At 37.8% G+C, this 571,598-nt stretch overlaps 35 protein-coding genes and 2 long non-coding RNA genes across 53 annotated transcripts in view; 17 read left to right on the top strand and 20 right to left on the bottom strand.

Moving 5' to 3' along the window:
• The window catches only part of galnt7 (UDP-N-acetyl-alpha-D-galactosamine: polypeptide N-acetylgalactosaminyltransferase 7), a 23,048-nt gene extending 11,069 nt beyond the window's left edge, over window positions 1-11,979 (bottom strand). For all 3 annotated transcript variants that reach the window (XM_017307529.2, XM_008418953.3, XM_017307534.2), the window contains exons 1-3: window positions 11,594-11,979; window positions 7,812-7,923; window positions 2,582-2,897 (exon numbers count right to left, since the gene is read on the bottom strand). In XM_017307529.2, the coding sequence (XP_017163018.2) occupies window positions 2,582-2,897; window positions 7,812-7,923; window positions 11,594-11,716 (551 nt within the window). In that variant the 5' untranslated portion in view covers window positions 11,717-11,979. The remainder of the gene's footprint in view (window positions 1-2,581; window positions 2,898-7,811; window positions 7,924-11,593) is intronic.
• Window positions 11,980-13,784: 1,805 nt separating this feature from the next.
• Window positions 13,785-22,492, bottom strand: asb5b (ankyrin repeat and SOCS box containing 5b). Its single transcript, XM_008418941.3, has 7 exons — window positions 22,317-22,492; window positions 19,355-19,434; window positions 18,905-19,012; window positions 18,682-18,835; window positions 15,931-16,065; window positions 15,385-15,576; window positions 13,785-15,314 (listed from the first exon to the last, which is right to left on the bottom strand). Exons 1-7 carry the CDS (start codon window positions 22,405-22,407, stop codon window positions 15,187-15,189), a joined length of 888 nt encoding a protein of 295 aa, XP_008417163.1. The 5' UTR covers window positions 22,408-22,492; the 3' UTR covers window positions 13,785-15,186.
• Window positions 22,493-23,665: 1,173 nt separating this feature from the next.
• spcs3 (signal peptidase complex subunit 3) lies at window positions 23,666-26,790 on the top strand. Its single transcript, XM_081610660.1, has 5 exons — window positions 23,666-23,916; window positions 24,916-24,991; window positions 25,184-25,258; window positions 25,923-26,038; window positions 26,538-26,790. The coding sequence occupies exons 1-5, from the start codon at window positions 23,774-23,776 to the stop codon at window positions 26,668-26,670; spliced, it is 543 nt and encodes a 180-aa protein (XP_081466786.1). The 5' UTR covers window positions 23,666-23,773; the 3' UTR covers window positions 26,671-26,790.
• Window positions 26,791-27,270: 480 nt separating this feature from the next.
• kdm2aa (lysine (K)-specific demethylase 2Aa) lies at window positions 27,271-57,514 on the bottom strand. 3 transcript variants are annotated; one of them, XM_008418921.3, is made up of 25 exons: window positions 57,357-57,514; window positions 55,412-55,550; window positions 55,189-55,267; window positions 54,963-55,009; window positions 54,337-54,515; window positions 54,136-54,242; window positions 53,011-53,104; window positions 52,764-52,917; window positions 52,581-52,696; window positions 51,627-51,753; window positions 49,841-50,016; window positions 49,680-49,757; window positions 49,157-49,290; window positions 48,413-48,536; window positions 47,254-47,382; window positions 46,584-46,667; window positions 46,452-46,478; window positions 45,673-45,778; window positions 44,374-44,967; window positions 43,371-43,530; window positions 42,817-43,059; window positions 41,331-41,494; window positions 41,107-41,253; window positions 40,227-40,445; window positions 27,271-27,677 (listed from the first exon to the last, which is right to left on the bottom strand). In XM_008418921.3, exons 1-25 carry the CDS (start codon window positions 57,360-57,362, stop codon window positions 27,496-27,498), a joined length of 3,615 nt encoding a protein of 1,204 aa, XP_008417143.1. In that variant the 5' UTR covers window positions 57,363-57,514; the 3' UTR covers window positions 27,271-27,495. The 3 variants fall into 3 exon arrangements, with proteins under 3 accessions (XP_008417143.1, XP_008417126.1, XP_008417135.1); XM_008418904.3 differs by lacking the exon at window positions 57,357-57,514 and adding an exon at window positions 56,396-56,986; XM_008418913.3 differs by lacking the exons at window positions 46,452-46,478; window positions 57,357-57,514 and adding an exon at window positions 56,396-56,986.
• A 394-nt stretch (window positions 57,515-57,908) lies between these two features.
• stx3a (syntaxin 3a) lies at window positions 57,909-66,362 on the bottom strand. Its single transcript, XM_008418855.3, has 10 exons — window positions 65,952-66,362; window positions 64,457-64,531; window positions 64,261-64,360; window positions 64,104-64,178; window positions 63,922-63,992; window positions 63,441-63,549; window positions 62,510-62,583; window positions 62,113-62,247; window positions 60,835-60,945; window positions 57,909-60,312 (listed from the first exon to the last, which is right to left on the bottom strand). Exons 1-10 carry the CDS (start codon window positions 65,979-65,981, stop codon window positions 60,235-60,237), a joined length of 858 nt encoding a protein of 285 aa, XP_008417077.1. The 5' UTR covers window positions 65,982-66,362; the 3' UTR covers window positions 57,909-60,234.
• Window positions 61,226-82,758, top strand: LOC145552799 (uncharacterized). Its single transcript, XM_081610658.1, has 7 exons — window positions 61,226-61,310; window positions 61,425-61,503; window positions 79,128-79,198; window positions 80,482-80,595; window positions 80,818-80,874; window positions 81,592-81,735; window positions 82,466-82,758. Exons 1-7 carry the CDS (start codon window positions 61,251-61,253, stop codon window positions 82,571-82,573), a joined length of 633 nt encoding a protein of 210 aa, XP_081466784.1. The 5' UTR covers window positions 61,226-61,250; the 3' UTR covers window positions 82,574-82,758.
• Window positions 66,450-74,621, bottom strand: tmem176 (transmembrane protein 176). The gene is made up of 7 exons (XM_008418868.3): window positions 74,317-74,621; window positions 73,025-73,150; window positions 72,128-72,238; window positions 71,207-71,263; window positions 70,384-70,551; window positions 68,750-68,866; window positions 66,450-67,520 (listed from the first exon to the last, which is right to left on the bottom strand). Exons 2-7 carry the CDS (start codon window positions 73,148-73,150, stop codon window positions 67,464-67,466), a joined length of 636 nt encoding a protein of 211 aa, XP_008417090.2. The 5' UTR covers window positions 74,317-74,621; the 3' UTR covers window positions 66,450-67,463.
• A 2,070-nt stretch (window positions 82,759-84,828) lies between the features above and the next one.
• Window positions 84,829-98,914, top strand: vps37c (VPS37C subunit of ESCRT-I). The gene is made up of 5 exons (XM_008418843.3): window positions 84,829-85,562; window positions 85,977-86,086; window positions 89,825-89,996; window positions 90,952-91,034; window positions 92,123-98,914. Exons 2-5 carry the CDS (start codon window positions 85,994-85,996, stop codon window positions 92,855-92,857), a joined length of 1,083 nt encoding a protein of 360 aa, XP_008417065.1. The 5' UTR covers window positions 84,829-85,562; window positions 85,977-85,993; the 3' UTR covers window positions 92,858-98,914.
• A 414-nt stretch (window positions 98,915-99,328) lies between these two features.
• cd5 (CD5 molecule) lies at window positions 99,329-110,360 on the top strand. The gene is made up of 6 exons (XM_008418831.3): window positions 99,329-102,415; window positions 104,273-104,650; window positions 107,536-107,667; window positions 107,801-107,851; window positions 109,417-109,476; window positions 110,014-110,360. Exons 1-6 carry the CDS (start codon window positions 102,361-102,363, stop codon window positions 110,079-110,081), a joined length of 744 nt encoding a protein of 247 aa, XP_008417053.2. The 5' UTR covers window positions 99,329-102,360; the 3' UTR covers window positions 110,082-110,360.
• A 9,429-nt stretch (window positions 110,361-119,789) lies between these two features.
• LOC103470396 (uncharacterized) lies at window positions 119,790-126,731 on the bottom strand. Its single transcript, XM_008418819.3, has 4 exons — window positions 126,207-126,731; window positions 123,885-123,961; window positions 122,416-122,530; window positions 119,790-122,077 (listed from the first exon to the last, which is right to left on the bottom strand). Exons 1-4 carry the CDS (start codon window positions 126,481-126,483, stop codon window positions 121,104-121,106), a joined length of 1,443 nt encoding a protein of 480 aa, XP_008417041.2. The 5' UTR covers window positions 126,484-126,731; the 3' UTR covers window positions 119,790-121,103.
• Window positions 126,732-127,525: 794 nt separating this feature from the next.
• Window positions 127,526-142,564, bottom strand: capn9 (calpain 9). Its single transcript, XM_008418807.3, has 20 exons — window positions 142,115-142,564; window positions 140,631-140,700; window positions 139,370-139,488; window positions 138,237-138,370; window positions 137,260-137,428; window positions 136,978-137,061; window positions 135,843-135,928; window positions 135,418-135,495; window positions 134,576-134,736; window positions 133,659-133,816; window positions 132,854-133,062; window positions 132,733-132,769; window positions 132,385-132,465; window positions 132,245-132,302; window positions 131,370-131,434; window positions 130,651-130,719; window positions 130,489-130,567; window positions 128,523-128,639; window positions 127,881-127,939; window positions 127,526-127,784 (listed from the first exon to the last, which is right to left on the bottom strand). Exons 1-20 carry the CDS (start codon window positions 142,547-142,549, stop codon window positions 127,758-127,760), a joined length of 2,295 nt encoding a protein of 764 aa, XP_008417029.2. The 5' UTR covers window positions 142,550-142,564; the 3' UTR covers window positions 127,526-127,757.
• A 2,465-nt stretch (window positions 142,565-145,029) lies between these two features.
• Window positions 145,030-150,807, bottom strand: taf5l (TAF5-like RNA polymerase II, p300/CBP-associated factor (PCAF)-associated factor). The gene is made up of 5 exons (XM_008418800.3): window positions 150,544-150,807; window positions 148,770-148,911; window positions 148,565-148,669; window positions 147,384-148,138; window positions 145,030-146,682 (listed from the first exon to the last, which is right to left on the bottom strand). The coding sequence occupies exons 2-5, from the start codon at window positions 148,906-148,908 to the stop codon at window positions 145,882-145,884; spliced, it is 1,800 nt and encodes a 599-aa protein (XP_008417022.1). The 5' UTR covers window positions 148,909-148,911; window positions 150,544-150,807; the 3' UTR covers window positions 145,030-145,881.
• Window positions 150,808-151,104: 297 nt separating this feature from the next.
• On the top strand, window positions 151,105-173,578 carry nup133 (nucleoporin 133). Its single transcript, XM_008418788.2, has 25 exons — window positions 151,105-151,421; window positions 152,618-152,733; window positions 153,240-153,343; window positions 154,262-154,495; window positions 154,622-154,792; window positions 155,712-155,867; window positions 156,856-156,926; window positions 157,645-157,792; window positions 158,983-159,133; window positions 159,906-160,060; window positions 160,987-161,078; window positions 161,540-161,703; window positions 162,792-162,886; window positions 162,956-163,180; window positions 164,151-164,273; window positions 164,903-165,002; window positions 165,086-165,340; window positions 166,347-166,480; window positions 166,814-166,972; window positions 167,939-168,074; window positions 169,093-169,211; window positions 171,686-171,766; window positions 171,849-171,913; window positions 172,487-172,575; window positions 173,323-173,578. The coding sequence occupies exons 1-25, from the start codon at window positions 151,294-151,296 to the stop codon at window positions 173,457-173,459; spliced, it is 3,408 nt and encodes a 1,135-aa protein (XP_008417010.1). The 5' UTR covers window positions 151,105-151,293; the 3' UTR covers window positions 173,460-173,578.
• A 1,410-nt stretch (window positions 173,579-174,988) lies between these two features.
• On the top strand, window positions 174,989-180,109 carry ccsapa (centriole, cilia and spindle-associated protein a). The gene is made up of 4 exons (XM_008418774.3): window positions 174,989-175,131; window positions 177,161-177,557; window positions 178,023-178,345; window positions 179,606-180,109. Exons 2-4 carry the CDS (start codon window positions 177,197-177,199, stop codon window positions 179,783-179,785), a joined length of 864 nt encoding a protein of 287 aa, XP_008416996.1. The 5' UTR covers window positions 174,989-175,131; window positions 177,161-177,196; the 3' UTR covers window positions 179,786-180,109.
• Window positions 180,110-186,102: 5,993 nt separating this feature from the next.
• Window positions 186,103-194,892, bottom strand: cdc6 (cell division cycle 6 homolog (S. cerevisiae)). The gene is made up of 12 exons (XM_008418762.2): window positions 194,696-194,892; window positions 192,711-193,081; window positions 191,150-191,386; window positions 189,941-190,140; window positions 189,698-189,846; window positions 189,122-189,228; window positions 188,909-189,048; window positions 188,728-188,828; window positions 188,602-188,654; window positions 188,054-188,232; window positions 187,159-187,299; window positions 186,103-186,399 (listed from the first exon to the last, which is right to left on the bottom strand). The coding sequence occupies exons 2-12, from the start codon at window positions 193,069-193,071 to the stop codon at window positions 186,307-186,309; spliced, it is 1,761 nt and encodes a 586-aa protein (XP_008416984.1). The 5' UTR covers window positions 193,072-193,081; window positions 194,696-194,892; the 3' UTR covers window positions 186,103-186,306.
• Window positions 194,893-196,104: 1,212 nt separating this feature from the next.
• On the bottom strand, window positions 196,105-216,536 carry wipf2a (WAS/WASL interacting protein family, member 2a). Of its 3 annotated transcripts, none has more exons than XM_008418736.3 (8): window positions 216,268-216,536; window positions 207,579-207,718; window positions 206,564-206,696; window positions 205,491-205,631; window positions 204,250-204,924; window positions 202,858-203,097; window positions 199,536-199,637; window positions 196,105-198,511 (listed from the first exon to the last, which is right to left on the bottom strand). In XM_008418736.3, the coding sequence occupies exons 2-8, from the start codon at window positions 207,633-207,635 to the stop codon at window positions 198,468-198,470; spliced, it is 1,392 nt and encodes a 463-aa protein (XP_008416958.2). In that variant the 5' UTR covers window positions 207,636-207,718; window positions 216,268-216,536; the 3' UTR covers window positions 196,105-198,467. The 3 variants fall into 3 exon arrangements, with proteins under 3 accessions (XP_008416958.2, XP_008416949.2, XP_008416940.2); XM_008418727.2 differs by lacking the exon at window positions 216,268-216,536 and adding an exon at window positions 213,629-213,773; XM_008418718.3 differs by lacking the exon at window positions 216,268-216,536 and adding an exon at window positions 213,262-213,769.
• On the top strand, window positions 214,656-215,428 carry mrpl21 (mitochondrial ribosomal protein L21). The gene has a single exon (XM_008418748.3). The coding sequence runs from the start codon at window positions 214,716-214,718 to the stop codon at window positions 215,304-215,306; it is 591 nt and encodes a 196-aa protein (XP_008416970.1). The 5' UTR covers window positions 214,656-214,715; the 3' UTR covers window positions 215,307-215,428.
• A 24,415-nt stretch (window positions 216,537-240,951) lies between the features above and the next one.
• c1h6orf120 (chromosome 1 C6orf120 homolog) lies at window positions 240,952-242,663 on the bottom strand. The gene is made up of 2 exons (XM_008418706.3): window positions 242,528-242,663; window positions 240,952-241,610 (listed from the first exon to the last, which is right to left on the bottom strand). The coding sequence occupies exon 2, from the start codon at window positions 241,577-241,579 to the stop codon at window positions 241,037-241,039; it is 543 nt and encodes a 180-aa protein (XP_008416928.1). The 5' UTR covers window positions 241,580-241,610; window positions 242,528-242,663; the 3' UTR covers window positions 240,952-241,036.
• Window positions 242,664-246,025: 3,362 nt separating this feature from the next.
• Window positions 246,026-271,543, bottom strand: npepps (aminopeptidase puromycin sensitive). The gene is made up of 23 exons (XM_008418691.3): window positions 271,173-271,543; window positions 263,728-263,812; window positions 263,455-263,532; window positions 263,240-263,361; window positions 260,938-261,045; window positions 259,269-259,469; window positions 258,937-259,033; window positions 258,823-258,856; window positions 258,303-258,417; window positions 257,154-257,318; window positions 256,133-256,237; window positions 255,993-256,053; window positions 255,794-255,903; window positions 255,449-255,512; window positions 254,626-254,765; window positions 254,410-254,544; window positions 252,882-253,101; window positions 251,901-252,043; window positions 250,913-250,969; window positions 250,203-250,310; window positions 249,125-249,280; window positions 248,879-248,926; window positions 246,026-247,793 (listed from the first exon to the last, which is right to left on the bottom strand). Exons 1-23 carry the CDS (start codon window positions 271,476-271,478, stop codon window positions 247,647-247,649), a joined length of 2,805 nt encoding a protein of 934 aa, XP_008416913.1. The 5' UTR covers window positions 271,479-271,543; the 3' UTR covers window positions 246,026-247,646.
• A 457-nt stretch (window positions 271,544-272,000) lies between these two features.
• On the top strand, window positions 272,001-278,092 carry mrpl45 (mitochondrial ribosomal protein L45). The gene is made up of 8 exons (XM_008418679.3): window positions 272,001-272,308; window positions 273,183-273,378; window positions 273,501-273,618; window positions 274,163-274,261; window positions 275,791-275,839; window positions 275,925-276,074; window positions 276,829-277,002; window positions 277,628-278,092. Exons 1-8 carry the CDS (start codon window positions 272,246-272,248, stop codon window positions 277,724-277,726), a joined length of 948 nt encoding a protein of 315 aa, XP_008416901.2. The 5' UTR covers window positions 272,001-272,245; the 3' UTR covers window positions 277,727-278,092.
• A 1,368-nt stretch (window positions 278,093-279,460) lies between these two features.
• On the bottom strand, window positions 279,461-300,017 carry gpr179 (G protein-coupled receptor 179). The gene is made up of 11 exons (XM_008418667.3): window positions 298,206-300,017; window positions 295,665-295,773; window positions 289,940-290,036; window positions 288,453-288,673; window positions 287,523-287,591; window positions 286,771-286,880; window positions 285,743-285,981; window positions 285,270-285,408; window positions 285,078-285,180; window positions 283,883-284,029; window positions 279,461-282,571 (listed from the first exon to the last, which is right to left on the bottom strand). Exons 1-11 carry the CDS (start codon window positions 299,099-299,101, stop codon window positions 279,548-279,550), a joined length of 5,154 nt encoding a protein of 1,717 aa, XP_008416889.2. The 5' UTR covers window positions 299,102-300,017; the 3' UTR covers window positions 279,461-279,547.
• Window positions 300,018-305,073: 5,056 nt separating this feature from the next.
• Window positions 305,074-318,357, top strand: socs7 (suppressor of cytokine signaling 7). The gene is made up of 10 exons (XM_008418649.3): window positions 305,074-306,841; window positions 308,241-308,332; window positions 311,015-311,110; window positions 312,507-312,641; window positions 313,720-313,865; window positions 314,646-314,814; window positions 315,295-315,423; window positions 315,644-315,779; window positions 316,881-317,023; window positions 317,796-318,357. The coding sequence occupies exons 1-9, from the start codon at window positions 305,445-305,447 to the stop codon at window positions 316,999-317,001; spliced, it is 2,421 nt and encodes an 806-aa protein (XP_008416871.1). The 5' UTR covers window positions 305,074-305,444; the 3' UTR covers window positions 317,002-317,023; window positions 317,796-318,357.
• Window positions 318,358-324,288: 5,931 nt separating this feature from the next.
• sp2 (sp2 transcription factor) lies at window positions 324,289-341,334 on the top strand. Of its 3 annotated transcripts, none has more exons than XM_081610595.1 (8): window positions 324,289-324,417; window positions 328,091-328,164; window positions 330,511-331,236; window positions 332,217-332,435; window positions 333,630-333,924; window positions 334,751-334,928; window positions 336,451-336,644; window positions 337,708-341,334. In XM_081610595.1, exons 1-8 carry the CDS (start codon window positions 324,372-324,374, stop codon window positions 337,806-337,808), a joined length of 1,833 nt encoding a protein of 610 aa, XP_081466721.1. In that variant the 5' UTR covers window positions 324,289-324,371; the 3' UTR covers window positions 337,809-341,334. The 3 variants fall into 3 exon arrangements, with proteins under 3 accessions (XP_081466721.1, XP_008416840.1, XP_081466728.1); XM_008418618.3 differs by having other exon boundaries at window positions 330,508-331,236; XM_081610602.1 differs by lacking the exon at window positions 324,289-324,417 and adding an exon at window positions 324,427-324,538 and having other exon boundaries at window positions 330,508-331,236.
• Window positions 341,335-342,270: 936 nt separating this feature from the next.
• On the top strand, window positions 342,271-365,261 carry abcc10 (ATP-binding cassette, sub-family C (CFTR/MRP), member 10). 2 transcript variants are annotated; one of them, XM_081610586.1, is made up of 22 exons: window positions 342,271-342,515; window positions 343,186-343,409; window positions 344,451-345,783; window positions 346,765-346,992; window positions 348,659-348,815; window positions 349,522-349,673; window positions 351,537-351,616; window positions 351,694-351,865; window positions 352,917-353,015; window positions 353,489-353,678; window positions 354,228-354,305; window positions 354,492-354,677; window positions 355,295-355,433; window positions 355,542-355,734; window positions 357,677-358,020; window positions 358,756-358,925; window positions 359,001-359,161; window positions 360,262-360,515; window positions 361,448-361,593; window positions 361,678-361,775; window positions 362,869-362,981; window positions 364,812-365,261. In XM_081610586.1, the coding sequence occupies exons 2-22, from the start codon at window positions 343,225-343,227 to the stop codon at window positions 364,945-364,947; spliced, it is 4,614 nt and encodes a 1,537-aa protein (XP_081466712.1). In that variant the 5' UTR covers window positions 342,271-342,515; window positions 343,186-343,224; the 3' UTR covers window positions 364,948-365,261. The 2 variants fall into 2 exon arrangements, with proteins under 2 accessions (XP_081466712.1, XP_008416824.2); XM_008418602.3 differs by having other exon boundaries at window positions 342,272-342,515; window positions 343,186-343,400.
• Window positions 365,262-367,102: 1,841 nt separating this feature from the next.
• LOC103470953 (uncharacterized) lies at window positions 367,103-382,961 on the top strand. The gene is made up of 5 exons (XM_017302836.2): window positions 367,103-367,220; window positions 371,132-371,163; window positions 371,261-371,372; window positions 374,610-374,779; window positions 374,858-382,961. The coding sequence occupies exons 2-5, from the start codon at window positions 371,161-371,163 to the stop codon at window positions 382,466-382,468; spliced, it is 7,896 nt and encodes a 2,631-aa protein (XP_017158325.2). The 5' UTR covers window positions 367,103-367,220; window positions 371,132-371,160; the 3' UTR covers window positions 382,469-382,961.
• A 7,063-nt stretch (window positions 382,962-390,024) lies between these two features.
• mrpl4 (mitochondrial ribosomal protein L4) lies at window positions 390,025-395,660 on the top strand. The gene is made up of 9 exons (XM_008418578.3): window positions 390,025-390,221; window positions 391,032-391,113; window positions 391,217-391,388; window positions 391,471-391,522; window positions 392,218-392,335; window positions 392,501-392,607; window positions 394,990-395,099; window positions 395,176-395,249; window positions 395,418-395,660. The coding sequence occupies exons 1-9, from the start codon at window positions 390,174-390,176 to the stop codon at window positions 395,561-395,563; spliced, it is 909 nt and encodes a 302-aa protein (XP_008416800.1). The 5' UTR covers window positions 390,025-390,173; the 3' UTR covers window positions 395,564-395,660.
• Window positions 395,594-406,006, bottom strand: hyls1 (HYLS1 centriolar and ciliogenesis associated). The gene is made up of 12 exons (XM_008418591.3): window positions 405,728-406,006; window positions 404,898-405,017; window positions 404,669-404,788; window positions 404,512-404,585; window positions 403,432-403,655; window positions 403,059-403,114; window positions 400,494-400,639; window positions 399,880-399,919; window positions 399,711-399,765; window positions 398,487-398,568; window positions 398,221-398,247; window positions 395,594-395,811 (listed from the first exon to the last, which is right to left on the bottom strand). The coding sequence occupies exons 1-12, from the start codon at window positions 405,759-405,761 to the stop codon at window positions 395,680-395,682; spliced, it is 1,110 nt and encodes a 369-aa protein (XP_008416813.1). The 5' UTR covers window positions 405,762-406,006; the 3' UTR covers window positions 395,594-395,679.
• Window positions 406,007-408,309: 2,303 nt separating this feature from the next.
• On the top strand, window positions 408,310-431,766 carry col9a1a (collagen, type IX, alpha 1a). The gene is made up of 32 exons (XM_008418565.2): window positions 408,310-408,530; window positions 409,618-409,692; window positions 410,621-410,659; window positions 410,766-410,828; window positions 412,443-412,496; window positions 412,656-412,691; window positions 412,922-412,945; window positions 413,210-413,263; window positions 413,396-413,449; window positions 414,781-414,813; window positions 415,929-415,985; window positions 416,070-416,123; window positions 416,212-416,265; window positions 416,387-416,440; window positions 418,062-418,115; window positions 418,194-418,247; window positions 418,518-418,571; window positions 419,510-419,563; window positions 420,225-420,278; window positions 420,362-420,406; window positions 420,510-420,563; window positions 421,342-421,395; window positions 421,651-421,704; window positions 424,094-424,165; window positions 425,286-425,321; window positions 425,428-425,472; window positions 425,627-425,659; window positions 426,558-426,704; window positions 427,754-427,808; window positions 427,901-428,089; window positions 429,788-429,865; window positions 431,119-431,766. Exons 1-32 carry the CDS (start codon window positions 408,456-408,458, stop codon window positions 431,322-431,324), a joined length of 2,064 nt encoding a protein of 687 aa, XP_008416787.1. The 5' UTR covers window positions 408,310-408,455; the 3' UTR covers window positions 431,325-431,766.
• LOC145552778 (uncharacterized) lies at window positions 413,045-431,249 on the bottom strand. Its single transcript, XR_014088886.1, has 2 exons — window positions 431,112-431,249; window positions 413,045-413,538 (listed from the first exon to the last, which is right to left on the bottom strand). It is a non-coding gene; the product is annotated as an uncharacterized LOC145552778 (long non-coding RNA).
• Window positions 431,767-433,170: 1,404 nt separating the features above from the next.
• On the top strand, window positions 433,171-451,180 carry lgsn (lengsin, lens protein with glutamine synthetase domain). 3 transcript variants are annotated; one of them, XM_081610564.1, is made up of 4 exons: window positions 433,171-433,396; window positions 447,438-448,101; window positions 449,648-449,814; window positions 449,987-451,180. In XM_081610564.1, exons 2-4 carry the CDS (start codon window positions 447,480-447,482, stop codon window positions 451,178-451,180), a joined length of 1,983 nt encoding a protein of 660 aa, XP_081466690.1. In that variant the 5' UTR covers window positions 433,171-433,396; window positions 447,438-447,479. The 3 variants fall into 3 exon arrangements, with proteins under 3 accessions (XP_081466690.1, XP_008416760.1, XP_081466692.1); XM_008418538.3 differs by lacking the exon at window positions 433,171-433,396 and adding an exon at window positions 445,871-446,071; XM_081610566.1 differs by lacking the exon at window positions 433,171-433,396 and adding an exon at window positions 446,135-446,594.
• Window positions 434,644-439,436, bottom strand: ptp4a1 (protein tyrosine phosphatase 4A1). Its single transcript, XM_017307583.2, has 5 exons — window positions 439,304-439,436; window positions 437,800-437,892; window positions 437,153-437,283; window positions 435,892-435,966; window positions 434,644-435,779 (listed from the first exon to the last, which is right to left on the bottom strand). Exons 1-5 carry the CDS (start codon window positions 439,406-439,408, stop codon window positions 435,680-435,682), a joined length of 504 nt encoding a protein of 167 aa, XP_017163072.1. The 5' UTR covers window positions 439,409-439,436; the 3' UTR covers window positions 434,644-435,679.
• LOC145552777 (uncharacterized) lies at window positions 439,840-442,941 on the bottom strand. Its single transcript, XR_014088885.1, has 2 exons — window positions 442,782-442,941; window positions 439,840-439,979 (listed from the first exon to the last, which is right to left on the bottom strand). It is a non-coding gene; the product is annotated as an uncharacterized LOC145552777 (long non-coding RNA).
• A 1,095-nt stretch (window positions 451,181-452,275) lies between the features above and the next one.
• LOC103470234 (uncharacterized) lies at window positions 452,276-465,029 on the bottom strand. 2 transcript variants are annotated; one of them, XM_008418517.3, is made up of 5 exons: window positions 464,774-465,029; window positions 463,001-463,445; window positions 459,199-459,363; window positions 456,502-456,626; window positions 452,276-455,336 (listed from the first exon to the last, which is right to left on the bottom strand). In XM_008418517.3, the coding sequence occupies exons 2-5, from the start codon at window positions 463,421-463,423 to the stop codon at window positions 453,389-453,391; spliced, it is 2,661 nt and encodes an 886-aa protein (XP_008416739.1). In that variant the 5' UTR covers window positions 463,424-463,445; window positions 464,774-465,029; the 3' UTR covers window positions 452,276-453,388. The 2 variants fall into 2 exon arrangements, with proteins under 2 accessions (XP_008416739.1, XP_081466683.1); XM_081610557.1 differs by lacking the exon at window positions 464,774-465,029 and having other exon boundaries at window positions 463,001-464,372.
• A 703-nt stretch (window positions 465,030-465,732) lies between these two features.
• On the bottom strand, window positions 465,733-500,677 carry myom2a (myomesin 2a). 3 transcript variants are annotated; one of them, XM_008418486.2, is made up of 37 exons: window positions 500,544-500,677; window positions 499,695-499,827; window positions 496,376-496,468; window positions 495,351-495,486; window positions 493,992-494,146; window positions 493,666-493,758; window positions 490,306-490,394; window positions 490,185-490,223; window positions 489,852-490,016; window positions 488,648-488,809; window positions 488,394-488,535; window positions 487,450-487,649; window positions 487,311-487,364; window positions 484,827-484,954; window positions 483,130-483,313; window positions 481,451-481,625; window positions 479,742-479,863; window positions 477,991-478,178; window positions 477,790-477,916; window positions 476,591-476,769; window positions 476,397-476,511; window positions 475,552-475,711; window positions 475,256-475,362; window positions 475,125-475,169; window positions 474,901-475,037; window positions 472,928-473,072; window positions 472,729-472,788; window positions 471,908-471,975; window positions 471,688-471,801; window positions 471,519-471,606; window positions 471,399-471,437; window positions 470,507-470,612; window positions 469,817-469,980; window positions 468,961-468,997; window positions 468,861-468,883; window positions 468,596-468,651; window positions 465,733-467,319 (listed from the first exon to the last, which is right to left on the bottom strand). In XM_008418486.2, the coding sequence occupies exons 2-37, from the start codon at window positions 499,799-499,801 to the stop codon at window positions 466,825-466,827; spliced, it is 4,497 nt and encodes a 1,498-aa protein (XP_008416708.2). In that variant the 5' UTR covers window positions 499,802-499,827; window positions 500,544-500,677; the 3' UTR covers window positions 465,733-466,824. The 3 variants fall into 3 exon arrangements, with proteins under 3 accessions (XP_008416708.2, XP_008416726.2, XP_081466674.1); XM_008418504.2 differs by lacking the exons at window positions 483,130-483,313; window positions 484,827-484,954; window positions 487,311-487,364 and having other exon boundaries at window positions 487,438-487,649; XM_081610548.1 differs by lacking the exons at window positions 483,130-483,313; window positions 484,827-484,954; window positions 487,311-487,364; window positions 499,695-499,827 and having other exon boundaries at window positions 487,438-487,649; window positions 500,544-500,659.
• Window positions 500,678-507,733: 7,056 nt separating this feature from the next.
• LOC103470212 (hexokinase-1) lies at window positions 507,734-536,946 on the top strand. Of its 2 annotated transcripts, XM_008418463.3 has the most exons (19): window positions 507,734-508,300; window positions 510,765-510,927; window positions 515,460-515,608; window positions 517,931-518,050; window positions 518,559-518,654; window positions 518,735-518,834; window positions 519,632-519,815; window positions 519,901-520,056; window positions 522,878-523,111; window positions 523,794-524,098; window positions 525,060-525,208; window positions 525,404-525,523; window positions 526,991-527,086; window positions 527,658-527,669; window positions 529,486-529,585; window positions 531,688-531,871; window positions 532,312-532,467; window positions 533,366-533,599; window positions 534,668-536,946. In XM_008418463.3, exons 1-19 carry the CDS (start codon window positions 508,238-508,240, stop codon window positions 534,816-534,818), a joined length of 2,772 nt encoding a protein of 923 aa, XP_008416685.1. In that variant the 5' UTR covers window positions 507,734-508,237; the 3' UTR covers window positions 534,819-536,946. The 2 variants fall into 2 exon arrangements, with proteins under 2 accessions (XP_008416685.1, XP_008416695.1); XM_008418473.3 differs by lacking the exon at window positions 527,658-527,669 and having other exon boundaries at window positions 507,735-508,300.
• A 4,343-nt stretch (window positions 536,947-541,289) lies between these two features.
• zbtb45 (zinc finger and BTB domain containing 45) lies at window positions 541,290-558,586 on the top strand. 2 transcript variants are annotated; one of them, XM_008418451.3, is made up of 6 exons: window positions 541,290-541,560; window positions 542,869-544,215; window positions 544,582-544,716; window positions 548,508-548,648; window positions 549,555-549,828; window positions 551,065-558,586. In XM_008418451.3, exons 2-6 carry the CDS (start codon window positions 543,142-543,144, stop codon window positions 551,481-551,483), a joined length of 2,043 nt encoding a protein of 680 aa, XP_008416673.1. In that variant the 5' UTR covers window positions 541,290-541,560; window positions 542,869-543,141; the 3' UTR covers window positions 551,484-558,586. The 2 variants fall into 2 exon arrangements, with proteins under 2 accessions (XP_008416673.1, XP_081466693.1); XM_081610567.1 differs by lacking the exon at window positions 541,290-541,560 and adding an exon at window positions 541,574-541,772.
• Window positions 558,587-561,231: 2,645 nt separating this feature from the next.
• Window positions 561,232-571,359, bottom strand: dla (deltaA). Its single transcript, XM_008418437.3, has 11 exons — window positions 570,860-571,359; window positions 570,464-570,766; window positions 570,165-570,225; window positions 569,827-570,084; window positions 568,370-568,430; window positions 568,154-568,284; window positions 566,453-566,622; window positions 566,080-566,296; window positions 564,150-564,930; window positions 563,950-564,058; window positions 561,232-562,994 (listed from the first exon to the last, which is right to left on the bottom strand). Exons 1-11 carry the CDS (start codon window positions 570,926-570,928, stop codon window positions 562,989-562,991), a joined length of 2,166 nt encoding a protein of 721 aa, XP_008416659.1. The 5' UTR covers window positions 570,929-571,359; the 3' UTR covers window positions 561,232-562,988.
• Between the last annotated feature and the right edge of the window lie 239 nt (window positions 571,360-571,598).

The raw sequence follows: 571,598 nt of genomic DNA, 5'->3' as shown, positions 1-571,598 counted from the left end.
GGTAAAATCAGCAGACCACAAGTGCTCGAGCTCAGCTTGGGTGGCTAGGCAACGGGCCTTGATTCCGCTGGGGTTGCTAGGTAATGAGCCTTGATTCCACTGCGGTTGCTAGGTAATGAGCCTTAATTCCACTGGGGTTGCTAGGCAATGGGCAGTGGCTGCTGACTTATAGCCTTATATTCCAGAGGTTTTTGAAACAGCTAATTTTTCAGAAATCTAAAAACATTAACTTATTGCCAAAAAACTCTAGGTGTTTTTTTTTGTTTTTTTTAGTGTTTGGGATGTTTGTAGAAGCAGAAGAAACCCAAATGGAAGTACAAAAACAAGCAAAATTAGAATTTTTCATAACAGGGTTCCATCAAATATCTCAAATAAGTTCACAGGGGAGCTGCCGCAGCCTTCAGATAGGACGAACACCAGCTAACGCTGTCTCTTGTGAACTTTTTAGAGATATTTCAGAGCAAACTTGGGATACAGAGGCTGGAGTAAATAATGGTAAATAAACTGCAACAATTTAATTATGTTATTAAAGTTATTTCTGCTCTTTCCAGTGAAAATATTGACCTCAGAGTAATAACAAACGTGGAAGTAGTTCTCTTGACTTTCCATTTGAAGCAGCCAATCAAATGTCACGGTTCTATAGAGGCAGCCAATCAAATGTCAGGGTTCTATAGAGGCAGCCAATCAGACGTCAAGGACTCTGTAGAGACAGCTAATCAAATGTCAGGGTTCTATAGACGCAGCCCTAAACCCGCTCGCTGAGTTTGATGGATGAAGTTGACATTTTAAAATAAATGTTTCAGCACAAGAAAGGTAAATAATTTATTAAATCATAAAATAATTGTACCTATTTGTTAAAATAAGATCAATGCTTTAACTGATGCACATATTACTAGCTATATACTTAATAAATTAATTATTCCCAGTTTTAAAAAATTGATACGTAATTATTTAATTGTAATTTGGCACTCTTCACCCTCCATATCATGAACTTTACCACACGTCACTGTTAGTGTGTAACAACGGCTTTAGGAAGTGTAGGAATTTAAAGTGGTCTGTATTTATGTGTTCAAATGAAAATAAGACCTACAACTGAGGACAACTACATTTAAACAAATGATGACGACGATAAGATTCAAGAATTACAAGAATTTCTGGAACCTCAGCCCAGTAATACGGTTGTTAATATTTATTATTTGACCTAATGCTTCACAAACAGGTATATCTGTGACACACCTTTGTTGGAGTGTCGCTGACATTTTTCCTCTATTGCTGCAGTAGTGGATCCTAACTTCTAACCCTGCACAGATGTGAATGAACTGAGATAAAAATGTACTGTTGTTATAAGTTGTGGATGTTTTCATATTCACTAATGGAGCCCAGCAGGAAATTCCTGACTTTATAAGAGCTTCAGGCTCTTATAAAAATATGATTTGACTACATCTGGAAACTAAGTCCAAGCTTCATCCTGAGGGTCTGATGGAGGCGATCTCGGCCGCCGTCTGCATGTTGGTTCAGAGAGATGCTGCTGAGTCAGCAGAGCTTCCTGCTGCGCATCCGGCGGAAAAGCAGCAGGTGGTTTCGTTGAATTCAACTGTAACCAAACGGGATCTGTTCATAATACGTTTGGTTTGTGATGTTCCAAAAGCGCCATTGTGGCAGGTGTGATAATTTGACTCCTATATGAGTAGCTATCCAGAGATTATCAGTATCAGCCGGTGTTTGGAAAAAAAAAAAGTCAGACCCGATTTGCTCACGAAGAATGATTTATTTATTGCTTTTAATTCTGCATAATAGACTTAGTAAAAGCGGGAGAAGGGGAGGTGTCAATATTTGCAGTAAAAACAGCTGATAAAGCCTCCAAGTAGTTGTGAAGGTTTTTTGCGCTCACGTCACTATGACGTCACCGCGACTAGTCGACATCGACTTGACTATTATGATGTACTCGATCTTAAAAAATATGTAGTCGTTCAACCCCTATTTTCTCCTCGGTTAAGTATTTCTGATCAATTATGGAGATATCACCAAATATTATTTTGAATTATTTGTCTATTTGGATGTTTTAATGGATTTCTAATATTGTATAATATAAGCTGAAGTGGTTAAATGAAAAATCTGCAGAATGTCCCAAATAAATTTTTGTTATCCAATTAATTGATTAATAGAATAATTGATTGCTAAAATAATCGTTAGTTACAGTCCTAGAAAAAACTGGAATCTAATATTGTATAAAATAAGCTTGAAAGGTTAAATAAAAAATCTGCTAAATGCTTCAATTTTTTATGAGATTAATCATCAGAATAATCATTTAATAAAATAATTATTAGTTGCAGCCCCTAGAAAAAAACTAGAATATAATGTTGTGTAAAATAAGCTCTCTAAAAATAGATATATGACAAATTTCCAAAATGTTTACATTTTTTTATCGGATTGTCAGAATAACAATAATCAGTTGTTGAAGACCTAGAGAAAACTACAATCAATAACAGGATTAACAGTAAATGAGGATGGAGAACAAAAAGCTGCATCCCGAATTGTAAACAGATCAAATCATGATGGAAAGGAAAGCAGCAGTACTCACTCATCATGGCGAATATCGCTGATCGTTCTGTCCAGTGAGATCATGTCACTGGCCACCATGTTGAATCCAAACTCCTTAATGGACGCCTGGACGGAGTCTTTGTACTCTGGACCCAAGACAAACGGCTTTGCTCCCTCCCCGGGACCATTAGGGACTCCTGGAGGTTCAGGTTCTTTAGGCTCAAAATTTCCCAGAACCCCTTTCTTCAGCTCAGGGCTGTTGTAGGCGTGTGTGTCCGGTTTGAACGTCACATACTGCTGCTGGATGACCTGCTTCTGGTTAGGCTGCTGCCCCGCGTCCTGAAGATTGGCTCCGCCTGGAGGTAGCAGCCAGAAACGAAAGGATTACATACAGAACCACCACTGGGATTTCGTTTTGAAGTTCGTCCAAAGTCCCTTATTTCCTTATCGAACCCAAGCAACAGTTGTGAACCTTGTTCTTTTTACTGTCCTGTTTATGTTTTTAAAGGTGACCGGGTATGCTTCCTTGTTCAGGTTAGGAGAGGTCTGTGGTTTACACAAAACATGTCCATAACATTGTTTGCACAGAATTATTCCTAGGTAATAAGATTTTAGTTTTCTCCGTTTCAGCTCCTTTTACAATGAGATGCTTTAGGGCAGTGTTTCTCAACCTTTTTTGGGCCAGCGCCCCCCCAGCCTTTATCCAGGTTCCTCACTGCCCCCCACCAAAGAATTTGCAGGCTACTTTGCACTGACTATTATTTTATCATTAATATTACTATCACTATTGTAGATGTTTTGATTTTTATGCTTGTTTCTGTATTTATCATCAAAAATAATTTCCCAGAGAACAAAAACGTCATGGGAATAGAAATTATTTTCACAGGCGTCTATGAAAAATGCAACAAACATTCAAGTTAAAATCGGTAGGCCTAACAGCAGCCAATCAGAGTGGAAACAATATTCTTATTTTGTGCCATTTTCTAGTTGTTAAATATTGCACAAAATGAGCAGATAAAAGATGTTCAACATGCCAGTTTAAACTTTGAACTATTTGCAAAACGACTGAGCTCTGCAACATTAAAACATGGATAGAACTGTAACTACATTAATCATAGCTCTTCTTCTCTTCAGTGTTTGTCAGTTTCTGGTGGTGCAGCTCTGTGCTGCCTTCAGGAGAATGGGACATCAGAGTATCATCCATAAAACTTCACCCACATGGCATTTATTAAACAAACCAGAGCTTTCAGTGGAAAAACAAAAGTTCCAGGTCCTTTTAATGCCATACAAATGTGAGACAGAAACATGGATTATATATTTATATAGGCCTGTCTATTGATTATAGATTAATAGTTTTACTGGACAGAAATTACAAAGAACAAATCTGGTTCTTAATCAAATCCTAATGAGTCAAATTGAAAGTGTCATGGAGTCATCAGCCTCATGACATTAACACTGACATGAAAAATAATATTGAAGAAATAAATATATCAAATCTAATTAAAAACATAAATAAGTGATCAGTTATTTACTGTTATGGTCTGTAAGATATATTTATTCTCAGTACTAGATGTGGTCTCAACAAACCCATGGCACTTCAACAATATTATTTTACCTTTTATCTGGAAATAGTGTCTGTTTATTCTTGCCATACAGTCCTCTGTATTAATTATTGCTCGTAAGGTCTTGCCATACCAGTTTATTCCTCTGTATTTACTTTAGTTTCTTAGTTTATTCTTGCATTTTGTTCTTCATTCATTTCCATTTAGTTTCATTTGATTTGTATTATCCTCTCTTGGGTTATTGCTATGTCCACATTAGTTTCTTTACTGTTGCTAGATTTATTTGATCGTTTATTGACCATCAGTAATTTTCACTCATCACCTGCTGCGCCGCCTAATAGTCATGTGTTTCACATCATGTGTTGATTTTTCATTTTTCAGCGTCAGATTCTCTGTTTTTATGCCATAATTCACATCTAGTTCGTCGCTCCGTTTTATGTCCCGCTTCTCCTGTTTCAGAGTTTTGCGCAATGTGCGCGTCTTTTTTTTTTTTAAGCCCCTGCAGGGCAGACTGACATAAACTTTTTAAAACAACGGAAACAATTTCTGCATTCTGATTATTGAAATTTAAAAGTGCTGTGTTGTTCTATCACCCCCGTTTCATACCGGATCACTTACAGCACCGTGTTAACGCTATAAAATGAAAGCTCTCTATCGTGGTATCACCCATGGAGGGATTTCTTGATTTCTATATTTAAATGGGTTCATTTTTCAGAGGGATACTCAGTGAGGGTATCGTGATTTTAGCTACCAGTAGCAGGAGAACGAAGCTGCGCCAAGAAGCTAACAGAAGCTAACAAACACTGAATAGAAGAAGAGCTGCCATCGATACAGTTGCAGCCAAGCATGTTTTAATGTTTCACAATACAGTTTTACCAAGTTGCTCAAAGTCTAAACTGGCATTGTTGTGCATTTAAGGTGTAAAGTTTACCTTCAACCAAACGCCCCCCAAAGGCATCCCAGCGCCCCCCTTTTGTAAAAATGTCCGCCAGCGCCCCCTGCCGTCCTCTGAACGCCCCCTGGGGAGCGGTACCGCCCACGTTGAGAACCGCTACTTTAGGGCCTCTTGTCGTTTTAAATCTAAATTAGCTGCTTCTTTCCATGTACCCCCAACTCATCACTTACCCTCACGTAAAATTGGCTGAAAACAGATGCATAATTATACAGTAGTGCATCTTTGAAAAGCAGGAAGTGGAGCCTCCTGCACAACCAACGAGAATGCAGCATGCAGTTTCTGAATGGTAAGTCAACAATAAAACACTTGTCTCTTCCAACAACCATTGTACAACACATACAGCTGACCAAACATGCTGGAGATTCGCTTGGGTTGCTAGGTAACAGGGATGGGTTCGATTGGGGTTGCTAGGTAACGGTGCAGTGGCCGTGGACGTGACTTAACAATCGGGAGGCTTTTGAAACAACTCGTCTTCCAGACGCCTCATTAACTTATTCTCAAAACTGAGATGGATGTTTTTTTAAGCTCTTAGGTTGTTTTTACAACCTAAATGGAAGTAAAAAAAAAAAAGTGCAAAATATTTATTTTGCATAATAGGTGCCCTTTAACTTACAAGCAAGGCCGACAGGAACATCTAAAGTTTCTGTTTCCATACCTGCACTAGGCAGCCAGAGTAACTGAATCCCTGCATTAAATGCTGATTTCAAGGTAAAAGCTTAGTCAACTCACTAATGCTGTAATTACATGTTTATATTTAAAGTCTGGTTCTGGGTGAGTTGATCCTTTAATTTTAGCTGGTCTGGAGTTTCAAAAGAAAACTGTGGCTCCGTCTGTCCTAAACACAGGCAGGATTTAATCCCCAGCGATTATTACTCCATCTTATTACAACACAGCTGTCATGGTGGCTGCAAGAAGTCTCCATCTGTTCACCAAGACCAAACCAACCTCAACCCGTTCCCCAACCACTCTACGTCCCCGTCTAATGAAATATGAGGACAGATGAGAACTGACATCTATCTGTCTGAAAGAAGTCATAAAGCCATCTAGGACTGAAACGATTAATCAGATTAATCGATTATTGAAATAATTGACATCTTATTTAGTAGTTGATTTATTGTTAACTGGAGAATACAGAATAAAAAAGGCCAGTTGCTAAAAGAGCAACATACTTAAAGCATTAATTAAGCCAAAGCTGTACAGAAAGTACCAACATTTTGCATTTAGGATAAAAAAAACTTCTCTGTCTAGAAGTATATTCTACCCAGAACTCCACAAGCCTCAGTTTTAGCTTTACCTGGTTCAAATTATGTAAAGAAAATTCTCTTATGAAGCCTTTACTCAATTTTTAATTTGTTAATCCAAATTAATTAACAGATTATCCCTACATTGTTCAGATATCAAGTCAGGAACAAAGGGCTGAGCGTTTCACAATAAGTTAGAAGTATTTTTATTTTAGCTGCAGATGCATGCTTTTATAAAAATGATCAAGTTTTCACTAAAGTAATGCTGTATCGCTGCATTTTAGGCAATCAAATATTTATTTATTGGTTATTTGCATCTTTTAATGTCTTTCTAATGTCTAAAAAAGGTTTAAATAAAAAAACCTTCAAAATGTGCCAAAAAAATACAAATCTTTTTTAGTCGATTAATCGTCAGAATAATTGATTACTAAAATAATCATCAGTTGAAGCAGAATATCCTGGCATCCATTCATGACCTTAAGCTTAACAATGTTTCAGTAACAAAGCAGGATAATACATACAAATCACACCTTGAAATGGGTTTGGAGGGGCCTAGTTAAAGTCTGGAAATAATGCTGATTGAAATTACATAGCTTTAAATAGGAGTTTCAAAAAAAACTCTACAATGTAGCAGAATAAATACAATTCTGTAAAAAAAAAAAAAAAAGCGGGTGAAAATTCCTTCCCAGTGACGTAAAAGACGTTATAACGTTGCTGGATGGAGGCGGCCGTCATCAGGGTGGAAAACCAGTTCCACCAGTCACATAAAGAGTGGAGTCATCGATTGAAAACGGTTTTTATTTACTCTGGTTACCTGTGTCAGCAGGTCACGCTAACGACAAGCAGACATAAATGATAGATGGATGAAGCTGAATTATTTAACCCTTTCATGCATGAATTATGATCTTTTGTGTCAGGATTTTTTTCCATATTTTTTTTTATTTTCTTAAGGCATAAAAAAAGTTTGGAAAAAATTTTGTAAAATAATTTTTTCTTTTATTTTAGGTGATCAATTGTAATTTTCTCCAAATACAAAGTTGTTATCTGAAAAATACATCAGTAGTATTGTTCTTTATGGGTAATCTGATGTTGCAATATTTTTTTTTACCTGTAAGAATCGTCTACAGTAGAAGGAGGGACCGGGTCAATTAGTTGCTTTTTTGTTTGTCGGCCATATTGGATTTAACACAAATAATTTCTAGCATTTGCAGCTGATGGCCAGTAGTTGATAGTGTATTTTATGATGCATTAGTGTGAACTTCAGTGGTCTGTGGGCATTTATAACATAAAAATCCACAAGAAGCACAAGAAAATGACTTTTAGATAGCTGTCCTCTCTAGTGACCACTATGCATGAAAGGGTTAAAAAAAATACCCAATGAGGTAGACGCTGATAACAACAAAACTTGTAATTGTTCTGCTAAAGCTGCAGCTATAATAATGGTAGAACCATGCATTTGTGGCTCTAAAGCCAAAGTTGTCACAGCTGATTTCAACATGTTTGGTGTCTCACCGTGCTTCAGTCTGATGGAGTTCAGGTCGACTTCCACGCCTTCCACACGCGGCCACGGCACCACCGGCTTAAACTGATCGACCAAGTCACCTTTGGGGAGCAAGCTGTCATCCTGTTTGAGAAAAAACACATGGCGAGATCGTAAATAAACACAGATCTGAATGACAAAATATGCTATATGAGACAGCATTTAACAATGTCAGAACAATTTACAGACAAGTTTGACTGACGTGAAGAGAGACAAGAACCACAAAAGGTTCTTGGATCATCCAGCCTGTCACAGTAACACATTTTACTGGATGACAAACTGTCCCAGAAGTTAACGCAATAAATGATAATATTGTTTTGAGACCGTTTTCCAGTAATATAACGGTAAAATAATACAAGAACACAATCTCAAAGATCAATAAACTTTAAATGGAAGACATTTTAAATCTAATAAAACAAATAAATCCAAAATAAATTAACAAAACAACAAATAAAATTAATTATAAAGTCTGTAAGTAAAGTTAATTTAGCATACGGTTAATCGATTTATTGCTTATTGTGAGTGGGCTAGCGACTGGGACAGTTAGTGAAAATTAAACTTTAATGGAGTTAGTAGCAGGGATTGAATTTCAAGGTTCACACATTTTCTCGCTAAAATTCAAGCACTTTTCAAGGAAAGTTTTTAAAACCATTTTTATGATTTTAAAAGTTATTAGAAAAAAAATACATTCCTGCTCAAATTAAATGCTTACTTTCTGTAAGAAGGCTTTTCTTCTAAAAAATAAGTTTTTAAAAAACGGTGCAGATAGAATATCAAGAACTTTCAAATCCTTCACAGAAACCAAGCAATTCCAACCTTAAAAACACCAAATTGAAATACAACCATTTTCAAGGATTTCAAGCATCCTTACAAACGCTGGTAACTAATTAATCACATTTTACTCAATTATTCAACAAAATAAGCAACATTTCCAATTCAAAATCTATTTTTGCTGCTAAAATATCGAATAAATAGACACATGAGCTCAACAACAACAAAGGTATTTATTGTTTTTGATCTGTTATTTAGATTATTCAATCATCAGATTAACACAAAGTGCTAAAATACACATTCAGCTTTCAAGTATTTCAGGAACTCTGATTATTCATGTAACGTTTTTATAAATGTGGACGCTGACGTTGGGGACGTCTCTGCTGCTGCAACATGTTTTGCATATAAACGGTATGTTAGTCTGAAATAGCTTTAGTGATGGGCTAACTCATCATTAAAGACACACAACAATAGTCTCTTCTTGCGTCTCATCAGATCGTTTTATGAAGTAAAAATTAACCCCAGTGGGTCAAGAAGAGCAGCTTCGTCTTCCATTGCTGTTTGCAGATGTCGCTTGTGCGTCAGATTTACAAGCCTACCAGAAACACAACACAAAGGTTCCAGCTTGGGACTTTTGAATGTAAAAAAAAGATGAAGATTTTTTAAATGCATGTAATTCATTAATATAATAAAAATTTACATGTTAAAGTCCCAACAACATGCTTCCTGTTGCGATGGCGGCAGATGAGACATAATGTGGACAGGACGTGGCACTGAACACACCAGTCTAGCGTAGTTGTTTCGGGGTTTTTTTCTCTACACACACCTTTAAAAACAGGTGTTCCCACAGCACTCCTTCACAGACAGGTGTACAGAAAGGTGTGGCCTGAAAACATTCCTTACAGAAATGGCTAGAGTGACTGATGTTTTAAAAAAAATCTTTTTTCACTATTAGAAAAGATTTTTAATAAATACACTGGAGTAGATACGATTAAAACACCTACAGAAAAAATGTCTAGAACAAAAACCCTCAGAAGATAAGAAAGTTTGAAGGCCTTTTGACTTGTCTGGTGAGTGGAAGAGACAAAATTCATTTACAGCCTACATGCGTTTTAATAATCTGCTTTTCATACTAAGTTCCAATGTGATAAGCAACATTTAATTTCACAACCATCAGAAATGAAAGTTGAAGAACTTCAATTTTCAATGCTGGCAAAGTTTTGTTCAAGGAACCTTGAAAAGTAAAGAACCAACCATTCCTTAAAGGTTCAACCGACAGAAAACTATAATTAAAAGTTGAGTCACAGCCCCACTAAACAAGCCTTACTTGTTTACCTGTTTGGATGAACAATGGCTTCATCCAGATTTCCTTCATTTTGAGTGATACTTGCATGTAAATGCTATTTTATCTACCTTTGCTAAACTGATCTGCCCACCGGGTGACGTCTGCACATGTGTGGTTAAAGAGGCAGTATTATCTGTTCTCCAAGCACACAGTGTCATTTTAGAGCATAATCAAGTAACTGTTACCTTCAGCTGGTATAAAAATGCTATACATGTCAAATATTACTCAAAAGAAATTTTACTTCCTGATTTAATGCCTTGAAATTGGGCCTCTGTCTCTTTAAGAAACTCCTGTTCTTTCTGAAACTCCGCTGTCAGGAAGTTATCTCAGCATGACTCCTCTTTTAACTCTTTAATAATGTTTTTATCAGTGTTTCACTGAGAAGTAGCACGTATAATGAGCTCAGCAGATGTGCAATCCAACCAGGTGTTTGCCATTTGCTGCCGGCTAGTCGGAAGGAGCTGAGTGGACTCTGTGAGGCAGAAGCTGGGAAGCTTAGAAACTGAGGAGGAGCTGTGCCTTGAAGGCCGTGCTGAATACACCCAGGCGTTTTGCACAGCTGAATGGTTGTCATGGCAAATAAAGAATAAAAATAACTGTAATACAGACAGAAAATGATTCTTGCAACATTCACAAAATGTGAAAGGAAATAAAAATCGCAATGTCAGCTTTTTTTCTGCCACTATTTTGCAGCGTAAATTCCTGGTTTACTGACACTCTGCTCAGATTTTTCTGAATCTTACTTCCAATCAGCACTTCTCAGTTGGTGTCCTTCTGAACGTTAGAAGAAGATCAGCCCAGTGAATCCTGAAATTAAGAAATCTCCCGGCTGTTTGTTTCTCAACCTGATCTCCGTAACAAACTCACCATCACATTTCAAATCTAAACTCACAACTCATCTGTTTACGCTAGCTTAACCATCTGATCACAACTGCACAGCGTTATTCTTATTGTATATATACTTAAGATGACCTTGAGTCAGTATTCACTCTCACCAATTCAACTAAATATTAAGTTTTCTTGCTATTAAGTTATGGCTATGATAGATAGGTTTTGTTTTTCTTGGTACACCCCTAATTATCTACTTGATTATTTTCTAAAAGATTTCAAGCTGATGTACTCTTACTTGTGTAGAAATATAGTTTGGTAAATTACAACTCAGTACATCCGATTGGTCTCCTTTAATTTATTGATCTGTAATAAATTAATCAGTAATATCAACTGATTTTTACATTACGATTTTATGATAATCTGATTGATACAGTGTGACAATAATTGACATAATTAACTACGATAGTATATTCATTAAAAAACCAATGCTAAACTTTCACTTGGCTACTTCTTATCACGAGCTCGTTAGATGCAGCCAGCTCACTTCCGCCTGTTGAGGATCCGTGACTTTAAACGTGGTGACATGTACGGATGTGGATCCTGGATTGTTGGGAAGGGATGCAGGTGGAAAGCCAAATGCGTTTCATTTCCAACAGCAGTATCTCAGCAAAACTACAAAAGTAATAACTGTCCAGTTCTGGGAACAAGCTAACGAGGACGCATAAATCAACGCCACACCGCGTTAACTCAACATGCACTGGTTGCTTTGTAGCAAGTGTCACCTTTTGGTGCGATTTAGCTTCTTACCCTTTTCCCGAACGGGTTGTCGTCGCTTGGCTTTGGAGAAAGAGACGACCAGAGTACCACCAAACCTAAAAACGTCCCAATGACCAGTAAGCTCCGCAGAAGGAATCCCACTTTCAGCCTCATACTGGAACCCACTTTCCTCTTTTGCTCCTTCCTTCCAGCAGCTAAGCTAAGCTAAACTGGTCCCCGTCCGCGCAGTTTAACCGGCTACAGCAGACAACCAAGAGCTCTCTGTCTGCTGCTGTAAAATAAAAATAAATATGAGTTCAGTGGGAACGAGTCTTCCCGCTGTTGCCGCGGTGTGTTGTCGGACAGGTTATTATTTCCTGTTATCGCCGCTCTGTTCTGGTACCCGGCCTGACTGTTCCGGTGTAACAACCCTGTCCTCCTCTAAGGTTCCTGTTGCTGGCCGATGGGAGGATCTGAGCCAGAAAAAGGAGGAGGAACCTGGCCAACAATAATAAAATAACTAATTTTACTCACAGTTATAATAGTTATGATTTTGAGGAATTGGAAACAATTCACAAAACAGGCAATAAATATTGTATCTGTACAGCGCTTTTTCATAACTTCCTCTCGATTTATAAATTACTACCTATCTATCCTAAATTAAACTGTTAAAAAAAGACACTTTACAGGAATCAAGAAAAATGATCTAGTTATTATTTATTATTATTTATGTTTATTGCTGTAATTTAGCAAAGATGTGCTTTGATAAAAGTAGACTAAGATTGAGTTCATCAGCAATAAATAAATGAGTCAGATAGATGTATATGTGTGTGTTGTAATTATTCTCCATTGATTGCTTTGCTTTTATTTTCGTATATTGTAAATAGTCTGTTGGGTTTTTTGTACCTTTTTATTGTTATCCTACTTCACATACCTTTGCAATTGTGTATGCAGCTTTTGATAATTGCACAATATTTCATGTCATTGTTGTGCCCTTACTGTACAGTATATTATCCTTAATATCGTTTTATGTATTTGTATATATAAAAGGATCCAAGCACTGAGTCCTTTGGCAAGGAAGATGTGTACAAACAAGAATAAGTTAGACTTATGGCGTTTCCTAATCTATAAAACATTTGACAGAAATCAGGATTTTCTTTCTAGTCTGAGGTTACAAACAAGTATTAAGTTAGTAATAAATCTATATTTTTATGTTTTCTTGTCAATGCATATCATTGAAAAGATCTTTCATAGGTTCAAAAGGCTATCAAGCTCAATTACAGCAAAATCCATGATTGTAATTTTAAATTAATTAACTTAAAGATATGACGTTAGAAATGTAGCTATATGGTTTGTAAACGTGTGAAGCTGAGTAAAGCTTCTGGTACACTGACAGTAAAAGTTTGCTGTCAATGAAGTGTTGTAGAAATGTGAGTAATGGAAAAGTTGTTCCGCAGCAAATTGCCTGCTCTGTTTGCTCAGCTGCATGCTGGGTTTTTAAAGAACAACCACAAAAGGAAATCGCCCTGAAAATGAAATGAAAGGCTGCGGTTCCTGCTATGCCCATTCTTCTTGTTGTAACATCTATTTAATTGTTGGCTATAAAATAGATCATCTGTTCTGCTGTGCCGTGATTCTCTACCTTTTATTCACAGTTTTTGGAAGAAGCTGTTTCTGTGTCTCAGGGTGTGGTATGTTTGAGCTGATTGCTCAAGAGCTAAGCACCATAATTACTGATCTCTGCAGCAGGATCCAATATCCAGGATCAGTTCCTGCTCAGCCTGCTGCCGTACGCAGAGCTCTCCGCTCATCCTCAGGACGTCAGTCAAAACGAAACGCTTTGCATTGGAGAAGCAACCAGAAATAAAAAAACAAGGGATTTAAAATAACTTTACTGAAAACTCAAGAAATCCACAAATAAAACTGATTAAAAAATAACTCTAAAATATCTGAAAATGAAAAAGACTGGATTATTATCCTGATGACCCGTGGGACAGTCGAGAACTTTTTAAACATTAAAAAATTATTATAAAACCAAATCTAACAGCCTGAATGTCCCTATTTGTGATTCTTTCGTTGTTTCACATTTTTATTAATGAAATTTTAAGTAAGTCATTTTTATTTGATGTACTGTAAATTATTTATAATTATTTATGTTTGTATGACTCTTATCTGTTCATAACTACGTAGTAATAGCTGCAATATTGCACCAAAGTTTAACGCTGCAGTCAAGCAACCAACCTTTTTGCAATAAAAACTTTATTTATTCGATTCATTTCAAGTCCAGTTCACAATAATCTGTCATTTCAATTCAATATACAGTGTATCATTTAAATAATCTTTAGCTGAAGTAATAAAAAACAGATAGTGGTTCATTGCATCCAATAAAATACTCTATATTTTGTCATTTCACAAATATAAATTATTTATTAGCATTTCATTAGCATGTATGCAAACACACATTTTAGAAATGTTTCCAATTCCAGCAGCATTCTGACATTCACAAAATAAAAAAATTATTCATAAATAACATTGACATAAAGATATTAAGGTTATCGGCTGAGAAAACACTTTTCAGCAAAATTACGGGAATAGTTAGTGCATCATATGTGGGAGCTTGATGTGCATCTTCAGGGTGCAAACAGGTCCTTTATCGGCTTGAATCCACGGTGACATGTTGACAGGAAATACTATCTGTATTCACTATAGCTAGACTGAAAGACACAACATTTTTAGAATTTTTTTGGTCTAGATTATAGTGCAAATATCTCAGTACACATGAAATGAGATAAAACTAACTTACAAATAAGTTTTCAGCAAGATAGTAACTTGTTTTAAAGAGGTAGTATTAAGAAAAAATTACTTTATGTCTTGTTATAATGTAATGTTTTTAAATTTTTTATCTAAAACATACCTGGAGTGTTGCCTTAATTATTTCATGCATGACTGAGAAATCCGTTCATCGCCATGACAACCATTCAGCTGTGCAAAATGCCTGGTTGGACCAAGCCACGCCTTCGGGACGCAGCTCCTCCTCTGAACTGCAGTTTATGAGCTTCTGCCTCATGGAGCAGCCTCCCGTACAACTGCCCCACTCAGATCCTTCAGACTAGCCAGCAGTAATTAGCAAACACCCGGTGAAAGTCAGCTGAGCTCATTGTATGAGCTACTTCTCAGTGCAACGCTGGTAAAAATGTTGTTAAAGGGTTAATAGGGAAGCCATGTTGTGATGACCCACTGAAGGCGGAGTTTCAGAAAGAGCAGGAGATTTTAAAGAGACAGAGGCCCAATTTCAAGCCGTTAAATTAGGAAGAAAAATTTCTTTTGACATATATATAATTTTTATAACAACCCCTAAATATTGATTTTTTTTTAAAAAGTACAAGTTATAAGTGAAATAACATGGGAAAAATGTCTTGAAGTACTTATCACTAGTACTTTTTCATTAATATTAAGGACTTACCCAGAATAAGCTGCTATTTCTTGCTGAAAATTTACTGAAAAGTTACTTCTAAGTCAGTTTTTTGTCTTATTTCAGGTGTACTGAGATATATGCACTAGAAACTAGAACAAAAATACTTGGTAATATTTTCTGTTTTTGCATTGGAGCCAGAAAAGTACGGGAGAGCACGCAGCCTATGGCTCTATGTGTGCTCCAAGTATTGAGTGAGAAGTGAAGGAAGAGGGAGGAGAGGAAGCTGCTTGAGTCTGGCTCGCCCAATCACGGTCCTGATCCGGAGACGGCACAGCTGGCAGAGACTCCTGGGGGACGCTGGAGTCAAACAGAGCCGGTTCAGGGGTTTTCATTCAACTTGAAAATCCTCACAGCGAAAAATCATTACCTTCAAATGCCACAAGCAGCTGGTGTGTTTCTCCACCAGGCGGAGCGAGGTCTAACGGCCGCTGGCCGTTTCCGTCTCTGAGCTTGGTTTCGGCTCCATGGTCGAGTAAAACCGACACCAGATCGGTGCTGTTCTGTCTGGCAGCTACATGCAGAGGGCTTTCCCCGCTTTTCCCTGCATTAACACTGGCTCCTGGATGAGGGGAGGAGGGCAAAATAAATGTCACAACTACAGCACCATGCATAGGGCCAACCAGAGGCGGGTAGAGTACGCAGAGGTTGACTCAAGTAAGAGTAAATAAAATGAATTGATTGGCTGACAAAATTACTACTTCCTTCTGCTAATATTACAACTTCTTTTAATATTATGAGTTCATTCTTGTGTTACTACAACTTTTTTCTTATATTATTATGAAATTCTTCTCACAATATCATGACTTTTTTCTTGTAATTATAATTTTTTTCCTTAATTTGGCCCTAATAGTCGGTTGCAGAGAGCAACTAGAAAGTGTAATTAAAAAGAAAAACAGAAACAGAAAAGTCACACCTTTGTCCAACAGCAGCTTTGAGCAGGCTGTGTGTCGGTGTAGGCAGCTCACGTAGAGAGGGGAGCCCAGGTGAGGGACCTGGTGGTCTGGATCTGCTCCATGAGAAAGAAGGCTCTCCACACACTGGCTGTTCCCTTGACGACACAATGACGAAAAGCTTAACTTATACAGAACACAGTTTGGACCCATTTGAATTCATTCATTTACATTATGGCTGATATAAAACCATATATGAGTTTAAATTAAATTTAATTATTTTTTTTGTTCTTTGTTCTAAACATCTGAAATACGACCACACTGGTGGTGCAATCTTTTCTCTTTTTGTCAACAGTTTTCACTCCACATAGTTGAATTTTATTTTTAGGTAAGGTAAAGGTAATTTTATTTATATAGCACATTTTCAGCAACAAGGCAATTCAAAGTGCTTATTACCAAAGATAAATATAAATAATGTGTGGAAACATAAAGAAACTGATTGACAATTATAAGAACCCTTTGATAATTGGAGTACTAAAGATTTTCCAATAAAAATGTTTTGACATGGATATTTTTCATCAAATGTAAATAAAAACCAATGTTTTTTTTCCCTCAAATGGATTCCCCCTTTTCTATTTATTTACTTTCTTTCGAGAGTTGCCTCTCTCATTTCCTATCAAAATCAAACTTTGGTTGAATGACAATAACAAATCAAAATCTACCAGCAGCAGAAATGATTTTGTGCTTATTTTATACGTAATGATTTAAACCTGGAATGTTGCAATGTTTTTCTGTTTATGATCCATCACACAAAGTAAATCAATAGCGCTCTGTAAGATTGTTTTTTCTGAAACTATTTTGATTTAGGAAAAAAAAATCTCTGACACTCCAGAAGCTGCTGCATGTGTGTGAGTTTGTTGCTTTGGGACTGCACACACAAATGCACACAATTGGCAGAGAACGCAATAAAATAGGCAGGAAATGTTTCATTTTTTCTTTATTTTTGTTGGGATGAAGTTGATGTGTGATTATCTGTCTAAGTGATTGGATTGAACTGAATTGACTTACATATTATAAACTGGATCTATTTGTCTTGGAAATTTCCTTGGGATGACATTTGTTGTGTACTGGTGCTATATAGATAAACTAAACATCACCAAAATGAATTAATTATACACATAATCACTTATTCTATGCTCCCACATACTGTATGTGTATGTTTGTACACATTGACATTAGTGAAAGCAAAGAAGGAAGGAAAACCTGCCTTATTTTTGCTTAGAGCATCTCTGCAGGGAAAAGTCTTTCCCATGTTAGACTGAACTTCCTTTCGTTTCTAAATTGTTGTTCACATTGTCACTCACTATTTGCCGAAAGCACAGTCTGCATGACGGAGAAAAGAGATAGTGAACATTTTAGGTATTTTACAGTTAGTATTTTGTAGGTCAAAATTAATATTTTGACTGAAAATAAATAAAAATCTTGAATAAATCATGAAATAATCATGTTAAGTGTACAGATGTTCTAGTGTGAAGGTTGTGATTCTGCAGGATAAATGTGTGTGAACTCTGCACATTGTGACTCACTAACCATGATACAATGTGTGCGTGTAAATAATTACAGTGCTAGCTATTTGTTTGCAAAGTAAATCTGCCATTTATCTCAGAAAAAAATAAGAATGAATTTTTAAGTCCCCCCCCCCCTACCATTGTTAGAACAATGGTTCAGTCCAAAGTGTGGGCGGAGCAACAGGCTGCTGTTAGTGAGAAGCAGAACTGTGTAACAGGTTAATTATATTACTTTCAGTCAAGCTTTGAATTTTACCATTTCTGCCATATTTTGTTATGTAAATTAGTAAATTTTTTTATTAGCACCTGTAAGAATTGAGCAGTGAGTATTTCCCATTGCACTTGAACGCACCTCTCTCAACGTAATCACGTACCCTGATGCATAGACATGAAAACTAATAATTAATTAATATAATATTAATATTAATATTAATAATATTCATGTCTATGGCCTGATACTTACAGGAGGATGTTTAATGCTGCTAGCATAATGTAAGTGCTACACTTTCGGTCCAGGTTTTTAAAAAAATAAATAAATTGGTTAAGTCGCCTCGTCGTTATATATTGTGTTTGAACGGATGTGTCTTTTCTTTGACTGTGAATGCTATATTGTCTATATGAGCCGAGTCAGATTTTATTTGACTGTACAGCAAGCTAGGTAATGCCAGTTCCTGTGTTGCGGTTATGTAGCTGCGAGTTACGATAGCTTGATTTCACACAGTTGTTGTGGGTTTTTCTTGGTTGTTTGAATTTACTATTATTTCTTAATTTTTGACTTTTTTTTGTGCAGAGAGAGGTGTTTTGGACCAGATTATATGGAATACTAGTAGTTTCTTCAGTCAAACCCAAAATAAATGAGAAAGTGAAATTATGTGAAACCTTTTCAAAATGTTGTACTTACAATGATTCCCTCACATCCCTTTCCTACAAAAAAAATCTGACTATTTTTATTGCTTAATTAAAGTATTTAGTGCTTAGTTTACTGTTGAGCAGAAACAAAATTCTGACTGAAACTTTGTGTTTTAGTCAAAAAAAAAAAAGACAAGAAAAAACCAGCCCACAAGTTGATGTTTTTGGTCCAGGTAACAAAAAGTTTGGACACCTCCGCCGTAATCTAAACGCATTCACATTCTGAACACAGCGGGGCGTATTTGTCTACTAGGAAGACACTTTAATACACACAAGGTTTCTGCTGTGTGTGCATACCTCTCCTGCAGGCTTCATGCATAGACGAAGGGAAGTGTGTGTGAAGTGTGTGCATGTGCGCTCCATTCTGCAGCAGCAGCTCCATGCACCCGACGCTCCCTGATGCACAGCAATTATACAGAGGAGTGACGCCGTCGATGGTGGCAGCATTCACCTGCAGGATCACGCACCATTAAACTATCATATTATGTCTGGAAATGAAAGTGAAAGTATCAGTACTTACATTAGCTCCAGCACTTAGCAACGCCCTGACACATGCCACGTGTCCAGACAGACAGGCTTCATGGAGGGGCGTCACTTGGTCGATGGTCTTGATGTTTACATGATATCCCTGCAAAAGAACACATGCAAAAAACACATTGTTTATTTGGTCGCTGCTGGGTGTGATCAGATCAGAGAAAAACCAATAAAACTGACAACATTATATACAAACAAGGCTGTGTAATTATCACTTTTCATCACTAGGGGGCGATGTACGGGATAGGCGGCTTTTCCAGATTCCTCACAGTCAACAGGGTTAATGATGGCGATTCAATATTAAACAGAAGATAAAGACGATTGTAGATTAAACTAGTTTACTCACTGGTTTTCCACTGTGTTATGTTTTACTAAGTGATTTGGTTTTCTTAGAAAAATGTGTGGTTTTAAGTTGGTGTCAGTGTCATGGTCCTACCTCAGCCAGCAGCCTGCGCAGGATCAGCAGGCGACCCTGAGACGCTGCGTCATGGAGCGGAGAGCGATCTGCCCACGACCCTGGAAACAAACAAACCCCCAAACACACCAACAAAACCTTTTATTATAGCCCATTTGTTTAGACCTTTACTTTCAGTTCACTACAAAAACCCAAAATCCTGCAGTCATTTTGGTCTAGTTTCTAGTTAAGATACAGGGTGGCCCATGAAAAAGTAGCCCGCCTTCCTGCCAGAGGGGCCACCGAGATCGCCGGATTTAACAAATAGTGACTTTTATCTGTGGGGCAATTTGAAGGGAAAAGTGTACGCTAATAACCCGAGAACTTTACAGCAATTGAAAGACAATATTCGAAATGCAATTCAGAGCATTGGTGCCCCATCGTGTATATGACAATATGTCAAGGCGCGCCCAAAACTGCATTGACACACGAGGCACGTTCTGTAAAGAGTGAGTAAAGATTTTGGCTTTTCAATTTCTTTCTTTCTTTACGGAAGGCCGCCAGTAATACTATAGTAACGCGGGCTGCTTTTTCGTGGGTCACCCTGTATCTTAGTACGCTTGAAATAAGACAAAACTTAAAGCTAACTTTTCTGCAAGATATAACACCTTGTTTTAAGTGAATAATTCCTTAATGAAGAACAAGTTCTAGTTACATTGGCAAAGTATTTAACTAAAACATTTTCCCAGTGGAACAAGTACTTTTTCATCAATATTAAGCTCATATATCTTGCTGAAAAGTGAGTTTTGTCTTATTTAAGGTGTAGTTGGTAAGATTTTGTGTTTTTGCGATGTTGTTTTGTCTTTTCAGTTCTTTCTTGTTTGTTTCTTATATCTTTATGTTTTTAGTTTACTCTTTGCGCTAGTTCAGTTGTTCTCATTGTTTGTGTTTTGGATTTGTTTAGTTAAGAGTCGTATTTATTTCTGTTTACTGTTCATGTTTTCTTTCATGTCATTGCTTTTTCATCTCGCCCCAGTGAGTTTGTGTTTAGTGAAACAATCCTGTGATTATTTGCCTGATGTTTTGTATCATTTTCCTGTTGATACTTTGAAACAACATAGATTTATACTCGTAATTTCTTTTTAAAACAAAAATACAGTCGTTGAGTAGTTCTTAAAACTTTAAGAACCACTCCAGTAAACTCAACTATTACCGTGCTGAATGACATTCAGGATGCAGAAAACAAGAATAAAATTGCTTCTTATCGTTTGGTTTCACATGTTTGGTTAAGTGATGCAGTTTATTTATGTAGAAGAAAACATTTAAAAATTTGAAGTGAGAAAAATGAATAGAAAACATTCTGGTGCACATATTCCAAACAGAAAGGTTTCGCATCATATTTTTAATTATGTGGCCAAAGTGCATTAGAAATGTACTGATAGTTGCTGTAGCAACAAATTAAACCATTGCGTTTGTGGCAATTCACAGCTAGTTAAATCTTACACACCTGTAAGTCAGGTTTTCAAAAGGCAATTCGGATTATTACTTTTTGATTTGCAACTGAAAGGCAAAGTTTAAATGCCTGATATTAGTCCACAATCTAAGCTCTAACTTCAGACAAAAATGAAAGTGAACATTAAATATCCACCTGAATTTTTCCTGACTCAGTGTCATACCTACTTTGTAAATAATTGACATCAGAAATTCCCCTAGTAGCATTTAAGGTCACCTGAGTACACTGTAAGAAAAGAATATCCCAAATCTACTCAATAAAACTATAGCAAAACATTAAAATAGATATTATTAAGTAGAATTTACTGTTTTGATTTAATGTTAAGTCATTTTTAACATTTTGCATTCATTTAATCTTAAGTACATTCAAATAGAAAATATAAATTAACTATAATTTAAACAAACAAATTAATTTTGAAAAAATTTAATCCTTTAAATTTATAAGCTGGAATATAGCATATTTTACATCAAACAGTTTTAAACAAACCTGAAAACAGTTTTAAATAAATAACTGCCACAAACTTAAGAACGTAATTAAACTAATAACTAAGTTATTAGTTCAACTAATAGTTCAACTAATAATATGCCAACTAATAGTTACTAACATATTAGTAACTAATATGTTACTAATATGTATGTAACATATTAGTTGAAACCACTGAATCGTTTTTACAGTACTTGTAATCTATTGAACAAATGTAGCTGAGCAATAATTTTTGCAGAAGATATTGTGATAAAATATAAGATTGTTGTTTTGAGACTATGTTCAGGCAATATAATGATAATGGCAAAATAATGCAAGAACACATTCTCAAAGCTCAATAAACTTTAAATTCTAATAAACATTTAACACTGGAACTGGGAGACATTTTAAATATCCAAAATAAATAAACAAAAAAAAAAACAAATAAATAAAAGTAATTAGGAAGTTTCTGAAAACAAAAACTGTGCTTCAAAAAAGGGCTAGTTGAGACCAAAACACCAGATTGAAGACTTTTGTCATCCATTCTTTTTTTTCTATTTTTTTTTTGGTAGAAAAAGAAAAACGGTAAAGCATGTAAATGGAAATTAATGAGTTCCTTTTAATTTATCATGCGATTAATTGGCTTATTGCTTATTGCGACAGGCCTACGGCTATTACAAAAACACCAGGGTAACAAAGAGCATAATATAAAGAGCATTTATTACAGTATTTCAGTAAATTCTCTAATTTAACCCAGAGGATGGACACTTAATGCAGATTACCATAAAAAGCAGTTTTATTGAGTTAATTCTACAGTTTTATTTAGTCTTAACATGTGTTGTTTTCAGATCATGTTAGGGGGTATTTTAGGCTTGCGCCATTAGGTCTTATTTACCCGTAACACATACCAGAACTGCGCTGTCAACACTGAATGCATCACAAGTTCAACATGTTGTTCTGTATTTCAACCTTTTTTTTCTTCATCCGTTCTGGTTTCTATCGCATTGAAAAGCTAAGCAGAGGACCGACCTTGGCTGATCAGAACGCCCCAGCAGGCCCGCTTCCTCTCCGGGGTGCTGCTGGGCACGGACACCGACTCTGCGGCTCTTTTCCTGGACATCTCCCCTCAGCTGCTCGGGCTGGAACTCCATGTACCGCGGCTGGGGCTCACGTGCTGCAGTCAAAACACCACAGCACGAGTCACAGCGAGGGGGCGGAGTCAAAGGCGAAACTCATTCTGATTGGCTGAGATGCAAGGTGGATCGCAGGACAAGATTATTTTAGAAAGATGATAAAATAACACGTACGCAGGAAGAAACTAATTATATTTACATAAATTTGTTTTTTCTAATTATATTTTTTTGGAGTATGCTGTACTTTCTACTTTTATTTGAGCAATTTTAAAATTAATATCTAGATTTCTTTACAAAATTATGTGATCTACTAACCAACTACATTATAATCTTGTTTTTTTAAATCATATTTCATCACAAATTTCAGCCCATTGGAGTAAAAGATTAAATTATTTATATAACGATATACATAACCAGTTACAAAAATGGTTTTGGACACTCAGCAAGCAGTAGAAACCATTCAATTTGCCTCTCCATAATTTACAGCCCATATTTTACTAACTGAAATCTACGGATTTTTGATCACCTTGTAATTTTAGAAACAAATTAAATTACATAATTTAATTTCTCCCTAAACTACTATTTATAGTTACTATAATTACTATGAACTACTATGAACAGTAGTTCATAGTAACTACTATTATGAGTAGTTACTATGAACTGACTGGAAATTTAAAAAGCTAATTTAGATTAATTCAAGATATGTAAAGGTGACACTTAAAATAAAATACAGATGAATCTCTAAATATAAATTTATGGCATTAAGAGTCGTTTGCATCTTGAAAATGGGCATCTGAAGGTAAATGATCCACTGTGGTGACCCTTAAAGTAGAAGTACCAGCAAAAATCTCATTAAAAGAGTTCAATATGTTTCACACAACACAAATAAGGGGACTAATATATATTTTGGTAGACTTTATTTATTTATTGTGTACTATGGAGTCTGACTTTCATTCAGAAGATGGCGGTAATGCCCCGTTATAATAGTAGCCAAACGCTATTTAGTGGGGAAAAGAAGAGGAAGCGCTTATTCATCTCTGCAGGTGGCTGTTTCCTGTCTGTGTTGCTACGTTAACAAATCATTCATATAATCGTTATTATAAATAGTAAATTAACTGTTCAGACACAGGTTAATCACTTTTATTATTGAAGCAATTCCCTAAATGAACACTTAACTCTTTTGACAAGAAACAAAACGCCTAATACGGTGCATTTATTCTGAAAAGCTCCGCACAGGAAGTTGTGTTTACGGCGACACTTCCGGGTATACATCCGCTAGTGTTTGTTCAACGGTTGCTCTATATTAGCCTTTCGTCTGTCATTCATTTCAGCTCCCTTTAGCCACTTTTAAAGATGAATACGGTTCTATCGAGAGCTAACTCGCTGTTCGCCTTCTCTCTGAGCGTCATGGCGGCTCTGACTTTCGGCTGTTTCGTCACGACGGCTTTTAAAGACAGAAGAGTTTCTGTGGACATCCACGTCTCTAAAGTTATGCTGTAAGAGCTTCATTCATATCAGCTGTTTGGGGGAGAAAACTGCTGTTCTTTGTCTTCATGAACGTTATTAGCAGTGGTGAATTTATTTATGATGCCTCACCATCACCATGTAGAGTCAGAACGAGGCCCTGCTGTCTGATCGGATGATTAGTAACCCAGACTTCCTCCTTCTGCTGCTCTCATGTTACCACCTGTAGTGATATTTATTATCAAACTAGATTTAAAACCGGCTTCATTAAAAAAAACATACTTGATAAAAAAAATTATTTAGAAAGTTTCGTAATATTTTGGAAAAGCTGCATTAATTTTTATGCACATTTATTCACCATTACCACATGGGAGCACAACCATATGCGTCTCTTGCTAGTGACCACACCGCTTTAGCTGACATGCAATGGCAGCATCATGCTGTGTGGACTCAGTTCCCCACTAAATCCAGCTTTTACTTGGATGCAGAAAGCATGGGCGGTACCAGATGGGGGGCTGAAAGAGGCCAGATCCAAAAGAGGATCTGGCCTCTTTCAGATCCCAAAGAGGAAATTAAGCATTTTTGTATCTCTTATTAATGTATTCAATTGTTAATTTATTAAGTTATGCACCATTATAGAAACTATTTAACTTTCAGTTTTAATTTAAAGCTGCAATAGGTAATTTCTGAGTTTGAAAGGTGGAAAATTTTCAAAGATTGAATTTTCCACTTGTTTTTTTTTCTTTTTTTTTTTAGAAAATATCTGAGAATAATCTCAAAGTTTCTGAGTTTTTTTGGAAGATATTTGTAAACAAATAAAATATACATTTTAGCTCCTATGTAGTTAGCATCGCCATTCTTAAGACCCACAAAATTATCTTGTAAAAACTCGTAACATCAGGCTCCAGATTTGCCTTAAAATGAATCCTGAAGGCACCTGGCAACCTGGGAGAAGATGGGGAAACGGAAACGTTTTTTTTTTTTTTTAATCTAATTTGAGTTTCAAACTAATTAATTTTCCTCTCTAACAGGAAGAATGTTGATGACTTCACAGGACCCAGGGAACGAAGTGATCTGGGGTTTATCACCTTTGACATCTCAGCTGATATCCTTTTACTTAATCTGATGTCCTAAATGCTGAGATGAAGTTATATTTGCTCAGCAGTAACTCCGTACTATTTAAAAACTACACTAACATCAATGTAACTGTACTTTGTTTTTGAAGAGATTTGGTTAATTCAAAGTGTTGTTGTTTGATCAAATGTGTGTCTTTGTGTTGTTCTTTAACTTTTCACACATTTGGAGCCAATTTTTGACTGGAATGTCAAGCAGCTGTTTCTCTACTTGTCAGCTGAATACGCCACAAAGAGCAACGTAAGTAAACACAAACTTATTGAGCTTTGGTGTGTTCATCTGGTTTGGATCAGCATGAAATAAAAAAAATCAGACACACGTTGTCATTCAGACAACGTCATGGCTTATACCTCATAAGTCCTCTCCCCCTGCTGTTGCATGCATTGAAGGATGGAATCAGGTTTAACACATACACCAGTCAACCTGTCTCGAGAAAAAAAAGTTTATTTTCTTGAGATTAACTTGTTTTCTTCAAGTTAATCAGGAAAAATTGACGTTGAAAATGTGTTTCAGTATAAAGCAGTTTGATTTATAACAAAAAACTAATCTTCACTGTATTTCTGTACAAACTACCCATCTGACCTGCATTTCAGTGCATTTGTAATAACATTTTGGCTGTTATTACACATCTATTTGTCTGCACTGATGTACTGTATTCTAAATATTTTGTGCTTTTTAAAGTTAAATACTAATATTTAACTTTAACAAGAATGAAAAGAATATTTAACAAGTTAAATATTAGTATTTAACTTTTCAAGCATGTTCTGTTACTTTTGGTGGGTCATGACGAAAATAAGTTTTTCACTACCAAAACCTCTGACCGTTTCTTTACACCCACAGATAATGACTTTGATATGACTCTTTTAGGTGACTATAAAAGTGTGTGTGTGTGTGTTTGTGCCAGTCTCTAAACCAGGTGGTGCTGTGGGATAGGATCATCCTCCGAGGAGAGAACACCAAACTGAACCTCAGAGACATGAAATCCAAATACTTCTTCTTCGATGATGGGAATGGACTCAGGTTAGACGCTGCAGAGTGTTAGGAGCATGCTAGATTAAACCATATTTTACACCGACAACGCCGCTAATGTATCATGGTGCGTTCACACCAAATTCGTTTTGACCGTCTAGCGCGGCGCGATTTGAACCGTTTTGAGTGTTTGAACCAGACGCACCTGACGCTCATAACGCGTTTGGCGTAAACGCACCAAAAGTGCACACGTGTCGAATTTGAAGCGTCAGACACGTTTGGTGTTAACGCACCATCAGAATTAAAAACGTAAATATTTATCTAGTTAATAGTGTTGACCATATCAAAGCACTACGTCCCGTTTTGTTTTCTATATCACGTGTACATTTAAGATTTAGGGCTTCGTGTTGACAATTTCACAACCAAAATCAAAGATGATCATCAACGAGGAGCCGTTTGTTGCCTTCCAGCACATTGCAACAAAGTGTAATAGCTTGTATCCGTGTTCCTGAATGCGATTGGCTGACGGGCACATCTGTGTTGTGTGCAGGGCCAATAAAAACATCACCTTGACGCTGTCCTGGAACGTCATTCCCAACGCTGGGATCCTTCCTCTGGTAGCCGGAAGCGGACACGTCAGCCTGCCTTTCCCCGAGCAGTACGAGGCCACGAAGAGCTACTAGACAGAAATGTTCACCTGCAGCAACACACACACCTTTCCACCATGACTGATGCCACACACACACACCATACATTAGTGTTTTTCTGTATGAGGCAGTTTGTAATAAAGAAATAAACTAACATTTGTGTGTGTACAGATTTTGTGGAGAAAGTGCTGATCAGACTCAAAATAGTTTAATATTATTGTGGGATACATTTTTCTAGGTCTCCACATTAAACGATAAGTTATTGCAATAAACGATAAAATTGTTTTGAGACCATTTTCAAGTAACAGCATAACAAGGAGAGAACACATTCTCGAAGTTGAACAAACTTATCTTTGAGGAGAAGTTTATTAAATCCTTAAATTCGAGTTGTGAAACCTGCAGAAACTCTGCTGGTTGAGAGCATTTGGCAGGACTGCATGGCGTCAAACTCTGGTCTGCTTTGCATTGCAAACCAAAATGCATTTTCTATGCAAATGTGGGAGAATTAAAGAACATAAACAAGCTAACAGAATATGATTGGCTGTAGCAATAATTCTCATCAGTAAGAATAAAGGAATACATTTTGCCTTGTTGGTGAAAACTTGACCATTCCCATTAGAACAGAAGTAACAGGCACAGAACTACTAAACTTTTATTTTAGCACAGTGCTCAGATAAACAATATTCACAAACACATATCCTCTGCTTACAAAGAAAATACTAAAGTAAGAAATTCCTCCCCGTCTTTTTAACGTTTTAAATTACAAGCTGTAATAAAATGGCAGAATCCCATCCACCTCCATCAGTAATTTAAATGAAGGCATTACTTCCTTTTAGTGATGTTTTTAAAAAAGGTGTGGCGTTAGTCCAGGCGTTGGATGAGCTTCTCCTCCATCATACAGTAGAGGGCGACGTGGGACAAATCTGAGATGAAAGCGTGGCAGGCTCGTCTGCTGATGCCCTTACAGCCTCGCAGGTCCAGCAGAGTCAGAGAGGAGAAACGCTTCAGGTAGGGCAGGCAGCCGTCCGTCAGCTGGTTGCAACCTTACAAACACGAACAAGTCAGGATTTAAATGAAGCAGATGAGACGGGCAAGGGTTAAACTACGGCTGGAAATCAATTAAAACAATTGATCACCATTAATCACTATGTCTTACTTTGTAAGCTTGAAATATAAATATAAAAACAGTTATATTTATCCTGGTGCGCTGCAATTAAAATGCAAGAACTTGATCTGATTTTTTTTCAACAGCAACAAACAGAAACTGGAGGGAAACTCCAGCAAACTTATTCGGGGGACAACTGAGAAATTTAATTTTATTTTCTAGTTAGGGGCATGCCATAGCAATGCATAAGGAGAGCAGTACTGACTTGCGAAGCAAGTCAGTACTGCCTCCATGCATTGCATGGCAGGCACCTATTGCTCTACACCTAATAGAATGTCTCTTTATTCTTATTAGGGGCATGCCATAGCAATGCATAAGGAGAGCAGTACTGACTTGCGAAGCAAGTCAGTACTGCCTCCATGCATTGCATGGCAGGCACCTATTGTTCTACACCCAATAGAATGTCTGTTTATTAGGGGCATGCCATAGCAATGCATAAGGAGAGCAGTACTGACTTGCGAAGCAAGTCAGTACTGCCTCCATGCATTGCATGGCAGGCACCTATTGTTCTACACCCAATAGAATGTCTCTTTATTATTATAAATATAATTTATTATTCTTCCGTTACCGTTAATGCGGCTCGTACCGCTGCATGCTGACCCACAAAAGTGGTATCAAAACGTGCGGCTCAATCCCGGCAAGTGAGCTATTACTTTTATTGGGGATTGGAGTTAAAATGATTACATAAATTAATAAAAACGAAAAAATTTGAGATTTTGTGTCTCACAGAATCAGTAATCTTTCTCTATGAAACACACACACAGGACTGTTTATGGCTGACTCAAAAACCCTTTTTAAATCCCCCTCACAGGCATAAATATCGCCCTATTGGTCTGAAAGTTGGTCATAACATAGATACACATGCCTGCTCATGTACAATGTTTACAAAAATTTGCTAGGGCTTATGCTTTTTGTCAGGGTCCTTCAGACTGACGCCTGGTGTCTCCCAAGTATAGAAACTGTGTCTGAAGAGGATTTTCCCGCTCTTTGGCTCTCACAGCTGCAGGGGATTAATTACCATAGCAACAGAAGAACAGAGTGTCTGGAACTGCAGCTCCCCAGGACTGCACTGTAGGGTTTACTGGTATTTACAACTGCTTGTGTTTTCAGCATTATACTACTGATTCAAGACTATAACCATTACACATATGTCCCCCATGTTAAAATCTGACATAAATAAGAATAAATAGCTGATTAAAAGTCTATGGACAGAAAATAACGTCGCTGCTCCTTTAAGGAACCAGCGGCACAGACGCAGCGCCTGCGATGCTACAGATCACAAACCTGACAGAGAGCAGAAGAGGATTCGTAGGAAAAGAGCGGTGATGCTCAGCAAGGCAGGTCATTAGCATTTGTACAAAAGTTAGCATTTCACTGTCTATGACTAGTGCACTAGCACTTTTACCTAAAGTTAGCTTTTACCTAATTTTCTCATTAATTAGAAATGTTTAGTATACTGAATAGAGTAGTAAAATTAAAACAACATGGTCGTGTTGCTCCACATCCTACTGCCAGCATTTGAGCTAACATTAGCATATTGGCTAATTTTAGCATATGCATCAATTTTAACATAATGAATGGTACAAGTACAGATTATTCTACATGCTTCTGCCTCTCCACAGGTTATTGACTACGTTGCAGCTTTCTTTAGCATTAATGCTAATTTTTAGTATAAAAACACTGGCTCAAAGCCGACGGGCACACTTTGGCATGCCCCTTTAAAATTTCTGCAGGAATTTTCTAGTTATTATAACATCTTCTTCCATTACCGTTAATGCGGCTCGTACCGCTGCGTGCCCACCCACAAAAGTGGTATCAAAACGTGCGGCTCGTACCCGAGAAGGGAGCTATTACTTTTATTGGGGATCGGAGTTACGATGGCGACGTAAAAAGCGAAAAACGAGCGAAATTTCCAACTGCCGAAACGTTAGAGTGTAACTGAAACCAACTGCCGCTTTTTAGAGTGAGGAACAGAGTGGAATTTTGACCCAAAAATAATTTTGAAATCGCTCTCATGGCCGCAAAACTTGTGCTATTGGTATGAAAGTTGGTCAGGAAATAGCACCGCATGCCTGCTCCGGTAAAATGTTTTCAAAATTTCTCTAGGGCTTACGGTTTTCTGTCCAGGTGCTTCAGAGCAAAGTTATGGGACATGACCAACTGACGCTTCATCCCCAGTGTTTTATATAGGTTTTTGAGTTACTACAGATGGAGGGTGAACAGAATGTTATATCTGCAGGCTGGGCAGAGTTTTCTTGGCATTATATCACTGCTTTAACCCAACCACTGTTACACATTGGATTAGTGTGGCCATTTAAAATTAAGCTTACTGAAAATTTTATAATAAAAGCCTGTATATTTCTTTGCAGCCTAACTAACTCCTAACTAAAGCCTTGACATTTTTCACATCAGGTCATTACTCTTTTGGCCTTTATGTGACTGGTTTAAACAAACTACTGTAACACTATGATTTGGTGTGGTAGTTAAAATGAAGTTTACTGAAAGTTTCAAAATAAAAGTCTGCATATTCCTCACGTTAGTGCACCGCCGTAGGCGGTGCAATAATACTCAGCTTTTTTTACCTTTTTTTCTCAGGATAGTGAACTGCCTTGCGTAGCAAGGCAGTTCATTAACATTAGCACAAACATTAGCATTTGACACACCATTTTAGTGCACCGCTGTAGGCGGTGCAATAATATTAAAGTTTTTGTTATTTATTTCTCAGGATAGTGAACTGCCTTGCGCAGCAAGGCAGTTTACTGAAATAAATATCAATAAATATCCTGAGAAATAAATATCAGGGAAGACAAAAAGCCATCTCATACGCTTCAAAAAGTTTTTGCATCGGCCATACGGATCTTGTAGGGGAAGGGGTCGTTCAGACTGCTTTTTCATCAAATCTGACTTTGTGTTTACATCAGTCTTATTTAAAATAAGCATTCTAGCAATTTTTAGTAACTTTTTCCTGTCAGGTTAGTACATTTACATCAGTCATTCTTAAAATAAGCATTTTACCCATTTTTGCTTTGGTCTCTGGTTAGTATATGTACCTAAGTCTTTCTTAAAATGAGCATTTTAAGCTAAGACCCTGTTCCTCCTTCTACTGTAGACAACTCCTGCAGGTAAAAAAAATATTGTTACATCATATAACCCCTAAAGAACAATACTACTGATGCATTTTTGAAATAATAACTTTGTATTTAGGGAAAATTACAATTGATCACAAAAAAATTAAATCTTTTTAAAAAAAAAAAAGATTTAATTTAAAAATTACTGAGCTCTGCACACACCATATTTCTCTCATCAGTGCAATTCCTGTGAATGACCCACAGATATGAATCACTGTACTTTCGGAGACGACAAGTAGCCCTCTCATACGCTTCAAACCGTTTTCGGATCGGCCTTACGGATCTTGAATGGGAAGGGGTCGTTCAGTGCGCTTGTTTTAGTGAAACTGGCTGGCTCAAACAGATAGAATTGTCTCCCCCTCTGTGTCTCTCTTACAGCTGGCACCCTGTGGCCTATTTACCATAGCAACCGAACATGGCAACAGCTCCTGGGTCAGAATACAAACACTATGGCAAACATACAGTTAAAGCAGAGGGCTATTAATTAAGTGGTTTAACACAACCACTGTTAAACATTGGATTAGTGTGGCCATTTACAATGAAGCTTAATAAATTTTTCAAAATAAAAGCCTTGATCATTTTTACATACTGCAATTGCTCTACTGGTGATTTAAAAACTGGTGTTACCAAATTACTGTTACAGACTGGATTAGTGTAGCCATTGATCATGACGCTTACTGAAAATTTCAAAATAAAAGCTTTGGCCATTTTTACATCAAGCAATTGTTCTTTTGGGCCTTACATGACTGGTTTAAACAAACCACAGTTGCACATTGAATTAGCATAGTCATTAAAATGAAGCTAACTGAAAGTTTCAAAATAAAAGCCTGCATATTCCTCTCGTGTTAGTGCACCGCCGTAGGCAGTGCAATAATATTAGTGTTTTTTATGTTATTTATTTCTCAGGATAGTGATAGTGCGCAGCAAGGCAGTTTATTAGCATTAGTACAAAAGTTATCATTTCACTGTCTTTGACTAGTGCACTAGCATTTTTACCTAAAGTTAGCTTTTAGCTAATTTTCTCATTAATTAGACATGTTTAGTGTACTGAATGGAGTAGTAAAATTAAAACAACATGGTCCTGTTGCTCCACATGCTACTGCCAGCATTTAAGCTAACATTAGCATATTGGCAAATTTTAGCTCATGCATCAATTTTAACATAATGAATGGTACAACTACAGCTTAGTCAACATGCTTCTTCCTCTCCACAGTTAATTGACTACGTTGCAGCTTTCTTTAGCATTAATGCTAATTTTTAGCATAAAAACACTGGCTGAAAGCCGACGGGCACACTTTGGCATGCCCCTTTAAAATTTCTGCAGGAATTTTCTAGTTAGGGGCATGCCATAGCAATGCATAAGGAGAGCAGTACTGACTTGCGAAGCAAGTCAGTACTGCCTCCATGCATTGCATGGCAGGCACCTATTGTTCTACACCCAATAGAACGCCTCTTTATTATTATTAGGGGCATGCCATAGCAATGCATAAGGAGAGCAGTACTGACTTGCGAAGCAAGTCAGTACTGCCTCCATGCATTGCATGGCAGGCACCTATTGTTCTACACCCAATAGAACGCCTCTTTATTATTTATTATTCTTCCATCACCGTTAATGCGGCTCGTACCGCTGCGTGCCCACCCACAAAAGTGGTATCAAATCGTGCGGCTCGAGGCCGGCATTATTGCTATTATTTTTATTGGGGATCGGAGTTAAAATGATTACATAAATTAATAAAAACGAAAAAATTTGAGATTTTGTGTCTCACAGAATCAGTAATCTTTCTCTATGAAACACACACACAGGACTGTTTATGGCTGACTCAAAAACCCTTTTTAAATCCCCCTCACAGGCATAAATATCGCCCTATTGGTCTGAAAGTTGGTCATAACATAGATACACATGCATGCTCATGTACAATGTTTACAAAAATTTGCTAGGGCTTATGCTTTTTGTCAGGGTCCTTCAGACTGACGCCTGGTGTCTCCCAAGTATAGAAACTGTGTCTGAAGAGGATTTTCCCGCTCTTTGGCTCTCACAGCTGCAGGGGATTAATTACCATAGCAACAGAACAGCGTCTGGAACTGCAGCTCCCCAGGACTGCACTGTAGGGTTTACTGGTATTTACAACTTCTTGTGTTTTCAGCATTATACTACTGATTCAAGACTATAACCATTACACATATGTCCCCCATGTTAAAATCTGACATAAATAAGAATAAATAGTTGATTAAAAGTCTATGGACAGAAAATAACGTCGCTGCTCCTTTAAGGAACCAGCGGCACAGACGCAGCGCCTGCGATGCTACAGATCACAAACCTGACAGAGAGAGCAGAAGAGGATTCGTAGGAAAAGAGCGGTGATGCTCAGCAAGGCAGGTCATTAGCATTTGTACAAAAGTTAGCATTTCACTGTCTATGACTAGTGCACTAGCACTTTTACCTAAAGTTAGCTTTTACCTAATTTTCTCATTAATTAGACATGTTTAGTATACTGAATACAGTAGTAAAATTAAAACAACATGGTCGTGTTGCTCCACATGCTACTGCCAGCATATTGGCTAATTTTAGCTTATGCATCAATTCTAACATAATGAATGGTACAACTACAGTTTATTAAACATGCTTCTGCCTCTCCACAGGTTATTGACTACGTTGCAGCTTTCTTTAGCATTAATGCTAATTTTTAACATCATAGCGCTGCGTCAAAGCCGACGGGCACACTTTGGCATGCCCCTTTAAAATTTCTGCAGGAATTTTCTAGTTATTATATATTTATTCTTCCGTCACCGTTAATGCGGCTCGTACCGCTGTGTGCCCACCCACAAAAGTGGTATCAAAACGTGCGGCTCGTACCCGAGAAGGGAGCTATTACTTTTATTGGGGATTGGAGTTAAAATGATTACATAAATTAATAAAAACTAAAAAATTTGAGATTTTGTGTCTCACAGAATCAGTAATCTTTCTCTATGAAACACACACACAGGACTGTTTATGGCTGACTCAAAAACCCTTTTTAAATCCCCCTCACAGGCATAAATATCGCCCTATTGGTCTGAAAGTTGGTCATAACATAGATACACATGCCTGCTCATGTACAATGTTTACAAAAATTTGCTAGGGCTTATGCTTTTTGTCAGGGTCCTTCAGACTGACGCCTGGTGTCTCCCAAGTATAGAAACTGTGTCTGAAGAGGATTTTCCCGCTCTTTGGCTCTCACAGCTGCAGGGGATTAATTACCATAGCAACAGAAGAACAGAGTGTCTGGAACTGCAGCTCCCCAGGACTGCACTGTAGGGTTTTCTGGTATTTACAACTGCTTGTGTTTTCAGCATTATACTACTGATTCAAGACTATAACCATTACACATATGTCCCCCATGTTAAAATCTGACATAAATAAGAATAAATAGCTGATTAAAAGTCTATGGACAGAAAATAACGTCGCTGCTCCTTTAAGGAACCAGCGGCACAGACGCAGCGCCTGCGATGCTACAGATCACAAACCTGACAGAGAGCGGAAGAGGATTCGTAGGAAAAGAGCGGTGATGCTCAGCAAGGCAGGTCATTAGCATTTGTACAAAAGTTAGCATTTCACTGTCTATGACTAGTGCACTAGCACTTTTACCTAAAGTTAGCTTTTACCTAATTTTCTCATTAATTAGAAATGTTTAGTATACTGAATAGAGTAGTAAAATTAAAACAACATGGTCGTGTTGCTCCACATCCTACTGCCAGCATTTGAGCTAACATTAGCATATTGGCTAATTTTAGCATATGCATCAATTTTAACATAATGAATGGTACAAGTACAGATTATTCTACATGCTTCTGCCTCTCCACAGGTTATTGACTACGTTGCAGCTTTCTTTAGCATTAATGCTAATTTTTAGTATAAAAACACTGGCTCAAAGCCGGCGGGCACACTTTGGCATGCCCCTTTAAAATTTCTGCAGGAATTTTCTAGTTATTATTATTATATATTTATTCTTCCGTCACCGTTAATGCGGCTCGTACCGCTGCGTACCCACCCACAAAAGTGGTATCAAAACGTGCGGCTCGTACCCGAGAAGGGAGCTATTACTTTTATTGGGGATTGGAGTTAAAATGATTACATAAATTAATAAAAACGAAAAAATTTGAGATTTTGTGTCTCACAGAATCAGTAATCTTTCTCTATGAAACACACACACAGGACTGTTTATGGCTGACTCAAAAACCCTTTTTAAATCCCCCTCACAGGCATAAATATCGCCCTATTGATCTGAAAGTTGGTCATAACATAGATACACATGCCTGCTCATGTACAATGTTTACAAAAATTTGCTAGGGCTTATGCTTTTTGTCAGGGTCCTTCAGACTGACGCCTGGTGTCTCCCAAGTATAGAAACTGTGTCTGAAGAGCATTTTCCCGCTCTTTGGCTCTCACAGCTGCAGGGGATTAATTACCATAGCAACAGAAGAACACAGTGTCTGGAACTGCAGCTACCCAGGACTGCACTGTAGGGTTTACTGGTATTTACAACTTCTTGTGTTTTCAGCATTATACTACTGATTCAAGACTATAACCATTACACATATGTCCCCCCATGTTAAAATCTGACATAAATAAGAATAAATAGTTGATTAAAAGTCTGTGGACAGAAAATAACGTCGCTGCTCCTTTAAGGAACCAGCGGCACAGACGCGGCGCCTGGGTGATGCTACAGATCACAAACCTGACAGAGAGCAGAAGAGGATTCGTAGGAAAAGAGCGGTGATGAACGGAAACGCTTAATATAGTTGAGAAAACATAAATTACCTGGTCGAAAACTGACTGGGATTTAATGAGAACTAAGTTACATCGGTTTTGGTGAGTTTTGTTTTTATTTTCTTACATTTTCATCGTGTTGTACTTTTCCTTTTAGCAGAGAGCTAAGGCTAAAAACGTAGCCGTTTGCAAGGAAATACTCCGTCATAAACTGTTATCAGGTTAATATATAAACTGTTATCCGGGTAATATATTGGGTTTATGAAGAATTTATTTGAATAATTTCAGGATTTAAAAAGACTTTTTTCGTGTTTGTGACCTGTTACACAGGTCAGGTTTTTTTGTTGGTTGGAAGCTTGGTCGGAGCAAGGATTGGTCTGCCATGTGTGACGCAAGTAATGACAGACAACATGCTACTGATGCTCCAATAGCATTCATGCTATTGTTAGCATTTTGGCTCATTTTAGCTTATGCAACATACTAAAATGAGCAAAAATGCTCATACTACCGTACGAGTACAGCTTAAGAAAACATGCTTCGGACTCCCCGCAGGTTATTGACCACACTGAAGCTTTCTTAAGCATGATTGCTTAATGCTAATTTTTAACATCATAACGCTGCGTCAAAGCCGACGGGCACACTTTGGCATGCCCCTTTAAAATTTCTGCAGGAATTTTCTAGTTATTTATTATTCTTCCGTCACCGTTAATGCGGCTCGTACCGCTGCGTGCCCACCCACAAAAGTGGTATCATATCGTGCGGCTCGATGCCGAGATGGGTGCTATTACTTTTATAGGGGATCGGAGTTACGACGGCGACGTAAAAAGCGAAAAACGAGCGAAATTTCCAACTGCCGAACCGCAGAGTGTAACTGACACCAACTGCCGCTTTTTTAGAGTGAGAAACAGGGTGGAATTTTGACCCCAAAATAATTTTGAAATCGCTCTCATGGCCGCAAAACATGTGCTATTGGTATGAAAGTTGGTCAGGAAATAGCACCGCATGTCTGCTCCGGTAAAATGTTTTCAAAATTTCTCTAGGGCTTACGGTTTTCTGTCCAGGTGCTTCAGAGCAAAGTGACGGGACATGACCAACTGACGCTCCCCCTCAGTGTTTAATATAGGTTTTTGAAAACTTACTGAGCTCACCACACACCATTTTTCTCTCATCAGTGCAATTCCTGTGAATGACCTACAGATATGAATCACAGGACTATCAGAGACGACAAGTAGCCCTCTCATACGCTTCAAACGGTTTTTGGATCGGCATAACGGTTCCCGAACGGGAAGGGGTCGTTCAGACTGCTTTTTTCATTAAAAGTGACTGGGTGTTCTCAAAGTTGCATGAAGTGTCTCTCACACACACACAGCAGTTGGCAGAGGCTTGATCGCTATGGCAACTGCTGGTTTGGCCTACAAGGTCTCTGTAGTTCTAAACATGGTGGAACACCTTAATACAGAGGGCAGAGCAGAAGGTCAGAACTACAACATGGCGGATCATTCAGTTATTACAGAGGAGGGCTGAGCTGGAATGTAGAGCTACTTGCTGTTTTGGCCATTATATTGGTGGATTAACCAAACCACTGTTACACATTGGATTTGTGTGTCTATTTAAAATGAAGCTTACTGAAAATTTCAAAATAAAAGCCCTGACATTTTTTACATCAGGTTATTGGTCTTTTGGGCTTCATGGGACTGGTTTAAACAAACCAGAGTTGCACATTGAATTAGCGTGGTCATTAAAATGAAGCTTACTGAAAGTTTCAAATTAAAAGTCTGCCTATTCCTCTAGTGTTAGTGCACCGCCGAAGGCGGTGCAATAATATTAGCCTTTTTTATGTTATTTATTTCTCAGGATAGTGAACTGCATTCAACATTAACATTAGCACAAACATTAGCATTTGAGCCCCCTTGACTATATGCTTCAAACAGTTTTTGGATCACTCTAAAAGATCCTGAATAGGATGGAGATGTTTGGACTGCTTTGTTCAGATAAACTAACTGCTTCAAACCGTTAGAATCTGTTTATCCCTTTGTGTCTCACTCACACGATAGTTGAGCTGCTCTTTAGAACTACAATGACTGAAGGTCAGAACTACAACATGGCGTAACTCTCAAATAGCACATAGTGATGAGCTGGCATTTAGATCTACTTGCTGTATGGGGCATTATATAGCTGGATTAACCAAACCACAGTTACACATTGGATTAGTGTGTAATCCACTGTAAATAAAAAAGCTATTGTAAAGCTATTGTAAATAAAGCTTACTGAAAGTTTCAAAATAAAAGCCTTGACATTTTTCACATCAGGTCATTACTCTTTTGGCCTTTATGTGACTGGTTTAAACAAACTACAGTAACACAATGAATTGTTGTGGTAGTTAAAAAGACGCTAGCTGAAAGTTTCAAAATAAAAGTCTGCATATTCCTCTCGTGTTAGTGCACCGCCGTAGGCGGTGCAATAATATAAGCTTTTTTTATGTTATTTATTTCTCAGGATAGTGAACTGCCTTGCGCAGCAAGGCCGTTCATTAACATTAGCACAAACATTAGCATTTCACTTCCTTTGACTAGTGTACTAGCACTTTTACCTAAAGTTAGCTATTAGCTTATTTTTTCATTTATTAGACATGTTTAGTATACTGAATGGAGTAGTAAAATTAAAACAACATGGTCCTGTTGCTCCACATGCTACTGCCAGCATTTAGGCTAACATTAGCATATTTGCTAATTTTAGCTTATGCATTATTTTTAACATAATGAATGGTACAAGTACAGCTTAGTCAACATGCTTCTGCATCTCCACAGGTTATTGACTACGTTGCAGCTTTCTTTAGCATTAATGCTAATTTTTAACATCATAACGCTGCGTCAAAGCCGACGGGCACACTTTGGCGTACCGCTGCGTGCCCACCCACAAAAGTGGTATCAAAACGTGCGGCTCGTACCCGAGAAGGGAGCTATTACTTTTATTGGGGATTGGAGTTAAAATGATTACATAAATTAATAAAAACGAAAAAATTTGAGATTTTGTGTCTCACAGAATCAGTAATCTTTCTCTATGAAACACACACACAGGACTGTTTATGGCTGACTCAAAAACCCTTTTTAAATCCCCCTCACAGGCATAAATATCGCCCTATTGATCTGAAAGTTGGTCATAACATAGATACACATGCCTGCTCATGTACAATGTTTACAAAAATTTGCTAGGGCTTATGCTTTTTGTCAGGGTCCTTCAGACTGACGCCTGGTGTCTCCCAAGTATAGAAACTGTGTCTGAAGAGGATTTTCCCGCTCTTTGGCTCTCACAGCTGCAGGGGATTAATTACCATAGCAACAGAAGAACACAGTGTCTGGAACTGCAGCTACCCAGGACTGCACTGTAGGGTTTACTGGTATTTACAACTTCTTGTGTTTTCAGCATTATACTACTGATTCAAGACTATAACCATTACACATATGAAAATGTTAAAATCTGACATAAATAAGAATAAATAGTTGATTAAAAGTCTGTGGACAGAAAATAACGTCGCTGCTCCTTTAAGGAACCAGCGGCACAGACGCGGCGCCTGGGTGATGCTACAGATCACAAACCTGACAGAGAGCAGAAGAGGATTCGTAGGAAAAGAGCGGTGATGAACGGAAACGCTTAATATAGTTGAGAAAACATAAATTACCTGGTCGAAAACTGACTGGGATTTAATGAGAACTAAGTTACATCGGTTTTGGTGAGTTTTGTTTTTATTTTCTTACATTTTCATCGTGTTGTACTTTTCATTTTAGCAGAGAGCTATGGCTAAAAACGTAGCCGTTTGCAAGGAAATACTCCGTCATAAACTGTTATCAGGTTAATATTTAAACTGTTATCCGGGTAATATATTGGGTTTATGAAGAATTTATTTGAATAATTTCAGGATTTAAGAAAACATGCTTCTGACTCCCCGCAGGTTATTGACCACACTGAAGCTTTCTTAACCATGATTGCTTAATGCTAATTTTTAACATCATAACGCTGCGTCAAAGCCGACGGGCACACTTTGGCATGCCCCTTTAAAATTTCTGCAGGAATTTTCTAGTTCTTGGTTGCTCTACCCCTTTCTGATGCCACAAAGTTATAAAAGTCACAACAGTCAACAACGGACAAAACCAGTAAACTTTTTACATTTTAAGTGCCAACATCAAATGTGTTGGTCAACGTTTCATTGATTATGAATCAAAATCAACTCTTTAGAGTTGAGTTTTTATTCTAGATTTAAAAGAACTCAGTGTTTCAGCTGCTTTGCAGTTTTCTGGACGTTTGTTCCAGATTTGTGGTGCATAGAAGCTGAATGCTGCTTCTCCATGTTTGGTTCTGGTTCTGGATGCAGAGCAGAACCAGAAGACCTGAGAGGTTGATACAACAGTAGCAGATCTTTAACGCCGTTGAGCCATTCGGTGATTTATAAACTCTCTTCCTGGTTTTAGTGAAAACGTTAGTGCATGTGTTAACGTTGACAGTTAAAATTCTAAATTACTGACAGTTTTCAGATTGTGATCATTTAAACACTCACCAGACAGCGTGATCTCGCTGAGGTTGTTGCGGGTGTGAGTCCCAGCAGCTGCCAGCAGGGTGATGCAGGAGTCCGTTATGTCCTTGCAGTGAGCCAGGTCCAGCGCCTCCAGCTGGGGCATGTGGCGCTGCAGCAGCCTCAGAGTCGACTCGCTCACATCCAGACCGGACAGGCGCAGCGTCACCATGTTCCTCAGTCTGCTGCGGGACGACTCCAAGTCTGCGCAGACGGATCGAGACGACAAGCGACTTTTAGAGTGATGCTTATTGATCATTTGTAGTTTGTTTTTTATTGTTGTGAAAAATGTTTTCCAAATGTAGGCTTTTAATCAGACATTAGATTGCATTTTATTATAAAACTGAACAGTATGAGCATGAAGGACTTCATACAGAAATGAAGCAGTTTGTGAGCGTCTAACTGAAATTCAACCATTTTCACACTGCAAACAAAATATTACCAAGCATTTTTGGTCAAGTTTCTACTTCAAATATTTTAGCACACTTGAAATAAGGCAAAACTAATCTATAGATAAACCAAGCTCCTCTATTTTGCTGGAACGTTAAGTCAATAATTCCTCAGTATTGATTAAAAAAAGTACTTATTCCATTGGCAGATGATTTCACTTATAAGACTTTTTTCCATGTCATAAGTGAAATAATCTGCCAATGGAACTACAACTTTTTCACAAATATTAAGGAGTTATTGACTTAAACTAAGCTCCTGTATCTTGCTGAAAAGTTACTTATAAGTTAGTTTCCTCTTATTTCAGGTGTACTAAGATATTTGCACGAGAAACTAGAACAAAAATACTTGGTAGGATTTTATGTTTTTGCAGAGCAGCAAGGATTTCAAGTCACTTGGCTCTTCCACTTCTACTGACCAGGTGGGGTGATGATCTCTTTAATCTGGGGTTCTTTAATGCCTTCACACCAGCGCAGATCCAGCAGCTGCAACTGGGGCAGAGTGGGAGAGACCAGAGTGGACAGACACGACCAGGGCAGACCAGTCAGCCTCAGCTCCCTCAAACCTGCAGAGAAACACCAGGAGTGGGAGGGAGGTGAGGCGTGTACGGACAGGGAGGTGTGTGTTTGTGGCGGTTTGTACCTGGGAGTCTGGTGAGAAGGCAGTTGAGTTGCTTCATGGCCAGCGGCGTCCAGGATAAGTCCAGAGAGGTCGGGTGGCGTTTAATGATGCCTGCCAGCGCCTGGTTACTGAGCGGGCTGCATCGACTCACATCGATGTGACTCCACAGGCGTTTGTCACAGCTCCTACACACAACAGCACCGTAAGGATGAAAGCTATCGATTAATGAATGAATATAAAGTTGCCTGATCTTATCCATTGACTGACGATTAACTGACATCCAGTCATTTTCCTAAAAACCAGAGTTCTTCTCTTATATTGTGGGCGTAGACCGTCCGCAATGTGAAGGGTTCTATAACACGAAGGGTTATTTTTTCATAATATGCTGTGTTTAAAAAAATGCAGAGAAAATTTCAAAAATAAAAATACAAAAATAAAGTCATAAAATTTCAAGAATAAAATGAAAATATTAGAAGAATAAAGTATTAAGAGAATGCAGTCACAATATTCTGACTTTATTATTGTAATATGGCTGTTTTCATACTATTATGACTTTATTCTCATATTACTACAACTTTATTCTTGTATTATGACTATTCAAGTAACATTGTGATTTAATTCTCATTATTTGAACTTTATTTTCATACGACTTTATTCTAGAAATATGATTTTACTCTCGCACATTTTTGAAAAGGAACTTTTTTTTTTTTAATCATCAGCTGTATTAAATACTGACTGAATCAACAGAAAACTTTTGTTTTTTCACCTTATTAAACTTATGTGGTGGATACAATGTATATATTTCACATCCGAATGTATGCTTTTATTGTGAAGGGGAGACTGTGAGGTGTGAAGACACCAACGGTTGTCCTTCATTCCATTTTTGGTTGGAAAACGTTGTATTCGCCACACTTAGACATATTTATAAACTCAGAGACCCTAAAAAAAACCATCAACAACAAACCATTAGTCGACAATTAAACGTAAGTTTATCAATTGTTTTTGTCCGTACCTCAAAATTAGCCGTCCTTATTGGAATCATGTATTTTTCGATCGCGTTCTTCATAATCCTTTCCGTTTTCTGTCGTTACGACCTCGCCGTCTTAGCACAGGAGTAACTTTTGGTTGAAAACTTGACGCTGCTTCGTCATGCATCTCGACTAAATGAGCGCTATTAATGCGATAACTTTATAAGTTTTTTTTAAAGTATTTACAAATGTAAAAAGAACCACACAACGAGCATTGTACATCCCACACCGGACTCCATTTGGACCGTTTCTCATTTCCGTCGCCATCTTGATTCTTGTACCAACTATGATCCTAATAACTATGATCAGCGGCGCCCTCTGCTGGATGGCGGCCAAATTACAACACTGAAAATAGGTCTAAGTGGACGTTTTTAGTTATTCGATTGGAACTAATTTTAATCTAACAAACCGTTAACTGTCAATTAATCGTAAGTGTTTTAATTTAGTTGATTTTAATAAAACTGAATCTGTAGACATACCACTTGTACCAGGCTTTACAGACAGTCATGCAGGCCAGCAGATCGGCTCTGTTCAAGTAGCTGAAGACGGACACCCAGACCTCCTTCTCCCCTCCCCGATCACTTCCTGCATCCTTAAAGGACGGCAGGGACAGCAGGGATGACGGTAAGGAGGCGGCAGAAGCAGCAGCCTGATCTTCCTCTGAGGAAGACGCTGAGTAATTTCTGCTGCTTTTGTCTCCCTGGATTCCTCGTATCCGAGGCCTGACAGAGAGGACGAAAAAGATAAATAAATCAAATTAAATTGTCACTGTGAGCCTTTACGTAACATGATTACAAAATAATAAAAGCAGGCAGAAGAAAAATAAAATTACAAATCAATATAAAGTTTATAAAACTTGCATACCGCATAGTAAAATTACTCAAGTTAAAGTATAGTTAAAAATACTCCAAAAAGTAAATTTTCTCAAAAAGTTACTCAAGTAAATGTGAGTAAATGTAACTAGTTACCGTCTACCTCTGGTTATCAGATAGAAATAGTAGGAGAATTGTAACTAAAACAGAGAAATCTCTACCTGCCCGGTCCTCTCGGGGTTAGAGAGTCGGCAGGATCAGAACCTCGGATCCTGGAAGGTTTGGAATGAGCCGCCTTTCTCTGGATGAAGCCCTGCTGACCTCCTGCAGCCCCAGTTGACCTTAACCCCATGGCCGCTTCCAGCTTTGGAACGATGGAGCCTGAACCAAGCACACAGGTAGCGCTCAGGTCACACAACACTCAACGAGGTAGAAGGACCTCAACTAGAGCCAGGACTTTTAACGCCTTAATTAATTACACATCTTAAATTGCTTTTTTTTTTTTAAATATGCAAAAGTCCTGAGCCAGAACTTTTGTTTTTGATCGTTTCTGGTACACCTGTAAATATGACACACAAACAACATCCATAAATCTTGTGAGAGATCATCTGTGATCCTACTGCCATCTGCATAGATGAACTACACATGAAACAACCATTCAGAGCCCGGAGGAGCATCTTGGCACCGTCAATCAACCTCATGAACGCGCTGCTAAGTGTGCCAACGGCAGAGAAACAACATACCCTTACAGGAAAACCGTTTATCTGCCGTCTCTGGTAGCTATGCTAACTAGCCTTAGCATTCATAGCAGGCTACGCTAGCTGCAGCGTAGCAGAGAGGAAGGACGGCATGAGAAGGGGTGTGAGCAGAACGTAGATGGGCATAATTGACAGCGTTAAACCCGCCTTCGGGCTCTGATTGGTTGATTTTTTTTCACCGATTATTTGTCTCATAACATTCTGTCATGACATAGTGACAGTTTTAACAAATATGTAAAAAAAACATTTTTTATAAAAGTTACGTATTGCAGCTTTAATAAAAGTAGGTTAAAAAAAATGTCCACTTATTCAATAATTTAGCAGCAAAAAATGTTTTTGAATTGAAAATCTTCATATTGCTGATGTATGTTTTGCTTAAAATTAAATGAATCTTGATTAATTTCAGAACCTTAAGTTGCCATTTTAACTGAGTCCCATCACTAAACGCTCGAGTCCCTCCGTTCACCTGACTGCGCCTTGGCCTTGTGCGGCTGCTGCAGCGTGACCGTCAGGTAGGATCCACTCAGCAGGTCGTCGTTCAGATCGGACACCAGCAGCACCGGCGGTTCTGGGTCCGAATCCCAGCGTCCGTCCTCCTCCTCATCCTCCCTTTTCATCTCGTCGTCCTCTGCCGTGTCCACCTCCTCTTCCTCGGGGTCGAACTCCTGCCCCTCGCTGTCGTCATCTTCGTCGTAGTCCCTCCTGCGTCTCCGGTGTTTGTGGCGCAGATATTCCTTCTCTTCCTCGCTGTCGCACTCGTCATCGTCGAAATCGTCGTCGTTGTCATCGTCGTCGTCCTCGTCGTCGTCTTCGTCATCGTCCGACTCTTCGGAGTCGTCTCCCCTGCGTTGCATCCTGGATCCTCCGCGGAGCCGGACCCGCCCTCTGCGCCCGACCTCCTTCATTCCCATCCCTCGCTTCAGCCTGAAGACCGACATGGAGCCGCCCGACACAAACCCGCCTCGGTTCCCCTTGTGGGACAAGCCGCCCCGCGACAGACCCCTCCTGCTGGCGCCAAACGACTTCCTGGACGAGTGGCCCATTCTTCTTCTGTGAGACACTGGAGACACGATACGAGGACAGGCGAGGTCAATAAAACTGCTCCTGGTATATTTGATGTTTTTAGAAAACAGTGACTAAAAAGCTGCTAAGAGGCAATAAAAAGGTTCTTCCGGTAAGAGTGGGTATTTATATGGAAGACGATTACAGCCACTGGAATTTTTTTTTAAAAAGGTTTAAATTCAAACTTTTTTCTTCAAAATTCAGTTTTTTTTTCTTCTGGAATTCTGACCTTTTTTCTTAAAATAATAAAAAGTCAACATTCTTTAATCTCAGAACATCAAAATAGAATATGATGTTTCTGTAAACAAAATTGACCTTCAAAATATATTAATTATCATATTGGAAATTGCTCAGCTTATTTAAATCTTCCGACGGATTAATTTATTGCCACAGGCAAAAGTAGTAGAATTTATAATCTATCTATAATAGATTAGAATCGGAGAGACAAAAAAAAAGTCTCAATTCTGGGGGGATTATGATGTTTCTGTAACAAAATTGGCCTTCAAAATATTTTAATTAACAGAATGGAAATTTTAAAAAATGTTGTCAGACTACTCCATTAATTACGACAGGCAACATCTAAAAAAAAGTAACAATAGATGGATCATATTTTTATCTTTTTAGTGCCATAAAATATTGTGATAAAACGTCGAGTCCATATTTCCCACCTCTGGCTTCCAGCAGACATTTAAAACACACAAACCGTGATCATCGTCATCACTCCCCGAGTCGTCGCCCTCCTGGCTGTGGAGCTGCCGTCTGTAAATTTTAGCAATCCGAGCATCAAGCAGCGATGAAGATTTCCTCTTCTGCGCATTGGAGGAAAAGAGGAAGAAGATTAGAAACAAAAGGAAGCAGAAACTAAAAGTTTCATCACAATGATCCTAAAAACAACTACGAGCTTTTACATGAAAGACCGACACAGAGTAGTGCATGTTGTTCAACTTATTTTTATTAAACTTCTTTACTCTGACACCCCTAAATGAAATTCAATGCAACAGTCTGCTTTTCAATCAATCAATCAAATTTTATTTGTATAGCTCATTTAAGCAGCAAGGCATTTCAAAGTGCTTTACATAATTAAAATAAAAACAGCATGTGACATTAAATAATAGTTAAATTGTCTGGAATCATTTCCTTAAAACAATGTTAAAAGTTAAATTTGTCTTATTTCATGTATACTACAAAATTTGCACTGGAAACTAGACCAAAAAAACTTGGTAATTGTTTGTGTTTTTGGAGTGAATTCAGTTTATTTATAAAGCACCAATTCACAACAAATAATTTCACAAAAGGCACTTTACAAAAACTTAAATTAGACACACATTCCAACTGATTCCAGTTACATTATAAGTCCATCTCTTAAAATCCTAACAAAGTGGTAAAACATGAAAAAGGTTCAAGGAAGATCAATGCATTTGAAGGCGTCACTATCTTTTACATTTGGATAAAATGTAAAAGATAAAATAACTTCTGACTCACCATTGAATCGCCTCTGTCACCTTTACACTGTGAACAGGTGAATCATCACAGGATAAATTTAAGACTCTGAAACAGAGCAACTAAACCGAACAAAGTGGCATGAAGCTAAAGAGAGATTAGGATATTGATTACCTCTCGATCGGTGATGCCCTGGACGCACTTTGGACACTCCCAGCAGCTGGGCAGGTCTTTATTCACCACGCCGTCACCCTGAACCTAACAGGACGTTCACACAGAAACTCAGCACCAGAGCTGGGTAGAAACTACATTTACCTGAAAAACCTTTGGAAAAAAATTACTCTTAGTAGTATTTTTACTACTCTGCACTCTTTACTTTTACTTGAGTAATTTTATCATGAAGTATTTCTGCTCTTACTTGAGTGAATAAAAAGCAAACATGTTTTAACCAGAAATTCACCAGACACACACCTGCAGTTTTTTTATTGACAGAAACTGATTTAGAAAAAAAATTTAGTTATTTTTTGTTACTTGTATGAATTATTTTAATTTTCATCCTTTAAATATCAAACTGTTCATGTATTATATTTTGCTCCATCTAGTGATGAAATTTTTAAACGTTAAATGGTTGATAATTTGATCAGTGACTCAGTACTTGAGTCGACTTTTTACCAAATACCTTTTTACTCTTGGACGGCTACTGCAGTCTGAATATCAAGCACTTTCAAGGATTTTAAACAGAAATCAAGCACTTTCCAAACCTTGAAAACACCTAGTTGAAATTAAATGGTTTTCAGGGATTTTAAGGAACCTGTACGAACAAAACCAAATGTTCCCATCTTACCGTGAGGCAGGCAGGATGGACAATCTGAGCGCAGCTGGAGCACTCCATCAGAGTGAGGGAAGCGTCTCCAGTTTCCTCCTGGTTCGGCTCCTTGCAGATTTCACACACTGCAGACAGCGGGAGGCCCGGCTGGACGAGGCAGCAAAATTACAAAAACACACACACACAAAAAATCAGTTCACTCACTACAACAAACCCTGTTTATAATACCTTTGGCATAATATCTGGGAAAAACGAATCCATTTGGTAACAGTTTATTTGAATGGGTCTGCATAAGACTGACCTGTTATAAACATGAAGGGGTTTTCATGAATGCTTACGACTGTTGTCACAAAGTGTCATTCAGTAAATAATGATACTTTTAATGCAAAGTTGCACTAAAAGTTGGATTAAAAGTCAATTAAAAGTGTCATTATTTACGGACTTTTACAGAAACATTCATGAAGACTCGTTCGTGTTCATCAGTGTCATGTCAGTCTTAAGCACACCCATTCAAATAAAGTGTTAGCTTACATTTTATACGTTTACTCAAACTCAAAACTGTCATTTATAAAATCTCCAACCAAAATGGAGAAATTATTTGAGAAAACTCCATATCTGTATATGTGTGTCTACATGAGCAAACTGAAATTTAATGTGCGACAAATAATGCAGCAACGTGATGTCTAGTCGACGTCGTCGTGTTTAATTAACTTTACATTCAAATACACTAATTAAAGGTAGTTTAACACCTATATCTGTCCATATAAATTAACCTCCTGGTGCCGTGTGCAACTCCTAACAGGAAGTTGTGGCTGTTTTTAAGCAATCTGATTGGCTGAGGCGGCCTGAGCTTTGCACCACACTGCCCCCTATGGGTCTGGAATGTTTAAAATGATAATCAGGGGCGCAGTAGTGCAGGTTTATGTGAATGAAAACTTTTTTAAAGACACGGTGCAGATGAACACTATTTATTGAATAAAATGTATATATTAATTACTTTTATCCCATTTATTGGTACTTTTAGATAATGTTTTGCAATATTTATAAAAATGTATTTGACATTTTTTTTCACCTTTCTTATTAAGCAACATTCTTGCAAACAGTAAAGTAAATTTTCATTGAGCAAAGAGACGCGTTTCTACTTTGCACACAACAAATAAATGTTGAACTTTCTTACGGAGAGGCACTGCCGCAGCACACAGGTCTGCTTGAGCTTCCCAGGTCCTCCAAACTTCTTCATGTCTCTGCAGAAGTTGCAGTCTCCACACTCTGATCTCAGACACGCCTCACAGCGCTTACATCTGCAGACAAACGGAAGAAAGTTAAAATGGATTCTCTTCATGAAGAAATGGAGCCTGAACGCAGAATCAGAGGAATGATCAGAGGCATTGTGTCCTTCCTCAGACGCTTCAGTTCATATTTTTAACCAAATTAGGACTTTGTACTAATCCAATTAGGCTTGAGATGATTAATCGATTTTTGAAGTAATAATTACATAATTTCTAAATTGATTAATTGTTAACTGGAGTAAACAAACTCAAGAAAAGGCCTTTTCCTGAAAGAACAACATACTCAGAGCAGTTTTTAAACCAAAACTGTGCAAAAATATAAACACTAAGCATTTAAGATGAAATTAAAACCTTTATCTGTAAATATGCTCCACCCAAAACTTGAGGAGTTCCGGGTGGAGCATTTTTAGCTTCACCTGGCTCAAATTCAGTAAAAAAAAACAAAAAAAAACAACACCTTTTGCTATGTAATCATTAGTTGAGTTAATCCAAAAAAGAATCACCAGATTAGCCCTACACTGTGTTTATCAGAATAATCGTTTATTAAATCATAAACTGCAGTCCTTCCTCCCATCCCTTTAGTGATTCTGGTTGTGGCCAATCACCCTATAAGTTCATTTTATTTTTGCTACCTGACTCTGCGGCGCCTCAGGGAGGACATGGAGGAGGAGGGTTTCTGCGGCCGCTGCATGGAGGTCGCTGAGGGCGGTTTAGGACGAGGAGCCGGTGGCGGCGGAGGCGGAGGAGGCGGCTGATACCACGAAGGCTGAGGACGACGCAGAAAAGTCAAGAAAATGTAACATTATTATCGTTAGTTGTAGTATATTCCACTTAAAGTAATTTAGTCATTTTATAAAAGGTAGCTGCCAGATTTGTCTGTCTGCACGCTGAAGGCATTAACACAGACATCTTTTTACAAACGCATCACAATCGAACCATTTCATATCAGCCGATATCAATAATCAGGAGGAGAAAACTGGACCAGATAAAACAGGCAAGTTACTTTAAGCCCAAGGTGTTTCTCAATTAAATGACTGTCTAGGATGATGTGATGGGAAAAATAAAAGAACATAAAAGAAAACCTGAGAGTGTAAATAGTTATGAAACTGTTTTGGTCCAGAAGGACGTTTGGGTCAGATTCAGATGAACGTTTACCCTGGGTGGCCACTTCACAATCGGCTTTCCAGTGTAGGACAGCTTAGGGTTGTCATTAGCATGTTCCTTCAGTAAAGCCTGAAAGAAAAAACAACGTTGTTAAACGGGATAGAAAACAAAAAAATGAACATTTAAAATATCAACCAGTAAAGACAAAGTACCTTGATGTGCGTCATGAGCGTTGAAGCGTTCTGGATCCCAGCCGGGACGCTCTTTTTGCTCGACGGCAGCGCCTCCAGTTTGCCGATCAAACTCCAGAGCCCCTCCAGCTCCAGCGGCGTCAAATGGACTTTGGATGGAGGCTTTTCCGACTCTTCGTTCATATCAGAATCCTCCTCTGAATCAGATAACAGATTTTAATCGGAGAAATTCCAGCATGTCAGGAAAAACAGCAAAGCAACACGTTGGGCATCCAGAAGGAATAGCTAAAGTTTAATATATTGTGGTACACATGCAGGGGGCTGCACAGTGGTGCAATTGGCAGAGCTGTTGCCTTGCAGCAAGAAGGTTCTGGGTTCGATTCCCGGCCCTGGTCTTTCTGCATGGAGTTTGCATGTTCTCCCTGTGCATGGTGGGTTTTCTCCAGGTACTCCGGTTTCCTCCCACAGTCCAAAAACATGACTGTCAGGTTAATTGGCCTGTCTAAATTGCCCCTAGGTGTGTGTGTGTGTGTGCATGTTTGTTTGTCCTGTGTGTCTCTGTGTTGCCCTGCGACAGATTGGCAACCTGTCCAGGGTGACCTCGCCTCTCGCCCGGAACGTTAGCTGGAGATGGGCACCAGCAACCCTCCTGACCCACTGAGGGACAAGGGTGCAAAGAAAATGGATGGATGGTACACATGCAGATCTGATGATGGGAATGTAAACGACTGAATCAGGCAGAGATTGCTTCAGTCAGTGCATAAGGTCTGAAAAAGTGGCTGTTTCCATTAAAATGTGCGCAAATATTTGTCTATATTCTGATAATGTCGACAAAACACAATTTTGTGATTGCTGTGTTCCCATTAAATTAATAAAATAAAATTAAAATCATACATCAGTAAGCCTGTTCACTCTACAAGTTATTAAAATAACGGCAGCAACGGATTCTTCATATTTCAGCCGTGGCGCTAGCGTTCAACATCTATGAGCCAATCAGAGGAGACGTCGCGCTTTGGTCAGGCGTTGGCGCAACAAACCACTATACTTGGGTTTGGCTACGTAAGCGGCATTTTGGGAAAATTGTAGTTAACCATTTTACAGACGAGATATTGATTTAACACATTCAAATGAAACAATTTTCATGACTTGCACGACGATGCTGTGAGAGCTCTAGTGGAGCCAACAGCACATTGTCCAAAAAACCCAAAAACAGCTGCCGTATTTTACTACCTATAGGGCACACTGGATTGTAAGGTGCATTGTTAATGAGTGGTCTATTTTCAATCTTTTTTATATATAAAGTGCAAACAAAACAGTCAGAAAAGTACTTATCACAGTATGTATTTACTCCACAACACGCCTTACTACTGTAGCCGTAAACATTTTGACAGAGCGCCGCGTGCCACACAAAATTCGATTTTCCAATAAAATTAAAGGCTTTTAAGTGTGCCTTATAGTACGGAAAATATGGTATTGTCCTCCTGCTACTTCCTGTTGTCTCCTTCTGTGTTTCTGCCAGTAGTAACATCTGGCTGTTGATCACATGACTAATACAATGTGAAAAAAGGTGTTTTGATAAAAGTAAAAAGTTTTTACTTTTTTCAATAAAAAGTAAAAACTTTTTATTGAAATTACTGTTTCCATTAAGCAAATTTATTTTTGTAATTTCAATTTGCAACTTTTTCCACTTAGTGCAAAGAAACATAATAGGCAGCAGAACGGGTTTCCAGAATATCGACTGAAGGTCAGCAGACAACCAGAGTCGATCTGCATAAACTGTATTAATCATGTATTTGTTTCTTCTTACCTGTACCCAGAGAGTATTTCTGAAACTCGGGGGTGAAGTAGGACGTCTTCGTCAGACTGAAGACGTAGCGCTCCAACACGTACCAGCACATCTCATAAAAGAACGGGCAGCGAAACTTCACAGGAACCTGCAGCCGACACCAAGACCAGGGGTGTACAAACTTTATGTCACATGTGGCAAAACGGTTGAGTCAAAAACGCTTTTGGGCCAAAAAAAGTGTCAAATTTTTTAGATTATTAAGGGATTTGTAGATTCAAAACTTAAAATAATTTAATACATTTTCTGTATTAAAAGAAAAGTTTTCAAATTATTTTAGACTCAACTGAACAAATTTATTCTCAGTTAGAAAAACAAGATTTATTTGATTGTCAAATGACTCGGTGGCAGCAAAGTCAGCTTTTATAAAAGCTCGGTTATAAAAACACAAATACTTTGTGTTTTACTTAACATTTTCTACTATAAAAAATTCTGTCAGTCATAATTTTGCCCAGACTATAAATAAAAAGTTTACATCTGCATGACAGTTGGGTGACATGACTTAAAAATAAAATCTACAATTATTTCACACCAAATACGATTTCAATCCCATTTTTTCTAAAATTTTATTAAAACTAAATTAAAAACAACAGAAAATACATTTTAAAAACTGGCATTTATTTCTTTTTTTAAAAGGTTTTATTGGCTCTAGTGGCCTTTATTTGATAGTTAGTTGACAGGAAAGTGGGTATTGAGAGAAGGGGAAGACATCTCTCGTTAATCAAAGTCAGATCAATTTATCCCCCAGCTCTAATCAGCATCAACCACCTGCATTCTCTATTATTCTTCAACTGCAGTTGGGTTCCCCAAAAGAGAAATGAATAAATAAAATAAAATAAAACTGGCAGCACTTTGGACACCCGTGGCCCAAAGTGCTTGTTGTTATTTACATTTCATAGAGTTTGTGTCAGAACCTACCCGAGTTCTGTCCTCAATGCTGCAGATGTGTAGCTGCATGGGGATGTTGAAGCTGTGCAGGAAGTTTCCTCCAAACACCATCGAATCCACAGGAGTGTAAACCGCATGAATCCAGCCTGAGGATTCAAGCCGAACATCAGAACTGCTTCCTGAGCCACTGCGTCAGACGTACTCTGAACGTACCTGAGGGTATGATGAAAGTGCAGCCCGGCTTCAGTTCGATCCTCTGACAGTCAGACACTCGATCTCCCAGGAAAACGTCCCCCTGCTTCCCAGACAGAACCCAGTTCTCATACAGCTCCAGGCTTGGCTCCGTCGGAGGGATCAGCCAGAAAACCTAAAACACAAACGCATTTATCATTATCAGTACAAACAATAAACTCTGCACCATTTCACACTATAAACCCGAATAAAAACATTTTTCTTCTACCTTTCTCCCTTTGAGAATGTGGTACCAGACTGAAGTCCCGCCAAAGTCGATGTGAAAGTCTGTGTAGCAACCCTGAACACTCATCAGGCAATATCTAAAAAATAAACAGCTTGGTTGAGTTCAGATGAGCCAACATGGCAAAAATAAATAAATATTACCAAGTACTTTTGTGTAGTTTCTAGTGCAAATATTGTAGTACACTTTAAATAAAACAAAACTAAATTAAAGTAGCTTTTCAACAAGACAGAGCAGCTTTTTAAGTAAATCATTCCTTAATATTTACTTAGTTCCACTGACAGATTATTTAACTTTTAACAAGACATTTTCCCATGCAATAAGTGAAATAATTTGCCAGTGGAACTAAAACTTTTTCATCAATATCAAGGAATTAATGACTTAAAACAAGCTCACATATCTTGCCGAATAGTCACTTGCAAGTTAGTACCGTGGTTATTATAGTTTTGGATTTTTCATTATTGTTCAGTTTTATCCTGTTGTGACTGTATGCTAGTTTTTAATTAGCTAAATATTGTTTAGTTTATTTGTTCTAGTAGTAGTTTTAGTTTTTCCATACTTTGGTTCATTTTTATGTGCAGAATCAAGTATTGTATATTGATTTTGTATTGAATACTCAATAGAAGACACTATTTTGGAAAAATTTATTATTGTTGAACAACAAACTGACTGGCATTTCTCTCAATTTTTGCTGCTTTGAATTTCGCGGACTAGCGCCACCTGGTGAAGTATGGAGTGCCGTAATTTGCCGACAGCTGATGTAAACTGCTTGTGTGGTGAAAATAAATAAAAAGTAAATTTCACATCAGTTCCAAGAAAACAAACTTTGCTCCATCTATAATTTCAGTATGTTTTACTTTTATACAAAATAGTTCTAATTAGTTAGTTATTTCCCATTAATTACCGAAAATGTTTTTTCTGAATTTTTTGTTATTTCTTTAGGTTTAGTTAACTATAACACCCTTGGTTTGTACACATGAAATAAGACAAAACTCACATATGAACACTTGAAACTAGACAGAAAGATAAGATTTTATGGTAAGATTTTGTGTTTCTGCAGTGATGGGTTTGGGTTTCTCTGACTCCTGGAAAGGAAGAAAGTGAACTTACTTCTGGACTTTTGGATACTGCATGTCATTGATGGAGTTGGTTGAGTCCCTCTGCCTCTCTTTTAAATGACGAGGCCACATGTTGTCCACCCAGTCTATGAGCTCCACCTACGTGTACAAGAAAAAGAAAAGAAAAATGAACTGTAAGTTAAAACGTTACTGATGTCAGTATATTCACGGAGAGAGGAGAGAGGAAACATACTGTGGTTGGTCTTTTAACCAAATTCTCCAGCTTGGTGTGGCTGAACTCAAGACTTATAACATTATAGAGCTTCTCTCTCTGGGACGCTAGAGTCTCATAGTAACGCGTCCACTGGGCCATGGACATCTCCGTCCCCTTCTGGGTGCTCACATCCATTACGTCTATCATGCGTCTGCTACCTGAGGGGACGAAGAAGACGGGAGGTGGTTGGTCACATGATCAAATCTGAGAAGAAAGCTGGAAACTGTCCTTAAGAAAAGAGTTTGAGGAGAGGACGAAATGATGAGAAGGCAAAACAACAAAAGTACAAAAGAATGAGAAGATAAAAGGACAAAATAATGAGAAGACAAATGGACAAAAGGAAAAATGGATGAGAAGATAGATAAATGAGGATGTATGGATAAAGGATGGAATATCAGATGAATAGAAGAACATATGCATGGATAACAAATAAATATTTTGCATATGTATGAAGAACAAAGATAAATTTCCATATTCCATATTGTGGAAATTGAAGTTATTCTCTGTGCAGAACATTCAATTAAAGACATGTAGCTTTATCCAGATGAAGCTCTAACATCCAGTAATAATAAAAACAATAACAAAGATGATAATTAAAATCTTACCAACAAACGTTTTGACATCATTGACACTGAAATCGGGTTCTGGCATCCTGCAGAACCACACAAAAGTCAAAATGATACAATGGCTGAGGTTTAGTTTAAATATCAGGTCATATTAGCCACCAAGCTAACAAGACATGTTAGCTTAGCAGCAAAGAGCTGCTAACAGCAGTTAACTCATGACCAAGCTAACAGGTCATGAGTAATCGGTAAACAGAAAAGTTCCTACTTGATTCCTAGGCCTTCAGGTTTCTCAAACAGGATTGGGTCTCTCAGGCCACCTTTCTGGACGAACTCGTATGTAAAATCTGTGAAATATTGAAAAAATACAAAAATGGACTGAAGTGTACATGTATATAAAAAAAACTGTTAAGAAAAGCTTCTGTCTCTTGTTGTGAGCCTAAAAGCGCCGAACAATAGTTAAACACAAGTTGTGTTACACAACTAATTACCTTTTCCTTCCATGCGGACGATTCGATCAGAACTGAACTTTTCGCTGCTGACTTTCTCCTCCAAGTCGAACATCCTTCTCCCGTCAATCTCCTCATCTGAGATTCCATCGTCATGGTAACGCCTTCGAGTACCGGCTCGCTGTTGTGGATAGATCAAATTAAGAAGTATGGACAAATAACAACAAAAAAAAAACTTTAAAAAGCCACACTGAATGGTTATGGGAAGCACCTGTAACCTTTCAGAACTGAAAGAACACGAGATACACGGTGTTAAACAGTCAACCCAAATTCCAAGATCGAGCTCAAATGACTAGAGTTTTACTAATACTTCATAAAACTGACATTTTTTTGTACACCACAAAATAATGTAACAACCGTTGAGCAACTCAACCAAAACTATTTCTTGGTATTAAACTGATCATTGTTCTAGTGAGCTAATATTTTTGGATCTTAAATGCAGTCAGACATTGATGCACAATCTCTGAACCAAATTCATCAGCTTACGTTGTTCAATAGTTGTACAACAACTTTAAAAAAACAGTAAGAGTAATAAGGATTTGCCATACGAGCCATGGAGCCTAGCTTAGTTCTTCCAGGGCCAAGACCAGGGAAAAAACATAGCTTTCCATTCCTGCAGCGCTAAGAACAATGGACAAACTATCAAGCATGGCAGTAGTAGCAACAAATTCAAAAATACTTTATTAATTCCAGAGGGAAAATAAATGTTGCTGTAACTCATTTATTCTTTATTATTGAAGATCGTGATGGCTGTTGGCAGGGAAGATCTCTTGTAGCATTTCAGTAAATCTGAAAAAGCTTCTGACTGAAGAGACTCTGCCTTCCCAGAGTTTGTTATTCGGGAAGCATCTCACTGTTCTGGTGGGGATGGTGCAGTCCTCACAGTAGTTTAGATAGACATTCGCACACTCAGTCATGGCACTGATGTCATCTCTGGGGAACCTAAACGGGCATTATTGAACTTACAAGCCTTTTGCTGAACCGAGGCTTTGAAACATCCATATTCAGTTGGAACGACTGGCTTCTCTCCACTGAAGAAGTGAAGGACCACCAGGGATGACCTTTAACCTGCACCGTAGGGCCACATGGCTCTTTCGTAGTAAACAATCCGCTAAAAAGTATGGACCTAAATGGCTGCAATCCAAGACCCGTTAAAAAGATTAAAATAACGGAGCTTGCAGAAAGCTTGGTTGATTCCGCTTTGATTTACTGTGAACTACCAAAGCGGTTAAAAAGATGCAAAAAGGAAAAAGTAGTCCGACTCGGTTACATCATAGTCTAGAAGTTAGAGAGAACTATAAGTCATATAGTTTTTCTAAATTCAAGATCAACGGAAGCTTTGTTCTAATCCGAGCCGGGCCAGTGTGGGTCTGCTGAGTTCAAAATGTCCTCCGATAGAATCCCAAACATATCCTCGGGTTATTTAACAACAGATATCTGTATCCGAACAAGCTTAATCATAGAAAAAAACACTTTCTCTGTGTAACTAGAACTGCAAAACCTATCGGCATGAACGTCTCTAAACAGCCGCCATTTTCCGTTCCATCACAAAACAAAAGTAGATCCCACCCACAAACTCGTTCTGGACCAATCACGCGAGAGCAAGCGAGAAGCTCATTGGATTTACACAGGGGTGACGCTGAGCGTGAAAAATACGTAGATTCTGATTGGACAATTATCCCAATAAGGGCGTAAGAAACCTACCAAACTACCAATAACGCCACACTTGAAACCACGTCTTGAATCCTATTGGTTGTTAGGTTCTAACGCCTTTATTGGGTGGTTGAACAACATATCAATCATAAAGGTAGCCAACCAGGTGACGATGCGACACACCGTCCACACCGCCTTATTACCCAGTAAAAATTACATTCAGTAAAATAAGACTGAAAATACGTCAGAACCCAGAGCGTATTATAGCGCTTACCCCCATGGTAACAGAGAGCGGGTCTCCTCAGGACGGGAGCCGTGATCCAGTGGGCTCAGAGCCTCAGTGAGCTGTCACTACTGCCAAAGACTCACATCCCAACAGTCATGCTTCAGCTCAACAAGGAAGTGGGTGGTTCTGATGGAAATGCAACTGCACCTTCTGTCATCCACCGTTCATTGGCTGGCAAATGTTGTATGGTTGCTGTGATTGGTAGAAGAGGCTTGTCCTTCAAATAGGTACATCTGATCTACGGCAAGCCAGAGACCACGCTGTGCTGCTTTTGTCTTAAAACCGAAATAATAAAATGTAATTTTAAACAATAAATATTTAGAAAACCACCCAAAAGTCAGTAAACATGCAGGAGCTCTCCACAGTTGTGTTTTTAATCTCTAGCTATCAATAATCTTAGCCTAATCGCTTGATTAAATTAGATTTTATCTTGCAGGCCCTTCAGATCCTCCAGGTCTTCTAGAAAGGGTCTTCTGTTCTGTTGGAACCTAAAATGAAACTACAACTCATAGATCATAGGTCAGACAAACAAAAATGATGGTCGGTGTGTATATATTTTATTTGTGAACAAAATGGACAAATCTATAAAACAGAAACAAATACATTTTAATTTATTCTTCTACACTGATACAAACCCGTACTGCTTAAGAGTAACACAAAAATTACAGTTTCATTGCAAAAATCTAAAAAAGAAACTTCAATAAAAACTAAATTTTGGAACAGTCAATATTAATTAGACCCAAGATGAATGTTGAATAATGCCCAATATGCTTCACTACATACATTTTACATCAAATACGCTACTTAAATTTTTTTTTTCTATGTAATTAGGCTGTCATGGAAATGGGCTCGCACCTGAACAGGTTGCCAGTCCATTAAGGCTTGTTTCACACTTCAGAAAAGCTTAGCTTCTCCCTAATATGCAGCTCAAAATGGTCAGATCTTAACATAAACAAGTCAATCATCACCGCCAAGTGGGCTGCATTAAACTTTCTTAAGAAGCAGTGTTAAGCACTATAAAATAAACTTTAAAAAATGATGTCATATACACAACTTTGTAATAAAAACACACAAAACAAGAACTTATAGCTGTTAAAAAAGAGCCTCAAGGCAATGTCACAGTCATCTAAGAAAAAACCCCCTGAATATTAAAAAATATGAACACACTCTAAATTACAATTATTTTCATTTCGTACATTATAATTGTCACTCACCCATTAAGTGCACTCCAAAAACGTAAAATCTTACCAAGAAGGTTTGGTCTAATTTCCAGTGCAAATATCTTAATACACTTAAAATAAGAGAAAACTAACTCCTGAGTAACTTTTCAGTAAAATAAAGGTTCTTGTTTTAAGTAAATATTTCCTTAATATTGATGAAAAGTTCTAGTTCTATTAGCAGATTATTTCTCTAAAAACATGGCAAAAAGGTGAAATAATCTGCCAGTGGAACTAGTACTTTTTTTTTTTTTTGCGATATTAACGAATTAGTGACATAAAACAAGCATATATATTTACTGCTGAAAGATATTTTAAAAGTTAGTTTTGTCTTATTTCAAGTGTACTAAGATATTTGCACTAGAAATTAAACCAAAACGTCTTGGTAAGATTTTGTGTTTTTGCAGTGTGCTCACATTAAACAAACTAAAAATTCTTTGAATAGTTGTTATCCATGCAATATAAATTATTTCATTAACTGCAGTTAATAGCATAAGTATTGCCACAGTGTGCTTCCAAGTAGAGTCTGTAATTAATTCATCGCAATAAAACTAATTTTAACTGAAATTATATCAACAAAACAAGCATCATTTTCAATTCAAAAACCCTTTTTACTGCTACGTTATTGAATAAGGAAACATATGACCTCAACAGCAAATTGTTGTTTTTAGTTTATTATTTAAGTAATTCAACCATCAGATTGGTGCAAAGTGTGATTATATCAAATCAGCTTTCAGTTGTTTCAGAAACTTCTGATCATTCCTGCACCTTGTTTGAAAAAATACTTCTACAGAAACATGGATGCTGACATAGTATTGGAGACGTCTGCGCTGCTGCAACATGTTTAGGATTGAGATGCTATTTTATCTCAATCCTAACATCAAATATATTTGATTGATGTTATTCTAACATTAAATATATTTGATGTTAGGATAACTCCTGTTTGCACATCCTGAACACAACAATAGACTTTTCCAGCAATTTTTGGAGCAAAAATGAACCTACAGTGAGCCAAGAGAAGCATATTTATCGTCCATCGCTGTTGCCTGAGCATCTGACTTACAGCATACCAGAAAACAAAATGCAATTAAATGATTAATTGGTTTTTCATGGATTAAATCTATGTAATTAAAATAAATTAATGAGCTAAAACCCCAGCATTAATTTTACCTGATTCTTTTTCATAGCTTTGCAGATTTTTCCATGTTGAATTGAAATGAAATTGAAAAAGCTGATTTCTGCTTTCTTAAGAGAACTGAAATATTTTATAGAAGTTTATCACAATTCTATTTTTATTGTGTTGTACACAATAAAACACAATCACAGACAGATTGTACTTTTTACGACCATTGAGTTTTCAAATATAGATGAAATATTAACTACACAGAATCGGTCCACCAAAAAGGTTTTGGCAGAAATTAGGTTTTCCTCTGACTATATTTCCATTTATTTAACTATGGATGTTCAAACTGCACTGAAATTTCTAATGTGGTTTGTAGTGTTGCCTTAAGCTTACAATGAAAACAGAATCTTTTTTTTAAATAAGTTTTTTGTTTCTTTCTATCTTGACTCAGATCCACACGATACTGAACAGAATCCATGGCCACATTTGAACAGTTCTTTTCTGTTTCCAGACTCAGACAGATCCTCTATTTGATGAAACTGTAGACAAACGAGCCGAAGATGATGGCCAGAATCACACAGCAGCAGAAGATCATCATTTGTTTCTGGAGAAAGAGGAATGGGGTTAATAAAGTTATAATATATCATCTGACAATTAAATTTTCCGCCACAGAACACATGGCCGTCTAATACCAGAAGGTATGAGGCAGCATTTATAGTTAATTAATGTAATAATAGTTATTTAATAGTTGACGTTTCTTTACATATTTGGACATATTGTCTGTAGGTTTGCAAAGGGGATCCCAGGTCAGAGGTTAATGCTCTGCAGCACATGTGTCAAACTCAAGGCCAAATAATTTTACAGATTTTGAGATGTACTCTACAAAACCAGGGTAAGAACATACCTCATCTTGTCTGTTCTCTGGACTTTTTTCTTTATAAACTACATGAAAACATCATGATGTTTAGAAAAAAAACCTTAATATCAACCAAGTGAAGCCGCCCTGATCCCCATAATGACTTTATTCCAACTCAGCAGTAAACTCCAGCTGTCATCAATTATCTGATTGTTTCCTGCTTAGAGTTTCTAATCAGGAAAATATTGAACTCTGTGGATATTAACTCACCCGGCGCGCTTCCTGTTGGAACTTGGCAGCCTTCTTGGTGTCTGCCACCGCCCTCTCAACAAACCCCACAGACTGATCCATGTTGCTTTCAATTCTGTCTATCATCCCGCCCTGTGAAAGGAGAATGAACAGCAAGACTCGATAACAAGTGAACTGACTGCTTGGCTTGATAACCAGCATAAAACTGGAATGCTTGTAATTGATTAAATTAACTTTCTTTTCTTGTCAAACTATTATTGGAAATTCATGTGACTATGAATTTCTTATTATGCGCTTAGAAAATGAAACCTTTCTTGTATTAACTCATAAAATAATAAAAAAACAAAAATACAGATTCATGAGAAGAATATGGACAGAAAGACCTATTAACCCTTTGTGCATGACGTCACTCTTTTCGAAACTCGGCCTGTTCCGCCATGACAGACGTCAAAACAACCTATTCGCTCCTGCAAAGCCTGTTAAAAAACGCACATCTGGTAGCCTAATATCGCTTTTATTTAGTTGATTTCGCAGATGGTCACAATGGTGCTGCACAAACAGACAATGGTGAAAACCAAACCTGTTATTTTATTGTGTAACTTGTAACGCAGAAAGATACTGCGGTGATGGATAGCAATGACTGTCAGCCCTCGGTGAGACTGTGGATTTGCAGCCAGCACTTTTTACAAGGTAAGAATTTAAACGTTTATAAACTTAATAAGTAAGTGTGATTAGAAAGGTATCAAATATGGCATTATGGAGAAGTTACGCGTCTAACCATTAGTAACCATGGAAACAATACCCCACTGTCACGTAGCCTAGCATGTATGGAAAAAAACTGGTTAGCGTCTCGTCTTCTGCAAGTTTTTAAAGCTTCTCCGGTGTAAAGGGAAGCGCTGTTTATGACATAGTGATATAAATCATGTGTTGTGAATTCAGGTAAACACGGTAATTTGAACAACACGTCAGGAGGGAGGACGTGTTGTTTTAAGCTAACTATTTCAAACTTTTGTAAATACCACCGTCTATGAGCCCCAACCAGGTGTTTTTCGTCACAGACAAATTAGCTCCACTCGAACAAGAAGAAGCCATGAATAAACTGGTAAAATCAACTTTGGAAAACAATTTCAGTCGCTCTGTGCAATACTCCCGTCCCTCACTTCCGACGTCCGTCATGGCACTTCCAATTGTAGAACTTTGCAAAGGGTCAATAGACTAGAGGCCATTGTAGAGTCAATAAGGCTTGTTAATGGCCGGTTAGAATTGATTATTTTATTATGTCTTGGTTTCCATGTTTACCTGGTTCTCCACCAGCATGGCGATATCAACAAACATGTCATGGAGCTCCTTGATGCTGCTTTCCAGCCTCATGATGTCTTTGTGACGGGCCTCGATCTCGTTCAGGGCCTGCTGGTTAATCTTGGACTCTGTGATCTGCAGAAGGAGACAGAAACAAAGACTAATAAATATTTTTACTGGTTTTAAAACAAGCAAAATCCCCGTGGGTTTTGGTAATGTTGAGATCCTTAATATTAGAAGGTGAATCACAAAACAAATCCACAGTTTTCCATTTTTTATTTGTTGTTGGGAATAGCTCAACGCTCAGCAACGCCATTTTGGTGTTTTGTGAGTGACATGTCTATTTTTTTTAACCTCTTGTTGTGAATAACTGACCGGTATTATATTCAGATCTCACCCCTGCAGTGAAGACAGCTGAATTTCCCCCCTCCAGCATCTCCTCCAGTTCCTCATCGGTTGTTTTTTTCCCCGCTACAAAGAGAAACAGTTTTGTTTAAAAATGGTTTTACATAAGGTTACTTAAAGCTAACTTAACTTTCTGTTTTCTATTTGTTGATGTTTTATTTCTATAGAAAGACACTTCACTGAGCATGCTCAGAAGGGATTACTACTACGTTACTGAATCTGATCATCTTACATTGTTATAACTTCACTGTACTTCAACTTTCAAGCTAATCCTGCTGGGATACACTAAAATATACAAAAGGAAAATTGTCAGTCCAAAAATACGACAAAAAACAGAAACTAGGATGTTTACTGTTACTGATTATTACAATAAAACCCATTATATCTGATCAGCACCGGCTTTATCAGTTTATAAATACATAGAAAAACAGGGCAGGGAGTAGAGTTGAACAGTTTTTCCTTAATTTACTTCAAATCAGCAGGTTAACAACTTCAAAATTATGTTTTTCCCCCTATTATTTGAGTTATTTATTTATTTATTTATTTTAATCCTTACATTTTGGGTCTGTGTCAACAGATAGAATGTAATTTATTCTCTTAAAATCAGATATCACAGTTTAATGACTTCATTGGGATAATTTTGCATTTAATCCATTTTCTGCAGGAAGTAGAGGTTATAGACAATAATGTTGGATAGATTTAAAAACAACTACCTTTATCATAGAACTTGTACTTTATTTTTAAATTCTTTAATTTTTTATTTTTTTTTGCAAAATCACTTTTGACATAAAAATTACTTGTGACATTATTTTAGGAAGGAGACAAACTAATTTTCTTCCAAAAAGCACAACAACAGCAACAAATCTACAACATTGATAGTAAACAAACATTAAAAATATAGAGATTTTGTTTTGAGCACTTACTGATCTCAAGCTGCCGGGCAATTCGTCCTTTGCTCTTATCCCTGAAGTCAACTTGAGCCTCGTTGTATTTTGTCATGACCTCAACAAACTTTTTAGCCAATATTGCATGCTGCAGGGGAAAAAATGGAGACCGTATTTTATTCTTTTATAAATTTCTTTTTGCTCTGTCAGCGCAAAGAGCTTCATGATTTTAAATCTCTGCATTTTAGTTTTACTTCATAATTAAGCTCAGAACAAATGTATATATTATGCCAATAAGGTAATATTTGAGCTATCAACAAAAAGTCATTTCTATAACTGGTTGCTAAGTTAATGAAGTAACATTTACATAGCAACAGTAAAAAAGTTTCTGTAAATGTAATAACTGCAGTAGATAATGTATAAATACATAAATAGGAAAGTATTTCTTGGACAAAATGTTACATAGTGCTGAATGTTTACGTTGGATTGACTGTGAAAAGTCAGGCTGGCGTTGTCTGACCTGTGACTTGCGTATCCTGAGGTCTGCAGAGGCCCTTTCATCTGTGTTTGACTCAAGCTGTCGCTCAATACCTGACACACAGACACACACACACACACAAGATTGAGAAAAATGTATTTAAAACAACCTGAAACATACTAAAATATATCAGAAATAAGTCAAATGGAAGCATAAATACTGACTCTTCAGCTTGTTTCTTGCGTTGTTGGCTGACTTTTTTATCTCATTGGTGAGAGTTTCAACATCATCCTGAGTTTCTGAGTTCAAAATTAAAAATAGAAGAAAAAGTTTTAGTTACAGATAATTAATGAAAACATTCTGAGCTTTAGAAGCAGTTACTTGGGTCAGGTGTGGGGGCCGACAAGATGGAGGAGTAGAGTTTTTTAATCTCTGTCACGCTCTCGTCAATTTTGTCAATGCTGGTGCGAATATCTTCAATCTGAAACAAACACACACACACACACACGAGAAAACGATGAAATACACACACACACACACATCTGAGCTGATGACTGTGCACAGAGGAAGAGAGTACCTGTGCAAAGAAGTCGTCCATGAAAGCCTCGTTTTCCATGGGAACCTGGATGTCGTCACCGCCAGGATCACTCTTCTGTTCAGAGCATGTTTAAAAAGCGGGAAGATTAAATTCCTCTACGGAAAGCACAAAAACCTTACGGAAGAGGATTAACGCCACAAAAGCAACTTTTTTTGTCAGAATTCAAACTTTAATCTCAGATTTACTCTTTAATCTGAAATGATTAAAGTTAGAATTCAGAGAGAAAGAATTAGATTAAGGTGAGAATTTTGAGATTAAAGTTCAAAATCTGAGAAAAAGTCAAAATTCTGAGATTAAACACTGAATTCTGCTTTTGCTTCTTTTTTGTTTGTTTTTTTCAGCAGCCTTGTATGCAGAGTGGGATATTTACTTACTATTTTCATGAGAACAAATCTCAGATCCATTTTATTAATTTGTACCATTAGATTTGAATTTATTACAGATTGTCTGAAGTTAAATCTGACCAAGCTTTTCTTGTTTGAAGTCAGTTAGAATTACCCAAATTATTTATATGACCTAAATGCTATTCACAGGTCAGTGACAGGTCGGAAAACTTGGCGAGAATATTCTTTTTTAGATTTTGTTGTAACTTTTCTTGAATTCATAAGTTTACATATATTTTGTCAGTATAAAGTACAATTGTCTTTTAAACTGTGTAACCTGGGCCAAACCTTTTGGGTTTCCTTCCTCAAGTTTCCAATAGGTTAACCTACACATTTGAGTTAATTTTAGAAACACCTGTTGATGTTTTTTAAGGTTAGACTTTAAACACACCGCTTTACTGTTGGACATAAAGGGAAGGTAAAAAAAAATCAGCCAAAACAGGAAGAGAATATTGCATCTGGTTCATCCTTTGGAACAATTTCCAGATGCTTAATTGTGAGACTTCCATCCGTTCAAACAAATGCAAATATAGACATGATGGGAATGTCCAACCCTCAGACGGCTTCTGTGTCCCAGAGATTATATTTTTGGTCCAAAATCTGCAGATTGGCCCCAAATCAAAAGCCAAATACCTTGTGAAGATCCAGCTGAAGCTGGTCAGACAGAGTCATTATCCACAATCAAACTGGGCTGAAAAGCCACCCAGTGAGGAAGCCATTACTTCAAAGCATAAAAAATAAATGAAAAGCCAGATTGCAGTTTACAGAGGCACACAAATGGGAATAGCAAATATTTCTATTAGAAAATAGGAAATCATTTTGGTAATTCTCACTAACATAAAACAAAAAAAGGTTTGGTCAGATTTAACTTCAGACATACAGAAAAAATTGTCTTTTTATTTTGTGTATGTAAATACCACTCAACTGTATAATGTCTGAAAAACTAAGAGGATGAGCGAACAGAAATGATCAAAAAGTATAAAACAGCAGGTTTAGTTTCAGTTTAAGATTTTAAAGTGAATCAGAGGCCTGTCTGTCCGTTCAACAAGTGTCTCTCTGCTCATTTTGATTCTTAATAAAAATGTACGTACCTCCTTCAGCTGGGCCAGTCGGTCCTTCATTTTCTCTACCGTTGATTCAGAAAATAAATTAAATGTAAAATAATTTTTAAAAAAGGCAAAACCGACTCCAATAAAATACTCAGTTAAAACATTGAGGTTCCTTCAAATAATTCAGCAGCTGTTGACCCAGAGAGGAATGTATAAATTAAATGATTCCACAGTCTGGATCGCCCAGATTGTTTATAAGGTTTCTTGCACTCTTTCTACGCTGAGGACCAACTAAGCCTCTATCCTCTAAGAACGGATTAGGACAGCCATTTTCAGGAGGATAAATCTCTGTCCCCCACCCCCAGGCCCCTCCCACATCCGACAGGCTAATCACACCGGACCGCTGGGCCTTCATTTACTACACTACAGCTGAAACAATTAACCGGATTAATCAACTGGTGATTTAGTAAATGAATTATCATTAACTGGAGATTACGCTCTAAAAACAGCAGTTTGCTGAAACAATAACACACTGAGAGCTGTAATTAATATTTTTATTTATTTCAAGTAGACAAAATGTAAAAGCAAAATAAAAAAATTTAAAAATAAAACAGATTATCAAGCACACTGACATGCAATTTTACATAAGTTGTTGAAAAAGGAGCAGGTAGAAGATACAGGATTTTCAAAACAGTAAACACACAGGCCTAAAAAAAAAAAAAAAAAAAGGTCAAAGTGACACATTTTGTTTGCCAAAAATATTTAAAGGTGACTCATTATGCTGAAGTGTAGGAAATCATTGGGGTTGCTAGGTAACGGAGCTGGACTTCGCTGGGGTTGCTAGGTAATGGGGCTGGACTTCGCTGGGGTTGCTAGGTAACGGACAGTGCTGCTGATTTACATTCACAAGGATTTTTGAAATGGCTCATTTTCCAGACACCAAAAAACATTAAGTTATTGCCAAAAAACAGCTGGTTGGTTTGGTTGGTCAAATGGAAGTAAAAAAAAAAATTGGGTTTTAATTATGAAACAAAAGCAAATATTACCGTCAACAAGGCAACTTGCAACCAGGTGTGTGATCTCTTCGTATCAATCGTTATACAAGAGACAAAAAAAATAAAAACACTGTGTGCACCTTCTACATCGTTTTCATGCCAGTGCCAAATTTTTCTTTGATTCAAATTTTATTGACTCCATGACATTTTTTCAAACTGTGACTGAAAACAGAGAATTCTGTAAAAGTAAACAAAAAATAAAACCAGAGAATAAGAAATTAAGAAAGTAACAAATCTATTACAGTAAAAGAAATACCGATTGTTGATTCTCATGCTTGACTTGGTAATTTCTAACAGAAACTGGTCATTTCTTTTGGTTGATATATCGCTAAAACTGTAGAGTTTGTGACATCTGTGTTAAACATTTCACAAAAAGGCGAGAAAAAAATAGATGATGAAAACTGAGTTTCCTTAAGCAGATCGAAGCGATCAAGAAAACTTGTCATTTGTGGGCACAAGAAACAGCCAGAACATTTACATTTGGATAATCATATCAGCTTCACTTTCCGTTCATTATTTTTGTTTCATTGTGCCTGGAAGAAAGTAAATTGATAGCCTGCAAGGACAGGAAGAGAGAGAGAGTTAACATTTGCACTTGCAAACCCACAAGGATGACCATAAATAAAATAGTGTTGTTTTTGTTTTAATCTTGGTGTTGTGTGGGGAGGCTCCTTCTCCATAAGAGGAGGAGTCTTTAACTTTGACAGAAAAACAATACAAGGCAGACAATATACAAAAAAGCCCCCTGCCAAGATTTAAAGATGGCCCATTATGCTTCCCTGAACAGGATACGACAGGTATATGCTCTATACAAAACATGTTCATTTCATTTTTTGCACAAAATCTTTCTTGGAGAATGAGGTTTTAGTCTGCTCCGTTTTTCCTATTTTCAGAATGAGCTATTTTAGGGCTTCTGTCTCTTTAAATACAAATGGCAACGCCCTCCCAACTCAACGTTTACACTTGTACATGAAAATGGCTGCATAAAGATGTGTAATTATATAACCATACATCTTTGAAAAGCAGTAGTGGAGCCTCCTGCACAACCAAAAAGAATGCAGCAAGTGGTTTAAGGAAGGTAAGAGTAGCACCTACACCAGTAAAACCAGCTGGGCAAATGTGCTGAGGAATGTAAAAAAATACTAAAGGACGTGGCAGAAATAAAACAAAATTGTAGAATTTAAGAAAAACACAATAGAACACAATACACTTCAATTTTGTAGCCTAATAATACTTAAGTAACTAAACAAATATGAATGCTTTTTGCATTTCAAGTATCATTACTACATTTTTGAGGTGTAATTGCGCTCTAGTCAATGATTAGAGACTAGAGAGCAATTACGCATACTTTTGAAAACCTTGATACACCACTGGTTGCTTTATTATTAAGACAAGCAATCAGGCAAGTTAAATAGCTTAATTTAGTCCACAAATGTCCAGAATTGTATTAAAAATTGAAAAAGATCTAGAAATTTGGAAGTTTCTTTATATTTCATGAGAGAATTTTGTTGATATTGAAAAAAATGATGAGAATACATTTCTTTTAAATATATAAAAACTGAATATGCATATTTATTTTAACATAAAGCAAAATGTATTTTGTATCTTAAGTGGGATATGATTTTGCACTTTTTTCATTCTAAGATTGATAAAAAAAAATATATATATATATATATATATATATATACCATCCCAACTACCCTCATAGCAACATGGATTTCCTGTTTTAAACATGTTAGCAGACAAACAGAATATACAAATTATAACCAAAATAAGACTACTTACTGCGTATTGTGAAAAGATGTGTTTCTGCCTGTAGAGAAGCCAGCAGAATACGGCAGAGAGGGCTGCCTGCACCAACGTGAAGAAAAGCAGAGACGATTTTAACCCCTTGGAGAATTTCTGTTGTAGGAAATAAAGAGCAGAAAATACATTTCTGTAATACCGTCGTTTTTTTTTTTAAAGCACAGTCTGGCTTACACTAATGCAGAAACAGTGAGAGCTCACTAAACATTATATTTTTATTTTTCCTATTATTTCTAGAATGTCTTTCTGAATTATTTTAGTGGTGTTTTCCACATCTTTAAAGTGGCAAGCTAAGGATTTGTTAGCAGAGTATCCAAAAGTTATGCTTAAGTGATAATAGAACTGTTTCCACATATTTTAAAAGTAAAACTAAAAAGAATCCATCCAAGAAATTACTAAAGTAAAGACATATTTAGTAAAAGGTCTACTCAAGTAATGAGTAACAAATCAAAATATCAATTATTTAAAAAGATGGACCAAAAAATAAAATCATGTGACAATGTTGGTACTTTAATGACCAAAGTGAAAATATTTCCTATAAATAACATAATCAGGCAAAATAAATATTTTTCTAATAATTTTTTTCCATATAAAATATATGAAACTTTAACGAAAACTGCAGGTGTGAATTTTTGGTTAAAACATGTTTGTTCATATATCGAAGTTTCTCACAGTGGGTAGAGAATCCAGAAATTTTACTCAAGTAAAAGTAAAAAGTACTCCTAAAGGTTACTCAAGTAAATGTAACTAGTTACTACCCAACTCTGCTAATGAGTGACATACTTTTTTTCCACTCATTAACAAACTAGTAAAACTTTTTCTTCTACCAACAAGATATTTGACTGTGATGACATTTCTGCTGTAAACTAGATGCAACATTTGCATCTTTTTGCAGAAAAAAATTATTTTAATTAACGACTGCAGAAAAATATTTTCTCAGCTTTTTTTTTTAGCATCCTCTTCACAGAACTTTTTCTTTTGTTGTCTCTGACAACTAATGTGCGATGGGTCAGGAATTATTCAGAGTAAATAAATAAAGGGGTTGCTGCAGAAAAGGAAACATTTCCTGCTTTGTGACCAATATAAACTCCCAGCAGTTCTGCATTTGAGTTTCTTGTGAAGATTGAAACAGGTAAGCAATTTTTTTTGCAGAGCATGCAGAGGAGGTTTAGTAGCTGGAGGGTTGCTAATACAGTTTAGTTCACTCATTTCTTATTATTTTACATGTTAATATAAACTCACAGTGGTCTGACTCTTCAATCAATACAAGATCAGGGTGAAAAATTAATGCAACACTGGATGGAAACAATACCACATTGAATTTAGGTTCTATTAGAGGTAAAAACGCATGTAACCTTTTGCTTGATGGCATCTTTTATTCATGGCCGGGCACTGATTTAATATCTGTCATAATTCTAGTTTCTCTCTTGTATCAGTGTCCATCATTTCAATGTCCCTTTCTATGGCCTTCACATGCATTTTAAAAAGTTTATAAACTTTAAACATAACTAACAAACACATCTGACAAGTAATTACACGTCAGGTATGAAAAATGGAACTAAATCACAAAGGAAATTCACAACATGGTGACATAAACAGAAGCAGACACCAACCGTGGCGTTGATTTGGTCCTTACAGGGGTCTTCTGAGTAATATGAGTAGTGCCCTGTCATCGTCTCACAGTGCGGCAGCGTATGTTTGTATAAATCCAGAGAGTAGATGATCACAGCCACCGCTGACAGCACCATAGCTGCCACACTCGTTACCAAACACACCTGCACCTGGAGTGGAAAAGCACATTTCACTTTCTGCATAAAGCTGGAATCAGAAAAGCACAAACTGAAACGGCTAATCAGGTCATCCCAGAACTTCTAGGAAAATGTTTTGGGATTTGGTGACTCAGATTAAGTCGAGGCTGTGATGGCATTTTCATAAAGTCAATAAAACCAAAGTGCATTTAAAAGAAAATGTGTGACCATGTTGATGAAGAAAAACAGATGTGTGAGTATTTTTGTCTAGTTCTAGAGAACTTGAAATAAGACAAAAGTAACTTAAAAGTAACTATTTTTAAATCAACAATTCTTGACTATAGATAGAGAAGTTCAAGTTCCACTGGCAGATATTTTCACTTATAACAAGACACTTTTCCTGTTTTAAGAGAAAGAAATCTCAGTCGAACTCAAACTTTACCTATAATCAAGAATTATTGACTTAAAAGCAAACATATATCTTGCTGAAAAGTTACTTTTCAGTTACTTTTCTCTTATTTCAAGTGAACTTAGATATTTGCACCAGAAACTGCAACATTTTTGGTAAGATTTTGCAGTATAAAATGTATGCAAATAACATACATATTGAGAATGATACAAACAATGACATAAATAATGTTATTAATTAAAATTAATGCAATTTTTAATACGCCTGGCGTAGACTTACGATCTTCACTGAGAAGTGTTTATCCAACATCATCGCAATCGATCCTGCTGCAATGAACTGAGAACAGAAACAGATTTAGATTTATTACATTCCAGCTGCAACACAAAGTGAAAAACTTCAGCAGCTTTTACACAAAGATTGTCCTAATTAACAGAAACAAAGGCTTGGAAACATCAGTATCAAGCTGCATTTCTGTTATAAGTGTGCACAAAACACTTTTACGAATATCAAAAAAATTCTGTTGTTTCTGGGTTTTTTGTGTATTTTTTTCTCTTTTTTATTTATTTAGAGCAAATAACATAAGATCAAGTAATATCAACTTACGTTAAAAAAATAAATAAAAGAATAATGCTATATATATATATAAAATGTCTGCTGCAACAAAAAACTAAAGTAAAAAAATATATAAAAAGTGTCTGCTTATGAGATAAAGTTAAATTTCTTAATAAGAGTCATTGTTTTACAAGTTTCTGATTATTTGAATTAAGTTTTTCAACAGGGGAATTGCACAACGGCAGTGTTGCTTTTAAATAAGAAACAATTAAAATCACACATAAATAAGTTTGTTCATGTGCTATTTGTTCTGTTTTCTTCTTCATAGTTTACGCCAGTGGCAACATCCAGTTGTTGATCATGTGCAAAAAAAAAAGTGTTTCCAAAGCAGTTTTCCAAAATAAACCCATTTAGAAATAGCCGGGTAAAAAAAACACCTTGCCTTAGCACAACAACTTTTAATCAACTTTAAAATTTTCGAAATAGGCATAAGGTAAATTTATTTTTGAAATGTCAAATTGCACAATTAATGTAACCACAGCTGCTATGTAAATAATCTATATAATATACTCAGTTGATTTTTTTTTTCAATAATATTCAAATTTATTCAATATGGCTGCATAAGAAGACACAAACAAAACAACTCACTGTTAATCCGGTCCACCAGGGAACTCCGAAGTTGACAACATGAGTGTATTCAATGAAGTGTAGAGGCAGTGAGTAGATCATAACCATCAGCCCCAGCATCACTTGGCTCAACTGATACAAACACAACGAAAACACACACAAATCATTGTGGAAACTGAAAAAGAAGAGAGTATAATGGCTTTTTAAAATTGGATTAAAACAGGTTTTTTTGTATTAGGGCATACTACCCAACAGAAAAATGGTGGATCTGTGAAGAACTGTGAGGCTCCTTTTCGGTTTCAGTGCTAACTGAATCCAATTTCTGGCCCAATTTGGTTAGAACTGCACAGATTCTGTCCCAACACCATGAACTTCATTTTGTGGTAAATAATAGCTGAATGAGAATGGGTCATTTCTGATGGTTGGGTCCGATCTTTTGATAGCTGGTTTGTTTGTTTGTTTTTTCTGCCACTCATCATACATGTAGGCCACATGTCAGACTTAGCTTGCAAATAAAATCTATTAGCTAAGCTAAATTTGCTTGTTCGCTAGTAATTACTACGGTAAATATCACTGATATTTATTTTAGTATTACACAGAGGTGGGTAAAGAACTCAACAATTTTAATTGAGTAATAGCAGTAATGCACTTATACTGTTTATAAGGCAGGAAGAAGGCGAGAGCCAGTTCCAAGCTTGTAGGTTGTTTATTGTTGTCATAGCAACTCCATAGCAACTGCCTGCCAAGATGGACGTCAGTCACAGAGTTTACGGAAGTGTGACGTCAAACGAGAACGTTGGCCCGTGACCTAGGGAAGTTCGACCAAAGAGTTCGACGCCAAGAAGCTTATCGAAGAAGAAGATACTATCCAGGTTAACACAAACTTGAACACAGACGTAAATATAGCTAATAACTCACCCCCAGACATTTGGGTTCGCCCTTCTGTATGGCGGCGTGCAGCTGCTGTTGTCTGTCAGTCAGTTTCACTTTGTTCGGATCGTCCAGCACCTGGACACTCAAATCCCTGGAGATAGTCACGGACATCTGCTGATGGCAAAAGCGCTGTTACACAATGTTAATCAGACCATTCACAGCTTTACTTGCTTTATTCAAGTAAAGCTTTTAAGCTGAAGTACATAACTTTTATAAAGAATATACCTTTTATTTACTGTCATTATATCTTGACTGTTTGTTAAGAGGTAATCTGTAAAACGATCAATGTTTCCGCTTCTTATTCTTTTGGGTTTTAATGGCGGTCTAAACCAACTCAAGGTGCATTTGCCGCCACCTACTGGTCTGGAGTGTGGGCGTCAATGATAATGAGCTGCTGACATATGAAGAAATACACCACTCCCGATCAAAAACAACCAATCAGAACTAGTAGGAGGGTCTAAGCACTGTGACTCAACTTCATATACTCTCTGCTAAATTCGCTAATGCTGGGGAAACAACTTAGTGTTACAAGAAAACCGTTTATCCGCCTTCAGCTAGCATTAGCATTCACAACAGGCTTGGAACCCAATAAAGCTGTGCTTAGTAGAGAGCAAGGAGGGAGGGGCAGAGGATGAGAGATTGTGATTGGCAGCAGTAAAACCCGCCTCCTGGCTCTGATTGGTTGTTCCTAGTTACTGCTGGGAGAAGACAGAGGAGACGAATTTTTTTTTTTTTTCAAAGATTATCTGACTAATACCATACTGTTATGACATGCAGACACTTTCAACAAATACGTAAAAAAGAAAAAAAGTTTTTAAATAAAACTTACATACTGCAGCTTTAAGAAAGTTACAGAAAGAATTGCTAGATTTATATTCATTCTTAGTTTGAAACTGAGCAACTCTATTGCTTAACAAACTGGATAAAGTAAAATTTATATTCAGTATTATAGACACAACTTTAACAATGTGAGTTAGGATCAATTTGATGAGTTTGGCTGGAGTTAGAAGGATTTTATTCTAACTACTTTAGGTATTTTGATATGTTTTAATAAAAATCAAAAACACGTCTTCTGTGCAAGGTCTGCAGGCGTATTATCAAACACGACAGAGATTTTAAAAAGCAGATGAGCGCTGATTAAACGACAACAGAGGTCTGTGCTGCTTCCCGGTCGTAGTTCTGCTCTGTTGTTTGTAATGGCCATTTGTTAAACCACCAAACTCCAAACTACTTACAATCTAATGATGAATCAAAAGTATAGTATGGGTGATTCCTACCTTTTATTGGACAGTCAGTGGTCTCTTCGTCTGTTTTCTGTCTGCGCTGCACGCTGTGCCTCCCTAACTTCTCTGTTCAGAGCCAGCAGGGTGTGTGTGAGGAGGGGGAGAATGTGTTTATCAGGGAGAGACTGGTGTGTGTCTGTGGGAGAGGTCCAGTAAAGCTCCCCCTCCTTCATTTCCTCTGCCAGTTTTGTGCATTCCACGAATTAGTTTCTTGTTTGGGCTTTGGGTTCTTGTTCATTGTGAACTGTTCATCTGGGAACCAGGAACCGGGTCGTTTCTGCAGACCGGAGTCTCTCCGTTGAGGTAAATAATCCTGTTTTAGATATATAGATACTCACATGTTGGTGTTGTTTGTGTCAAGCGAGAAGCTGACATGAAAAATGTCAACATGAAGAGTTGCAGATGTAGACTACTCTCCACCTCTCCACTCTACATAATACTTACACCTAGAGGTGGACAGAGTACACAAAAACTTTACTCAAGTAAGAGCAGCAATACTTCAACATACTTTTACTGTAGTAAAAGTAAAAAGTAGCCATCCAAGAAATTACTCAAGTAAGAGTAAAAAGGTGTTTGGTAGAAAGTCTACTGAAGTGAGTAACTGATCAAATTATCAAGCATTTAATATTTAAAAATCACATAATCAGATGGACCAAAGTATAAAGTTAAGTGGAATATTTTATGGACCAAAATGAAAATAATTCTATTAAATAGCATATTACAAAATAGCAAAAGTAGACAAAAGAAAAATCAATTTCCAAATCAATTTATTTCACTATAAAGTTCATAAAACTTGAACAAAAACAGGTGTGTGTCTGGTGAATGTTTGGTTAAAACTTGTTTATTTTTCATTCAGTGAAGTCACTCAAAGTGGATAGAGAATCAGCTTTAAGTAAAAGTAAAAACATTTTTTTCAAAAAGTTACTCAAGTAAATGTGAGTAAATGTTAGTTACTAACCACCTCTGCTTACAGATTACTGTAAATATGTTTCAGATCTGGACTTTGTTCTAACAGTGCATGACCATCTGTCAGGCTGCAGGCTTGTTCTGAAATCGATTCATTTTCCCTGACTTTGGACAGAAAGATGCTACACTTTCCAAATGCACATGTAGAGACACTTGACAACTTTCTTCAGTATAACAGTGTTTCCTGTGTTTCCTGGAGAGCTGTCCAGCTGGAAATCTAAGGCTTGAGATGAGATCTTGAGGATAAATCTGTCATTCATAAAGGCGTTGAATTTTAAAGTCACTGATTGTTTCATATCTGACTTATTGTGTGGGAGGGTGGGGTAGCACTTATAAAACGTATATAGATTAAAATTTTCTTTTGTATAGAACTGAAAGTGGATACAGAGATCACACAAACTCAGTTAAACGTTTTGGAACTTAATGAATTGATAGAATACAGTATCTTAAAATTTACCAATCAATCAAGTTTATTTGTGTAAAACATTTCAGCGACAAGTTCAAAGTGCTGTACAACACCAAGACATCATAAACAAACCGTACAGTCACCAGCCGTTTTGCAGTTTTCTGAAAGTTTGTTTCAGATGTGTGGTGCATAGAAGCTGAATGCTGCTTCTCCATGTTTCGCTCTGGTTCTGGGGATGCAGAGCAGAACCAGAACCAGAAGACCTGAGAGGTCTGGAAGGTTGCCATGACAACAACAGATCTTTAATGTATTGTGGTGCTAAACCGTTCAGTGATTTATAAACAGTATTTCAAAGCCTATTCTCTGAGCTGCAGGGAGCCAATGAAGGACTTTAGAACTGGTGTGCTCTGTATTTCTGGTTTTAGTCAGAACACCAGCAGCAGCGTTCTGGATCTGATTGATTTTTTTAGGCAGACCTGTGAGTAGACTGTTGCCATAATTAATGCGACTGAATATAAACGCATGGATGAGTTTCTCTACATCTTGCTGGGACAAAAGTCCTGTAATCCTGGAGATGTTCTTCGGGTGATAGAATGCCGACTTTGTAACTGTCTTTATGTGTCTCCGAAGGTTCAGGTCAGAGTCCATCACTAAAGTATGTCACATCCACACATTGATTTGTGCTAAGCATCTGTTCAGTGCTTGGATGAGTTCAGAGTCACCTGCGTAGCTATGGTAGCTAATCTTATTTACGTACGAATCGCATAAAACAAATACTTAAAGCTGATTTGTAAAAATAGAAAGCAAACACAATTTAAAAGGTCCTGAGATTTTTCACAGTTTTTTGCAGTGATGATGGAAAGATGCATTTCAATTAAAATGTCTGTTTTTGGAACAATCCATGCACTTTGGGAGTTGGTGAAGTCGTGCCAGAAACATTAGGACCAACAATGACATACATGCCTACAAGGTGCTGCGCATCAACATTTTTGTGCATGTCTGTTATATAAATATCAAAAATGAATACACTAAAAGGTTAATTGCATTTCATTGTTTTAATACATGTAATTTAAGAGGCAAAAAAAATGCAAATGCCTCTAATTTTAAAGGAGTATTTCACAATTTATCAGAGCATCCTGAAATCTAGCAGGATGTAGTTTGGCAACATGCAGTTCAGGTTCTCCTGCCTCGAACAATACAAGACAAAACCCACAAAATGTTTCTTCTGTTGCCTGAAATCAGCATGTTTCACTTCTACATACCAGTGAAAAACCAGCCGATGAACACGCAGACGGGAACTTGGTGCCTCAGCTTTGAGTTGCGTCAATTTTTTTGCTTTTTTTTTTAAATAATGTGGGTCTTACAAGTAGAGTAGATTGTTATTGTGCATCATGACAGATAATTTCCTTCAAACATACATTAGTTATACTCTGAGTTTGAGTTCTTGTTCCTTACAGAACTAAATGTTCAGATTCGCCTTCTCTGGGTTAAAACAGATGGGAAATAAATTACAAAGCAAGATCTTATCTTTATGGAAAACAACTCTTGTATCAAACAGGAAATGCTTAGAAAGTTAAATTGGTAGCTGAAGGCCTCAAGGCTATACACTGCAAAACAACAAAAATCTTACACGTATATTTGTTTTAGTTTCTGGTGCAAATATCTTAGTAAACATGAAATAAGACAAAACTAATTTAACAGTAGTTTTTCAGTAAGGTAATGAGCTTGTTTTAAGTCAATAATTCCTCAATATTGATTCTACTGGCAGATTATTTCTCGGGATTAAATAATCAGCCAGTAGGACTGGCACATTTTCATCAATATTAAGGAATTATTGACTTAAAACAAGCTCTTATATCTAGCTGAAAAGTTACTTTTAAGTCAGTTTTGTCTTATTTCAAATGCACTAATATATTTTCACTAGAAACCAACCCTAAAATACTTGGCAATATTTTGTTTTTTTCTTCAGTGTAGGACAATAGAAAGGTTGTTCTGCTTGTCGGCTGCTTTAGAACAGGATGTTCCCAGTTCATCCACTGGACCTTCTGAGATATTTCTGCCATGAAGAACTTCCTTGTCAATACAGTTTCTCCACCTTTCAGAGTCCCCAGCCTCACACACACACACACACACACACGCACACACACACACACACACACACACACACACACACACACACACACACGCGCACACGCACACACACACACACACACACACACACACACACACACATGCACGCACGCATGCACGCACGCACACACATGCACGCACGCACACGCACAACACATCTGCTTCTTACCCCACAGCATTCCTCTGTTTCCTTGGAGGATTGTGACATGTGGTTCCGATGAAATAACATGCTTAATAGACACTCTCACTTCCTTTTTACTCTCTCTTTTCCGGTTCCAGACTCTGCTGACATCCTTAGAAAACAGAAGCGTTAACCATTGAACAGGAGTCAACTCAAAAACACAACCAGCTTCTGTGTTACAAGTCATTTTTCTGTTAAGATACGGTTTATTAAAAATGCTCTGATATGAGTATTTTGTTTCATAACTTAACGAAAAAAATCAATGAAATGAGAATTAGCTTATGCTGTAATTTGGTACAGCGCATCAAATAGTGATATACATTGTCCCTGTTTAAAAAAAGTTTATTATTATTTATTGGAGAAATTCTCTTCCTGTCATTTCCCCCTTGTTGATATTGAGCATGTTACTCAGAATCTGACGTTTTCTCCTGTAATGTCAATTTTAATTGTGAGATTCTGGATTTAGCAACAAACTGTCAGTGAGCTGACATATTTTGAAAATTATTTTATTCCCAAACAATCAGTAGAAAAGCCTTCATTGGCACCACACCAATAATATCTGTTATTTTATTGTTTTTCCCAATAAATTCAAAACATCCCTGCCATTATTTGCAGTTTTAATGATTTTTAATAACATTTTTGTCTGTATTTGAACATCTTTGTTGTTTGCATGGTTTTATTTTTCACAAATTGTAACTAGTCTGTTGTTTTTAATATACAAGTACACACACATAAACATGTATGTTTTCTACATTTTTTTAAATGATCCTATATGATGCACATACCTTTGAATTGGAGTGTGCTGTTTTTGATAACTGCACAGTATTTTAGGTTGTAATTTTGTCGTTACTGCACAGTATATTATTTAAAATTTTGTTTTTAAATATTCTTATACTTTTTTATCCTTGTGTGAATCTACAAGCCTGAATCTCCTGTTATTTTGCTGCTGTTCCATCTGAATTTCCCCTTTGTGGGACAATAACAAATATTTCTATTCCATTCTTCTATTATTCCTGTATTATTTGAGTTCTCATCTTTGTACTTTAAGCACAGGTGCTTTATATGTGTACATAGTGAAGTAATGTTCACTATTAATTCAGGTTTTTTTTATTCTGTTAACAGTAACATGGCTCATGAAAGGGAAGAATCGCCTTTTGAATTCACATGGCGTAATTTCTCCTCCTGGTTTGACGGTGAGGCTGCTGCGGTGAGACAAGAACACAATCACTTCTGCTTTGTTTCAATTTAAAAATAAAGACAACTCCCTGTTAAATGTCTCTTTACGATGTACACAAAAACAATATTAGCCATTTTGTGACCTTGTTTTACTCCTTTAATGTGACATATTCTTTACAATTATTATTGTAGTTAATTTATCATACATAAAGTTAAGCTAATTTACTTAAAATTTGCTCATTTGCACACTTTAGCTTCAGCCATATTTTACAGAGAGATCATAAAGATTAAAGTGACCTATTTGTACAAAGGCATCGGTCATGAAAAGTGCTTTTGTATTAAATTGACACACTAGAGATAGTCTTGGATAGTTAGAAAAGATATGAAACAACATTGATATTATTAAGCTAAATGTATTTTATATAAATCGGAAAAAGACAGAAAAAGAACTGTTTAAGGAAGCTCCTCACAGTTAGACAGTAACACTGTAGGGGCTCTAAGAGTTTCTAATAAATATTAGCTGAGTTTTAAATGTGAAGAGTAAGGTAGTTTTCACACCTGACAGTCCGGTGGACTCGGTTCGATTGACAACTAAGATTGCGATATTTGTTCTCTTTTACGCTCCATTGTGTCGAATCAACCTAACCATTTGAAAAACCTGTTCATTGGAGCCATTTGAAAAACCTGTTCTCCTTCTCGCCTGAGGGGGCGCTACACCAAGAACTACAGAAGGAAACAACTCGGTATCTTCTTCTTGTTCCGTTCCGTTCTGAAGAAGATAGCTGAGAGCAACTTCCTCCTTCATGAAACTTAAACAAAAATGGATTAGCATAACATTTTAGCGGTTGTAGAATTTATTTTTTGTTTCTGGTAAAAGACTACGAGAAAATTATTCATCTACCGCTAAACTCGAACGTTTGTTTTTGGTTGTATTTACCCAGAATGCCCTGTGCTTTAGCCCACTTCCTGCTTTTGGAGCGGTCCATGGTTCCGTTATGTGTTCGAACTCTGTTCATCTTCACGTGAACTGGACTTTCCAGACAAATGAACTGGACAATCAAGAACAGCTTCAGCTTAGTATTAGTTTAAGGTTATGCACACTTACACATTCAGGAAGTTTCACATTTTTATCCACACCACAACCAGATTTTTGTTGAATTGTGCAGGATACATGTCACATTAAAATCTACAAAAATTATCATGGTCTTATTTTCTTACCTCAGATACCTGGCATTTTAGTTTTTATTTCCACTGTAAGTGTTATGAAATGAGTTTGTCAGTGAGTTGTGTGTGTCTACAGGTGGTGACCATCCTACTTGGGGCTTTACAGCTGCTGCTATGTGTCTCACTCATCCAGAGTGATCAGATGTTGCCCGAGTTCTTCTTCATAGTGCCTTTGGTGTTGGGAGTAGTTGTAAGTACATCAATGGTGAAATTCTTGGCTTATATCAAGGTTTAGCAAACTCATTTTAAATCATGGAGGCCATTTAATGTTGCTTTAAACAACTATTAAAAAGTAATTTCTAATTGCTGACTTTATAAAATATCACCACACATGACATTAATTTATCAATTTAAAGATTTAGATTTTTTTTTTTTTTTTTAAGTAAGCATTGTGTTTTTGTTTGAATTGCAGATTATAGCTGGGGGATCCCTTGCAATGACCAGCCAGAGGAACCCAAACAAACTACTGGTGATTAGAAAAAAGTTATTTTGAAACAAAGTTATTATCTGCATGTACTTTTTCACAGAAAAGCTCAAAATTTCATAGCATGTATCAAAAAACATTAACTAAACTACATCATAAAATGAAATTTTATAATGTTAGAATATGATCTGTACCAGAGTAGAGCAGAAATAAGTTTTACTCGCGTGGGAGTAGCTCTACTCCATCATATTTTTACTCAAGTAAGAGTAAAAAGTAGCAGTCCAAGAAAACACTAAAGTAAAACAGTATTTAGTAAAAAGTCTACTCAAGTACTCAATAACTGATCAAATTATCAATCATTTAATATTTAGAAATTACATCATCAGATGGACCAAAATATAAAGTTAATTAAAAATTTTGGTACTTTAAGGACAAAAATGAAAAAGTTCATATAAGTAACAAAAAAAAACAGGCAAAAGAAAAAATTTCCAAATCATTTTCTTTGAATAAAAACATTTAGGTTAAAACAAGTGGAAATATTTAAACAGATTTTTTTATTAAAGTAAAATTAAAAAGTAGCCGTCTAAGAAATTACTCACGTAAGAGTAGCAATGTTTCATAGTAAAATTACTCAAGTAAAAGTGCAGCGTAGCAAAAATACTCCTATAAGTAAATTGTTTTCAAAAATGTTATTCAAGCAAATGTAATTGAGTAAATGTAACTGGTTACTACGCAACTCATTCTATTTTGTTTTCTCCCCAGCTCCGTGGCTGTGCTTGCAGTAATTTACTTGGTCTGCTGGGGTCGCTGTTGGGCTTCGGCATTTATATCTACGTCTTCAACACGGCTAAAAACAGGGAGTCATGTGACCTGCATTACTACAGATGTCTTCCGGGGGTACTAGAGGTCAGTCTCTCCTGATCATTTCCCCCTCTTTTCTTTTTGTTTTAACTTTTGCCATTCATAAACCGCGTCTTAATTTATGTAAATGCTACTCCCATACAGTTTATTGTTGCTCTGTAGCAGAATTGGGTTGTATTTAGTTACATATACTCAATTACATTTACTGGAGTAATTTTTTGGGGGAAAAAATAACTTTTAGGAGTATTTTTTACTATGCTGTACTTTTCACTTTTACTTGAGTAATTTTATTATTAAGTATTTCTACTCTTACTAGAGTAAAATTTCCAGATTCCCTACCCACTGAATGAGAAACAAACATGTTTTAACCAAATTTTCCAGACACAAACACACACCTGCAGTTGTTAAAGTTCTGTAAGTTTTTTTATTGAAAGAAACTGATTTGGAAAAATCTTCTTTTGCATAATTTTATTTTTTGTTACTTCTATAAATTATTATTTTGCTCCTTAAAATACCAACATTTCCACTTTATATTTTGTTGTTCTGATTATGTAATTTTTAAATATTAATGATTACTAATTTGATCAGTTACGCAGTACTTGAGACCTTTTTTTTTTACTCTTGAGTTATTTTTTGGGCAGCTACTTTTTACTTTTAGTTGAATAAAAATATGTTGAAGTAGTGCTATTTTTACTTGAGTACACTTTTTGGATATTCTACCCACCTCTGTTATCTGTGCAGTGTTTATGTAATGTTTTCCTTTTTTTTCTTGCAGGACTACACGTCGAGCCTAACTCTTCAACTGCTGCTCTACGACACTGTGGCTGTAGTTTTGCATTTCCTCTTGTCTGTCTGTGCCTTCAAAAGTCTTAAAAATGACTAACACACATGCCTAACATACTATGTAATCAATGTAATGGAATTGAGTATTAACCCTGCAGGGTATTATTTTAGCAGATATTATAACTGCATTTTGCATTGTTTTCATGCAAAATATGTCCTGATTTTACATATAACAAGTACATTTTACATGCTTTGTAACTTTGAATAAAAAGCATAAAATAATTATTTTGTCTAAATATGATCTATTATGGATACACCAGTAAAACTGTTAGTGCGACCATTTGTAAGTTTAGTTTGTCTCTTTGTTCTATATTCTTTTTCTATGTTTTGTCATTTAGCTCTGTTTATTTCTCTATTTTGGTCAGTTATTTTTCTAATTTTACCCCAATTATTTCACCCTTACATCATTACAACCAGCTATTTCAACCTCTTGTGCCAGCAGGGGCGCGGTATAGGGGGGAAAAGTGATGAAAATTCTAGGGGCCCTGACCAAAAGGGGGCCCTCCACAATTTATTGTTTTATTTATGGTGAATAGAAAAAAAAATTGGGGCCCTTTCAATTATAAAATTAATCACATTGTCACAAAGATTGTTTTTAAGCAGTAAAAATTTTATGTTCTCACTCCCAGACCAAAACTCCCCTCTCCCCCCCCTGCATGAAATAGTTTGTTCCTGCTTGGAGCGCTTCACCGTGACGCTGTTCAGCTGCAGACAGTGGAAGACACGAATGACTGTGGCAGCTACTATGCTGCTAAGAAAAGTAATAAAGTTTTCAAAAAAAATAATAATGGAGAGGTAGAGAGAGGAAAGGGCAAGAGTGTCAATTTATAGCTCAGGTTTTCCCTGAGAAGTGGGTAGACTGTGTGAGATTGTCAACCATTTAGCACAGTTTGCTTAGCTAATTATTACCTCCATTTCACTAGGATTTAATGAATTAAGGAAAAAAATTACAAAGATATGCATATATTGAACTTGTACCTTTTACCACTTAACAACAGATGAGTCAGTCAGCAGCAGCTCTAACCCACACCCCTCCTGATCTGTTCTCTCCCGAGTGAAATTAAAGCTGCAGTATGTAACTTTTATAAAAAAAATATTTTTTCCCACATATTTGTTAAAACTGTCATTATGTTGAGACAGTATGGTATGAGAAGTAATCTGTGAAAAATCTATTTCCTTTGCTTTCTCCCAGTACTCTATAGAAACAACTAATCAGAGGCAGGAGAGTTTTAGTGCTGTGAATCACAATCTCATGTGGTGCTGCTCATCCTTCCACCGCCTTGCTCTGTGCTATGCTGCAGCTAGCATAGCCTCTTGTAAATGCTCAGTCTAGTTAGCATAGCTACCAGTGATGGCAGATAAACAATTTTCCTGTAATCATAAGTTGTTTCTCCACCATTAGCACATTTAGCAGTGAGTGAATGAGTTGATTGACAGCGCTAAAACCATCCTACTGGTTCTGATTGGATGTTTTGATCAGAACAATGCAGTACTTTCGCTAGCAACAGTAGTTCAGGGAGGAGATTGATTGTTTTCACAGATTATCTGTCTCATAATAAACTACTACGACATGGTGACAGCTTTAACAAATATGGAGAAAACATTTTTTATTAAGTATACTGCAGCTTGAATAAAATGCAACTACATAGCATTTTTGAGAAGTCTGGATTGCTTCAGGTATATTTTGCATGTTGCCTATGACTGTTGCTGATGGGGAGACATTTCAGTAATCTAAAACTAATAGAAAAAAATTAAGCAATCTGCATAATGTATGCAGACTGTATTCATACTGAATTTTACTCTTGCATGTAAAATTCATGAACAGTAAATATTGTACTTGTTATCATTATTAGACCAAAGAAAGCAAGGCAGTTGCAAGCCTTTGAAATTGCGACACTTTTGATGGGTCAGACAGACTCAAGAAATTGTAACAGCAGCTACGTGGGGGGAGGGGGCCCAATTAAAAAATTTTTCAGGGGGCCCAAGATTCCTGGCAGCGCTCCTGTGTGCCAGTAATCATATTCACTTTTATTTATACCAGTGGTTCTGGTCTCACACACACACACATATATATATATATATATATATATATATATATATATATATATATATATATATATATACTCTTTAGATGTTAAAAATTCTGCATTTGTTATATTTTAAAACAATTTGTTGTTGCTCACAGCTGTGATTTTCCTAAAACAAAGAGCAATAACTTACAAACATTGTTCCGATGGAAGTGACAGTTCTGCCATTGTTTTGAATTTACATTGAGAAGCCTTTGAGCATGCGCGAATCTCTTGGCCAACAACCGTTTCCTCTTGTCTCTCGGCGCATACCATTTCCAGAAACAGCTTTTTGTTTTTCGGGTTCTCCAGAGGTCAGTGGGCTGCTTAAGACATTATACTTAAAGGAAAGGGCAAAAAAATATTATTCAAAACTTGGGCAAACATAAAAATCTTGTCAGTTCAGCAATACACGCCTGAATAAAATTGTTTCTCTTGAAATACACCCCCGCCAGCTGTGGAGGAGTCCAAAAATGGCAGGAGTTCCTGTCAGAGCAGAGTGGAACTTTCCTATTTTTCTTCCAATTTTGTCAACTATCGGTTAAATTTTCCCCACTGCGTTAATATTTTTGATTCAACTAATCATTACCAGGACTGTAGGGAGTTTGGCCAGCCATCAGTTGCTGGGTGACTTGGTCCCGGGGCTTCGTGTTTGGTCGGCAGATCACCGGGCTTCCCTCGAAGTTGACGCCGCTCTTCTTTTCACAGGCTCCCCCTGACAACAGCTCACTGAACGCGGAACTTTCAGCTGAGACTGGACATCGGCGGTAGCTAGCTAGTTAGCTTGCCGGCCGAAGAGCGCCGAAAACAAACCAGCGTCGTCTCGGTTTTTTCCCTTCATTCAGCTGATACCCGCTCGGAGATCCAGGAGACGTGTCGCGTCGCTTGTCAGGGGAAATAAATATCTGGTGTTAGATGTCAGCACCAGTCAGAGACGCACTGACTTTCTTCTGCTGTTATAATGTAAGTGCCTGTTTATTTACACCTTTTCTTTTATTGACTGTTCTTCTGAAAATCTGTTTTTGTTTACCGTGGCCTTCGACCACTTGTGTACTGTACATACTGTTCTAAGTTATATTTCTCAGCCGCCAGTTGGCCAGCTATTTATAGAATGTCGCTATTTAGGTGTTCCCCGTTTACTCTTATTTACTAAATAAGTGGCCAAATCATTTTAAAATGCGTATTTATAATGAAATGCATCTATTAAGTAGCTAGTGTGTTTTATTTTTGTCAATATAACTGTAAAAAAATCAGGCTGTTATAATTGACTATATTAATTGACATTAATTTCAGATGGGAGGCCTCCAAGTGTTCACTTTCTGTTTCCAAGCAGTGGTTTAACCTCGTTTTACTTCCTGTATGCTCTTTGACGGACAGCTATCCTAGCCAATCACATGGAGAAGCTCCAGGACTTGGGCCAATCAGAGCTGCAGGAGCTCCTGGACAATCCAGAGAGGGTGGAGTCTATGGCTCAGGAGTCTGACGAGGTAAGAAAAAAAGGAAGCGTTACTTTATCTTTAGCTCAGGTTTTGAAATGGCTCAGGAGCGAGTTATAGGTTTATTATAATTCAGAAAAACTAAAGGTAAAATTCTCAGACTGAGTTGTGTTGATTTGTTGACTTTCATGGATAGATATAATCAGAGGTGGGTAGAGTACCCAAAATTGTACTCTAGTAAAAGAAGCACTACTTCAGCATATTTTACCCAAATAAAAGTAGAGTAGCCATCCAAGAAATTACTCGAATAAAAAAGTATTTGGTAAAAAAGTCTACTCAAGTACTGAGTAGTTGATCAATTTATCAATCAGTTAATATTTAAAAATTACATCATCAGGTGGACCGAAATATAAAATTAAGTGGAAATTTTAGTATTTCAAGGACTAAAATGACAAAAATTAATATAAGTAACAAAAAATCACAAAATGAGACAAAATATTTTTTTTCCAAATCAGTTTCTTTCAATATGAAACTTAAACAAAACTAAGTGTGTGTCTGTCCCTGGTGAATATTTGGTTAAAACATGTTTGTTTTTCACTCAGTTGGTAGAGAATCCAGAAATTTTACTCAAGTAAAAGTAGAGCTGCTTGTAGGTGCTGTGGTGGTGCAGGGGTTAAGCACAACCCAGATATGGAGGCTTTAGTCCTCGACGCGGCTGTTGCAGTTTCGATTCCCGGCCTGGAATCGAGACAAAGAAAACCCTAGAAGGGGAAGACATGCGACCAAGGTCATGGGGTCTTTACCGCATGTCTTTCCCTTCTAGGGTTTTTTTTGTCTCCAATGATCATCGCAGTTATGGGTTTAGCTGTGATGTTGAACCAAAGTACGCTGCCTCTTACTAATGTAGGAGTTTTATTTGTTGCAATTGCCAAAGAAAACTGTATACACACATTCCACACTCAGACAAGCTGACCAAACGGTTTTGAGTTGTTGTTTGTTTGTTTTTTTGGTTTATTTTCCCTCAAGTACGCATCATCCACTAATGTCATAATATGCATGCTTTGTTAGTTTGTATTCAAATTGCTGTCTTCTTAGGGAGGAATTAAGAAGCTTGACCAGAAAATTCATCTAACTGCACTCTGATTCTGGACCCAAATAAAGTTTCATCAGATGTAATATTCTTTTAGATTTTCACAGAAAGCTTTCTTGGACATTTTAACATTTTAGGTTTACAGAGCTCTCACACTGTGTCAGACATGCAAACATTTATTTTTGTTGAATGTTTAAACATTCAACATACCGTTTCTTATTTCTTTAGATTTTTGAGAGTTAGATTTTAGCTTTAAGTCCCATTTTTAGCCAAAATTTCCTAGATTGTTCTGGAGGTTTTATTTTATTTTTATTTTTGCAGCCATTTACTGTTGAGTAGGTTTTCCTAAAGACAGGCAGCAGCTCAGCTGGGAAAGGGAGGAAAAAGCGTCTCATTTTTTTAATGATGTTGGAATAACAACGCCCCTTTTTTCTATGACTGGGTGGAAATATTGACAGTGGCTGCACTTTTAGACTTTAGCAAATCATTGGCAGCTTTTATGTATGAGTCATAAACCAGCCGTGTGTATGGAAACACTGTTAGGCAGACGTGTAGTGCTTTACATAACATTTAGTCACATAACAGTAACAAATATTAGTATATTTTATTTTGATTTTATGTGATAGACCAGTGCAAAGCATTACATAATGTAAAGTTTAAGGAAGATGATGTTTTGGAGAGTTCTAAGGAAGATGATGTTTTGGAGAGTTCTACATAAAAGCAGAGAAAGGTTGAACAGATTTGCAGAATATGCAGCAAATTTGTCATTGTCACAATATGCATTAAGAACTGTAATAATTGTTAGCTAGTTAGTTAAGTACCATGGATATAATAAATTTGGTGTTTGATGCAGCATAAACAAGTTTTAGAAGGTAAGTTTTAAAAGGCTCCTTGTTCCTTTTTACAAAACAATTCTTATTTTTTTGCAGTAGTTGGATACACTAATCATTATCTAGTGTCTATGCTATGAACTCTAAGCAGATTATTATTCATTCATTTTCTGTGAGCCATGTCGTTATTGCAACATTCATCAATGTTATTGCATGTTGTATTATCATTGTGCAGCTGTAGAGTAAAATGCAATCCTTTGTTTTGCTGCAGTTTCAGCTGAACATCTTAATCTGGTTCGTCTCCAGCAGCTCTAAACATCCAGAGACTCAAATTTACTCAATTCTCACTTTGGATGAGAGTCTCTGTAAACATCCAGGTTCATACCTCGCTGAAGTTTCAGCTTTCTGTCTGGATCTTGACTTTGACTAGGTCATTCTAACACACTAATATGCTATAATTTAAAGCATGGGTGTCAAACTCAAACACAGCTATTTCTTTGGCCCTCTAAGTCTCAGAAATTGAACTGCAAGGTAACAGTTGTGGTTAAATATAATTTTAACATTTAAATCAAATCAGTTTTTATTTGTATTGGGCCAAATTACATCAATGTGAAAAGATGTTCAATATTATTTGATCTTAAGAAGTATCAGTATCGGGGTTGAGTCCCAGTCTCAACTTTTCCCTGTATTTAGCTCCTCCTTCCTCTCAATCAACTGCTCAGTTTTCTGCTGAATAACGGCCTCCCCACATCATGATGCCCCCACTTCCGTATTTCACTGTAGAGGACAAAGTGTTCAGGATGGCATGTTTTGTTAGTTTTCCATCATATACATCTTCTGTTTTGGCCAAAAGGTAAATTTTTTGACTTGCTGTGTTTCTTGGACTTCTATACTGAGATTAAATTATACAAAAGTGAACTCTGTTCATTTTATGAACTTGAAGACTGTTGTTGCACTGGATTTTAATTGGAGCTATCAGAAAAAAAAAGTTCTACTTAAAAATCATGCCCTACTTGTTTTGGTATGTTGCTTTAAATCCCAAGAATCCACATTAAATGTTGAGGTTGTAAAAGTTTGGTAAAATGTTTGAAGGATTGAAATCAACAGGAGGGAGCGTGCTTTGATGTAAAACACATTGTGTGAGAGATATTATAAAGACTGTAGAACAAAAGAGGAAATATTACCTGTTGTCATAACACTGCTGAGGTTGTTGTCTACCTGTGACTCAGCAGTTTGTCGCCATCTCTTGTGTTTTCTCATTTTTTAATCCTTTAACTTTGACTTGAGTCTTTAACACAATGTGCTACAATGCTTCAAACACAATAGACCCATTTATTTTGTGTTTTGCTCCCAGTTCAACCTGAAATTAAGTCAAAAGTTTACAAAAAATAAATGCATTTTGCATTTAAGATGAAAAAAAAGCCTTTGTATGTAAATAAGTTTCACCTAAAGTTCATCAAGTGGCATAGATTTTAAACAAAATCTCATATTAAGCACCTTTTGCTGTCTAATTATTTATCAATTAATCCAACAGATTAGCCCTACACTGTATTATTAAATTGAGCAGAAAGAGCTGAACTTGTCACATGCTAGTGTTATTAAGCATGTGAAATATTTATTTTAGCTACAAATGATCAAACATTCACTAAAGGAATTCTGGGTTATTCCATTCTAGGCAATAAAATGTATATTTTCTTATTTCAATTAGGAATGGATTTATTTGCATTTTAATGTATTTCTAATATTGTACAAGAAAAACTTAAGTGGTCAGATGAAAAAGGCGCAAAATGTGGCAACTTCTTAATCTGATTAATCGTCAAAGTAATCGTTGCAGGCCTTTCTGTAATTAGCGAATTTTTCCTTCTTCAGATTCAGAATATCCAGCTGGAGAGAGAGATGGCGCTGGCGGCCAACCGCAGCCTGGCAGAGCAAAACCTGGACATGAAACCTCGTTTGGAGTCCCTGAAGGAGGCGCTGGTGGCGAGATACTCTCAGCTGGAGGCCGTCAGAGAAACCTACAGGCAGCACTGCTCCCAGAGAGGTGGGGCGCAGGAAACACTGACGTTGGAAATTAGAGAAACAATGAGACTTTAAATAAATTCTGTCAGTTCACCATTGTCTTCTAGTCCTTTGTATTGTGCTATTTTTAGACATGTGGATGAACTATTTTCAGTTTTTTATAGTCGAAGTCTATATTGCCTCAGGTAAAGGTGCCTTATGTAACTTTTATACAACATTTATTTCTTACATATTTGTTAAAAGTGTAACCATGTCATGACGGTATAATATCAGACAGATAATCTGTAAAGCTAAATCTTCTTCATTTCCTCCCTGAGCTAGCGTTGCCATCTGAAGAAATGCACCGCTCCCGACCAAAAACAACCAGTCGGAGCCAAGAAGAGCGTCTTAGCTCTGTCAATCATCCTCATGTTCTCGCTGCTAAATTTCCTAATGATGGAGAAACAGCTTACAGCTGCAGGATAACCATTTATCTGCTGTCGTCAGCTGCTGTGTTAACTAGCCTTAGCATTCACAACAGGCTCTGCTAGCTGCAGCATTGACAGCGCTAAGGCTGTCAATGCCTTAGCCTGGCTCTGATTGGTTGTTTCTAGAGAGCACTGGGAGAAGGCACAGGAGCTCAATTTTTTTATTTTTAAAGATTATCTCTCTCATACTGTCACAACATAAATTATAAAAAGAAAATATATTCTTTTAATAAAAGTTGTGTACGGCAGCTTTAAGAAGTGATCAGTCCAGTTTAAGTATTTTTTTTATAATTGGCTTGAATGAATTTACTTTACTCTGCTCCCTGGTTTTCCCATTGGACATTTTTTTTAAAAAGTCACGAAGTAGGTCATTTGCTGCACGTCTCATTATTCTGAGCAGATTATTATCCAGATGAACACAACCAGTTTTTCACGTTCTCTGCTGTTCTGTAAAAGCCCTACGGACGTTTTTTTTTGTCTTAAGGTGTTGTTTCCTATCTGTTCACACAGATGGGATGGTGGGTCAGGTCTCTCCAGAGGCGTTCTTCTCAAGACTACAAACGGAAAGTGAAAAAACGGAGTCTGAGTCAGAGGTTGGTGTTCAGCCGCCCAACACATCAACCAATCAACCAATTAATCAAGTTTATCTGTATGGCACATTTCAGCAACAAGGGAGTACAAAGTGCTTTACATAGTTAAAAACACAAAAAAATACAAAGTTGTTGATTAATGTTTCACTTCCAATGTTTCAAAAGTAACTCTAAACAGGTGAGTTTTTACTCGCATGTCTAATTAAAATGTAAAATACAGGGCATTATAGATGTATTTTATACAATATTTTTCACATATTGCTATGTTAAAAATAGAAATTAGATTTTATAGAATAGACTATGATCTGGTCAATATGACTTAAAATATAATCAGATTTTTTTCATACCAGATCTGTCTTTATTCAAACTGTTTTCAAACTTTATTCTGCTAATACTATGATTACGTTCTTGTAATTAAAACAAAATTGGTGGCTTTAACTCACTCACTCACTCACTCACTCACTCACTCACTCACTCACTCACTCACTCACTCTTTGGTTACCTATCTACTCACTCATTCTTTGGTTACCTAGCAACAACCTGTGGAGTAACTGACGCAGCAGCAGTTTTAAGGTTTTCTCTCAGTGCCTCTTAACCATTTAAAAACAAAAAACAAGGTTGTGGAGTGAGAGTTAAAAATGATAACAGTTCAAAGTTCACATCACCAGTTTGGCAGTATTTCAGATATTTAAAACAAAAAACTAATCAATAATTATCAATATTAACTGATATAAAATGCTTATTTTGCGATTCAGGTCTTATCTGGCCCAGATGCTGCATCATACAACTCGTAGAAGTTGAATTAGAACCCATAGACTAAAAGCCTCTTTTTTTTAAAAAAATTCTATCATTTGTAATATATTATTTAGAAATAAAAGCCAGGGAGCTGGCGTGGGGGGATTTAAGATTGGTTAAGATTGGAAATCTTTTTTTTTTTTTTGTCTCTTATTTTTATCTACGTTTGGGTTTTTAGAACTGATTTGCTGTTGTAATGTTGGTATTTAGACTTTATTTGTAAGCCACGCCGCCCAGCCCTGTGTGTTTCTTCCGTCGGCGGTAGATGATGCGTGTTTCACCGTGTGTGTGTCCAGGTTCTGGCCGATGACTTCCTGGAAGGCTCTCTGTCTTTGGACTCCTTCTTCGAGCGTTTCCTCCTCCTGCGCTCGCTCGCTCACAAAAGACGTGTGCAGATAGAGAAACTCCAAGAAATCCTGCGACAGAGGGACAAGAGCAACCCGACCGCCATGACATCATCAGCCGGCGTTGCCCCAAACCCCGTTGCCACGGCAGCCTCATGGAACCTACCGACGACAACAGTGACGACGACAAATCTGCCGCAGCCGAACTCCAACCCGCCGTCCTCCAGCTACCAAAACTCCTCTCAGTCGGCCTCGTCTTCTGCAGTTGGAGCCTCTGGGCTTCCATACAGCCCGTACCCCGCTGCCCCTCCCAACCCACCTGCTGTAGTGGCAGCGGCGGGGCCGATCCCAAACAATCCGCCCCCACAGTTCACTCCATACCCGAGCTCTGGCTCGTCTTTCACCCCGGCCGCGGGCTACTCCGGGCCCAGACCGGCATTCGGGCCGCCTTCCTCCGTCACCTGCCCGTACCCGACCCAGCACCCGTTTCCTGCCCCGCACCCCGGCTCTGCGTTCGGTCAGTACACCCCCAGCCACCCACCCGCCGGCGGCCCGGCGCCGTACCCGGCCTCCTACAGCTACGGCGGCTACAGCTACCCGGCCGCGCCGGCGTATTCCAGTTCTCAGTCTCCAACGGGGAAGCCCATGTACAGAGCCGGGTACGGCGTTCCACAGCCGTACTCCTGAAAGCGCTGCTGCTGATCGGCCTCACACCGCGGAAACACTGAACCTCTCCAAGTATTTCTGATGTAGTTTCTACTGCAAATATCTTAGTACACTTAAAATACGACAAAGCTAACTTACAAATAACTTCCCAGTAAAATACAGAACGTTGCTTTAAGTATTCCTTTATTGATTTAAAGACGCCCTCGTTCAACTGGCAGATTGTTTCACTTATAAGTGGAGGTGCACCGACTGCAGTTTTCTGACCGATCAGCAGTCCTGACCTGCCGATTCTGAATTTGGCTAATACCAATTTTTTTGTCTGAAATGTTGTTAAACCCCTCTAAAGGCAGAGCAGAAAAGGACAGAGGCTGATTTTTAGACCTTTACTGAGGTAGATAAGATCGGCTTCACACGCATGAATCAGCCCAGAATTAAGGAATTCAGGCCCAGTTTACTGCACCCTTACTTGTTTTAAGTTAATACTTTCTTAATATTGATAGTTTCACTGGAAGATTGTTCCACTTATAACAACACTGCAAAAACATAAAGTCTTACTAAGTATTTTTGGTCTATTAGTTTTTGGTCTTTTAGTGCAAATATCTTATTACACTTGAAATAGGACAGAACCAACTTACTAGTAACTTTTCAGCAACACATAGAAGCTTGGTTTAAGACGATAATTCCTTAATATTGACGAAAATGTTCTAATTCTATCAGCAGATTATTTTACTGATAAAACGTTTTCCCCTTGTTATATGTGACATAATCTGCCGGTGGAACCAGTATTTTTTTTATCAATATTAAGGAATTATTGACTTATCTTGCTGAAAAGTTACTTGTAAGTTAATTTTGTATATTTTTTTTCCAAGTGAACTAAGACATTTGAACTAGAAACTAGGATTTTGTTTTTGCAGTGAAAACATTTTTCTCCTCAGTGAAATAATCAGCCAGTGCAACCAACACTTATTCATCAAGATAAAGGGATTATCGACGTATAATCTACAGTACAGCTAGAGTATGTAACTTTTATAATAAAAGTTGTCACCATGTTGTGACGGTGTATGTGTGAGAAAATCAACCTCCTCCATCTTCTACCTGAGCTGTCTGAAGAAATGCACCACTCCTTTTCAAAAACAACCAATCAGAGTCAGGAGGCGGGTCTTACTGTTGTCAATCTTGCTTGCTGTTAGCGGATAAATGGTTTCCCTATGTTATCAGTGGCTACGCTAACTAGCCTTAGCATTCACAACAGGCTTTGTTAGCTGCAGCATAGCAGACAGCAAAGGAGGTGATTGACAGCACTAAAACCCTCTTCCTTATTCCGATTGGTTGTTTCTAGACAGCATTTTTTTCAATTTATATCTCTTATACTCTCACTATATACTGACAGTTTCAACAAATACACACAAAAAATTTTTTTTTATAAAAGTTGCATACCACAGCTTTAAAACAAGCTGCCATATCTTGATAAAAAGTTACTTGTAAGTTAGTCTTGTCTTTTTTTTCTCAATATACTTGCACTAAAAACTAAACCAAAAACACTTGGTTAGATTATTTTGAGTGTTTTTGCAGTGCAGTTCCCAAAACTTTCTTCCTTTCTCTCCCTCTTCTCTCTTGCTTTTTCCCCTGCTTCTTCCTCCTTTCACACACAGTCTCACCCTCCAGAGGTCTCTTGCTTTACTTAACTTTGTTGCACTATTTCATTAAACCAGTCTGAAGTATCTGCCCTTCCCTCTGCCCCTCCCTCTCTCCCTTCACCACACTAGTCTCAGGTTGTTGCATTGCTTTGAGGTGTTCAAACACTCGTTTGTGTCGTCTTTCTCCCTGTTGAAGTGATGTTCTGTCCCCCCCGCCTCTCCGTCACGTTCATGGCAACGATGAGTCATCGTAACACTACGAACAATGTAAACCAGCTGTCTGTCTGCTTCACACCCATATTTATTAGTAAACTGCTTGTGATCGGAGCGTCTTAGGAGGCTGAATACAGACGGAGTTGTGGCTAAAGCGAAGCATGGTTTCTTTATTAAGTCGTCTGGGCTTTGATGCAGCTTCGGCTCGTTCTGCCGTTTGATTGGCTCTCCCGGTGGCGGGTGAGCGCCTTCATGCAAATAGCTTTTGTTCTGAGGAGCTTTCAGGAATCAGTCCCACTTTCTGTTCTTAGAAACCAAAGAAGCTTCATTTCGTTTGACCTGCAGGTTGACGACGTTCTGCATCTGCATGTTTAAAACTTTCCACGCCATTAATTTTGAGTTTTCAGCTGTTACTGTTTTTATGGGGGGAAAAACTCTAAATATATTGATGAAAGATGATGACAGTAAAATTTCCTGAGCAACTCTTTTCTTGTTTAGCTAGATGAGCACCGATTTCAGTTTTCTGGCCGATCACGGATCCTTAAGGGCATTTGCCTGGTAGATTCAGTTTGATTGGGGATAAAATCAGTTTCATATGTAAGTATCGACCGATTGCTGATTTCCCAAAATCACGGAAATCTGCGCCGATTTAACCTCTTTGAAAGAAAGGATTATTTTGTGTTTATGTCCCACTAGGATTTGTCAACAGTTGGGAGACAATTGCTGTTTATTACAGTGTCCCATAGCGCCCCCCACTGGCCACACAGGCCACATTGTGAGGACTTGGATAAACCTGAAAGTAATTTGCCAATGGGGAAAATTTTGACAAGCGAGTTAATTGGTTCGTTACTGGATTTAAAATAAGACAAGGTTTTAAAAATACCTCATAACTATAATCTGTAGTTTTGCTTAAATCAAATATTGTTTTCAGTAATTGCAGCGCTATAATACTAGACACTTTTAGATGTAATTCTTGTATAAATACAATGATAGCTAGCCTTGGAAATCTCCTACCAGCTCAAGACAATTAGACTGAATAAAATTTAGAAGGAATATTTTTATTAAAGCCCGCCAACACAAGACGCTGAATCCAACCACAGGTCATTTGTTAGCAAAACGTGGCGTTTCGTGAAGCCTGGTGGTGCACCGATTGCAAATTTTTCAGCCGATCATGAATCTTTAAAAAGCCTGACCTGCCAATACCAATTTTTAATTTTTTTTTTATCTGAAAAGTTACTAAGTTTATCGGTGCACCCCCTTCCAAAACTACTTGTTTGTTCCTTTGGATATCTGGATGAAATTTTCTCTGCCAAGGATCTAGTTCTGAGTACTGTTTAACTTTGCACTGTGTTTCACCACTGTTCACATTTGATTCAGAACCGTTCTACGAAGCTAATGTGTGAAAACGCCCCACATTCCCTCTGATCTGTTTGGATCCATCTTCAGGAATCACTAAACTATAACATTTCTGTTTGACCTCAGAACAAAACAAATTAGTACTCCTGATCAAACGAGTGGTCTCAGTACTGATGATGTGGTTTTTACACGCCTCGGCGTTCTGGCATTTTGCACAAACTTCCTCCCCGAGTTTCAGTTTTAGATCCCCAATAAAACAATAATGAACACCTTAACGCTGATTTTTGTCATGGATGAAGGAACAAAACTGATCTTAAAGAGATCAAACTGAACTTCTGACCAGACAAGGTGATTGAAACTTGCTTCTGATGGGAGTGAAGTTGGTGGGTGATCAGGTACTGACTAATCAAAGGGAAAACGCTTCAACAGAACCACAGTGGGTTGGTTTTGTTATTCTGACATTACTTTGGCCTTCATGTGTTGACTGGGCGTGGTTTAAACCATCCAGCACAGCGAATGTAAAGATCATGGTGTGGCGAAATGTCAACGGTCTACTTGGATCACATGTGTCAAACTCAAGGTCCGGGGGCCAAATCTGGCCCGCCATAGCTTTTCATGTAGCCGTCTAGACACCAGGCGCCATATTACATCAATAAGTCTCTCTGGTTTTTCATGAAAATTCACATAAACTTAACCCATCCTCGCATTTTGAGTCAGCAAAAAAATGGTCAGAATCATTTGGGTTTAAGTGACCCACTCCCACCTGCAGGTGGCAGCATTTCTTCGTTTTTACGACACTGCCGCCTCGGCCTCCCTTGATGTCAAGTTATATAGTCTGTGATCAATAAGGCGAGAAACAAAAAGTCGCATATGTAAATGCAAATACTTTAAAGATCCTTTTCAGATTTTTCTTTATTAGCACCACACAATCAGAAACTTTGATTGTAAAAGAATCAAAAATCAGTAGCTGCGTTTTTGTTGACCATGTAATTCAGCAATTTGACATTTCAAAAATTTATTTGCTTAATGGAAGCACAACAATTTTGAAAAAACTCGTTTGGCGCTGGGGTGACGTAGTTTTCGGCCATTTTGAAATTGGTTTATTTATCAAAACTTCAATGGAAAAAGTTTTTTGCATCACACGAGTCACATGATCAACAACACCGGGGGCATACCACGAAGAATAAAACAACAAGAAACAGTTGGAGGATATTAGTGTGGCATTTTTATTGACTTATTGTGTCAACAAACGTATTCACGTGATTTTAATTGAGTTTTTTGATTTAATGGAAACACCGCAATTGCGAAATTGTGTTTCTTCTATAGTGGAAAATAGAAAAATCTTTGCTGACATTTGTAATGGAAACGCAGCTAATGTGAAAAGATGATAAATATTTAATTTTAAGAAGAACATTCATGATCTTGGTATTGCCCAAAATGAAAATAAGTTTGACACTCCTGCCTTAGACCATCAAAAGCACAAAAAGGCAGTGCTGGGAATTTCCAAGTTATTGACGGGTGATTTTGTAAGGTAGTCTTTGTAACGCTTCATTAAAAGCAAAATGGAAGCATTTTGCTTCAAAGAGTGAAATGTCTTATACAACGACGTACTAGAGCTACTATAGATACGGAGGGAAAAAAGAGTACATTTTCACCAGAAAACTCTGAAATTTTCAGATTAATCTCAAAAAAAAAATTTCTTGAACAAAAAAACGTGAAAATTTGAGTTTGAAAATTTCTAAAATTTGCTAATAGAAAAAATCTCCTGGGATTAATCAGAAAAATTCCAAAAGTACAAAATTTTCTGAAGATTCAAAAAAAATTAATTTCTGAGATGAATCTGAAAATTTCTGAATTTATTTTCTAGAAAACATTTGATTTTTCAGACTCATTAATTTCTGTTATCTCTGGAAAATATTAGATTTATCTCAAAATTTGCTTATTTTCTAGAAAATTTTTGACTTCAAATTTAAAGATTTTTCAGAAAAACATGGAAATTTTCAGATTCATCTCAGAAATTTTCCAGAAAAATAGGAAGATTAATCTAAAAATGTTATGACTTTTCAAAGTCAGAAATTTTAATGTTTTGATTGTTTTGTTTTTTGTTATTTGTTGGATTAATCTCAATTTCGGGGATTTTTCTTTCTAGAAAACGTGTCAAGCTCAGAATTTTTTTTTTTTTTTCTGGAAATTTTTTTAGATTAATCTCTACAATTTCTTAGATTTTACTTCTTTTTTTCTATCTGCAGTGGCCCTCATAAACCGTCGTAATCATGTGATCAGAGTTAATTTTTCATTCATAATATTTCACGGAAACTGGGATGACTCCGGAAGAGCCTGCGGCGCTCCATCGTCAACATACGCTCGTCTACTGATGTGACGTAAGCAGGAAAAATCTCACGTGGAACAATCGGTCTTAAAACACGTCTTATCTGGCAACCATGAGGTGGTGAACGCACCCACCGCATGGTGGCGCCACTGCGCCGGCGCGGCAGTGTTTCCATCTTAATCACGTGCTTTAGTTGAGTCTTTCTCGCCTTGTTGTTTTCTGTGGGCTTTGAGTGAACTCATCAATGTTTCTTCTTCGCCTGACGGGTGAAAAAAAACCCAGAATGGTTTCATATCCTCCTGATGAAGAGCGATCATACCGAGGACTTACCGGCCCTCCGGGCTCTGACGGTAAAAGTGATTACAGTGTTTTAGAAGAAGCACAAGAAAAAAAAATATTAGCTTGGTTGAGGATTTATATTATTCTGAGGGTAATGACATTCAGATGGACTGAAATCATCTTCTGATAATAAAAAAAAATATGTAGATTGTTTAAAATCTTATCTCTTTTTGTTGTGAATAATTAAACATTCATTTGAACTAATCCACGCTTGTTGAGTTGTCTTTATTCTGCGATTATTTCATTAAAGTTAATTAAAAAAAAGTATCAAAACGTGTTTTAGGGCTTCAGCTAACGATTATTTTAGTCTTGATTATGTTGATAATTAGTCGAGTAATTGGGTATCGGTAATTGCACATTCTGCCGATTTTTCTCAGTTTTGACATTTCAAACTCAAATTTCTTTTTTCTTCTGGAAAATTTGTGAATTGAAAATTTCAAATTTTATTTATTTTTCTAGAAAATCTTTGTTTTCTTCCCTGTTTGTTTTTTTTGCAAAATTTCTCAGACTAATTTCTTAAAATTTTATTTATTTTTTAGAAATTATTAAACTTTTCAAACTCAAAAATATATACAAAATTTCCTAGAACACATCTGAGATTAATCCAAAAACTTAAGCTTTTTTTCAATCAAATTTTTGACTTTTTAATTTCAGAAATTTTGTTTTTTCTAGAAAACTCCTGAGATTAATCTTATCCTTGCTTTATACAATATTAGATTTTATTGCTGACTCGAAGACCAAATCACATAAAATAAGAATACATACAAAGACTCCAAACCATTAAAACATTTAAAGTTTTTTAATAATGCAAATAATTCAAATCCTTTCTCTACATAAGAAAATTAGCATTTTATTGCATAAAGTACAACATATAGCATGTGCAGAGGACACATCTACAGCTGAATAAATACTTAAAGCTCTTTCTGCTTCACTTAACATCAATACAGTTCAGGACTGATAGCAAAAGTAGCTTAATGGGATAATTTTACACAATTTGAACCAGATGAAGCTGAAACTACGACGCCTGAGGAGTTCTGCGTAGAACATATTTACAGGTTTTGTACGAACAAGAAGTCTCACTTTGAAATAAATTGTAGGTGGGGAATTTTTCTTTAAAACATGTTTGTCTTTCATTCAGAGTAACTAGTTTTACTCAAGTCAGAGTAGCGATACTTCACAACAATATTCACCAAGTAAAAGTAAAAAGTACTCCTAAATGTACTCCCCCCACCCCTAAAAGTTACTTTAGTAAATGTAACTGAGTAAATGTCACTATCTACCTCAGGTTTCCTGAAGAACTTGTCCTGGTCTCGGACAAAACCAAAGTTCTTCACATTCGCATTAAAACACACAACAGATTTATAATTATGTTTAGGCTTTAGGACACTGATTGATTGATTGGTTTCTTAAGTAACCAGTCAATCAATCCATCATGTTTGTTACATTTTGTTCACTGCCATCGTTAAAAACATCAAAGGAAGTCAAATATATTGATCAATGTTTCATTGATTACGGCTCAGAAGTAACTCCAAACAGCTGGGTTTTTAGTATAGATCTAAAGGAACTCAGTGTTTCAGCAGTTTTACAGTTTTCTGGAAGTTTATTCCAGATTTGTGGTGCATAGAAGCTGAATGTTGTTTCTCCATATTTGGTTCTGGTTCTGGATGCAGAGCAGAACCAGAACCAGAAGACCTTTAATGTATTTTGGTGCTAAGCTGTTCAGAGATTTATAAACTAACAGTATTTTAAAGTCTAAAAATACTCCTAAAAGACTTTTTTTTTCTAAAAAGTTACTCCAGTAACTAACAGAGTAAATCTAACTAGTTACCGTATTTTCCGCACTACGAGGCGCACCTAAAAACCTTAAATTTCCTCAAAAACAGACAGTGGGCCTTATAATCCGGTGCGCCTTATATATGGACCAATATTGAGCCACAACAGGTCTAGCAACTACGGTAAGCAGCCGCGGACTTCATTTTCGCCTGTAGAAGAAGAAGTACGTGGTGCATGCTGGGATAGTTGTCAGAACGCTGGTTTGTAATCTATTAATAAAGTGACTAACCTATCTATCTACCGACCATCTAGAATCAGGTCGTCTGCAGGTCATTTAGCACCACGTTCTCCACCATCATGCTGTGCGCGAACTGAGAAGGGTGACCATCGTCCGGCCACGCCCCGGCCCAGTCGCGGAAGGCTGTCCTCACCGACCCGAGTCAGACTGTTTTGTTGACATTCCCTTTAGTGCAGCTCCATCTAGTGGATGCATAAAGTAACTCCAGCCTCTACTGCAGCCTCTATTCTATGCGCCCTATAATGCGGTGCGCCTTATATATGAAAAAAGTTTTAAAATAGGCCATTCATTGAAGGTGCGCCTTATAATTCGGTGCACCTTATAGTGCGGAAAATACGGTACTATCCATATCTGTGTATGACACAATGTATGATACATTGGTCCTTTAATCCTGGAAATGTCCTTCATGTGGTAGAAGGCCGACTTTTTAAGCGTGTTTATGTGGCTCTGAAGGTCCAGGTCCATCACTACATCCAGATTTCAGGCCTGATCATGAGTTTCTACACTGCAAAAAAAGAGAATGAAGCCTCAACTTAAAAAAAAAATAGAAAATGTGCTACATGTAGTCAAATTAAGTTTGTCAAACTTACTTTATTTACGTTTGTTTAACATGACAACTTAATAAAATTAATACACAGCTCTAGAGAAAATGAAGAGCCCACTGCCCTTAGAAAACCTCCTATTGATCCTGAGTTAAAACATTAGTATTGTTGTTTCTAAATGAATATGGACTTGTTTTCTTTGCATTATTTGAAATCTGAAAGCATTGCATCTTTTCTGTTATTTTGACTAAATATTAAATTTTTGCTTGGAATTTCAGCCAGATGTTGTCAGTAGTTCATAGAATAAAAGAACGATGGTCATTTTACGCAAACATATACCTATAAAGAGTAAAATCAGAGAAACTGATCATTTTAAGAGGGCTCTTCATTTTTTCCAGAGCTGTATTTACTTGAATAAACGTCCTTTGATTACTTGTAACAATTTTCTTTTTCTTTTTACAGTGTAGCTGAAGCTGACTCCGGATCGTTCCTCTTTAGGCCCAGAGATAATAACATTTTGGATCAGTTGTGTAACGGTTTAATTACAGCTAAAACATGTGCATGTGGGCGTGTATATTCGTAAAAACAAACTTTTAACATAAAGACATAAAATTATTTAGCTTTATCATTGTTCAGTACCGCTGTGATATTTTCAGTAAATCTGTGTTTCTGTACACCTTCTGGCACACCAACATGCTGAAAGTACTTAGATTAAAGTAACGTTTGTGTTCTCTGCCTTCTCCTATCTCTTCCTGCTTCCTACTCGTTCTTCGTCGTTTCTTACTTTCCCCACCCCTTTTTCACCCAATTTGCTTTGAAGAGAGGAAATCTGCTTTTCTGCAAAAGCTGCAGCCGCCATCTGTGGATGAAGTTCTTCACTGTATGGAGAAGGTGGCTGTGGGGGAGAGGAGGGTTTTTTGTTTTTTGCAGCTCTGCATCATTTCCTTTCTCATCACTTCTGCTGTTGTTGGCGTGTCAACCTGAACTGAGCTGTTTGTTCTCCTACGTTTATCTTATTCATCCACTTAATCCCTTCTATGATGGATCTGAGCGCCGTTGTGATCATCGTGGCCCTTTCTCTTGTGTCTGCAGGTGAGTTGGTTTGTACAAAATGTTAAAATAAAATAGAAATAAGATTATTAGAATGGTAAGCTTCGGCTTTATGCTTGACTGAAATGTTTTTAAGACGATGGCGAAGGTAAGTGGCAGAAATCGTGTTTTTGTGAATGTTGGCTCAGTATATTTACATATACGTTCATTTGTACAATCATTTGTTCTGTGTTAAAGAAAGCTGGATTTTTAACGAGGGTTTTTCAATTCAAGTTTAAATTTATAGACGGCCTAAGTCTAGCTTTCATATTTTAGGTTTTTGACCCTAACATTTTGAGTTCACAGCAACAAGATTAGAGGAAATCATGACTCTGTAGCTCAGTCAGGAAGGAACAGACTTAGGAAGGAACAGACTTAGGTTATTTAAACTGAAACTAATAGATATTGTACGTCTAATTATGTATAGATCAATAACCTCTTTCTGTTGGTCTTGTTACAGCGCCAAATTTACTACAGGAACTTTGCACATGTTAAAACTCAACCCTCGTACTAATGTCACGTTTGCACCTCAAAGTATTTTAACTGCAACCTGCTAAACTGTGATAGTATCAAACTGAGAGAGAAACAGAAACGCCGGGAGAAACTGATTTTAAAAACTGCAAAAGGGATTTAAAAAGTAATCTGATTAAAACAATTAGAACTGTATTCATTTTTTATTTTTATGGACTCGTCTACTGAAAAACAACCAATCCTGCAAAATATAACAAGACAAAAATGAACAGGAAACTATCTGAATAAGAGTCCAAACCCATAATCTAATGCACATTTTTAATCCAGTTTCAACATTTAGTCTAATTTCTTTCACATCTAACAGCAGTTACAGAGAATTTATCATCCTAAAATAAACCACAACCAGGTTTTACTCACATTTCACACCAGGTTTTATTCACATTTCATACAACAGACGAATCAAATTGATCTAATTTTCCAAAGGTATCAGTCAGGAGAAGATCTGAAAATCCACAGGATTACATATACCATGATACAGTGCAGATTGACATTAAGTATGTGAAGAGAATTTGGGGCAACAGTGACATTAGAAAAACTGAATGTTTCTCCAAAATTAGTCAAAAGACGACAGAAAGTGGGGAGTGAGACTCCCAAAACAAAAACAGAAACCCTGAAAGAGCTGCAAAACATTCTGGTTCTGTTCTATTTGCATATTTGAAGTACGAAGTGGGTTAAAGTGGTTTATCCCTGCATAAACCAGAAAGTTTATGCAGGGATAAAATATTCTACAAGCTTGTTCAAGCGAATTGAATATTAGTAGGAACATGTGGTAGTGGCAGAGTCATGCTCTGGGGTTGATTCCTTTTACTTGCCACTGGGATTTTTTGTTCAAGTTGGAAGCAGAATTGTGAGTAAGTTTGACAAACCAGACAGATATCATTCTCCACAGAGTCCCAGCACTCCATCCTGCTGCATCCTTCGTGCACAAAGCAGCATTATTATATATCCTTCCTCCATAACGGTTTACATCCCAGCTGCTATTTTCATCATAATAACATCCCTGTTGTGCAGTGTTATTTTCTTATGTTGTATATTTGCCAATCCTGTACAGTTGGATATTGTTTACCTCAGTTTGAATATGTATGTTAAACTTTGATTTGCTGTTGTTGCATCTGAATTTCCCCGCTGTGATTAATAATTAAGGATATTTCTATTCTAGACCTCACACTGCTCCTTTATTGTGGAACATTTTCAACATTGATCTAAACAACAGGGAACAATTTATCCTGTACATTTGAGTTTTACTGATGGTTGTGTGAGAAAGGATTCCTCCAAAGCTTCTCTAACTTAATATTTTAAACTTTTGTTTTGTTTGTGTGTTTTTTATAGTGAGTAGTCAGGACAACTCAAGTACAATCAGCCCAAACACTTCTACAGTCTGCTCCTGTGCATCTGCAGCTCCTACTTCCAAACCCGACAGCCTTTCCATCACAGTGGGCATTCTCAACGTCATTTGGACAGAAACATGCGCAGGGACTGTCCAGCTGGTTCCGTATCATAGCTTCAACAACACTTCCCTGAATGTCAGTTATAGCTCAAAACAACACGTCTCCGAGATTCTTCAAAATGTTTGTAAGGACAGAAAAGGCTGTGAATATGAACCAATATGGCTCCATCCGGGTACCGAAGCGGAGAAATGCTACATGATTCATGCTAACGGAGCTAACGAAACGTCCGACTGCAAGACAATCAGAGTCGAGTGCAAAGGTTGGTGCCAACAACATTCTACACATGACAACCCGAGTTAGGCAGATACATTTACTCAGTTACATTTGGTAACGTTTTTGGGAAGAAAATATACTTTTAGGAGGAATATGTTTACTACTGAACTTTTTTATTATGAAGCGTTTCTACTCTTACATGAGTAAAATTTCTGAACTCTATTCACTGAATGAAAAACAAACAAAAAGTCACCAGACTGACACCTGAAGTTTTTAATTTTGTTGTTGTTTAAAGAAACTGATTTGGAAAAATGTTTCTTTTTCATAATTTTGTAATTTTGTAATTATTTTAATTTTGGTCCTTAAAATATATAAACATAACTTTATATTTTTGGTTCATTTGATGATGTTATGTTTTAGATATTAAATAATTGATCGTTTGATCAGTTACTCAGTATTTAACAAACTTTTCAACAAATACTTTTTTACTCTAAGTATTTTCTTGGACGGCTACTTTCTACTTTTACTTGAGTAAAAATATAAAGTACTACTCTTACTACAGTACAATTTTTGGGTACTCTACCCACCTCTGATTATATCTGTGTTTAAGAAAGTTGATTCAGTGCACTCTAAAACTTCCTTAGCTCCCATTTTGTCTGACTTATGTTAGGAATCTTGGTGTTATCTTTCATAGCTGTTTAAAATTAGCTAAGTTGTTAAATTAAGTTTGGCCACCTGTTAAATCTTATTTTTGTTTAAAAGTTGTTTTATAAAAAGTGGTTTTTACATGTTTGTTAAAATCACTATTATGTTGCGACAATATAATATAAGACAGATAATCTGTGATAAACCTCCCAGTACCAACTAGAGCAGTGTTTCCCAACCCTGGTCCTCAGGCACACTGTCCTGCATGTTTCAGATGTTTCCCTGCTTCAACACACCCCATTTAAATGATTGCAGTTCAGAAAAAGCTTGTTAATCAGCCATCATTTGAAATCACGTGTGTTGAAGCAGGGAAATACCTAAAACATGCAGGGCAGTGTGTCTCGAAGACCAGGGTTAAAAAACACTGAACTACAGGAATACACCACTCAGTCAGAAACAACCAGTCAGGGTCAGGAGGAGGGTCTTAGCGCTGTCAATCACTCTTACCCGCTGGTTCACTATAACAAAGCCTGCCACGAATACTAAGGCTAGTTAGCATAGCCACCAATGACAGTGGGAAATTGTTTTTCTATAACAGTAAATTGTTTCTCCACAGCTTATATTTAGCAGCGAGTACACAAGAATGATTGACAGCATTAAGACCCTCCCCTTGGCTCTAATTGGTTGTTTTTGGTCAGGAGCGATGTATTTCTTCACTCCAGTCTTTTCACAGATTATCTGTCTCATATTATACAGTCAGAACATAACAGTTTTAACAAAAATGGAAACATTTTTTAAAAATATGTTTACATGCTGCAACTTTAAGGATTTTGAAGGAATTATTCATGCCTTTATTACATCGATATTGGATTATTGTACCTCATTATATAAAGGCATAAGTAAATCCCTAATTCAGCTTATTGGCCTGTTTTGTACTAGCTGCCTGTTTTGTTTTGGATAGATTCCTTTAATGACTTATAAAGATTTAAATGGATTGGTCCCTTCTTATCTTCAGGATCTTTTGAAATTACACTTACATGCAAATTCACCCTGCTTTTAAAAGTGCTATATAAACAAGTAGAGTACCCAAGAATTGTACTGAAGTAAGAGTAGCAATACTTCAACATATTTTTATTTAAGTAAAATTAAAAAGTAGTCGTCCGAGAAATCACTCAAGTACAGAGTAACTGATCAAAATATCAGTCATTTAATATTTAAAAATTACTAGTCAGTTGGACCAAATAGGTTTGTCACAATAAGCAATAAATCAATTTATAATGCGATTGCATGATAAATTAAAACAAACTCAATAATTTCCATTTGCGTGATTTATCATTTTTCCTCTTTTCTCTCTTTCTACTAAAACTGGATGATAAAAATCTTCATTCTGGTGTTTTGGTCTCAGTAGGTCATTTTTTGAAGGGCAGTTTTGTTTACAGACACTTCATAATTAATTTTATTTGTTGTTTGTGTTATTTTGTTAAGTAATTTTGCACATTTAAAATGCCTTCTAGATCAAATGTAAAATATTTTTTAAAATTTAAAGTTTATTGATCCGTAATGATGTGTTCTTGAATTACATCATTAACATTATCTTACTGGAAAATGTTCTCAAAACTACAATATTATCGTTTATTGCAATAGCTTCTGGGACAATTTATCGTCCAGCAAAATGTGTTATTATGACAGGCTTCAGACAAAAGTATAAAGTTAAGTGGAAATTTTGGTATTTTAAAAATGACAATAATTTATAAAGTAACAAAAAAAAAAAAAATCAGGAAAAAGAAAAATTTCCCAAATTGGTTTCTTTCAATAAAAAACTTATGAAAATTCAATAGGAACTGCTGCTGTGTGAGTGTGTGTGTGTGTGTGTGTGAGCGCGTGCGTGCGTGTGTGTGTGTCTCTGCGTCTGGTGAATGTTTGGTTGAATCATTTTTGTTTTTCATTTAGTGGGAAGAAAATCCAGAAATTTGAATCAAGTAAGAATAGAAATACTTTATAGTTCAATTACTCAACTAAAAATAAAAAGTACAATATGGTAGAAATACTCTTAAAAGTAAATTTATTCCAAAAAGTTACTCAAGTAAATGTAATTAGTTGCTACTCACCTAAATAAACTTGACATTAACATACTGGTGAATTTTTCATACAAGTCTGTCTAAATGACTTTATTTAAACCCCGCTGAAGGCATGCTGTTCATGATTGGTAAAGTTCGTTCCTTCCTTACTTTACATGATGTTATCATTAAGACTTTAGTTAGAGAATAATTTCTGTTTTGTCTCCAGTTGAGAAGCTCCCAGATTTTGAGGGTCAGCTGACGGCCTGTAAGGTGGTGATAGCTTTGCTCAGCATCGTCCTCCTGGTCCTTTTGTTAATGCGCTTCACCAAACCCACCGTCATGGCCCTCCAGAAGAGATGTGAGTACACACACATTACTCATACTTCGAATCCTATTTAGCTAACCTTGTATTCAAAAAAAGAGGAGTTGTGAAACATGCCGGTTCGCCAGCGAAATATGTGGGTTTAACGGCGCAAAATTACTGTTTTCAGTATCAGACAGGAGGCAACATCGCTGGGTCGGGCCCACACAAAGTCACAGTGGTGAGTCACACACTTTTATTTTTACTGTTAACTGTTTGCTTAAAAATATCACATAAAGCATTTTTATCACCAACATATTGACACACTAGCACATAGCATATCTCTGTACCTTCATAACATCTCTGCAAGTATTTTTAGTGCAAATATATTGAATACATTTGAAATGAGACATAACTAACTTACAAGTAACTTTTCGGTACAATATAGGATCTTGTTTTAAGTCAGTAATGCCTTAAAATTGGTGAAAAGTGTAGTTTTAAGTGAAATAATCTACCAATGGAATAAGCAACTTTCCTTATAACAAAAAAAATATTTTAGAACAGGAAATAAAAACACACATGTAACATTCAAAGATTATCACACATAACTGAAACATTACTTTGCAGCAAAAATTTAAATATGCCTAACAAGAGAGAAAATCAAGTTGGTGGTTAACATCAGTTCAGTGGCTTCAACCCTTATGTATTAAATAAAATACATTAAATATCCTAAAAAAACTACATAGCAATGGCTCCCAATGAGCAGCTAAAACATACAACATTAATTATAATAGCAGTTAAAACATATACAAAACATGGCAAAATTACACTTGAAACCCCATATATAATTAAAATTGTCTAAAATATATGTTCAAATATAATAGTTGTAAAGAAAGCATAGAGCTTATCCTAACACATGCGGACGGCATGTTAACAGACAGCAACAGAAAAAAGGGTCGTAACTGTCGGTTACTGGTTGCTACGGTAACCACCAACTGCCAAGAGCAGCGTAACATAACAGCAAAAACAACATGTCTGGAGAAAATATATTTTTGACAATATAAAATGAATTTGAAGAATAAATGAACAAATTTTGACAAACTCCACATCCACACGGTGGGCCATAAGTTTCCCTACACAGAAAAAAAAACATTCTGTATTGGACAGCCGTTGTTATTTTTGTGGGACTTTGTGTAATCGCTGCACGCCTTGGACCACTTTGTGGTTGATCTGCAACATTTCCAGTTTTCTGAAACTTGCAAATAAGTTTTGCTATAGTGTCGTGTGTGATGCTTGTTCCATTTTTTCTTTTGCGCAACCATGCGACTTCTTCTGGATCCAGCCATCTGTATAATTTCGATTCTTTGCTCTTTTGTCAAACGCATCTTCTTGGGTATCTGAAATATAAAAGAAATATACATTTTACATTCTCCTGTGTATGGAAACTTATAGCCCACCGTGTGGAACATTGTTAAAACAAAACCTTGCGACGTTTAGTTCTACGTTATTTTACCTAAAACCTCCTGAAGCAGCAGTTAAATTCTCCTATTTGTTTAAAAATCAAGTTTATGTGACTTAAGTGTCATATTTGAAATTTTGATTTTAAACAGACACAAATAATGTAGTGTGCATTTTAATATTTTTTACAAAACAGATTCACTTTAAAATACACACATTTAGTTGACTATATATTTATTTTTAAATAAATAGAGGGTAATAATTATATGTCATTCTAAGGGGTTGTCAGGTTGCCTATTTAAAAATGTACATTACATTTTTGATTTGCCTTCTTCTGTTTCCTAACAGTTTCCTACCATCGAGGGAAAAGTGTCGCTAAGAACGAAGATGAAGAGAAAAGATTTTCAGGTAACCTGATATTATGTCACAAGGTGCCAGCAGAAAGTTTTCAGACCAAACGTCATATTTTAGATTTTGTTCTGTTCTGTTTGTCATTTTACTATACGTATAATCACTGTGGAAATATTTCTGCACATACAGAAAATATATAGTTTTTTTAATAGCTACAAATGGAGAACTTTGTTTTTACAATATCTCTGGTTTGCTTTACTTGTTTTTTATTTACTCCAGTAAAAGTAGTGACACTTCATAAAATTCCTCAAGTAAAAGTAAAAAGTATATTGCAGTAAATCTCCTCCAAAAAGTTACTCAAGAAAATGTAACTGAATAAATGCAATTAGTTACTACCCATCACTGAAGATAATAAGTGAATTTCTTATAAATAAAGCATCAAGAGTTTAGCTTCATTTGCTTCATTTGTTCTTTAACCGATTTCTTGCCTATAATCAAAACCTGTAATAAACTTTCTGTTGGCGCTTTGCTGTAAGTAAAATATTATCTCATCTGAAATTTGTTTTAATCCGCCTCCACTTTGTGCCTGAACAGCTCTGGAGCGTCTGACAGTCGGCGGCGGCAGCAGCCCGTCGTGTAACAGAAACTCCTACAACTACTAGCCTGCAGCAGGATCCTCCATCTTCATATCCACGAGTGTCTTTCTCTCCGTGCTGAAGATCTGTGTTCAAATGTGAAGCTCTAGATTGTACCTGTGTGTAGAAAAATCTGCCTACGCTTGTCAAATGAATTACCATGATTTGCATCACACACAAACATCATTGTAATATTATAGTATGATTTTATTCTGTTTGTAAATTGGACCTGTTTGTCTTGTAAAGTATCTTGAGTTGACATTTGTTGTGGTGTGACACTGTACAAATAAACTAATATTAATTTTATCTGCTTAGTTGGGCAGTTTCTAATTCTTAAAATTTGTCATATTTTTATCAAAGCAAAATGTTATATAAGAAAATTGAAATGTTAACAATTAAATGTAATAATTTTTGAAGGATCCAAACTGCAGTAATTCAACTAGGGATGCAACATTTATGGTAGCTATAAAAAGTTTGCACACAGTTGAAATGCCAGGTTTTCAAGAAGGAGACTGATAAACAATTTCCACAATTAATGAATCGTGTCCTGTACAGGACAACTGAAAAACAGAAATCTTTGAAACATATTGAAATCATCTACTGTGACTGCTTTAAAAATTTAAAAAGAAAATAAGAATTCAAGAGTACAATTTCTTTGTCTTCTTGAGGCCAATTTAAGTCCATTATTCTTTAATTATGTATTTTTAAAATATCTTTATTAGTTGGTTTTAAGAACTTATGTCAGTTTCACATTATTTCAACAACCAAAACGGATTTTTTGTCTTTTAATGTAATGGCATGGTAGCAACATGTAGCCCTGAGAAGCTTGCTGCAATTAGTGTAATTTTCGTTGATGCTTTTATTTTGAAATGTAGCCGGAAGTTATCTCGGAAGGAGAAATTATGGTGACGCCGCTAATGTCGGACTGGCAAACACGAACGCTACCTGCCTGCTATTGTTATATCGAAGTGCTAAAAGTGTAACCGAGCCCCCAAGTCTTCCGATAACAACAGCGAGTTCGTGAAACTAAATAAATAAACGAAAGTCCGATGCCAGAGAGGTAAGCTAGCAATATTTTTTAAAAAGAAAAAATTCGAATGACACACATTCATTCCGTCCGTTGCTCTTGAGAAATATCTGCAGACATGTGATACTTGCTTTAACTCTAGTGCGTGCGAAGACTGAGGCAAATGATACAAGTAATACGGGTCTGGGGTCGGTTGGACTCCATTTGTAAACACAAGGGTTAAGCCGTAGCGAACAACGGCCATTGTGGATAGAAAAAAAATGGAGTAAATTCCCGCCAAAAAAATAAAAAATTTGAAATTAATCTCGGAAATTTCTTTGAAAAATCTTTGACATTTCTGATTTTGAAAAGAAGATTAAGATAAATACCAGATTATTTTTTAGAAAAAAAATAACATTTTTTACTTTTGAAACTCAAAAAAATTCTGAGTTGTTGGCAAAATTTTACTCCTTTTTTATTATTTGTATGTACAATGACCCAACACCGTCGTAATAGCTTGACCATAAGAAAACAATGTTAAGACTGGATTGGCCTTGGTGGCCATGAAAGCAACGGCCTTGTCTTAATTTGACATTCAGGTTTATGCCTCTTCCATCCAAAGAGCGCTTCATGCTGAATCCCACACACACATCTTAAATCTTCCTGTTATTGGATGTTAGGTTTAAACACCAGTCACTGAAAAATTAGACAGTAAAAGGGTTTCAGAGAATTTTTTTCTAAATTCAGTTAACTCTAAAGCTTGTTTAAAGCTAAAGTGAAACTGACGAAACAGCTGTATGTGGTTTTTGTGTTTTTTGTTGCTCTGCCGTGGTTTTGGTGAATACATTTAGTTTTCCATTCTCTGCTTCTGTTTATTTCCTCATATTTTCTCAAATGCAGAATTTTATACTTAAATGTAACTGAGTACACTGCAAAAACACAAAATCTTAAGTATTTTTGTTTACTTTCTAGTCCAAATATGTTAGATCACTTGACATGAGACTTACAAGAGTCTTTCTAGGAAGATCTAGGAGATTGTTTTACGCCAATAATTTCTTAATATTAGTGAAGAAGTACCAGTTCTAGCAGATTATTTCACTAATAGAAAAAATATTTTGTTATAAGTGTAGGAATCTGCCAGTACATTAACATATAATATTAAGGAATTATTTACTTAAACCAAGCTCCTATGTTTTGCTGAAAAGTTACTTGCAAATTAGTTTTGTCTTATTCTAGTGTACTAAACTATTTACACTAGAAACTAGTCAAGAAATATTTTGCTGTGTAACTAACCCAACTCTGGTCATGAGAAGATAGATACTCGAGTACTGCAAAGAAATGTAAAGGGTGTGGAAAAAAACATGAAGAGATCCTAAGAAGAACTGAGCTAAAGTAAATCATGCGGATCAAAAAAATAAAGAGGTAAAACCAATACTTTCCTGGAGATGGTTGTTCTGGTTAAAGCAAACATACAACTTAGTTCAGAATCAATTGTGTAAAGCAACTAATATTAAAATAGCAACACGCCCACACAGCACTCTAGCAGCTTGACCAAACTTGAGAAACATTTAATCGTTTTTCTGAAAGTCCACATGATGCAACTGCAAAGCCAATGATGCAGCAGCAGCATCACTAATGATGCTGCTGCAAACTGAACTGTTGCAGCAGTGGCATCTTCTGATACTACTGCAAGGTAAATTGCTGCAGAGGCATTTTATGCTGCGGCTGCTGCAAAATAAAGTGCGCTCTCCGCCATAGGACGTGAATGTAACATAATTTGAATAACCTATATTTCCTCACGAAGTAGATCATGTCATGTTGTTTGTTGCAAACAGCTTCATGGGCCAACTCATTTTAGAGTGTGTTTTCAAGTTTTTATTAGTTAAATATTAGTCTTAGTTTAAATTTTATTAGTCATAGTAGCCGTTTTTATTTTTTTCATATTTTGGTCAATTTTAGGTGCAAAATTCAAAAAGGTCAAAGTATCGAATTGTGATTATGTAAACATTGATTGAGTAATGAATACTCAAAAGAAGATGCCGTTTTCAAAAATGTACTCAACTGTTGTTGAACAACAACCGACTGGTGTTTTCTCCCTATTGAAAGGCTAATAAATAGATAAACATGCTTTGAATCTATTCAAAGTTTGAACCTGTTTTCCTATGAAAACAAAGGACATTATATGTATAAGTTCATTAAGTTTTAATTTTAAAAATGCATGCTATAGTTCCAGTTCGTTATAGTTTTTTTAATTACTGTTTTTATTTCTGTTAAAAAAGTTTTAATTTCAGTTTTTGTTATTTTATAATTATTAGTATTAAAAAATAGTAATAGTAATAGTATTATAGTTAACTATAATAGCCTTGATTCCCAGTAGTTGGAATACATGTTGTTCTCATCTGTTTGTAGCTCTGTTGACTTTATTTGGCTCAAATTTTGGATGAGGCTTGATGGTTAATTGGGAATTATGGAATTTTTAAATCTAAAAAACAGATTGTTTCCCAGTGCCTCTGCATGTTATCCCACATATTTCCCAGACTTTTCAGAAATGACTGTACGCACACCTAGAGACAGAAAATGAGACTTTTACAAATTGACATTCTCACATTTACAGTTATGAAAGAAGGGTAGGTGTAATTCACAAACTACCGACAATCGGATTCCCCCACATTTGAAAATGCAAAACTGACACAACTTCCAATGATGCAAAGGATACAAGAAGCACCCCCTGTGGTTTTTCCATTTAATAGACAAAGCTAACAAAATGTCACCCATAACGTCTGATCAGACCTTTTAGAGTCATCTAGAACCACAAGATTCAGAAAATAAAACTTCAGGAAGCATTTACAGTTCTGATTTCTATTAAGAAACGTGTTCAAACTTTGTTGGCATTTTCTGCTCAGTAACCAAACTACTATTAGCAATACAAGCCAGAAACTTTGAACAACTTTGAATTTTGTGGATTAATCCATTTGAACATTTACTGTTGTGGGTATTTCTCCATGAAAACCAACAATCTTAAAAGTGATCAAACTAAAGGCGACTATTAACGGTCATCGTTGGTTCGTTGGTCACCGCTGGTTTTTGCACAACAAAACAGGCAGACATTGACGCTGCTCTGTCATGTAGCTCAGCTGAATAAGCGCCATCAGGTAAAACTTCAAGATCTTTTAGAGTATTTACTTTTCAAATTAACTTAAGTAGCTTGTTGAGTGTTTATATTTCAAACCAGAAACCCACGCTGGACTCTGGACCGTTTCTCTTTCACGCTCTGGTATATCTCCGCCATCTTGATTCCTGTACCAACGGTGCCGCTGATGGAAAATGACCAGTGGCGCCCCCTGCTGGTTGGCGACCAAACTACAACACCAAAAGACTGTTTATGTGGAGGTTATCAGTTAATCGTTTGAAACAAATTTTAATCTAATAAACCGTTAATTGACAATCGTAAGAAGATGAATTATTTACATCCCTCACCATTGATTTACTGATATACAAACTGCCAGAAGTACAACTGATTTTATCACTTTCAAACATGTCAGTTGGATGAAATAATAAAACGACGTTAAAGGGAGGTAACATCCTCCCTTTAACCTCGTTTTATTATTTCATGTACACTTTCACAAGAGGTGTTAAGTTTATTCCTCTTTTTTCAGCCGATCAACATCCGTGTTACTCTAGAGACTCTGTGGTTGACGCTGTGAGTGGTTTCAGACCACCTCTTCAGCTCGTCAAGAGACAGCATCATCTTCATCATCACTCATGATCAGGTCAGGTGGATCAGTTGATAAACTGGGTTGATGTAGCCGCCAGAGTCCACCAGCATAACTTGATGTTGAATAGTCCAACTTAGAAAGTATTTTTAGATGTAGCGAGGTTAATATCAACAAATATTAACATTTTATTACATAAATAAAAACATTTCTGGTTTGGATCATTTTAAATTACTAACCAGCTTCTGATGACTTGGGATCCTCCACCTTTCAAAAGAGGAGTTTCTCTCCTTAGTTCAGCTAAAAAAAAAAAATCATGATTTTGAGCTGCTAACATTCCAACACAACTTAAAATTTTTAATGAAGTTTGCTCCATTAAATCTGTTATTTTTTTAAAGAACCCCAATTGTAATTCTATGTTTAGGTTTTGTAATAAAATCTCTGCTAAAAAAAGTATCAATACATCTTTATATAGGATGTTAATATTTGTTGAGACTGATGTAATAACTCAAAGAAAAATAGATCTGAACAATATTACTGGAACTTTTAGTGTCATTCTGTTGTGGAAACTCAATGCAATCATTCCATGAAAAAACTGCAAGTCGTCATGATATCTATTTTAAAAATACTTAGCTCTTTATTATTTTTAGCCAAAGGTATTAAGAGATATTGGGACCATTGTGGAAGGTCCAGAGACCCACCTATGGTCCCGGAACCACAGGTTGAAGACCCCTGGATTAGTTTTACCTGACAGAAAAGCGATTTCTTCACCACAATCTGACATTTTTCTGTCACAGGAAGAGGAAACTATAATAATAACCTCACAGAACTTCACTTCAAACAAATCAGACCGCTTCCTCTCCTTTTAATAACCTGCTAATCTGAAAATAAAAAACTATTTTTGACAAATGGATGAAAACTGTGATGTGCAAACTTTCCTTTACTCACACTGACTTTAAATGGTCCCAGCTGAATTACTATGAAGAAAAAAAGCATTAAACATTGCAACATTAAACATGTTGCAACGTGAATAACCATAAATTATGTCATCATCTACAATCTATGGAGATGCAGAATGAAACATTTTTAATTTTCCAAGACTAATCAACTGAACGCAGGTAACTATTTCAAAGCATATTTATCATCTGTCTTCATTTAAACATAAAATAAGATGTTAAAAGTATATTTAAATAACAGCTATTTTACTGACATTTTCTGGTGACATATTGTTTAATTTGAATTTAAATTTCTTTATGCTCATCGGTGCCATTTTCAAAACACATGAACAGAAAGAAAAGATTGTTATTCAAGAATATTTAATTCAAATTTATGGGGGAAAAGGGGAGAAAGTGAGACAGGAAGGTTGCTAGCAAGTGCAGATTGTGGTTTCCTTTGCCGTTGACGTCAGCTTCCTGTTTGTGTTAAATCGGGCTCAACCGAGGCGGCGTGTCCCTGTCTTCCATTCTCATTCTCAGCTGTCCTCATTTGCTCCGTTTTCCTTAATTTATGTTCATTCATAGAAAACAGTCGATACTATGAGCTTAAATCCAACAATGACACACGAGGAAGTTCAAAATTGGAACGTATTGATGAATTATTTGGAAGAATTGTTGCAGTTCTCTTTTAATTAACATTTTCTCCACTTCTCTCAGGTCTTTCAAGCCAAATATCAAAGAACATAAAGAGATGCCAATGTTACTCAAACACAAGACACAGAAAACAATACAAAATTTAATTGTGGTTCAATCTCAAAATTTCTATCTTGGACTCCTGTTTATTAAAGTTCAGCACTTATACGATCATATTACATAAGTAAACAAATAAAATATGTAAAAATTAATGTTTGATCAGTTAGAATATCTGTTCCAATGAGGTTTGTTTGAAAATAACCATTAAGCAGGTATTAAACACACTTTTCATTAAAACTAAAGTATGAAATGTTTACAAAAACTTTTTTTTTAACGTATTTGTTAGTACTGTCACCGTGTTGTGACAGTATAGTAATTGTGAAAAATCGTCTCCTCCACCTTCCTGAGCTACTATTGCTTTTGAAGAAATGCACCGCTCTGACAGAAATCAATCAGAGCCAGGAGGTTGGTCTTAGCGCTGTCAATCACTCTTGGGAACGTCCTGGTGAAACAATTTACTGTGACAGGAAAACAGTTTATCCACCATCGTCAGTGTCCATGCTAACTAGCGTTAGCATTCTGCTATGGGGAAGATTCTGGAAAGAGCAAGAGGGAGTGTGAGCATGATTGACAGCGCTAAGATCCTCCTCCTGGCTCTTGATTGGTTGTTTCTGGCTGAGCATTGAAAACAGAGAGGATTCCCTTTTTTTTTTTTTTTTTCAATTTATCTGTTTTATGTTATATGTGTATATGTGTATATATATATTATTTAGTATTAATCATTATTTATTTGTGCCATTATTAATCAACATTGGCAGGTTTCACAATTTTGTCAGAAAACATATTCTTCAAAAATAAAAGTATTTAACCCCACATTTCCTCATTAAAATTAGTTTTTATTTCTCTGATGTAAGATTCTGATTTTAATTTCTTCATTAGCTGTAAGCAGAAAATCCTAACTATCAGAAATAAAGATATCAGTGTGTGTAATTAAGCTGTATAATGTACTTGACAGGCTGTGCTCTTGACAAATTGTTGCTGAGAAAACAAAAATACTTACATTATTTTTAAAAAGTAACAGTGGTTTTGTGAAGATAATGGGAAAAAAAACAAGAAAAAAAATTACGTTGTGGCTTTTGCCTGTTGTTGACCCTTCCAGGCCACCATAATAATCTACTATACTCTTTTTAACTTATATATTATGAAGATTACATTCAAAGGAATATAAACACAACACAGATATGTAGGGTTTTATTTTGACACATTTTGTTTTGCTGCATTTCATTATAACTAATACTGATATTAAGAAGAGTCACGCTACACTTTAAGCTCAATTTATATAAAAGGTAAAGTAAACTAACTAATAAAAATATCACAAGATGTAGGCCTTTTCTCAGTAAAGTGTCCAAATTATAAAGATTTATCACAGTAAAGGTCACTTCTCTTATAGGAGATGCTGTAGTGAATATATACTAAAATATATTTAAGAAAATATGGAGTTATTATGACAAATTATTTCTATTTTTCTCCCATATTTTGAGTATTAATTTATCTGTGGAGCACTTTGCCACAGCTGTTGCTTTTCATAAGTAAAGTAGTTTTAACCATAGACATAATAAATGTCATAAATAAGAGTAGACCCCGCATTGGCTGCTCCGGCGGCCATCTTGGAGCGGTAGTCCCTCCTACTTTGCTCAATCAAAACAACAGAAGATGCCTCAGCACTGAGGGATATTGTTGTTCGGATCTATGGATTATTGATGTGAGGGCTCCACAGACAACATTTCACAAGTAATATGGGCATATTATTGTGTGTATATTGTGATTGGAATATTACTTTACTGTATTTATGTCCACTGGCGAGATACCAGCTAATATTAGCTACAGTGCTTGGTGTAATACGGGGTTCAGCCCCGCTATGAAGGCTAACTGAGATTCCGTAAATCTAAAAATATTAATTATTCTCTAACATTGACTTATATTCTCTAACATTGACTTATATTATCTGACACAATAGCCTATATTAGAAATTAAACAATGCAACACATATTATAAAACTTATGGGTTATAACATTCACCAGCAAAGTTTACACAGGTGGTAAAGACTATCCATCCATCCATCCATTTTCTTGACACCATTGTCCCTCAGTGGGGTCGGGAGGGTTGCTGGTGCCCATCTCCAGCTAACGATCTGGGCGAGAGGTGGTAAAGACTATTATTATGTAATTCTTTCACTAGTAAGAGGAAGAAGAGAGAGATATCTTTAAAGAGAGACAGTTTCACTGCAGCACGGATTAATCTCACATCGGATTTTCAACTGAATCTCAAGCTACAACTCGTCGGCAGGGAAAATAAATATATATATATGTGTGTGTGTGTGTGTGTGTGTGTGTGTGTGTATGTACATACATATAAACATGTATCCAATATATATTATTCAGTATTAATCATTATCTATTTGTGTTTGTATAGTTATATAAATATGTATTATTATAATACATTATACACACAGCCGTTCGTAATAAATTATTCACGGCTGTGTGCTTAGTAATATCCTCATCATACATCGATATCAGAATATTCCATTCCTATTCTATTGTTATAGCCACTAATCATATTTAAATATGCAGAACTATGTATTAAAAACGTACTTAAATAATACAATTGTTTATAAATGTAGGTTTGATAGATGTTTGAATATAGTTCCCAGTAACAAAAAAACGTGTTATGATTGATTAAATGCGCTGATATGTCATTTTGCCTGCTAAACACATAAGGCTGAGTGGAGTGGTCTACCGCTCCAAGATGGCCGCCCTAAATCTCGTCAGCAACAATAGGCGAGAGCGGTCCATGAGGCGTCTATCCTTATATTATGTCTATGGTTTTAACTCAAACGTGTCAGTTGGCCAATCAGACGTTTCCAAAGTCATGACGTCATAACTGGGCTCCCCCACATTATTTAAAGAGAGTAAACATTATGTATGAAACGTTATTTTAAAGACAACAAATAAATCTAACAGTTTCTTTCCTCCATTTTTGTGGAATTTATCAAATAAAAATCATTTTGTTGATTCTGACTGACCTAAAAAGACTTTGATCTGATTTAACTTGAGACTGTAAGAAAAAACATTGGTGTGTCTTCTGTTTCATTGCTGTCTCAGTTAATAAAGTTCAGTTAAAACTTAAAGAAAAAGGCTAAACTCAGAGCTTTGCTTTGAAAGTAGGTGAAACGATATTAAAAAGATCATGTTGGTATTGGTGAATTACTTACATTAATCTCTAATTATGATAATTATGTAATTTTTGTATTTATGTAATTGTGATTATCATTCAGGATAAATCAATATCTTTGTGGAGCAATAAAGAAAGCACTGCAACTTCTTTCAACAACATTTGGAGAACTTCACATGTTTTATTGTGGTTGCCATTTATATAGTTTGTGATCATTTACCCAGTTAGCTATGGGAGGCCGTTTGTAAAGTTACAGTCAAAAGTTAGCAGCAATAATTCAGGTTATTTAGCCTGTCATGAGAGGGGCTAAAAATTTAGTTAGACCAGAGGATAATTACTTATACTTATCTAGCAACCCTGAATAAGAGTATCAAGTTTAGTTACTTTGGAACAACATTACTAGCTTATTTCTTCTTTTGCTTCTTCCTTTGGTTTGTTATTTTGTTCGTATTTGTTTTTAATTCTTGTAAAGCACTTTGTATTTCCTTGTTGCTGAAAATGTGCTATATAAATAAGATCACCTTTACCTTTTAGTGAGCTAACTATCTAGTTTAAAGGTAAGTAGCCGGCTTTAAAGACAAAGCTAAATATTTAGTTTCAAGTTAAACATTTACCATTAACTTCAGAGATAAATATAAAGCTAATATTCACTAGCCAATAGTTGAGATTGGCATGTGAATTTCCAGTATAGAGCAAATTCACATGCCAGTTAGCAAGCATAGTAATTAGTTTGCTAACTGAATGTTTAGCTTTAACCTAAATATTTACATGATAATTAAGTATTGAAAGTATTGAGTTTAAAGCTAAATATATAGCTTCAAGGTAAATACTTAGCTCTCAACTAATTATTTTGCTAACAGAATATTTAGAGATAGATATTTAGTTTGTAAACTACATATTTAGCTTAGCTAAATATTTAATTACCAACGAAATGCTTAGCTTCAAACTAAATATTTAGTTGGGAGCCAGTTATTTATTTTTAAGCTAAACATTTAGGTTGCAAATTAAATGTTTGGTTTGATGCTAAGCATTTTGCTAACAAAATATTTAGTCTGATATAAAATATTTAGCTTGCTAATTAAATATTTAGTTTCAAATTCTGACATTTATAAATGAATAGTTGAAAAATGAACTCCCAAGTTTTTCCTCTGACAGGCTAAATAACTGAAATTATTGCTCTTAATTTCTGACTGTAACTCTACAAACAGCGCCTCACAGTTAGGAACCTATTTGGGTAACAAAAGTAATCTTTTCACTTTGTCCATTTAAAAGTATGAACATGAAAATGTTTTGGAGACCAGAATAATTTGCGTTAAGACAACACCATTGAAAACAACAAACCCAGCAGTCATGAAGTAGCAGATAGAGTTAAGTCTAATGTCCTTTGTTCAAGCAGACGATCGATTAACACACACAGATACACAGAAGACTGAATATTTAGAGTCTGGGTTAAGAGAAGATTAAACACCATCTACATGCCACACTGGGACTGCTGCCGGTGTCTCCGAACGCTACACATCTGGCTAAAGGACTGTCCACAGCGGGAGCAGCTGTAGGGTTTCTCCTGTGTGTGAACTGTGCGGTGCCTCTTCAGGTGACTTGAAGAGATGAAGCTTTTCCCACACAGTGTACAGCGGTAGCGTCTCTCACCAGTGTGGACAAGAAGGTGGACCCTCAGGTTGTTAGGCTGGGCGAACCCTTTCCCACAGTGGGGGCAGGTGTACGGTCTCTCCCCCGTGTGAATCTGCTGGTGCTGCTCCAGGGCAGCAGCGTTTGGGAAGACGAGCCGACACACTGCGCACACCAGCAGCTCCTTGCTAAACGCAGCGCCGTTCCTGGGCGGCCGCCGCTGGCTAGGTGTTCCAGCTGCAGAACCTGTGCAGTGGGAGGGCGGAGGAGGATGTGGAGCGGCGATGACGGCAGCCATGTCAAAAGATGGCGCAAAAGCAGCCACTTCATGAGTGACGGCCATTGGACCTTCTATAGCGTCTGCCTCTCCCTGCGAAGGAAAGGAGGACGAAGCAGGGTTTGTGTTCCCCAAACCCAGGTGTGCAACTGCATAAGCTGCACCAAGATGGCTGACCCGCTCCTGCATCCAGGCCAGATCCAGGTCCAAGTTAAGGTCAGCGCCTGGTTCTTCTGATTTCACAGCAGCTGCCAGATTAGAAGGATGAAGGCTGTCATTTGTAGTTTCCTCTGGCTTCATTTCGCTGCCTGGAAGGCACTTGGTAAACTCCCTGCTAACGGGGCTTTGACCGCCAACGCTGCTGGCGGGAAAACTGCTGCTCAAAGGTTTCATGGCCTTCCGCTTTGCTCGAGGTCTGAAGGTCAGATCTATTGTGGCGTCAGTGGGAGACGGAGAAGACTGCAAGGAGGACAACAAGGTGCTGGTACTGGAGTCGGTGACGATGTCAGCAGGAGGAGGTTCTTCACTCTCATCCCGGGCTGAAAAAAGACAGAAAGAGAAAGAAGTTCTGTAAGTAAAATGGATCCACAATGCACATTCACCTCTGAAGTTTCAAGTTTACATTTTCTGACTAAATAATTAATAGGAAACAATCAAAATTCTCAAAAAAGCATACTTTGTTACAGTTAATATAAACTCTTAACATAAATTTGCTATAATTGGCAGTAATGTCTTGTTTTCTTTGATTTACCATAAAAAGCAAAATCTAAAAATGTAAAAACAACAACAGCAACATTAGTGTCAGGATCCAAGGTCCTGGAGAAATCAGTAAAAACCAACCAGAAGCAGCTAAAACTACGATGTGAGGTCAACTCACCAGAAGAAAGGTCGCCACAGTCGGTGCTGATGTTGACCTCCACCTTCACATCCAGGCTGCAGCTTTCTCGCTCCTTTTTCACCTGTTTCTGCAAGGCTAGCTTAGCTTCTTCTTGCTGGAATACAGCAAATAAATAAACTTTATTTTTTTAGTAAACATAGAATATGATTGGATGTGTTGTATGAATGGATTAAATAGAATAGAAAATGTTAGTTTTCATCTTACAGGAGACAGTATTTAGATTGTATCGAGACTGTAGACTGATAAACAACTGTAAAGGTAAAATTGTAAACTGTAAGATAATAATAACATAAAGGACAAATTATACGTATTCTAGACTGAAATGTACAATGTGTATACTGGAGGAGTTAGTTTTTTGTTTGATTAGTGTATATATTTTTATTTTGTTACTAATATTGTGTTTACACTGTAAACATTTGAAGGTGGTTTAACTTGAAAATCAAAATCCACCTGCTGCCTTGAAGATGCAATTAAAGTCACAAGAAAATTGTTTTGGTTTTGACTCAAATTAAAGTTCATGAAGTTGATTTAACAACAAGAGACAAGTTGTCCAAACATAGTTTTTTAAGTTTGTTAATCTTGAATTGTGAGTTTTAACTTAATGCTGCAATTTAAATCAAATAATTATTTCACAATGTGCAAGAACAAAATCTGTCTCGCCTGGTTAAAGGTCACATTTCTCTATTATTTTACTCACATTATCAAGATAAAATTACTTATTTTGCTTTAAATTCTTGTTTTAAATTGCATGAACAAAATTTCTGATAATGAACTTCATTAGGTTCAAAATATAAAACTTGTTAAATTTATTTGACTTAAAGAGTAGAAGATGGGCCACACAAATGTGGCTCAAATGTTTTACAGTGTACATATTGAAAATAATAACTTGAAGAAAACCTTTAAACTTGACCGTTTCTCCTGTTTACTTCTAAAACAGTTAATATTTTTATTGTTTAGATTTCTATTAATCAAATACAGCACTTAAAAAATACAGAATCTTTTTTGTATAGTTTATTGTTTTAACTTCAATCACTGCTGGTCTTAATGTCATGTATAAATAAGATATTTATTGATCATAGCATATACTGACAGGTAAATCTAGGAGACGGTAGTAGAGATAAAACAAACCATCATGCTTCCATCACCGTGCTTTACAGTAAGTAAGTAAAATGTCTCCCAGTTAGCTGCTTTCTTATAAACTCTTTGGTTCTCATTGACGTATTTTTGTTTGTTGTTTTATTTAGTTGTGTTATAAATGCTTGAAGTGTTTCTTTTATGACATGTGGCGACAATTTGTAAATCAAGTGATGATATTTTGGGCTATGGGTGTATATATTGTCAATTTAAGAATAATATTTCTTACTTCTTTGTGCTTTTCCATTGAATGTTGTTTTTTCTCTCCACAATAGTTGAACATCTTTATTTTAAATTCCCATTTATATATTTACCTGTGAGACATGATGAAATGTTACGTCTTCAGATGCTGCAGGTAGATTCGCCAACAGAGGCTGATGGTTGCCAGAAACTGAAAAACATGACATAAAACTATATTATGCTTTATTCTTTACCAAAAAAACTACTCCTTTTAATGATTGACTTGGTTTTCAGTCAGATTTGCCTAAGTTGTTCTGGACCATCGTTTTTTAGGTTTGGAGTTCGTCACAGAAAAGGTCTACAGGTTCAGTTCTGTTAAAAAAAAAACTGCTACAAATCAAATATATGTAATCTACTGCTTTCTCTCTTTAAAAACTCCTGCTCTTTCTAAAACAACGCCTTCAGGAAACATTTACATTGGACAGAGTTTTTATTATCGTTCGTTTTTAGTGCTGCTCTTTTGTTTGTCCAACAGTGCCACCTTGTGGTCATTTTGAATACCTGTATATTTCTTCTTCGTGGGTTTTATGGACTGCTGAAATGAAGGAACTAGAGGAAAATTCTTAAAATAACGTCTTTGGAAAGCAGAATGAGGTAAATATGCCCAATATGCACAACTGTGTTTTGTGATAAGAAATGTTGTTTAATAAGCGATATAATGTCTTCGGTTTATTTGTTTAAAAAGGAAAACTGCATGCTGAAAAATTAAGGATAATACATATTGATTTTTGTGAACATTAGCATGCTTTATTTTATATAAGGGAAACATAATGTTTATTTTCTATTTGTTTTAAAAGACTCTCAAGGACTATATCATTCATATTACATCATGATTCAGCCTTGGAAATTGTTTTATTGGGTTAAACATCTCCAACGATTCTGTTTCTTTTCTTTTTATGCTACAGTTTTCACAGTATCTATTCAGTTTATCAGATATCATAGCTACATGTAGACAAGGACTTAGAGCAGAATGTCTACGATGCCATTTGCGGCCTCTGAATGATTTTGGCCGGCGTTCTGACTATCTGTCATGATAGATAGTCCAGCATACCTTATGGTAATGCGCATTCGCACATCGATGTTACGTCACATACCGCTTAATTAGCAGATTTCTTATAAATCCGTCATACCTGTTTCATTTGTGTGTTTTTTATTCTCAGAAGTTTACAGTAAATTGTATTTCATTAAGCTGCTATGTTAATCAAAGATAATAACATAAATTACTTTTGCTGTTTCTAATATCGTTACCATACTGTAAACAAGACATTAGTCCCGTTTAGTGTCACTATTACTACAAATACTGTTTGACTGCAAATTTGGTCAGGATATTTTGTCCCTATAGCTAATCTACCTTTTTAAAATTTTTATATTTCTTTAGAAAACTGCACAGAATATGTCCCAGAAAAAGCACATGAATAACGCTGGATGCTGACCGAAGATGTGTTTAGGCAACAAGCAGAACGACACAATATTTCTTATTTTATTTTATTTTTTATTTACTGTAAACTTCTGAGAAATAAAACACACAAGATGAAACTTCTACAGGTATGACGGATTTATAAGAAACGTAACATGGATGTGCGCATGCGCATTACCACAAGGTATGCTGGATTGACGAGGTATGACAGACAGAACACCGGTCCTTTATCTCAATTCAAGAATGTCTTAATTTTGCTTTGCCAGGCAAACGGAAAAATATAAAGTGCAAAACAGAGTATTCATCCAGGTTTCTGTTTTGAATGTAATTTAGTTGAGTAAAAAGAGACAAACAAAAAAACTAAAGTGGTATTTACTAAAAAGCAGACTTGGGCACAATCATTTAAGAAACTTTGCAAAAATAAATCAAGAGTGAGCCATGTCTGTTTCTTGTTGATAAAAACACACACACAAAAATAAATAAAAACAAGATGAACTTTAAAAATGTTGGATATGGTTTGCTGTATTATGATTAATCTTGAAAACCTGCAAGATCATTTTATGTTTGAAATCTACAATTCAATAAAATATTGTGTATATTTTATATCCAACATTTATACCCACATTTATTTATTTTTCCCCAATTTGATATTTTTGACCAGATTGTCAAAAAGTTTGGACACCACTGCCTTGGAGTAAACTGAAGCATCCAGTGTTGATATATTGGTAAGGGGGCCCCTAAATTAAAATCCGCTAAGGGCCCCAAAAAGGCTTTGGTCGGCCCTGGTGGAGGGGGATTCTGGAAGCCACGCCCACTGAGCGTCAGCCTCAGACAGCTGTTGTCACCAGTTGATCTCTCACACCAACAAGCTCGTCTGGGATTCACAATCATTCCCCTCCTGACGTAACCCCAAACCTCTCCTCTAATCCTGCTCATTCACACACCAACGGTCCCACCGGCGCCATCTCCGTCCGTTTACCTTCGCCAGGCTTCAAATGGACGGCGTACATTTCCTCCCGCTGGCGGCTCCTCCTCAGCCTCTTCTCGCAGCTCCTCATCTTCACGTCCATTTCCTGCAGCCTCTGCCGCAGGGCATCGTTCTCCTTCTGGCTCTTGTCGAGCTCCAGGTCCATCTGGGAGCGCAGAGCCGCATAGCCAGCGTCCACCAGTTTGCAGATTTCCACCACCGCCGAATTGGCCAGAATCTCTATTACCGAGGCGATTTGCGCCTGGAAGCCCAGACAGTCCTCCATCATCCCCAGCGGTCTTCCTGGTGCCGCCTGGATGGACTCATACAGACAAAACCAGCCTGCTTCTTCCAGTTAAAGTGTCTGCTGTTTTTAAACTGTCATGTTCCGATTCCCGGCAAGGTGCGCATGCGCAGACATGAGACGTTAGAAACAAACAGGAATGCGTCACAAATGAATAAGTGACAAGTTTGAATTATTGGTGATACGATAGATCATTTTTATTCGATGAATATATAAAATAGTAGGACGGCGTATTAGAGACACTAGATAGAAAAAAAGAGTAAATTTCTGCCAAAAATGTACAAGAAATTTTGAAATTGATCTAATAAATTTTCTTAAGAAAAAAATAAAAGGAAGCTTCTGAGTTTGTAAAAGTCAAGGCTTTATTAGGAAAAAAAAACAAAAACGAAATTTTTAGATCAATCTGAAAAATGTTCTAGAAAATAATTTTCCCTGTCAGAATTTTTAGGAACAGTTTTGAATTCTGGGAAAAAAGTTAAAATTCAGAGAAAAGTCATAATTCTGAGGTTAAAATCAGAATTTTGAAAAGGAAAGTATGAGTTCTGAGATTCAAGTAAAATTTTTTAAAAGAAATCTGAATTTTGAGGGGGGAAAAGAAAAATCCCCCCAAAATTTTGGGATTAATCTGAACATTTTTAAAGAAAAAAGTTTCTGAGGGCAAAAGATGAAAATTAGGAAAAAAGTCAGGATTCTGAGAAAAAAAGTTACAATTCTCAGGTTAAAATCAAAATTTTGAGAGAAAAAAAGTCAGAATTTGGAGGAAAAACAATTATGAGAGAAAAAAGATATTCTAAGAAAATAAGTCACAATTCTGAGATTAAACTCAGAATTTTATTTGTTTGCATTTTGGGGGGTCCTAATCCTTTTAGGGTCACTTCATACATCAGAGTCAAACCGAGAGCTAAATTATCTGGTAAGGCATAGTATCTTAACAATAATAATCTGAATTTTGTGTCTTACCAGTTTGATAAAACTGATTTCACTTATGATGTAAATGAAAATGCACAACAAAACAAACGCAGACATATTTATAACATTTAGATCTTTTTATTAACATATTGTTTGCATTCAGCTGTTGAGTGAAGAAAAAGCAAAATTCAAAGCTTAACCAACTGAATACTTTGGTGCAGGAAGCGTTTCACAATATTAAATCAGTGGCTTGTAAACTGGACAGATAAAGATTTTAAAGTACGAAAAAGCAACATGGAGGCATTCATCACTGCTTTCTGCTCCCCCTGCAGTTTGCGTCCACCTCTTTCTCAGACATTCATCGACAACAAAAGGAACTGGAAATGGAGGAAAAAATGCAGGTAAACGCACTTGATTTGTTGCTAAATCGAATTTAAATTTGATTTCAGGTGGAGTTATGTGAGGGTTTTTACCTGCATCATGTTCATTCTTACTCTTCCCCTGTTGTGTTCATCCAGGGCCTGGAAAACTCCTAAATAAGAAACAAAATTCAGTCTGAATTAAGGTTATTATAGTTAACTACAAAAACAAAACAACAAAAATATTTTTTTTTGTTTATTTCACTGACTGAAATAAACAAAAATGGTGACTAATGGGAAAAGTAACCAGTTTCCTCTTGGTGTCACTTACGCCAGCAAACAAAATGGCGACAGAAAATGTTGGGCAAAAACGCCAGAGTCAACATTAATTAAATTAATTATCTGAAAATGTTATCTTCTGTTAAGTGTTCTTTACCCAATTAATGTATTTATAATCACAATGCAATACTTTGATTTTAATTCTGCACCTAAAAATTTATTAAAAGTATGAAATGGATAAAACTACTACTATAAATAATAAAACCTAAACTAAACAATAATAACTAATACAAACTAGAAAACACACTATAAAAACTGAATTAGACAAGTCACCAAACAAACAAAACAAAAAAAACTATTATAACTGATCTGAATTGTGGCAAATAAAAAACATCCATCAGGGATAAATATTGTCCAGTCATAAATGTTGATTTTTACTGCTGTCTCTAATGAATATGTAAATTTTTTTTAACGTACTGAACATGTTCTCCAGACGGACGATGCAGGTGAGGTAGTCGTCAAAGTCGATGTCGTAGTTATCGTCTGCGAACCTCAAGCCAATCAGCTGCAGCAGCTGGTTGTTCAGGTTCATACCTGCATGAACCCAAGCAGAGGTTAGACATGACCCGTCACTTCATGTAACGAGATCCACATTTTCTGCACTTTCAGATTTTACCTGGAAGGGTCGTAGAAAAGCCTTATAAAGCGGTCAAAAACTTCATAAAAGTCGATTTAAAAATATTGTTCCTAAAGATGCATCCTAAACAAATCAGAACTAAAACCCTACCAGAATCCATCTAACCAGTAATATCTTAATATTGTTTTCTAAACCCTTCTCTCAGTCCCTCCTTGACAGAAAGACAACTTTGTAAAAACCAGGCTCTTTTTTTACACCTCAGTTTGTTCTCCCCCCCCATCTTCCTGCTGGAGGCAAAACTGACTAGCATTGGTTTTAGCTGTCAAGTTGCCAACACAACGGGCTAAATCCTAAATGATATATAAAAGAAAAAGACACAGCGCTTTGCTACTTGTCAAAACTTCAACAACTAGATAACTAGGAAAAGGTTTTAACAAAACAAAAACAGTGACAGAGAGGGAGCTTAGCTATGCTAGCTTGACTTTGACAACTTAACATTTAGATGTGCTGTGGAATCCGGTCTGTTTAGGTTCAGTGGCAAAATAAAAAGGTGGCCTACACACCAACTCTGACAGGTCATCAGTATAGCAGGTGTTTAAATTAGCTAATCAACCACCAGTGTTAGTTTAGCTAATCTACCACAGCGGCCACTTATTAATAATCGCAAAATAAACATCAAGCCTAAAACATGAAGCTAACAGACTGAATGTTCTGCTCTTTGTGTTGTTGGAGACTTTCACGTCTCCAGTTGAGGTGTGCTGATGCAGGAGATTCCAGAAGAGTCAGTGAGTTAAAAGCAACCAAAGTTTATTAAAAATACATGATATATCTTGGAGATCCACTCAAGCACCAAACATCCATACAGAGTTATCCAAAGGCAAAGAGATCTGAAGTTTCCCCCAATGACTGTCTCACTGTGCTCTGCAGCCCAACCCCCGCCCTGCTGAGAGCAGGCTCAGCCTTTTGTTTTAAGGGTCATAAAAGCATAAAAAGTTTTACTGAAGCTACAGAGGACAGATGGTCACTTTCAAGCAAACAGCTTTGATCTGTAACCTCAGTTCCTGTCCGGGACAAAGTTATAAAACTAACAACCATTTGGTTCATCTCCTCTTTAATCCACATTTTGGTTCCTACTGTGAAAAGCCAGGGCCCTAACCAAGCTGCAGGATGTCGTTATCACCTCCTTACAAGCTACCAAAGGCCAGACTCACACTGGGAAGAGAACGCAGAACAGAGCAAGGCTCCACTTGTAGGTTCCTTGCAACTCATGAAGGTAGATTCATGATTATACATCAATGTAACATTCAACAAAATATTTCCACAGTGCAGGGAATGTTTGAGTGTTTTTTGGTATTGAATTCTGACGCATATCGTGGAGCCGTTGTCAGTCAGTTGCTACGGCAACGTGTCTGTGTAGCGTAGCCGACACACAGAGCAAAAATAGAATACGAGTGGTTTAAAGTTGTTCCTGGACTGTTTTTATGTCATTTTCCCCTTTGTTTTGACGCACAGCACTGAATCAATCAACCTCCATCTCCAGGTTTCATTTAGTTAACGGAGCTGTTCTACTGGGCAGCGCCACCATTAACGGCATGTGAAAGAATAATCTTTTTGCCCTCAAGCGCAAAATTTACAGATGTAAACGATAACATGCAACGTTTCTACACTTGGGTATATTTCCCCCCACAACACCCACTCCACCAATATCTCCACTGAGGACGATATTGCTTATAGAAAGTCCTTCTTTTTAAAGTTAAAATATATTTTTGGAACATATACGAAGTGAATGCTGGTCAGTTTACTCACCTGCGGCTTTAAGAGCCGTGCGAAGCTCATAGGAAGACATTTTTCCTGACCGGTCGGTGTCAAAGGACAGGAAGAGCATCTGCAACCATAACCAGGTGTTAAATAACAAATTTCCTCAACCCTTCACCAATAAAATATGTCACCACATAAATCAGTACATACAATCCATTTCTTCATCTTGTCCCAAAACACCTTAAACTCCTGGAACTCCATCTTTCCTGTGTTGTCCACCTGTTTCACTACGTTAGGAAAAATCTTTACCAACATCTTGATAATCACGTTATCCAGTATCACCAACCTATTTCTCACAATCTATTAATAAAGTACAAAAATCTTACAGGAACTCCAGTCATTACCTCTGCTTATAACATTAAAGGGATATTTCAAGCTTTTTTTGAACTGGAATCCAGATCAGTTCTTCTCAGGATGAACAGAACCGAGCCATCTCAAATAAAATGTTCTTTTTAAATCCACAAGAGCCTAATTAATAACGTAGTCCACACAATCCAACAGAAAACTTCCTTCAGATGTGTCTATTTATCACAAAGTTGTTATCATAACTTCCATTAGCAGGATATTTTTAAGCATTTTGGGTAAAAAAAAAAAAAAAAGGCAGGAAATTTAATGCCGAAAGTTAAAAGCTAATGCTAAATCTTTATTTAGCTGTAGTAGCTTTCAGTTGCCATTAGGGGGCGGTGTTCCTGCTTCTGTTGATTCATTTACTAGATTGGTGAAAAGTTGGAAGTTATGGTTGATAAAGCCGTCCACCACACTTTGAGATGTCCTGTTTTGGTTAAGACCAAACATCCTTTTTAAAACATTTCCTCCTTTTAGCAGAACAGGAGCCGTTTTAAACCTGCAGTCATGATGTGGAAGGATACGTCCATCAGGTTGATGATGCTGTGGCAGGTGCTGAGACTCACGCCATCAAACTTAATCTCTCGTCCTGGAGACAAAAAAAAAAATATTATTCAAAAGATGTCTGCTTCAGGTTCAAGCAACAGATTCCAGAGAAAAAACAGCCAAATCAACGCCACATTTTTTTAAATACAGAAGAAATTGGGACTTTGTGTTTTATTTGTGCTACTTAGATTTTTCTTTTCCTAATTGAGCACATTTTGTTTCTCTGTTTCTATTTCTTATTATTTATTAGCACCAAGAAGTGATTACTTTATCCATTTGTTGTTTTTCCTCAGGAAGACAGAAAGTTATTTCATATCTGAAATGTTTTCTGTGAAATCTGGTAAAATAACGGGATTTATAACAGGAGTATCAGCTTATTTTCTGACCAAACATTTGCTTTCATCTGAAGGAAATTAACTAAAACTGAACATACTAAAAGCATCAACCTACAAAATCCAAGTATTTGTCTAGTTTTTAGTGCAAATACCTTAATGCACTTGAAATTAGACAAAACTCACAAGTAACTTTTCGGCAAGATATCGGAGCTTGTTTTAAGTAAATAATTCCTTATTATTGATGAAAAAGTTTTAGTTATATGAAATAATCTGCCAGTAAATTTAGCACATTTTCAAAAATATTAAGGAATTATTTACTTAAAACAAGTTCCTGTATATCGCTGAAAAGTTATTTGTAAGTTAGTTTTGTCTTACTTCAAGTTTGCTGAGATATTGGAACAATAATACTTGGTAACATTTTGTGTTTTTGTGGCGTACAGTTCTTTACTGCCTTCTCTTTTACATCCATTCTGATAAAAACAAAGATTTAAACCGCGTTAGTTTGCTTTCCTACTTACGTCTGCTGAGAACACCGTTCAGCATCTCCTGAAGCTCATTCACACAGATCGCTTTATCCTGTCGTTACATTGAGGAAAAAATAAAAGTTACTCGTTTGCTGTTCATTTAAACTCTGGGAGTCTTGAAGAGCGTTTCTTACCGAACCGGCCAGCTGCTCAAACAGCCTCCTCAGGCCTTTCTCTTCCTCCGTCTCGTCCTCTGGAGCGCTGGGCAGCGGTGGCTGCAGGACGAGACAAAACCTCAGGACCAGCAGAGTCAATTTGTTAACTCAAGATATGATTTATTATGAGCAGAACTGGGTGGAGCAGCAAGAGCAGCGCTACTTCTACGCATCTCTACTCAAGTAAAGAAGTCGTTCAAGAAACGAGAAAAGAAAAAAAAGAGTATCCAGAAATTTTTACTCAATTAAGAGTAACGATTCTGCAAGTAGAAGTAAAGAAACAAAACAGAAGTTCCTACCAGCTCTGATTATCAGTGATTTATTTACCTCAGGTAAATCTGCGTCCACATTGGTCCCCATCTCTCTGTTGAACATTTTGTTACAGTTGTAAATCGTAAAACATTTCGTTTTGTTTGTGGTTTGAGCTCTGGATTGACGCTGCACTCACATGGCTTCGGCCTTTTTCTCAGAGAAGATGCGGATGAGGAAGTCGGCTTCTTGGTGCGGCTGGAAGGTGGTGGGGACCAGCAGGTATTTCCCTGGCGGCAGAGTGAAGCGCTCCGACACTTCCCGCATGTTGATGTACGTCCTGCTGCGCGCCTTGGACGGGTGGTAGCGGAAGAAGTCCTTCCCCACCTGGTCCTCTTCGTCCGGAGCCTGAGGAGGACAAAGGAGGACATGAGGTCTGAGTCTAAGGGAATCCTCTTTGAAACAGGAGGAAATCATACGGCCAGTTTATTCTCTTCTGAAGGAAGGGCAACCGCTAACTGAAGCTTAATAATGCTTCCTTGAACAGGTTAGCTTAGAGCTTTACAAAACATTTTCATTACTATTTCTGTATAAAATCATCCTTAGATAATGTGTTCTGCCTTTCAGAATGAGCTTCTTTAAGGCGTCTTGTCACTTTAAATCCAAATAAGCTGCTGCTGCCCTAAGCCCACATTTCTGTTTTTGGTAACACTTTATTTGAAGGGGTGTGCATAAGACTGACATGACACTGTCATGAACATAAAGTCTTTATGAATGTTTATGACAGTTGTCATAAAGTGTCATTCGGTAAATAATGACACTTTTAATGCAAAGTTGCTCTAAAAGTTGCATTGAAAGTCCATTATGAGTGCCAACTTGGCATTAAATTATCATAATTTACAAAATCATGCAAAGTTGGCATTTTACCCTGTTTTTAAATATGCATTTGTATTGGTCTTGTATGTATTGGTATTGTAATTTTTAAAAAAATTTCACTTTCTGACCTCATACACTGCAAAGCCGATGGTTTCCAGGTCCAGGCCTTCCTTCCTGAGCTTCCGTCTGTTCTTCTGCATGAGAGCAATCACCACGCTGCAGACGTCATCGTCATCATCAGCGTCCTCCAGCTGCAGCTTGAACTGAGGGTTGGTCCAAAACGTGTCTGCACAACACAGGCAGGTAAGAGACATGAATTAAAGCATCACTTAAGGACAAAAGAGACGGTTCTGGAGAAAAACCTGGCACTTTTTCACCAATATTAAGGAATTATTTACATCTAAACAAGCTCCTATATCTGGCTGAAAAGTTACTTAAAAGTTAGTTTTGTCTTTTTTCAAGTGTGCTGAGATATTTGCACCAGAAACTAGACAAAAAATACTTTAAGATTTTATGTTTTTGCAGTGCAGGGTCCTGCTGTCTGCAGTAGATCTTACACAGACTCCAAAAAACACTGGATAATGTTTTTAATTCTCAATATAATTACAAATGCATGTTTTAGTAGTTTTTGTTTTTTATAGTAACATTTGCATTTAATTTAAAACACAAAATGTTGCAAAAAATACCAGTTTTATGTTCTAGATGTAATTTTCTTGCCATGACTGGGAAACTATGAACTTTATCTTTTTAAAACATTTTTCACAAATATCTAATTTCAATATAAGAAAATGCATTTATCCTCTTTCTGTAAAGCAATTATAATTTTGTACATTCTGATACCTAAAAAATGTAAAATAAAAAATGGTGGTTCTTTAAAAATTAAACAATTCTCACAGTGGCCATTTACCAAACATTACAAGTTGTCTTTTCTCAAACCTTCCTGTGAAATTAGTGTCTCTAAATGAGTTAATTCAGCTGAACTGAGGTAAAAAATGTCTCTGGGCTGTAACGGTTGCAGACTTCTGCTCCAGATGAAAAGTCTCACCGATGTAGTTCCTGCAGCCTCCGGCGGTGGAGCCGCGGATCCAGTTGCCCTCGAAAACGTTGACCTCCCAGTGGCGCTTGGTGTCGTCCTCCAGGGCGTCGGGGCTCATGTTGCAGATCTCCACCTTGTCATAGTTCCTCTTGAAGTCCTCAAACTCCATCCTGGAGTCAAAACCACACAAATAAAAGCGTTTCTCTGTGGCTTCTGCGTGTGGAGGAGTTTATGAAATACAACCTTAACTTCTCTGATGGGTCCGCGCTCTGATCGTTTTTATTTTGTGTTAATTGTGATTCTGTTATTTTTGGCTGATGTTTGACGTGAATACAAGGGCACAATTTAAGGGGATATATGAATTTAAAATAAAAAGACAATGAAAAAGCAGGTGTTTATCGAGCTGTGGAGGGAGTTTGGCTAAAGACATGAAACAATGCACAAGCATAAATATATTGAAAAAAGGTATTAAATTATATTTTTAACAGTTAAATGGAAGATGAAAGACAGACATAAACAGTAAAATAATATGGGGTATTCTTATTATGCAAATGATTCAGATACACATATTTAACAAATGCACATGTATAGTATAAAATTGTGTTTTTACTTAAGATGTTGATATAAACTGTCACATGTATTTTGATTTAAGCCTCATTGAAGAATAGCAGTTAAAAAGTGTAAACTTCTTTCTTCTTTTCAGACAAGGACAGCAGCTAAAATGATTACTGTATGTTGGAAAACATGGTTTTTTGTGTATGTAAATATGCTGTACATGTATTCTTGTTTTTTTTTATTTTTGATTCTTTAATTTTAATCAGATAAAATAAAAATTAAGGCTGAGGTCTCACCAAAATTCACCGTCATCAGTTGAATTCTGCAGGATTCGTGTCTTTTCTGCTTTGTCGACATAATCCCACTCTCTGGCACTGAAACAGACCAGAACCGGAACATTCTGACAGGAACCAGAACATTCAGACAGGAACCAGAACATTCAGACTGGAACTGGAACATTCAGACCAGAACATTCAGACTGGAACCAGAACATTCAGACCAGAACATTCAGACAGGAACCGGAACATTCTTGATATGCAGAAAGTCTTAACTGTGCACTATGATTGAGTCTGCTGATTCTTATGATTAATGGAAAGATGAGGAAAAATTGTGTGAATAAAAGTTTAAAAATTAGAAAATTTTTCTAAACTGGGCTTTACATGTCATAATAATGCAAGTCTTTTATTTTGAAAGTCAGAATAGGCCAGTCTTTTCCTCTTACTTGTCACTCCAGCGGCCGTTCCACTCGACTTGACCCCAGGGGTTTCTGATTCGAATCAACTTCACTTTCTGGCCTCGGAAATTCACCTGAAAAGCAAAATAAGATTTTTGTTATGATCTGAGCTCTACATAGTCTAACATAGTATGACAGTGTAAAGGTAGATTTCTCTGAAAAGTTCAGTTCACATGACAGAATGAAGATAGTTTCAAATTTAATGCTGTTTATTAGTAACTGGCATCACTGGAGCATTCAAACAAACAGAGTTTCTCTTCAACATGAACTGAAGTTGATCTGAGTTCAAACATTCTGATGTCAACAAGGCAGGTGGAAGTGGAAAGTACTATTACGTTATTTTATATGTCACTTTTGATTAATTAATTACATGGATTTTAACACAATAAACATTGTAATTACATTAACATTTTAAAAACATGAATCGCACTGGAGCCTTTATAGTTGTGTGTTTCTGGTAGGCCTGCAAATCTGCCGCACACCTCAAACAGGGAGGGACGACAACGCTGCTTCTCTCGACCCACTGGGTTAATTTTTGCTTAAAAAACTGATGGGATGTTAGAAAATACTATTGTTGTGTTCAAGATGTGCTAACAGGAGTCAGTGCAGCTGTTCAAGCCTAAAATAGCATCTCAAAGCTAAACATGTAGCAGCAGGACAGCCGTCCCAAACGCTAACGTCAGTGTCAATAATCGTTTCTAAAAAGCTTTTTTTCTAAGACGTTGCATGAATAATCAGTGGTTCTTGAAATAATGGAAAGCTGAAGAGGTATAAAAGCATTGTATCAATCTGATGCAAATAATAGATTAAAAACAATAAACATATTTTGTTTTTTAGCTCTTATGTGTATTTATTCAATAATTTGGCAGAAGATAGACTTCAATATGTCAAGCAACAGATATAGAAAAACATAATATTATAATGTAACATGAAGAATCATTCAGTTTAGTTGTTTTTATTTGTAAATGCCTTTTTAAAGCTCTTTGAAATTAATTCGTCTGATCCGTCTACTATATGTTTTTTTGGTAAGTGTTAAGATCGACATCTTCAATTGGATGTCTAGTTTGATAATCATGTGTACTAAAAACCTATTTAGAATATATGATCTGGTGAGTAGTCTTACCTCTTCCAGGCCGGTAATGGAGTATGCGTGACCTTTCACAAGGCCTGTGCTGGTCTTGGCTTCAGACTCTGCTGAGCTGGTGATCTGGACAAAAAAATAAAAATACAAATCAAAGAATCCAGACATGTTTGAACCAGAAAGCTGAGCTGAAGGGCTTCCATCCATTTTCTTGCACCCTTGTCCCTTAGTGGGGTCGGGAGGGTTGCTGGTGCCTATCTCCAGCTGATTCATCGTCATAAAAGACATTCATTAACACATAATGTTTTGATGATGTATTCTTACATCAATGGAGCATCCCATCATGGATCCTCTGTCCAAGGCCTTCTTCATGATTGTGAACAGGTCATCTGGGGCGCTCTTGGTTTCATACATCTCTCCAACTCCACCAGTGAAGTCCTCCATGGCCTCCATGGTGCTGCCGCCTTTCAGGGACTCGTAGCTGCCGTTAACTCTAACATAAACCATAAACAAAACTGGATTAAGTAATGAAACTCATTACTGCTGCAACTTTGGTCCAGCCAATAGCTGCGTTTTCATTAAAAATGTGCGTAAATCTTTGTCGCCATTCTGCTAATGTCGAAAAGAAAAACACAATTTTGCAATTGCGGTGTTTCCGATAAATACGAAATTAAATTTAAATCACATGTGAATAAGCTTATCCACGTAATAAGTTATTTAAAAATTGATGTAAACATTTACATGAGATTTATTCATAGTTCAGCCAAAGCGCTAGCACATGGCTAGCATAATCTATCAGCCAATCAGAAGAGACGCTGGCGTCTAGCGTCAGCTATGAGGCTTTTGAGGGGGGGATTGTAGTCGGTAAATTTACGAAAGAGTCTGAGATATGGATTAAACACAACTTTTAATGAACTGTGCAAAGCTGCGAGAGCTCTGGTGAAGCTAGCTGCACATTGTCCGAAAAAACAACAAAAAACATAATTCTCCTACTACTTCCTGTCATCGTCTTCGTGGGTTGATCACGTGACTCGCATGACGCGGGGAAAAAAGTATTTCCATATGGCTGAAAAACAGCTTCATCCTAACGAAAAAAACTTCTTGTCGAAAAACGTCAATTTTATTTTCGGAATTAGCGAGTTTCCATTAAGCGAATTTATTTTTGTTCTTTTAATTTGCGCAGTTCTGTGGTTAATGGAAAAGCAGCTAGTGAGATCTGCTGTCCATCCATCCATCCATCCATTTTCTTGCACCCTTGTCCCTTAGTGGGGTCGGGAAGATCTGCTGTCGGAGTTGCTTACTTGGCGTAGGCTTTCTCCAGCAAGGCGCTCCAGAACTCGTCGTTGGAGGCAGAGTGAAGCATGATGAGCCGGTTTCTCACCGACGGCAGCCGGTCGTCCACCACCACGTCCAGCCATTTGTTATGTTGCCAGAACTTATAAGACAGAAAACATCACAAAATAATTCAGTCTGGTCTCCCTTCATTGTAAAAACACTGTAAATATACATATGTATAAAATAATTATTTTCCCTGTGGGCTCTACCCATCCAAACGCTTAGAGCAGATAAATGTGTAGTGGTGCCATAGATTTCTCCAGCTGGACAAAAACAAAACTTAAGCTGTTATCTTTCACGATGAAGTCAGGGCACAGCTCCAGTTATTACAGTTAGAACAGGGGTGTTAAAAGGGGGGCGCAGGGGCCACTTATGGTCCTTGGACTGATTTTGTGCGGCCCCAACTACAACTCAAAAATTCTACAAGTTTGGCCAATAGATTCAGATGGATACTTTCAATTTGTATTCAGGGTCAAAATTGTTACCAACATAATTTTCTTACACACAAAAAATGTAAAGTTCAACATAAAATATTTGTGTTTTTATAACCAAGTTTTAACAAAAGGTAAAACCAAGAGATTTTTTACTGAAAAACCAACTTTGCAACACCCAAATCAGCTTTTATTCTTTCTTAAACTTGGCTATATATAGCAAGAGTTTTGAAACAAAGTGACTCTAAATTCTGTTCTTATTACTGAAAATAAAGGTATTCATCCGAGCCCAAAGGAAGCTGAAAACTTTATTTGATTGAGAAAGTAGTGATCAGGCCCCAAATCTAGTGGTGGACTCTGACCTGAACCTTGAGACCCACATAAAGACAGTTTCAAAGTCAGCCTTTTATCACCTGAAGAATATCGAGTTCCTTGAAATCAAGACTAAAACCCCACCTACTCAGTTGTTTTTAACTACTAGTAAGTGGAACATTGATCAACATATTTGTGTATTGGCTAAATGGCTTATAGGAGGATAAATTCAAAGTTAATGCATAAATTAAACTGTATTCTCATTCACCTTTTCCCTTGAAGCTTTTGTAAAATAAAAGTATCATGGCATTTAAAACAAATCAGTCTCCCCTCTCAGGAGTCAAACAGTTGTGTACCTGGAAGTGAAAAATGCCGGCGTATCCACTGTCAAAGTCTTGATCGTGGGGAACAACTCGAGCCAGAGCTTCTTTCTTCAGAGTTAATGAGGCGATGGCTGCTAGGAGCCAACAGTCCCCTATGGCAACAAAACAATATGTACCCCAAGGATGAGCAAATGAAAAATATGGCTGTGAAGCAGGTCTTAATGGTCAACTCCATCATGGTGTACAGTATTAGGCCATTGAAGACAGGAAAAAAAGAGAAAAAAACTCAAGGATTTGGAAATGAATCTCAGAAATTTTTGAGAAAAATAAGAACATCTTGGGTTTGAAAAGTTGAACATTTGCCAGAAAACATTAAAAAAAATTATAGAAAAAAAAACATGAAAATTTCTGAGTTTAAATAGTCAAACTTTTTGGACATTTACAAATGTTCTAGTTTCAAAAGTTGAACATTTTCTACTTCTCACACTCAGAAATGTCCAAGTTTTTAGAAAATTTCTGAGATTAATAATATCAAAATTTCTTATTTTTTTTCTAGCAGATTTTTGACTTTTGGAGATCAGAAATGTGTGTTTTCTAGAAAATTTCTGTGTTTTTGGAAAAACTTTACTCATCTTTTTTTATCTGCAATGGCCCTAAGAGTCGTACAATTAAAAATTTTGGATGAAATCCGATGTTCTTGTGTGGTCGTTCATACTACAAATTAAACTCGTCCTTAAAGCGAACCCGCATGGCAGAAGAAGAACGTTGACGTCACTCACCCAGCGCATTGTTTACGGAAGTAATAAGCGATATTCACACCGCAGGTCTCGATGCCAAATCCATATTTTTTCTGAAATCAGATATTTTTTCGTTCATACTACCAATCGCAATGAGATTTATGTGTGAACGGTTATGCCCCCAAGGTGACCCGCATGCGCAGACGAAGAACGTTGACGTCACAGCAGCGCTCTGTTTACAGAAGTAATAATGGATGGAGCCGTTTATGGATTCATTTTTTAAATTGTTTAGCAATGAGAGCCGATAGTAAAATAAAAAAAATATATGAAACAGGAAGGAAGCTAATAGAAAAGAACCACAAGTACTAGTGATGGTGTTTTGCGGCGCACTGACTCTTCGAAAACAATCGGATATCCGAATCAGTGCCACACGGAAGAGGCACAGATCGGATATTTTAGGAGGGGTGAAATGATCAGATTTCGGTGAAAACGCCGGATACAAATCGCGTTTGTCTGCTGTGTGAACGTAGCCAGAGACAAATAGCAGAACCACTCACCAAGCTGTCCTTGGCAAATATCCGTCCTGTCCGCACCACCAACGATGAACTTTGGGTTTTTACATATCTCCTGTAAAAGTGACAGAAAAAAACAAGAAAGGAAACAGGTTGGTTGATTTTTAAAGGCCACACCAGGAGCGTTCCTGATAGGCGTGTTCACATTCCAAACATATCAATCAGTCTGAAATCCCAGTCAGCCACTAACAGAAAATACACACAGCACACACACACCAGGATGGCAGCTGAAGCATTTACTCAGAAAAAAACGCCCCGAGTAAAAATGTACAGCGATTGTAACAAAGTAGAGGGGCGAGTTTTTTTTCCACTAGATGAGATACAAAGGTGGGGCAAAAATGGGTTAATGGGTAAACAAAGAGGTAAAGAGAAACCTGCAAACCCTCTACTGACATTTTTACTACAGATAAGTTAAACGTGGATACTACCTGCTCCATTTACAAAAAGTTTCAGTCAGATCAGGTTTGCTAACTGAGAGTACAAACTACAGCTGAAATGATTAATCGTGATTAATCAATTACTGAAATAATCGTGAACTAATTTAGTTATCAATTAATCGTTAACTGGAGCATAGACTCAAAAAAGGCCATTTTGTGAAGGAAAAAAAACATTCAGAGCAATAATTAAGCCAAAAGTGTACAATATATATATATATATATAAATTGTTTTGCAAATGTATGCATTTTGCATTTAAAATGAAAGCATATTTGTCTAAAATTGGCATAATATCAGCTTCACCCAGTTTCAAATACACTAAAGTACTAATATGGTATTGAAATAAAATGTTTGCTTTCTTGCTTTCTTTGCTTTCTTGTTTTAAAAAATAATGTGAATTATTTAGTTTCATGTTGTATGTTTTTTTAATATTGCATAAGAAAGCTTATGTGGTTAAATGAAAAATCTGTAGAATGTGCCGATTTATTTTATCCGATTAATCAATAGATCAATCTAAAATAACTGTTAGTGGCAGGCCTAGTACAAACACACAACACATAAAAAGTTCATAACATTAAACTTTCCCTTCATTTCCTTCTTCTTCTACTTTGCTTACACTGCAAAAACACAAAATCATACCAAGTGTTTTAATCTAGTTTATAGTGCAAATATCTAAGAACTCTTTAAATATGACAAAAACTAACTTAAAAGTAACTTTTCAGCAGTACATAAGAGTCAATAATTCCTTGATGTCGATTAATTAAGAAACTACTAGCTCCATCGGCAGATTATTTCACTTATAATTAGTACTTTTTCATTAAGGATTTAGCTTCTATATCTTGCAAATTAGTTTTCTCTCATTTCAAGTGTACTAATATATTTGTGCTAGAAACTAGACCAATATTACTTTATTAACCCTTTGTGTTTTTGCACTATAGCTTTCATTTACTAATATAAAAAGTAAATATATTTCCTTTCAACAGATTTTTGCGTCCCAAACATCAACCAGCTGTGATGTCTCAAAGCCTACATACCCGCGGCCTCTTCCATTCGATCTGCACAGGAACGCTCTGGCTGAAGAAGAGCGAGGCATCAGTTGCGGGGAAGTCCGGGTCCTCAAACAGAACCCCCTTCTGGAGACACTCCTGCCTGAGCTGCTCAAACGACTTCCCGTCCCACTGAGAGCTCACCGCCTGGTTGGAGTTCCTGCCGGACAGAGTGGACTGCAGAGGCATTCTCTTCTTCAGCGCGCGGAGGAGGAAGAGGAGAAGAAGGTGTGAGGTGAGCTGCAGGTGACAGAGTGGTGGATGTAGGGAAGAGTGTTGGCTGGGTAGGACTGGTTGGTGGTCACACCCCAGGCAGACAGAAACTGGTTTGTCCTCCAGGTAGAGAGCCACTCCCTTTAAGTCAGTCTCACTGGGCTTGGCCTGCAGGAGGACACACGCGTGTTGACAAGACAACAGGAACATTCACAAAAAAATAAAGAAACCTGAATAGATATCTCGATAGATAGGAAGTGTTTTCATCGTCTTTGAACTACACTTTCCATGAAATCTATGCATGATGTAGTAAAAGTAGATCCACATGAAGTTCTATTGGAAAGTAACTTCAAAAATACAAAATATTACTGAGTAGTTTTAGTTTCTAGAGCAAATATCTTGGTACATTTGAAATAAGACAAAACTAACTTACAAGTAACTTTTCAGCAAGATATAATGGCATGTTTAAAGTAAATGATTCTCTATTATTGATGAAAAAAGTACTAGTTCCATGTGCAAATCGTTTCACTTATAACATGAAAAATCTCTTATTGGTATAAATAAATTGCCAGTGAACTTTTTTTTAATCAGCATTAAAAATATTGACTTAAAACAAGCTCCTGTATCTTGCAGAAAAGTTACTTGTAAGATAGTTTTGACTTATTTCAACTGTAGAAAGATATTTGTACTGACAAAATACACCAAAAGTACTTGGTAAGACTTAATTTTTTTTGCATTGTTGTTTTAAATGACATAATCTGCCAGTGGAGCTGATATTTATTCATCCACATTAAGGAATTATTTGCTTAACACAATCTCATATATCTTGCCGAAAAGTTACTTGTCAGTTAGTTTGTTGTATTTAGATATTTGCACCAGAAACTAGACCAAAAAAAAACTTGGTAAGATTTTGTGTTTTTGCAGTGTAAGCACTATAAATGAAAGAAACGAAAGGAAAATGTAGTTTTATTAACGTTCTATATGTTGTATGTTTGAACTAGGACTGCAAAAGACAATTCTAGTAAATGTTGTGTTTTTGCAGAAAACTAGCTTTAAATTAATCTGCAGTATAACAGGAAATCCCCATTTTAGTGAAACACATTGATATTACCAACCTCTACATAAACTCAAGCTAAAGTAAATCAAGTTGAATTGGAAACAACAAAACAAACTCCACTTCCTTCATAAAACTCAACTTCTACGTTGCCTTTAAGGCCTGAAAGATCCATATGTCATGAGATGCAATGATAATTACAGATTATCGTTTATGAATTATGTATTTCACTGTATGCAGGGTTTGTGAAAGAAATCTCAAATCAGATCTACAGGCCAGAGAGAGACTTTAAGACTTGTTAAGCAACTTCAAAGATCTGGACAAGCTGGATAGTTGACTGTGTGTGCATGCTTACGCAGTCGCTCACATTGTTCTGTCCGGCTCTGCAAGGTGTGAACCAGAATCGAGCTTCGACAAACAAGGGGAAGTGAATGTTCACCTTCATAACAGGAAACAAGCATGTGGATTTATTTATTTTTATTATTTTTTACTGCACTTAGCTGCTGCAGAAGGCAGACATACTGTAGTCTGAAGATATTCTGTCCATCCATCCATTTTCATCCATTCATTTTCTTGACACCCTTGTCCCTTAGTGGGGTCGGGAGGGTGCTGGTGCCCATCTCCAGCTAACGTTCCGGGCGAGAGGCGGGTTTCACCCTGAACAGGTCGCCAGTCTGTCGCAGGGCAACACAGAGACACACAGGACACACAACCATGCACACACACTCACACCTAGGGGCAATTTGGAGAGGCCAATTAACCTGACAGTCATGTTTTTGGACTGTGGGAGGAAACTTGAGTACCTGGAGAAAACCCACACATGCACAGGGAGAACATGCAAACTCCATGCAGAAAGACCGGGGCCGGGAATCAAACCCAGACCCCTTCTTGCTGCAAAGCAACAGCTCTACCAACTGCGACACCCATATTCTGTCCAAAGTAACTATTTACATTTTCTTGAGTAATTTTTTACTTTTACTTGAGTAATATTCTTATTAGGTATCGCTACTCTTGAGTAAAATTCTTGGATACTCTACTCATTGTGAGTAACTTCATTGAATGAAGAGCAAGTTTATAACAAAGTGAGACCTCTTGTTTCTAGACAATCTTTGTTTCTTTATTGTTATTTTCTATCTGCTGAGCTTCAAGAGACACTTATAGAAATAAAACATCCCAAACATTGTATTCAAGTAACAGTAGCACTATTTCAACATGTTTTAGTAAAGAGCAGCTGTTCAAGAAACTACTCAAGAGTAATAAATAGTGAGTAAAATTAATATTTAAGAATTACATCATCAGACGGACTAAAATATAAAGTGGAAATGTTGGTACTTTAAGGACAATAATTCATAAGTAACAAAAAATAAAATCAGGCAAAATAAATGTTTAAAAATCAGTTTTTTAAATGTTAAATTCATGAAGCTTTAACAAAAACTGCATGTGTGTTTGTGTCTGGTGACTTTTTGGTTAAAACATGTTCATTTTTCATTCAGTTGGTAGAAAATCCAGAAATTTTACTCAAGCAAAGTAGAAATACTTCATAATAAAATTTACTGAAGTAAAAGTAAGCAGTTACTACACAACTAAGCCTGTATGGATGTAGTGGGAACAGAACATGTACGGTGAACAGAGCTGCTGAAACTTACAAGTTTATTCCAACTGCAGCAATAAGCAAGTTATCAATAACGTTATTGTCCATAGAAACCCCCCCCCCAACATTTTTCCCCTTTTACTGGTGCTATGCATCCAGATTCCTATGGAACAGAGTGAAAAATGCTCAGGAACGGCCAAGTATTTACACTTCATCTACAGTATAAAGAATATATCAACAATCAGGTTTCAGAAACAGAAAATCCTTTTTTTTTTGTTGCCGATTGTTTTGGTGCTTTCTTACGATACCATGAAAAACTATGACGGAGTATTAGGGCCACGCTTAGAAAGCAGAATTAAATTATGAGAAGTTTAAATAAAACGAGATTAAATAAAATTTAAAACACAGGACGTTGTAGTATTACAAGAATAAAGTTGAAATATTACCACAATAAAGTCATAGTACTGAGAATAAAGTCGACTCTTTTCTATAAATATTAGTTTTTAGACTTGAAGTAAGTTGGGATTATTCTTGAAATGAGTTTTTATTTTCACATTTTTACAACTTTGTTCTCAAAATATGACTGTTTATATTGTGTTAAGATTCATTATAACTTTTTCACAGGATTCTTATTGTAGAACTTTTTTCTCGTAGTTTATTTTTGTAACATGACTTTTTTCATATTATTACAACTTTATTCTTAAAATATGACTGTTTTTATTCTCATTATTCCTGCTTTAATCTGGTCATTTTATTTTACTTATGGCCCTCCTGCTCCATGGTAAAAACCATGGCGTCTGCAGAAGACGCCAACATTTCGGTAACTATGCTTCCACGATGTTCCACATCAACATGAATGAAACTGTGGAAGTGAAATCGGAGCGGAGTCGTTTGTTGCTACGGCTCGGTTTTCTCCAGCGCCGTTCCTGTGACCAGCAGCAGGTTGCAGGCCATGAACTGGACGTTCAGGACGTTGCTGGTGTTTCCCACGTACTGACCCACCAGCTCGCCGGACGAGCCGTCGGCGGCCGGCGCCCCGCCGTGCGCGCTGCGGATGTCCCAGACGCGGACGGAGTTGTCTATGGAGGAGGACGCCACCAGGCTGCTGTCCGGGCTGAAGGACAGGCTGGTGATGCTGTCCGCGTGGCCGCGCAGCTCTTTGAACAGCGTCCCCGCCGCCAGGTCCCACAGCTTCACCCGCTGGTCCTCGCCGGCCGACGCCAGGTACTTCCCGTTCGGCGAGAAGGCGAGCGCCAGCACGGCGCCGCGGTGGCCCGTGAAGAGCCGCACCGACTGGCCCTGCTGGGTGCTCCACAGCCGCACCGTTTTGTCCGCGGAGCCGGTGGCCACGTAGTTGGAATTGGGGTGGAATTTGACGCAGTCGACGTCGGACAGGTGGCCGACATAGAGCCGTAGCGGGTAGGAGCGCGAGAAGGTCCAGAGGCGGGCGGTGCGGTCATGGGAGCCACTGGCGAAGTAGAGGCTGCAGGGGCTGACGTCCAGGTCCCACACTGGGTAGCTGTGGCCCTGGTACAGCACTGTGTTGGTGAAGCTGCCCAGGTCCCAGTAGCGGATGGTCGAGTCCTCGGAGCAGGACAGCAGGCCGGAGCTGTCGGTCAGGAAGGCGGTGCGATAGACGGGACCGCTGTGGCCGCGCAGCATCTTCACCTCGCTGCCGCAGCCGTCCTCCTCGTCCACCTGGAGGACGACAAAAAATATCAGTACACGTCTGGAAATACACGCAAATACAACGACGTATTAGAGCCATTACGAACATGTTTACATGTATATATATATATATATATATATATATATATATATATGTGAAAAGGAGTAAATGTCTGCCAAAAAAAGACAGACATTTTTAGATTAATCTCAGAAATTTTTAAGAAAAATCTTGGAAATTTCTGAGTTTGAAATGTCGACAATTTTTGAGAAAAAAACATCCAAATTTTGAGGATAATCTCAAACTTTTGAATTTCAAAGTTAAAAATTTGCCAGAAAAAAACTCAAAAATAGAGATTAATCTGATAAATTTTCTAAAGCAAAACAAAAAACAAAAAAAACTGAGAAATTTGTTTAGTTTCAAAAGTTTAAAATTTGCAAGAAAAAACTCTGAAATTTTGAGTTTGATCTTAGAAATGTTCATGAAAAAAATCAGGACATTTCTGAACTCCAAAAATCAAAATATGTGAGAAAGATTTTCTAGAAAATTTCAGAAAAGTCTGAATGTGAAAAATTTGTGTCTTAATTTTTGTCTTACTTGGGATTAATTTCCTGGAAAAAGGGTTTTGAGTTTATTTCAGTTAATGAAAATGTTCTGTCATTTCAGTTTTAGTTGACTATCGTAATGTTGATCTGAACTCTTAAAGTAAAGACGACTAGTTTTGTCGGCTCACCTCCTCCTCTTGCACGTCGCACGCCAGGTGGATGTACGACACGTCGGCCTGGTGCGGTTTGGCCTTCAGCTTCCTGGCCCGGAGGCTCCACAGCTTCACGGCGGAGCTGTCGAACCCGGCCGCCAGCAGCCGGCTGTCCGGCGAAACCTCTGCCGCGTTCAGCATCTGCTCCGTGTGGTGGAAGGCGTAGAAGCAGATGGTGGTGAGCGACGGCGGGCCTTCGCGGACTTTCTTGATGCAGTCCTGCAGCGCCAGAAGCGCCACCTCGTTCTGCGGGATCCCGGCGGGAACCTCCACCGCCTCGGCGCCGCCCTCGCCTCCGCCCGCCCAGGAGCCGGCGTTGGCGGCCGCCATGGAGCCTGCGGCGGCTCCGTACAGCTGGTACTCGGTTCGCCTGGAAGCGGTGACCTCCACTTGCAGGTGTGTGCTGAGCGCCCTGCAGATGGCGCTGTTGTCGTCGCTCTGGAGGTAGCGCAGCAGGTAGCTGTGAGCCGGCTCCGTCAGGTGAACCACATACTTATGCTCCAGGAAAGACCTCAGCTTGGGATAGGCGGCGACGTCCTGCGCCGTGACGACGTGGCGGAGCTGCTCCACCACCGACCGCTGCTCCCCGTCGTGAAGAAAGGCGTCGTGAAAACGGACGTAGAAGCTGTCTACTGCCCCCTTCAGGCCGCAGTGCACCATGTCAAGGTGGAGATAAACGAAGAGCGGGTAGAGGAGGCTGCTGACCTCCTGGGCATATGAGATTTCTGTTTCTGTTAGTGGAAAAATGGGAAATAATCTCAACATTCAGGATCAAAAAAGGCCTTAAAAATTCCCATTTAGAGCTGCAACTAACGAATATTTAAGTAAACAATTATTTTATACGGGGTTGTTTGTTTGACACCAAATTTGTTAGATTTTTTTTTAAGTCAGCAGGTGGGGTGTGGTTGTTTTACTAACCTCTTTTCACTGTCACAAAAGTCTAAATCTAAATTCTATGGAGGTAGATATGTGCCAATATCCTCCTTCACCAGCTCTGTTTACGCCAGAGCTGCTTCTTCTACTGGGTTGAACAGGCATATGAACATTGCTGCCATCTAGTGTCTAAAGGCTGGTTTTGCAGCCAAGCAAGAATAGAGACTATTTGAGAAGTACTGATGTAGAGGATGTTACATGCAGTCAAAGTGTAGGTGTGATACCTGAGAGAAAGCAGCGGAGCCTGGAGAACTGGACCTCATACTGCTGCGGGTCGGGCTGGCAGGGAGCAGCAGAGACGATGTTGGCGTAGCCCGACTCCGTCTGCACTGCTCACAGCGAGGAGGAGAAGAAGAGAAGGAGGAAATCACTTTAGTTACATCATGATGATTGTATTTTAAATAACGGCCAAAGAAAGAATGAGCTCACCAGTCAGACCAGCAGCCAGCTCTTCTGTGGACTGGAAGAGTTTGGCTCCTTTCAGGGAGCTGTCAGTATCCACATACTGTCTCCTCTTCAGGTACTGAGCCACAGCGTACTGGATCTGCTCGGCCCGGACCCGTTTCATGACCTGACAGGAACGAAAAACATCAACGCTCAGGCCTCCAAATCTGAGCAGGGAATCCATCCTTCTTTGCTACTAATTTATGAGGAGTGCGACCTAAAACCAGCTGGAATGACTGAGTATTGAAGGGCGGTATGGATTAAAAATAAACTATTTTTCAAGCCAGATCCCATTTTAAACCTTTTTTTTTCCTAAAGAAAAAGAAACTACAAATGACAGGAAATATTTTCAAAAAGTGGATTTTATTTCAATCATTCCTTCTCTGAGTCGTACGATGAAGAATTATGGCCGAGCTAGGAGAATTTTTGTTCAATTACAACAATATAATCATAACATTACCAGTAGAGACACAATTTTACCAGAATAACATCTTAAAATTATGAGAAAAAACAATTGTTTTATAGAAAAAAAGCGTTGACAATTATTTTTATCTGTTATGATGGAGTTCTCCTAAAATTACAACTTTATTCTTCTAATATTAAGACTTTATTCTCATTATTTCAGCTTTGTCATGTGACATTATTAAAATTTTATTATGTCTGTATTCTTTTAACTTTATGACTATTTTTGTGAAAAAAAAAATCTTAGCCTAGCCTTTATATTTCGTAAAGTAAAACTAATTTTATAGAATCCACATTTTCCAAAAATTAAATCTTCAAAAAACAAAAAAATTTGAATAATCAATAAGATTGAAAACAAGTTTGAAAAAGCACTGTATCTCATGAAATAAAAACATTTAAAAATGGCCCAAAGAGATCATATAAAGCTGTGTTTCATGGTTGGAAAGCGTAAATGTCTGCTGGGCTCTGCATAGTTGGAAACAGGAGATTTACATTTATTACTGAAGGAATTTGTAATAAAAACAAACATGTAGCATAAAAATCTTTGAAAAAATAAATCAGTGAAGGAGACTGGCAGGATGAGGAACGTTTACTGTACACAAGACATCTGAGACGGTGATATGTTTCACCTTTCTTATGGTGGAGGCATGACCTCTGACCTTAACTGAAGCAAGTGTGGGCATGTTGTGGGATTTTTTGGCTTCAGACTATTCAGTGTTTTCCCCATTTGTGGATAGAGTCTCTGAGAAATGACTTTGTAACTCTTTGCACACTGATGTAATTTGTTCCTGAATGTTTAGCTTTAGATTATCTTTTAGACTTACTTCACTTTGGTAGGAAAGTCCTATTTATGAAAGCCTTATTATAAAACTTTTGTGTTTTTGCATTTTTATTGGAAGAATTTGACAAGATGAAAGTGTGTTTTGTCTGATAAAGCATGTCTTAAACGAAAAAACTGCTTTCACTTTTAAATTTAAGTCACATTTTTAGTTTTCCTAAAAAACTCCTCCAATTTAGAAACTAGAATACTTAAACTACTCAAACCGGGACTAAAATATTCCACACTGATGGCAAAATACTTAAAACCCAGTTTGTGATGTGCAAAACCGTTATTTTGCCTTTTATTTTACTTTGAAAAATCAAAAAGTCGTGATGCTTCTGCGACGCAACGCTGTCAGATCGTTTGATGGAGCTAACCGGCTAATTTAGCTCCGTTAGCAGCGGAGCTAACGGTAAAGGCTTTTCATGGGAATATGTTTCATTCTGAGTCATTGCAGGCTGCAAAACATTTACTCACTGCATTTTGTCGTGTTATCCTCAGCCGTCAGATCATATAAGTAAGGCGGTCTAGTTTAATCCAGACTCTAACTGAACGAATATTTCTATCTTTCATTGCCGCGCCATCATGGATTATCTTCTTTTAAACTGGCTGACTGTTAACGAACTGGTGTAATGGCGCATTACTGCCACCTATAGTCTGGACTGTAAAACAGCGCATTATATCCAAAATGTTTATAAACGGGACATATATTCTACTTTTCAGCACTTTTCAGTTGCTGCAAATTCTTATTGAATGAATTATTATAAATTAGTTTTTAAACAAACTTTTAAATAGAAATAAACACTTGACACACTGTGTCTGACTTCCAGCTGTACTTTTTAATTTAATTACTCAGTTAATTTTTCGATTATATTTGAAACGTGTAATGACGCAAATAGCAGGAATTTAACCATACACGGATTATTTTTAATGATATTCTAATTTGTTGAGATGACTACATTCTCTGTTGCGAGAAATCAACTCTCTCCACGGCCACTAGAGGGCTCTCTGATGATGATTTGAGTTCTGTTCTGGTCACGTCGTTGCTGAGTGATGACGTTCAAACATCGCGACTGAACCGCGCGTTGTTTGGAGAGTGCTGTGTTGAGTAGCAGTTAAATTGAACATTTCCACCGTTTGATGTGGATTTATTCGGTTTGCTGTTTTGTGTATTGATAATCGGAGCTATTTATAGACTATTGAACAGTTCGGAGTCCAGGCGCAGGCATGTTTAGCCCCCGCACCGCCCCGGGCTCCGGCCGCAGGCAGCAGAGCAGAGCTACCGGGAGAAAGAGCGTCTCTGGGTCGGGTGGTGGGCTTATGTTTTCCCCGCGCAGGACGCCTATGACGGCGAGGTGAGTGGACGCACTCTGAACACAGGCTTTGTTGTAGTTTTATATTTCCACTTTAAAGTAAAAAAAACACATTTGTATGTCCTTGTTGCCAACGGAACTCTAGTAAACAAAAAGCACATGCAATCATATAGAGTTGCCTGCTTTTAAAACACTATAAAAGCCTATTTTTTGCTGGAATTTTGGCATTTATGCATAATAAAGTTTACCGTATAAAATCATTGGCTTTTGCAGACATTCTAGAATATTAATGCAGAGGACTAACAAGTAGGCCGTTCACGATAAAAAAAAATTTCTAGATGATAAATTGTTCCAGACGTTATTGCGATACATGATAATATTGTTGTTTTTTGACCATTTTCAAGTAATATAATAGTAATGATGTAATAATGCAAGAACACATTCCCAAAGGTCAATAAACGTTAAATTCAAATGAACATTTAACTCTGGAACTGGAAGGCAATTTAAATTGTCCTTAAAAAATGAGCCAGTTGAGACCAAAACACCAGACTGAAGACTTTTGTCACCCAGTTTTTGGTAGAAAGAGAGTAAAGTGAAAAACAACAAATCATTCAAATGGAAATTATTGAGTTAGTTTTGATTTATCATATTATAAATTGAGTTATTGCTTATTGCTACAGGTCTACTAATAATAAATCTCTAAAAAATGATCTGGTGGATCTTGTTTATGAAATTGGTTAACTTTGTGCAGCTACGTTGAAATGTGTTAACATCTGCTGATCGTGTTAAATTAAATACTTGTGAACTCTCACCAAAAGAACCTGTTTGGGCTACACACACAAAGTTGTTTCCCATGTTTTGGATCCCTTATCCTTGGTATAAAACCAATGTGTAGACTCTGCCTGTAGAGCTTTTCATTCGGAACTTCTTCATTATTGACTGTCTTACAAGCTCTCTGTATTGTGCACAGTATACAAATAAACCTGATTGAGTGATTTCATCTAACAGTGCTTGGAAATACATTTTTTCCACAACAAGAGCAAAGGAATATGCAAGAGATCTCAAACTTTGGCGCTGCATTTTAGTTAAAAATGGCGGTCCAGCTCAGTCAACACTTTTCCTTCTGTCCTCTGCCAATCGTTAAAATTAAAATTTTATCAGAAACTAACACTTTATGTTATTATTTTGCTGATTATGCTAAAAATCCAGTCCTGATGTGTGTGATCTCTCCTCGTCAGGTCGACGCCCACTCGAGTGCAGAACCACACCGTCACTGAGACGGTTTACTACGACGTTCAGACGTTTGGTTCATCGCTGCCTGTCAAAGTGATGGAGGCTCTCACCATGGCTGAAGGTGAGAAAAGCGTCATCTCTGATTGGAGGGAAAGAAACAGGAATGCTCTACCTATAGTTAAAGCCAGAAGTTTAAATACACCCTGTTTTTTTTCTCACCGTCTGTAATGAAATCAGACCAAACTTTTCTTTTTTTTATGTCGGATAGAATTAATAAAATTATCTGTATTTGTTAAATGTCACAATAATGCCAGAATATGTCAGATATTTCTGCATTAACATTTCTAAATGTTTATTAGAGATATTTAAGATTAATTGCTAATTACTTTAGAATGTCACTTGGCGATTTCTACTTTGAACTATTCTTAATTTTGCTCTCAGAAATGTTTTTAAGTTTTGTATTAATTCACCAAATAAATCTAAAAAACATTGTTGCATTTACATGCTGAAATAAATACGCATTTTCAGTTTGGGGTGTTAATAAACAGGGGAAATATTAAAGTTTTATTTTTCTCCATGCTTGATCTGCACCACTATTGTTTTCTAAGTTGTTTCTGGTCCTTCTAGCTGATGACTCGATCTCAGTAAAGGTGAACGAGAGTGGCTGGGCCTGGATGGTTTGTGGAGAGAGACTAATAATCTGGAAGATCTGCCAGACCGCTGTAGCTAAGGTACGATAAACCAGATCAGTAGAGCGGGGCGATAAATCAATTTTATTGATAATTTGTATTTTTGGTTCTTGGAAGATTTAATTTTTGGAAAATTTAGATTTTTTTTCCCTGTGTTACAGTTTGTATTTATTTGAACTTTGAATTCAGTGCAATAATATATCTTAAGAATGTATATCTTAAGACCTGATATCTTAAGATATATATTCTTTTGTTTATGAGAATATTAGAAGAATAAAGCAGTAATTTAATGATAACTCCTGCATGAAAAATAACAAAAAATTAAATTGATGAATGTTGAGCATCTTGTGAAGTTATACTTTATAGAAATACTTAATATTTTAACACATTAGCATCAAATTATTATTAGTGGCAGAACTTTCAAACTAGTGCAAACAACTGTAAAAAAAAGATCTACACAAACTGAGCTGCTAATGCGATAAATCTTTTCTCTCAGTAAGACAAGATTTTTTTTTTCCTTTTTTTTTTTTTTTTTTTTGTAATTTTGAGACAGTTTTTTTACTTGTAAAGTTGCATCTTTATTCTGCACATTTTTTGATTATAATCTTCTAGCCTGGCTCTACTACTCCACTGTAGTGGTTGAAATAAAGTCCTTTAAAAATATTTTCTTTTTTTTAGAAAAGTAGCTAGGAAGTTTTTTTTTAAATAAAATTGGATCTTGCATTGAAAATGTTTTTTTTGTAATTTTGTATTCAGAAGCAAAAGCTAGCAAAAAAAGATAAAAATCAGAACGTGGATGAAAGAATCTGAGCTTTTATTTTGAAGCCATTTCATCCAGCCCTAAAAATCTGCATAAAATATGATCTGTTGAAAATGAATGATTTATAAGTAGTTTCTGATGTACAATAAATTAAGACTTATTTTAGTTTGAATGCGAATGAAACGTGTGTTTTGCTGCAGCTGTCTGTTTGCAAAGAGCTGCAGCTGCCCAGCAGTGAGTTCACCTACACGGCCGACCTGGTAGCTCTGACGTCGGCCGCTCCTCTCAGGACGGCCACCGTTCAGTCCGTCTCCGTCCTCGCCGTGGCTGCAGAAGGAACGGCTCACTTCTGGCCGAGTCTGGCACACGAGGGGACCTACACAGAGTCGGACATGAACCTGGGAGATCTCTGCAACTTCGTTGTTGCACTCAGAGTTAGTAAAAATCAGAAAGAGTTTGACATTTTTTGTTTTTAGCTTGACAGAAATCTTGTTTTTAACCCTTGTGATGGTTTCTATCCTCCTGCTGCTGTTTTATATTTTTCTTCTTTTCTCTGTAAGGGTGGAAGCTTCGTTTTATCGTCTGTGAAGAATCAGCTGGTGAGAGCGAGCGCGGATTCTTCAGGGAAGCTGCAGTACCGAGCCCTGCAGCAGGGTCAGGGGGTTCTGTCCGGGATCGGGCGCCGTGTGTCCAGCCTGTTCGGCATCCTCTCCCCTCCAGCTAGCGACGAGGTGAGTTATACTCTCCTAACAGTTTACAATTCCAGCTCGATGGAGAACAAGATATTTTACACCCAATAAAAAGCATTAGATGAGCTGAATTATTTGGGTTTTAGACATTTTTGATGTCCCAGATTATTCTAAACTTTTTTATTATTGTTTTCATTTTTTTAATTTAATAATGTGTACAAACCTCGACATATAAAAGAAAGGTAGCAAGATAAATTAATAGGATGAACGACGACGTAGGCCTGTAAGTAATAAATCAATTAAATTAAAACAAACTCAATCATTTCTATTTGTATGATTTATTGTTTTTCTCTTTCTACCACAACCTGGATGATAAAAATCTTCAATCTGGTGTTTTGGTCTCAACTAGACATTTTGTTGAAGATCAGTTTTAAATAATTCATTTTATTTGTTGTTTCTGTTGTTTTATTTATTTTGGATATTTAAAATGTCTTCTAGTTTCAGTATTAAATGTTCATTAGAATTTAAAGTTTATAGATCCTCGAGGAAATCTTATTATGCCATTAACATTATATCACTTGAAAACGATCTCATAACAACAATCACAATAACAATATCACAATAACGTCTGGGAAAATGTATCGTCCAGCAAAATTTGTTATAGTGACAGGCCTACACACACATACACACACGCACGCACGCACACACAGACAGACACACACGCACGCACACAGACACACACACACACACAAAAAAAAAAAACAGATTTCAGAAAAAAGTCTGAATTGAGCATCAATACCTGCTGTGTTAACGAAGCCTAAAGTGAAATTTCAAAAAGTATAGTTTCAAAATGTTGTTGCAAATGCAAACAACCGCTCTGGGTCTGGAAAAACCTTGAAAACTCCCATAAACATGTCCAGCATCAGTAGTCGACCTGATCATCCTCTAAATGTCTCTGCAGCTCCACAGCGTCCTGTGGGTGGAGAGAACCAGCTGCTTGTACTCGCTGACCAGTTCCACTGTGAGCAAATGGGAAGTGGACGACAGCACAGAACACCAGATCTTCAGCTGGGACACCAGGAAAGCTCTGACTGAGAGCATCGTGGATTCGATCTGGGTCAGTAAGAAGGCAACATGTGTGACAGTGAGATGACTGAAAGCAGATTCAAACTACTGCTGGGGTCAGCAATCCAACTGGGACCGTAGAAACTACGGCTGTCTTTTGTATTCTTTTCTGAAAGTAAAGACAATAAATATATTTTAAAAAGTGGCTTTAATTTCAGTCAACCCTTCTGTGAGTTGTATTACAGCTCACAATTTAGAAAACCAGAAACAATCATTACATTTTGACGAGTTTCAAATATGTTGGTCAGTGTTTCATTTGTTATGGTTCAGAATAGGAACTCAGTGTTTCAGCTGTTTTTCAGTTTTCTGAAAGTTTGTTCCAGATTTGTGGTCCATAGAAGCTGAATAAAGATGCAGTTTTACCAGAAGAACGTCTTAAAATTAAGAGAAAAGCTGTTTTAAAGAAAAATTGTAGATTTTTCAAGATCTGACATGACCAGATCAGTTTTTTTGTTTTTTTTTATTTATATTTTTTCAAAATGGACTCAGTTGTTGCTCAATAATTTCAAAGTCCTGCTACCGATAATATGTGATGCAGAGGTGTCAAACGATTAAGTATTTCTTTATCTTAGTTTAACTTCAGAAGATTCATGGTTATTTTCCATGTCCAGAGTTCTTGTAATATTTCTTCTTCATTCTTCTTTTATGAATGTATTCTCATCATTTCAACAAATAAAATCCTATCCTAGCCCTAATATTCAAAGTCTAAATCAATAGAAACTGTAAAACAAGATGGCGGCTGACATCACTCTGAAATATGGAAACTCAAAGACTGAACTGGTGAAAAATAATCTAAAATTTCTAAAAATTAAATCTTCAAAAGCCAAAAATTTGATTAATAATATTGTTTTATTGCCCAGCCCTACTCAAAACTAAGGCTGTACTAAAACTGCTGAATACTTCTGTTTATATTATAGGAATCTTCATGATTAAAGCAAACATTGATTTTCCAGAAAATGTGACTGAACTTTTTCCTCCAGGGGTCAGAGAGCAACTATGAGGAGCTGAAGGAGGGAGCGAACGTCACATACCTGGATATGAAGTCGAGCCAGTGAGTGGTTTCGTCTTTCTGTCTGAAAGGGAATGAAAAACGTCGGACTGATGATGAGAAATCATTTCAGTCCAACTTTATTGTGATTTATGCTGATTAAACTGCAGCTAAAGAACAAAACCAGAGCAGTACACACTGACACAATCAGGTCGTTGTACCTTAATGCAAGAGTTTCTTGCAAACTAGATGATAAGAGAGGAAATATTAAGGGAAAGGATAAATGAGTGTTAACCTGGTTATTATAAAGACAAGAAAGCCTGTTGTGTGATTCAGAAATTCAACATTAACATGTTTCTTAGAGCATTAATGTCTATGTTATCTATTCTGTGAATACTGAATTTAATCAATTTTAAAAGCAGATTTTTTTGTAAATATAATTTCCAAGCTTCTGCAATTCAGCTCCTTCAGACTAGCCAGCAGCAATTAGCAAACACCTTTTGGAGCTGAGCATCAGCTAAGCTCACTGTACGAGCTGCTTCTCATTGAAACAGATAAAAATGTTGTTAAAGGGTTAATAGAGGAGCCATGTTGTGATGCCTTCCTGTAGTTTCTGAAAGCATATTGTGTTTTCTGTGACTTTCTTATTGTTTTGGCCGACTGTTGATGCTCTTAAGCACTAGACCCCCCGTTGCACCTTGTAAATCAATTAACTGATAATTTGATCTCCATGCCCACCGTATGATGTCTAAATCCCAGACTCTGTTGTGCGTGCCTCCAGACTCGGCCTGGTGGTTTTGGCTGCAGCCTGGCATCCATCAGATTCGCCCTGCCTGGCTTATTTCTGCCTGGTCACCCTGCAGGAGACCGGAGACACAATCTCTGACCACTTCACCGTGGAAGTGACCAAGTACAGCTGTCCATTCCAGGTCAGTGCCCATCCTGCTCCGGCACGCTTCAAAAACTTAGTTTTTACATTCTGGAAAATCAGTATAAAATGATAATCTTCCACTCTGATGTCAATATTCTGAGACTTTTATAGTAATAAAACAGAAAAGCCAGAAAATAGATGGTAAACATTACAAGCAGATACAAATGTATCATAGAATATCTAAAAATACACATTTATCAACCTTATTCACTTTTAAAGCACCAAATTTCATTCTTGTGCAAATATCTTATTACATTTAATGAATAATACAAATAACACAAGACAAAACTAACTTACAAGTATCTTTTCATCAAGACATGAGCTTGTTTTAAGTAAAATAAATCCTTAATATTTGTGATAAAGTACTAGTTCAACTTTCAAATAAATTTACTTATAACAATACAATTTCCCCATGTTATAAGTGAAATAATCTATCAATACAACAGATAATTTTTCATCAATATTAAATAATTATTTACTTAAAACAAGCTTCTATATCTTGCTGATAAGTTTTATTATACGTATTTGAATGTGTATTTGACACTTTGTTAAAATAGTATTTATGTATTCTAAACGGTACATGTTATTTTACTTTACCCATTTATGTATAAATTTATCTAACTTTTGCTTTTTACTTTATTTATTCTACTTTGTAGATTGCAAGACCTTGACACCAATATTGTCAATGTCTGGTTATTTTTTATTTTTATTGTGGCATTGTGATATTTGTCACTGTGTTAAAAGACCCTCTACGTAATGTTATTTGAAATAAAGACAGTTGGTGGAATCAGCTAACTCACTCTTTGGTTACCTAGCAACGAGTAACTTGCTCACTCTTTGGTTACCTAGCAACGAGTAACTGGAGCAGCAGAAGTTTCAGGTTTGGCCACTGTGACTCATAACTGCCTAAAAAAATAAAAAATAAAAAATGGTGTGGAGTGAAAACTGTGGATAAAACAGGAAAGATTACACCACCAGTTTAGCAATTTTCAGGTATTTAAAACAAAATGCTTATTAGTAATTATCTAAAGACTTATATGAAATGCTTGTATTGTGATTCGTTTCTCAGCCTTATTGCCCAGCCTGGGTTTTATATGCTCTTTATAACAGGGTAAAACACATTTTGAAATAATAGTTTACGTTTAAAGGCTTTCCGTTTATTCTTGACTCCATTCTTGGTTCCATCAGAGCGAGGACGAGCTGCAGGCCACACGCTTTGTGCTGCCCGATCCACCTGGTACCACCGCCATCCTGTACAACAAGGAGATGGTGTCGGCCTGCTCAACGGGCACCAGCAGGGCGGCGCTACCAGATGAGAAAATTAGCTTCAGTTCACCAGGTGACTCATTTCTTTACCCTCTTATATAAACTTATTTTTTTTTAAAATCATCAAACTGAAAAATTTTACATTCTAGAAGGAAAAAATATTGATGATATTTTTGCTTTGTTTTGGGTTTTATGACATTATTACAAGAGAGACTAATGAGAGCTTATTGAAATATAAAATTATCTACTCTTGTCTATTCTGCAGATTATTATATAAAATATTTATTTTTAACATTTCTTTGTATTTATCAGTCCCATTAGCATACAGACAGAAGTACAGATGTAAATGTTCAGATAAAGCGAAATTGTTAAAAACATACTTGTTTTGATCAGGATTTGACTTTGTGTTGTTTCTCACCTCCAACAAGGTAACATAAAATAGACTTACAGGGGAACTGTTATGGAAAATTCACATTTAGCATGTTTTTGTTTTTCTATTTGGGTTTTTGTTGCTTCTAAAAAGTGCTTTAAAAAACGCACCCAGACATTTTCTAGAAATATGTTAACGTTTTTCGTGGAAAATGAGCCATTTGAAAAAACTCATTATTAAGTCACATTCAACATGCACTGCACCGTTACCTAGCAACCTCAGCCAAGCCAAGCCCGTTGCCCAGCAACCTAAGCTGAGCTCCAGCTCATTTTGGTCCAGCTCATTTGGTCAGCTGGTTTTAGCGCTGTCTGAGCTGTACAATGGCTACTGGAAAAGACACGTGATATGACTAGTGTAGGGAAAGGCTTCACTGTGGGTTTTAAGTGTAAGCAATCAAATGTGTGTGTCTGTTCAGGTGATGGCATACGTGGAGGAGGCTGCTGCTCCAACCTGCCGGTGTTTTTCTCCCAGAACAGTGGACTGGTAGCTGTGGTGGCCAGAGAGAGCGCCTCCATCCTGCCAGAGACCATGGAGGACTCGCTGTGCTCCTCGCTGGCTGCAGCGCCCGAGGTAAAATGACCAAAACCCAGTCAGATGATCGATACCTCTAAAGGTTTACACCAAGGAAGGACGCGTCTAATTCACTGCAGCATGCTACTGAAATACAACTTTATTCTTCTGGATGTTTTGTACTTGGTTTAAAGCTGGAGTGTGTAACTATGTAACTTTTATAAAAAATACTTTTTTACTAGTTTAAAACTACCACCATGACATGATAGCATAACATAACTACCACAACAACAAAATTTGCTGGACGATAAACGATAATATTGTTGTTTTGAGACCATATTCAAGTAATATGATTGATTGATTGATTGATTGATTGATATATATAATGGTAATAATGGAAGGACACATTGTCAAAGATCAATAAACTTTAAATTCTAATAAACATTTAACAGTGGGACTGGAAGACATTTTAAATATCCAAAATAAACAAAACGACAGAAACAACAAATAACATGACTTGAGTAGTATCTGTAAACAAAATTGTCCTTCAAAATAAGCAGCTAGTTGAGATCAAAGCACCAGACTGAATACTTTTATTATATAGTTTTTGGTAGAAAACTACATAATTATTTCCGAGTTGGTTTTAATTTAATCGTTTGATTAATTGATTTCTTTCTTATTATGGCAAGACTGAACATGAAATAAATAATCTGTGAAAATATTTATCTCCTCCACCTCTTCCCTGTCTTAGTTTAGGTCAGCTGGAATTACCAAAATTATTTCTACTTGCTAAAATTCACAATAATGAAAGAAATAATAATTACGATTTATTTATGCACAAATTTCTTCTGATTCTGTGAGCCTCCAAACAAACCCTCTAACTTACCGTTTGAGATGTGAAGCACTGATTAGAAGCAGGGAAACCTGTAGTCAAGAATTTGTATTGAATCATTTCATCACTTTCTTGATATTTTTTGTTTTTCCAGATTTCTGCCATGGAAACACCAACCAGATCAGAGCCCATTGCTCAGGAGGACAAAACCAAACTGCTGAAGGCGGCTTTCCTCCAGTTCTGCCGGTATGTCGCTACAAAACAACCATTTCTTACCTTTTCATGCATCTTGTATAGGCTGACAAAATGAAACTTCACTTGTGACAAATTAGTTCTCGCAATATTGTGACATTTAGCAAATAAGAAATAATTTTGAGCATTTTAACAGTGAGGAAAAAGGTGAACTTTTCTTTATTTTGTGCATGTCAACTTCTGGTTGTAACAGTTGAATAACTGGAAATTTTTTATCCAATTAATTGAATTTTGAAAAATGATACATTCTGAATATTTTTCATTTAAACATGGAAGTTTATTTTATACAAATATTTTAAATTGACGCAGCCCTAGTTGGTATTCTCCAGCTAATTTCTTTAGTTTTTGGTTTTCACTGCAGTAATCAACATCAACATGGTCCTGCTTTAAAATAAAAAAAAACTATAGTTATAATAGAACAATAGTTTGATTCCTGTGTTTTTGTTGTTGCTCAGTAACGACCTGGTTGGCGCTCAGACGGTCACAGACGACCTGTTTCCTGCCGACGCTGATGGAGAGGAAGGAGCTGAGCTGGACGGCGTTGTGGTTCAGATCAACCTGGAACTGGTGGACGATTACCCGGCGTCAGACCCTCGCTGGGCCGAGTCTGTCCTCGGCGGTGAGGCGTGCTTTACATCTTAAAAACTTCATATGGTCCCAATTATTAAACAAGCGCTACACATTACATTTAGTGAAACATCATCAAAAAAATTCATTCATAAACTACATCAAATATGTTGATCAGTGTTGCATGTACTGCTAATCAAAGGCAGCTCTAATCAGCTGGGTTTTTAGCCTTGATTTAAAGATACTCAGTGTTTCAGCAGTTTTGCAGTTTTCTGGAAGTTTGTTCCAGATTAGAGGAGGATAAAAAATGAGTTGTGCTTCTCCATGTGTGGTTCTGATTCTGGGGAATCAAAACTTTTGTCGATATTTTGTTAATGTCAGAAACATACAATTTCTAAATTGCAGTGTTTCCATCAAATAAGAAACACAATAAAAATCACACGTGAATTAGTTTGTTTGTGCAATAAATCATTAAGAAACATCCAGTGCCATCATCCTCCAACTACTTCCTGTCGTCTTTTTTGTCATTTCCTCCAGTAGTAACTTTCAGCTGATTATCACGACTCGTGTGATACAAAAAATTGTTTCTATTGCAGTTTTGTGAAATACAGTAATTTCAATACAGCCACAAAAAAAAAAAAAACACTAAAACTTTTTATCCAAAGTTTTTCTCAAAATTGCTGCATTTCCATGAAGTCGATTATATGGTCAATGGAAACATAGATGGAGTAGACCAGAACCAGAAGACCCGAATAGTCAGGAAGGTTTTTAATGCATTTATAAACTAATAAAAGCTTTTTGTTTTAGCAGCAGCGTTCTGGATCAGCTGCAACTGTTTGTTAGATATTTTTTTATGCAGTCCTGTAAAGACGCTGTTGCAGAAATAAGTCTGACTAAAGATAAACACATGGATGAGTTTCTCTAGATTTTGTTGGGACATTAGTCCTCTAATCGTAGAGAGTCTTCAAGTGATAGAAGGCCGACTTTGTAACTGTCTTTATGTGACTCTGTAAGTTCAGGTCCTTCACCCAGATTTCAGGCCTGATCTTTGGTTTCCAGCTCTAATAACTGAAGCTGAAGATGGATCTTCTTTAGGTACAAAGATAATAACCTGAATTTAATTTTTTCTTTGGTTTTCAGAGAGTGCCAGTTTTCCTCTCACGTCCCTCATCATCCTCCACCAGCTGGAGGACAAGATGAAGGCTCACTGTTGCTTCATGGACTTCCTGCTCCAGGTATCCTCACTTCGTTCCTCCTTTTCCTTGTTGGGTTTCTTCACGTCTCACCTTTGACCTCTGGATCAGGTGGGGCTGCTGGACCGACTCAGCCAGGTGACGGTGAGGTCGTCTCCCATGGCAACCCGCCTGCTGTTGTGCGAGCACGCTGAGAAGCTGCAGGCGGCCATGGTGCTGAAGAACCACCACAACAAACACGCCGAGCTGGTGAACCGGGCCATCAACGTCGCTCTGCAGCGGAGCAGCACCGCCGTGCCGCCCAGCCTCACGGCGGCCGACGTCTTCTTCAGGGAGGTGTGTGTCTGAGGAGCTGCTGTTTGGCAGCCGGATGACTTTTTAACGATGTAGCACAGGGGTGCCCAAAGTGAGGCCCGGGGGCCATTTGTGGTCCTTGGACTGATTTTGTGTGGCCCCCCGACTGCAATTCAAAAATGATTCAAATTTGTCCCATAGATGCAGATGGAGAGTTTTAATTTGTAACCAGCGAAAAAATTACCAACATCATTTTCTTTTTACACAACATGTAACTTGTAAAGTACAACACAAAGTATTTGTGTTTTTATAGCCAAGTTTCAACAAAAAGTGAAACCAACAGACTTTTACTGTAAAATCAACTTTGCTGCACCCAGAATTATCTTTTATTCTTTCCTAAATTTGGCTAAATAGACCAAGCGTTTTGAAACAAAGTGACCCAAATCCTATTATTACTGAAAAATAGAGGTGTGCCGATCGATTGGCCACCGATCATAATCGACCGATTTCCGTGAAAAAGTGTATGATCGGTGATCGCCGATCACGGTCTCCGAACCGGTAGTGTTTATGATTAAAAAAAATAAAATAAATTATGTGATCGGTATCGGTGATTGGCCCTCAGGGGTGATCGGTATCGGCAGGAAAAAACCTGATCGGCACTGAACATTTATTCAGTCAAGCCCAAAAGAAACTGAAAACTAAAAGTATTTCTGTTAGTACAGCAAACATGGAAAATCTGCTACAGCGCATTAGCACTTTTGTTGAAGAAAATAAAAAAATCTGCCAAGACACTCAGAACCTTTGAGAGTAATCTCAGAAAGGAAATTTGGTAGAAAAAAATCTCATTTTCATATCAATATCAGAAATTTCTCTAAAAAATTTCCAAGTTTTCCAGAAAATTTCTGATTTTAGTCACTAAATTTCTGAGTTTTGGGGGAAAATTTGCTCCTTTTTTCCATCTGATACACAGTTGTAAATGTTTGGACAGCCCTGATGTAGCGATTTTCCGCAGGTGTCTCAGATCTCGTTGTTGTTCGACTGTCTGGTGGAGGAGGAGGAGCGGATCCTGAAGGAGAACCCGGTCGACTCAGAGCAGTGGGCTGACGTTGTGCTCACAGTTAACAACATACTCAAGGTAAACGCGTCACCAGTTCACAGCTGGGCCTGTCGCAATGAGCAATAAATCCATAATTTAAATCAGTAATTTCTCTTTTCTCTCTTTCTGGATGATTAAACTTCAGTCTGGTGCTTTGGTCTCAAAATATTCCTTTTTGTTTTTTGAAGATCCATTTTGTTTGCAGATCTCGTTTTATTTGTTGTTTCTCTTGTTTTGTTTATTTTTGAATATTTAAAATGCCTTGAAGTTCTAGTGTTAAATATTCATTAGAATTTAGGGGTGAAATTTTGACCTTTTAGCTCGAACGCCATTACCTTAGGTCAAAGGTTAAAGCCCGCTATGAGTTCCCATGCGCCGTTTAGCCTTTACTGCCAAACGCCGCCTCCTCCATAACTTTTGAAATGCTTTTTAAAAGTAAAGCAAATATATGAAAAGTGAACAAATTGAACAAATTCTAGACTAAGTGGGGAATATTTATGGAGTTTTTTTTCCATAGCAAAACTCCGTTAATGGAGTTATTTTGTGTTCTTTGATCCTGAAAATATTCAGCTTGTAGCTAATATTTATGCCCAACGTCATTGCACCATGTTGGCATTTTTGTTCTTTATGCAAAAATATAAATCAGAAAAGTTGTGGTCTGTGTGCAGGACATGCTTCAGGCTGCAGGTCAGTACAGAGAGACGAAAGCCTCCATGTACAGAGCTTCAGAAAATGCAGCTGCAGAGCCGGAATATATTCCATGGACGGGTAATATACCAGAGCGACATATTGATTTAACGTTAAGCAATAATTAAATATTGAACAGTTTCCCCCCACCCTGTTTCCTCCAGCTTCAGGCGGTGTAGGAGGCGTTCGCACCGTGCTTTCTCACCAGCACGAAATCATCCTGCACTCCGTCTACCCTCACTCCGACTCAGAGTTGCGCAGCGCCCTCTGTGAGCAGCTGGTGGCGCTGTTGGACATCTACCTGGGTGGCTATGTGGCCCAGCTCTCCTCCCTGCAGAAGCTGGGGGCCCAACAAGAGCGCTACGACGGCCTGGAGATGGAGTACAGCCAGCTGCGCTCGGAGCTGCTCAGCCCTCTGTGTGAGTGGAAGATGCTAAGCTTTGATAATCTCTTACATCAGAGGCGCCCAAACTTTGTGCCTTCTAGTCGTTGAGTTGAATCAGGGCCGGACAGTAAATCAATAACGATATCTATCGCGATAGACGTGATCAGACAGAATATTAATTATTCAGCTAAACAAATGTTGGTGGAATCAGCCAACTCGCTCATTCTTTGGTTGCCTAGCAACTCACTCATTCTGTGGTTTCTTAGCAACAACCTGCTGAGTAACTGCCACAGCAGCATTTTAAGGTTCCGCCACTTTTAACTGCCTAAAAATCTTTTTTTTTTTAAAAACAACATTGACGGAAAACTGTTGGTCAAGCAGGAAATGTCCCATCACCTGTTTGGCAGAGTTTCAGATATTTAAAACGATAAAAACACGTAGCAGTCATTATTAACATCAACTGATATGAAACGTTTATATTGTGATACATTTTTCAGCCTCAAGTTGAAAATACTGTAAAATGCATTACTTTACATATTCAGTTTTTGAGTTTAATTGTTTTCTAATTTGATTGGAGAAGTAAGATTTGTTTTAAGAAAACTAGGGCAATGTTTGTCAAAATTAAGATTGATGAAAAAACTTTTCTACTAAATAAGAATGTATTTTTTGTAGGCCTACTTAGTATTTGAAAAAAAAAAAAAAAAAGTTTCCATAAAACATAAAAATGTTTTGTTTTCCCAGAATCCTTCAGAAGGCCACTAATGGCCCCCGGGCCACACTTTGGATACCTTACTTGGGTTTTATGTAGGAAAAGATTAAAGGCTAAAGAGACCATGAAATAATTAGACATTTAGCTATCTGCATTGATTATTATAAACTTTTATTTTAATCATTTAAGTAAATATTTAGTACATTACTTCTCTATTAAACAAATGATTTAAGCATTTAATAAAACATTTATTTTATGGTATTTCTAATGCTTTGAGTATGTATTTAATTTTGTCCCTTTTGGGCCTCCATATGGGTGATGTGTGTTGCAGTGGAGCTTGGTCAGTACCAGTGGGTCGCAGCGCTGGCAGAGAAGTACTGTGACTTCGACATCCTCGTCCAGATGTGTGAGCAAACTGACAACCAGAACCGCCTGCAGCATTACATGGCCAAGTTCGCTGACCAGGTACAGAACCGGTACAGAACCAGCAGACACCAAACAAGAGAGTCCTTTATTATTTACTATGGAAAGGTCTGTAGTTGTGTTGAACAATAAAACACTCAGAAGTGTCTTAATCCGTACATCACTGCCCACTTAATATCTTCTTAAATAAGCTTTCTAAGAGAATATATATAAAGATTTTTCTCTCTCTCTCTTTTGGAAATGAAAATGAACTCTGTGTGAAGAACGGCTAATCCTCATTTCTGAAACAAACAACATCTAAACACAAACATACATTAAAAACCAAATCCTGCTCAGGTGAACAAACTCTTCCTTTGTTTCGTCCTGTTTTTCTAGAACTTCTCTGACTTCCTGTTTCGTTGGTACATGGAGAAAGGGAAGCGGGGGAAGCTGCTGGCCCAACCCGCCGCGCAGCACCAGCAGCTGGCCAGCTTCCTGCAGTCTCACCAACACCTGAGCTGGCTGCACCACATCTGCATCAACGACTTCCAGAACGTACGCACACCAACACAAACCTGTTTAATCAACCAACTCTGTTTGATTTTAGCTAAGAACGGCGTTAATCTGGCTTTAAACACATGTATAAACTTTGGTTTTCCAGTTTAAAAGAAGAAAAGATTTTTTTTGCTAAATTTCAAGTCAAGTGAAAACGAGTTTGTAAATGAGTTTATTGTTTGGAAAAATGTGCTTATGTTCCTTCAACTAATAACCACATGAAGTTTTTGAAACTGTTTTCAGTGTTAGGATTCCAACATATTGGTAATTAGTCGGTTCCTTGTTAAACAACAAGTTGTGTGAAAAGTACTGAAACATTATCAAGTTGATCAGGTGCATTCAAATACACTGCTCAAAAAAATATAGGGAACACTTTAACATTTAAGTGAACACTGAAGTGTTCCCTTTATTTTTTTGAGCAGTATATTTTGGGAAGGTCACATTAAGTTCAGCTGTAGAAAAACCAAATATTCCAGACTTTATCATCCAATCTGATTTATAACGCACATTTAAAAAAATAAAATGTTTACCTAAAGTGCAGTGCAGTGGGACAGAAATCAAGACGCTAAATAACAATAAAATAAAAATATTAAAAGCAAGTAAGACATACAAATGTCTTTTTTGTAAACTTATGGTTATACTTATGAAATTTATTAAAGTTAACAGCTATAAACTTCAATGTGTTTTATGTTAGTATCAATATTTCACTTCCTAATACTTTTCAGACATATTGTTTATAAAAGCCCATCTAGAGATAAGTGTTTATTCTATAAGCACCTAAAAAGACAACAGATATTCTAAAACGGAAAACGGCAAATCAATGCACATTGTGTAAAAAGCCACTGCAAAGAAATTTATTTTTAAGAGAAACCTGAAACATCAATATGATTTGCTTCCCTAATTTTAATATTTTTGTGAGTAGCATATAAGTCACGTTATCCGTTGTTGTAACTTGGCTCCCTGCAGGCCCACAGGACTCTCTACAGTCAAGCCAACAAAGAAACACGATACTTTGTGAAGAAGAAGACTCTGCTGGCTCTCAGTAAGCTGACGGCGCTGGCCTCAGATCTGCCACAGGATGAGATCAGCAAACAAGTCGATGGTAAAAAAATAAATAAATCCACCCTCATCAGACGGTTTTAGACTCTCAGTTTGTTTAGTTTTGACATCTCCGCTGTTCCGTGTCGTAATAAAATGCAGGGGATATTAATGTGATGTTACTTTATGGTAACTTCTAAACTAATGTGAGCATAAACATTACAGATTAGATGGATATTTAGCTGCAGGTTTTCAGATTCTTTGTTTCTGTTTCTGTTTCTGGTAACAAAATAGAGATTCGGTGTTGAATTGCTCATCTAAAAAACCTTTTTGACTCTGTAAAGCATATTTACACAGTTATAAATATGAATTTTATGTTTAAAACTTATGTTTCTTTACCAGGGGCTGCACTTGGGCTGCAACTAATGATTATTTTTGTAATGAATAATTTTATTGTTTTTTCTGACGATTAATCGGAAAAGAAAAATTTAAGATTTTTCATTTAACCACTTGAGCTGCTTATACATACTATTAAAAGTACATTTAAAAGATACATATGAACAAATAATTCATTTTTAAAATAAGAAAATAAACATTTTATTGTCTAAAATGCAATAACAGCATTTCTTTAGTGTATACTTGATCGTTTGTTGCAAAAGATGCTTCGGCAGCTAAAAACACTTCCAACATCAGCTTATGGAAAGTTCTGCTCTTTCCTCTTATCAATACAGTATGTGGCTAATCTTTTGTTTTCTTAGCTGATTAGTAATTGGTTAGCAAAATGTGCTTAGAACTTTTTATTTTCAGAATTGGAATCAGACCTGAAATGCAAAATGCATATATTTTCTGTGCAGTTTTGACTTAATTACTGCTCTGAATATGTTGTTTTTTCAGCCAATTACCTTTTTTGAGTCCGTATTCTCCAGTTAAAATTAACCAATTATGAAATAAGTTGATGAATATATCAATAATTAACAATAAACTGTTTCAGTCCTACCTTTGCGGTTTATTTTTCTGCCTTTCTAGAGAGACGAGCTGTACTAATAAAACATTGCAATGCGTCATGTCTCTGCCTGACTCAGATATTGTGGAGCAGGAGCGCTTCCTGCTGCATCAGGAGACCCTGCCCAAGCGCCTCCTGGAGGAGAAAGAGCAGAACCCTGACACCATGCCTCTGCTCAGCGCTCACAACCTCATACAGGTGAAAATACAACACTGATCACACAGCTGTCATCCAGGATCAGGTTCCGACCAGCTTTAAGCTTTAAACAGAATAATCTGACCAGCTTCTGCCTCACTTTTTTTTTTTAACAATTTGTTTCACATAATAAATGTATGCTTAATTTTGCTTCCACTTTTTTGTTATTCACAAACAATTAATTGATTTACGATTAATGGTTTATTAGATTCAAATTAGTTCCAATCGATTGGCCATTTATGTCCTCTTATCCTTATTTCAGTGTTGTAATTTGACCACCATCCAGCAGGGGGCGCCGCTGGTCATCCCTAAACGGAGCCGTTGGTACAGGAATCAAAATGGCCGCGGGGGCACATTATAATCTCTTTCTATAGCAGGGGTGTCAAACTCAATTTCACCGAGGGCCACTTCAGCATATTGGCCTCCCTTAACGGGCCACATTGACGGTACAAATCAGGAGTGCCCAGGTCCAGTTCTCCAGACTGCAACCTTTACATGCATCCCTGCTAAAACACCCCAGACAAAAGGTTGACTTCCCTCATCAGCAGCAACTCAGTTCTGTAGAGGCTTATAATGAGTCAATGATCCAGGTGTGTCAGAGAAAGAACGCATCTAAAGTTGCAGATGGTAGCTCTGGAAAACTAGACTTGGGCAGCCCTAGCATAAATGTATGAAAATACAATGTTAAAAATAGATTAAACACCTCATATTGTTAAATAACGCTTTGGAGCTTCTGGTTAGGAAGCGCATTCAAAACCTTTGGTTGAAATGGTGCGTTAAATTCAAGTCTCCATTACAGACTAGATAAAACTAAAGAGAATGCAACGTTGTGTTAATCCGTTTGAGGAGCCGGTAATTTATCTTGAGGAAATAAATGATGACGCAGAAGTTAGTTAGACGTAACATGCGCAGTCCGCTGCTCAACCACTGCGGACGCGGCTGCGAAGAATTAAAAACCGCTGGAAGTAACTCATCCAGAAGATTTAACAAATGGAGCCTTCTTGGTGCACATTACCCAGGAGAGCGGAGTTCTGGAGGAGCTGCAGACGGAACATCTGTCCGTTTCGGAGAAGCAAAAACACGCAAAACAACAACAAAAATTCCTGGTCAAAGCGCAAACCGGACCGCGCACAGGGCAAAACACTCAGAGTTCAGTTGATCTGTTTGGACCAGACAGATCCAACTGATTTTTCTGCAGAGGAGGAAATGCGTTCAGACCCCCGCGGGTGAAGTGATGCTAAGTGAAGTAGCTTAATTTATTTTATTAAAAGTTATTCAGGCCTCAGTCAGAAGTTTTTGTCACTACGGAGAGAAATGTGGGATCTGGATTCACGGTGAATATCAACTAAACCGCATAAAATGCGACTTAATAGCCGATGTTAATATGGTTGTAATTTCACGGATAAAAATAGTACATGAACGATTTTTTTTATGTTGTCGGTCAAGATAACGGATAACAAAAAAAAGTTCTAGCTGCCGCCCTGACACCAACTCACACACATCTTCATTCACAGTCTTGTAAATCGATGTTTCTTTTCTTGGACATTTTGATGTTAGCTTGTCGATGTCTCAGTTTTATTCGCTGGGAAAATCAATAAGCAGCTTGAGGTGACTTTGCTGCTCTCTAGTGGCGAGAAGCCGTAATGTTGGCTGGTAACAATCGGAATGCATTATGGGAGATGTAGTTTGTAGTCAATTCGTGCTGAAAACCTATTTTAAGTCAATCATGATCCTATAAAACGCTGGGGGGCCACATAAAATGACATGGCGGGCCACATGTGGCCCGCGGGCCTTGAGTTTGACACATGTGTTCTATAGGAAATGAAAAAAGTTTCACATTTATTTTCTTTTCAGGAACCTTGAGATTCCTGTTTTGCTATATTTTATGAATATATCTAAGTTTAATAATGTGAGAAAACCTCAGTTGTATGCTTATTCAGTATTTAATACATTGGACACAAAATAAAAAAAATGTTATTTGGTATTTTATGACAAAATTATCCCTTGATGTATGGAAAGGCAGTCGGCCCCTTAGATACAAGAGAAAACGTATATTTTTCAGAAAATGGGTGCTTATCGACTGTCAATGGATAAGATCGTTAACTTTAGATCAACTATCAAGCATCCCTACTCAACACTTTGTGTTGGTGTTACATAAATGTAAAAAAAAATACACATCATTTTGTTTATTTTTATTGCGAGAAAACGTTCAAGAGGCTTAAATTACTGTAACAGAGTGAAACAAACAAAAGATCGCAAATCAGAATGAAGCTCATATAACAGACTGGATCCAAAAATTGGATAATTTTTGGATCCAACATCTGTGGATGTTGAGACAGATGCACTTTATAGCTATATTTAGTTGGCTCACAGACCTGCAGGATTCTGGTGTTATAGTTCTGCTAAATGTAATCCAGTTGGGGAAACACCAGATTATGAGAGATAATTTTCACAGATTAGCATTTCCTTCCCTCCAGCTGTACATCTGCGATGACAACAGGCAAGCCAACGAGTACGACTTCAAAAAAGCTCTGGACCTGCTGGAGTACATCGATGAGGTAACGTCCTGTTTCTGCTGGACCTCTGGGTGCCATTTTGAATCAGCATTCATGTAAATGATGTTCTGTGATTTTGTTTCAGGAGGATTCTGTGGACATCGATTCTCTGAAATGTGAAATCTTAAGCAAAGCACTCAGGAGAGACGAGTAAGATCTTTATTTAGTTTAAATTATTGAGAGGTTAAATCGGAGGTTGTGATTGATGTTTGCTTTACTGTGACGCCCACAAAATGTAGAGCAAGATTTTTGCCCCTTTTTTAAACTTTTGTCCATTTGTTATGAGTAATCAGAGCAACAGCCAGCAGCATCTGATTAACCTCGCAAAAGAGGATGCTTCATGAATGCAGAGCAGAGAGAAAAATACCAATTACTCTATCAGTTATTCAGTTAATCAATTACACTGATAAAAATTGCCATATTGTGGATATTTATTTTAAAATGTAACCCTTTTTTAATAATAGAAATGCATTAAAAGATGCAAAAAAAAAAACAAATATTTTTAATAAGAAAAACATTTAATTGTCTGAATTGCAATAACATAAGATATATTACAGCACAGATTATTTTTAGATTAACGTATCAATAAATAAACAGAATGAACAGGAACTCTTGCATTATGGTGACAACTGCCTTCTACTGCCCTCTAGTGGTCGTAGAATTCTGTGTTGTTATTCTGTAAAATATTTCACAAAATGTGACTTTACTGCTGGTTTCTTTCAGCTGGTCGTCTGCTGATGGGAGCGATGATCCTCTGGAAGCAGCTAAAGACAGCATCTTTGTGAAAATCCTCCTTAAACTAATTCAAGAAGGTGAAACACATCAAGTTAGATTATTATTATAGAAAAATGGCAGAATCCTTACTTTGGATGTTGGGAACAAATTTAAACTCCTCATTGTTTTCTTTCTTTTCTCTCTTTCTCACTTTATTTCTCTCTCTCTCTCCTTTCTTTCCCTCTTCTTTTTTCTCTTGTCTCTTTTCCTGTTTTCTTTCCCTTTTCTCTGTTTCTATCTCTCTCTCTTTTTTCTTTCTTTCAATTAAAAGTTCAACAGAACAAATACATGGGAAAGAAGCACAAATAAACATGCAGTATTTTTACACAAAATGATTTGTAAAATAAACCAAAAGGTGTTTAAAAATGTATTAATTCTCCAGCCCATAAGTTTACATACAAACTCTTACTCAAAATGGTAATTCACTACAGTAAATGCATCTATTTCCATGTCAGAGCTTAATGTACATACACACAGATTAGTATATATTACATCTTTAAATAATTTTTAACTGTTAATTATTTACTCCTTAATGTTATTGAATTGTGCAATATTTTTACTTTGCCAAGTAGCTAAGTAAAATCTTAAAGTTTTGTGTTAAACTTTCTGATTTAATCATATTAAACTTACAGATCAGCAGCATTGGGTTGAATGTGTAGTTTTGATGCAAATATTCATAGATTAGAACAATCGAATGAACATATAAATTTGGTGTGAATCTGATCTTTTCCTTTTGAACCGATTTCTTATAGATAAACCTTTAACTAAAACTCCTTTCCTTCCAGGTGTTCCTCTGCAGACTTACCTGCCTGATGTGAAAGAGCTGCTGGAACAGGACGAGTTGAGTGCTTTGAAATCAAAGCCTTACTTTGAATTTGTCCTTCGAGCCAACTATGAACATTACTTTCAGGCTCAGATGTAATGACTGCTTTTTATTGCAGTTAAGCTTTCTGCACTTCTGTTTGGCTTTACACTCTAATAATGTTCAAGATTTGTATGAGTTTTGCTGTTTTTCTAAATAAATATGTTGGTAATTCTTGATTCTTTACTTTTTTTAATTTATTTTTTGTAAAAACACAACTTTTTATTTATTTATTAAACCATTATTTACAGAGAAGAGCATTGAAACTTTGACTTTTCTAAACCTTACTGATGTTTTTCTTGCAAAATAAAAATTAACTAGTAATATAATTGAGTAAACATGTTTACTCAGTTTAACACAAGTTAAGTATAATATGTACAAAATGAGGTATGAAATGGGCTCTAAATGAACTGACATGATCTACTTTCATTGCTTCAAAAACAGTTTCCTTCTGGCTTCCAACTGAAAAATTTTTTAAAACTGGGCTAGCGGAGGCACAGCAGCTAAAGTAAAGTCTGATTTTAGGTGTCTGATTCTACAAAAAGTCCTCATTTAAGCATCTTCACACAATAAACTGCCACTTAAGACAAACTTTAAGCAGCTTGTATATAGTTTAAACTTCAAAGGTGAGACAACCCAGCCCTGAGGTTTTCCAGTTCTGATTGTTTTGCGCTCATTGCTGTTAAATAGTAAATGGACTGACTTTATTTTGTGCTATATCAGTATTTCTAAACTTTTCTGACTAGTCTGGGAATAAAGTGTTCTTTTAAGGAACGTATGGAACAAACAAATTTATTGTTGCATAGAGTTTTTTTAGGGCTTTATGTAAAAAAAAAAAAAAAAAAGTTCAATTCTAAATAATTTTATGGGGAATATACTTTATCTAAATAATAAATATTCCCAAGAAATTAAGATCCCGATGAGTCATTTGTCAGATTAAAAATATCTTTTTAAAACAGCCTTTGGGTAAGTATTAGACATATTTTTGATTAAGCCCACATTTCTTTATAAAAATATTTTGTATTGGTCTGATGTAAGTGTAAAATGATTGTAATTACCAGAAATGAAGACTTTCAACCGATTGTTTCTCTTAATGATAAAGTTCCTAAAATAAATGGACTCTTCAATAATATAATTTATTGAATTATAACTATTATTATAATTCAATGAATAAAAGTTCAGTGGAATGGCCCCTTTAATATATCAGACGTGAGAACCTCCATCAGCCCAGCTGATCAGTTTTTTCATGGCGTATTTAAAACCCACACCGAAAGCACGCATGCGCTGTTTGGACTCTCGCTTTTTCATAGCATTTTTCTTTATCCGTTATCAAAACATCTTTACGTTGTATTCGTGAATTTGACCGAAAACGCACAATAAAAATTACGGAAGTTGCTGTTTATTCTTTCAAAATACGCCGTTTGGTTCTGTAGCTCTGAATAAATTGAGCTGTAAGGTTTCTGTACTCTATCAACTTGTCTATTAAATACTTTATTATGTAATCACTGCTATTTAATTTCGCTAAAATCGTGCCTTAAACCAACTTTCTAATCTTATTCGCTCATTGTGGCCGATCTCAGGTTCATTTGAGCTTTTATTGTGAAACCGGAAATGAAAGTTAGGTTATTGTTTCTAACTTGACCAGTTCAGCACCTGTTCTATAGCAGTCAGTCAGCGGGGCGATGCTGGCCGTCTGAATCCGAACTGAACGCACACAGACGGGATCTCTGTGGTAAGTTAACACGGCAGAATCATCCGTCCTGTCTGCAGCCGTCAGTTTTAATAATAAACAGAGGCTTACCTAGCTGCAGACAGGAAGGCTGTCAACATTGCTAACGTTTATTTCACTCGGTTATTCGGTGCAAAACTGTAATTCACGCTCTTCATTGCGCTTTTTATTTTTTTTACATTCACCGTTTTAAAACGGTAACGAACGTTGACCCGGTTTTAGCTTTGGATCAATGGCAGACTCTTCAATTAATTATTCATATATATATATATATATTGCAGGTAATTTTAAGAGTCTGTTTAGTAAAGTAGGAGCAGGCGGGAGGTGTGTGTTAATGGTTCTGGTGGATGAGTGGCCCAGTAAATGTGTAGTAAGCCTCAATCCGCCTCCGTTTAGTAGCTAATCTGTTTTGGATGGAGAGGTGGGCGGGGCTTGCAGGTAGCGCGCGCGCCCCCTCTGTAGAAACGTCATCAGATTCTGACCGTTGATCCAGAACCAGAGCACCATGTTCCAGCATTTATCAACTTCATTTACCCCAATGTTGCGTTTGTTTTCACCGTCAGATCAAATGCAGACGCCGATCGACTGTAGATGTATGGTGGACCGCAATAAAAGACTAACTGTTTCTATTTTATTTAACTAAAAAGGTTCTGCTAGCATGGTTTACAGCAGAATTTGTGACGACGATAGAGTTCAAGCCATAAATTTAAATGTACCCAAAGATGGGTCGAGTACCCCCCGCCCTCCCCCCAAAAATTGTACATAAGTAAGAGTAGCACTACTTTAATTTTATATTTTTTCCTCAAGTAAAGGGAAAAACTGTTCAAGAAATTACTCAAGAGTAAAATAAAAATGTTAAAATGCTACTCATGTACTGAGTAACTGCATATTAGGCCTTTCTAGCTAGAAAAAGGCATAATTTGAACTTTATGTCTCGCAAAAAAGGAGTGAATTTCCACACAAGAAAAACCTCAGAAATTTGGTAGAAAACACTTGAGCATTTCTGAGTTTGAAAAGCTGAATATTTGCTACGGTAGAAAAAAAAGACAAAAACTTTGAGATTAATCTCAGAAAAGTTCAGATGTTTGATGCTGACAAATTTCCAACTTTTTTAAAGTTTTTTTTAAGGTTATTCATAGCAAATATTTTGACTTTTCAAACTGGGAACGTTTTTTAGAAAATTTTGGGGATTAATCTCAACATTTCTGAGTTTTCTTTTTTTGCAAATTTTCAACTTTTGAAACTCAGAAGTTACTCTTTTTGTTTCTATCTACAATGGCCCTAATATATATGATTTGATATACTAATATCAAATCAGAATATCTGACTTGATATTTAAAAATGATTTCATCAGACACAAAGATATCTCCCAGTTTTGGTATTTTAAAGACTAAAACAAAAACATTATTTAAAAAATTATTACAAAATAATAGATTCAGACAGAAGCACTTTCCAAATCATAAAAAAATGTTTGAAACATATATACTTAGTCTATAATGCAAATATATTTTGTCAGAAGAAGTACTTCCAGTGCATGCATTTAGCTTTTTCCTCATTCAGTAAAGTTACAGATCATGCCAAACTTTACTGAAGTAAGAGTAGCAATACCTTATAAAAAACATTGCTCAAGTAAAAGTAAAAAGTACAGTCAAACCAAATAGACCCATACCTGTTTGACACAATGAAAACTTTAAAATAAATCAGCAAAAATATCAGGAGGAAAAGTCTGGTTCATCCTTAGGAAGAGTTTCATGCATGAAGGTTCATTGTTCATCAGTTATACTCATGATGGGAATGTCCAACCATCTACCATCTCAGGAAGGAAACGGGTTCTGTGTCCCAGACATGAACGTGTTTTGGTCCAAAATGTGCAAATGGACTCAAACCTCCATTTTTGGCGACATGTTTCATAGTTTGATGACAACACAGTGACCATTCTAAAATTTGGAGGAATAAAGGGGATACTTGGTAGCACCAACGAAACTGTGAGGTTCAATAGCTCTGAGGTTTTTTCTTTTGTCTAAATTTCCAGGATTATTGCTTCCAATAAGACTGGATTCCAAGAACCATGGTGACCAAGAAGGTCAGGACAGAATATATGAAGAAGTTCAGGGATCCCAAATGGGAGACGTTCTCTAAATGCTACGAGGATTCTCTGAAATACCGCCTGACCAGGCGAGTGATGGAGCATTCCCACAAGCCGTGGACCTGGGAGAGCTGGGAGACCGCTTCCAACTCCAGCGGCTGGTCCACTCCGAGACTGACCAGAAACAAGGTCGCTCCACTGTCACTGCCACCGCCGCCTGCGTGCTCAGAGGTCAAACAGAAGCTGATGGAGGTGAAGACCAGTCTTGATTTGAAGCCAGAGGTCAAACAGACTGAAGAGGAAACTGGAGAAACTCCTGTTGTAGACGTTGCACCAACAGCAGGTTTGGAAACTGATTGCTTAAGATATTGACTGATTTATCTGTTTGGTATTTTTGTCTGTGTTACTCAAACAAGGAAGAACCAATAAGATGTAACTTTGGATTTTCAGGCAGACACAAACCCATTGGCCATTATGTTAGCTGTCGTAGTCTTTTGTGCGTCCAGTTATGGAAACTAAGAAGAACACCTGCTGTTGCTTTAAGAAGGATTTAAATGTTGAGTGATCTTAGCTCCTTACTGGTTCAAGGTTGTTTAGTTCAAATGGAACCACTTGGTTTTAAGCCCTAAACCAAACAGTGGTATCAGTAATGTCTCTTTTCAAGCCTGCATTCAGTCTCCATGGTAACTGACTGCTGTTCAGTGGAGCCACATCCTACTTATCTATCTACCATTTATCACCAAAGTCCGCCGTTATGTTTAAGTTTCTCTTTAATTAAAAGGTTTTTTCTCGTGTTTGTCTGAATCAGATGTTTTAGAAAATGGCCTAATTGGGCCTGGGACAGTTTCAGCGTCCATACCTCCAGACACCAGCGGCCCTTCAGACGACACGGCGACAGACAACAGGCCTGACAGTTCGGATTCGTCTGATGAGAAGCCAGTGAACCCAGCGCCAAGACGACGCCACCGCTGCCGCACCCCTCGCTCTGTGCCGGCACAGCGTGACAGTTCCCTCGAAGATAAACCAGCTGCGGTCCAAAAGCCTCCGAGAGCCAAGAGCCAACCGGCAATAAGCAGCAAGGTGAACCGCAGACCGTCCAGCAGGATGGACTGGACCGAGAGACAACCAGAGGTAAACATACAGACAGCACTTTCAAATAACCATACGTTAAGTTCTTTGTATCCATTTTTAGCTGTGATTAACTTCCAGTTTTAGGTTTGGGGCTTTTATTTTGAAGGGATAACTTCCGGTTTGCATGTTAATGAACGGCAGCTGAACAACGTAGCTCTAGGAATCACTTTGAAAACCATTCATATCCCTTCACTGTCTCTCATTTTGTCACACTACAAACAAAAAGCACGGCGTATTATGAAGTGAAGGCAAATTGAAACATAAACAAACACAAATAAAAACAACTTTCTCATTCTTGTAGGGGCTGAATGCAAGGGCATGTTACACAGTATTATTTTATCTGAAAATTTGGTCTGTCACAATAACACATTTTTCTGGAGGATACATTTTTCCAGAAGTTGTTGCAATAAGAAATAATATTTTTGTTGTTTTGAGACCATTTTTAAGTAATATCATGGTAATAATGGCATAATAATGCAAGAACATATTCTCAAAGATTGATTAACTTTAAATGCTAATGGACATTTACCATTGGAACTGGAAGACATTTTAAATATCCAAAATAAATAAAAAAAGCAACAGAAACAACAAATATGTTAATTATAAGGTCTCTATAAAAAAATTGTCCTTCAAAAAATGGGCTAGTTGAGACCAGAACACCAGACTGAAGACTTTTATTGTCTAGTTTTTGGTAGAAAGAAAGAAAAGAGAAAAACAATAAATCATGCAAATGGAAATTATTGATATAGTTTTACTTTATCATGCGGTTAATTGATTTATTGCGACAAGCCTTCTGAAAATATAAATTTTCTTCCACTTCCCAAACATGTGCCACTTTGTGTTTCACATAAAATCAAAGTAAAGTTGTTGAAGGTTTGAGGTTGTAACGTGACTTTATTTATTCATTTCTTTGCCTTTGGATCCTAAAGTTTGATAATTATTTTTAAACTTTAGCTATTTCTTTTTCTTTAAATTGTGTATTTACAGGCTGACTAAGTGTATCTCCAGTGTTTTCTGTGCAGTTCTGTGGTCCAGATCTGCACATCTCTAGTTATGAATGAACTCCACAGTATCACTCAGATTTGATAATAATGTTGCTACAAAGTGTTGCTTCCTCTCAGCGATACTTTAGTAGAATAAGTTTAAAGTCTGAGGACACCTGAGATCCGGAGCGTTGTCACCAAACTCCCTGCACACATTAATAATAAAACACACACTGTGAACTTTCCATCAACGAAGCCTCTGGCTCTTTCCTCCCAGAGCAACATGTCCGCCGCCGGCGTCCAGACGCAGCCCGACAGGCGCAGCTCCAATCTGGACCGTCGACGGGCCCGGTCGGCCGACCTGGAGAAGACGCGGCGGTCCCAGCTAACGATGGCCGCTGCTGACGACCGCTGGATGACAGAATACATGCGGTGCTTTTCTGCCCGGCTCAGGTAGAGGCCGGATCCATAAAGAACCCGCGTTTACCCAGCAGCGGACGAACGTGAGGAGCTGCAGACTGTTCAGCTGATTGGGCAACAGGCTGGGCAGCAGGTTGACTCAAAGTGGTGAAGAAGTTAGCAGGAGAAACTAAAATTATTCAAACCCCTGGCAAAATACATAAAAGATACCTAAAGTTTCTTAACTGGAAGCAACGTTAGCAGAGCGTCCCCTCATCCTTAAATTCATTGATTGCAGGTCTTACATTTTGTCATGTCAGGACTATTCAATCACAATACATGAAGTTTATTTTTCTTCTGTCAAATAAATGTTTGAGTTGCACAGATATTTTATTTTATTCTGACTGTAGGCGTTGAGTAATAATAAGCTAGCTAGTAATAAGATAGCTTATTACTGGCTATTAATAAGCTTATTAATAAGCTTACTAGCTTATTTTGCATCTGTAATGGAGAAGCATATGTTCGTTTTCGCCACTGGCTCACAACCCATACGATGCTATGTAAAGTTTGTGCGTAAAAAAAACCCATGGCACTACTACATTAAATATGCAATTTTCTTTTGTACATTTCTGTTCATAATGCAGGTTAATTGGCCTCTCCAAATTGCCCCTACGTGTGAGTGTGTGTGTGCATGGTTGTGTGTCCTGTGTGTCTCTGTGTTGCCCTGCGACAGACTGGCGACCTGTCCAGGGTGTACCCCGCCTCTCGCCCGGTACGCTAGCTGGAGAGGAACCAGCAACCCTCCCGACCCCACTGAGGGACAAGGGTGTAAGAAAATGGATGGATGGATGGATGGATGTTCATAATGGTTATTAAAATGTCATAAAAAACCTTAAATTTGAGTTGTTGAAATCTGCAGAAACCCAGATTAAGTCTTTTTTTACTTGAATCTGATAGAAAATCTCTGAATGGAGCTAAAAGTTAGGGTGGAGGTCATCACAACAGGAGAATCATCAAAACACCAGGGAAAGTCAGGCCGAAAGCTGCTCAACAACCAAAATAAGAGCTTGACTGTAAATCAAGTCTTTTCTGTTAATCTTGGAGAAGATTATGAGTAATTTTGAAACGCAATTTTTAGTAAAACAAACTAAAAGCAGATCAATATCTCTGCATCTGAAATCTCCTGTCATCACTGTATCTAAACATTATCAATAAGAGTTAAAAAGACGATGTTTGCCATCAATTACTCTGCATAACCCTGCTTGCTTCTTCACTTCAGAGGCAGCTGAAATGTAATGTTGCATCAGCGAATCTCTGCTGCTGAGGATAAAACACCAGAGGCGTTTTCACCTGCAGAAACCAGAAATACTCCTGTGGCGTAGAAAAGTAAGAAATGAAAAGGTCTCGGTGTCTGAATCTCGTTTTTGTAGCTGAGCAGGAACAGAAGTCAGATGCTGCAGATGCTTTCATATCCTGTGTGGTTTTGCCTCAATGGCAGGGATTCAGTGAGCGCCACGCTGCCCGGTCTGCACTGCGTCTGTGAGCCGCGAACAAGGATCTGGGATTACAGAGAAGCTTTTTTAAGCTTTCCAGTACAGACTTTAAGAAAGTGCTAACATGCCACTGTCTGAATGTGCAGGAACTCATTTCTCCAACCGCTGTACTTTAAATGAGCTTATAAAAAGTTGTTCCTGTTTTGTTTTAATTCAACTTTTCTCTCACTCAAAGGCAGCTGAGCTTTTCCAACTCTGAGGAAACAGAGAGGACCAAATTAGAATATTTTTGATATCCGGTTTGTATTTTGGGAATAAGGACTTCTAGTTTAGAGGTTAATAAAGAACAGATAGATATAACTTATCATCTAAAATCAGTATTGTATTCTAACAGAAGATATATGGCCTTATAGTTGCTAAATGAACCTCACTTTATTTAAAACTGGAGATAAGCTGTGGAGGAGGCAGGGTTTTATTTAGGTAAGATGCATCGAAAGGGGACCTAACGTAACATTTGATCAAATAATGCTTTATTTTTCTGAAAGGGACATTTAAATGATTTCGTAAAAAAATATCATCCGAGTATCTACAAAGAGTCATTGTGGGTGGAGATGCTGTGAGCAGGAAGGATCTCAGGTAGCAGTCAGTCTTCCAACACATCTGAAGAGGCTTCTGACTGAAGACTCTTTATGTATAATAATAATAATACTTTATTTGCGTAGCACCTTTTTAAACAAATGTTAAAGTGCTTTACATTTAAAATACAAATGGAAACATGATAAATGACACAAAAGTATACTAAATCAATTAAAATACATGACAGTGAAATAATAAAAATACAAAAGCAATCAAAATGTTAGAAGCCTTTCTATAAAAGTATGTTTTAACTAATTTTAACATGATTTAAAAGATATTTAGAAGGATAAACTGGGAGACATGACATAACTGTCATGACTTGCTAACTGTTCAATATCCGGACAGAAGAGACGAAACTCAACAGTAAAATCTCCTGGCAGACACCATCAGTTATTGACAAGCACTGCTAATCCACCTCGTTTGCTTTTGCCACTCCATTTTAAATTGTCTAGAGACGATTGAACTTCTCTTCCTTCTCTCCTCTTTTAACTCCTCTTGGATTTGGGGTCATAGTTCAGGCACTACTTAAACTTTTGAGAAACTACTTAGCTGCTCCCAGTTGTAAAGAAAAAAAAGACTTTGTTGCCATGGTTACACATTATAACAACTGTCTGAAAATGAAAAAGTAAGAGCAAAAAAATCCTTCCAGCTGCACAGCATCTGAAACCAGACATGCAACGCCTCAACCCCCCAAAAAAGACAAATAAATGTCTACAAAATTAACAAACTGAGGTTAAAAGGGATTATAAATTTGAACCTGTTAAATTTTTCGTCACATCTTTAAGATAATTTATTCTTTTTTTAGTTCAAAAGAGAAGGGGAAAAGATGGATCATTGCTACCTTTCTTTCTTGATATTTACATCAAAATTAATTATTTTTATTTCTTGTGTTAAGTTACCAGGATGTGCAGATGTGCAGGCATTCGGTGTTGTAGTGAAGGAATAATTTGGGTAACATCTCCATGTTGTTTGGATTTAGTTGCTTTCTAACTGTGGATTGTAAACATGCGTTGATGTCATTGTTGCATCTCCCCACTTTGAGGGCTAATGGTCATTATGCACCATTTTATTCAGCAAATATCCTTCTAAAAATCTGAATGCTTTTAAATTTAATATGAATGTTTGTTGATTTCACACTTGCTAATTTTTCTATATTTATGTGAATGTTTTTATAACTGTGGAGAACCTCTGCTTCAAGCTGAACTTTAGTATTTCATCTGACTAAGTGTCTTATAGGAAACTATTATTGATCATGCTGTGCTAGTTTTTCGTGTCTGTCTTACCAAAACTGAAAAAAGACATCACACATTTATTAATTAAAAATTATGTTTATCATTTTTAATGTGAGATTATTCAAATTAATGTGACCAATAAAATAGCATGTTCAGAGGTAGTCATGCATCCCATCTAAGCTAACATGCGAGAATGCTTCATCGGCATTCATGGTGTGTACGGTGCCTTGCTTAAGTATTCATACCCTTTAAACTTTTGTCAGTTTGTTACATCCAACAACTTTGGTGTATTTTATTTGTGCTATCACACGGATATGAATTGATCTAAATAATTTCATTGTAGCCTTAGCTACATGTTTAAAACATAATATCCTATCAAAATACATCAAAATGTAACAACAAAAGAAAAACTCAAGAGTTATGAATACTTTTGCATCGGACTGTTTACACAGACAGTGACTGACAATCAGTTTGTGGGTAAAACATGTTAACCTTTAACAGTGGTGGGCACCGCTGACTAAAAAATTAGTAGCACTAATCAGAAACATTAGCTTTGCTAACGCACTGCACCACCATGATAGCAATGCTAAGGTGCTAACTACAATTCATATTGATCTTCCCTTGAAAGACTACAATCCTCAAGCCCAAATTTAATCTTAACACAATTTACATGTTCTGTAACGCCCTTACACACTATTTGTTTGTAACTTGTTCTCTACTGTGTTTTATTGTGGGGGCGGGAAACAGAGGGAGACTGAGGACATGAAACGGAAATGCTGCGTAAGCTGTCTTCACTCACTTCAAAATAAGAGCATAAACGTCTACCTACTTAAAGAATTCTTAACGGTCGATAACCAAACCAAAACGTTGGTCTCTGTCGAACCAAAACTTCGACAGATAAGATGTATTCAAGTGAAAGTTTACAAAACAACCAAGTAAATTAAACCCTGTGGAATTTATCTAGAAAAATTAATTTAAGGGAAGCTAACTGGTCTAAATGTTTTCAAAGTTATCGAAAGCGATTAATTATACATAGCTAAAAATTAGCTCTGCTGTTAGCAGGTTAGCAAAAGTGTGCCCATCACTTCTTAGCTCCTGCAAAGAAATCTAAATTTGTTCCGTAAGTGACACTCTGTAAGTCCTGGTAAAATCACTGTGGTCTTTGTGTCTGTATGTATTTAATTTGTTTAGTGTTTGTTAGACAATCACAAGATGGTATCTGAGACGTTACTAAGTGGCACAATTTTTAAAAAATGAATTAAAGAGTCGTTATGCATAAGGATGGCTGATGTGAATTTTGACAGTGCTTTGTGGGATTTTTGTGATAAGTGATTATTAAAAAAATTGTCCCCATAAACTTTAAGATGCCGGTTAAAGAAAATGTAGTTTTATCACTGAATTGCACACAACTTATAGTTTTGAATTAAATATTTATCAATGTTCTCATGAAAAAAATTTGACAAAATGGTTAAATTAACAATCCTGAGGTTTTTTTGTAAGATTACTAGAATTTATCATCCTAAAAAAATTTTCTTGATAGCGACATGTTAAATATTCACCCCTATTCATTGGACTCTCAAATTTCAGTGGTTGTGTTGGAAAACGTGATTCAGTTCAGGATTATCGATGGTAGATATTTTGAATGTTATGCATCCAAATATTTGATCATTTTACCTCCACTGATGTTTGACTTGATGCTCCATGTATTTGTATTAAAAACATGCAAATATTTCCATTCACTTAAAGATATTGCTGTGAATAAATTATTTGAATAAAATCAGATGTGTTTTATATGTGTAATTTAAGGTCATTTCTATAATCAGATTTTAATTTTGATTATTTCCACATGTACTCATTTCTGCAAATAGACTAATTTTCTTTATTTTCGATCTGAGAACACTATCCGTAAATTGTGGATGTTACAGCTAGGAATTAGTGATCAGGCCCAAAATATGGGTGTAATAATGCACTTAGCTCTCAACATATAAAGCCACAGAAAGACAATTACAAAGTCGGCCTTCTATCACCTGAACAACATTTCTACACTTAAACGACTAATGTCAAGTTAAGCTCCAGGGAAACCCGTGAATGTGTTCATCTTTAGTCACATTGATTACTGCAATAATGTCTTCACAGGTCTGTAAAAAATATTGGCTAATCCAGAATGTTGAACAAACTTCCAGAAAACAACTAAAACACTCCATTTAAATCTAGACTAAAAAAAACTTCCTGATTAAAGTCATCTTTGATTAATAACTGGAACATTGAAAATATTATTGATGGCATTTAGCAAAATGTAATGTTTGTTGCTTCACAATTGGCTATTGTGTACATTTTTATCATATAAATCTTGTTGCTGAAATGTTCTGTACTAATAAACTTGACTGGACATGTTAATCAGAAGAAAATGATAGAAGAATGGATTTCCATGCGTTTAAAAAGCAGAGGACTGAGCACACTTCCCTGAGGGATCCCGGAGTCCAGCATGTTTTATTCTAATGCAGACCACATAAAATTAAATATTCTCTTCTGTTAACACAACTCTACTCCAGTGCAACCAGTGTACTAAAGCAATTATTTATCAATGAGTTTTATTTTTAGGAACATGATTCCAGCTTTTAGGGCGGAGCTGCACAAAATTACCAAAATACTATTGAAACAAGTACCATTAAATTTAGCCACAAAATCTCAGGTCTGTTTGCTCCATTCCTATTATGCAGTTTTAAAAATACTGAAATCAAGTCGCAGTTTTCCAGGCTGCATAGGTACAACCTCCATGTTTAGTCACACATTATTTTTGTTTTTTTTTTACTAAGTTTGCTTCCAAAATTTTGCCAGGACAAAACCAGTTTTGCTGCATTGGGTCTCGTCTGTGTGAACACTTTGGTTTCTGCAGCTTAGTCAGGCCGATCTCGGCCTCCTTTAATCCAATCAGGTTAGAGGTTGAGCTAATTCAGAGGACAGAAATAGATCCAGCTCTGAAGGAAAACCCAGAAAAAAAATTAATAAAACACTTCATGTCTGTAAATCTATTTATTTACAGCATACAAAAAACCAAAAACAGAACATTTCAAAACCAATGAATCAACCTCAAAATAACTGAGCAGTAATCTAAAAAAAGTACAAGCGTTTCCTTTTTAAAGGAAACATCTTTAAAATCATTTTAAAAAAGATTCGTTTTAAAAGTAATTTAAAATAACTTTATAATTGATGAGGGATCACGAGGGAAGCCCTGCAGCCAGGATACTGCCCAGAAGCGTTCGGTCCTTCAGAGCGTTTTCTATGTCTTTTTCATCAATTTTCAGGAACACCTGGAAAAAAAAACAACAAATAAACAAAGAGTTCAGTAATAAGAACAAACAGACTCACCAAATGTGCTAGAAGGGTTGACAGATCTGAGTTTATAGCACAAACTCAGACTTTCTAGGACGTGAAAACGCTAAATTATTGAAACACAAGGAGACTTTTTTTATCATCATCTTAAAATCAGAAAGATGTACTTCTATATAGTGACATTTGATTAACCAATCACAATTATAGATGTCACTTTTGACAGATTTTCAAAAAAATGAACTATACAGGTTTTGTATATTTAGCAAAAATATACAGGTTTTGTGTTTTTCTGCCACACAGTAAATATTTAGATATTTTCCTATGAATGTTTTCTAAAAAGCACAAATGTTGTGAAAGGGAGCCCAAAACTATTTTTCCCCAATCCAACGTGTTCAGAAATAAACCCGGCCAATCTGACAACGCTGCGCTGGAACTCCTCTTGGGTTGCTTGGCAACAGGGCTGGGCTCAGCCAGGGTTGCTAGGTAACAGCACAGAAAGCGCCTCAATGTGCAGAAGGTTTTTGAAATGGATCAATTTCCAGACACCAAAACATGAACTTACTGAAAAACTCGCTGGGTGTTTTTTAATTAGGCGCTTGTTTTTAGAAACAGTAGAAACCCAGATGGAAATACAAAAACATCCAAAATGTGAATTTTGTACAATGCATCCACTTTAATCATATTCTATGGCTTCTTTAAATAACATTTGAACGTTGTTGTTGTTCAGAGTTTTGTACCTTAGTGAGACGAGCCTCTTTGGCCTTCTTCAGAGCGAAGATTCCCCGACTCTCCAGCAGGCTGCACAGCGCCAAACACTCGCCCTGCCCGACTGCAGACACCTGCCTCTGGGCGCACAGGCGGCTGTAAACCTCATGGAGCTGAAACACAAAGCAGGGTCGTTTAAAACTCATTCACGCAATTAGACTGCAGAAGCTCACCAGAGATGTTAGGATGAGGGAAAAGTAAAGCTGTAAGCAGTGGGAGGTGCCTTTTAATTACATCACACTGACTTAAAGCTGCAGTGTGTAACTTTTACCATGTTTATATTTTTATACATTTGTTAAAACTGTCAATATGTCGTCACAGTTTGTTGTGAGGTAGATAATCTGTGAAAAGATTCATCTCCACTTCCTCCCTGAGCTACTATTGCCATCTGAAGAAATGGATGGCTCCAGAAAAAAAAAAAAAAAAAAAAAAAAACAATCAGAGCCTGGAGGAGGGTCTTAGCGCTGTCAATCAACCACATGTACTCACCGCTAAATGTGCTAGTGGTGAAGAAACAACTTCCAGTTTGGGAAACCATTTGTCTGTCATCACTGGTTAATGATGAGTCAAAACTAACTTGGAAGTAACTTTTCAGCGAGATATAGAAGACTGAAATAACCTGCCAGTTGTTATATTTTCCCATATAAGTGAAATTACCTGCCAGTGAAACTAGAACTTTATCATAAATATTAAGGAATTATTGACTTTAAACAACCTCCTAAATCTTTCAAAACTAAGATATTTGCTCTAAAAAGTAAGGTTTGGTAAGATTTTGTATTTTTGCAGTGCAACACTTTACACTTCGATTAGCCTCAGTATCTTTTAGCCTGACGACCTCGAGTCATGCTCGTAGGATCTCCATCTTACCTTCCCCAGGTTTGTCTCTTTGCTCTTCCCTTTGCGGATGAGCAGCAGCAGGCAGCAAACCAACAGCTTCTGCTGCAGAGGGAAACTCTCTCCGTCCGAACCGCCGCTCTGCGACGCCATGCGGTCGCCATAAACCTCCGACAAAACCTTCGCCACCTGAGGGAGGCCGACCAAAGACGCTGCAGGCAGACAGGCAGGCAAACTCTGTTTCAGTCACAATTATTTTACTAATCAAATACTCTGACGATATATCGGATAAAAACTGCCACTTGCGTCGCTTTTATACAATATTAGAAAAAACATTAGAAGATGCAAAAAGCAATTAAATTCTATTTTAAATAAGAGAAACATGGTAATGTCTAAAATGCAGCAACATGTGGAGTTCTGGGTAGAAAATATTCACAGACAGAAAGCATACTCCAGTTAAAGATCAATGAGTTACTAAATTAGTTGGCAAATGTTTGAACAATCGATTAATGACAAATAATCTGATAATTTCAGCTGTAGCTGGTTACAAAGTTTACTCCGATGACCCCAGGTGACCTTACCTTTAGTGGAGGCCTTCTGTCTTTCATCAGCTTCTGCGATCTCGACCGCTCTCCTGGGAAGACACGGCGTTACGTCAGCCATTTTCTCTGGTGTTCCAGACTTGGGTCAGTATTACTGATATTTACCTGCAGATGTCTAGAGCCTTTCTGGCGTCTCCGGACACAGCCGATACCTTCCTGGCACAGAACTGAACAGCCGAGGCGTCCAGCAGACCCTCAGCCGAAACCTTCAGAACCAAAGCAGAACTCCAGTTAGACGAGCCGAGACATGGAGAGACGCTGGTGATGCCAACAGAACCGGACCAACCTTCGACAGTCTGTCCTGTATGATGGCGCTCAGCTCCTGTCGGCTGTAGGGAGCGAAGTGCAGCAGCAGGGGGCGACAGTGAGTCTGAGCCTGCAGTCTGGGCAGAATGCGATCAGTCAAGTCCAAAGCGTTGGCAATGCCTGCAGGAAGACATGAAGTCAGTGTGAAGGTCGCATGGTGGAAGGTGAGGCATGCTGTGGGCCAAACTCCTACCGATGAGACAGAGACGGGACCGCGGCAAATACGGCCATTCAAAGATGGTGTAGAGGACGTCCTGAGCTTTGCTGTCCAGCTGGTCCATCTCATCCAGAACCAGGAGCCTGAGAGGACAAAGATTAATGATCAAACTCAAGATCTTTACCCGAAGGAAAGAAATAAATAAAAAAAGAGACAAAAAGAAAGAAATGGGAATAAAGAAAGAAAGAAAAAATAAAAAGACAATCATTTTAAGATGCTAGTTTAGTCAATAAGACAAAATATTAGGGCCAGGCTGACAAAAGTAAAGAATGTAATTATGAGAATAAAATCATATTATTGTGACTTTATTCTTGCAATAGTAAAACTTTTTCCACTTATCCTTTTGTTCATGCATTACCGCCACTTCTGATGCAAAATTGTAACTATGTTTTCATGAATTGTCAAGACTATTTTCACTTTATTGCAACTTTTTCTTCAAGCATTATCACAACTTTTCTCGTAGTCAATTATTTGTGTTTGTTTGTTTGTTTAGTCTGGTGCTAATTCTCTGTCGTCAAAAAGCAACTAAAGTTTTAGAAAGCAGAAACTCACACTGTGGGCCCCGGGGCCGTCAGGAACCTCTGGAGGCCGCTCTGTCCACCGGCTGCTTTCAGCTTGTGGGCCAGCAGTGGGAAAATGCCGTGGGAACTCCGCAGACTCATGCAGTTCACCACCACCGTCTTTACCGATGCGAGCTCAGACTGGAGGACGGGGGAAAACCCGAACATGTTACAGAGGACAAAATGAGAACAAGTAGCAGATTAAAGCTGCGTAGAATAATCTGCCCCAACTCACCTTCATCTCCTGGAGGATGCAGTTCAGGCAGGCGGTCTTTCCGGTCCCCGGGGCCCCTGAGATGTAGAGGCTGCTGGGGACGCGCTGCAGCACCTTGTCCTCCAGGAAGGAGCGGATGGACGCCCGCTCAGCGTCTCTGGACAGGAGACACTCGGGGATGGCGGTGTGCAGCGCCTGCTTCACGCTTTGAAACCTCGACTCTGCAGAGAGACAGGGGAGGTCGCAGATTAGAAATAAATCTATTCTGCACCATTTTTTTTTAAACTGACCTGGCTGTTCTTTACACTTTTTAAAGGGACGCATTATACAAAGATTCACATTTTGTGTGTTTTTGTGCTTCCATTTGGGTTTCTACTGCTTCCAAAAGCAGCCAAAGCGCTTAAGGAAAAAAAAAAAAAAAAAAAGAAGCTATTTTTTGGCAATAAATACATTTTTTGGTGCCTGGAAAAGGAAACATTTCAAAAACCTCTGGAATGTAACATCACAAATCAGCAGGCACTGCCCCTCACCTAGTAACCCCAGCTAAGACAGCCCGTTGCCTAGCAACCCCAGCAGAATTCCACCCGTCACCTAGCAACCCAAGCTGAGTCCCAGAACATTTTGTCACTTGACTTCAGAACAGAAGATAATTTCCCCTTGGAGTTCAATAAAGTATCCATTTGTTTTTAAATATTAGAACATATAAATGTAAACTTTAGTGATATAACATTTATAATACATGAAATTACAACTAATGTAAATATGAACTAAATTAAGTAAAATTAAAAAAACGCTTATGTACATAAAAATATCTGGATATAAATATATAAATGAGTTCAGAATTTTGACAGAGTTTTAACGGCTGCTGGGAAAGACAAGTTTTTTGTTGTTGACTTTCTATCCAGAAACTCCATGCTGTATTCTTATTAGAGCCATTTCCGTTTTTCCAAAGATAAGCGTTGTATAACTGGGCGTCTGTTTGCAGCCATTTTAATATGCAAGTGTAAATGTTGAGCTCGGGGGCGTAACCAGTGGCAGTTTATGTGGATTTAAAGTGGCAAGACACCCTAAAGCAGCTCATTCTGAAGGGCAAAACTGACCAGGCTAAGAATGATTTTGTGCGAGAAATATAATAACCGTTTTGTACAGCCCATAGACTTTTCCTTACATGTTCAGTGAAGTATAATAAGTCACCTTTAAAGATAATTTTCATCTGAGAAATGTTCTTACTGTCAGTAAACAGGTGGGCAACAGGCAGCTTCTTCTCTTGACTGTGCAGGACAGGAGACCCAGGAGGTGTTTCCTGTCTGTTCGGAGACAACTTGCTGGTTGGAGAGCGCCGCTGCTTGGGCGTCTGAACTTCAGATGTTTGCAAGTTTTCGTCAAAGCCGAGTTTACGTGGCGTTGCCGGACTGGGTCTGTTCTGCTTCAGAGGGGAACACTGAACGTTGCAGCCGTTGTCATCACCTTCAGAAAGAAAACAGAATAAATTAATGACTAGCATTACAAAGTATCTACCAAGTTTGACCTAGGGATCCAAGTTATTGATTAATGAGAAAATCTAAAGTTCATCAAGCTCATTAATCAAACAACAATTAACTGATAAGCAGACATGTTTTTCCATAGTATAAAGAGATACATTTTAATATTATTCCAAATTTAAAAAACACAAAATTTTGTCAGTTGTACAAAATGTAATGTACCGTTGTTTCTGATACATTACATTTTGAATAAATGTAATATAATGTACATTACGTTACAAACCACTGAATGAAATAGTGGTTTTCTGTTTCATTCAGAAAACCACTATTTCCTGTCTTTATTGGTTTTACATTATTAATCTTGGACATATTTATAAAACATAACAAAACATTTAAGGGCTATTAGGTTGCCGTGTAAAAAATCAAATGAAAAGAATAATATATGTGAAACACTTAATTCCCCATGAACAAAGAGATATTCATACAGAAGTAACGTCTATTTTTGCTCTTGATGGAATGTTCCATTTTTTTCTCCATTAAGCTTTTTAAATCACAACAGCTTTCAAAATCAACCTCGCTTATTGGCATGTTTTTTTCTGCGTCTCGCCTTCGTAGCAAATCAGTCATTTTTAAATGTGAAGTTGTCATGAAGTTCGGCTGAATGCGCGCCATGATTGTAGAACTTAAACAGCTTGTCGAGTGTTTATATTTCAGAACAACTTAATTAGTTTGTTGCGTGTTTATATGTCTAAGCGGAACATTATAAAATGCATTTTCAATAAAACACCAAACTCCTGTTTGGACCGTTTCTCTACCCGTTCTGCGATACTGCCGCCATCTTTAATTCCTGTATCAACGGCTCTGCTTATTGATGCCCAGCGGCGCCCTCTGCTGGACGGAGGCCAAACTACAACATAGAAAAGTTTAAGACGGTGTTTCTCAACCCTGGTCCTCACCGCCCCTCTGCTCTGCATGTTTTAGTTGTGCCTCTATTCCAGAACAACCAATTCAAATGAATGCATGACCATCAAGTACTGCAGAAGCCTGTTAATCACCAGAGATACAATTCAGGTGTGTGGCAGAAAGGAAATACCTAAAACATCCAGGACAGGAGGGCTTGCGCCCTCCTGTCCTGGATGTTTTAGGTATTTCCTTTCTTTCTGGTCCCCTCGCGGACCAGGGTTGAGAAACTCTGGTTAAGATAATTTTATTAATCAATTGGAACCAATTTTAGCCTAACAAACCATTAATCGACAATCACCAGTCGATTAATTGTTTGCATTCCTAGTTCAGGTAGATCCGTGTCTCACCTGTGCGTTTCCGAGGACTGAGAGGGAGTCGGTTCTGCAGGATGGGGGAGGAAGGCGGTGTTGGTGGAGGCGCCTGTGCTGCAGATCTGCAGAGTTGATCCATTTTCTGCTTTGGAGAAGTTAAAGGGCTCTGGGTAGCAGAACGTCTGGGTGACAGAAGCGTCGGTCTGTCTGACAACCGCCTCGGAGAAATCGGACCAATCTGACTTGGGGAAGGAAGCCGGAGCTCTGGCTTGTTTGGAGACGGCAATGTGACCTTTGAGGGCTGAGCAGCCTTTGGCTGCTGGGGGGCTCGGGAGGATTTGCGACGTGGGAACGGCAGTGGGGGCTGAACTTGCCCCTGAGAGCGAGTCCTGGGCATGTCTGGTTCTCTGATGAAAACAAAAAGAACAGAATGAGTGAGCAGGATGTGGAAATAAACGATAACAGGAAACTAAATGTGCTAATGATTAATACATGATGCTAAATGACATTTAAGAAAAAGAAAAAATGTGTGTAGTTGCAATGTTGAGTCTTCCTAAATTTTCTCTTTCCATCATTCAAAATCAGAGATACCCAAACTTTTAGCAACATGGGATAAAAACGTCAACAGTATTTACTGGTAACGCCTGAATCACATCGTAAATTAAAATGTGGTCAATAGTTTCCATTCTGATGTTTAATTTTTTTTTTTTTAAGGAAAGCTTTGTTTGGAGAGACTGCAATATCCATTTTATTTATGGGTTCAGTTGTGTGTGCTTTTCATTTCCTTTTCACTGTAGTTTTTGGTTGTGCGTTTTATTCTGGAAAATATCCTTCACTTTCTAATGTACATTTTTTCTAACTTTTTATCAATTCATTTGTTGAAAGTTGTCTCAAAACAATTATTTATCACAATTTCTGGAAGAATTTATTGTCCAGTGAAATTTCTCATCATATTGAAGACCAAGAAAAATAAAAATGTAAAACCTAAAATCACAATCAGTTTTGTTAAGATTTTTTCTGGCTCAACAATAAATTACACATAGAATGTTTTTTTTTTTATAGGACATGTGTAAATCATTGTAGATCCAAAACTAAAATTTTTCATTCTTGAAAGACAACCAACCTCTCACCAATTTATTTTGGGTTTTATTGAAGAAAATTAAAAAAGGTTTAGTCTGACCTAAAAAAAAAAAAAAAAAGAAAGCAACAAAAAAAAACATTATTTATGTCACTATTTGCATAATATACCAAAAGATTAATACTTTGTGTTTTAACTAGCGATTTTGTGAACAGGTGTTAATCTGTGGCTCATAGTTTTGTCTCAATTGTTTTCCTGTACAGTTACAAAAACTAAATCAAATTACAAAAATATACTGTAAAACTTTTCCCTTTCAGTTTTAAGACGGACACGACTATTATTTAAAGATGAATCACACATTCAGGCGTGGGAAACAAAAATAAGCCGTTTTATTTCACTGTGAATGTTGTGCTGTTACAATTTGGGCTAAAATGGTGCGAGTAGGTCAGAGGTTAAAAAAAAATCAGGGATAAACTAGTATCTGAACACAATCCGATCCCAAAGTATTCATACACGAGTGAAGGCAAAATAGTATTGTGAAAAAGTATTTTGTAAAAAAGACACTGCTTAACTGTCCGATTTAATATTTAAAAATCATGTCCTCAGATAGACAAGGAAATTAAAGTTTTATGCAAATTCTGGTATTTTAAAGACTAAAATACTACTACAGCACTTACGCAAACTAGCTAATGGCGCCAAAACAACTACATCGCCTCCAACACCCATCTACTTTCGACTCTTTTTTAACTAAAATGTCAATTTTAAGCACCCATGTTTCAAAATGACCGACTTCAGCAGATGTCCGGTCACGAAAGAGCAACTTTCCAACAAAACTACCGCTAACAAATTAGACAATACATTTGCAAACAAGTCCTGGCATTTGGAAGTGGCTTTGTTATTTCCGCCTCTTAAACAACTAAATATTTGAGATTCTGTTACTTACGGGGAAACACGTCGATGATGAACGGAGATTTGTAAATGGATAAAAGAAGTCCTCTTGATTCAGAGTTTCAGGTTTATTCCACGTAACGCTGTTTTGTGTCCGTCTTCAGCTGCACACGGAGTCCGAACTGGCCGAATCTTCTCTCTAACTCAGCTGTATCTCCCGCCAGCTATCTCTGATTGGTTCACCGCTTCAGCTTCCGTGATGCTCATTGGCTCAACGTCACATGAGGATGTTACGTCACTGTTGCTGAGCTCACACACAGTTTGGTGGCGGGAGTTTGGATTAAATCTCCGATTTTGGCGGATTGTGTTAGTCTACGTGTCAGAAGAGCTGTACTCCTAAAATGTGTTTTTAAATAATAATGCAGACAAAAACTGGAAATAAAATACTAATAAATAGTTGACTATATCAACAAAAATAACAATTGTGATGTTATTTTTCTTTTAAACTGGACTTAACATTTATTCATACTTTAATGCTTTTGATAGTTTTAAATAGACACAAAGTGAAAATTCATGATTAACAGACATAAAGGCTTTCAAAGTCCATCTGTGAGTAGTCTATGTAATGTTTCACATTGTGATGGTTATTGAAATAAATAGGCTATTCAATAATACTAATTTATTGAATGAGTCTTCATTAATCCCAAAGGGAAATTAAATGTCCATTGTAAGTAATTTTATCCCAGAGTTGTTGTAGAGACTGATGGCTGTGAAGCATCTCCTGTAATGGTCTGTATTACAACGTGTCTGAAGAAGCCTCTGACTGAAGTTTTATGAAGAGGATCAGAATTGTCCAGAATTTTCTTTATTTTTATTTGAAGAATTTTTGAATAATAATCAGATTACACTTTTCACAGCAGATTTTTAGAAGTTATACAGCATATGGCACCAATGCATTAATTAATATGCTTCCTCCACTTCTTCTGGGTAACTCAGATCTGAACCTTCAGTCACATAAAGATGGTTACAAAGTCAGCCTTCCATCACTTGAACATTTCCAGGATTAAATTACTAATATCCTACTAAGATCAGATATTTAATCAAACTGATTACTGCAAGTATCATAGGTTTCCCTACAAAGTCTTAAAACGTTAACAGTTGTATGTTATCAGTTAATATTTTATCAGTTAAATCAGTTTTTATTTAAACAGTGCCAAATAACATGAATATAAAAATATATTAAATATTTACTTTTAAGAAGTATTCATCAAATGCAGAGTAAGTGTTACTTCAATTTGTTAATAGGTGGTAGGTAGGCGCTTTGACGGCATTCATGAATCTGCAGTAATTTCCATTTAGTCGGCAATTTTCTTCAGAGAGCAAAAATTTCCAAATATTTTTTTCCTCGTATGTTACAGAAACTTTAAAATCAAGCAAAAACACCACGAGACAATGAAGCCGATACCCTTTGTCCCCTAATAGGAATGTATTTTATTGAATTTATTTCAGATGAAGAAAAAAAAAAAAGATTAAAAACGAATATTCACCACTTGGTTCCTGTTTTTCAGAGTGAGCAACGTGAAAACATCATGACGGATCACTCATGCGTCAGAGGTGAGTTTACATCCAGTAAAGAAAGTGCAGGTTCAATAACATCACCGCCGTCGATCACTCGTCTATTTATTACCTCATGGATCTTTAGGAATTATACAAAAAATAAAAACAACCGGCTGGTGAAAAACTGACATGCATCGGAGCATCATTCACCCCAACGACCGAACGTTCAGAGAGGCTCCAGGTAGTCAGACTGGAGCTCACTCACCGCTGGAGATCCTTTCCTATATCACAAAAACGTATTACGTCACAAAAATAGATCAGTAATTAGGATCATCATTCTTTAGTGTAAATATACAATATTTATTGCATTTTCAAATACACTCGTTTCCTATTTTGTTTCTGGCCGTCACCTGAAAAGACAAAATAAATTGTAAAAGCCACAAAGTACCAAAGAGAAGTGAAGTCAGCCTGGCGTAAGGCAAAGAGCAGCAAGAAACGTTGCTTCTGTGAGAAATCATCAACAAAACCTCAACCTCCTCCTCCATTTCATCAATTAATCTATGAGAGCGATTAGCGTTTCAAAGTGAAGTTTAGCAGGTCGTAAAAAAGTAAAATATAGCACTGATTTAAACAGTTTTCTGGCACTTAGTGTTCAACGTGTTATTAGCTGCTACCATTTACAACTACAAACTGTTCCTTGCATAGAAAATAAAATCATAATGTCTCTGTGGAAAAAGAAAAGAATGAATAGCTTTTAGGTTTACCTCCTAAAAGATTTCTGATATATATATATATGACTATTTCCTGTAAACTCCACCAACAAACTAGGAAAATCTGCAGATAAGGGGATTTTTCACCAAACCGGTTTCAGTTCTGATTCTAGCTCTAAAAGTAAATATTTTAAAACTGTAACTTAATAAAAAGCAATGCTTCATTGCCCATAAGGAGGTAAATTAGCACTGGAGATACATCTGATGCCTCAGGCTCGTCAGATTTACCGCCGCCAGTCACTGAACTTATAAATGCACTGCAAAAAAGGAATATTTTACCAAGTATTTCTGGTCTAGTTTCTAGTGCAAATATCTTAGCACACTTGAAATAAGACAAAACTGAACTTACAAGTGACTTTTCAGCAAGAAAAGTGTTGACTTATTTCAAGTATACCAAGATATTTGCACTAGAAATAAAAAAAATACTTGGTAAGATTTAGTTTTTTTGCAGTGCTGTTGGGTCTGGTGTTTATAAATAAATAAATTCTGTTGGTAGCTCAGGCAGAAAAAAAAAGATAAAATCACTGGGATTGGTGTCGATAAAGTGCCTCAGATATTGTACAGTTGGAGCCGGTTCTCTGTGGAAAAACAAACTGGATTGTAATAGAACCAGTAAAGAACTGGAACTGCTTTGGTGGAAAACCCCAATAAATCCTCTAACCTGGTTCGGGTTCATGCTCGACTAAACAGTGACGATCCGGTCACTGTAACGTCACTGAACAAGCTTATAACGTTACACAGACGGTACTGAATAAGAAATATTTTATCTCTAAAGTGCATAAATCAGCATCATGCACAGTGTTGGTTTTAGCGGTTAAGGTGAAGTGCAAAACTCGCCTGAAGATGGAAAAAAGAACATTCAGAAAGAAGGAAAAGTGGAAAAAAGGAATGCATTCCATCTCCAAATGTAAAAAGTTGACAGCATCAAGATGTAAAAATCTATTCTACATACGGAGCAAAAATAACGTGACTCAGAGCTTTTGGCACGCAGAAAAAATTAAAATAAAAAAAATTGGCTGCAAAGGAACACCGTTACCTGGCAACGGGAACGGCGATTAACCAAAAAACTAAACAACAACCCCACATCTGTGGGCAAAGAGCTTCTCAGAAACATTTAACAACATAGCTTCCGTTTATAAAGTTGATTTTTTTTCCCCCCCAAAAAAACATAATAATGACACCCAAAAAAAAAAAAGAAAACAAAAAAGCCAAGTTAAGAATTGAGAAAAATCATTATAGTCATCATATTAAAAGAATAATTCAGAGTTTTGGTCCTGATATGTCGTGTCGCGTCCCATCGTTGGAGGAGGTGGAGCTGAGCAGAGTCGGTGGTTTTGTTCTCTCATGCGGTGTCAAAACTTTACGCCGTTTGTGTCGCGGTGCGTCCGGCTGGCTTAGCGTCGTTTCGTGTGTAGTGTGTCCAAGATTCGAGTGTCTCTCCACCGCCCCCTGCTGGCTCATTATGTCCTCTGACAGTTCAAGTCCTGAGTGGAAACTGGTTCACCTCCCCACAGGTGGCGCTGGAGGAGCTCCTCTCATCATTCCTGGGCACAGAGAAACAGAAACGACCATTACCCATCCATCCATCCATCCATCCATCCATCCATCCATCCACCGACCGACTTCCCCGTTGATGGGCTAGTTATCTTAGCAACACAGATGACACAGTTCTATAATACGACGGCTGCGTTTTCATTGCAAATATGAGAAAATTTGTTTATATTCTCATAATGTAGAAAAAAAAATCCACAACTGCAGTGATTTTATTGAGAAAAATTTTTTTTTAATGACGTGTGGATAAGCTTGTTCACTCTATAAGTTGTTAAAAGTCAAATTTTATGGCTAATACAAATGCAGCTAAAGTCACTCTGAACCTATCCAAGCAATGAACAAACGCTTGAAACAAATCGATGTGTAGGGGTGCCAAAACTTTCTCCAGCTGAACAGAAACAAAACTGAAGTTATTATCTTTGGACCACAAGAGGAACGATCCAGAGTCAACTCCAAGCTTTAAGTGATTACAGGTAGAAACCAGCGATCAGGCCCGAAAGCTGGTGACAGACTCAAACCTGAACCTTCAGAGCCACTTAGAGACGGTTACAAAGTCAGACTTCTATCACCCAAAGAACAACTCCAGGATTATACAAATAAAACGGGAAGAGAAAAAGCACAACATATCAATAATTGCATAGTTCAACCCAAAGGAACGTGCAACTGAGTAGGATAATAAAATATATAATATAATACTAGATTTAATGAAAGGAATTTTAATTACTTTATTATTATTTATTTCAGGATTAGGTCTGGCTGCACAATCCTCGTATCAGATCTTAGTAGGGATTTGTTTTCTAAAAGAAAATGTTTTTATGTTTTCTCTCCACCAGCAGGGGGCACCATCTCCATTTTGGGTCAAAAGCTCTTAACTTCTGATTAATGCAGTTCCTGTTTTGTGTCCGTCAATCTTTACCTTTTGAGTTTCAGTGCTTTTTATTTATTTACCAGCTCTTTTTGCTGCTGCTGCACTATAAATGTTAAACTGTAATAGCCGAACTGTGGGTGCAGACGTACCCTTGTCAGATTTGCTGGGGTAAGTCCTGTTGGAGGGCCTGAACTCCTCAGGAGGTGGAAGATCTTCAATGGGGTGGAAGTTGAACTTTGACTCAAAATCATCTGAGGGAAGAAAAAAAATATGTTAAAGGAGAATTAGATCGTCAGGCTGGTGATTAGATCGTCAGGCTGGTGATTAGATCGTCAGGCTGGTGATTAGATCGTCAGGCTGGTGATTAGATCGTCAGCCTGGTGATTAGATCGTCAGCCTGGTGATTAGATCGTCAGCCTGGTGATTAGATCGTCAGGCTGGTGATTAGATCGTCAGCCTGGTGATTAGATCGTCAGCCTGGTGATTAGATCGTCAGCCTGGTGATTAGATCGTCAGCCTGGTGATTAGATCGTCAGGTTGGTGATTAGATCGTCAGGTTGGTGATTAGATCGTCAGGCTGGTGATTAGATCGTCAGGCTGGTGATTAGATCGTCAGGCTGGTGATTAGATCGTCAGCCTGATTAGGATGATGATTAGATTGCTGCAACGGATTCTTCCATTGTTGCAAACAATAAAGGAGGAAAACAAATGAATGACTGTTCAGTTCACTTTACAGAAAGTCTACTGTGTTTACTTAAAAAGTCCGGTTCGTTTGAAGAGGCGTGAACACAGAATCAAACTTTGCAAAGTGAACCCTGGTCCGCCTAAAAACCCAAGGTCTGGGTTCAGTTGAAGTGAACTCTGGTGTGGTTTGAATGCATATATGAATGCCAAGCGAACTGGAGACCGCTTCAAAACCAGGAAGTGGAATACAAAGCAGGGCATTGTGGGTAAATGCAACCAAAATAAATGTGAGAGTTTAACGTTAGGGGGAGAAACGGCTCTTTGTCTTTTACAAAAGATCTAAAGAGAAATCCTACAACCATTAAAATCTGATGCTGCTCCATTTTTGTTTGCATTCTGTGTAGAAGAAAGTTGTGCTCAGTGTCTTCATCAGAGGTTTTTGTGTCGTTTCCTTCAGCAATTCTTGGTGCAGCGCCCCCACATGAGAGGAGGGGTAAAGAGGTTTTTCAAAGGGTCTGCATTGTTTGACAGTGCAGTGTGAAAGCAAACCACAGCAGCTGAGAATGTAACAAATATTGCAACTTTAGTGCCAAATTGAGGCTACCAGACTATCAGGTGTGAAAACAACCCAAGTTTCAGTAAGTATTTAGAGTTTTCTGTCCTTTAAGTGAGCTGGTCTCTGCTGCATGCTGCTCTTAAAGGGAAGTGTTTAATTCAGATCAACTCCTTATAAGTGTGTGAACACATGTTAGTACTCTAAGAACCGTCGCTGTACTCCTGATTTGTGCGAACAGCAGGAAACCAAAGCCTTGTTTGCATAGCTGAAGGAGGACATTTGACTATCCACGAATGTTCACCGCTGACAGCTTCAACACATCGAGATCACAAACAAAACAGTTCACCAGCAGAATAACTGGTTCCATTTAGAAGGCTCGCATGGACCAGTAACAGCGAGTAATGAGATGATAATAAATCAAGCTCTGAATCTGGAACAAGAACCAACTGTTCTCCGATTTTATTTTTTTTTTAAGGTTTTGTTGGCTCCAGTGGCCTTTAATTGAAAGTAGTTTGACAGGAAAGAGGGTAATGAGAGAGGGGGAAGACATGCAGCAAATGTCGCCAGGCCAGGAATCGAAGCTGCGACCATTGTCACGAGGACCAAGGGCTCGATATGTGGGTTGTGCTTTGCCCCTGTACCACCACAGCACCCTGATTCAGAGCTTTAAAACTGATCTCAAAGATACTACAGCAAACTACAGAGAATAAAAGTCTGCATGCTGCCGTCTTATAGTGAGTTTATAAAAACTTTACCAGGAAAAACAATGTTAGTTCAGCACTAATGTGAAGTTTAGTTCAATTCAAAAAGGGAAATTAAATGTTGTTGGAACTCAAACTATCAAAGTTTATTGAAAGAGTTGCTGCAGATACTGACTGCTACAGGAGATCTATCAGTACAGTCTAGGGGTTACACCGATTAGTCGACTAATCGATTCTTTTCTCTGCAATTACTTTTTTCTGGGCCAGTCGACTCGCAATCAAATGACAAAACAGATTTTTCCAAGGAAATGAAAGAAGGTGGACTAGGTGAGTTCGTCAGAAAGCTCAAATTGTATAAAAATGTAAATAATTTAACAAAGAGAAACTGTAAATTACAGCATTGGCAGCTTTACGCTCTTATAAAAATATGGTTTTACTACATCTGGAAACTAAGCCCAAGCTTCATCCTGAGGGTCAGATAGAGGCGATCTCGGCCGCCGTCTGCATGTCGGTTCAGAGAGCCGCTGCTGAGTCAGCAGAGCTTCCTGCTGCGCATCGGGCGGAAAAGCAGCAGGTGGTTTCGTTGAATTCAACTGTAACCAAACGGGATCCGTTCATAATACGTTTGGTTTGTGATGTTCCAAAAGCGCCATTGTGGTCAGTGTGATAATTTGACTCCTATACGAGTAGCTATCCAGAGATCATCAGTATCAGCCGGTGTTTGGAAAAAAAAAAAGTCAGACCCGACTTTGTGCAACGAACATTTCTCTGCTGCTCACGAAGAATGATTTATTTATTGCTCTTTTAATTCTGCATAATAGACTTAGTAAAAGCGGGAGAAGGGGAGGTGTCAATATTTGCAGTAAAAATAGCTGATAAAGCCTCCAAGTAGTTGTGAAGGGGTTTTGCGCTTACGTCACTATGACGTCACCACGACGTTTATTTGTTATAGTTGTTTTTATACAGCAGTAAGAGTCGTAGCAAAGACGGGTCAGAGTCTGTTTGGTGAAACGCTTGGAAGCACAGCTGGTCAGTATGTGAACCAAAACATGCATTAAAAGACACCAACAGGTCCAGTGTCTATTTTTTATTCAGTGCAAACAATTTAATTAGGACAAAATAATCAAAGTCCAAAAACTTTATATTTATTTTAATTGCATCGTTTATGTTCTTTTTAATTATTTTTTAAGATTTTATCATTGGTGGTTAGGTATTGTTAAAAATCTCTTACAATAAGACATCATTACTTAGTCATATTTTCAACTTTCTGTCAACTTTAAAAAAATTTTAATTCAAAAACACAATGGGCCGTTGGATGACCGTCCTAGCGACTCTTAGCTAGTTTTCTGGGTGAAACCTTGGTTATGAAATACTTAAATCATGATGCAGCCATGTTTTGTTTCTACATGTCATTTTATAAAGGACATAACATGCTTATGTTACTTTACCCATTACATAATACTTACTAAATGAGCAAAGTAGATTAAATTAAGGTAATAATTTGTGCCAGTAGGTGGCGTTTGTACTCACCCATGATGGATTTGGAGGGGGGACCCGTGGAGTGGCCGTTCCTGAAAGGTGGAGGAGGAGGAGGAGGTCCAGCCGGGGTCCGGGAGGATGAGGAAGACAAGATGGGCGATGGCGAGGGGGGCGGCGGGGGTTTCACCCGGCCGTGTTGTTCTGAAACTCCAGTACTATGGCCGCGGTACGGGGGCGGCGGAGGAGCGTCTCTTCCACCATTACGAGAATTGGAAGGAGGCAACTGAGGGGCTGAGGTGAAAACACAAATGTAACTTTTAGAAAGGAGCTGATTAAACTCCAACAAGTTCATAGTTTAGCTTAAAAACATGTTGCTATATAATAAAATGCAATAATCCAGAAACATTTCGGAAAAGACAATAAACAAATCAGAAGATTGGTTGCTTAGCAACATGCGTAGCCTAGCAACATGTGAGGTTTAGATAACAGTTGAGAGACCACACACACACACGTTTTACTTTAAAAATCAAAGCCTTTGTAAGTAATTTTCAGGTAGTTTTCCTTTTCAAAGCAGTCTGAACGCCCCAATTCAGATCTTTTCACCCACTTCCAGAGATATTAGAAAAAGTACATCCGAACTTTTCCCCCTCCCAATCATATCTACCTCAACAAAAGTAAAAAAAATAAAATAAAAAATAAATCTGTTTCTGTCTTCTGCTCTCCTGTCAGAGAGATTAGACCAATTAACTTAAATGATTGACTTGACTGCCCATTTGCATGTTTATGCTTCTTTTAACAGTGATAGCAAAGACGGGCTAAAGAGACGATTTGGTAAAACGGATGGAAGCGCAGTTGGTCAGTATGTAAAAAAATAAACAAAAGTTCACTGTTCACTGTAAAAACTGCCTGTTTTCCATGCCAACAAGAAACAGGTCACAGATTTAGGATTAAAAAAATCTGAACACTTAAATTAGGACGAAACAACTAAAGTGCAAAAATTTTATAATAATTTTAATTGCTTTGTTTTTTAATGTTGACCTTATTTAAGACTCTATAGTTGTTGTTCAGGTATCGTTAATCTCTTCCAACAACACATAACCTCAGAGTCGTAGTCAACCTTCCTGTCAACATTAAACATTTCCTTAAGGTTTGTTGGCTCTAGAGGCCTTTACTTCAGTTGTCAGACAGGAAGACGGGTTATGAGAGCGAAGGAAGACATGCAGCAAAGGTCATCAGGCCGGGACTTGACCCTGTGACAGGAACGTCGAGGACTAAGGCCTCCATGCTTCGGTCGCACTTTTCCCCTGCGCCTCAACTTTAAACACTTTTTAACTCTAAAACACCAGGCGCCGGTGGATGACTGCACTAGCGCCTCTTAGCCAGTTTTCTGGGAACCTTTGTGCACCCGGAGTAAATATATTTGACTTGTTGAGAAGTTGCTACCTGTTTTGCGTGGTGGTTCTCTGGCTGGCGGTGGCGGTCTGCTGACCTGCTGGGAGGAAGAAGGCGGCACCATTGGCGGCGGCGGGGCGTGGTTACGACCTTGGCCGCCGCCGCCTCCTCCTCCTCCTCCTCCTGACGTTTGTTTTTTGCGTAGCGAGTTTTTTCTCTGAGGAAGCTCTGGAGCCCCGCCGCCGTCTACCTGCGACGGCCCGTTGGCGGTGCCGCTCGGCCGGTAGGGCGGAGGAGGCGGTGGCATCGACGAGCCGCCGCTTGGCGGTTTGCTGGAGGAATGATTCGACTTGACGTTGCTGCTTGAGGAAGAGGAGGAGGAGGAAGAGCCTCGGCTGGGTGTTGGAGGAAGAACTTTGTCTCTATTGTAGGACGGACCTTTCTGGTTCGGGGTGGGAGGAGCGTTGCCACGGCTACCTTTGCTGAAGGGGGGAGGAGGAGGAGGAGCAGAGGTGCTGTGCTTCATCCCGCCGCTGGAAGAACTGTTGCCGGCGGGGCGGCTGATGTCCGGCAGCGAGGGGCGGTGGGACCGCTGGTGGTCCGATGAAGACGGCTTGTTGGCCGGGGTGGGCGAGGTGGAGCGACCGCTGGGGGGGCGAGGAGCTGCGGGTCGTGACCCCGGGGGTCGAAGGGCAGATCTGCCGACTGAACCAAAAGCTGGACCATCTGGATTAGAGAGATTAGAGTTCGACTTCATGAAATGGAGCTTTACACGAGATACCGACAGAGATGCAGAGGTTTGATACGGCACAGAAAAATCACCAAGTATTCAGATCAGTTTCACTTTATTTTGGTAAATGATCACCAAGAATCTTTAGTCCAGTTCATCAATATTTCAGTACCCTTGAAATAAGACAAAACTAACTTAAAGGTACTTTTCAGTAAAACATAGGAGCTTTTTTTAAACTCAGTGATTTATTTATATTGATGAAGCTACTAATTCTATTGGGATTATTATTTTACTTCCTGCTATAAGTGAAATAATCTGCCAGTGAAAAGTTACTAGTCATTTTGTCCAGAGATGTATCAAACTCTATAATCCATCAGATTATTAGTAAATTACAGATTCTCATACATAAATCAGCTCTGAAAGTGTTAATTAAAAACAGCTTTTTTAGTTTAAAGTTGTAACAGAGCATGAAGACATTCAATGTGATCTTCAGCTTTAATTTACACAGATTATCTGGGAAAACTCCGCAGCCTGCATAGGAAACATCAGAAATGGATTTTACCTCCAACTGGACGTAATTTTGGAACGCCTCCTTGGAAAAGCGCTCCCATTCCAACCGGGCCTCCACCTCCAAAACCTCCTCCGCCTCCTCCACCTCCTCCGCCACCTCCACCTCCTCCTCCTCCGCCTCCTCCTCCAGGTTCTGGTAAAAAGATGCAGTAAAAACACATTAAAGCTATTATTAAAGTATTTCTATGAATATAAAACTCTATGATGAATATTTACAGGTGAACAAAAACATTTGCAGTCAGTGTTTCCATGCATTTTGGGTGATGAGGTCATGAGTGGACGGCGTCAGATCAGGAATGTAAGGATGCATTCAGATCCGAATTAGCCAGCCACATTTGTTTATTAGTATTCTGTTTGCATATCCAGGAAGCTTTATTGCCGGGAAGACTGCAGTGGAGGGCTTGTTTGGCCAAATGTGGAGTGAAGGGACCTTTAAAATGCACATTTCTCCTCATGTATCGAACATAAAGTGCTCCACTCTTAAGCTGCTTTGGTTCTGGACCGATTGTGGAAACTCCACATGGGTTTGTCGTTTCAGGAATCGCCACAGGTTTATGACAGAACCATTTTGTGAAAGAGACGTTTGACACCTTCCACCCGAATCAGATAATTATCTTTAAATCCTGTGAGATCAAATTTTATTTGATTCAGGTATGTAGGATCAGGAATCCATTTTACGCTACATTCACATACAAATGAAAACCCAAATCCGGCTTTTTCAAAGCAGTCTGAACGACCCAGTTCAGATCCATTTTGAACAGAGAATGTAGCTGAACAGAAAGAAAAACCAGGGCACTTGGCTACATTTACTTTTTCAGGGTTAACATCTTATTTAGTAGAACTTATTAAAGTAGTCCAGGCAGCTAAATTAGTTGTTTTTTTTTAGGGTAAAAAATAACAGATGACAGGATGGCATAAGCTAAATGCTAATTTCCACACAGAACAGATCACAACTGATCAGTCAGCAAGCATGCAGAGACATTTAAACATCTTTGGTAAATAGGTAACTGGAGTCTAAAGGGGTCTACCAGTCAGACAAAAGGATGCAGCTTCAGTGCTACTCACTGTCCAGTACTGGAGCGCTGCGGTCACTGACTTCAGTGACCTTCTTCAGCTTGGCTCCTTTGCAGATGTCCGACAGCAGGGCTCCACGGCCTTTCGTCTCAGACGAACTCAGCTTCGGAGGAGTAGTGTTGGCCTGGGGAACATGTTAAAGGGGGACTTATAATGCAAAATTCACATTTTACATCATTTTAAACTTTCATTTGGGTCTCCACTGCTTCTAAAAACAACCCAGCTGGTCTCTGGCAATACGTTCACATCTATTGGCGTCTGGAAAACTCGTCAAAAACCTCCTGACTGTTCAGTCACATTTGACGAGAGCAGCGCTGTTACCTAGCAATCCAAGCTGAGCTCCAGCACGTTTGGTCAGCTGGTTTTACTTTGCAGCACTGTACAATGGCTGCTGGAAAAGACGACTGTTTTGTTGTAGACTTACCATCCAGAAACTGCTTGCTGCATTCTTGTTGGTTGTGCAGGAGGCTCTACTTTTCAAAGATGCGTTGTTGTATAATTTAGCATTTGTTTGCAGCCATTTTCACAAGCGAGTGTAAACATTAAGTTAGCTCCAGAAGTAGCTTATTTGAATTTAATGTGACACAACACCTTAACATATCTGAAAATAGGCAGAACTGACCAGACTGCAATCTTATTATCCGAGAATGATTTTGTGCAAAAAAGCAATAAACGTGTTCAAGGAAGCATAATAGGCCAGCTTTAACAGTTAGAATATCATATTTCTGTTTCCTTCATTATTTCCTCGAGCAGAAAGTCTGTCGACGAGACCTGAATTGGTACAAATGGGCAACTTAATCTTGTTTTTGTTTTTTTAGACTACAAAACATATCAGATTTCCTTTTTCTCTGCCTGTTAAGAAACTAAACCAAGCGCATTTCTGAAAAACATTCTTTTAATGATTGACTGTAAGTGTGTTGTCGTAGCAGAACCAGCCATAAATTCACTTTGATTGCAAGCTAGCAGTAAAAGAGAAAAATTATATGTGCTAGTTCCAGTCACTCACCTGATTAAAGGTTGGGGGAGGTGGGGGTCCAGGTGGAGGAGGAGGAGGAATCGGCATCCTGTCCCGCTACTGGCAACTCTCTCTGGGGGTCAAAGGCCAATGGAGTTACTGTCTTCTGAATGACGGCATACACCGACTCTCTGGGAAACAAAAAAATACATGTTTAAACTTACAAAGTTAAAGTTTAAACAATTATTCAATCCTGAAGCTGGAAACCTGTCAAGCACAGGTTTTCCAATGCCTAACAGAATTTATAATCAGCCAATCACATCGCAGTAACTCAATGCGCTTAGCTGTCCAGGCGTGGTGAAGACATCATCTTGAAGTTTAAAGCGGGGGAAAAAAATGTACTGGTTGATAAATTTGCTAATTGTGGAGAAACAATGGACCATTACAGAAAATCCGTTTATCTGTCATCATCAGTAGTCATGCTAACTAGCCTTAGCATTCGTAACATGCTATGCTAGCAGCAGCGTAGCAGAGCAATATGGAGGGAGGAGAGAGTGATTGACAGCACTGAGAACCGCCTCCTGGCTCTGATTGGTTGTTTCTAGATGGCAGAGGAACTCAGTTTTCTCAGACTATCTGTTTCGTACCGTCACGACGTGGTGATACTTTCAACAAAGGTGTAAAGAAATGTTGATAAAAGTTACTTTAAATAACTGAGCGTAGCATTTTAGAAGCCAATTATGTTCTGGGGTTTACATGCAATCATCTAAAGGTTACAACAGGTGATCACAATAATAAAATAAAACAGATCATAAGTAGAAGGGGCTAAAAAGTTTTTCTGATGTCAAAAGTCAGACATGAATGAACAGATATTCAAGAGCAGTCTAAAGAAGTTATGCTGTAAACAATTACAAAAGTCCAAACTAACAATCAGAATAGAGGAAAAATGGATTTAAAGGGGCGGCATCACATATTTTCCAGGCAAGCCGTCCTTGCAGTTGCATAAAACTGCGTCCATTTGTTTACATTTGATTGTAAACAAATAGAGTGGATAACTCAGGAACAACTGCACCACTGTTTACTTTCCTGTTAATGTTACTCTGCACCCTGCATTCCCTTATTTTATTTCATCCAATTCAAAGTTCATTCAAAGTAAAACAACATGGCTTGTTTGCACCTGCAAGTTTGCTCACAACATGTTTACCTGTGTGCAGGTATTGCAACACGTCACTGAACCAACACTGTAACCGGAGAGCAGCTAAGATGGCAGAAATGTGACAAATATATCAGTTCTCTGGAAGAAACACTCCCATTTTTCCTGAAGAAGAAACAAGTTTACACTCACGCCAAACTTCAAGCAATATTCTGAAAACTATCAAAATAATGTTGAATAGTTAAAAAAAAACAGATAATGTTCTCTGCAAAATGTTATATGCTTAGCATAAATATCAAGCTCACAATGCAACCAATAAAAATGCATTTCTTAATCAAAATGTAACAATTTATTTGTTCCTGTTAGTTTATATTTGTGCCGCAGAAAAAAGATTATCTGTAGTCGCATCATACACATTATTTTTATTTTCTTAAAAATAAAAGTAAAAATAAAGAAAATGTGGAAATTTCTGATATTAATCTCAATAAATCTGAGTTCCAGAAAATGTTAAACTTTTCAAACTCAGGGATATTTCTTTTCTAGGACATTACTGAGATTTATCGCAAAATTTCTGAAATTCTTCCAGAAAATTTTTCACTTTTCAAACTCATTAATTTCCACAATTTTCTAGAAAATTTCAATAATTTTTTGGCAGAAGTGTCCTTTTTTATTTCCCATCTGCAGTGGCCCTCATCCACCATCATACATAAACATTCCCAGTGGTACCAATGCTAAGCTAAGCCAGTTTAACTTGTACTCCTTCGTTATCTTCTGGAAACTGAATGTGTTTTGACGAGTCGAATCACTTCCTGCTGCCCTTCTTTCACATTTTCCAGTGATGAACGACCGTCATTCCTACCACCAGGATAATAAAGCGTCTCTGTGATGGACTTCAAAGCATTTTCACTCCTGCTTTTCATACCACAAAAATAACGTCATGATTCTCGTCCCACCAGCTTTACTTTCCATACAAAACACACGAGAGACAGACGTGAAGCAGAGTCTAGGCAACCGTGTCGCCATGGAGGCGGAAATTTATAAAAACCACAAAATTAGATTGTGGGTCATTACATAAACAAAGATGAGTAAAAAAAATTTTGCATTCAAATTTCTCAATGATTAGCAAATGAAGACACAGGAAATGATCAGCCATGTTGTATTATTTGGAAGATCAAGGCCAAACACATGCAAAATAATTATTATAAATCCATATTATGTGGATTGTTTTAGTCTCAGCTTTACGGGAGAGGATTATGGCCTCTTCCGAAAAATCTGACTTTAATCTAGAAATTCTGATTTTAAAAAAGTCATAATTCAGACAGAGATTAACACCAGAGTTCATAGACTGAAGTCAGAATTTAGGAACTCTTAAGTCAAAGGGAAAAATATATATAATTATGATAAAAAGAGTCAGAACTGAGATATTAATTCAGGATTATTACTTTAATCTCAGAACTATTGGGGAAAACGTAATTCTGAGAAACAGAACTCAGAGATTAAAGTAAGAAAAACTAGCAAAAATTTATAAAAACTAACTAAATTAGTCAAAAATAAAAATAAAATTAAATAAAAATCCCAAAACTCTTCTAACCCTGTCATGGTGATTTAGATGCCACATGCTACTTTAAATATGAACATTCAGACGCGATGAAAGTATCTAGCAGAGTGATGGTGCAACGTGTCTGAGGTCACTGGATCTCCCCAAACCAGTTTAGGCCTTAAACTGGTTCATGCCTGCAGCGCTGGTCCCTCCCTCACCCTGACGGCGCGTGGCTGTGGGGTTTCTCCAAGAAACGCTGCAGGAATCTCACCAGTCAAGTCCAGTCGGTGAGGTGGTGTAAACGGAAAGGCACAGCAGCAGGAACGTCGGGGTCAGGGATGATGGGGGCATTTTACAAACCAATTTACTCAGAGCTGTGAAAGCACTGGATTAAGTGGATTAAGATTAATCCCTTTGATCATCTCACATGAAAAGCATCTGAGGTTTGAGTCTGGCTTCAGACTTTTGACGCACAGCATACGTTAATTATGTTAAACTTAATGTGCGGCATATCTTTCACACCTCAGTAAAGACCTGATTAGAGCTGAAAACAATCAGATTAATCGTGAACGACTGATTATTAAAATCATTGTAAACTAATTTAGTATACAAACTTGGCCTTTGCTGGAAAAACTAAAATATTCAGAGCAATAATTAAGTCAAAATTGTACAAAAATATTTTTTAAATGCTCATTATTTAAAAAAGGAACTGAATGGTTTATTTTAGTGATGCAGAATATATCGGCATCGGTCAGTATTAGTCATTTTTAACATATTTGTGTCGATCTGGTAAATAAAACCAGGCCAATATTAACAACAAATATTTGTTTTCATTTGTTTTTGGTAATTTCCTTTCTCAATTTGTTTAAACGGTAAAAAAATATAAATATAATATTGGTAAATATAACAGCAGTATTAAAATCGGATATCAGTTTTCATATCGGTGAATCCCTAGTTGATTTGCATCTTTTTTAAACAATATTATAATCTTTTTATAATATTGAAGAAAGAAAAAGTAAAGTGGGTAAGCGAAAAATCTGTAGAATGTGCTTATTAAAATAATTGGTAATCCTCAGAAAAATATATTGTTTATTGTCGTAACAATAGCTACTCATCCTCTTTATGATGAGTCCACATAATAAAAAAGCATTTATTACAAAAACAGTTACACACACTTAACATAATATTAGAAAATAGCATATTACTAAAATAGTAGTTAGTTGCCCTAGACAGCCCTAGACTTGAATACATGTCGTTTCTGAAGATGTTTTTAATGCTGTACGAAAAAAAAATCCTAGATTTAGTTTATTTTTTTCCAAATGTTTGAATTTTAAATAGTTCAGATGATGGCATTGAATGCAGCTCTATCACTACAGCTATATTATAACACCGCCGAGGTGTTATAATATAGTTTTGCTCCTTCAGTGACTGTACAGCAATTGAATTGTATTATATTTATCTGTATTTAATACTATTTGAGAAATAGCATCAATAATCTATATATTTGGGTTGAAGCAAGTGTGTTGGATTCGTTAAGCGCCTAATGAATCTAATTAGCATCATACCTAAATTTACACTAATGGAGTGTTTGAACTTATAATGTACAAATTATTTAACATGTTTGACTGTGAAAACATCAGCAAAAACTTTTTTTTTTACAACTGGATATAAATTTAGGTTTTACGTGGTTGGAAAAAGGTAAGTATATATATTTATTTTACTTTAGAGCAGCACTATAACATTTTTACTCAAGTAAACATAAAAAGTAGTTGTTCACAAAATTACTCAAGAGTAAAAATATTCTGTTGAAACGGTACTGAAGTATCAAGTAGCTGATCAAAACATTTAATATTCTAAAATGCCAGACAGACAAAAAAATGGCTATGTGCAAATAATTACAAAATAACCCATTTTAAGCAGAAGAAACACTTCTGCAGGTATTTCAGGTATTCTTTTTTCAAGATAAAGCTTATAAATTAACACTTACAGTAGGTACTCGTATACAAATATGAGCAGGGTAAAAGTACATTGAGTAATAAAGTGTATAACTTACATTATTTAGGTGTCATAAGACAGAAAACAAAATCAGAACAATAAAGAGATCTCACTTAGTCATAAACTGGTCTTTTTAATTAAAACAAGTTTGATCTTCATCTAGTGAAGTTAATAGCAGAGTATCCAGAAATTTCACTGGAACACCAGTGAAATTTACTCAACTAAATGTAACCGATTACACGCAACTAGTTACTACCAACCTCTGAAATTCAGCTTTAGAGGAGGAAGTAGGATGCTTCTGTGGTCAAGGAAATAAACTGAGCTACAGTGTAAAAGAACTGTTTATTCAGGCCAAAACTAGACTGATTCCCCATATTCAATATTAACATAATATAATAAAGGGCTCACATTAACCATTTCACTAATTTAAGGATTAACAATAACAGAGGTAAAAACTAAAAGTGACTCAAAGTAGTTTCTTAAATTAAATGACTGCTTCTAAATAAAAAATATGTCAGTTAAACTGATTTAACATCAATCCACCATTTAACATTTATAATCAACACAGGAGATCATTTTAGAGAGCTGTTCATATACAACAAGTCACCGGATACAAAAGTAAAACACATACATGACTGTGGGGCAGTTACGACTTCAACGCCACAGGTAAGACCTTTCGATGTAGTTGTTAATCACTTTTTGAAAATTATTCTCATTTTACTTATTGGGTTTTATTCATAAATGGCTCGACAAGAAGAATGGAGGTTAATTTTCCAGGACCAGGAATCGAACCAGGGACAGCTGCCTCGAGGACTGATCCACCTGATTCCAAACAATGACGTATTTTATATGTGAAGCTTTTAGCGTATGTAACCTGCTGACTATGGTTTCCAGAATTAAAAAACACCGAGTTCCGGGCAAGCAGAAACGTGTAATCTGTGACAGAAACTTTAGTCAGGCCGAGACAGGTTGCATAGCCGCTCCCAGACATGGCAACAACATACCTGGCCGAAACTCAGGAGGACTGAAGCCAAACATTTACTCACCGGAGCTTCGGTACTCTCGTTTGCCCAAACAACATGAATGGAAAGTGCTGGCGTGGCAGTCTCTTGTTGAAGCAGTATGGCAAAAATAAACAAACAAAAAAAGAAACAGCTCGAGGGAGGCTGCTAGCAGGTCGCAGTAGTGTGGCTTAACGCCGCCGAAGAAATTCACAGGTTAGCCGGGGCTAACGTTAGCGACTAGCTGTTAGCACAGAGCTGTTTACTTCAAAGCTGTCAGTGTCAACCCGGTTCGGCTACCTACAGTCACTGCCCGAGTAGGACACCTCTGCGTGTTGCCATATAAAACAAACTACTGGGCCTCTTTTCAACGTTTCTGGTTGTCACGGCAGACTTTACCCGCACTACTGACCTACAAGCAGAGCCATAGTGTCCGCTGCTGTCGGTCCCTTCCTTCCCAGAAACCAGGAAGTGGGATGAACTGCGCAAAATGGAGGCCTTTCAGCGCAACCAGTGCCTTTAAAAAGAGAATTACGACACTCTTTGAACTGGCCTTCACAGGGTCACGTTGTTCATCTTTTCTACAACACTGAGCTAATTATGAAATTAAAAAATTTAATGTATTAAGATAATTATTATTAAACATAACATTTAATTTCCCTTTGGGTTTAATAAGGTATTTCTGAATTATTCCCCTTTCAATTGATTTTTTTATTCTATTTTCATTAAAATCCCCCAAACTAATGCTAAATGGTTTTATTTATAATAAATATGCTAACTCTTCTGGCTGTAAGATTCATACTTGTAAATTTTATATTCACAAAGTTGGGTAGTAAATATAATTTACTCAATTATATTTACTTGAGTAAATTTGAGAAAAAACATACTTTTAGGAGTATTTTTCGATGTTGCACAATTGAAGTATTACTACTCTTACTTGAGTAAAATTTCTGGATTCTCTACCCAATGTGAGTAACTTCACTGAATGAAGAATGGACATGTTTAACCAAAAATTCACCAGACAGACACACGCCTGCAGTTTTTGTTAAACTTTTGTATGTTTTTTTTCTAAGAAACAGATTTTTTTTTTTTTGGGGGGGGGGGGGGGGGGGGGGGGATTGCAGATTTTTTTGTTACTTAAATTAATGATTGTCATTTTGGTTCTTAAAATATCAAAATTTCTACTTAACTTTATATTTTGGTCCATCTGATTATGCAATTTCTAAATGTTAAATACTTGATAATTTGATTAGTTACTCAGTACTTGAATATATATATTTTTTTTACCAAATACTTTCCTGGATGACTACTTTTTACTTTGACTTGAGTAAAAATATGTTGAAATAGTGCTACTCTTTTATCAGTATAAATAAATTCCCTCTGATTATTGTTCGGTCCATGCTCCAGTCCGGTAGGTGGCGGTAGTGCACCTTACGTTGTTTGCCTTATTCCATAATATAAAAGAAGAAAAAATAAACAAGAAGAAGAAGACAACGATAATGGCGGCGGTTAGCCGAGGGTTTGCTGCCCTGTGGAGGACAAACAGTGTGCGAGTACCGTTACACCCTCTCCTGTCCCTCTGTGCCGCTCGAACACAAAGCTCTGTAAGCGGCGACCTGCTGCCCCGGACCTCCCTGTCCAGCCCTCCGTGGTCGGAGCAAACTAGCTTCGTGTCAGCGGAGGAGGAGCGGAGCCGACACGCCGCCGTGGTGAGCACCGTGAACGACCGGATCGAGAGGCAGGACTTCGGCCGACTGTTTGCCGTGGTGCACTTCGCAGCTCGCCAGTGGAAGGTCACCAACGAGGACTTGATCCTGGTGGAGAACCACATCGAAGCGGAGTGCGGAGACCGGATCTACTTGGAGAAAGTGCTGCTGGTCGGGGCGGAGGACTTCACTCTGGTCGGTAGGCCTCTGCTCGGGAAGGAGCTGGTCAGGGTCAAAGCCACCGTGATTGAAAAGACCGAATCCTGTCCCAAAATGCACATGGTGTTCTGGAAAAGACACCGGTTCCAGAAGAAGAGGACCATCGTGCAGCCGCAGACTGTCCTGAGAATCAACAGTATCGAGCTGCACCCGCGGCTGTCTTGATTCAGACTGTTGACTTATGAGGGAATCTGGTTTCGGACGTGCTGTATCTCAGAGACAGTTCAGTTAAAACTTCATCAATGCAGAAAATGTATAAAATATTAAAAAGTTGTACTTTCAGAAAACTGTGTCGTGTCTGGATCTGTATTCCTGCTGTAAGTAAAGTTGAAAACGTATTTTTATTGGAGTCCGGATAAAGTTGTCATTGCATTCCTACCCTTTTCTATTCTGCTCTACTCAAATCTGGCTTACAGCACAGGCTGGGCTTTCTGCCATTTACTTTAGATTTTTTTTCTCGAAAAAATTTCAACCTGAACAATCAGCTAACAGAAGTTGTGAACATGACGGCGTTGTCCTGCGCTGTCTGTAGTTTTGGCAATAACAGCAGAGAACGTGAACGAAGCCGTTCAGTCCGTGTTGGACAAGCTTCTAGCTTGCAGACACGTGACCCAGATGACACGCGAAATTCAGATGGGGGTCAGGAAGTGGCTTTTTTTCTCGTCCTTGATTCTTTGAGACAGAATACTTAACAGTACAAAAGCATAAAAGGTGGTATAATGTCCTACAGGGGATTACAAACAGACAATTTATCACCATATATATTAAAGATAAAGTGCAAGTTTTAATTGGTTTTAGTATTGGTGGAATTTCTAAGTTTTGATATATTGATCTAATTTTCAAAAATTAAAACTAACGGTTTTTAATTAGTGTAACAGCATTTGTGAATATGCTTAGAAACCGATACATACCTGAATTCAAACCACAGCGTTTCCTCTTACACCAGAGCGCCCTTAAAAATGTACGGAATGCTAACCAGTCTTTTCTATACATGCTAGGCTACATGATGGTGCAGCATTGTCTCCATGGTTACCAAGTAAGTACACATACCTTCTCCATAAAGCAATATTTGGTATCTTTCTAATCATACTTATTTATAAAGTATATTAACTTTAGTTTCCCTTACCTTGTAAAAATGTTAGCTGTACCGTTACACCCTGTAATCGGAAATCCGTGATTACGAGGGCTGACAGACATGATTGACGGCTGCTATCCATTGCTGCCGTATCTTCCCTCAAATAAAATAAAGTTTGGTTTACATCCTTGGCAGGTCGTTGCACGGTCGGCTATACAAACAATGACCATTTTTAAGGTGAAATCAACTAAATAAAGGCTATATTTGGCAACCAAATGTCTGTTTTTAGACTTGTTGTTTTGAGATGTCATGGCGGAGTAGCCGAAGTTCTAGAGAGCGTGACGTCACGTGCAAAGGGTCAATAGTTTGATTCATGCAGAACTGATCTGATCGTTTCCATAGCAGCAACCTGAAGCTAGACCTTGCCCCAGAACTACAGTGAGCTCATAGAAGAGGTCACAGATGGCCTCATGTACACTGTAGACCAAAGATTAATAAATTAATATTCATTATTATTATATTTAGTAGTTAACCATTATAATTAATAACTACTATTACTACCATAGTATTAATAATATGACTAATATTACTGTTAATATTATAATTTTAATAATAAATATTAATATTGTGGCGGATACAATGTATATATTGTGGTGGATACAATGTATATATTTCACACCAGAATGTATGCTTTTATTTTGAAGGAGAGAAGGTGAGGTGTGAAGTGACCAACGGTTGTGGTTCATTCCTTTTTTGGTTTTTTGTTGGAAGACATTGAGAATTAAACAAGACTCAAATCTTTTTCGTCTTTTTCTGCTGACTTCCACATTGGTGACCCCGAACATCTGCAAACATCTGGACATGTTTTTTAACGAAATCTCACCAGATGCTGCCGCCGCTTCTCCGCCAGCTGTGGTTTCGGACCCAGTTTCTTGCCAGGCGGCCGTTGCTCCAACCGCCGCTTCTGTTTTTGCTGCCGTTATCAAGCTCCCAGAGTTCTGGCAACACGATCCAGAACCATGGTTCCAACATGTGGAAGCCCAGTTCCATCTCCGTGGGATAACCACAGATGAGACCAAGTACTTCCATGTAGTTGCTGCGTTGGATTCCGTTTCAACGCGCCGTCTGATGGGTCTGCTGAGGAACCCACCAACCGCTAACAAATACGGCGCTCTCAAGGAGAATCTGCTTCGGCTCTACCAACTGCCAGACGCGGAGCGGGCCGATCGCTTGCTCTCTCTGAATGGCTTGGGGGATCGCAAACCCTCCGAGCTGATGGAGAACATGCTGGCATTACTTGGCTCGGGAGATGTTTCTTTCCTTTTTACACATCTGTTTCTGCGCCAGCTCCCCCCACCTGTTCGCACCGCGCTGGCCAGCTCCCCGCTGATCCGGACCAAGGATTATCGCTCCCTGGCTGAAGAAGCGGACCGGATTTTGTTGGCTTCCAGGCACTACAGTGTGAATGCACTTCTACCAGTTGTGACACATGGAGAGTCGGAGCCTTTTGATGCCGTGGCTGCGGTGACAGAGCGACGGAAGGACGACGTTCTCTGTTTCTACCATCGCCGGTTCCGAGTGAAGGCGAAGCGCTGCATTCCTCCGTGTTCGTTCGTGCGTCAGGGAAACGACAGAGTCGGCGCTCGCTAGCAGCTGTGTGTGCCGGCAGCTCGGACAAGCTGCTTTTCATCATGGATGAGGTCTCGGGACGGCGTTTCCTGGTGGACTCGGGTGCACAGCGGAGCATCATGCCAGTTTCGGCAGCGGACGTTTTGTGCAAAAGTAACGGACCGCCACTGGACGCGGCTAACGGCACCCCGATTCGCACTTTTGGCTCGAGGTTGGTGACTGTGTGTTTCAACGGACGTCAGTTTCAGTGGGACTTTGTGATAGCTTCTGTGTCTTTACCTATTTTGGGTGCAGATTTTTTGTGTGCTTTTAGGTTATTGGTGTATGTTGCTAATAGATGATTAATAGATGCTGTGTCTTTTGATACATACCCCTGTAAACTTGGCGGTCCCAGCCAACGACCCCTCGCCAACATGCTTGCCACAGGTGATGAGTATCAGCGTCTGTTAGCAGAGTTCCCATCTTTAACGGTTCCCACATTTTCTGCTACCGTGGCTAAGCATGGAGTGGAGCATTGTATAACTACAGTCGGTCCACCGGTTTTTGCGCGAGCGCGCCGCCTAGACACCGCTAAGTTAGCGATAGCAAAGGAGGAGTTTGCAAACATGGAGCGTCTTGGCATTGTACGGCGCTCCAAAAGTCCATGGGCATCTCCATTGCACATGGTTCCCAAAGCAGACGGGGGTTGGCGACCCTGTGGGAATTTTCGGCGCCTTAACAACGCAACCAGTAATGACAGGTACCCAATTCCTCACATTCAGGACTTTTCTGCCCGCCTGGCTGGAGCAACCGTGTTCTCTAAAGTGGACTTGGTGCGAGGCTACCATCAGGTTCCAGTCCATCCCTTAGATGTACCCAAAACCGCAGTTATCACGCCTTTTGGTCTTTTTGACTTTTTACGGATGCCCTTCGGTCTTAAAGGCGCAGCGCAGACTTTCCAGCGGCTTATGGATTCGGTCCTGCAGGGTATGCCGTGTTTGTTTGTCTATTTGGACGACATATTGGTGGCTATTCCCTCTGCGGAAGAACACATGGTGCACCTTCGGCAGCTGTTTGTTAGGCTCAGTGAACATGGCCTGATCGTGAACCCAGCTAAATGCCAATTTGGACTGCCTGCTGTTGAGTTTCTGGGGCCAGGATCTCAAGGGGCGGTTCCCCTGCCTGCAAAGGTTGAAGCAGTTTCCGATTTTCCCCGCCCTCCCTCAGTGAAGCCCCTGCAGGAGTTTTTGGGTATGATTAACTTTTATAACCGTTTCATCCCACGGGCAGCTCACCTCATGCACCCCTTGTATGAGGCACTTAGAGGCAAAAAAGGGGACCAGCAGATTGAGTGGACCCCCGAGAGGGTGCAGGCATTCGATGATGCCAAGAAGGCCTTGGCTAATGCTGCGCTTTTGGCCCATCCATCTCCAGTTGCTCCTGTGGCTCTAACAACTGACGCCTCTGATTATGCAGTTGGGGCAGTTTGTGAGCAATGGGTAGATGGTGCCTGGCAACCCCTCGCTTTTTTTAGCAGGAAACTCCGGGATGCTGAAAAAAAATATAGCACCTTTGACAGGGAACTGCTTGCCCTTTTTCTGGCAACACGCCATTTCCGCTTCATGTTGGAGGGCTGGGACTTTACTGCTTTTGTTGACCACAAGCCTCTCACTTTTGCTGTGGCAAAAGTTTCTGAACCGTGGTCGGCTCGGCAACAGCAGCATTTATCTGCCATTTCAGAGTTCACTACTGACATTCAGCATGTAGCTGGCAAGAATAATCTGGTGGCTGACTGTCTGTCCAGACCAAGGGTTGCTTCTGTGCATTTAGGTGTGGACTACCTCGCCATGGCCACAGACCAACTGACCGACCCAGATATTCTGGCCTTTAAAGCAGCTGAATCCAGTTTGCATTTAGAGGAGGTCTCCTTTCATGAGTGTGGCACAACCCTTCTTTGCGATGTCTCGACTGGCAAACCTCGGCCTTTGGTCCCTTCTAGTTGGCGTCGGCGGGTTTTTGAGGCAGTTCATTCCCTTTCACACCCGGGCGTCAAAGCTTCTGTTAAACTGGTAGGGGCAAAGTTTGTGTGGCCGGGACTCCGTAAAGATGTACGGACATGGGCGGTTTCCTGTTTGGCTTGCCAGCGTGCCAAGGTCCAAGGCTCCACTGGAGCACTTTCCTATTCTGCAACGGAAGTTTGAACATGTGCATGTGGACTTAGTGGGGCCGCTTCCACCTTCCAGAGGTTTTACCTATCTCCTGACGATGGTGGACAGAACTACTCGATGGCCGGAAGCAGTTCTGCTGTCATCAACTACTTCGGCTGATGTGGCTCGAGCATTTATCTCCTCCTGGGTGTCAGAGTTGTGGACTACAGTTGCAGAGAGCCTTGGGGTTAAACTCCACCGTACTGCTGCCTACCATCCGCAGGCCAATGGTCTTTGTGAGAGGTTCCATCGCACAATGAAGGCTGCATTGCGGGCCTCATTGGTAGATAATAGTTGGATAGATCGCATGCCTTGGATTTTGTTGGGCCTGCGTTCGGGCCCAAAAGAGGACCTGCGGTTTTCTTCAGCTGAGTTGGTCCTGGGCCAGCCCTTGCTGGTACCAGGGGAATTTCTTCCGGGTACGTCGGGTTCGGTTGATTCCCAGGGAAATAAAACGGTTCTAAATGGGGAATCTAGATCTTTTGCCCCATTAGCAGCACATCACTGCCTTCCACAGGTGTTTGTGCCAAAGGACCTAATGTCTGCTGAGTATGTATTTATCCGCCATGACTCATACCGCTCACCACTTCAGCCTCCTTACGATGGTCCATTCCATGTTTTGGAGAGGGGACCTAAAGATTTTTTGGTGGAGTTGGGGGGTAATCAGGAGAGTATTTCGGTGGACCGTCTGAAGCCAGCTCATATGTTACCAGGTGACCCAGTTGAGTTGGCTCAACCACCGCGCCGTGGTCGTCCCCCAGTGTCTTTACCCACTCTTCCAGGTCCTTCCCTAACAGCTGATTTGTTCCCCTCAGGTGGACAGTTCAGTAACAGACGATCTGGAGAGTTTTTTTCACTTTCAACCCCTGTTCCGGTGAAGAGAAGCCGTGGTGACCGACTTATTAAGCTCCCTAGCCGTTACCGTTAGGTAGTTCAATTGTTTTGTTTGTCACTGCTGTTTAGTTTTTCCGTTGCGTGTCTGTTTTCTTTATATACTTGTAATGTTGTTTTGCATGTTATGGGTTTTTGTGTTTGTGACATTCTGTGTGTTCAGGGGGGGCCTGTGTGGCGGATACAATGTATATATTGTGGTGGATACAATGTATATATTTCACACCAGAATGTATGCTTTTATTTTGAAGGAGAGAAGGTGAGGTGTGAAGTGACCAACGGTTGTGGTTATTTCCATTTTTGGTTTTTTGTTGGGAGACATTGAGAATTAAACAAGACTCAAATCTTTTTCGTCTTTTTCTGCTGACTTCCACAATATATTAATTTACGTATTTATCTATTAAATTTCTTAATGTGGGACCCAAGTCCAAATTTTCGTACCACAAACAAGTAAAGGTGGTATGACAGCTAAAATATATATATGTAAATATATTCTTAAATCCTTGTTTGTAAAGACAGCGGATGCGCGCGCAACTTAACTGCAGCCGGACCCGCCTTTAACGGTCACTGGTTGTCATGGTTACCCGCATTTGCCTTGCTGTTTTGTTAGTTAGCATATTATCAGCATACTATTGACCCTTTGCAACTTCGTCACTTAAATCAGTGGTCCTCAACCTTTTTATTACCGCGGACCGGTCAAGACTTGGACATTTTTGCTGCGGCCCTGGGAGGAGGGCGGGAATGAACCGTCAGATAAGGCTTCTCTGCATGTTGGTGTTCCCGCTAAAGCCTGAATATGTCAAATTTTGTTGTCTTGGCTCTTTTATCGCAGCCTGTAGGGTTTTCCAAATAGACATCAATACGTAGACCCCTCATGGAGCGCTGAGTCGTACGTATAAGCGTCCGCCATCTTCATGGCAGCAGAGCGATCGGAGCTCCTTAAGTCCTGTGCTGTGTGGACTTGTTTCAACCGTTTTACGAAACAAACTTGATTCATTAGGATTACCTTCCCCAGGTAAGGATGAAAGATGAGAACTACTTGACTTTGCAGCCAGAAATTCGCTTCTAAACCGGAAAATATTTACCATGTAGCTAAATTGGCCCGAAATAACCGCTAATTGTTAGCATAGCAGCTAACGTTTTCATACTGTTTTCTAATGTGAGAGAGCTGACGAGAAACCGCTGTTAGAGGAGAAGTTAATTAAAAACCAGAGGATTTTGTGAAGAAAGATCCGTCAGGATCAGAGCTGGAGCTGCTGTTCTTCAGTCTGTTTCCAGCTCAGCTTCACCATGTTGGTATTTAGCTATAAAGATGCTATGAGTCAGAGCCCAACATGTTGAAAATGTCTTTTTCTGAATGTGAAGGAAACATATACGAAACATAGATCGTATGTATTTTCTATTACACTTTTGGATAATTTCTCTTTTATCCTTGGCTTTAGCCTGTGAACCAGGACGTCTCAGGAGTCATTGGAGTTCTCCCAGTGTGACCAGTAGACTGAAGCCTGTGACCAGTGTTCCCAGTATAATAAATACATGTTTTATTCTTTCACTTTTTGTGTATTTTTAAATATCTCAATCTGAAGTATTAGTGTAAAAATGTAGCTTTTGTAATGAAATAAAAATAATTTACTCTGTTAGAATTATCTTCACTCTTTGCTGTCAATAGCAGAGTTGACATACTGTAATAAATATTTATTCTCTGGAAAAAAGAAAAATATGTAGTTTAATGTTTGACAATGATTGATTTATAAATCAAAAGTCATTTCTCAATAACGTATAAAAACAATTATTTGTTTCTTGTCTTGAAATGTTAAATGTACATTAAATTATGGAATTATGTAAATATATTCTTTAATAAAACACTGTATAAGTGTGTCTGTTAATCAATTTCAATATAAAAATGATCAGAATCATTTCTATCAAATAAAACATTGTGCTCTTTATTCAGAAATGCCCCAAAACAATTAAATAATCACATCGAACGTTAGAAACGCTGTCTTTAGTAATTTCTTTGATTGCCAAATATATTAATGTGTGTGAGAAAATGTGTCAATGGCAGGTATTAACTTAAAATACTTTGTAGAACAGCACTTTATAAAGTTAGGTCCATTCACTTGTATTAGCTTACTGGCACATATTCCACATTCAATATGGCGGACGCTGTTACGTATCGCAGCAACGGGCCGACCCGCCCCATGAGGCGTCTACGTATTAATGTCTATGGTTTTCCCTGTCTGGGAACGAGAATAAAACCTGTTGAATATGACAGGTAGCCAATCAGAAAACGTGGTGACGTAAGAACAGAGGGGAATCCGAAACAGTTGACTGAGATGATATGTGTAAATCTTTATTATTAGATGTAAAGTTCATTATTATACAGTGGGGAGAACAAGTATTTGATACACTGTTGATTTTTCAGGTTTTTCCACTTGCAAAGCATGTAGAAGACTGTAATTTTTATCATAGGTACTCTTCAACTGTGAAATGAAATCTAAAACAAAAATCCAGAAAAATACAATGTATGATTTTTAAATAATTAATTTCCATTTTATTGTGTGAAATAAGTATTTGATCATCTATCAACCAGTAAGAATTTTGGCTCTCACAGACATGTTAGTTCTTCTTTAAGAAGCCCTCCCGTTCTCCACTCATTACCTGTATTAACTGCACCTGTTTGAACTCGTTACCTGTATAAAAGACACCTGTCCACACAATCAATCAATCAGACTCCAGCATCTCCACAATGCCCAAGCCAGAGAGCTGTGTAAGGATATCAGGGTTAAAATTGTAGACCTGCACAAGGCTGGGATGGGCTACAGGACAATAGGCAAGCAGCTTGGTGAGAAGGCAACAGCTGGTGCAATTATTAGAAAATGGAAGAAATACAAAATAACGGAAAATCTCCCTCGGTCTGGGGCGTCATGCAAGATCTCAGCTCGTGGAGCATCATTGATCTTGAGGAAGGTGAGGAATGAGCCCAGAACTACACGGCAGGACCTGGTCAATAACCTGAATAGAGCTGGGACCACAGTCTCAAAGAAAACAATCAGTAACACTCTATACCGTCAAGGATTAAAATCCTGCAGTGCACACAAGGTGCCCTTCCTCAAGCCAAAAAGCCCATCTGATGTTTGCAAATGACCATCTGAATGATCCAGAGGAGGAATGGGAGAAGGTCATGTGGTCTGATGAGACAAAAATAGAACTTTTTGGTTTAAACTCCACTTGTCACGTTTGGAGGAAGAAGAATGATGAGTACAACCCCAAGAACACCATCCCAACCGTGAAGCATGGCGATGGAAACATCATTCTTTGGGGATGCTTTTCTGCAAAGGGGACAGGACGACTGCACCATATTGTGGAAAGGATGGATGGGGCCATGAATCGTGAGATTTTGGCCAACCTCCTTCCCTCAGTAAGAGCACTGAAGATGGGTCGTGGCTGGGTCTTCCAGCATGATAACTACCCAAAACACACAGCCAGGGCAACTAAAGAGTGGCTCCGTAGGAAACATCTTAAGGTCCTGGAGTGGCCTAGCCAGTCTCCAGACCTGAATCCAATAGAAAATCTTTGGAGGGAGCTTAAAGTCCGTGTGGCCCAGCGACAGCCCCGAAACCTGAAGGCTCTGGAGGAGATCTGTATGGAGGAGTGGGCCAAAATCCCTGCTGCAGTGTGTGCAAACCTGGTCAAGAACTACAGGAAACGTCTGATCTCTGTAATTGCAAACAAAGGTTTCTGTACCAAATATTAAGTTTCTTTTTTCTGGTGTATCAAATACTTATTTCACGCAATAAAATGGAAATTAATTATTTAAAAATCATACATTGTATTTTTCTGGATTTTTGTTTTAGATTCCATCACTCACAGTTGAAGAGTACCTATGATAAAAATTACAGTCATCTACAAGCTTTGCAAGTGGGAAAACCTGAAAAATCAACAGTGTATCAAATACTTGTTCTCCCCACTGTATATTATTGTGTTTATTCAGTTAAAAATGTTAACTATGAAAAAACATAGTCACAGAGGTTTGGAGAATTGGCCGACAATTCTTAAATCTTGCTGTCTAAACCAGACTTAAGACTCACAAGCTCTACTCATCTCCTCTCAACCACTGCCCAAACACTCTCTGACTCTGGTCGCTATGGTAAAGTTTACATATCCCTTCAAAATAAGATACAGATGCGCCACAAAAACAAACATTTAACTTTCGTGAAAATTTTAACTCACTATAATGACTAACGGGAGCCCTGAGCTTGTTTCTCTGCAACGAGACGGTCCCATCTGGGAGTGATGAGAGACAATGACACCCGAGGTGTTGCTTAAGCACAGGGTGCTTGGTCTCTATGTCGCGAAGCACTTTGAAGCTTCATTGCCTCATTAGCGAGCCGGTTGCCACATGTTATGCAGAGCGGGCTTGTAATGTGGGACTCGCCTACCGGTCTAGGATAAATCCATTCTCCTGTCTCTTCTATGGGCCTTTTCCCCTTCGCAAAGAAACTTTCCAAAGACATCTGATCTGTTTCTTACTCATTTTGTTTGTGGGCTCAGTGTTGGCGCGCAAGTAACCGAGAGAATCCGGTAAAAGGATTTTCAAAATAAAAGATCCTCCAGACTCAAATAATACATAAAACTGAAATATTTAATTATTTCTTGTGCGGCCCGATACCAATTGGTCCGCGGACCGGTACCGGTCCGTGGACCGGGGGTTGGGGACCACTGACTTACATCATTCGAGGCGCCATGACAGACTAATGAAATGAGGGATGGGCGTATCGAACAGAGCAACTGAAATTGTTTTCCCAAGTTGTTTCTGCCAGTTTATTTATGGCTCATACTTATTTACAAGTTTCAAATAGCTGGCTTGGAAACTGACCAATATCTCCTCCCTCCTGATATGTTGATCTAATTACCGATTTTACCTGAATTCGCACCACATGATTTACATCACTATGTAATAAACGGCGTTTCACCTTAAACCGATCAGAATTAAAAAACGTACAAAAGATCAGATGCTAACCATTTTTTTCCATACGTTAGGCTACATGACGGTGTGACTGGCTCCATAGTTACCAACAGTTCCTTCTCCATAAAGCGGTATTTGATATATTTCTAATCATATTTACTCATAAAATATATGAACTTTAGTCTTCTTATCTTATAAAAAGTGTTCGCTGTAAATCTGTGATTACACCAACGGCTTAACAGTCATTATGATCGACAGCTGCCAGTTATTTTGATCAACAGCTGCTATCCAAAACCGATATAACTTCCCTCACTAAAAGTTATACAATAAAATGACAAGTTTGGTTTGCATCCTTGTCTGTTTGTGCAGCAGACCCCGCAGTATCCTATGACCGTTTTTAAAGTGAAATCAACTAAGTAGAAGCGATATTTGGTTACAGATGTCTGTTTTTGAGGACCGTTACGGCGGAGTTCTGGACCGCGTGACGTCACATGGAAAGGGAAAATTATTTTCTGTAGCGTTCCTTGCTTATCACAAGATTCCTTAAAGTCGCTCAGTTTTTTTTTGTTTGTTTGTTTCAGTAAGAGATCCCAGAAATCGACATGTAGAATATTTTGATTCATATATTTTAGTATAAAATTCTGAACAATATTTTGTGACGTCTCCATCAATGTTCAACTTTTGAATGGTGTCAATTTTGGCATGGAATCTTTCAAGTACGTACTATTCTGCTCTCCTTCAACATTAATTTCACAAACATTATGGAGTGTGCAACATGCACTGATGACAGGGAGTTGATGGTAGAGATCTGTACATCAAGCCGTTTGCTAAGGCACCTCCATCGACTCTTCAATCGGCCAAATGCATTCTCCACGGTCATCCTTGCTTTGCTGTGGCATTCATTGAAGTAGCGTTGATCTGCCGTTAGTGTTCCTGTATCTGTGTGTCCTTTACGCAACCAGATTCGAAGGGGGTAAGCAGGATCACCTAGCAGCAATATAGGCACTCAAACACCCATGATCTCTTTCTAAATCTTGTTCTAAAATTGTACAGTAAACAATTAAAAGAAGTTGGATAAAATCTAAATTTCCTATCACCCCCTGCCAGCATGCCTAGGTGGGCCCCATGTGGGGGAAAGGAGGGCTTATATATGGGTCCCATATAGGTTTGTCCACGGGTTCCACAGTAGTTAATACATTAAAAAAATGTCTTCCAAGAGGAAGACATTTTTCCATTTTTTTAACGTATTAACTACAGAATTTTAAAATGAGCAAATATCAGTATTTACTACCCAAAACAATGATCCACTACTCCCAGTAGAATAACTGAGTGCTATCCTTTGCAGTTAAAATGATCACGTGATTCTCCTCTGGAACAACTATGGGGTTATGGGCCCAGTTGATTGCTCCTAGACACTGCGGGAATCCCCATCTCTGTTTGAATCCTTCGATCACCTCTTGCAGAACCGCTCCATGGGGTATTTTTATGTACTCAGGCACAAGTACACGACAAACTGCGTTGCAGATCTCGTGGACCAGGGAGCAGATGGTAAACCTCGCAATACCGAAGAGTTTAGCTATAGTGCGATAACATGCACCTGTTGCAAGCCAATACAGTCCCATGGCAACTCGTTTACCTGTTGGTATGGGTCGCCGAAGATGTGTGGCTGTACATGTGAGAGTCAAAGAGAGATGCTCACATACGTACATACATGTTTTTCTTGCCATTCTAAAATTTTGGATGAAGTCGGTGTCACTAAAGCCAATTACCGTGCATCTGTTTCCCACCACTCCTGACTTCGACTCCGAACTCACGCATTACGCTGAATTGATGTTGCTGCCACTGCTTCACAAAATGCCATGGATAAAATCCGGACTCTTTCTTTTAAATCTTCTGAAGATGAGTATGTTAAGGTGATGGTGGTTGGCCAACAACTTGAAGATTGCTAGATATGTTCCATTCCCATCCACGTGTAACCCCTTTACACGTGGGGTCCGTCTCAGGTCCAGTATGTTGACTTTATGACAAATCCACTCAGGTTCACTGTACTTGATTTTCTCAAGAGAGAAAATCAAGTTGGTGATTAATGTCGTCACTTCACAAGCTTTACATTAAATAACATACATGGTTCTCAATGAGCAGTTAAAAGTTGTAAAATTAAATATTTAAAATGCACATTAGTTATAAATAAAAAACATTGCAAAATTGCACATTCTACCCGCTATGTAAATACGTGTGCTTAAAATACATTTTATAATGATAATACTTATTAATAAAAAACAGATCTGATCATAATACATAATACCACAGTAACAGATTGCAACAGACGAGCAGACAGTAACTATACAACGTGTCAACGTCAGTATAACATTTTTTATATACCAATAATGTCGGGGTTAACAACTTCTTGACTAAACAAAGTGAAGTTAAAGAATAACACATTTTTGATAAAATAGATGTTATTGAAGTATTTATTGAAGTATTGAAGTACGTTATTGTGCCCTCTACTGCGCCTGCGGGACAGTTTCAGTTTGTTTGCCCGGTCACACTGGAGATAGCATACAGGTCGGATATTTTTGGAAGTGTGAACGGCCCCGGCAAACAAAAAATCCGATTTGACAGAGAATTGGAATTGGGTCACTTCCATATGCCATGTAATCAAATTTGCATATGTTCTCAAAAATTTTGATAATTCAAATTTTAAGAGTTCCAAATTGTTACAAAACTTTCTTTCTACCAGAGAATTATACCAGAAGCGTTGAATTAATGAATGAACCATTTTATGGATAGAACTGTGCAGTTCCCAGTATGAACTGGGGCGAGTATTAGGATTAATAGAGATTTGTATTCATATTGCTTTGTGGTCAATTAAAGGAGTGGTGAGGGTATTGACATTAATACCATTGCGATCAAAACAATTGGAAATCAGACAGAAATCTATACGTAGTAAACTAGTACATGCTTTGTTGCTCCAAGAATATGAACTTAAAGTTTTAATCTCTGCACTGCAGTGTTGTAGCTATAGTTAGCTTAGCTGTATTAGCTGTGCGTCCGGTCTGCAGAAAGAGTAGTTAAGATAAAATTAATGGGAGAAGCGGCCTTTAAGAGTTCAATTGTTTGCAGTATATCGCGGGTATTTAATGCATTATATGGATGTCAACGTATGAAAACAAGGGTGCTGCTCAACCACTGAGACTAACGTCTGCCTCGGTCGCCATTTTGTCCGACCTTTCTTCTTCCTCACCGTCTTTCATGTTTTTTTTGGCGGTTGGCAAACAACGAAAATGGACCGCAGTGAAGTTTCTTGCTAACGTTTGTCCGTTATGTATACATTGCAGCAGTTAAACGCTGACGCTTACCGGAAGTTGTTTACAGTTGTGCTGAAAACAACCGTCTTCCACTGCGGTAATGCACGGTTTTTGACCGCAGTGAAGTTAGTTTCAAGTTGGATATTCGATATTCGAGCTCCGCGGAGTAAGCGGCGTTTAGCTCAAGGTTGATCCGATTTATGAACGCTAATGTCGGCCAATGGGGTATATGCCACGGACTTCCGTTTTAGCACTTCCGCATTTTTATGCCACATAAAATGGTTCCGGTGCACACTGTTAACAGTGGCTCCTGTTAACAGTGGCTCCTGTTAACAGTGGCTCCTCAGTTCTGCAGGACTATTAATGATGCCTATAGAATTATTCAGACGTCCTGAAACGCTCCAACAACAACAAATGATTTAAGCTGGATGTGTCAAAACTTCACAATAACTTCGAAGGTAAGTTAATAAATCGTTTGTATTCATCATAATGCCTCATATGTCTGACGTAGCTAACAGGGACAAGCTTACAAAGGTGCTATGTAAATGTTAAGTGTTTTGATTATCTGTGTATTGTGCAATCTACATATCTACGCTTTATAGAGCATTTGGCATTATTATTTTAACTTTCCGTTTTCTTTCTTTTTTTAATCTTTATTATATGGCTTCCTGGAGGGAGAGATTGGCTGAGCTAATGTTGCCAACAACTTTTCTCCTGCTATTAACATTTTTGCTTTTCTTTATATTAAGTATTTCCATCAGTTGCTCTTTTTCTGTTTTGTATACAGTATTTGTTTATACAGTATTTTTTTTTTTTTTACCTTAATGCTTACCTGGTCAGTTGAGGTGGAAATGTACATCCTCTTGATTACTGACAAATGTCAGAACCACATGGACTGAGCTTGTTACATCAAATCAATCTGAATCTTTATTTCTCATTAAAACGACTTCTTGTAATTTTAAGACATTGTTATAAAATGTAATTTTTATTCTGCTGTAACGATGACTGCATTCTTGTAATTAAAATTTCTTGTATCCTGACCGTAATGCTCCCTTATACAAATCACAGAACAGATGATTGAAATAAAGGCACTTTTTGAAAGTATTTTCTGTGATTTTATTATAGAAGTTGAGTACGGGAGGAATCGATTAAAATCAAATCTGGTATGAAAAAAAAAATTGTATCATCCAGCCTTATTCAGCATATTAAATTATATGACTAACAACATATTACTTAATACATTTCTTTGCTGGTATAACCTAAATGTGTTGCATTTTAACATCTCACTTGAATTCCTGATCTACATGCAAATACTTGATATAACGTGAACACCGAGAAAAGGGGAAAAAGTTTGTGAAATGTAGAGAATTACAAATGAGATTAAATTTTATTGTAGGTACAAACAGGATAGCAAAATGAACAGTGAATATATAATATACTTCCTGGCAGCTAATCAGACATCAGACTTGTTTGTCTTTACTGGTGATGAAAACTCGTCACTCTGGAGGAGAGGAAGACCGGCTCAGCCCCGTCCAGGATGACTGCAGTGTCAGGGTAGCCGATAAAGTCTGCAGGCAGATTTTTGCATATCTGGTGCTCCGGTTTCCAGATCATAGTTTAACCAAGTAAATAAAAAGTTAGTCCACGTTGTGGTGATCTAGCAGACCGTGGACTGATAGACGTCATCAGCTGGTCCAGGTGCTTGGATCCAGTGGAAAGGTAATCGGCACAGAGGCTCAATCATGGCTCAGAAAAACATCACGAAGTGTTACGATGCAAACCTGAAAAATTAAAAAGAAAAAAAAACTAATACGTGTCCATATTTAGCTGCACAACGTAATCAAAACTAATAAATCCTCAGCTCTTTTTGAGAGTTTTGCTTGAAAATAAATTGACAATATCTCAAGAAATTAAATGTGTAAGTGAAATAGTTCTGGTATGTTTCAGAGGTGTAACAACTCTGAAGTTACTGAGTAAGAGTGAACTTAAATACTACTTAGAAAATGCATGTTAAAATCTGAATACTCTTTTGAAAGTGTGCAGCTGAAATTAATTTAAACTACTAGCAGGCAAAGCACAGTGTCCGCCTAATATCTGCACCAACAGTAATACAAAAAATGATGCGTAGAAGAGGCATTAGTTTATAAAAGTCGAGGCAAACCTAAATTTACCATTTTAAAAACATCTATTAAATTTTAAAGTCATATACAATATTTTCAGTAATTTTAATATTAAATAATATGTTTTCTTCAATAGCTTCCAAGTCATGTGACCTATTGACCCATAATTAAGCAACATAATTAAGAAATTATCTATGCAGACTAGTAGAATTAAGGCACAGTCATTTGTTTTCCATTTTAAGCCATTTTCCTTTTTTTTTTAGGATTTTTTTTGTTAAAATTTAGTATTTTTCTTCATTAGCTTCCAGGTCATGTGACCTGTTGACTCAAAATCATCCATCCATCCCAGCCACCCTGCGGAGGAAACCCATTTCGACCGCTTGTATCCGTGTTCTTGTTCTTTCTGTCATGACCCAAAGCTCATGACCATAGATGAGGGTGGGAACGTAGATCGACCGGTAAATTGAGAGCTTCGCTTTTTGACTCAGCTCTCTCTCTTCACCACGACGGACCGGTACAGTGCCCGCTTCACGGCAGACGCTGCCCCAATCCGCCTGTCGATCTCCCGCTACCTTCTTCCCTCATTCGTGAACAAGATCCCCAGATACTTAAACTCCTCCACTTGAGGCAGGACGACCCCCCTGACCTGGAGAAGGCACTCTACCCTTTTCCGGCTAGCGTACCTCGAGCGTGAAAATTCTCAACTATCTAGAACCATCGGCAATCCAAGAACCACCAGAAATCCACGGACCAACCAGTAACTGAAGAAACATCAGTTAGAGCAAGTACCAGTTTTACAAGAGCACCCACTGGGATTAGAAGAGCACCCATGGTGGCACCCAGTATCTCAGTGTTCCCGACTGGTGCATTTTCACTAAAACGGTACCTGCCCATGTACCGACTTTTCTCAGAACTGATTTGGTTCTTGGTTCTCCTGCTTCTTCTGCTCTGAATCATCCAGTTTTTCTCTGAGCAGAGCATTTTCATTAATCAGCTCTGTGTTCTGCTTGCACAAGTTCTTGATTCGTTGGCGATTTTTCCTCTGTTGGTAACGCAGATTGCCCAACTCTTTCCAAAGATCATCCAGCTCTCCAGACTTCTAGTCCACCTTCTCCTGTGTCTTTTCCATATCTGTCCGAAGCTTCTGGACTTCGCCTCTCAGAAACTGTTGGGTGTTCTCGAGAGATTGCGCTTCATCTTTCATTTCTTTGTATTTGCGCTCTCTGTCATTGAGTTCTGCATAAACCGACACCAGCTGCCCACGGAGTCCATTGCTTTGAGCTTCTAGTAAATCGTATTGTGCTTGCAGGCGGCAAGGCCTGCAAGCACTTCTGTGATTCTTCAATGCCTCTATTTTAGATCTCAGACATTCAACAGTCTTTCTAAGTTCATGATTTTCCTGCTCCATTGCACGTCCCAAGAGCAAGGTTCTGTAACTGAAGATCAGGTTGACGGGAACCCCTCCCTCAAGCACCATTCAGATTCAGAACAGTGTTTAGGACAGGAGTTTATGACATACAGTCAGTACAATCCCAACAGTTGTGCCAAAACCCAAGCCAAAACTCAAGCCGCTCATTAATGACTCTCCACAATTAGACAAAAAGCTCCACATGCTCCATGGTGGACGCTGCTGCTGCCTCACTTCTGGGTAGAGATGTTGCATTATAGCCTCCTCTAGTTCTTCTTCATCAGACTCGTCCAAATCGTAATATTTGTTAATTTTCCTCATCAGTTTTGCAATTTCATCCCGTAATTCCTGTGTATTCAAACCTTGTAACCTCCTTCTTTGTATCCTCAGATAAAATTCCTGAAATTCCTCAATAAACTCTGGATCCTCCATCATACAAGTTTTTGAACAAGTTGCTAGTCTTTCTTCAGTGCCTTTTCCAGATCTGTCCGAAGCTTCTGGACTTCGCCTCTCAGAAACTGTTGGGTGTTCTCGAGAGATTGCGCTTCATCTTTCATTTCTTTGTATATGCGCTCTCTTTCATTGAGTTCTGCATAAACAGACACCAGCTGCCCACGGAGTCCATTGCTTTGAGCTTCTAGTAAATCGTATTGTGCTTGCAGGCGGCTAGACCTGTAAGCACTTCTGCGATTCTTCAATGCCTCTATTTTAGATCTCAGACATTCAACATTCTTTCTAAGTTCATGATTTTCCTGCTCCATTCCACGTCCCCAGAGCAAGGTTCTGCAACTGAAGATCAAGTTGACGGGAACCCCTCCCTCAAGCACCATTCAGATTCAGAACAGTGTTTAGGACAGGAGTTTATGACATACAGTCAGTACAATCCCAGCAGTTGTGCCAAAACCCAAGCCAAAACTCAAGCTGCTCATAAATGACTCTCCACAATTAGACAAAAAATTCCACATGATCCATGGTGGACGCTGCTGCTGCCTCACTTCTGGGTAGAGATGTTGCATTATAGCCTTTTAGTTCTTCTTCATCAGACTCGTCCAAATCGTAATATCCGTTAATTTTCATCATCAGTTTTGCTATTTCATCCCATAATTCCTGTGTATTTAAACCTTGTAACCTTATTCTTTGTATCCTCAGATAAAATTCCTGAAGTTCCTCAATAAACTCTGGATCCACCATCGGACAAGTTTTTGAACAAGTTGCTAGTCTTTCTTCAGTGCCTTTTCCAGATCTGTCCGAAGCTCCTGGACTTCGCCTCTCAGAAACTGTTGGGTGTGCTCGAGAGATTGCGCTTCATCTTTCATTTCTTTGTATTTGCGCTCTCTTTCATTGAGTTCTGCATAAACCGACATCAGCTGCCCACGGAGTCCATTGCTTTGAACTTCTAGTAAATCGTATTGTGCTTGCGGGCGACTAGGCTTGCAAGAGCGAGTCTTCAATGCCTCTGTTTTAGATCTGAGATGTTTGACAGTCTTTCTAAGTTCACGATTTTCCTGCTCCAGTCTACTGTCCATCCCGTCAAGCTCCTCAGTCCCAGGTGTGTCTCCTATTTTCAGACATTTTTTTAATCTGTTTTGTGAAAAGACTTATATTAAAAAGTGTTTTATTTCCGTTTGAAGGCTGCCCGCTTCCATGGAAGGACAACCGAAAATCGCTCTTATAAACATGTAATTTCTAAAATCACGATACCCTCACTTTGTATCCCTCTGAAAAATGAACCCATTTAAATAAAGAAATCCCTCCATGGGTGATAACACGATAGAGAGCGTTCAATTTATAGCGTTAACACCGGAGCTGTAAGTGGTCCGGTATGAAAAGGGGATGATAGAACAACGGTACCACAGCACTTTTAAATTTCAATAATCAGAATACCGAAATTGTTTCCGTTGTTTTAAAAAGTTTATGTCAGTCTACCTTTTCCCCATCAATACGTTTCCTGCACCTAAGGGGGTTTAAAAAAAAAAACAATGTGCACATTGCGCAAAACTCTGAAACAGGAGAAAGCGGGACATAAAACGGAGCGACGAACTAGATGTGAATTATGGCATAAAAACTGAGAATCCGACGCTGAACAGTGAAAAATCAACACATGATGTGAAACACATGACGATTAGGAGGCGCAGCGAAGATTGGCTGAGTGAAGATTACTGATGATCAATAAACGATAAATATAAATCTAGCAATAGGAAAGAAACTAAAGTGGACATAGCAATAAACCGAGAGAGGATAATACTAATCAAATGAAAATGAATGAAGAACAAAATGCAAGAATAAACTAAGAAACTAAAGTAAATACAGAGGAATAAACTGGTATGGCAAGACCTTTTGAGCAATAATTAATACAGAGGACTGTATGGCAAGAATAAACACACTATTTCCAGATAAAAGGTAAAATAATATTGTTGAAGTGCCATGGGTTTGTTGAGACCACATCTAGTACTGAGAATAAATATATCTTACAGACCATAACAGTAAAGAACTGATCACTTATTTATGTTTTTAGTTACATTTGATATATTTATTTCTTCAATATTATTTTTCATGTCGGTGTTAATGTCATGAGGCTGATGACTCCATGACACTTTCAATTTGACTCATTAGGATCTGATTAAGAACCAGATTTGTTCTTTGTAATTTCTGTCCAGTAAAACTATTAATCTATAAATCAATACAGGTCTATATAAAGATATAATCCATGTTTCTGTCTCACATTTGTATGGCATTAAAAGGATCTGGAACTTTGTTTTTCCACTGAAAGCTCTGGTTTGTTTAATAAATGCCATGTGGGTGAAATTTTATGGATGATACTCTGTTGTCCCATTCTCCTGAAGGCAGCACAGAGCTGCACCACCAGAAACCCACAGAAACACTGAAGAGAAGAAGAGCTATGATTAATGTAGTTACAGTTCAATTCATGTTTTAATGTTGCAGAGCTCAGTCGTTTTGCAAATAGTTAAAAGTTTAAACTGGCATGTTGAACATCTTTTATCTGCTCATTTTGTGGAATATTTAACAACTAGAAAATGGCACAAAATAAGAAAATTTTTTCCACTCTGATTGGCTGCTGTTAGGCCTACCGATTTTAACTTGAATGTTCATTGCATTTTTCTTAGACACCTGTGAAAATAATTTCTATTCAAATTGGTTTTTTGTTCTCTGGGAAATTATTTTTGATGATAAATACAGAAACAAGCATAAAAATCAAAGCATTTACAATAGTGATAGTAAAATAATGGTCAGTGCAAAGTAGCCTGCAAATTCTTTGGTGGGGGGCGGTGAGGGACCTGGATAAAGGCTGGGGGGGCGCTGGCCCAAAAAAGGTTGAGAAACACTGGTTTAGCTTTTATGCTCACTTCTGAGCCCTGCCAGGAGCTGGAATTGTTCAATCAGATGGGAACTACAAACTTGTCTGCCACTTTTACCCAGAATGCACTGCAGTTAGTTGATTGCTTCTCTGAAAGCTGAGTGCTGTCTTTAAAACTCCCCTTTTTCACGGAGCTCTTCTTATTCTTTGTTTTCAGGCTCCTTTTCCTGATATGAAGTTCATTCAGCTTTTAACTTCACTTCTGAGCTTCTGCCGGCTGGAACCAGGGGCGTCGCCAGGAATTTTGGGCCTCCTGACAAAATATTAGATTGGGCCCCCCTGTGCAGCTGCTGTTGCAATTTTTTGAGTCTTTTTTTGACTCATGAAAAATTTTGAAAATTTAAAGGCTTGCAACTTGCTTTCTTTGGTTCAATACTAGCACAATATTTACTACTCATCAATTTTACATGCAACAGTCCACATCCAGTATGCAAGTAGATTGCTTAATTTTTTTCTATTAGTTTTAGATTACTGAAATGTCTCTCTCCACGAGCAACAGTCATAGGCAAGGTTCAAAATACATATAAAGCAATCCAGACTTCTCAAAAAATGCTATGTAGTTGCATTTTATTCATGCTGCAGTATATAACTTTAATAAAAAAAATATGTTTTCTCCATATTTGTTAAAGCTGCGTCACCATGTCGTGACAGTTTGTTATGAGACAGATAATCATTGAAAACAATCAATCTCCTCCACCTCTTTTCTGAACTAATATTACTATCTAAAGTACTGCATTGTTCGGACCAAAAACAACCAATCAGAACCAGTAGGAGGGTCTTAGTGCTGTCATTCAACTCCATTCACTTACTGCTAAATATGCTAAGGATGGAGAAACAACTTATAATTACAGGGAAATCGTTTATCTGCCGTCAATGGCAGCTATGCTAACATTCTTCCATAAAACATGCCTTGATCATAATGCAGTGACCGACTCAAGTTCAAATTCATACAATTAACATTTGGGATTAGAGTCCGCATCTTCTCGGCATCACATATGGGTATTGAAAAAAAAATTCTAAAAAAAGGAAAATGGCTTAAAATGGAAAACAAATGGCTGTGCCTTATCTATGCAGACTAGTAGAATTATTTCACACTGATTCAGGTTCAATTGGTCACATGACCTGGAAACTATTAAAGAAAAACACTCAATTTTGACAAAAACAAATTCCTGAAAAAAAGGAAAATGATTTAAAATAGAAAACAAATGACTGTGCCTCATCTCTACTGATTTGTAGAATTATTTCAAAGTGATTTTTAGTAAATAGATCAGATGACTTCGAAGCTATTGAAGAAAACTTTATATTATTTAATATTAAAATTATTTAAAATATTCTATATGACTTTAAAATTCAATAGAGGATATTGTATCTCATGTAAAAGCATGAATTAGCACTGACAATTTTTTAGTTGGTCACAATTCAAGGCATTTGTTGAATTGTTGACTACTGTTGTAGTCAACCTTCGAGCGCTCGGGCGGGGAGCGGTGGAGAACCGTTGGCCGACATTAGCGTTCATAAATCGGGTCAACCTTGAGCTAAACGCCGCTTATTAATTATTTTCATTTCCGAAATATTCGCCGTCTCCATCCTTCTCTCACTTTGCACTTCACTTCTGTTCTGGCCCACAGTTTGGTCTCATCTCGTTTAGACTGTTGTAATTCTCTACTTTTTGGTCTGCCACAGAAAATTCTGCATAAATTACAATTGGTTCAAAATTCAGCTGCTCGTATCATTACACAAACCCCCTGAATTCATCACATCACACCTATTTTAACAGCTCCATTGGCTTCCAATCACATATCGCATCAACTGTAAAATACTTCTTCTAAACTTTTAAAGTAATTCACAACCTCACACCTTCATATCTCTCGGACCTCCTTCACATTGTCACACCCACTCGTTCCCTCAGATCCTCCTCTTCTGTCGAGTCTTTGCAATATTTTAAGTCCAAACTTAAAACCCATTTGTTTGAACTAGCATATAGCCTTTAATTATCTTTGTACGTTTGTGTTGTTTTGTGTGTGTGTTTTATTATCGGTATGTATTTTATAATTTGCTTGTTTTTATGTCAAGGTGACCTTGGGTGTCCAGAAAGGCGCCTACAAATAAAATGTATTATTATTATTATTATTATTATTATTACTCCGAGGAGCTCGAATATTGAATATCCAACTTGAAACTAATTTCACTGCGGTCGAAAACCGTGCATTACCGCAGTGGAAGACGGTTGTTTTCAGCACAACTGTAAACAACTTCCGGTATGCGTCAGCGTTTAACTGCTGCAATGTATACATAACGGACAAACGTTAGCAAGATTTAAAGATTCAACGCCTCAACGTAGTAACCGTCATTCTGTTCGTGCTTTCTTGGTCTGAACATCCGGGCAACAGTGACGTCCTTTGCGATGAGTTCCATAACCGAGATCAAACCTTTAAAAAAATAAAAAATAAATACATATTTTTGTACGAAGCAAAGCGTAGTACAAAGGTTTTGTGATAAAACGGTCAGAAGACAAAATATGTGAAACATAGTTTTTATTTTGAAAGCTAGCTTAATCTTCTAGAAAACGTCAAACAGCATTGAGGACTGAGTTTTTAAGGCACTGTTGAACTTTTTCTGCTCAGTGGTAACAGGTTTTCTAACTGAACTCAAGCACTGGAGAATTTAGAAAAAACAGCTTGTCCAACAGGCAAAAATTATGTAAATAATAAAAAATAAAAAAAATACAGTGGTGTAATGTGCTAGCATGTTAGCAAAATGTCCTCTGGAGTCTAAATACTAACACGTAGCAAAGAAGATCCCCCTGAACAAAGTGATTCTGCTTTAAAAAATAAATCTGGGCAACCGACCTTCACAGATCCTGGTGGTTTGATTCATTCATATGAGAAATTTCAGCTACATCACTCAGTTACAGAATTTCACATTAATTCAAACATCCTGGATGTTAATACTGTGTAAGTACCTTCTCTGCTCATAAAACCATCTCCCTTAAAGTTACAGGAGATAAAAACCAGCAACTTTACAAAGTTATACGTCTTCTTTTTGAAGTTCCTGTTTAGAGATTAGGCCTGTTAAGGGTAGCATTGTGCTGTTTAAAGTAATTTTTATCACAAATAAGAGAAAAGACTGGAATGAGCGGTTTTTCCAGCTAGATGAAGCATAAAGCAGGGGTGTCCAAACTTTGTCACACGGGCCAGAAGGCCAGAATCATAAAATAAAAATAAATAAATCAAGCAAATAAAGTAGTCTGATTTATTTATTTTGTAGGAAAGGGGTGTTATTTGTCACAGATCAAAAACATAAGATGGATTTTGCATGTTTACTGTAACTGAAAAGTATCTTGTTTTCTAAATGTACATTTATTCTCTGTTACAGAAACAAAATTTGGGTCAATTCTTTTCTAAACTCTTGCTATATTTATCCAAGTTTAATAAATTTTAAAAAGTTGATTTGAGTGCAGTAAAATCAGTCTTTTAGCACAAGTCTCTGGAAAGACATTCATAATTTTACCCTAACTAAAAATAAAAAGTTGAATAAATGTATATCATTGCTGAACTACAGTTGGTGGCCAGAAAAAAATCATTTCAAGAGCCATAAATGGCCCCCGAGCCACACTTTGGACACCCCTGGTTTAAACAGTTCTGCCCGACCTTCACCTGCTGTTGCAAACTGCTGATCAGCTGGATGAAAATAGACTCCAACACTTTCCCATCCTTATTTTAAAAAGGAGAAATTTGCCTGAATTTAAATATTTCTGCTTTTTGAGTAAAAACTAAACGTCTCATCCAGGAAATGGCAGTTTTTTAAATTCTAGCTGCTGAAATTTACTTGAAAATATTGCAAAATTTATGTCGTTCAAAATATATTTGCTTTGATTTTAAACACAAATATATTTAGAAGCAGTAGGAAGAAGCTTTTTTGTTGTAAAATTAGTTTATGCTCCATGTTTTTGTTTTAAATTTAAATCCCAGCCCATGTGGACTGCAGTCAGATTTCCTGGAGGTAACGGATGAAAACATTTCACTCTCCCCAGAGGACAAAGTGCGACAGAGTACAAGGGACAGACTGAGACTATTTTTGTAAATTATGAAAATAAAGTAATATTAGCAAAATAAAGACGTAAAATTACAAGAAAAGAGTTTTCATGAGATAAAACCAAACCTTTGTTTTTTTTCCTTGATTGTTTTAAAGTCCTGCTACTGATAATAAATTGATATTTCCTTATTTTTAAAACTTCACAAAATGTTAAACATTCCTCCACCATTAACAATTTTTTTCTTGTAGGATTTCTCATAAAACTAATAATTTATTCTGGTATTATTACTGCTTTATTCTTATGTCACTTTATTCTCATAATTTCAGAAAACCAAATTCTCCCAGTCTGACCCTAACGCTCCGTCGTACCAAAGCAAAATGTGAAGCAACAGCGATCTATCAGACATTGACGTGTGTCAGACATCACTAGGTGTGCACCGATAAATCAACCAGCCAGTAAATCGGCGTAGATTTCCTTAATTTTGGTGATTGGCCGATCTTATTCACCAAAAATCAACTACTGTCCTCGTTTTGGAGAGAGGTTTGACCGTCAGCCCCCCCCCCACTGTTCATATCTGCATGTTCACAGTTAGCAATAGTCACCCTAGCAACTTTCTTGCTATATTTAATTACGTTTCGGACAAAAAATAAATCAGTACCAGCCAAAATCAGAATCGGCAGATCAGCCAGACTCCTGCACTCAGTGCGCCCCAAGACGTTCCCAGTGAATTTATCCACTACCTGGTTATTTCTGTATGTTTCACTGCAATTTATAAAGGTAATAGCTCTGGAGGATATCTTCTCATCTGTACAGAATCAAAAGGAAAAATAAAAAATTTATTTTCAGCGCTGACCAAGTCAAATGCCAATCTGTCTCCCAGCATCGTAGCAGCAACTAACTTCAAAACAAAATTTCAAGTATAATCTTTAAAAGTCCGATCAGTATAGTCCAAAAGATCGATTCCTCCTCTTGAAAGTTGTCCGCTCCCTGGGGGGGTTTCTTTTCGTTTTGTCCGTCCGAGCCCTTTTCGAACGGGTCCTGCGGCACCGCCTGGTCGTAAAACACCCGGATCTCAAACTCGCTCTCCAGGTACGACGGGTGGCCGTAGACGCCGATCCCCACGGGCCTCTTGAAGTCGCCGGGGACGACCACCACGTCGTGGCCGCAGGTCACCGACTGCAGCTTGTAGGTGTCGAAGTTCGGGTGGAGCGTTTTGTCAGACACGTACAGGTCCGCGTCGCCTTTGAGGCTCTGCATGTGCAGGATGATGCGCCCGTCGTGGTTGAGGCGCAGGTAGCTGTAGTTCCCGGCTCCGATGTGACCCTGGACCACGTGGAGCAGAACCCACTCCTCGGGGATGCCATCATCCTCGGCGGGGCTCAGGAAGCTTCCGGCCTGCGGCAGGAAGAGGGCGACGAGCAGCGCGGCGTGGCCCAGCATCATGGTGAAGGCATCTGTCAGTCCGCCAGACAGCCTGCAAAACATTCACCGTCTAAACTAGAGCTGGGCAATACAACCATTGTTAGACCTGTCACATTAAATTAACTGCAATAAACAATAATATTGTAGTTTTGAACCCAGTTTCGAGTAATATATTGATAATAATGCCCTCTCAAAGACTAATATACTCTACTTTTGTACAGAACACTCCACAAAAAGTACTTTATTACTCCCAAAGGGAAATTACATTTTGTTGTAATTAATTCACTTTCTTCCGAGAAATTTATACTCCTCCTCCACTTCTTCTTTCATGATTGAAATGCTTCTCAAACTAAACTTGTTTCTCCTGAAATCAACAATACTCCCCCTTGTTTTGTTCACATTATAGATAATTTTTTTTACATCACGCCATAAAGCGGCCCATCTGTTGAATGTAAAAACATTCAACAGTGGTCTCAAACTTACGCCAAAACGGACAGAATTTATGCGTTTTTTTCTGAAATAGCTAAAAGTCCTAAGATTAAGCGAATAGTGCTCGCTGTTTACTCTTAATCTTCTAGTCAACGCAAAGTTAAAAATAAACAGCTTGGTTTAATTTTCACCGACTGTTCTGACCTTTGATCTATGGATTAAACACACTTAAAACGTTAACAAAACTATTTTAAAACTCACTTCAAAATATAGTTTGACACTATTGCTTTCAAATCAACCTACTAGTTTGATTAACAATTCAGGCCAAACTCAGAGAAGAACAAAACCAGGGCAATTCCTGTTCCCTAGCTTCATGCTAATCCGTTATCAGCTAACAGGTGCGGACCGGTGCAGTTTTAAGATTCATAATATCCGTAACAATTACATTTAAAAACAACTCTACAATGCTTTAAGACACTGGGGTTACAATTTAGATTCAACACGCTCTACGCAGGAATTTAACACGTTAATGTTACTCACACAGCTGTCGTTTCCAAGCCAACATCTTCCAGTTAGCACAGCTAACAGCAAGTTCGCTTCTTCACTTCCTCTCTGTCGAACAGCGGTAGGTGACTCTCTACCGCCACCTACCGCTCAGGAAGGGAGACTCACCTGCAGGGCGAGTCTCCCTGCAGGTGAGCAGTCACCCTGTATGTATGTGTGTGTGTGTGTGTGTGTATATATATATATATATATATATATATATATATATATATATATATATATATCTCAGGCTGATGTCAGGAAAACCTACCAATGGCTGGAGAAAGCTGGACTCAAGGACAGCACAGAGGCTCTCATCCTGGCCGCCCAGGAACAGGCCCTAAACACCAGAGCAATAGAGGCTCAGATCTACCACACCAGACAAGACCCAAGGTGTAGGTTGTGCAAGGAGGCCCCTGAGACAGTCCAGCACATAATAGCAGGGTGCAAGATGCTGGCAGGGAAAGCGTACATGGAACGACATAACCAAGTGGCGGGCATAGTGTACAGGAACATCTGTGCAGAATATGGACTGGAGGCCCCGAGATCAAAGTGGGGAACACCCCCAAAAGTGGTGGAGAATGACCGAGCTAAGATCCTGTGGGACTTCCAGATCCAGACAGACAAGATGGTAATGGCGAACCAACCAGACATTGTGGTGGTGGATAAAGAACAGAGGAAAGCCGTTGTGGTGGATGTAGCAATACCAAGTGACTACAACATCAGGAAAAAGGAGCATGAGAAATTGGAGAAATACCAGGGCCTCAGGGAGGAACTGGAAAAGACCTGGAAGGTGAAGACCACAGTGGTGCCTGTGGTCATCGGGGCCCTCGGGGCAGTCACCCCCAACTGGAGCAGTGGCTCAAACAGATCCCAGGAACAACATCAGACATCTCAGTCCAGAAATGTGCAGTTCTAGGCACAGCCAAGATACTGCGCAGAACCCTCAAGCTCCCAGGCCTCTGGTAGACGACCCGAGCTCAGAGGATGAAACAGACCACCCGCGGAGGGTGAGAAGGGAAATTTTATATATATATATATATATATATATATATATATATATATAAATAGTGCATCCCCTCTGCACTCAGAGGGGATTTAAGGCGTTAGGATGAAGGTTTTCTGAAGACTAAAAATATGTTTCTTTATATATACAAATCTTAATTTATTATAAAGCAGTCAGCAAATAGAAAATAACAGAACAGAGCTTGTGAATAAAGAAGAGGTCTCACTTTGACATAAACTGTGGGTTTGTCTCCGTGTCTGGTGCATTTTTAGTTAAAACAATCTTGTTCTTTATTCAGTGAAGTAAGTCACAATGGGTAGAGGGTCCAGAAATTTTACTCAAGACTTGCAATGCTTCATAATTATATTTCTCTAGTAAAATTTCAAAATATGGTGGAATAAAACTCCTCCTACGAGTAATTTGTTTCCAAAAAGTCTCTTAAGTAACTAGTAACATTTATGATACATAAAAATGTTAGTTTCATAAATTTTGTATTGAAATGTTTTATTTGGAAAAGTGTTACTTATTTTGTAATTATGTATTTTCCCCCCATTCTACTAATTAGCCAATTTTTTTTGTCTGATGTTATTTATAAAATAAATAAATCAAAGCAGTATTTTGAGATTCCCTTTTACTCTCGAGTCCAATTGTTAAAAAAAAAATGTAGTTACTGGTGTTTTTGCTGTCAGAGCCGTCAAATTATTTAGAGATTATAAACTGGAACATTATACACTCAACTATGATGCCAATTAGATCCATTAGGCACTTAGGGCACCGTTTTAAATCAAACCCAGCATGTTGATTATTTTATTAATGCTATTTTTCAAACAATACTTTGAAACCGAATGAAGATTTTTCAAATCATTGCTTTTTCATGATTAGTGATTTAAAAACACCTAATACATGTGAAAGTTCTGTGCCGCACAGTTCCATAAACTCCTAGCTCCTTTGTCACAATATGAAAAGCAGTGTTATAAATCAAAATCATAACTGCTGACCGATAATCTCCACAAGGAAAGTCATTGCTAAGTCTGTATCCAAGGAAATTACATGAGTAATAGAAAGTTGAGTGGAAGGAAAAGTGTGATAGAACATTTGTTAACAATTCGTAACAACTAGAAACACTAGTTTCACTACCTGGGCCAAACAGGATTGTTGCTCAGAGGTCTAAAATACTCTAAAAATTAAAATGCATTTGCTTTGAATTTTAAGGTTCTGGAGTCTGCAGAGTCTCAGAGAATCAAGTCAGTGATGATTTGATCTTCTTCCACTTGTCCACTTGGTTTTATCAAGTTCAAGGTCTACCTGGAAATATCAGATTCCAGATTCCCTCAATCATCAAAATGAACAGAAACTAATCTATAAAGCAGTATCTTGAATCATTCGATATTCTTTAAGTTTTGATGATTAAGGCCAACAGATAAAAACTTAAACTCAGAAAAATAGAATATTAAATTAGATCAATAAAAACATTTAAAGAGAAACGTCAGCCTTCTGAAAAGTATGTTTATTTCTATCCACTCTGCTTGGTTGGGGCTCCTTTTACATCAAATTATTCTGCAGATGCATGGAAGTGATCCTCCTGTGGTTCTGATCCCAGCAGCCTGGGTCCTTTACCTCTCCACTCTTCCTCCAGACTCTGGAAACAAAGATTTTGGACCACTAAGCATCAGTCCAGTCCCGTTTCTCCAAGCAGATCTTGATGCGCCGACTCAAATCTCGGTCAACTCCTAGTGAAGCTCACACAAACGCTGGTACATTTTTTCCTTGCACTCGACCTTCTGCAAATATGCTCAAATATGAGTTTCTCTTTCTAAAATGGACAAAAATAGTCTTTTCCCACTATATTCACTTTTTTTTTTAGATACCTGCTATAAATGGAGAAATTAGTTAAACTTTTTAGATTGAGTTTCTAGAATTAACTAAACCGTTTTATGATTTTTTAAATTGGGAATTGATCTACAATTGATCAGACTAGACCAGTTCTCCCACACTCAGGTTGCCCAACTTCCAAAGCAAGTTGCTACAGGATGTAATAAGCTTCTTGACAGTTGCTTGGATTATTTTTTATAACTTTTAGTTTACAAAATCAACCAGCTCATTCATCGGACCAATATGATCAATAATCCATTTCTAAATGCATCTCTGGGGTCGAATTCCTTAAAGAGTTTAATCACCTATTATGGACCCAAATGTTGCTTTAACAAATAAAATTTACTTTAGGATGGAAAGAGTCTTAGTAGCTGCGTTTCCATTAACCTTATAGTTGTGCAAAGTATAATTAGGAAAATATATCTGCTTAACGGAAACGCAACAATTTCGAACAAAAACTAATGTTTTCGATATGTTTTTGCGTTAGGAGGTGGATTTTCAGCCATATCAAAATTCTCAAAACTGCAGTGGAAACATTTTTTTCGCATTGCGAGTCACATGATCAAACACCGGACGTCATTACTGGCGGAAATGACGAAAAAGACAACAGGAAGTGGTCAGAGGAGGATGGCGCAGCAGGTTTTTTAATGACTTATTGCGTGAGAACAAACTTGTTCAGGTGTGATTTTAATTACGTTTCTTATTTAATGGAAACTTTGTTTCCGCATCACACGAGTCATGTGATCAACATCTGGACGTTACTACTGGCGGAAACGACGAAGAAGACAGGAAGTGGCAGGAGAATGATGGCGTGGCATGTTTTAATTACATATCGTGTGAACAAACTTATTGACGTGATTTTAATTGCGTTTCTCATTTAATGTAAACAATGCAATTGTGTTTTTAACATTAACGGAATATTAAAGTTTTGCACACATTTGTAATGGAAACGCAGCTAAGCAGAAGCTGAATGACCAAAAAAAAAACGCATCAAGTTGGAAAGTTTATATAGATATATATATTTTTTAACAAGTCTGCAGATCCTGCCATGTTGGATACAGTCCATGTTGAGTGGAAGTCGCCTATTATCACCACATAAGGGTTTAATATTTACTGCAAACCAACTGGCTGCTTTAAGGCTGCCCAGTTTGACAGTTAAACTGGAAAATCAATCCGTCACATCAAGACAAGTCCGAGTTTCCTGGTGTCCCTTCAGAATAAAAGACAACATAAATGTTGCTATTCTTTTTTTCCTGGAATAAAGACAATCTAAACACTTAAATAAATCACTGCATCTGTTGTCTTATAAAAAAAAACTCCTGAATCGTCATTTAATGGCTGGAAGCGGATAGAGAAACACGATTAAATAGTTTTTTTTTTCTTCGACTCCAACTATACAAACCGATTTAGGTGCATGAAGGGAGGGTGGAGACATGATTTATGAATAGTTTCATTATTTCTTTTAGAAGAATATAAGAAAAAAAATGCTTGCATTAAACAGTTTACAATATAGTACCATGCTAGCGCTGCTTGCCCCCGTCCTAACAATTTATTAGCAGTGAAGAATCAGTGCTGTTGGAAACTACAACACACACTAGTGTTAAGAAGCTCCCTCTGTCCAGACGCGCTCAGCTTTCACCCAATCACAGTGCCCGAAAGAGGAGGAAGAGGAGACAGAAGGAGGAAGACAAAATAAAAAGAATCCGAAGTCATCAATTTCCATAAAGAAGAAAAAAAAAGGGAAATGGAAGTAATCAAAGCTGAAAAATGACACTTCATGCAGAAGGAGTTGGGTTCACAGTTTTCTCAGCTATGATGGTGGGATGGTTGAAGGTGTGCATATTGGGGCACGTGAAGCGGGTTCTGGACCGGCCGGGTTCTGCTGCATCTGCACAGCTTTAGTAGCGCTGCACACCGACGGCTGACGATGGATATGTCCTCTGGTCATGGACAGACTGGGAGCAAACCTACATTCCTGGTCTGATTAAATGGACTTTTCTCGTTAAACTCAACTCCTCTTGTCCTCCAAAAACAAACAAAAAACAAAAAAAGAAGCTCCGTTCAATCCTTGGCTTTGTCGTCTTCTTTTGTACAGTTCAGAGTAAGGAAGCTAGGAGTTACTCGTGTCTCCCCGTCTGATAGAAAGTCCCGGGTCGAGGGCGAGGCGGCTATGATGATGAGAGGAGGAGAAGCGGGGATGGAGGGAGGGATGGGGAGTGCATGCAGCAGGCGGGCGGCTCAGACAGGGGGCGCCTTGCGCTGCAGTAGATACTGGTGGATGTCGTCCGCGTCGCGCTTCAGCCAGGTGGCGTTCAGGAGGATGTTCTCGCAGCACTGCTGCACGGTGCGCTCAGCAGCCGGAGCGGGGTGACTCTCAAAGAAACTCTGCAAAGGAAAAAGCCTTTAATTAGACCAAGGCAGCCTGATGTTTATGAACGGTGGTCTGATATGCTTCCTACAGAAAATCAGTGGTCACTTCTGAATATTTTGAGCTCCTTTCAGGATGAGCTGATTTACGGTGTCTCACTTTAAATCCAAACAGAACTCAATGTTTACACTCGCATGTGTAATGAAAATGTCTCCAAACAGATGCAAAATTATGCGACCAAACATATTTGAAAAGCAGAAGTGGCGTCTCCTGCACAGCTAGGATGCAGCAAGTGGTTTCTGGGTTTTACATCAACAATAAAACACTTGTCTTTTCCAGCAGCCATTGTACAGTGGATACAGCGGTAAAACTCTCATTTATAGATTTAGATTCACATATTTTCACCTTCCTAAAATTATGGCTCGAGTCATTTTTTGCAAAAACTTTTGAAAAAAAAAAAAAAACTTGGCAAAAAAAATTACACAGGCCATTATATTAGGAAGGCGACAATATCTTCATGTGCACACTTGTTTTTTTATTAATTTAATTAGGTTATATCTAAATTAGTTGTAATGTCACGTGCTATAAATATTATGTCACTAATGGTTAGATTTATATTTACTAAAATTAGACAAGAAGTAAGCAATTTCCCCTTGGTGATCAATAAAGTATATTCGATCCTAAAACCAGCTGACTGGAGCTCCGCTGGGGTTGCTAGGTAATGGGCAGAGTTCCGCTGGGGTTGCTAGGTAACGGGCAGAGTTCCGCTGGGGTTGCTAGGTAACGGTATAGGCTTCGCTGGGTTACTAGGCGAGGTGCAACGCCATTTCAAAAAACTCCAGAAATCAAAAAATATCAAAAACCAGCTGGGTGTTTTTTTAAGTGCTTGGGCTGGTTTTAGAAGCAGTAAAAACCCAAATGGAAATACAAAAACATGCAGAATGTGAATTATGTATGATAGGTTCCCGTTTATGGTGGAAAGTTCGGCAGATGTTTTGAAGTTTTAACGTGTTTGTTTAGCTTAAATATTTGTCGACAATCTGCAATTATGTCTGGACTAAAGCTCACAAAGAATATAAAAAGTAGATAGTTTAAGTCTCACCTTGACTTCAGTAGCCATTTTATCAATAGCAAAACCGTCGACTGTGAGCTGCAAAGAGAAACAACTTAAATGTTCAGGAAAGCAGAAGGATAAAAACATTTGCTACAATAAAAAAACAAAACAAAAGGAAGACATTTCATCTCAAATAACTGATGCTATTCCATACATGTAATCACTGCAGACGTCCAACTGGAAGCATGATTTTCATTCATGCTTCCAGCAAATGAAAATCAGTTTTCCACTTACCTTGATGAGGCGTGATATAAGGAAGCCTCCTTGGTAGCGGTTGTAAAGCTCCTCCCAGTTGTCCCTGACAAATTTCCAGGCAGCTTTCCGGCCTTGCTTACTGCTTCCTGCCACCCCTCCGATTACAGACACCGTGTCCTGGGGACGAACCTCTTCCTGCCCGGGCCAACATCCACAACGAAACGTTAGGTTGGAATAAAAACAAATACCACCAAGTTACCCAGTTCACATTTTTACACAACAGCTGAGGAGCTTTGTGTTATATGCAACAGGTGAAGTTAAAGTGTCTGTCCAGACTCTCAGAGTGAGAATTAAGTCAAATAAATGCTAGGCTAATGCTAGCATGTTTGCTCCATTTTAATACAACTCAATACTTCAGTTTGTAACATACTTCCGTGCTGTTCAGGTCACACAGAAAAGGCCGATTTCCTGCTACACAAGCTTAAGGATTTGAACATTATAAAGTTTATTGGTTGGTGTTTCAGTTGCTCTCTACAAAAGATTATTAAGGCCAGGCTAAGATTTGTTTTAATGAGAAAAAGTTTTGATAGACGTAACCAGCTCAGCAAGTCGGAGTTCTTTCTTCCAAACAGACACAGTCGTTTTAAAGTCCTGCTACTGGTAATAATTTGATGCTGATGTGTTAAAAAATTAAGAATTTCCTCTTTTTAAAACCAACGCCAAAGTATAACTTCACAAGATGCTCAAAATATCTCTTTTTAATTTTTTTGTTATTTTTTATGTAGCAGTTGTTAAGTTTAAAACTTTGTTCCGGCATTTTGACGACTGAGAAAAAAAGTTCCTCAAAACAACAAATCAATGTGTGCTTGGTGGGCCTAGAGTTCAGTTTACCCAGGGAATCCTTTCACAGATTCTATTAAAAATGCGTCAAGCTGATTTGCGGGTTTGGACTAGGACATTAACAGTCTGTCAGTTAATGTAGCAGGAGATCAGGGACAGGGATTAAATACTGAACAAAAGGAAGGATTTCTCGTTAAATTCCTTTCTCCTCCGTACAAAATGATAAACTAAAACACTTGGAAGTATGTAGCTAAACAAACAAAAACAGTTTGTGTACCGAGAGGGCGAAGGTGAGGACTTTCTGGATTAGATCGGGAGCAGAGATGGCGCCAAGAACTCTTTCGATGCGATTTTTCTCCTCCTGCATGTCGGCTTGTTTATGCAGCTGCAGGAGCGAACAGAGAAAACACAGAGAATGTTAAAACTTCATAATCCACAGCTTTCCGAGAGTTGTGTATATTACAGTTCCCCGTTTCTCAGCTGACTGACATGTGGTAGCACAGCAAGCAAGAAAATGAAACGGCTCTGAGAAGAAAAACACCAAGACGACCCGGATGTGGAGAACACTACTGCAAATGGCCAGAAGAACTGGGGGAATAAAATAACATTTAATGTGATTAATATGAAATATTACTTATTTTCTCATAATTAAAAGTGGGTTTTGATGAAAAATATTTTATCTGGTAATAACCTTTTCCGCCACAGAACTTGTAGTCAAGTGAAATCAGAAGATATGAAGCAACATTTATGCTAAATTGATATAAAAATGATGGAATAGTGAATAAAAGTCACTCTAACAGTAAGTTTTCTTTACATAATTTTAAGCTTTGCAATTGGGTCCCGAACCAAAAGCTAAAGCCGTTTGGTGTGGAAAGGTTTGGGAACTCCTGGATTAATCAATAACAAATAATCGTTCATTGTAGTCCTGGAAACATGAACCATAAACAACCAAGTCTGACACAGAAATGTCGTTTTTAACCAGCGTACCTTCAGCATCGTGTCCAACGTGGCGCCGTCTCCGTGCTTCAGCACCGTTAGATACACCTGGTGAGAAGAGAGTGAAAATAAAGACTCAGCATTAAATGTTGACGACTTTGGGGAACAAACAATGATTCACTTTTTAATCAGTCATTTGTCAAATTGCAAATTTTTAACCGCTTAATTTTTTTCAGATAATATCTGCATTGAATTTCCACAAACAATGACTCTGAAAGAACTACGTCTATGTCGTTGCATTGGAATCTGTATTGTTTTAATTCTCCATCCTCTTTAATGTTTACCTCAAGCATTTTATATCCTAAAGACAGAAATAAAACCCTGGTGCTTTAAAAAGTACATATTTGTCAAAAGATGCGACATTTATGGCTCTAAACGAGTTTTATTTCCACTGACATTAAAAGGGAGAGAAATCTGTCACCGGGGACGGGAAGAGACTTTGAGAAATATCTGATTTGGTCGAAGGAAACATCGAAGATGAGAAAATAAGCGAGCATTTTGAGACTGGGACAAAACACGTGTGTCCTGATGGGTCCAGTTACTTTGACATTCACGACCAGAGACACAAATACTTTATGGGACAAAAGGGTAAAAAGATTTTACAGGTTTCTCTCCGGGCGCTCCGGCTTCCTGCCACAGCCTAAAATCATGACTGATTGGATAATTGGTCTCTAAATTCTCCTTAGGTGTGAGTAAAACGTTAATTTTGTGAATAAAATGGTTGGGACATTTTATTCTTGTTGCAAGGACTTTTTGTTGCAACAAGAAAAGTCCTGGGTTTGAATCCCCTCCCTCCCACTAGAGCCTTTATTTCAGAATATATATATATATATATATATATATATATAAATGTAAAATAGAACATAGGAAATTATATTTTCCATTTTCCATAAATGCCACCCAAAAAAACCCCCAAATATCTAACTTTCAGCATGCCCCTTTATTGTATTAATCTTAATCAGATTTAAGCCTCTCCTACCGGGCTCCTCAGGTCTGCAGGCAGGACCTGCTTCGCCTCTACATGCTCCTTGAATCTCCGTCTGGCCTCCTCCAGTGTGGGTTTGTGTCCCGCCTTGCCCAGTTTCCCCAAAACCAGGCCTCTCAGCAGGGCGTCCAGGTGGCCTGAAGTCCAAAATACATGTGAGAAAAGAAATTAGGAAAATATTTCAGCAGCTGCAGAAATTATTCTTCGGGACTTGGAAGGATCTGAGCAACAACAAAAATTATAAAATCAACAAAACGTGTTTAAAAACAAAGTTATAACCTGAACATGGATTAAGAATGAAATGAGTGGATTGATTTGATATTTAGTATTTTTGTTTTGGAAAAAATTATTTTAAGTTGATGTCACAAGGGTTCGTTTTTGAAAACCGTTCAAAATGTCAGACCTTATTTTTGCATAATTATCCGATTCATTTTTAATTTTCTCTCTTTTTCTCCCACTGATGTTGAAATTTGTTTACCAGTTTATATATGATGTACAAAAACTAAACATCAATAAAATATAGATACGATATTACGACGGTGTTTTAGGGCCACACTAAGAAAATAAAAAATAAATAAATAAAATTACAAGAATTTATGAAATTACGAGAATAAAGTTGTATTATTAAGACTTTACTCTCGCATTATTTCAACTTAAGGTTCTGCAGACTCCAGAACCTTAAATTTCAACTTTCAACATAATTTTATGACTTTATTCTAATAATTTTATCTTTTTTTTATGGCCCCAACACTCAGACATATAAAAAAAGTTAAAGATTTGTTTCTATCCTAATGAAAAGTGTTTTCTTAACGCCACTTTTGAATATGCAAAATATTTGATTCATTAAGTAAAAGACAAACATGCCAAGAGGAATGTTACTTTTAAACGTTTTAGTTAATTAGATGTCATTAAGAAGGAAAGAAATAAGTTTTGGGGCTTAAATGTGAAGACGGTAATTTCATGGTTCCCCCTCACCTTCGCCTGGCTTGCTGTCCCAGCCCAGCTTCAGGCCGATGGGGGCGAACAAGTCCCTGATGAACTCCAGGATGTCGTCGTGAAACTCCGTGTGGGACAGCAGCGATGACAGCACGCCCAGGTTGCAGCTCAGGTCGCTCCAAACGGTGTAGTTTGGCTCGTTGACGAACGCCTCCATCAGCTTCAGCACCTCCACTGTGCTGATCATTCCTGCACGAGACTGAAGCCACACGACAGGAAGTGAGCAGAAACGCCACATGATGGAACAGAAGGAGTCATGGACCCTTTATTCACCGAGCAGAAAGGGAAATTATTACAGACTCTTAAAAAAGTATTTCAGCTTTGTCACATTACAAACTTCAGTTGTTATATTTGACAAACCAACACATAAACGTATGACTTTTTTTTTTTTAAAAGTACATTTTCAAAGATATTTTAAAGAAGATTTTGTCAGAGATCTGCACATTTCAGCTAAAATATTTTACATAAGTTGTATCTTGTAGATAAATTGTATCTACAACTTTGTCTCTATATCGTTTTTCTGACCTCAACAGTGTAGCTATAATGTTTGTCATTTCCTGTAAAAGTGTGCTGCTTCATCTTCCTTTGTGCTCTTCTCCCCCTGCCAGGTTGTCATTGGAAATAAGGATTTGTTCTTAATAATTCACAGGGCTAAATAAAATAAATAAGTTCTGAAGGCCAATGTGACGCAGTGTGCGGCTTACAGTCTCACTACTGTTGGCCTGGCAGCTAAAGCTGCTAAATATAAATACATTAATTGAAGAATCATGTAACGTTCAACAGCTCTGGAGTCAAATCCTGTAATGGGAAACCCAACATGACCTGAGAAAGTGAAAATGTTTCCTTAAAATGACTTTTATTCTTGGACGACACGACCGAAAAACTCATCAGGATATAAGTGTTTCATATTAATCGATGTAATTAATTACTAATTAGTTTTTTTTCTGCAATGCTACCAAACTATATTTGCTGTTTTATCCAGTTTTCACTCCACACTGTTTTTTATTTTTAAGCAGTTATAATTGCACAGAGGAGAAACTTTAAGCTGCTGCTGTGCCAGTTGCTCTACAGGTTGTTGCTAGGTAACCATAGAATGGGTTGCTAGGTAACCAAAGAGCAGTGAGTTAGCCGATTCCACCAACTTTTCATAGCCAACTGAAAGGTTAAGCAGTTTTCCTCTGCCTACATTTCCCAGAATGCTGTGTGGTTCTGGATTGGAGTTCAGTGAATATTCTATATTTATTCATTTTATTTTTATTGGAGTTTCGCAACAAAATTCCTCTCAACATGTATATTTAAGTGATGTATTATCTATTGATATTGATCATGCGTCTATCGCGATATATAATGTTTTTGATTTATTGTTCAGCCCCGTCCTGTATTGGTGTAGAAGAGAATATTTACTGCACAAACAGAGGAGTTCAATAAATCTAAACATGGATCTGAAATGTGTTTCTTCTCAGTATAAACTTCACTTGGAGAAGATGTGTGTGTCGGTGAGACCTACGAGGGAGAAGAGGTCATTCTGCAGGCCGAGTCGGTCCACAGGCTGCAGGCTGAGGTCTCTGATTCCCGGCAGCAGGCTCTCCAGCATGGACGAGCTGTACTGGATCCGGTAAAAGCCGACAGTTCCAGGGTTGATCTGCAAACAGAACGAATGCGTTATGGCTGGAAAACATCCTCACATTGTGTTTTCAGGGCTAAATGTGCAACAGGAGCTCACCTTGATCCACTGATCCGGACCGACGCCGTTAAGAGTCACAGTCGTCTCAGATTTTTCCAGCAAAATCCTGAGTTTGGAGCATTTGGGGTCCTCGCTAGTACAAATACTAATAGGCACCATCCAACTGGGGCAATCCTCACCTGCCCGACAAAAACGGTGGAGAATTTATCATTCACTCAAACGATAAATAATCTTTGAGTGAAGTCCAAAGAATAACAAAAATGGTCAGAAAAATCAGCCGGTAATTGAAATTGCCCAACTTCAACTCCAAAAACTTGAAAGTCGGATTTTTTCCCGATCAGTAAACGCACCGCACTTAGCTAATCCGAAGAATTGGTTAATTAGCAATTCACAACACTCTTCATAGTAGAAGCTGTAACTTTGTGAACAGGAGTTAATTTTAGATATTTTCAGTATCAGGGTGATGTTTAAAAACAAAAGCACTTCAGATTTAAGAAAACATTAAACAAAGAAACAATTTTCCACAAAGGGAAACTGTAAGCAGTACAATGGATGAGCATTGTTGTGATAAAGTCCTGAAGGTGGCGTGTCGCAAAGAGCTCCTTAAAGAGACAGAGGCCCAATTTCAAAGCGCTAAACTATGAATTCAAATAAATAATGTAGTAATATTGTTTTTTCCAAGCAGATCAATAATAATAAAAGAATAAAATAAAATAAAATTTTGATTTATAAAGAACAATTTACACTGGGAACTGAAAGACATTTTAAATATCCAAAATAAAAAACAAAAACAGTGAAATGTGAACAAAACCACGAAACAATGAATATAACAGATTATTACTTATAAATAGTCAGAGCTCACCATTATGTGGCCCACTGGCACAGAACTTCTTCTGCGATAGTTTAAGGATTCGGTCATCACCTTGCTGCAAACGACATCATCAGACAGCGACTTTAAGACAGTGGAAAATTACACCAGTAACGAGACAGAAGGTGAAGAAATTACCAAGAAATTTTCATTTCAATCAGGTTCAAAACATATTGTAACTGCTACAGTTGAAACGAATTACAAAATACAAAATAATCTCAAGACAATGAACATGCAAAGTTTTCTCATTTTTAAAACAAGAAAAGTTTGGTCACATCTTTTTATTTAGTGCATTTCCAGATGGCAAATAAATCAACTAAATTAAATAAAACGACTCACCTGTTCCTGGTCGACTACTATGATTGGAAAGCCCATTTGCTTAGTCCATGAACTCATCACTGCAGCAATGGGTTTCCCACTCGCCTGTTCCAGACAATCCCAGAGGTCCTCTGTGGAAAACGGCCCAAAGTCAGATCAACAAGTGGCGGCCATTTTAAAACAACGGCAGCTGGACACAATGCTAACTGACTGGTCTTACCTGTTGATGCATTTTTATGTTGGAACTTCAAAAGATAGGAATTCATTCCTTTCCTGAAGTCCTGTGAAGACACATGAAAAGACCGACTGAAATAGATTGGTGCAGCGACGGCGCCGGGCCACGAGTTGGAGACCACCAACCTCGTCTCCAATGTAGTTGTGCAACATGCGGATCACAGACGCTCCTTTGCTGTAGGAGATGGCATCAAATATTTCATCTACCTCTGACGGATGGCCCACGTTCACCTGGAGCACACAGCCAGAAAACGTCACGATAATTTCACCCTTGATGAAGTAAAACGAAACAATGTCTTCTAGGGCTGCAGCTAATGGTTATTTTAGTAATCGATTGATTATCTTAGCAATTAATCGCATTAAAAGAGGCCACATTGTGTGGATTTTTCTTTTAAGTCTTCTTTAGACCATATTAAAAATACATTAAAAGAAGCAAATAAATAATGAGAAAGGCTCAATCCGTTTTGACTTATCTGGTTAAGTTTTTTTTTTTACCACTTTGAGGAGCTGTGGGTATTTACAGACTATTTTATCTTTATATACATCTTAAATGCAAAATGTACATATTTTTTGTTCAGTTTTGGCTTAATTGCTGCTCCGAGTGCATTTTATTTTTCAGCAAGTGGATTTTTGTTTTTTTGAGTCTCCATACTCCAGTTAATGATTATTCGATTTCTAAATTAGTTGCCGATTATTTCAGAAATTGATTAATTTGATTAATCATTTCAGTCCAAATGTCTTATGATTCATAATCACCTTTCAGACAAACCATACAATGACATTAGGGCTGAAACAACTGATCTGATTAATTGAGATGAATCGATTATTAAAACGATCGTAAACTACTTTAGCAATCGATTAATCACTAACTTGAGTATACAGACTCAAAAAAGGCCATTTGTTAAAAAAAACGCCATATATTTTTTCTATAAATATGTTTTAACCAAAATTCCTCAAGTCCCCTCATAGTTTTAGCTTCATCCGGTTCATATTCACTAAAGAAATGCTATTGCATATGTGCCAATTTTTTTTATCTGATCAATCAATCGTCAGAATACTTGATTAATAAAATAATCGTCAGCTGCAGTCCTGGTGGATGGTCTCCCCAGGAGAAGAAAACCCGTCCGGTTGGTGGTTCTCCTTCTACCTCGATGGGGTGGCTGCTGTCCAGCGCGTCCAGGTCCAGAGCCCGGGTGTAATCTGCCGAGACAAACTGGGTCCAGATGTCGTACTCTGGGAAGCAGTGATCCACACACAGATACTCGATCCAGGAGGCAAACCCCTCGTTGAGCCAGAGGTGAGTCCACCATTCCTGCACACAGACACACATTCAGTCAGGGGAACGTCGTCCATGAACAGCTGCACAAGCGAACGGGCTAATTGGGTTAAGTTTCACTTTATGAGCTTCTATGAAGAGATATGCATCACAGGGCGATCAATTAGCCTTTCATACCAGATCCTATTTCAATATGTTTCCCCCTTGCTTTCTTTTCTAAAAGAGAAATTACAAGTTACAGAAAATATTTTCAAAAAGTGGCTTTTATTTCAATAATCCCTTCATTGAGTTGTATGACGGAGTATAAGGAAGAATATTTGTTTAATCATGATAATTAAGATAAAAAAAATTATTTTACCAGAAAAAGACGTCTTAAAATTGAGAAAAAACTTGACTATCGAGCTCAGTCAGTCTGATTCTTTATTAAAAATAGACATAGTTGTTTGCACAATCATATCAAAACAAGGCTACTGATAATAACACATTACATCAAATTATTAAGTTTTTCCATTAAGTATTATTGGTAAAACCTCAACATTCTTCTTTTTGTCTTAAAATTACATTATTCTTCTAATACTATGACTTTAGTATTGTAATTTAAAAAATAAAATCTTAGTCTGGTCCTTATATTTTGTTGTCTTGAATTGAAAGCTATAAACATTATTTCCAAACAAGATGGCGGTTCTGGGCGCGCTGACATCACTCTGAACTGTGGAAACTACTTCTATAGGAAAATATACATCAATTTCACATCAGCTGGGAAGGCTAAATAGATTCATAAACATAAAAACAAAACATATCATGTCTATAGTTGTAATATTTTTTAGTGTCATAAATGTACAATATAGTTCTAGTTACCTATAAATTTCCTCCCATTAACTGCCATTTTTATTTATTTCAGTTAGCAAAAACGTTTTCTCAGTTTCAGTTTCTGTTAGTTTTAGTTGGCTGTAATCACCTCGGTAGGTGCGAGATGGTGTTTCCCTTTAAAAGTTACTAGCGAGTGTTCTGGATTATTACCATGGTAACCAGGTTTCCAAACCACTGGTGGGCGAGTTCGTGTCCGACCACTAGCGCCACCCACTGCCTGGATGACGAGCACGAGTTCTTCGGATCGATTAGCAGTGCCGTCTCCCTGGAAACAAACATCAGCTGGGAGATTTATTTGACTCTGTAAAATTTACAGCCTTGCTGTTTTAAATCTGGTCAGTATTTTACGTTTTGTCTAAAGTAACGTGATATTATGGTTCCTTTTTGCCAGATCACACAGCCAGTGGAATTTATAACTACATTAAAAATTAACAGCCAATCCATGTGATCCATATCGGTGATCGACACTCATGAGCGATTGGTATATTCTGAAGAGTTATAGTTTTAATTAAGTCATATTAATAGCATCACAGTTCAAAAACCCCAACAAACCATTTTAAAATTGCCACTGCATTAGCAGTTTCAGCCTCAGGCTTTAAAACACTGCCAACGTTAATAACATTAATGTTTTACTACAATCCAAATATAACTAATTCTCACTGAAGCTCACCTGTATGTAACAAGGCCCCAGTTTTCCATGGCACCTAAGAGGCAGAAAGAAAACCGAGTTTTACTCTAAATGCTTTAAATTCCTCAGAGAAGATTAGTTTTGACATCTACTCACCAGCAGCAAAATCAGCAATAGCTATGAGATCAATTTTAGGTAATGGATAAGGAACACTGAAGTAGTCTTTGTAGAAAGGTAAGGTCTTACAAGCAACCTGTAAAAAATGTTTTAAAAGCCTGTTATAGTGACTTTTATCCACTGTCAGCACCTGAAAATGAGAAAAACTAACATGCACACATAAAACATGGGAGTATAAAAGCACCGTCATGCAAGGTTTGGTTACATTTAATTTATTTGCTGCTTCACTCACAATTTTTAGTGAAAATAAAAAAGAACATAAAGCGAGCGGACCCGTTCAGTTGGTTTAATTCCCAATATAATATTCTCACCTCCAATGCAAATTTCCCTTGTTCTGCCTTCCCGACGGGCGTGTAGACGCGTACCTTTATGCCATCTGACGACTGGCTCTCCACAAAGTCATATTCGCCGATCACAAAAGCTACGAGGTACGTGGACATGATGGGCGTGGTGCCGAACCTTACCTCCACGAGGTTTACATCACCTGGGTATGGCTTTTGATGAACGACATCCTGGAAAGAGGAAACCATAACATAAATATATCGCCTTTGAAAACAACACAAAGAACAAGACAAAGACAAAAATTAAAAGCAGAATTTTAAATCTACTCATGCTTAAATTTAAGCAGAAGTGGAACAGACACTAGCCGTGTTTCCATTGACCATATAATTGCCCAGTCTGACATTTTGCAAATAAATTTGCTTAATGGAAACGCAAAATATACAAAAAAAAAAAACAAACAAACTTGTTTTTCGTTAAAAGGTTTTGGGGCAAAGATGAGGTGATTTTGTTTATGGCTATCAAAATTGATTTATTTTGCAAAACAGCAATTGTTTCGCATCATACGAGTCACAAATCAACAACAGGATGTTGTCAATGGCGCAAACCACAAAGACGACGAACAGGAAGTAGTTGGAGGAAGATGGCATAGTATGATTTTTAATGACTAATGTTTTTTACCGACTCATCACGGAAACAAACGTATTCATGTGTGATTTTAATTGCGTTTCTTATTAATGTAACCAGCTCAACTGCGAAATTATGTTTTTGTTCAACATTAGCAGAATACTGACATACAAAGAATACAAAGACAGCTGGTGTCGGCCTCATACCATGTTAAAGTCAAAGGAGTAAAACTGTGATTTTAAAAGATATTTAAAGACATCAACTTAAGGCCACCAGAGCAAATGCCTGATTCCCCCTCAAAACAATTAAAATATTTGGGGTTTAATTTCTTGTTGAATAAACATGCAAGACGGGGGAAATGCGACATGACCATTCATACTCCAAACGCTTTGAAAGCAATCGAATATGTATCCGAATTAGCACCACATAGGAAATATCGAATTGGACCATTCAGACTGCCATGAAAAGTCAGATTTGGGTCACAATTTGGGGGGAAACCCCACCGCATTTGTCTGCTGTGTGAATGTAGCCTAAGATAATATGTGACTTTTTTTCCTATGCGAAGGACAGAATTTTCTACTCTTTGGAACAGTTAATAAAATGTTTTATTTTGCAACATTTTGGCAAGAAATTAACTCCATACATACCTAACAAAAGGGTGTAAATGAAAAAAGACTTACTTGTTAGCTTTGTTAGCCAAAGCTTCCTGTGACTAACAAACTCCTAGTTTTACTCATTTCTCAGAAAGAGCCAGATTTATTTACCCAGCACACATCAGATGAAATGTTAGCTATGAGGGGTGTGGTGGAATATATAACCTCCAACAGATAGTGGCTGCTGATTAAACGTAGATACAAATGCTTTCACTTCAGATTGTCACCCAATGACTAAGCTTATTGCTCACGTAAATATAGCATTAGCCTGCAGCAGAAAATGCCGTCCGTCTGCCTAATGTTATGCAAACTGAGAGGACGACAAACACAGATGTCATAAAGTTGGCAGCAGAGAGCGACTTGGGGAGGGGAGGCGTGGAGACCGGAGTTTCTGATAATGAGGTGTGAACAGATGACGTACCATATTGGACAAGGCGACTCTGTCCTTGGGAACTATCAGAGTGATGTCAAAGGTGGCTTTAATGGCAGGCTCGTCCCAACAGGGGAAGGCTCTGCGGGCATCTGTGGCCTGAAAGACGGGAAGAAAATTTAAGAAAACCTGATTTTTATTAAGACGTTGCTCAGCTCGGAGGAAGTTGGTCACTGGATGAGTGATAAAAGAAAAACAGAACATAAGAAAATACCTGATAAGTGGGGGGGGGCATTTATTCTATCATTTATCATAAATCCATAACTATATATCCTGATAAACATGTGATTAATATCAATAGATAACAAATCTGACAGAATTTGACAGAAGCAAAGTTGGCGGAATCAACTGACTCGCTCACTCTCTGGTTACCTAGCAACTCGCTCACTCTTTGGTTACCTAGCAACACCCTGTTGAGCAACTGCCACAGAATAAGTTTAACTTTTGCCACTGTGCCTCGTAACTGCTTAAAAACACAATTTTATTTATTTTTGGCCATTCAGCAGATGTTGATAATTCTAACTAAAAGCAATTAAAATGTAGTCTGATTTAACTTCAGACAATGAGAAAAAATGTGTATTTATATTAGATGCATGAAAACATCTGGTTTCAATTGTAAGGCTTTCCAAATTTAGACTTTTAACCAAGCATTTGATTGAACTTTATTATTTCAAGCATTTGTTTGAAAATCAATCACTTTCAAGACTTCATACAGAAATCAAGCACGTTCCAAACCTTGAAAACACCAGACTGAAGTTCAAGTATTTTCAAGGATGAACTCTGTTAACTTCACCAGGTGTCGCTTGCCCTAGATGTTGTGTTTATTGTTGTGTTTACTGATCAAAGATCAGATGATTGAGATTGTGAAAGATTTAACGAGTTGCTTCTCAGGCTCCAGAAAACCAAACCAGTTTTTTTATAGAACCAGTAAAGAAGCGGCGCCAGCGCCTTCCTGTGCCTGGAGCCGCTTTAGCTGAAACATGGAGGAGAGAGAAAGACATGCCCCGAGGGCGAATGCCATCACTTTCATTTTTTAAGTTATTACACCTTGTTTATTTCAGTTGGCATACAGTGAGATCTTTGGAGCTTCAGTGCAGTAACTGTAATGCTTAATGTGACCACCAGAGGCGCTGTTGGGGGGGGGGGGTAAATGACGCAGGATATATCTGCTGCCTCCCAGTGCAATATCATCTCTGAAAATTAGGAAAATATTCAATGTAAAATCCTATTGTTATTGAAGGTTTTTACATTTAGCTGGAACATTAAACCCACCATCTGAGAAAAGTTCTGTCTCAAGTGGATGGAAATGTACGTACATTTTGTTGTTATAATAATAATAATGCTTTATGGCAATACATTTAATTTGTTCAGGTAATTCGGGGCTGTCATTGTATTATTTACCAAGTTTAGGCAGTTTTGTTTTGACTAGACCAGTGCAGTCCAAACATTTTGCCTTGGGGGCTAAAACTGGCAAATTTAAACAACTGTTGGGACACAAAATTAAATTAAAAATGTAAAAATTAGTTTGAGACTTTTTTTTTTTAAGTTTTACCAACTCAACAATAACATTTTTTATAAAACCTGAATATCATTAAAGATAAAAAACAAAAAAAGATGGGGTTTCGAACTGTTGCTGTATTACAATGGAGTATCAAGGCCACGCTAGGAAGATAAAAAAAAAAAAAAGTAAATAATGACAATAAAGTCATATCAGAATGAAGTAATATCACAAATTTACTCCCACATTATTGCGACTTAATTCTCGCAATATTTCTCACATTATTACGACTTTTTTTCTTGTGCGACTTTATTCTCGTAAGATTTCTGTCATATGGCCCCAATACTCTGTCACACCTTAACAGAAAAACAGTTTCCAAGTTTCATCGGTCACCAATCATTTTATATTTTGTTTTGGCAACATTTTTTAAACCCGTCTTAACTTGTGCTCAGAGGCCAAACAAAACCATTTCAAGGGCCTCAAATGGCCCCTGGACCGCGCTTTTGACACTGCTGGACTTGACACACCAGCAAAGGCTCAAACAGTGGCTGATGCCACTGCTCTCCTTGATGTCTGCAACATCACTGGTTACTATGATTACCTAATGTGTTTAGAGAAAAACACATTAGGTTAACCTGTAATTGTTTTATTGGATTTTAGATTCCTCCTGAAAGCAGAATATCCAAAAATCTGGGTGGTACAATAAAGAAATAAAAAATTTCCTCACCTATTATATTAAGTTTATTTCTTCAATAGCAACTGAGAGTATAACAATAAATCTCACCATCCACTCACCTCAAACTGTGTGACGGCTGCATACCGGGTCTCTCCAGCAGCCGTTGTATATTTACTTCTATAGAATCCTTTCATTTTGTCGTTCAGTTCCCCCACAAATTCAATCTTCAACGTGCCAGAACCTGTGGAGGCATTCACAGAAAGAGCACTGCTATTTGTTCTCGTTTTTTTTTTTTTTTTTTTACATTTTCTGAACAGGCAGAATCCCTCCATACCTTTCTGTAGGGAACTTGGAAACGACAGGGTGACTTTTTCGTCCTCGTTTTGATAGTTGAAGCCTGTGGCATTGATTTCTGAACCAAGGAAAACAGAGAAACACAGAAAGAGAGAAAGAGAGAGAGGAAGGCTGATGACTTGGAAAAAATGACACTAGTGTGACTTTTCAGTCAGCTGACACAGAGGTGACAGAGGTCAACACAATATTTTAGTGAGGACAGTGACATGACAAAAGGAAGGAGGAAAAGCCAAACTGAAAGTGTGACCCTCACCATCTGCTCCTTTTGGTACGAAGGAAGCTGTGATAATGTCAATGTCAGCGCAGTTCATCACGATCTGATTTGTAGCCTGTATGACCTGTAAATATTGACAGAAAACAATTTAATCTACAGACTCACAATGTCAAAGACAGACATGATTTATGGTTACAGTTTGTGTCTGCGCGCAATGCGACGTGTGAGAAATGCTCACCCATGCAGCCCGTTTTTAACTATGGCCTGTCTTTAACTATGGAAGGCCCTCCAGACCAAAAATAGTATGTAAATTAACACGTTCTAAACCATAGATAGCGGGATGAGCTGTTTTTGTCTTTTTCCCCCACACACAAATGAGTTGTGAATCTCAATGAGCATTGTCAACAAACATTTGACACTGTGACTGGAAGATATTTTAAATATCCAAAATAAAAAAAACAACCAAAGAACAAATAAAATAGATACTGAAGTTCTGAACCATTTTTTTTGTTAGACATTTTGTTTTCATTGAGTCTCTGAGTCTTTCAATCATGGGAAAAAAAAACAGTAATTTATTGATTTACTGCTTATTGCAATAGACTTAATATGGACGCCCTAATAAAACTCCCTCTGTAAAAGTCTAGTTCTGCTTTATTTAGCTCAACTATTTTCAGACATCCAGCTTGCAAGGAAACCCAAAGTGTAAATGAAACTTTGTCTGAATCTTGCACTTTGCACTGAAATAGGATCAGAGCCTGGAACACATCCAACGTGTCTAAATGTTTAAAAGCTGGAAACGAAGCCATTCCCCACCCCATCCAGCACAGAGCAAGGCGAAAGAAAGACACAGATGGTCCATGGTTCTCAAACTGTGGAACCAGGGCCTCCTGTGGTATTCAGGCTGGTCAAGAAATTTCAGCATTAATTAATTTATGATATAGTGACAGTGAACAAATACGGAAAGAAGTGAACTTAAACTTGAATCCAGTAATAAATTAATCAGAATGACACTTAAATGAGCTCCAGCTCCAAGTTGGGAACCCAGATAGATTTGCTCAACGCTTCATTCAGTGATAATGTCAACAATATTAGCAATACAATGATTAAATCTGCAAGATAATACAACTTCAGCCATTGCTACGCTGTTTGATGAATGGTTGCCAGATTGGATTTTGGAGTTGTGTGACCACATATATGGAGGATATGGACCTTGACGCAGTTCTCCTGGGTTCAATTCCCGACCCCCAGACACCATTTACTGCCTTTCCTTTCTTTTTCTGCCCTTCTACTCACATACTAAAACACAGAAAACAATATCCCTCCCAACTTTATTACTCGGAAACCCAACATCCAAGGACTATTACTTACATTTCCAACCTTAAAGTTGGAAAAATTTAACTTTTATGTAAAACAAGTTAAATAATAAAGCAGAATCATTTAATAATTTATGACAACAAGCTGAAAAGTGGAAGTCTTTGTTGCAGCAATGCTTTGTAAAGTCTTGCATGGAAAAATTGAGGATTACTTCAGCAGATCGTTCCAAATTATGATGCAAAAAAATGAGTAGAAAGTTCTGAATTTATTGTTGGGGCGAACAGACGCTGGCACACTGTAACAGTGACATTGACAGTTTGTAGCACAGGAGTTTTGACACGGCTGTCAGCTGTGAGACTGACAAGGCGGAAAACCGGACGCAATTATGAAACATGACAGAAGGCAGAAAGACAGACTGCTGAGCCTTTGGAGCACATTGCTTTAACCTGCTGAGACCTTATGCAACGCAAACGTCTCACTTCCAAGACATGGACTGAACCAAGGTTGAAACTTCATTTTAAAATAAATGCTTTTGTCAAGACGTTTCCAAATGAGATAGAGATTATGTGAAATGTTTTTTTTTTTCTTAAGGTTTGTAAAAACTGAGGAATGATGCTCCTGTGTTTGAAATCAACTTTCAGGACAGTTTGCGAGTGAAGGCAGATGCTTAAACCTGAAAAGACATTTAAAATGCATTTCAAACTTTGCCAACTGTTGGATGTACATAAGTGATAGTGTGCAGTGTCTTTAGAGAGGGAAGCGCCTCCCTCTCTAAACTCCCTCTTGTCTATATATTCACATTTTGTGATAGCAAAACAAATGACTATCTGATTTCAGTCCAGCTTCTTAAAAAGTTGGTTTTAGGATTACAAAATCTGATTTTGTAATCCTAAAACTGCGGATTGTGCAATCAAACGGGAGACGTGGAGGGGACTCAAATTGGAACATTTCAGATAAAATAAGCGTCAGAAATCAGCAGCATGTGATACTTCATCAACTATGACTGCTACTGAATAACACCAACCCCAGCAGGACCCTCCCGATGTGTGCTAATGGTGAGAAACATCAAATGTACACAGCAAACAGATGCTCGATGTGTGCGTTCTCTTTCAAGTACCAGCTCCAACTGGCTGCACAAACCGTCTGTCATCATTACCCAAAACACCTGCAGCGCAACCGCTGTTCACCTTTACTTAAGCTGACAAGCTGCTGTAACTACTTTGCTTTGAGAATACAACAGGTTGACTTGAACCACAGACCAGGAAAATAAAATTAAAAAATCCTGCTTTTATTTATAAAAAAAAAAAAAGTGGTCACAATTGCTAACAGCCTAGCTAGGCAGCCTCTCATTCAATAATTACTGATACAAAGGTGAGGATGCGATGATAGAAATTGCAAAATTAAGGGGGAAAATCATGATGCCAATAGGCGCGGTTGATTTTGAGGGCTGTCGTGACTTGATGAAGTTCATGGAACCAGTTCTAACTGGCTGCACAGCCTGTCATCGTTACTGAAAACACCTGTAACGCAACTACTGTTCACCTTTAAACAAGTAAGCTGCTGCCATAACAACTGCCGTGCTTTGAGAGTGTGGCAGGTTGACCATAAAAAAGCCCAAACATCGTTTGATCACACTTGCTGATGATCCAGTTGATCAGCAGCCCATAACTATGAACATGTGCTTAGTTTTCCCTCCTGACGTTACAGGAAACGTCATTCTCCATGACTGTGAAATACTTCTGGTAAATAAAATGCATATTCCATTAAAATGTTAAATTTAAACTTTTCCAGATCTACTGTCAAACAGTGGCATTATATTTGCTTTGAAAATATTCTGCAATATAAAAAATAGGAGCACCACAAGGGACAGTACTCTGCCCACTCCTTTCCACTCTGTACACCTGAAACTTCAACTTATAGTCATAGTCCTGCCATCTGCAGACATACTCGAATTACACTGCAGTTGTCAAGCGCATCATATATGCACAAGACATTGAGTACAGAGAGCAGCAGGTGGACGGCTTGGTGGCATGGCGTGGAAACAATCAACTCTTTCTGAATTTAAAAACAAAGGTCAAGTTTCAGGATAAACCGGAACGTGTCAAACAAGCAGCAGACTGTACTCCTTGTACTTTAAGTCCTTTAGCGTTTCCAACTGTATACAGCATTTCTTCTATAGTCTTGTGGATTGTGTAACCACTTCGTCATCTGTTGGAGTAGCAGCATCACAGCCAGAGACTTAAGATGTTTTCACATCAGATGGTCCCGTAGATCCGGTTCCATTGTAACATTTGAACACATAAACACGACAAATGCAACTTCCTTCTTCACTAAATGTAAACAAAAATGGAGTAGAGTCAGATTTTGGCAGTTGTAGGATTTCACTTTTGGTGCTGGTAAAAGACCACGTGTGTTACACTCACGCTTTGTTTTGGTTGCATTTACCCAGAATGCCATGCACTATAGACCGCTTCCTGCTTTTGGAGCAGTTTCCGATCCGCTTGGCATTCACATATGTGACCTCATTTTTTATCCAGACCAGAGTTCACTTTTTTGGTCTGCATCAGAGTTCGATTGGACATTGACATCTCCCCAAACAGCATGGACTTTCTAGGCAAATGAACTAAAGTTTGATTAAAGCGGACTAAACATGGTTGGTGTGAATAAACACCTGAAAGCTGAACAAGATAATGAAGGCGTCTACGCGCTGGGTCCTACTGTAGAACCTCTGGAGATGAACGTACAAAGAAAGACATATTGGACAACATGGACCATCCTCTTCACAAGACCGGTAATACAACAACAAGTCATTACCATGTAAAACCACCTGCAAGTCTTTTACAGTATATCTCTACCAACTTTGCTTGTCTAGAAACTGACATTTTTGCCTGTTTTACTTTACAAAATGGTTGATGTTTGGTCATGTTAGCTGGACGTGTCCTCGAACAAAAATAATCAAATCTTGGCGATGCTTGGATCTGAACTTTGGGGTATTTTAACACAAGAATACTCTCTTGATTGTTTAAAGTCTGGTATTTTGCTGCCTCCGGTGTCTTTGCTTTGTTTTCTCCATCATTGACCTGTATTAGCTCCATCCATCTTCCCGTCAGTACTGAATCTCTGCAGCTCCTCCATAGACACCAATAATTTCTTTGCTGCTTCCGAGTTATGTTCTTGTTGCAAAGCCTGTCGGTTTAGGTGGATACCATAAATTGCTATGTTCACAATTGTGCAATGATCTATTTTTGGATGGTTGTTTGACCAGCATTCAGTAAAAATCTTACACACTTGGGATATAATTTTATAACCCAACATTGCATCTACACAACGGTGCGGTGGGTTCCTTGACTCACAGTAACAAATTTCTGACTTTAATTTCACAGAGGCGGAATGTATTTAATAATTACTTAACTTGGAAGGCAATTGGTTTTGCTGAATTTTAATACGAGATACATCTCAAATGCTGAATACAAACAGCACAATATGTCACAAAATATACAACACATCCTCTGCAGTATTCATATTGCAAAGTTCTGTTTAGAGGGCAATAACTGTTGGCTAATATTTTCCAAGTGATGGAAGCACTGGTGAGAAAGAGAGGAAAAAAGATTTTGTGCCTGACTGACATCTCAATATTTATCAAGAGCCAGATTTTATAACATCATGCAACACAGTTACAAAACTATAAAAATCTTTAGACTTGAATTTGTGGAAATTCAAGTCTAAGTGGAAGGAAAATGATGTATTTTCCTTCCACTACTGGATGCACTACTTTACCGTTTTACATTGTGTTGGTTTATCACACAGGATACAATAAAACACACTCACATCTGTGGTGTTAGCTGGACAAAATGTGTAGAAGTTCAACAAGTATATTTACATTTCCAAGCCACAGCTAGTTATATGTAGTACTTTTTGCAAATCCACGTTTATATAAGAAAATAATGAGCCGAGTCTTCAATTATGTTCTGTTAATGTGCAGTGAGGGAGAGTTTACAAGCAGGGACATGTTTGCACAGGTGGCTGATATGCTGGTGGCCACACAATGGGCGGAAGTGCACACTATGCAGAGCTGTTGATTTTTTTTTTTATTGTTGCTTATTTTACATTAAAACTGGTTTTTTTAATTATACATGGGGTTGTACAGAATTATAATATACATGTACCATCACGTCAACATATTTTTACTCCAGGATGAGTAAAAATTAGCCGTCCAAGAAATTACTTAAGAGTGAAAAAATATTTGGTACAAAAATCTACTTAAGTAATGCGTATTGATAACAGCTCATGTGATATTTAAAAATGCTGTCAGAAAAAAATATTATGTGCAAATTATGATTCTTCAGAGGTTGGACATGTACAAATACATCAATTTAAACAGCCATTAGCCAAACACAATCTCGTAGCACCCTCAATATAGTTTTTTAATACTTATTGGTGGTATTTATGCATCTCTTTTTATGGATATACGTACATATTATGTTCCTAAACAGCCTAATCATAGGTGGGTAGCATAGCAAAACATTGTACCGAAGAAAGAGTATCACAACGTCAGCATATTTTTACTCCAATAAAAAGTAGCCGTCCAACAAGTTACTCAAGAGTACAAAACATATTTCACAAAAAGGCTCCTGAAGTACTGGAGTAACTGATCATAACTTCTGATTTAATATTTAAAAATGATGTCAGATAAACGAAAATATAAAGTTATAAATATAAAATTGTAATATTTTAAAGATTAAAATAAAAACAAAATTTCAAAAATAAATTTAGGAAGAAAAAAATATTTCCAAATCAAATTGTTTACCATTCAACTTATGAAAATAATACTTGAAGATAGTGTTTATGTGTTAAAATAAGGAAAAGTACTTCCAGTGACAATAAATAAATACTGAATTTCTTTATCTCCAAGTGGCACAAAATGTTCAGCAGTCAGAAAATAACATAAGAACAACAGAGAATGCTTATGTTAAAGTCGCACGGCCCGATCTGTCATGGGGGAATCCAGTCCGGAAAGACGGTTGTCCCTGGCTCTGGTCCGTTCGTGCTCTCCTCACCATCTCCTTCAATAACTCTCCTATTTGCAATATTTTCTGTTATTTCAACTGTTAACTTTATGCTTTCTATATCCTTATAAGCTGCATCAAGTCTGAGAAAATTCTGCCAACAACTAAACATTCTTCCTCTCCTTCAATTAACTTTTTACATGCATTTAAAAAGTACTCCTTCATCAGTCATTCTGTTTCTTTTTAGTGCATCTGCGCTGTCTTCTCAACCTGGCAGATGACCCCTCACACTGAGCCAGGTTCTGCAAGAGTTTTTCCTCCCATGATCACTACATGTTTGCTCGATAAGAGACTGTGCTGCAAAGTCAATGACACAATGTAATCTGCTGGGTTTCCCAAGATAGAAAACATTTGAAACCAATTTGAATAATAAACTGAACTCAATGCACTGTTTGACGAGTAGGATCAACTGCAATGTATGTATGATTGAATTGAAGTGTGTGGAGACGTGTTGTGAATTGGTGCTATATAAATAAACAACTGAAAACTAAATTAACTGAGTATTTGTAACTAGATACTACCCATCTTTGTACAAGTTAACTGTTGTTACAACGGGCAACTGTCAGACAGAGACTGGGTGAGCGAGTGGGAGGGAGCGACACGATGTTGCCATGATTTAGCAAACACTTGACAGCATTAGCTAGCTGTACCTCGGCTTGTTTGAGGCAGTAATAATTATTATTAAAGTAAGATTTAGTTGTTAGGCGATCTAAACTGGTCTCACGTTAGACTTGCAGGCCGACGCTTTTAACATGAAGGCTAACTTAGAAGGTTTTTAAACGGTAGGCTATGCTAACATGAGAGTGCAGGTCTGCTGCTACCTTCTGCACAGCTGTGTTAGCTTTAGTGACTAGCCAATTAATATACAGAAGTCTCTTGTTGCTTTTCAGGCCAACGCGAAACGTTTAAAGATTTACATTAGCGACCTTCAGTTAACACACCCACAACAGCAGCTACCTTGCTAGTTGTGAACAGTTACTCGTGATCAGTGAACCACGATAAATTGGCTAGCGAGTGGCAACGTTAGCTGGTCAGATTACATAACAAAATCCCTGCCTGGCAGGCTCAGACAACATCATCCATGTCTGAAGCCAAGCAACTTACCTCCACTTGTGCCTCCAGCTTGCCGTCAAAGGTGAAGTCGATCAGATCTGGCTTCAGACACAACCCATAGTTGACGGGGCAAACGTCAGTAGGTAACCGCACGAAGGGCCTTCTTTCGGGCATGGTTCCTGTATTTTGGCCGCTTGCGCTGCTGAACGAGGAACTGTGTGTAGTAGCGCCGTTTATCTTTGCGATTTTTATAAACACGGAATTGATTAAGTTGGGCTTCGACAGTGCGGATGGACAGTAGCTGGTGACTGTACGCGTGAAAAGCAGCGGGACCGTGCGTCCGAAGAGCAGCAGCATGAACTGAAACCCTTTCAGCGCTACTCTTCGCTCTTGTACAGCCCAAACAACTTCACTTAATCAGCGTCGAGTTCAAGAGAAGTGACGTCATCGCGTCTCGGCCTACGTTCAGAACGTGTGTGAGGCAGCGCAGACAACAAACTTTCTCTTTTTTAATCTTTACTAAAGATTCAAAACCGGAGGTGACAAAATAACTCATGTTATTTACTGAAGTATGAGTACAAATACTTCTGTAAAAAAAAAGTCTAGTAAAAAAAGTGCACTTGGACAAATAAGTGCTATAAGAATATAAAGATGATTATTTGACAAAAGATAGAATAACACATATTAAATAAATGAAACATATTAAATAGCTGTACAACAACAGTTCTCTATGAAAACAATCAAATAGTATATATTTTAGAAATCTATTTTCGTGCATTAAAAAAAATCCCAAGATGACATTTGGGTTGATTTTCGGATAATGAACGTGCAGATAGTTTCTAATTTTTTTAGTTTTTGGTTTTTTACAAAAGCAGTAGCAGATAAATGTATAGATAATTGATGCATGTACAAAAACATTTGTAGTTTCTTAGAATGAGTGAGAAACTGCTACTATAATGTGCGCAAGTAATTATATTAGGTACAAGTTGAAGTAACAATTATGAGAATTACACTTTTTATCAGAAAAATCCACCAGAGCCTTGACAAAAACGGTCAATTTGGTGCTTTTAACCTGAAAGGGTTTTCCCGGAAGCTGCTTTTCACTTTCCGGTAATTGGGGCAAGATGGCGACATCCATAACGAGGACGTTTGGGTCTCTTCGTAACGTTGCACACAGAAGCTTAAAGGTACTGTGATGTTTGCTGAGATTGTCATAAAGTCAGCATGCTAACAAAGCGTTATTTTTTTCTGCTTGTTTTGAACATTGTATAATATTTAGAGGCGTCTTGGCATCAATCTACGAAGCTCACGTTTTCAGCAGAAAATTTGTAATACATATATATCAATTTTCCTGTTTAATAAATAAAGCCAGAACAAAAATATTACGATAGTTTAATATTAAAACATAGCTTGCAGGCAGGGCCGGTCCATAGTTTTATGGGGCCTTAAACCGAATTTGATCAGAGGCCCCTTTTCCTGTTAAGGACTTCATGACTACTAACAGCATTTCAATACACATTTGGTTTAATCTAGAAGAGGAAGAAAAATGGAGCTTAAAATCAATCACAAGTAACTGGTATTGTTTGCTGGGATGTTATTGTGAACAAACGGAGCTCTTAAGATTTAAGGTCTTAGCATCAGATTGCAACAATGGAAACATTTCAATAATTCTCTGCACTTTTACAGTGTAAACTACCCAATTCCTTTAAGTCTTAAATTTTAAAATTAAACGACAAACACCATGCTGAAACTGTCAAATCAATTTTAATACTATTTTCATTCTCAATAAACAGAGATGCAAAATTTAGATATATAGTCTGGGTTAAAAGTATAGCATGTATTGGAGGCCATCTGATGGTTCGGGGGCCTGACACAGCAGCTTAATCAACTTATTCTTGGCCCGTCTCTTTTTATATATAATATTGTTAAATATCTTAAAGTAGTTTTTTAACTTCTTGATCTCCATTAATACCATGTTTATTGTCATTTAGCCTAGCATTAAGAATCATTTATCAAACACTTCTCTGGTGATTAATCACTTCTTTAAATTTCCACTCTCAGAATGCTGAGTTGGCTCTAGATGTACGGCATCCTGGTCCACTTTTCTTGCCGGTTCGGACCAAGAAGAGGTACTTTATTCCTCCAGCGGTGGGGTTAAAGGGGAAGAAGGAAGAAAACCTAGAGGCTAAGGCTCGAGCAGCTGGCATCGTCTTCCGACAGCAGTACTTAGAGAGATCCATTAACATCGCTTGCTCAGGTAAAGTTAGTTGCATGAGGGACTTAAACTCTTTTCTGGTTGAAAAAACATATTCTTGTTGAAAATTTCATCTGGATTTTAAGATGCACATTAAAAGATCAGTTTTGTCCTGTTTTCACCAGCGGGAGTGTTTGACCCGTACATCCCTCCAGAAGGAGACGCGCGTCTCTCCGCGCTGTCTAAGGAAGGCCTGAAACAGCGAACAGAACAGATACGACAGAGCGCCGCATCACAACTCGCGTAAGTCTGGTTTTCTCTTCATGTTCGTTGTTAATAATCTGTGAAAAGATCGACGTCCTCTATCTCCTCCCTGTGGTGCCGTCTGAAGAAATGCACCGCTCAGGATCAAAAATAACCAATCAGAGCCAGGAGGAGGGTCTTAGCGCTGTCAACAAACCTCATGTACTTGGAGCTAAATGTACCAATGGCGGAGAAATGACGTATTGTTTCAAAAAAACTGCTTATCCACAGTCATTGGCGGCTATACTAACTAGTCTTAGCATTCATGACAGGTTGTGCTAGCTATAGCGTAGCAGAGCGTAAGTGAGAAGGAAGAGGGTGGATGAGCAGCGCCACATGAGATTCTGATTGACAGCACTAAGATCCTCCCCCTGGCACTCAGTGGTTGTTTCTAGTTAGCACTGGTAAAAGGCAGAGGAGTTAATTTTTTTTTTCCACAGATAGTTTCTCATACCATATAGTCACTGCATAGTGTTTCAACAAATATGTTTTACAAAATGTATACTGCAGCTTTAAAATAAGGATCTTTAAAATCTTCTTTCAGGATTCGTAAAATCAAAGAGCACGATTCACAGTTCAGCACAAAGACGTTTGCAGAGCAAGCTCAAGAGATCTTCGTAGAGGCTCACAACTCCCTGACACAGTAAGAAGATGAACTCTTGCCTCGTTCCCCTCCCCCTGCGCAGACGGCTGATACAGGCAGCCAACAAAATATGTTTATTACTGTGGGGATTGTGTTTGAAGCTCGAGATATCCTCACACTGTTCTCAGATCTGCTGATGAAACATTAACTGTCATAATAAACAACGATAAACTCATGAGTAATTTATAAGGACCATTCTGGGTCAATGATCTTGTTCGTGCTCAGTTATTGTTTTCCTGTACATTTCCATTGGTTATTATATGGCGCATATTATCCAGTAGGAGCTGCAAAACATGCAGGACCGCACCCTATTGCTGTTTTCATTCTTTTGACCCAGAGTAGCATAGCAAATGAATATCTGTGACATTGTTTTAGTTATTTTTGATGTGGTACGTAAAGTAATTAAAGTACAACAAGCTGATTTTAACTGGTTAGTTAGTCAGGCTGTCTGCAGTAATGTGCTGCTCAAGAGACACGCTGCTGGTAGCTTGTTGGCTATAAAACAGTGTTACTATAAAAGGGTATTTTATTTTCAGCTCCATGTTTGTTTTGTTTTTCACGTCTGGAAATATTTCCTTCACTGTAAAAACATAAAATCTTACCAAAGGTTTTTGTTTAGTTTCTTGTGCAAATATCTTGGTACCCTTGAAATAAGACTAAACTAAATTACAAGTATAGGAACTTATTTTAAGATGATAGTTACTCTAGTGTTTATTTAAAAAAGTACTAGTACCACTGGCAGATTATTTAACTTATAAGAAGACTGTTAAGAATGTAACTTGGAAATTTAGTTTCATCATATTTAAAGTATATTAAGATATTTGCACTAGAAACTAGAACCAAAAATTATTGGTAATATTTAGATTTTTTTTCAGTGCAGTGCTATCTTTAAGATTACACTGTCTGTACTACTGTGCAGTCTGAATTTCAATAGTATTCTGATCACTATTTGATAAATAATTTAGGAAGAAAAGAAGGAACTCAAATAAAAGTGTTTGTGACATTGTGGTATTGTCACATTTTTTGATTTCCCAGCCAGTCCCTCAAGTTTTTTGCAGTTCTGTGATCTCAGAAAATCATGCACAATCCACAGAATCCCCAAATGTTTTTGTGCTAATGTATAATTCTGAGCAAATTCTCTGGTTGAATTGACCAACTCCTACCTGCAGGTGGCAGTATTTTTTACTTCTACTACACTGCTGCTTCAGCCTTGTCAAGTTACAGTCTGTGATCAATAAAAATTTAGCTATTTAAGTTCTTTAAGTGATAATAGTGTGTGTGTGTGTGTGTGTGTCCTGTCTGTCTGCTTGTTTTTAATAAGGAATAAATATTGCAAGATTCCTTGCAAATATGTCAAAAGTAGAACCACAAAATCGGTATTTTCATCACAAAAACAAATCGCAAAAACAATCATGAAATCCTGGAGGATCTGCCCACCTGGCAAATACAATCGTTTACACATTAATCACTAGTCTGCATGTGGACATGTTGCTTTGGCTCCAAACTAACTAGATGTTTTTGTTTTGCAGCTTCAATAAAGAGAAGCTTCATTCTCTGGTTACAGAAAGATGTTATCCTGTAAGTTTCTCTTCGTCCTAAAGTGTCCACCCGCCCCCGTTTCTTTGTCCTAACTACTGTCAGCTCTGTGCTGCGGTGTTTGCAGGAGATGACGAGAGGCAACCGTTACAAGACGATCCGGTGGAGGTTTGTCGAGTCACTGGAACCGCCCAGAGTGGTGCATGTCCGCTGCCCCGACATGGTCACTAAAGGCAACCTGTATGGGCAGGTTACAGTTCGTATGCACTCCAAGCAGGTATCACTTTATTTACTATGAGTTTAAGTGTAGATGTTATTTACTAGTTAGATGAGTTCTACAAATAGTTGGTTGCATTTTATTTGATTTTGGGGCGTTAGAGTGTAGGAGGCTAAATACAAATGTACAGATTTGATGTTTTTAATATGTTAAAACCATGTATCATTTTTCTTCCAAGTATTCACAAATACTTTTATTATATAAAATCCAAATAATATACATTGAAGATTCTGTAGGTGACCTGGATACAAACAATTAATCAACAATTTATGATTAATTGTTGATAATTTATTAGATTAAAATTAGTTCCAATTGATTAGCTAATAACGTTCTTTTTAGTGTTGTAATTTGGCCGCCATCCAGCAGAGGGCGCCGCTTGTCATCCTCAAGCGAAGCCCTTGGTACAAGAATCAAGATGGCGGCGGGGAAAAAAAATGCGGTCCGTTGTGTGATGCAAAATGCATTTTATACGGTTTTGAAATATAAACATTCAACAAACTCCTCTTTTTTTTTTTTTTTTACCTCATTCGCTCTTTATGTGATGGAAATACATTCAGCCCTCTTGACAAGATAAACTTTAGGAAAACCGACGCTTTTCATAAAAGCGTCAGCAGCCAATCAGCTTTAGATCAACTCAATACTCGTCAACTAGCAACCATAGCAAGTGCTGTTTCGGGTTTTTTGGGGGGGTTGTATTAAGGGTAATCAGGATTTCTGATCACTGGACTTTTTTAAATGGCGGTTTTGTTTACAGACGTTAGCCATCTATGATCGCTTCGGTCGGCTGATGCTGGGCAGCGAGGAGCAACCAAAGGACGTCCTGGAGTACCTGGTCATTGAACGGCATCTGGTCAACCCCTACGGTAGATGGAGGCTACACGGGAAAATTGTGCCCTCATGGGCTCCTCCCAAAGACCCAATTATTAAGGTAACTGTCCACTGCAGAAGGATAATTTGATGAGGACAAAAAAATTAGAATTGGAGAAAAAGTTCTAAAAATCTATTAAGCATCTTTTTCTATCCTATTATTAATCAGTCTACCCTAAACATAATCAACATTGTATTAAATTAAGTATTTTTTAGCTGAAGAGCCTACAAATAATCAAGGCTACATTCAAGGAATATACTATTGCAATATGTGTATTTCTATTAAACATGGAAATTGGCTATCTGTTGCATCTTTTAATGAATTTCTAAAATTGTCTAGAAAGGCTTACGTGGTTTAATCGACTACTACAGCAATAAGTAGATGCTCTGGTCACCAGTTTTTTAAAATTATTTATTAAAAGTCATTAGCTGTTTGTTTTGATATGACCCGTCACTCAGTACAGGTTAACGAAAGTGTTGCACAGATCTGAATTAGACACCATCTCCTTCGGTTTGTAACCCAGCCTGTCTTTTTAGCGTTTAGTTGCTCAGTACTGAGGTTAACGTCAGACTACATTGACATTAACCTACAATTATTGAGTAATTTGTACATGTTATATATATTTAATATTTTTCTGTTGAGCGACTTGTCAGTGAACCTTCGTCTGCTCTGGTGTCTCTTCCAGACGGTTGCCATCCCTGGTCCAGACCTGAAGCCAGGGGAAGAATTTGATGCCCTCAACTATGAAGTTCCCAAACCAGAAACAGTACAGTGGAATAAGTAGGTCAGCAGGGGGCGCCGGTCTTTATATTACGCAGAGGACATTAAGGAATTGCAACATTGAATTTTTGGATGGAGTTACTCTGAGCTTGAGGAGGAAACCAGGCTTTGTTCTTTTTCTGCTTCCTTCTGTTAAGAAAAATATTTTAGATTTTGAAGGATGAGAAGAAAAATCTTGAGTTTTGGTTCAAACAACCAGCTGTGCTCGGAAGTCACCAGATCATCATTTTTTTGTTATGCTTGTGAGAATAATTTTATTTGTACATGCAAGAAATAAAAATGGACAGAGCTCTAGAAACTGAGTGGTTTATTTCTGCACCAAATGTACAAGATGCTGACTTCTGCAATGGAAAATAAATATTGATAATAATGATGGTTCCACCTGCTTTTCTTCACAAGGCAAATCATGAACTGCGTTGCAGTAATTCATACATATGTTTAAAAAGACATAATACAAATATGATACAGAGCTTACAAAATAACTTGACAAACACAAAATAGTTCTCGATTTGATGGTGAATTCTCTGAATAAATCATTTTCTTGCGTTTTGAGATACACTTCAGCACACATTTCTCTTATGTTGTAGGAACATTATTATTATGCCACAAACATTAATTAAATGAAATGTCATACATGTCATCCTTGGTAGAGTTTCATTTTGATGGAAAATTTGCATTAATGTTTGACATGGTAAAGTTTTACTTCTAAGGTAAATAAAGGGTTTTTGTTATTCTGGAAAAAAGTAAAAAATAATTTTCTGTTTCTAATTTTGATGTGTTTTATAGCTATTTTTAAATTTATACAAAATACCGAAAAAGGATTCAAGAGTAATTCTTTTAGATCTATACGTCTGTAGATCTATACTATACATGGATCTCTAAAAATAAAATTTTCTGCAGTCGATATTTATGAAAAATTATAAGCTGTATTTATCAATTTGCAGAAAGACATTTTATTTAGCAGTACTGAGAGCAAAACATGTCTCTTTGGATTGTAAAGGTTGCAGACCCACTTCCCTGGAGTTTTAACTCAATTTAAGTCACCTAGACATCTTTCAATAACATTTTATTGCAAAGCATTAAGCATTCATTGAAAAGTAAGAGTTTCCATACTGCATTTAAATCTGTCATAGCTGCAGGTTTAAGATCAGACTTAAACAAGCACACATAAGACCAATAATAAAGACACAAAGTACATTTTCATTTAAAATGGAGTGGAAGCAGGAGCTGTTATTGCCATTCAATGTGTGTGCAATTACCTGCAGGAGCAACATATGATGTAATATGCAAAAGTAGAAAATAAAACTTCTTTGCAAAATGTATCATAAGTAATTAAGTCTCTATGACAGATTTCACAACCCAACTCACATTACATGGTAAAGACAACATTTTACCAAGTATTGTTTTTGTCTAGTTTCTAGTGCAAATATTTTAATACACTTGAAATAAGACTAAACTAACTTATAAGTAATTTTTCAGCAAGATAAAGGATCTTGTTTTAAGTCAATTCAATAATTCCTTAATATTGATGAAAAAGTTTTAGTTCCACTGCCAAATTCACTTATGAAATGAAATAATCCTCCAGTTGCACTAGTACTTTCCATCAAATTTAAGGAATTATTGACTTAAAACAAGCTCCTATATCTTGCTCATAAGATACTTGTAAGTTAGGTTTGTCTTATTTCAAGTATACAGATATTTGCACTAGAAACTAGATGCAAAATACTTGGTAAAATATTGTGTTTTGCAGTGTATAGTTCAATATTAGGGTTGACCCTAACTCCTGCTAACTCAAATAGCAGAAAGTGTTTATTTCCTTTTGATTTCACAAATCGGGTGGGAAAACGAGAGCCTCAGCAGCACACTCTGCATCATCTTCCTCGTCCTCCTCTGGGATGTTCTCAGGCTCCCATGTAAAGACGTCTGTAGTGTTGTCTGTAAATGAGCCTGATGAGCTCCTGATGATGTCCCATGGACACAGAGCGTCACGCCGACCCAAAGCCAAGTTGGCTTTAGACTCATCCGTCTGCTCCGTGTCCATGTCTCCTGGAGTCTCATCTTCGAGAGTAATCTGGTTGTCCGTGACATCTGCGTCACTGTTGGTAGACAAAACATTTTCTGCAACAGTTGTGGGAACATTTACTTCATCTCCCCATTCTTTGTTACTGGATTGACAAACATCTTTGTCTTTAGTTTCTTCTGTCTCCCATGGGCAAACATCTGTCCGTGTGCTGTCTTGCTTTTTCAGCACTTTTGGTTCTTCTGTTTCCCATGGACACACATTTTCTCTAATGCTGTCCTGCTTTTTTAAGACATTAGATTCTTCGTTTTCCCACGGACAAACATTTTCTCTACTGCTATCTTGCCCTTTTGTAACTTTAGCGTCTTCTGTGTCCCAAGGACAAACATTTTCTCTAATGGTATCTTGCCCTTTTGTAACTTTAGCGTCTTCTGTGTCCCACGGACAAACATTTTCTCTAATGGTATCTTGGCCTTTTATAACTTTTGTGTCTTCTGTGTCCCATGGACAAACATCTGCCAAAGCATTGTCCTTGTTTTTGAGAATTTTTGGATCATCTGTCTCCCTTGGACAGACGTCTGCCCTACCACTGTCTTGCTTTCTTAACACTTTTGAGGGGCTTTGCAGCCCTTGAGACTCCATTTTGGACACTTCCTTTTTTTCACAAGACTCAGTCTCCCATGGACAAACATTCACCCTGTTGCTATCTGTCTCTTCAGATACATCAGGTTTGTCTTGATGGCCAGTTTCCCAGGGACACACATCTTTGTTCACAGTCATTTGCGAAGCAGAGTCTTTGTGTGAAGGTTCTTTGTCTCCCGCTTCCCATGGGCAAATATCTTCCATGGGATTAGGTGGATCAGGGAAATCCCATGGACAGCTTTCAGCTGCTTTGGACAGTTCTGTACTTGAATTCAGGGCAGGGGATGTTGTGTTGGGGGTTTTGGTAACTTTTATAACTTCTGTGGATGAACTGGGATAGATGGCAGATTTCATGACTTCATGTTGAAAAGGTACCATCAGCGTACCTTTGTTTCTTGCAGGATTTAGGTTTTCATATGTACTTTCATCCTTGTCCTGAACCTCCCAGGGACAAATATTTGCATATTCACTGTCTTGTCTTATTGAAATTTGGGGAGTTTCTACATTCTCCCAGGGACAAACGTCTACTTTAAAAGATTGAGTTTGTGGCTCTTTGGATGTCATAGAGTGCGGAGTGACTGGAATATCTTGTGATTCCCAAGGACATGCATCAACCCGAGTCTTCTCTTGTCCTCTCGAAGTCACTTGGTCTTGTGATTCCCATGGACAAACATTTGAGCGCTCCATCACCTGGGATTCCTGCGAACAGATGTTTGCTTTGATGCTCTGCTGCTTCTTTGGTCCTTCTCCTGGTTGTGCAGAACTTGTTCCATCCCCAAGACAAACATCTGTGTAAGATGCATTGACAGTTGGTCTGATTCGATTGCTGCCTCTCCGACGAGTTGAAGGGGTTCTTGAACTGCTTATGGTCTCCCAGGAACTTATGCTACTACGTTTGCTGCTCTGCCTTGATAGAAACACATGTTCGTGGCTGTCCTCTTTTTGAGAATCATCAGCGTCAGTAGGGGAGATGGTTGATCTTACAATCACAATCCTTCGTGGGCTTCTATCAGAGGAATCCGTAGAAGACAGCCTGACAGCATTCTGCTTCACAAGGCTGGGCTTTCCATCTGTTGTTGACATACTAAATTTCTGCAGTGACTTCTTGTCCATGCTTGGACGCCTACTGGATGATCCAGACACTGGTGTTGTGGAGGCACTCTCCTGGCTTTTTTGGGAATCCTCCCTGTTTAAATGTATCTCCTTACTGAATTTGCTACTGTCAACAGATGACATAAAAGATTTCACAGAGAGCCACTTATTAGTAGGGTTGCGGAAGGATAAGACTCGTTGATCCTTTGTCACTTTGGGTCTTGGTGTACCTGGTGCACTTGCAGACACAGTTACTGGGGTTTTAGGTGACACGCTGTCAGTTTGAAAGTTTTTGTCCATGGAAGGAGTCTTCTCAACAGGCGGCAAATGGTCCCAGGGACAAACAAGTGCTTGTGGGGAGGGTAACTCCTTTTCCTCACTGTCCTTTGAGCTTGCGTATGTAACATGCTTTGTGTTCTTGTCCCCTGATTGTTCTGGTTCCACCTCCCAGGGACAGACCTCAGCCTTGTCAAATGATTCAGACTGGAGGGCACTCCGCGTCTGATCGCTAATGGAAATGCTCTGCTTTGACTGCATTGCACTTCCACCAGATATCTTTGGGATGTTCTCTATGGAATGGGTGGTAGAGGAGCTTAGGCTCCAGGATTTATGAAGCCTTGTGTGATCAGGATGCAGCAGATTGGTATCGATTGTCAAGTTCAGAGCACTGGCGGACTTGCACACCGCAGGTGGAATATCCAGGGAATCTGTCTCAGATCGCTGGGAGGATCTCTTCACAGAATTGGCCCTTAATGTAGAGTCACGGAATGAGGAGCCTCTCTCTCTCACATAATGATGATCATTTTGGGACTTGCATATAAACGATGAATGGGATTTTATTGAACTTCTGTAACTGATACTTACAGAATCTGGTGCCATCCTAAACGAATCAGAGTGACTAATGCGGAAGGATCCATCCCTCTCTTCACGGCTGCACTGCCGACTTACAGTTTCTGGGAACTCAGCAATTTTTTTGATAAGCGATCTTCCCAGTGCACATCGAGAACTGCGCTTCTTTGAGAGATGAGGGTTGTTTGCTGTCATCTTCTTCACCTTGTGGACCTCTAACTGGGCATACAACTTCTTAAGCTCATCCTGATTCATGTGAAGAAAGCAGGAAATTGGTGTTGGGATTGAGCAGAAAGTTGAAACGACAGAGAGGAAAAGACAATGAAAGAAACAAATCAGAGGAAAGTCTAAATGTCATTTTTATGTCAGGAGAAAACATTGGGGTGTAATGAAGGAAAGGTGAACAAAGGTCATAAATTTGACTCAACATGCCTTCAACTAAACAGTGTCACATTTAGAGATCTTGGGATTTCCTCTACAATTGGTAAATTACAGTTTAAACCAAACATTTACATGCATGGTATAAAAACAAACATATGTTGTCCTTTTAAACTGTATGACTAACCTCTACCATTTTCCTGACAAGAGACCAGTGTTGCTGATTCAGATTTTGATTTCCATTTTGCGAATTTCCCCCTATTTCATATTACCTAACCCTTCAGTCTGAAATTCCGTTTGCACAGCAGGGAAATTTGATCCAATTTTGTTTGCCCATATGCAACTTTTGTCCCAAAAAGATCTAGTTTGTGCCACTTCATAAGTTGTACTCAATCAGATCTGATAGATTTTGCAACGTCTGCAGTCAGAATGGTCATGATGCATTTTTTCCAGCTTTTATGTCAATGATGTGAGACATGCATCAAAATTCTGCGCCAGAAGAAGTGAGACACTGTAAATCTGGGCGTAAACAACAGCTGCAGCTGGCAGTGCTTCCTTTTTTTCTTAGCTTCCTCTGTCTTGTTTTGATCTTCTGGCAACACTGTCGGATCGCACTGTTCAACAACTTCTACGTTCTTCTTTTGAGCATCCGGGTCTTTAACCATTCACACAAAAGTCTGAGTGTGGTAACATTTAATTAGCATGAAAAAAAAATCTGATTTTAGGATAATCAAATTTGAGTCTCAAGACTTGCTGTGTGAACGGTTTAGTCTCAACGAGACTATAGGTCTCCAAAAACAGTTAATTAATTTGCAAACTGTTTTCTGGCTTCTTCCTGTCTGAGCGGCCTTTCATTTGATATGGCTGTACTTTCCCATGCCGTTTATATTTGCATTCAACTGTTTGAACAGATGGCGCCTTCAGGCATTTGGAAATAATTATTCCTGATATTTTGCCTGATTTCCTTTGGCTGTACCAGGAGTTTGAGGTGTTGGCTTGAAACACCTGCATATGGATTCTTCTAATTAATCTTATTTGAATTAGAAGAAGGTACTCTTATCTAACCCTAAATGAAATAAGTTTAGTCTGATCTTAAAAAATGTCTTTTTGGGGTAAGCATCTCATTTTAACTGCATGCTGTAGTTTTAAAGCCTGGTGTGAGGGGACATGAGACTTTACCTGAAAATCATCTGGGTCCATACTGCGCTCGCTCCAAGCAGAACAAAAGCTGTTGTTGAGATAGGAGGCAGAACGTCGCAGATCCATTTCATCTTCATACACTTCTGCTGCTATCTCCTCTCTTCTGGCCTTAGACTCGTAAAAAAACTACAGAAGATGCACAAGTACATGGAAGAGTAACATATAAGAAAAACTGGTACTGAATAGAGATAACTTGAATATTTGGTTTGCCTATATTAAAGAAGCAGTGGAAACCCAAATAGAATAACAAAATGTGACTTTTGTATAATACATCCCTAACTGTATGTGGCTAAGTCAGAACAGAACTGGTTTTATTTTAACTGGTTTTACTACCACTGACTTCGAATTTCTGACTACTAAATTCAGCGACTATAAAAAAAATGTAGGGGTCACATTCAAAAAGGATTTAAAATTTTAACATATCACCAAAGTAGTCGAGTCTGGGTTTCACCAACTATGGTCACACTTTTAACTCTCACTTCCAGACGGGGAAACAATCAGCTTCACGTAAATTTTAGGAAAGGTTTTAAACTTATTAATTATCCCTAAAGCTCTTAACAGCCTTGCTCTCCATTGTGTATCCTAGTTATTGCACCAACTCAGTCAATATTTATTTACAGTTCCACAAACAAAGTACTTATGTTGGTTTGACCAAGCATTTTGGAGTCAGCTTTCACTAGATCTTTAATCTATAACCGAATTTGGCCATTTTAAATAAAAACTCAAGACTTTTTTTATTCAGGCAAGTTTTTAATACCTAAAAATGTAGTGGAACTTCTGGTTTTATTTTCCTTCTTTTATCTACCTTGTTTTTACCATGTTTTATGTTAAAACAGCAAACATGTTTAAGTTCCGTAACAAAAGTATGTTTTTATCTTTTGTAATCTTTTTTTTCCCCCCAGAAAAATCTCTTTGTTTTTATTTTTTCTTTAATTATGTAAAGCACCTTGAAATGCCTTGCTGCTGAAATGTGCTATACAAATAAAATTTGATTGATTGAAGTATTTTGTTCACCAATGTTGTGGATGTGTAAAGGGCTATATAAATAAATGATTGATTGGTTTAAGTATAAATGAGTATTTATTATCTCGGACCAAAATGTTTGAAGTTACATATCAGCTTTTGGTTTCCTAAGAAACTACAAAGCCATAAATTTAATGTAAAAGTTAAATACCTTTGGAACGAGGAGCAGCGTAAGGGTAACTGTGATGGTGACATGGGTGTGCATGAAGGACAGCAGCAGCATCCAGTCAGGATGCAGAGACTGAAAGGTGAACCTAATGCAAGATGGAAGCACATTATTAACGCTCGCTCAGCCCAGTTTGTACTTCAGAGTACACATGAAATCCTGAAAGGGTTGCATTACCGAAACAGGTGGAACATGGAGGAGAGCAGGAGCTCGTTGTGGATGGCGATGCCCATGTAGCGAGGCTCATGAAAGGCTGAGGGAACCGGCCTGACAGCGGTCCACAGGGAGCTGCCCCAACACAGGAACAGGAGCTCAGCTGAAGTAAAAAATGGACCAAATGAGTGATTAGTAAATTATAAATATTTATTTGCTGAGTCTATCACTACAGCCAGGTTTTCAGGCCTGATTGCTATTTTCTAGATCTGCAGCAAACTGTTTTCTGCTCTCCACCGTTACCTGATCTCAATGGGATGCGGTGGAACAACGTCTTGTGAAAGCAAAAGGCGTTCCAACCGGACCCACAACAAGGTGTATCTCGCAAAAGGTCAAATTTTTGGTAGGCTGCTTAGTTTGTATTCATTGCAGTTGAAATAAATAAGCAAATAGTCTGATAGAATTTATCAATAATCATGTCTTGTGCCCACACTCACCCACAGCCATCATGTAGTCCCAGCGGTCCAGGTAGCACAGGGTGAATCCCTGGCCGTCTGACGTTGTAGCAGTAACAACAACGGGGATGTTCCTGTCTCGGTTCTGGAGCACACCCACGGTCCACGCACACAGAAACCAGCTGACCGTCATCAGCATCACTCCCAGAATCCTCAGCAGGTGGAGGCTGGAGATGTAGGGCATTCTCTGGGCTGTCCGTGAGAGGAACACCTTCAGCACCCTGGTCAGGGAGAGAGGCAGTCAGTGTTGCACTGCACAGCTTCCTCTACTTGTTACCAAGAGGCAGGCAATGCTAGCTGGATGCTAAATGTTAAAGTAGGTGAGAACAACTTAAATCCCCCCTGAAGATGTAGAGAAAGTATTTGAAGGAAGGCATTCTATTTTTTCAGTTGAGATAAAGTCACACCCAAGTTAAGCGATCAACAGCCGGATTTTACTACTGGTAAAAACGGCGAAGAAGACGACAGGAAGTGGTTGGAAGATGACGGTTTGTTTCTGTTTTTTACGACTATGTGCAGCTAGCTTCTCCAGCGCTCTCACAGCATCGCACAGTTCATAAAAAGTTCTGTCATTCGAACGTGTTAAATCCAAAGCTCTTCTGTAAAATGGCCGACTACAGTTTCCCCAAAACACCGCTCAGTAGCCGCACCCAAGGATAAGAAGTGTGTTGCTCCAACGCCTGAATAAAACGCCGACATTTCCTCTGATGGCTGAGATGATGAGGACTAGCGCCATGACTGAATTATATGTGTCATGTAAATGTTTACATCTGTCGCCATAGTTATTTTAATGACTTATCGAGTGAATAAGCTTATTTATGTGTGATTTTAATTTAATTTCTTACTTAATAGAAACCCCGAGATTGTGATTCTTCGACATTAGCAGAATAGACAAGGATTTGCGCTATCAGTGGAAACGCAGCCAGTGTCTGTGGTCTATGGCAGAAGATTAGCCAGCTGCTAGCTAAATGTTGATATAACGTTTCTCTGGCGTTATATCAATTCCTTACCTGTACATTTTCAGTGTGATTGTGCCATAAACAACGGAGAAGCCAAGCATTCGGACCCAGCGCAGAAGAATACATCTGAACGTGCTCGGCTTGAAGTACAGAATGAAGACCTGCAGGGGGAGACAAACTCAACTCTGATACAAGTAATGTAGCATAAAGGTGTTGATCAAATGTTAGCAAAGTACGGCTACCTCAGGGAGCTGGGTAGAAGTGGCTGTTTGCGCTTTAACTTACGTACAGAGGCCAATATGTTAGCAAAGTAAGTCAAATGTTTTCATCAATGTAAATTATTTTTATTCATTTAGTTAGTTATTATCTCAGGTGAGTAGCGTAGCCAAATATTGTTCTCAAGTAAAAGTAGCAATACTTCAACATATTTCTACTCAAGTAAAAAGTAGCGAAAATGCTATAGTAGTTTGTGTAATAATTTATATTTAGTATTTCTGTATGGTGGCTTCTCTGTTTGTACCTCAAATGCTGCTTAGCTGTTAAATGCTGATCACTTGTTATTTTTAGAAATGACTGTAAGTAGTTCAGAAGGGCAGAGCGGCCAGCCCATTAACATGTTGACACGTTAAATCACTTCCCGTTAATGTGCCGCTCTGCACACACTGTCTCAGTCTGCAGGAACAATCCCTCATCAGCAGAGGCAGATGTTACCAAATGAACATAAACTCTGAGAAATCATCTATGACTGGAGCTGAGAAACGCACACGGTGTGTTTTGCATGAGGAACTTTACATCGTACTTACCGGGAAGTAAAGGAGCAGAGAGCCGAACAGGATGGTTTCCAGCAGCAGGAGACTGGAGGCGCGGATCCTCTGAAGGCAACGAGGCGAAGGGAGACGGAAAACAAAATGAAAAGATGAAGCACAGAGTGCTAAAACACAAAATCCTACCGAGTATTTCTGTTTAATTCCTAGTGCAAATATTTTACACCTGAAATGAGACAAAACTTGCAAGTAAGTTTTCAGCAAAATTAGGAGCTTGTTTTATGTAAATAAGTCCTTACTATTAATTTTAAAAAGTACTAGTTAAACTTGTATAACAAGACATTTTACCATGTTGTAAGTGAATTAATCTAGTACCTTTTCCTAAATATTAAGGAATTATTGACTTAAAACAAGCTCCTATATCTTACTGAAAAGTTGCTTAAAGGTTAATTTTATCTCACTTTTGTAGTCAAAGAAATGTACTCAGAAAACTAGACAAAAAATAATTGGTGAGATTTTGTATTTTGGCAGAGGATTTTAGTTTTAACCTTACAACCTACTTCACTAGCTGCTGCATATTCTCATACATTTAAAAATGTTTTATTTTACTGTAATTTGTTCATCTTATCCTGCATGTTTTAGTTATGCTATTCTGATGTACAGAGTAAATGTCCAGTAATCCGTAAACAATTTGTGGAAAATTTGAACTTTGACATATTACACAAAGACATGATGGCATTATTCACCTCAAAAACACAAAATCTCACCAAGTATTTCTGTCTAGGTTCTAGTATAAATATCTTAGTACACTTGAAATAAGACAATATTTACTTACAAGTAATTTTTCAGCTTGTTTTAAGTCAATAATTTATAATAATTCCTTGATATTGATGAAAAAGTACTAATTATAATCTGCCAGTGGAACAAATTAATATAATTTGCCCTGACTCACTAAGGCATGTGACTCACCCGGTTTTGACGGTGCTGATAGGACACCAGCATGCTGACAAAGACGAGAAACATGAAGACTCCCTGCAGGGCCAGCACCCCGGCCCTGAGGAGCTTGTCCTCCTGCACCCAGCAGGGGGTGCTGTCCTGACAGCTCTTACAGCCGGGCCAGCATGGGAGACAGATGGGCATGTTCGGGTAACACGTAACGCTGCTTTCGCTGCCATTTATAGGGTCTCCATCTGCAAAACAAACCTATGCATCTGCACCACCTACGCGAAGCCATGTGCAACCTGCAGCTCTCGCATGCACCGGTGAAAGAAATCATGTCTGTAAAGCTTTTTCTCTACCTGTCCTGAAAATGATAAAAAATGTGAAAGAGATAGATGCACACACACATTATTTGCGTCATGTTGCTTAAAACCTAATTTATATTTTCTTTCTTCACATTTTTCAAATGATATATAGTTTTTCTTGTCTTCTGTTTAAAGCTGCAGCATGTAGGGTTTATTTAAAAAATTTTTTAAATATCAGTTAAAAATGTCACCATGTTGTCAGTTTAATATGAGACAGATAATCTGTGAAAATATCGACCTCCTCCATAAGCTACTATTGCTGTCTGAGTAAATGCACTGCTACCGACAGAAAACTGTCACGGCATGGTGACAGTGAGGCTACGCGCATTCGTACCCATAGCAACTGACTGACAGCAGCTCCACTAGTGAATCAGGATTCAACACCAAGAAGCAGCAAACATTTCCCACAGAAAGAACAGAACATCCAGTCTGTTACAGTATTATGTTTTCAGGGTTGATATTTATTTTGCAACTATGTACACAGCAGTGGTAGATTAGCTAATTTAAACACCTCTTAATTTAAACTGATCCAGAACTCACCAAATCCCACAGCACATCTACATGCTAAGACTGTCATAGTCGAGCTACCATAAGTGACTTCCCTCCCTCTCTTGCTATTGTTTAATGAAAACTTTTTAACTGGTTGTTGTAGTCTTGACAATTAATAGCAAAGCACTCCATCCATTTTTCTTTTACATATCAGGCGTATAATTAAGGTTTAGAGTGATATTTTGACAACTTGACAGCTAAAACCAATGGTAGTGATTGTTGATGAACCGTTTTTTTGCCCTCAAGCAGGAAAGCTGGGGGCAGGATCTTCAGTGTGTGACGTCACGCTGCAATGTGTCTAGAGGCCAATGGCTGTAAAAATGTGATGTGTGTGTCACATTATGTAATTATACCAAGGGAAAACAGAATGTCATGTAACTAACTTGACGTTCCCAGAAACTTTCCTTAGTGACCCTGATGATTGCTGACCAGTCCAGGGTGAACCCCGACTAATCACGAACAAAAATCTTTGTCCACATTTTTAATAATCATAATTTTGTAATCACAAAAATAACAGAATAACATTAGTGTGTGCAGCGCTAAAGGCTGTAGCTTCTCTGATATTCATCTTGAAATTGGTTGATGGTTTCCTGGTTGACTTACCTGAATCCTCAGGAGAGATTTCCGGGTTGTAGTATCCCTCCTTGCAACGGCAGCAGTACTGACCGAATCGAAAGCCCTGGCCTGGAACCGGCACACACTGAAAGAGAGACACTGCTTTCACTCTTTAAGTTCATTTACTTTCAGGTTGTATGATTTTGTTATTCTGTGTGAGTTTGTGGTCATCTTAGGAAAATAAAGGAAAGATTGTCATATTTTGTTTGAGAGATAGAGTCCATCTGATCCAGGGGACCTGGCTATGTTGCAGATCTATTTATTGATCCAGATACGAAGACCCTGCTTTGATATATTTTTCTTCTTGCTTGTTTTCAACCTGTTTTTGCGTCCTATTGTAATTAATTATGTAATTTTACAAAAGATGATTTGTCTCATATTAACTGCCACAAGATGACATGGAAAAAACATATTTTTGTAAAAGGTGCATTCTCTGCAGCTTTAAATCTGTAGTTTAGTTTGCATTTCTCTTCAATACATTAACTTGTCATAATTTGATGGATTTTGGGAGGCAGAGTTTCAGGATATAAAACAGCTATGAAGTCAGATTATGGGGGAGTTAGATTAATGACACAGGAGCTTGAATCGATCACTTTGTTTACTGAACTCCAACTGAAAACAATAGTAGCACCAGAACCCATGCAAACTTCATGCAGAAAGACCCCAGGCCGGGAATCAAACCCAGAACCTTCTTGCTGCAAGGCAACAGTGCTACCAACTGTGCCACTGTGCAGCCGCACCAGAATCATGTATTTTTTAAATCAAGACATCCTGTAACCAAGTTATGAGTGGCGCCCCCTGGTGGTCCGCCACAAGATTATTGATAATTAATCAAAAATATAATCTGAACCAAGAGTGACCAGCTAATTTTCATTTTGGGCCATGAAAAGATAATAAATGTCCTGAAATGTCCTTAAATATGAACAAATAACTATCTCTGTATTCAATAAATACTTCTTAAATTTAAATAATACTGAACATCTTTTCACGTTGATTTAAATAGGCAGAACACAGATAAAAACTGCTTTGATTTCATTGCTAAAATAAAACATAACTGCTATCTCAAAGGTTCTCTAGACTCTTGAGGACTACTTAAAAAGCTGAAGCAGGCAGGATTTGGCCCTCGGACCTTGAGTTTGACACATGACCTACACAAAAGCAAAGACATTGGAGTACCTCTGGTTAAAAATAAAGAGGATGTGAGACAGCAGCACATTTATTCTGCACAGTGAAGCCAACAGGAGCTGACTGAATGAAGGTTAAACTCAGGGTCACGATACTCAGTCTCATTTTACTTCTCTCTTATGCTAGCATCAATTTAGCCAGTCAGGACACAGACACTAGTACACACTCACACACACACTTGCTTAGATGCTGTGTGTGTTAATCTAAGCTAAAAGCTAAATGGACACATAATGCCTCAACCGAGAGTATTATCTTTTTTTTTTTTTTTAGAGAAATCCTGTTCTCCAGCCTAGACAAACACACAAACACACACTGACTGCAGGGATATTCAAACTCACAGCCTCTTTATTGAATGCTCAAAGACCTAATGGCACTAGTTGACCATTAATGTAGCATGGATTATGCGCAGCAGTCATCTTGATTCTCTCCATGGCCACATCTACATTCAAATCTATTCCTCTGGCATGTTTAAGTAGAAATAACCAAAGCTTTACAACTTCATGTCTGCTCAAAAGCCATTTTATTGTTTACTACAGTGTTTGTAGTAGTAGCATTAGCTCTGACCTCAAAAGCCTTTGGCTTGATTACGTTGTATATTCAGTTAAACTCGGATATATTACATACACTGTATAAATATACAGTATAATATTGCTTCCTCTCTGTCTATTAAAGCAGACCAAACCTCTCCTGTTATGGGTCAGTTGTTATGGGTCATCAAAACTGTTTCTATTATCTAAATGTCACAATAGTCAGAGTGACATAAGCTTTTAGTGGTTTTAAAACCTTATTGCAGATGTGAACTTCGCCTGTATTAGTTTAGTAATTCTTCAAATTAGTTTTGTTTCGTCAACAAGTCATTTTCTCCTGACTTCCCGGGTGGAGGTTACCATAGAAACCAGTAACGACTGGCCCCTCCCCCTTTTTCTGTTGCCTGCTGTAACTCTGTGTTTTCTTGCCAGTGATATATTTTAACATATATTTTAGATAAATTTAGTTAGCAGGCCTGATGTTAACCACCATCTTGATTTTCTCTCTCCTTAGATTAGAATAAATAGAAAGTCTGTCTTTTGTGAAGTCATCCTAATGGACCTGAGACAAACAGAGATTATTACACATACACTAATAAGATTACTATCCCTTTAGCTATTTTTTGTATCTTAAATGCAAAATCCATTTATGTATTATACAGTTTTTGCTTCATTGCTGCTCTGAATATGTTGTTTTTTCATTAAATTGTCTTTGAGACTATTTACTCCGGTTAATGATTAATTGATTACTAAATTAGTTGATTATTATTTCAATAACTGATTCATCATGATTAATCTGATCAATCATTTCAGCCCTTGTTTCCAGATGCCTGATGGTGCCACATTCATCTGTTTATATAGTATAAACAGCATTTCAATGTCCAGCTCTGTGTTTCAGAGATAAATGAGTCAGAAAATGCCTTTGGTCAGTGAAACCAGTCCTGTACCAACATGGGCTGGAAGGTTGCTCAGCAAAGAAAAAAACAAATACTCCAACAGAAACATCAAAAGCCAGATTAGATATATTAATGCAGACAGGGACCATTGCCTTTATTGTCCTGTGGTCTGATTAAACTACAGCTGAAGTGTGAGGCAACATTCAATGTCTCAAGACCTGCCAGAAAGTTTCAAATTGAGCACAAATGGACCTTATAAATGAAAAAGGTCCCACATAGGCTAATATGTATCACCAACATATTAGAAAGTGGCTTAAAGCCCTCATGTCAATCCCAACAAAATAATAAAGTGTGTCTGAGCAAAAAGGCCATCAAACTTAACTCAGTTACAGCAGTTCAGTGAGAAGAAATGGGCCAAAATTACAGCAAACTATTTTGAGAAGCTTGTTGAAGAGTATGCAAACATTTGACCCAAATCATACAATTTAAATGTGACCTATGATGCTTCCTTGAAGAGGATAGGATAGGTCTATGGGTTACACAAAACATGTTTGTTAGATTTTTTGTACAAAATCATTCTTAGATAATGAGATTTTAGTCTGATCAGTTCTGCCTACTTTGAGCTGCTTTAGGGTCTCTGTCACTTCAAATCCAAATAAGCTGCTGAAAATGGTTGCAAACAGATGTGCAATTACACAACTCTACAGCTTTGAAAATCAGAAGTGGAGCCTCCTGTACAACCAACAAGAATGTATCAAGTGGTTTAGGGTTAGGGGCTAGCTAGATAATTCAAGCATCAATGGATTGTATCAATCATCAAGATGATGCTGCTTTAGGAATAAAAAAAGGTTTTTCTGAGTTTCCTTTCTGTATATCCAGAAAAGAATGGGATGTAATGGGATGTTTCTTCATATTTTATGTAATTCCTCTATATATATCAAGGCTTCACCTAAACCTTCAAAACCAGGTGATGTTCTCAAATTATAAGCAGCATTTTGGCATTGAAAAAAGCATTGAGATGAAGAACAGGACAGTCCATATTCCAGTCAGTAAAGTAGAAGTCTCAAAGACTGAATCAGGATGGGAAACTGGTGCCATGAGGTGTCAGAGGATTTTTCGAATGCTCTTCCCTTGGGCTTAGACCTCTATGAAAGAGGAAGTATGTCAGTGTGCTAGATTATGGCTATAATCCATCAGATCATCCTGCTGCCCGCCACCAACCCCATCCACTTTTAAATAGATGTCAACCTATCAGAGAGAAGGAAGCTGATACAGGGCTGTTTGGGCCAACAGCCAGCAGATGAGTGCATTTGTTAATAAAGTATGAGCAGAAGATAGACGATAAAACTTAAGCTGTGACTTTAAAAAAACAGTGTTTAAGCATTTATAATTGAAAGGAAATTAATCATAAAAGTAACCGACAGAATCAGGGATGGGAGTTTTTCCCAGGAAACCGTTTATTTTCTTGTCACCCCAGTATATCTTTTCAAGTGATTTTTAAGGACCTAAGAGTCTTTGAGATAAACAGAGGGCCTCTTTCCTAACACTGTATTTATTTACTGCTCCAGGCTAAGGCAGTTCACGAATAAATGGAAATAAAGTGGAAATTATAATACTATTTCTAAGGCTTTGGGAATCTAGTGAATCACAATGAGAGTCAATATCCATCAATGGAAAAATCATTAAGTCTAGTAAAAATGTAATAAATTCAAGTCGCAGGACAAAAATCAGTACATAGTTCTCACAAGTCTGAACCGGAAGTGATCCGCACCATTTTAGTAGGCAATGCATAGCAGACCCATGGCTTTGACGTCAACAATAAAGAGAAATATGTGGACCAACGTACGAGAGAAAGATACATTAACAAAATCGCTGCTGTCGGTATCGACCGTGTGAGACGCAGAGTGAAAATATGTCAGACGACGTGGGCAAGCTGCCTTCGATCTCATACGACGACGTAGTTGACTGTGAACACGAAAAGTGCGTACATGGAGGAGCTTTGCAGCCTGAAACCTATGGATGTATACAATTAATGTTTCAGGGGATCTGTAAAGGACGTACGAACTCTTCGTGTGTATAAAAAGGTTCTGGTGACTGGCAGAGTAAGTAGCCACATGTAGAAACCCACGTAGGCTACGTGACAGACTGAGCTTGCAGTTAAAAGCTACATTAGCTAAGCTAATTTTGCTAGTTTGGTAGTAAATACTACAGTAAATATCACTGATATTTATCTTGGTATTACACAGAGATGGGTAGTGTACTCAAAAATTGTAGTCGAGTAATAAGTTTTACTGTATTTATATTATTGATTAGTTAGGAAGGAGGGGAGAGCTAGTTCTTGTGGCTTGTTTATTGTTGTCATAGCAACAGCCTGCCAAGGTTTTTGTCAATTAAAAGTTCGTGGACATCATCCTGATGCTGTTACATACTAGAAAGCTTTGACAGCCAAGGTTAGTGAGGGTAGGATGGCGTATTAGGGCCATTGTAGGTAGAAAAAAAGGAGTAAATTTCTGCCAAAAAAATTTCAGTCCTTTTTGAGAAAAAAATGTCTGAATTTCTGAGTTTGAAAGTTGAAAATTTGCTTGAAAAAACTCTCAGGTTTTTAGATTGATCCAAGAATTTTTCTAGGAAAAAACTTCTGAGTTAAAAAAAAAAATCTAAACATTTTCACTTTTGAGACTAAGAACACTTTCAAAACTCAAAGATTTTGGTGGACTTTTTTCAGGCAAATTTTTGACTTTATAAGCCCAGAATTTCTTTTTTTTGGGGGGGGGGGGGGGGGGGGGGGAATTTCTACTTTTAATTAAAAAATTCTTACTGGACAAAATGTCCAGTAAGGTTCCTACAAAAGGTGTCCTACAAAATACTGCAATTTTCAATTTGACCTTCATCAATTGCAGTACTGCACACATTGATATTACAATGATGGTTGCTATTCAAAATACTACGCTTCAATAACATTGAATTTTATCATAACTTCTTAACATTGATATTAAACAAGCCACCCAACACCAGGTCAACTGGATGGGCTAATTCTTAATCAACTAAAGAAAGAAAGTACAAAATAATTGTCTGTCTTGTTGAGATAATTTCTCCTTTGTTTACCTCCATGCTGGTGCGATTGCACTGGTGAGTATCAGCAAACCAGCTGTCACCTGTTGCACACTGATCCAAGTCGATGTCCTGAATGTTCACATCCACACGTACAACACCTCTGAAACACAAAACATGGCCAACAATATGATTAAAGATAATGCAGCTTCAGTCATCAATTCTTAACTGTTTTCTTGATTCAACCATGCCAATTAATTGCTCCTCCAGAAAGTAAGATCTCATTCCCCAAGAAATAAAAGAAACTAATGAGAAATATAAATATTTATTTTTATTTCTTAGTTTGTTGCTTATCCTAAAATTACATTTTTAAAGACAAACTATCAGTTTTTACTCTCAGAAAAGCAAGCAAAAACAGTTTGCTTACTATTTTTGCAAAGGGCAGAATGTAAAATCTGGCAGCAATGGCCTGGTTACATGTTTGCACCCTGAAACTAACTGATTGTTGAAGCACATTTTCATTAAGCTGCTTTTAGTACTTGATTCTTTTCAGCTTTGTTGTTAGGTACAATTTATAACGTACGAACTCCGTTTGCCTTCAGAATGGCCTTCAATGTTTGTGGCATAGATTCAAGTAGGTGTCAGAAATGTTCTTCTGAGATTTTGGTCCATATAGCATAACACAAGCTGTGTTACCAATAACCATATAATACATTTTCTTAATGGACATACAACAATTAAAAAATTAGTATTAAAAAAAATTATTAAAGAAAATGTTTAACCTAGGATAAGGTGGGTTTTCAGCCATATCAAAACACTTTTTTCAAGTCATGTGATCAACAGTTGGATCTTACTACTGGCGAAAACAAAGAAGAACAAGACAACGGGAAGTGGTTGGAGGATTATTGTTTTTGGTTGGGGGTTTTTTGGACATTGTGCAGCTGACTCCACCAGAGCTCTCGCAGATTTGCACAGTTTATAAAAAGTTGTGTCATTCCAACATGTTGAATCCACTGCTCTTCCGTAAAATCATAGACTAAAATTTCCCCAAACTGCCTGAATAAGACGCCAAAGTTTCCTCTGAGATGATGAACACTATCGACTTGGCTCAATTATGAATATCTTTAACTGTTTGCATCTGTTATTTCCATTGTTTTTAGTGGTTTATTGTGTGAACAAGCTTATTCATGTGTGATTTTAATTTAATGGAAACACCGCATTTGCGAAATTGTGTTTTTTCGACATATAGAATATAAACAAAGATTTGCACACATTTGTAAAGGAAACACCTCTGCAGTTGCTACAGATTTGTCAGCTGCACATCCATGATGGGAATCTTCACCACATCCCAGTGATCAGCAATAATACTTAGGTAGTGTGTGGTGTTTACATTGGTATTGAGCGAGTGCAAGAGTGCCAAGAAAATAAACCACCGCACCATTATGTCACCACAGCCAGTCTGGACTGTCGACACAGACAGGATGGATCCATGATTTCATGTTGTTTACACCAAACTCTGACCCTACTATCTGAATGATGCAGTTGAAATGGAAACTCATTTGGTTAATCTGTGTGGATTCACTCTTATAGTTTCCTGTTTTTATCTGATAGCATTGCAGCCAGGTGTGGCCTTCTTCTGTTGTTCTTCTCCAAGGTTTAATCAATCTGAGAAGGTATTTTGCATACCTTAGTTGTAACAAGTGGCTGTTTGACAGGTCATCTTAAGTCAATCTGTTCTCCTATTGCCTTTTACACCAACAAATTCACACAACTGCTGGTCACTTCATATTTTCTCAATTCAAGACCAAAGTCACTTCCATCCCCTTTCTTCTTTAAACTGTCTTCACCAAAAGTGTCTTACTGAGAGGTGGACAGAGTACCCAAAAATTGCACTAAAAGTAAGAGTAGCAAAAAACGTATTTGGCAAAAGTACTGAGAAACTGATCAAATTATCAAGTATTTAATATTTAAAAACTACATAATCAGATGGACCAAAAATATAAAGTTAAGTGGAAATTTTGGTATTTTAAGAACCAAAGTGACAACAATTCATATAAATGACAAAAAAAATAACAAAACCAGGAGAAAAAAATTCTAAATGACTTTCTGTCAATACAAAACTTATGAAACTTTATCCGAAATTGCAGGTGTGTGTTTGTGTCTGGTGAGTTTCTGGTTGAAACATGTTAGTTTTTCATTCAGTGAGCAGAGAATCCAGAAATTTCACTCAAGTAAGATTAGAAATACTTCATAGTAAATTTACTCAATTAAAAGTAAAATGTACAGTCTAGTAAAAATATTCCTATTAGGATTTCTTTTCCCAAAAGATTATTCAAGTAAATGTAATTGAATAAAGTAACTAGTTACTACCCAACTCTGGCCTCTATCCAAATAGCAACTTTGTTAATACAAAGTTTTGTGTATTTTTTTTGTGCTTGTATTAACAAGCAATTGATCAGATATATCTTATCAAAACTTTTTGAAGCAGTTTTTATCATATTCTCATTTTTAAATCACAAAAACCAGGCCTTTTACAATGGATGTGTTCACTTTTGAGGTTAGCACCCATAATGTTGAGAGTGAAGAGATACTGACCTGAACTCTGGTGTCAGGTCTGGCTTCAGTCCGTAGAAGGAGGTAGACAGGGTGAGAATCCATCCAGGCTCAAAATACCCGTCCTTACAGTCCAGAAACGGGGCACTGGCATACTGAACCCCGGTTCGGTTGGTCACGTAGCTGTCACCCTGTCCCCACTTTGGCGTATCTAATGTGGTGAGGTCATTGAGGAGAACACGCTTGGACAGGGAAGCTGTTGGTTGGCCGGACTCTGGGAACTTCAGTTTTCTAAACCAGCTGTCATCTGGGGCAGGAGATGGAGGGTGGAGACTCTCCCAGGCTTTGGATATGTCCTGAAGGAGGATGGCCTGCTGTTTGCCAGTTGGGTTGCGAGTTGCGCGAAGAACCAGCTGTGGCACCGGAGCAGAGGGGTCAGCGTCAAAGGTGAGCAAAGCCCGCTGAATAAGCAAGTCTGCCTCCAAAAGGGAACGGACTAGAGCATGGTACCACTCCATATCCTCATCCACTGTGCTCTCCCGAAGGTCGCTGGCCTGGAACACCATGTTGAGAAAGTTGGCGGTGTTAGCCAGCGCATCCTGAGCTGGTTGGAGTGGGGCGTTGAAGTTACTCGGCAGAGATCCGGTCAGTGCCTTGGTGCTGTATGCCCGCGAGCAACGAGCCATATTCAAAGTGGAAGGGTCTCCGGTGTACAAAAAGGTCTCTGCTGGTGACCAGTCATCCTCCACCTCGGTGGGCACCTCTGAAGGGATCTCACCAAACTCAGGAAGTTCTGTGGGGGATTCCTCTGAACTTCTTGTGGTGTTTGTGGAAAAATCAGAGCTGTTGGCCATCTCTCCGGACAATACTGCTGGTAATTTTGGAGTCACTTGCGATTTTAGGATGGGTGCAAGCAAAAGAATAAGCCAGATATTCATTCTGACTCAGTCTATAAGGGTAAAAAGGAACAAAGATGGCGTCAACAAGTGGAAATCTGTGATCTTTTTGAAGGATCTTTTAGGAAAAATGCCTCATTTCACAGGTGTCTTGGAGGATTTTGCTGCGCAGTATGCAACAATCTTGCTATCATTTAGTGTAAACAACTCCACGCGTGTGAAGTAAAGTCCCACAAGGTTTCACTTATCCCTTCTTTGAAGAACATTTAAGCAAGCAGTGTTCTGTAGTCGGTGACAGATGAAGAGAAGAACCGCCATATTTCTTCATAGTCCACCAGGTTTCTCCAACTTTTATTGTTCCATAGTTGTTGACAAGAAACAAATGCAGTCTGCTCTTAAATATAACAATAAAAATTAAAATGGCTCCCAAAAATCAAAGCAACATGTCGATACGAAGAGATGAAACGTAAGCAGATTTCTGTTGTTTTCCTCGACTCCTCTCGCTCCAGAGCTTCCAGCTCAACTGACAGAAACTTGAAAAGCTTGTTCACCCCCTCCCCGACTCGCTCTTCTCGCTCACCCCTCCTCCATATTGATGGGGCTGCTTACCAGCGCTGAAAGGTGATGAGAGTGGTCCATCTGTTGAGTGTGTGTGGCTTCGGAGAGAGGAGAGGATGATTCGGTCGGTCAGAGATGAGTGTTGGGCTAAGCTGTGCTGCATTTGGGCATCCATCAAAAATCACCCTGCTGGATGGATGGATGGATGGATGGCTGGATGGATGGATTAACCCCTCCTACAGGAGAGTGGATGGGCTTTTTACTGCTTTCTGTCTCTCTTCTAAAGCAGATCAAATGTGGAGTGTTTAGACATTTTATGAATGCAATTGTAGAAACCAAACAGGAGCTTTGCAATCAGGGAATCCCCTGCCAATGTGCTGGCTACACATCTGTGTGCATGTAAAGATGTTCCTAACAAAGCACTTTTTAAAAATTGTTCTGCAAAAAACACAAAATCTTACCAAGACTTTTCTTTGGTTTCTAGTGTAAATATCTTTGTGCACTTGAAATAGGACAAAACCAACTTACAGGTGACTTACAAGTAAGATATTGAGCTTGTTTTAAGGCATCAGTAAGGAATTATTGACATAAATAAGCTCCTATATCTTGCTGAAAAGTTACTTGTAAATTGTTTTGTATTTCTGTGTGTAGAAAGACATTTGTATTAAAAATTGGATAAAAACATTTAGGCAAAATTTAGTGTTTTTGAGGTGTAAAACTGGTCTCAACCCACAGCCAGGAGATATTGACAGCTTTTCAGTTAAATATATGGAAATGCGACAGACTGGCGACCTGTCCAGGGTGACCCCACCTCTCGCCCCGAACGTTAGCTGGAGAGGCACCAGCAGAGGTGTGACCAAGTCACTGTGTTGCAAGTCTCAAGTAAGTCTCAAGTCTCTGTCCTCAAGTCCGAGTCAAGTCTCAAGTAAAAACGGTCAAGTCAAGACAGGCAAAAGTCGAGTCAAGTCTCAAGTCAGGAACCTTTAATTTCAAGTAATTTCGAGTCATTTTTATTTAATTTTTTTTATAATTTGCAATTATACATAAAATTCAAATAATAGACCATTTGTTCCTTTTAAAATCTGTATCTCAAATGATAGAACATGTGCAGCTGAACACAAAGTATAAAAAACATTTTTAAATTGGATCTCTTTATTGCGCAGTTCTGTTAAACTTGATATCAAAAAATAAAATAAGTATATATGAAGTTATCACAAGTAAACTCAGGAAAGTCTGGTGCATTTATTTTTCTGCTTTTATTTCTAAATATGTTAGTTTCAGTCCTCCGTAAATATGGGCCAGATATTCTAAACACAACATTTATTTGGGACAGTCACTGTATTTGGTGAAATAAACCACATGAAAAAATCAAAATCATTGCAAATAAAGTGGAGTGGTTTTGAATTTGGATGTGATGGTAAAATAAATATCTGTCAGGCCAAGTGGGTTAAATCTACAGCCAATTTCACATCTCAATATTGATAAAAACATGTTGTGTGAATCAAGCTGGTCAGAATCACTAAACACAAAATAATGAGCTCATTATTTTATGTCTTACTCAGTTAACTATCCCACTTAGTGTTATATTCAGAGTCAGTGAGATTGTACAATTTTTATTTTTACAGAAATTTTTGAAAGATGGCCAAAAAAAAAACGGGATTTTTTTTTTTTTTGTTTTTCCAGCAAAGCTACTTGGAAATGGGTTCTGTGCGACATGTGACCGTCAGTCAGTGCATTAAGTCAAAAACAGTTGACTTAATGCACTGACTGCAGTGAACAACATATTGTCAATATAATTTCCCAACGTAATGTCTTCAGACACACCAACCATCCTTAGATGATACTGGACGCGGCTCATCATCATGATGGGACAGAGAGACTCTGTTCCCTGAGTTCAGGTCCAGAATCTGCTTTCTGTTCCGGAGCCCCGCTCACTATCCACCGGCTTCCTGAGCTAATAACACGGTGCACATTATTTGTGGAGGCATTTGAAGGACCGATTTATGGTAAATCTTCACCAACTTAACCCGGAGTACACATGCTAACACGAAGTTAGCTAAAGTCAACTATCTTACAGCAAAAGAAAAGCGCCACCTATGTGAAGCTTCAAATGCCGGACAAAGTTGGACGTCGTGGCATCTCCATCCGATATTCTCTTCTTACATGTCTTACAAGTTGCAGTTCGTTTTTTATTCGAAAGTTCATAACCTACGTAGACAAAAGAAATTACTAGCGGAAGCATATTCGGGCGGTTATTTCGTCTTTCGTTCCCTGAGCTCTGTAGCGTCGCCGCGTTTTTTTAAATGTCCAAATCCTGTTAATTTGATTGGTTGTGCTGCAGCTACGCACACATACGTAAAGGGATGGTCTGCGCATATTGATACGGAATGAGTGAAATTAATTAATGACGCCACTTTATAAATTTTAATTTTAAGACTTTGAGTAAAAAATATCATGTTTTTTCAAGTAAACAGCTTCAAGTCCCAAGTCAATGGCATGAAAGTCAAAGTCAAGTCCGAGTCTTTGAGCATTTTTTCAAGTCAAGTCTCAATTCGTGATTTTAACGACTCGAGTCCAAGTCATGTGACTCGAGTCCCCACCTCTGGGCAACAGCACCTCCCGACCCCACTAGGGACAAAGATGTACAGAAAATGGATGGATGAAATATATGGAAAGTCCTGGTTTTCTCTGACACGTTAGTTTTCTTTGTTCACTTTAGGTTTTGTATCTATACTTATTTTCCTTACAGCTTGTCGTTGCTATGGCGATCTCTCCCATCAGTGAATGTGATACTTCCGTCTCTTAGGCAAGGGTACCGTGAGTCTTGCCAATATCAACTTGCCAAAGTTGATATTGATTTTTTACTATAGTTTGAACATGAATGTTTTATTTTACCTTTGACTTGCTGCTTGTACACCTGGATTCCCCCACTGTGGGCCAATAGAGAATATTTATATTCTATTTTATTCTATTTTACAGAAATTCTAAAAGAATTAATGGATTACTAATACATATTTCTCATGTGACGTCACACTTCTGGGAATTCTGTAGCTGACAGCCATCTTGGTAGGTAACTGCAATTAACTGTCATGCCCAGGAGTTGCTATGATAACAATAAACAAGAAGAAATGCACCAATGAGAAAAACAACCAATCAGAGCAAGGAGGAGGGTCTTAGCGATGTCAATTCAATTCATGTACCTCCGGCTAAATATGCTAATGGCAGAGAAACAACTTATTGTTACAGAAAAATTCGCCATCATCAATAACCTTGCTAACTAGCTTGAACATTCACAACAGGCTATGCTAGCTGCAACGTAGCACAGAGCAGGAGGGAAAGAGGGGATGAGAGACCCCACAAAAGATTGTGATTGACAGCGCTAAGACCTGCCTCCTGACTCTGACTGGTTGTTTCTAGCTAGCACTGGGAGAAGGCAGAGGATTATCTGTCTCATACATACTGTCACAACACAGTGACAGTTTCAACAAATATGTTAAAAAAAATTTTTTTAATAAAAGTTACAAATGAAACAAAAAAAACGGGGCAATATTTGATTGTTTAATATATGGCTTGTGCCTTAGAGTCACTTGTGGCTACAGAGCTGCAAGTTGCAGACCCCTGATCTAACTGATGGAAATAAACCTGAAACTCAAAGTGCAACAATGTAACTTAATTTTATTACTAAAATAAAACTGGAATTTGTTATTGGTCCCTTATCTGTCTGTCTCAGCACATATCATCATAAAAAACAGTTTTAGTATTACCTCCTCAGGGGCACTGGCCCCTGTTGGTCACCTTCTTTATTCACCCATGGCTGCCCACATTCAGTACAACTTTCATTATGTGATTTTGTGAAGAGTCCTCAAATCCTACCTTCACAATTTTTGAATTTGAGACATATGAACTGCCTGAACCTGAAATATTATTTGGACTAGAGCTGCTGAACTAAATTCCCTTTTTGTTTAAGAGGTGGCTGCATAAGGATTGCTTTATTTCAGTGAAAGTTGCTAGTTTAGTTTATAGTTTTGAGGAGGTGGGTGATGGGGGAAGGGTCTGTTCAAGTTGAGAAAAGGCTCAGTAAAACAATGAAAAATGATTGTGATTAATTTGTAACATTAATGCTGCTGAACTATGACCTCTGTGTTACATCACATCAGTGCTGAGCTTTGCTTGGCAGGTTGTTAGTTTGATTACTCCACATAAACCTCAGATATGAGCAAACACTGCCACGTCTGGCTTACATGTAAACACACACACACTCACACACACACCGTGTAGATTAATGGCGCCTCATTTACTTTCCCATCATGCACTCTGTCTCAGTGGTGTCTTCAATCAGTACTTAATGGTCTACATCGCCATCTGCCTGCCAGTTGGCATTAATGCAGTTCTCCGGCTCTGCTGCAATTGTGACCATACATTAAAGCTGCAGTATGTAAATATAAAAATATATCATTTTACACATTTGTCACCATGTTGTGACAGTTTAATATGGGACAGTTAATATGTGAAAAGGTCGATCTCCTCCGCCTCCTCCTTGTGTTACTGTTGCTGTCTGAAGAAATGCATCTCTCTTGACCAAAAACAACCAATCAGAGCCAGGGGGAGGGTCTTAGCGCTGTCAGTCACACTCATGTACTACCTGCTAACTGGGCTAAACAACCTATTGCTACAGGAAAACTGTTTATCTTCAGTCATCTGTGGCTACATGCTATAGCAGGAAGAAAGGGGGCGAGAGGCAGAGTGATTGGCAGCGCTAAGATCTGCCTCCTGGCTTTGATTGGTTAGTGCTGGAAAAAGCAGAGAAGGTAAATATATCTGTTTTTATAAAACGTAATATTTCGACTGCTAAGTTAGTTAGTTAGTTAGTTAGTTAGTTAGTTAGTTAGTTAGTTAGTTAGTTAGTTAGTTAGTTAGTTAGTTAGTTAGGTCTGAGCAAAATGTTTAGTTTGGAAATTAAATGTTTAAATTAAGGAAACAAAGATTTAGTTCAACTAAATATTTAGGTACGATGTAAATTGAACTAAATATTTTGTGTAAAAACTAAATATTTAGCTCCAAATTAAATATTTTTTTGGAACTAAATATTTAAACTTCTAATTAAACATTTAATTTGAAAGCTGCACATGTATTTTGCAAACTAAATGTTTCAAACAAAATAAATATTTATTTTGGGAGCTAAATACATAGAACCTAAATGTTTAGCTTCCAAACTAAATATTGAACTGGTGAATTAAACATTTAGTTTGGAACTCCGAAATTAACAATTGTTTGAATAACAATGAAAATACGATTTTAAAAAATTAACACCCACATCTTCTATGACAGGCGAAATGAATCAAATAGTTTTTGTTTTTTTTACTCCACCCCACACTGATGCAATAACATTTAACTGTGATAAATGTTATTTATAATAGTAATAAAATCAGCTATGATGCTGAACCAGAGAATCAGTTTGTGGTTCCCATCATTGTTGCTGATGTGGAGGCTGAGCCGAGCGGGTGGGGCCTGGCTCGGTTCAGAGACAGATTGTGCTCACTGACCGGAGACTCCTCCAGCTTTTTATTTATCCAGCCCAAAATCAAACTGCATGTGTGACCCGAGGTCGGCCTGCTGCTGCTGGACCGAAGCTGCAGTCATTTTCCCGATCAGCCACAGATGGATGCTGCTCTGTCCTAAAGGAGGAGGAGGATTAAAAAAAAACAACACATTTGCTGGCATTTTCGCAGGAAAGGCATGACTCTTTCTTTATTATAAGGACGACATCTCCGCTCTTAGCAATGCGAAGCGCCTTGTGATTTTCATTTCGCGATCCTGTCAAATAATTATGAACAACGCGCAAGATATGTCGCCCGATTTCGTGTTGATGCGCCTTGTGTCCGCAGCCGAGGAGGACCGCTTGGAGGCAGAAAACGGGAATTTGCCGACGGGAGGAGTGGTGGTCGGGCTGGGGAAAGATGTTCTGGCTCACAGCGGCGTTAAATCGGCTTTGGATATCAGCCGAGATCCGACGGACACGGCGGGGCTGGAGCATCCCAGCAGCCTCCTGAACAAAGGCCAGCCGAGCAGCGACACCACGGCGGCACCTGACAGCGGGGGGACGGAGGGCCGGGCCCCTCAGAGCTCCATGGACCCCCAGGGGTTCGACTTCGTCCCCAGCCCCGGCCTGCGACCGCAGCTGCTTGTCTTCTCCAATATAATGCGCAATGGAGATGGGATTTTGGATTTAGACCGTCGGGATGCGCTGGAACTGGGCCCAGCTGTTAACAACAACACCCCGAGTCCTGGAGATGTCGAGCGACACCACGACCTGCTGGATCAGAGACCATCAACCTTGCAGTCTTCCGCCGATTCATCTGCGGAGAGTCCGGGATCTGCCGAGTTGTGCCACCGGCATCGATTCATCACCAACCCCCACAATTGGCCCCTATTATCGGACAGATCCGGACCCCTTCCCGGAGGCGACTCTAGGGGCCAAGAGGACGCCGTGTTTGAGTTGGCAAGGCGGTTTGGTGAGCTGGGGGTCGGAGCGGTACCCAGGATGCTGTTTAAAGGAGCTGAGCTGCCGCAGTGCTCCTGCCAGGGCGCACAGGGTTCGGTAGATGGACAAGCAGAACCAAGAGACGACCCAACGGAGACCAGCGATGCCCTTTTGGTCCTGGAGGGGCTGGGGAGTAGGGGTATTAATGGCTTGGGTATGGAGGAGTGTCCGGAGGTTGGGTTGGATGATGAAAACGGACATGGTGAGTTTTTACTCAAAAGGAAACGGGAAATAATCCATAAGATGTCTGGGACTTTCTCCATCAGCAGCTTCCAAGTGGAACTGAGGACACAGATCGAAAAGATGGGCCTGCCGACGACCCAAGCAGGTTCTGAAGGTTCCGTTCAGGTTTTAGCCAAGTCATCGACACCTGCCCAGAACTCACCTTGGACCACCACGCCAAACCCAAGCCAAGCTTCTACGCCCAGAAGAGCGAAGCGGTGCACCAGTGCGCCCCGGACTCCCACGTACCGGGTTGCAGGTGGAGAGAAGACGTTCAAAGTTCCGGGCAAGTCCAAAAAGAACTCGTTAAAGACCCGATTGAGTAAACTGTTCCGGACTAAAAGCTGCAGTGGGTCGAGTCACATGCTGGACAAGAGACCCTCGGTATCTTATTCAGTGTCCTCAGCCATGAGTCTGGTGGACATGGAAGGTGGATCTGGAGCCGAGCAGGATGCCGACAGGTGGGAAACCTTTGACATACTTTGTAATTAAATCAGATTATTGGGATCTTTTTTTTTAATCATTGGTAATAACAGAAACAACACATGTCCAAAGAGGTAGAGGTGGATTATCTTCCTGGAAAAACATCACGATATAAGCTAGTCCATATCATAATTATTGATTAATTTTTTGTTTTAAAAATCTGAAATATAACTAAGGACTAACATGAGCTTTCCTGTTTTATCCACAGTTTTCACTCCACGCCGTTGTTGTTGTTGTTTAATTTTAAGCAGTTGGTGGGGAAACCCGAAACTGCTGCTGCAACTAGTTGTTGCTAGGCAACCAAAGAGCGAGTGAGTTGCTAGGTAACCAAAGAGTGAATTGCCAGGTAACCAAAAAGTGAGCGAGTTAGTTAATTCTACCAACTTAACTTAGCTAGCCATGAGAGTTCGAGCAGCCCTTCCCTTTGTTTACATCTCAGAATTATTGGTTATTGATCACGTGTCTTATCAACATCTTGTTAGAGATTTATTGTCCAGCCCTATACAGAGTAGTCTTCAGTTCAGAAAATGAGACTTTATCCTTATAAATAAAACATAACGGAAGACCCCAAATTAAACACAACAGGCTTTACAAAATTGGAGCCTGAAACATGGGGACACGGAAACATATTTTAGGTTTGTAGTGATTATAGAGTTAGATGTAACACATAACACTGTGGGAAAGTCTGGAGTCGTCTTATTTCAGTTATTTACACTTTTACTTTAAATTTCAGATGTTTAAAGAAGTTTTACACAGGAAGTAAAGCTAGAAGAAGACGGTGCCATACAAACTTCTATATGCTCAAAATGAACATTTGAAGCATTTCTGGCTAATGTAGCTTTATGATATAAACATAGAGTAGTATACAAAGCAAAAACATGATTAAATTAATCTGACTAAGTGTGATGAACCATAATTTAAATAATTGTCAACTTATTTAATAATCTGTTAATTGGAGTATACTCAATAAAGACAATTTGCCAAACAAAACCAACAAATTCACCATAATTACATAGTAATAAAGTCAAAACTGTGCAAAATATATGTATATGTTGCATTTAATTAAGACGAAACCTTCCTTGTCTGCTCTACCCAAAATTCCTCAAGTTTTAGCTTCACCTGGTTCAAATTCACTAAAGAAATGCTATGCTATTACATTTTAAGATGTTTATTTTCTTATTTAGAAAAAAAAAAACAATTGAATTATTTGTTTATTTAAAAACAAAGTTCCGGGAACTTGAAATATTGGCGGTGTATCTTATTTTCCCCACTGTGAAAACCAACACAAACAAGCCAATTTCCTCAGTTTATGCAGACCTTTCCAACGTTTTACTGTCATGTCCTTCTGTTTCTCCCGTGTCGATGGCTGATGTGCAGCCACAGGGAACCCAGACTGACCAGGGCCCACAGTGCCTTCTCCCCTGCCTCTCTCTCTGCCTCCCTCTCTGCCTCCCTCTCGACTTTCACTGGTAAGAACTGCTTCATAAATTTCAATACTTAACTTATAGAAAAGTTCTTGTAAAATGATGCAATAATGCCCCTGAAAAAGTTTATCATTTGGTTTTACGCTTCTGCAGGCATCCACCAAGAACAGAGATCAATCTGTGTTTGCTGTCAATCTAGGTGCACATTAGTGCACATTGGCGCTATTTGACATTTTGAAAATAGTTTGGCTTAATGGAAACACTTTCAAAAAGTCTCTCGTTTTTCGTGCTAGCATGGCCGTAGAGAAATTGGTTTATTCGCATCGCACAGTCATATCAACATGTTTCCACTGGAGCAAGCCAAAGAAGGAAAGAAGACGACAGGAAGTACTTAGAGGATAATGACAAATCGGGTGAACAAACTTATTCACCTGGGATTTTAATTGCGTTTTGATTTAATGGAAACATTGCAATTGCAAAATTTGACATCAGCAGCAAATAGACAGTTTTGCACACATTTGTAAAAGAAATAGACTTACTGAGAGAATTGAAAGTTACCCTCTGGACATTAATGCTAAATGCGAAAACATGAAAGTTTCAGAAATTATATTTTCACATGCTAGTCTGCAGAAGCAGAGAAAATTAATCAAAGACCTATCACGGATCAAATTGGAATATAATGTAGTAAATTATGAAGAAATTTCAACAACCAAACACCAATCTATCAATTTTATTGGTTAATCCAATTTTCTGCTTATGAAGATTTAACTTTTAGAAAATCTGAAATTTTTTTCCAACTCATTGGGTTTCCATAATTTAGAATATTGTCAGTCAATCCATCTTGTTTAACAGACTGTATTTAGTTGAACTTTCCACAAGGAAAGATGAAAGTAAAAACAAATTGTTTTGAAAATATTTTATTTCATATTTAACTTAATTTCTCGTTATTTTCTGCTTTCTTTCTAAGAAAGCAACAACAAAAAAAAAAAACTCAACATGATTAAAATTGGATTTTGATTTTTTTAAGTGCGATCAGCCAGCCCTACTTGAGTATCAGTTTAATGTTCCTCTTAGAAACTCGTTTTCAGGACTCAGTTTGGATAGTTTATTTTTTTAATACATAAAAATATCATATTTAAGACCAGTCCACTTGGGAATCAGAAGCCGAATCTACAACAAATCCAACAATGCATAATCTAGGACATAATATAGATACAAATCACCACGGCCTTTAGCTGACCTGATCATTTCCCCACTGCAGCTGGTGCATAAGGATTTAGGACAGATCTAAAAGTGATCAGCATAAAAAGCTATTTGCTCTCTGCTTGCTTCAGCATCAACGTGCTGTTACTTCACACTCATGTTTCAGCTCAGTGTTTCTGTGTATTAATCAAAACTTCTTTCATCATTAATGTATTCTTTATTCAAACTTTTATCCGTGCTCATCTACAGAACTGAGTAATGTGAAATTACTCAGTTCTCTCAGAATCTGCAGAGCAATGGTGTTCAAAGTGCGGTCCGGCGGCCATTTGTGGCCCTCGGAATGATTCCGGGTGGCCTTTTATCAGAGTTTAAGAATAGAAATAAATTTGTTTTAAAATCTTGAAATGGAAAATGTGAGATGCAACGCAAAATATTCACCCAAGTTTTTGCTTTGAATTTAATTTATTAGTAATAGGGACCAAAAACATCCAGTGGCTTTTAACCAAAATGCAGATTTAGCCGCTTCCATTAAATACACTTGGCAAAGAAAAAGCAAAAGTGAGCCACATCCTGTTCTTGTTGCTAAAAAGACACAAAAAATCCAGAAAAACATGGATGTGGTTTGCTGTTTCCCTTGTCTATAGAAATATGACTGACACACAATATTTTTATGAAATAAAATATTTCATAATATTTTATTATGACATAAAATATAGAATGTTTTATGTCATAATGTTTTTAAATTAAATGAAAATATTGTGTGTTTAGTTTGTTGATTTAACAGGTAAAAATAATAATAATAACAAAGTGTTTACAATTCTAAAAAAAATTACTAAAAATATTATGGCACCCAGAATACTTTCAGCTTGACATTTTTGGCAACCCATACAAAAGGTTGGACACTATAGCTCTAGATGATGTCCTGGAAGCAATGCATTCTGGGAATCCAGACCAGCTTGAGTTAAGGGTCAATGATTGGTCTTATAACGATGTTTTTCAACCTGTGGCATTATTTCCAGACGCTGGTAAAACGAGATAAATGGAAGTCTATAGAGCTATATTGGGGCCATAAAGTTGGTTCAAAATAAAATAAAACTGAAACTGAAAAAAAAAATAAAAAATAAAAATGAAGACCAGGATCATGAATCATGAAATTTCAAGTCTTATGAGCTAATGCTAAACCGAGCTAGCCTGTAGAGAATAATAATGGATGAGATTACATTTGATTGGTTTTACTGCTCCTATCAGTTGATTTTAGATTTTCCTGCCTGGCTGTAAAGCCGTCTCCAACAAGCAAAAGTTCACTGAGGCAAACTCAGTCTGAATCATTTCGATTAGTCTGTTCTTTATTGGAGCGTTTGAGCTAATTCACTCAGTGAAGTTTCCAGTAAACATCCTGCCTGGTTCTGCTTTAAGAGGCCACAGTGGACAAACACCAACATTAGTTTTCTTTTCTGTTTTTCCTGTTTCATGTCCCTGTTTGTTTCTAAGCTTTTCCTCCCATTTGCCACTTTGTGTCTCCAGGTGAAACAGTTTCTCTGGTGGATGTGGATATTTCTCTACGAGGGTCGAACACACCGCATCCTCCAACTCCTCCACGCCGAAGCCTCAGTCTGTTGGGTAAACCTTTTTTTTTTTCTTATCCATGCAATTGTCATGCCAAATCAAATAATAAAAAAGACTTAATTGAAGGATCTGTATTTTAAAAAGAGGAAGCCCAGACAGTTGTCTGTGGGGTGCCTTTTATTAAATTACGCAGTAAAAAATTGTTTATTTAGTCATAAAGAAAAAATGGAGATGTTAATTTTTTAAAGTCATATTTGTACCATGTATTTCATAAATCTCTGAATTCCAAACTAAATATTTTGTTCACCAGCTAAATATTTAGCTTAAAAAATAAATATTTAACTTGAAATTAAATATTTAGTTAAGAAACAAAATATTTAGTTTGCAAAATAAATATTTAGTAGCCAAAGAAATCTTTAACATGGAGCTAAACTAAATATTTAATTTGAAAGCTAAATATTTAGTTTACAAACTAAACATTTAGTTTATAAAGTAGTTTATTTTAAAAACTTAATACTTAGCTGGTGAGTTAAATATTTAGTTTGGAAATTTGGCATTTATAAATGTAGGAATAATATGCTGAAAAAAATATGACTGAGAAATGGACACCTACATTTTTTTAATGATTAAATAAACCAAATTATTGCTGTGCATTTTTTTTTTGCTGTGTAATGGTACAAATAGCACCCCGTAGTTTTCATTTTAATATTTCTATCTCTACCAAAATCAAATTCAAAACTCCTTTATTGATCCCAAAGTGAAATTAAACATTAGTATGGCGTGACATTAAATAAATAGACGTCAAATAGACGTTATCCCATCACTTGATTTGTATTCAGGGCGGCCTTACCAGTTGGTGGCGGTAATGTTTCCTTTATTTTTTTTGCCAACTAACAAAGAAGGAACTTAGGTCACTGCGCATGCGCAAACAACGGCGCTAAGTGTAGAAATTCTAGCTAGATACTGAGTGTCATCCGGTTTTTAGCCCTCGGTTTTTCTCTTAAGTGAGGGAGTTGGAGCAAGTAAGAAAACAAACACTTTTCACATTCATGAGGAATTAAATATATAAAGAAGTCTCAATATATGTATAAATAAATATATGTTTTTGCATTTTTGTAGTAAATAGATCATTTTGGCTTGGTTATTTTTTATGAGTAGTTCGTATCGTATCAAATAGCATGCGGACTGCGTTGTTCTCTTTGAGAGCTTGGAAACATCTTAGTCTGTTCAGTCCGTCATGTGAGAAAGGACAAACTGGCACAACCAGGATCATCCATCCAAACCGACAGGCTAGCTAGACATTAGCTGTAGAAGAGCTGCTGGTAATGTAAAGAAGGCACCTCCTTTCTTTTCTTTTCCTAATGTCGACTGCTGTTGTTTTTCGTCATTTTCCCCACTTTGCTGTCTTTTTATCCCCTTCCCTGATCTTTCCCTGTTGTCATTCCTCCAGATGACATAGCGGGGCCTCAACCGGGGCCTTTCCTAGTTAGTATTGTGGGCGCCTCCCTGCAGTCTCTCCCTCTTCCTCACCCTCCTCCTGCTCCTCCCTCCCACTCCACCATCCAGCACAGTCTCAGCCTCAATGGTAAGACGTCTATGATGGGAAAAATCCTCTAACTTTACGTCTAAATAACTTAATATGCAGAAAATGTACAGTTGAAACCAATCGTTTATATATATATTAAAAAAAACAAAACCTCCCCTTTTTCTGACTGTCTGAAGAAGGGCTGAAACAATTAATCGATTATTCAATTAGCCATCAACCGAAGTAGTAATCGATTAATTGGCGAATACATGCTCAAAAAGCGCCACAAGCAGAAAAAATAACAGCAGTAATTAAAACAAAATTGTTCAAAAAGTTTATATTTTATTTTACATTAAACATAAAAAAGTGTCATTGTTTTAGCTCCACCTGACACAAATTGTATAAAACTTAAGCACCTTTTACTATCTAATTATTAATCTGTTAATCCAAAAATAATCAGCAGATTATCTTTACTCTTTACTTTATCGTTATTTACGCGAAATCAAGCAGAAAATGCAGATGCATCCTTTGCTACAAATGATTAATCACTAAATTTTAGGCAACATAATATTTATTTAATCATTTAAAAAGTAATTTAATTATTTGTCATTTTCCATCTTTTAATGTTTTTCTAATGTATTTAAAAAAGGCTTAAATGTTTAAAATCTGCAGAATGTGCCAATTTTTCAATCAGTTAATCGTCAGAAATATCGATTACTGAAATAATCATTAGTTGAAAGCCTGGTCTGAAGTTAAATCTCCTGCTTTAGGTCGGTTAGAATCACAAAATAATTTCTTTTCGCTAAATTCAACAATAACGACAGAAAGAATATGTTAAAGATTTACTTATCAATGTGTTCTAAATCTGCAGAATGTGTTAACTTTTAAATCGATTAACTGATTACTAAAATGATTGTTAGTTGCGAGCCTAGAATGAAGTTAAACTTCTTTTGTTTTAGGTTAAATAAAACCACAACAAGTATTTATTTTTGCTAGATGCCATAATAACAATGGATAGAAGAGAATATGTTCCAAATTTATTAATTTATCCAAAAATCTGACACTTATGGATCATGTGTCTTTGTATTCAGTGCATGTAAACCTTAACATGCCTCATTTTCTACGTTCTCTGACTCAGATGCCTTTTTCCGGGCCCTTCCTCATTCGAATCCTTTGCCGTCGGACGCCGCTCCACCAACGAGACGTGCTGCTCCTCCGGTGCTGTGTGCGCTGCGGCGATCCGAAGCCAGCAACTTCACAGCTAGTCTGAGAGAGCTGGAGAAGGTCAGGCTTTTTGTCATTCTGCAGCACAAAAACTAGAACTGGACTGAACAGTGCAGCTGCCTCAGAGGTTTGTTAAAGAACCTTAGAGAAAAAACAGCAACAGGAATCCCAGAAACACATAAGCAGGTCAGGGTGGAAGCTGAGGAATGGTTTAAGCTTTCAGCATCTTTTCTCCGTCATAAAACATAAAAATTCTAGTAACCAAATTATGGTTAAAATATCAACAGGTGGATAATGGGGGACAACTTGGATAAAATAAAACATTTCCTGGAAAAATTCACATATTTTGAGATTAATCTAAATGTTATAGAAAGAATTTGGGAATTTTCAAACTCAGAAATTTCCACGTTTTTTTCCGGAGATGTCTGAGCTTAATCCCAAAATTTTCTGAGTTTCTTTCTAGCAATTTTTTCACTTTTTAAAACTCTGAAATTTCCTTGTTTTTTTTCTGAATTTTTTTGGCATAATTGTACTCATCTTAATTTTTTTTATATCTAAAACGGCCCTATTACGCTGTTGTACATTTATACCTAAAACGTGTTTTATTTTTCTTCTAAGAGACAGTGGTACAATGAACAGTTTATTTTCTTTATCTAGACATTTTGTCGTCTATTTACATACCTGGGGTATTTTCCACCCATGTATCTTTGCCCTCTCATGTAAAAGTTTCTGCCAGTCAGTTTCCACTATCAGGTTCTTTCTGCAGAAGCTTAGACAGTAGCAGAGAAGAACTGGTCCTTACTGTTCTGCTGGGTGGATTGCTGGTGTCTCTGCTTGCAGTGCGGCTGGTACTGGGGCCCTATGAACTGGGAAGACGCTGAGGTGAAGCTGAAGGGTAAACTCGACGGCTCGTTTTTGGTCCGAGACAGTTCTGACCCCAGATACATCCTGAGCCTGAGCTTCAGGTCGCAGGGAGTCACACACCACACGCGCATGGAGCACTATCGAGGTAAGAAACACTCACAGCGTTTCAGTAAATCTGCTCCATAAACCTCAATCTCCATGATTGGGACTTGATTAAAATGTTTTAATCAAGTTAATTGAATGATTGTACGATTTTGCTGGTCAATAAATCGTCCCAGTAGTGATTGCGATAAACAATAATGTTGTTGTGAGACTGTTTTCAAGTAATATTTTGATAATAAAGCAACTTCGCCCTGTCAGAGACCAATAAACTTTAATTTTGTTAAGAACTCTTAAAACTGGAACTAACACTAAGTCCTGACCCGAAGTTGAACCATTTTATTCACCATTCCTCCATTGTTTAATGTAATAATTTCCAACTTAAGCTCCATCCCAAAGTTAAGAGTTCGACATGAAACACTCACGTCTTCCAAATTCAGTTAAAGTTTATTATTTTCCACACATTTGTGGCGTCAGTTTGAAACTGTTCCTTAAAGGTTTGTCTAAAGCTTCTCTCTGCATCCAGGGACATTCAGCCTGTGGTGTCACCCGAAGTTCGAGGACCGCTGCCATTCTGTGGTGGAATTCATCGAGCGCGCCATCATGCACTCCAAGAACGGCAAATTCCTCTACTTCCTCCGCTCCAGAGTCCCAGGTAAAGAAACGAAGCAACAGATCTCCCTCTATGTCTAGACACTGGGCCAGTTGGGCACCGTAACCAGAAATGCAACCTGCGAGCATCATCCCATATCTATGCTCATGACTAGCAGTCATTAGCTCAGATAATGACCTTTGCTGGTCAATCCAGTGGGCGACTTTAGTTGAATTGAATTTGACTTTGTAGCAGAATGATGTTGTGATTTTTGTTTTTTCAGGGCTTCCACCAACTCCAGTTCAGCTCCTGTATCCTGTGTCCCGCTTCAGCAACGTCAAGTCATTGCAACACCTCTGTCGCTTCTGCATTCGGCAAATAGTCCGCATCGACCACATCCAAGAGCTTCCACTGCCTAGGTAAAGGTCATTTAAGGCTCAACATTTTGGCTTTATTTCAATTTTAAAAACTGGCTTGTGACCACAAACATGACCTGCATCTTTAAGCTTTAAATCGGATTTTTTGTTTATGGTTTGTGAACACAGCATGCCAAACGTTACCAGTTTGCAGCAACAACAACACTCCTTAGTGTGGACACCGCTGCTGAGAGAATACTTTAATTTAGTCATTTTCACTATCAGTAAGGAAGAACAGAGATATAAAAAGCTATTTCAGGATGAGAGTTGGCAAGAGAGAGCAAGACTATCATTAGCTAACAGGAAGGCAAAATTGCAGTAATGTACATACTGTTTATAGTTAGGAATGCTAACAGCACTAGCTGCTAATACAAGATGCTGAACAGAGTTTAAAATGTCAACTGTCTTATTTTCTCAGTTTTGAAAATAGTACAACTCTGTTTTACAGCAACAGCTCTCTCTCCACATGTAGACGGATATCTGGAAAAACAAATATAAATTTATGCATTTGGCACCTTTCATCATAAAAACTCCACTTAACATCACTAAAAATTATTATTTACAAAAGCTCCAACCAAAGTAGAGATCTGAGAAAACTCTGTTTGTGTGTTCGTGTTTTTACATTGGAAAACTGATTTAGAGTCGACATGCTTTGACACAATTCCCAGTCGTTTTGTGTTTAATTAACCTTATATTTCAATATGTTAATTAAAAGTAGATCAAGATATATATCTGCCTTCACAAACAAACTTCCTGGCACCATTTTTAATTCCTTAGAGGCAGTCATGGTTGTTTTGAAGCATTCTGATTGGCTGACATAAGTTTTAGCTTTGCACTACACTGCCCCCTATGGGTTTGGCATGTTTACTACAACTTTGTGTGGCTTCTTGTGGATGAAAACATTTGAAACCGATCCTGTGTGTAATATATTTTTAAACAACGGCGGAGACATTTGTTTTTTATAAACAAATATCTATATTTCAAGTAAATAAATCATTAGATTCTGTATTTGAGTCACTTTTCTTACTTCCTAATTTTACTTGTAAATGTGCTAAGTGAAACTGTTTTTGCCATTTTTTTTTCTCTTTTTTGTGTCTTTTTAAGATCACTGATCTCCTACCTTAGTAAGTTTTATTACTACGACCCTGAGGAGGAGATGTACCTGTCAATCAATAGCATTCGGAGGGTCGTAGCAGCAGAGCAGGAGGCCAACCCGCAGACGTAGCAGCAACATATCCTAACCCAAAGTGAGTACACTTGTAAAAAAAGTTATGTTTTGTTGAATGTGTTTTTTTGTGTGTAAAAAATAGTTTAGGGAATTTTTTTGTTACCACATTAGCCTGTAATTCAGGCAAAGCTCCTGGTTGCAATCTGTTATATTTAATACAAAATTAAAATATAAACTAAAGTGATTACAATGATAAAAGTTGACTCTTTTCAGTTAAAATTAATTTAATTGAATTTACCTGTAACTTATGACAAATGTAAACAAATAAATGGAACTGCAGAGCTGACCTGAAGTGTCAATCATTACAAATCTGTTTGTTAAAACATTTCTGCTCTTTATTCCAGTGTTGATATAAACACCCTCATTTTTAACACATCAGCATCAAGTTATTATCCATAGCAAGAATTTAAAATGCAAAAGAATCACAGATTTAAGGTTGTAAGCTTTGCTCTCATTAAAGTGACTTTTTTCTCGTAATTTTGCGACTTTCTTCTGGTCCTGTTCCATCTTTAATCTACTAATATTTTGACTTTACTGTCATAATATTTTGACTTTATTCTCATAATTAAAAACAAAATCTTAGTCTGTCCATAATACTCGGCCATATTCAAAAGATTATGCAGCTCCTTATTTGTTAAAACGATACCAAAGTTCACAAAATGTTTAACTTTCCTGGTTGAATCTGGTTTTCAGATTGAAAATGTTGCTGGTTTTGCTGATATGTAGTTTGATTAAATGCAAAGTTCCTTCACTAATCCTGAAATATTTTTGTCTCCACTCCTTGCCTGCAGGTCTCTAATGGAGGACTTATCTGTGCTGGCCTGCAGGTCTTCCAGCATCGGTCTCTGGAAGAGTGTATACAGCCAAACTGGAACAGACTCTGTATGGTACTCTGTTTATCGCTTTCTGGAGAAAAATGATGGAAAACTCCCCCCCCCCCCCTGCTGTTTCTAAATCAGAAGAACTAAGAGAAAAGTTACTGACAGAAACTAAAAGAGCCTCGGTCAGCTCTGCTTTCCCGTTTCCTGAACCAGCTGGACTTTTAAAACATGATGCACTGGTCGATTTGTATAACTGTTGTTCCAAGGTAAAGGCCTTGTTTTTCTTTCTATTTTGTAAAAACTTGGAATTTTGGATTTAGAGACGCCAGCAGGACGTCTCTAAAGCCAGCAGGACAGAAACTCACCTCGAGGCAAGGCAAGCCGGCCACCAGCACTGACAAGAAAACCTCAGACCTCTCTGGAAGACGGGTTCCTGCTTTTTGTGGATGCAGTGACCGTTCCTTATGTTGCTGTCAGTCAAACATGGAAAAAAGATGTTATATTTAGGAATAAAGACGCCCCTTCAGCCTCAGTCCTGCTTTATCTGCTGTGGTGTTTACCAATCGAATAGTCATAAACCCGTGGAAGCTCAGAGCCGATGTTTTCCAGTTGGATTGACGAGTCAATCTGGAGAAAACAAAGCTTGTTTTGTCAACATCACAAGGTTATTGGTGTGTGTTAAACCTGAGTCCGTCCTTCAAATGCATGTCGTTGTGCATGCAGGCACTTCTGGAGAAAACCATCGGGACATTATCTCGTTATCTCAAGGAAAACATTGGAAAATTAACTCGTTATCTCAACGGAAAATTAACTCGTTATCTCGAGAAAACATTCGGGAAAATTAATTTATCAAAGTCAAAGTTTATTCATGTAGCACATTTACAACAACTCCAGTTGACCAAAGTGCTTCACAATAGTCACAACATCATAGGTAGATAAATTCAAGTTTGGTAAAAATAACAAGACAAATACAAAATTGGCAAAAAATACCAAAAACTAATAATATGAATAAAAACCAAAACAATTTATGTCGAGAAAACCACCGGGAAAACACTGAAAACGTCCGCTCTTGGCTTCTGTATAAACCTATAATGTTGCAACTCTTGTATTTTCTCCAATTATTGAGAATCTTTAGATCAGGATTGTTTTTGTACCAGCCAATCTCCTTCACTCAAACCGACATGAACTGAAAATACAAATCATGTAAAAATATGGTCAGAATATGTTGTGATCAGAAAAAGGCTGAATTTTCTGTTGGTACAGCATTAAATCATCAACCAGATGTCCCAAAATACTAAAGTTTTATGCTGTGGGTTGAAGACGTTTTAAAATTCGTCTCATGTTTCTATGATATAATGAACAATCAAAAATATTTCACAGGTTTTAAGGGCTTTTATCTAATCTAAGAATGTTTATTTATATTTTGACACAAAATCAAAATTCTGATTTTTTTTCTTCATTGGCCCTAATCCTGTTCCGTAGTTTCATTTGTATAGAACTAAATTACATCAGATGCTGAAAATTATTAAATTACAAACAGAGAGATTTTAATAGCTTGTTGATGAGAATACATTATGCTACAAACGGCCCTTTGAGATTAATGATCTTGATGTGACTCCGTATATGAAATCAAGAAAAATGCTACTCAAATGTTCCCTCATTGGCCCAACAACAAAATATCCATTTATTTGTTTATTTCATTCATTCACAGTTTAAAATGCCACATCTTGACATAAAACTAAAGTTTTGAATTAAAAGTGGAGAAAAAAAATCTCATTATTACAAATATGTCGTCATACTACTCTATGCAGAAACTCTGTCTGCACTAATGAAGATTCAATCATTACCAACTGGTAAAACACCAGAACACAAACACTACTGACGGTGCAATAAAACTTTTTAACACATGACCAAACTTTCTCCATGAAACGTGAATCATTTATTCTGACTAATAACCGGGTAAAACTACTTTTTGACACCAACATGCCAGGCAGGAATGGAACCAGCAGCTTAACCGTTTCTAACACACATCTGTTCCCCTGCAGGTTCTGGGCTGAAGTTTTGGCAATGTGAACTTTCACCACTAAAATTAAGACCATGATGTGTTTAAATCGAATGTTCACAGCCAAAACTCCCAACTACAACACTCCACATTCACTTGTTTCCATTTTTTCCTTTTCTTTTTGCTGGACGTTTCCCAGAATGCCTCTGTGCAACAGCCCTCATCTATTTACCTTCACTTCTCTGCAGTTTACATGTTCTTCACTAAAAAGTGTCAAAATCAGGAAACCAGATGTTTACCACTGTTTCACCATTTACGGTGGATTCCTCTCTTTAGATTGAATTCTGTTTGCTGGTTTAAAGTAATAAACACCAAATAAATGTAAAGAAACTTCCCATGATTTGGTTTTACGGTGCTGGAAGTTTTACAGGATAAGCTAATATTTCATTTTATTTTTTAAACCTTGCCCTGCCTCTTGGTGTATGTCTTCCATACCTGTTCCCTCCCTGCCTGTTGGGTTTATTTGCTGAAATGCCCAGATGTTTTTCTCTGTATCCTGATTCTCTGTATTCAGGACTTTGAGTAAAAGAGAAAAACAATACAAACATGTTTCTGAATCTGAGTGTTTTGTGGCAACGTGGTTCTGGGATTTTTGGTGGACGCTTTAGACTTAAACTTCATTTATTGTCATTGGACAAAGACAACAAAATGTTGATATTATTGTTATTGGGGCAAGTAAGAAAAATTAAAAACAAAGAAAAAAATCTATAAAAAACGTACAAATAATAACATAGTTAAATATGAAAGTAAAAGTCACCAATAAAAATAATATACATTTTTTAAGACAGGAATTATGTTAAGTAAGCATTTTCAGACAGTGAGTAGAGGGATTATTGATGCTGAGGGATTTGGTAACTTTTGTTGTTTTCAGGCTGAATTTGGTCAGAAAACAAAGATTTTAATTAATTTTTGTTCCTTTTACACTAAAAACATATGTTCTGTTTTGAGTTTTAAGTGGGAAAGATCGACTGACTTCAAAATATCAACGGAATTTGGAAGTTTGAGGTTTATCAACAATATGGCTGCGAATTATTAAAACACAGTGATAATTTTAGTATATTGCCAATTTGAGCTAATATTAGTCCTGTACAAGTTTTATTTTTAGATGTAAATTAAAAGCAAAATTTATTCCAACTGTTGTTGGTCTGTTTAATCTAATATTTTTTCTATTTTTAATTAGTTAAAATTTTAATTCTTGGCCCTTTGACTGAATGAAGATGGAAAAATCTCCTATCTCCTAAAAAAATCTCTGTTAACTTTTCACTGTAGTTGCCATGGAGATAATTTTAGTTATGTATACTTCAAATGAAAGAAACTTAACTATCTCCATGGCAACTAAGCTCTGGGCCTTGAAGCTTTGCTTTTTCTTCATGTTTTTCTTTGTGCTGCTGATTAAAAAAAATTACATTTAGGTGAAATAATTTGACTAATAAATGAAGAAGGAACTTTTCCAAATATGGGGATTTGGTCACTTCAAATTATTCTCTTTTTATTTTGACAATATCTTCTTTTAGAAATCTTGTTAGGTTAGACTGAAATAACCTAACAAGAAGATTGGGGATTTTTAATACATTTTTTGCGCTACTGAATGCAGAACTGTTAAGCGACACAATAAAGGCGCCTCACAGTCTACTGGAGGCTTAAAGACAACTTTGTTTTCTAATTCCACATATTTTCTTTAAATGTTTAAGACTCAAATCTTCCTGAGGGGAATTCACAAAGCAAAGTAATCATCTCCACTTTTTCCAAATCTGATTTTCTCTATTTCTGCACTGGATTCACATTACAAATTATAATATATATATATATATATATAACTTTAAGAACAACGGCTGGTAGGATATGGAGGACTAAAACTGACATAAATAAAAATAAAAACAGAAATCTATATTTTTTGTTTACATTTCTTAATTTTTTACATACTCATGCAATAAACTAAGCAACTTTAATGAAACAAATAAAGTAGTCAACTTTGTTTCAGGAAAGGGATGTATAAATTATTATACAGAGTTAAAACTTAAATTTTGCAAATTTTCTAGGCATTATTGAGAAAAATTACAAGTAAATAAAATTTGTGTTTCCTTTGCACTTTGAAACCCCTTACAATGATGCAGAAAGGGCCCACTGAGAAGAAAGAAGTACTCATTTTATGAGGTTAAGTACATTATTTGGTAAAGACTCACTGTAAATAAAGATTGGTGCGGTGCATTGTGGAGGGGGTGAGTAACAGAGAGACAGGTCTAGTCAAAGTGCTGGAGGGAGGTTCAGCTGATGGTGAGGACAGATGGGACTGACATCCAGAGGCACTGCAGGAATCATGTCAGGAAGTCCTTATGACAAACAAAGCTAACAAAAAAAAACAAGTGTTCAAGTTTTTTCCAAGTCCCAGCAACCAGGTAGAGCATGTGGCATTTATTTGTTGCTGAAAATTAGATTTTTTAAAGAAACAAATTGCTCGATTTATCATGGATTAGGATCATTTATTAGATTAAAATTAGTTCCCAAACTTCTAAATAATAACGTCTGCTTAGCCCTTTCTCTAGTGTAATTTGGCCGCTATCCAGCAGAGGGCGCCGCTGCTTAAGCGAACTCGGAGCCAGTAACATAAACAAATATGGCGGCCATTCCTGAACAGAAAGAGAAAGGTTCCAAACTCAATTGTTGGATACAAAATGTACAATATGGGGGTTTTGTATTGAAATATAAACACTCGACAAGTTTCACCTTGACAGCGCTCATTCAGCCGAGCTGCATCAACTTCTCATTCAAAAATTACTGATGTGCTACGACAACGGTGAAGGCCATTGTAGACAGAAAAAAAGGAGGAATACATTTCCGCCAAATAAAAAAGATTAATCTCATAAATTTTCTAGACTTTTTCTAAATTTCTAAGCTTGAAAAGTAAAAAAAAAATTTTAAATTAGGTTTCTTCTTCTTCTTTGATGGTTCTGGTTGGTGTCTTACTCTGTCACCCCCTCGTTCTCTCTGCCTCCTTTTGCACTGACTTAGCAATGAGATCACACAGAAATCACTCCCTCGTGATGTCATCAGGAGATTAAATGTTGTGTGTTGATGGCATGTGACCAATCCCAACATGGCAAAGGGTTTAATTTCTTCAAATCTTTTAATCTACATTTCAGGGGGACTGAGTTTTAAAAACAACACTTGGATATCACTGGGAGGAAGCGGTACCATCTCAAAGTCTGAGACATGCGCTGAAATATTGAAATCAAGGACAGCTCACAGAATTTGACTTGTAGAGTAAGATAATTCTGTTAAAAAGCATTATTTAACTTTTATAGATACGCACTGAAAAAACACAAAATCTTACCAAGCATTTTGTCTAGTCCCTTTACACCAGTGGACCCCAAAGTCGGTCCAGCATCCTTCATGTTTTAGGTCCCCTTAGAGAAGAACTCAGTCACCTTTAATATATTTTGTTCATACAAACTTCACCGTCATCTTTTTCAGTCAATACATGGCAAGGCAGGTTTATTTGTATATAAAACATCAAACAAGTAATAAATATTACATTTTAATGGCAAAATAAAGAAAAACTGGAATGCAAAGTATAATCAATGATAATTAAAATTTGGATGGTCTGAAATGTTGATATGACAACAGTGTTGATATTGGGTATTTACAGACCCAATAATTTTGAATATCATTGAAAAGCCCATTTAATTTAGAAACTATTATATAAATTTATATAAAATTTATTAAGCTCAGAAGAATGTTTGAAAGCCTCTATTTCTGTTAATTATGATTATTTTCCACTTACATTTAATGAAAACATCAAATTTAAAATAGAAAATTACACCAGACCAAAATTACCTAAAAAAAAAAAACCCTGGAAAGGTGGGATTAATAAAAAATATGTTCAATACCTCTTTAATGGTTATTTTTAAAAGTACTTTTAATCTGACAAACAAGACTCATAAATCTATCTGTCTACATTGTTTTACTGACTGATTGTTCCACCCTAAAATTCATCTGGTCGCCCCTATTCAAATTTTCTTGGAGCGCCTCTGCTAACGTTATGGCATATGAACCTTTTACCTAAATTTATGTCAAATTTACCTAAAAGCACACTCTATGTTTTCAAGTATAACGGCCTGCTCTTTAGGGTTGCGCCTGAGTTCATTTAAACAGCACAGATAGGAGCACCTTAACGTTAATTGCTCCACACGGTTGTCATTCTTGCTTCGGCTGAACTGCCCCTCCGACATCACATTGGTCGCTAGCCATGTCAGTGAACGTGTAATCTCGCTGTAATAGGGTACTGGATTATTCTCTGGGAACCGCCCCACTGAGTGCAAAGGCGACATCCTATTGGTTGAACCGTTGGACGTACAGAAATAGCCCTTTAGGAGTGGTTCAGTACTTTTCAATCACTAAATCCCTCAAAGCTGATTGGTCTGTTTGGCTGACCATCAACCCGTTGATGACCGTTGATTGGTGCAGCCGCGCGGGCGGATTCCTTCATGTCTTGGTCTTCAAGGCTGTGGAGAGCGAATGTCGTCATGAGCGGTGGGTAGGAATGAAAACATTGGTGTTTATATTACATTCTACTTCATAAACAGTGTATTGTTATTGTGGAGTAAAGCGCCGAGTGTCTTGTGCACATATAGACGTGTTTTATCAGAACCAGGTTGGTTCGATGCACTAGACTGAGCCCGAACTTCCGGAAAAGGGCTGCATTTTTTTCTATAACGTTATCAAAGAGTTTCACTGGCTAGCTGCGAATGCTAAACATTGCTATGTAGCTGGTGGTTCACTTGTCCCCAATTTCTTCGCATTCAGTTGCTCCTCACCCTAATAAATCATTTAGATATTTTGATTGTGCTAGTTCAGTTTAAATTGTAATTCGTGTTACAGGAGGGGGAAGTTGCATAGATGCTAAACCCGCCTGCTAGCTCGGCGCTTTCTTGCTAACGCTAGCAGCTTGTTCAGAGGAAACTAAACCCAGCTGCTTGGGCTTGGCGAAAGCTCTACTTTTGAATCCACAGTGTTTTATTATTAATATTTTTGGTTTTGTACAGTTTTGAGAGGTATTTAAGTAGCGTTATCATCAGATGAAGAATGCTGAAATCGGGTGTCTTTTGCTGTAAAACAAAACTAGGAGATTTCTGTTTAGTCTTTCCCTACTACACCTTGACAGAGGTGGGTAGAGTACCCAGAAATTGTTCTCAAGATTAGCACTACTTCAATATATTTTTTTACCATAAGTGGGTAGTAGCTATTTAGATATATATATATAAGTAATGTTTTGTGGAAAATGGTACTTTTAGGAGTAGTTTTACTGCACCTAAATTTTAACTTTTAGTAGAGAGATATAATTAAGAATAGAGGTGCACCGATTACAGTTTTCTGGCCAATCACTGATCTTTAAAAAGCCGGACCTGCCAATACTATTATTTTGTTTGAAATGTTGCTAAATATAGCAATAAAGTTGCTGAGTTGGCAACGGTGGGGTGACAATTGTTAACTGCAAACATGCAGACTTGCCCAGGTATGCCGGTCTGTCATTCAAATCTCTCACAACAAAGAAAAAGAGGACATATGTTGACTTTTTGACCTTTCCCGAAGTAGATAAGATTGGTGGATAAGATCAGTTTCACATGTAAGTATCAGCTGATTACCGATCTCCCAAAATGAAGGAAATTGGGCCGATTTACCAGTGCAACTCTAATTAAGAAGTATTGCTACTCTTACTTAGCAAGCTGCTCTACGCACTGTGAAGTAACTTCACTACATAAGGAGCAAACACATTTTAACCAAAATGCACTAGACACAGCAACAAACCTGCTGTTTGTTGACCTGAGACTTGTTCTTCTGTATTTATATAAATGCACAGTGGAAACCGCTGAAGCACTGCTGCTGAGTCTTTGTTTGCAAGCTGCATTTGTTATGAATATTTTAGCATGTAGTATCAATGTTAATATTGCTGTGATTTACTATGTCATTGATGAAGGTTGTGATAAATAATTCAATCATTCAAGTTTATTTGTACAACAAGGCAGTTCAAAGTGCTTTACAAGATGAAAACATAAAAACATCATAAACACGTCATACAGTCACTGATTGTAAAAACCAGCAACAAACATTTTGTCAAATGCCATCGTTAAAATCTTCAATACACATAAAAATTTTGGTTAATTTTCTATTTATAATGTTTCAAAAGCAACTCCAACAGCGGGGGTTTTAGACTGGATTTAAAGGAACTCGGTGTTTCAGCTGTTTTGCAGTTTTCTGGAAGTTTGTTCCAGATTTGTGGTGCATAGAAGCTGAATGCTGCTTCTCCATGTTTGTTTCTGGTTCTGGAGATGCAGAGCAGAACCAGAACCAGAAGACCTGAGTGGTCTGGAAGGTTGCCATGACAACAGCAGATCTTTAATGTATCGTGGTGCTGAGCCGTTCAGTGATTCATAAACTTAACAGTATTTTAGAGTCCATTCTCTGAGCTACAGGGAGCCAGTGAAGGGTCTGGTGTGATGTGCTCTAACTTCCTGGTTTTAGTCAGAACTCCAGCAGCAGCGTTCTGGATCAGCTGCAGCTGGAGGATTGATTTTTTTATTTTATTCAGACCTGTGAGGACGCTGCTATAGATAGAGAATCTATAAACTAAAGGAAAAATTAAATGTCCAGCTCCATGAGGTTTTATTAAAATAGTTGTTTCTGGCTGATGTTGGCTGTTTTGATAATGAAACAACTTTGTTTTTTAAATGACCGCGCCAACTTTTTACTTTATAAATGTTCATGTGCTTCATCAAATAAGTGTCACCAAATATATAGAAGGGCCTGAATGATTTGTACATTTTGCTGCATAGTTCTATTAAGTGATTCTGTGCTAACAATAAATCTGTGATATATTATGCAGCCCTATTCATCACCGTTACAGGTTTCTGCCTTCTTCTTATACAGATATGGTGATAAAATGTAACAGAAAAAACTATAAATATTAATTTGTCCCCGTTAGTGTCGGCCTCATAAATAATTTGACATAAGCCCAAACAAACTGTGGTTGTATATGATTGTACTGTGTGCTGCTGTATGGATGTCGTGGTCTACTCTTAGTGTAATTTTTTAAATGTATTTATCTTCAGTTGTTCTTGCTGTCTGCAAAGCAAATTGCGCCTTGGGGACAATGAAGTTGATGTAATCTATTATCAATATAAGCTTATAATGTGGAATTGCATTGTTCTGTGGTTCTTACTGCAGCTGCATGTGCTTTTGTTAGATACTGAGACCTGAACTAGTCGGTGTCTATCAGGCAGGAATTCAGTAACTATAGAACGTGACATATTTCAAATGGTTTTTCTTTCTAAAAACCTACAAAACTGACCATAAATGTAGTGTACCTTAAGTACTTTTGCAGCTGATCGCTTTTAATGTATTTTATTTAAGTGCATTGGGACGTTTTCAGGTGAATTTCTGACCTATTTTATCAGAAACTAGTAAAGGAGAGTTAGCATACGAAACCAGAGTTGGATAGTTACTAGTTACTTTTACTCAGTTACATTTACTTGAAAAAAATTTCTTTTAGGAGTATTTTTACTATGCTGTACATTTTTCTTTCACTTGAGTAATTTTATTATCAAGTATCGCTTCTCTTACTTGAATAACATTTCTGGATTTTCTACCCACTGAATGGACAAAAAAACATGTTTATTCAAAATTCACCAGAGACAGAAGCACACCTGCAGTGTTAAAGTTTCACAAGTTTTATTTTCAAATGAATTGATCTGGAAAACCGATTATAAGTATGAGTAATTTTCAGTTTGATATTTAAAATATCAACTTATTTGGGTCCGTTTGATGACGTAACTTTTAAAAATAATGTTTTCAACAGTTATTCAGTACTTGAGCCGCCTTTTTAACAAGTACTTTTTTACTTTTACTTGAGTAGTTTATTGAACAGACACTTTTTAATTTCACTTCAGTAAAATATGTTGAAGTAGAGCTACTCATCCTTGAGTACTCTACCCACCTCTGTGCAAAACGCCCAGTGTTCTGTAATGTCTGCATTTATTATAGTCTAGATGCAAACATAATTAAGTTAATGTGAAATTAGACAGGCACACAGTGAGTATGTGATATTTTTTCATGTATTAACATGATAACTTGGGTTTTTATTCTCTTCTGAGTGCATTAGATGTCCACATGTTTGGCTGTCTGTCTGACTCTGCTTTGTGTTTTCCAGAACAACAGGACAGTATGGCCACTGTTGCTGTTAGTCCAAGTGAATACCTTCAGCCCTCCACTGCTTCTACACAAGTAAGTAACTGCATGCGCTGCCACTCCATGCATTCTGATTATACTTATGTCAGGGCTGGACAGTAAATCAATAACAATGCTTATCGCGATAGACGCGTGATCAGCATCGATAAACGTTACATTCCACAGAACAGGGGTGCCAAAACTTTTTGAGACCAAGATCTACTTTTTCTCTCACCAGCCGCCTGAGATCTACCTCATGACACAAAGACATAAAAATTGCAAATTAAACTCTATTGACTAATTTTATATGCGAATATACATCAGTTATAGCAGAAATAATAAAGTGACAGAAAACCTAATCCAGTTTCTTCCTCAGTGAGATTCTGGCACTGGGAGCAGCTTACTGGTTTCTCAGTCAGAAGCTGGTTGCAAACCTGAGGCCAGCAGGTGTCAGTCAGTCATGGTAGATCTGAAATTTGGTTTTTTTCAATATGAGAAACTACAGACTGATAGGGGGAACCAAAGAGCCCAATAAAGGTAAAGGCAAATCTTCTGAAGTCGGGATATAATTAATTAAATTTCACATAATTATCGCGGTAGAATTTGTTAAAACTTAATGAAATATATTCGTCCTATTTGATGTTTGTTGTGACGTATGCTCACAAACAAACGAGGTAATTAGTCCAATTTTGTCGTTTATTGAATGTTCAGAAACTACAGCGGGTGTAATGAGCCACAGCAAAGGTAAACAAAGGTACAACAACCCGAACAGACGATCAACTCAAAACCACTCCTACCTTTTTACTCTGTCTCTGTGTTGTTTAAGCACAACCGTTGCCGTGGCAACCGCCTGCGCCCCTCAAGCCGAGCAGAGATTATGTTAAAAACATAACATTCAGTTCGTTACGATATCAGGTTTCCAGGCTTGATATTTATTTCTCGATTATTAATAAGCCTCTCATGAACACAGCGGTGGTTGAGTAGCTAATTTAAACTCCTGCTCTGCTCTCAGTTGGTCTTTGAGTCGCTTTTTTTTTTGTTTTTTTTTGTTAATGGAACCGAAACGCACTGAATTGCGCAACACCTTGTTGAAACAATAATTACTGAGATTATTCATTTTAACATGTTTCGTTGACTTTTTATAATTATTCTTTTTTAATGAAGCTACAAACGTTTAGGATCATAGTGGATATTTTTTTATAACCCTGTCAGAAGAGGAAGTGTTGGTCTCGGCATCCTGGCGGCGTTCAGTTTGTCACTTGCCGAGATCGACTCAAAACCTTTCCGCGATCGACGTATTGGGCACCCCTGCCATAGAACATTCAGATTTCACTGAACTCTGATCCAGAACCTAACTGCATTCTGGGAGATGTAGGCAGAGGCAAGGCTTTAACCACTAAACGTCTCACAGTTAAGATGGGTTGGCGTGTTTGTCAGCGTGAAGGTGAAAGTATTGAACATTTGTTTGTGGAGTGTTCTCCACAAACATTTTGGTTGGATTTGCAAAAACTCCTAACAGAGAAAATTGGAAAGAACATTGTTTTATAAAATTTGCTAATTTTTCTCATCTTTAGCAATTCAGCCTTTTCTTCAGATGAAATGTATTTTAATAAATATAGCTAATATTATGTTCACAGGATGAAATGGAGTGAAATAAATCACCTCATTTAATAATTTTAAAAACATATGCTGCCTCTGTTGAAAAATAATCAGAAACTTATAAAACATGAACTCTTCTTCAGAAATGTAACTTTGTCTCATAAGCAGATCCCTCTGATATATTCTTTACTTTCATATATATATATTTTTTTACTGTAACAGACTATTTATTATATGTATTTGAATAGTATTTGTGGACACGTTTTAAGAAAATAGCTCTTGTGCAGACTGAAAGGTAGACGAGGTTTTATTTCACTCATTTCTGTATAATTTTTTTAAATGTTTTTTTATACGTTTTTTACTTTCTACTTTGCATATTGTAACACACTAATACCAATATTATCAATGCCTGTGGTTCTTTCTTATCTTTATTATAGTATTGGGATATTTGTCATTGTGTTAACGATCTTCTATCTAATGTTATTTGTTTGAAATAAAGTAAAAAGAAAAAAAAAGGTTGGTGGAATCAACTCACTCACTCTTTGGTTACCTAGCAACTCACTCACTCTTGGGTTACCTAGCAACTCACTCATTCTTTGGTTACCTAGCAACAAACTAGTGAGTAACTGGAGCAGCAGCAGTTTAAAGTTTCTCCACTGTGCCTCATTACAGCTTAAAAGTAGAAAAACAACATTGATATGAAACCCTAATTTCGTAATACATTCACAGCCATTTTGCCCAGCCCTGGGTTATAATGAAATGTATTCAATCAAATTGATTTGATTCCTGGTTTTCTCACAGCAGGACACACAGCCGTCTCCTCTGGCCCTTCTGGCTGCTACTTGCAGTAAAATCGGACCCCCCGCCGCTCAGGCCCCGGTCACCTCTCCTCCAGCGCAGCCGCAGCCTCGCAGGCTTCAGCCCATAAAACCCGCCCCCATCGCACCGGCTCCGCCCAAAAACCTGGGTTTCCTCTCAGCGAAGGGCAATGTGATCCAGCTGCCGCCCGGCTTGGGCCACTCCGCTCCCGGCAGTCCCATCGTGCTTACGATCCAGCAGAGCCCCGCGCGTACCAACGCCGCCGGGCCCGCCAACATCCAGTACCAGGTGATGCCGCAGATCCAGGTGATGCCGCAGGGCGGTCAGATCCAGCTCATCCCAGGCACCAACCAGGCCATCATCACCACTCCCATGACCGTGCCGGCGGCCGCTGCGGCGACGCCGGTCACGCCTCAGAAGACCGTGGCCATCAAACCGTCGCTGAAGGTACGGAAGGCAAACAGCGGCGCTGCGAACGTGATGCAGCTGCCCGCTGGGCTCACTCTGCCCCTCAATGTTGCAACCGGAGAAGTGGGCGGGTCTCCGGTCATCACGGAGATGGCCGCCTCGCCTCCCACGCCTGGAAAGGGGCGAAGAGGGAGGAAGAAGAAAGTGGTTCTGCCAGCCGAACCGCCGCCGGCTCAGGCCGCCTCGCCGCCACCGGAGCAGATGGAGACCATTTTGATTGAAGCCGGAGATAACATAATACAGGTTAGGATATGTCTATGGCCTACACAAAGCATGTTCATTACAGTTTCTGAACAAAATTCTTCTTAGATAATAAAATCTTAGCCCAATCAGTTCTACTGAGCTGTTTTAAGGCCTCTTGTCACTTTAAATCAAAATAAGTTGCTGCTTTCCACGCCTCCCAACATTTACACTCACTTGTAAAAATGGCTGCAAACAGATGTGCAATAATAAAACTGTATATATTTGAAAAGCATAAGTGGACCTCCTGCACAAGCAAAAAGAATGCAGTAAGTTTCTGGATAGTAAGTCAATAACAAAATATTTGCATTTCCCAGCAGCCATTGTACTGTGAATACATATGTTTTTTTTTTTGTTTTTTTTAGAAAAGTTAGCCATTCAAGCTTTAACAGCAATTTAAAAAACAAACAAGAAACAAAATACAAACGTCTTTTTGAAAGATTGCCAGATGAACTCTTTGCCAAACAACCAGGTGACGTGAGAATATTTTTGAGGTAGAATCATTTAGGCCTGTCACAATAACAATAAATTGTCAAAGAAGTTATTGTGATAAACGACAATGTTGTAGTAAAATAATAATAATGCAAAAACATTCTCAAAGATCAATAGACTATAAATTATAACATTTATCACTACAACTGGATTACGCTTTAAATATTCAAAATAAATAAAATAACAGAAACAACAAATAAAATGAATTTTGAAGTTTCTGTAAATAAAATTATCCTTCAAAAAAAAAAGGGTCAGATTGAGACCAGAGCACCGGATTGAAGACTTTTGTCATCCAAATTTTGGTAAAAAGAGAAAAATGATGCATCATGCAAATGGAAATTATCGATATTGTTTTAACTGATCATGCAATTAATTTATTCATTGATTTATTGTGACAGGCCTAGACTCATTAATTAAGTCTAACTTGTACAAGGAAGCATAGTTTAAAGTTGTTGACATCCAGAGATGAGCTTTCCTGTGTTTTTGTGCAGGCGGGGAACAATTTGCTGATCGTCCAGAGTCCTGGGCAGCCACCTATGGTGCAGCAGGTCCAGGTGGTTCAGCCCAAGACGGAGTCTCAGTTGATCCAGATTCCCCAGCAGGCTTTGAAAGTGGTGAAAGCTGCTTCTGCCACGCTGCCTCCGGTCCCACAGAAACAGCCTGTCACTCCGAGTCTGCAGGTGACTCCACCGGAACCGTCATCAACCCAGGTATCGTCTCAGTCCGTCTGTCAGTCTGTATCGCTACAGACTGACAGGAAGTCAGCTGCAGCACCAATATTTAAATCAGACATGTTTACGCTCTGTCAGCTTTGCTTGAAGTGTCGGTGTTTTCCACTGGTAGCCACATTTCTGCTAGTAGCAGAGCTAATTTTTTGTTTGGCCTTTTGGCCCCTTTGCTAACTCTGAAATATTTATATGTTAAATAATTTGATTGTTTTTGTTGTGACACTATCTGGTTATGTTCTGTGTTTTTGTTTTTGTCCTGAATGCATCCATTTCAATGTGTACCTCCTTTTTTGTAGTTAGATGTTATTTTGTAGGTCAGTACCTCTGTTTATTAGTCTGTAATGTTTCTTTTATATGCACTAATTGGTGAATAATAAAAAATGTAAAAAACGGGTGGAAATATTTTAGCTCATTTAGCTTCCCCTAAATTAATTTTTCCAGATAAATAGTAAAGTGCTAATTTACTTGGCTGAAACTTCATTAAGCTTTCAGTTGAATGAAGTTTGACATCTGTGCTGAAGTTTTGGATATCGACTGTGAAGAGTACTTCAAGTAGACGTTTATACCATGCTCTTATTTTGAAAGGGGTGAAGACTGTTTACGCAGGTCTTCCGTTTCCTGTTCTCTTTTTATATTAGATGTTAGATATAAACATAAAATGGTATCAGAGGGCATTATAGAATATTAATGTCAACATATAATTTGAAGGTTTTGCTTTAGCATTAGCTTCTGCTAAATGCTGTGTTGGTGTCGTGCTTTAGCGTTAGCGGGGCTTTTATCTGTGATCAGTGCTTTAGGGTTAGCACAAATAACTTTTTAGTTCGTGGCCGCTACTGATTTTGATTTTATGGAAGATAATGTTCAACATGTCAGTTAATTAAATAAAATATTTTGAAACGTGTGATTCATAGATAAATTAAACTTCATAATGGAGAAACGTTGCTGTGATAACTTATTTGAAAGAGTAGGAGCTTCTTAAAGAGACAGACGCCAATTTCAATGTTTGAGATTTACAGCGTTTCTATAGCAACTGAAGGGAACATAAACACTTGATTGTGCTATAAAAAGCCACTGTGAGCCTGGAAATTACATAATGCTGCCCTTAAGAGAAAAACCTCTGTAAATCAGCTCACTGCATTTCTCATTGTAATATTTTGTAACTCTTTCTTTTCTTAGATCCTCTTCAAAACAGCTTCAGGCGAGTGGCAGTCAGTCCAACTACAAGACCCAGGCTCAAAGACGACGAGCCCTACCACCTCTGTCGCGCCCACTCCCCCCACATCGCCCCCTGCTGGCAGCAAAAGGACGCAGGCCGGGGCGCGAAAGGAGCGCACTCTGGCGAAGATCGCCCCCGCAGGAGGGATGATCGCATTCAGTCCGTCGCAACTGAATGCGACGCAAGCAGTGCAGACGATCAGCATCAACGGGGTTCAGGTCCAGGGCGTTCCGGTCACCATCACCAACGCAGGAGGTGAGACGATGAGGCGTTCGCTCTCATTACTGAGAAATTAGGTTACAGCACGGATAAAATAAGGTATTTACATTTTCTAACTGCTTTGTTGCTGAAATGTGCTGTGCAGATAAACTTGATTATTGCAATAATGGCCAACTAATTTGGGAATCAATTAATTGTTAACTGGAGTATAAAGACTCAAATAAAAGCAAATTACTGAAAGAACAAGGTATTCAGAGCAATACTTAAACCAAAATTGTACAAAAATATATACTTTGTGCATAAAAAAAAAAAAAATCTTCATAAACCCAAAACTCATGCAATGGGATCGTTTTAGTTCGTTTGCTTCAAATTATGTAAACAAAATCTCTTATTAAGCTCATTTTATCAATTTCTTAATTGGTTAATAAAGAAAAATGCTGCAAATGTTTAAGAGTTCACTAATGGAATGTATTTATCCATTCAAATGTATTTATGCAGGTCTTTTAAAAACAGGTTAAAACTGCACCAAAGTGTTGCATAAAGACAAACACATTATGTTACATTATTGCATTTTAGGCAAAATAAATGTAATTTTTTTTATTTCAAAAAGGAATTATTTTAATGTATTTGTAATATTGTATAAAATGCTTAAATTAAAAATCTGCAGAATTTTTAATAAATCATCAGAATAATTGATAACTAAACTAAAATAATTGTCAGTTGCAGCCCTAAAGTACATTCAACTTAAAGAAAATGAATATTCCTGACTTTCATGTCGGCAGTTTATTTAACTCCCCATTAATCGATAATCCAGCCCTCATGTAATCCTGCTGTGTGTCATTGATTGATGTGCTTTGATTAGGCCAGCAGCACCTGACGGTGCAGACGGTGCATGGCGGAGGCCTGCAGCTGGCGGCAGCGCAGGGCCAGCCGGCCATCCAGGTGGACCAGACGCTGACGCTGGAGCTGCCGGGTCAGCCAGGGGAGAAGAAACGTCGCATGGCCTGCACATGCCCCAACTGCAAAGACGCAGACAAGAGGTGAGCGCGATAAATACCTGCGGATGCAGTGGTTAGCTTTAGAGAGGCGAATTCAGTTTGTCACAGAAATGTTTGGAGAAAAGGTTTTACATCCTGTTGATACTTGGTATGTTTCTTAAGTGGACCTATTATGATTAATTCACATTTTACATGTTTTTGTTCTTCTATTTGAGTCCCAACTGTTTCTAAAAACAGCACAAGCACTTAGCCATAGGCCTGTCACAATAATTAATAAATCAATTGATAATCAGTCAATAATTTCCAGTTACGTGATCTTTTTTCTCTCTTCCTACCAATATCTGAATGACAAAAGTCTTCAGTTTGATTTTTTGGCCTCAGTTTTATTTACAGTCTTCATAATTCATTTTATTTGTTGTTGTACGTATATATTTTGGATATTTAAAATGTTTTCCATTTCCGGTGATAAATGTTCGTCGTTAAAGTTGAGAATGTGTTCCTGCATTATTCTGCCACTACCATTATATTACATGAAAATTGTCTCAAAGCAACAAAATTATCGTTTATCACGATCATTTCTGTGACAGTTTATTGTCCTCTCAGGCCTTGCAGTGACCCAGCCTGTCACTGCAACGTTACCTAGCAACCCCAGTCTCGTTACCTAGCAACCCAAGTAAAGTTCCAGCAGGTTTGGTCAGCTGGTTTTACTGCGGTCTGCTCTGTTCAATAGACAAATGTTTTGCTGTTGACTCATAGGATCACCATCTGCCTTCTTCAAGTTGGGCTGGTCGTTCAGCTGCTTTGACATTACTAAAGGGAACATGTTATACAAAATTTACATTCTTCACATGTTTGTTCATTGATTTGGGTTTCTACTGCTTCCAAAAACAACCCAATAAGTTAACGTTTGGAGAATGAGCCGTTTCAAAAACCCTCTTAACGTCACCAATCAGCAGGAATTGTCCCTCACCTTGTGACCCCAGAGCTTCTTAACTTTGCCTGTGTTGTATTTGTTGCTGCCTTTTGTACAGGACTCCCTTAAAAAAGTGGTTTTCAATCTCTGAGTTTTTTTTTTATCCCATTAAGCAACATTTTGATTTGTAATGATGACACTCGGTTACTGGGTTTTCTCAGTTATTGACTGTGTTGTGTCTTCCAGGACTTTTTAGTTTTGTGTTTTTTTGATGTAAAACACTTTGAACCGCCTCCTGAAATGTGCTATACAAATAAGCTAGATTGATTAATTGATTATCCTGGTAAAATAAAACGTATATATCAGAGCTCCAACACGTTTGATCAGCAGGTTCTACTGCTGCACGCACTGCACAATGGCTGCTGGAAAAGACAAGTGTTTTTTTTTTGTTGTTTTTTGTTGACTTACCATCCAGAAACGGCTTGTGGCATTTTTGTTGGTTTTTAGCCATTTTCACATGTGAGTGTAAACGTTGAGTTTGGGGCCGTGGCCAGCAGCAGCTTATTTGGATTTAAAGTAATGAACATGTAACATTGTAACTGTCCTAACCTGTTGAAGGAAGCGTGATGACCTTTAGCGTTTGCGGTGCAGGCCCGGGGAGGTGGGGAAGAGGAAACACATCTGCCACGTCGCTGGCTGCGAGAAGACGTTCAGGAAAACGTCGCTCCTCAGAGCCCACGTCCGGCTGCACACAGGGGAGAGGCCCTTTGTCTGCAACTGGGTTTTCTGCGGGAAACGTTTCACACGCAGCGACGAGCTGCAGAGGCACGCGAGGACGCACACAGGTAAGCGCATCATGAAAGAAGGCGTCCCTCAGGGATCTGTTGTGGTTCTGCACAGAATGGCTCCAGATGAACCTGTGGGTTAAATGCTGGACTGAAACTAACAGTTGTTTTAGTAATTTATTATTCTGATGACTAATCGGATTGGAAAAATTGCCGCATTCTGCAGATTTTGCATTTAACTTAACCCTTCTTTATACAATATTGGAAATTTATTAAAAAATGCAATTAAATAAATATTATTGTTTGAATTAACCAATTAGTAACTGAACATCAGATGATGCTTGATACTTTTTCTTCTTTTTTTTTCTTTTTGTTTTTACAAAATTTGAACCAGGTGAAGCGAAAACTATGGCACTGATTGAGCTACAAGTAGAACATATTTAAAGAATTTTATTTATTATCTTTCATCTTAAATGCCAAATGTTTATATTTTTGTCGAACAGATATTATTTATACACTAAGTAGATTATTTTGCCCTTAAGTAAATTTTTTAAACTTCTATGAAAATATTTATATATTTGAACAGTTTTGGCTTAATTACCGCTCTGTGTGTGTTGTCCTTTCAGCAGTCTGTTTAATGCGCTTGACGATTAATCGATTTCTAAATTAGTTGACGATTATTTCAATAATCGACTTATTACAGTTAATCGTTTCAGCCCTTTCTGAATGTCTGTGAACTGTTCCCACAGTCAGACTAAGGTATTAGTTTCACTTAAACTTTATAGTGACCAAAACATTGAGTGTAAAAAGTACAAAACACTGGTGAGGACAGAAGGGTAACAAAGACAACGAATGTGTGAATTAACCTGAAAATATTCCAACAATCATGTCCGTGTGGTTTTACAACACAATTAACCACAGACTCCTCCATGCAGATAACAAAATTAATCTGAACTTCTGATTCTGCAGACATTAAAAAATAAATCTCTGACACATTCTTTCTCATAACTTACCTAAATTAAGAAAAGTTTGGTTTGATTTAACTTCAGACATCAAAGAAAAAAGTTTTATGTCTTTTTATTCTTAAATGCGCTCCTCATCATTTCTTTGTTTTTCTTCACAGGAGACAAACGCTTCGAGTGCAGTCAGTGTAAGAAACGCTTCATGAGGAGCGACCACCTCACAAAGCATTACAAAACTCACATAAACACCAAGAACTTATGAGTTTTTTTTTACCAAAACACTCAGAACTTTGCCACAGGAAGGAGTCAGGAAGTGTGAGCGACTCACACAAGGGAAATAACCCAGATGAAGCCCCCAAAAAAATCTCTTCTCACTGACTTGATGTACAAAGAAATCCTCCCCTGAGGCCGACCCAGCAAAGCTAATCATTACAGTTTATATCCGGTTTTAAGAGATTTGTCTGCTGGTGTGAAAAGCGTCCGAACGAAACTCGGCTTTAATTCTGCGGCTTGCAGGTGTTTAACTCCGTGTCGTCAACCCACAGAGTGATTCAAGCGTCAACATGCTAACGGGAAATCTGTGATGTTTCTGTCTCTGATGTCTCTCAAAAATCAAGAAATGCTTTTTAAATTGCCCACAATAAATGTTGCCTCAGTGGAATATTAATTTAATTTTTGGTCACTTTTCAACATATCTTGTGAAAATTAATACGTTTAGTTGGCATTCACTGTTTTATATACATGACGGGAGCTAACGGCCTCCTCTTACTACAACTACTACTAATAAATAATAATAATAAACATTTTAATGAAGTCTTACACACTGATTAAATTGACTAGATCTTGGCTAAATCATTGGTGTCCAAACATTTTGTCCCTGTGCCAAAACTGACAAATTTAAGTGACTCACAGGCGTCAAAATTAAACTAAAAATGCAAAAATGAATTTATTTAGATTTTTCTTTTTTACCGGCTCGATAATAAACGTAATTTTAATGAGATCTATCGATCTTTAGACATCCAAAACATAAAAAGGCCTCAGATTGTTTCCTAATTGAAAGAAAAACCGACAATTTAGTTATTTTCTGTTTTGATGGCCAAATTGTTGCTAATCTTGATCAATTAAAATCATTTCAATGGCCACAAGTGGCCTGCGGACCACATGTTGGGCACCTTTGGGCTTAATGGAGGTTCTTTAATTTACAGGATTAATAAAACTTGCAATCAGAATGGAGGATAACACTTCCTCATTTTGATAGTTTTTATTTAATTTAAAATTTATGTGAATCTCGTAACAGAAAACGGCCAGTAGATCCTCTGAGTGAAACAGTTAATTTATTACGACTACCTACTGCTTCAGAGTGACCTGAACGCAGCAGCATTTAATTCAGTCCAAGATAAGAAATTTGTTGAAATTGGGATCAAATATAACTGAAATGGAAATGCAGAAGTTATCAGGATTCCAGTTTGAACAGATTTAGAAGTTTATTAAAGTGATTTGTTGTGATCCACAAAAAATGTTTAACTGCCAGAGTAAAGAAAAAAACAAAACGGGAGCAGCATTTTGTTAAAATGAGACTTTTTCATACTAAACTAGTTTTATATGTTATAACAAGATTTCTTTAATTAAGATGAAAAAATGTTGTTTAATTATTATTTAAATTCGATCTGGGATCAATGAAGTATTTTTGAATTAAATGAGAACACGGAGAGTCACAAGGAGCTAATTTATTTTGTATATTTGTCGTTAAATTGAAATGCTGCTCCTGAACTTATTCCCCGTCTCTGGCGGTTAAATGTTTCCGTATTGGTCGTCTATCAAACCATCAAAACAAAACGGAAACTGTTTTAATCCCAACATGTGAAGCAGCAGGAGTGAAACTATCAAATGACACAAAATTCATCAAAACTTTTGCAGCTTTGAATAAAATAACTCTTCTGTCCAAACGCATTTAGAAAATTGTCAGACATGTTGAAAATACAGAAACGTTTATCAACTCGAGTTTAATTAAAAACAACCGATAAATTTAAAATCGTCATTCAGTCAGATTACACCTTCTGAAATACTGAGTTTCCTTAAAGGGTTGAAAAGATTACATGTATGTAAAATATTAGAGATTAAATGATGAGTAAATAAACTTTAGTTTTGTTTCCACTGTTGGATGCAGGTACGGTTACATCTGAGGAATCAGATCTCGATACGCTCGGTACTGTAAAATCACTTTTCCTCTGGTTAATCCGGCGACTTTTAGACTTTATTCCACACAGGATGTAAATTTTCTATTTTACTTTCTGCTTTACGATTGTGTTATAAACTACAGAAGCAAATTTTTAGCAAAACTAGCAGAATAAATAATCATCAAACTGATCTGTAAACAGCTGTGAATGACTGATTCGTCCTCCCGGTGCACCGACATTTTATCCCTGTTGCTCCTGTAAACGAACCGCTGCATGTTTTTATCTCTCGTTGTTTTTCATGACGAGATCATAAAATGTCAGAATTCCATGTTTGATTTAACTTGATTTGAGGTTTTGGTCTGAATACGCTTGCATTTATTTAGGTTCTGATCTTATTTTTGCCTGTTGGTTCTCATGAAACACGACAGATCGCGACTCCTGATGAAACAAAAATTATTTTAAAAGGTCAGCTGTCAAAGTGGGTACAAGTCGACGCGTGATTGGTGCACAAAAGTTACAAAATTATACGAAATGAAGGGGCTAAAAGCCCAGTGCATGTGATAGCCAGTTTATTTATTGTTTGATAAGTCTGTTAAAAACATAAAGAACTCTGTGTAAATTTGATTATATGATTGGATCTTTTATTATGCGACAATCAGTCACAATATGCAACAAAATGTTTGTTTTTTTCCTTTTTATTTTGTTATTCTCCACCACAAACCAGACGATAATTAACAGAAGATTCTGCTCTGATTACATGCGGTCCGTTTTTGATGAAACAGTTGGTCCTTACAGCAGCCTAAAATTGATCATCAGTTCCTAATATTTATTGATTGGTTCAGTTTACAAACCTTTGGTTTAATGTATGCCATTAAAGTTCAGTTATTTGACACGGGGTGACAGATTTCTTAAGTTTCGGGTGGCCATTATTTGGTGTAACATATTTTAAAAGTTGCCTGGAAACGTGTGGGTGGAAAAAAAAATTTATGTTTTTCATAAATATGTAAATAGTGTTTTTTGGAACCAGTAAATGTAGGCTATAAAAAAGTTACACAGGTATTCGGTTGGTTTTGGCCAGCCTGGAAGGAAAGAACCTTGTACAGTTTGTAAGTTAAAGTATATAAATATATATAAAAATATATATATATATATATAAATTGTGACAATGTATAGATTCATTCCTGCTTTGTATTTGTTTAGGTTTTTTTAACTGAATGAGAGATGCCTTAGACAGCTGCGCCCAGTATTTAACTGTTTTTTTTTTCTGTCTAATCCTGGTTAACCTTTGTAAAACTTGCTTTGTGTTTGTACCTTATGTTATGTAATGTCACGAGCACTGATTATAAACCCCTAGGTTCCAAATTTTGTACAAAATTATTGCTGATTGTAATTAAATATAATGCTTTTTTTCTAAATTATGGCAGTTCTGGTGCTCAATTTCTGTAAATGAAGCGATTCTTCTTCAAGCCTGACATGATGTTCTTCAGCCGCTTTGTGTGTGTTTGCCAGAAGAACACAAAGAACCAGCAAATAATCATCGATATTAAAGGTGCTAACACACATTTGCTCCTTTTCTACAGTCACCTCCTCAATAAAAAGTGCTCAAACCAGTCTAAACGCTTCAGTTCATTTGTTTTGGGGAAATCAACAGAAGTGATCAGGCTAATTAATGATAGTATTTGCAAAATTTGTGTTTTAAAAAAAATACATTTAAATATGGTGATTATCAGTTGCCTCTTTGCATGTGTATAAATTAGGCACAAGTGGAATGGTGACATAGGAGTAGAAGGAAAAAATGTAGAGGATTTTATGTAAGTTTTAAGTTGATAAACAAATGGTGTGGAAAATTTAAGAAACATTGTATTTTTAGGAAACATTTAAATTTGGTTGGGAGCAGTATGAGATTGTAATTGGTCTTTTAAATGTGCTTGGTAGTTTTCTGTTAGCACCCGTGAATAAAGAAAATTATCTGCATTAAAATAACATGTTAAGAAATTACTGCAGAATAAATATTAGAATAGTGTTTAAATATAAAAATTTTTAAACAAAATATATTTTTGTTTAAAAAAAAATCTTTTTTAGTACTTTTTAAATTATTACAGATAGTCATTTTTATTTCAAATTTTTTTTTTTTTTTTACGTTTCCCCATGATTGGAAATTTTTCTAATAATACTGAGTCATTTTAATTATAAATATGCAAAACAAGTAAAAAGTAACCAGACAAAAAACCTAAACCTGATTTAGAAGAAAAAACGAATGCTCTGTTCTGGGGACTACTGTGGAAGATCTGGAGATTATGGTGCAGAGAAAAAAATCAATAAAATCAAGAAAATAATTGACAACCTTTGCAAGATTCTCATGAAACAAATCAGTATCTTAAGTCGGAGGTTTCCAAACCCAGCCATTAGCATCAACTCTTTTAACATTTTTAATTAATATGAATTAAAACATGTAATTTCCCTTTTGGGATTGATAAAATATTTTTGAACTGAACTTGAACCTACAAAACTAAATATAGACGCTGCTTTGCTACATAAACAAAACAGGCAATCAGGAGGGCAGCTAAATGTCTCTTCCTGCTAGCTTACATCTGTTTATGGGGTTCAGTTACCGTGGTTGCCATGTCTATTGTGTCTTGATTTATGGTGGTTGCCATGGACATAGAGGACATCTAATGTCCATAGTGTCCACCAGCAAAAAGTCCTCCAACTCAGAGGATTTATAAGGCAATCTGCGGAAACCCAGATTATCGATGCTACCCGGATGAAGTCACCATTTACCACCAGTACAGGTAGAACTGTAACACCGGTTGTATGAGAAGACTTCTGAGCTGATTTTATGTCGCTAGTGTTAGATTTATTTATCTCTAGTTCAGCGGTTATTTAATTTGCATCCAGCTAACTTGATAAATAAGTGAAAAAGTTTGATAATTCACCTAGCTGAGCAATCCAGGTAGCTCCCTTTGTTGACATAATTGTAACACGTCTGGTTTAAACAGGTGTGTCCGTGTCAGTGTGCTAAATGAACACATTTTTACTTTATGGCTACTTAATGTAAGAGTTTATCACAATATTATGTGTTTTTATTTTGATAGTGAGAACGTGATGATACAAAAAGTCCTTAAAAACTTGTGGTAGTCTTCACTGTTGTATGGCTGCGATTGGCCTCCACTGCAATATTTTGAATTTAATTAAATTGAATCAAAGCCCCACAAACAGAAATAATAATAATCTTATTTACAAAAGAAAACAATTAAAAAATGAAAAAGTTGCATATAATTGAGTAGGCTGTTCCAGCACATCACACAGACCAAGTTGGAGTTGTAGCCTACAAATAATTCTATAAATTCAGGTTTTGCATACTGACTTTAACTTTGAATGATTTTGTAATTTAGTGACCTCCACCTGTAAGAACCTATAAGGAAAAACAACTCTGTTGTGGCACACGTTCTCTTTCTACAGATGTGTTTTGAAACTGCGTCAGTCTGAAAGCAGGACAGGATGAGGGACTCCTGGCTCTCTGAGCTGCTGTCAGGCCTGTGCCACACGCCGGAGGACGACCCTTTTCCTCTGTGGCAGGACGGGAACCTCAGTCCCTGCTTCAACCAGCTCGTCCTGGGAGCCTTGCCTCATGCTGGGATGGCGGTTTTCAGCGCCTGCTACCTTAGCATGGCCAGGTACTGTAGGTCTGATCCCCAGTTTTAACTACATTAAATACACATCCCTGAATATTTAAAATGTTTTAACACATTGTTTGAGTGAATGAGTTAGTAGATGTAACAGGCTAGTGTAAAGTTATTTTACGATAAAGTTGAATAAAAATGCAAGTTTAACAATTTAGACAAAAATCTAAAACAAAAACACTATTATTTAAATAACTATATTCCTGAGGTCCAGATAAATGTGTAATTTAGTATATTTATGTCTGTGTTTTAAAAAAAGAAACATTTTAAGTCAATTCAGCACTATTTTTTGTATTGGCTGATACTGAACTTCAGATATCACTCTATTGGAAGTGAACAAAGTGGATCGGTGCACCTGTTCCTCTTCTTTATTCGTCTCAGGCCCAGTAGGTTGACTTCACAACAGACGCACTCAGGTTCACCGTACTTATTCTAACAGAGGAAATCAAGTTGGTAGTTAGCATCAGTCCAGCAGCCTCTGCCCCCATACATTAATAAAATACATTAAATATCCCTAAACAAACTACAGAGTAGCTCCAAAGAGCAGTAAGCAGCATTTAATAGTAAAATTAAACACAGCTAAAATGAACAACATTAACTATAATAACAATTAAAAACATATACAAAACATGTCAAAATTACACAGGAAACTGTATATAAATAAATTTGTCTCAAGTATGTGTTAAAATATAATACATGTAAAAGAAACAGCTTATCCTTATGCATACCGCAGTTACCGATGGCAACAGAGAAAGGGGGAGGAGCTGTCAGTTACCGGTTGCTATGGTAACCACCAACTGCCAAGAGCAGTAAGGGAACTTTCATAGCAGCGAATGTAGAGAGAAAATACGTTTTCAACCAAACAAAATAAATTTGACGAATAAAATACAATTTCTGACAAACTTCACATCTATAATATTACTAAAATAAGACCGTGTTTACACATTCAGAATAATGGACTATTAAAATAATCAAAATTAATGAAATGAATAATAAAAAGTAAAAAATGAATATGAATATTGAACTTTTTTGTCTGCTTTTCAGAAGTAACCTTCTCCAGACGTCGGCTCCGTGCGGCTGGACGGTTCGACTGGTCTCGGCGCTGCTAGCCGCGCTGCTCTTCACCGCAGACGCCATCTTGGTGGGCATCCTCCAGCAGGCGGACATGTACCTGGATGTCTTGGCTGACGGCTCGGCCCTCCTGGCCTGGCTGGTTCACTGTAGCGCAATCGCAGTGTTACTCAGGTCCAGTTTCAGGAGAACAAGAGGACCGCCGCTGCTGCTTGCTATCACTCTCCTGTTGGTGCCCAACATTGTCATCACCTTGATGATCTACTGCAATAGCCAGGAATATTTTACAGAACCAATTAAACTGACCAGGTTGGTCCTCATCTCAGTCAGGGCGTTTCTTTTACTAGTTTACCTTCTTGCCTTTGCTTTTCCTTGCGTCTGTGAGGCTGATTACGCCCTGAATATAAACGCTGTGGATGGCTCCCCACTCCTTTCAGAGCCAGACACAGCTGAGATAGTCGCTGAGGACGGAAGCAACTGCCTGTCCCGACTCTTCTACCTCTGGTTGGATCCGTTGCTCAAGCGAGGTCGGCAGGGAGATTTGGAAAGACCGCAGCATGTGTATCATCTTCCCTGGAAGCTGCGCACCAGAGTTGTTTGGCGATACTTCCACCAGTGTTGGGAAAAGTGCCGAAAAGGGGCAAAAAGAAGCGACCAGCAGGACCAGTGGCCCCAACCGGTGACAGGTTTGGACTCTAAGGAGGAGCTGTTTGAGCTTGAAGGGGATGTTGGGTTGCTGAGAGTGTTGCACAAGGCGTTTGGGTTGCGCTACTACCTCCTGGGTGTGCTGAAGGTGACGGTGAACGTATCGACATTTGCAGGGCCTCTCTTACTCAGCAGTCTGGTGAACTTCATTGAAGAAAAGGAGGCTCCTTCCAGTCAAGGCGTTGCTTGTGTGTTGGGCCTCTTTGCCGCAACCCTTGCAGGTTCTGTTCTCCGGAACATCTACACCTTTCAGGTCTCCAAAGTTTCTCTGTCTGCACGCGCCTCGCTTGTGTCGGCCGTCTACGGCAAAGCCCTGCAGGTGAGCGGCTGCAGCTTGGCCGGATTCACGCTGGGAGAAGTGGTCAACCTGATGAGCACCGACACAGACCGCGTCGTCAACTTCTTCAACAGCTTCCACGAGCTCTGGAGCCTGCCCTTCTGCTTTTCTGTCACCCTCTACCTGCTGTACCTCCAGGTCGGCGTAGCTTTCCTCGGGGGACTCGGTGTGGCACTGGTGCTGGTGCCATTCAACAAGTTCCTCGCCTCCCGTATCCTTAGCAACAACAAGCAGATGCTTAAATACAAAGACAACCGCGTCAAGGTGACATATTCATCTTTTTGTTTTGGGCAACACTCTTAGAAATTACTCTGAGATTGTTATTCTCATTCCGGCTTGTCATATCATATCAAGAGGCATATCAACTCACACAAGAGCAGCACGACTTCAACATATTTTTACTCGGGTAACAGTAAAACATAGCTGTCCAAGAAATTACTCAAGTTGTAAAAAAGTATTTGGGTAAAAAGTTTGAATAACTGATCAAATTATCAATCATTTAATATTTAAAAATGACATCATCAGACGGACTAAAACATAAAGTTAAGTGGAAATTTTGGTATTTTAAGGATGAAAATGAGAATAATTCATGTAAGTCACAAAAAATAACAAAATCAGGTAAAAGAACATTTTTCCTAATCAGTTTCTTTCAATGAAAAACTTTCACAAAAACTGCAGGCGTGTGTCTGTCTGTTGAATCTTTGATTAAAACATGATTGTTTTTCATTCAATGGGTAGAAAACCCAGAAATTTTACTCAAGAGTAGAAATACTTCATAATAAAATTACTCAAGTACAAGTAAAAAGTACAGCGTAGTAAAAATACTCCTAAAAGTATTTTTTTAATAAAAATGTTGCTCGGGTAAATTTAACTAGTTATTACCAAACTCTCATCACATCCAAGCCTGTCACATTAACGATCTATATAATTGAAATAAAAGTTTTTGTTAAATTAGTGTTTTGTTCTCAGTCTAGTCAGATGTAGGTTAAAACAAAAACAATTGTAGAAAACTGTAGAATGTTTTCTACCCTAGAATGTGGAAAACTACCACAAAAAATAAGTAATATTATATAATAGTGAATTGAAACTTTTTTTTTAGTTCATTTGTATTCATTTTTATCTCCAAAGCGTAAAGGTTTGAAAAGGTAACCATAAAAATGCTTGAAAAGTTCTTGAATTTTACTGAATGAAAGGTTTGCTAACCCTCCATTTCAGAACCTAAAAGACTTTTTGTTTCGTCCAAAGCTAATGACGGAGATCCTCTTTGGCATCCGTGTCATTAAGTTCTACAACTGGGAGCCTCATTTCACCCAGAAGGTGGCTAAGTATCGGGAACAAGAGCTGGCGCACCTCAAGAACCTCAAGTACCTGGACGCCATGTGTGTGTACACCTGGGCCGCTCTGCCCGTCGTCATCTGTGTCCTCACCTTTGTCACATACGTGCTGCTTGGACACCAGCTAACAGCCGCCAAGGTAGAAACTCTTTTCATTCTACTGACTGTCTCGAATGTTATTATGCTTCTACGTGAAGTTGATGTTTATGACTCCTTATTTTCTGGATTTTATTCAACCAGGAATCTCACACTGAGATGCAATAATAATATCTTGACATGCATAAATTGAAAACGTAAAACTCAAAGACAAACCGTGTTCTTTAAGTAGAACAAATGGAAATAAACCTTTTAATTAAAAGGGACCTATTACCCCATATTTACATTTTGAATGGTTTTTTGTTTGGGTTTCTAAAAACAACTCAGGCACTTAATGCAATAGAAAATTAGACATTTCAAAAGCATCCTGATTTTTGAGCCACACTGCGCCATTACCTAGCAACCCCGGCTGAGCTCCAACACATTTGGTCAGCTGGTTTCACCACTGTAGGGGCTGTACAATGGCTGCTGGAAAACACAGGTTGTTGTTTTTTTTTTTGCTGACTTACCATCCAGAAACCACTTGCTACATTCATGTTGGCTGTGCACAAAGCTCCACTTCTGCTTTTCAAAGATGTATGGTTGTACAATTGCGCATATGTTTGCAGCCATTTTTTACGTGTGAGTGTAAACGTTGAGTGGCCAGCAGCAGCTTATTTGGATTTAAAGTGATGAGACCCTAAAACAGGCGTTCAAGGTAGGTAGAACTGATCAAACTAAAATCTCAATGTCAAAATGTAATGAACATATTTTATATGTAGACCTATCCTAACCTGTCCAAGGTCACCTTTAAAAACAAAAAGCTGGTTTTTGGCAATAAGTTAATGGTTTTTGGTGTCAGGAAATTTGCATCGTATCCAACACAGAAAGCGAGAAAAGAAATGGTTCTTCATCGGTTTTTCTGAATGAATAATTCCTTTGTCTCCAGGTCTCATTTAGTTTACGGGATTGTTCTTCCACGTTAGCGCGGTTATCATGGGATGTAAAAGAATCGTCTTTTTGCCCTCCTGCGTTGTGCGGATCAATCAATCAAATTTTATTTGTATAGCACATTTCAGCAGCAAGGCATTTCAAAGTGCTTTACATAATTAAAATAAAAACAGCATGTGACAGTGAATAAACAGTTAGAAAGAGAAAGATTTAAAAAAAAAAGATAAAAACATTAAAACCTGCACCCCTTTAGGACTTCAGTTAAATGTCCTTTAACTGGGATTCTAACCCTCAGGGACTTTAGTCAAAAACACCGTTTGACAAGGACTCCAACCTCTAGGTTTTTAGTTGAAACTCCGTCAACTGGGACTCTAAACCCTGTAGAACTTTAGTTAAACGTCGTTTAACTGGGACGTTTTCCGGGGGGCTTTACATCATGAAAACGTAGAAAAGAAATAAAAAGAAATTAAAAACATTAAAGACATAAAAACATGGAAGACATCAAAACCCGCACTCTAACCCTAATTTAGCCATAAGCAACTCTAAACAGGTGGGTTTTAAGTTGAGATTTAAAGGCTCCCAGTGTTTCAGCTGTTTTACAGTTTCCTGGAAGTTTGGTCCAAATTTGTGGTGCATAGAAGCTGAATGCTGCTTCTCCTCATTTGGTTCTGGTTCAGAAGATGCGGATGTAAACAATAACGTGCTGGGGGCCATAAAGTATGAAAATGGAGCATTCAGAAGGTTTTGCAGGGTGATCTGAGGTTTTCTGCCCCCTGCAGGTGTTCACCACTGTGGCGCTGGTGGGAATGCTGATCATGCCTCTCAATGCTTTCCCCTGGGTGCTGAACGGCATCCTGGAGGCCAAAGTGTCTCTGGAGCGAATCCAGCGCTTCTTCAAACTGACCAACCAGGACCTGGAGGCCTACTACACCCGGGGTGGGATTCTGCTTTTTTATCTAAAACACAAACTTGTCGCAATTAATCATTGAAATGAGCATCATAATTTTCATTCAGATTATTAAATCTGAATGTATTATTATTATTATTATTATTATTATTGTGGATCAGTACATTTTCTTGACCTGTTATGAGTCAGTTTGTAATCACTTTGTTTAATTTGTTGTTTTTTAGTGCAGTACATTAAACAGGCAAATGAAAACCTTAACATGCTTTTAAATAAAAATTTATTTTTATTATTGAGTCGGTTAGTGAAATACTTCATTACATTGAGAAAAGGGGTAGGATTAAATAAGTCTATCACCCAAAGAAATGTAATTTATATCTTTAAACTGCATATCGTAACTAATAATCATGTTTTTAATTTTATTGATATTTATTGAACAAACAGTGAAAATAAAAAAAAATACACCATTTTAAATTGTTTTTTAGTTCCGTTGTGAAGTAGAAGTGGGTATTTATTGTATCGTTTATCATGATAAATTTCTTATTATGATAAGAATTTTGATTTATTGTTACAATAAATATCAGTTATTCATGATTTTTCTCTTTTGGTGAAGAGAGAAAAATGATAAATGATTGAGCTCATTTTAGTTGATCATATAGTTAATTGATTTATTGCTTATTGTGACAAACCTTGTTCCTAATCTGTTTTTTTACTGAAACATGAGTGATTTGTCCACAGTGTCTTCTGAAGACACCGACCAGACGTCCGTCCTGCTGAGTCGGGCCACGTTTTCCTGGCGGCTGCCCGATGGCGGTGAAGTGGGAGAAACAGGAAGTGAAGCTGGGACAGGAAGTCTGCTGCTGCAAAACTTGAATCTACATGTAGCTAAGGTAGAGCTGCTGCTTCGTGCTGATGATTGTCTTCATTCCTTCTTGGCTTTTTGCTCTTCGACATTCCTGCAGAACTGGTTCATCGAACCAAAGACAAACACATGGATCAGATTTGTGTCTCCAATGTTTTACATTCTGACCACTTTTATATTATATTATCCATTTTTAAAACAATTAAACAGCCATATGTTGTGTAACTTTGACTGGTTTCATGTAAATCAGTGAGAATTGCATTACATTGTATGATTATGTTTAGAGTTGCAACTAACAATCGATGATTAATTGTCTAATCACAAAAATGTTCACATTCAGATTTTTTTATTTAACAACATAAGCTTATCTTATACAATATTAGAAATATATTTAAGAAATTATATAACTCCTTCTTCAAATAAGAAAATAACATTTTTATTGCCTAAAATGCAAAAGTAAAGGTTTTCTTTAGATCACTTGTAGCTGAAAAAACCCCCGTCTAACATCAAATTGAAATTATTTCTTTACAAAATTTCAAAATTATGCAACTCAAAGAGTTTTGGGTCGAACATATTTACAGATGAGCTTTTTTTAAAATCTACTTATAAAAGATATATCTTTTTTTATACAGCTTTAACTGAATTGCTGCTCTAAATATGTTTATTCTTCCAGCGAATGGAGATTTATTGAGGCTTAATCAATTACTAAATTAGTTGACGATTATTTCAATAATCAATTCATTATGATTAATTCAGTAAAAATTTTCACACCTAATTATTATTATTAAAAATGTAAACATTGTGATATTTTCAAACTGCATAAATTATCATTGAACAGTTTAACAGCGGCTGTAATTCTAGTTTTTTTGTTTTTCTGTTAATTTTTCCAGTCGGCATCCTGGCTGTTTATGTGTGTTAGCCACCACATCTTTTTTTATTTTTTTACTTTTACACAGCAAAAATACTAAATCTTACCAAGTATTTTTGTCTTGTTTCAAGTGGAAATATCTTATTACACTTGAAACAAGACAAACTAACTTAGAAGTTACTTTTAAGCAAGATATAGAAGCTTGTGTTAAGAAATTAATTGAATAAAAAATAGTTCAAGCTCCACTGGCAGATTATTTAACTTATAGCAAGACATTTTTCTCACACTATAAGTTTCTGCTAGTGGAACTAGTAGTTTTTCATCAAGAATTATTTACTTAAAACAAGCTTCTATTTGTGACTGAAAAGTTACTTGTAATTTAGTTTTGTCTTATTTCAAGTGAACTAAGATATTAGCATTAGAAACCAGACAAAAATACTTGGTAAGATTTTGTGTTTTTGCAGTGTATATCATCCCCATTTTTGAATGTGTCTCTTTTTGTTTCTAAATGCAAAATGTCCGTATTTAAGTTGGATCAAATTCCTAATCATTAGCTTGGAGCTAATAATGGTGCAATGAATTTAAATAAAATAGAATATTTGGGTAACACTGCAAAAACACAAAATCTTACCAAGTATTTTTTTTATCTACTTTCTACATATCTAAATAAACTTGAAATAAGATAAAACTAACTTATAAATTACTTTTAAGCAAGATAAAGAAGCTTGTTTAGAGTCAATAATTCCTTAATATTCATGAAAAAGTTTTAGTTCCACATGAAAAATGTCGTGTTATAAGTGAAACAATCTTCCAGTGGAACTAAAACTTTTTCATCAATATTAAGGAATTATTGACTCTAAACAAGCTGAAAAGTTACTTGCAAATTAGTTTTGTCTTATTTCAAGTGTTCTTTAACATTTGCACCAGAAACTGAACCAGAAATGCTTTGTAAGGTTTTGTGTATTTGTCAGATCTGTTCATCTTTCTGGTGTCCATGTGAGCAGCATCGTGTGTTTTCCTCAGGGCTCTCTGGTGGTGGTTGTGGGGAAAGTCGGCTGTGGGAAAAGTTCCTTACTGGCAGCCATCACCGGAGAACTCAGCAGGTACTGAAACCGTTTTTATCTGCACAATTAAGTTCACAGCTCTGTTTGAGTGTATTTATTTGTCCTCTGCTCTGCAGAATGAGTGGCGTTCTCTATGTGGCCAACAGAGAGGCTGGTTTTGGTTTAGCCGCTCAGGAACCGTGGATCCAACACGCTTCAGTACGAGACAACATCCTGTTTGGAAAGGACTACAGTGCTGCTCTCTACCAAGCTGTGATCGAGGCCTGCGCGCTCTCTGACGACCTCAGTGTACGATTTACTCATACCTGTTTAAAATAACTGTAATTTCAATGCATTTTCTCTTTGATTATTTTATTTGTTTCCAAGTTGTGTTTGACATTTTGCCTCTTCTTTAATTTTTTTTTGGCATAGAGAATGAAGCCGTTATGTTTTGTACTGTCTGTGCATTGATTCAAACATCCAATTATTTAAAGTACACTGTAAAAAAACGTCTTTAGTTTACCGTAAATTAGAGATGTTGTTTTTCTTTTCTTTTTTTTTTTCACTGTGCAGCATCTTATTGTTTGATGAGGGACTATAAAGTATTCAGGGACATAATTTTGAGTATATTTTATAATAATCTCTCTGTAATTAAATTTAAAAGCCCAAATATTCATTATCATTATTTCATTTATTTCAGACACAATATATGAATCGTATAAACATAATTAAAAAAAAAACTAAATCGCAGTTTAAGAAGCTTTTCTGTAGATTCTCAAACCCCACTGAGTCCATGAAGTGGAAATATGTCACATAGAGTTTACTCATAGTGAGTTTATTAAGGCAGATAAATCTATATATGATATAAAATGTTTTTTATGAGCAGGGTTTGTAAATGGGAAGTAAATTGCAAAAACATAAGATGTGAAAATATTTTAGTCCACTTGAAATAAGATAAAACTTACAGGCAAGTAACTTTTCAGCAAGATATTGGAGCTTGTTTTAAGTTAATAATTCATTTATATTGATGAAAATGTACCAGTTCCACTGGTAGATAATTTCACCTGTGATATGGGAAAACATCTAATAATAAATCAATCAATCTGCCAGTGGAACTAGTATTTTTTCATCAATATTAAAGAATTATTTACTTAAAATAAAATTCTACATCTTGGTGAAAAGTCACTTCTAAGTTAGTTTTGTCTTATTTCAAGTGTAATAAGATACTTGCTTTAGAAACTAGACCAAAAACTCTTGGCAAGGTTTTGTCTTTTTGCGGTGTGATGAAAAGGTGAAGCTCAGGTTGAAATAAGTTTGTGTTTTGTGGCGAATTGACTGGGATTCGTTTGTGTTGCTGCAGGTTTTACCAAACGGCGATAAAACAGAAGTGGGAGAAAACGGAGTGACTCTGAGTGGAGGACAGAAGGCCAGGCTGGCCCTGGCCAGAGCTGCTTATATGGTCAGTCCTCTACTCCATTATAATAATATTTTACTTATAAACCACTTTATATTCAAGGTAAAGTTTTAGACTCATTGAAATGACTTGGTTTAGTGTTTTTGCATTCAGTAAACGGATCAGATCAAGTTTCACCTGCATGTCTAGGTGTTAGAAACTCCATGAAACAACCAACAAAGAGACTCAAAGGTCTTTGATAAAAGCTGAAGCTATAGCATCTGCACAACTGTAGCTGGAAGCTAATCCTGCCTCAAGCTATTTATATGTGTGGTGAACGAAGGGAGGATTAGCAGATATGATAGAACAGACAAAATAGTCAGAATGTTTATTAAACCTGGTTTTATTGGAACAGAAGAATTTGCTGGTTTGAAATTGGGCTTCTGTCTCTTTAAGAAGCTCCTACTCTCTCCGACACACCATCACATCCATGCTGTAATCATGTGAGCCTCCATCTTTTCTTCTGGCCTCCTCACCAGGACAAAGAGATCTACCTGCTGGATGATCCGCTGGCAGCGGTCGACACAGACGTGGCTGAACACCTGATGAAGAAATGCATCCTGGGGCTCCTCAGAGGGAAGACCAGAATCCTCTGCACCCACCGCATCGAGTTTGTGGACAGAGCCGACATGGTCGTCCTCATGGACAACGGGACCATAATCAAGACAGGTAGCGACCGAACTCTGTTTACTGAAGACTACAGCTGTAGAAACACACTACAGCAGAGTTTCTCAAACTTTTGCAGGCTGAGGACCAGTTATCCCATTTAACAGTCACAGACCAGCTAACCTGAAATTGTCCCCGTGATAATACAACTTAATATATGATGAAAATATTAGCTTCTTGGGTCACTTGTTGTTTTCTTTGTTCATCCTAATGAGAAGAACAGTGGTGCTGTTTGGCCATGACAAAGCCACGAACACGTCTTCTTGAGTATATTGAGTTACAGATTCTGAAAGTGTCTAAGCTTTCCAATAATGTCAAACACAGAAATAATTTTTACAAAGTTGTTCTTTACTACTAAGTGTTATATGCATCAATACCAATTAGGGCTATTTGTTATTTAGAAGCACAATTAAAGAAAAACAGACTTGAGTTGCATTAACAGAAACAAAAATCCTTTTCTGCACCATTAAATATAAAAATATTTATAAAAACTTTATTTATTGTAGGAAGAATTTGTTGTTTTACTCTGCAGAGTTACGTTTTGCTTTACAGGAACGCCAGCGGAGATTCTCCCTCTGATTCAGTCTGAGCCAAAAATGGGGAGAAAGGATCCCAAAGCAGATCGGAGAGGTACGTTGAGCTCCTGACCGATTTCTTCAGAATAAATCTCCGATTAGGGATCATCTCTGATACAAAATGGAATGCATAAAAATGTCACTTTAGCTGAAACTGTGTGGTTAATCAGCTGCAGCTGCTTTAACCAGATGCTGCATTATAAGAGTCTAATTTCTGTTTTGTTTTCCTGATTGAAACCAGATGAGCAGCAGAGTGAGGATGAGCTGGCTCCTCTCCCTGACCTCTGTGTGGACGACGATCCTGATCTGCTGGGTGCGGAGCAGAAGCGAGTGGGAGGACTGGCGTGGGGAGTGTACAGGACCTACTGGTTTGCTGTGGGTGGAAACCTGGCCGCCGCCATCTTGATGTCTCTGCTGCTCATGCAAGGTCTGGAAGACCCGAAAAGGCTCGCTGCTCTGACTCTAGAGGTTTATTTACTAGAACATAATCAGGGCAAAATATAGCAGTTGAATCTGAACACAGTTGGGCTGAAAGCAAACGTTATGTGTGATTATATAAGAAACAAAAACAACAGTGGGTCTGGGACAGTCTGCCAATCAGCATCGATGAGAGACAAATTATAAGAATATTTAGAAATGAAGGTAAAACGATCTTAAAGTGTCAGTTATGTGTAAAAAATAAAGTTGTATAGCTGTGGCTGATATTTCTGAATAAATATCAGAATAAAATATTTTCCGTTTTTCCGTTTGAAATCAAGTTATTTTTTGTTACTTTTGTTTCTGCAATCCTGTCAAAACATTATATTTTTGTCTTCCAAGACATAAAAAACTGCAACACTGAAAGTCATTCCAAATCCCACCGAACTTGAATACAGATAAATAAATGATAAATTAATGTTCCGCTCTCAATACAAGCAACAGAAAATACAGTCGACACTATCGGAAAATTATAATCTTAATGGTGGAGAGTAGCAGAAATACAATTTGTGCAAATTATTATCATATCTGCTATTAATTCTGTACTTTGTACATTAATGTTTTAAGCCTCGAAGAACGTTTCTGATTGGTGGCTTTCCCACTGGATCTCCTCACTGAAACACAACGGTTCCAGTTCTGCAAACGACTCGTCTTCAGTCGGTCCGGTTCCTCTTCACATCCTTCTTTTCTCACCTGGAGGCTTGATGTAAGTCATTCAAACTGAAAAAATCATTTAAATAAGATAAAGTACTTGGTATAAGTATTATTTAACTAACAAAATGTGAATTTACTGAATGAATATATTTCCATCCAGAAGCCCTTTGCCCTCTGTGGAGGTTTTTGTTTCCAGCAACGCCACCAGCGACGTTAGCTTCTACCTGACGATCTACGGCTCCATAGCCGCCTCCAACACCGTGTTCACGGCGCTTCGGGCCTTCCTCTTCGCCTACGGAGTCATCTGTGCTGCTTCTGCCATCCACAACCGACTTTTGGACCGGGTCCTCCAGGTACACTACAGCGGCTAACGGTTAGCGGTGATTATGGGATGACTGCTAAGAAGAAAACATGAGTTTATAAAAGTGCTTTGGAAATATATTCATACTTCATGACATGAAGCCCTTAGCTACAGATTTCAGTGTGATTTATTGGGATTTTACATGAGAGCTCAACCCAGTTTGCGTGTTCGTGCATCATTGTGAAGTGGTGAAGAAAGGGTTAACATGATAACAAATTTTGCTAGACGATAAATTATCCCAGAAATTATTGCGATTAAAGACATCGTTATTTTGAGATCTGTTTTCAACTAATATAATGACAGTAGCATAACAAGTCAAGTAAGCTCTCCATAGATGACAAGCTTTCATTTCTAAAGAATTTCTTAAAGGGGCGTATTATGAAAAATGTTGTACGTTTTCATATTTCCACTCGGATCTCTGCTGCTTCTAAAAACAGCTCAAGCGCTTAAAAAAAACACACCTGTTTTTTTTGGCAATAAGTTGATGTTTTGTGGCGTTTGAAAAATAAGCCGTCTCAAAAATCCTGTTACCGAGCAACCCCAGCCTAGCCCAGCCTGTTGCCTAGCAACCCAAGCTGAGTGCTAGAATGTTTGCTCAGCTGGGTTTACCACTATATGCGCTCTACAATGGCTGCTGGAAAAAACAACTGTTTTATTGTCCAGAAACCACTTGCTCCATTCTTGTTGGGTGTGCAGGCGGCTCCACTTCTGCTTTTCAAAGATGTATGATTGTATAATTTGTACTTTTTATCAAAATTTTGACATAAATCTCAGATTTACCAAATTCGGGACAGGCTTTTATTGTGGATAATATGCAGGTCTGACGTATATCTAAGAATGTTTGTTTATTTGGAATTTGGCACAAATTGACAGAATTAGAATTCTAAGGAAAAAAAATTGGTGGTTCTAATCTTTTTCTGTACTATAAGACAAGATCTGTTAAAACAAGATAAATTCAAATATACCGTATTTTCCGCACTATAAGGCGCACCGTATTATAAGGCGCACCTTCAATGAATGGCCTATTTTAAAACTTTTTTCATATATAAGGCGCATAGAATAGACGCCTCAGTTTGGGTTGCCGATTTGTTCCGTACTCTATTATTAAACATCCACATTTATAAAGAAGTGGTCCCCGAGTACTTTATATAGTATTCTGCTATAGTGTAGTATAGTGTTGCGATATTGTGCCCAACTGCTTTCTGGGTAACACAGACCAACCGACACGCTGCCGCCGCAGTCTCTGTCTCTCTCCCCCCCCCCACCCCCCCCGGCTTTAAATGTATTATCAAACTTTATTAACAAACCAGCGTTCTGACAACTATCCCAGCATGCACCGTGCACTTCTTCTTCTACGGGGGAAAATGAAGTCGGCGGCTGCTTACCATAGTTGCTAGACCTGTTGTAGCTCAATATTGGTCCATATATAAGGTGCACCGCGTTATAAAGTGCACTGTCGGCTTTTGAGAAAATTGAAGGTTCTTAGGTGCGCCTTATAGTGCGGAAAATACGGTATGTTCTTAGTTGAATGAGGACTATGAAATAGGGGTCCACTGATTTATTGATACCGATTTCCTTAATTTTTTATATTTATTTTGATTCCAATCTTATCCACTGATCTTATCTGCCTCAACAAATGTCTAAAAATCCACCGCTGTCCTCCTGTTAGAGCGGTTTGACGGACATACCGGTCCACCAGGTCATATCTGCACGTTCACAGTTAACAATAGTCACAACATTGATGCCAACTCAGCAACTTTCTTCTTATATTAAGCCACATTTCAGACAAAAAAAGGGTATCAGCCAAAAATCAGAATTGGCAGGTCAGACTTTTACAATATAGGTAATCAGAGATTGGCCAAAGAAAACCTCAATCGGTGCATTCCTGCTATTAAACAGCATAAATGAAACCTCTGCTTTGTGTTGTTCTCCAGGCCACAGTGACGTTCTTCGACGTCACCCCGTTGGGTCGCATTCTCAACCGCTTTTCCTCAGACTTGTACAGCGTGGATGACAGCCTGCCGTTCATCCTGAACATCCTGCTGGCCAACGTCTTCGGCCTGCTGGGCATGCTGGTGGTGATCAGCTACGGCCTGCCGTGGGTGCTGGTGCCGCTGCTGCCCCTGGCTCTGCTCTACTACCGGACCCAGAACTTCTACAGACACACGTCCCGGGAGCTGAAGCGCCTCTGCAGCCTGACCCTGTCGCCCATCTACTCGCATTTCTCTGAGACGATTACTGGGCTGGGAACCATCAGGGCGAGTTGTAGCGCTGCCAGGTAGGAGGCCGGGAAGTAGAGTAACGTTTCTCATGTTATAAGTGAAACAATCTGCCAGTGAAACCAGAACTTTTTCATCAATATTAAGAAATTATAGACTTAAGACGAGCTCCAATTTCTTGCAGAAAAGTTAGTTTTGTCTTATTTCAAGTGTACTAAGAGATATTTGCACTTATAGTCTTAGGACTGGTCAATGATTCAGCAACAACGTATGTAGCGATGGGCACATGATCAATATCAATAGATAATACATCTGATGGAATATTCAATAATTTCACTGAACTCTGATCCAGAACCGCAAAGCATTCTGGGAGATGTAGGGAGATGAAAAGCTTTAGCCGCTAAACTTCCCACAGCTAGCTAAGCGAGGTTGGTGGAATCAACTAACTCACTCATTCTTTGGTTACCTAGCAACAACCTGCTGAATAATATGTGGTTACCTAGCAACAACCTGTCGAGTAACTAGCACAGTAAGAGTTTAAGGTTTTTTTCTTCCCTGCCTGTTAACTGCTTAAAATTAAAAAAAAAAAACACACAGTGGAGTGAAAACTGTGAATAAAAGAGAAAATCTCACGCCACCAGTTTGGCAATATTTCAGATATTTGAAACAAAAAAAAATTATAATCAATAATTATTGATATCGGCTTATGTTGATATAATTTTTCAGCCGTAATCACATGTGTGACTCTGTTTTAAAGAAGGAAGAACAATCTGGAGTGGTTTCCCCTGTGTCAGGTTCAGGGAGGAGAACTCCAGACGTCTGGAGCAGAACCAGCGCTGCCTGTTTGTCAGTAACGCTGCCATGCAGTGGCTGGACATCCGCTTGCAGCTGATCGGCGTCGCCGTGGTGACGGGCCTCGGAGCGATAGCGGTCATCCAGCACCAGTACAGCGTTGTTGATCCAGGTGGGACAGATCGGACTCCAGTGGATCAGGTGGTTTCTGCTGCTCAGACTGACCGGCTGCTGTTGCTCTGCTCAGGTCTGCTGGGTTTGTCCCTGTCTTACGCGCTGTCCATCACTCAGCTGCTGTCTGGCCTCATATTCAGCTTCACACAGACGGAAATGCAGCTGGTGAGTGTGGAGAGAACGGAGGAATACGCTACTGAATTACCAACTGAACCACAGCAACTCAACGGCCAGGTAGGAGCTACACTTCACTGCAAAAACACAAAATTAACCAAGTATTTCTGTTGCAAATATCTTAGTATTTAGTAAACAAGACAAAACAAACTGAGGTGGGCAGAAAGAGTAGCTCTACTTCAACATATTTTTACTCAAGTAAAAGTAAAAAGTAGCCGTCCAAGAAATTACTCAAGTAAGAGTAAAAAAGTGTTTGGTAAAAAGTTTACTCAAGTACTCAGAAACTGATCAAATTATCAATCGTTTAATGTTTAAAAACGATAAAGTTAAGAAAAAATGTTGATATTTTAAAGATTGAAATTAAATTAATTTATAGATTTACAAAATAACAAAATCAGGCAAATCAGTTTCTTTTAAAAATAAAACTTATGAAACTTTAACAAAATCTCCAGGTTTGTGTCTGAGTCTGGTGAATATTTGGTTAAAACATGTTTGTTTTCATTCAGTGGGTAGAAAATAAGAGTTAAAATACTGCATAATAAAATTACTCAAGTAAAAATAAAAACATAGTGTAGAAAAAATACTCCTAAAAGTACTTTTTCTTTTTCCACAAAATGTTACTCAAGTAAATATAACTAGTTACTACCCAACTCTGGTTATAAGTAACTTTTTAGCAAGATTTAGGAGCTTGTTCTAAGTAAATAATTCCTTAAAGAGGCAGTATTATTATATAAAGTTAAAAAAAGCTTCTGTGACTCCCCCACTCAGCTCCTTCAGACTAGCCAGCAGCAATTAGTAAACACCTGGTGGAGCTGCTCATCTGCTGATCTCATCATATGAGCTACTTCTGAGTGAAAGGCTGATTAGATTATTTCAATAATAACCTGATAAACTGTCTTATAATTGAAATTATCTGTTTTTTATCAATATAAAACAAGCTCCTCTGTCTTGCTAATATACTTGTAAGTCAGTTTTGCCTTATTTCAAGTGTGCTGAGATATTTGCACTAAAAGCAAATAGACTAAAATACTTGGTGAGATTTTCTGTTTTTGCAGTGAAGGACCACAAGCTAATAACTAAAGGAGGAGTTTCAGTTTAACTCTGACATGAAAACTAAAGAGTAAATCCTCTTCTCCTCCTCTTTATGGTTGTGACTGCAGCTGCCCGCCGCCTGGCCCCAACATGGCCGCCTGGAGTTCTGTGACGTGGTTCTGGCCTACAGGGAAGGTCTTCCCAACGCACTGGACGGAGTCAGCCTGGCGGTGCGACCCGGGGAGAAGATCGGCATCGTGGGACGCACAGGTTCTGGAAAGTCCACCATGTTTCTGGCCCTGTTTCGCATGGTGGAGCTCAACCGGGGGAAGATTCTCCTGGACCAGCTGGACGTCAGCGCTGTGGGCGTCGCCCAGCTGAGGTAGGACTGGAGCCGCCGCCTGAAGTCTGTCGGTCTGAACTGCAGGTACCTGGGACGACTGTGAAGCGTTTTGCAGTGACTCTCAAACGTTTATGTTTCCATGACTGTATTAACGAGACGAGGCCTTTTTTAGTGTAGCTTATTTTATCAACAAGGCAATAATTCAAAGTGCCTAACATGATTTAAACATAAAATAACAACAAAAAATGCAGTGGTGTAACAGGAAACTGATGGAAAGTCAGGATTTTAGCGATCTTTTTTTCTTTTTCTTTTATTCATTTCTAAAATAAATGATTTTTTTTTGCTTTTTTATTCTTTAAAATAAATTATTTTTTAACTTTGTTTTTTAATTATACTTAAAAAATACTTATCTTCAAAAGAAAATCAAAGCAAATGGGATTTTAGCCTGTTTGTGTTATTTTACTTTATTTTATTAATTTATATATATTTTTTATTCATTAAACAAATGAGTTTTGAGCCTTTTTTATTTTATTTTAATTATTTATTTTATATATATATTGTATATTTGTATTTTTATTCATACTGTTCATAACCTTTTTTTATTTCATGTTTTTTAAACAGCGGGAGATTTTTAAGCTTTTTGTTAGTTTTTTATTAAAATCATTTGTATATATTTTTTTTATTTAATTATATCTTTTATTCTTTAAAGCAAATGGGTTTTTAGCCTTTTATTAAAATCATATTTATAATTTTCTTTTGTTTTTTTGTATCTTATTGTGTTTTTAGTTTTCTAGCTTTGGTTTAAAGGAGCTCAGTGTTTCAACATTTTTGCAGTTTTCTGTCAGTTTGTTCCAGATTAGATGAAAACTGGTCAGCAGGTCCAATCAGATGAATGCTTTTCCTCAGTGTCTGTAGAGATCTATGTGTGATAGAGGCTGATCGTTCTGTGTGGCTCCGTTCTGGTTTTGCAGATCTAGGTTGGCCATCATCCCCCAGGATCCCTTCCTGTTCAGCGGAACCGTCCGGGACAACCTGGACCCATGCGAGAGACACGAGGACCAGCAGCTGCTGGACGTGTTGGACCAGTGCCACCTGAGCGCCGCCGTCAGCAGGATGGGTGAGCGTTACTGGCAGGAAGTTCACTCTGTCCCATGATGGACTGGTTGAGACGTAAACACCGGTTCGGGTCTGTTTGTATCAGGTGGCCTGGACGCCGAGGTCGGAGAGCGGGGAAAGTTCTTCTCTGCAGGACAGAGGCAGCTGCTGTGTCTAGCCAGAGCGCTGCTAACTCAGGCCAAGGTGAGTCTCACTGCAACCAAACACCCAGTTACTTTTTTAACACAAAGAGAGTACAGACAAGGTGTAAAAGCAAAAATATAAAATAAATAAATCAAATAATCATTTGCTCAAAAAAGAGCTGCAAGAAAATACAAGATCTTATATTTTCAAGCTGCTCTAAAATCATCAACCTGCAAACATTTAAATCTCCACACGCCAGATAAACTCTTAAATTATTCCCACGTTGAACGACAGTTTGACCTCACATTGTCATCCTGAAATGTACAATAATTTTTTAATATCAACAGCAGCATTTCTGGACTTCCTGTACAACATATTTCCACTAATTACCAAGTATTTCTGTTCTAGTTTCTATTCCCAATATCTTAAGACAAAACTAACTTATAAGTAACTTGTCCGAGAAATATGAGATCGTTTTAGGTCAATACTTCCTTAATTTTGATGAAAAAGTTCGAGTCCCATTGATTATTTTACTTACAACATGACATTTTCCCCATGTTGTAAGTGACATAATTTTTTTAAATCAGTATTAAGGGATTATTGACTTAAAACAAGCTGCTATTTCTTGCAGAAAAGTTACTTGTAAATCTAGACCAAAAACTATGTTATAAGACTTAGTGCGTTTTTTTTGTTTTGTTTTGTTTTTGGCATTGAAATAAGATCCATTTTGAACAGTTTTTTAATCTGGTTTTTATTTGTACTTTGTTTGAAATCATAATTTAATCCATTCCATAAATGTACCCCCCACACTGATATACAAAACTGGTTTTGGTTGTTTTAATTGTTTTTTAAAATTTCTCCTCTTAAACTAAAACATTTTTGTGTAAAATATAGTGTGGAAGTTGATAATTTCTTACTTTAAACATGAATTGTACACTTTTGAATTTTACAAGCTCTCATAATTTAAGTACATTTGATTTAAAATAATAATAATAATAATGGATTTATATATTCCTAATTTCCTGCTTTTTTCTGTTTTCACACAATCATTACCAAGTTTCTAATGGTTCCTGCTCCGCTGGAAACATTGGTGATAAATAACCTTCAGATGTGAATATTTGAGGGTAAAATGCTGATTCTTCTCTTCATGGAGGTTCTTTGTATCGATGAAGCCACAGCCAGCGTGGACCAGAAGACAGACAAACTGCTGCAGCAGACGATCAGAGAGACGTTTCGGGACAAAACGGTGCTCACTATCGCCCACAGGTTAGATGCTCTGGCATTTCATTTTCTGTCCCCCAGTTTGGTATCAGATTAAGACAATTTAATCCCTACAAAAAGGATTAAAGTATAGTTTAATTTCTGCTTCTCAGCAGAACCACATATCGCTGTTGGATCTTTCCACCAGAGGTCGCCATAACTCCATTCTTAACTTAATTAAAGTTTTTATTGTTTCTCTATAGTTTCTCTATTGTTTATTGTTGGCAGTCTGCCCTGTGACAGACTGGTGACCTGTCCAGGGTGAACCTGCCTCTCGCCCGGAACGTTAGCTGAAGATGGGCACCAGCAACCCTCCCGACCCCAATAAGGGACAAGGGTGTAAAGAAGATGGATGGATGGATGGATGTTTCTCTGTACAGACTGTTTAGGACTTAAAAGCTGCATCATATGAGTTTGAAGAAATTTCTCCGTCGTGCCTGCTGCCAGCATGTGTTTGTTCTAAATGAAAATTAGCACTTTCTTCTTTGTGCTTCATGTTTTCTGTTTATTTAATGTTTTACCAAAACCAAGCAGGACTCTCATTCGGTTTCAGTCAGTTTAATGTCAGTACAAATCATCTTTTCTAAATGTAAGAGTAATGTGATAGAAGGCTTTCACCCGCAGGAAAAACTGAGCTTTAAAAGTTAAAACGCACTGTGAAATTTTAATAAATGTTAACATTTAAAATTAAATCTGGGACTAAATTTTGATAGAAACAAGTGTTTGTTTTAAGACAACACCTGATATTCAGTTCAATTTATTTATGTTGAGCCATGAACATCAAACATTAAACTTAGACACATAAATACCAAAGTTATTATAGTTAAATAAAACTAACCAAATAGCAAAAACTGAAATTGAGAAATAAAAACTGTAATTGGTGAGGAAAAACCATAACTAACTGGAACTATATTGGCTATTTATAAAACTAAAACAGAAATTATATATATATTATCCTTAATTTTTGTGTTTATGAATCTATTTATTACTAGAGTTGGTTGGTTGTTCAACAATAATTAAATTTTGTTTTTTAAATGGCATCTTCTGTTGAGTATTCATTACCTTATGTATACGCAATCCGTATAAAACTAATGAAAAACTAAAACCACTACTATAACTCATAAAAACTAACTGCATTAAACAAAGAGCCAAAATAAAACTAAACTTTAACGAAAAACCCAAACTATTATAACCCTGATAAATCAAGTCAATTAAACATATTCTGATTTATTCTAGTTATTTATTAGACAATGTATCAAGTTGGGTTCATCATTCAAATTTATAGAACAAATACTCTCTAATGCAGGGGTGTCCAAAGTGTCCATTTGTGACCCTTGAAATTATTTTGTTTGGCCCCTGATCATGAGTCAAGAATAGTAAAAACAACAAATGGCAAAAAAAAAGAGAAAAATTTTTGTTTTTCTTTTAATAAAGCTTATTAAATAGTTTCTTGTTTCTTGTTATGAAATTCTTGTTTTGTCAAAATTTTGTCCCAGATTTCCTTTTTTTTTTTTTTTTACGTCATTAAAGGCTCACCTTTAATGATGAACTTTTATCATTAAAGTTTTATGCTTTAAACCTTATAATGACGTAAAGATTTCACAAAAATTGTTTATTGTTGAGCAGGTAAAAGAAACAAACCAATAAAATAAATTTAGCATCTTTAATTGAATGAATTTTGTGGCCCGCCTGTAGCTTAACTTTGCCACTTTTGGCCTCCGGGCCTTAAAACTTGTCACCGCTGACCAAAGGAAACCCAGCAGATTGCACTGAGTCGCAGCATTGTCAGTGAACAATCATTAACATTGTGTCATTGTGATCTGTTTGTTTCGTCAGGATCAACACCATCATGGACTGTGACCGTGTGCTGGTGATGCATGCTGGGAAGGTGGTAGAGTTCGACACGCCTGCTGCTCTCTGTCAGAACGATACGTCCATCTTCCACAGACTGGTTGGTGGGCGAGGAGATTAGTCCATCAAGAAACCAATGAATGAATCCAGCTTTTCTATTTTATCCTGGATGTTTTACTGAGTACTCTGTGATGTTTTTATTGCATCTTCCTGTTACTTTTCTATTTAGAAACTTGAATACAGAAGGAAAGAAAAGCACCTTTAATGCCTGTGGACATGGATGAGATACTCAGGAATACATCACCACACTTTGTAAGATGTGAAGGATTGTTGTATAACTCTGGGGATTTTTCTCCAGTTTATATTATTGGTTAAAGTGAGGAAGACATCCCGGTTTGTGTTGAAACCGACTTTGTAATAAATATACAAAAATATCATCTCATAAGATTTCCATCTGCCTTCTTCAATCAGATGCAGTTGCTCTGACATTGTTAAAAAAGGGCCTGTTTTGCACAATTCAGCATGTTTTTATACTTCCCTGTGGGTTTCTACGGCTTCTAAAAAAACAACTCAAACTATTAAAAAAACACCTAGTCGCTTGTTGGCAATAAGTTAATGATTTTCTTGTCTGCTTTAAAAACCTCAAGAATGTAACGTCACAAATCAGCAGGCACTCCCCGTTACCTACCAACCCCAGGTCATTACCTAGCAACCCCACCCGTTACCTAGCAACCCCAGCCAAGCCCAGGCCATTACCTAGCAACCCCAGCAGAGTTCCGCCCGTTACCTAGCAACCCAAGCTGAGCTCCAGGACATTTGGTCATTTGGTTTTAGAGCAGTATTCAGTTTAGTTCAATTAAAAAGTACTTTATTCATCTCAAAAAAATTTTTAATGTTGTTGGAACTTGTGTTAATTTAAAATTTTCAGAGTTGTAGGTGCTGATGGCTGTGGGCAGAAAAGATCTCCTGTAGCTGTCTGTATTACAGCTAACTTGATGAAGCCTCTGACTAAAAACACTGTTTTTCTAAGAGTCTCAGGAAGATGATGCTCAGGACTGTCTATAGTTTTCTTGATTTTTATGTAAAATCATCTCTACACCTTCATCTCCAGTCGTTCTGCAGTTGTTCCCAGAACAGAACCGGCCTTCTTCATCAGGCTCTTGAGCCTTTTTAGGCTCCTGGCTCTGATGCTGCTGCCCCAACAGATGACAGCAGAAGAGACGGCGCTCTCAACAACAGACTTATAAAAGATATCCATGATACAATGGCTGCTGGAAAAGACAAGTGTTTTGTTGTTGACTTACCATCCAGAAACTACTTTCTACATTCTTGTAGGTTGTGCAGGAGGCTCTACTTCTGCTTTTCAAAGATGTATTGTTGAATAACTGGGCATCTGTTTGCAACCATTTTCATGTGCGAGTGTAAACGTTGAGTTGGGGGACGTGGTCAGCAGCTGTTTGGATTTAAAGTGACATGAGGCCTTTTCATTCTGAAAGGCAGAACTGACCAGACTAGAATCTCATTATCTAGAATGATTTTGTGCAAAAAATATAACGATCCAACGATCTTAACTTGTTCACGGTAGAATAATAGACTCTGTTAAAGTAAACATTTTTACCTTTTGATTGCAACTCAAACTTAACATTGAACCAATGACTTTCAGATTTGTTTCCATTATTTATTATGCTAAGGAACAGCTTCACAAGTGGTTTTTATTTGCATGTGATTACTAAGAACAACTGGCCCCCTGGGTGTAAACGCAGCCATCCACCCGGTTTGTTCCAGTGGGGTGTGTCTGGAAATCATTATTTCCCATTATATCATCAGAGGTGATGTTGCGCTGCAGAGATACCTGTAGGTTTGGGTCGGGACTGTTTTTGTTCCCAGATTTGCTCAGACAGCAGTCTTTGTGCCCAGCCTGAGACTGTAAGGAGTGTGAGTCATCCGGTGAACGCCCGCCGCCGCTCCCTTGGCTCAGGTCAACATTCTTCTCACACCACTCACGTTGTCAGGAGGGTTGTCTGAGTTTTGTTTTCCCTACTGTCCTCTGTTATCATACCCAAAAAAGTGTCTACTTGCAGCAAAAATAATAATAAAAAGATGAGATGATGCTTGGTGAAAAGTGGGTCAAACTGATATTTTATTCCCGCGCCACAGCATCCGCTTTGTGTTTGCATGCATGTGAGACGCAGGTGTGTTGCAGTTAAGGCGTGTTTGCAGGAGGGAGGATGAAGTGACGGTTCTCCACATGGTGGCAAGACGTTCAAGGCCCAACCTGTTTGTCTGCTTCGGGAGGAGTATCCACCTGCCTGACAGGTGCTCCTCTCAGTGACAGCCAGGTGAGCCGTCAGCACAGACGCAACTTCAACCTGGAACAGCCGGATGGATCCCCAGGTCAGCTTTGCTTTTAATTTTGCTAAGTTTATATATTTTATTTTTATTTTTTTCTGGGAATGTGCTGCCTGGGCTTTGTTGATGTTTTGATGAATTTGTAGGTGAGAAAGCTGCTTTCCAGGTGTTGAGTTTCTGGCATGCAGACAGTTTCTGTCAAACCAGCATGAGATTTGGGCTCGGTTTCAGGCATGCTGTACTGCATCCAGCAGGTTTCAGCAGTTCGCCACAGATAAATATCTTCATAAGATTACGTAATGTGTAGAAGAGCTTAGAGTTGCTGAAAATCCATCTCCATAAGACTATCACTACTTTCTATTCTAGTAAAAGTGTCCATACTGCAAAAACACCAAGTCTTACCAAGTATTTCTGTTCCAGTTTCTAGTGCAAATATCTTAGTACGCTTGAAATAAGACAAAACTAACTTGTATGTAACTTTTCTGCAAGAAATAGCAGCTTATTTTGAGTAAATAATTCCTTAATTTTGATGAAAACGTCTTAATTCCACAGGCAGATTATTTCACTTATCAAAGGGAAAATGTAAAAATTAAGGAATAATTTACTACTACTCCTCCTCTTATGTTACTTGTAAATTAGCACACTTGAAATAACACGAAACTAACATATTTGCACTAGGAACTAGACCAAAAAAACTTGGCCAGATTTTGGGTTTTTGCAGTGTAAAAAATTCTTCTAGTATTTTGTAAAAAAGACTAATCGAGTATTGCATAATTGATCATAAAATCTGGCCTAATATTTAAAATTATTGCCATTAGGTTGACAACAATGTAACTTTATGTGCAGATTCTGGTATTTTAAATAGTAGATTTTACTTTTAAAAAAATACGATAATTACAAAATAAGATAAATGTTTTCATATCTGCTTTTTTCTACATAAAACACTAGTCAATGTGCAATAAGGAGCTTCCGGTGACAATGTGAATAGTTTGCTGTATCTTCATGACCTGTTAATGTCTCAACAAATAGAAAATAAGAAAAAAACAAAGCGGTGTGAAAACAAGAGGTTTCACTTCAATATAAACTGTAGATTTGCATCTGCATCTGGTGCATTTTTGGTTAAAATGTGTTTGCTCTTTATTTATTGACTCTACTAGTAGTGGGTTCAATATTCAGAGAGTTTACTCTAGTAAAAGTAGTGATACTTAATAATAATATTGTTCAAGTAAAAGTAGAAAGTATGTAATTCATGTTTCTTTTTTCCGTTGCTAACTTTTGGTTTTGAAGAAGATATAATTAATTTACACACACCTACAGACTCTTCTCTCCACTCTTTACTTTCTTTCTTTAGAAATTAGAAGTGGTAATTCTGGTTAAACTCACTAAAAACCGGATAATCTGTGTCTGTCCTTGTATCACTTTTGCGTCTTTGGGTGAATTTAGCATTTAATATGTGATATTTAAAGCTGTAAACTGATTATTTACATCTAAATAATCAGATTTAATAAACTGATTATTTAAATCTAAATAATCAGTTTGTGGAAACCAGTATTGATGGTGTTTTTAAACGCCATCAAACTTATTCTGAAACTGATATGGAGATTGTTAATCAGTTAGATAACCACACAATTTGCATAACAATTGCTTTGTTGAATGTTAATGCATTATCAGCGGTCAATGAACAGATCTGCAGATGTGATTTTGAAATTTCATTATGAATCACTGATTCTCAGAGACCCGAGGACGTTATTTTAGTTTTAATTTAAGGGTTGATGGCCTGCCAACTTTTTTATTTGAACATTTTTAAATAAATATACCTTTTACCCAGGGAGTTACATAATGTACAAAAGTCTCAAGCCAGTGCCAGCAGCTGACAGTTGTAAAATTAAAGAGTTAAAATGCACAACCTAAATTATAACTGTTAAAAACAAGGCAAAACTACAAATAAAACCCTGTACATAATTACATTTGTGTAAATTCTATGTTAAAATATAATAGTTGTGAAGGAAAACACTAAGCTGATTCTAATTCATAAAAAAAGAGGACAAACTGTCCTTACTGGTTGCTATGGTAACCACCAACTGTCAAGAGCAATGTAACTTATGTAGCAATAAAAGTCATTTTGAGTAAATGGCAGCTAATGTCCATCCATCCATTTTCTTTCACCCTTGTCCCTCAGTGGGGTCGGGAGGGTTGCTGGTGCCTATCTCCAGCTGGCGTGCCGGGCGAGAGGCGGGGTCACCCTGGACAGGTCGCCAGTCTGTCACAGGGCAACACAGAGACACACAGGACACACAACCATGCACACACACACCCATACCTAGGGGCAATTTAGACAGACCAATTAACCTGACAGTCATGTTTTTGGACTGTGGGAGGAAACCGGAGTACCTGGAGAAAACCCACCATGCACAGGGAGAACATGCAAACTCCATGCAGAAAGACCGGGGCCGGGAATCGAACCAACAACCTTCTTGCTGCAAGGCAACAGCTCTACCAACTGCGCCACTGTGCAGCCCGCAGCTAATGTCAAGTTCCATTAAAAATTAGACTAATATTTAGTAGTAAGAGATTTTATGACTCTATTGTTCAGTCTTATTTAGTTTATGCTGAATGGTAACTGCACATAAATATGTCCAAAATTACTATGTCTTAAAACATAATAAGATATTAAATAAGGAGTGTAGGAACTTTGGAATGTCGTAAAGATGTCATAGTTATGTAGACCCAAATGCAGGAAGCAGCAGGCGGAAAAAGTGAAAATGTCTTTATACAAATAGATAAACCAAAGTCTTACACTGCTAGGAAACTAGCAACAACAACAACACAAAAGTACCAGAGACGCATAGATGAAAACAGCAGAAACCAAAGAGCAAGTGACGCAGAGGGAAAAGGGAGGATTCGACAAAGAACTAACAGATAACTGAGGTTTATAGCCTAGGAGGGTGATTACTGGACCTAAAAACAAGTGAGTCAGATTAACTGACAAACATTTAGAAGTGAGCTACTGAGCAATAATAGCTTAAAACAAGGACATGCAAAAAATCTGAGCAATCAGGGAACTTAAACAATAAGAAGACTAACAAACTAAGCCTGTAAACCACATAAGGTAAACCCTGATAGAAAGGACATCAGTAAATAAAATGAATATATAGTGACACAAAACTCGAAACTGGTTCTGACAAAGGGAGCATTGACGACCAATCCTTAAAGTTTCTAAACGAAATCACATGAATGTTTGTCATACGTTTAGGCTCTGCTAAGAAATCAACACGAGCATTAAAAAAATGGAACTTATGTCAATTAAATTCAAATTCAGTTTGGACTTATTTAGCCATTTTGTTTGCATCCGTTTTTAATGCTTTCTTGCAAGACGTAAAGGAAAGATGTTTCCGCTTGTCTTTATTTGTTAAACAATAAGTAAGAAGTTCATCTAAATGTTGTTTTTATAAGAAACTCGTCCAGCTCATTTTGTGTGATTATGAAATGACATAATGCGCCAGGACGTCTGCTGTATTAGAAAGCAGTCTCTATGGTTTCTCTGACTGTTTGCTTACGATAAAGAAACGCCTAAACAGCAGTTGTTCTCCACAGGAACCGGTTTCTGGTTTCCTTTACCCAGCGGCTAAAAGGCATAACTTACATACTTACAAAGTTTCCTGGGTGTTGCTTATCTGAATACACATAGCAAAAAAGAAAAAAATGCATGTTCTTCCCTAAGTCTTTCAGCTTTTCTAATATGTTTTAGGCAGACACATGTATTTTTCTACTTCTTTAAAGTGAAAACCTCAGTAAAGCTTTTTTTCCCCCTGAACTCAGTGAGTAAAAGAGAAACACCTGCTGCCAGGATTTAAGCTTTTATAGAGGCAACATGCATTACGTTTTGAAGACACTAACCTTTTGTCATTTGTGGTGAGTTTGATGATTTCCATTGACTACTTTTATTCTTTTTCTAGGTTTAGATCTACAAACGACCATCAAAAATATGGTAAGAAAATACAATTATGCAACAGTGCTTGAGTTTTTGTTTACCTTTTCACTTGTGGATAATCATGAACACTAAACAAATAATAATTTGTGTGCAGGCAACACATCGAAGGGGGCGGAGCCTCTCTGAGGCCTTGACCCTGGAGGAATCGGAGAACGGGGCGCTGGTCATTTCCAGCTCTACCGATTCCTCCCACAACCTGAAGGAAGGTATGAGCCCTCACTACTTCTTGTCCTCATTTCAAAAGTCAGATTGTTGTCGTGAGATTGATAGTTAAAAACATGCTGACTGTAATTTCTGGAGTTATCCGATGGGTGTGGCTTTAATTATGTGTGTGACTGTGACATTTTTCCCTCGCATTTAAAAAATATTAATTTGGACCCAGCACTTTCTAAAGAATCCATTCCACTTGATTGATTATCAGCTAAAATCCACTGTGGATTTTCCTGGTTACCTACAACAACTCACCGCACCATAAATGTAAAAATCACCTGAATAACTCGTTTCAGGAGCTTAGAAACAATAAGAACGTATTTTATGTACTTTTCCCCAACAAAATATTTGTATTCCCCTCCAAAAAAGAAAATACTATTAAACCAGGGCACTTTGAATGCAACAGTGCCACTTAGTGGAAAGATAAGTATATTTAAAAAACAACTGTAACATCCATTTCCACATGCTAAAGATAATAAAAACATAAATTAGCTGTCTTCTGGTTTTATATGCAGTTCTGGTTTCTACATGTGCTAAAAGGCATCTGTGAAACAAAACTAACAGCAAACTAATAAGACGCAATTACAATAACTTGCCACAAGAGGGCTTGAAATAGCAACCATTGGACACAAAAGCAGGGGCGGATCTAGGAAAATATTTATGGGGTGGCAAGAGGGTAGCAGGGACTTTTTCAGGGGTGGCAGTATGTGTGTGTGTGTATATATATACACACAGACTAAATATTGTTTTTAACTTGTATTGTTTCAAAATTTGCTTCATGTAGCACCGAGGCTTAAATACAATTTCTTAATGTAGTATAGTTAATTATTTTTACGTCTTTCATACACCTCCTAATTGATATGTATTACTGGACTGGACTGCGCCTATTGGTCGCTATCAAATCAAATCAAATCAAATTTTATTTGTATAGCACATTTCAGCAGCAAGGCATTTCAAAGTGCTTTACATAAGTAAAATAAAAACAGAAATAATCAGTGAGAAAGAGAGAGATTTAAAAAAAATAAAATAAAAAAAATAAAAAATAAAAAATAAAAATCGCTATGTGATTCATTGTGTCCAGAAAACCATTTTATCCCAATAAAGGACAAGGAGAAATCTGTCACGAAAATATTAGTAGCGCCATCATTTGTTATTAGATATATCTATTAAATACGACTTAAAATAAAGATTAGAAAACTGATGTTTGATAAATTCTCCATGATACAAATCTATAAACAGTTTAGTTTCTGTTAGTTCTGTCAAGATGCAAGAAAGGACAAATTTCTATTTATATTGGTCAATCGTTTTATTTTAGGTATCCTGTAGGAGCCGTAGTTTGACGACTGTTATAAATATCACCACGTTTTGCAAACACAGGGGATTAGCTCAGTTTTTGTCGCTTGTTTTTAGGAATTGCAGTGGCTGCAGTGAGCCACAATAAGGGTACAATAAAGCTGATAAACAGGTGAAGAACCAAACTAGACAGAACCACTTCTGATTGTTTGCCAAGCCAAACATCCAATAAAAGTTCCACCAAGCCACTACTAAGGCACTGGGGTCTTGTTTCTCGAGACAGGCAAAAGACTGTTCAATGTCCAAACTTATTGATTGTTCTTGGTGATTTATTTTCCTCTTTCACCAAACAATTACAGAGATCAATCTTTCATTTGTTCTCAGGCTACCACTCTTGCTCTGGTAAAAACCATTTCCCACACAAATAAGTAGCAAAAACACTAAAACATGACATCCAGTTTGTTACATTATATTGTCAGGCTTAATGTCTATTTTGTGATTATTAATAAGTTTTCGCCTGAGCACAGCGGCGGTTGATTAGCTGATTTAAACAGCTGCTCTACTGATGACTTGGTGGGCGGGTTGCTTAGTGCTAACGAAACCAAAACACACCGCACTGCGCAGCACATGCTAAAGTTATCAAAGTCAATAGCAGGCCAGCAACAGTTAGGCTAGTATAACTGACCCACTGCTCTCTTGTTCAGTGTTTTCTTTAAGTTAAATCTTTTTCCTTACCTGTGAAATCTGAAGACCTTATATTACTATTATCTATGGTTGAATTAACTGCTAAACATTGCGTCCGTTGTTCTGATTTTTGCGTGATTGTAGTAGTTTCCTGACCACCGATATTCCTGACTCAATGGACAGCAATGGTGCATGTGTGACTTACAATAAATCACGTAATGTCCAGTCCAGTAATTTATATCCATCAATGCTGCTGCCTCGCGCTCTGTCCTTCTGTCGCACTTCCCGTTTCTTAGCAGTGTGTGTAAGGTTGCATTGTGTTGCATTCATTGTTGTCGGAAAAAAAAGATTCATGCGCTTAATGTCCGATTTGCCATAACTATTTATTGAATTCATTGTCACTAGCTGGGGTGGCAACAGGGGAAGCAAGGCTCTCGTTTGGGGTGGCAACTGCCACCCCATGCCACCCCAGTAGAGCCGCCCCTGCACAAAAGGGTAGATTAAAAGTTATATTTACGGTCAAAATAGCAGCGAAGTGTCACAGTAACAGTTGAGAATATATCCTGAACAATATCCCATCATGTTTAAAACAAAAGAGGAAATATGAGCAAAGCACCAACACCGTTTCGAAATATAACTTACCCTCACAATGCCGATGTGAGGAACAGGAAGTCACTTAGGCACAGGTTGACAAGAGCACACAATACCGGACCTTCAAAATAAAAGCTCAAAAGAAAAGAATTCACACATTTGAAATGATTAATTCCATAAGTAGTAGCATAAACTGGTTTATGTAACAGTGTATTTTTAACTCTTACTTGTGCTTTGCCAAGAAGTAAATGTGACTTGTGTCATGAGGTGGTTAAATCTCCTGGTTTATCTGTGCTAGTGGTTTAGTTGAAGTAGCTTGAAAGCTAATACTAATGCACTAAATATAACCATGTTGATACCCATCATGTTTCAGTGACACATCATGTGTTACAACGTAGTATATCGCCCTCAATTTGTTATTCCACACCTAAATGTACTAGTGGATTCATTGTTATTGTTGACTATTGCTAACTTGTTTGCTGATTTTGCCTAACTGGCCAGAGCAGAGCTTTGGTGAAAAAGCTCGAAGGACATCAGAAGAGTTTAAACTATTTATCCACTTCACCGCATCACGGGTGGAGAACAATGGCCCTAGCCTATGTGTCCACCCCTACACATTGAACAAATCAGTCAATATTTACGCAAATATCCATTTTCTTTCTTAGGGGATGAAATTTTGGGAGCAACGATAGATTTTAATCAGCTGTCAAAACAGGAGGTGATAAACGTGCTGAAACTGATGGAGCCATTTGATGACAAGGTCAAAGTTCTTACCAGAAGCTGCCTGAGCAAGAGTGTGGACAATTTGGACCAGTGTGCCAGAAATCCAGAAGCAGTACGTTGAACTTGATGGCGTAAAATTGATGCCTTTGACATTACATTCTAACCAACTAGTTTTGCCTTCAATTTCTAGATGCTGATGGATTCCTATACTAAACTCTACAATGCCAAAATAAAGAGGTTTGTGAAAGATGACTCATCTGCTGCTGGCAAAGCCGCCTCATCTAAGGTCAACCTAAAGCGTGACATGGGGCTGCCTCGCCTTGGAGTTGACTTTGGACTTCTAAAATCCACATCGCTGAGTGCAGATGTTGATGCAGATTCTGAGTTTGAGGTCAGAGATCTGACAGATGGCACCAATCTAAACCTTCCACCACTTGGTGGCAGTTTGAATGGACCTACCGCTGGTAACACCCTAGTGCAAAGACCAAGACTTGATGGTAGAAATCCACAGTCTCATCTTGGAGACTACCATCTCTCTCAGACATTACCAGATGATTTAAATGGCATAACTGCAGCTAGTGATCTGAAAATGCCAAATCTTGAAAAAGTTCTGGATACAGGATTGGCCTCAAAGGGTTCAGATGTGTTCCTTCCAGATCATGTTATAGAGGTTATGGGACCAGATGGAATGTCAACAGTTCCTAAAAGTAAACTCAGTCTAAAGCATGCCAAAAGACTGAAAATCCCAGATCTAAATTTAGATGATCCATCTGGTTTCGTTGAATCACCAAAATTTAGGCTGTCTGGGACACTACCTCAAATGGACCTAGGAAAAGTCAATGTGGATACGCCATCTGGGTCAGTCCAATTGCCTAATATGGATTACCCTGCTGAAAGTCTGGGTGCTGATAAAACAATTGATTTTAATGTTAAAACCCCTAAGATAAAAAGTGTCATGTCTGCATCTGATGCTAATTTATCCAAAGTCGACTTGAAGGGAGTAAATTTGGCCACTAATACTCCTTCAGCTAGTGTCAAAAGTCCAACTGGAAAGTACAAGGGTCCTAAATTTGCGATGCCCAAATTTGATTTGCCACATATTCAAGTCCCAGACTTAGATGCGGATATTTCAGGTCCATCTGGGAAATTTAAAAAGCCCAACGTAAACATGCCTGACTTGAGCCTTTCAGGACCAAAGATAGGTGGTCCAAACTTGGACCTTGGATCACCTGATCTGGATGTCTCTACACCTAATCTCAGAAGTGACTTTAAAACCCCCAAACTAGATGTCAGTGGCCCAAAGACTGACTTAGACATGCCCTCCGGCACCATAAAAATGCCTGAAATTGAAGGTCCTGACTGGGATGTTAAGGGTCCTTCTGGAAAACTTAAGATGCCAAAAAGGGACCTTTCAGGTACATTACCAAAAGGACCAAATTTAAATCTAGATGAAGATCTCAAGTCACCAGATTGGAGTCTCAAAACACCAAAGATCAAAGGTGGGATAAGTGCTCCTGATATGGACTTGCCAGACATGGACCTTAAAGCTCCCAAGTTGGATATCAATACACCAGATGTCAACATTGGATCACCTAAAGGAAAGCTTAAAATGCCTAAAATGAAAATGCCCAAATTTAACTTCCCAGGTATTGAAGGACCTGAACTTGATGGCAACCTAAATGGTCCAGATATAGATGTAAATGCACCTGATCTAAACCTTAAAGCACCTAAAGCTGATCTAGATTTGAACATGCCTGACCTGTCTGGAAAATTCAAGAAGCCCAACCAAACAATGCCTGATTTGGGTCTTTCAGGTCCCAAGATAGATGGGCCTAACTTAGACATGCCATCAGGAAAGCTAAAAATGCCTGATATTGAAGGTCCTGATTGGGATGTTAAAGGTCCATCAGGAAAACTCAAGATGCCAAAAATGGACCTTTCAGGTACATTACCAAAAGGACCAAATTTAGACTTAAATGCAGATCTCAAGTCACTAGATTGGAGTCTCAAAACACCAAAGATCAAAGGTGGGATAAATGCCCCTGATCTGGACATGCCAGACATGGACCTTAAAGCTCCCAAGTTGGATATCAATACACCAGATGTAAACATTGGAACACCCAAAGGAAAGCTTAAAATGCCTAAATTTAAAATGCCCAAATTTAACTTCTCAGGCATTAAAGGACCTAAACTTGATGGCAACCCAAATGGTCCAGATATAGATGTAAATGCACCTGATCTAAACCTTAAAGCACCTAAAGCTGATCTAGATTTGAACATGCCTGACCTGTCTGGGAAATTCAAGAAGCCCAACCTGACGATGCCTGATTTGGGTCTTTCAGGTCCAAAGATAGATGGGCCTAACTTAGATATGCCATCAGGAAAGCTAAAAATGCCTGATATTGAAGGTCCTGACTGGGATGTTAAAGGTCCATCAGGAAAACTTAAGATGCCGAAAATGGACCTTTCCGGTACATTACCAAAAGGACCAAATTTAGACTTAAATGCAGATCTCAAGTCACCAGATTGGAGTATGAAAACACCAAAGATCAAAGGTGGGATAAATGCTCCCGATCTGGACATGCCAGACATGGACCTTAAAGCTCCCAAGTTGGATATCAATACACCAGATGTCAACATTGGATCACCCAAAGGAAAGCTTAAAATGCCTAAAATGAAAATGCCCAAATTTAACTTCCCAGGCATCAAAGGACCTGAAATTGATGGCAACCTAAGTGGTCCAGATATAGATGTAAATACACCTGATCTAAACCTTAAAGCACCTAAAGCTGATCTAGATTTGAACATGCCTGACCTGTCTGGGAAATTCAAAAAGCCCAACCTGACGATGCCTGATTTGGGTCTTTCAGGTCCAAAGATAGATGGGCCTAACTTAGATATGCCATCAGGAAAGCTAAAAATGCCTGATATTGAAGGTCCTGATTGGGATGTTAAAGGTCCATCAGGAAAACTCAAGATGCCAAAAATGGACCTTTCAGGTACATTACCAAAAGGACCAAATTTAAATCTAGATGCAGATCTCAAGTCACCAGATTGGAGTCTCAAAACACCAAAGATCAAAGGTGGGATAAATGCTCCTGATCTGGACATGCCAGACATGGACCTTAAAGCTCCCAAGTTGGATATCAATACACCAGATGTCAACATTGGAACACCCAAAGGAAAGCTTAAAATGCCTAAAATGAAAATGCCCAAATTTAACTTCCCAGGCATGAAAGGACCTGAAATTGATGGCAACCTAAATGGTCCAGATATAGATGTAAATACACCTGATCTAAACCTTAAAGCACCTAAAGCTGATCTAGATTTGAACATGCCTGACCTGTCTGGGAAATTCAAGAAGCCCAACCTGACGATGCCTGATTTGGGTCTTTCAGGTCCAAAGATAGATGGGCCTAACTTAGATATGCCATCAGGAAAGCTAAAAATGCCTGATATTGAAGGTCCTGACTGGGATGTTAAAGGTTCATCAGGAAAACTCAAGATGCCGAAAATGGACCTTTCAGGTACATTACCAAAAGGACCAAATTTAGACTTAAATGCAGATCTCAAGTCACCAGATTGGAGTCTCAAAACACCAAAGATCAAAGGTGGGATAAATGCTCCTGATCTGGACTTGCCAGACATGGACCTTAAAGCTCCCAAGTTGGATATCAATACACCAGATGTCAACATTGGATCACCCAAAGGAAAGCTTAAAATGCCTAAAATGAAAATGCCCAAATTTAACTTCCCAGGCATGAAAGGACCTGAAATTGATGGCAACCTAAATGGTCCAGATATAGATGTAAATACACCTGATCTAAACCTTAAAGCACCTAAAGCTGATCTAGATTTGAACATGCCTGACCTGTCTGGGAAATTCAAGAAGCCCAACCTGACGATGCCTGATTTGGGTCTTTCAGGTCCAAAGATAGATGGGCCTAACTTAGATATGCCATCAGGAAAGCTAAAAATGCCTGATATTGAAGGTCCTGACTGGGATGTTAAAGGTTCATCAGGAAAACTCAAGATGCCGAAAATGGACCTTTCAGGTACATTACCAAAAGGACCAAATTTAGACTTAAATGCAGATCTCAAGTCACCAGATTGGAGTCTCAAAACACCAAAGATCAAAGGTGGGATAAATGCTCCTGATCTGGACTTGCCAGACATGGACCTTAAAGCTCCCAAGTTGGATATCAATACACCAGATGTAAACATTGGAACACCCAAAGGAAAGCTTAAAATGCCTAAATTTAAAATGCCCAAATTTAACTTCTCAGGCATTAAAGGACCTAAACTTGATGGCAACCCAAATGGTCCAGATATAGATGTAAATGCACCTGATCTAAACCTTAAAGCACCTAAAGCTGATCTAGATTTGAACATGCCAGACCTGTCTGGGAAATTCAAGAAGCCCAAAATGACGATGCCTGATTTGGGTCTTTCAGGTCCAAAGATAGATGGGCCTAACTTAGATATGCCATCAGGAAAGCTAAAAATGCCTGATATTGAAGGTCCTGACTGGGATGTTAAAGGTCCATCAGGAAAACTCAAGATGCCAAAAATGGACCTTTCAGGTACATTACCAAAAGGACCAAATTTAAATCTAGATGCAGATCTCAAGTCACCAGATTGGAGTCTCAAAACACCAAAGATCAAAGGTGGGATAAATGCTCCTGATCTGGACTTGCCAGACATGGACCTTAAAGCTCCCAAGTTGGATATCAATACACCAGATGTCAACATTGGATCACCCAAAGGAAAGCTTAAAATGCCTAAAATGAAAATGCCCAAATTTAACTTCCCAGGCATGAAAGGACCTGAAATTGATGGCAACCTAAATGGTCCAGATATAGATGTAAATACACCTGATCTAAACCTTAAAGCACCTAAAGCTGATTTAGATTTGAACATGCCTGACCTGTCTGGGAAATTCAAGAAGCCCAACCTGACGATGCCTGATTTGGGTCTTTCAGGTCCAAAGATAGATGGGCCTAACTTAGATATGCCATCAGGAAAGCTAAAAATGCCTGATATTGAAGGTCCTGACTGGGATGTTAAAGGTCCATCAGGAAAACTCGAGATGCCAAAAATGGACCTTTCAGGTACATTACCAAAAGGACCAAATTTAGACTTAAATGCAGATCTCAAGTCACCAGATTGGAGTCTCAAAACACCAAAGATCAAAGGTGGGATAAATGCTCCTGATCTGGACTTGCCAGACATGGACCTTAAAGCTCCCAAGTTGGATATCAATACACCAGATGTCAACATTGGATCACCCAAAGGAAAGCTTAAAATGCCTAAAATGAAAATGCCCAAATTTAACTTCCCAGGCATGAAAGGACCTGAAATTGATGGCAACCTAAATGGTCCAGATATAGATGTAAATACACCTGATCTAAACCTTAAAGCACCTAAAGCTGATCTAGATTTGAACATGCCTGACCTGTCTGGGAAATTCAAGAAGCCCAACCTGACTATGCCTGATTTGGGTCTTTCAGGTCCAAAGATAGATGGGCCTAACTTAGATATGCCATCAGGAAAGCTAAAAATGCCTGATATTGAAGGTCCTGACTGGGATGTTAAAGGTCCATCAGGAAAACTCAAGATGCCAAAAATGGACCTTTCAGGTACATTACCAAAAGGACCAAATTTAAATCTAGATGAAGATCTCAAGTCACCAGATTGGAGTCTCAAAACACCAAAGATCAAAGGTGGGATAAATGCTCCTGATCTGGACTTGCCAGACATGGACCTTAAAGCTCCCAAGTTAGATATCAATACACCAGATGTCAACATTGGATCACCCAAAGGAAAGCTTAAAATGCCTAAAATGAAAATGCCCAAATTTAACTTCCCAGGCATCAAAGGACCTGAAATTGATGGCAACCTAAATGGTCCAGATATAGATGTAAATGCACCTGATCTAAACCTTAAAGCACCTAAAGCTGATCTAGATTTGAACATGCCTGACCTGTCTGGGAAATTCAAGAAGCCCAACCTAAAGATGCCTGACTTGAGTCTTTCAGGTCCAAAGGTAGATCGGCCCAACTTGGATTTGGGATCCCCTGATCTAGACGTCTCCGGACCTAATCTCGGAGGTGGAATAAATATGCCCGACATCAATATGCCTAAGGCTAACTTTAAAACCCCCAAACTAGATCTCAGTGGCCCAACGGCCAACTTAGACATGCCCACAGGAAAGCTAAATATGCCTGAAATTGAAGGTCCTGACTGGGATGCTAAGGGTCCTTCAGGAAAACTCAAGATGCCAAAAATGAACTTTTCAGGTTCAGGTCCAACTTTGGACTTAAATGCAGATCTCAAGTCACCAGATTTTAGTGTCAAAGCTCCGAAGGTCAAGGGTGGGATGAATGGCTTTGAAATGCCTGATGTAAGATTTGGGAGCCCATCAGGGAATCGTAAAAAGTATAATTTGAAAATGCCCAGAGTTGGATTTTCAGGTTCAAAGTTAAGTGGCTCTGATCTTGATATTCCAAAAATAAAAGGTGGACTTGATTCTCCCAACCTGAGTTTACCAAACAAAGACTTCAGAACCTCCATACCTGATTTTGATGTTCCAGATGTTGAATTTGGTACTTCACCATTTAAACTGAAACACGGGAAAATTCCTGATGTGGGATTTTCTAGTCCAAAGCTAGAGGACCCCAAAGTTGATTTCAGATCACCAAATTTTAATACTAAATTACCAAAGGGACAAAATCTGAAATTAAATCCGGACCTCAATTCTCCAGAACTGAATTTCAGAGCGCCAAACATGAAAGGTGGAGTCAACTCCTTTAAGCTTGGTGACCCAAACATCTACCTCCAGGCTCCCAAGTTGGATATTAACACTCCAGGTGGCAATATTGGTTTACCTGGTGCAAATGTAAAAAAGTCCCAAATGAAGATGCCAAAAGGCCTCAATGCTAACTTAACAAGTGACCTTAACATGCCCAATCTATCTGGTAATAGTCCAAAAATATCAGGACCAAAGCTGAGAGATTCCGATTTTAGTTTGCCAGCTTTAGATCTAGCTGAATATGGAATAAATGGTCGAAAGTTGAGTGCAAAACAACGTAATATGAGAGTAAATGGCAACATTGGCCAACCAGACATGAATTTCTCTGACCCAAGAATGAAAGGAGATTTCATTGGTGCACGCATGGGTATGAATTCTTCTTTGATAGACATACGTAGTCCTCATCTAAGATCTCCAGATCTTAACATTGACAATGCTTCCATAAATTTCAAGGGAGCCTCGTATAAGAATCGCAGATCAGATATGGCAGGTATGAGTTTGGAAAGATCGGACTTAGACATAGATCAAGACATTCGACTTAATAAAAAATATACTAAAACCAATGTGAGGTCCAGCTACCCTGCAGTGGATGATGCTTTACACCAATACATTGATTTTAACCGTTCAGATCTCAACATTGATGATTTCACAGGGAGAGACCATGTGCTTAGAGCTAGGGGTTCACAACCAGACCTCCGTGCACAATCTAACCATCCACAATGGATCCCGTCTTCTGGGGTTTATGCTGACCCCAGAAACAGCAGAAGATTGCCAGATGGTAGCAGAGATCACAGTATGCATGGTTTACCTCAAAATAACCTTGACGGTTCAGGAGGATACTTTGTCACTGTTTTTCCCAAAAAAGCTCTTCTGAAGAGTAAATACAACACAACCAGTAGGCTTGGGTTCCCAACAGCAAAAATGGACCTTGATGTTCCAGATGAAAACTACCTAAAGGGATCAACGTACTTTTTCTCCAACCTTGTATAGTCACAGGAGCACCTGCATGTCTCTGCTTTTGTATATTTAATATTTTGCTTTATTTCTTTATTTATTGTGACCATTGTTGCTGTGTGTGTTCTGTATATTTTTGTACATAAAACCGTTTGCAGTTTGGCCGAAGTGCATTGTAACGGATATTTTTTTCAGTTGTTTTATAATATCCTAAAACTTTTTTTTTTTTAACATTTTGCTATTTTACACAATACTTGCTCAAAATATTTTACGGCATTTTAAAACATTTGTAATACTATTTTATTTGTTATTTAATTATTTTGAGGTTGAAACTATTGGATGACATTGTGCAATAAATTTTTATTTATTGCACAATTGTTTTTAAAAGAATCAACTATAAGTTTTAAAACGTTTGTTTCCTGTTGTTCTCTGCAATCGAAGGCTCATTGGATGAAATAGTTAAACATACATATTTTCTGATTTTAGCTTAAATTGACTTGTAATTTCTAACATTAAAATGCATAAATGATGAAGTTATTGAATTGCTTGTTTTCCCCCCTTAATAACAGAAAAGTAGTTTCTTTATTCTGCGACAGACTGGCGACCTGCCCAGGGTGACCCTGCCTCTCGCCCGAAACGTTAGCTGGAGATAAGCACCAGCAACACTCCCGACCCCACTTGGGGACAAGGGTGTAAAGAGGATGGATGGATGGATGGATGGATGGATGGATGGATGGATGGATGGATGGATGGATGGATGGATGGATGGATGGATGGATGGATGGATGGATGGATGGATGGATGGATGGATGGATGGATGGATGGATGGATGGATGGATGGATGGATGGATGGATGGATGGATGGATGGATGGATGGATGGATGGATGGATGGATGGATGGATGGATGGATGGATGGATGGATGGATGGATGGTTTCTTTATTAGTATGGTATGCAGTTCTGTCCAAAAGTGTTGGCAGTGATATAAATGTATTATGTAGCTTCTGTACCATCTTTGCATCTCTGGTTTATTTTACATGTGTACAGTATTCAGAATAATTAAAAATCATAAATAAAATTTCTTCATTTTCATGACTTCTGCCATTTCTTCTGTCATGCTGGATAACAATTTCTGGTGATACACTGCCGATTTGTAGAGTTTTCCAACTTACAAAAAAATGGAGAGATTTGCTATTTACATCGTAGGCACATTTTAACTGTGAAATGTACAATTAATTTAATTTCCCTTTGGGGCTATTTAATTTTCCTTTTGTATCAATAAAGTATTTTGAATTTGAAAAACCAAATCTGAAATAAAAAATCCAGAAAATTACCTTGTACAATTTTTAACTAACATTTTATAGCACAAAATAAGTATTTAACAACCAACCAGCAATATTTCTGACTTTTACAGACCTGTTAGTTTGTCTTTAAGAAAATGTACCATTGTCATCCAGCCCCCATCTTATAACAATTTAAAAATATCTTTTTTGTATCTTGTTTTTAAAAAACTGATTCATGTCTTTACATTGTTTCAATTAATCATTTAATCCATTTCATAGATCCACCTCACAAGACACGTGCAGAAGGGGGGGGGGACTCGGGGTGCTTGAGCACCTGCCCTTTTTGCTCCTTGCCCCCAAGTGCCCTTTGGGTTAGTTTTTATTTATTTTTTTGTATTATTATTTTCTAAGCCCTCTTCTGACACATAACATATACTAAAATTATTTATTTATTTATTTTATTTTATTTTTTTGTACAACATAATAAGCCCTCCAGTCACCTTGTTACTTTTGACCTTTTGCCCGTGACGCAGGACACAGATGCTTCTCGCGCAGTGAGATGAGGCGGCTAACTGGAGCTCAACATAGCGTACGTTCCAAAATATAGAACAGTTTTTGGTGAATAAAAAAAAAAACGTTTTTGGTGAATAAAGTGGAGTAGACTTGCTACTTGTCAGATGACGGAAAACGTTGAAGTATCGTTTCTGCTTCAGCTCGGAGTCGCGGTTTAAGCAGAGAGGTAATGAAATACAACAGACACTGACAGGCCTCTGAGTCTGCTTTTCTCTGAAGAACTACTGAGCGGGAGGAGACAGCCAGGTGAGGAAAACTGGCGTCCCCAGCCTCTGGCGAGCCTGGGCCCGAGGGCTGAGCCCTAGACCCCAGCCTCTGGCGAGCCTGGGCCCGAGGGCTGAGCCCTAGACCCCAGCCTCTGGCGAGCCTGGGCCCGTGAGTCCGAAGGCTGAGCCCTAGTAGCTAGCAGAGGGCTGAGCCCTAGTCCCCAGCCTCTGGCGAGCCTGGGCCCGAAGGCTGAGCCCTCGTCCCCAGCCACCCAGGGGATACCTGGAGATGCATCAGACTTCTTGATTCAGAGAAGCACACCTTTTGGAACTGCTAATATACTATGAAGACCACTCATGCACCAAGGCCTGTGGTAGAGGACACAAGATTTTTGTAAATTTAATTTCCCTTTTAAGATCAATAAAGTATTTTTTGAATTTGAAAGAAGGGATAACTAGTCATGGAGTAATACAGAATTACAAATCTAAAAATAAAAAGCATTTATTTAAAAAATATTTACCTGGGAGACCAGGGATCGTATCCAGGCTGAGGCAAAAATGAAAGATACAAGAGTGACATATGTCTGTGTGTATATGTAAATGTTATTTGTCAGCTTATATAGAGGTTGTGAGAGTCAAGAGGCAGTGGGTCTGAAACTCAATAGCTGTCTGTGTAGCTAGCAGCTAGCAGAGCTAATAGCTAGCAGAGGGCTAGATCTCGTCCACAGCCTCTGGCGAGCCTGGGCCTGAGGGTTTATATATTATATTATCTAATATATTATATGTTATATATATATATATATTATATTATATCATATCATATTATATTATATTATATATTATTATTTTTCAGCTTATATAGAAGTTGTGAGAGTCAAGTGGCAGTGGGTCTGATAATCAATAGCTGTCTGTGTGGCTAGCAGCTAGCAGAGCTAGTAGCTAGCCGAGGGCTAGGCCTCGTCCCCAGTCTCTGGCGAGCCTCGTTAAGATGACTGCTCATTAGAGTCTCCCCAGAGAACCAAATAAATTACTGAATTAATCCCATTCAACTGAGTAATATTGCCTTACAAAAGCAAATTAGAGGGTGTAAGACAGCAACGAATCCCCAACGACATGTATATGAGGGGTGGTGACGTGTTTCCGCTTAAATTTATGCCACATTGATTGGTTCCGGGTCCTGCTTGCTCCTATTGTTTTTAGCCAAAACTCCAAGATCTCTACCATGAACAAGACGCAAAACTTAAAACATCTGCGAGCTACTGGTACAACAATCGAGTTTTGTGGTGTGCTGTTGTGTCCAGTAATTAGCCGGTACCATCCAGTGCTTAGTTTTTTCATTTTCCTGCTGGTATCAAGGCGACAGCGGACTGTAGCCAAAACTTAGCTACTACAGCTAACACCCGGTTTGTAGCTGCCTGCTATTTCAAAGCTTGAGGATATTGAAGATCCAGCGTCAGAAATGGAAGACGGAGGTTAAAAGGGAGCTGTACGAGCTTCGTTCAGTGGAATAATTTGTTGGAGGAAAATAATGCCGGAGGAAATCCACCTGTACAGGAACAGGCTGAGAACAGAGGCAGCGATTCAGCACAAGGTAAGTCAATACGTGTGTTGATGCGTTTGTGTTATACGGAGTATGAAAATATTTTAAAGCAACTCCTTAGCTTTTTTTAAATATGACAATTATATAAAATAGATTTAACATGCAGTCGGAGCGACGAGCCCCTCCGATCGAGAGCAGCAACGCTTCAGCCCGATCCAAACCACACAGGTAGTCAGTCAGATTAAGGTCCAAAACCTTCGCTTTACAGCCGTTTAAGTGGCACCGATCCACATAAAAAACCCACAGAACAAATGGTACAAATCACGTATTTCCCAAATCCCCAAAATATAACATCTACCTTTGCTGTTTCATAATTACAATCCACGTTAGAGTGAATTTTTCCACTTGGCTGCTTTAATCTGTTCTTGCGTTACAGAGACGTAATTTCTCATTTTTTCCCTTTGAGATTTTGCTTAGAAAATGAGGTTATGAAGTTACATCTATCTGCTGCTTTTTGTTTTTAAAATGGTAAATTTAGGTTTGCCTCAACTTTTATAAACTGCCTCTTATATGCATAATTTTTTGTATTATTGTTGGTGCAGATATTAGGCGGACACTGTGCTTTGCCTGCTAGTAGTTTAAATTAATTTCAGCTGCACACTTTAAAGAGTATTCAGATTTTAACATGCATTTTCTAAGTAAATATTTTAGTTCACTCTTACTCAGTAACTTCAGTGATGTTACACCTCTGAAACATTTTTGCATTTTCTTTGTGATACCAGAACTATTTCACTTAAACATTTAATTTCCTGAGATATTGTCAATTTATTTTTAAGCAAAACTTTCAAAAAGAGCTGAGGATTTATTAGTTTTGATTACGTTGTGCAGCTAAATATGAACGCTTATTAGTTTCTTTTTTGTTTTTAATTTTTCAGGTTTGCATTGTAACACCTCGTGATGTTTTTCTGAGCCATCATCGTTGTGCCGATTACATTTCCATTGGATCTAAGCACCTGGACCTGCTGACCAGCTGACGGCGTCCATCAGTCCACGGTCTGCCGGATCATCACAACGTGGACTAACTTTTTATTTACAGTACTTGGTTAAACTATGATCTTGAAACCGGAGCACCAGCTATGCAAAAATCTACCTGCAGACTTTGTTGGCTACCCGAGTTTTCATCACCAGTAAAGACAAACAAGTCTGATGTCTGATTAGCTGCTAGGAAGTATATTATATATTCACTGTTCATTTTGCTATCCTGTTTGTACCTACAATAAAACTGAATCTCATTTGTAATTCTCTACATTTCACAAACTTTTTCCCCATTTCTCGGTGTTCACGTTATATCAAGTATTTGCATGTAGATATTCAGATTGATTTGATGTAACCAGCTCTGTCCATGTGGTTCTGACATTTGTCAGTAATCAAGAGGATGTACATTTCCACCTCAACTGACCAGGTAAGCATTAAGGTAAAAATTAAAAAAAAAATAGAGCAAATACTGTATACAAAATGGAAATAGAGAGAAAAGATACAAAGTACTATTTTAATAGTGTTTTATTTAGAAATTACACATCAGATCTTGTTGCCATTTTCTGGTTATATTCTAGAGGGGTCCCTCCGTCACCCAGAAGTGGTAGCAGTCATTGGAAACAGAGAGTTTCTCAGCAATGGGCACAGCAACTTAGGAGAAAAAGATAAAAAAAAGGTTTTTTTTTAGCGGCTTTCATTTTGAAATTACACATCAGATCTAGTTGCCACTTTCAGGTTCTGTTCTAGAGGTGTCACTCTGTCACTCTGAAGTGGTAGCAGTCATTGGAAACAGAGTTTCTCAGCAATGGGCACTGCAACGTAGAGAGAAAGGATACAGTGTACTATTTTAATAGTGTTTTATTTTGAAATTTCACATCAGATCTAGTTGCCACTTTCAGGTTCTGTTCTAGAGGTGTCACTCTGTCACTCTGAAGTGGTGGAAACAGAGAGTTTCTCAGCAATGGGCATGGCAACTTAGGGACAAAAGATAAAAAATGACTTTTTAAGAAAGCTTTTATTTTGAAATTATACATCAGATCTAGTTGCAACTTTCTGATATATATATATGAGAGAGAGAGAGATATTAGTTTTTATTTTGCATTAATTTTTCAGCATATATTATTTTCTGTTTGCAAATGCAGCGGCTGGAAACCTATTTTGAATATCTCAAACATGGACCAGATGTGCGCTTTTATTGTGAAAGCAGCACGTAAATGGGTGTACCATAATGTCTTGAGCTACCGCGCACTTGTATATCGTGTGCTGGGCCGGCTGGAAGCAGAGCCGGCTAGCTATACCGCGGTGCATAATGTACATTGCATTTATTCTGGCGTTAGGTAAATGTATCTTGAAGGAGAAAAACCCTTAAATAAAAGTCCAACAAGGATATTCATTTAGAATTAAAAATAACTAACCGTGAATTACCATGATAGAGATAGAGTGTGTAATTAATGAAGGGGAAAAAATCTCAACCCAGACTTTAAGTTTAGGGTTCGCAGAGTATGCGGAGGAAAAAAAAAAACTAACCTCAGCTAAGTAAAATAAAATTGTAATCAAAACTTTTGTAATTGTAATGATTCCTTTTTAATAAAACAAATCATTGTGTTTAAAAAACTGTTTTTTTTTAATTAAATAAATTTTTGTCTCGTGAACTTAAAAAGTTATTTGCCAAACAAACTTTCATTTGCACACATCAGAAATCTTTTGCCCACAATGTCATGTGAGAATCACAAGTAAAACTTTGAGTCATATAAAAACTTAGAATATCAAGAAAAGATTTCTGACATGCACAGATAAGTTTGTTTTGCAAAAGAAAAATAAAAAAAATCACTTCATGTGTGATTGTGTGATTTAAAAAAAATTTTTAAGCAAAACTTAGTAGGCTTTTCTCATGGTGACATGCATTAACAATTAAATTTTTGCTTTTGTTTTTTTTTTCGTTTTTCTGCAGTTCCACGATAAAGTTTGATGCAGCTCTGCTTTCCTGAATGGACCATCTTCATCTCCACTGCAGCAAACAGGCACCTCTGCTTTATAGATTACAGTAACTAAAAGGTCGCATTGTGCCCTTGTTTATATTTTTAATAGTGTAATTCTGTAAAGACAAAATATGTCTGGTGGTCCAGCTCTGATTTACATATCTTGCTAAATTGCGGGTTTAAATATTGCAATACTTTCCTATAACAAAATAGACCTGCAAGAAATTACTAATAAAATATCTTACATATGCATTGTTGTATGCTCTGTATAGAGATTTTCCTTAGTTTTGATTGTATATCTCACAATTTTGTAATTTATCATTGCTTATTAAACTCTTAAAGCTGTGTGGCTTTGTTAATATTCTGTCTTAGAATGCGGTTAGATGTGCACTTTTTTTTTTTTTTTGGAGCATCTGCCCCGTTAGTGGTCTCTGCACGGCCCTGCACCTCACACACACACATACACTTATTTTCCTACCTAATGGCTGGGATGTGGGATGTTTTTTAGTTTTTAATCTTATCGCTCTCTAAGTTTATAACCTTTCTGCCTGTCATAGATTCTCAAGATTCTCTTGAAGCTCTTTGTATCTTGCTTAAACATAAATTGTGCAGTTTTGAACTTAACCAAATCACAGCGTTTCAATATATTTGACTTTAAAAGAGTGCTCACGAAGTCCTACTTGTGCTGTGGATAATTCTAAATAGTATAATTTGTGTTTTCCAGCAGATTTTGTGGTCTAATGGCGCCCACAGAAATGTAATTTCCTTTTTTCTTTCCATTTTGACTTTATCAATCATTTTGTTTGTACATCTAAGAGTATTTTATATATAAATTTAAATCTTTATTTTTCTCTTCTGTATATTCTTAGTTTTGTATTTTGTATTCTTCTCGAATATAGCTTGCTATTGTAATATTTGTAAATAACGTTTTTTCAAAAAAGACTTTTCGTAAACTGCGCATGTCTGAACTTCCATAGACGTCATCAATATGCGCCTCTAGCTTACCTTACGGAGGCTGTCACACGACCTTTCCTGCTACCTCTCTGTCATGTTTGTTGCTGTAACTTTGAGTTTTTAAATGTAAAAGGGATAAAAATTTCTGCTCGTAGAATAAGAAGAAAAGAACATGCTTCGTTTCTCCTGTTTGGTTTTCAGCAGAGGAGCGGCTCGAAGGGTGAGTTATTCCCAGCTAGCGGTCTCCATGCTGCAGTCCGTCTGTTATTACCGTCATATGTAGTGAAAGTGAGAGAAAGATAACACAGTTAACCTGCTGTTAACCATGACGGAAAAGGTTTAGTCGGATTTAATTTCAGATAAAGCACAACAATGATATTAAGAGTCTCTTTATACATTTTTATGTGAATATCTGGTCTCAATAGCAGTCAGAAATCAGGGTCAGATAAAGTATCCTATTCAGCAGATTCACTCTAAGGTAAAACAATATAAGGATAACAGACTGTATAGTAAGGACAAATTTACAGCATAATAAAAATACTGTACAGTTACTAAAATGGCATGCTCAGATTCAAAGAACTCTACAGCTGGGTAGGGTAGTTTAAATAAATGTGTACAAGATGTGCATTGTTAGGCCTGTCGGGATAAATCAATCACATGATGAATTAGCACTACCGCCATAATTTCCATTTCCATGATTCACTCTTCTTCTTTTTTCTCTCTTTCTGAAAAAAACTGCATGACAAAAATCTTCTGTCTCTCAAGTAGCTGCTTAAAAAAGTGTTTACAGAGACTTTACAATGAATTTTATTATTTGTTTATTTTGTTATTTCGTTTATTTAAAATGTCTTCCAGTTCCAATGTTAAATAATATCAATTTGTAGTCCAGCAAAATGTGTTTTTATGAAAGGTCTACTCATCTAGTATTCCTGCATTCAGCTGCAGCTAAAATTGTTTGATTACATTTTAAAACTTGTGTTTTTCTTTATAAAGTATTTCAGTATTTTTATTTATTTTTTTCTCTCCTCAGTTTGCCTCATCTTTCTCCAGTGACACCGCTCTCCCTCCAAACTTACGCCTTCCCTCTAATCTTGTGGATCCTGACAGATTAAGTAAGTCTGACATGGAGGTTAATTAAATGACTTTGATCTTAACAGCTGGTTAATACAAACATGTAGATTTTTCTCTCTTCGCTTGTTTTGTTTATTCCTGCAGAGCGTCCTCCACCTTCAGAAGACTCCTCCCTTCCTCTAATCAGGAAGTGCGATGCGGCACTTCCTGCTCACCTGAGCCCTGTGCGGACGTGGGTGGATACTCTGGAGAGTAAGGACAGCGAACCGTTGGGTCTGACTGAGCTCCACCCTGATGTCTTTGCAGTGACTCCAAGGTATGTAGAAACCTTTCATCATGCTGAATTAAGATACTGAGACCACTGCAGGTTTAAACTGATCTTTGTTCTCCTAATACAGGCTTGATATTCTACATGCTGTTGAAACCTGGCAGAGAAATTACAAAAGAATTGTAAGTTAAATACAGTTAAAGCCAGAGGTTTTTCTACATATTTTTTTTCTCTCTGTCAGTTAGAATTACCAAAATTATTTATATGTGCTGAATGCTACAGTGTGTTATTTAACTATATGATTAATTAGTTAATTATTCTAATTGGTTTAAACATTTGAACCAAAAATCTGGGTTTCCTTATCTAAGGAGTAGCTGTCATAATGTTACAAGTATAATCATACAACAATCAAGTTTAATTAATACAAGAATAAAGTTTTAATATTACCAGAATAAGCTCATAATATTAGGACAATGAAGTAGTAATTTTGAGAACTGCACAAAAAAATACTAGAAAATTAAAATGAGGAATGCTGACAATATGGTGAAGTTATACTATCAGTTTCACAGATTAAGAAGCAATAAATCTTTAAACACATCAGCATCAAATCATTATCAGTAGGAGGATTTTGAAACGTTTGATTACGCCACTGATAATATTAATACTCAGTCGTACAACACACAGAAGGGATGATTGAAATAAAATCCACTTTTTGAAAACAAAAAAGTGGATTTTAAAAAGTAATTTCTACTTTTTGTTTTTTCAGAAAATAATGCCTTTAAAAATAGTTTTTTAGAGTTACTTTGGTTTTCTAGGTTTATTTTCTTGGCTGGGATAGAAACAACTAATAATCTGACTTTATTTTAACGTTCCACAGAGTCATGCTAGCACAAAGGTGAGGTCAGAGGTGCGAGGCGGAGGCAGGAAGCCATGGAACCAAAAAGGAAGCGGAAGAGCTCGCCATGGAAGCATCCGATCGCCGCTGTGGAGAGGAGGTAGCTTCATCTGCTGTTTAATGGAGTTTTTAAATAGATTCCCTCCACTTAAACTAAACTTTTGCACTTATAGAGATGGCTAACTTCTTTGCTGAGCCATAAATTCAGATGCAGCCTCCTTGACTGATGTGATCTAGAAGGATTCACGTTGTTTTTTCCCCTCAGGCGGAGTTTCTCATGGGCCAAGAGGACCCAAAAGTTACTACTACATGTTACCCATGAAAGTACGAGTGCAGGGGCTGAAAGTGGCGCTAAGCTCCAAGATGGCTCAGGTAAATATGATATTCAGTTCAGTTGGGTATAGTACTGTCAGCTATGGCATGGAAAATAATTAATGTAGGTAACTTATGTTAAAAATATGGAGTTTATTAATGCTAACCAGTTCATGTGTGCAAACAGAGGATGAATTGTTCTTCAACAAGTACTTCAAAGGATTCTGTTGGCAATAAATGTAGATTATATTCAATTTATTCTGCATTAAGTCATTACGCTACATTATTTAGTGGCGATTCCTATTAGATTGCAAAGTAATTGTTTTTAAAAATTTTATCTTTTTTTTTTTACCGAGCAGAATGCAAACAATATCGCTGTGTCACTTGTCTCCAGTGGTGGGCACATCTTAGCTCAGTGTTTTTCAACCTTTTTTGAGCCAAGGTACGTTATTTTAATTGAAAAAATCTTGAGGCACACCACCAACCAAAAATGTAAACAAAGATACTCTGTATACTCTATATTACATATATATAGTCATTCTTATCAAAGTCTCCTGAATAGGAATCAAATAAACACAAAAATGCATTTTTATCACATTTTACATTTCTTATTTCAAATTGCACTTAACATGTCCACTTCAAAAATACCCCTGAACAGTGCCACAACATTGTGGTGTTAAATTTAAAGAAGTTGTAGAAATCTTCAAACTGTTTTACAAACTAATCCACAAGCATTCTTTTAGCCGGAATACAGAAAATAATTCTTATTCTGAAAGAAGCAATAATATTTGGAAAACATTTCACTTCATATTCACTGTTACAATATGAAGAGTTGCATGTACAAAATGTCAATATTTGTATATTTTACCCACCTAGAGTGAAACCTGTGCATGTTTGGATGAAAACTGCTGATTTTCTGGCAGAAATTGAAGACAAAGCTCTTCCTCAACATCTCTGTCTCTCTCTGGTTTTAGTTTTTATAGTAGCCAGGCTTGAGAAGCTCACTTCACACAGATATGTTGTGGGAAATGGACCCATGTTCTTTCCAACCCAACTATTGCTGAGCTTCTCTGTCTTTTCCATCACTGTCTTCAAGATACGATGCTCTCACCGCTACCTGTAACATTCATGCATCACTAATTCTCTTGTTGTAATGTAAAATGCTGTGTACCTACTGCCATCTAGTGGTAAGAAAATTACATGATTACGCCGCTACTCACTGCTACAGTAGACACTCGAAGATGGCATTATTTGCAGATAATTAATTTTCAAAAAAATCTTTTAAAATAAATTACCGTATTTTTCGGACTATAGAGCGCACCATATAAGCGCCTTATATTTAAAAAAAAAAAAAAAACAAAAAAAAAACCTGGAAGCTGCTCTCGATTTTCCATAAGGACCCAGCAGAGGGCGGCGTCCTAATAAATCTGCTGCATATATTAAGGACGCAGCACTCTGTCTCCAAAGCCGAACCATGGTTTCGTTCACACCGAGCTTAAATGCAGCGGCTCTATTTTCCTCCCGTAGTGCCAGATCGACAGCCCTCAACTTAAAAGGTGCATGATATGAGTTTGAAAACATTTCTCCATCGTGCCTGCTGCTTAAAAATAGCCCTGAACAGGTTGAAAATTAGCACGTTCTTCTTTTGATTTACAATTTTGACTTCTAATGATTCACTTCCTGCTAGAGAGCCCCCTGGTGGTTGAAAAAAAACAAAACAAAAAACACAGCAAAGCTACAGCGGGCTACAATCCGCATGGTTCAAAGCTTAGAAAAAAAGTAGCAGCTTATAGTCCGAAAAATACGGTACCTTAGGTGAAATTGAATAATTTCCACGGCACACCTGACGATCACTCACGGCACTCTAGTGTGCCGCGGAACAGTGGTTGAAAAACACTGCCTTAGCTAATGTGCTAATGAGCTAATTTTGCGTTTAGTACTTTTTCTAAGTTTGAAAAATAATTTAAAACATTTATTTTTCTGGATAAAATCTGAAAAGCTAATTGGCTTCCCTGTTTCGTAAACTTTCTGTTCAGAAAAGTACGACATCTTTTTTGAAATTTTTTATCGACCGTTAACTCTTGAAGTAGTCATGCTCTTATTTTGAAGAGGATGAAAACAGTTTGCGCAGTAGTTCCGTTTCCTCTCCTAACGTTTTCTCTCCCAATAATTTAGTTTAATAAAAAAAACAAAAACAAGGAGAATAGTTATTGTATTTCTTTATATTATAGAACTTGTAAATTATGTCAAAATCACATTGTTGCTGAAGAGTTATGGTAGGCTTGAATTGTAATCTGAGTCTAGCGCTTTAGCATTAGCTTCGGCTAATTTCAGTGTTAGTCTAGCAGTTTTGGGTTAGTGCAGCTACATTTTCAGTTAGTGTTGCCCATCACTTGTCTCCGTAATAATTTCTTGATAACTCTGAACTCCTGTTTTCTGTAGCAATACCTTCACGTAGTGGACTCCCTAAACATTCCCACGCCAGACTCCCAGTACCTGCTGGAACTGATCAGAAGCAGACACTGGGGAGAGTCTGTGCTGCTGGTTGATGTGTGAGTATCTTACCTTACTGGTGTAAATCAGAGCAAATAGGTTATCTATTCCAATTTATTCTGTGGCTGCTTTTAGGTCTGAAGAGTTCCCTGAAAATATCCTCCAGGCTACAGAAAACCTAAAGACAGTTAACCTTATTCCAGCCATCGGTGAGTAAAGTACAACCCGTGTATTAGAGCCATTGCAGATAGAAAATAAGAGTAAATACAACAGTTTTTATTCCAGATTTCCAATTCTTTTTTTTGCATTCTGAATGCTTTATTTCTTTGGGTTGTTTTAACTCAACTGGATTAAATGTCGTTTATTTCCCCCGTCAGGTCTGAATGTGCACAGCATGCTGAAACACGAAGCCGTCATCCTGACTCTGGACACGGTCAGGTTTCTGGAGGAGAAGCTCCTCTGGCACGACGAGCGTTACACGTTCCTTTACCCGTTAAAACTGCCGTACTCCGACTTCCCTTAGAACAACTGATCTGTGACAAATTCACTGACATGACTGTTTAATTTGTTTATTATGAATGTCACAATAAATAATTATACTTGTAAAAAGTACAAAAACAGTTTTGAAAATTGTGCAGCTTAAAACTGAGGAGTAAACTTTTGTGGGAGGCGACGGTTTGCCAGATCGTTCCTGATGGTCCAGCGGAGCTCGGAGCGTTTCTTCTGCGTTGGCACCGTGTAGGTGTTGGGAACGTAAACCCTTCTGGGCTTCTGCTCAAACACAATAAAGACAGGAGATTAGAGCGCCCTCACGCCACGCCTGGGCGGGATACCTTGATTTAAAGGCACTTCCAGAACAAGATGTTCTATTACGAGCAGGAAGTGGGAGGCGACGCAGTGAGATTTGATGTAACTTGACACATTCCCATAAACAGATTTGAATAATCAGCTCTTAGAAATGTAGTTTACATTTTTTCCCCTCACTGTCTGAAGTTGAGTTATATCAAACTTCTTTTTTTAGGTTGGTCAGAATTATTTACATTTGCTAAATGCTACAACAACAAGAAAATGTGTCAGATATATCTATTCATTTATTTAAAGTCAGACGTTTTACAATCTCTTTAAATGATGGTGTTGTCCAGACTTTGGACAGATGTTTGAGTTAATTGGAGGCACACCTGTGGATGTATTTTAAGGCCACACCTGGAACAAACCGCTTTCTGGTTTGACACGATTAGAAAGTCAAAACAAAAAAGCCGAGATGTCGGGAAGAGGACTGAACAGATGTTCAAGTCTGGTTCACTATGGAAGGTGCTGCGTTCATTTGTTCAAGGAATTATGCACAAATCTAGACGTGATGGGAATGTCCAATTATCAGGCCTTTCTGAAAGGAGGCGGGTTCTGTGTCCAGAGATTAAAGTTTCTGGTCCAAAATCTGCCCAACCCTAACCAGATAACCCAGAACAAAAGCTAAATACAACGTGAAGGTTCTGCTAAAGCTGGTCATCATCGCATCAATATTCAGTGCCATGTGTCCAGTACCAACATGGGCTGAAATGCTGCTCAGAAAGAAAGAAACCATTTTAAAAATCTTAAATTTTGGACACAGGTGTTGTGGTCTGATAAAACTAAAGTGGAAATGTTGGGACAAAATGACCATTTTTACATTTGGAGGAAAATTGAGGAAACACAGGTACAGAGGTGGCAGCATCATGTTGTGGGACTGTTTTGCTGATTTTTTTCTTACAAGTTTCTGACTTTTCAATATCAGATAATATGGCTACATCACAAATTGATGCCTTTAATCATGAAAAATTGTTTCTTGCAAATTTATGGCTTTTCGACTAATTATATCCAAGTTTTTCTCATAAGTGTAAAATTAAACTAAATTTACTTCTCCATGACCACATTATCATTATTTTTAATCCATAAAGCAGAGTTGTACAAGTGACTGTGCATTTTTGCCACTGAATGAGAAGGAATGTCCATCCATCCATCCATCCATTTTCTAACACCCTTATCCCTTAGTGTGGTCAGGAGGGTTGCTGGTTCATCTCCAGCTAACGTACCGGGCGAGAGGTGGGGTCACCCTGGACAGGTCACCAGTCTGTCGCAGGGCAACACAGAGACACACAGGAAAAACAACCATGCACACACACACTCACACCTAGGGGCAATTTAGACAGATCAATTAACCTGACAGTCATGTTTTTGGACTGTGGGAGGAAACCCACGCATGCACAGGGAGAACATGCAAACTCCATGCAGAAAGACCGGGGCCGGGAATCGAACCCAGAACCTTCTTGCTGCAAGGCTCTACCAACTGCGCCACTGTGCAGCCCGAGAAGGAATGTGACTCAGCTAAAACGTTTTAACTCCTGGTATTTCTGCCCAGAAGCAAAACTGACTGGTTATTATTGGAGCCACATGTGCTATGCTGCCCCCTTCTGGTCCAGATCTGACAGCGCATTCATTAATCCCTGTAGCATTTCTAACATCTTCTCAACATAAAAAAAGCAAAAACAATAATAAAAATTCAAACAAAAATCTTTCTGATGCACCAGCCTAACAGTGATTTTTATGCAGTCAATCCTCATTTGTTGATAAGCTGCTTTATTTTAGTGAATAAAGCAGCTTTGTTCTACATTTCTTTTTGCATGTTTACTTGTAAAACACTTGACTGCATCGAAACAAGCGACATCCTGTTAAATCTTTCTTCCCAGAAGATTTAAAATGCACCGAGGGATAATTTGAAGAAGGTTGGAAGAAGTCTGAATGTTAGATTCCGATTAATATTCAATAAAAATACTTAAAACGTCTCAGTTTAAACACTTCATGCTCTCCTTAGACTATACTCTGAGTTGGATTTCTGATTTAATTATATTTATTAACTTCATAGTAAATTAATTTGCACATGTCCTGAAAAGCTCTAAGATTAAATCAAAAACCTCAACAGAAATAAATTTTTTTAAACTTTCTGTTTTAAAGTGTGCACTGCTTGAAAATCTGTCATGGAGTCAAACATGTTTCCCATCGCTGGGATATTTCAGCTGAACCACTCAAACCACGTAAGTAATAATAAATTAAACTACAAAATGATCTGTGTGCCTGATCAAAAACTGTGAGGAAATCAAATTTTTTATGCTACATGCTTCAGGACAAATAATGGTGAATACTCACAGGCAGAGGCTGGTATGATAACTTTTCCTGAAAACAAAAACATATGAAGTAATTTAAGCTTATAAACATTTACCAGGTAGTTCTAAACTTAACATTACCACAAATGCACCAATCCACTTTTTTAATATACTTCCAATACAATGTAAATTTATATAAATACTTCTACATCTTAGAAAAACTAAATTGTACAAATCGGTGCATCGTTCCACTAAAGCGGTTAAACTGAACATTGCTCAATGAGGAAAGTTTGAAACGTGTTTCCGTACCTTGATCTCCCAGCGGAGAGCTTTCCTGATGATGTCTCCAGGCACTTGGAAGGCGTCCCACATCTGCTTGTACTGGAAATACCTGCAGAGGCAAAAGAATCCACAGCAGCTGGCGTCAAACTAGAGCAGCAGACTCCAAATGCAAACAGTCAAAGAGAAAACGGGTTTTTGAAGAACTTCATACCAATGATGACGCCAACCAAAGACTGCAGTGCAGATGACACAATTCAAGTCTGGTTTTATGTATTTATTGTCACACTTTCTGCTGTCACGTCTTTATGATTTCTGGGAATAATTCCCACCAGGTGTTGGAGTCCATTTATGGGAATTTTCCACCATGCTCCCAGCAGAGCATTTGTGAGGTCAGACACTGATGTTGGATGAGAAAAACGATCCGTATCCTAATCAATCCCAAAGCTGTTAAATCAGGTTGAGGTCAGAATCTGTCCAGTTGAAACTAAAGAGACCGAAACTAAAATCTTCCTACCAAGAATCAAGTTTCTTTCAGTGGAGTTTAGTTGCCAAAACCCAGCTCCACAATCCTCTCCCACCGAATGGGAATCCGACCTTTTCCACTGGACTTGGTGATTTAAAGGTGCAGTATCGTGTAGAATCAACTTTTTTGAGCTTTACATCATGTTATAATGTCATTCCCTCATCAAAAACACTCCTGGACTGTTGCCTTGATTCTTTCATGCGTGCTTGAGGAGTCTTTCAATCTCCACGCAACCATTAAGCTGTGCAAAACGCCTGGGTGGACCTAGCCCCGCCTTCAAGGACACAGCTCCTCCTCTGAGTTGCAGTTTTCCAAGCTTCTACCTCACAACTCCCCCCCCCCTCAGCTCCTTCAGACTAGCCAGCGGTGTGATGTTTCAGAAAGAGCATCAGTTCTTAAAGAGACAGCGACACAATTTGAAGGCATGACTTAAAATAAACTGTACTATTTGATATTTATAGCATTTCTATAACTGAAGGCACCATAGTTACTTAATCATACTATAAAATGTCACTATGTGCATGGAAAACCTAATTCTGCCCCTTCAAGGCTTTGTACTGGTGCTCACCCAACAAAAACCATTCCAGGAAAAAATAAGAGGTAGTTTTGGTTAATTTTAAACATCTAGTTCTTCATTTGACACAATAGAAGGATTATTTTATTGTTTTCTTAGATTTTACCCAGATGTGGATAAAGGTTTGTGCTTTGCAGAGATATTTCTACCTTACCTGGTCACTGGATCATTCTTCTTAACGGCTCTTTGGAACATCACCGGGCGGATGACTGTAACACAAGTCATAAAAAAGTTTTAAGTATTTTACAACAATGTATGGACCTAGAGAGATCTAGAACAATAACGCTTAGCTATGACCAGCTCCTTCATTTCTGGATACTTACAGGATTTTGGTTTGGGTCGTACTTCCTGATCACTTTGAGTCTGAAGGTAAAAATGTCAAAAATCAGACATTTTAACATTTAAAGCGGCAGAGCTTAACTTTTATAAAACTATGTTTTTTCCATATTTATTAAAACTGTCACCATGTTGCGACAGTTTGGTGTGAGAGATCATTTGTGAAAAAAAATAATCAACCTCCTTCAAATCCTACTATTGGTCTGCAGAAATGCTCCAACCAATCAGAGCCAGGAGGCGGGTCTTTGTGCTGTCAATCACCTCCTGTAGGCTGCTCAATGTGCTAATGGTGGAAAAACAACTTATTACTGTTGCATAATAAATTTTCCGCTATCATTGGTGGCTGTACTAATTAGCATTAGCAATCATGGCATTCATGTGAATCAGCTGTAGAGAGTGATTGACAGCGCCAAGACCCTCCTCCTGGCTCTGATTGGTTCTTTCTGACTAAGTTGTGTATTTCTGTAGTTAGTACTGGGAGTACTGGGATGAGAAGAGAAACACTGTCACCACAGTGATAAATACGCAAAAAAAATTTTTTTAAATAAAAGATACATACTGCAGCTTTAATAAATGTAACTATGAAAACTGCTTCACCCACCACGACGTCAATACTCGATCTGAAGGCAGTGAAGTCGACAGGGTCGGTCTCTGAGCCCTGGGAGTCGTTCTCATCTGTGTCGTAATCTTTCCGATCTGAGGTTAGATCAAGCTCAGCCATTCGCTCTTCTAAGCAGCTCGAAGCATCTGATAGACAATGAACACAATTATGCTTTTCTCTCAAGTAGTAAAGCTCTGGTTTTTCAAAACCAGTAAATTCAGTTTTACTTCTGTGTTTGCATACAGAAGTAAAACTGAATTACTATGAATTTCATTCACAGTAACCTCAGAGCAACTGGAATCATAATTATTGATTTGCTTTTCCTCAAAAACTAGTATTGCAGAGAAAAGAAAAAAAAATCAACCTAAAAATGTAGAAACTATTGGCTTGTCTTACACTAATGCAATCTTGCAATCTTTTTTTTTCCATGTTTTTTGTATCTACAGTAATGCGTTATTCTGCTTTTTGCAAGTCTGTTTTGTTTTTTAGCTTAATGAGCTGATAAAATTAAAAAGACTCATTTTAAAAATAAAATATACACTGCAAAAACACAAAATCTTACCAAGACATTTTCCCACGATATAAATTAAATAATATGCAAATGGAACTAGTACTTTTTATTAATATTAAGAAATTATTGACGTGATGGAGCGGCGGCCTGTCCAGGGTGAACCCGCCTCTTGACAGCTGGAGATTGGCACAGATGGCATAAGACAATGGATGGATGAGTTAAAATAAGCTTTTATATCTTGCTGAAAATTAACTTTCTAGTTTTGTCTAATTTCAAATGAATTGAGATTTTATCTAACTAAACCAAAGATACTTGGTAAGATTTTGAGGTTTTGTAGAGTAAATTTTTGTAGCGAAAGGTTTGGACAACATTGTGTAGGTTTTTACCAGGAAAGGTAAAATTCTTTATGGAGTTGAAGAACCTGACGCCTTTGTTTCTAGAAGATTCGTCTTTAACGTCAATCGCTGACACGCTTCCTGCATTTTCCTCCAGATTGTGCAGCAGTTTCTCCTGTTTTTCTCCTTCGCCTCCATCTATCCCATCTTCTAAACCCTTCTTGTGAAACAAGAGCATATTGTCTGCATCAACGTGAAGATGCTGTTCCTCTGGTTCTGGTTCTACAGGAAGTTTCACGTCATCTACGCCATCGGACACAAACCCCACAGGCTCCCTTACATCTGGTCCATGCGTCGGTTCATTATCAAACTCAGTGAAGCTACTGAGCGGCCGTGAGATTTCTTTATCGTCTCTGAACTCGGACAGATCTTCTTGGCTGTTTTGGGTAAACCTGTTCATAGAATGATCTGGTTCTGGTTGGTTCTGCTCCTCCGCTCTGTATGTGCCATATCCAGAGGTCATTGGGCTTTCTGCTGCACCGTCAGTAGTTTTCCCATCATCACTTTCCTCTTCCAGAGTCCCCTCATTGAATAACTGCGGTTGTTCCTCCCCTGAACTCTCTGGAGGCGAGTCCTCTGGGTCGTTGACGGGTCTCATAATTTCCACGTCCTCCTCCTTGTCTTCCGCCTCTCCATCCGACCAGAAAGAGGAGTAAAGGGAATCCTTCTCGTCGTCGCTCTCTCTGTCCCACTGATCATTATACATCTTGTACATGGCGGCGCCACGCTCGGCTGAGGTGTGGGGTGAAGGATCAACAGAGGCAGGAGGTTGGAGGAAGGAGCTAAGAGGATTAGCTGAAATCCAGAGACCTTACACGCCTCTTCTCACAGCTGAAACAGCCCCAGCTGCTGGAGACTACTGGGTAGTATCTCTTGATTTGTTCATATTGATTTATTAACCGATATGTACTCTGTGTTGCCCATTACAGTTAGTTTCAAGGAGTTTGATTTAAAGTTAAAGGGGACCTGTTGTGCAAAATTAATTTTTGGGTCTCTACTGCTTTTAAAAACTGCCAAAGTGCTTCCTGGCAGTAAGGTAAATGATCAGTTTAAAAATATTTTCTGAACGTAACATCACAAATCAGCAGGCACTCCCCCTCACCTAGCAACCCCAGTGAAGTTTAGCCTGTTGCCTAGCAACCCATGCTTGGCTCCAGCACTTTTGGTCAGCTTGTTTTACCGCTGTATGCGCTGTACAATGGCTGCTGGAAAAAACAAGTGTTTTGTTGTTGACTTACAATCCACCAACCAATTGCTGCATCCTTGTTGATTGTGCAGGAGGTTCTACTTCTGCTTTTCAAAGATTTACAGTTGTATAATTGCACATACGTTTGCAGCCATTTTCACGTGTGAGTGTGAACGTTGATATTGGAGGGGGCGTGGCCAGCAACAGATTATTTGGATTTAAAGTGACAAGTCATCATAAAACTGCAATGAAAGTTGGTTGTACGGAGTACTGAGACGAAGGAGCTCAACACAGCTGCACAGAACTTTAAAAAAGTAAAAAGTGTATATTTTCCTTCCACTTCTCATTCTGAAGTACTTTGTGATCGTTTTAATCACATAAAAGTCAATTCACAGAAAACACATCAAAGTTTGTGGTTGAAAGTTAATGAATACGGTTATAAGGCACTGGGTATATAACATGGTCTACATTACCTGAGTCATCTGTGTAAATCGATTCAGAACAGATGAAAGACTTTCCTTTTCGTTTTCTGAGAACAAAAAGTAAAAAAACAAAACAATGACATCAGAAATCACATGGTCGGTGTTTCTGTAAAACCTCTGCATACATCCAAGTGATATAAATTATATTGATTATAATTTACATTTTATCAAAAATATACATTTAAAAATATAAACTTTCTCCGGAGTATTATAAGCCTGGCGGGCCACCAGGCTTTACTTGTGCCCCCACCAGGCTAACATTTTCTGCTCCATCAGAGAACATTTTTCCTCAAATGCTGTAATTTCCACACGTAAAAAAAGGAAATAAGTTGAAACGTTTGAGCTTTTCTCAGCTTAAACTCACCTTAAAACCTTTCTCTTTATTAATCGCCTCTGCTGCTGGTTTGAGGAGGAAGTGTAGCTGTCAGACAGCAGAGAGTCCAGGGTGTCTTCGGTATCCGGCTCCTCCTGCAGCCTGTTAGGAGCGCAGGCTGAGAAATGCAGCCTCGGACCCACAGACAGCGCAGCATACGAGTCGCCACAGCTTAGTGACCGTACATTGTGTTCGCTCTTCTGTGTGTTAGACAGCTGTGCATTTACAAAATTGAACAAAACAACCAAATAACGTCAACTACAGAGTTTTCTTGGCAGGAAAAAACTATTACAAATCAATACATTTAGAGTTTTTCTTGAGATCTTATTGGTAAAAATAACAACAACATGGATCAAAACATTCTTGAGAGAAACTGGAGGACTATTTTGTTTAGGGGTGCACCGATTGTTTTCTGGCTGATCGGAAATGACAGATCTTTAAAAAACTTGGCCTGCCGATTCCAATTTTGACTGATACCAATTTTCTTTTTGTCTGAAATGCTGCTCAATATTGTGATAAAGTTGCTGAGTGGGTAACAGTGGGATGACAATTGCTAACTGTAAACATGCAGACAAGACCTGGTGGGCCGATCAGTCAGTTAGACCCCTTTTACAGGAGAGCAGAAGAGGACAGAGGATGACTTTTAGACCTTCACTGAGGTAGATAAGATCGGGGAATAAGATTAGATTCAAGTAAACGCATTGGCCGCATTGGAGGTGACCTCCCAAAATTAAGCAAATCATGGCCAATAAATTGGCTGACCGGTAAAATGGGTGCACCCCTAATTTGGTACTAGTAACTATTATTGAACGATTAACAAGCCTACAGTCACTAGGTGGCAGCAGGGCTCAATCTAATTAGCAGGCTGCCTTTTCAACCCAGTAGAATTAGTTAAGCCTATGCAGGCACACCAGTGTAGAGAGCTGACGGAGGAGATGAATAAGTTTGTGATAGTGAAAAGAAAAAATAGTGGAGGTGACAGACATAGGTAAAGCAAGTGATGGTAGCCAGCAACTACAAAGAACAGTGAAAAAATACAACTACATCTGGGTGTAGCTTCATATTATTTACCGTTGAGTCACGGCCTGTTACTTCTTTATGTAGAAAAAATCCATCCCCCGAATTGTTATTGTATAACAGGCTGACTGTGGGGAAGTAAAGCAAAAATTAAGGAAAACTCAGTTAACAGCATCATGATTAGGTCGGTTTAAATAACTGGCTCTCTCACCTTTTTCTTTAGTATAAGCAGGAAGACTTGACTGAGATGCTGCTCTCCGAGTATGTATGCTTGTAGGTCTGGGAGAGGAAAGGTTTTTCCACTGCCCATGGCGTATCAGTTCATCAAGATCTGACAGGATGCATACAAGAAAAATTACAGATTTGTTTACTTGTTCAGCACATAAATACCTACAACTTTAAAACCTTCTAAGAAGAGACATAAGTCTCACGAGGCTGACCTTGCTTAAACTCCAGCAGCCTGTGTTTTGGTATGGTCTTATAGCCAAGAATAGCCAGTTGCTGTTGAATTTCTTCCTCTGAAAAGTCCAGGTTGTCCATAATGTTGTCAATTTTATGTTCTTGTGGGAGAAAGTAAACACACAAAAGCCCAATATTAAACTTTGCTAATTATTTGTACATCTACACCAGAAAGTGTACATGATTTCTTATTTTGTCTGTCTAATGGTATCACTTTTAAATATTAAATCAGATGTTACAATAACTTAATCATTGCTTAAGCAGCCTTTGTGTAAAATTATGTTGAAGTAGTTTTACTCTCGAGTACTCTACCCACCTCTTCCTACAACATTTTTCTTTGAATCTCAAACCATATTTATTGGGTTTATATAGCCCGTGGTTTAGCCACACTTCTTGTGTCAGGGTTAAACGACGTGCTTTTTATATAGTGCTTTTATGACGTACATGCAACCACGCCCTAATGGTCACCTGTAAACACCTGATGCCTAAAATTCATACACACTTTAACGTTATTGCTTATAATCGATATTTTAAAGAATACATGTTCCAAAACTATATCAAAAAATAGCATTAAATATATGGTTAAAATATAAACGTGTAGGAGAGTTCTGCAATCAACAAGTATTACCGTAACAAAGATTAAACGTCAGACTGAGCGCTGTGTGTATTTTTTCAAGAAGTCTAGCGTAATTTATATTTTATGTCATTTCTGTTTTGATTTAGCCTTTTAGGTTATTGGTCGGCGATAAGTAGATTTACTATAACCTAGACTGCTGCCATTGTGTTGTTGAGAATCAAAAATCTGACCTACCTCCGCGCAAATTTGTTAAAAAATTCGCCACCATAAAAAGTAAGACAGCGGTTAACTGAAAAATAAAGCAACCTTCGGCATAGTGGTCGCTTGTGTGTAAAAATCAAGCTCTTTAACAAGGTTGCTGCCTAAAAACTCAGCAACATTAGCTAATAAACAGTGCCGTTAAAAAGTGTATACACACACACAGCACCAGGACAACAGCCGTTAACAAGCTTTGAAAATGACGCCATCTTCTTCTTCCCCGACTTCTTCGTGCTCTCTAATGTTTTTCGGTAACTACTGCCACCCACTGGTCAAGAGCTTGTAAGCTCACGCCAGATTTAACTGGTTCGGGCATACTGTAGAGATACTAGAGCGTACTGATAGCCTAAATTTTTCTTGTGACAAGTTCCTTCATTTCCCAATTGATACTTTTAATGAGCTTGTTGGGCGCATAGCTCTGTTTTTCTCCATCCGGGAAGCCCCCACAGACCCCGTTCTGTGCCGCTCCCTCCTCCAAAGCGCGGAGGTTCACTTAGGGACCGTCAACAAATTTCCGAACCAAACACTCCTGAGACGCAAAAGTAAATAGACCATAGTAAAGTAATGTGACCATCTGACACACACACAGAAAAAGCTAATTCATGTTGTTACATGAGACACACTCATTCTACTTAATTTAAAGTAATTTCAAATATTTAAAATTATTTTTTATATTAAAAAAATATTATTTTCTTCAATAGCTTAGAAGTCATGTGACCAAATACTCATAATCGATGTGAAATCATTTTACCAAATTGTATAGATGAGGCACATTCATTATTCCCTTTTAGGTCTATTTTATAGTTTATAGGTAATTTTATGTTTTAAAAAATAGGCCTTTTCTTCAATAGCATCCAAGTCATGTGACCTACTGATTCAAAATCAATGTGAAATTACTCTGCTACTCTGTCCAGGTGATTATTTTTATTCAATTTTAGGTATTTTATTATATTTTACAGGTAATTTTATATGAAGAGAATAAGATTTTTCTTCAATAGCTTCCAGGTCAGGTGACCTACTGACTCAAAATTAGTGTGAAATTATTCTATTAGACTAGGTAGATGAGGCAGACTTATTTTTATACCATTTTTGTTCTTTATATATATATTTTTAGCACTTTTTTCAGACAAAATTTATGATTTTTCTTCAATAGTTTGAGGGTCATGTGATCTATAAAGTCAAAATCAGTGTGAATTTCTTCTACTAGACTGGAGAGACGAAGCAAAAAACGAATCAATAATTATTTATATTGACTGATACAAAACACTTATTTTGTTTCAGCCGTATTTGGTTTCTAACTGCTGGTTTAAAGTGAGCTGTTTCTTCTGATTGCCGTTCCTTAAGATGAAGATCAACAAATTATCGACCAACTACGTTTTCCTGAAGCTAACAGATTAGTGTTTATGATCTGCTGAATTGAACAAAATTGATATGTTTGCCTTGTAAGGAAGCTTGATAAAAAATAAATAAATTCTGAATCACAACATGAAAAGTGAACTAGATTTATATTTAGAAAAATGGATAAGTGAAAATGTTGTGACTTTTTTACACTTATATGTTATTCAGTATGATAAGTGACTGATTTACAATTATATGTTAAGCATAGATTACATGATTATTATTAATTGAATTGAACATGATTGTATATAATTACAAGGATGAAGTGAAATATATTTAAGTGCAAGACATGATTTATTTGAATAGAAGAAGTCTTTTATTTTGAAGAATGCTTAAGTATCTGGTTCTGTTTTGTCACTATCTTGCTTTGTTGATATTTTGGTTGTCTTGGTTATGAACAGCTGTTGCCGTTATCAGCTGTCGCCGTTTTCTCTCTTCAATAAAAAACTGAACAGAAAGGTTCAGTAAAAGACATACAAGCCTCCGTTTTGTTTGAAGAAGTTTCACTCCGTAACAGAAAAAAAAAAGATTGAATCAAACTTGACTTGCTTTGACTTGCATTTAATTTAAAAATGGCCTCCTTGTGAGTCCAGAGGTTTGGTGGAATCAACTAACTCACTCACTATCTGGTTACCTAGCAACTCACTCACTCTCTGGTTACCTAGCAACGACCTGCTAAGTAACTGGCACCGCAGCAGTTTCAAGTTTCTAACTGCTTAAAAATAGAAAAAACAAAACCATGGAGTGAAAACTGTGGATAAAACAGAAAAAGTCACAGCACCAGTTTGTCAGTATTCCAGATATTTAAAACAAAAAGCTGTTTCTCCCTGTTATTGTTCCATAAGTTAAAGATTGAATTATGTATGACAACTTAGTTTTACTGAAGCTATCAAATTAGTGTTTATAATCTATTAATTTATTACAGTAAAGAAATGGAGCTGTTTGCCTTGTAACAAAGCTTGATATATTCTTTTTTCTGAATCACAACATGGAAAGTGAAGAGAATTAAAATGCTAGAATTTTTGAAAGATGGATATATGAAGAAAAATAAAGGTTGAATCAAACTAGACTTGTTTTTCCTTCCCTATTTAGTTTCAAAATGGCCCCCTTGTGAGTCCAGAGGTGTATTCGCTCCTCCTTCAGCCTGCTGAGCCTCACCTTCTCAGTCTGGACTGTCTCACTTCCTCCCTTCTAGCAGGCGGTGGGCTTTCAGTCAGGGGGGCACCGGTAGATGGACTGACCGAAAGCCTCGTCTAATCTGGTAAAAGGAGATTTTTTAGTACCTTCCTGGCTCTTTGGGAAGACCATGGCTGTCTTCAGGACCCATCAGGAGCCTCTGCTGGTGGTTTTACTGCAGATTGTGTTGATTTGCTCGGCTCAGGTGAGAGGCGTTTTTCATCACTGCTGCATGAAAATAGATAATGAACTTTTCTCTAAGCAGGATGTTAAGTCACTCTAATTTGGTACTAACTGCTTACTGAGTCCACTTTCCTGGACCTGTTTTTGTAATGTGATCCCTTTAGAAATGAACTTCAACTAATTTATATACATTTGAGTCTGTAAGTCATAGACTTAAAGTTTTATCACAATATTTTGTGTTGATATTCTGATAATATTCTGATTTTTTTTTATAACGTTTTGGTTCTGACTGCATGCCACAGCAATTATGACTCCCAAAACACAAATGCTGCTCTTGAAAAACATTTACATTTGTAATGCGCTTCTTTAGGTCAGCAGTTACATAAACTACTGTGATTCATGTTACTAAAATGCACACATATTTTCAAATCTATTGATATTTATGGATATTTTCATTGAAAAACCAGTGGAGAAAATAGTAAATATAACATTCCCAACAACTTGGACAGTTTTTGAGAGGGTTTAAACATAATTTCTGGAATTTTTTTGTGGCAAAAATATATCAAAATTCTTTTCACAATAAGATATTTGTCATGATAAAAGATAAATGATACGATAATAGACAATACTTCTGAACAGTTTGTATTGAACATCGACACTTCAATGGAACAGAATCTCTAGTTAAAATAAATGGAACTTATTACTGACATTTGTTATTTAAGCAACTGAGGTGTTTATTTAACATTTCTAATATATTTATATCAAAGAATGACATAAAACGCCTCTTTATGCCAGCATGTTCAGCAGTGAGGTTTAGGCAGAACCTTTGTAGTTGTTTTGTTTTTATCTTGTTCTGCTGCTGTTTAACCCAGGAAATTAGATAAAAAAATAAAAAAAACTGAGTTAAATAAAGATTCAATAAAAACAAAAACCATGCTGCTACTTAAGCAGTTTAATGGGACTAAAATGAAAGCCGGGTTGGATTTTGTGACCTTTCCTCTCAGATCAGGGACAATAAGTCTTTGTGTGATCGCCCTGCGCAGTACAGCAGCACTGCATGATGTTTGAGGCTGAAAAATGAAAATCTGTTTTGTGTGTTTGTCTAAAAGAGGAGCGCGGTTGGTCCCCGAGGGCCCCCCGGACCGCCAGGCATCGCTGGAGTACCTGGAGTCGATGGAATCGATGTGAGTCTGTTTATTTTATCCCTCAGTGAAGCCAAACATCAGCTGTTTCAGCTTTACAGCTCTTCTTACTGTACATTAAAACAACTTTCCCTCATATAAAAATACTTACTTCTTCTCCTAATAAAAGGAGATCAAGGAGAATATTCTAGTAAATTCAAATAATACACTGAAAAACAGAGGATGGAACTCCAACTAAAATTTGTTACATATAATTTAATTATGTTTGTCAAACTTAATTTATTTATGTTTATTTACTTGGATAAACTTAATTTGGTTACTTGTAACACATTAACTAAATTTTATGAAGTTGGACCAACTGTTTTCCTTTTTCAGTGTATAGGTATAATATGGGACTATTTGAGGATATAGTAACTGAAAGAAAAATAATAAAAGGAGATGAGGCAAAACATTCTAGTAAAATAAAATAATATGGTTATAATCTGACAGAAAATTAGATTTTTCCATTGTGTCATTTGGATTTTTGAGACTTTTATTCAATCAAAGGTTTTGCCTATAAATAGGAGATGATGAAAAGAAGGAAACAAACAGAAGTAATTAGTTTGGAGCTTCGTTTCCAAATGAGGGTCATTGTTTTGCTCTGATTGAGAAGAAAATCTGTTTTTCATCACCTTTATCTGAAATACAGTTTAAAAACAGCATCAATCGGCTGTTGGTGATCAGGAAATCTTAATTTAATTATTTCAAATACACTTGATTTATTTAGTTTTAGGTTTTTCTGCATTATTCAAATGGTTTTTTTTCACCTAAACATAACAAACATCTCACAAATATCCATTTGAGATGCTAAGGGGACAGCATATAAAACCATAAACAATATGTTGAGTGGCCAGTTTATAAAACAAACGAACCTCTACATGTGTAATTATTGTTTTTATGTTAATTTTAACATTTTTTTCTGCATGTTCAGGGCGAGAGAGGGGAAGACTCCTCTGTAACTGGCCCAGTAGTGAGTGATTTTCTAATTTCTACATGCAGAGTTTCATAATGGAAACAACATTTTAGGATTTATTTATTAAAATGCACCATAATGAGTTGAACATTCCTGTTTCCAGGGTCTTCCTGGAGATAATGGCAAAGATGGGTCTTCTGGAGCTCCAGGCCTTCCAGGAGCAGATGTAAGTAAAAAAAAAAAACAACACAAAATTAGGAATGTCTGTGTTCATTAAATTTGAATTAAAAGGATGTTTTTTTACATCTTGTAATCTGAAGTTGGAGAACTGGAGTTATGTGTCTGCTGGTATCTGAACAGTTTGGATTTTCCTCCTGTGGTCAGAAAAGTTGAGAGAGGAAAAATGTCCCCTGAATAAATCAGTGGGGCTATTTAGGGCTGGGTCTCACGTGGCTTCCTGACAGAAACAGGGGTCTTTTTGTCTGCACCTGAAAGGAGTTTTGGGGGGAAAGGCTGTTCAGAGATGGCTGACAGGAAAGACATGTGGAGTGGTAACAGGGAGTTTTCTGTCTGTCAGGATCGCCACAGTGATATTACAGCATGGAGGTTAAGGGTAGAGGACTGAGCTTCAGCTCTTGGAGCAATACAGTTTATTTTTGCCAACTGTTAGGATGGAGAAAAGCGCTTTGGTCGCCTTTAGATGGGTCATTGTTATTTTATCATTCATGCATGGAGAAAGGAAGTTCAGTGGAAGGCCAACACTGCAAAAACACAAAATCTTGCATTTAGTATTTTTGTCTAGAGTCTAGTGAAAATATTTTAATCCACTTGAAATAAAACCAAATTAACTCAAGAAATTTTTCAGCAAGACATATGAGCTTCTTTTAAGAAAATAATTACTTAATATTTGTGAAAAATTACAAGTTCCACTGGCAGATTATTTCACTTGACACAGGGAAATGTCTTGTTATAAGTGAGACTATCTGCCAACACAAGTACTTTTTAAAAATCAATATTCAAGAATTATTTACTGAAAACAAGCTCCTACATACTGCTGTAAAGTTACTTGTAAGTCAGTTTTGTCTTATTTCTAGTGTACTAAGATATTTGCACTAGAAACTAGACCAAAAAATACTTTATAAGATTTTGTTTCTGCAGTGAAGGGTAAAAAAAGACACCAGATTTTCCCCAAATCATAATTCAAAGGAAAAATGCAAACAATGTTTAACTGAAGAATGAGGTAGTCTGATACATTTATTTTACCTAATATTTTTGTAGTTTTGTAGATTTATTTGACTTAAATTTAGTATATGCTGTTTGGTAGAATCACCTTTTAAACTGTAGGAGTTGGGTCAGACATTTTGCTGACCTGTTGGCCCATTCTTCCTGACAGTTATAACCTGCTTTAATCCACATAATCCACTTTTGTCCCCACAGCATGATGCTGCCACCCATTCTCATACTTCACTGTTATGATGGTGTAGTACTTCAAATATAACTATGTGCATCAGAGCCATACACTTAATTTTTTATCTTCATCAGACCACATGACCCGTTTTAATGTCTGACCCTGAGTGGCTAACCATGATGCATTTGGAGTTTTAGCTCTTTCACCAGCGTCAGAAAGCATTTTCATTTATTAACAGGCTTATTTACACCTTTATATAACAATATCAGTGGATGCATCACTGTCAAGCATCTGTAAATTGTACAAATATAGATGCGTTAGACCTTCAGTTGGAGCGAGCTAGCTAGTTTGAGTGCTTGCTTGGTATATAGCTAGCTAGTTAGCTCGCTCGCTAGACCGATAGGATTTTAATGAAATGTGTGTCGTCTGCAGGGACCTGTGGGACCCACGGGGGATCCAGGCCCTTTGGGCCCAAAAGGCTCAAAAGTAAGTTTGTCATATAGCATTAATAAGAACTTTCCAGAGGATTTTCACACAGAGTATTTTCATCAGCTACGTCTGTAAAGATGGGACGGCCCCTCACTGATTTCTGTGGATCTGAAAATGACAAAGACAGACAAAGTTTCTGTTCTTGTTTGGGTTTAGGGGGAACCTGGAGCTCGGGGACCTGCTGGAGAACCTGTAAGTAAACATTTTCAGCATTTCTGTTTTATAATCCCTGTTACAAAGAGATAATCTCATAGATTATTATAACATAATGGAATATTATAATCTCCTAATTGTTCCACCTAACCTTGCAGCAAACTGTAGCGTTGCTGCAGAGATTATTACTGCACCAGTTTGCCTTTGTCTGATTGTATCTGCTGGGTTATTCCAGATTAACACCATAATCTCTGATTTGTCATCCACAGGGAGTAGGACTTGATGGGACTGATGTGAGTAAAGAAGTTAGACACGTTCTATGGTTATGCTTTGTTATTGTAAAGCAAAGCTCCTTATTCTATGAAAATAGAAAAAAAAGAAAATAAATAAAGTCACAGTTTAAAAGGAAACTTATTTTGTTTTGTCTATCAAACACAAAACTTTATTATGTGAATAATACAAAAAATATCCACATCAAAGTAAAAACAGATTCAACTGTTTCAGTTTTTGTCTGATGTTTGCAGCATACATTACAGTTTCTGCTGGTTCTGTTACAGGGTATTCCTGGCACGGACGGGCTACCAGGTGAACTGGGAAAAGTAGGACCGCCTGTGAGTAAACAACACCTGGTAGAAACTTAAAGTAGTCAACTGAAATGGAAACTTGCTTTTTTTCATAAGAATATACTTCTTTTTTTAAGGAAATAAGAAGATGACTGATGAAAACTCCTTTATGTGTTTCAGGGAGCGAAAGGGAGGAGAGGTGCCGTAGGTCTGCCTGGTCCTTTTGGCCCTCGGGTAAACATCCGTCTGGTTCACTTTATAGACACGTTGCATGTTGTCGTTTACATCTGGAAACAACGCCGCGCTGCCGCGTGGAGCAGTTTCTTTAACAAAATGAAACCAGGACACGTAGATATTATTAGTTTAGTGCAGTGCACAACAGAAAAGGGAAAAAATAACGCTGAAAAACAGTTGAAGAATAACTGAAAACCACTCACATTCTTCTGCCTTCTTGCTCTCTGTGTCGGCTACGCTACACACACTGGTTACCATAGCAACCGACAGACAACAGCTCCACGTTTCAGGATTTAACACCAAAAAACACGCAAACATTCCCCACACAAATAAAGGAACTTTTAATCTGTTAGTTTAATATTTTTATTTTTTCAGGCTTACTGTTTGTTTTGAGGTTATCAATAAGTGATTATTGATTGTTAAACACTTGACCTACTGATGATCTGTCAGTGTGTGGGTTGCTTTTTTTTTTTTAATAAACCAAAACACACCGAATCCTGCGGCACATCTATTGTAAAAGTCAAGCTAGCATAACTGAGTAACTTACCTACTTTCCTTTTCCTCACTATTTATTTTTATTAAAACTTTTTCCTGACCTGTGAAATGTGATTCCATGAGTAAATGGAAAGTGTAGAGCACTTGAAGGCCACATAAAAAATACAAAAAAACCCCCAAAGAATTTATGTCTTAGGACATTTGTTTTTATCTCTTTAATAATATACTATTTGACAATATTTGAAAGCAAATTTTTGTAGAAAATGAATCTGTAAATCATGTTAATCCAAAATGTTAGCAGTATCCGCCACAGTTTCTGTATTAAATGAAAGGTAAGTATTTTCTAAAACTTCTATGGGGTTTATTGTCCTTGTTATTTCTTCATGTTTCATAACAAAAGTCCAAATTCAATTTAAAAATACTTTATTATTTGTAGCAAAATGTAATAAAACATTAATTAAAGAAAAATACTTTGTGTTGTACCTGAATTATGCTTAAGAAGATTTTATTGTCTGTAAAAATTATGACTTAATTGCGAATTTGCTCCATTTTAAAATTCTGGACTGAGGGGCCAAACAAAACCATCCAAAGGGCCGAAAATGGCCCCAGGCCACACTTTGGACATCCATGACCAACCTAATTGTCCTCCTGGGTTACAAACCAAAAGTAAACTATCAATTTAAAAATGTTCCAGTCACGTCATTTTTATAGAAATGAAGTTAAATGTTGAACTTTCCAAACTAAATAACTAAAAAACACTGTACATAACTACCAGATGTTTCAAGCAGAATATTCTCCCACAACCATAATCTAATTTCATTTTTTGCATCTTCTAGGGACCTCCAGCTGTTTACCAGGGAGAGGAGCTGGTAAGTGGATTTGTTTTATGTCCATTTAGAAGTAAAATAACATCAAAACGTTATTAATCTAACAAAAGAACAGGAGGATACGAGACCTGTATCATCGACTTACGCAGGAAAACTGTGGATGTTTCAAAGTGATTGGTAAAAAAATAATTCTGGTTATTTACTGTTAAAGTGACTCGCTCCCTGCAGAGGAAATTAATTTGAGGATCTAAGTGTAGATCATGACCTCAACACAAACATTTTACAGATTCAGTTAAAAAAGTGGCTCAATTCCAACACAACCAGCAAAAACAGCTAATATGTTGCATTTATTCATTCTCATATCCGTTTTTAAAAATCTATTACATTTCTGAAATGCCAGCTGTTTCTTTGTCATATTTTGGTCTTTAGGTTCATTTTGAATTCTAATTCGGTAACGCTTTATTTGAAGGGACGTGCATACACTGCAAAAACACAAAATTTTACCAAGTAATTTTGTCTAGCTTCTAGTACAATTACCTTAGTGCACTTAAAATAAGACAAAACTAACTTACAAGTAACTTTTCAGTAAGTTATAAGAGCTTGTTTTATGTCAATAATTCCTTAATATTGATGAAAAAGTTGCAGTTATTTCACTTATAGCAAGACATTTTTTCCCTGTTATGAGAGAAATAATCTTTTACAAATTTTTCATCAATATTAAGGAATTATTTACTTAAAACCAGCTCCCATATCTTGCTGAAAAGTTACTCATAAGTTAGTTTTGTCTGATTTGAAATGTACTGAAATATTTGCATTAGAAACTGGACTAAAAATACTTGGTAAGATTTTATGTTTTTGCAGTGTTTAAAGCAAAGTTGCATTAAAAAACCAACAAAAGTGTTAACTTTGTATTAAAAGTGTCACTATTTACAGAATGACACTTTAATGAATGCCGTAAACATTCATGAAGACTCATTCATGTTCATGACTGTTATCACTTCAGTTTTATGCACACCCCTTCATATAAAGTGTTACCTCTAATTCTCTATTAGTTTTTTTTATTAGTTTTTCCTTCAGCATTGTGCGTTTTCTGTTTTGCCTGTGTATGGAAAGGTTAAAAATGACCAAAGTTAATAACTAGATGTTGTATTTTTCAGTGTCCCAGTGCCTGCCCAGCAGGACTGAATGGATATTCTGGACTCCCAGGGATGAAAGTGAGTTCACTTTTAACAATCGGCTCCAGGTCAGTTTCAGTTTTTGTTTTTGAGTTGATTTTAACTTAAACTTTTACTCCTCAGGGCCACAAAGGGGCTAAGGGCGAATCAGGTGAGCCCGGAAGACAAGGACACAAGGTGATGTCATGTCACAGATTATAACAGATAAAAAACCAGAGATTATACTGTAAAATTAAAACATTTATATAACTGCGATAATCAACAGGGAGAGGAGGGCGATCAAGGACCGCCTGGTGAAGTTGGAGCTCAAGGACTGCCAGTAAAATATTTCATTTTTGTTTCCAAAATGGCCGCTCATGTCTAAACTGATCATGTTTATTCTCAGAGAAAGGATTTTAATCCAGCATACTAACTCCTCTCTGTCTGCTGAGTAATTTTAGGGCCCGGGTGGAGCAAGAGGCCTTCCAGGAATAACAGGCCCCAAAGGAGACCGGGTAAGAAAAACCGGGGTTTGAATCAGTAGGAAACGTGATCTACAGTTCACTCATCATGGCTAAAAACCTTAAAACATTTTGTAAATTACTGCCAATTTGTTGCTTCAACCCAGTCAATAATAAAGTGTTTACAAAAGATTTACAATCTCTGTTAAAATATTGTTTTCTCTTACGTAAAAAGAAATAAGGTTAATAATGTGAAAAAATAAATAAAAGCTGCAATAATCTGGCGACACGAGTTTGCACATCATTAAGCTAACATGTTGTTGGGCAACTTTTGATTCAGTTTTAGTTTTTGTTGGTTGGAGTCTATCAGTCTGACACACTTTGATCTGGCCAAATTTATTTTCTTAGAGAAAAAAAATCACTCTAAATTCTGGCCTTTTACTAAACTTCTGTTAAAGGCCAGAATTTATAATTTGGATGCTTACTTGATGCTGAAAAACTAAATAACTTTTCATTTTGTAGGTTTAAAACTGGCTAGTATCTGGAATTCTTAGAATTTTTTTCAGTCAACTTGACAAAAAACTCCCAGTTCCAACTTAAGAAAACTAACCCCAAAGTATGATACTGCCACTACCATGTTTCACTGTGGATAGGCTGCCCTCCTGGTCATGAACAGGGACATTTTTGAAGTTGATTGGTAGTTTGGTTTTAGACCAGAACAAAATCTCCTCTATGATTTACTATTTTCTTTTTGAAAAACGACTTTTGTCTTGGAGACATTTCCATTTCCATATTTTTTGTTGTTGTTGTCTTTCAATAGAATTGTCCAAGACATGTCATACTATTATGAAAAGTTTTTAAACATTTATTATGGTTTGTCTTTTTTACATTTCCTAATTCTTGTTGCTTAATTAGGGTAGAAACTTATTAGTTATATTATTTCTCTAACACTAATCAAGATGCCAAAAAATAAACTCGTATTGTGTTTGGGGAAAAGTAAAATCATGTTAGATTAGGGCTGAAAACATTTTGCAGTATAAACGTTTCATATCAGTATATATTGATACTTACTTACTAGGTTTTTCTTTGTTTGCTTTAAATATCTGAAATACTTCCAAACTGCTGATGCAACCTTTGCTGTTTTACCCACATTTTCCTCTTGAGGTGTTGGACTCATTTTCGCTGTTTTTTATTTTTAAGCAGTAATGAGGCATTGCAGCGAAACCTTAAACTGCTGCTGCGCCAGTTACTCAGCAGGTTGTTGCTAGGCAACCAAAGAGTGAGTTGCTAGGTAACCAAAGAGCGAGTGAGCCAGTTGATTCAACCAACTTTGCTTAGCTGGCTGCGAGATGTTGAACAGCTAAACTCTTTCCTCTGACTACATCCCCCAGAATGCTGTGCGGTTCTGGATTGGGATTCAGTGAAATTACTGAATATTCTATATTCTGCAGGTTTTCTATTCATATCAATCATAATATATATTGTTTTTGATTTGTTGTCCTGGCCCATGTTAGATCTTTGATGGGGAGATAAAAAAATTTTCCAGTATAAAACAAGTTTTTCTGTGCATTTTAAGTAGATATACTGCAACAACATATGAAATAAGTACTAATAAATACAGGAAGTAAATCATGTTGAATTAACCTTTAGCCGTTTCTACTCTCCACCTGAACAGGGACCTCGTGGAAAACCCGGTGATGTCGGTCCGAGGGGAATTCAGGGAGCACCAGTGGGTGGACATCCAATTGACTGTAGAGATTAATTAATTAATCAATCAATGTTACTGATGAATGTTTTCACTTTTCAGGGGGATCCAGGTCAACGAGGAGCAATAGGGGAGAGTGGACAAATAGGAGCGCAGGTAAGACAATTAAAAGAGTACAGAGAATATTAAAAAGCAGGAACTTTTTATGGTTTATCTCACCTAGATAAGTACTTTCACGCTTTCTTCATTTTCTGTTTCCTCCATAAACACCCTGATTCCCTCTTTGCTTGTATTATAATTGAGGTGAAATTGAGATTATTTCCATTATTTTCTCACAGATAATAACTCAAATTGTGCTTTTAAAACAAAAACCAAACATCTGCACCAGTTTTTTTTGTCAGTGCTTCTTATTTGTGTTTTTTTTAGGGGGATCGGGGCCCACAAGGAATCAGGGGGGTACCAGGGCCAAAAGGAGAACCTGTAAGTCTCACTTCATCGTATTTAAGCCAGAAATGCAAAGCTTAAAAGGCGCACATCCTCGGTTCTTTCCAATCCACCAATTATTGATTATTATAGCCTGGCTGTTATTGCTTCACCACAAACACACCAACATATTTAAGTTTGATGAGATATCAAACTTAAATAATAAAAAGTAGCAAATTGTCATACATTTTAAAAAACAATTATTCTTGATAGACACCAAATGTATGTAAACATTTGAGAAATTTGAGGAAAGTTACAAAAACTTTTTTTTGCCAAGTTCTTTTTAGCAAATATAAATTATTTTATTTTAATTCTAACAAAGCTAAAACAAGAAAGGTTTGGCTGATTTAACTGCAGACAGTGAGAAAAAAATATCTTTATATTCAGTGTAAATATCTGGTTTTAGCTGTAAGCTCTAATGTTGGGATGTCAAACTTAATTTAATTTCAAGCCACATCAGGATCATGATTGTTGTGGCAAAATATACTGAAAAACCTCCTTATTAAACTATTAAACTATGAATAAGTAGGTGTCTCTGCATTCGATTAGTACTTCTTAAAGTTAAATAATATTGACATCGGTTCACATTAATGTAATTTGGCAGCATAGAGATAAACACTGCTTTAATTTGATTATTAATAAAATAATATTGTTTCCTCGAAGGCTGTATTTATATGTCTATCTAGAGTCCTGAGGGCCACAGAAAAACTTACGGCGGGCCTTGAGTTTGACACATCAAAACAATGGTAAAGATATTATCACAGAAAATAATCTGAATCAAAGGTGAAACTCATCAAAGGAGAATCTAATCAAAAATCAGTCCTGTTCATGGTCGTTTATTTCACTGTACGAATCATACATAGTTTTTTAATCTTGATGGTTGTAATATATAATTAAGTATCAGGATTTCTCATGACTTCCTGTCTTGTTGACAGGGCCTTCCGGGTCCAGACGGCCGTGAGGGAATACCTGGACTGCCTGGCTCAAGGGTAATGTCGTTATTGATGCTGTACATGTGAAATTATGCAAAACCACAGTTAAAAATAAAATACTTTATTCACTAGTTTAGGTTGTTGTAAGCACAGTTTGGTTCCTTTTAACCTGTTTATCAGTAGCTGTGTTTCCATTAAAAATGTACGCAAAACTTTGTTTATTCCCTTAATACCAAAAAAACAACAACAACATAATTTCACAATTTTAGTGTTTTCATTAAATAAAAAACGCAATTAAAATCACACACTTCAAAAACACAAAATATTGGTAAGTAATTTTTGTCTAGTTTCTAATACTTTCCAGCAAGATATAGCAGTTTGATTTAAGTCAATAATTTCTTTGATATTAATGAAAAAGTACTAATTCCATTGGCAGATTATTTAACTTACACAAGACATTTTTCCCATAAGTGAAATAATCTGCCAGCAGAACTAAATCTTTTTCATTAATATTAATTAATTATTGACTGTAAACAAGCTCCTTACTCGTTACTTGTAAGTTCATTTTGTCTTACTTACAGTGTGCCAATATCAGCAAACTAGACCAAAAATCCTTTGTAATATTTTGTGTTGTTAAAGTGCATGAATAAATGTGTTTACTGATAAGTCATTAAACCATGTCATGATCCGCTCTGCCTTTCCGTTGTTTTATTTTCAGGGTCTTCCAGGGAAAAGTGGTGCTCCGGGCGACGCAGGCACACAGGGGCTTCCTGTGAGTGATTTTTCTTTTATTACTGTTTTTGTTTTGTTTTTTCTCAAACTTTAATGTTGTTGAACATAATTTTGTTCATTTAGGGTTTACCAGGTACATACGGCCAGAAAGGACACGGCGGCACAAAGGTATGATCAAAACTGTAGCAGATATTATGGTAGAAAAACTTCATAAACTCACTAAATGTAGACAGGTTGAAATGAGTAAAAGTTACTCTTTTTTTCCAACAAGGGCAACACGGGAGGCCCAGGATTTGTGGGATTGATGGGATCTCCAGGGAAACAAGTAAGTTTAAGCAAAATCAAACCTTTACTGTATTTATTGACTGAATTTGTGTATATGCACTGCAAAAACACAAAATCTTGCCAAATAATTTTGGTCTAGTTTCTAGTGTGAATATCTTAATACACTTGAAATAAGACAAAACTAACTTACAAATAGCTTTTAAGCAAGAAACAGGAGTTTGTTTTAAGTAAATAACTCCTTAATATCGATGAAGTGTTAACTCAACTGGCAGATTATTTAACTAGACATTTTTCCTGTGTTACAAATGAAATAATCTGCCAGTCAAACCAGTAGATTTTCATCAATGTTAAGAAATTATTTACTCAAAACAAGCTTGCTGAAAACTTACTTATACGTTTTAAAGCTACAAGTAACTGAAAAGTTCAAATGTTACCAAGATATTTTCACAATAAACTAGACCAAAAATACTAGTAAGATTTTGTGTTTTTGCAGTGAAAGTCATTTTGACTTTGTTTTGTATAATCTTTGTTTATTTTCATCAAGACAAATGACTAATTGTCCAGGGACAACAAATGAAAAGTAGCTTGTTGGCTAATTCTGGTGCCTTTACAAAAATGTTATTTAATATGCATAGTCTCTCCCAAATAAATAAATAAAATTAAATTAAAGTCCAAATTGCTACAGCAACCATTCTGAGATGTAGAGGTAAGTATTCTCTTAAATTATTCAAAAGATAGTGATTTTAAACTATTTAACTGAAATAAATGTCACCTGAAGTTTAAATGATTATCTCATTAGCGGTTGTATTTACTTCCAGGGGGAGCGAGGAGACCAGGGGGAAGTGGGACCCGTGGGACCCAGAGGAGGACCTGTGAGTTTTACATGTCGGCTTCATATTTAAAGTTCTTCCTAAAACATGAAGTTTATTTTCTTCACACTTGATTCCAGTTTGTTCTGATAACTCTGTGCCAAACCACTGACAGAAAATCTGGTTAATCAACTGAAAACATTCAGAGTGGTTAGCAGATGCACTGCAACAACATTTTCACTCCTACTGCTGATTATTTTTAACTAGAATACTCTGTTAGACAAACTAGAGACAGTTTAATATTCTGTCCCGTTTTAGGGTGAACGTGGGGAGAGAGGACCTGATGGACCGCCAGGATTACCAGGAGGCAGGGTAAGACCTGACAGGTGGCTTATTTCAAGGGAAAAATATTAAATGAAATTTCCTCAGAGGTACATTTCAAGTGGATTGGATGTGAAATATTGGCAATAATTTATTTCTAAGATCATCATCCTGACCTATATTAACATGAAGAAAGGTTTGTGACAGCCCCATTGAGAAGAAACAGGAAGAAATGTTGATTCCTCACTTTTGTCTAGTCTGAATAAATCAGATCTCATTACTGTGTAAATCTAAAGAGTTCCTTATGTGTAAACCATGATATTTGTGAAGTTATTTTTAGAAGTTTGAAGACAGAAAAAATGGAAGATGTGGCCAGAGCAGCTCTACCTCACACAAAAAGGAAGTGGTCTTAGTCCAAAACCCTGAGGAACTCCAAACTCTAGTGACAGTCAGTTCACTGGTGATCATATTAATAATTTTGGCTTTTCTCCTTTTAACAGTGGAAACATATGGAAACATATTTCACTTTAATTTAAATATTTATGTTTGTTCTGAAACAGATGAGAATAAACAGAAGTGATGCAACGGAAAAACTGAAGTAGAAAAATATTTCATTAATAACATAAAACCCAACATTGAATTCTGCAGCCATGTTAATATTGCAAAGCCTTATTGAACTCCTGATGGCAGAAAGACATAAATGGGTATCAAGGTTAAACCATGGCCTCTCCAACTGTCATGTTTGGTTTAAGGTAGGACCCACATTCAGAGTGTAATAGAAAAATTAAATAAACAAAGAACTTAAACATTGGGCAAAGAGCCGAATTAAGGAACAGGCAGAGAAACGCTGAAAAAGATGGAGGAACCAGTGGAGAACAACGTATACACACAGTGGAGAATGACATGAGAACCAGAAGCGCTGATCACAGGTGAGTAGAAGCAGCTGGAGAAGGGAGCTGGAAGAGGCAGACGAGGAAATGAGAAGCAGCTGGGAAGAGGAGCAGCCTGGGAGGCAGAATGAAGGAGAAAGATGGCAAAAAACATTTTGTCACATGGACCAAAATCATCAGCTAAAAATTTCCTGCGGGTCAAAAAAAAAGATCATTTTCGAACACTAAAGTCACCAAAATGTTGTGATTTCTTAAAAACCTACTCAATAATAAACTAAACACGAACTATTTTAATTAGACAAAAAGGTAGTAGTATTTTGGATGTTTTTTTTTACATGTTTTCCTTGCTAAATGAAAGTCATTCAGTTTGCTTATTATTTTGGGCTTGATTGAAGAAAACAGAAAAATATACCTTAGGCCAGTCTTCATTTGAAATGACTGTCTGTGTTTGGCCAAGATTTAAAACAGAAATTAAAAGCAGATTTGAGTGCAGTCACTTGTAGAGATAAGAGATAAGTCAATCAGTAGATGTGGTTCTATTTACCATAAAAACAGAAGAAATCCAGAAAGCTTGGAAAAGATTGTCACTTTGTGTCACAGCTAACATCTTTGTGAGTAGAATTTAATTTACAAGCCATAGTTTTGTCCTAATTTATTTAAATTATACTTGAGGGTCGCACAAAATCATCCCAGGGACCACAAATGGCCCCCAAACTCCACTATGAACAGCCATAAGCAAGAGTAAATGAACCAACACATCAAAATCTAAACATGTAAATAAACATCCAAGGAAAGAGCGATCCAAACACCAACAGGACAGCAACAGAAAATAAATATGAACTAAGAATGAGCATAAATAACAAAATGGCGACCAAAGAGAAAACAACAAACCAAAACAACCTGGAATCCTGACAGCAACAGAGCTAATTCTGACAGAAAAGCAACAAGATCCCAATGTGGCTTGTTGAAAATATGCAGATAAAATCAACAGACTAGGTTTTAAAAATGCCAAAAGTCAGAAAGAATGTTGGAACCTCATTAAAGCTTCATACCTCCTGATCAGAGCTCTTAAGCCTTCAGTCAGGGGAAAACATGTATGGTCTCTTGTTCTGGGTGTATTATCCAACATAAGAATACCTTGCAAAGTTAAGCTCTGGGTCTTGCTCAGAGCTTTGTGTGTGTTTTGTGCTTGCAGTTAAGTCTGTAATCCATCCGTGGGTCGGCATGAAAGGCCGTTTGTTGCAGGTGCTTTTTTTTCCTGCAGCTCAGAGGGGATTCAGGACAGGAAAAGAAACTGAGAGGCCCTCAATGAAATCTCTGTTCTCCAGGAATGAACGCATACCCAAACCCAACCTTACGCACCCAGAGCGAGGCATGCTGGCCAGGCGGCCGGTGGAGCGGCCGCCTGTGCACATGACCTGAAGCCTGAGTGTTTTTTTGTTTTTTTTTTCTGTGTGTTTACGCTTAGGTTTTAAACACATTCGGTTCTGTGTGGGTTCTGAATGTGTGTCAGTGTTTTCTGTCTCAGTTTATGCTTATGTGCTTCACAGGGAAGCAAAGGGGACCCTGGCTTTCCAGGACTTCCTGGTCCTGCCGGTTTTCGAGGCCTTAAGGGAGACAGGGTAAGAGTTTCACAAGGATCTTTCATCAGATAAGAAAGATCATAAAGGGGACCTTATTATATGAAATTCACAGTTTGTGTAAATTTATACTTCCATTAGGGTCTCTACTGATTCTAAAAACAGCCCAAGTGCTTTAAAAATATCACCCAGCTGGTTTTTGGCAATAAGTTAACATTTTTTGGTATCTGGAAACTGGGCCGTTTCAAAAACCTTCCAAATGTAACATCACAAATCAGCAGGCACTGCCCGTTACCTAGCAACCCCAGAGAAGCCCAGCCCGTCACCTAGCAACCCCAGAGAAGCCCAGCCCATTACCTAGCAATCCCAGAGAAGCCCAGCCCGTTACCTAGCAACCCCAGAGAAGCCCAGCCCGTTACCTAGCAACCCCAGAGAAGCCAGCCCGTTACCTAGCAACCCCAGAGAAGCCCAGCCCGTTACCTACCAACCCCAGAGAAGCCCAGCCAATCACCTAGCAACCCCAGAGAAGCCCAGCCAATCACCTAGCAACCCCAGAGAAAAGACTGCTGGAAAAGACAAGACTTGATATTAACAACAAAATACTAGTTCCAGATTATTTCACAGAGAACAGGACATTTTTCCCATGTTACAAGTGAAATAGTCTGTCAGTTTAGCTAGTATTATTTTCATCAACATTAAGCTTACGTGGCTGAAAATAAGCTCCTATGTCTTGCTGAAAAGACATTATTTCTTTTCAGCAAGCAAACTTACTAAGCTTGAAATAAGCTTAGTAAGCTTATTTCAAGCTTACTAAGATATTTGTACTCAAATTTTGACCACAAAACTAGACCAAAAATACTTGGTAAGATTTTGCATTTTTGCAGTTACACTTGCTATTATATCAATATAATAGCAGAACACTTTATATGGCCATATAAAGTGCCTGGACAGAATTGTAAATATACTTACAGAATAGCAGCTAAGTTGCTAAGTGAACACATCTATAATTAATATTGCAAACGGAACAAATTAAGATACTTTTCAAAATATGTCTCTTATCCTTTTAAGTGGTCAAATCTGACTAGTTGATAGTATGAAGAGATTCAAACTGATCTCAGTGTGTCCTCTATATAATCTTAATTCTTACTATTCTGTCCATCAGGGTCCTGTTGGTCTCACCGGCCCCAAAGGAGACCAGGTATTTTTAGTAATAACTTGTATTATCACTGCTGTTATCCAGACTGTCATACAGATGATAGATGGTTCAGCTGGATTTAATAACCAGCCTTTTGTCTTTACTCCAGGGACCATCAGGTGCTGAAGGAATACCAGGAGAGAGGGGAGAACTGGTGAGTGACACACAGACTGAGTGACACAAGCTAACAAAACCTGCCATGAGAAACAATAAAGGTCTGTTAAGATTATATATATGTGAAAGTCTGGTAGAAAAACCTTCCTCCACATTCATGAAATATTAATCGATGTTCTTCATTTTCATTCCAGGGTGACCAAGGAGAACCAGGAGAGAAAGGATCGGTACGTAGGCCCGAGCCCTCTCTCTGTATCTTCCTGAAGTCTGTGTGTATTTACAGTTATTATATTATGTAACATGAGTCAGCAAATTGTAAAGAGCGACTGGGCATTGAAGTAAGGATAACATATTGGAAAAGGCTGGTGTTAAATTTCCTTAAGCTTTTCTTACAGTGTAATCATCTGAGTATTTTCTATGGTTTATCTTGTTTTTATTCACATAGTTTTCAACATTTTAATATTGGCATGGTTTGAAATTTTAAAGTCATTTATGTTTTCAGATTCACATTTGCAAAGTTCAGAATTGTACATTTAATCAGTCACATTCACTTGAATAACTTTTTGAAAGAAAAAAAATTACATTTAGGAGTATTTTTTGTACTCTGTGAATTTTACCTGAGTACTTTAATTATGAGGTATTGCTACTCTTACTTGAGTAAAATTTCTGTACACTCTTCCCACTGTGAGTAACTTCACTGAATGGAAAACAAAGATGTTTAACCAAAAAGTGGAGAGTGACCCACTGGAGGCCCTGGGAATGCAAAACAAAACATTAAAATTAGGAAAATTAAACGTCATCCAGGCCTTTACTTCATCAAGGCACTCAGATATTGACTGCATAGAGTATCTTTCCTCTTGTTTCTGTGTAAATTATACCTGGCAGTCATCAGTGTAAAGATGAAAAGAACATTTGTGTTTTCTAAAGATAGAAGTAAATGAAAAAAGGAGAGGCCCAAGAACTGAGCCTTGTGGAACTCCACAAGAAACTGAAACAGAGGAAGATTTTGAATATCACAGGCTACCACAAGATGTCCTTTTTGTATATATCTTTAGAAATGATTGTGATGGGTAGTGTCAGGAGTACAGTTCATGTCTCTTAATTCTTCTTTTGTGCTGACTGCAGCTCGGTCCACCAGGAGAAACAGGAAACAAAGGACCTGAAGGCGGCCGCGGGCTGCCGGGCAAAGAGGGCAAGTCGGGTCAGCTAGGACCACGAGGCATGCAGGGAGACACCGGGGTGCCGGGACTACCTGGGGAGCAGGGACCAGCGGTGAGAAAATACCACCCCAAAGGAAAATATATGGAAATAATTGTGGACAAAATATAAATTAGAGGAGTAAAGCAGATTCTCCTTCTCAACTCCTGTGCTACTAAAAAGCCTTTCCTGCAATCTAATGGCTCTTATTTAAACAGTACTCAGTATTGTTTTGTTTTTGTCATCCTTAAAGGTCATCAAACTAATTTTAATATAAGTCTAAAATCCTTAGTCAAAGAGTTATTTCATTTACACAACAAAACAAAATCTTCCCAAGTATTTTTAGTCTAATTTCTACTGCAAATGTCTGGGTATGCTTGAAATAAGACAAAACAAACTAACAAGTAACTTTTTAGGAAGATATAAGAGCATGTTACCATGTATATTCAAAGGTCAAAATATATATATCAGAAACAAAAAAATAAGAATGGGAGACTGTACAGCAAGGACAAATTTACAACACAGGAGAACTAATACTGTACCATTACTAAAAGAAAAGCATGCTTAGGTAAAAAGAAATTTGTAAGTAAGTTGAGTAATAAAATATGAATCAGTGCAGCAGGACAATCAATCAATAGCAACATATAACACGATAGACACATTATCAATGTCAATAGATAACACTGCTGACAGAATATTCAATATACAGGATATTCACTGAACTCCGATCCAGAACTGCACAGCATTCTGGGAGATGTAGGCAGACGAAAAACTTAAGCCGTACAACCTATTTCTGCTAGCTAAGAAAGATTGGTGGAATCAAGTCACTCACTCACTCTTTGGTTACCTAGCAACTCACACATTCTGTGGTTACCTAGCAACAAACTGCTGAGTAACTGGCAAAGCAACAGCTTAAGGTTTCCACACTGTGCCTACTTAAAAATAAAAAAAAAAACAACAGACAGGAGTGAAAACTGCATAAAACAGGAAAGGTCACCACACCAGTTTTGAAGTATTTGAGATATTTAAAACAACAACAAAAAAGAATCAATAATTATTCATGTCGATTGATATAAAATGGTTATATCGTGATTCGATTGTCGGCCTAATTGTCATACTTTCAGGGCAAACCACCAACAGATAGGCACATCAAACAGGTCTGCATGAGAGTAATGCAAGGTAAGTGTTTGTCATCTTGCTAGCTGGCTTTAGGATTCGGTTGCTTTAGCATCATCAAGTCACCTCATATACCTCACATGTCTATGTCACAGAGCAGCTGGCCCAGTTAGCGGCCAGCCTGAGCAGGCCTGAGTCAGGCATCTCCGGACTCCCCGGCCCACCTGGTCCACCTGGCCCACCGGGTTCGCCTGGAGAGAACGGATTCCCAGGCCACTCTGGGTCGAGAGGTCTCCCCGGTTTGAAGGGTCCACCTGGGCTAATCGGCCGCAAAGGACCAAAAGGTGAAATCCAAACTGGAATTTCTTATCTGTAACTTCCCCTGTTTACTTTAAGGATGTCCATAGTTATTGAGATAGTTAATAACAACAAAGTTACATTTACTCAGGGTACTTGAGTAAATTTCTGGAAAAAATAATTTACTTTTAGGCATATTCTTACTTTTACTTGAGTAATTTTATGACATATCGCTGCTCTATGGACTGTGAGTAACTCTGCTGAATGAGGAACAACCAAACATTTACCAGAGACACTGCAAAAACACAAAATCTTACCAAGTACAAAATGACATCATCAGAGGGACCAAAATATAAAGTTATGTGGAAAGTTTGGTAATTTAAAGATCTAAATGAAAGTAATTGATATAAATAACATAATTACAAAATAAAATCAAGAAAAAGAAACATTTTACTAACTTTATGAAACTTTAAATTCATTTAAAAAAATGTAACTTTTGTTAAAGTTTCATGAAGCTTATGAAACTTTAACAAAACCTGAAGATGGACTGCAAAAATACAAAATCTTACCAAGGAGTTTTGTTCTAGTATAATAGTATAATAACTTACAAATAACTTTTCAGTAAGATAAATCAGCTTGTTTAAGTCAATAATTATTAATATTAATTAAAAAAACTAAACAAAACTACTAGTTTCGCTGGAAGATTATTTCACTAACCAAACATTTTTCCCATAATCTGCCATTGGAACTTTTTCATCAATGTTAAGGAATTATTGACTTAAAACAAGTTCCCATATCTCGCTGAAAAGTTACTTGTCAGTTAGTTTTGTATTATGTCAAGTATACTAAGATATTTACACTAGAAACTAGACCAACAGTATTTTATAAGATTTTTTGTTTCGGCATTGTATGCTAACAGCCTCTTGGTGCAGGGCCGCAGTGATTTCTTAGTTGGTACATTACTGCCACCTAGAGGTTAGTGAAAAAACCAACCAAAGAAACCTAGGATGCACCGATCCACTTTTTCTACACCGATGTTGTTGTCGACCAATACCGATCTGACATAGAAAAACAGCGCTGAATTGAATACATTTTTTTAAACACAGACATAAATGTACTGAATTACAAATTTATTTGATAACTTTGCACCAGTACAGCACATTGAAATAGACCAATAGCTTCTAAAGCTTGGTCAAATGTGTAAAAACAACTTTAATTTGTTCAGTCAGTGCAATCAGGAGTATAATAGCCGATGTAAAATAAATAATAAAAAACATGAAACTGACATAAACAATAGATTGACTACCAAGGAAAGTGCAACGATTCTTCATTCAAATGGTTCAGAAAGGGCAATTAGGAATTTTAACTAAATGTAAAATGAGTTATAAGTGATAGGTAAACATTATGTTGCTCAGAGCTCAAAGCATAGAATTAGATTGAATAGACTGGCCCTTATGGATCGGGAACATTGTCACCGATACCCAATACGGATTTTATTTTTTTTTAAATCAGGATCATCTCTAAGAGAAACTGAAAACTCAATCGCAAGAAAAAAATTATCAGTTTTAAAATTAGAGAAGAAATGCTTGAAGCAACAAACATCTGAAAAAAAGAGTCTGTTTTCTCGTAATAAGAGACTGTTTCGTCATTGTAATCAGTTATTTTGTTGCTAGTGTTTTAGTCTAGGTTGCTACGGTAACATTATTGATGTCTGCTCATGGTGATAACTACTGTCGTTTCTGCAGGTGACCAGGGGGACAGAGGGGACAGAGGGCCCACACTGAGGGGCTACAAAGGGGAGCCAGGAGTCCCTGGACTACCAGGTGAAGCATAATCTCTGACATGACTGTCTTTAATTAAAGTATTATTTAATAAGCACTGTTTTTTAAAAATAGTTTGATAGTTTTGATTAGGATTTCCCCAATGCTTTAGCTATTATGGAATAAACAACAGGAAATCCCAGCCGCATATAGACACTGTAAGTTGTTTGAAAAATCTAAATTTTGGAATGATCCCATATTTTGTTACTTTTGATTTTAAGACAAACATTTCAGTAAGTGACAAGAGGCCCTAAAGTAGCTCATTCTGAAAGGAGCTGAACATAGGAAGAACTGATCAGACTAAAATGTCATTATCTGAGAATGAGCTTGTGCAGAAAATGTCAGCTGCTGTCCAAGAGGCAGTTTTAGGGTATCCTGACTTTAGATCCAAATACGCTGCTGCTGGCCACCCCGCCCAACTCATTGTTTACGTTCACACGTGAAAATGACTGCAAACAGATGTGCAATTATAGTACACTTGAAATAAGATAAAAGTTGCTTAAAAGTAACTTTACAGCAAGATATCGGAGCTTATTTTAAGTGAAAATCCCCTTAATACTAATCAAAAAGTACTAGTTCCACTGGCAGATTGGAACTGCCAGTGGAACTAGCAGTTCCAATCTGCTAGTTATAACATGACACTTATAACATGAACACTTATAACATGTTCATGTTATAAGTGTTCATGTTATAAATGAAATCACTTATAACATGAACAAAATGTCTTGTTATATGTAAAATAATCTGCCAGTGGGACCAGTACTTTTTCACAAATATTAAGCATATTTAATATTAGTAATTAAATATTATTTGTCTTTTACAGCAAGCATAAAGGTAAAACCAACGGACCAAATATCCTGGAATTCAGTTTGGGTTGCTAGGTAACGGGCTGGGTTTTTGCTTAGGTTGCTAGGCAACGGGCAGTTTCTACTGATTTGTGACTTTACATTCTGAAGGATTTTGAAACAGTTAATTTTCCAGACAACAAAAACATGAACGTATTGCCTAAAAAAAACGCCTGTGTGTTTTCTTTTAAGCACTTGGGCGTTTTTTTTATAAGCAGTAGAAACCCAAAAACCCTTTGACAACATTTGTGATCTCGATAAGGCCCAAAATGAAAATTAATTTGACACTGGTCTATACTCGGTACAAAACGTAGTAAAATGGCAAATACATTTTTAAACAGTGTTATGGTCATAAATGAAAAAAAAAAAAAAAAAAACTGAACTTCTTATCTTTGTTCACTCACCTTCCAGGTGAACCCGGCCGACCGGCTTACGGCACGAACGGCCGCGATGGAGAGCGGGGGCCGCGCGGCGTTCCAGGAATCAACGGCGTTCCAGGCCCTCCGGGTCCCGCTGGCAGGAATGGCTACTGTGAGCCGTCGCAGTGTGTCCCTCCCATGGTGGCGTCACCCAGCTTTGGGAAAAACTCCGAGACGAAGGGCCCCAGCGACGACTGAGAGGGAACAGAACTAAAAAAAACAAATCAGCAAAATAAGAGTATGTTTTTAAGCCACAATTGGAGGTTACACTGACTTTAATGCTCTAAAAACCAACCAACCAGCTTTTCCAAGTTCTTGTTTTTACCTCAGTTTTTCCATCTCTGTACTGTAAAATATAAGGAACCAAAATGAAATAACTGTACAGTCTCACCTGCTCAGTTTCTACTATGTTTCTCTGTATGTTTATGTTTATGTAAATGTGTCAATATATATAACTGGATAACAGTAGTTTGATAGTATTTAAGGTGGTTTAAGTTGCCATCATTTCTGGGCAGAAGAGGAAGTGAAGTGTGAAAGATCCTGACACAGTTTTGTATGATTTCTTATTTATTATATAAAGGTTCAATGTCATGTCTGCAAGTTGTACAAAGGAGGAAATATACACATTTTGGTTACCTTTTCTGTGAAAATATTCATTCACAATCTACAAAATACAAGAGAGCCGGCCCAAGGCAATGCAATCCCAAACCATCAGGTTCCAATTTTAACAAATTTTTAGTGTATTAGGAATGATAACGTTATTAAATTTGCATAGATCAAGTAAATTATTTTAAATTAACAATTTTAATTTAAGATATACTAGATGCTTAGTGTTGTTGTTGCCCTTCAGCCCACAGTCAAATCTTTTGCACACTAACCAGCTTCCGACCATCATACTTATCTCCTGCCAAAGAAAAAGAAAACCTGCAGAATGATGCTGCTTCGCCACAGGCTGATGTGCAGGGTTAAAGTTGAAACCAGAAGTTTAAATACACTCAATAAAAAGACACATACATCTTTCTCACTGACTGAAGTTAAATCAGACCTAATGTTTCTTGTTTTAGGTCAGTCAGAATTTCCAAAATTATTTCTACTTGCTAAAAGCCACAATTATGAAAGAAAGAATATGTTAGAGGAGTGTTTTTCTAAAGTGGGGTTCACCAGGGAGTGCTATGGGGGCCTCTGAAATATTGGAGAAAACAAATGTAATTTTTATTTTTTATTTTGATATAAATTAAAGCTATATATAATCTGTTCTTCAGTAATTATCATAAAAAGTAAGTTAAAACAACTCATTGAAGTTGGAGTTAGAAGATTGAAATAGCCTTTACTGTCCCATAGATGGGAATGCCAGGGAACGTTAATTTGACATTCTCATCTTCTGATTTAAGCAAACTAGAAATAAAGTTTCTGACAAGAAAAAGACAGAAGGAGCCTCTGCTGCAAGTAACTGCTGAAAATAATAATAATTAATGTGGAGATTAAATGAAATTTAATGGGATTAATCTAAAACATATTTTAGATTATTTTCTATCAAAAGAGGAGATTGTGGTGATTTTTTTTAAATCTGGTAATGTATTAAGAATCAGATTAATAAAGTAATAATGCATTATTTCCAAAATAGAACTAATTTCCTGCTGAAATCAGAAGATATGAGGCAACATTTATGCTAAATGAATGTAGTAACTACTGAGTGAAAGTGAAAAAAAAACAGTTTATTTACCTGTACATACTTTGCTGCATTGTTTGTGGGTTCCAGAGGGAATCCAGAGCTAATGCTGCTTGGGAACCCCTGTTTTCATTAATGTCTTCAAAATCAAAAGTTTAAATGCCGAATGGCTGCTGTCTCCTTAAACAATGAGAGAAAGCATAAATGATGGCGTCATGGGCTTGGAAACAATCTGATAGGTTAGCTGACATATTTGAGTTAATCGGAGACTCGCCTGAAACAAACTGCTTTCTGGGTTGACACGATGCTAGTTTGGCTATTTCCGCTTCCAGAACAGTGTAGGTTTTCTCCCATCTACTCGGATTCTCTCCTGTTAAAATTTCTACCGGGCCAATCAGCGAACAGAGGACAATTGTGAACGATGACGTCAATTTTCAACGCTGTTTTGGAATAGTCTGCCTGTAGCTTTAGCAATGGCAGCGGAGGAAGTGAAGGAAACTGTTCAGTCGTTGTTGGTTCCAAATACTGAATTAACGTCAACAACCGCCATCTTGTTCAGCTCAGCTCTTTTCCCTGATGTTTGCAGCTCAGACAACGTCCGGTAAGTGAACTCACCGGCGCATTACATACGTCACGGGCAAACATTAGCGAATTGTTCGGTGGCTGCTGGAGATTTTCTACCGGTCTGATTGTAAGAATATTTTTGCATCATCATCATAAAGGCAAACGAGTAAAAATGTGGTGCATGAAGACCAAAATTCCTGTCGAAGTAGTAATATATATAAAAAAATGTTCTGAATTCAAAGAACATTAAATTTCCAAAAATATTTACGTTTCTTCTGGTTTTCACCCAAATTAGAGATTTAACCCTGTATTGGTCAGTCTTGGAAATACAGTAGATAGGAATTGTGCAAACCGTCGGGGTCAGACTACGACAACTTTATTCACTGTACCAGATTATTCAAAAGAGAAGTTAAAAGTAAAATGTCTTAGATGAGCTTTATAATGTCTAGAACGTGTGTACATATGTAATTTTTGGACTTGACAATTGAAAATAATGTTAATTATACTTAATATTACACTTTCAAAAACTTTACTGCTCGCGTCTAGGAACTCTGGAAAAAAACTAGAGCGCCCCCTGTAGTTACAAAAGAGGAAGGTTATAAAATACATGCTTGTTCTAAAAGTGGTTACGAACTGCTCATTTTGGTGGTTATTGTTTACGGCTAACATAACCTCCAAAAATTAGTTACTTACAAAACTACATCAGATTTTTAATTAAAAATATTATGGCCAACACAATATGAATGAGCACCATAATTAATCGAAAACTAATTTAGTAAATGATTAACTGGAGTATACAGACTCAAAAAAGGGCATTTGCTAAAATATCACTAATATCCAGACCATTAAGCCAAAGCTGTACAAAAATATATACATTTTGCATTAAAGACAAAAAATGTAAATATGTTCTACCCAAAACTCAAGTGGTGTAGTTTTAGCTTTACCTGGCTCAGATTTTGTAAAATAAATATCCAATATGACACGTTTTGGTTGTTATTAATTTAATCCAAACCTGACCTACAGTGTTGATGTTAAGTCAAGCAGAAAAAGCAAAATTTTTCACAATATTTTTTTAGCTGCAGATGAATCATTTGCTACAAATAAGAGTACAATAAAGAATGCTGTGTTATTGGGCTTTAGACAACAAAATGTTAACAATTTTAATGATTTGATTAAATGAAAAATCTGCAGAAAGTGTCAGATAATTACTAAAAATTAAAAATTAGTCCTACATATAATATTCAACCTTCTTTCCAACAAATGACTCAGAAAATGAGACGTCCGTTTGTTTTTTTTTCAGTGTCATTTAATGTAATCTCACAAGTTGGTGAACACGTACAACTTTGTCGCTCACTGTACTAAATCACACATCCATTGATAGTATAAATAGCCAACCTAATAATAGTACACATTTTCAAATACATAAAATCATCAAGTATGCAAGTTTTAAGTTATGGACAGAAACGGAAAAAAAAGGCATACACATTATCGCAGATGGTGGAAGTCCAGTTTGAAGCTGAAACAGCTTGAACCAGGTTTAAAAAGAAAAAAAGATAACCAAATGGCATGGCAGTGAAATATTAAACAGATGGTTTGATAAATAAAATAAACTCAGACGTTCAACTGATAAATATGACAGCAAGGTAATTTAAATAAAAAATTAAATGAAAGGGAAGTGTAACTTCGTACACGAGACAAAGGCAACAGGTTGTTGTTTTTTTTTATTATTCCAAGTAGAAAAATGAAACACCTTTCTTTCCCAGACGCCAGTGGCACGACTGCCTTGGTTTCACTTCGTAAGGCATTTATGAATGATCCATGTGATCTGAAGGAAGGCATATCTCTTTCTACTCTTTTGAAACTGAATTAAACAAAACAAAACAAACAGGAGGAAGGAAGAGTGGATTTTAACTCGTTACATTACTTTTTTCTGCAGTACTTTAACATAGCGGCCAATTAAAATCTGTGGGACACTTGCAACAACTATAAATCCAACATTTCACAAAGATACAACGCAGCACTGCCCTTCATGTTTTTATAGTTTTACTTTTTTATTGGGCAATGTTGTTCACACAACTTGTTATCCCTCAGACACTTGTGATTTATTTAAGCCTTGAGAGGGGAAGTTGAATTACAGCACATGGTTTTTCAAAGTAAAATACTTCAACACAATGGCAAAAGACAAAGAAGAAAAACAAAAAAAAAAAAAAAACAATCCAACCTGCCAAGAAAGCAAGGTAGCGAGGATGAAATGAGTTTTTCAGTAATGAGTTTTAGGGAGGTTTTGGGCTGGCGTGGCAGGAGGGAATGGGGTTTGGCTCTACTGGATGCAGCAGTTATTGCGATGGCGCAGGCGCATCTTTGGACGATATTTCTCCAGGTAGAACAGCTGCTTGCTGTTGAACGCTCCTCGACGCTTCCTGGAAAAAAAAGACGGCAGCGAGAAGTTCAGTGTTCAAAATTTTTAAAAATAAAAAGTTGACAGCATTTTTATGACACCAAATCCCAATTTTAACTGTTACACAAGCTTACTGTCGAATGAACTGGACAGCATCTTCATATTTCATCCCACATTCTATCAGTGCGAGCGCCACCAGGACAGGAGCTCTGCAGGAAGACAAAATCCATTAAAAACTTGAGTCATTATCCTACAAACATGTTTAAGAACATTTTCTTTCACTATGATGGGAGAAAAATCTGAATTATTTTATCATTATTATACAATTACATCACAATTCACCATCAGTAAAGAATTGAAAGTATATTAAGTTAATTTTATCATGTCCCTGCTTAAAAGAGTAATCAGATCTCATATATATATATTACATATTTGTTAAAACTGTGCGTTTCTGATATGGGATACATGGGCAACCACCCAGGGCAGCATCTTGTCAGAGGGGCAGCATTTCTGAAGATAAATGGGATGATTATATTTACGTTATTATAAAACGGGAAGAAAAAACATGCATGACCTGAAGCTTCAGATATTTTATAACGAACATTTGATCTCAAAACCAAATTACTAGACATTAGAGATGCACCAAAAATTTTGCTGGACAATAAATCTTTCCACTAATTATTGTGATAAATAATATTGTTTTGAGACACTTTTCAAGTACTATGTTGATAGTGGAATAATAACGCCTCAAAAACTGAAACTTAATTTTGTAAAGAACATGAAAGACTGGAATTGGAAGATATTCTACATATCCAAAAATAAAACAACCAAAAACAAATGAAATGAATTGTGATGTCTTTGGAAATAAAATTTCCCTCAAAAATATCAGAATGTAAATTGAGCTAAATTTACATTAAATGAGTTAGTTAACGCTGATTTAAATGAGTTAGTTAACGCTAACTTTTTAAAGTAATATTCAATAGTTTTCCAATTCCAAAGGCCGATAATTGATAACATACCTGGAAACAATAAAAATTAGGGAGCAAAAATGTAAAGTTTTGACATCAATTCTCTCATTAAGACCAAAAACAGTTGACTCTAAAAAAAAAAAGTGCTAATTTAAAGTTTTCCAAAATTTATAAAAAACAAAATAATATCTTTATATTGGGTCGATAATTTTTTGTGGCACTAGTAGCTTTTATTGATAGTTTGACGGAAAACGTAAGGAAGAGAACACAATAGAAACAACCTGTGTTAAAATGGCCAACAATATAATTCATTAATTTTGGATAAGTTAGTGGTATTTGGTTGTTGCATATTATTATTGGAGGATATTTTGATTAATTTAATTGTTGCAAAAGGAGTCCTGCATCATTAATAAAGATGGATTTCTACCTCCCAAGCCCTGCCACACAGTGGACAGCAATGCAGCAGCCAGGCTCCTCTCTGAACTTCAGCTTCAGCAGGTTCAGCCAATCATCCACGATCTGGTTGGAGGGAGGAGCGCCATCATCAAATGGCCAATCCTGCCGCAGATGAGTGGAAAAAGAAAAAGAGGAAATTATGTCATGGATCCCTGTTCTTGGAAACAAGGAGTGGTTGAACTGGTTACAATGGAAAGAGAAACGGAGGGGGAACCTGTTGAACATCCATTTCTAATTACACACCAAATACTGACGCAAGATTAGAAAAATATGCTAACGTAATGATGTCAGTAATTATTGCATTATTTTGAGACCATTTTCAAATAATATAATAACAGCATAATATTGCAAGTTCATCCTCTAAAAGACTAAAACTTCAACATTGTAAAGAACACATGACACTGGAACTGAAAGACCTTTAAATATTCAAAATAATAAATAAAATGAGGGAAAAACCCCACTTACAATCAAAACTATCAATATAATAGAATATAAAGTCTCTAAAAAGAAAATTGCCCTTCAAAAAAATATATCAAAGTGGAAATGATCAATTTATCCTGAGATTAATTTAGACAGTTTATCTGCTGCTGATCAGTCATGCAACAGGACTGGACTTACCAGAACCTGAATCCCCTCTTTTACCACCAGGGTGGAATCATAAGTGGCCTCGCAAACTCTCACCACGGTGGTGACACCGTACTTCTTCAGCTCCTGCGGGAAAATATCAACAACCGATTAGGAAACCTGATGTGATCAGTTTTACTGCTTTTCCATATTTATCTAAATTATATGCTTCTTCATATTTTATGACTAACTGGTCACAGGCATGCAAAACACTTCTAAAAGCTCTTGAATCAAAATAAAGATTAATAGCAAGAAATCTAGACAATATAATCTCTGTTAAATACTTTCTAAATATTACTTTATATATATAAAAAACTTTGATGCAAACATCTTAGTTTATCAAGTTCTTCATGACACTGCTGCTCCACCTTTAAGAAAATTTGTCTGAGATCAGATGACATGACTGGAGTCACAAGGGCGCCCTCTGGAGGCGAGTGCAGCATCCAAAAATGTAGGTTTTATAATAAAAATCCTCTCTTGTCATGATGGGTCACTGGAATAGTTTGCCATTTTCAAAATGTTGTAGTTATAAAATGTTTGCACATTTGACAAAAATGTGTCTGTTAAAGCTGCAGCATGTAACTTATAAAAAGTATTTTTTTTTTTTACATATTTGTTAAAACTGTGACTGTATATGAGAGATAAGCTGTGAAAATATTGATTTCCTCCAACTCCTCCCTCAGCTACTATTGCTGTCTGATGAAATGCACCGTTCTGCACCAAAAATAACCAATCAGAGCCAGGAGGAGGGTCTTCATGCTGTCAATTAGTCTCATGTACTTGCTGCTCAATGTGGCAATGGCATAGAAACAACTTAGTGACAGGAAAAGTTCATCTGCCGTCATTGGTGATTATGCCAACTAGCCCTGAACATTCATAACAGGCTATGCTATCTGCAAAGGAGGGTGATTGACAGCGCCAAGACCCGCCTCCTGGCTCTGATTGGTTGTTTCTAGTCAACACTGGGAGAAGGCAGAGGAGATACATTTTTTAATCAGATTATCTGTCTTATACTCAACGGTCACCACATGGTGACAAATCTCATTATTAATGAAGCCAAAGAAATAGTTTTATGAATCGTTTGTCCATCCATCCATTTTCTTCACACCCTTGTCCCCTAGTGGGGTAGGGAGGGGTGCTGGTGCCCATCTCCAGCTACATGTACCGGGTGAGATGAATCATTTGTTGGTTTATAATTTGGTTTGGTTGGTCATAGTGAGATCTGAAAAATGAATTCTTAGAAATCTATGCAATAAATTATTATACTGGCTCTTTGCAAATTCATGATTTCTTAAATCTTGCTTTATTACATCAACATGTCCACGAGGTGCAGGTGGAAATTAGCATTTTTTGCTACAACCTGATACTGTTTTATGTTGTTGTTTTTGAAGTTTATAAGACAACAGCAGCATTACTCAACAAAAAGCTAAAACTTTAGATCCTATTTCACTGATGCATATTGATTTGGCAAAAACTCAGAATGGAGATTGTGTCTCACCTCAATGAACTTGTTCAGGGTGGCGTTGGTGGGATTGTGGGTAATGAGGAACCTCATGTTTTTGTAGGTTATCTCAACAGGGGCTGGTCTGTTCATGCGAGCCATTGTAACGATGTAAAAATGGTTAACAAAACGTAAACTTATTCCAAAAAACAAGACAACACAAGTGTAAACAGTTAGAGGGAATGTAAAACACAAAGGTCCAATGAGCTCAAGGAAGCCCAGAAACAAAATATCCCCCGGTCTTTGTAGAAGGTTGGCAAGGCTAAATCATCAAAAATGGCTGGCAACTTGAAGGAGATGCCAGTTGACGAAGTGGCAGGCAATTAGAAAAGCAACTTAAAATCCTCTCCTTTGGGATGAAATCAAAAGAAGAGAAAACAACAGAAAAAAACCCCAAAAAAAGGCTGGTTCCACCTTGAGTCTGGCCGGGTGGAAGCCAACGAGGGCAGTGTGCAGCGGGTGGAGTTACCCCATCCAGGCTGAAGTATCGCTGGTTCTGGGAGGTTTCCCGGTCCTGTAAACTTTCCAGGGTCCCTCCGGTGGCTCAAGTATGTAAAATGGATGCAAGTTTTGCTGTTCACTCGTCTGCATAGGCAGCGTGCTGAGCCTGGCAGTAGTCTCCACTGCCCTTCAGAAACTCCATAAATGTGCGACCCAGAACACCACAGAACTGCTGTGAAATGAGACAATAAAAAAACAGAAGAAAGTCCTTAATAATCTATTAAAACAGAAATTTGGTTGATGACACATAGGCCTGTCACAATAAATCACATGATAGATTAAATTCCTCTGGACTCATTTACAGATCAACATACTTTCATGAGCAAGACTTCAGTTGTTCAATCTCACAGATAGCTAAGCAAGGTTGATAGCATCAACTAACCGCTCGTTCTGTGGAAGAAAGTCCTTAATAATCTGTTAAAACAGAGAAATTTGGTTGATGACGCATAGGCCTGTCGCAATAAATCACATGATAGATTAAATTCCTCTGGACTCATTTACAGATTAAGATACTTCTATGAGAAAGACTTCAGTTGCTCAACCTCTCACGGATAGCTAAGCAAGGTTGATAGCATCAACTAACCACTCCTTCTGTGGTTACCTAGCAACTCACTCACTGTGGTTACCTAGCAACACCAGCTGAGTAACTTCTGCAGTAGCAGTTTTTTTAAAAAGCTGCTTAAAAATAAACAAAAGAGTAGGATGAAAGGAGAAAATTGCAACACCGTCCCAAAAGAAAATAGATTATGTCAGCAGTTTGGCAGTAAGTCAGATATTTAAAACTAAAAAAACCTAATCAACAACTTTTGATCGACTGATATGAAATCATTATATTGTGATACATTTTTCAGTCAACTCGCCCAGCCCTGGTTTCTGATCTGTTTTTAATTCATATGAAAGCTCTTTATATTATAAGTTGTCAATTGCAGTGTCAATAATCTACTTATAATCACATTATAGCCTTTTAAATCTTAATCAAATTATGATTTCCACCACTGGCGCTGAAAGGCAGACTAGAGCAAAATTACTCTGACTTGGCCTTTGAGGCGTTTAACCTTTGTCTGTGATGAAAAATGCCAGACTTAGAAATACTGGCAGCCTTTTAGAAATCAAACTGCTAAAGTAGTAATCAAAATTTTCTACGTTGTTGTTTGTAATGCTAACCACACTAATTACTAAATCACTAATATAAAGTGATAAAGCCAGTTTAATATGAACTCTCCATTATTATTTTTGCTTTAAAACAGTAAAATAGTGTTTTGCAGAGTCTGACTGCAGTGACCTCATTCACACAAGGTGATGTCACCTCTGCTCAAAATATGATTAATAACCGTTGCCAGCTGGATTGCCTTGAGATAAAATATTCTTCCTACATCTTCTGCTAATGTAGCTCATGAGTAAAAATCTTAAAATCTGGTAAAATTGAAATTGGTAGTGCCATAAAATCGGAAGAAGACGTCAGAAATCAGAGAAAATTCTGTATGGTTCATGTAGAACAATGTTTTCCAAACTCTGGTCTCCATGTTTTAGGTGTTTCCATGCTTCAGCTCGCCTGACTTCAAATGATATCTGATTAACAGGCTGTAATCACCTGAATCAGGTGTGTTAAAGCAGGTAAGCATCTAAAACATGCAGGGCAGACTGCATTGAGAATCAGGGCTGGGAAACACTGACGTCAGTCACATTTTTCTGCTGAAAAATATGTCTGCATATCTCTAAATAGTTATGCGTGACAGACAGAAATATTTAAGATATTGAGGGAGAAATTAAAATATACTATTTAGAGCAAAATCCTGATCCAATAGTGAAACAAATGTGTCAATATAAAGAAACTAAATCAATGCATAACTGATTTAAAATTAAACTCTATAAAATGTGCATGAACTTATACACAACAGGTGGTAAATTAATCAGTTTTAACGGGGTTAAAACGGATTAATAATTTGCAGCAGAGCAGATGATATGGAATAAGGGAAAATAAATCACCTACAGTAATGCTGTGTAGTATCTTATGTAATGGCCACCAGTGTTATACAAAGGATGTGTCATTTCTGACATCTATGCCAGATTTTTGTTTTTTCATGAGGCCTCCATTACAGATTTCATAATATTTCTTGTTTTAATATACCATCAAGCTAATTAAATTGTTTTTTTACTGTCTTTTCAGTTCCTAATGTTTCAGACCATTACACCAACAAGAACTCTGAAGCCCAGTTTTTCCACCAATGGCGCTTTTCCTCATTTATGGCAAATCTAAAACCTAAGCTCTTCAATTATGCTGCGATAATCCGCTATTTTCTGGCTGATGGGTAGCATTTGGTGGACATTTTGTGGGTCGAACAAAGAAGCTATTAGAAAGGGAGGCGATATATAAAGATAAAACATAGAAAAATATATTCATCCTTTATTAACCAATATAATTTCGCCATTTCGTTAAAAACTTTAAACGTGTCCTTCCAGCTCAGATGGGGCGCCATCAAATAACAGGCCTGAAGACATAGCCTTCTTTTTAAGGTAAAAAAAACAACGCCTTTTGCAAACATCACCAAAAAAAGCAGTGTATAAACCCAAAAGGAAAGTATTGGCTGTGTTTGTGACTGATTTCATCCAAAGATTCGTTAACTTCAACCAAGAGAAACTTCGAGTGACCGGCTAAGACCGGTTCAGCTGCGCATCCGACCGCTGCTTCCAAAGCATGGCGACCAGCACAAAAACCTTCACTACCGTTAAAAACACGGACTGAAATAGGTTTACTTTGACTTTCTGCAGCGAAATCCAAAAAATTAAAGACTTGACGTCTGAGTAAGGAGAAATTTGATTAAATTTGTGCCGCGTAGGCCGCGGTTTTATCGAGGAAACGTGAAGGCCAGCTGGTGAGAGCTTCCGTCCTGATTTTAGAACAAAACCCGAAGAGGTGAGCCTGGAAAAAACGCACACAAAAAACAAAATGGTAGCCAGAAAAACCGCTACTTACTGGGATATGCTTACTCATTGAAGATTGTAGCTTAATCATACAGCCGGTCCCAAGAAAAACGGTCAGAATATGAAACGGTTCTCCACCATACAGTCCGGTGTTGTTTCTCCGAGCTGAGCCGAAGTCTGCTGATCTGCCGGGGAAGAAGACACTGACACGAACCGGAGATGAGGCAATGCCGAGTGACGTTTCCGGTTACGACTTTCACAATAAAAGACTGCCTGCCAATCAAACTGCCTGAATAAAGAGCATCAACATGCAATATTTAAAACACACACAAATGATTCATATCAAGACTAACTGCCTTTTTTATTGAGAATGAAATTAGGATTTTTTTTTTGCTATATAAACTAAATGGTTTATCACAATATTTTGTGGCACTATTGTGATAAAAGTGGCGATAAGAACAATTACTTACTATTTTTTTAGGTAACAGACAGTTTAAAAAAATTATAATTCATTGGAATTTATTGTGTCAACAACAAATCAAAACTTTGTTACAAGAAATTTGTCATAATAAATTATAATACGATAAATACTCACTCCTACTTTGAATTAGCTTACAGATACTTGGGAACCTGAAGAGAACAGGTTAAAATATTTTAAGTTAAAATTGACATTTTTTTGTTCCTATAATTCCCAGTGAATTTTGATATGCTGCAAATACAAAGTTGTCCTATTTAGTCATTACATGCTTGCTCAGGATTAAATGTCTCATGCAGCTACTTAGACTACCTCAAGTATATAATGTTTCACTAACTTATTTTTTGTGATCAGATGACTTTGAGCTGAATTAAAACTTGGATTAAATTGCGTTGTAGAAAAAACAGTAATGTGACCCTATGATTGTTTTGTATTGCTATGAACTGAAACTGTTTTTTGTAACTCCATCTGAATTGGACCTACAAGAAAAGTCCCTTGAAATTATAGCTGCTGTAATTTGATACTCTATTATAAACTTCATTTACTAGAATTTTTATATTGTGCGGGTTGATACAAATCTCATGTTATGTGCAATATTTGTATAATTCACACCTTTCAGTTGTCATATTGCTAATTGTTCACAAAAGAGAGTGTACATTTTGCAAATTGCAACCAAATTAATAACTAAAACCGTTTTCTTGATATGTAGAGATTGTAGGGTGTGTAAGGGCTCTTCAGATATGAAAACTCTACTGGTGCAACTGGTTATTCATAGTTTTTCTTGCAAATATTTGGTGCAAATGCTGCATTAATGTCCTTATTTACTAAGATAAAATCATTATCAAGAGATAGCAGGACCTGCTGATCAGACCTGCTGTTGACAATGTCTATAAAATGTACTCTAAAGAGAACGTTCATGATACAGGTACTTTTATTTTGAACTTTCTGCTTCCGGTTTCGATTGTTTTTGTGTTTCACTGCCACTGCCTTGATGCAATCCCTGGAAACCCCACCCTGAAAATGTGCGGCGTTATTCCCAGACTCATCCCGAGGAGGCGCATGTCAGGTGGTTTCTGACGCCCAGGACACTGGACGACCACACGACTCGAAACAGGACCCGCACACTTTCCTGCGAAACTATGGAACCAGTTTGACTCGTTTCTCAATAACAAGTTAACAGTTTAGGAAGGAAATAAAATATGCCAAAAAAAAAAAAAAAAAAAAAAAAATGGGATCATTACTGCTGGAGAAGAATAACAATCAATAAACATCACAATTAAACATATTGCATATATATTCCCTATATTTTATTTTATTATTGTATAAAATGTACATTGGGGTGGGCAATATTGACTTAAAAATTTACCACAGTATTTTGTGGTACTATTGAGAGATAACGATAAAGAACAATTTATTACTATATAGGTAATCATATGGTTGTGACTGCGGGACACAGAAATTATAGACCCACATAAACAAGTACTGCTGAAAAATATTCCCATTTAGGGCACCCATCACATGGAGAAGTGTGATGTATAGCACTAATCTCTACACAGCAACTGCATCTAATCATTTTTTTTCAAATTTATTGGTATTTATTGATACTTTGAACAAACAGTGGAGAATATAATAAAACTAACAATCCAGAGAGTTTTTAAAAACATCATTAATTTGAACTTATTGAGTCAAAATAACTCAATAAGTTATTTTGACTCAATAAGTCAAATAACTTATTGTGTGTCTAGATTACTCTAGACACAAAAAGTCTAGAGTAATCTCTGTTTGGCACTCATCAAACTTGATTGATACTCTTGAATTGATTTGTTGTTCAATTGTATGTTGAATAGAAACATTGGTGTACATCTCCATAGTGATTATTTAATTAAATTCAAAAATACTTCATTGATCCCATGGGAAACTTTTTTTTTAAAGTAATACAAAACAAAATAAAGTAGCTAATAATGTTCATTGTATGTGTTCTTTCTCCACACACTTTTTAAGCAATAGTTAAATGTTCAAACATACATTACACAATCATTTTTCATGTTATTGCCTCCTGGTGGAGACCAGTCTAGCTCTGAATATGGTCCTACTTTTACAGGATTTGTAAATTATTAGATGAATTATAATCATAGTTATTGCTTTTCATTTTTGTTACTATTTCAGAATTAAAAGGTGTACGTTTTCAACTGTTGAACTGTTAAACTTTTATTTTACTACTTGTATACAATTTCCAAACAGTTTTTCGGAGCACATTTTCCAATTGCAAATTATAGGTGTGTTTTTGAGATTTTCAAATTATTTGTCAAAACAAACAGCCATTTGAAGAGTACTTTCAAATAACACTAAGATCGTGTGTGTAGGTTAGAAAATTAGGCAACATCAGTGTTTCTGGAAGCTAAAATAAAGGGTTATTTATCTCCCTCAGTTTACATCAAAACCTGTAAAAAGTTAAGAACCAAAATCACATAAATAGGTCAACAAAAAACGATGATAATGTTCTGCCTTTTTGGTGACTAAATGTCAATTAACTGACTTCTACCAGACTCTGGATAATAGGTTTAGAAATCCTGATCATTCTTTCTGGAAACTGCTTCGCTCTGCAGTTTCAATTATTACCGTTTTCCACCAATGGGATGAGAGCAACAATGTTTCAGTCCCTACCAGTGACTGGCTGGTGCCAGTTTGCAGCTGGTCTCCAGTGGCTGTCAGGGTTGGAGAGAATGTTCTAATCCGTCACCATTGTACCAATTGTCTATAAAAATTAATGTGCAAGTGAAGCTCGGCCTTCAAATGGGGGCAAATCAAATTCCAATTTCCTATTAATCAGCACAAAGACAGACATGAATGACTCTGAAGATTTCAAGGTAACAATTCAACATCTTTTTTTTTCTTTATTTAGTTGAATTTATTGTGAAGGTGTGCAACGAATATAGATTGTATTTTAATCTAAAAATATAAATTAAGTATTTTTTATTTTCAATTATTCAAGTATTTTTTTTATTGTTTTTTGTCTTTTATTTTATTTATCTTGTGGTGAAGTACACAATGTATCTTCATAACGTTTATTAAATTTCTTGTTGTACTAGCCTGACCGTTTATCTCGCCTCTAATCTTTCGCCACTCATTTGGATTCCGTTAGAATTTCAACCGGGCCAATCAGTGAAAATCGATTGTCGACGTCGATTTTCTGCGCGACTTTAGAATTGTAGCCTACGTCTAGTTTTAGGCTACAAAACTAGACGTAGTTTTATAGTGGAAGAGAAAATGAACGAAACCGTTCAGTCTGTGCTTGCTACGCTTCAAAACATTGAATTAGCATTAACAGCCGTTATGTTCGGCTTAGTAAAGCTAAAAGTTGTTTACAGCACAGAACACCGGCAACTTCCGGTAAGCTAAGTCGAACTGGCGCATTACATACGTCACGGGCAAACGTTAGTGTCAACAAACAATCGCTTCTCAATAACTGAGGGGTAAAGTACCCCAAAAAGAGTAGTACTACTTCAACGTATTTTTAAAAAGTAGCTGTCCAAGAAATTAGTCAAGTAAGAGTAAAAGAGTTTTTGGCTAAAAGCCCAGTCAAGTACTGAGTAACTGATCAAATTATTGATCATTTAATATTTAAGAATTACATAATCAAACGGATCAAAATATAAAGCTTTAAATTTTGGTAATTTAAAGACTGAAATTAAAATAATTTATATAACAAAATCAGGCAAAAGAAAATTTTTCCAATTCAGTTTCTGTCAAAATAAAACTGATGAAACTTTAACAAAAATTGCAGGTATGTGTTTGTGTTTGGTGAATTTTTGGTTAAAATTAGTTTGTTCTTCATTCAGTGGGTAGGAAATCCAGAAAGTTTAGTCAAGTAGGAGTAGCGATACTTAATAATGAAATTACTCAAGTAAAAGTAAAAGGTACAGTGTAGTAAAAATACTTCTAAAGGTAAATTTTTGCTTCAAAATGTTACTTAAGTAAATGTAACTAGTTGCTATCCAACTCTGTCAGTAGGGTAAAGCAAATCGTACAACAAGGAGCTATTTTTACAAGGATAATCATTTTCGTAATATTTATTACAAAGATGTTTGAACAAACAACAAAAATGTTGTCTTGTCATTTTTCAGTGCCAACACATTTTTATTGTAGGTATCTAAAGACAAATAAAATCCTTTAATTATTGCTTTGTCAGTGTCTCAGCACCAGTTTTGGGACTTTTTTTTTTTTTTTTTACAGGAGAGTCCCAGCAGAAGCAAAGACCAAACAGATGGAACAAAAATGAGTCTAGGCAAAGAAGAGAAAGGAGTTAAAGTAACTAAGAAGTATATACCTATGATGGGTCAAAGCTGCAGAGGAGGAGATCCATCTCCTGACCAATGTTTGACCAGTTCTGAAATGCCGTCAGCACCTCTTCCAGTTTCTGCATCTGGTCCTCAAGATGAAGATCTGCGACTGGAGGAACGTCCACATAAGGAGGACTGGATGAAGGACGAATCATCCCAGACTAAGGTGTCGTTTGGTGGACTGGGTGTCCACCAGCAGACCATGGAGGAGCTGAAGAGCATCCTGAGGGACAGTCATCTGCTCAGCGTGCGAGGGAGAGAGGAGGGGAAGCCAGGAAGTCCGTTTACGTACCTCCATGGGAGCAGCAGCGGCGGCGGTGTAGGACGCGAGAGACGGGGGGACGATGACAACCCTCACAGGGCGTTCAGCACCTTCAAACCTCAGTCTGATGCTTCCAGAAGGGGGGGCAGCTCCAGAGAAAGTACGCCTATTCATCTGCCCCCCGCTGTGGATGCATCCAGCTCAATCAGGTCTGCTGCCAAAACAAATAGGCAGCCTGGAGTCAGGATCTACGCACATTCAGGCAGCAGAGCCTGGGGAGAGACGGGAGATTCAGGTCAGTGACGCTCAGAGTCGGGCTAGTTACTTACTTAAGTCAGTAACTAGTAACTTCCAAAAAAAAGTTATTTTTTTTGGAAAAAATTACTTTTTTCCAAAAAAAGTAATTTTTTGGAAAAAAATACTTGTAGGTGTATTTTTACTCCAATTTACTTTTTACTTTTTCTTCAGTGACTCTATCATAAAGTATCATCAGAGCTGGATAATTTACATTTACTTGATTAACATTTTTTTAAATTACTTATAGGAGTGTTCTCACTATGCTGTACGTTTCACTTTTACTTGAGTAATTTTATTAAAAAGTATTTATACTCTTACTTGAGAAAAATTTTCTACCCACTGAATGAAAAACATGTTTTAACCAAAAATTCACCGGACACACACCTGCTATTTTTGTTAAAGTTTCATAGGTTTTTTTATTGAAAGAAACTGATATGGAAAAAATATATATTTTAACTGAATTTGTTATTTTTTGCTCCTTGTATAAATTAGTCTTTTTTTTTTTTTTTACCTTAAAAGACCAACATTTCTATTGAACTTTATATTTTGGTCCATCAGACTGTGCAATTTGTAAATATTAAATGATTGATAATTTGATTAGGACTTGAGTAGACTTTTTACAAATACTGTTTTATGGCTACGTTTTACTTTTACTTAGGTAAAAATATGTTGAAATAGTATTTTTGCGTACTCTACCCATCTCTGATGATGCTTTGGGTGAAAGACAAGTTAGTAGAAATATTTACAAACAGATCAAGTTTAAAAAAAATATTTAGCTTTATCAGTTTTTATGGTTGTAGACAATGACAAAACATAATGCCTAATAAGCTTCATATTTAATTTTGTCACATTTTAAAAGCTTTGATCATTTATTTAGACAAGGTCCTTCTAGTGCCAGGGTGTTCAAAGTGTGGCTCTCGGGCCATTTGTGGCCCCTGGACTGGTTTTGTGTGGCCCCTGACCACAATTCAAGAATAATTTAAATAAATTAGGACAAATTAAATTAAATTAAAATCTACTTTCAAAAACTGACAAGCTTTTCAAAGCTTTGTGTTTCTGCACATCATTGACTTCTACTTTAAAGTACACGTTGGGGGCTAAAGGTCATCAAGTCTCCATGACAACCACCTAGAAAATCTCAACATGAGAGGGGATTGTTTGAGAGTGATGCCTAGAAAAAAACGTTTTTTGTTCAACCATCACAAATATAAGCATCTGGAACCTGGTAAGCTGTTCTAGAATGTTTTATAAAAAAGGTTTTTTTTAGACTAGTGGCCTTATTGAACGGAAATCTAGTAAAGAGGAAAAGAGAGAAGGGGAAGACATGAAGCAAGTGTCCCTGGAAATTGAACGCAGTTGTCCACCAATAATTGTGGCACCATTGATTTATTCCCCACTGAGTAAATTAACTTCTGGACACACATCTGGTTACGTGTCCAGTGTTAGACTTAATGTTTGTAAAAGTTCTTCAGCGAACACTTGAACAGTAAGTTTTAGAAATACAACATATTTATTCATGTCAAATGTTAAATTGTTTTCCGCAGATAACGACAACAAAGCCGTTGAATTCTCCAGCAACTTGAGGTTTTTCTCAGCCATGGAACAAATCAAGCAGCAGATCGCCAGAGAAAACATCAACTTCGTCCGTTTTGAGGCCACCGACCTCCACGGAGTGTCGCGGTCCAAGACGGTGCCTGTCCGCTTCTTCCATGTAACTCAAATTAATCTGCTTTATTTATGTATAATGACAGAGATAAAACTTAATTTAAGTGTCAGCTGGTTTCTGAGAGTAAGGAGAAGAAGAAAAGGTATTTTGTTTCTCTGTCTCTACAATCCTATAAAGTTTCTGAAATGTTTGTTTTGTATTTAATGGATCATCACAGGAGAAAGCAATATATGGGGTTCCCATGCCAAGAAGCTATTTGGAGCTGACCCTGAGCCCGCAGAGCAACGAAGTGGACCACGCCAACACCGCTAGCTTCAGCAGTGATGTTCTTCTGATCCCTGACCTTTCAACTTTCAGAGTCCTGCCTTGGGCTGAGCAGACAGCACGGGTCATATGTGATCCATGCACCATAACAGGAAGCCCCCTCCGCACCTCGCCTCGCCTTATAGCGAAGCAGCTGCTCGGTCAGCTCCAGAGCCTGGGATTCTCCCTGCACTCATCCTTCACCTACGAGTGCTGTGTTCTGGGAGCGCCGGACAGAATCGGACCCAAGACGCTCCTGTTCCCTGCCACCACGCTGCTGAGCAACCACGACCTCCCGTTCTTCCAGCAACTGGTGGACAGCATGTACTGCATGGGTGCAGACATCGACAGCATCGCCTCTGCTAGTGGACCCGGCCAGATGGAGATCAATTTGAGGCCGGAGTTTGGGATCGCGGCTGCAGACAGCGCCTTTACCTTCCGCACTGGCATTAAAGAAATGGCTCGTAAGCACAGCTACATCGCCAGCTTTTTTACCGATGACGGCCTGTATAACGCCGGTGTGCTCTCCCATAGCCTATGGGACGCTAATGGGCGGCGCAGTCTCTTCCAGAGTGGCGAAAAGGAAGTAGATCTGTCTGAGATTGGTAGAAAATGGCTGGCGGGACTTCTCACCCACTCTGCAGCGCTCAGCTGCCTGATGTCACCCGGCCTGGGCTGCCGGAGCCACATCGCCAAAACCATCAAAGACCCCAAGCGAGTTCTGTATGCCACGTGTGGCTGCAATGACAACAGCAGTTCCTTTAATATCAAATGTCATGGCGGGAGGGAGACGCACATCGACAACAAGCTAGGCTCAGCTATGGCGAACCCTTACATTGTCCTGGCTGCTACGACGGCCGCAGGACTGGACGGCATCAGGAGAAACCTGAACATTGAGAACATTCTGAACAAAACTCCCGGCCAGCAGAGGGAGTTTGCCATTCCCGTGAAGCTGGACAACGCGCTGGAGGCGTTGGCGGAGGATCACGTCATCTGCAGTGCCCTCGGAGAGCCGTTTGTTCAATACTTCATCGCCATGAAGAAGTTTGAGATCGAGACCCAAGAGCTGGACGACGAGAGGAACAAGTGCCTAGAGTATTTCATTTGAACTTATTTGTGGTGTTTTCGCTCATAATTTTACAGATATAACAGTTTCTCTCGTCAAGCAAGACAAAGTTTTCCTCATATTTTATTAAAAACAAATTAAAGTGAATTCTGAAGTCATGAGATGTACGATTCATTATTGTTTCATCTACATAAAAACAATACAAAACAGGTTGTTTTACACAATAGCAAAATGGAGAAGACACTAGACATTAGAAAGGAAGATAAAATCTGCTTTACTATTAGAATTAATGAAGCCTTTTCTTCATCTTGTGTCGTTCGCTTACTGTTGTAATGACCATTTTGACCTCTTGGGGTCACTGTCTCCGCAGCAGATTTGGAAACAACTTGCTGAATCATCGTGATGCATATTTATGCAATTCTGATTCCCTTAAAAAATGTCATTGGTGTGTGAAAGTTCTGGATAGGATTTAACTTTTTTCAATAGTCATTTTCAGTTTTTGACTCTTCCAATGACTATAAACTTAAATGCAAAGTGCCAAAAAGTTGTTGGTTAAAGTATTTTATCTTTATTTTACAACATCAGAATATCTTTTATTGCAAATCCATGTCTTTGTGGTCTTCTCAGCACCTTAAGGAGATAAATATGAAAGCTTTGTTAATAAACTTAAATAGATCTGACCCTGAATAGAGTTACTGGAGTCGATTTACTTCATGTTAGAAAACATAAATGTGTGACGAGTCATTTCCTTGAGAGAAAAATTACAAAATCCAAAACAAAAACAAAAAATTTAAGCTTAAAAATGGCTTCTTTCTTAATTCAGATCTGAAGTTAATTGTTTAATTCCACAAAATAATTAGCACTAATGTAAAAAAAGGTAAAAATTAAAAAAAATAAATAAATATCCACCTAAAAATCTTGGAAAAAATATTTATTTAAAGTGACAACATGGCTGCAAGAGTTCATCAATAGAGACTTACGTTAAAAAACAGAATTATGTTTAAATCATGACATTGTGGGGAGAAGATGCAGAATCTCCTCTCTTTCTCTCTGGGGACATCAACCAAATTATTTCAACAAAATTAGATAAAATATTATAACATGTAGCCATGGTAAAAACAACTTACTCTCTGTTAGTTTTAAAATATAAAATATTTTATCTTCACAAAACAGATTTCACCACATAATTTCATAATTTATTTTTCTTTTACCGTAACTGTACAGTAATATCTAATTAATATTTATTAGAAAATCCCTGCTTAAGTTTCAGATTTCTTGTCCAGTAGAACTACTGCAACACATTTAATAAAAATAAAAACACTCTTCCACAGAAAAACTTGCAAAGTGCAGATATGTAAACATTAGGTGTGTAAACATTAGGGTTGGGTACCGGATCCAAGCCTCAACTTCTCTTTGACCTTTCACCTCTTCGTATCCCAGTTGTTTGTCTATGCGTAACAGTTTCCTCCCTTCTTACTTCTCTCTATTACCCGTAAGCAAAGTTTTTAATTCTCTGTATTTCATGATATTTGGAGACAAATAATCATGAAATGCTAAAATCCAGCCCTCTTGTCCATTATCTGTAGTGTTCTTTTTGTAGAGTTATTGAGATCTGGAGGCCTTTCTCCAGCTGTCATTGGTTGAGAGAAACCCAGGACAGAGACCAGTTAGCCACACAGTTGTGTATCTGGACGGTGGGAGGAAGTGGGAGTACCTGGGGAGAACTCACCATGCTCTGAGAGAACATGTAGTCACATGTTGGGGTACCAACCCAGGACCATCTTGCTGCAAGGCAGCAGTCCTAGCAACTACCACACCATGCTAAAGTCAATGCTAAAATCTCACAAATAATTTAGTAAAATAGTTCATTTGCACATGTAGAGACTTTATTATATTTTTTAACTGTGATGAGAGGTCTGTTTTATTGGTACTTAGTATCAGGAATGTCTTGAAAAACGTATTTTTGATTCCTTTATATGTCTTCTACACGTGAACATTGAAGAATCTAATGTATTTTCGATTTTATGTTTATGTTAAACATGACAGTTTTTTAACCCCTATTGCTACTATTGATTTATCCCATTAGATTCACATTAAGGTATAAGTAGAATATAGAAAATTACCTTCAATCATGAAGGAATGGATTGACACATCACCTGTATGAAATGTCCCACAGTGGGACAGATTGACCAAAACTCCAAAGGTACAACTTAAAGGGCCAATGTAACCAGCGCCCCCTACTGGATGTGCCTATTTATTTTTATTCATCAGATTTCCCATTCGCTGCATTAGTCGCCCCAGTTTGTTGTCAGCGCCCCCTTGTGTCTGATGCGTACGAAGGTCGTCACCCCGTCTGGTTAGGGAGAAGCTTTTAATTTTGTCTGAGGTCTTCGTCGACCTTCCTGGCTTATCCAGGTGGATGTTATCATTGCCAATTAGGAGCTCATAGCGACTGTAAGCTCTTTCTCTCTTGACTTGAGAGCCCGACGCTACTTCATTGTCCGGAGCGCCTGTCGAGCCTTGGTCCTGATCTGCCGATGGCGTTGTCTTTCTTTTGCTTGATCGATGAGAGGACAGCTTTGAGAAAGGAGATTTCTGTTTTTCTGCCTGTTTTTCTGTTTCCGATAGCCCACTGAGAGAGTTTTGCTGCTGGGACATCTCTGTTGACGATTCTTTCTTATTCAGTCGCCCTAAGGAAGACGTTTTAGAAAGATCTGTCTGGAGCGATAGGTTTGAGTCCAAACTGTTCTGGGATTTCAGTAGGGACCGCTTCTCTTTCCTGGAGATTTTCTTTTCCTTGTCTGTAAACTCCTTCTGTGTGTGCTCTTTCTTTGTAGTAACTATTTGAGGCTCCGCAGAAAGACTAGATTCTGCTGAGGGTACATGAAGGGATTTGTTTGCTTCTCTTGGAGGAGGTGAGTCTACTTTATTTTGGATCAAACCATAACGTTCACCAGCTTTATGATGATGATTTGATTCTACAGGTAAGCTTGATTTCTTAAGGTGTTCTCCCTGGACTACTTTCTCATCTTTAGACCTCATTTCATTTTTGTCTCCAAATGCTGATTCAAAGCGATCACCACGAGGGTTTAATGCCTCTTTTTCTTCAGGCATCTCAGTCAAACACTCCATCACTCTGGACTGCCTCAGACTGCCAGAAATTAAACTAGAGATCTTGAGAGTTGAATCACTGAGTTTTGAATCTAATCCAGTATCTGATTGTGTCCCTGCAGGAGCATAGTTGTGCATTGTCTTCCGATCGGCACCCATTTTGATATTGCCATGAGAGGCCGAGTGTTTACTATCCATGAAACTTTGTTCTGTTCTGTCAGATTCCTTAAAGAGTTCATTGTCTTTCAGACCGAGAGTGTTTTCTGTATTTGGATTCATTTCTACACCTCTTGGTCTTCCATGATGAGTTCTCATATGTTGGGGTCTTTCTGTAGTTGAGTGCAAAGATCGCAACGATTCTTGGCTTTGCCTGAGATTGGCATGCTCCTGCAAGCTTAGCCTTTTTAGCCTCATTTCCTCTATTCTAGACTTAATGTTCATCGACCTGCTGTGAATAATCTGTGACTGATACTCATTTAAGCCCGTCTGACTGCTGTGTGGACTACTCATAGTGGGCTCTGCATCAGGAGGCATATCGCTCTCTATTAGGTATGTGTTCATCTTCCATTTGTTAAGCGATGTTTCAGAGTTGAATGGTATCAGATTGTGGTCTGTGCCATAGCGAGTCTGGTGCCTCAGGTGCTGCTGAGATGCTCTGTTTGGCAGCTGCACATCTCTGCTGTGCCTCGGTGGGGTGCCAAGGTTCTTGGTTCCCATTCTCAGGCGTCTCGTGGAATTCAACTTCTGCAAGTCTCCACCATAACTGTGACCTCTCATTAAGCTCCCTGTGTCTGTAAAGTGAGACTGATGCAGCATCTCCTGCACACTGAAGCCCCTGTTTAAAGTGGCTGCATCGTTATACCTGTCGTTTATCGAACCTCTCATATTAGGTTTGGATTTCATGTGAAGATTGAGAGAAAGCTGACTGGACTTTGGGTATGTAGATATAAGACTCCCAGTGGCCAGAGCTTCAGGAATTATGGAGCGAGCGTATAGTCTTCTGAACTCCTCATCGTAGGAAGAAACTAGTTGACCGGTAATAACTAGGACCATGCTCAGGTTGATCTTCTCAAAGGACCAGGTGTAGCTTGAAAAACACAAAAGACACAGTATATGAGGGAGCATTACAGTATAAAAGATGTTGCTAATAGTTAACACAATCAACATCTACATGTTTTAGCAGTCAGCCATGACATGCAAGAGGCAATGCAAGGTAAGAGGCAAAGCAAGATAAGGTGCATGTCAAGAGGCATGGCAAGATAAGACCCAAAGATATGAGGCAAAGCATGAAGTCAGACAAGAGAAAAGGCAAGGTAAGACAGATCAAGATCAGAAGCAAAGCAAGAGGCAAGACAAGAGGAAAGGCCTAGTGTATTTGAATAGGACATTTCAGCAACAAGGGCTCTCATGTAGGCCTGTTCCACCAATAGTTTGGGGCCAGTCCCAGTCCCCAAATTTGAGGGAAAGCAAGAGGCAAGACAAGGCATAGCAAAAGACAAAGCAAGATAAAGGACAAAGCAAGAGGCAAGCGAGGCAGAGCCTTATGCATTTTTATAAAACATTTCAGCAAAAAGTTCTCCCATGTAGGCCAATTGTATAAACACAGTTTGAGGTCTGTTTCGGTTCCCGAACATGTTTTAAAATCAGTTTTGTGTTTTTCCACAGGTTCAGATTGGGCACTGCTGAACGGTTGGTTTTTCTGTGCAACAGTGACATGACAGATAATTTGAACAAAGAAACAACTAACAAAAATAGCAGAGAAGAATGTGCAGTGGTCTGTTGAGGAAACCCAGCAGCTGATTTCATTTTGCACTCAAAAGCAAAGTCATGCCTGGTAAATGCTTCACTGTACAAAGGTATCAATTTCTCTGTTGTTTTTTGACATTAGTCTCTCTGTTAGGTCTAATAAGAGTGAATACTGCATTGGTGATCAGATGAAGTTCTATGGGCGTGGAAACTAAAGGAAGATATGTAAATAAAGTAATGCACACAGCTCAGTCAGTTCCGCCATCTTGCTAGTACTCTCTCCTGCCACGTTGTGTAGCACCCAACAAGGTGCTACACAACGTTGTAGCACCATTGGGGAACCAATGCATGATTGGTTCCCCAAACAAAGCACCAAAGTTTGAAGGCAAACAAACTGAATTAGTTCAAGAACAAGAGTACTTTCAGTGGAAACATGGTAATAATCTTATGAGCAGGGCTTTTTTGGAGCCCAGCATATGGATTATGACCCACCAAGACTGACTCACCTGTATGTTCCATATAAAACCGTCTGCAAGTCCAGCAGAATAAACCGCTGGTCCAAGCCTCCATGAAACTTCGCTGTCGACCGACACTGATACTGATCCCCCTGAACCGTCCGAACACAAAGGCTCTGAAAGAGATGAACAAAAAGTCCAGTTAAAGGCTAAGGATATCTATCGATCCATTATCTTTGCCCTTTGCGATCTATGTTTTCGCATCCACCTGAATAATGTGTAATTGCGCCACTGGCGTAAACACATTTTTGTGTCATGTCAGCAACCTTTTCGAAAGAAAAACCCTGGACTATAACTGGAATGTGACTTTGCCTGTTTCAAAGCCACTGGAGTGGATGGAGGCTGCATAACGCATGTTTGAGATCATTTACAAAGAAAAAGAAAACAAAACAGGAACATTTCCAGCGCAGTGGCTTTTGTTTTCTGGGGTATTTCAGCGTCTAGCCGTTTGTGGTTAAGCGCTGGGTGTTTTAAGATAACAGATCCCGTGTGGGGTGAAAAACATGCAGCAATAAAACAACAAAGATTCACATTTGTGATAATTGCTGCTTGAATGTTACAGCAACAATGAGGATTAATAGTTTTTAGAACTCTTTATTGTGACTGCCAGAAAGAGTCAAACCCAAATGAGTCACTTTAATGTAAATAGTAACAGAAAACATAGTGAACTGACAGCTGTGTCAGTCCAACCACTCCTAAAACCATCCAGTGAACATTTTCCAGGTTTTCCTTTATTGCTACTAGTGACAGATAAAATCTACAAGATCACACTTGTCAGTTTCTACAAGGTCGATGTTATGATGTGGCGGCTGTCTGAGTGCTTTGCACTTCAAACACAAAGCTGCCATTGTGCTCCCTCTCCTGACACGTTGTTTGCACTGCTGAAACATCATCCTGATGCCATTTAACAGGAAAATCCAGCTGCTCTGACAGCCCTGTCAGTTGTACCGTATGACAAGAAGTAGCAAAGAAAGGAGAAAGGATAGACTTTTAATGTGTGCGCAGAAATTAGCTGTAGTTGAATAATTACTGGAAGAAGGGCAATGCTACCAGGAAAATGCAGAGATGTTTTCCTTTTAAGTTCCAGGGAACCTTTTAGAGAATATTTTAATGAGGTAAACCAACACTGGCTTGTTTGTTTACTCCAGTTATAGATTTTTAAATTCCTGCCTTTCGGTGAAATCCCTGTAGAGATCATCTTACCCAAAACCCAAAGTCACTTTGCCAATCCTTAAACCTTTAAAATGTGGCCAGAGGAGACACACCTGTCATTCACTCATTCCTACAATCTGACCTAGCATAGCATTGGGAGGTTAAGTCAGGTTAAGACGGAGGTTCCCAAACTGCAATGGCGCCCCGTGCCACTGCAGGGGGGGGCGCGGGAAGCCGTCTGGATGAAAAAAAAAACATGAACGCTGTATGCGCTGGGTTTTTTTTAACCTTAGAATGGCCAACTCTCTGTTATTCCTATGTCAATTTGATACAGTAGGGGCTTCCAGACTTCCCATATCTGTGTCCTCTGTCACTTTTATCGGCAGTTAAAACTTTTTAATCCTTTGTTGACATGTGGTAAACAACCTGTTTTTCCGAGCCGCCTTTAAACGCAACATGAGCGCTACGACGCTCGCGCTGGGTTTACACCTGTGCGGCAGTGAAGGAGACCTGCTGCTGCTGCGCGGAGCTACGCAGGTGTGTTAGAATCATGGCAGCAAACCAGCAAAACGCAAAGAACTTTTCACAGTTTTTCCCCCAAACTAACCGACTGAGTTGAGTAAAGCTGTTGGATGCAGGTAAAGTTAGCTAAAAGATGACTAGCTAATATCAATACAGCACATTAAGCTTAACAAGTAGCTTGTAGGCTATTGGTGTTGTTGTCTATGTCCAGCTACGTACATTCATTTTGCCCCCAAAAATGTCGACACCCCCCTTCTTAGAGACAGCTATTTGTAATCCATAGGAGGGGTTGGGGGGCCAGAAAATGTTTGGAAACCATTGGGTTAAGATAATTAAGTTAAATGGCGTGTTTATTTTATATGATATTGATTTTTACTGCTACATGCTGCTAAACTTTAGAAACTGATGGAAATGACAGGGTGTTGCAGATGCAAATAGTTGTAAAATAAATATCAGTGGCTGATGACAGCAAGCAAGCCAGAGGGGAAATATTCACTTAGGAAAATAAGGAGTTTACCTTGTTTTTCAGTGAGCTAAATGGAAAATGTATCCCTCATCATTTCAACAAGTTCAAGTAAGTTTATTTATCCAACACATTTAAAAACAATTGTAACTTTGACCTAAGTGCTGTACGGAGGACAGAAAAGTTCAAAAGTACACCATCTGTGACGCATCTTTATTTTACTTAAAGCTACAAAACGCAACTTATGTTAAGAAACTTTTTTCTTTAAATAAATGTTAAAACTGGCACCCTGAATTGACAGTTTGATATGAGACAGATAATCTGTGAAAAAATGTAGCTCCTCCTTCTCCTGGAAACAACCAATCAGAGCCAGGAGGAGGGTCTTAGTAGCGGATAAAAGGTTTTCCTGAAACTTTCAGTTGTTTCTCAGATTATACTGTCACAACATGGTGACAGTTTTAACAAATATTATAGCTACATACTGCAGCTTTAATGCTAATCAAAAAGTCTAGCTCCTTCCCACATGATTGATTTTATTTTGTTTATTTTACCTTGATGTCGTGGAGGTTAATGCCCATACTGCGTGACATGTTGAGGAAGCTGCTGACCCGGGAGTCATCCAGGAGTATGTAGACTATCACCCCTCTGAGAGCCGCGCTGATTAGCTCCTTAAAAATGTCCACATCGGTGAAAACATCCATTGCTATGGCAACAAGCTGCAGACGAATAAACACAAAAATACACCGGATTCAATCATACTTGTTTTGTTGTAAACACAGTTGCAGCTTCAGCTTCACAAAAGGTGGTTCGTTGAGCTAATCTCTCATCAATGCAGCTGAATTCAGGACTTACTCATTTTGTAATACTCAACAAATTATTACATAACTGAACAATTCTAGATCTGGACACAACAAGCAATCTGTTTAATCTTTTGTTTGTTTCAATTTCAATTCATTATCTAAAAATAGACAGAGTATGGCACACCTGCAAACCCTTTAAGACATAACAGTCCAGTTAAGCTGGCAGGCCTATTAGTGGTGGTTTCTACAAGTTTGGCTTTCATGGAGTCAAGGAGGAAATTGTTAGATTTAGATAATCAGTTTCATTTCTTTTAGCTACCAAGCCATTCAAGAGACACAGCAAACATGCAGTAGATGGTGCTCTGGTTTTATCTACATGCAAAACAGTCTGAACACCTCGTTGGCTCAAGAAAAAAGATAGTGGGAATAAATATCTGGATTAATTGACTGCTTTATGGGTTTGTTTGGACTCTCTATAAAGTAACCTGTCAATATAATTTATGATCAGATTTAATTTTGGTTTTGCAAAATGGGCTGAGTGAGAAACAAACTGTACTGAATGGGTTGTGGAATGCTTCTCAGTGACGACCAGTTCCTGTTTGACCTGTTTCTGTAACAACTGTCACAACTGCACAAACCAGCACGAAAACCCAGACATGCACTCGCACTCAGTCTGTATCCATGGCCAACAGGCTGCACCTTCAGGCAGAATGAGCCTGCAGTTGTTGTTTGGACCTGCCATAAACTGAAACATGTGCTGAGAAAGTGGCTGCACTAAAAGCTTTGTTGGGTTTGAGCAGATACACACCTAATCATTTACATTCGTACATAAATAGCTCCTCCAGCTGCAGCTTTAGTAGCTTGACTAGTTCACAGAACAACAGTATGTGTATGTGAAAGTACCTTTAGGACATTTTGGACAGAGACTTTGGATGTGGTACTTGAGCTAAAGCAGGGGTGTGCAAATTTTTTGTCACGTTGTCCAAAATTGTTGAGTCAAAACCAAGAAATAAACAAATTAAGGCTATAAAATCAATGGTGTCCATTTTTTTTATATGAAATGTATGTTTTTCACCCTCTTCAGGATTATGTGCAACATTAAGTCTGACATTAGATATCGGTAAAATACAAGATGTCCGAGGATGAATGTGAAAAAATGTTAAAAAGTTCAAGGACTGTAAATACGTTTGCAAGTAATTTTGTAGATCCCAATAGTGTACATTTAGTGAGTAGGTGTATTAAACATAATGTGTTTTCAACGTGCAATATGCATACAAATAACGTATTTACGATTAATTGTCGATAAATGGTTTATTAGTTCCAGTCGATTAACTAATGATGCCCCCCTTAGACTTTCTTTTAGTGTTGTAGTTTGGCCGCTAACTAGCAGAGGGCGCCACTGGTCACCCAAAAGCGGAGCCATTTACAAAAACAAAGATGGCGGCCTCTGCCACATCAGAACGGGAAGAAGAAAGCGGTCCAAACTGTGCGGTGTTGGATGTAAAATGCTCCTCATGCGGTTCTGTTTTGAAATTTTAACACTCGACAAGCTCCGTAAGTTTCACGATGTCTTTGTTTTTAATCCAGTATATTATTAAAACTGTATCTCTTTAGGTTTTGGGAAGTCAGTCGAAAATGGCGGCTTATCGCTCGTTAATGAGAACTAGCATCCTTAGCTCCGCCATGTTTAGCACCAAGCAGGAAATGTTCGGCAGGCGGAAGCATCAGAAGCCCATAAAGCACAGCGCTCATATTTTAACTTTAGATTCTCCACTTTGTTTTCGTGTCATGTTTACAGAGATGAAACTAAAACACAGAAGCCATGGCATCTGGTTTAACAGGTTACTGGCAAATGATTTTATTCGTTGGTGAGCCCGTTTAGAAAGAGGTATTTTCTTTTTATGAAAACTAAAAGATGTCAGCTGACGATCCAGTGCAGAAATAATTTTTAACGAGACGAAACTTTAAAATCTTTAACGTTATAATACCATAGATGAAACGTTTTGCTGTAGCACATTGTTTGACACCAATTTCGTTTAAATTGAAGAAGGTTGAGGACCAACGTAATTCTGGTGAAAACGTATTATAGGAATGTTGTTATATTACAATTAGCTAGGTAATATATAATTGTTGCATGGTAAAAACGGTCCTTCTGCGTCTATTTAGCTGTATCTAACGGTGGGACAACTAGCTGTTTTGCCAGACAGTCAGATCGGTTTGAATAGATATTTTCCCCCTTCAGTGATGAAATCATAATCCAAAAACAGGTTTTGATATTTACCAGGTCATTTTTGTCTGGTGTTAAAATAAAACGTCCAAAAACTGATACAAAATCAGTAAAATTTGCACATATGCACTGTAAATACGCTGTTAAGAAGGAGATAACATTCAAGAGGCACACACAGAGATGCAAAATAAAAAATATTCTGAGGTTGTTTGTAAAGGATATTGATTATTCTAAATGAAACTACAAAGTACCTTTAAATAATGTGTAAGCAGATTAGTAAATAGAAGATTTTCAATGCATTTCAGATTTATTCTGCTAAAATATAAAACTTTACCAAGTACTTTTGTCTAGTTCCTCGTCTGAATGTCTTGGAACACTGTGACAAATTACTGACAACTAATTAGCTTTTCAGGAATATGTCGGAGTTTGTCTTCAGCAACAATACTACTTTCACTGGCAGATTATTTAACTTATAACAAGAAATGTGTACCATATAATAGTATAATATATAAGAGAAATAATCTGCCAGTTAAGGAATTATTAATTTAAAACACTCGTATTTCTTGCTGAAAAGTTACTTGTAAGTTAGTTTTGTCTTATTTCAGTAACGGCCTACTAGGGCCATTGTTGATAGAAAAAAGTTTTAAATTTATGCTGAAAAAGTCAGAAATTTTTAGATTAATATCAGAAATTATCTAGAAACCCCCCCAGAAACTTCTGAGTTTGAAAAGTCAAAACATTTGCAAAATAAATTGGAGGTTGAAGAGTCAAAAATCTTCAACTTCTGAAAATTTCTAAAAGCAGAAAATTTTCGACTTTTGAAACTCAAATTTTCCAAACTTTTTATAGAAAAGTTCTGAAATCAATCTAAAATCTTATGAGTTTTTTTATTTTTTTTAGATAATTTGCCTCTAGTGAATTTCTAAGATTAATCTCAAAATGTTTGACTTTTACCATTTAATTTTTGACTGTCAGAAGTGTCCAAGTTTGTTCTAGAAAATTTCTAAAATTAGTCTAGAAATTTCAGATATTTTGGCAGGAATTGACTTATTTTTCTCCATCTATGATGACCGTAGAACACCGTTATACATTTCAAGCCCACCAAGTCCTAAAACATCACCACCTTCTTAAACCTGATTGTACTCAAGTAAGAGTACTTCAACATATTTTTACTCAAGTAAAAGTAAAAAGTATTTGGTAGAAAGTATATTCAAGTAGTAACTGATCAAATTATCAATCGTTTAATGTGGACCAAAATTTATTTCCACTAGAAACGTGTTTTTGCAGTGTACACCTGACAGAGAGCAGGTAGGGCTCAGATCTCACCTTTTCCGCCAGCTGGATCTGTTTCCGCACCACCTCTTTAATGGTCGGCGTGTCCTGCCGGGGCGGGTGGAACAGCAGGCTGATGTTGGTGTCGGCGGTGTCCTGCTGGGCCTTCGGCCAGCCCAGCTCCAGCTCCGGAATCTCCTCATCGGACTCGGTGGGGAAGTAGGTAGAGGGGCTGACCTGGTCTGCGTTTCCCGAGTCTTCACCCACGGCCGGCAGCTCTGCGTTTTCCAAAATGAAGCGGATCTCCTCAGCGGACAGGAAGTGGCTGACCTGCTCCGCCTGCAGGTACTCCTCGTAGGCGTCGACGCCGCCGCACAGCAGGGCGTAGATGGCCAGGCGGTACGACTCCCGGTAGTGAGGCTGGACGTAGCGGCTCTCGTCCTCAATGGAGGACAGCTGGGACAGGTTGGACTCCATGGAGGACGGATTCACTCCAAGTCTGCGTGTGAAAGCATCGCATCAGTTTCATATTTATAATTCAGGTTTCAGCGTCCGGTTTAAAAACGTTCCTGCGTAACAAACGTATCAGACCAACCGCTGATGTTTGTTTTCAGGACAGTAGATGCAGAGTTCAGTAGTAACTAGTTACATTTACTCAATTACATTCACTTGAGTGACGTTTTTAAAAAAAATTACTTTCAGGAGTATTTTTACTATGCTGTAATTTTATTATGAAGTATTTCTACTCTTGAGTAAAGTTTCCGGATTTTCTACTCACTGAATGAAAAACACAAAATGTTTTTAACTATAAATTCACCAGACACAGACACACACCTGCAGTTTCTGTTAAAGTTTCACAAGTTTTTTTTATTTAAACTGAATTGGAAACATTTTCTTTTGCCTGGTTTTGTAATTTTTTGACTTGTTTGAATTCATTATTGTCATTTTGGTCCTAAAAATACCAACATTTCCACAAAGTTTTATATTTTGTCTGATGATGTAGTTTTTAAATCTTAAATGATTAATCAGTTACTCGGCACTCGAGTAGACTTTTTACCAAATACTTTTTTACTCTTACTTCTTAGCTACTTTTACTTGAGTACATTTTTTGAGTACTAATCTGGTAGTAACTAGTTACATTTGCTGAGTGTACTTCTACAAGTAGTTTTACGACTGTGTACTATTTTACTCGAGTAATAATATGATGGTTTATAAATATAAACCTCTGTGAGTAACTTCATCAAATGAACAAAACCATGTTTGTGAAAAATCCACGAGACGCAAACAGACTTATAGTTTATGTAACTCGGTTACATTAACTTGTTTTTGCTTCTTGGAAAGAATGTACTTTTATGAGTACTTTTACTTGAGTCATACCATCACTAAGTATTGTAAACCTTCTGGATACTCTACATACTTTGAGTAACTTGAATGAATGAAAGAAACGAACAAAAAAGTTTAACCAAAAAATATGTACATTTTATGTCGGAGTGAGACCTCTTGTTTATACGCAGTCTGTTATAGTAATTTTATTGTCAATTTTTTTTCATTTTAGTCTTTAAAATACCAGAATGTAAACATAACTTTATAATTGTAATTTTTAATTAAATCAGGTGTTATTAGTTTCTTGGGATTTAAATACTCTAAAGTAGTGCTTTTATTATTCAGTACAATTTTGGGTGCTCCATCCACCTCTAAGTAGAAGTAATTTCTGTACATTTAAACAATTATTGTTCTTGCAGTGAGAGGCTGTTTAACTGGAATTATAAAAGGATTAAATTACCAGTCAGACTGGATAAAACTAATTACCAAACAGAAACAACTTACTTGATCACTGCAGATCCTGGTTTCCTGATCTGCTGTGAACCTCAAGCATATTAAAATGTGTAGAAAATAAAAGCCCAGTGTTCGTCCGTCTGCCTCCAGCGGAGCAGCCCATCTGAACTCTGTCAGCGCCAACAGCTGTACCTGCCCCGTTTCCCCCACTCACACATACTGGGACAGGCTCCGCCCACCTGAGCTCACCTGGCTCCCAGGAACAGGTTTGTTGGGCTGGTTACCTGCCACTCGCTCTGCTGGGTCTGACAGCGCCACCATTTTACCTTTCAGCCCAACTCACTACTGCTGGATCTACGGTGGTGATGATGATGGGATTTTATTGCCATCAAAAAGCAAAAAAAAATTTTACATAAAAATTATAACGAGACATTTTCCCCTTGTTATAAGTGAAATAATTCATCAGGTTTGTCAGTGCACCAATATACCTGTACTTAAAAGCAGACCAAAAGTACTTTGTAAGATTTTATTTATTTTTTGCTGTGCACTAAACGTTTCTCCTTCTTGCTTTGGTTACAAAGTTTTACAAATGTAAAACTTGTGATTTACACTGCAAAAACACAAAATCTTAGTATGTTTGTCTAGTTTCTAGCATACATTTGTACACTTGAATAAGACAAAACTAGCAAGATATAGGAGCTTGTTTTAAGTCAAAAATTTCTTAATGTTGAAGAAAAAGTACTAGTTTTATTTCACTAAACAATTTTCCAATAATCTGCCAGTGGAACTAGTATTTAAAAAAAAAATCAATATTAAGGAAATATTTACTTATAAGCTCCTTTATGTGGCTGAAAAGCTACATGCAAGCTAATTTTGTCTTATTTCATGTATTGCATACTAGCATATTTTGCATAGAAAGCAGACCAGACATACTTGGTGAGATTTTGAGTTTTTGCAGTGTACTAGAGTTTTCGAGTCTCCCACTTTGTGATGAAGCAGAGTCAGCAGAATGAGGTTGATGAGTGTATTTTATTGCCATTACAAAGCACTGCAGAGAAAAGACAAAAAAAAAAAAACAGGACAATCCACAAACAGATGGACTGGTCTGGCACAGGGATGAAGGCAGGAAGTAAATATGTTTATTTACATTCCCAGCAGCAGGCTTCATTTATAATGACATTAAAAATTAAGTCTAATAGAAGAGAGCAAAAACTAAAGCTGTATTCTAGTGAATCAGATTTGTAATGAAAATGCAGCTACTGTGGATTTAAAGTATTTGGGTAAATATGAGTTCATTTTCCTGTCATAACTTCTTTTGCAAACTTAATGTAATATTTAGCTATTTTTTATTACTAAAAGCTGAGAAAACTGAGCACTTGAGTTTGTCTGCATGTAGGATTAATGCTGGTGTCATTTTCCCCCCAACAATAATGATTTCTTGGAAATGAGGGAATAAAACGAGATGCAGGCGTTCAGCTAAAACTGCTCTAACAGGGTCTGCTTATAAAACATTAACCTGCACTGCAAAAACATAACATTTACCAAGTATTATTGTCTAGCTTCTAGTGCAAATATCTTAGTAAACTATAAGACAAAACTAACTTAAAAGTAAATTTTCAGCAAGATATAGGAGTTTAAGTAAACCCTTCCTGGTAACACTTTAAATAAAGTGTTACCTAATTCCTTAATATTGATTTTTTTAAAGTGCTATTTCCACAATCCACTGGCAGATTATTTAACTAAAACACACGAAAAATGTCTTGTTATAAGTGCAACAATCTCCCAGTGGAGCTGGTATGTTTTCATGCACTTGTATCTTGCTGAAAAGTTACTTGTTAGTTGTGTTTTATTTCTAGTTTATCAAGATATTTGCACTAAACATAGACCTATAATACTTAGTAAGTTGTTGTTTTTGCAGTGTAGTAGACATTTTGTTTCTCTTTTTTCTTCCTTCTCTTGATTTGTAATGAATGTAAAGCTTGTATTTTAGTATAAGCAGCAGTTTTTAATTCTTAAGCTAAAGAAACTAAACGTCTCCCATTTTCACCCTCCATGTTTCCAGCGGTGAAAGTTTTGCTCTCAGACGTCGATGCCTCTTCCGCTCACTTTCTGGGTGGGGTGGGAGACTTCATGAACCGGGGCGGAGTCGGGGACTTGACGCTGCGGGGGGGAGTGGGCGACTTGGTGCCCGGGGTGGCGGCGGGGGCGGGGGTCGGGCTCTTCGCGGACTGAGCCGGGGTCTGGGGCTTGGATGGGGTCGGGGTCTTGGCGGCGGCCGCCGGGGATTTTGGCGGTACAGGCTGGGCCGGTGGCACCGCCGCCGTTCTAGGCTGTCCCAGTTTGGGCTCGGGGATCGGCTCGCCGTGCCGGTAGACGCTGACGGTGATCTCCACGAACTCGCCGCCGTACTTGTTCCGCACGTTGATGCTGTACTTGCCGGAGTCATCGGTGGTGACTCTGTTGATGACCAGGCTGGCGAACTTCCCGCCGTCGAACGTCACCCTGGTGTGCTCGTTGGAGGCCACTTCCTGCTCGTTTTTGAACCAGGTGACCTCGGGGGTCGGCTCGCCCCACACGGTGCAGGTCAGGCTCAGAGACTGGACGGGACGGCAGAGTTTAGCATGATGCAACATGATAACAAAGCTAAAAAAAAGTACATTTTACATGATGCTGTATCTTTAAAGCTGTAGATCTTTGGCTCATGGCGATGTGTGCTGAAAATAAATAATTCTGTGTTTTTATCTCTTTTAGCAAAGCTAAAGGAAATGACATGTTAGGGAACGCCCTCAAAGCTAAGGCTAAACGATGGGACATGTTAGGGAATACCTTCAAAGCTAAGGCTAAAGGATAGGACACACTAGGAAACGCCCTCTTTAGGGCGTAGCTCAGATAGAGGCTAACAAAGGAACTGAGCAACTTTAGCTTGATGCCATTTTGTCCTGCTGGCTCCTAAAGGTAGCATGAGAAATGGACCAGCGGTATTTTGGCATTAATAAATTCATGAATTCAACTCACTGACTCTTCAACCTCATACATCAAGAACTCAGCATGGAAAACAGATGATTCTCCACATGTCAAGTTTGGCAGCAATTGGCATCAGAGGAAATACCAGTTTGACAAACTGGTTATAGATCTTTTTACTGTCTGCCTTGTTTTCTATTTTCCCATCTGTGGTTTTGTTTAATAAAACATCGTTTACAAGAAAACCAAAAATAATTTTAAGGTGTTACCTTCAGAAAACCAAAATTAAACTGTTTTTTAGTTTTTATTTTCTCTTACAGCTTTGCAGTTGTGTATCTGTTAATCTGAGACTTCTGTAAAAACAGAAGAGTGTCTTTAAAATGTGTTTTTGTCTGTTGACAGTGAACTGTGTGAACGGCTTTATGAGATGTAACTGGGATGTCTTAGTCTTGGTCTGAAATAATGAACCCAGAAATCCATACTGACCCTTCAAACCAGTTTAAACCAGTTTATGCACTTGAATCTGTTGTGGAATGTAATTGCATCTTGGTAAAAACTGCAGCCAAGAAAGACTAGACCATCAATCTAGGCAAGTCCTGACTTCAGATTATTCCAAATTTTGACTTTTTGATTGAAAAGGTTTCGAGATAAATAAAATTTGCGTAGTTTTATTTTTAAAAAGAGGGCGAAAGTTTTAAAACTTAAGATTCAGCAGTTCTTGATCTTGTTTCGTGTCTTTTTTTTTAGCAGTACGTTGCAGCCCTGATGCTTTTGTCTCGCTCCCGCATTCGTTCGTCAGGAATGCTGCTGCGGCAGTTCAGCGCTGACCCTTGACCTTCTCAGCCCAGAGCTGATGTAACCGTGTAAAACAAACATTTCTTTAAGGTTGATGTGATGTGAGAAGCCTCTCACCTTCTCCTCCATGATGGTGACCACATCGGGCAGTCCGCCCACCACTCTGCCGCGGTCTGGAGCAAAACAAACATCAGGGCTCAGAAACTCACAAAAGAACAAACAAAAACACATTTATGGAGCTCAAAGCGTGATTAAAATGTTGGTAAAAGTCCTTTACTTTAGGTTTTCTGCCTTTTTCTGAGTTTAAAATAATAAATAAGCTACATTATTGTGAGGGGATAAATAAACGTTTGGTGTCAACATTAAAAAGAGATCTACTTACTCTTCTCAGCAAATGCAGCTGCCCTAAAACCCAGAAGGTTCAGTGTTATTAGAATGATTTCAATACAAATTCACAAACTATTATTATCCAAACGACTTACTTAAGCCGTAGATACTCTTCATAGGCGTCAGTGTACGCTGTGAAAACGAAATACATAAATCAACACACACATGACTGGACATGCTGTAAACATTTCATTGTTAAGACAGTTAAAATGTCTCAGTTTTAAGGCATGTAGGTGGTTTCAGTGCTTTTAAAGGCAACCTATAATGGAAAATGGATATTTTCCACATTCTTGGCAATACCGTAACGTTTTTTGGTGTCTGGGAAATGTGTTGTTTCAAAAACCTTCTGACAAATCAACAAATCAGACAGAACTGAACCGTTACCTAGCAACCCAGAAAAGCCCAGCCCATCACCTAGCAACACAAGCTGAGTTCCCAAGACGTTCGGTCAGTTGGTTGGTTTTACCGCTGTGTGCGTTGTACAATGGCTGCTGGAAAAGACAACTGTTCAGTTGTTGACTTGCCATTCAGAAGCCATTTGCTAAGTTCTTATTGCTTGTGCAGGAGGCTCCACTTCTGCTTTTCAAAAAAGTACTGTTGTATAATTGTGCATCTGTTTGCAGACATTTTCATGAACGAGTGTAAACGTTGAGTTGTGGGTGTGGTGCTTATTTGTATTTAAAGTGTCAAGACGCCCTAAAGCTCAAGAGAGGCAGAACTGAGTCGATTAAATATCATTATCTAAGAATGAAAAAATGTGATGAACGTTTTGTTTGGCCGCTGTATTTATCCCAACTTGTTCAAGGATCAAAATCAGTATCTCTGCTCTGAAATGTGATTCAAAATCCCTGATAGGTGCAGCTCTAATCTTAGATTATATATATATATATATATATATATATATATATATATATTATAGCTGCATGTTTAGACGTGGAGGCAGTTTACTACCTTGTCCTGAGAGGTCAAAGGTCCGGGTGTGAGTCGTAACGCCGTCGGAGATCTCAATGGCGTAGTGACCCTTCTCCTTATCGGATGGATCACAAATCTGCATCCAGGCCATTTCTGCAGTGCCGCCGATCCTCATCTTCTCAGAGGAGGCGATCTTACTCTCCCTGCAGTCACACACGCGCACACACACACACACACACACACACACACACACACACACACACACGTCACCTCTAAGACTTCAAAAACTACACACACAGGTACATATGAGTTGAGCACGTTTAAAGTAACGTAAAGTTAACATTTTGCAGATCAGAAGTAAAGCGGTGCTGTGCAGTAAGAACTGGTTTGTGTTGTTAAGGTATGTAGGTGTGTTACTGCACGGTTGACTGTATGTCACAGAAATTAAATGAGCTCTGACACTGTTGATGTTCATAAGTAAAACAAGTCTAACATCAGCAGAAGGTTCTCAGGCTGCAGATACTTTTTACATTAAAAACGAACTTAGTAAATCAGATAATACTAGATATTTATAATCAAACATTTCAATGTAAAACAGCCAAATAATCTCAAATTCAGCCTCGTATTTTGATCCAGATGTTACTAAATCCTGATGTGGAAATGGATGATTTCATGGTTGTTTTTGCGCGTTGGTGCTTAATGAGTTGTGTGTAAACTCTGGTGATGTACTTGTGCTTCCAGACAGTCTTCATCTCCTCTGTGTAGTAGTTCATGTAGCACTGCAGTCTGATGCCCTCTGGAGTACACTGCATGACCAGCTCAGAGGCAGACGCACCTGAAACACACACACACACACACACACACACACACACACACACACACACACACACACACACACACACACACACACACACACACACACACACACACACACACACACACACACAGAGTCAGGACACCAGCCACCGACTCAGAGGGATTCTGTCAAGCTGCTTTTCTTCTGCACCAGAAATCTAGTGACTTCTTCTCTCCTTCCTATGAAATTACAACAACTTTTCAAATTGCATTTCTATCCAAGACATAATCCAGTTTACTGGCACTGCTGCTGACAGTGGCGTGTTCTCATAGTGGAACCTTCATTAAAGTCCAACTTTTCATTAAATGTCTATTCAGTGTTAAAAAAACCCATTTTGTTTCTTTAAAATCGCTTAAATCTCCAGCCATTTTTAGCCAAAATGCTTTAAAAAAAAACAAATCATGCTAAAGTTGAAGGAAGGAAGTTTCAGATTATGTTGGCTTGTGGACCCAACAGGAACATTATACGGAAAAGCACCACACAGCTTCCACGCAGCACGGTGGAAGACGTGTGATGCTGTGGGCCTGTGATGCTGCAAAATACCAACAACTGATTATTGAGTAAACACTGGATGTAAGTGACCTTTACGAGTCTAAATGGGAAAAATTAAGACATAGACAGACTTTATTATCATCAACTGAACATTTCAAATGTACATAATGAGTGAAATTTGTTTGCAAAGCTCCAATAATAATAAACAAGTTAGTTAATAAGAATAAAAGGAACCAAAATAAAAGGATTATATTAACAGCAGGTCAAACTCACCAGCATTGCAAGCGATTGCGTTGATGATGTCATCAAACACTGAAAATCAGAGGAAAAACTGAACCAACACAGATTTTAACTTTAATACAGATTAAACGAAGCTCACGCTGCCATAAATACCTTTGCCAGAAATGTCAAAAACTGAAGAGTCCTTTCCTTTGTCGTCACTCAGCACGGCTTTGTAAACGCCCTGGTCTTTTCTGGAGAACTTTAAAACACAAACAGATTTTTATCCGTCGGCAGCTGCACAGTTTCCCTTTAAGAGCAGTTTGATATTGCTGGTGTTTACCAGAGGCAGAGGAAGAGCGCAGGACCCAGACATGACGTTGGGCGCAGTCTCAGGAACAATCTCATCATCCTCCTTGTACCAGTGGAAAGCCGTGTCTTTTTTTACGTTGGCCACCTACAAACAGGCGAGAACCGATTCACCTCGACAGCCCAGAAAAGGTGGGAGGCTGGTGAAAGCTAACGTTAAAATGCATAAAAAACACGAGTTAGAAGCCTGTTACCTTGCAGGTGAGCATCACTGTGCAATCCTCAGTGACGGTGAAGTCGAGATACTCAGAGAAATGTGGACCTGCAGCGGAAACGAGATGAGAAAATCTCTCATTTTGGGTCTGAAGAAAGGCAGCTGTCCGTTAAAGATGCATTAAAACTAAGGCTGCAACTAATGATTATTTCAGTGATCGACTATTGATTATTCTGATGATTACTCTGATTTAGAAAACTGGACTTATTTTATTAAATTTACTTATTTATTAAGTGGCTTATCAGGCAGATTTTCCATTTAGTCACTTAAACTTATTTTATCACTTTAGAAAGACATTAACAGATGTAAATGCACAACAGTTCAATTCCCTTTTTAAAACAATACATATTTATTGCCTTAAATGCAATAATATAGCGTTTCTTTAGTGCACACTTGATTATTTGTAACAGAGGAAACATTTTAAAAACTGACTTCTAACGTTAAGATGTGAAAAGTTCAGCTCTTTCTGCTCGACTTATTAATACAGTATAGAGCTGATCTGTTGATTATTGTTTGGATTAATAAATTAAGAGATGGATGGCAGAAAAGCTTAATAGCAGTTTTATTTTTTTACAGAGTTTGAACCAGGTGAAGATAGGTGAGTCAAATAAAACTGAACTTAAGTCGGGGTATGAACTAAAATCAACGTTTTTTAGCTTTACATCATGTTATAATGTTATAACATGATGTAAACGATTAATCGAAACATTTAACGATTAATCAATTACTAAATTAGTTGGCAATTATTTAAATCAGCGATTTATCTGATTGTTTCAGTCTTAATTAAACGCTAACTCCCACCTTGCTTCCTAATGTGCTCTTTCCTCTGAAACTCGGCCTCCTTCAGAGCTGCCTTGAACGCTGGAAAGAAAAACGGCAACATGTTTCTCATAAATCCTCCAAAAGTTGAAATACTTTAACAACACCAGAGTTTACCAATACAATAGCTTTTCTCAGGTGATGTTTTATCTCAGAAATGTGGGTCGAACGTCAGTCTCACCGTCTCCCACCAGCACCAGGGAGCTCTGGGTCTTGGCTTTGCCGTCGTTGATCTGGACGGTGTACGTTCCCTCGTTGGCTCTGGTGAAATGATCCACGGTCATCTGGATGACCCCTGAAGCTACATCATGGCTGATCTTCTGACCCTGAGCAAAACGGTCATTTAAATGCATCAGCATTCAGTTTGCAGTAAATCTGGACTCCTGCTGCGAGGATCTGCTGATTCTGTGATCTTTGGTTTGGTGTCGTGTGTTTATGTTGGAAACCAGGGAAGTCCTGATCTGCCCTTTGATTTTGAATATCGGCAACGAGTCCCGATTGGATATATTTTAACCTTGTTTTTTATTTTATCCACCTTATTTAACACTTAACATAACTGACACTGATGTGTACACTGACTTTGTAACTCAAATTCATTGTTTTTGTTAGAAAAACTGTATTTACATTGTAGTTCCTCATGGCAGCCCTCGCTGCTCGGCTCGCTGTAACCGCGGTGCCGTCGGTGTTTCCTGTTTTGTTGCCAAAATTAACCACAGAAAGTAGCCAGACTTGTGACAACAAAGTCGGCCTTCTATCACCTGAAGAACATCTCCAGGATTAGAGGACTTATGTCTCAGCGCGATCTAGAGAAACTCATCCATGCGTTTATCTTTAGTCGCATTGATTACTGCAACAGCGTCTTCACAGGTCTGACTAACAAATCAATCAAACAGCTGCAGCTGATCCAGATGCTGCTGCTCGGGTTCTCACTAAAACCAGGAAGTCAGAGCACATAACACCAGTTTTAAAGTCCCTACACTGGCTCCCTGTAGCTCAGAGAATAGACTTTAAAATACTGATGTTAGTTTATAAATCACTGAATGGTTTGGCACCACAATAACTTAAAGATCTGTTATTACTGTACCAACCGTCTAGACCCCTCAGATCTTCTGGTTCTGGTCTGCTCTGCATCCCCAGAACCAGACGAGGAGAAGCAGCATTCAGTTTCTATGCACCACAGATCTGGAACAAACTTCCAGAAATCTGTAAAACAGCTGAAACACTGAGAGCCTTTAAATCTCAACTTAAAACCCACTTGTTTACAGTTGCTTATGGCTAAATTAGGGTTAGAGTGCCGATTTTGATGTCTTTGATGTTTTTATGTCTTTAAAGTTCTTAATTTCTTTTTATTTCGTGTCTCACTGTCTACATTTTTATTCAGTGTTGCATAACTCTGTATTTTTGTGTTTATTGATGTAAAGCACTTTGAAATGCCTTGCTGCTGAAGTGTGCTATACAAATAAAATTTGATTGATTGATTGATTATTGTTTAAATTTATCATGCGATTAATTGATTTGCTGCTTATTGCGACAGGCTGAACTCTGACTCTGCATCACCATTTGGGTTTAAAGCAAATATACAGATACGACTCTGGAAACAATGAAGGGCCCACTGCACTGAACCGCATTGAAAACCTGCTGGTTATTCCACCAAACATTGATCTCTGAGTTAAAACATTAGTGTTGTTATTTCTAAACGAATATGAACTTGTTTTCTTTGCATCTTTTTCGTTATTTTGATCATTTCTCATTTTCTACAAATAAATGCTAAATTTTTGCTTGTAACTTCAGAGACATGTCGTCAGTAGTTCATAGAATAAAAGAACAAAGTTCATTTTACTCAAACTTATACCTATAAAGAGTAAAATCTGAGAAAATGATCATTTTTAGTGGGCTCTTAATTTTTCCAGAGCTGTATGAATCTGCTCTCTGGGATTTAACGCCTGATTCCGATCGAGTCTGAAGCCACGTGGTCAGTTCTGGACTTTCCTAATTGCAAACTAAAGCAGATTGCATGATCAGGATGAGGATGATGTGCGTTCGTTCCTTTCATTTCTTTGAGTAAAAATGTCAGGTTCAATGAGGTCTCATACTGTCGTCACCCTAAATAAACACAGCAGAACGATCGTCTGATTCTGCAGTGAAACGTTTTACCTCCCCGCTGGTGACCGCTTTGTCGTTAACGATGAACCTGTAGGACACGGACGGAGACAGCTTGACGGCCTGCAGCCAGAAACGCACGTGTCCCTTCTCCAGAATCTCATAGTTGAGGTTGTGTTTCAGAGGAACGACTGCGCAGAGACAAAGACACACAAATACACCAACATTTGGTTAAAGAGGAAAAGATAACGCAGCGGGTGTGATGGCAAGACGTTTACCTGGATGCCTGATGGCGTAGCTGAGCTCAAGCATCGTGTTCAAAGCTGAGGAACAGAAAACAACCAGGAAGTCAGAGTGAACCTGAACCGAGTCCGAACTGGTTCTGAAGGTTCTGAAAGCGATGACCTACCGTCCTCAGTCAGGGTGTAGCTGGATGAAACTCCATCGGTGTCGGTGACGACCACAGAGTATCTGCCCAAATCGTCCTTATCAGGGTTGGTGAAGGTCAGTCTAGAGCTGTGAAGCACAGAGTTTAATGTGAAAAACCACCAGGAAGGCCTCCTTACTGTTATCTCTTAAATGGGCAGTATTACGTGTTTTCCAGGCTCCATTTTATGGCACAATCAAGTAATTATGTCACCTTCAGTTGTACATATATATTCTGCACAGATATAGACGTTTCTCCTCTGAAAGACAGCAGCTTACGTTCTGCCCTTGGCTGTGAAGGTGGCTCTGGGGCAATCACCAATGGGTTTGTAGTTCTTTGACCACTCAAACTTGGATGTTTCACAAATCTCACAGGCCTCAAACGACAGGAAAACATCTCCGGTCTCCTCGTCCACACCGGCTACGATCTCCGTAGTTCCTGTCAGTAAAGATAAACAGATATGTGTTAGCATAAGCTATATAAATAATAGTTGCTTTTACTTAAAGGATCCCTATTATGCAAAATTCACATTTTGAAAATTAATTTTTACTTCTATTTGGGTTTCAACTGCTTATAAAAACAGTAATAATAAATTAATGTGTTTTGGTGTCTGGAAAATGACCTCCGGAACATAACGTTACCTAGCAACCCTAGCTGAGGCTAACCGTTACCTAGCAACCAAAGCTGAACTCCAGGATGTTTGGTCAGCTGGTTTTACCAATGTAAGCCTACATAATGGCTGTTGGAAAAGACAAGGGTTTTGTTGTTGACTTATCAAAGATGTACAGTTGTATAAATGCTGTTTGCAGCCATTTTCACATGCGAGTAAACGTTGAGTTAGGGGGCGTGGCCAGCGGCAGCTTATTTGAATTTAAAGTGACAGGACGCCATAAAACAGCTCAAGATAAGCAGAACTGATCTGACTAAAATCTCAATATCCTAGAAAGATTTTGTGCAAAAAATGTAATGATCATGTTTTGTAACTATCCTAACCTGTTCAAAGAAGCATAATAGGTGACCTTTAATGAAACATAATCATACTGAGGTGACTTAATGAAACATACTGAGGTGAGGTTGCATCTAACAAACGTGTTACGGTTTGGCAGCGTTGATTTGTTGTTACCTGGAAGAGCTTTGGCACAGACAGGCTCAGACAGCTCAGAGGTTTTTCCAACTCCCTTTGAATTGACAGCACGGACTCTGAAGACGTAGCTACTCCCTTCCTCCAGTCCAGTTACCTGTAGCAAACCACGTGGAGCCGCTTCAAGGTGCTAAATCAAAACTGGAGTCTTACAGGTAACTCATCAGGTCTCCTACCTGCAGGTAGCGATGACTCACAGGCTCTCCATTCAGAGTCACAAACTCACTTGAACCCTTCTTGGCCATATCCACAAAGTATCCAGTCACAGCACCGGCTCCAGTATAAACGGGAGCTTTCCATAGGATGACCAGGGACTGACCTCTGACCTCCCTGAAGCCCAGGTCATAGGCCGGGCCTTTAATAACACAGAACAAGCAGAACAAAAGATAAAGCCTGGCAAAATCCAAAGTTTATTCCTAAATAGGACATTTAAGGAGAACCGTTTTTAACATGTGAATGCAGAGCCGGATTTAGTGGAATGTGGGCCCCGGGCCACTGCAGGTTTCAGTACCATAAACACACAAATGTCTGACAATGTCAGGATTCATCCATCCCACACTGGTAAAAAGTGGTTCAGGGAGCCTGAAGCTTTGTATCGTAGCATCAGCCTGGTTGAATAATAACTGAGTGAAACTCAGTGGGAGTTTAAATCATCTGTCAAAGGAGAGCTACATCTAGATACTAAAACACAGTAGTGTCCTCAAGGGGGGCCTGAAGGGGGGCAAGGCCCCATCTGGAAATTTAAAAAAATAAATTTTATTTTTCATCCATCCATCCATTCACTTTCTTCACACCCTTGTCCCTCAGTGGGGTCGGGAGGGTTGCTGGTGCCTCTCCAGCTAACGTTCCGGGTGAGAGGCGGGGTCACCCTGGGCAGGTCGCCCGTCTGTCGCAGGGCAACACAGAGACACACAGGACAAACAACCATGCACACACACACACTCACACCTAGGGGCAATTTGGAGAGACCAATTAACCTGACAGTCATAATAATATATATGCTGAGTTTTAATTGTATCTTTAAAAATAAAATTAAGAAATAATTTTTTTTTATTTTATTAAAAAAAAAAAAGTAAAATTAAATTAAAAATCTACTTAGAAGTAGAATTTTTAAATTAAAACATCTATTTATAATCTACTTAAGATGTACTTGTAGGTAGATTAAAAGTTTACAAATAGATACAATAAAAAAATAATTTTATAAAGTTTTTAATTTTAAAAATTTTAAATAAAATTGAAAATCAAAATATATACACATATACACACATTTTCTGGCGTCGCCACTCCCAGAACCCTGAAGCTTCTGAAAAGGTTTTTATTGTTCCAGCCGGATTAATAAAACTAGAGTAATTAAAAGCCTCAGAGGAACGGATACCTGGCTGCTCCATGGTCCACGCTTCACATTTCAGCGGCATACTGGGAGCTGATGGCAGACCAACACCAGCTAGATTAGCAGCCTGGATCCTGAACTCGTAAAATGTTCCCTCTGTTAGATTGTCCACCTAAAATAACAAACAAAGCTTGATTTTAATTACAGTTAAAATATAGAAAGTCATTATTGCTTCAGTAAACTCACAGTGCAGATCCGCTCAGTGACCGCAGCCAGGTTGACCTCCTTCCACACCAAAGTGTCCGCGTCCCGCTTGTCGATGTAGTAAGCGTTGACCTTGGATCCGCCGGAGTGTTTGGGTTTCTTCCAGGCCAAAGTCATGGAGGAGCCGTCGCAGTTCAGCATGGTGATGCCGTACGGAGCGCTGGGAGTCGCTGAAAACGTCACAAGATCCCGTCTGAACTTCAGACTTTTCACACATTCTCTCCAGGATTTGGATAAACATTTTTAAAAACTACTGTTAGCAACAAGTATTGTGATCATATGTGCATCAGCGGTTTCTGATGGGGCGAATTGGGCATATGCCCAGGGTGGCTTCTCCTCAGTATAACATGAACTGTTATACTGGTAAACACTTTTGTAGTTAAATCTGTTGCCTGTTTCTACATGACAAATGGTGCAATTTATTATAATTGTATTTATTTTCTACAGTATTTATTTTTTGTATTTGTATTGTATAGACACGTTGCAATGTGACGTCAAGGGCGCAAGATTCTGCTGGCGAACAATGACCACCATTGGCTGTAGCTGTCAAGTTGTCAACATAACATGTTAAAATCTTAAATGTATATAAAAGACATTCAAGGAGAGGAGATGCAATGCTTAGCTTCTAGATAACAAGGTCTGGAAAAAGTTTGAATTTAAAGAAAATATTGAGGGACGGTGGAGTAGGTCAGTTATGCTAGCTTGACTATGAAAACCTTAGCATGTAGGTGTGCTGTGGAATTCAGAGTTTCGATTTCGTAAAAAAAAAACCCCACACCAACTCTAACCGATCTTCAGTAAATTAAATTAGCTAATCTAATCTACCACCTCTGTCCTGACATGATGACTTATTAATATTTGCAAAATAAACATAAAGCCTGAGATCATAATACTGTAAAGGACTGGATGTTCTGATCTTTGTGTGGAAAATGCTTGAGTGTTTTTTGATGCTGAATCCTGATACACTAGTGGTGTTGTTGTCAGTTGCTAAGGCAACGGGTCTGTGCGTAGTTTGGTCAACACAGAGAGCTAGAAAAGGAGAATAAGAGTTGTTCTTCAACGGTTTTCTGCATAATTTTTCCCTTTTCTGTGATGCGCTGCTCTAAATTAATACCTACATCTCCAGGTTTCATTTTGTTAACCCGATTGTTCTACCGCAGCAGCGCAGCTACGGATGGCAAGTAAACGAATCATTTTTTCTCTTTAGTGTTGTGCAAAATTTCCAGATGTAAACAATAACATGCAACACACTTTTAACTGCATGGTATATGGTTTGTGCCTTGCTTTGTGCGTTTGTAGTATCATGTTTCTTGTGAATATTAACAGAAGTTTTGAGTGCATCTATGATGGTACATGGCATGTCGGCCCAGGGCCCCAAATAGGCTGGGACCGCCCCTGCACATGTGAACATCTGTGTTTGAACTTTTACTGAACCCAATTTATCTGTGAAGAGTAAAAACTGGAACAGAGGGAGATGAAAGACGTGGCTTTGTTAGGGTGAACGAGGAACAAAAGCAGGAAGTGAGTCAGTATAGTTGGATATTAATTCGTTTTAATACATACCGTAATCCACTCCCTTCCCTGGACAGAACAATGAAATGAGACGTCCTGAGGATGAGCTTTGCCACCTATTGGGTTACCTTTTAACTTTTTATTTCAAACGCTTGCAGGTTTATCTGACCAGAAGTAGTTTGAAAATGCAGACTGAGTCCAGAGGTATTTATGTTTCTTACCCAGAGCCGGCTCCACGGCGATGGGGGACGACTCCTGAGATTCTTCGCTGAGGCCAAAGATGTTCACAGCCTGGACGCGGAAAACGTAGCTCTCCCCTGGGATGAGGCCGTGGACCACAAACCTGACACACATTCAGTACGTTTCACTATAAATAACAATCATCATCAGCACTCTGTCAGATTTAACTACGATGATCCGGTTTTCTTTGTAGTTCATAGCAATATTTTTGCAGACTAATATTAAGAAAAAAACAATTGGATGGTTCCTATATGTTGTTTTTCAAACCACAGAAATATATTTAACGGGGTATTTAATCAGGTTGGGCTGTTCAAATAAGGAAGGAAAATCTATAAATAAATTTTAAGATAAAATATCTGGGCTTTTGGAATCACATACTGAATATTTTAAGTTTAGAACTGGTTTTTAATGGAAAATTACAGATCACTGGATTGCTAATAAGATAAACTACCTTTTGCTCAATATGCTTTAATTTGGATTGGGACTTTAATGTGTTAATTTTGATTAATTACATAGATTTTAATGCAACCAATTGCATTTTTTTCATTAACATTTTTTATTTTATTTATTTTTTATTTACATACAAAGGTTCCTTCTGGAACCCTGTGTAGTTACATGTTTCTGGTACGACCATAAATGTGACACACAAGCTACATTCACAAACAGCAATAGATGACACAATTGTTTCTTCTTGACCTGGGGATTAATTTTTGCATCAAAAACCGATCTGATGAGACGCTGTAAAAGATTATTGTTGTGTTGAAGTTATGCTAGAAGGAGTTAGCCTGTTAGCGCAGCTGTTCCAGCTTAGAGTAGCATCTCAATGCTAAACGTGTAGCAGCAGCAGCAGCACAGACAGTGCTAATGTCAGAGACTACGGTTCACATTTCTACATTTGTGTTTTTTCAGAGATGTGTTTCAAACAGAGATGTTTCTGAAACATTTGAAATCTGTATGGTTATAACATCTATTGGCATGAAGCTGGTGACTGAATAACTTAAATAAGATTATAAACAATAAATATCTTTGTTGCTGAACACATATGTCTATTTCTTCAATACTTTAGCAGAAAATGGGGTTCTTGAATTGAAAATACAGCTTATTTTTGTCTATCTGATTTTTGATTAAACTGTGATTAATTAATTACAGCCTCTGCCATTAATTAAATTAAAAATTTTTAATCAAGTTTCACCAAATATTTTACAGATATAACAAGAGGGGAACACCAGGCCTCTGTTTTGGGCCCACTTCTTTTTTTTGGTCCAGTCTTGGGCGGTGGAGCAAAATTGAGGACATAAAGTTTGTCCAAAAAGCAAAACATTGAAACTGAAAAACTGTTTTGAATTTTCTTTTTCGGACTTGATGTTCTTTTCAAACTTTTGGCCCAGTTTGGCGTTTGGGTGGCGCCTCAGGAGAGCGGGAGTGTGGGAACGTAACTGGCACCAAACAAAAGCAGAACAAAATGTTCCCTGCTGTTACATTCAGCGACCAGGGGAATCAGAAATTACTTTGAAAACATCATCGACATTCTGTGTTTACGTGATTCGCTGCTTATGTCAACACACAGCGGGAAAAGATGCGACGTGACAAATTTGGTTAACCTCAGGTAAAAACAACTTTCTACCCCAGAAATCTCTCCCGGCAGTGAGAACTGGAGCTGATCTGCCGTTCAGATCCCGGCACGTCTCACCTGTTGTGTCTGAACGGTTTGTGGTTACAGGGGAACCACTCCTTGGCTCCGACAACCCGGCCGTCGATGTAATAACCCAGCAGGTTTTTCAGATGTTGTGGAGCTTCCCATTGGACAAACACAGAGGACTTGGTGTTTCTGGTGGCAACAATCTTCCCCGGAGCCGAGGGAACGCCTGTTCAATCAAAAACCATCAGTTAAAGAGGTCAGGGTCCATTTACTCCATACTGAATGCATTTAAATTAACTTTGGAGTCAAATGGAAATTGTTATGTCGAAACAAAAATTCAGAATCTACAAAAAATATACATAAAAGTCACATTGATTACATTAAAATCATGTTTAAAGTCTCTGAAGTTGAGTTAAAAAAGGACAAAGATCAATTTTACAATAATTAAGACATGAGACCTTATGTCTTCTTGAACATAATAGTCAGGTGAACAACTCTTTGTAAAGGGTTTATTGTGTTTTAGTGAAACAAACTGGAACAATTTATTCTGTGAAACAAGAGAGTGGTTTTGTTTTTCAAGACATAAAGACAGTGGGAGACGAATACATTGGTGCTTTAACAGCAAACTGAAGGAGTGCATCAAGAAAAGAACAGCATAGAACAGAAGAGAATAGAATAGAAAAAAATAGAACAGAATAGAAAATAATAGAACAGAATAGAATAGAGAATAATAGAACAGAACAGAATAGAATAGAATAGAATAGAAAAGTCATTGTTGATTTAAATTAAAGGTGCAAGACTCCGCATAAAAGTGATTTATGATTTTATTCATACATACCAACCGGCAGCTCGATACCTGCAACACACAGCCACTTTTTAAAAACCTGGCTAAGCTTAAACACTTACATGTTGAGATAAATATTTATATTTACATCATGTAAAACTCTCAGCTACAAACTACGGGGTGTTGTGTGGAAAGTTGCACAGTCAAAAATTAGAGTAATTTGGGTTAAGGAGAAAAAAGTAAAAGTTAATTTTTCAGTCATTTCTTTCACAATATCATGTCACAGTTTCAAACTAAGTATTTAGTTTGGAGTTAAATATTTAGTTTCACACCAAATATTTAGCTCAAACTAAATATTTTTACCTGGAACATAAATATTTAGCTTCAAAGAAAATATGTAGCTTAAAGCTAAATATTTAGCACAAAGCTACATATTTTCTTAGCAATCTAAATATTTCATTTGTAAACCAGATATGTGGCTTATTTAACTTCTAACTAAATATTGTGTTTGAAGCTACCGTTTAGTTTCCAAACTAGATAATAAATTAAATATTTAGTTTGAAATTGTGACGTTTATAAATGAATGAATATTAAGGTGAGAAAAATATTTTTCTTTTCTTTTATGACAGACTAAATAACCAAAATTATTGACTGTGTAACTTTACAAACGACACTCGTTAAAAATAATAATAATTTCACGATGCTGCTTTTCTATAAATCAGGGACTCTGAATTTGTGGAGACACAAACTGGTGAGATAATCCTCAATTTATCTCTTCAGGAATAAAATAAAATAAAAAATTTCAACACAAAGGAAAATAGTCATGAGGTCAGCACTTTAAAACACACATAAAAACTGTTTAAATATTAACACTCTGCGAACCAAAATAAAGATTTTTTAATGTCCGATTGGCTCAGTGAAGCAGTTTAGGCCTGGCTGCTCTTACCATCCTCATCGACCTTTTGGATGGGCTCTGAAGGCGCCGACGCCTCGCTGGAGCCGTACATGTTGACGGAAAAGACTCGGAACTGGTACTTTTGCCCATCTTGCAAATCAAAAACCGGGTACCGGGGCGAGTGCAGTTTGACGGCTGTGTTGATCCGCTGCCACGCTGCAGTGCCTGCTAAGCACTGTGGGAGGAGGGAGGCATAGATGGTAGAGCTCCCATGAAAACCCACAGAGACTTCATGAACGCTTCAACAGCTCAGCTTGTTGGATAAATCAAAACAGACGGGAACTATTTCCGTTACTGTGATGTTTCCAGCTTCCACTAGGCGCTTAAAGCTGCAGTATGCAACTTTTATAGGACATGTTTTCTTTACATATTTGTTGAAACTGCCACCATGTTGTGGCTGTAAGGTGTGAGACAGATAGTCTGTGTAAAAACCTGAGCTCCCAGTGCAAACTGGAAACAACCAATCAGAGCCAGGAGGCGGGTCTTAACTAATGATCCCGCCAATGATTCTGCTACCTTGATTATTAAAATTCCTTAAGGAAAATTATCTGCCTCAAATCTTCGTTAAATTATGTTTTATTACCCTGGTCAACAGCCAAAAAACTGTCTGGGGTTGTTCAACTGTTTGATGTGCTGAACCCAAAAATCACATTGGTTTTGCTGGTTCAGGTCAACTTCCTGAACTATGGATGCAACATGAGCATCAAAATGCAGGACTTGTTCTCACATGTGGATCAGTTTCCTGAGAATCAATGAGTGAAGAGCAGGATTAGAAAAGAGACGGAGGATTTTACACAACGAAGACGTAATGTTCAATTTACATAGACTGACAGAAGTCCAAGTTTATAACATTTAACTAATACAATCTGTTAGAAAACATTTTCTTTCTCCTAAAACCTTTTTTGGATGATAAATATTAACATAAATATCAGAAGATCAGATTTCTCTAAATCAAATTAGAATAAAAACCTGATTGAGAAAAATGGATGTCATTTTTGGATTCAGAGGTGGAAAATATTCCCAATTCAGCTGAAAAAACATAGACAACATCCAAAAAAATCTGTTTTTGTAACCCAGTGTTATTTAGCGCACCGTGTTGCGACCGGGTGATTATTTATGTTGCGCAGCTCTCTCACTTCCACCTACAAGTTGTTGACTAAACCTAACAGCTAGCAGCAACGTCCAATTTTCAAATTTGATCCGAGGGAATTTTCTGATGATGATGTCCGGATTTTATCGTTTTCCGGGGACCAATAAGCATCGTTAAATTGACTGGCGCGATGCCTGGAGGACGGCAGCCTTTCGCCTCCTGTCAGGTTAAGTTGCATCTCTGCCATTAGCACATTGAGCAGTAAGTACATGAGGTTGACTGACAGCGTTAAGCCCCTCCTCCTGGCTCTGATTGGTGGGTTTTGGTTGCAAGTGGTGCATTTCGTCAGACGCCAATAACAGTTCAGTGAGAAGGTTGAGGAGATCGATCTTTTCACAAATTATCTGTCTCATATCATACACTAGCAACATGTTAACAGTTTTTAAATATGTAAAAAAACATTTTTTTAATAAAAGTTACATATTGCAGCTTTGAACAGTTTAAACAAGTGAAGGTTTACGGTTCTGTTTTGTGCAGCAAAGATGCTGCCGAGTGTCTACTGATAAAAATAAAAGGCGAACGGCGAAGCAACACGCACCTTTTCAATGATGTACCAGAGTGGAGCTCGTCCGCGAGGGCTGGGAGGCTTCCAGCTCAGCACCACGTACGATTTCAAAATCTCTGACGCATGCACGTCCGTGGGTTCGCCAGGGAGAGTTACATAGCCTGGATCGGGAGTGAATGCTTCTCAGGTTCAAAGCACACACAGCAGAAGCCATTGAAGGAGTCCCAGTTTGAAGGCTTTTCTCTTACTGAAAATTTCAGAGATTTTCAGTTTCTCTCCAACAGAGAGGAGAAAACTGCTCTCAATAATTCAGTTTGTTTAATTATTTTAAGAAATAAACACCACCTGTCTCATGTGAGGGTCTAAATTGGATTTACTGTTTAGAAGGAAAGCAGGACTCCAGCAACAACCCTGTCTCTGCATCCTGTGTGTTATTTTCACTTTAATTTGATGGTTTTAATCAGTGTTTCGAGTTATTGGTGTAGGGTAGAGAATGACGAGTAATCAGGCTTAGTAAAAAATTAAACACTCTATTAAAGTGTGAACAGAAAAGCTGAAAGAAAACAAAGTGGGAGAATCCAACGCTCAGTTAAAAAATTAATTTGTTAGAAATTCAAAGAATACTAAAAAGAGTTTAACCACCAACAAACCGCCAGAAGTGACAGAAATGACCAAAACCTACCACTGAGGTCAGGTCTGAAGGAAGAGCTACACAGGGCGGTGCAACAAGAGAAACAGAAGAACAGATCTACAAAATCCTAGACAAACAGACCACAGAGACAATCCAGCATCTCCCAGCACAGGGTAAGATACCAGCAGGAAAAGATGGACCAAGTGGCTGGTTTGGTGCACAAAAACATCTGGAGAAATCCCAGGTCTGAATGGGAATCCCCTCTCAAAGTGGTGGAAAGTAAAGGAGCAAAGATCCAGTCTGACATCCAGAACTATACAGACAAAATGGCCGAACAACCGGATATTGAGACCATCGATAAGTGACAGAGGACAGAGGTGGCCAAGGGGCCAGGAAATTCTATCTATCCTATCCAGGAAGCTAGCTATTTAATCAGCAAGCTATTAGCTAGCTAGCTTTTTAGTTAGCCAGATATTTAGTTAGCTGTCTAGTTATTTAGTTGGCTAGCAACAGATGACAGCTGTTGTGATCTATCTATCTATCTATCTATCTATCTATCTATCTATCTATCTATCTATCTATCTATCTATCTATCTATCTATCTATCTATCTATCTATCTATCTATCTATCTATCTATCTATCTATCTATCTATCTATCTATCTATCTATCTATCTATCTATCTATCTATCTATCTATCTAGTAAGCTACAACTCAACATCTGATTCATCTTGTACAACTTCCACACGTTTGCAGGTGACTCATTGATCCATTCAAACTGTTATATAAAAGTATAAACACACTCGTGAATCAGACTCTATGAAGTTTATCTATCTATTCGAGTCTAATTATTAAATTTATGACCCGACTCTGACTCCATTATGTTGCGTCTTGAACCCACAGCGGTGCTGGTCCGCTTCACCGTCCTCTGAGATATCCTCACATCTCTATTTTTAATTGGTTCTCTTTCTACACACTGTATATTTAAATTCAGTAGGGGAGTCTGGAGTAAGTTGAAAAACTTCCTGTTGCTAGGAAACAGTAAAAAACTTTGATCATGTGACCAAATAGTTAGGAGGAAGGATCATTTGATGAAGTTTGTGAAGGCAAGAACCTCATGGGGTAAAGTGGTTACACCTTTATTTCTTAATAAAAGGTTTTCCACTCTTTAAATTAAAACTTATCTATCATAAGTTTCATAATTGTGTTTAGACCATATTAGATTTAAATTAGTTTTATGTGTCAGTTGTGCTATGTACAAACTGAAGATAAACATTTCAGCTGAAGACAAAAAGATAAAGTCGAAAAGGTAACTTTGGGATAAGATGAGCCACGGGAAAACTTTTTTGGACATGCTACATTATTGAAACAGTTATGTTTACATTTGATCTGACTGTTTGAAAGAACAGTCAGATCATATTTCACAATATCCTATATTTAGCGATCAAGCTAAATGTCTCATCTTACTCCAGACTCCCCTGTAGTTATGGTTATATTTGGGTCTACAGGCTAGAAAACAGGCAAATAAAAAGGCAAAGTTTTGGAAAGCAGTTCCTTAAAGGAGATAAAACAGCTCAAGACCAGGAGAAAATGGCTGTAAAACAAAGCACAACTTTAAACTTTGCTACTGTTATCAGTCCAAGCCTGAGGCATTTTTCAAACCCTGTTGCTTTTGCTGATCACGACGTACGCAGATGATAGGATAAAAAGAACGTAGAGTCCCATCAGTTTGATTTTAAATATGAAGAAATGTTGTTTTATGGTGGTTATTCCATGGCGGCGTTGAACAATGGGAATGGGTTAGTATTCGGTGAAAGTGTGAATTATTCTAGGATGAAAAGGAGAGCAAAACTCTGCACAAAGACCAGCCTTTGTGACCTACTGTACCTTCCAGTTCATCATCCTTGATCACTATGTCATATTTCCCTTCAATTTTTATCACTGGTTTTGGAAAGGAGGATAAAACATCCATTAGGATCCGCTGACGTCTTCCTTCCCCGTTCGCTGAATTTACCTTCGTCGGTACCTTGCAGGCGCTGACTCTCCGCGGCGTCGATGGCGGTCACTTTGCCAGACTTGCGTGACGGTCTGCTGATGCCTGCGCTGTTCACGGCTCTCACTCTGAAGTAGTAGGAGTGGCCGACGCCGAGCCCGCTCACCGGGAATTTGCAGACCTTCACCGGCGCCGGGTTGCACTGGACCCAGGTGTCGGTGCCAGCTTCACAGCTACGCAACAGAACAGGAGACAACATGGCAAAAACATTAAGGCTGTTAATACTGATGGGTTTTCACCATCATCGGCAAACCTACAGATCCAAAATCTTCTTTAGGTTGGTGAGGTCAAAGTTTTTTTTTAGGAATAGCTCCATACAACAATGCTTTAAAAGTTATTTATAATTTTATTCACAAAAACTGCAGTACCTGCAGCACAGAGCAACTTAAAAAAATAAATAAAAGATAACTTAAACATTTTATTGTGATGAAAACATCTGCATTCAACAAATGTGAAATGAACTATGGAATGTAATTTTTAAAGTCAAAAATCAACAGTAAAAATTTGGATTAATATTGTTATAGGAGAAAGAAATGGGTTTTTATTTTTCTGCTGTGCTTTATTCTTTAATATATAAATGTGCTTTATTCTTTAATATATAATATATAAACTAAGTTAAGTACTTAGCTTTAAATATTTACTTAGGGAGCTAAAAGCATTTAGTTAGTTAGCAAGCTAAATATTAAGCTTCAAACAAAGAATTAAAACAATCAAATTAAATATTTAGCTCCAAATTAAATGTAAAACATAGGAAAGTAAATATTTAGATTGAAACTATGCACTTAGTTAGCAAGCAAAATATTTAGCTTCAAGTCTCTGATCTAAATAACTTGTTTGAAGCTAGATGTTTAGTTAGCATGCTGGAGTGCTAACGTCTATTGACAGAGAGCCTGCAGTGCTTCAGGTCCCTGACTGACCGATCCACAAAGTATCCGGTGATTGGTGCCTCGTTAACCGTGTTGGGGGGTTTCCAGGCAACCAGGACGTAGTCCGAGTTGACGTCATACGCCTTGACGCTCATCGGAGCTCCAGGAGCTCCTTTCACAGCCGCAGGAGCATCTAGGAGGCAAATTAAAACAGAGACCAGAGGAAGCTTGCAGCTAGACAGTGTAGGGCAGGCGCTACAGCTTTGACGTAGCTAAAGCTACGCTAACCGTATGTAGTGTCTAACCTGAGACAAACAGGTAGGCGCTGTGCTCAGCGGTGCCGTCCTTGGTGAAGATCCGGAGGGTGTAGAGTCCTTCATCGTCTTTGGCCAGCTGAGGAAGAGTCAGAGTCGCCGCTCCGCCACCCACCGACATCTCCACCAGGTTACTGGGCTTCAGCAGCGTGTCTGTGGAAACGCAGGGTGGAGGAACGAGTGAATGGATGAATGGATGGATGGATGAATGGATGGATGAATGGCCGAAACTACTGAATAGATGGATGAATGGATGACCGAAAATAATGAATGAATGAATGACCAAAACATGAACTACTGAATGAATGAATGAATGAATTAATTAATTAATTAATGATCAGAACACGAATGAAGGGGAAAGACGAAATTGTGGATGGATGGATGGTTTAACTGATGGATGGATGGATGGATGGATGGATGGATGGATGGATGGATGGATGGATGGATGGATGGATGGATGGATGGATGACGGTGTAACGGTTGGATGGATGGATGAATGGATGACGGTTTAACGGTTGTGTAACGGATGGATGGATGGATGGATGGATGGATGGATGGATGGATGGATGGATGGATGGATGGATGGATTAACGGTTGGATGGATTAACGGTTGGATGGATGACGGTGTAACGGTCGTGTAACGGTTGGATGGATGGATGGTTTAACTGATGGATGGATGGATGGATGGATGGATGGATGGATGGATGGATGGATGGATGGATGGATGGATGGATGACGGTGTAACGGTTGGATGGATGGATGAATGGATGACGGTTTAACGGTTGTGTAACGGATGGATGGATGGATGGATGGATGGATGGATGGATGGATGGATGGATGGATGGATGGATGGATGGATTAACGGTTGGATGGATTAACGGTTGGATGGATGACGGTGTAACGGTCGTGTAACGGTTGGATGGATGGATGGTTTAACTGATGGATGGATGGATGGATGGATGGATGGATGGATGGATGGATGGATGGATGGATGGATGGATGGATGACGGTGTAACGGTTGGATGGATGGATGAATGGATGACGGTTTAACGGTTGTGTAACGCATGGATGGATGGATGGATGGATGGATGGATGGATGGATGGATGGATGGATGGGTTGATGGATGGATGGATGGATTAACGGTTGGATGGATGACGGTGTAATGGTCGTGTAACGGTTGGATGCTTGTCTCACCGTCTCGGTACCACTGGGCCAGCGGTGGTACGTTGGGCAGGTCAGGAACCACCACCATGCTGCAGGTCAGGCTGGTGGAGCTCCCCTCCACCCCAAAGCTCACTGGGAATCTCTCCAGCAGGGTGACCTCAAGCTTACTGGGATGGATCTCAGTCAGATGGGGAACTGGACCGGGACAAACAGGAAGTGGTCATCGTAAGAATGTTTAAAACCTCTGATCTGATTTTGTCATGATTCTGACTGCGACCATTAGCTTCAGCCCCACAGTAGCACATAGAAACATTTATTGCTATTAATAATTTATTACTACCAGCTATAACAGTGTAATGTTACCGAGACCAAGCTGGCAGGACTCTGCAGCTCCGGATGGTCCTGTCAACAACACAAAGTGACCATCAGTAAAACTCTGAGCACCAGGACGTGAAAACCAAAGAGTCACGGAGGAGAAGCTCACTCTTCACAGTGACCATGGCCTTGCTGGTCGCTGTGCCATGCTGATTGGTCGCTACAGCGCTGTACTCTGCAGTGTCACTCACTACACACCTGCAGACAAGCAAACAATACATACATCCATCAAATCAACTTTAGAAATATATGAAAAACAATGAATGTGGCGTTCATTTGTAGTGAATTAAAAACCGCATTGGGGATAGAAGTGGACTTTCTCTATGGATTTAATTTATTGTTGTCACTACACACTACGGAACTGCACACTATAAGGTTCTGTAAAGAAGAAAAGGACCTCTGGTGTTTGTGTAGGAATGATCGGACCGTCAAAAACATTGTGGCATTATAACAATATATAATGCTGCAGATAAAAAACGTTAAATATTTTATTGATTATCTCTTTCAGATAATTTCCTCAAAATGCACTTTTTCAGTCCTTTGTTTTTTAATATATATTCTATTAATTAAAGTTCCTTTAGGGCTTCAGTGGTGCAGGAGGAACTGTTGCTTTGCAGAAAAAGACGTTCAGGGATCAAATCCCAGCTTGGTGCTTTCTGCATGAATTTTGCATTCTCTCTGTTTGCATGTTTCCGTTTATCGATCGCCCGATCAGTTTTCTCCTCATTCGAGATCTTTAAAAAAAAGAATCAAAATGTTTTTAATGTCCAAATCCAGACATGAACCTGACGGAAATGCTGTGAAACTGAGCAGAGCTGGAATGAACTGAAGGAAAGTGGCACAGAAACAGGAAACCAAAATAATTTGAGAAACGAATACAGGCGATAAGAATAAAACGACTTCTAGCTGATGTGGCTTGAAGCTATTCATTCAGTGGGTGTACTTAGTTTTTCCAGTGACAGTGGAAATGTTTTTCCTACGTTTGTGTGCAGGAGTGGCTAATCACCCGATCAGGTTTATGTTTTTATAACTATTTTTTGCGGTGGCCGACAGGTGCAAATGCACAGCAACAGAGAAAACATGCAAACAAACAAAAAGACACGCGCACAAATGAAATGCAGCAAACATAAAAATAGACAAACAAAAAAAGAGACGCAAACAAAAAGCAAATGAAATGCAGCAAACAAAAAAAGAGATGCAAACAAATGAAGTGCAGCAAGGCTTAGCTTTAATCAGTCAAACCCATTTGCTCAGGAATAAATTAAATACTTTAGTGAACCAAACATTTTTACAGCCATTACCAGGCTTAATATCTGTGTTCCATCTCCACTCATAGGGGAAAACTAGCGGGAGTTTTTAAAACGATTTGCCGGGAGACGAGCGTTCTCTCTCGGTGTACCGAACATGGAGCGCCCGGTCAGCTGACAGCTGGCGAGGGGAGCTGGCTGTTAATACAGCGGGAGCAGACATCTCCGAAAACGTCGGAGCAATATTGGAATTAAGTGATTTATTGATGCACCTAGCAGATATTTCAGATCTATACGTCAACATTCTCGCCTAAAAACTTTGTAAAAAATCATTTTGTGTAATACAGTACTTCTGGAGCACTTCCGGTTTTCAGCACATTTTGTTTGCGTCTCTTTTTTTGTTTTCTGCATTTCATTTGTGCGCGTGTCTTTTTTTTTTTGTTTGCATGTTTTCTCTGTTGCTGCGCATTTGCACCTGTCGGCCACCGTAATTTTTACCCTAAAACATACAGCTTCAATCCATCTGGCACTTTCTCTTTTTTTTAGAGGTTTTGTTGGCTCTAGTGGCCTTTATTTGAAAGTAGTTTGACAGGAGAGAGGGTAATGAGAGACGGGGAAGACATGTGGCAGGTGTCACCAGGCCGGGAATCGAGCCTGTGACCACCAGCATGAGGACTAAGGCCTCGATACATGGGTTGTGCTTTGCCCCTGCACCACCACAGCAACCCACTTTCTCTTTTTTTTTAATTCTGACGGCTTTAAAAAAATCTCTGAATCAGTTTTACAGCTGACCCAACAACAGATCTTCCAGCTTCTGTATTTTTCAGTTTCCAGGCTGCCAACACTGAGTCAAGGGTCTTCGTTCCACCCTGAGGGCGAAACTTAAGGACCAGACAATCTGCCATGACATCAAGTGCATTCCCTCTATAGAAGGAAGAAATGTGACCTTCACTCAAGACAGAACTATTTTAAGACGATCCTCTTTCTCAGCTGCTGCAGCATAAAGTCACTCCTCTATCCAACACTGTTCTTACTTGCTTTCACGTCATGAATACGATCTTTTCTTATTTATATTGAGTAAAACGTTATTAAAAAAAACTGCAGGGTCAGACAGACGGAGACGGGAGAAGAGGTGAAAGGAAGGAGTGAAGCAGGAAGTGAGATAGAAATCACATGCGGAGGGAGGAATGCACGTCTCGAATGACACAAAGGTCAGCACTTTGATACGAACAGCTGATGGCTCCGTCAGCCCCATGCCGTAATCTGTAACTTTAAATCTCCTGTCTCCTGGACAGGAGATTTAAAAAATCTCCTTTCAGAAAAACCAACGGTAAAAAAGAAAAAAAAAAAGAAGAAAACTTGACCTTTGGAGCAATATTTCCATGCGACCGAAGTTGGGTTGGAATAATTAGTTGTGCAGCTTTATGTGTTTTCCAGTCACTTCATGCCATTTTATAGCACAATCAAGTAACTATGTTCTTATAAAAATATTGTATATATCAAATATGACTTAGAAGAAGTTTTACTTTGTAATTTAATGCCTTGAAATTGGGTCTCTGACTCTTTAAAAGCTCCTGCTCTTTCTGAAATATTCATCACAACATGGCTCCTCTATTAACCCTTTAACAGCGTTTTTACCAGCGCTGCACTGAGGAGCTCAGCAGTTTCACCAGATGGTTGCTAATTGCTGCTGGCTAGTCTGAAGGAGCTGAGTGGAGGGAGGCTGCTCTGCTGTGAGGAGGAAACTTGGAAGCTGCAGCTCAGAGGAGGAGCTGCGCCTCGAAGGCGGAGCTAAGTCCCCCCAGGCGTTTTCACAGCTGAATGGTTGCCATGGAGATTAAAGGAGATTTAAACACACATGAAAGAATCAAAGCAACTCTCCAGGTGTGTTTTTGATGAGAGAATAACATTATAAAATGATGTAAAGCTAAAAAAAGTTAATTTCACAGGATACTGCCCCTTTAAGAGATCATAATTTTCACATCATAATTTTGCTGAACGGAATAAGACCCAGTGTTTAAATACCTGATGACCTAGAGGTCATTCTGCCTCTATGGGGTCTTTTCAGAGACTCCAGCTTCCTCTCACAGTCCAGATTTATGAATTTTGTCATGCTTACACTTCTTACAAATCTTGCTGTTCACTTTGTGAATCTTTTTGAGACTGATTTAGCTCCATATAAAACTATAGCAACTCTTTATATTTTCTGATAATTTACTCACCTGCTAATGATCAGACTGTGGACTCCATACTTGCTCTCAATCTTGTACTTTCCCGGGGCGCTCAGTGGGTCGACTGGAACTCCTCCTTTATACCTACAGCCAACCAAATACAGCAAACATTCAGTTTACTCTTACCCCAGAGACGTACAGAAAAGATATTTTGAAATATTTTGGACATTTGTTGTCGATTCAGTGCCAGACAAAATGCACATTAAGCTCCAAAACAAACGTTTTAGTTCTTATTTCTAGGCAGAAGTGGGGAATAATGTTAATGTTAAAAGTTAGGACCACGTATGGGGAGCAGAAACATTTTAAAACATTCGTACCATTTGACAATGGGCCGTGGGTTTCCCTCCACGGTGCAGAACAGCTTCACCGGGGTTTTCTCCCAGACTGTGTGGGGCCGAAGGGCCACCAGGAAGTCTGGCATCTTGGGAATTTCCTCCAATAAATCCACTCTCTTTTTCATCATGTCCTTCACCTGGTGAATGTTTGGAGTAAAACATGATTCAAATAATGACAATATCTGATTACAGATTGATTAAATCTAAGAGTCCTAATCACTTAAAAATGAGTTCATACAATTTATTTTGTTTTATCTTAAAAACGGATTGGAAAAAGTGACTAAAACCAACCATATCTCCTCTTCTATAGTGATGGTTTTCCTGTTTTTGTTGCATGGCTGATAGAATAAAAACAACGCCTGGCAGCCATTTTTACATTTTCTTTATGTTTTGCTGCCACATGTATATATCTGGAATAGAAACAGCCAATCAGAGCCAGGAGGAAGGTCTTAGTGCAGTCAATCAACCTCGTGTATGTGCTGGTAAATGTGTTAATGGTGAAGAAACAACAAAAGTTACATGCTGCTGCTTTAAGAGCTTTGACCAGTTTCACATAACCTGGTTTAAAAATCCTTCTTCTATTCGTGATTCTGGAAACCAGCTTTCTATTTTATATGTTCCTTGTTCTTAAAGCAGCAGTACGTTACTTTTGTTGTCTTTCTACCATTAGCACATTTAGCAGCGTGTACATGAGGGTGACTGACAGCGCCAAGACCCGCCTCCTGGCTCTGATTGGCTGTTTTTGGTCGGGAGCATTTCTTCAGGAAATTTATCCTTTTACAGATTATATATCTCACATTATAACCTCATGACATAATGATTATATTAATAAATATATTAAAAAAACATATTTTTAAAAATTAAAGTTATGTACCTCAGCTTTAAAGTAGAGAAATGATAAGAACATATTTTGTATTTATTTATTCTGCGTTTAAAAATCTCAGATTTTCAGAGTTTTATTTAATTTTAATTAAATTTTATCTGTTTTTACAGTTGTTTATAATATTTTTAGATAATTTTATTTTCAGTGAGGTGTATTTTGTTACTGTTAATTTTACAAGTTAATTTTCCAACTGTGGGATTAATAATGTGAGAAACTGTCATCATAACATTTTAAAATTCCCTACATCTCTATCCTAAACTCAGAGCGGGCGTCTAGTATCCAAAATTTGGGAATTTTCACTTCCCTGTCCTTCAGGAAAAACTCCATCAATCGCTGCTTGGTATCACTGTCTGAACATGAGCAACGTGACTCCAGATGTGTGGAACAAAACCCTCCTGAGAAGTCGCTATTAAAGTGTAACTCAGTGCCATCCATTTACCGTTTCCTTGACTACTTGCCTCTTTTTGGATCGCAATACTTTCCACTTGAGCTTTAGTGGCGATCCTCATCCTGTGCAGCTCCTCCTGAATCACAGCCAGTCCTTTTCCCACGTTTGAACTCACTCTCTGGTACTCCTCGGTTTCCGCAGCAGTCCTAACACCAAACGCAGGAAACGAGCGCTGAATACTTTGTGGAATTACATTTGATAGTGAATTCCTAATGTTACACTGGGATCTAATTAAGTGTTAGTTTGCAGTAATAAATGCTGGCAGTAAATTAATATAGAGCAGGAAATGTGGAACATGGGGAACTCTGCCTACTGAACTCTGTTATGCTTCCAAGAACAGGTTAGGATACGTTTATGGTTTATACAAAATATGTTCATTACAGTTTTTGAATAAAATTATTCTTAGATAATGAGATTTCAGCCTGGTCAGTTCTGCCTTTGAGCCGTTTTATGGCCTCTTGCCACTTCAAATAATCTGCTGCTAGCCACGCCCTCCAACTCAACGTTTACACTCGGACTTGGAAATGTTCTGCAAACAAATGTGCAATTATAAACCACACATCTCTGAAAAGCAGAAGTGCAGCCTCCTGCACAACCAATAAGAAAGCAGCAAGTGGTTTCTGGATGGTAAGTCAAAAACAAAACACTGGTCTATTCCAGCAGCCATTGTACAGAGCATACAGCGATAAAACCAGCTGACCAAAAGTGTTGCAGTTCATCTTGCGTTGCTAGGTAACAGGCTTGGATTCACCGGGGTTGCTAGGTAACAGAGCAGCGCTTGCTGATTTGTGATGTTACATTCCTGAGGTTTACGGCTCATTTTCCAGACACCAAAAGACCTTAACTTACTCCCAAACCCCAGCTGTGCGGATTTGTTTTCAGAAGCAGTAGAAACCAAACCAGAAATACGTAAACATGTTAAATGTGAATTTTGCTCAACAGATCCTCTTTAAGGAAGTGAATGAGAACTAAAGAACAGTAATTAGTGAGTGAAAACCTCAGGCCAGACATGAGCCGGGGTCAGCATGGACTCACCTCTGGCGGGAAGCCGGGACGGTGTAGGCTGGTTCTGCCATAGCCTGTGTGGCCTGAGTCTGCACCTGCTGTGCTGACTGGAAGCTGGATTTCCTGTGGAGATCAGACGCCGTTACAGCTTTTACAAAGACTTTCAGGCATTAAATACGACAGAGCATTAGGGACACGCTAAGAAAAGAAGAAAAAATAATTATGAGACTAAAGTCGTAAACTGACAAGAATCAAGTTATATTTTGATATTAAATTACAATATTATGACTTTCTTCTTGATTATTAGAACTTAATTCTTGTAATTTTCTATTTGTGTAAATGACTTAATTCATTCAAAATATTTTTTCTCATTATTTCAACTTTATTCTTGTATGACTTTATTCATGTAAAACTTTTAGTTTTTCTTAGTACGGCCCATATACTCTGTCGTACTAAATAGGAAGATATTTCGTTGTACTAAAGCGAATTAACACATATTTTTTAAAAATCAAACCGTAATTAGCCATTCTCAGTAAAAAGCTTGGCTACCTAAAGCAAAACTCTACAGATATTTACATATTTGAAGTAAATATTTAAATGTTAAACTGAACATCATCCTGGTTGTTTTTAAAGAGGGTTTTGAGCTTTTAAATGATCAAACTGACGATTTGAATAACTTAAAATACTATGAAGAAATTTACTTTTTCTCTTCTCTGACTGAATGAAAAACATAAAAACTATATGCCACCAGCACTGGTGTAACTATGTTTACATTTCAACTATGGAGTTAAATTAGGACCAAATGTTTTGTTAATTAGAAAAGCAACATTGTAATACAAAAAGTAAAATTTGAAATTAAAAATACACTGCAAAAACACCAAATCTTACCAAGTATTTTTGGTCTAATTTCCAGTGGAAATATCTTAGTACTTGAAATAAGATAAATTAACTTGAATGCAACTTTTTAGCAAGATATAGAGACTTGTTTTAAGTACATAATTACTTAATATTGATGTAAAAGTACCAGTTTTATTGGCAGATAAATTAACTTGTGACATGGGAAAATATCTTAAGTTAAATAATAGAATAAGTACTTTTTTATCAACATTAAGGAAATATTTACTTAAAACAAGTTTCTATATTTTAGGTAGTTTTGTCTCATTTCCAGTTTACTAATATATTTACACTAGAAACTTGACTTGGTAAGATTGAGTGTTTTTACTTAAGCTTTCAATTTATAATTTTGCTTTTCAAATGAAGAAAACATTTGGCTCTAATTTAGCTCCATATTCCTGGAATGAGGATTTGCTACAGTTTGAGCACAAACTAATGAAGGTTCTGCTTTCCTCTCAGCATGACTGAATGAAAACGAGCACAGCTTTAGAGTCCAAAAGCATCAACATGTGATCGTTATGCTGAGAAACCAGTGCAGAAAAATTCATTCATTAATTCACCTGGATTAAGCAGCAGAGCATTAGTAGGAATCACACGTTCACAAGTTAACGTTGGCTTGAGCTCAGGAGCTTCTAGATTATCAGAGAGCTTAAAATTATGTTAAATCAGGATTTTTAATTATGTGCTTTCATTATTATTACCATCTGTAGCACGGGAAAATAATTTTGTTACAAAAATAAATGGAATCGGAATCAAGTTGTGTCAATCGGTTCAGGTTTTCTTTCTTCGAACAGCTGTGACATGTAAGGAAATAAAAAGCAGAATATATTTTGTGGTACTGCTGTGATAATAGTAAAAGTGATAGTAAGAACTGTTAGTTTTTATGTTACTGTAAAGCTGTGACCATGTGCCACATCAATTACAGCCCCACAAACACAAGTAAGGCTCTTGAAAAATGTTCCCATTTGTAATTCGCTTCTTTAGGACACAAGTCACATCGAGAAGTTTGATTTGTATCACTAAACTGCACATAATTAATGGATTTAATCATATTTTCAAATTTATTGATACTCTCACTGACTAAACAGTGAGAAAAAAAAACAGTAAAACAAAAACTTCCAACAATATGGTCAGTTTTGAGGCAAATAAATCAAAATTCTTATATGATTTAATAAATTCCCTCCGATATACAGGATGTGAAATGATAGAGGTAACAGTTTTGAATTTATGAGAAAGTAAAATAATCTCAATAATATGGTTGCATATTGTTGTTTCCAGAACATAAATGATTTGAGTTTTTAGTTTCATATTTTATCAATTAGAGGGAAATAGATCACATTTCAGGATCTGATTGATCATCAGAAATAAACAAGGAAAAATTGTCCAGTTTCCATCTTTGGTCAAACAATCGGTGCAAAAACGTCGTTTTTTTACTCAGCATACAGAACCAGATGTCTAAAAGTTACCAACCAATACTCCTACATTCTCCAATTTGTTACTTTTCTTACTAATTGAGCTTTGAGGAACATGAAAATAAACAATACCCAGCTGGCCTTCCACTGGGTTTGTTTTTTTACAAGTATCGGCTATAAAACGCTGAATATTGAATCTGAAAATCCACCCATTTGTATGAGGAAATGAAAAAAACATCATTATTAACTTCAGTCAGATATTGGTGTAACTGCAGCAGCTGTTTACATTAACGACTTTGTAAAGAGATAATTTGTTCAAAGCAGAAAGCAATTTAAAAATTACTCCAGGTTCACTGAAAAAACACAAACTTCCGAGTTTTATCTCGTTTTTAGAGCAAATATCTTAGTACACCTGAAATAAGATGGAACTTTTTAACAAGATATAGATTTTTAAAGATAATTTCTTAATATTGATTTTACTGGTTTCAATGGTAGAATTTTTCATTTATAGCAAAACATTTTTCTTATGTTTTATGTGAAATAATTTCCTAGTACTTTTGATCAAAATTCAGCAATTATTCACTTAAAAAGCTCCTTAAATTATAAATTAGTACACTTGAAATAAGACAAAACTGACTTCTATGTAACTTTTTAGCAAGATATAAGAGCTGGTTTTAGGGAAATAATTCCTTACGTAATATATATAAGTTCTCGTTCCACTGGCAGATTATTTCCCTTATAACGAGACGAGAAATAATCTGCTAGTGGAACTGGTAGTTATTTCGTCAATATTAAGGAATTATTCACTTAAAAAAGCTCCTACATCTTGCTAAAAAGTTACATAGAAGTTAGCTTTGTCTTATTTCAAGCGTACCAAGATATTTACTCAAGAAATTTAATCAAAATACTTGGTAATTTTGTGTTTTTGCAGTGAAAAGGCCTAAAATGAGTCTGAATCGCATCGTAAAAGTGCAACTGAAGCTGCGTCTGGCAAAGCAGCAGCAGCGGCTTCACAAAGCAGCAGGTGAGCTTCACCGTCATACCTTTCTGTCTGCTGCTTGACAACATGTTTACTGTGATGATAAGCATAATCAGTTTTAACTTGGGTCACAGCCTCCTTCTTATACCAGGGTTTGACTTTGGAAGCCATGACAGGAAAACGTCAGGGAGCTCAGGCTGAAAGCACCGGGGGGAGGGAGAGACCAAACATGGATTATCATGTGAGAAACGTCAACACCACAGTCGCAACCGCCTTTATTTATTACATCCACAGGATTTACACTTCATTAAACTTCACCAGTTTCCTCCTTATGGTCACAGCTCCACTGACAGTGTGAGTCGTTAAGGTTAATTTCTTGCCAAAATCCTAAAATCTAAATAAAAACAGCCTCACAGACTGACCGAAATATATAAAAGAAAGAGACTTTTATCTATTTCACAGATAAAACTCCAACAGATTGTACGTATTCAGCCGTTTGACCTATTTCTAGATCTTCCAACCTCAGCTATGAATAGCTTTTAACAGTCTGTGGATTCAATTATAGGGAAAAAATTAGAATATTTATTATTAGCAACACACATGCTTTACACCACTGATAAAACCACTCAGTAAGATCAGCCGCCTGTTCCAATGATTCTTTCAAAATAAACTGCAGACCACTTATTTAATTCACAATTAACACCAGCAATAATAATTTAAAAAAACTGATTTCAAGTGTATTTAAAACAGACATGCAAGGATTTGAGTTAGATTTCACACCACTGCTAACTGAAATCCTTATTTTACAAAACCCAAAATAAATTTTTACAACAGGTGAACAATGAAAATCAAATAGTTTTCTCCCTAAAAAATAATTAGCAACTCAATTTGAAAAATAACAAAAGCAACTTACCCCAAAAAACTGAAAACAGCACAAAGCGGTGGCAGACCAGCCTAATGCCACTTGGGAAGCTCTTGCTGATAGCAACAAAAATATTACCCTCTCACCGGAGGAATGCTGCGCTCCTTCCACCCCATGTATGGATGCACTTAAGACTATATATAGCATTTACCCCCAAATCCCATTTTCATTCACAATCTGCTGTTTGGAGATGAAGGACACTCATCTGCACCTGCACATTAAACCAATCATGTAGAGGAATGTTTTATTCTGGGACTTTATCCCAGAATTTTAAAACATTTTTTGGGCTCAAATCTCCTTTAAAAAGTTGAAGGAGAAATCTGGATTTTCACGTGACCATGAGAAAAGCTGTGAAACACGAGCAACAATACAACACTTACAAAACTGACATTTTAAATCTCATAATGCTGGTTTTCATATGAAAGGTAGTATTTTCAGAAAGACTGATAAAAACGTTTCTGTGTGAAATGACTCCTCCAAATAAAAGTCAGAATCGGGTTTAATGTTAGTTTCTGGCAGATCCTCCGCGCTCGAGGCTTAGCGAGACCTTTTTAGGTTTCTTGAGACAGTCTGTCCTCCTGCAGGCAGCACTCCGGTTATTTTTAACAGCGAGGCTTGTGTTCCAGAAAGACCTCTCCTTCAGACGCCACAGGAGCTTCTGCAACTATTTATTTCACACAAGTCAATTTATATTAACAAAAATACCACAAATGAACTGAGTCGATCAAACAAAAACAAAAAAAAAGCAACAAATTTAGAGGAAAAAACGAAGAAATGGTGACTGGGAGGACATTTTGTTACACTGAAAGCATGAGGTGTGGAAATAAAGTTATCTGATTTCACTGCAAAACATTCTTCTTCATGAAACAACTTAGCAAATCTGGAAAAGAAGATTTCCTATAAGTGAAAAAATCTGCCACTGCAACTAGAACTTCTTATCAACATTTATGGATAATTTAATTAAAACAAGCTACTACATCTTGTTAAAAAGTTATTTTGCTGCAGTTTAAACTTTTTGAGCCCTGCAACAACACAAAATCTTACCAAGCATTTTATATCTAGTTTAGTACACTTGAAATAAGACAAAACTAAATTACAAGTAACATTTCAGCAGGAATAGGACCTAATTTTAAGTGAATCATTCTTAGTAGTACTGTTTTCCAAACTAAAAATTTTAATTTTAACTTAAAAACAGGCTTAAAGGTGACATGCTATTCTTCCTTGAATAGGTTAGGATATGTCTGTGGGTTATGAAATATGTTTGTTACATGTTTTGCTCAAAATCATTCTTAGGTAATAAAATCTTGGTCTGCTCAGTTCTGAATATCTCCAGCTGTTTTAGGGCGTCTCGTCACTTTAAATCCAATTAAGCTGCTTTTGGCCCCCCTCAGTGTTTACACTCACATGTGAAAATGGCTGAAAACAGATACGCAATTATACAACCGTACATGTTTGAAAAGCAGAAGTAGAGCCTCCTGCACAACCAACAAGAATGCAGCAAGTGGTTTCTGGACGATAAAACACTTATCTTTTCCAGCAGCCATTGTACAGCGCATACAGCGGTAGAAACTAGTGCAAAAACACTTGGTAAAATTTTGTGTTTTTGCAGTGTTTACCACTGCGCAAAGGAGGTTTAAACACAAAAGAACCACAACAAAGTTAAAAATGTAAAATCGGGCACAGAGAATAATACATGGACGAATCAAATAATTAGGATAAAGCATTTTGCTAACCATTTTAACTGTAATGACATAAAAAGTATACGTTGTTTAACGGCCCAGCTGCTCCTAGTAGAGCGGCATACAGGATGTGAAACGTCACAGTGGGAAAGCCAATAATAACCTTGGTTAATTGTATGCTGAGCTACGTACATTTCTGATTCAGTTGTTTAAAAATGATTTTACCACTTGGAGGCACCGATAGATTTATTTGTAGAACTGAACTTTCATCCCTAAGTGGTTGTTTTATGATTTCATATGGGAAAAACATGAGACGGCAAACGACAACAGAGTTATGCTTCTGTTCCAGTGGGATAGCATTCTGGATATGCACTAATATCCAAGACTGGGGAGCATAGTAAGTGACTCTTATTTTGTAGACAGGTTTGACTACATGCACTATTCTTTTCACATTTAGACCAACGTATGAAACATTTGTGGTTTTCGCCACAGCTAACCTGAACAGCTAAAATCTGTGCATACTTCAAACTTCCTCTAAAAACTGCATATTTTAACAGTTAAAGCACCAAATACACCTCAAAATAAATTGATACAAACAGTGGAAACACAGAGTTTAACAGACTTTCTTATTTCCGCTCTTGGTGGTTCAACCACTCGGCGTCAATCAAGATAAATGCTGCTCCTGGATTGGCTACTTTTCAAACTCCAACCAATAGCGTGTTGAGTAGCTTTGCTTAGATAAGGTTCCCAAGCATTTCTTTCTAATGTTATAGATATACTCTATGAAAACAACAGGCTACTAGGCAGATTTCCAACCACTGAACCTCCAGACAGGCTGGGCTCCATCGCATAGGTGGAAAAACAAGAGACTGACAGAAGTTTTAGGAATTAGCTGATGAATTTCCATAATTTCTGCTTCTTAAATAGAGTTTATTAAATTTGACACAATGTTACTTACACAAACGCATAATCAAGCCTTTTAAACACTCTCCAAATAAATAAACCAACAAACAGTAATAATATTATTATAGACATCTGTGGAATTAATTATAATTTTTGAAAATTCGTTAATTAGTTTTGCTGTTTTTCTGATACTTTTACTCGGCTTGTTTTCTGTTTGCTGTTTAAATCTCTGTGTTTTCTTTTTATTGTTTTAATCTTTGTTTTTTTAATTATTGGTGTAAATTATGAAGCATTTTGTTGTTTTAAATATGCTATACAGATAAATCTGACATTGATACTGACATTTTTGCCAAACATCTCTCAGAAAAGTGCAATATGGATAATAACTTAAAACTTTTAGTTAGCAATACAAACCTTCAAAATGTTGCTAACTTTGTCAGTTTAAAATCAAGCCATTTCTATGCTATATATGGGGAGATATGTAGATATATCAATAAAAATATAAATTTGTGAATCCTGATCGTCTGTAAAGCCTCTTCAGTTTGATGTTACTCTGTGAATGCTGCCATCTAGTGTCGGACTGCAGTGAATGCTTTTGTGAAATTGGCACTTCATTTTATTGAATCATCACAAAAACACACAAAGACAAACATGCAGTGTCAGTTAAAGTGTTGAAAAATAAATAGTTAAATATAAGAAAATTTTGCTGGCTTTTAAACTGCAGATATATTTTTCCTTGACGCTTTTTACACATTTAATGTTTAGAGAATAACTGAGTTTTGCTGTTAAAATCCTTCTTCAAACTTTCCATGATGCTGCAACAATCCACAGAGCCGTGGGGTTTCCTTTCCTCGTTTTTGCAGAACAACCGCAAATGTGCATGGAACTTAGATGTGGAAGTGATTTGGAGCGGGTTAGCATTTATATGTGTGTGTGTGTGTGTGTGTGTGTGTGTGTGTGTGTGTGTGTGTGTGTGTGTGTGTGTGTGGCTTCAGATGGTTAACATAATACCAGTCCCATTCCTGTCTCTGGCCCCAACTCCAGTTTAAACAGCGAATAAAAGCGATTATTGGAGCACGATAATGTGATGAGCAGAAAGTTTGAGGCGTCTCGCTCTGCCAAGCATTAGAAGAAGTTACAAGTACAAACTAAATGCAAAGAACAACTTTTAAATCTTTAAAATCAACAGACTAAATTATTACAGTAAATAAATTAGATTTTCAATTGTTTTGGCCTCAATTGAGCTCATGTTTTACGATTTGCATATTTTAAATTGGTTTCAGTTTAAGATATTTGCACCAAATAGTTATAATTAAGTTATTTTAAATTACATTTCCCTTCAAAACCTATAACTACAAAGCAGTAAAGAAGATTTTAGCTACATGTTAAAGAAATCTTGAGGTGTGACGGTCAGGATAGAGGAAGTAAAATAAATCCTTTTCCAAAACAGGGACAAGATGCACAAAGATGCTAAATTAAAACATTGCATATTTACTGAAACTTTGCCTATAACCCTAAAGAAAAATGACCAAAAAGCAGCTTCAGCAGCTGAACTTGTTATTTTGCTACTTTGATGAAAGGCAAATAAATTCCTTTCCAACATGTTTTCTTTTCTGCATCTTTTAGATTTGTTGAAACACTTTAATTCCCCACTAAAGTCAAAACATTTACGGAAAAGACAAAAAATTAAGATTTAAGACCCAGTTCAAAGCTTCATAAAGTTTACAGTCAATCTGTGTTTACTCGTGCACAAGGCTGTGATTTCTATTAATGTTTCATGAAAACAAACACCCCCGGTCCGTTTTTATGAGTACAAACAGAAATGTTTGTACTATAAATTAAGAGTCACTTCAGGAAGTGCCATTGTGAAGAAGTAGTGGTGTCGTTTTCCAAACGCAGTTTAAATGTTTACTTTTAAGAAAAGGCTTACAGGGAACCAATCACTCTTCCTTAAACAGGTTAGCATATGTCTGTGGCTACAAAAAAAAATCTGGTTATTAAATTTTTTAACTAAATTAATCTTAGATAATGAGATTTCAGTCTGTTCAGTTCTGCCTATATTAAACTCCTTTCAGAATGAGTTGTTTTATGGGCTCTTGTCACTTTAAATCCAAATAATCTGCTGCAGACCGCGCCCCCTGACTCAACATTTACACTCACACGTGAAAATGGCTGAAAACAGATACGCAATTATACAACCATACATCTTTGAAAAGCAGAAGTAGAGCCTCCTGCATAACCAACAAGAACACAGCAAGAAGTTTCTAAATAGCAAATCAACAACTAAACAATTGTGTTTTCCAGCAGCCATTGTACAGCACATACAGCGGTAAAACCAGCTGACCAAACATGCTAGAGTTTCACTTGGGTTGCTCGGTAACATCGCAGTGCTGCTGACTTTGACTCAACAATTAGTAAGTTTTAGAAATGGCTCATTTTCCAGACACCAAAGAAAAATGCATATATTGGCAAAAAAAAGTTAAGTGCTCTGGCTTTTTTTTTTTAGGAGAAATTGAGTCTCAAATAGGAGTATAAAGATACGCAAGGTTTCCAGGATTGTAAGTTAAAATGTATTGTTTTACTGGCAGATTATTTCATTTATAACTAATACTCCCCCCCCCAATAATAAGGAATTATCGACCTAAAACAAGCTGCTAGGTTGAAAAGTTACTAGAAACCAGATCAAAAACACTTGGCAAGATTTTGTCTTTTTTGCATTATATTAAAACCTCATTTAATGCAAGGCTTTAAACATATTTTCTATCAAACAAAAAAAACAAAAAAACTGCGTGGTAGTGGTACAATATCTTACCATCAATATGTACTTGAAATGTGATAAAATCTTTTAAACTTATTTCCTAACTCTTAAATACTTCTCTGACAATACCACAATTGTTGTCTTGTTTCTAGTGTAAATCTCTTAGTACATTTTAAATAAGACAAAACTAACTTACGAGTAACTTTTCAGCAAGAATCAGAGGCTCCATCTAAATCAGTAATTCCTTAATATTGACTAGAAAAGTACTAGTTGCACTGGCAGATTGTTTCACTTTTAATATGAGAAAAATATGAATCCAGTACTTTAGTCGTCTATATTAAGGAATTATTTCCCAAAAATAAGCTCTTATATTTAGCAAAAATGATTCTTTTAAGTTAGTTTTGTCTTATTTCAAGTATACTAGTTTAATTTCACTAGAGACTAGAACAAAAACACTTGGTAAGATTTTGTGTTTTTGCAGTGCAGGCTCAAATATTTGGAAAACTTTCCAAACGAGTTTGTGGTTAAAACATGTTTATGGTGCTGAAAGTCATGAGATGAGGGCAGCGTTGTGGGATTTAAAGCCAGCAGTTACTGAGTAAGCACTCGTAATGAGGTCACCGTCAGAGAAGGTCACCCTGAAGCAGCCATGACACCACGGGGGGGATTCTGTCTCTGGGGAGCTAGTGAACTCGGCGCCCTCCTCCTACGCTTACATCCTGTTGATTCTTTTCTCCTTTTAACGAAACCGATGCAGACTGAAGTGAAGGTGACAGGGAGAAGACTGAGGAACGCGTTTTAGAGGGCTGAGAGGTTTTAACAGCTCTAAATCAGACGAATCATGAGGCTGGATAAAAAAGGAGACGTCACAGTTTTACTGCGTCAGTGAGCCGGCGGACGTGGGTCCATTCACGCTCTGCGGGGTGACGCAGCGCAGAGGGGCGGACTCTCACTCTGCACTGTAATGATGGGATTTGTTGAATCCCTTCACCCATTAACCCAAAGAGCCAAATGCTGAACAGAAACGAGAAGAAATGAGCTCCTGTCCTCCAGACGAGGAAATAATTACTGTTTTACTGACATAATGCTGATCTGTTCCAGTTTCCACTGAATCTGATTAGATTATCACCGCATGATAATGTTGGGTTAAAATCTCAATTTTTAAAGCGTTGGAAATAATCATGCTTTACTATTTTAAAATATGAAAACATGCAGACTAGGGAAGGGCATTTATTGTATTTATTATGATGAATTTCTTGTGATAAAACTTTAGATTTATTGTCATGATGAATTCAAATCAATGATGTTCAAGAAATCCCCAAATTGTCTGAATTCTGGGAATTATTTTTACCATTTTCTCCGGTTTGTTCAATCAGAGTATTAATAAATATCAATAAGATTGAAAATATGAGTCTGCACCTAAAAATGAACTAAAGTATGACAAAAATGAAACTACTGCTGTAATAAAATCATATTTAACTAGTAATAATAAATAAAAACTAGCAAAAACTTGAAAAAAATAATTAAAACTGAGTTGGACAAACAAAAAGTCACAATAAAATTAAACTAAGCTGCTGAAACCCCGATGCAGAACCAGTTAATATGGTTTAATCACCAGAAAAGCCCTGCAGGCCTCGTTTTGGCTGCTGAGCTGCTGTGTGCTGCAGAGTTAAGACATCAAAACCATAAATCTGCATGTCAGGAATGTGCGGGAAATGTTTCTGAAGTGATGCTCTGCAGCTGATGCTGAGTGAGCCGCAGTCAGAGAAATGATGACATCACGCTGTGGTCCTGCCCCTCTGCACGTAGCAACACGAGAGCGCGGCCGGTGGCTTATCATACAGATGCAGCTCCCTTCTTCAGCCAGCGCTCGCCCTCCTCCTCTCTCATATTCTCACACACTCCCTCCTCTTGTCAGCCCTCTACTCTCCTTCAGATTCCTCACCCAGCCAATCAGCAGGCTTAGTGGGGGCAGGGCGTAGCAGAAAGACCATTCCAGTGCAGAGCTGTATCATCTCCCTAGAGCTAACCGGGAGCTAGCAACTGAGAGGGGAGAGGCAGAGTAAAACCTAGCCTGTGTGTGTGTGTGTGTTTGTTTGCGTGTGTGTGTATGAGAGAGAGAGAGAGGCGGTGAGTGCTGCGTGTCGCAGACTAGCAGGCACGGCTACTGGACCTTTTTCCTTTTAACCTTGCCTTGCCCAGCTGCTCAGCTCAGGCCTGCTGCCTCTTTCACTCCAGGTCGGACGGATCAGTGAGGGGGGGAGAGGAGTAAACTTGCGCAAGGCGTCCTTCTTTCACAGGCTCTACTCTGAGAAGCACACGGCAGCTGACAGCTCCTGGGCAGGATGATAGCGGCTCAGCTTCTGGCCTACTACTTCACCGAGCTGAAGGATGATCAGCTCAAGAAGGTAAGCAGCAGAACGTTAAACCAGGAGATAACGCTGGAGGCTTCTGTGCCGTGACAGCTGCAGGTGATGGTTACCACCAGCTGGGAATCTGCTTCTGGGAGCCGATCACGTTGGGAGAGGAGGATGTAGCTTGTCACAGCTACAAGTGGGGAAGGTCACGATGAGGCGGTGAGTCAGGGGTTGGACCGTTTCCTGGGTTTCCGATGGATTATTGGTGTTTGACATCGATGTCCTTGAGCTGAGCTGCGGTCAGGGATGGTGTCTGCAGCACGTCGCCACCGTCAGGGGGTTTCACAGCACCGGTTGCCATGGCGTCCAGAGAAGGCCGACACCGGCTGGAAGGCTGTTGTAAAAAGTCATTCGAACTCCATCTTGCCTTGGTTTTACTCACCCATTGTGTTCTCCCTTGTTACTCATCAGGTCTGAAAAGAAAACATAAATCTATTAGAACATTGAAACTCAAATTCAAATACCCAAAATCTAACAAAGTATTTTTATTCTAGTTTTTAGTACAAATATTTAACTTCCTAGTAACTTTTCAGGAAGAAATAGAAGCTACCTTTATTTGGACGGACAACTACTTTTCCCATAGCATAAGTTAAAATGTCTTGTTCCACTGGTAGATTATTTCACTTATAGCTTCCACGTTTTCATCAATATTAATGAATTATTGAATTACTGAAACAAGCTCCTATATTGTGGTAAAAAGTTACTTGTAAGTTAGTTTTTCTAACTTACTAAGATCGTCACACAGACAGTCAACCTCAGATGTCTTGCTTCTTCATTACCTGGTCGACTTGCCATAACTAATAAAACGATGATGATTTCTACTCTGTATCAGAAAATTAAAAATGTCCAGCCAGTTTGTGACCAGTAGGACGACCAGTGATCCAGAGCACACCAGTAAGTAGAGCTGGACAGTAAATATGTCACAATAAGACAGATAGATAATGAATACATCTTCAATATATGGAATATTCACTAATCTACAATCCAGAAACACACAGCATTCTGGGAGATGTAGGCTGAGGAAAGTCTTTAAACATGTTATTTCACAGGGTGCATAAGATCGACATGACACCGTCATGAACATGAAGGAGTCTTTACGTATGTCTATGACTGTTGTCATGAAGTGTCATTCTGTATATAATGACACTTTCAATGCAAAGTTGCATTAAAAGTGCCAATTTTATATTATTTTGTAAATAATGACATTTAAAGGCAAAGTTGGCACTTTTCATGGACTTTTAATGCAACTTTTTAAGCAACTTTGCATTAAAAGTGTCATTATTAACCAAATGACACTTCGTGACAACAGTCATAGACATTCATAAAGACTCTTTCATGTTCATAACAGGTGTTACGTCATGTCAGTGTTATGCACACCCCGTCAAATAAAGTGTCACCAAAGACTTCATCTCTCAACCTCTAAGGAAGGTTGGTCCATCTACAGTAATTCTTTGAGGAATTTGAATTAATATGAGTTACAACAACATAAAATTTTCCTCTGGGATCAATAAAGTATTTCTGAATTTGAATCAACTAACTCACTCGCTCTTTGGTTACCTAGCAACTCACTCATTGATTGCACAGAAGATTTTTCCTTCTGTGCAATCTCATTTTGCTTAGGATCCTACTCTGAATGCACATACTATTTACAGTGATTTAATCCACAATGCATAGCAACATTAGCATCTTTCCACCAAGCATGAAGCAAAACCTGACCAACTCTTGTAAATTAGCCATTGTGCTAGCCATCATTATGTATGCACTGTCAGAAAACTATCGGCAACGGCATCACTGGGTGAAATCATGTTTATGAAATATCCATTCATCCATCCATCCATCCATTTTCTTTACACCCTTATCCCTCAGTGGGTCAGGAGGGTTGCCGGAGTACCCGGAGAAAACCCACGCATGCACAGGGAGAACATGCAAACTCCATGCAGAAAGACCGGGGTCGGGAATCGAACCAGAACCTTCTTGCTGCAAGGCAACAGCTCTACCAACTGCGCCACTGTGCAGCCCCGTTTATGCAATAAACAATATATTACTATGTTTGTACAATATAATTATGATGTTATAACGTTTTAAAAAGTACTAGTTCCACTGGGAGATTATTTAACTTGATATTTTCCCCATGCTATAGGTTAATTTATCTGCCAAAGAACAAATACTTTTCAATCAATATAAAGGAATTATTTACTTAAAATAAGCCTTTTTATCTTGCTGAAAAGTTAGTTTGTCTTATTTCAAGTGTACTAAGATATTTGCACTAGAAACTAGAGCAAAATTACTTGGTAAGATTTTCTGTTTTGGCAGTGAGACAGCTGCCTGCTCTACATGTGATTGTTTATCTCCAATAGCTTAGACTTTGGCATTGGTATCCCAGCTGAATCGATCCTTTTATGTGACTGATTAACCTTCCCTTATGCCCATCTTTGTGTGTCTATCAATTCTCCAGATTGATAAGTACCTTTACTCCATGCGTTTCTCTGACGAGACGCTGAAGGACATCATGGGCCGTTTCCGTAGGGACATGGAGAACGGACTCGGCCGAGACACGAACCCCACAGCGACGGTGAAGATGCTGCCCACCTTTGTTCGGTCCATCCCTGATGGATCAGGTAGGGTGTGAATGCAGGTTTCACCAACTTACACAGAAGACTTTTTAAGACCATCATGAATGAAATTTAAGGCCTGCATCACAACAGAAAAGTAAAAAAGAAACGGCCTTAACCTCCGTAGTGCCAAGATTTTTTGCACAGAATGAATGCAGCATCGTATGGGTTAGCAACAGAAGTTGGAAGTGAACGTCTTCCAGCAATCTGGCAATAAATTTGCCCTTAAACCATGATAGATGCAGAAAAGCATCTCTCCACAATAGTTTTCTCCAAAATGGAGAGGGGATGAAAACTAGATAGAAAAGGCTAGCTAGTTTTTCTAGCTAGAAAGAAAAAAACCTCTCTCAATTTCCACTGCAGGAACCAAACCAATAGCTCAAGTAGCTTCTAATATACTCTTTCTAGCTAGCACTGACTTATTAGCAGCTAGTTACCAGTAGCCTCAAACGGCCTGAGTCACATAATGCAATGAATAAGCCACTCAAACGTGACTCAATCGACTGACAGAAAATACCCACTAGAAAAAAATAAATTACATACAATATTCTAGATGAAATAGTTCTATAGTTCTTCCAGCACAAAATTTAAGGCCTTTTTAAATTAATTTAAAAATATTTAAGGCCTCTTTTTTTTATACACAAATTTAAGACATTTAAAGTATAACCAGAAAAAAAATTTCACATTCACACATTAATGTTGTTGTGCTTTACAATTTTACTACACCACATACATTGTGACATTTGAAACATCGTCTTTCTCTTTTAAAAAAATGTGCCGATGCATAGAAATATTAAAGCAGTGTCCTGTGAGGTAAGCCTGTCTGTGCTCTGGATTTGCTGTGGATTAAATCACGATGGTTTTGTCTGTGAGGCCAGTTTGGAAAGCCTTCCTGGACTTATTACAGAAAATACAACTTTATTAAATAAAAACTAGGACAGAGTTGAATGACTTATGAGCTTTGTATAAACTGTAAGACATGGTGGAGGTTTATGACTATAGGTGCTACAATTAGCCTTTGATGGTCAATAGCTTATTGCTCAATAGTGATATATTGATCACTTATGAGAAAAAACTTGGAAGTTCAGGAGAGCAAATGAACTGTTCTTTCTATAAGAACAAAACATTGGTGGTTCATTGGTGATTGAAACGATCCCCAACAATCTCAGTATACACCATTGATTAGTTTCCTGTTCTTTTGTTAAAGCAAAGACTTTCAGATTTTTGGTAGTTTCATTTTAACCTAAAACAAATGTATTTCAAGATAAGAACTAGGTAAAACTTTTACAACAAATATGTTTTTTACATATTTGTTAAAACTGTCAGCATCGTGTGACAGTTTAATATGAGACAGATATTCAATCACCTCCACTTCCTCCCTGAGCTGCTATGGCCGTCTGAAGAAATGCACCACCCCCAACCCAAAACAACCAATCAGAGCCAGGAGGAGTGTTGTAGCGCTCTCAGTCAATCTTGTGTACATGCTGCTAAATGTGCTAATGGCAGAGAAACAACTCACAGTTACAGGAAAAACATTTATTCACCATGATCGGTGGCCATGCTAAGTAGCCTTAGCGCTCACAACAGGCTCTGCTGATAGGGAAAAGCGCAGGAGAGTCCCTCCCTGATACGATGGAGAAGATGATTTGAAGGTCTAGGTCTGGCTCGCCATCTTGAATCCCGTCTGTGAATGTGCACGTCGCACATGGCAGACCAATCCTCGCTCCGACCGAGCTTCCAACCGAACAAAAAACCTGACCAAAACCGATGTAACTTAGTTCTCATAAAATCCCCGTCAGTTTCCGACCAGATAAATTATGTTTTCTCAACTATAATATTAATATTGAGTGGCGCACGTGGGCATGATTGACAGCGACTAGAATTAATTTGTTTGTACTAATGGTAGGTGAACCTCATTACCAAGAAAACTATTGGAAACAGAGCCTTCTGCAATAAATACACATTTACAGTCCCATCTAATAGAGCAAACATCTCAGATGATTCAGATAAGTCTTAGGATGAAGTCACCAAAGTCATGCCTTCTGGTGTCAACTTGACTGGCCAGGTTTGGAGGAAGAGAACTACTGAGTATGACCCGGAGAACAAAATCCCCACAGTCATGTATGGAGGGGGAAGCATAATGCTCCAGGGCTGGTTTCATGCTAAGAGTTCCTTACTTAACATCAGTAATGGGCCAGTGGATGGGGCTATTTGAGATCTGGAGCCAAGACCTTGCTACCTCTGCCAGAACAACAAGGAGGGACTGTGGAAATGTCTCCCACTATGACAAAAACTCAAAGCTTCAAGTTGCTAAGCAGCAGGAAAGAAGCCTAGGAGAATTTCTATGAAGAGAAGAAGATTGCCCAAATCTACTGTGTGATGAGCGCCAAACAGAGAACGTCTTAGCACTTTGGTCGCCAATAACTACTTATTTCACTCAATGACACGGAAATCATCTTTTATCTAATGTCGGTTTTCTTTCTGGAGTTTCTAAATCACAGGTGTCAAACTCCAGTCCTGGAGGGCCGCTGCCCTGCAACTTTTAGATCTGCCTCTGCTGCACCACACCTGAATAAAATAATTAGGTCATTAGCAAGGCTCTGGAAAACGTATCTACACAAGAAAGAGGTAATTAAGCCATTTCATTCCAGTGTTTTGTACCTGTGGCACATATAAAGACTACAGGACAGCGGCCCTTGAGGACTGGAGTTTGACACCCCTGTTCTAAATATTCAGTTTCAGTTAAATGAAACTACCACAAAAACTGGATGCATTTAATTTCCTGTAACAGAACAAACCAATTAAATGGGATTTAATACCTACGTCTCTCACTATAAATGAGCAAGAGATATAAATAAAACCATGGTGACTCAAGTGAAGCCGGGTCATGTGGGCTGAGCTTCTTTAGGCACAGTGGCACTGATGGGGGTTTGGGATACTGGAAGAAGATCCAGAAAGAGTGGAAAATGGGATCTAGAAATGGCTTTTTATGCCTGTAGTCTTACAGAAATAATATTTTGACCCCCTGTTTTGATGTTCAGGATAACTGGAGGTTGACAAAGTACAAGAAAAGTGCTATAGCTAGGAGAAGCTGGAAAGATGGTCCATTTGAAGCCAGAAGTTTCAGATTACAAAAATTAACTGAATTTTCCACAAAGTAGGAATTTTGATTTGGACAACTTCTATCTTTACAATCAGTCACAAACACAGTAACATAAAGTCTCTGGTAGTGAAAGTGTTCAGTGCCTGAATGCATGTAATACTTAGAAATTCATTGGTCCAGTAACCGGGTACAACGACCGGCAAGTTCCAACCAGAACAGGGTCAAGTTGGGTTCAACTCTGTTTCTGGATGCTTGTGCTAACTTTAAAAAAGTAAATACAGGAAAGCAAACAGAACTTCTCCCATTGTCAGAGAGTGAGCCCTGTTTGCCAAAGCTAAAGATACAAAGGTAGCACATCTATTCTTACCGGCACCAGAACCCAAAGATAAGTGTCTATAAAAAGAAAACCACTCGACTTCCTCTTGGACTGGGGAGCATTTCCACTGCTTTTCTTTAATAAACTACAAATTATTTATGTATGAATATAAGAGTGAAATACACGTCTGATTTAGTTGAGCAATGACACAGCCTGACTCCAGGGTTCACACATTATAAATAGCCCTTAGTTTCAACATCAGAGGACCAAGGGAACATAGAAAGGGTAAAGTTCAAGGCATGATGAGAGTTAAAAAAAGATTAATAGATAAGCAATGATAGGATCGATAGTTACAGTGTCAGAGACTGTATATTTCTGAGTTAATACCAAGAAATAAAGCTGAATTCTGCTTGGATCACAAGCTGTTTGTGAAAACATACAAAAAATTTATAACTAGCAACAGAACAGGTTCAAAAATACAAACTGGTCTTTAGCCGAAGTATTAAATCTACCCTAATTTTACTCTACTTCCCTCTCACACCAATACAGTCATATCTTATATAACTAGATTAATAATTTTTTTATTTATTTTATTATCAAAGCCCTAAAACAAAAATGTTCAATATGTATGTACAGTTGAATGTCTAAGTCTATTAAGCAAAATCAGATAATTACATTTGCTCATGTGTCATGTTTTATATTGAGCAGGTTATTTGAAAGTAAACTATTACAATCCTAACAAAACGGTACATTTTGAATGTATTATCGAGATGTAAATTTGATTAGTCACCATTTAGTGCTAGGAGGACAATCATAACTCTACATAGTTGGTGTATTTCACAGAAACCAGGAGCCCAAAAGTGTCATATATGCATCATATCCAATGCAACAATGTGGTAATGTTTTAAACACAAATAAACGATTCAGAGTTTTGTTTGGCTTCCCCCAAGCACTGAAGTTTAAACAGGGCTCATGCATCATGACAGTCAAAACCAACTGAATTTGTCTAAGCTTCTTAAACTTAACCAGATTTTTGTTTTCGAAACAAACTATTTAATGTATGGCCAAATAATTCTGGTAATAAATCTCTAACATTTCATGATGTTCTCAATTTGACAGAAAAGGGGGACTTCATAGCTCTTGATCTTGGTGGGTCAAACTTTCGGATCTTGCGTGTCAAAGTGACACAGGACAAGAAGCAGCCAGTTCAGATGGAGAGCCAGGTTTACGACACTCCTGATGACATCATCCATGGGAGTGGGACACAGGTAAATGAAGCATTCAGCTGTTTTTAAGCCAAATCTGAACGCTTTTCCTTTTTCTATTGATCCTTTGCAACTACGTCACTCAATCACTCGAGGCGACATGTTGGACGTCGGAAGTGAGGGACGGAAGTATTGCACAGAGCGACTAAAATTATTTTCCCCAAGTTGTTTTTACCAGTTTATTCATGGCTTCTACTTGTTCGAGTCGAGCTAATTTGCCTGTGACGTAACACACCTGGTTGGGGCTCATAGTCGGCGGCATTTACAGAAGCTTGAAACGGCTACCTTAGAAACCCACCCGTACCTCCTCCCTCCTGACGTGTTGATCAAATTACCGACTTTGCCCGAATTCACACCACATGATTTAAATCAGTCATAAAGTGTCTCCCTTTACATCGGAGCAGCCTTAAAACCGTCCAAAACACGAGATGCTAACTATGCCGCACAGTCATGATAGGCTACACGACGGTGCGGCACTGTCTCCATGGTTACTAATGGTTAGACGAGTATCTTCTGCATAATGCGATATTTGATACCTTTCTAATCATACTTACTTATAAATTATGTGAACGTTAATCTTCTTACCTTGTACAAAGTGTTCGCTGCAAATCCGCGATTACACCGAGGGTCGTTATGATTAGCAGCTGCTATCCATCACCACCGTATCTTCTTTCATTGAAAGTTATAAAACAAAATGTCAAGTTTGATTGCATCCATGTCTGCTTGTCTAGCCGACCGCGCAGCATCCTATGACCATTTTTAAAGTAAAATCAAATAAATAGAAGCGATATTAGGTTACAGATGTCTGTTTTTAGACTAGCTTTAAAAGGGGCGCATTGGTTGTTTTAGAGCGTGACGTCACGTGCAACAGGTTAATGCAAACATAAGCCTTCCGACATAAAAAAGATCTCCCGTTCAAATCTCAACTATGCATAACTTTCTATATTCTAAATAACTTTTTTTGTCAGAATGCCATAGAGACATGGCATTCCCTATGGCATTCTGGGTAGTACTTACCCAGACATGGCATTCTGGGTAAGTACTACCAACACAAACGCAAGAGTTTAGAGCTAGTGGAGAAAACAGCTAGTGGTCTTTTACTAAAAATGAAAGAGAAATCCCACAACCATTAAAATCTGACGCTACTCCAATTTTGTTTACATTTTGTGAAGAAGGAAGTTGAGCTCAGTGTCTTCTTCCAAAGTTTTCATGTGATTTTCTTCACTTGTTGTTGGTGCAGCGCCACCACCGGAGAGGAGCTGAACAGGTTTTTCAATTAGTTTGGATCGTTTGACAGTGCAGTATGAAAGCAAACTGCACCAGATGAATCAAATCCAGTCTACTGGACCATCAGGTGTAAAAAAAAAAAAAACAGCAAAAAAAAAAAACGCAGAAAGTCGACCAACTAAGGAAATCTATTAAAACCTTTCTTGGGCTGAGTAATTTGCATGATGAGATCAGTAGGTGGGCAGTTCCACCAGGTGTTTCCTAATTGCTGCTGTTTTTGTTGGTGGAATAACTTGATATATAACTTTAAAAAAATAAAATAAATTACATGATACCGCCCCTTTAAAACTACAGGCCTTCGGATTATGATGACATGTCAAGTTTATCAGCTCAAAATGCGACAAATGTTGCAATTTCAGTCCCCAATCTAACCCAGTCTACTGAGCTATCAGGACTGAAAACACCCTTAATCAGCACATATTGTACAAGCCATGGGATGCATTGTTATTTATCTCTGCTAGAGTCTTTCTTGTACAGAACATATTTACATGTCAGGACATGGTGAAGGTCAGTTTTTATGATCGTCTCTGTGCTGCTGTGAGCATTAGGAGGGGAGAGTTTCAGTTCTGCTGAAACACACCGGGCTTATAGAGACAACAGCTGCTGCTCAGGTTGTAACACAATAATCAAAACATGGCCGACTGGCAGCAGCAGCAGCAGCGGGGTCGCCCAAAGGCCCGACTTAGAACAAGACAAATTTAGTTAATGAAACGCTGCAGACAGCTGGCGAGAAATGTAACATGACCCATGAACAAACAAGTTTGTTCAACTGTATATCCATCATGTGGTGTTATTGTAAAACTTCTTTCTTATCTGAGTAACTTGAGATTTTAACAATGTATTATGTTTTTAATTTCTTTAGCAATGAAAGCAAAGCCCAGATTGCACTAACTGGTTTTCTTAATGTGGGATCCAGGCTTCATGAAATAAAGTTATGAAACATATAGCTCTGACTATACGACAATAATTATCGTACAAATGTGCGACTCTAATGCCTTTTCTGAATAATTTGCATTGTAAAAAATTTTTTGTCTGCAGCTCTTTGACCATGTAGCTGAGTGCCTGGGTGATTTTATGGAGAAACAAAAAATTAAGGATAAAAGACTACCTGTGGGATTTACGTTCTCCTTCCCCTGTGTCCAATCCAAACTGGATGAGGTAATCACTTTACTGGATTATGACGTGCATGGCTGTGAAGAAGTATTTGGTCCCTTACGCATTTAATCTGTTTTATTTATTTTTTTATCACATTTTTCTGTTTCAACTCAAACTAATTTAATGTCAGACAAAGATAACCAGAGAAAATGTAAAAAATAATCTCACTTATTAAAGGAAAAAAATATATCAAACCAACTTGAAAAAAAAATAGAAAGCTCAATTAATCAATAAATCAATTTATCACCCATCCATACCTTGTAAAATTGTATTTTTGTCACAACAGTCAACAGAATACTTTCTCAAAAGTCTTGGGGATCATCAAGATCTATTTAACTGATTACTTTAATCATTTTTAGCATTTTTACATCAGTGAATTAAACCGTTTGATGATCTGAGGAACAAGAAATCAAACCGAGAACAAATTTGTAAGGGACAAATACTTTCTCATGAAATTTCATAGAGAACTTTTCTCCAGCAAACCTTTTAACCTAAAGCGTCTCTTCCACAGGCCGTCCTTGTGACTTGGACAAAGAAATTTAAGGCTAATGGTGTAGAGGGAATGGATGTTGTGAAACTTCTCAACAAGGCAATTAAGAAACGAGGGGTGAGTCTTAATTTTTTTTCATTTGAAAGCTTTATATACGAGTATAATGTATTTAAACATATGGATCTTTGTTTTCTCAGGACTATCAAGCAGACATCATGGCAGTGGTGAACGACACAGTTGGCACCATGATGACATGTGGATTTGACGATCAGCGTTGTGAAGTGGGAATCATTATAGGTGAAAATTAAGAGTTGAGATGATTTTTTTTTAATGAATTCATTGTAAAGAGACAAATGTTGATGCAACAAATGTTAAAAACTCAACATCAGATCCTGAATGTGATCTTATTTGAATTGCTGATAGCAGCTTTCTCCCAGTGAATAGTCAGTGTAAATTGGTATCAAAGTTGTGTAACTACATCTAGAGCCTGACTTCCCAAAGTTCCATGCTTTGCAGTAAAATTAGCAGGCCTGTCACAAAAAAAAATTTTACTGGGCGATAAATTACTGCAACATTAATTACCGCAATAATTATTCTAGTAATTATTGTGATAAATTATTATATAGTCACCCTAAAGTAATAGCATATGCCATTTTTTTTTTTGCTAAAAGCGATATTAGTAAAAAAATAAAATAAAAAATTCTTGAATCTTTTTTGCCAAAAGATGATTTAGGCAGAAGCAAATCGCTTTTGGCAAAAAAGATGACACAAGCCATTATTTTAGAAAGGTGACAATATTGTTGTTTTGAGACTATTTTCACTTTAATTTGGCAAAGAACACCTAACTCTGGAACTGGAAGATATTTTAAGCATCTAAAATAAAACCACAACAATAAAACAAAAATAAAAAAACATACACACAACTTGAAACCATAAATAAAATGTATTGTGATGTCTTTGTAAACAAAATTACAATCATCAGAATGTAAATTATTGAGCTCATTTCAATTTATTATGTGATTAAAAGATTAATTGATTATTGTGACAGGCTTAAGAATTCAAACAAAACGTTGGTTTACTCTGCATGTTTTCAGGAACGGGGACAAACGCCTGCTACATGGAGGAACTGCGTCACATGGATCTGGTAGAAGGCGACGAAGGCCGAATGTGCATTAACACCGAATGGGGGGCTTTTGGGGATAACGGCTCCTTGGAAGACATTCGTACAGAATTTGATCGAGAGATTGACAGAGGTTCCCTCAACCCAGGAAAGCAATTGTAAGTTAAAGTGCAAATCAATTTGAAAATGCATTTTGTCAAGTGAAGCTCGTCTAAAAGTTGAAGTATTTGTTTCTGTAACGAGGTTTGAGAAGATGGCCAGTGGAATGTACATGGGAGAGCTGGTTCGACTCATCCTAGTGAAGATGGCCAAGGAGGGGCTCCTGTTTGAGGGAAGAATCACTCCTGAGCTTCTGACCAAAGGAAAGATCGAAACAAAGCATGTTTCTGCCATAGAGAAGTGAGTGCAGAGAATGGCATGTGTTATGATGTGGAAGATAAGGACACATTTTGGGATAGACTGCAGGAGTTACAGTTAAGGGCAGAGGTGAAAGTAGTTTTAAATTGTTGGGGTACTATGACAAAAAAAATGCATGTATTGCATATATATATATATATATATATATATATATATATATATATATATATATATATATATATATATATATATATATATATATATATAATTGCTTCTTTGTGTGCTTTGGAGTTTCTGTGCTGATTAATTTTTTTGCGAAGCGATAAAAGCTGGTAGCTCTTGAATTGCTACAAAATAAAGCTGTATTTCCTCCTTCAGCCCATTGGCTGCAATGTTGACACCTTGAGATGCCATGAGACCTAAATTCTGAACATCATGGCATGGAGTGCATCCCAGTTTTCCATGTCTGGCATATAACCATTTATTTTAACTTTTAAACTGGTTCTATTGATCCTGTGTCCAGACAGAGGGATAATCAGTAGCCCAGCATCATGACCTGTTTGTTCTGAAGATCCTGCAGCTTCCACTTCTCTTCCTAACATGGCGCCTCCTCACCCTGACTCCCATACTGACAGGAGGAACCACAGAGCTCTGTTAGGTTAAAAGCTCATCTTCCGAAGTTGGGATATTTTTCCTCCAACAGGTTCCAGAGGAATCCCCTCAAACCAGATGTTGGACTGGATTTTATTTCACTGTCATTTGTGAATGTTAGAGCCTCATTTTCAACAGTGGAGCTATAAAGGTTGAAAAATTTTATTATTTTGGAGGAAGTATCATCAACATCAATATTTCCACTAAATAAGAGGCAAAAAACAAAATTGTTTGATAAAGGAAAAGTCTCTCAGACTCTGAGCCCGACAGCACCAAACAATTTTTTTATAGTAGACAATTAATTTAATTTCACATAATTATCGTGGTAGAAGCCATTTGTTTGTTAAATACTTAATGAAGCGTATTTACCGTGTTTGATGTTTGTTGTGATTAATGTATAGTCACAGAGAACGACGTAATTAGTCCAAGTTTGTCGTTTATTGAACGTTCAGAAACTACAGCGGCTGTAAACCCTGCCAGCATGCCCCCCATATGGGGGGAAGGAGGGTAGACATATGGGTCCCATATGAGTTTGTCCGCAGGGTCCACGGACAAACTACGTGGGCCCTACATGGACCCTAAAAGGGCAAACCCATGTGGGGCCACCGTTGGACCCCGCGGACAAACCCATATGGGACCCACCGGCATGCTGGCAGGGAAAGCGCCACAGCAAAGGTAAAACAACCTGAACAGGTGATCAACTCTAAACCACTCGCACCTTTTTACTCTCCGTCTCTCTGTCATTTAACCACAGCCGTTGCCATGGCAACCTCCTGCGCTCCCCAAGCCGACGAGATTACAAACATAACATTCAGTCCGTTATGATATTAGGTTTTCAGGCTTGATATTTATTTTGCTATCATTAATAAGCCTCCCTGAACACAGCGGTGGTTGATTAGTTCATTTTAAACTCCTGCTCTGCTCGTTATTTTGGTAATGGAACCGAAACGCACAGAATTGCGCAACACCTTGTTGAAACAATAATCACTGAGATTATTATTGTTGTTGGATCATTAATTTCAACACGTTTTGTTTATTTTTTGTTGTTCTTTAATAAAGTTATGAACGTTTTAAGCCAATCAGAGGAGGACGTGCGTTCAGTTTGTCACCTAATGCCGAGATCGACTCAAAACCTTTCGCAATCGACGTGTTGCACCGCTGCTCTAACAAAGCACGAACAGTTCAGAAACAATATAAAATGAGAAAGAAGTTATTTATTAACTGATTGTCATGTTTTAGATTGTTTTTGAAAAACGAATCAGTCATGGCTCATTAGTTGGTGAACTCACTGCTGCACAGTAAACCCGTTGATTTTTTACAGCTGACAGCCGCTCCTCTCTTGCAGGTACTGCGTACCCCCACTAAATCTTTTAGGGGTACGCAGTACCCTCCTATACCCCCTTACTTTCACCCCTGGTTAAGGGGCTTCACTTTTTAAGGAGTATTAAACCTAAGGACTTGATTCATAATGTTAAAGGGAACCTATAGTGCTTTCCTGAACAGGTTAGAATAGCTGTATGGGCTATAGAAAACATGTTCATTGCTTTCCCCCCCACAAAATCATTCGTGGATAATGAGATTTTAGTCTGCTCAGTTCTTGTCACTTTAAATCCAAATAATCTGTTGCTGGCCACGCCCCCTAACTCAATGGTTATACTTGCTACAGAAAATAACCACAAAAACATGCACAATTATACAACCATACATCTTTGAAAAGCATTAGACTCCTACACAACCAACATGAATGCAGCAAGCAGTTTCTGGATGGAAAGTCAACCACAAAAAACTTGTCTTTTCCAGCAGCCATTGTACAACCAGCTGACTAAGCATGCCGGAGCTCTGCTGGGGCTGCTAGGTGATGTACGGAGCTTCACTGGGGTTGCTAAGTGATGGGCGGAGCTCCACTGGGGTTGCTAGGTGATGGGCTGGGCTTCGCTAGGTTTACTAGGTGCCTTCTGATTTATGATGTTACATTCAGAGGGTTTATGATATGTTTTATTTTCCAGACACCAAAAAACATTTACTTAATGCCAAAAACAACTGGGTGGCGTTTTTTAAGAGCTAAGGTTGTTTTAAGAAGCAGTGGAGACCTAAGTACAAAAAAAAAAAAAATGTCCCCTTTATGATTTTAGTATATCTATTTTAAACAGAAAACTGACTAGTTCTCCAGCTTTCTCTTGAGGTATTCATTAAGGTAAAAATGTCGTTTTAGGACTAAAGAAGGACTGAAGAAATGTATGGAGATCCTGACCAGACTTGGTGTGGAACCATCAGATGAAGATTGCCTGGCAGTCAGGCATGTATGCACCATTGTGTCCTTCCGCTCTGCAAATCTGATTTCTGCGACTCTGGGAGCTATCCTCTCACGCCTAAAGGACAACAAAGGAGTTGGACGCCTTCGCACGACTGTGGGAATTGATGGTTCTCTCTACAAAATGCACCCTCAGTGAGTATCTAAGACAACGGGAACTCAAGAAGAACTTAACGACAGTTATAAATATGAAAAAACCTATCTGTCAATGTTTCTAGTTGTGTTTTTCTTTAAAGAGGGGGTATTAAGTAATTTCCAGGCATATATTGGCATTTTAAAGAACTATAAAGTAACTTTATCTTCAGTTGTTATGAAAATGTTACATATATCAAAAACAACTTAAATCACATTTGACTTGACAAAATGTCATTTAAATGAAATTGGTCTCTGTCTCTTTAAGAAGCTCCTACTTTTTTGAATACTCCGCCTTCACCACATGGTTACAGCAATGATCCTCCATGAGACTTAAGTTGTATGATGAGCTATGCAGATGTGCAGTTCACTAGCTGTTTGCTAATTGGTGCTACCGCTAGTCTGAAGGAGCTCTGTGAGGGAGGACTGACGTTTCAGGCGAAGCTTTGGGTAAATAGGTGGGGCATAGCAGGCGTTTAGGCACCCCAAATGTCTGCAGCAGCAGACGCAAGGATTTCTCAAATATGCATAAATGAGGAGTCAAAACAACACTCCAGATGTGTGTGTGGTGAAGGAATAACATTATAACAGAATGTAAAGGTAAAAAAAAAAATCGATTTTCCCTAATACTCTCCTTTAAAGACTTGCATGCTCCCTTGGTTAACATCTCTGTGTTTTTCAACAGATACGCCCGGCGCTTGCACAAGACCGTACGTCGTTTGGTTCCAGACTCTGATGTCCGCTTCCTGCTGTCTGAAAGTGGGAGTGGCAAAGGTGCCGCCATGGTGACAGCAGTGGCCTACCGTTTGACCGACCAGGCGCGCCAGATTCAGGAGACTTTGGCAGAGTTCAGGCTGAGCAAAGGTCAACTGCTGGAGGTGAAGAAACGCATGAGAATGGAAATCGAAAGAGGCCTGAAGAAGGACACCCACAAGGAGGCGACAGTCAAAATGCTGCCTACATTTGTTCGGAGTACACCAGATGGAACAGGTGACTGAAAGCATGAATCTTGTTCAAGCATAAACTATAGACAGATTTGCTCTTTGCATGTTGGTGTCAGTAATGACACCAAACAAGCTAACAGGGACATCAAGAGAAAACTTCACTTTCTAGTGAGTTTCCATCACAAGGAATCAAAGGAACATCAAAAATCCTAAAAAGCAGGCTGAAATTAGTTTGATAATCACCTGCTGGATGTGCTTACTCACCAAACTCACTGCTTTCAAGTTGGCCTTCGCTTTACTTCATTTATGAGAAGGCCAAGTCAGCACATATTTACAATCTGCCAATTTCCTATTAATAAAATGATCACATTAGAAGGTGTTGGGAGTCTCTGAGATAAAGTAAATGGCTGACATCACTAGCTGTGTTTCCATTAACTATAAAATTGTGCAAATTGAAATTACAGAAATAAATTTGCTTAATGAAAACATGCAAATTTCAAAATAACTCACCTTTTGATAAGTTTTTGTGCGAGGACGAGGCGTTTTTACAGCCATATCAAAATACTTTTTCACACCACATGAGTCACGTGATCAACAGCCGGATGTTACTACTGGCAGAAACACAGAAGAAAGCAACAGGAAGTAGTGGGAGGATGATGGTTTGTTTTGTTTTTTTGGACAATGTGCAGGTAGCTCCACCAGAGCTCTCACAGCATCACACAGTTCATAAAACGTGTTGAATATATAGCTCTTCTGTAAAATGACCGAATACAATTTAAGAAGCCAATGTCTCTTCTGACGGCTGAAATATGAATATCTGCATATATGCGCATCAGGTACAATGTTTTCTAGAAAGTCCTTTTTTAGATTTGTCTCTCGCCAGTAGCAGGGCGACAAACAGAAACTAAATCCTTGCATTTAGTTTATAATGCGTCCAAAAGTCAAGAAGTTCACTGAATAGATTCTGCTGGCTTTCAGGTTAACAAATACTTGTTTTATTTTTTCAGAAAATGGAGATTTTCTAGCTTTGGACCTTGGAGGAACAAACTTCCGTGTGCTTTTGGTTAAGATTCGCAGTGGGAAGAAGCGCACAGTAGAAATGCATAACAAAATCTACGCCATTCCCATAGAAGTCATGCAGGGCACAGGAGAGGAGGTAATGTTAATATCTCACTCTGTAGAATTAGATCATTTTAAAGAATAACTTCCTTTCTGGAGGTTTTATGTTTGATTGGTTTAAAAGTTTCTTTACACAGATTTATTTTAATGTTTGTGTAATAGCGTTATTTGTTATAAACAAATTTCCTACTTCTACATCCCCAGTGAATCTAACATAAGTGCCTCTCTGCAGCTTTTTGACCACATTGTGCACTGCATCTCCGACTTCCTGGACTACATGGGAATGAAAAGCGCTCGACTGCCGCTGGGTTTCACCTTCTCCTTCCCCTGTCACCAGACCAGTCTGGATGCAGTACGTTCTACGTTACTCCTTCTTTAACACAGTTAAATGTTGCTATTGTAAAAAAAAACTGTTAGCTACGTATACATAGACTAAATACAGACTTCTTGTTTAGCTTCATTCTTTTAATTTATATTAGTGGTGTCCAAACTTTCTACCTTATTGGCCAAAATTGTCAAGTTGAAAGTAATTGAGGGCCACAAAATATTATTTTAAAATATTTTAATAAAAAAAAGAGGAAAAAAGCTAACACAAAGTCTGATATTCATAGAAATTATTATTATTAGTAGTAGTATTATATATTTTTATTTTTACTTTATTCATTTACTTATTTTTAAGTTTTATTGTGTGCTACGCTGGGACAAACAAAATCCCCGCCCTTTAGGGATCAATATAGTTTTACTACTATTATTATTAGAAGATGAATTGTGAACAGGTTGCCTTTTAAAAAAAAAAAAACTAAAAGTATATTTTGAATGTTGACAGTTTTTCTATTATCTTTGGGTTTTTCAAGTTTGTTCTCGGCAACAAGATACGAGTCGCTCATTCTTTACAAACTTTATTTAGTGGAGTTTCCTAAAAGAATAGGTCAAAATCTGCTCTCCAGTAAAAGCCACTGAATGGTTCTAGTTGCCGTATTTTCCGCACTATAAGGCGCACCTTCAATGAATGGCCTGTTTTAAAACTTTTTTCATATATAAGGCGCTCCGCATTATAAGGCACATAGAATAGACACTTCAGTTTGGGTTGCCATACTCTATTATTACACATCCACATTTGTAAAGAAGTGGTCCCCAAGTACTTTATATAGTATTCTGCCCCAGTCATTGTTTCACTCATGGTGTTGGTATTGCGATATTGTGCCCAACTGCTTTCTGGGTAACACAGACCAACCGACACGCTGCCGCCGCAGTCTCTGTCTCTCGCCCCCCCCTCCCCACCAAACTTTATTAACAAACCAGCGTTCTGACAACTATCCCAGCATGCACCGCGCACTTCTTCTTCTACGGGGGAAATGAAGTCGGCGGCTGCTTACCGTAGTTGCTAGACCTGTTGTGGCTCAATATTGGTTCATATATAAGCCGCACCGGATTATAAGGCGCACTGTCGGCTTTTGAGGAAATTGAAGGTTTTTAGGTGCGCCTTATAGTGCAGAAAATACGGTACTGTGAAATTTAATTAAATGGATACTTTCATATTTAGGAGACTTTATTTTGTATCTTTTTTGAAAGGCAGTGAAAATGTTTTAACTGCATAAACGTCCAAACTTGAAGTGGAAAAACAAGTCTGTCATTTTTGTGTTGCGTTCGAGGACCAGACAAAATCACTTAGAGGGCCAAACACTGTGATTTATATGGACAAAATATCAAGTGTTACAACTTTTATCACACCTAGTATAATTATAGTTAAATTTTGCATTCCTACGCTCTCTGTATCATTATATAAGAAGTTTTCCAATCAGCGTTGTGCTTTCCTCAGGGTATCCTGGTAACCTGGACAAAAGGCTTCAAGGCAACAGACTGTGAAGGTGAAGATGTTGTGGAGCTTCTCCGAGAAGCAATCAAAAGAAAAGAGGTAATTATAAACATTAAACATTCCTCTGCAAATGTTGACTAGTTGGAAAATGTGTGGGTTGAAAGTCTGTGACAAAGCAGACAATATGTACAGAAATAGTTAAAAAAGGCTAAAGAAAGAATGAAGAACATTTCTAAAGATCACTTTAAAAGGAAGAAATATTTTACCCTGAAGGTATGTCCTTTAAGAGTTTACTCAACATTTAGGGTGAGGTTTTGTAAGAGAAGGAAGTAAATAGTCCCATATTTTTGATTATCAATAATGTTGTATGTTCACATTTCATTTTCAAATGTCTCCATATAAGCTTTAAATTTTTATTAATTATTATGGCACCAATTCACACCAACCAGCATCATCTCAAGCTACTTTACAGAGCAAACATATTCAACTCATATCTAAAGATGTAATTATCCAATTTAATTAATAATCTGAGTAAAAAACGCAAGCTGTGGTCGTAGAAAAAGCTCCAGGAAAAGCTCCAGTTGTACTTGAGTACATTGTTTGGGTTCTGTGCCCACCTGTGTATTTGTCACAGATGATGAACTTTACAAACTGATTTCGCTCTTTTTAGCTTGAAGACCCAGTAAGTATAAACTGAGAGTAAATCCCTGTCCGACAGGTAAAGCAGTGCAGGACTGGACTGAAGCTGTGTGTGGTGATGGTTGTGAAAGCATGTGTTGACAGCTGATGGTGGCAGAGCTTCAGGATGGGGCAGCTCTCAGGAAAAGCTTGCATCATTTATCATCAACTTGTCCAGAATGTAAATAACATGCATTGTTCTCGGTGTGGCATCAGAAAGTAATCAGCCCTCATATTAATTCTCTTGTCAACAGATTTCCATTTAGCATTGTTCTATTAAAAACACAGCCTAACATTGCTTTCAAATAGTGTGAACAACTGAAGTAATTAAGGAAAAAACAAGCTAATGAGGATTTATATTTGAGTTACATTATCTGTTATGATGTAGAGGTGGAAAAACCACCACAGTCTTTACAGCAAAGTTGAAGTATAAGGTTCAGTGACGCAGTAATGTGATGGCATCAGAATAAAATCCACAAAGCAAACCGTTGCTGTTACATATTAATTAATTTACTGGGTTTTAACAAGGTGCATGGCAACTGCTAAGGTTTTGTGATAACAGTGACAGCATATATGAAGTCAGAGGTTTGCACTTACTAGATTCGCTTAAAAATAAGATATCAAATTACATGCTAAGTGAACAAGCTACCAGTTGATTGTGTAACATCTAGCTCACAGATTAACCCTGAATTAGAATAGATTATAAAACTGAAGTAGAGTGGATTATAAATCTGAAATAATGGGTTATAAGCCTGAAATAATGGGTTATAAACCTGAAATAATGGGTTATAAGCCTGAAGTAGAGGGTTATAAGCCTGAAGTAGAGGGTTATAAGCCTGAAGTAGAGTGTTATAAGCCTGAAGTAGATGGTTATAAGCCTGAAAAAATGGGTTACAAGCCTGAAGTAGAGTGGATTATAAACCTGAAGTAGAGTGGATTATAAACCTGAAGTAGAGTGGGTTATAAACCTGAAGTAGAGTTGGTTATAAACCTGAAGTAGAGTGGGTTATAAACCTGAGGTAGAGTGGGTTATAATCCTGAAGTAGAGTGGGTTATAAGCCTGAAGTAGAGTGGGTTATACACCTGAAGTAGAGTGGGTTATAAGCCTGAAGTAGAGTGGGTTATACGCCTGAAGTAGAGTGGGTTATAAACCTGAAGTAGAGTGGGTTATAAACCTGAGGTAGAGTGGGTTATAATCCTGAAGTAGAGTGGGTTATAAGCCTGAAGTAGAGTGGGTTATACACCTGAAGTAGAGTGGGTTATAAGCCTGAAGTAGAGTGGGTTATACGCCTGAAGTAGAGTGGGTTATAAGCCTGAAGTAGAGTGGGTTACAAACCTGAAGTAGAGTGGGTAATAAGCCTGAAGTAGAGTGGGTAATAAGCCTGAAGTAGAGTGGGTAATAAGCCTGAAGTAGAGTGGGTTATAAGCCTGAAGTAGAGTGGGTTATAAGCCTGAAGTAGAGTGGGTTATACGCCTGAAGTAGAGTGGGTTATAAGCCTGAAGTACAGTAGGTTATAAGCCTGAAGCAGAATGGGTTATCTAGAGGTCGACCTGTTACTGTTTCAATGTCTACCTTCAAATATTTACATATTTCTAAGAAATCCAAGTCATAAATTACTGATGGTGGTATTTAAAAAACATTTTTGAGAATTATCCTGTTATTTTATCTTCCTAAAACAAACAACTGACTGAGGAGAAAATATTAAAATATGTATTCTGCATGGCTACAAGTGAACTTCAGACTTCAGCTGACCTCCTAAGTGTTACATGAACACATTTAGCTGTACTTCAGTCTTTAACCAATCGTGCTTGTGCTGTAGGAGTTTGAGCTGGATGTGGTTGCCATAGTGAACGACACCGTGGGAACGATGATGACCTGTGCGTATGAAGAGCCAACATGTGAAGTCGGACTGATTGCCGGTGAGTGAGCCGTTTACGTTTTTTTTTAATTTTGGTTTCCAGATGTTTTTTATACATTTATTAAGAAAGGGTTAATCAGTAAACAATCATGAAGTATATTATTAATTTGTGGTTCCATATCTGAATTATTGTATAGAGCATGGGTGTCCAAAGCGTGGCCCGGGGGCCGTTTATGGCCCTTAGACTGATTTTGTGTGGCCTACAGATGTAGATGGAGACTTCTAATTTGTAATCAGGGTAAAAATTGTTACCAACATAGTTTTCTTACACAGAAAAATGTAAAGTATAACACAAAATATTAGTGTTTTTCTAACAAAGTTTTAAGAAAAGAAACTTTTACTGAAAACTTTGCTGCACCCAGATCAACTTTTATTCCTTTTTAAACTTGGCTAAATGTAGCAAAAGTTTTAACCCAAGTGACCCAAATCCTGTTCTTATTACTGAAAATACATTTACTCAATCGAGGCCAAAAGAAACTGAAAACTAAATGTCTTTCAATACAGCAAATGTGCAAAATTAAAGTAGTAGTAAATAGTAAATTTATGCCAAAAACTTCATTTTTAGATTAATATCACAAAAAACTTGGATACTTCTGAATTTCAAATGTCAAAAATATATTTTTAAATTTTTTCTAGAAAATGTCCAAGTTTTCTAATGAATTTCTGAGATTAATCACTAAATTTTATGACTACAATGAGTCTACAATTTTGGCCCAGATTGCTCTCTATACCAGGTAAAGAGGTTTGAGGCAACATATAAAAACCAAAACTAAGCCTTTGTTTGTGACACAAAAGAAACCCATAAGATTTCTGTATAAAGTTAATACAAATTTCTTTATTCAATAAAATATCTTGAAACTAGGAGATTTGGTTAATTTAAAAATGTTATTAGTTACATTTAAAGCTATAAGGACATTATTGCCAATTAATTTACAAAAGTTTTGTATCTTAAGCTCAATGACATAAACAACTGAAGGATTTCAAAAGTAAAACTGTGTGAACTACCGTATTTTCCGCACTATAAGGCGCACCTAAAAACCTTCAATTTCCTCAAAAGCCAACAGTGCGCCTTATAATCCGGTGCGTCTTACATATGGACCAATATTGAGCCACAACAGGTCTAGCAACTACGGTAAGCAGCTGCCGACTTCATTTTCCCCCGTAGAAGAAGAAGCGCACGGTGCATGCTGGGATAGTTGTCATTGTCAGAACGCTGGTTTGTTAATAAAGTTAGACTGACCTATCCACCTACCGACCGTCTAGAATCAGGTCGTCTGCAGGTCATTTAGCACCACGTTCTCCACCAACATGCTGTGCGCGAACGGAGAAGGGTGACCATCGTCCGTCCGGCCACGCCACAGTCCAGTCACGGAAGGCTCTCCTCACCGACCCGAGTCGGACTGTTTTGTTGACATTCTTTATGTCAACAAAGTGGCTTTAGATATTCATCCGGGGTGCTTCGACTAGGGTTACCAAGGGACCAGCCCCTATACATTTAAAGCCGGGGGGTTGGGGAAAGAGAGACAGTCTGCGGTGGCAGCGTGTCGGTTGGTCTGTGTTACCCAGAAAGCAGTTGAACACAATATCGCAACACCAACTCCGTGAGTGAAACAACGACTGGGGCAGCCTACTATATAAAGTACTCGGGGACCACTTCTTTATTATTACACATCCACATTTGTAGAGTACGGAACAAATCGCGTGGCAACCCAAACTGTAGCGTCTATTCTATGCGCCTTATATATGAAAAAAGTTTAAAAAAAAGGCTATTCATTGAAGGTGCGCCTTATAGTGCGGAAAATACGGTACTTTAAAACAAACGTGCATTTTGTATGGACTAAAATTATGGAATAATTTGAAAAAATGCTCCACTTTAAACCAATTAAACAATACACATTTTTGGGTTAACATGATATATTGTTTAAAGCTTATATTCTTAATTTAATGTCTGCGGCCATGTAAGAAATGTATTTTGTAGTTATTGAGAAAAGTTTCTCATGTAGAGTAAGTGTAATAAGACAATGTGTTTCTACATTGATGATGTTAAATTGTTAAACTTATTGATTGATTGAAGCATTTTAAAGTTGCTCTGTATGCTCTCAGGCACAGGAAGTAATGCCTGCTACATGGAGGAGCTGAAAAACATCGAAATAGTGGGAGGCACCGAGGGTCGAATGTGTGTCAACATGGAGTGGGGGGCGTTTGGAGACAACGGCTGTCTGGACGACATCAGGACAAAATATGATCAGGCAGTGGACGAAAACTCACTCAACGAAGGCAAACAGAGGTCAGGAGGTCAAACACAAACCATGGAAAGTTAACAACACTTTTAATTAGGGGTGCACTGATTTATCGGCATCCAATTGATCTGTGCCGATTTCTTTAATTTTAGTGATCGACCGATAATTACACCAGGTCATTTCTACACATTTATAGTTACCAATAGTCACCCTACTGTTGCCAACTCTGCGTCTTTCTTGCTATATTTAGCGACATTTCACACAAAATAAATTGGTATCGGCCAAAATCATAATCAGGCTTTTTAAAGATTGTTAATCTGCGATCGGCCAGAAAACTGCAATCTGCGCACCCCTACTTTTAACGAGACTTTGAGGTCAATTTTCCCGTTTAAAAACTTACTCTAGTTCATACTCATGATCAAAATAATCAGACCGGTGTTTGATTTTCACAATGCAGTAACCAAAATCTCTTTCTCACGCCTGTCAGATATGAGAAGATGTGCAGTGGAATGTATTTGGGAGAAATTGTGCGGCAGATTTTGATTGATCTGACGAAGCGTGGCTTCCTCTTCCGAGGACAGATTTCAGAGACACTGAAGACTCGCGGCATCTTTGAGACCAAATTCCTGTCACAAATAGAGAGGTTAGTGAATCCGTCACATTTAATGCCGACAGTTTTCCACAAACTGCTCTTTCATGTAGAAAAATACATATTTAAATATTCCTAACAAATTGTTGCTTGCACTTATTGTGAACATGTTGAGAAAATTCACTGGGTAAAAATTATGTCCCCTCTTGCTTCTAGTGCAAATATCTTAGTACAAAAAGCAAAGAAGACCAAAAGCACCATAATAAGCAATAAATCAATTATTTGTATGATAAATTAAAACAAGGTCAATAATTTTCATTTGCATTATATATCATTTTTCTCTTTTTCTACCAAAGTCTGGATGACTGAAGTTTTCATTTTGGTCTCAACTGGTCAATTTTTTGAAGGACAATTTTGTTTATACAAACTCTATAACTATTTTTTTATTTGTTGTTTTTGTTGTTTTGTTTATTTATTTTGGATATTCCAGTTCCAGTGTTCCAGTTTATTGATCTTTCAGAATCTGTTCTTACATTGTTATAACATTATCATAATATTACTAGAAAATGGTCTCAAATGGTTTATCGCAATAACTTCTGGGACAATTTATCATCCAGGAAAATTTGTCCTTATGGCAGATCTTGCTTCTAGTGCAAATATCTTAGTACAAAACTAACTTGTACATAATGTTTCAGCAAACAATAGGAGCTTGTTTTAAGTGAATAATTCTTGGAGAAAAGTTTAACACTGGAACAGGGTTAAAATGTCCACAGAAAGCAACATTACAGCCTAGGCTCTCTGAAAGGCAGCATTCAGTGAGACAACACATGAAAGAAAGAAAAGAGACGCTGTGGTGTACGATTACCTCTGCCTCTGGGAACAGCTGAGACGTATCCAGTGACTGCGCCGCTGTTGCGTGACCTCTGACCCTCTCCCTGTCTCTCCTCCACAGCGATCGTCTGGCGCTGCTGCAGGTCAGAGCGATCCTGCAGCAGCTGGGACTCGACAGCACCTGTGACGACAGTATTATCGTTAAGGAGGTGTGTGGAACTGTGTCCCGCCGCGCCGCTCAGATCTGCGGAGCCGGAATGGCCGCCGTGGTGGACAAGATCCGTGAGAACCGAGGACTGGACCACTTGGACATCACCGTGGGTGTGGACGGCACGCTGTACAAGCTGCACCCACAGTAAGACCCAGATTACAGTGAACAATCACCTACATCAAGATGGAGGACCAGCACGACGCCAAACAGTACACTGCAAAAGCACAAAGCCTTTCCAAGTATTTTAAATCAATAATTCCTTAATATTAATGAAAAAGGACCCTTTCCATTGGCAGATTGTTTTAACCAGAGTTGGGTACTAACTAGCTATATCTACTCAGTTGTATTCACTTGAGTAACGTTTTTGAAAAAATGTACTTTTAGGAATATTTTTACTACGCTGTACTTTTAACTTGAGTAATTTTATTATGATGTATCGTTGCTTTAAAAAACAAACATGTTTTAACCAAAAACTCACAAATACAGAGACACAATTGCAGTTTTTGTTTAACTTTCTTAAGTTTTTTATTGGAAGAAACTGATTTGGATTTTTTTAACCTGAATTTATGTTTTGCTACTGATATGAATTAATGTCATGCTTGTCCTTAAAATACCAAAATTTCAAGTTAACTTTATATTGTGGTTCGTCTAATGATGTAATTTTTAAACATAAAATTCTTGCATTTTTAACATGAAGTGATTAATAATTTGTTCAGTTACTCAGTACTTAAGTCAACTTTTTACCAAATACTGTTTTACTCTTACTTGAGTAATTTCTTGGATGGCTACTTCTTAATTTTACTTGAGTAAAAATATGTTGAAGTAGTGCTACTCTTACTCGAGTACAATTCGGGATACAAATTTTGCCCACCACTGCTTATAAAATGGGAAAAATATATTTTCATAAGTGATATAGTAGACTACTTGGTCAGTAGGTCAGCTTACGCCCAAATATTCCCCTGGCCTTCAACACCAGTTAAAATAATGATTAATTCATTTTAGTTTTTGGGTAACTGCTGCAACTGAAACCAAGTACGTCTTGGTTTTTATTCCTATTATTATTATTTTATTGGTATTTTACTACCAGTTATTGTATTTTTTAAAATATAAAACTAAACTATAAGGAAAAACTCAAAACCCTTATCCATGTTTGCTGTGCAGGTTTTCTTTAAAGTCTCAAGTTTTTTCTCATTTGAGTTTTCTTCCTTGCAGCTTCTCTCGGATCTTCCACCAGACAGTAAAAGAACTCGCCCCTAAATGTGACGTTAACTTCCTGCTGTCGGAGGACGGCAGTGGCAAGGGAGCTGCTCTCATCACTGCCGTGGGCTGCCGCCAGAGGGAGCTAGACGCCCAGCAACACTGAGCCGCTCTGTCCCGTTTGTCCACCACGACTTCCTGCTGATCACTTCTCACTTGCACAGCCTGAATCCATTTCCCCCCATCGCCAGCCGTGACTCCACCTCTGCCCCACCTGCAGCCAGCGACGTGCTCCACGCATAGTTTTAAAACCGAAGATGCAGATATTTATAACTCCAGAGGCTTTATTATTTCCCTGTTTGTATATTTCCCTTCATAGAATAACTCTAAGCTCCTTAGGTGTGCAATATTTGTGTCGCTGATTTTATTTTTATATGGAGGCAGATATTTAACTGTTTATACAGCCACTTTAGGTCCAAGGATGTTGCGCCATAAACTAGCAAACGTGTGCACTTTTTATATGAGAGCTACAGCGGAAGCGTTTCGTGTAATTTACAAATTAAAAAATGAATTGTGAAACTTGTTTTCAACAGGTTCAAACAACAGCTTTACAAGGACTGGCTAAATTCACCACACAAGCACAAAATCCTACCAAGTATTTTTGCTCTACTTTCTAGCGAACAATGGAAATGAGACAAAACTAACGTCACTCAAATTTTATTTGTATGGAACGTTTCATAAAAACACAAAAATACAAAGTCATAGAACAAACAGTCAATAATTGAAGCGTTACATTTTCTCATCGTTATTAATGTTTCATTGATTGTTAATCAAAACCAACTCTAAACAGGTTTTGGTCTGGATTTAAAGGAGCTCAGTGTTTTGGCTGTTTTGCAGTTTTCTTTAAGTGTGTTCCAGATTTGTGGTGCATAGAAGCTGAATGCTGGTTCTCCATGTTTGGTTCTGGTTCTGATGACACAGGGAAAACCAGAACCAAAACACCTGGGAGGTCTGGAAGGTTGCTATGACAACAGCAGATCTTTAATGTTTTGTAGTGCTAATCCATGCGGTGGTTTATAAACTGATAGCAGTATTTTAAAGTCTAAACTTTTTAGGCAAGATATAGCAGCTTGTTTTAAGTCAATAATCCCTTAATATGGATGAAAAAGTTCTGGCAGATTATTTCACTTATAACAAACATTTTCCATATAATAAGTGAAATAATCTCCCAGTGGAACTACACTACTAAAACACAAAACCTTAGTATTTTTGGTCTGGTTTTTAGTGCAAATATCTTGAACTTGAAATAAGACAAAACTAACTTTCATGTAGCTTTTTAGCAAGATATAGAGGTTTGTTTTAATTACATGACTCCTTAATATTGGTGAAAACAATGCTTGTTCCATTGGCAGATTATTTTACTTATAACATTTTTTCATTTTCTAAGTTAATTTATCTGGCAATGGAACTAGGACTTTTTTATACTAATATTAAGGAGTTATTTACTTAGAATAAGCCCCTATATCTTGCTGAAAAGTAACTTTCAAGTCAGCTTGTCTTATTTCCAGTGCGTTAAGACATCTACACTAGAAACTGGACCAAAATCACTTGGTAAGATTTTGTTTTTGCAGTGTAGCAGTTTTTCATCAATATTAAGGAATTATTGGCTTAAAACAAGCTCATGATATTGCTGAAAGGTTAGTAGTTTTGTGTTATAAGATATCTGCACTTGAAAGTAGAGTAAAAATACTTGGTAGGATTTTGTGTTTTTTGCAGTGTTGGGGTCAAATGCAAGAGTCACGGCTGTTCTAATCATCGTATTTCTATGTGCAACATGCTCACATGACGTGTTTAGGCTACTAACCTGTTTGTGCAACTGTCATTGTCGCTAATATGTTTTAATTATTCCTGCTGAACCACATCACTTTTTCCTGAAGGGTGGACAAGGTAGAATCTAACTGACGTTTTAGAATATGTTATTGGTATTTGTTCTTTACTTTTGCTGTTGTGATGAATCTAAATTCTATTCATCATGTGTGCAAAGAATAAATGTCTATTGGGTCCCAACAACAGAGGATTTAAGAGCGCTTCTGTGTGTAGCTGTGGCTGAGTGTCTGTGTGTCCTACTGTGATGACCTGTAGCTTTCAGTGTTCAGAGCTCTGTGGAGATTGCATGCCTTACATCAGCCGAAACAACAGTACTGAATCCCTTTGTTTATTTTTACTGCATTTAAAGACTTGTGACCAACACATCCACCTACACCTCATTAAATTATGTTCTCTTGTGGAGTAAATCTTGTCTTTTTCTTAAACTTTTAGACAATTAGAGGTACAAATTTACACATTTAGGTAGTAAATGTGACATGGATTGCTACGTCATGAAGCACTAATTCCTTGATAAAATTATGAAGCAATGTCAAATATCGGGAATTGGGAAGAGTACAGATAAATGCCAAATATTTGAAACCAATTTATTGTAATTGCAGCTAACAATTATTTTAGTAATGGATTATTCTGTTGATTAATCAGATTTAAAAATTCATCTGGTGTCCAAACGGTTAGCCATTAGGGCCAAAAATGTCGAGTTGAAAGTACTTGACAACCAGAATATTAAAAGTGAAAAGATATCTTTTGTAAGACATTTATTGTTTTTATCTCTTCAATAGAGGATATTTTAATGAAGAAAAGTAGTGGAATCTGTAAATAATTGCCTATCCAAAATATAAGCACGGTCTTGAATGTTTAAAAATGTTTACCTGTTTTAAATGACAGGTAAACATTTTTTTTAACCATTTTTGGTTTATTGTCCTCATATTTATTTTACTTTGTCTAGTTTTAAGATTTTGTTTGTAAAAATCTCGAATTAATCGCAAATTCACTACATTGTTGAAGTGTGGACCGAAGGGCCAAACAAAATCACGCAAAGGGCCACAAATGGCCCCACGGCCACACTTTGGACATCCATGGTTTAATTACTGTTTAGTTTTGGTTTAATTACAGTTTAGTTTTGGTCTAATTACTGCTCTGACTGTGTTGTTCTTTCAGCAAATGGTCTTTTATTAAGTCTGTATACTCCAGTTAACGATTAATTGGTTACCAAATTGGTTGACAATTATTTGAACAATCGGTTCATCACGATTAATCGTTTTATCTCTAAAAGAGATTAGAGGAGATCTTTTCGAAATCTCTCATTCAAACTACAATTTCACTTCTGAGCCAAATCCAAATAACATTATTGTGAATTAAATTTTAGTCTTGACCAAAACACTGAAATAAAGTCTAATTTGCCACTAGTGTTTGGTTTTGATTCTCGCCATACTGAGTCTTTGAGTTTCAGCACTTTTAGTCACCAGAGAAAGAGCTGGAGTGACGGTAGTTTGTTTTACGGATGTAACAAAAGACATCACCTCCCCTCCAGTCAGCTCCCTGAAACGAGCCTCCTGGACCTTTTCCCTCTCGTTTGAGAAAGTCAAATTTGACTTTTTGGAAATATTTTGAGCTGATTAGAAAGGATAAGGCTGCAACTGGAGAGCTAAAAGCAGGTTTTTCCTAAATAAATAGCTCGACTAATTAACCAGCTTATTGTATGTGTTGCTTTCTAAAAAGTAGAACAGCAAAGAGATTTTTTTGTTTCATGAATAATTTCTGTCAAAAGCCGACAAAGAAAAGCCGCCTTTTAGCTGCCTGCAGCTATTTGCTTTCACTAAGTGAAGACGGCGATATCACCCACAGCTGTTCTCAAAAATGAAAGCGTCCAGCTTCACTTTTAAAAGCCAACAGCTGTGTGGGACGACAGGGGAAATGGTGTGGTATTGATGGCAGCGCGACACACAAACTCTCTGCACAAACTCACCTGTTGGCTGGGTAAAAGCTTCAAATTTAAATGTTTTCTCTCAGCTTTTTACTCTTCTCACTGGAAATGGTCTCTGAGTTTTTGTTTAGCTTTTAGAATCGGCATCTGACTGGTTACACAAACCAAATGTCATTGTTACATCTCACCCTTGACTTGTGGCCTCGGACAACGTGTTTTATTGCCGCCATTAAGTGCTTTTTGAAAGAGATTTTGTTTTCTTAGAAAGTCCTAGATTAGGATCAAAGGGGGGAAAATGTGATAAATGCACATTTTGCAAGTTTTTGTAATTGCAGTTGCGTCTCTACTGATTCAAAAAACAACCCAGGTGCTTAAAAAAAACACCCAGACAATTTTTTGGCAAAAGTGAATGTTTTTTGGTGTATGAAAAACGAGCCATTTCAAAAACCTCCCAATCAATTAATGAGTCACATTCAACATGCACTGCACGGTTACCTAGCAACTCCAGTGACGCCCAGACTGTTACCTAGCAACCCAAGCAGAACTCCAGTTCATTTTCAATTTCAAAAAGTTTCCAAAGGTCATCAGAGGTCAACCGACCTCCCTCCCTCCACTCACATTTACAAAATCAAACTAATTTGGTGTTAATCAATTCAGTGACGTTTGTGCAGCAAATATTTCTGTTTGTGTTGCTTTTGCTTTCAAGACATCGATGATGACCTCTGGAAACTGCTTTATTAATGTCTTTAAAATGATAGCAGCACAAACAAAAGATTTGGCTGCACAATCCAGCACAAATGTAACATTTTGTAACAAAGTGGGGGAACCAACTTCACTCAGGTTTGGTCAGCTGTTTTTTTCTGCTGTCTGTGCTGTACAATGGCTGCTGGAAAAGACAAGTGTTGTGTTGTACCATCCAGAAACCACTTGCTGCTTTCTTTTTTGTTGTGCAGGAGGCTCCACTCCGCTTTTCAAACATGTACGGTTTATAATTGCGCATCTGTTTGCAGTCATTTTCATGTGCGAGTGTAAAGGTTGATTAGAGAGCATGGTCAGCAGCAGGTTATTTGGATTTAAAGAGACAGAGCCCTAAAGCTGCTCACTCTGAAAGGAGCTCAAAAAGGGCAGAACTCACTAGACTGAAATCTCATTATCTAAGAGTGACTTTTATGTAAAAAAAAAAATTAATGCGCATGTCTTGAACAGGCCAAAGCATCTGTCATATTCAAAGCAGAGAATAAAGGTAATCAGAGACATGTGTTTGTAAAAAGCTGGGTGGTTGTATTGTGTAATAGTCCAGCAAGCATTCCCAACTGATGACATCCGGTTCTTATTGTGTCAGTTCTTTGCTTATTAAGTTAAGTTTAAATCAGACATTTCCCTCTAGGGGGAAATCCAATTTCATCACCTGCTTCTTAATTTTGGTCCCTAAATCCAAAATTTTAAAGGGATAAGAGTTTTCTATTTCTATCACACTAACCAATATTTTTTGTAATTTAATGCACATAAAGGCGGGCTGCAAAGTGGCGCAGTTGGTAGAGCTGTTGCTTTGCAGCAAGAAGGTTCTGGATTCAATTCCCAGCCCCGGTCTTTCTGCATGGAGTTTGCATGTTCTCCCTGTGCATGCGTGGGTTTTCTCCGGGTACTCCAGTTTCCTCCCACAGTCCAAAAACATGACCGTCAGGTTAATTGGCCTCTCCAAATTGCCCCTAGGTGTGAGTGTGAGTGTGTGTGTCCATGGTTGTGTGTCTCTATGTTGCCCTGCGACAGACTGGCAACTTGTCCAGGGTGACCCCGCCTCTCACCCAGAATGTTTGCTGGAGGTGGGCATCAGCAACCCTCCTGATCCCACCGAGGGACAAGGGTGCAAAGAAAATGGATGGATGCACACAAAGGTACTTTATCATTTTAATTCTTCTAAACAAGCAGTAGAAAAGACAAAAACATTACAGTAAATTAATAAAATATTGTGTCACATGAGGAAAAACATTCATGATTGACTTGATCCATGTCTTACATTCTGTAACATACCTGTTATTTCCAAATCAGCATAAAAAATAACCTGTCTTAATTAACGTCAGCTGGTTATTCTCCAAAGAGCCCTACATCAAAAATACATAAAATCCTAAAGAATAAATGCTTCAAAATTACTACTTCATAAAATTAAAATAAGTTAGAAACTTATAGCAACTGCAATAATTTTTGCTTCTGTTTGAAATAAAAAGACCAACTTACAATTAACACTTTTGTTTTACTGGTTCTGTGAACCTGCTGTGTTTTGTCTCTAAGGTTATCATAAATCTCAATGAGTGTTAACATCCCTGCTGCTATTTATACAGTTTTTCACTTTTCAAAAAACATTCCTGTTATTATTTGCACATCCCTCTTTGCCGTTTTATCCTCACTTCTTGCAGTCTGTTGTTTTTTATTCACTACATGCACATTGTGTACAATTTATTTGTTCTACTCAGTTGCACTTTTTTTAATTACAGTATACTATTTTTAATAATTACACAAGTTATTAAAAAATTACTGTATGCTGTAAATTTGTCCTTAGAGTATTGAATGTTCTACTTGTTTTTGTATTTTTAGTTTTGTGTAAATTTATACTCTTCTACTTAAACAAATCTTTGCTGTATGTAAACCCCAGTTTAAAGTCTTAAATAAACTTAAGTATACAAACCCTACACGTTTTTCTCGTCTTTCAGGTATGCTTACTTGAAGGTGTGTGGGTGTATAGGTGTTTCTTTGCATTTCCAGGCATTCTTATCTTAAAGTGTGAGGGTTTGTAAAAAAAAAAAAAGAGAAAAAAAAGGTATTTGTCCCACTTTGTGCAGAAAGACGGTATGCTTGTTGTTTCTTTGATTGCATAGAAACACCTACAGCTGTGGTTTAGTTGACGTTGTTCAAAAGAAAACTCATTTTCTGTGTCTCTATGCGTCTGCCTGTGTGAAGCTGAATGTGTGTGTGTGAGTGAGTGCATTGGTGTTTGTTTGAGCTCCAACCAGACTGGGTGCGTTACATGAGGGCTTCCTGCTGCATCCATCTGACACCAAACTAACACGCGCCGACCGAACTGTCACCGTCCATTTCCCCGGTGAGTAGCTGGGATTTAACGACGCGCAATGACACCTGGAATATATTCAACTCCAGTGTAGTGTTGACGCGCTTCAAACATTGGAGAAGGCAGGCTGCGTTAGCCGTCGGCAGGCTAACTTTACTAGTTGTGTCTTTGGGCTAATAGTCTAGCTTGGTTAGCATTGGTTAAAGCGTGGGAGCAACCTTCAGTAGGCAGTTTGGTGATACTAGGTAAGGTGCCATTTGTAGTAATACGTCTAATGCTTCGATTTGTGTTATAAAAACTGCAAAATCGCGGTTTGCGTGTAGATTTTCTGCAAATTTCCGTGCCAGAACTACACGGCTAATGTCAACAGCTAGCGCTAGCCAGTGTTAGCCCGTTACCGATAACCTGTTTGCTCACTTCAGGCGCTGACGGTTGGCAATTATTAACATTTCCAACAGACAAAACCTCAACAGACTGCATCAACGACGGCTTGCCATTTGATACAAACTACTACCTCGGTCCTCGAGCTTTTCTTTTCACAGCTAACGGTCGTTTTTTATGTTTTTTTTTTTCCTTTCCCCCCCGTCTTTGCGTTTCGGCACCGGCCACCCGCTGTGCGGAACCGCCAAGTATGCTGACCCGAAGAGCCGCCGGACTCGCGCATCGCACGTGCTGTCATTTGTCCAAAACAGGTGTTCGCGAGGATGCACGCGACTAATTTGATGATTAACCCGTAGCCGCTCAGGTGCTCACCTTTTCAACCTTCAGGCGTATCCACAGTAACCAGACAGAAAAGCAGACATATACGAGTACTTGTTTGGATTTTTGTTTTGTTTTTTATTTTAACTGTTTGATGTATTTAAAATGTATGTTTTTATGTGTCATTAAAGTCTGGAGCTCAATGAGTCACACATTTTTTTTTTTACCTCACTAGTGGATTTATGAGGCCTTTTGTGGGTAGAGAACCCAAAAATTGTACTCGAGTAAAAGTAGCATATTCAGGAAAAATTCAACATATTTTTACTGAAGTAAAAGTAGAAAGTAGCCGTCCAAGAAATGACTAAAGTAAGAGTAAAAAAGTATTTGATAAAAAGTCTACTCAAGTACTGAGTACATTATCAAAAAATTTATCATTTAATATTTAAAAACTGCATAATGAGATGGACCAAAATATGAAGTTAAGTTGAAATGTTTGTATTTTAAGGGCGAAAATGACAATAATTCGTATAAGTAACAAAAAAATAAAGTTAGGCAAAGATGCAGATCATTTTTTCCTGTTTATGAAATGCAAACGGTCATACTCTTCATGCATTAATGTAAATGTTGACTGTGTTTCAATAGATTTTCCAGATGAAAGTGAAGCTGTTTGGAACGACCGCCTGACTTCACGTTGACAGACGCAGCTCCTCCTGCGCTTCACCGCCCAGATCCTCCATCGCACTCATGACGTTTTGAGCCGAAGCGGCCGCCGCTCTGTGGCCCCGCGCACCGCATCCATTTCCCTTTCCGTCCTCCTCACACCTCAAGCTGACGCAAAACCCGAGGCACCTGACCCCCCTCCCCCATCCACACTCCCACCCCCACCCGGTCCCCTGCGACTCTCCGCCCCCGGCCATGGTGTCCGGCACGGAAACCGTGCACTACATCCACCTGCACAACTCCAGCCAGTCGGTGCTGGAGGCCCTGCGGACGCAGCGGCGCGAGGGCCTCTTCTGCGACGTGACCGTCCGGATACACGACGCCTCCTTGCGAGCCCATGCCTGTGTCCTGGCGGCCGGCAGCCCGTTTTTCCAGGACAAGCTCCTGCTGGGTCACTCGGAGATCTCCGTGCCGCCGCTGGTACCTGCGGAAACCGTGAAGCAGCTCGTAGATTTCATGTACAGCGGCTCCCTGGTGGTGCTGCAGTCGCAGGCCCTCTGCATCCTGACAGCTGCCAGCATCCTGCAGATCAAGACGGTCATTGATGAGTGCACCCAGATCATCTCTCAGAGGAAGGCGGCGGCGGAGGCGGCGAGTGCAGCTGCAGCTGCAGCCGCAGCAGCAGCTGCAGGGACAGGAGCCGGAGGAGGGATGCTTGCTGGAGTTCTCCCAAAACAGGAAGAGCGTGGCCTGGGCAAAGGGAGGGAGAGCGGCAGCAGTGGGAGCTGCTCTGTTGGTAGCGCAGGCGGGGTTGGAGGTTATGCAAACTTCTCTAATTTCATGACAGAATGTGGGGCTAGCAACATGGCCGGGGGTTTGGGGGGCTCCAGTGTCAGTGACAGTGGGCCAGGCCCCATGGATCAAAGTAGCACTGTTAGCCTGATGGCGCTGGGGGAGATGGGGCCCGGCTCGATGTGCGGCGGAGATGGGATGCCCCCCGGTGCCGGCCCGGTCCTCATGAAGCAGACCTCCAGCTGCACTCAGGACGTCCGGTACAAGCTGCGAGACCTGCTGGCGCAGACCGCCAACGGAGCCGGCACCAGTAGCACGGGAAGCCTGTCTGCAGGCTGCAGCTCCGGGGTGGGCAGCGTGGACAGCGTCGGCAGGGACAGCCTCCGTGGCAACGCCGCCGACCTCTCCGACGACCTGGTGGGGATGGACCGCTACAGCGAGGAGGAGGACCTGGACGGGAGGGAGCGGGGAAGAGACGGAGACAGAGACAGGGGGGCGAGCCACAGCCGCAAGCAGAGGCAGCCGCTAAGACTCCAGGTAGGGGGATAAGGGAAAGGGTTGCTATGGTTACAGCTTTCAGGCATGCAGAGCTGCAACGTTTTCCTTTGCTTTCTTTATATGCTTTTCCCTCTTCTCGCACTGCATTGGCGTATATCGCAGAGATGTTTCTCCACTTTGCACAATTGTATCTATTGTCTCAACTCCAGTAGCAGCAGCCTTGGTAATCTATGGACTTCTGCATATTAGCTGTAAGTGCCTGGTGCTCATTAGGAGCCGCTTGCAGCCTGGACAGTGCCACTGTCCTTACTGACTTTTTTTTTTTTTTCTGCTGCCTTTTTTTTTTTTTTTTTTAGCTCTGTCGTCAGTTGTTGCATGGATTGACGTGGACCTTCCTGTTTTCAGGTGCTGGGAGGAGAGGGAGTCGTGGTTAAAGATGAAGGCGTGCAGGACTCGGATGGGACCGTCTATTCCCTGGAGGATGGGAGGCGGGCCCAAGAGCAGGAGGGCGCCCAGGACTCCATGGCCAGCTTCGGACAGGTATGCTGATTTTTAATGAGGAGAAGCAGCCGTTGAAGGCTAAAATTTGAGAATTTTATTAATAATTCAACATCTGCTACATGAAGGAGGTTATTGCTTCTGCATTTAAAATATGGAGCATGGATTTTTGCAGAAAATGTATACATAAAAAGGGCTTTTGTATTATTTTTTTTCCAAGAATCTTCTTATTTATGGTGCATGGTGCCGAACACTGCAGCCTACACAAAGAAGATCTGCCACTCTGTCAAAAGGTTCCAGCTTTGCCTTCAGTTTTCTGTGAAGCACTGCACCAAGTCTTAATTAGAAATGAAGTAAAGTGCACAAACTGGCACATCTTCACAGATTACTTCTTTTTTTTCAGCAGTTTTTCTTTTCTCTTTACAAGACCGGACGTGGTGGAAAGCAAAGTTCATTCTGACTCATCTCTATGCTACTTGAACTACAATCCTCATAGGTTAAGATCTTTTAGGGCTCCTTTAAATGTTTTTTTTATGCAAATGAGCCAGTATGATGTCTTATCAAGAAAAGGAAGTTGTGGCTTATTAGTACATAGAAGGAAGGCAGTTTTTTGCATCTCAAATTGGGGAATAGCGTTGTTAATAAGTAGCAGTTTGAAAGATAGGAAAAAAACCTGTTCTACCTCATTTTATGACTTCCAGTCCTCGAGGGTCGATGTCCTGAAACTTTTAGATGCGTCTCTGCCTCAAGAAACCTGAATCAAATGAGGCTGAAACAATTAATCAAATTGATTACTAAATTAGTAGATAATTAATCAGACAGACTCAAATAAACTCATTGTAACTCATTCATTCAAATTTTTCAAAGTGTTACTGTAGATGGTGATGGCTGTTGGCAGGAAAGCTCTGGTCTGTATTACAGCGAATCTGAAGAAGCTTCTGATTGAGGATTAGATCTTAGATTAAATCTAATAGCTAATCTAATATGGATTAGATTAGAAACCTTTGCAGGAACTAAACACCATAAGATTGTAATAAAATAAGTTGTCACTGTGTTCTGATTTTATTAATTTTAAACATATGTTCTTTTTTGTTCTGTATTATGTAACAACGAAATATAAAAATTATAAGTTAAAAAACAACAACTTTTGTTTACTCAAAATTTCTGAAGTGTAATAGTTTCAGCTTCACCTGGATCAAATTCACTAACAGAATGTTACATTACTGTACTTTAAGCAACAAACATGTTTGTTTTTTTATTTAAAAAATTCATTTAATTATTTCTATTTTTAGTTGTATATTTTATATTGTATAAAAAAGACTGAAGTAGTTAAATAAAAAATCTGTGGAATATGCCACTTTTTTATCCGATGGTCAGAATAATTGATTACTAAAATAATAGTTAATTGCAGCCATCGCATCAAATAATTAGGTCATTAGCAGGACTCAAGAGCATTTGTTTGCATATCGAGGAGCTAATTCAGTGATTTGATTCAGGTGTGTTGGACCAAAACACATGCAGACTCTGGAGAACTGGAGTTTGACACCTCAGTTCTTGTTATTGACAATAAATCAATAACAACATATGTCATGATAGACATGTGATCAATGTCAGTAGATAATACATCTGATAGAATATTCAATATTTAGAATATATTCACTGAAGAAAAGTTGGTGGAATCAACTGACTCGCTCATTCTTTGGTTACCTAGCAACTCACTCATTCTTTGGTTACCTAGCAACAACCTGTAGAGTAACTGGCGCAGATTGAGGTTGCGCCACTGTGCCTCATTCTTAAAAATAAAAAACAATGTAGTGGAGTGAAAACTGTGGATAGAGCAGGAAAGGTAAAAAATCATATGTTTTAGTTTAGTCTGTTTCAGTTAGGCTGAAAATCATCCAGTTTGATCGGTATGCGTTTGTGACTTTGAATGGAAAGCATTGAAGGTTTTTTTTTCTTTGCCAACGGTGCAAACGTTGATGCTTGGAATGCAAAAAACACCAAGTCTTACCGAGGATTTTTGGTCTTGGTTGTACTGCGAATATCTACACTTGGAATAAGACAAAACTAACTTGCAAGTTACATTAGAGCAAGAAATTGGTACTTGTTTTAAGTCAACAATTCCTTATTATTGGTGAAAAGGTACTGGTTCCACTTGCAGATTATTTCACTTATAACATGGGAAAAATGTCTTCCTATAAGTGAAATAATCTGCCTGTAAATTTTCATCAAAATTAAGGAAATATTTACTTAGAATAAGTTTATATTTCTTGCTGAAAAGTTAGTTTTGTCTTATTTAAAATGTACTAAGATATTTTCTCTAGAAACTAGACCAGAAATGCGTGGCAAGATTTTTAGTTTTTTTTTGTGCAGTGAATCATTTGTTCCCTTGCATACGTGGTACATTTGCAGTTTTAGTCGTCTTATACCTGACTTTGTCCATGGATTGTTTGTACCAGCCGGACGGACCTTCTGCCATCTTTACCTGGTTCAGTCTTTGAAAACGGCTGTAATCTTGCATCAGATGGGAAGTGGAATAAACGAAATATTAACATCTTAATAAAATCTTTTTTTTTTTACTTTCTTTTTTGTAATCAGTTGGTGCCAAAGGCAATAGATATGATTAACTGCACAGATTGTAAATGGGATGATAATTAGATTAACATGCATAATTAGAAATGATAATTAGAAAGAGAAAAAGCAGGGTTCATCAACACGATTTGCATTCATATTGTGTGGGAGACGAGTCTTGACGGGCTGATTTTCTCCTTCGTTCGTGTCAGTTTTTATTGCCATAAACAGAAAAAAGGTATCAGTTGACAAAAAAACCTGTTTGGGTTTTTTATTTCTAATTATTGTGTAATATGCAGAGGTGAGTACAATAATTGTACTCAAGTCAGAACAGCACTACTTCAACATATTTTCACTCAAGTAAAAGTAATAAGTAACCATCCAAGAAATTACTCCAAATAAGAGTTAAAAAGTATTTGGTAAAAAGTTTATTCAAGTACTGGGTAACTGATCAAATTATCAATCACTTAATATTTAAAATGACATAATCAGACGGACCAAAATATGAAGTTTAGTGGAAATTTGGTTATTTTAAGAACAAAAATGACAATAATAAATTTATCAGAAATTATAATGAAGTGTCATTTCTTTTCCTACATTTTAAAATTTAATTATTGGTAAATAAAAATTTTACTTGGTGTATATTTTGAATATTTATTACAATTAGATTGGAATATGATAAGAACCATAACTAAAGTTGAATTATGTTCTTCATCATTATTGCATTTTTTTTATGCAGTTAAATATCAAATCTGCAAATATGTTCTCTACTTGGTGTTCTGATTATTTTTTTTATTATTTTATTTTTATTATGAGGGAGATTATATTTTATTATGGAATATCTAATAATTTCTTTTTTGATGGAGACCTAACAGTATAACATTTTATGTTTGTTTTGTTTTTTTGTTTTTTAAGCCCATTATCTTCATAATGAAAAACTTCATTTTGTGCAACTGCAATAATCTTCCCCTTGAAACGGCTGAAATCATGAGACAGCGTAACATAGAAACAAATGAAGAATTGGGGCAAAGAATTGTTTTTATTTTTATGTATTGAATCCTTCAATTAATCATCAGAACCTGAGTTAATTTGCATTCGACCCCTTTTACTTTGACGCCCTTAAATGAAATCCTTAAATACAGTAGATCTGTTTTAATCCAGGAGCTGAAGCTAAACTATGAAAACCATTAAATGTTTGATTTTTATATATTCATCTGTATGTTTTTTGGATAATTTATGTGGCCTTTTTGTATGGATTTTAGGATTTCTACGATGACCACGGGGTTTTCTCAGAGAGTTTCTGGCCTCAGAGTGAACCTCCTCAAGCCATGGCGTTTAACCCCAGAGGAAGGGTCAACAAGCCGCTGACTCCGCCTCCATCCTCGCAGTCCATCAACAACCAGGTCAGTGCCTCGTGTCACACACTCGCAATACTGCAAAGACAAATATGACTGAAGAAAATCTTACTAAAGTTTGAAAGTTGTACAAATCTGGTTGAAGATATAAGACTTTGGATGTGAGTAGCTAGTCGAGCTTGTCACCAAATAAACATTCTAACCTTGGGGATCAATAAAGTTACTCGGATCCTGATTTATCTGTAAAAAAAAAAAAAGTTTGCCTATAACGTTTAAAAGCGTTGATCTGCATTAAATCCTAGAGATGAGCTCAGGGCGACCCCTCAGAGTCCTTCAGACGGCTGTAAATTGTCCCCGTGCCGCACTTTGAACACCTCTGCTGTAGATGTTTGTCTCTAGAGACCAAAGCTAATAGTTTGTGCTGAACTATTACTCGTGTTAGACAGTAAATCAAATAACAATATATACTGAGATAGACATATGATCATTATCAATATTCAATATATGTACTGAAATCTGATCCAGAACCAGAAGGCATTCTGGGAGATGTAGGCAAAGGAAAGGCTATAGGCACTCAGCCTCTCATGGCCAGCTGAGCTAGGTGGTGGAATCAACTGATTCACGCACTCTTTAGTTACCTAGCAACTCACTCACTCTTTAGTTGCCTAGCAACTCACTCACTCTTTGGTTACCTAGCAACAACAGAACAGTTGAGTGACTGGCACAGCAGCAGTTTAAGGTTTCGCCACCGTGCCTCATAACTGCTTAAAAATGTATAAGAACAATGGGCAAGGAGTGACAACAGTGGGTAGAAGAGGGAAAAGTCACGTCACTATCAGTGTGTCATATATTTAAAACGATAAAATAATAATTATCGATATGAAATGCTTATATCGTGACAGGTTTTTCAGCCGTAATCCCTGTCTTACGATGATCCTCCATATTCCTCCATAGCTTCTTTTCCAGTACCCAGTGAGCCACTCACAGCCTCCCCCGTTCTACGTGGGAGGACCCATGGGAGGGATGGACAACATGGCCGGAAGTGAGCCGTCCCAACAGGCTCCGCCCCCAGCGCCGATGACCCCCGTCCCCACTTCTTCAGCGTCCTCCTGTTCGGCAGGACCCTCTCCTTCCTCCCAGGGATCTGAGACCTCGTTCGACTGCACGCACTGTGGCAAATCTTTGCGATCCAGGAAGAACTACAGCAAGCACATGTTTATCCACTCGGGTGAGTTCTGTACTAAAACCAAACTTTGCTGGATGATAAATTGTCCCAAAAGTTTGACAAATTAAAATGCACAAAGTGGAAAACTGAAAAAACTTTTGATTTCACAGTAATCTGACTTAGTCCTAGAACCCTTTGATTGATTTCAAATAATGTACACAAAAACACTAAATCAATTTATTGCATGATAACTAAAACAAGCTCAATAATTTCCATTTGTACAATTTATTGTTTTTCTCTTTTCTCTCTATTTCTATCAAAACTGGATGACAAAAGTTTTCAGTCTCAACTAGACCTGTTTTTGAAGGACAGTTTTGTTTACAGACTTCATAATTCAGTTTAATTGTTGTTTCTGTCATTTTATTTATTTATTTAGGATATTTAAAATGTCTTCCACTTCCAGTGTAAAATGTTCGTTAGAGGTTTGTTGATCTTTCAGAATCTGTAGTAACACTTTATTTGAAGGGGTTGCATAAAACTGACATGAACATAACATAACAGCTGTGACTACCACAAAGGAGTCGTCATCAATGGTTATGATTGTTGTCATGATATATCATTCGGTAAATAATGACAGTTTTAATGTAACTTTGTATTAAAAATCTACAGAATAATGCAAAGTTGACACTTTTAATGTAATTTTAATGCAGCCTTTAGTGAAACTTTGCAATAAAAGTGTCATTATTTACAAAATTACACGCCATGACAGCAGTCATAAACATTCATGAAGACTTCTTCATGTTCATAGCAGGTGTTACTTCAGTCTTATGAACACCCATTCAAATAAATGTTGCTAAATATGTTCTTGCGTTATTGTTATCAAATTGTATTTGTACAGCACATTTCATCAAAGTGCTTCATCATAAAAACACAAAAAACAACAATTAAAACATTACGTTTTTTGTCATTTTCCCATCAAAAATGTTGATTAGTGTTTAATTTATTCTGGCACAAATGAAACTGAACAGCTGGGTTTTTAGTATGGATTTACAGGAACTCAGTGTTTCAGCTGTTTTACAGTTTTCTGGAAGTTTGTCCCAGTTTTAAGTACCACTATATTACATGAAAATGGTCTCAAAGAACAATATTATCATTTATTGCGATAACGTCTGGGACAATTTATCGTCCAGCAGAATTTGTTACTGTGACAGACGTAGTAACTAATTACTACCCAACTCTGCTAATTCACACATGCATTCCTTTTGAACTGAGTAAACGTTTATTTTGTTTGTCTTTTAGGTCAAAAACCTCATCAGTGCTCCATCTGCTGGCGCTCCTTCTCCCTGCGGGACTACCTCCTCAAACACATGGTGGTGCACACTGGCGTCCGGGCCTTCCAGTGCACCATGTGCGGCAAACGCTTCACGCAGAAAAGCTCCCTCAACGTGCACATGCGCACCCACCGTGCAGAGCGCACCTTCCAGTGCAATGTTTGCCACCGGGCATTCACCCACCGCACCTTGCTGGACCGCCACGCCTTGCAGCACGCCCACCACGCCCCGCAGACCCTCGGCCCGGGCCAGGGGCGTGGAGCCAACATGACCTCACCTACCAAGCACAGTCCTCCAGGTATGGGAGGAACCTCAGGTATGGCTGGCTCAGCCGCTATGGTTGGCAGCATGCCGAGCATGTCCAGCCATGGAGCTTCCTCCACCTAAATACAGGAGGAAACGAGAGAGGGAAATTCAGGAGAGAGGAGGAGGAGATTAGTTAACTCATTCCTCAAACCAACGCTTAACACTTTTAATTGTTTTTTTTTGTTTTATTTGATGGTAACAGCGCTTACAGCAGGGGTGTCCAAACGCATTGCCACGTAGGCCGAAAATATAGATTCAAAAGGTCAAAAACACCCAACCTAAAATCAGTCAAATAAAGTCACCTTTACATATTATAGATCCAAAACTTGGCAGTATCAGGACATTTGTAGATAGAAAAAAAAAAGGATCACATTTTTGCCAAAAACTCAGAAATGTTGTTGACATTTTCTAGAAAACTTTAACATTTTCAAAAGAAAAGTGTTGACATTTGAATTTAAGAAATTTTGTAGAAAGTTCCTGATATTAATCTAAAAGTTTTATTTTATTTTATTTTTTTAGCAAATTTTCTTGTTTTTTCTAGAACATTTCTGAGATTACCCTCAAATGTTTTAAGGTTTTTTGGCAGAAATCTACTACTTTTTTTCTTCTCCAAAGGCCCTAATACTCCTTAATAGAATTTGGATGTTTACCGTATTAAAAGAAAGAAATCCAGTTTTCAGTTTCTTTGGGATCGATTTAATAAATTTTCAGTAATAAGAACAGAATCTGGGTTACTTTGTTTCAAACCGTTTGCTATTTTTAGCCAAGTTTAAGAAAGAATAAAAGATCATTTTGGGTGCGGCAAAGTTGGCTTTTCAGTAAAAGTCTCTTGGTTTTACCTTTTGTTAAAACTTGGTTCTAAAAACACAAATACTTTGTGTTGTACTTTACATTTTCCTGTGTGGGAAACTATTTTTCACCTTGGTTACAAATTAAAAGTCTCCGTCTGCATCTACAGGTCAAATTTCAATCATATTTGAACTGCAGTTGGGGGCCGCACAAAGTCAGTCCAAGGGCCACAAATGGCCCCCGGGCCTCACATTGGACACCCCTGGCCTTCAGGCTTACATGTCTTATTGCATTAGCTTAACTCCACCTTCAGTCAGGGTTTGAGGGTTTAGGAGAAAAAGATGTTCAGTTCCCAGAAAGCTATAATAATAGTTGTAGCCTGATTTATTATATTTTATTTTAATTTTTTTATTTGTTTCCTGTGTTGTGATGTATTGCTAAGAGCAAAGTGGTAAATCCAACACACGTATGGACAGCGCTTCAAAAAGTATCGAATTAAAAACATTTTTGTAGAATAGTGCAGAAACCCTGTTTCATAAAGTCCAGAGAGATTATGAGTTCCATTCACCTTCGATGGGTTTCATTCAGGATCGGGTCTCTTCTATCTGTTTTAAGCCATTTCTAGTCGGTGAGCAAACCCTGAACTGGACCAGTTGGATGTTTCAAGTGAAATATAAACTGTTAGGATTGTTATTTTGTTACTTTGGTGGCGGAGTTGAATGAATTACATAAACTGACTGGGAATGAGCGGGTGCTATGTTTTTAAAAGCTCACCATCACAAAAACTCCTTAAAGTTTGTTCTTTTCTAATCTAAGAAGTCTTTTTCTAATCATATTCTAGAAAAGGTAATGAAACTCCCATACACAAATTAGTTTTTCTGTTTGGATAACACTGTTTTAGAAGCTAATATATGCAACAAGCAGCTAGATGTCTGTTGGTAAAATAAACAGCCTTGTGCAGGCTAGCGACCAGGGAAGCTAACATAGATGATAAACGACACAATGTAAGCTTATTGCACCTTCCTTACATTAGCTAGAATAATAAAACAGCCATATATTACATGTAGGAGCAGCATTAATAGTAATATAGTTAATTTTTAAATGAAAGCAATTAATATCATTTTAAACATGTGTAAACTTTAAAATTCCTGTTTCGATTTCATACCCATAAAGAAGCTATTTCATATCCCTTTACTTAATAGTTTCAGATAATTTTATTTCTTTTATGATTATGGGTAATATTTATTGAAGCAGAAAATTTGATTTATCACCTCGGCATCACTAACATCTCAGATAAAATGTTCAGACTTAATCATCTGTGCACTACTGAAGTGTTAACTTGTGAGTTGACAATGAATTTGAAGATCTGTTCACATGATTAAGCAGCTATATCTTTAAAATATGTGCAGCAGCTTTATATGAACTTGAAAGAGCTACTAGCTGCATCTAAATTGACAAAACTGCCAATTTGATATTTTGAAAATAAATCTGCTTAATGGAAACACGGCAGCTTCGAAAAAAACAAATTTTTAATTAAAAATGTTGGCGCTTTGATAAAGTGGTTTTTTTTCAGTCAAATCAAAATTGGGTTATTTCACTTTTTGGCATCACTCGAGTCACATGAACAACCGGATATTACTACTGGTGGAAACCATGAAGAAGACGGCAGGAAGTCACAGGAGGAATATGGCACGTTGTTTTTTTCTAAGGATTTAACAAACATTTTTACATTGATTTTAATTTTGTTTCTTATTAAATGTAAACAGCTACTGCGAAGTTGTGGTTTTGACTGAAATGGATTATCAACAAAGTTTAACACGCATTTGGAATGGAAACGAAATTAAAATCACACTTGAAAAAGTTTGTTTGCATGATAAATCATTACAAAAAACATATTAGTAGATCTGTCACAATAAATTTAGCTGGATGATAAATTGTCCAGAAGTTATTGCGAAAAGCGATAATATTGTTTTGAGACCATTTTCAAGTAATATAATGGTAATGAAATAATAATGCAAGAAGACATTCTCAGAGATCAATGCACTTTAAATTTTAATGAAAATTTAAATTAAAATGAACTGGAAGACATTTTAAATGTCAAAAATAAATAAACGAAACAACAAATAAAATGAATTATAAAGTCTCTCTAAACAAAAGTTTTCTTTAAAAAAGGGATTAGTTGAGACCAAAACACCAGACTGAAGAATTTTGTCATCCGTTTTTTGGTAAAAATAGAGAAAAGAGAAAAATTATAAATCAGGCAAATGGAAATTATTGAGCTCATTTTAATTTAGCACGCGACTAATAAATGCTACATCATCATCCAGCCACTTCCTGTTGTCGTCTTTGTCGTTTCCACAAGTTAACATCCGGTTGTTCATCATGTGACCCGTGTAATGCGAAAAAAAGTCTTTCAATTGCAGTTTTGTGGAAAAACACAAATTGTGGTGCAGCTGAAAAACCACTTCATCCTAGCGAAAAACTTTTTCTTTTTTTTTTTTTTAATTAGCATGTTTCCATTAAGCAACTTTACTTTCATAATTCCAATTTTCGCAATTTTAAGGTAAATGGAAATGCAGCTAGTAAGGAAAGTTGGTGTTTACAAGCCAACGCAGAACGTTCTCTTCTCTGTACTCATTTATTTTACTTTTTCTGGGGCCCCCTCCTGGCCTGGAGGCCCTATGCAGTGGCTTAGTTCACTTGTGCCTTGGGCCAGCTCAGCATCGGCATCAAATAAGCACACTCCCCTACGGGGGTACAAAACAAAACAGACAATAGAAAATCTAAATGATAATTTACTGGTTATATTTATTAATAACTTCATTCTTTGTATGGAGGAAAGCTGTGTTTGTACCGAAAACATTCAGGTAGGAAGCGACCAAAACTGTAAGGCGAAACGGCAAAGTGGTGAAATAACCGCCCATCCCACCTGTAACACTATTACTCCACGCATAAAACATGTATATAAATATGTAAATAATAAAAAGTGACTCCTGAAGGAACTGAGTTGAAGGTGAATGGAACCTGGGATTATTCAGGAACAAACCAGGGCGACACATGGTGCTTTTTTAGGGATGTGTTGATGCAGATGAAGCAGTGAGACTACAGGAAATCATTGAAGTGGGTGGGTGGGATTAGTGGGGGGGTTACACTGTAAGACGCAGCACAGCAGAGTGAATGAAATTCACCTTGATCTGTCTGAATGCTTTGTAAGATTTTCCACAGGCGCCAGCAGTCAGCCCCAGCATCATATACCTCGAATTAAGACGGAGCCTCTGAAAAGCTCAGAGGAACACTAGTTTCTCTTTTACATTGTTTAAGGAAACATTTCAGCATGTTTTACACACACACACCAACAATTACCTCAGTGGTCCAAAGACAGGCATTATGCTTCGCATCTTTAAGCTACATCAAACGAAGAAACGGTGAAAACTAAAGCTAAAATAGAGCCATTTGCCTTTCCTTTCTTCTTCTTCTTCTTCTTTCTGAACGCTTCGAACGTTCTTCTATGTAAAGATTCTTGCTTATTATAAAACCCAGTTTGCTTGTTGCTCATGTGATTCTTTGGTGTAGAGCAATTTAAAAAAAAAGAAAACTTTTAGAGGATTTTCAACTTGGAGTAATAATTGAAAAATCTGCGATTCTTATCAGGTTTATTTTGTTTTGGTTTTTTTGTCGAGTGTTTGGCTGTGTTTGTCTTCGGAGACTCTGGCTAACAATTCATGGGAAATGATTGTTTTAAAAAAAAATGAATAAAAGCTTTTCCAACAGCACTATATATGTAAAAGAAAAATAAACAAAAAAAACTTTTTAATGTTTTAGGAAAGTTGAATTTTAAATAAAAATGTACAATCACCCATACATGTTTTGACAAAACATGTCATAATGCTAGTACCACATTACTATTTATTACAATTTGATCTCTATGCACAATTAAGTTTGCACATCGCTTAGCTCTAGATATCCGTGTCCCCTTGAAGTATTTGGCCTAAGGTTGTTTTTTTTATTATTTTTTAATGCATTGAAGGTGATCTTTAAAAGACCCTTAGATTCCCAGTTTTTCGCTCACTTTCCCTTGATGTTTCTTAATAAAAACATTTTATGATGCGCAGGTTAAGCTTTGTACACAACAAAAACATAAAATCTTATCAAGAATTTTGGCTCTACGTTTAATGCAAAACTCTTATTACGCTTGAAATAAGACAAAACTAACTCACAAGTATCTTTTCAGCAGAAAATATGAGCTTTAAGTAAATTATTCTTTAATATACAATAGAATTACCGTAGTTTTCGCACTATAGGGCGCACTGGAATGAATACTATATTTTTTCATAATGTAGCGCACTGGTCTATACGGCGCATTAAGCAAAACAAAACTGAGATAGCTGTCCTGTTTGCTCCCGTATTGGAGTAATTACGACGCGATGACGTAATTACGTAGTCAACGTAACTGACTTTAGGGTTAAACCTAACCCTCCGCCCAGCTCTTACCTCTTACGGTAGTTTTCGTCACACCTCCAGCACCACCAGATCAATATACCCACCACCACACCACCCGCTTCGACGGCAGCAGCGGACGGATACAGATTTCTCGTGTTCTCAACTCCAAAACTTGACAGTTAGTCGGTGAAAGCACGGTACGTATTACTCCGCGACGCTCCTGACTACGGTAGCCGTAAAGTAGTGTAGCCAAAACATTTCGACATAACACCGTGAGCACAAAATCGCTTCGAGGTCACTAAAAAACAGCCAAAATTAATCCATACTAATTCACTAGAGGGGCTGTTTTACTCCAGATAAAGGCGCACTGTCGTTTTCTAATCAAATTAAAGGCTTTTAAATGCGCCGGATAGTCTGGAAATTACGGTAGTACTTTTTCTTCAATTTTAAGTTATTGACTTAAAATAAGCTGCTAGATCTCACTGAAAAGCTTGTTTTAAGTAAATAACTAATTAATATTAATAAAAGATGGGGAAAATGCCCCATTATAAGTGAAATAATCTGCCAGTGGAACTAGTACGATTTAAAAAAATTAATATTAATGAATTATTTACTTAAGACAAGCTCACCTATCTTGTTGAAAACTTATTTGTAAGTTAGTACACTTGAAATAAGACAAAATTAACTTATAGATAACTTTTGAACAAGATAAATTAGCCTGTTCTAAGTTAATAATTACTTAATATGGGGAAAATATTATAAGTTAAATAATCTGCCAGTGAAACAAGTATATTTTAAAATAAAAATTAGGAGATTATTTACTTAAAACAAGCTCCTCTATGTTGCTGAAAAGTTCCTTGTGAGGTAGTTTTGTCTGATTTCAAGCGTAATAAGATATTTGCACTAAAAAATAGACCAAAAATACTTGGTAAGATTTTGTGTCTTTACAGTGTAGGAACTATTCTTACTGACATTTATGTAGATATTCTCAACAAGTGACAAACTTTGTGCTTGAGAACTTTCCAAGCAAATTATATAATGTTTTAAAAAAAATAAATATTCCCTTTAATTAAGATTTTTATGTAAAAGTGAATCCATGTAAGACAAATCTGTAACTTTTTTTTTTTCCTTTTTTCTGCTTGGATTTCACTCTAAACATTGATATTTAATGTCCCACTCAGACATGAAAGAATGCTGCTTACTTTACTCAGAGCAGAACTGGCGGTATGAATTCAGCGGCTTCTCAACCAAAACTGCAGATTCAGTGCTTTGTTTCTCCAGTCTTGTGTATCTGAAAGGAAAAAAAAAATCAAATAAACAAAAAGGAAAACCGTTTGGAGAAGCTGGACTGAAATTCTTTCAATTTGCCGTTCTGTATAAGCTATATATATATATATATAAAAATATAAATATCTACATTTTAAGCACATTTTAAGCCAAACTTTTGGTGCTTTTTTTTAGAAACATTTACCTCATTTGCCAGTTGCCAACGCCACACTGTGGTCAGGGTTCAGTAAATAAGCAGTGTTAAGCTGTTTCACAGGTTTGATCTATCCTCAGCAGTGGATGTGCTTTTGTTGCATTGTGTCTGTGGGGGGGAAACCCTTGTACAGTAGTGTAATATGTGTGCTTTGAAGCCATGTCAGCGCATTGTAACGTAGTGTATTATTATTACGCCTTTTATTTCTGTATTTTTGCTTTGTTGAGAGGGACGACAACTGTTTTTCTACATGAATATTTCTTTAACAGAGGTGAAATATGTCAGAAAAAGTCATTTTATAAACAAAAAAAGTAGAAAAAAACTGTCATCTTACAGCTACATCTTTATGTATAAAAAGACTAATGGCATGATTTTAACTTTTTCCTAGAACTTAGATGTTGTTCTTGATGAATTCATTGACTTTGAAAAATTGAGTGATTTCAAAGATTTTTCTCCAAATAAAGAGTTCACTCTGGTTGTTTGTTTGTTCTATTATTAAAATAAATAATTATTTTCTTCAGTGAAACTGAAGGTTTGAATATCGGGTTCTAATTCATTTTGAGTTAAAAGTCTGTAAGAAACTGAATGAAAAACAATTTTATTCAAAAATACAGAGAAAAATACAGAGGCAAATATCTCACCAGTTTAAGTGAAATAATGTGACGGTGAAATCAGTAGTTCTTCGACAATATTAAAGAATTATTGATTTAAAACAAGTTCAAATATTACTTGTAAGTTTGTTTTGTCTTATTTCAAATGTGCTCAGATGTTTAACTAGACCACAAATACTTGGTAAGATTTTTGTGTTTTTGCAGTGAAACTGTTATTTGGCCTTTTCTTTAATTGTTCTCAGAATGAAGCCAATTTCACTGCAAAAACACAAAATCTTTCAGTGTATTATTAGTCTAGTTTCCAGTGCAAATATCTTAGTTTTGTCTTATTTCATGTGTAATAACTTAAAAATAATTCCTTAAAGTTGATTTAAAAGGTTCTAGGCCTACTGGAAGATTATTTAACTTGTAACACAGGAAAAATGTGTTGTTATAAGGGAAATAATCTGCCATTGAACTAGAACTTCATCAACATTAATGAATTATTGACCTAAAACAAGCTCGTATATCTTCCTGAAAAGTTACTTATTTCACGCATACTAACATATTTTAAAACTAAACCAAATACTTGTACGATATTGTTTTTACAGTGTATAGTAGCTTTTTTATGTTTTCTTTCGTTGCTCACAGAATGAACTCAAGTTTCTTCAATAAATACATATCAGATACCAAGAGAGAAACTTTTTCTCTTCTTAATGGCAAACTTGTTTTACTAGAACATAATATACATTTTTCTTCCTGCAAAAACACAAAAACTTACCAAGTATTTTTGGTCTAGTTTCTAGTCCAGATATCTTGGTACACTTGAGATAAGACAAAACTACAAGTAATGTTTCACCAAAATATAGAAGATTATTTTAAGTAAGCATTTCCTTAATATTGATGAAAATGTACTAAACTCTCTTATAACAAGATATTTCACACGTTACGTTAATTAATCTGAAAGTGGAACTAGTACTTTTTCATCAATATTAAGAAATTATTGACTTAAAGTAAGCTTTATCTTGCTGAAATGTAAGTTAGTTTTGTCTTATTTCAAGTGTGCGAAGATATTTGTAGTAGAAACTAAACCAAATCTACGTGGTAGGGTTTTGTGTTTTTGCAGTGCATAAGCAGCTGAAGCGCTGATTCATGTGATGCTCCGTGTTTCCATGATGGTCCGTCCCAGGTGCCGTCCCGAGGCTCTCGCCTCAGAGGTGGTGGCTGTCTGTGGCTGAACTCCGGCCAGAAGGCATCTGTTACTCAACAACATCTGTTCCTGCTGCTCTCTTTCTCCCAGCATGCCGAGGGACATGCAGACTCTCCCTAGGGTGGTCTTTTGTGTGCTTCATTGTCAATTCCGTCATTGTCTGCTGAAGCTTGTTCCACTAATGGCGCGGCGTTGTAAGCCGAACCAGAGGCCCCCGATGCCAGGCCGATGATTTACAGTCACTCGCTTCCAGGGCCGCTGCTGTGTTCACTGGGCACCGAGGGGCTGGAGGATCGGGGGCCCAAAAAATAAAAAACCCTGAAAGATTATTAAAATTAATAAAAGTAACAATATATTTAATTTAAAAAAAATGTGTAAAGCATGTGAATAGATACATACTGAGCCCTCTAGTGGACATTTGTTTTTCTTTTGCGTTCCTTCACAATACTTTTGCGTTAGTTTTTGTCTTTTCAAGTTGTGCTAAGGTAAAACTAGACCAAAAATTGTGGTTTTGTAGGGAACTAAAACACTGCCAAAAACCACAAACAAGCTAGTTTTTTGCCTGGCTTCTTGTGCAAATATGTTGATGCACTTGACATGAAACAAAATTATCTCATGAGGAACTTTTCAGCAAGATATATGAGCTTGTTTTCAGTCAATAACTGAATTTTTATGAAAAACTACTAGTTCCACTGGCAGATTATTTCACTAAAACATGGGGAAAATATCTTGTTATAAATAAAATAATCTGCCAATGAAACCAGTACTTTTTCATCAATATTAAGGAATTATTGACTAAAAACAAGCTCCTATAGCATGCTGAAAAGTTTGTTGCAAGTTAGTTTTTGTCTCTTTTCGAGTAGAAATCAAACCAAAAATACTTTCAGTGAGTTACGTTAAAATGGAAATGTTTCACTTTTTTAAGTTGTTTTGGATTTTCTGATCTCTCCAATGAGCTTTCCAGCTGACTAAAGAAAAGCCTAAATTCAAGCATCAAAGCATCCAGTTCACGATATAGTTTGGAAAAAACAGGAAGTGTGTGAAACTACTCTCCATTGATCTAAATTTCAAAGCCATGATTTACCTGGTGTTGGTGGAAGTCGCACTAAGAGTGGTAAATCTGGTGTGAGGACATTGTTTTTCATGAATAGACCCCCTCGTCCGTCTCCACGGCGACACTTTCCAGAAAAAGGCCCGCCATGGGGCGGCCCGGGGAAGGCAGCAGATGTTGGTGATTAACTTTGCTCACGGCGCCTTCAACGAGGCGTTTGCTGGGAGTTTTCACACATGGACGCAGCCAGAGATGGACGCAACGAGACGTCATGTTTAGCAATATTTATTGGAAAAATAGTCTTGGCTAATTCCTTCATTCACAACCAGTAAACTGTTACATTATTCATTTTAAATAACATTTTCTTAAAACCAAAGAAAGCAAAAGAAGTAGAAAAAAACCAAACATTCACATGAAGTGCCTTTGCAAATATCCTTTAAAAAAAAAAAACTTAAATAATTATAACAAACATCACAAATATACATTAGAAAATAAAAATAACACAAAGTTTTTAAATTAACATAAATTAAATCATAATTTTAAATCATAACATTTTCTTGGGTTTATTTTACAAAAAGGACAATATGTATCAAAAGGAAATTTCTTCTCTTTCTTTTTTATAAAAAAAAACCTTTTTTTTTGTTTTGTTTTTTGAAAGAATACTATATCATAAATGGTTTGGAGGGCTTGGGGGGAGAAAACGCACTTCAGTTAGTACAGACATCAAGTATACATACAGTCTTCACTATGGCAGCGATGGGAGCACAGCCCATGAAGCGCCCTGTGAAGAGCAGGCCAGTATGGCCAAACATCCACCGTTTGATGCAGTTCCTGCGCCCAGCAGCAGCCTGTGGGGTGCAGAAAAGGCCCGGCTGCAAATGTTGCATAAAATAAAACTCGTAGCATGCTCTGTGGCAGGGGTGTCCAAACTACGGCCCCGGGGGCCGTTTGTGGCCTTTCGACTGATTTTGTGCGGCCCCCAACTGCAATTCGAAAATGATACAAATTTGACCCGTAGATGCAGATGGAGACTTTTAATTTGTAGCCAGGGAGAAAATGGTTACCACTTAATCTTCTTACACAGGAAAATGTAAAGTAACACAAAGTTTTTGTGTTTTTAGGACCAAGTTTTAACAAAAGATCAGCTTTTATTCGTTCTTAAACTTGGCTAAAATTAGCAAACGGTTTGAAACAAAGTGATCCAAATCCTGTTCTTATTACTGAAAATAAATTTATTAAATTGAGCCCAAAAGAAACTGAAAACTAGATGACTTTCTTTTAATACAAATATGTAAAAACTGCTACGTTGTATTAGGGCCAAATTAGGAAAAAACAAAAAGTAGTAAATTTCTACCAAAAAAGTCAGACATTTTTCAGAATTTTTCTAGAAAAAACAAGGACATCTACAAAAAAATTTTTTTTTAGATTAATATTAGAAATTTTCTACAGAAAAAAGTAGAAAATTTCTGAATTTCAAATGTTAAAAATTTTCTAAAACATTTCTGAGTTTTTGGCAGAAATTTACTCCTTTTTTAATCTCCAAAGGCCATAATACACCGTGGTAAAAAATCCCTTCCAGGTTTTGGATCAGGCTGTTTGATTTGATTGATTTTAGGTTTAGTTTTTTTGTTTTTTTGCTACTTTTGAGTCTACAATTCTGGTCGACGTAGCAAAAAGTTTGGACACCCCTGCTCTATTGCCAGTGAGGCAATGGTTGCTTATATATAATCTCCAATGAAAGGCAGAGTGAAAAGCTTACTGACAGTTTACGTTCAACTGTAAACCTCATTTACATCACTTTTATTTTTACATTTTTTTACCGTGCCAGTTCTTATCCCACAGGCCGCCGCTGCCTACACTTAGTTACCAGTAGAGAACCAGCTCACTCTGAATATCAGTTAAACGTCTCTGTATCAGCAGCAGTCTCAAGGCGGGACATCGCCCCCTAGGGTTAGAGCAGCATCTGAAGGAGCATAAAAACTCTCCCATAGAGCAAATGAGCAACCGGCAGCCCATTGGTGGCTTCTTACACCTGGAGACGCACAGGTGGGAAAAGAAACAGAAATTAGATTTTATTCAGACCAGTGAAATGTGAACACTGCAAAAACACAAAATCTTAACAAGTCATTTTGGTTTAGTTTCGAGAGCAAATATCTTAGTACACTTGAAATAAGGCAAAATTATCTTACCAGTAACTTTTTAGCAAGATACAGAAGCTTGTTTTAAGTCAATAATTTGTAAATATTGACGAAAAACTACTTGACAGATTATTTCACTTATAACAAGAGATTTTTCACATTGTGAGTGAAATATCTGCCAATTAAACAAGTATTTTTTTCATCAGTATTAAATTATTGACTTGAAACAATCTGAAATGCATCTCTGGACAAAACTAAGAGCGACTCCTGTTATCCCACCAAACACCGATTTCTGAACTCTTCCTGATTAAAACATTAGTGTTGTTGTTTCTAAATTAATATAAACTTGTTTTCTTTGCATTATTTGAGATCTGAAAGCTCTGCATCCTTTTTATTTTGACCATTTCTCATTTTCTGCTAATAAATAAATAATATTTGCTTTAATTTTAGAGACATGTTGTCAGTAGTTCATAGAATAAAATAATGTTCATTTTACTCAAACAGAAGTAAAAAGTAAAATCAGAGAAACTTGTCTTTTTAAGTGGTCTCTTAATTTTTCTGTAACTTTTCAGTTATATACATGAGCTTGTTTTAAGTTAATAATTCCTAAAGTTCTAATTCGATTGGCAGATTAATTCACTTAAAACATGGGAATATATCTACCAAGCACTTTTTCATAAATATTAATGCATAACTGACTAAAAACAAGCTCCTATATTTTGCTAAAAAGTTTCTTGTAAGTTACTTTTGTCTTATTTCAAGTGTACTAAGATATTTGCACTAGAAACCAAACCAAAGATAGCTGGTAAGATTTTGGATGTTTTTCCAGTGAAACATCGATAAACTCACCTCGGTCGCAATTATACATTCGTCTTTCTCCTCTGACATCACAAACACAGATTTGTACTTGGTGTCCGCACATGCAGACAGTTCTGGGGCTCTCTTTTCTGATGCATCGCTTTGAGAGGAAACAAAAACACAACATTAGCGTTACTATTTTGGCTGCTGGGGGTCATTTTGACTGCCAGCTTCCTGCTTTAAGTATTTACCATTTTAAACGTTTGCTGTGTTTCTCTTCAAACTCCAACGAGTCCAAGGATTGATACTTGTCCTCGCAGGCCGCCTCCAGCATGGCCTCTTTGGCCGCCTGCTCGTAGTTCACCTCCCGCACCAGGTTGTAGTCTGAAGGTGGATGTCGGCTTTTGCAGCTGCTCCTTCCTGGCGAAGAATCTTCATCCGGGTCGCCGCTGCTGAAGTCCATCTTTTTATTGATGTTTTTGACGCCGGGCATCGGCATCACACTGATAGCAAGGTCCCTGTCACCACGGTGACAGTTGTTGGTGAGGTTATTTATTGTCTCTCCTTCGCCCGCCGTCTCCGCCTGTACGCTGTGCTGAGCTTTCGATCGTAAAAACCCAACCAGCACGGCGCAGCCGGCCAGCAGCAGCAGCACCATGGCCACGCCAGAGCCGATGGCCATCCAGGGGACCTCGGACCCTCGGATCGCGGCGTGCTCCGGAAGCAGAAACTGGCAGTTTCTGCCTCCGTAGCCGGGCACACACGCGCAGACGTAGCGGTTGTTTCTCTCGTGGCAGGTGGCGCCGTTGTGGCAGGGGTTGTGCTCACAGCGGCTGATGGGGGAGCTGCAGTTGCGGCCGGTGTATCCGGGTGGGCAGGTGCAGGTGTAGCCGGTCGGACCCTCCTGACACGTCCCGCCATTTTGGCAAGGATAGGCAGAGCAAACGTCACCTGTCTGGTCGCAGTTCATACCAGCAAAACCCTCTGGGCATTGGCACAGGTAGGAGTTGACCAGATCCACACAGCGGGCGCCTGGAACAGAAACAAAGTCTCATTTTACTGTTTGTTCTTCAAAGAAACAACAGACTTCAGGACCTGCAGTAGCTGCGTTTCCATTACAAATGTTTGCAAACGTTTGTCGATATTCAGCTAATGTAAAAAAAAAAAACACAATTTCCCAATTGCGGTGTTTCCATTAAATCGCAAGTTGATAAAGTTGTTCATGTGATAAATCATTAAAAATCATGGCAGTAAACAGTTACATGAGACATAGACATAAATCAGCCATGTTGCTCATCATCTGTCAGCCAATCAGAAGAGATGTTTTATTCAGGCGTTGGAGCAACAAACCCAGGGGTGTCCAAACTTTTTGTCATGTGGGCCAAAATCGACAAGTCAATAGCAAAAAATAGTAAAATAATTTAAGATTAAAATAAAATCAAGCAATTACAATTATCTGATTTTGTTGCTTTTTGTAGAAACAAGCCCCAAATTTTAAATGGTTTTTACACATTTTCTGTATTAAAAAAAATTAAATTTAGTTTTCAAATTGTTTTGGGCTTGATTGAACAAATGTATTCTAAGAAAACGATTTGAGTCACTGTTGATCATGTGATTCATGTGATGCAAAAAAGTGTTTCTGTTGCAGTTTTGCAGAATACAAGGGTGAAGAAAAACTACATCCTATCAAAAAATGTCCGTTTTTCAAAATTCCCATGTTTCCATTAAGCAAATTTATTTTCGCAATTTCAATTGGTGAAATTTTAAGGTTAATGGAAACTCAGCCAGTGACCAGATAACTGCACATATTGGATTTAGGAAAACAGATTTGCTTAATGGAAACATAAAAAATGTTCTAAAATTAGGTTGCTTCTCACAAAACTGCAGTGGAAACACTTCTTACGCATCACACGTCATGTGATCAACAACCGGATGTTACTACTGCCAGAAAAGATGAAGAAAACAGGAAGTGGTTGGATGATGTCGACACTGTCTGTTTTTAATGATTTATCGCAATTTATGTGACTTTAATTACATTTCTTATTTAATGGAAACACTACGATCGTTAAATTGTGTGTGTGTGTGTGTTTTTTTCGACATTAGAGGAACACCGACAAAGTGTTGCAGTCATTTGTAAAGCAGAGCTTTGCAGCAGAACATAAACTCCTCGGCGTCTCTTACCGTTGGAGCAGGGACTGGAGGTGCAGTGGTCAATCTTTTTCTCACAGTTGAATCCTGCGTATCCAGTGGGGCACTGGCAGAAATAGCCTCCATCAGGGTTGTCGGCGCAGCGGCCTCCGTTGGAGCAAGGCCCATCCGCACACGTCATGGCACTTAACTCGCAGTTGTTGCCATAGAAACCATGAGGGCAACTGCACTTATATGTGTTTTCTGAATCCTGAGTGGGGAGAATAATAATCACACCGGGTTGACGTCGCTGCTGCATCTGCAGCTAGACATCAGACATTTTTTTTAGAGGCTTCTTTGGTTTCGACTGGATAAGTGCAGCAGGTGCCAGGCTACATTTAGACGTTAATTTTTTTTCCACACTTACAGTGCAGCTTCCCCCGTTGCGGCAGGGGTTTCCAGCACATTCGTTGACCTTGATCTCACAGCTGGCCCCAGTGAAGCCGGGCCTGCAGGAACAGGTGTAGCTGCCCTGGCCGGTGTTGCTGCATGTGGCTCCATTCATGCACGGCTTGTGATGAGTGCAGTAGTTCAGATCTGGAAGCACGCAGCAGAACATGTGAATTAGGCTCAGTGCAACATATGGCACAACCAGAGTGACAGAATGCCTTTTGTCTTCCACTACATTTCACCGTCTCTGCCGCCTATCTTCACACTTTGGTTGTTTTTCTTGTTTCAGCCATGACAGTTATGGGTTTTATTCTGGTGTTTTGTGATAAAAGTGACAAAAATAACTATTTGTTACTCTGTTTTTTGGATAACTGTAAGGCTGTTTCTACGTGTGGCACCAAAACATTCCCATTTGTAATATGTGTTTCTTTAGGACACCAGTCATATAAAAAGTGTATTTTTTAATCACTAAACTGCACATATGTGTTCAGATTTATTTATATTTATCGATACGCTCAATTAAAAACAGAGGAGAAAATAGTAAAACTAACAATCTAAGCATCACAGTCAGGTTTGGGGGATTTTAAACATAATTCATACTTATCGTGATAACAAATTTGAGATGCAACGATGTGATATTAATATCTGTATCGGTTCCAATATTTAAAAAAAATCTAGATCGGGTGTTATTGGCAATGTGCAGATCTATTCGGTCTAGTTCTATACTAGCTTGGCAAAATATTGTTTTTTTAATTTATCTTACATTATATTTAGCATTCCGAATTGCACTTTCCGAACATTTTTACAGGTTTGTTGCGGTTTATTTTACATGTTGGACTGAGGAAGTCGAGCTATTGCTGTCAGTTTCAGTTTCATTGTTATTTATTTAACACTGCACAAAAACTAAATCTTACTCCATTCTGGTTTAGTTTTTAGTGCAAATATGTTAGCATGCTTGAAATAAGACGAAAGTAACTTACAGCTAACTTATCAAGAAGACATAAGAGCTTGTTTAGAGTCAATACTTCCTTCATATTGATGAAAAAGTACTAGATTCATCTGCAGGTTATTTCACTTATAATATATTTTCCCCTGTCATAAGTGTAATATTCTGTCAATAATACTAGAACGTTTTCATCAATACAAAGGAATTATTGACTCTAAACAATCTTATATCTTGCTGAAAAGTTACTTCTAAGTTAGTTTTGTGTTATTTTAAGTGTACTAAGATATTTGCTCTAGAAACTAGACCAGATTACTTGGTAAGTCTTTGTGTTTTTGCAGTGCACTCCTTGTTCTTACAATCTTGTGATGCTATTGCTGCAACTAAATGTGCTGCACTGGTGCAGAGTTATCAAATAAATGTGTTTAAAGTCAGTTGAACATTGTTTTTCTGTATAAAATCGATATAAAACCTCAGATATCTGTACCAGTATCTGACATCAAAGTGGTGGATTGGTGCATCCTTAATCACAATAAATGATCAAACTGATACCTGATTAGATTTCTAGCGAGGAACCAAATCATTTGTTGCAAACTCTGAATAAAGCTGAAACTTCTCCTGGTCTAAGAGTCCAAATCAATCCCAAAATGCCAGAACCTCTAAAACCCAACAAGCAGTTTCCCCCCCGTCCTCCTCTCTCATCACCGCGGCGCTCTCAGGAGGCCCGGTCCTCACCTTGGTTACAGAAAAGCCCCCCCCAGCCCTCCTGACAGTTGCACTGCCAGGGCTGCTGGCAGGTCCCATGGAGGCAGCCCGGGTAGCGAATGCACTCGTCGCAGTAGCGCCCCTTGAATCCCACTCTGCACCTGTTGTCGTCCAATTAAGAGGGAGCACACCGGTCAGTCCACTCGTGTTACGCCGCTGCCGTCTCAGTAATCAAAGGAGACTTACTTGCACTCGCCGGGTTTCTCGCAGAAGCCGTGCTCCTCGTCGCATCCCGGCAGACAGATTGCTGCGCAGCAGGAGAAAGTGAAAGTTGCACTTAGAAGAATGTGTAAACAGAAACGCAGGTTTATCACTGATTTTCATTTTTGCAGATTTAAAAGCCAAACTTGTAACTAAAACAAAGCGATGAGATGCCCCTACACTGCAAAAACACAAAATCTTACCAAGTCTTTGGTCTAGATTATAGTGCAAATATTTTAACAGACTTTAAATAAGGCAAGACAAACTTTCAAGTAACTTTTCAGTAAAATATGGAAGTTTGTTTTAAGTAAATAAGCCATTAATGTTGATTTTTACTTTTTTTAAAATCAATATTAAGTAATTATTTACTTAAAACAAGAACATTTATGTTGGTGAAAACTTATTTGTAAATTAGTTTTGTCTTATTTGAAGTGTACTAAGATATTTCGTTAGTAATCAGACCAAAAATACTTGGTAAGATTTTGTGTTTTTGCAGTGTAAACTGTTTCTTCAAACTTAGTGTCCTTAATCTCATCCCTAAAACTTCATGTTCAACATACTGCAGAGACAAAGAAAGAGTCTGTGTGAATGTGTGTGTACCCCAAAGTGCACACACTCTCACACAGACCCCCAAAGCCACCCCAACACCCTCCCTTTTTTCTTCTCCTCCTTTGCTGCAGGTCAAAACTCTTTTATTCATTCTCCCTGCACACACACACACACACACGTACACACACTCACTCACACACTCCCCTTAATGTCTCAGATTGGGGCAGATAAGAGTGGACAGCTGGCGAGTGTGTTGCCAGTGCTCGACAGCTGCCCCATTGTTTCCTCTCTGCCGGCAGCTGCCCACTTCAAACAATACCTCCCCCGCCTCAACCAATCAGCGTCCGGCCCACTCCGGCAGCAGCCAATCGGAAGGCAGCATGTAAATTTATGGCACGCGTGAGATTATTCCAAAAAACTTTCCTTAGAATAAATCAAGTAGTCGTGTGTGTGTGTGTGTGTGTGTGTGTGTGTGTGTGTGTGTGTGTGTGTGTGTGTGTGTGTGTGTGTGTGTGTGTGTGTGTGTGTGTGTGTGTGTGGAGAAGCAGGGGGGCGGGGGACGCGTGGTGTTTACCCACAAGATCCCTTCTAACGGCACTTGGACCCTTTGACTACAAACTAGACATTTTTTAAAATATAATACTAAAATTCAGTTCTAAATCAAATATCGTCATTTTTCATTTTAATTTTGTTTTTGTTGTTTTTTTTTAAGTCAATTTTTGACAATAAAAAAAAAACAATTTTGGCAAATTATTTTAGGAAGGTGATGTTCGTTTTCAAGTATCGTGTCAAAAACGTTACGATAACTTCCACGTCTGTACTAAAATCTTTTTAAAAGTCATATTTGATGCGTCCTCCACCTCATTCCAGTAATAAAAGTTTCTTAAACTCACGCTCCGTGCAGTATTGGCCCTTCCAGCCGGCGTCACACACGATCTCCCCCCGTTCTCCGCAGGTGAAGTGCCCAAAAGCGTCGTCTCTGGGCCGGCAGAACACCGAGCAGCCGTCCCCGTAGTAGTGCTCGTCGCACACAAAGCGGTACGAGTACTTCAGCTCGGTCCTGCCTGCGGTGTGCAGGTCCTGGGACCAGTCATCTCCCACCGTCAGATGCCTCTGGGTGGTCATTGTGCTGATGACGCGCTCTGGATTCTCTAAAAAAGAAACACAATAAAAAGGATGTAACAAAAAGCAGGTGAGTGCCTGAGCTGGAGAGGGAGGATTTGGTTCCTACCTGTGGAGAGGTCGTCTTTGGAGTCGGTGTGTAACGCTTCGATGATCAGGGAGAAGGTCCCCTGGGAACACAAATGGCTTGGTGAGACAGGTGGCCAGCGGAAGCGTGGTGAAAACACCAAGCAGCTAAAAAAAAAAAAAAAAACCCCAAGGCGACACTCTCTGCTCTGAAAGCTGCTGAAACCAAACACCCCTGCCCTCAACTTCATGCGCGCTCAGCCGTCGCGCTCACTTTTACGCACAGAGATTCAATTAAAATGGCGCGAATCGCATTGTTTTCGGGAGTGAATCGGAATTTACCGGCCACGTGAAGCCGAAGTTCATCCTGACCGGGTTGGTGAACGCGCTCTCCGGGATGACGTCGGGGACCTGGAAGGAGTTGGAGCCCAGGACGGGCGTCACGGCGCCGCCGTAGGTGCACGGCGGCTCCGGCGAGGCGTTGGGCTGGTAGTGCTTGAGGCAGATCCTGAAGAAAGTCTTACATTCGCACTGCTGCTGGAAGGAGGAGGCCAGGCCTCCTTTGCAGCAGTTCTTGTTCCCCTGCGCCCCCTTCTTGTTTAGAAACTCCTGCAGCTTCAGCTCAAAAACCCCCGAACAGAACCCCTGGGAAGGAAATAAGCTCGTTATCGTCACCCACTGGTGGATGGAGCGGATAAATCATGTGTTAATGTTGGAGATAAAGATTTGAAGACCAACCTGGCACAGCAACATGAACATGACGGTGAGAGTCAGCAGAATAACGCGCCCCATGTTTAATAAATACATAATAAATAAGGAATAAATAAAGTAAAACGTGTGGGGACTTGTTGGCTCCTGTTCAGTCCCCTTGAGGAAGATGCATTGAGCTCGTTTGTGTTGTCTCAGTCAACTGCTGCCGCTGCTCGCCCCGCTGCTGGGATTCATCTCCCGAGGAACCAAAGAGGATAAATCCCAAAACTCTGAACTTGAAGGCAAAAAAAAAAAAAAACCTGAACTTGTGGGAGTTTATAGCGCAGATAAAAAAGAAAATAAAACAAAAACTCCTCCTCTGGTCCGACGTAAAGCGTAAATCCAGTGCGTAATGGTGATGTTAGTTACTGGTCCATGCTTCCCTCAGCCTCCCTCCCAGTGTGTTTTGTCACCGTGAACTGCGCGTCTGTCTCCGGCCTCCGCCGCCTGCAGCCTGTTTTATACGGCCTGACACATGCTATGGTAATTACATGCAAATGGGCCCCTCCTCCTCCTGCTCTTCTTGCCCGACCCTTACCTCCCACTGAGCAGTCTCTGGTCTGAAAAGAAGTCCAAACCAGTTTCAAGATGTTTACTAGAGTAAAATCCTCCAAAGGTAAAAAAAAAATAAAATAAAACAGATTTACGCGTTAAATAAATAGACATCTGCGTAAAAAATAGGCGTCAATCTGCAGTTTTAACCTAAAAATCACTCATTCATTCTCTA

The sequence above is a fragment of the Poecilia reticulata genome, chromosome 1, assembly GCF_904066995.2.
Source record: "Poecilia reticulata chromosome 1, P_reticulata-male-v2, whole genome shotgun sequence".
NCBI lineage: Eukaryota > Metazoa > Chordata > Actinopteri > Cyprinodontiformes > Poeciliidae > Poecilia > Poecilia reticulata.
This window is presented reverse-complemented; position numbering and strand designations above follow the sequence as displayed.

What these genes read in the sequence shown, in the direction of transcription:
- asb5b (XM_008418941.3), bottom strand. Translation starts at nt 22,407, where the DNA reads ATGTCCAGGAAAAGAGCCGCAGAGTCGGTGTCCGTGCCCAGCAGCACC. An exon ending in GGGCGTTCTGATCAGCCAAG is followed by an intron (nt 19,435 to 22,316) that starts GTCGGTCCTCTG and finishes GTTTGTTTCCAG; the next exon opens with GGTCGTGGGCAGATCGCTCT. An exon ending in TGCGCAGGCTGCTGGCTGAG is followed by an intron (nt 19,013 to 19,354) that starts GTAGGACCATGA and finishes GTTCTTTTGCAG; the next exon opens with GGATATCATGTAAACATCAA.
- spcs3 (XM_081610660.1), top strand. Translation starts at nt 23,774, where the DNA reads ATGAATACGGTTCTATCGAGAGCTAACTCGCTGTTCGCCTTCTCTCTG. An exon ending in CCTTTGACATCTCAGCTGAT is followed by an intron (nt 24,992 to 25,183) that starts ATCCTTTTACTT and finishes CTTTTCACACAT; the next exon opens with TTGGAGCCAATTTTTGACTG. An exon ending in GATGATGGGAATGGACTCAG is followed by an intron (nt 26,039 to 26,537) that starts GTTAGACGCTGC and finishes TGTTGTGTGCAG; the next exon opens with GGCCAATAAAAACATCACCT.
- kdm2aa (XM_008418904.3), bottom strand. Translation starts at nt 56,431, where the DNA reads ATGGATGTTTCAAAGCCTCGGTTCAGCAAAAGGCTT. An exon ending in TGATGTCAAAACGTTTGTTG is followed by an intron (nt 54,516 to 54,962) that starts GTAAGATTTTAA and finishes TCGTCCCCTCAG; the next exon opens with GTAGCAGACGCATGATAGAC. An exon ending in TGTAAAGCCTGGTACAAGTG is followed by an intron (nt 41,495 to 42,816) that starts GTATGTCTACAG and finishes TGTTGTGTGTAG; the next exon opens with GAGCTGTGACAAACGCCTGT.
- LOC145552799 (XM_081610658.1), top strand. Translation starts at nt 61,251, where the DNA reads ATGACAGACGTCAAAACAACCTATTCGCTCCTGCAAAGCCTGTTAAAA. An exon ending in CAGCCAGCACTTTTTACAAG is followed by an intron (nt 61,504 to 79,127) that starts GTAAGAATTTAA and finishes TTCTGTTAACAG; the next exon opens with TAACATGGCTCATGAAAGGG. An exon ending in CTTTGGTGTTGGGAGTAGTT is followed by an intron (nt 80,596 to 80,817) that starts GTAAGTACATCA and finishes TTTGAATTGCAG; the next exon opens with ATTATAGCTGGGGGATCCCT.
- stx3a (XM_008418855.3), bottom strand. Translation starts at nt 65,981, where the DNA reads ATGAAGGACCGACTGGCCCAGCTGAAGGAG. An exon ending in TGGACGACTTCTTTGCACAG is followed by an intron (nt 64,361 to 64,456) that starts GTACTCTCTTCC and finishes TGTTTGTTTCAG; the next exon opens with ATTGAAGATATTCGCACCAG. An exon ending in GGCCCCCACACCTGACCCAA is followed by an intron (nt 64,179 to 64,260) that starts GTAACTGCTTCT and finishes TTTTGAACTCAG; the next exon opens with AAACTCAGGATGATGTTGAA.
- tmem176 (XM_008418868.3), bottom strand. Translation starts at nt 73,150, where the DNA reads ATGTCCGTGACTATCTCCAGGGATTTGAGTGTCCAGGTGCTGGACGAT. An exon ending in GCGAACCCAAATGTCTGGGG is followed by an intron (nt 72,239 to 73,024) that starts GTGAGTTATTAG and finishes TGTTTGTATCAG; the next exon opens with TTGAGCCAAGTGATGCTGGG. An exon ending in CCTGGTGGACCGGATTAACA is followed by an intron (nt 71,264 to 72,127) that starts GTGAGTTGTTTT and finishes TTCTGTTCTCAG; the next exon opens with TTCATTGCAGCAGGATCGAT.
- vps37c (XM_008418843.3), top strand. Translation starts at nt 85,994, where the DNA reads ATGGAGAAGCTCCAGGACTTGGGCCAATCAGAGCTGCAGGAGCTCCTG. An exon ending in GCAGCACTGCTCCCAGAGAG is followed by an intron (nt 89,997 to 90,951) that starts GTGGGGCGCAGG and finishes CTGTTCACACAG; the next exon opens with ATGGGATGGTGGGTCAGGTC. An exon ending in AAACGGAGTCTGAGTCAGAG is followed by an intron (nt 91,035 to 92,122) that starts GTTGGTGTTCAG and finishes GTGTGTGTCCAG; the next exon opens with GTTCTGGCCGATGACTTCCT.
- cd5 (XM_008418831.3), top strand. Translation starts at nt 102,361, where the DNA reads ATGATGGATCTGAGCGCCGTTGTGATCATCGTGGCCCTTTCTCTTGTG. An exon ending in CCTTTCTCTTGTGTCTGCAG is followed by an intron (nt 102,416 to 104,272) that starts GTGAGTTGGTTT and finishes TGTTTTTTATAG; the next exon opens with TGAGTAGTCAGGACAACTCA. An exon ending in AATCAGAGTCGAGTGCAAAG is followed by an intron (nt 104,651 to 107,535) that starts GTTGGTGCCAAC and finishes TTTTGTCTCCAG; the next exon opens with TTGAGAAGCTCCCAGATTTT.
- LOC103470396 (XM_008418819.3), bottom strand. Translation starts at nt 126,483, where the DNA reads ATGATGGAGGACTGTCTGGGCTTCCAGGCGCAAATCGCCTCGGTAATA. An exon ending in CCATTTGAAGCCTGGCGAAG is followed by an intron (nt 123,962 to 126,206) that starts GTAAACGGACGG and finishes CATGTTTTTCAG; the next exon opens with TTTCTGGCAACCATCAGCCT. An exon ending in CATTTCATCATGTCTCACAG is followed by an intron (nt 122,531 to 123,884) that starts GTAAATATATAA and finishes GCTGTATTCCAG; the next exon opens with CAAGAAGAAGCTAAGCTAGC.
- capn9 (XM_008418807.3), bottom strand. Translation starts at nt 142,549, where the DNA reads ATGTTCCTGTTGTCTTGTCAACACGCGTGTGTCCTCCTGCAGGCCAAG. An exon ending in TTGAGCAGCTGGCCGGTTCG is followed by an intron (nt 132,303 to 132,384) that starts GTAAGAAACGCT and finishes ATGTAACGACAG; the next exon opens with GATAAAGCGATCTGTGTGAA. An exon ending in GCATCATCAACCTGATGGAC is followed by an intron (nt 130,720 to 131,369) that starts GTATCCTTCCAC and finishes GTAGTGAAACAG; the next exon opens with GTGGACAACACAGGAAAGAT.
- taf5l (XM_008418800.3), bottom strand. Translation starts at nt 148,908, where the DNA reads ATGAAACGGGTCCGGGCCGAGCAGATCCAGTACGCTGTGGCTCAGTAC. An exon ending in GCTCCGCTGCTTTCTCTCAG is followed by an intron (nt 148,139 to 148,564) that starts GTATCACACCTA and finishes TTCCACTAACAG; the next exon opens with AAACAGAAATCTCATATGCC. An exon ending in GCGACGTGCAAGAGGAGGAG is followed by an intron (nt 146,683 to 147,383) that starts GTGAGCCGACAA and finishes GTCGTCCTCCAG; the next exon opens with GTGGACGAGGAGGACGGCTG.
- nup133 (XM_008418788.2), top strand. Translation starts at nt 151,294, where the DNA reads ATGTTTAGCCCCCGCACCGCCCCGGGCTCCGGCCGCAGGCAGCAGAGC. An exon ending in AGGACGCCTATGACGGCGAG is followed by an intron (nt 151,422 to 152,617) that starts GTGAGTGGACGC and finishes TCTCCTCGTCAG; the next exon opens with GTCGACGCCCACTCGAGTGC. An exon ending in GCGCTCACAACCTCATACAG is followed by an intron (nt 169,212 to 171,685) that starts GTGAAAATACAA and finishes CCTTCCCTCCAG; the next exon opens with CTGTACATCTGCGATGACAA.
- ccsapa (XM_008418774.3), top strand. Translation starts at nt 177,197, where the DNA reads ATGGTGACCAAGAAGGTCAGGACAGAATATATGAAGAAGTTCAGGGAT. An exon ending in AGACGTTGCACCAACAGCAG is followed by an intron (nt 177,558 to 178,022) that starts GTTTGGAAACTG and finishes TGTCTGAATCAG; the next exon opens with ATGTTTTAGAAAATGGCCTA. An exon ending in GGACCGAGAGACAACCAGAG is followed by an intron (nt 178,346 to 179,605) that starts GTAAACATACAG and finishes CTTTCCTCCCAG; the next exon opens with AGCAACATGTCCGCCGCCGG.
- cdc6 (XM_008418762.2), bottom strand. Translation starts at nt 193,071, where the DNA reads ATGCCCAGGACTCGCTCTCAGGGGCAAGTTCAGCCCCCACTGCCGTTC. An exon ending in TGCCCACCTGTTTACTGACA is followed by an intron (nt 190,141 to 191,149) that starts GTAAGAACATTT and finishes GTCTCTCTGCAG; the next exon opens with AGTCGAGGTTTCAAAGCGTG. An exon ending in AAGAGACAAACCTGGGGAAG is followed by an intron (nt 187,300 to 188,053) that starts GTAAGATGGAGA and finishes TTTGTGTTTCAG; the next exon opens with CTCCATGAGGTTTACAGCCG.
- wipf2a (XM_008418736.3), bottom strand. Translation starts at nt 207,635, where the DNA reads ATGCCGATTCCTCCTCCTCCTCCACCTGGACCCCCACCTCCCCCAACC. An exon ending in CAGCGCTCCAGTACTGGACA is followed by an intron (nt 205,632 to 206,563) that starts GTGAGTAGCACT and finishes TCTTTTTACCAG; the next exon opens with AACCTGGAGGAGGAGGCGGA. An exon ending in AGAACCACCACGCAAAACAG is followed by an intron (nt 203,098 to 204,249) that starts GTAGCAACTTCT and finishes TTTTCACCTCAG; the next exon opens with CCCCTCAGTTGCCTCCTTCC.
- mrpl21 (XM_008418748.3), top strand. Translation starts at nt 214,716, where the DNA reads ATGGCGGCGGTTAGCCGAGGGTTTGCTGCCCTGTGGAGGACAAACAGT.
- c1h6orf120 (XM_008418706.3), bottom strand. Translation starts at nt 241,579, where the DNA reads ATGATGCTGGGCCACGCCGCGCTGCTCGTCGCCCTCTTCCTGCCGCAG.
- npepps (XM_008418691.3), bottom strand. Translation starts at nt 271,478, where the DNA reads ATGCTGCTGCTCTTCGGACGCACGGTCCCGCTGCTTTTCACGCGTACA. An exon ending in TATTGCTGATTTTGCTGCTG is followed by an intron (nt 258,857 to 258,936) that starts GTGAGTAGATGT and finishes TCTGCCTCTTAG; the next exon opens with GTGCCATGGAAAACTGGGGC. An exon ending in TTGGAAACCTGGTTACCATG is followed by an intron (nt 257,319 to 258,302) that starts GTAATAATCCAG and finishes GTCTGTGTGCAG; the next exon opens with GAATGGTGGACTCACCTCTG.
- mrpl45 (XM_008418679.3), top strand. Translation starts at nt 272,246, where the DNA reads ATGGCGACATCCATAACGAGGACGTTTGGGTCTCTTCGTAACGTTGCA. An exon ending in CATTAACATCGCTTGCTCAG is followed by an intron (nt 273,379 to 273,500) that starts GTAAAGTTAGTT and finishes TGTTTTCACCAG; the next exon opens with CGGGAGTGTTTGACCCGTAC. An exon ending in GCTCACAACTCCCTGACACA is followed by an intron (nt 274,262 to 275,790) that starts GTAAGAAGATGA and finishes TTTGTTTTGCAG; the next exon opens with CTTCAATAAAGAGAAGCTTC.
- gpr179 (XM_008418667.3), bottom strand. Translation starts at nt 299,101, where the DNA reads ATGAATATCTGGCTTATTCTTTTGCTTGCACCCATCCTAAAATCGCAA. An exon ending in CTCTGCTCCTTTACTTCCCG is followed by an intron (nt 286,881 to 287,522) that starts GTAAGTACGATG and finishes CTCCCCCTGCAG; the next exon opens with GTCTTCATTCTGTACTTCAA. An exon ending in GGACTACATGATGGCTGTGG is followed by an intron (nt 285,409 to 285,742) that starts GTGAGTGTGGGC and finishes TTTTTACTTCAG; the next exon opens with CTGAGCTCCTGTTCCTGTGT.
- socs7 (XM_008418649.3), top strand. Translation starts at nt 305,445, where the DNA reads ATGAACAACGCGCAAGATATGTCGCCCGATTTCGTGTTGATGCGCCTT. An exon ending in CTCCCTCTCGACTTTCACTG is followed by an intron (nt 308,333 to 311,014) that starts GTAAGAACTGCT and finishes TTGTGTCTCCAG; the next exon opens with GTGAAACAGTTTCTCTGGTG. An exon ending in CAAGAGCTTCCACTGCCTAG is followed by an intron (nt 315,780 to 316,880) that starts GTAAAGGTCATT and finishes TGTCTTTTTAAG; the next exon opens with ATCACTGATCTCCTACCTTA.
- sp2 (XM_008418618.3), top strand. Translation starts at nt 324,372, where the DNA reads ATGTCTTGGTCTTCAAGGCTGTGGAGAGCGAATGTCGTCATGAGCG. An exon ending in CGGAACCGTCATCAACCCAG is followed by an intron (nt 332,436 to 333,629) that starts GTATCGTCTCAG and finishes TTCTTTTCTTAG; the next exon opens with ATCCTCTTCAAAACAGCTTC. An exon ending in CACCATCACCAACGCAGGAG is followed by an intron (nt 333,925 to 334,750) that starts GTGAGACGATGA and finishes TGCTTTGATTAG; the next exon opens with GCCAGCAGCACCTGACGGTG.
- abcc10 (XM_081610586.1), top strand. Translation starts at nt 343,225, where the DNA reads ATGAGGGACTCCTGGCTCTCTGAGCTGCTGTCAGGCCTGTGCCACACG. An exon ending in TGAATCTACATGTAGCTAAG is followed by an intron (nt 349,674 to 351,536) that starts GTAGAGCTGCTG and finishes TGTTTTCCTCAG; the next exon opens with GGCTCTCTGGTGGTGGTTGT. An exon ending in TTTTGGACCGGGTCCTCCAG is followed by an intron (nt 355,735 to 357,676) that starts GTACACTACAGC and finishes GTTGTTCTCCAG; the next exon opens with GCCACAGTGACGTTCTTCGA.
- LOC103470953 (XM_017302836.2), top strand. An exon ending in CTCCCACAACCTGAAGGAAG is followed by an intron (nt 371,373 to 374,609) that starts GTATGAGCCCTC and finishes TTTCTTTCTTAG; the next exon opens with GGGATGAAATTTTGGGAGCA. An exon ending in GTGCCAGAAATCCAGAAGCA is followed by an intron (nt 374,780 to 374,857) that starts GTACGTTGAACT and finishes TTCAATTTCTAG; the next exon opens with ATGCTGATGGATTCCTATAC.
- mrpl4 (XM_008418578.3), top strand. Translation starts at nt 390,174, where the DNA reads ATGCTTCGTTTCTCCTGTTTGGTTTTCAGCAGAGGAGCGGCTCGAAGG. An exon ending in AGAGAAATTACAAAAGAATT is followed by an intron (nt 391,523 to 392,217) that starts GTAAGTTAAATA and finishes AACGTTCCACAG; the next exon opens with AGTCATGCTAGCACAAAGGT. An exon ending in TAAGCTCCAAGATGGCTCAG is followed by an intron (nt 392,608 to 394,989) that starts GTAAATATGATA and finishes TGTTTTCTGTAG; the next exon opens with CAATACCTTCACGTAGTGGA.
- hyls1 (XM_008418591.3), bottom strand. Translation starts at nt 405,761, where the DNA reads ATGGTGGCGAATTTTTTAACAAATTTGCGCGGAG. An exon ending in ACGACCCAAACCAAAATCCT is followed by an intron (nt 399,766 to 399,879) that starts GTAAGTATCCAG and finishes CTTGTGTTACAG; the next exon opens with TCATCCGCCCGGTGATGTTC. An exon ending in AAGAATGATCCAGTGACCAG is followed by an intron (nt 398,569 to 399,710) that starts GTAAGGTAGAAA and finishes TTGCCTCTGCAG; the next exon opens with GTATTTCCAGTACAAGCAGA.
- col9a1a (XM_008418565.2), top strand. Translation starts at nt 408,456, where the DNA reads ATGGCTGTCTTCAGGACCCATCAGGAGCCTCTGCTGGTGGTTTTACTG. An exon ending in TGTTGATTTGCTCGGCTCAG is followed by an intron (nt 408,531 to 409,617) that starts GTGAGAGGCGTT and finishes TTTGTCTAAAAG; the next exon opens with AGGAGCGCGGTTGGTCCCCG. An exon ending in TAGGACTTGATGGGACTGAT is followed by an intron (nt 412,946 to 413,209) that starts GTGAGTAAAGAA and finishes GTTCTGTTACAG; the next exon opens with GGTATTCCTGGCACGGACGG.
- ptp4a1 (XM_017307583.2), bottom strand. Translation starts at nt 439,408, where the DNA reads ATGGCTCGCATGAACAGACCAGCCCCTGTTGAGATAACCTACAAAAAC. An exon ending in CCCTGAACAAGTTCATTGAG is followed by an intron (nt 437,893 to 439,303) that starts GTGAGACACAAT and finishes ATTTTCCCGCAG; the next exon opens with GAGCTGAAGAAGTACGGTGT. An exon ending in GCTGTCCAGTTCATTCGACA is followed by an intron (nt 435,780 to 435,891) that starts GTAAGCTTGTGT and finishes TTTTTTTTCCAG; the next exon opens with GAAGCGTCGAGGAGCGTTCA.
- lgsn (XM_081610566.1), top strand. Translation starts at nt 446,472, where the DNA reads ATGAACGAAACCGTTCAGTCTGTGCTTGCTACGCTTCAAAACATTGAA. An exon ending in CAGAACACCGGCAACTTCCG is followed by an intron (nt 446,595 to 447,437) that starts GTAAGCTAAGTC and finishes TTTTTTTTACAG; the next exon opens with GAGAGTCCCAGCAGAAGCAA. An exon ending in TGCCTGTCCGCTTCTTCCAT is followed by an intron (nt 449,815 to 449,986) that starts GTAACTCAAATT and finishes GGATCATCACAG; the next exon opens with GAGAAAGCAATATATGGGGT.
- LOC103470234 (XM_008418517.3), bottom strand. Translation starts at nt 463,423, where the DNA reads ATGGAGTCCAACCTGTCCCAGCTGTCCTCCATTGAGGACGAGAGCCGC. An exon ending in AGATCCAGCTGGCGGAAAAG is followed by an intron (nt 459,364 to 463,000) that starts GTGAGATCTGAG and finishes ATTCGTCTGCAG; the next exon opens with CTTGTTGCCATAGCAATGGA. An exon ending in TTAACCTCCACGACATCAAG is followed by an intron (nt 456,627 to 459,198) that starts GTAAAATAAACA and finishes CATCTCTTTCAG; the next exon opens with AGCCTTTGTGTTCGGACGGT.
- myom2a (XM_008418486.2), bottom strand. Translation starts at nt 499,801, where the DNA reads ATGGCTTCCAAAGTCAAACCCTGGTATAAGAAGGAGGCTGTGACCCAA. An exon ending in ACCGGATACTTTGTGGATCG is followed by an intron (nt 487,650 to 488,393) that starts GTCAGTCAGGGA and finishes TCTGTTGCGTAG; the next exon opens with CTGTGAAGCTGGCACCGACA. An exon ending in CCTGGTGCTGGTGGGAGACG is followed by an intron (nt 472,789 to 472,927) that starts GTGAGACTGACG and finishes TTTTCTTTCCAG; the next exon opens with CGTTCAAGGCAGCTCTGAAG.
- LOC103470212 (XM_008418463.3), top strand. Translation starts at nt 508,238, where the DNA reads ATGATAGCGGCTCAGCTTCTGGCCTACTACTTCACCGAGCTGAAGGAT. An exon ending in TGAAGTGGGAATCATTATAG is followed by an intron (nt 518,835 to 519,631) that starts GTGAAAATTAAG and finishes GCATGTTTTCAG; the next exon opens with GAACGGGGACAAACGCCTGC. An exon ending in TTCCTGTCACAAATAGAGAG is followed by an intron (nt 532,468 to 533,365) that starts GTTAGTGAATCC and finishes TCTCCTCCACAG; the next exon opens with CGATCGTCTGGCGCTGCTGC.
- zbtb45 (XM_008418451.3), top strand. Translation starts at nt 543,142, where the DNA reads ATGGTGTCCGGCACGGAAACCGTGCACTACATCCACCTGCACAACTCC. An exon ending in GGCAGCCGCTAAGACTCCAG is followed by an intron (nt 544,216 to 544,581) that starts GTAGGGGGATAA and finishes TCCTGTTTTCAG; the next exon opens with GTGCTGGGAGGAGAGGGAGT. An exon ending in GCACATGTTTATCCACTCGG is followed by an intron (nt 549,829 to 551,064) that starts GTGAGTTCTGTA and finishes TTTGTCTTTTAG; the next exon opens with GTCAAAAACCTCATCAGTGC.
- dla (XM_008418437.3), bottom strand. Translation starts at nt 570,928, where the DNA reads ATGTATTTATTAAACATGGGGCGCGTTATTCTGCTGACTCTCACCGTC. An exon ending in ACTTCGGCTTCACGTGGCCG is followed by an intron (nt 570,226 to 570,463) that starts GTAAATTCCGAT and finishes TTGTGTTCCCAG; the next exon opens with GGGACCTTCTCCCTGATCAT. An exon ending in CTCCAGTCCCTGCTCCAACG is followed by an intron (nt 564,931 to 566,079) that starts GTAAGAGACGCC and finishes TTTCTGTTCCAG; the next exon opens with GCGCCCGCTGTGTGGATCTG.